The 576,716-nt window shown below is 40.1% G+C and overlaps 2 protein-coding genes and 2 long non-coding RNA genes across 9 annotated transcripts; 2 read left to right on the forward strand and 2 right to left on the reverse strand.

The window, feature by feature from the left end:
* Positions 1 to 56,778: 56,778 nt before the first annotated feature.
* Positions 56,779 to 179,666, reverse strand: LOC103283054 (uncharacterized). 4 transcript variants are annotated; one of them, XR_010002149.1, is made up of 6 exons: positions 178,840 to 178,974; positions 142,899 to 143,016; positions 130,391 to 130,554; positions 128,062 to 128,267; positions 110,647 to 110,779; positions 56,779 to 62,157 (listed from the first exon to the last, which is right to left on the reverse strand). XR_010002149.1 is itself a non-coding variant. In XM_016991484.2 (3 exons), the coding sequence occupies exons 1-3, from the start codon at positions 179,452 to 179,454 to the stop codon at positions 110,757 to 110,759; spliced, it is 756 nt and encodes a 251-aa protein (XP_016846973.1). In that variant the 5' UTR covers positions 179,455 to 179,666; the 3' UTR covers positions 104,550 to 110,756. The 4 variants fall into 4 exon arrangements, 1 of the variants encoding a protein (XP_016846973.1); XR_010002147.1 differs by lacking the exons at positions 128,062 to 128,267; positions 130,391 to 130,554 and having other exon boundaries at positions 178,840 to 179,666; XR_010002148.1 differs by lacking the exons at positions 56,779 to 62,157; positions 110,647 to 110,779 and having other exon boundaries at positions 122,809 to 128,267; positions 178,840 to 179,666.
* Positions 179,248 to 283,010, forward strand: flrt2 (fibronectin leucine rich transmembrane protein 2). Of its 3 annotated transcripts, none has more exons than XM_008116991.3 (2): positions 179,248 to 179,387; positions 278,030 to 283,010. In XM_008116991.3, exon 2 carries the CDS (start codon positions 278,438 to 278,440, stop codon positions 280,421 to 280,423), a length of 1,986 nt encoding a protein of 661 aa, XP_008115198.1. In that variant the 5' UTR covers positions 179,248 to 179,387; positions 278,030 to 278,437; the 3' UTR covers positions 280,424 to 283,010. The 3 variants fall into 3 exon arrangements, with proteins under 3 accessions (XP_008115198.1, XP_008115355.1, XP_008115252.1); XM_008117148.3 differs by lacking the exon at positions 179,248 to 179,387 and adding an exon at positions 188,235 to 188,372; XM_008117045.3 differs by lacking the exon at positions 179,248 to 179,387 and adding an exon at positions 188,420 to 188,557.
* A 91,730-nt stretch (positions 283,011 to 374,740) lies between these two features.
* On the forward strand, positions 374,741 to 388,976 carry LOC134295539 (uncharacterized). Its single transcript, XR_010002150.1, has 2 exons — positions 374,741 to 380,223; positions 382,081 to 388,976. It is a non-coding gene; the product is annotated as an uncharacterized LOC134295539 (long non-coding RNA).
* A 26,118-nt stretch (positions 388,977 to 415,094) lies between these two features.
* LOC134295654 (uncharacterized) lies at positions 415,095 to 416,026 on the reverse strand. Its single transcript, XR_010002273.1, has 2 exons — positions 415,834 to 416,026; positions 415,095 to 415,331 (listed from the first exon to the last, which is right to left on the reverse strand). It is a non-coding gene; the product is annotated as an uncharacterized LOC134295654 (long non-coding RNA).
* Between the last annotated feature and the right edge of the window lie 160,690 nt (positions 416,027 to 576,716).

Below are 576,716 nucleotides of genomic sequence, written 5' to 3' on the forward strand. Positions count from 1 at the left end.
TACTGGGGAACAGAACAAATGTCCTACTCTTTCCTTTCTTTATCTTCATTGTATTTTTCTCTATATTTGTTTTCATATTCGGTTCATGAATGTCATTTGCAATCAATCAGCAATAACAAGAAATGCAAAGCATGCACTCATAGTTCCCAGAATTAAAACCAGAAAGAATTTGATAGCCACTTCTAAATTCCACAAAACCTGCCTAAAACACAATCTGCTTGAACTCTATTCAGTTAAGGTTATTTTCCTCAACAGCATTCTTTTTTCCCCTTGGCTAATGATGTACCCAAGAACTGTGGACCTCAGCATGCTGCAAACAGAGAGTAGGCTTGATCGATCCATGAAAAATTTGATTCTAAACTCGTTTCAAAACTAGAGGGGGCAGTTTTTCGTTTTTGTTGCTAATAACGAATTTGGCCCCCAAAAATTTTCGAAATTAACGAAAATTCGTTATTTTCGAAATTAATTCGTTAATGGCGGACGTGCATGCGCGGTGGCCCAAAAACAGCCCGAAGGGGGGGGGACTTAGGGGGCTCTCCCGCCCTCATTTTTTGAGTGATCTTCTTCAAACTTGGTACAGTGGTAGAACACATTTAACACTGATAGCTCACCAAAATGTGGAACGTTTCCCTTATCCTCTGATTTTTGGCAAATTTTCATAGCTTTTATAATAAACCTTTTTTTAATAATTGCAGTAATCTGTTCCTGGTTTGAAAGTCTTATTTCCTGTTAAATTGGGTTGTCTTTACTGTGAAAGTCATTGTTCTACTTCAGAAACTTTGTTTTTGTGGCTGAAACTTTGTTAAATTGGTGTGTGTGTGATATATATTGTGTATATATATATATATATATATATATATATAGTCCCTGCTTATGTGTGTGTGTGTGTGTATAGGTAAAGGTAAAGGTATCCCTTGACGTTAAGTTCAGTCATGTCTGACTCTGGGGGTTGGTGCTCATCTCCATTTCTAAGCCCAAGAGCCAGTGTTGTCCATAGACACCTCCAAGGTCATGTGGCCGGCATGACTACATGGAGTGCCATTACCTTCCCAGAAACACCCAGAAAATGGGAATTCCAGACAGGAAACAATCAGGGCCAGCTAATACCTCCCAACAAAGGATTCCCCCAGGTAGGAAGCAGCCAGGCTTTGAAGCTGCAAGGCTATTCAATGCTAATCAAGGTGACCAATTGCAACATTCACACTTGCCTCCCACAGACAAGAGTTCTTTCTCCCACCCTGGACCTTCCACAGATATATAAACCCCACTTGCCTAGCTTCGCACAGACGTCAAAACCTCTATGTCTGCCACAGATGTGGGTGAAACGTCAGGAGAGAATGCTTCTGGCACATGGCCATAGAGCCCGGAATACATACCACAACAGTGTGATCCCGGCCATGAAAGCTTTCCACAACACAACCACAGTATCCATTCAAGTTCATGTAGCGTGGTATGGACTGGAGACCTGTATTGGGGGGAGGGAGGGTGCGAATCTGGGCCCCTGGGAGCAGCCGAGGACGGGCCTGGCCCACACCCCCTCGCATCCCGGGCCTCTTCCTTCCTCTTCCTTTTGTTATTTAAACTATATATTGTGAAATTATGGTGTGTTTTTTTTCATGCGTGTTCTGTGTTCAAGATAGGGAGACCAAAGAGGAAAAGCAAGGGAGGGACGGAGGCCCCAACACTTCCGGCTCCCATGCGAACTCCCCCCTTGTGTGCCTTGGAGGGTGGAGCATGCACTGGCTCTCCCTTTCTCTATGGCTCTTTTCAGGTCGCTTGGGAACCCGAAGTGCCTCCTCCCTTTGCCTTTGTGTCCAAGAAGGAGAGAAGGACGTTGCAAGGTTTGCATTGAGGGTGTTTCTCTGGTGGGTTTGGCTTGGAAGGGGGCTCATTAAGGCCCAATTAATTAATGCACTGAGCTGAGGCGAGGCGGCGGCGGCGGCGGCCATTTCCCCCCTCCGTCTTCCTCCTCCTCCTCGGCCTCCTTCCCCCTCGCCCCCTCCCATTGGCTGAGCCTCCCATTGGCTGAGGGGCAAAAGGAAAGGAGTTTGGGTGCTTTGCAAAAGCTCTTTTTTCTTAATGAAAAAAACGAAGAAATTAGAAAAAACGGCCTCTCGCGATTCGAAACCGCGATATCCAGACGTGTGGACAACCAAGGTTCGATATTGCTTCAAAACAATAGAAAATAACGAATCAATAACGGTAAACGGGGAAAACGAATTATTTGAGCAAGCCTAACAGAGAGTAGGCGAACAGCACAAGGTGTCTCCAGATGTGATGATAATTGAAGCAATGCAAAATAAGAACTGGATTCATCTTACTGTGTGACAGGAGTTAGCAAAAGAGCATGTAAATAATTCCTTCCTGGCATGCATATCCAGTGTCACAGAGTTTGCATTTCACTTTTTTTTTAAACTTGGATGTAAATAGATACTTCACTTGCAAAGCATACTGTGTGGGTGGATGGATGGATGAGCTTATTTTATCTTATCACTGTTTTTTCCTGTTTCAGTATTATTCATTCCAGCATCAAATATTATGTTTGGACAAGATAGAAAAGGTTATTGGTCTTTATGATAAACAAAAGAATACTCAATTTACAAATGAAACAAAAGAGTGAAAACTGGCAAAAGGATTTGTAAATTACAAATTAGTAAAGGATAGCATGGACGAACTCAGGGAGAATATCCTTAATGTGAAGGTTTTATACAAATATATAGTCACATCCTTCCAGTATGGTAATGAAATCATTTCAGAGACACACTGCCTGGCTGGATTTATGAGTAATTTTTGCTAGCAAATATTCAAGGTGACACACAATAGTGAGAAACAGATGTGCTTGACAATCAAGTTGACTCTGAAGTTCCAACTGGTGCCAATTGCAAAAGCAAGACTATGAGCTGATACACGGCATCAAAATGATATTACACCAACATCAAAAGACCACCATTGATTTCTGGAGTTGAACTCAAGGTGCTGGTTGAAATTACTAAAATCTTAGCAAATTTAGCACCTGGCAATATAAGGGTCAATATGGCTCACCTGTTTTTCTGTGACTGGAACAATTACAAAAAGATGCAACAGGCCTCCTTGGGGATTCCTTCTAAGTAGATACTTGCAGTGCACCCAACTACAAGCAAATAGCTGGAAATATCTCAGCTTATCCCTCTGGTCACCAGTGACCTTTTGCATTGTTTAGGAGGTGGGTTAAAGGGCAGTCAAGATTTTCAGTGATAAAAGAGAAGTTGCAATAGAGTAGGTGCTATTGTTATTGTAATCCTTTATGGGGATGCAGCCACACATGCACAAATATATAAAAAATACCTATCGAAGACTGCATAAATATCCCATAAAAATATGAAAAATCAGTGACTGAAGTCATCTATCACTGAGCTGGAGCTTACCTTCATGGTCACGGAACTAGGCAACAGTTGTATAATGATGCTTCATTAGAGAATTGTGACACTGTACAATCAAATGTGTGCTGCATATCAATTATAATGTGCAACCATACACAAATTTGCTTTGGCAAATTTGAACTGAATGCAGCTATTTTGCATCAGACTAGAATATCCTATTGCTTTTGTTAAGGGAATATATGGCTCTGCATGACTCATATTGGGGGATAATTTGCCAGTTTTAATAATAACAACAACAAATCATTAAGCAGTGGGAGTGAAGCACAAAAAACAGCTAAACATTAGCAAACATTTCTGCTTCTCGGTTCTTCAACATTCAATTGTGGAGCTCAGGACTGATCTCACAATTCTGAAATCTGACTATCCTTTTGTATATTCTGGATTCACTTTCAGTTAAGAAAGCTTGAAAGCAGGAGGGAACCATTGGCCTGAAGACCCAATTCAGCCCCCAGTTAAAAGATCTGTTTCTCATAGGCCTGTGGTTGTCAACCTATGAGTCTCCAGGTGTTTTGGCCTACAACTCCCAGAAATCCCAGCCAGTTTACCAGCTGTTAGGATTTCTGGGAGTTGAAGGCCAAAACATCTGGGGACCCGCAGGTTGAGAACCATTGCCATAGGCTGTGATGACCCATGGGCCTTGTAGTCCTGCTCAGGACATTGTAATCCCTGTTGAAGATGAAAACTTGGGTTTTTTACCTTCCCAGTCTGAACTGGATTCCTCTCAGCCAGATCTTCCCCAGGCAGATCTGGGAACCTTGCACCTGCAAGAAAGTTGTGTCCCAGAAGTATGTCAAACAACCCCAGAGCCTACTTCTCCCGTGTTCTTGCGCCGGGAGTTTTGTAAACAACAGAGAAGTTTGGAATCAGCTTCGCGCAGGAGTGCGAGGATAGCAGCTAAGAATGTTGCCAATTAAGACTGTTTCTCGTGAGAATCTTTAAGGAGTTTAACATCTGGTCTCGGAGTTTAGCTTTCGTTTCTGTTTCCCAGAGAACGGCTTCGGTGAGAAAGTTAGACTCTATATAGGTGTTTTGCCCGCGTAGTAACTTCGCGGAGTCAATTCGTCAGCCTACGGAGCGAGTTGTGTCTGGACAGCGCGCTCCGATTCAAGCCTCGCTCCTGCCCAAGCCTTGCCTTGCTATCCAGCCTTCGCCTTGCTTCCCAGCCTTTGTTTATCTGCGGACCTTGCCTTGTTTCCCAGGATCAATCCTTGCCTTGTTTCACGGATTTTACCAAGTTATTCCACGGACCTTGTTCTTGTTCCTAGTTACCTTGTTCCACGTTCAAGCCTTGTTTCAAGTATCAAGTTATTTCCTAGCCACGCTCAAGTTTTATGGACTAAAGGACCTTGTCATCTCCCCTCACTTTGCTTGGCAAAGTGAGTGTTTCGGTTATTGGATTACAACTTTGGACCTTAATATTTCCTATTGGACATTGCTTTTTTGGACTATTTCTGACCTTTCCTGAAAGGTCTATTTCTGGACTATTGTCTACACTTGTTCTTATTAACTTTATATATTCCTTCAATAAAGATATTAGTTAGATTCTGGCCTCTGTGTATGGTTATTGGTGCTCTGCAGCCTGGGTCGTGACAGTTTGACTCCGCCACCCTAAGCACCAATTAACCTCGGCCAGAATGTCCACCGGAGACGTACCTGGGCCGAGCGGCCAGCCGATTACCTACACCATCGACAAGGAAGAGGTGGATCGCATCCGCGACAGACTCAACGCCCAGGATGGAGAAATAAAGGGCTTGCGGGAGCGCGGAGTCCGCCTCCCGGCCATGGCGTTGCCCACCAAGTTTACTGGAGAAGCTTCTAAGGTTCATGTTTTCCGTCGCCAATGTCAAGCTTATCTAGAGGCCCGAGATGCCGAGTTTCCCCAAGAAGACATCAAAGTGGCGTGGGTTTACAGTCTTCTAGACGGGCCAGCGGCCAATTGGGCGACGGCACTGTTCGACCAAGCCTCTCCACACCTAAGATCAGCGCAACACTTCTTGGACCACCTCAAGGAGACTTGGGGAATCGAGGACAATTTGGAGGCAGCCGGTCACAAACTCCGTCGCCTTTTCCAAGGAGACAGACCTATGTCTCAGTATATAGCCGAGTTCCGAGTGCTGGCCCACAATACCGGCTGGAACGATGTAGCCCTCAGAGGACAATTCCGGGAGGGTCTCAACATTGAAATGCTGGAAGAAATCTCCAAGGTGGACCCTCCCCAGACCCTCGAGGCACTCATTGATCAATGTTTACGGGCTGAAGTCATGATTGCCAACAGGAAACAGTGGGTTCGAGGCCAGGGCAGTAGAGCCGGGGCAAATCCCCCCGCTCCCGCCAGCGTTCAGCCACGACCAGTATGGAGACCCCCACCACCAACCCCATACCCCAGAGGAGGCGAGGAGGTGCCGATGCAGTTGGGCAATGTGCGTCCCAGACTAGATGCCGCCGAGAAGGCCCGTCGTCAACGCTTAAACCTCTGCTGGTACTGCGGGAACGGGGGCCACTTCGCCAGAGAGTGCCCAGCCAAAGGGAAGCCGGCCGCCCGTCTTGCGGCGGCGTCCTCCACGGAGACGAAGGCGTCTGAGCCGACTGGTACACAGCCGGCGGGGGAAGCCAACGACCGGGTGTAGAGAGGCTCGCCAACCCGGTCAAAAAATCCATCCAAGAGCCGCCAACCGGGGTCCTGTTCCTTCTCGTGGTCACTTTATGGTCAGCAAAAAGAGGACCCGTCATGATCCACGCCATGATAGACTCTGGAGCTACCAACAATTTCATCGATAGAGAGTATGCCGACTCTCTGGGATTACAATATCATGATTTCAAGAATGCCCGTGTGGTGCAAGCCATAGACGGCCGCCCCCTCAAGACGGGCCCCGTAAGTCAGTGGTCGGAACCCACCAGGATGTGGATAAGGGAACACATGGAAGAGATCTCCTTCTTTGTTACCGAGGTCCCCCATTTCCCTGTGATTTTGGGAATTCCATGGCTGACTCTCCACGACCCTAACATCTCCTGGTCCAACAGAGAACTGCAGTTTGCTTCACCGTACTGCCAAAACCATTGCCTCGTAGCCAAGGTATGCCATGCCACAGACACCGAACCCATCATCACCTTGCCAAAGAAGTACTCCGAGTATTGGGATGTATTCAATGAGAAAGAAGCCGAGAAATTACCCCCACATAGACCTTATGACTGTGCCATTGACTTGGTGGAGGGGGCCCCGATCCCGCGAGGGCATCTCTACTCCCTGACTGAACCAGAGCAAGAAGCTCTCAGGGAATTCCTAGAGACAAACCTTCGCAAGGGATTCATCAGACCCTCTCAATCCCCAGCCGCCTCCCCAGTGATGTTTGTGAAGAAAAAGTCAGGGGAACTACGCTTGGTGGTGGACTACAGAGCATTGAACAATATCACCAAGCGGAACAGCTATCCCCTGCCCTTAATCTCGGATCTACTGGATCGGCTTCGAGGAGCTAAGGTTTACACCAAGCTGGATCTTCGGGGGGCTTACAACTTAGTTCGCATCAGGGAAGGGGACGAGTGGAAGACCGCCTTCCAGACCAAATTCGGATTATTTGAGTCCCGAGTTATGAATTTCGGTTTATGCGGAGCCCCCGCAACGTTCCAGCATTTTGTCAATGACATTTTTCAGGACTATCTAGACAGGTTCTTGATAATCTACCTGGACGATTTTTTGGTGTTTTCCAGATCACAATCAGAACATGAGAACCACGTCAAAATGGTGTTACAACGATTGCGGGATCATGGACTTTATGCCAAGCTGGAAAAATGCGCCTTTGATCTACAAGAGGTAGATTTCCTTGGTTACCGCATCTCGCCTCTAGGGCTTTCCATGGATCCAGCCAAGGTCTCAGCAGTGTTGGAATGGCGGGCGCCAACTAACAAGAAAGAGGTGCAGCGTTTCTTGGGGTTTGCGAACTATTACCGCAAGTTCATTCCAGATTTTGCCCGCTGGTCCGACCCCATCACTAGCTGCATCCGTGGAAAGCAGCCTTTCCGCTGGACTGATCAAGCAGAGAAAGGGTTCCAGCAACTAAAGAAACTATTCACCTCCCAGCCAATTCTACAACACCCAAATCCTGGAACCCCCTTTGTGGTGCAAGCGGACGCCTCTGATGTGGCAATTGGGGCTGTACTCTTACAACCGGAGGGAGATCACCTCCACCCCTGTGCCTTTTATTCTCGTCAACTAACCACACCAGAGAGGAATTACACCATTTGGGAAAAGGAACTACTGGCTATAAAGGCAGCCTTTGAAACTTGGAGACATTGGCTAGAAGGGGCCAAATTTCCCATTGAAGTCCACACTGATCATCGTAATCTAGAACATCTAAGAACTGCCCGCAAACTAAATCAGAGGCAGCAACGTTGGGCTTTATTCTTCGAACGTTTCAACTTCCAGATCCATTATGTGACTCCAGCCCAAACCAAGCAAGCAGACGCCCTGTCACGTAAACCGGAGTACGCTGCAGGACGCAAGGAGACCTTTGAATCCCAACTGCTACAACCCGAGAACTTTGCCACGCTCACGGTGGGGAACACCAAATCCATTCCCATTGGTTCAACTTCCCCTACTCCAGGACCCATCTGTGCTCAAGAAATCCGGGCTAGTCAGCAAGCAGATGCCTGGGCGCAGGACCAACTTCGCCAAGGTCTGCATTTTCCCTTTTCGCTTAAAGATGGACTGCTATGCTATAGAAATCATGTTTATATCCCACCCGGACCGGGCAGGGAGAAAGCGCTTCGTCTGTGTCATGACTGCAAACCAGCTGGGCATTTCGGACTATTTAAAACCATGCATCTGATCCTAAGGGATTTTTGGTGGCCCAAGATCCGCAAGGATGTGGAAAAATATGTCAACACCTGCCCAGTATGCCAGCGCTCCAAGATAAGAAGGGAGAAGCCCTCAGGGCTTCTGCATCCCCTTCCTACCCCATCTCGGCCATGGGAAATAATTTCTGCGGATTTTATCACTGACTTACCACCTTCCTGTGGTTTCACCACGATCCTAGTGGTGGTGGACCTTTTCACCAAGTTAGCCCATTTCATTCCCTGTGAAGGTCTTCCCACGGCCAAAGAGACTGCAGATCTATTCCTTCAACATGTTTTCAGACTACATGGATTGCCCAAGAGTTTAGTCACAGACCGTGGATCTCAATTCACCTCTCGTTTTTGGAAGGCACTACAAAAACTATTGGGCATAGACTCTCGCTTATCTTCAGCTCATCATCCCCAAACAGATGGGCAAACGGAGCGCACCAATGCCACTTTGGAGCAGTATCTTCACTGTTATGTAAACTATCAACAGGACAATTGGGCTTCTCTGTTACCACTGTCTGAGTTTGCCTACAACAATGGAGTTCAAGCTTCTACAAAAGAAACGCCGTTCTTTGCAAACTACGGCTTCCATCCACGTTTCTTCCCCCCTGTCATTGAAACTTCAGAAGTTCCCGCAGCAGAGGATTGGCTGCAGGAACTCACAGCGGTGCAACACCTTTTGCTCCAGCAACTGGACCAAGCCAAGGAGGACTATAAACGCCACGCTGACAAACATCGCCAGCCGGGCCCCGAAATCAAGGTAGGAGATCGGGTTTTCCTGTCCACTCGCTTTCTGCCCTCCCACCGCCCTTGCCGGAAGTTAGATGCCCGTTTCATTGGCCCCTATCCAGTGGTGGCGCAATTAAACCCCGTGACTTTCAAACTCCAACTTCCGCGTTCAATGCGCATTCACCCAGTGTTTCACCGTTCCCTGCTCCTTCCGGCGGATGGTGTGCGTCCTGATTCAGACCAACCGGCCCCCCCTCCTGTGTTGATGAATGGGGAGGAGGAGTTTGAGGTTGAGGACATTTTGGATTCTCGCTTTCATCGCCGCCGCCTACAATATCTCATTGACTGGGTGGGTTTTGGCCCTGAGGAACGCTCTTGGGAAGACGCCTCCACAGTCCATGCTCCTGATCTAACCCGCCGCTTTCATCAGACCTATCCCGCCAAGCCGCGACCTCGCGCCTCGGGGAGAGGGCCCCAGTTTGGGAGGGGCCTTGAGGAGGGGGATAGTGTGATGACCCATGGGCCTTGTAGTCCTGCTCAGGACATTGTAATCCCTGTTGAAGATGAAAACTTGGGTTTTTTACCTTCCCAGTCTGAACTGGATTCCTCTCAGCCAGATCTTCCCCAGGCAGATCTGGGAACCTTGCACCTGCAAGAAAGTTGTGTCCCAGAAGTATGTCAAACAACCCCAGAGCCTACTTCTCCCGTGTTCTTGCGCCGGGAGTTTTGTAAACAACAGAGAAGTTTGGAATCAGCTTCGCGCAGGAGTGCGAGGATAGCAGCTAAGAATGTTGCCAATTAAGACTGTTTCTCGTGAGAATCTTTAAGGAGTTTAACATCTGGTCTCGGAGTTTAGCTTTCGTTTCTGTTTCCCAGAGAACGGCTTCGGTGAGAAAGTTAGACTCTATATAGGTGTTTTGCCCGCGTAGTAACTTCGCGGAGTCAATTCGTCAGCCTACGGAGCGAGTTGTGTCTGGACAGCGCGCTCCGATTCAAGCCTCGCTCCTGCCCAAGCCTTGCCTTGCTATCCAGCCTTCGCCTTGCTTCCCAGCCTTTGTTTATCTGCGGACCTTGCCTTGTTTCCCAGGATCAATCCTTGCCTTGTTTCACGGATTTTACCAAGTTATTCCACGGACCTTGTTCTTGTTCCTAGTTACCTTGTTCCACGTTCAAGCCTTGTTTCAAGTATCAAGTTATTTCCTAGCCACGCTCAAGTTTTATGGACTAAAGGACCTTGTCATCTCCCCTCACTTTGCTTGGCAAAGTGAGTGTTTCGGTTATTGGATTACAACTTTGGACCTTAATATTTCCTATTGGACATTGCTTTTTTGGACTATTTCTGACCTTTCCTGAAAGGTCTATTTCTGGACTATTGTCTACACTTGTTCTTATTAACTTTATATATTCCTTCAATAAAGATATTAGTTAGATTCTGGCCTCTGTGTATGGTTATTGGTGCTCTGCAGCCTGGGTCGTGACATAGGCTCTCAACAGTGCAAAATACCTTACATTTTAATTGCTGTCTGCCAGCACTGGCTGAGAGCTATTCGCATCTTAACCTCCTTATGGGAAAAAGAGGAGGAAAGAGAGGGAGAGGTAGAGAGAACAGAAGAAATGAAAGAATAGAATGTGTTCCTGGCTGAGGGTCCAACTCAGCACCTTAACTAGAAAGCGCCTTAAGATAATAAATGTCATTTAGTTCAATATGTCATGATGCTTGTTCTTTACCTACTGACATTTTTTTCTCTTTCCAATAGAAAAAGCAAGTACATAATTACTTTATTTGCATCAGTACATGAATGGCATCCTCCTGAAATGAATTAGATATATTAATTAATTAATTAATTAATTTATATACCGCTCTTCTCCCTCAGGGGGATTATGTAACAATTCTGTGGGTAGGTGTCCTGAGTCACATCCTTTCTTCTCTTGGGTTCATCATTCTGTTGGGTAATATAATAATAATAATAATAATAATAATAATAATAATAATAATAATAATAATAATTTACTTATACCCTGTCACCATCTCCCAGAGGAACTCGGAGCTGCTCATAAAGCTCATAGCATAAAATGTTTGGTTTTGGGTGGGGTTTTTTTATTAGAAAACACAAGTCAAAAGAAGTGACGTGTTACTGAAGATATCTAGCACAGTATTCTGTTCCCACAGTGGTCTAACAAATGCCCATAAAAAGTTCACAATCAGCTCATGGGTGTAATAGTGCCCAAACATGCACATTGCATGTAAAACACTACATTCCTGGTAATAATGTTACCAGTGTTCTCTTTGTTTGAAAATAATACTTCGATTCTGTGTAAATCCAGTCTTAATATAAAACACCACTTTTACTTATAAATGCTGGTTTTCATGGTCATTTAGGGGCAATTTTGGACATTATTTTTATATGTGGAGGTTTATCTTTACATACCTATATTTTTATACACCTATATCTATGTCTTTTAAATTCCAGCCTCTAATAGGCTCTTTATGCTCATGTAGATATGCAACAAATGTTTCTAATTGCCTTTGAAGTAACATGTTAGCATGACTTGTTACTGATGTTTAAACTTGTTGCCTTTTAGTCAGTTTCATTTTATAAAAGTACACCTCGACACAAAGAAGGCAAATAGTATTTTTGATATTTCTTATCTCAACATTTCAAGACTTCTAACTGGGGGGAAAGCCACAATGTTAGCTGTGGTGAAGTTTCCGGCTCTTCAGCAGAATAAAATAGGTCAATCCCTTTTCTCCTATCAGTAGATGCAATAGAAGAATAAGAAATAGCATTTGTATGAATAAGAAATCCTCCAGGAATTTCTTAAAGAAAAAGCCCTCAGATTAATATGTAAAGCGCTTACAAACTGGCCTAGAGGGGAGAAAACATTACATGCTTATGTGTGAGAATGATATAAGCAAGCATTTACCTTTATACTATCAATACATATTGTGGTACTGGAGTCCATAATTTAATCTATATATTTTCCAATCTATGTTGTGATCACCCTTCATCCCATATAAATTAAATTAAAAACTACTGTATATACTCATGTATAAGTCTAAAGGTTTTGGATGTAAAATTGCCCCCTCAAAAAACAAAAATAAACCTGGATTGACTTATCTATGGATCAATGTGAGAACTGTACCTCAACTCCTAACAAAAAGGAACTATTCCCTTCTCTGGATAACATGACAAAAGGCAAGAACATAGTATATCCTGGGAGAACCTAAAAGAAACATCATCACCATCTAGTCTCTTCACCATGGTGCCACTTCCGGGCATTTTGAATGCCTGGATGGGAAAATGGTGGTGGCAATGACCCTTTGGTGCTTCCCTTCAAAGGAATACCAAGGGATTAGAGGGGGGTGTAGTTCTGTTATGCTGTTCTGTTCTATTGATACTGTACTTTGACCAAAAATGACACCATCCCCTTCTTGAGTAGAGTGGCAAAAAATATTTATAAATGCCTAGGAGGGAAAATGGCAGCAGCAGTGGCCCGGGAAGGCTGGGCTCCTGAGGCAGCAATGACACCTCCCCCCTTCTGCAGAATGACCCTCAGTCATTCCCCCAACTTGTACATTAGAGAAACTTTATAGACAAGAATATAAAGTATGAACTGTCATGTTGGAAGAAAATTCTGAGAATGCCTTGGATCGCAAGAAGATCGAACCAGTCCATACGGAAATAATGCCTGACTGCTCACTGGAGGGAAGGATATTACAGGCAAATATGAAGTGCCTTGGCCACATAATGAGAAGACAGGAAAGGTTGGAGAAGAGTATGATGCTGGGGAAAATGGAAGGAAAGATGAAGAGGGGCCGACCAAGGCCAAGATGGATGGATGGATGGTGTCCTTGAAGTGACTGGCTTGACCTTGAAGGGCTGGGGATGGCGACGGCCAACAGGGAGCTTTGCGTAGGCTAGTCCATGAGGTCACTAAGAGTCGGAAGCGACTGAACGAATAAACAACAACATATCTAGTATGCATAGTGTGAAAAAATACTTCCTTTCATAGGTCCTGATAATTAAGAAAATATAATATTGCAGCAAGAGAACATTAGAGAAACAAGAAATTATTACTACTATTATAATCTTATTCCATGTGCAATAGATTGATATCAAATGGCTTCTACTCTGGTATTACATTGCATTGTACCACCTTTTTTTCACTAGAAAGGAAGCCAAGCATCCAAATTTTAACAATGTAGATTCAACTGGGTTTTCTAAAATTTACAGTCACAATATGAGAGTGCTTCCCAGCTGAGGATTCCTGTGCCTGCCACTGCAGGAATGTTTAGAACACCAACGGGCATAAAAAAAGGGAGCAGCTTTCATTTCAAGTTTATTGAATTCGTTAAGCCCGTATAAAAGTGTACCTTACGGAGGTGTGAAAAATCTGTAACATGATGTAATGGTAACAGCTTGACATTTTCTTCAGAAATTTCCTTGTAAAAGGGGTGGTGCTGACTGAAGAAATGTTCAGAACAGATGTCCATAAGGCAGGCAACATCAGTGTTACAAGCATTTAAAGTGCTACTAAGCTTTGAACCTTCTTAAAAGTGTGCGTTATTCAGAAGTTCAGCATTTATATACAATATTTATGTCTGTGTTACAATGAAGGTATTTATGGCACTCTATGTTTTAATATCCTGCAGCATGTTCACAGTTCAGTAAATGTTGTGTCTTAAGGGACTAAAAGAAGAAGCCCCAGCCCAAAGAATTGGGTTGTCTGTTGGTACATATAGATAGCATTTCTGCACCTTCTTGCTTGTAGTTTCCAGCAAACTCTCAAAACATACAATGTGTTCTCACAAAACACTTGTACCTTTTTTCCTCTGGGCCACCCATACAGTCAGCCTGAAAAACCAATTGTTCAACTTCATTTCTGCCCAAGGATGTCGGTATTTGTTTACTCATCATTCTTGCCTAATAAGAGAGGTGCACCAAAATGGATCAATCCATAAGATTTCACACCTTTAGTGTCCAACACTTTTCACAAAGATGTTAACTATGTAATAATGCATATTTTGTTTTTTCTTGTTTTTTCAAATATGCAGCATTGAACTCATACTCTGTCATAGTAGCTTGAACATGTGGCACTGAAACATCCATTTCACACACTGTCACCAGTAGCATTTAGTAAATTCCCAAAATCACTCTGTATTTAGTATATGCAGAAGAAACATAAATATATGTTGAAATAAGTGACTCTTGCAGATGACAGTAGGAAAGTACTGCTTCATTTGCCTTTCATTAAAAAATCAACAGGCAACTTTGAGATGAACAGATCAATGTATATGTGCTTCATACCAGTTTTATATATAGTTGTAACATGAGCCCTCGGTGGCGCAGTCGGTTAAAACACTAAGGTATTGAACATGCTGACCAAAAAACTGGCGGTTCAAATCCGGAGAGTGGGGTGAGCTCCCAGCTTCTACCAACCTAGCAGTTCAAAAACATGCAAATGTGAGTAGATCAATAGGTACTGCTCCAGTGGGAAGGTAACGGCGCTCCATGCAGTCATGCTGGACACATGACCTTGGAGGTGTCTATGGACAATGCCGGCTCTTTGGCTTAGAAATGGAGATGAGCACCAACCCCCAGAGTTGGACACGACTAGACTTAATGTCAGGGGAAAAGCTTTACCTTCACCCAACATGTCAATTCCATCCAGTTTCCATTCTGGTCTGTAGATACTTGTACATTTGTATTCAAATTTTCATAAGACATGCCTCTTTCTTTTTCTAAATTTCCCCAGTATGCATATTGTATACTCAGATTTTCCTACCAAGTGCCTGTGCATGGTTTCTTTTGGAAGCCAACTTGAGTCCCAGTCTTGGAGAAAGGCAGCATTCAATACAATAAATAAACAAACGAATAAATAATGACAGCTCTTTTTCAGCTAAAGACTATACCACAAAATCGAAATTTGAAGGTTGAACCCATTCATATATTACCCATAACAATACAAATTAGATTGGCTTGCTTAAAAATGACCATCCCCCCCCCCCCCAATATTACTAAGCATGATATCGGAGAGTGTGTTTGTCAGGGAAGCCAAAGGAATAAAAGTCTCTAAATTTGATCCAAATTATGTGTGCAAAGAACCTCTACAGCTTTAGTTTAATCTATATATGGTTAGGTTAGAAACACACAAGTTTGCTTTCAGGTTTTCTATTGGCAAAATTTCAGTGGAAATTCAATGTTGTAATTTCTCAGGGAGTGGGGAGCTGGAGGAAGGAAGAAGTGTTCCCCCTAGACTGGAGACTTTGCACCTAATCCTATTGCCATTATACTAGAAGGTGCTGCTGGATTTTATAGCACTCTGGGCTATAATTATCCTTCTGCCCACAGCAAACTCTTTTCAGAGAAAAGGCTGTATTTCTACAGGTGATCAGGTGCAATTCTGCTTCCACTCTGCCCCCAGATTGCAAGTTAACTGAGGCAGACAGTAATGAATCCACATCATGACTGCAGCATATGCATTTTTACCATTTTCCCCTCTACTTCAATTCCAGATGATGCACATAAATAGGACAATACCATGTTGTGCTGTTTAAACAAGAGTCTGCTAGTGCAAACACAAACAACAATTCCCAGAAGTAAACATTTTTATTTGAGATACTCCGGCTGGGTCTCTGCAAATGTTGTTTATCTATTAAAAGGAAGATGAAGAATGAACATTAGGCCTAATGTAAGCTGGCCTTCCCATTCCTGTTGTATTAATAGTTGTTTCAGTACATAATATATGTTCCACCAAAATGGATTTTTTTTTCATTTTAAGATACGCACACACCCAAAAATATCACCCTGGGGGGATGGGGGGGACACATGAAATGTAGCATGTCTTGGACAATAATCTTTTCTCAATATGATAATGTTAATGATGTAGATTTCACAATAAACCAGAAGTTAGGAAGGCTTCTTTTCTATACATAATTCCATAGGTTAGAACCATGGCATTTTAAATGGTATCAAAGTGCTATGATGCTGCTGTGTTGAAACAAATGTAGATATTGTTATGGCAATGAATGTTTGCCATTCTTGTTTGGAAACCACCCTGAGTTCCTAAGGGGAGATAGGGCAAGATAACAACAACAACAACAACTTATTTATATTCCGCCCAATCTCCCCAGGGGACTCAGGGCGGATCACAGTACACATACATGGCAAACGTTCAATGCTGTTTTGACAGACAGAACAGACAGACAGAATGGAGGTATGTTGTGTCAACATCCAGCTTCAATGCCTTGGAGGTTGTACCCGAATCCAGCCACGGGGGGGGGGGGGTGTGCTTTGAATGAAATTTCCTGTTATTTGGCAGGGGGTTGGACCGGATGGCCCATGAGGTCTCTTCCGACTCTACTATTCTATGATTCTATGATTCTATGATTATTTATGCCCTTTAGTCTACTAAAATTATCTTTACATAAAAGGCATTATCTTCGTACAAATATTTACCATCATTGTATTCCCACAAGTTTCTATGTCATCTCTAGAGGATTCCTAGGAGCGGGTAAAGAAAATATGAAAAACATAGGGTTATTTTCTTTTCCAAAAGCTATGAAGCCTATCTCCTTATGTCAAAGTCATTTTTAAATCCGGTCCTTTTCTCTTGGATATTAGCTACGATGTCTAATTTTGTATCACCTGCAGATTTGATAAACATGCCTTTTATTCTGTCATCCAAGTAATTTCTAATGATGTTGGATAACATCAGTTTCAGAACAGAGCCTCAAGGCTCTTCACTAATCACTTATCATCAGGACAAATAATTTCTCTTTGGGTTTGAGCTATCCAGGAGTATCATTATATAGCTCATAGTTCAACAGCTATTGTTCATGTATATCAAGGAGAAACCTTACCAAATGCCTTACTGAAATCATGATATACTATGCAACATTCCCTTGATCCACCATGCTTGTAACTCTATCAAATAGAAGGGAAGAAGGACTATGGAAAGATAGTGAAAGAGAGAATTGGTTTGGCGTAGCATGTTTTTTTTAATCACAGCATTCCTTTTTAAGTGTCACAAACTGACTGTTTAATGATCTATTCTAAAACCTTTCCTGATACAGATAGGCTATTCTTTATCTGAAACGTTTGCAACCAGAGTTTTCAGTTTTGGATTTTTAAAATTTTGTAATACCTGTGTTTGCATACACACACACACACACACACTAAAATAGCTTGGAGATGAAGCCCAAGCCTAATCACAAAATTCATTTATGCTTTATATACATATTATACACATAGGACCTCTTCAAACGGGCTAAAAACTATGGTGGTGTTTTTTTCTTTTTTGCAGTTTCGCCATGGAGCCCACCAGCTCCCATTACACACTGGAAAAGTACTTCTGGGGTGGCTGTGTAGTGAAAGTGCCAAAACTGTCCTGTTGCTGCTAAAAAATGGCCAGTGGTGCATGATGCTAACTGGAGCGAATTACAGGGAGCGGTCAAACCCCCTGTTCAAACAGCTCCACTGGCTGCCAATAAGCTTCCGGTAGCAATTCAAGGTGCAGGTTATCAGCTATAAAGTCCTAAACAGTTTGGGACCTGCCTATCTTTGCGATCGCATCTTCCCCTATGAATCTGCACAATCTTTAACCTTTTCAGGGAAGGGTCTCCTCTCGCTCCCTCCTCCGACACAAGCATGACTGGTGGGGACAAGAGAGAGGACCTTTTCTGTGGTGGCCCCCCAGCTCTGGAACTCTCTTCCCAGGGATATGAGGTTGGCAATTACTTTGTCCATCTTCCGCAAAGAGTTAAAAACATAGATGTTCCACTGTGCTTTTGATTAGATGATTCCCCAGAAAACTTTGGCACCAGCTATGATCCAAATTCTAGTTCTTGCATCCTATTACTGTTTCCTACCCAGAGTTATAGTGCTCCACTTCTCTTTCCCCCATCCCTAATCTTTCCCTTCTGACATTGCACTTTATCCATCAGCCCTGCCCTCATAACTGATTCTCACTACTCTGCCTACTGAGCCCACAAACTGTTTACTATTTTACGCCACTGGTTGCTGTTGCTCTTTTATACTGTCCTATATTGTTATTTCTTTTATATTGTTTTATGATGCTGTTATCTGAATACTAATATGCTCATTTTAACTATGTCGTTGAGTTTCCCCATGTGAGCCACCCCGAGTCCCTTCGGGGAGATGGAGGCAGGATACAGAAATAAAATAATAATAATAATAATAATAATAATAATAATAATAATAATAATAATAATAATAATTATAATTATTATTATTATTATTATTATTATTATTATTATTATTATTATTATTATTATTGTATGACACAGCAAACAAGATAAATATGCTGGATTTCGTATCACAAAATCACAAGTTGAACACTTCCCAAATGTCTAAGACTGTGTGATGTATTTTCAGATGATTCGCGCAAATCCCAGTAGGGTGGCCTTTTGCAGTTGGCAGATCGTAATTTTGTCAATGTCTATTGTTTCCAAATGCCAGCTGAGATCTTTAGGCACGGCACCCAATGTGCTGATCACCACCGGGACCACCTGTGCTAGTTTCTGCCAGAGTCTTTGAAGTTCAATCTTGAGGTCCTGATAGTGGCTGAGTTTTTCCTGTTGTTTTTCGTCAATGCGACTGTCACCTGGGATGGTGACATCAATGATCCAAACCTTTTTCTTTTCCACAACTGTGATGTCTAGTGTGTTGTCTTCCAAAACTTTGTCAGTCTGGATTCGGAAGTGCCACAGTATCTTTGCGTGCTCATTTCCCAATACTTTTGCAGGTTTGTGATCACACCAGTTCTTTACTGCTGGAAGGTGGTACTTGAGGCGGTACTTGAGGTACTTGTGGATGTTCCAATGAATTATTTGGGCCACATAGTTGTGCCTCTGTTTGTAGTCTGTCTGTGCGATTTTCTTACAGCAGCTGAGGATATGATCAATGGTTTCATTGGCTTCCTTGCACAGTCTGCATTTTGGGTCACTGGCTGATTTTTTGATCTTGGCCTTAATTGCATTTGTTCTGATGGCTTGCTCCTGGGCTGCAAGGATCAGACCTTCTGTCTCCTTCTTCAGTGTCCCATTTGTGAACCACAGCCAGGTCTTATCAGCTTTTCCTTCAAATTTGTCAAGGAACTTTCCATGCAATGTTTTGTTGTGCCAGTTGTCAGCTCTAGTTTGTGGTGCGGTTTTCTTGTACTAGTTTTTTGTCTGCTGTGCTTTGAGGAGGTTCTGATTTTTGAATTCAATCAAAGCAGGTTATTATTATTATTATTATTATTATTATTATTATTATTATTATTATTATTATGGGGGGCTTCCCATCTTTCCATAAGGAAAGAAGGGTTGGGTCAGCTTACTGAGGCTTCCTCCTGTGCGATGAGATAGGCGGGAAGCCAGGACAGTGTGAGTTGACAGGATCCCATGCCCCTTGGGTGGGCATCACCAGTATCACCACAATTCACAATGATACTCGGTGATTCTGGTGGTGTGTGTGAAGTGGTCCATAACCAGAAGGTAATTTTTTTCCAATATTCTCAATTTTGTGCATGAAACAAAGTTTGTATCCATTGAAACAAGAAAGCAAATGTGTCACTACCCATGTGGACAATTTTGGATTTCAAAGTATTGCAGATTTTGAAATTCCAGATGAGTAATGCTCAACCTGTACTGATATCAAGCTGACAGGAGTAATTCTATCATAGGACTTTCTTGGAAAGATTTATTCAGAGGAGGCTTACTATTGTCTTCCTTGAAGACTGAGAATGTGTAGCTTGCTCAGCTTTAACCAGGAAGTTTCCATGGCTGCACAGGGCTAAATTCTAAGTCACATGTGTCAAATGCAAAGCCCATGGGCCAAATCCAGTCCACCATGTCATTTTGTGTGGTCCTCAAGGCTTTCAATGCTAGGGCAATATTGTTATATTTGTACAGTCTTACAATTACAAATAGCCCTTTGAAGGTAACCATGTGGCCCTCAGTGAAAATCATCATCATCATCATTAATTACTTATTAATCGCCCTCCATCCACGATGCTCTAGGCGATTTACAAAATGAGTTTGACACTCCTGTCCAAAGCCAACAGTTAAGTCACTACACAACATCAACTTATTTTCTTGATATTCATATTAATCCATGATCCCTCATCATTCAAATTTGGGGAACCCAACAAGGTATCTTTGCATTGCATCTATCAATGTGGAGTGCTTCAGGAGATAAAACCTTGCAGGGAAGGAGAATGCTCCATCCAGTAAGTTCATATGTCAAATTGTCAGTGAGGTTAATATGTCAAATTGGAATCTTGATTAATTCTCATATACTCATGGTGTGTGTGTGCAAGCAATTAATGGACATAGCAACATTCAAACACACCAAATGAAAATACGACCAAAAGAAAAAAATGGGATAAGGAGACAGATAACCAAAGACCAAGGAATCAATTTTAATTCATGAATAAAATCCACTCAATGCATAAATGTCATTGTTAATTTGCTTCAATTTGAAACATTGAAATTGACTTTCTATTATGTGGTGCCTTGTTGTGGTTATTAATTGCAGCTAGTAGCCAAAATACTGCCATATGTATAACAATTTCTTTTCTAATGTAACTGAGGGAACTGGAAGAATTATACCACAGAAACAAACAGCAACAATAGAAACTTTTTATTTCCTTAAGAAGCCACTTGTTTAGTAGGATGAAGATTTCATGACTCATGCTCAGATAATGTGGGATTTTCTGCCTTGATATTCTGGGATACAGAGCTGTGTGGAAGGGCCCTAAGAGACTAAAAGTATCTTATTACCTGAATTTCCCAAATAGGAAGGAGGAATGTCATATTATGATGGCAATAACCTATTACTTTGCTATGTTCATAGTTATGAGTGTGCCCTCATTAAATAGTGAGGACAAATATCTGATCTTTTGTGTGCTGGCCCAAATTGTGCCTGACACGTCTACCTCAAGCTTTTTGTAAGTGTTAAGTAACAATACTTCCTCTCATCTTTTCTTTTCTTTTCTTTTTTGTTTTGTTTCCATACCAAAAATCCCATCTGATATGTTTTCCATCCAGAAGCAGCAACAGAGGAAAGACCATCTGAGTTTGACAGTGCTGTAGTAGACCAAGGACTCATAGGACCAGACTTGCTGATTAAGAATCCCTATTTCCTTTAAGTTTAGCAAAACTATGCAAAATATTTGGGAGTAACTTGACCTTGAATGGGCATTGAAAATCCATAGATTCACAAATAGTATGCCTTCTGGGAGATAAAAAGAGGGAGAACTTTTATTGAGTATGGGTGTGCATGGCTGCCTAAATTTTTGCACAACTCCTTGGGGGCATGGCTATGGTAACTGCTCTATGCATCTCTAAAATTCACCAATTGCTCCTATAACTGTACAATTGACTTCCCGGCTGAAGAAAGAAAAGCTAACAGATAAACATATATTCAGTTTCCTCTACTTCCTGATCAGGGTCAACTGGACATTATGAAGAACAACCATTTGAGAAAGTGAGCAATGCAGAGAGATACCCATGCCTCTATCTCTCAGTCTGCACTTTCCAGTTTAAGCTCTTTTATATGTATGCAGAGGAATTTTGTAGCACCTTTTGAGATAAACTGAAAAAAATTGGTTAGTAGTATAACTCTATTACATGAGATGCAACAAACACTTATGCTACCAATTTATTTCTTGCAGTTAGTCTCAAAGGTGCTACAAGATCACTTTGCATATTGATCCAGACTAACATAGCTATGTCTTTGATTTCTATCTCTTTAGTAGGCATTAAACTATACATGATCTTGCCAGTAAAACTGGTCTGATACTATACTGCCTACTTTACATTGGTGTAATGCCAAGACATAGCAGCAGTCAAGGATGTGTTCAGTTACAGCAGGATTTACTGTCAAGGTGAAACAAGGTAACCCACCCACCCTGGCTCATTACAAAAGCATTTGGAAAGTATCATCGAGAGAAATTACTTTCTCCTTTAGCTTCCTGAGTTTGTGGCACTGAATAGTCAAGTCTTATACCCAATTCTTTCTTTTCCATTTTCCATTTTCACTTTGGTCCAGCTGCTCTGTCTCCCTAATATAATATTTATAGCCTCCTCTGTTCAATGAGGGTAACAGTTGCCCACAAAATTACATTATTTTATCGCTCCTGTCTGTTCTGCTTCTGGCAAAGACATAATCAAAGAGAGAAAATATGTGAAAGAGTCAAGGAGGAGAGCAGACATATGCCAATTAAGTTACACCTGGTCATTTCAAAATAGTGTCTATCAATTTTACAGTCTTCTATGGACATCTAATCTAGATTTTTGATACCTGAGGTAGAAAGCTCCAGATGCTTTTGCTTACCCCAACCCCAATAAAAATAAAAATAAAAATAAAAATATAATTAATATAAGATAATAAATGTATACTAATAATATCAGTTCTTCTTGTTAGGAAATTCTACCAAAATAGCAGAGCATCCAGAAATATAAGCAGGATACTTAATTGAGCAGACAGCTCACAGCAAGCAGAAGATGGAGTGTTGTGGCTGGAAAAGAATTCTTGAGCTTATGAAGCAAAGAAGCAGAGTTCAATCTTTAACATTTCAAAAAGGTTTATTTAAAAATATAAGAACTACATTTCTTGATAGAAAAGAATTGAGTCTGAGCTTCTCTCAAAAACTACATTTTTTCAGACACTCAGAATAGAGAGAGGTCTGCATACAAAGGTGGAAAAACCAGAAGTGAGACCATGAAGTTTCAGTTAAAAAATTGGAGGAGAAATACAGAGAGAGAACAAATAGACATGTTAACAAACATTCAGGAGTCAGAGGGGAAGGGATTCCCTCAACCTACCCTAATGCTTACTAACTGTTCCTTACTGAGGGCTGCAGACTTAAACAGTGTGAGGTTGATTTCCAACACTTTTGAGGGTACTTTCAGTCTTATTTCCTTTAATTACTAAAATCTTGAGATTTCATTAGAATCATAGAGTTGGGGAGGAAAAACCCAAGGACCATCCAGTCCAATCCCCTGCTATGCAGGAATACAGATTCAAAGAACCCCTGACAAATAGCCATCCAGCATCTGCTTAAAAACCTCTAGAGAAGGAGACTCCATCACACTCTTAGGCTGCTCTTACCACCAAGAAGTTCTTCCTAATGTTTAGGTAGAATCTCTTTTCCTGTAATTTGTATCTATTGCTCCGTGTCCTAGTCTCCAGAGCAGTAGAAAACAAGCTTGTTCCCTCCTCAATGTGACATCGTTTCAAATATTTAAACATGGCTATCATGTCTCCTCTCAGCTTTCTTCTCTTCAAGCTAAACATACCCAGCTCTCTAAGCCAGTCATCACAGGGCTTGATGTCTAAACCCTTGAACAGTTTAGACTGTTTGCTGTTCTGACTGAATACAGCCTTAACCATGGACCTAGTCAAACCCTTGACATCCGCGAGTTATGAATAACTTCTGCCATTGATTTCAGTAGACCTTCATTAAGTACAACAAAGTCTGAATCCAGACCATTATGTCACTATTTGTAAAGCATATTTTCACTCAAGGAGAAACGTGGGATAGCAATAAATGGTATATAGCTAGATAGGAAGGAAGAAAGATAGACATTATTAATAGGCTGGGATGATGTGAAACTGCAGAGCAGGTTTTCCTATGAAGCATTTCTTCTTTTGTCTCTTGAATTGCCTCACCCTTCCCTGGTAACTGTATCCATAAAACTTCAGAAACTTGCTTCAGAAAATTGCTTTCTCTGACAAATATTTCCTATAAACCGTCAGCGCAAATGGATGATGATGGAATCAGCACAGCTAAAATGAAAACAAAACCCAGTTCAAGACAGAGAAACGATTGGGGGCCCCCACCCCATCCTATTTCCCTCAGCTCTAAGATGGGGAAAGCATTTGATCTTTTCCAAAACAGATCTGTTATCGCTGATGTGCTTTCAGACTTATAAAGATAGCATTTAAGACTCTATACAAACCTTCACTGTGATCAGCAGAGTGCTCAAAGGAAGAAGTGCTAGACATTCACACATGTGGAAAGGCTAATGCTTTTTTCTTCTCTTTAAACCACACTATATATGGCTGCTGTTAAACTGACATCTTGCCATTTCCCCCTTCTGCCTTTCTTTATTGCCACATCATTTATAACCCTTATGGTGCATAATTTTGGACTTACGGGATGTCATATACTTTAAGACCTTTGGTCCTTTGAGCTGGATTTGTTCTTTCTGAGTAGTCATGCAACTTATTAAAAAGTGTCCTGTCCCCTTGATAATTTCTTACCACGTGTGTTCTTTAATTGTCCTGTATGTTGATAACATGTTAATTTCTGTTGGGTATGAGCCACAAAAAAAATGCATGCACCAACACAAATTGCGTGTATGCATGAGTGTGAAAGGATGGTGCTTTCTACAGCACAGTAAAAGCTTCTAACAGACACCACAGGAGCACACATGTGGTAGTCTGTATTTTCTGGCAACCAACATACTTTATCTGATCAATCATATTATACCCCAAAGCCAGCTATCACGTCTAAGTCTACTGCTGTCAATGATTATGCAAACTGAATCTTTGTTCAGCCTCCAAGTTTGCATGATATGCCAAATTATAGTTTCTTTGCCTCATCTGATGAAGTGTAAATCGTGCCCTCATGATAGACAGATTGCAGATTTGGCTATTTGCCCTATCCCATCACTGTAAAACAAATAGTGACTAGGCATGTCTACAGTACCTGCTGATTACTGAGGGGTATTTTGTAACCATTTTATATTTCTTTTCCATTGCTCCCCCTAATATCTATCCTCCAGAATACCCCACTCCCTTATGACCCTGTTCACTGTGGTTTTTATTTTTATGTCTTTCTCACCCCGAGTTTTAACTTAATGTTCATGTGGTCTGCCCTTGTTTTTATTGTCTCCTTGTTTTATTTTGTAATGGATATTATTTACTGTATTGCTTATTGTATTGTGTTGTGCTGTTCTTTTATATGCTGTTTACATTGTATTGTTTTGGGCATGGCCCCATGTAAGCCACCCCGAGTCCCCGTTGGGGAGATGGTGGCGGGGTATAAATAAAGTATTATTATTATTATTATTATTATTATTATTATTATTATTATATACTTTTTCCAAATTCAGTGCATGAATTCCAGTGTTTTTCTGCTGTAAATAGTAGTTTTTTGTAAACTACTACTTGAGGTTTTTCTGGGACATGTTGGAAATTCCTGGAAATGAGCTAGTCAAAGCTACAGCTAGTATATTTAATTTGATCATCTGTATTTGCGCAAGGTTTGTAAGTTTCCACATTGACTTCCTATCAACCTCGGGTTGCACTGTAAAATTAATGCAGTATAACACCACTTTAACTGCCACGAGTCAATACTATGGAATAATCGCATTTTCTGTATGATAATTAATATTTCAATGCATAAATATTTATTCATGTACAAATCAAGATGTGCGATGATGATGATGATGATTATATTTATTTATATCCTGATATTATATCTTGATTAAGATCCTAAGACAATCTCTAATTCCAATATTTTCTGTACACAAAGAAATGTTACCATCTAACCAATGCCTAATTACAACATGTTCTGCACCCAAAAAAAGGTTTCTTATGCAGGAATTAATTCTAAAGGTATTTTTCACACAGAAAATGTTGTTTTCTGTGTAAAACAACCATAGCCAAATTTTGTACAGAATAAGTCCTAAGATTCTTGTGAGTTTATCAGTTTGATACCACTTTAACTGCATAGTTTATCTATGTGGAATTCTGGGATTTGCAGTTTCCTAAGTCATTCATAATTGTTATTTGAGGAAAAATAATGTCATAAAACTGCTTCTCCCATCCCTTTGCTTTGCTAATTCTCACTCAACTCCCCAGGAGTACTATCAACATTAATACACAAAAGCCTAATGCTGTAATTCAGGAACATGCATTAGTGAGGTCTAATCCCAACTACAAATCCCAGAAGTCTATAGGGTAGGCCAATGGTAGTGAAAGTGATATTGAATTGCAATAATTATAAAATATAAATGCAGACACAATGCTTCTCACAATGGTGATCAAGAATGCGGCCCCATCTACACTGCCACATAATGTAGTTTCATAATGCAGTTTAACTGCATTGAACTGCATTATATGACAGGATAGATTTATATAATGCAGATCAATGAAGTTAAATTGCATTGGAAATAATTAATAATAATAATAATAATAATAATAATAATAATAATAATAACAACAACAACAACAACTGCATAAAATTGTTATATAGTAGCATAGATAGGGCCAGAGTCCAAGAAATCTATCGAAAGCAATTGATTTTTCAACTTTGAAAAGACATAAAAGTTCTTGTTTCTTAGCACCATGATTTCGGTTCTAATCCTTTCACCACATAGCTATTTGAATTTGGAATCAGGGGAAATGAGATCTAGCCCTCCAAAAAGTATGCACTGGGAGATAAGATATTGTCTTATATTCCGATTCTCAGTGGTTTTCCCGCTATTCAGTCGAAGGTTTCTTTCTGAGTCATTCAGCAGTCAGATTTTTTTTTTAAAAAAACCTATATATATAAAAGAGTAATGGAATCAGGGCAGCCGACAAAACAACAAAACTACAGGCCCCCCAACCTCGAAATTTGACAATACAACCCATCATCCACGGCTCTAGATTGATACAACAAAAAGAAAAGAAAAATAAAGTCCTAATTACAGGGAGAGGAATAATTGTTTTTATCCAATTGCTGCCAGTTAGAAGGCTAAGCTCCGCTCACTTGGTCTCCTAGCAACCTACTCAGCCCAGGGGAAAGGCAGAGTTAGACCTCACTTAGGCCTCTTCCACAGATTGTCTAATTTCCACTGGATTATATGGCAGTGTAGACTCAAGGCCCTTCCACACAGCTATATAACCCATTTAGAATCTTATATTATCTGCTTTGAACTGGATTGTCTTGACTCCACACTGGCATATAATCCACTTCAGTGTGCATTATATACAGCTGTGTAGAACGGGCCTCATATTATCCAGTTCTAAACAGATAATATAACATTATCAATATACAGTAGAGACTCACTTATCCAACATAAACAGGCCGGCAGAACGTTGGATAAATGAATATGTTGGATAATAAGAAGGGATTCAGGAAAAGCTGATTAAACATCAAATTAGGTCATCATTATACAAATTAAGCACCAAAACATCATGTTATACAACAAATTTGACAGACAAAGTAGTTCAATGCTTAGTAATGCTGTGTAGTAATTACTGTATTTACAAATTTACCACCAAAATACCACCATACTTCGCCACAGCAACACGTGGCCAGACACAGCTAGTACAATATAAATCAGGATGGCATTATGATTGACCAAAACAACAAATTAATAAATATTTAACATACCAAGTTTTCAGCCCACTCATCTTATCTTGCTCAGCTAATGTCTATTTAGTTGAGTGATTTGCCTCTATTAGAAAAACTGATGAAATAGAAAAAGCAATCAATGCAAGGAAATGATTTACTAAGGAGTGTGTGTGTGTGTGTGTGTGTGTGTATGTATAGTTTCAAACATCTGTGTTTTTGCACAGGGGAAATGGTGTAACAGTTATATGTTAAGCAGTCACACAAAAAAAATCTGCTTTGAATGTGGCCACTTTCCTCCTGATTCCTCTTGGCTCTGTTAGTGGACAATAGCTAATAGATTAGGATGAAGTGACAGAGAAATAAATAAGCCTCCCAACCAGTCACTGTGAGCACTGAAAAAAGACATTTCTTACTCTCTTTTTAGGAGTTATCTTTCTATCTGTATAAAGGAAATGGCAAATATTTTCTTCTTTTCTTGCATGACAAAGAAACACAAGGTAGAGCTCAGCACAGTAGATAAATGTAGGCTTGATTCTTAAGGACATCATCACCATAGCACTGCAGAGCAAAGGAACCCATAACCATACCAATGTTATTGCATCCAAATCACTATCAGATCTGAGGAGCCTCCGGTGGCCTAGGGGATAAAAGCCTTGTGACTTGAAGGTTGGGTTGCTGACCTCAAGGCTGCCAGGTTTGAATCCCACCCGAGGAGAGCGCGGATGAGCTCACTCTATCAGCTCCAGCTCCATGTGGGGACATGAGAGAAACCTCCCACAAGGATGGTAAAACATGCAAACATCTGGGCGTCCCCTGGGCAACGTCCTTGCAGACAGCCAATTCTCTCACTCCAGAAGCAACTCCGGTTGCTCCTGACATGAAAAAAAAAAAACCGATCAGATCCAACATAAGCAATGTTCAGAACTTTTGGGAGCTATTGTCTAGCAGTTTCTGGTGGGCTGCAGATTTGCCATCCATCCCACAGAGAAACAGAAATTTGCTAGAAATAATAGTATCACTCTATTCCTCTTTGGCCAGACATTAAATGGAATTCTGTGTCCAGTTTTAGTTGAAACATGTTAAAGGGAGGTGTGCCAAGATGGTAAATTGTGAAAAACAAACCCTACCAAGAAGAAGTCCTAGCTTGGAGAAGAGAAGATTGAGAAATGCTATGATAGCCATTTTTAAAATCTGAAAGGATACCATGAAGAAAATGAACTTTTTCCCTGTTTCTCCAGAAACCAGAACTTGAATCAATCAGTTGAAAATATAAGGAGATAATGGGGTGTGCCTAGAAGAAAGTCCAATCATGCAATGGTTGGATAGGGATAAGAGGGTCTTATCTTATCGTCCTTTGGTTTCAATCAGATATTTAACTTGGCATCATTTTATTGTAATTTCCATCATTTATTGTAACTTTTTCTTCTTGTTGGCTGCCATCCTTGATACAGTACCCAAAGCTGACTGGGAAAGCTCCCCCATGGCCTCAGGAAGGGATACCTTTCCAGAAAGGGATGAGTATTAGTCTTCATTAGGCTCTTAAATATTGGCTAAAAGAGCAAGTGCTTCGGATGTTTTTTCATCCCGTTGTGCACCTTCTGTTTCTCACTCTCCTCTTGTCACTTTCTTCTTTGGAGTTGGATTACTATCTGTCTGGGATGCATTTGTTGTGTGTTCCAGCATGGCAGGGCATTGAACTGGAAGGCTCTTGAGGTCCCTTCCAACTTTATGATGCTATGAAACCTGACTGATAATTCATGAATTTAACTTTTATTTCAGGAAAATTGTTTCATAGAACTGCTCCTACCTTATTGCTTTACCATCTCCTCACTCCATTCCCAGAAGTACTATTATCAACATTCATAGATTTTAATGTTAATTACATGCACCTTACAAAAGGTTGTTAATCCCTCTTCCATACCTCCCACACACCCGGAAAGATAACAGGGGATGTATTGCAAAGTATTGAGGACTAGTTTTCAACAGAGACTATTTGAGGATTTTCCCAAAAACATTCTAAGTAAAAGAAGTTATAATGTTTTCCCTAGTGTTTGAAATTTTAAAATAGGATTTCATGAAATGGCACACAATGATTTTCAAGCCAGCTTCAGTCCCAGCCCTTTCTTTAAAAAGGTGTTTTAACATAAATAAAATGAGTGGTTGGATTGATAATCAACCACTCTCTAAAAATGTGTGATAAAAGCAGAAGCCATTATTTTGGGTGGCAGCCAATTTGGACCCCTCATGTTTCAAAATATATAATAAAACCTCAGCATCACTTTCTGTCAAAGCTTCAACCCCCCCCCCCCCCACCCACACACACACACTCACACACATTTGCTTTAGCTTCCTTAGCATTTAACAAAATCAAAGCAATTGATGTCAACAATGTTGAAATGGTTAAGAATGGTTCGTATCCAATCACAGTACCACTAAAGTGTCTTTTTTTCACTGTGTGGAGCATATATTATCTATTCTAAAATCCTTTGGTTTAATTCCAAACATTTCAAGGATATCAGGCAGCAGTGATGGGAACTATCTTTATCTAAGACCCTGGAGAACCACTATTAGTTTAGACTAAACATAACAAATATGCAGTCCTCCCAATATTGTTGCATTCTAGGTCCCATTAAGTCCAACTATACTAAACAATAGTGAGACAAAAAGATAATTATTTCCATGCAACTCCCCAAACACAATATCTTTGGATTAGGTAATACTGGGCCAATGATCTCAGTAACTTATTGCTTGTTAAGTTACAGGTGACATACAATTCCTAATATTTGTTATTAGGGAAAAGTAATTGATTACACACACCTTACTATTTTAACTTATTGCTGGAGCCCCACGTGGCACAATGGGTTAAGCCCTTGTGCCGGCAGGACTGCTGACTGAAAGATCAGCAGTTCGAATCCAGGGAGTGGGTGAGCTCCTGTCTATCAGCTCCAGTTTCCCATGCAGGGACATGAGAGAAGCCTCCCACAGGATGGTAAAACATCTGGGCAATGTCCATGCAGATGGCCAATTTTCTCACACCTGAAGTGACTTGCAGTTTCTCAAGTCACGCCTGACACGAAAAAGAACTTATTGCTTCTAAGCCCTTAGCAGTCCTTACAGTGCAGAACTCCTTCCATCAAATCCCTCAAATGATGAGGGTATTACTTATTTTTAATACACACATTTCATCTGTCTCAGCAAGAAATATTATATCCTGGAGGAAGGGGAGGTTGGAATTCCCTTCCTTCTCACCCAAATTCATGGCAGGGAGTTGTATAAGAAGGAAGTGTTATATGGGGACTGAGGCTAAAGATGAAAGGGAGTAGCTTTTGATTATATGCATGATAATGATGAACACTATTTTACAAGCGTTTGTGGAGAGAAGGGAGATTATCCTATTTGGTTAACCATGTCTAAAATAGGTTAGTCTGTGTCTATAGAAGCATTAGAGGATTAAATATAGGATTAGCATATGATTGTTCAAATAGCGTGAAATCTTTTCCATGACTGTGGTTTGGAAAATGGTTTTATGCCCTCTTCATTGTGTCGCTCATGTACATGGTAACATTTACCGACAGTGGAAAAGAAATTGTGCAGAATTCATAACAAGGGGTTTTGTTTTGTTTTTTGGTTTTTTTACTTCAATCTTATCTTAAGTGGCATCTGGAATGATGAACAATAAATATTTCATAATTGCAAGTGAGAGGAACACTTTGGAAAATGGGTGGACAGCATAGAGAGAAGAAAATGCTACTTAAAATGTCTCACCTTTTAATCATCCTATTTACGCATTAAGCCTCACAATTCCAGCAAATTAATGGGATTTTCAAGGACAGTCACAGAGAGGCAGGAGTAATTCTGAAATTTGCATGGCCCAAAGTCGATGAGGGACATTTTCTTCACTGAAAGACTGAAAGAAAACTTTGGCATGAAAATAATAAAATGTTTACCCTAATAACTAACCATTTATAAGAGTGAAGACAGAGGAAAGAGTAGATAATGAATGTAGCCTTGATCAGACATTCATTAAAACCGTAACCAAAATATGCAAGGAATTAGGATGTGCTTGACCAGTCCTCCCTCTTCATTTCCATCATTTTGCACACATTTAGGGTACTCGTATGAAGAGCAGAACCTCCTCTGTGTCTGGAGTGGAGATGACATAAGTATTTAACAATTGGGGTTAAAACTGGGAGTTCTCAAAACCAGGGGAACATCTGTGGGAATTAAAATAGCATCCAGAAAGTTCCCAAACCTTGGAAAACTTTTTGATTTTGAAGATAATATGTAGTTTCCTTCAAGAGGTTATGTGTTTTTCCATCACTGCAAGGGGCAAAGTCCAGAATGTCTGGATATTGAGGGAAGAAAAACTGATTGCTTTTTCCTGACATTTCTCAGGAATGAGTCTAGAATTACCACCTCTACATGTAGTCAAATCCTGTGGGGATCCATAAATAGGACTGGGAGGCAGCCTCTCTATGGATGTGTCAAATAGAAGTGAGCATGACTGAGCTTGGAATGGATCAGGCATGCATGCTTTCTAGCTTCTCTCTTCATCTATAATTACTTGGGATGCTGGAGAGACAGACAGCTTATAAGAAAAGGGGCTCTTCTGAAGGGATCTCTACCCCAAGGAGGTAGGGTAGCTGTGAAGGTTTCCTCTTAACTAACCCACTGCTAGCAAATGTGAAGGTTTTCCTTTATCCTCACCACAATCCAAGAAAAATATTGACAAGCTAGAATGTGTTCAGAGTAGGGTGATCAAAGGCTTGAAAACCAAACCATATGAGGAATGGCTTAGGGTATGTTTAACTTGGAGAAAAGAAGGCTGAGAGGGCACATGATAGTTTAAATATTTGAAAGATGTCACATTCAAGAGGGGACAATCTTTTTTCTACTGTTCTGGAGACTAGGACAGAGAGCAATGGATTCAAATGGCAGGAAAAAAGATTCCACCTAAACATTAGCAAGAACTTCATGATAGTAAGAGATGTTTGACAGTGGAATATGCTGCCCCAGAGTGTGGAGGAGTCTCCAGGCTGGATGATCATATGTTGGAAGTGTTTTGATTGGGTGCTCCTGCAGCACAGGGGGTTGAACCGTGTGGCCCTTGTGGCCTATTCTAACTTTATGATTTGATCATTCTACCTCTGCCACCAATGTAAGGCTCTCTTCCTGTCCCAATGCCAGAATCACTCACAATGAGGACCTCTTTGATCAGTGGTTCTCAACCTGGAGTCCCCAGGAAGTTGTTCTTACTTCCAAAGGGAAGGAGTTCTAGAGGGAAGAGGCAGTCACGGACTGCATTCCCACCAATCGTGCTTGAGTTGAGGGTGGGGCTTAGATCAGGGACCCCTCTGATAACTGTAGTGTCTGTCTAGGTTTATATGCAGAGATGCAGTTAGTTAAGCAGCCTGGACCCGAACCGTTTAGAGCAGTGGTTCTCAACCTGTGGGTCCCCAGGTGTTTTGGCCTACAACTCCCAGAAATAATAATAATAATAATAATAACTTTATTTTTATACCCCGCCTCTATCTCCCCGGAGGGGACTCAGGGCGGCTTACATGGGGCCAAGCCCGAATAAAAACAGTAGCAGTATAAAACACAGCAATAGACAACAACTTGCACAATAAAAAAAATAAACATTAGCCAATAAAAAACAAGAACTAATAAAAACATGGATTAAAACTGAGAGATTGTAAAAGTAGACTGGGTAAGGTGCACCATATAAATATTGTAAACACAACGTGACTGATAAAGTGCTGCAAATTCTGGATGGGAATAGACCCTGTGTCTATATCGAGTTGACAAAGGTAAAAGGTGCAAACCGGTACAAGAATGGTCACAGATACAGATTGCTTCTGGATTAGCAATCTTTATCTAAAGGCTTGAGTAAAGAGCCAGGTTTTCAAGCTCTTTCTGAATGCTACCAGGGTGGGGGCTTGCCTGATTTCCCTGGGGAGCGAGTTCCAGAGCCGGGGGGCCACCACGGAGAAGGCTCTCTCTCTCGTCCCCACCAACCGTGCTTGCGACGGAGGTGGGAGCGAGAGGAGGGCTTCCCCCGACGAACGAAGAGATCGTGCAGGTTCGTAGGGGGAGAGGCGATCACTAAGGTAGGAGGGTCCCAAACCGTTCAGGGCTTTGTAGGTGATCACTTGCACCTTGAATTGGGTCCGGAAGGTGAATGGCAGCCAGTGGAGCTCCTTAAGCAGGAGGGTTGACCGCTCCCTATAATTTGCTCCAGTTAGAAGCAAGGCTGCCGAACGTTGAACTAGTTGGAGTTTCCGGGCCGTCTTCAAGGGCAGCCCCACGTAGAGTGCATTGCAATAGTCCAGTCTAGAGGTAACTAAGGCATGGACCACCGTGGCCAGATCAGACTTCACGAGGTAAGGTCGCAGTTGGCGCACAAGTTTTAATTGTGCAAAGGCCCTCCCGGCCATGGCCGACACCTGAGCATCAAGCGTCAGTGCTGAGTCCAGGAGGACCCCCAAACTGCGGACCTGCGCCTTCAGGGGGAGTGCGACCCCGTCAAGCACAGGTAGCCACCCAATACCCCGATCGGACATACGACTGACCTGGAGGACCTCTGTCTTGTCGGGATTAAGCTTCAGCTTATTCGCCCTCATCCAGCCCATCACAGCTGCCAAGCACTGGTTCAGTATCTGGGGGGCTTCCTTGGAGTTCGGTGGAAAGGAGTAGTAGAGTTGAGTGTCATCTGCGTAGAGATGGCACCAAACTCCAAAACTCCGGATGACCTCTCCCAGCGGTTACATGTAGATGTTAAAAAGCATGGGGGACAGAATGGAACCTTGCGGGACCCCACAGGTCAAAGGCCAGGGGTCCGAGCAGGTGTCCCCCAGCTTCACCAACTGGGAACGGCCCTCCAGGAAGGACTGAAGCCACGACAGAGCCATGCCCCCAAGGGCCATCCCGGAGAGCCAGTTTACCAGCTATTAGGATTTCTGGGAGTTGAAGGCCAAAAACATTTGGGGACCTGAGGTTGAGAACCACTATCTTCGTTGCCCTTATGCGGGGTATTGTTCAATAGCTATACTCTCTCAGGATTTGTCCCTTTTTATTTACTGCTGCCAACATAGACACTATGCCTGAGCCCAATATTTCTAATATATAGCATTTCTCAAAACCCAAAGCCATATAATACCAAAATGATGCTTTATTTGCAGAATTTGAATCGAACATAAAAATATTTAATCAATATTTAAAACACATTTCTCACTCTCATTTCCCAGTCAACTCAGACCTTCTCTAACTCTCCTAACCACTCATACTCTTAAACTCCACTTAACTAACTAAATCTAACAGACTACTCTGTCTTCTTCTTTTCCCATCCACTGTCCTAACCCAACCTTCCTCGGATTCCCTAAGATAGTCCATCAGTAAGTATTCACTCTCAGCATCCCTATCTCTCACCTGCTCCCAAGAGATCCTTACTTTATTAGCGCTAATAAGCAAACCATAAGAGGAGAAAGGCATAGGGCCCTTCCAGATAGGGCCCAAAATGCAGGTCCTATCAGACTTTTACCTGAGGTGTCCAAACTCAGGCAAAAGAGGATTAATTTGGGACAAAGCAGGTAAACCCTGCTTTGTCCTGAATTAAATAAATACCCCCATTAGACCCGGGCCTTCCTGATAGGGCCCGGGTCTAATGGGGTATGGGCTCTGTGAGACCTGTGCCTCCGCAGTCCTAGGAGTCTGTCCCCACAGCTCAATTCACTTCTTTGAGCCCAGAAAAGCGATAAGGGCATCCTCCCCTTCCCCCCCCCCCCCCAAGAAAGCCCTTAAAATAAGAGAAAACTTAATGGGCAGCGATGAGGATTCTCTGGCAGGCCTCCTGATGTGTAGAAATGATGCACCAGGAAGTGGGGAGGGGGGGACAAGGAGGAAAATTGCGGCAGGCACACACACCCCGGCCTGGCCTCATGACTGTCTGGTAAGTTTTCTATTATTTTAAGGGCTTTTTGGGTGGGTGTGGGGACTGTCAGTGGTTCCATGCCCTCCCGGGAGGACATGGGGACACCAATGGGGGGAAGCCTGTTTTTGGATGGACATGGGGATTTAAAACCACTTTGGAGCAGGTTTCTTTAACTTCCTCTGAAGTGAGTTTAAGCCCTGTTTGGAAGAGCCCAAAGTGACAAAACTAGTGGTGAATTTGGTTCTCATGTCAAGGGCTAAATCCGTGGAAGGGTTAATCTCCTCTGGGTTTTAGCTCACATTTCAAAGGAGCACCTAAGGTGCTTATTTATTTTAGAGCTAGGGTCCAAATCAATGGGTAACTTCTTTAAAACCTGAGATAAATTCCAGAGTGAACTGAACATCCCACCAATATGGAAGCTACCATCTGCCACTAGCCAGAGCTATATTCCCCTCTCAATGAGATATCTGAATTCATTTCTGGTGATAAGATAACAAACACAGCAGCCATTCAAAGGAGCATTTTGATTATGAGACAGGACAGTCCTTCGCCAGATGATCATCACAAGAACATTGTTTTCTCACACTTTTAGGCCATATGTTTACTATAGGTATCTGTGTGGTATACATCCAATATAGTAAAAATATCATATACAAACAGTGAAACAATGACTATGAGGAGCACAATATAAACCAAGATAATCCATATGGTTGGGAATAAACTTAAGTGCAGCATGTAAAATCACCTGCAAAAAGCAATTCTTAAAATGCGTGTTTGTAGGAAAAAGTCCTTATGCCAAGAAGACCAAAATATAAGTGCCTAGTGCCAATGCTAAGAAGGTCCTTTTTCTGTAGCCACTCGTTTGGCACATTAAGTTGTATCATTTGGAAGATGAGACTTCAATTGTGATCTTAGGTAAGTATTTATAGGAACAGAAGCATGGGGGATTGTCATTCATGGCTCCCAATCAATGCCAACTACAAAGTTCTATGACAAGACAAACGCTTCCCTTCTGAGTTTTTCTTACTGCTCTCCCTTCTTCAATTTCTTCCTTACAAATACTGTAAGAGAACTGATGGCTATAAGGAGGATAACATATATAGGAAAATTTAATGTCATCTGGATAATAGGTCAAGGTCTGGGACTGGTCTGTCTGGGAATTTACTTGAGTAACACTAGATAGAGATTACATAGAGGAAGTGCTTGGCATATTTCACCCATTACTTTCTGCAGCCTGCTTTGCATTAATTCCATAGGCTCTGTGTAGGTAGTCTAAAAGCTTAATTTAACAAACTTGGGATCAAAATCATAATGATAGATCTCCCTCCCCTCCTTTTGTGTGGGTGGGGGTATGCATAGCTCTCACCTTTCCATCATCACCCATGTTGGGAAAAGAGGAAGGAAGGAAAGGAAAAATAACAACCTGTGTTACGGATCACAGCAGGGCACTTTGGATTGGTTAATTGGCAGCAGTGCTCGCAAGTTAAATTGGAAAACGTGTGCATGAAAGCCTCAATTTTAATCTAATTAATATTTAAAGCAGCTTTTTAAGATTCTGGATTTCCCCCCTCCTTTACTGTCTTTCACAAATATATTATTCTATTCCTCTATTCATGCATTATTAAAGAAGCTATGTTTTAAAGATGCAGGCATTACAATGTCCTGTTTCAAAGGAAGCCCTTCAGGACCAAATGCATCTAAAGCTGTAGAGGTATGTAACCATGCTTCCCACCCACTCCCATTCCCCAAGCTAATGGTAAAATAGGACATATACGTAGTTACACTTTTGGAAGGGAATACAATACAGAAAGAGCAAACCATGGATGTTGAACAAGTAATCTGTTTTAAGTTATCTGAAAAGCTTCACTAGGACCATTTTAGAATTTGTGCTTATTGTTGTTGTTTATTTTTATCCTTCCCTATCTCCCCGAGGGGACTCAGGGTGGTTTACAACAAAAAATTGGCAAATATTCAATGCCAACAAGACATAACAAAACAGATCATATCATAAATAGTAAACATTCATTGAAGGTATATATTAACACAACTATAATACCATTCAGAAGTCATTTGAGCCCTTTGTCCCTTTCCACTTTATTATGAGAAAAACTGTATTTGTTCACCAATGTTAATTTGTTGAATTGATAACTTGATCATTCATGGGACCAGTTTGAAATACCGATTTCCAAAAATCTGGCAGCTGATGCCCTTAATCTTTTAACATGCTGCTTAACGGTTATTTTTCTAAAGTAACTATCAATTCGGAGGACCTGAAGAATTTCCATTAGACTCTACAGTCTTGAGTAAAAGAATCACATGCTACTGGAAGAGCACACTCTTAAGTTGACTGAATTGCATTGGTGGTTGTTTGATATTATTACTATTGGTATTATTACTGTTGTTTAAATCTTTGTTTTAACTTGTTTTATCATCTTCTTGTGTTTTAAACTGTGTGTATTGTTAATGTATTTGCGCTGTTACTTTTGTAACATTGTGAGCCGCCCCGAGTCCCCACGGGGAGATGGTAGTGGGGTATAAATAAAGTTTTATTATTATTATTATTATTATTATTATTATTATTATTATTATTATTATTAACCTGTACCAGGTATTGGTTTCCTTCCTTTCTGTCTTCAGTGAAATTAGTCTCACATCATATGCCTTCTACCTCAGGTTTGAAGGAGGATTACTATTTAGGTATTTCCGGAGGCGCTCCATGCAGTCATGCCAGCCACATGACCTTGGAGGTGTCTACGGACAACGCCAGCTCTTCGGCTTAGAAATGGAGATGAGCACCAACCCCCAGAGTCAGACATGACTGGACTTAACATCAGGGGAAACCTTTACCTTTACCTTATTTCCAGAGGAGTAGCAAACATAAAGTTTTTTGGGACCTTAAAGAATAACACCTTTTATTCACCTTAAGCTTCTGGAGACTACAGGCCTTTTCATCATATGCATGGAATCTAGCTGCAGTAAACAGAAAGGTAAACAAACATTTTTGTGTGTGATGTGAACTGGTATTATGATGAAGTGGAGTGAAGTGGTACCTGTGCTGAAGCAGATTTAAATAACCTGCATTAGTGTGGGTTTCTGTCCCCACATACCCACCCAAACCCTGGGCTTTCCTGGGGTGGGTGGTGGCTGCATGCCATCCCGAGACAAATTGGGATGGCTTGAAGCCACCCCAAGCTCCAAATTTAGCCCCAAAATCTACTTACAAGGTCCCGCATCAACATAAAGGCTCTCCTCGCGTCCTCTTGGCACCAGAAAATGACACCTGAGGAGACAGGAGGGGCGAGAAGGAAAACCCCTCCTCACCCCCTGTCTTCACACATAATTTCCTCATAGGAGCCCAAAAGGTGCAGGATGGTAGTGGAGACTCACCCCCTGAGTATTCCTGGGAGTACCTGGGAGTGAGTCTCCACAGGCCCAATACTCCAAGAAGTTCCAGATCTAAATGGGTATCTAATTAATTCAGGAAACCTTGGTTTGTTCTGAATTAATTCATTTTTACTGGAGGCATTGTTTGAATTCCTCCAGTAAAAACCAAGACAGGTTCTGTTTTTTTGGACCTGTGTGGATGGGCCCAGAGTTTCTGACACTCAGAAAACCCATTTTTGACTATTCTTATCTGCAAAAATTCTTTTCAGTTCTTCACTTTAGCTTTCCAGGTCAATCTGGGATGGTGACATATGAAAGGGTCAAGCCTATTATATTCATCCTTGTGTCTCTTCTATGCATACAATTTTATAATGCCTGGACAGTACTACTGATTCCATCTATTCCCCTGTTGGCAATTACTCCTACATTTCCAAGATTTCCAATAATCTCAAGATAGAACTGAGAATAAGATGAAAATTACTGCTGATGGGCGTTCACTGGATGGACCAATGCTTTGACTCGGTATGAAGCCAATGTTCAAAGGAATTTGTTTATCAGTTCTGTTACTGCAAGGCCACTAGATAGCTAACATAAAACTGGAAAAATGAGGACATGTCTCCCATTCACGTTGGCATCCATGAATGAATGTGACATTGCCTTGGCAGCAACTGGGGCACACTAGTTAGGTACCTTAAATTGCAGAGGTGGTCTGAAAAGACGCCAGTTTCATTTGGAAAACAGCAAGCCTTTTACTTCTGTCTGCAATTAAAATATAAAAAGGGAAATTCTTTTTAAACTTTGGGGAAAGTGGAGATGGGAAATCTAATTGTAGAAGTTTCAGTAAAAGAACTAAATTTGGGCCTTGGGAGATATAAAGGGAAGAATTTAATTCTTTTAGAAGGAACACAAAGAAGTCACACCTGCACAGCTTATATTAAATGGGCCATTTCATTGAAAGTGTCCCAGTGCTGCAAATTGGAACAAAAAGGGCCATGGAAATCTTATTAAAAAGTCAAAAGTTATACATCATTTAGCTTTGTAAAGCAGGCAAAGGTGTGGGAGTGTTTTATTTTTAAGAGACACAATTATTTGTCTGTCTCTTGGAAAAGTAAAATAAATTTAAAAGCTACTTGATGAATATATTTCACCACTGCTTATATAGACCATGACAGTCACTTACTGTGCAAACTAAATGTGTTTCTTCAGAAACATGAGCAATGGGGAAAGTGTTTGTTAGAGCAGCATTCCTCAGACTATCTGATATGAAGAAACAGAAGTTTTTGTTTTCTACTCATTCAGGAATCAGTACAGTATTTCTGCGTATTGGGTTTTTTCCTGCCAACCTGTCAAACCAACAGTCAATACGTTTTGGACCAGATCTGGCCTATGAGCTACCACATGTTGAGGATCTAGAAAGTCGTGTTGCAGTCAGGGACTAATCTGAAAAAAAAGGAGAATGACAATTGTTATTTGAAATTGTTTTCACTGTCTAAATGCACAATGCAAACCATCTGATTTTCAAATAAAGACGTGTTGCTGATATTGTTGCCCCATCAGTAATGGCTACGGATTTGTTTGTCATTTCCATACAAGGCCTGACAGTTTTGATGGCTGTAAAATTTTCCTAAGTGTATGTGCAAATGTCAAGGTGTGGCTGAGATTGCATTCCAAGAGTAACAGCTTGTTAAAATCACTTTCCAATCTTTTGGAGAAATTACTTAATCGAAAAGAAAAATCAACCTGTCAAAGAAGCAGGATTTTTGCAATCTCTCCTCTTCTGCCCTGAGGGGGTTGATGAGACCTGATGACAGTGTGGGATGCACCTGTATGTTAAGATCATTGTAATTTCTGAAGCCACCAAGAAAACATTTTAGGGTTAAGTAGAAGCAATAGCTTTCAAAAGAGTCCGAAGAGTGTGAGGGAGTTGCTGCTCATTCTTGACTTTTACTTTGGTCTCAGACTGACTATACACTGGTCCAATTTTTGAATCCAGATTATGTGCCTTGAATTGAACTATATGAACTGAATTATATGTGTCTATATTGCCATCCAGTTCAAAACAGATAATCTGGATTCAGAAACTGAATTATATGACAGTGTAGATGGGTCCCCAGTTTCAACTCTTGTCCCACATTGTCACCCTTTCTGAAAAAAATAAGGTTTTTAGGATCGTGTGAGAGTGGGATCAGTTACAAAGTATCAGACCTTGAGAAGTTCTTTCAGATGAATGAGTCTAATAAATATAATGAAACCATCCATAGAATCATAGAATCATAGAATCATAGAATAGTAGAGTTGGAAGAGACCACATGGGCCATCTAGTCCAACCCCCTGCTAAGAAGCAGGAAATCGCATTCAAAGCACCCCCGACAGATGGCCATCCAGCCTCTGCTTAAAAGCCTCCAAGGAAGGAGCCTCCACCACGGACCCGGGGAGAGAGTTCCACTGTCGAACAGCCCTCACTGTGAGGAAGTTCTTCCTGATGTTCAAGTGGAATCTCCTTTCCTGTAGTTTGAAGCCATTGTTCCGTGTCCTAGTCTGCAGGGCAGCAGAAAACAAGCTTGCTCCCTCTTCCCTATGACTTCCCTTCACATATTTGTACATGGCTATCATGTCTCCTCTCAGCCTTCTCTTCTGCAGGCTAAACATGCCCAGCTCTTTAAGCCGCTCCTCATAGGGCTTGTTCTCCAGACCCTTAATCATTTTAGTCGCCCTCCTCTGGACGCTTTCCAGCTTGTCAACATCTCCCTTCAACTGTGGTGCCCAAAATTGGACACAGTATTCCAGGTGTGGTCTGACCAAGGCAGAATAGAGGGGGAGCATAACTTCCCTGGATCTAGACGCTATTCCCCTATTGATGCAGGCCAGAATCCCATTGGCTTTTTTAGCAGCCGCATCACATTGTTGGCTCATGTTTAACTTGTTGTCCACGAGGACTCCAAGGTCTTTTTCGCACACACTGCTGTCAAGCCAGGCGTCCCCCATTCTGTATCTTTGATTTCCATTTTTTCTGCCGAAGTGAAGTATCTTGCATTTGTCCCTGTTGAACTTCATTTTGTTAGTTTTGGCCCATCTCTCTAGTCTGTCAAGATCGTTTTGAATTCTGCTCCTGTCTTCTGGAGTGTTAGCTATCCCTCCCAGTTTTGTGTCGTCTGCAAACTTGATGATCGTGCCTTCTAACCCTTCGTCTAAGTCGTTAATAAAGATGTTGAACAGAACCGGGCCCAGGACGGAGCCCTGCGGCACTCCACTTGTCACTTCTTTCCATGATGAAGACAACGCATTGGTGAGCACCCTTTGGGTTCGTTCGCTTAGCCAATTACAGATCCACCTAACCGTAGTTTTGTCTAGCCCACATTTTACTAGTTTGTTTGCCAGAAGGTCGTGGGGGACTTTGTCGAAGGCCTTACTGAAATCCAGGTACGCTACATCCACAGCATTCCCTGTATCGACCCAACTCGTAACTCTATCGAAAAAAGAGATCAGATTAGTCTGGCATGACTTGTTTTTGGTAAATCCGTGTTGACTATTAGCAATGACCGCATTTGTTTCTAAGTGTTCGCAGACCACTTCCTTAATGATCTTTTCCAGAATTTTGCCTGGTATTGATGTGAGGCTGACCGGACGGTAATTGTTTGGGTCGTTCTTTTTTCCCTTCTTGAAGATAGGGACCACATTCGCCCTCCTCCAATCTGCTGGGACTTCTCCCGTTCTCCAAGAACTCTCAAAGATAATTGCCAGTGGTTCTGAAATAACTTCCGCTAGTTCCTTCAGTACTCTTGGATGTAGCTGATCTGGCCCTGGGGACTTGAATTCGTTTAGAGTGGCCAGGTGTTCCTGGACAACTTGTTTCCCTATTTGGGGTTGGATTTCCCCCAATCCTTCGTCCATTCCGTGTTGCTGAGGTTGAAGATGGCTTTCTTTTTGTGAGAAGACCGAGGCAAAGAAGGCATTAAGTAGTTCTGCCTTTTCCCTGTCCCCTAACGCCATCACCCCATCTTCTCCTTGCAATGGCCCTATCGCCTCCTTTTTCTTCCTTTTTCTACCAACGTAAGCAAAAAAGCCTTTTTTGTTGTTTTTTATGTCCCTGGCAAGCCTGAGCTCATTTTGCGCTTTAGCCTTGCGAACCTTTTCCCTACAGGTGTTGGCTATACGTTTGAATTCTTCTTTGGTGATTTCTCCCCTTTTCCACTTCTTGTGCATGTCACTTTTGAGTTTTAGCTCAGTTAGAAGTTCTTTGGACATCCATTCTGGCTTCTTTGCACTTGTCTTATTTTTCTTCTTTGTTGGCACTGTTTGCATTTGCGCCTTGAGTATTTCACTTTTGAAAAACTCCCATCCATCCTTAACTCCCTTGTTTTTTAATATCGGCGTCCATGGAATGCCGCTCAGTAATTCCTTCATTTTTTGGAAGTCAGCTCTCTTAAAGTCCAGAAAGCGTGTTTGACTTGTCTTAGTTTCAGCATTCCTTTGTATTGCAAACTGCAGGAGCACATGGTCACTTGCCCCTAAGGATCCAACCACTTCAACTGTATTGATCAGGTCTTCCACATTTGTTAAGATTAGATCAAGAGTTGCTGATCCCCTTGTTGCCTCTTCTACCTTCTGGACCATAAAATTATCTGCAAGGCAAGTGAGGAATTTGTTGGACTTTGTACTCTTGGCTGAGTTTGTTTTCCAGCAGATATCGGGATAATTGAAATCGCCCATGACTACTATATCTCTTCTTTGTGCCTGTTTGGTCAGCTGTTGACAGAAGGCTTCATCAAGTCCTTCATCCTGACTCGGAGGTCTGTAGTAGACACCCACGACAAGATCTTTTTGAGTCCCGGTTCCCTTGATTCTTATCCAGATGCTTTCAAGCTGGTTTCCCGGATTACAGTCTTGCATTTCTTCTGCAACGTAACTGTTTTTGAGTCCCGGTTCCCTTGATTCTTATCCAGATGCTTTCAAGCTGGTTTCCCGGATTACAGTCTTGCATTTCTTCTGCAACGTAACTGTTTTTGACATATAAAGCTACTCCCCCTCCTCTCCCCTTTGTTCTATTTCTGTGAAAGAGGTTATAGCCCTCAATGGTTAAATTCCAGTGATGGGAGTCATCCCACCAGGTTTCAGTGATGCCTATGACATCGTATGTGTGGTGCTGTGCTAGGAGTTGGAGTTCGTCTTGCTTATTTCCCATGCTCTGAGCATTAGTGTAAAGACATGTAAGCCCCTGTGGCCTCCTCTCGAACTGTTTATTTGGGATTATTGTGCTCTCTGTACTTGGTCCTTGCTGTGTTTGTGCAGATAGATAAGCAATGAGATTACGAGACATTGAATCTTTGAGAATTATCTTACAACTGATCAGTTTTGAATGGTCCACCATTCCATTATCTTGAAATTATGTAAACTTTCATGATCTTAAAAATAATTTTCCAAGCTCTGCAGACTATTTCAGGCAGTCATGCCACCCAGAATCCTCCACTGTATTTTATCCCCTTCCTCTTTTTCATATCTTCATCTCAATAACCTTCAACATTTTATTTATGTATTTGTTTATTTATCTCCTTTCTCCCATATAAATAATAATAATTAGTTTATTTATATCCCGCCTCCATCTCCCCCGAAGGGGACTCGGGGCGGCTTACAGCAAAATCAGATTTTGATATGACCCAGGCATATGTTGAGAATCATTCCACATAGAGAGAAAAACACATTCAAAAAGGCCATAAATGGCAACATGGCAGAAAGATTAGAGGGGTCAGTGCTTCTTTTAGGTTCTCCTGGGGCACACTAATCTCTTGCCTTTCTCCCCTCTCCTCAAAGTAGGATATTGTTCCTTTTTTATAAGTACACAGATTGACACATGGAAGAATTAACCCAGGTTTTTTTTTTTTACTAACATTTCTAGACTTATACATGAGTATATAGGATAGATCTCACTGGACCATTTAACTATCTTCTTCAAATTTCTTTTATTGTTGTCACTTCTGGAAACCTTAGAGTTCCCCAGGCTTGCTGATATCTACATATGTATAATTTTATACTTAGAAGTTGAGTTGGTTAGTGGTAAAGTTGAGTTGGTTAGTGGTTAGATGTAGGTCTTAAACATCTAAAAAAAACCACTATCTTATTATATTGGATATCACACAATTAGCACCTTGATCTGGAAATGTGCTTCTGTTTTAATCAGAAAACTTTGTACCTCAGCACTGCCATCTTTGTTTTGTGATCATTCCATGCTTGTTGTTCATTTTCTGTCACAGTAAATATAAGGATCATGGAGAAAAATAATAGAAAAAAGACCAACGGGGAGAGTAATGAACAGACTTCATTTTCATGTCAAATAATATTCAAAGCTAGAATCATATTCCACTTATAGCTTGCAAAAATAACTAGACTGGAAAAATATTGCAAGTGCATAATTGAGGCAAAATTAATTCTGACTGAGAAGAGAGAACAGTGTATTTGGACTCCCCCTCCAGAAATTAATTGAGCCAATTGGATTGTTTTCCCTTTGGTCCTATTCATGTTACTAGGTGACTCTTACCTTTTGACATTCATGAATCTTGGGTAAGAAAGTGACAGCTTGAACACTTTGAGTTATATTCATACAGGGACTAGTGTAAGAACACTTGATGGTCACATTTTGGAGACAGGGCATCTGGAAGTCCTTTCACCTATATTATGCTTGGCTATATAAAAACTGAGGTTATGAAAATGTGTCAATTTCACTTTGTTGCCTTTCTCAGAAACTCACCAGGAGTTGTTTTTTCTTTTCTTCTTTTTTGGCAGAGAAAACCATGGACGTGGAACACGTTTCCTATTTTATACATTTTTACATATTTCCCCATTGATTTAAGTTGTTTTACATACAAATTACATTAGGTTCTGAGTTGCAATAGGGTATAACCAGAGTTTACCTAAGATGATACATGGGTGCAAAATTTTATTTATATTGCAACAAATAGATAGGGAGATAGGTCTCTCACTATAGAAATAATGCAGTTTGACACCAGTTTTACTGCTATGGCTCAATGTTGTTTAAACAGGAGTCATAATTTGGTGAAGCACCAGCATTCTGTGGCAGAGAAGGCTACAGCTACTGTCATTGAGCTATGGGAGCTAAAGTGGTATCAATCTGCATTAATTCTACAGCATAGATGCATTCACAGATGAAGATAAATGACTATATATAGGGGGGAAAACTTCAATAAATGTGCATTGCCCACATTTAATGACAAATATTAATTCAAAGGCAGGAGAGAGATTTTTATGGGGATTTTTTCATTTGTTTTGGGATGCAATTCTAATTTTGTTCTTAAAAGAGTTAATGGGAATTAAAAAAAATTAATCCAGTTTTAAGAATGTGACTATATTAACAATATAGATTTTTCTGAGTAAAATCCACATATTTTTGTATGCAATTTGTATAAAGAAATATTACTTTCTGCAGAAAAAATGCTGTTTTCTGAGCAAATAGTACTATAGTTGTGGACTTATTTGTTACAAAATTAAAACTGCGTAGGGGTCAACATTTACTCCACAGAAAATTATATGGCAATTGTATACAGAATAAGATCTAAATTGTACAGATTCTTGTCACTCCAGGGTTATCCTTATTAGAATTCTCCAAGACTTGATAAATACTTTTACTGATGATTGTTCAAATATTCTTTTCATCTTTTGTTTTGATGTTACTGTGCTATTCTCATTTACTCTGTATTGGATATCGATGTTTTGCCTCTTTACTATTCTGTCTCTTTCAGATGCAAGCACATGTACGTGCATGCAACAAGAGGATGCTACTACTAATGCTAGCATCCAAGAATAACAATTCGTATCTTTCAAAACCAGAATTGGTTTCCGATCACTTCCAGGTTTAGGGGACTACATTTATGGCAGACTGTGCAGCTCCCAAAGGACCCAGAAAATTAGGACTCAGGTCTACTATGGTAGTCTCCCCCTGCTATACTTATGTTTTTGAATCACTTGCTTATAGTCACACACAATCCTGATGTTTTTTTCCCCAATCCTCTCCAAATGCCAATCATCACAATCCATGACCAAGTGCCACTAGAGGTAATTTGTTCTACAGCAAGCAAGCAATTTGCAAACCACTGCTAATGAAGAAAGAACATTTTCTACTATAAATATCTTTCAACTGATCTGTATGGATTAGTATGATTAAAGGCGCCTAGCCTGGCTGGTGAGAACTCTGAAATGATTCCCTATTGAAGACTTCAATTTAAAAAGAAAACCATCACTTAAGTATAAACAAACTCTTCAATGGCTACAAATGAGATGATGGGAGAGATATTTTACACCAAACAACAATTTGTCCTGCTACCCTCCAACTTCCTCATTGCCAGCTGAACTATCAGCTTGTCTTTTTTTTAAAGTTTTATTCCTTTGCCTGAATGTGGTTTCCCCCTCCGCCCCACCATCTTCTCCACCCATATCTGTTCAAAGCCATCAGTCACAGTGCAGATTTGTAATGAACTTTCTATCTGTGCCAAGAAAAAAAAAGTGACATCATTTCAAAGAGAAGATCAGCACTTTAATCTCAAGGCGATAGGGAGCAGAACAAAGGAGTCTCATCTGACACAGAAGAAGTGGGGAAAGGAGGAGGAGTGGAGAAAGGGAGGTTGAATGAAAAGGGATTTTGTTACCTTTTGAAGCTCCCAATAGTCCACATGAGGATTTTGCAATGTATTTGCTCCATTTAATTGAAGATACCTGGCCTTTGAAAGATAATCTGGAGTTAATTTTGGAGGCATCCCTTACCCTTTCATGGAGCACTGAGGAGAGAGAAAAAGCGATGTAGGGACAACACTTGAGAAAACTCCCCCATAGAGCATAAAAATACAGCTGTGCATATCAAGATGGGATAAACTATGGTAACAAGGATGCTCTGGATATGATCCACAGCCAAAGTGTTTCTCTGCTGTGTTGTTTGGAGCAGATGTGGGCAGTGAGAATGTATACTCATTCTTCCCAATTCTGTCAGGCAGAAAATAGAAATTGGTCTCTCTTTGCTTGACAAATATAGCCACTAACTAAATAGTAGATAACGTCAGAGCAGTTTCTAATTCTAGAATTCAAAATTGTTGGAAAGCTTACTAGAACTGGTTTTCCCCCTTAAAAATATTAGAAGAAGGCAAATGTGTTATGTGGAATGCAGTGCTTACTCTATATTCAGTATTTGAAAAGAGATGACATCAGGCCCAGGAAGTGTCTGAGATACATAAGCCTGTGTTAAATACCAGTACATTCTACCTTATGAGATCTCAGGTCATGGCGCTACAGCTTAAAGTATGTGTTGTCGAAGGCTTTCATGGCCGGGATCACAGGTATACCTCACAACCTCTGAGGATGCCTGCCATAGATGTGGGCGAAACGTCAGGAGAGAATACTTCTGGAACATGGCCACACAGCCCGAAAGACATACAACAACCCAGCTTAAAGTATGTTTGAAGGGGAACTCTAAATCTGAACTGTTAGACATTGAAAATCTTGGTTTTGAGAAGGAAAGAGGAATTTCCTGCATTTGGAAAATTCACTGTGGCATTTTAATATGGCCAGAAAAAAAAGATTCCCTCTTCTCTGAATGAAAAAAAATCCTATATATTAAGCCATGCTACTCTAGCCTCTTTGTCACACTGTCACATTTTTCTGCACTATAATCGATGCCAGTGATATCACTAAGGTTGGTTTCACCCAGTGTGATAATTCATGGTGTTACTCCCAGGAACCTTTTCTCATTTCAAAATGTTTTGCCAAAAATTTGAAAAAAAATGGTTAAAACCATCAGCAATAAAAAAACCTAAACATATTATTTGAAGTGATACAGTACATGTAAGAAGAGCTTGCAAAATATACTTTTGTGATTACATATGATTACAGGATTTAAAAAAAAATAACAATAAATTTCTGCTGAAGTGTTATAGACAAAAATAATAGTAATTTTGCTGTAATCTTGTCTGATATAACCCAGGCCCCTTCTACACTGCCATATAATCCAGATTATCAAAGCATATAATAAACATTATTTGCTTTGAACTGGATTATATGAGTCTACACTGCCATATAACCCAGTTCAAAGCAGAGAATCTGGATTTTATGTGGCAGTATAGAAGGTGCCCCAGTGTTGCTTCACCTCCTGCAGCCCTGCAGTGACACCACTGATCTATGAATATGGTTGTTTCTGTTAGCTGTTTTTAAGAACAATGCATGGAAAAGTGGTTCTAGGAAATTGTTGTTTTTTTTTTACCTCATCCATTGTATGGAAGCTGTGAGTTTATAGAGAAAGCAGCAGCCTCATGATCATGGCAATTTTAAATAGAAAAATGGAAGAGATGAATAGAATGAATTCTTTTTTTACTATCAACACAACTCAAATTAGATAGGAATTACCTTACAGCAGTTTTAACCTTTTTAAAAGCAAAACAAGAAGGTTCTTTTCATACATTTTCCACTTTGATTCTCTGTATTAGAATTATAGAATCATGACTTGGAAGAGACCATAGGGGAGAAAGAGGAGATGGCAGAAGAGGTGTCAGAGAAGTAGGGACAGAGTGAAGGGTGGCAGAGAAAGGCAGAGAAAAGGAATCAGTCCTGCACACGGTTGGCTTCAGGTCCATCCATGATTAGTATGGAGCCTAAGAGTTTATGCCATCCCTAAGGTATAGAATTCCACTACAGCAGCAATCTGTAAGGTACAGCCATTCACAAATTGTTGGACTGCATCTTCTAAGAGCTTTAGACAATGTAGCCAATTGTGAAGAATGCTGGGAACTGTAGTCCAGCAAAACATCCTGCTAGTAAGAACTTCCTGATGATTTGAGCTGTTCACCAGTGGAATATACTGCCTTGGAGCATGGTGGAGTCTTCTTCTCTAGAGGCCTTTAAGGAGAGGCTTGATGGCCAACTGTCAGAAGTGCTTTAATTGTATTTTCCTGCATGGCAGGGAGTTGGACTGGATAGCCCTTATGGTCTCTTCCAACTCTATTTTATTTATTTATTTATTTATTTTTCAAACTTATATGCCGCCACTCCCCTAGGGCTCGGGGCGGCTCACAAGAACCGGCTAAAACAACAATTTAAAAACATCTTTAAAACATCCTTAAAACATCTTTAACAAAACATCTTAAAAACATCCTAAAAGCACCTTTTAAAACATCAATAACAGAACTCAAAAGCCTGCCAGAACAGATGCGTCTTACATGCCCTGCGGAAGGCCGACAAGTCCCGCAAGGCACGAAATTCAGGTGGCAAGGTGTTCCAGAGAGATGGCGCCACTATTGAAAAGGCTCTGCGTCTAGTTGCCGTTAGACGCAAGGTCTTAAAACTGGGGACCTCCAACAGGTCTTGGTCCTCAGAACGGAGGGATCTCTGGGGTTTGTAGGGAGCGAGGCGGTCCCTCAGGTACATCGGCCCTAGACCATGCAAGGCCTTAAAGGAAAGTACCATCACTTTGAAAGTGATCCGGTGCTCAATTGGTAACCAGAGCAGCTGCCGTAAGATTGGTGGTATGTGGCATCTCATTGGGACTCCCGCAAGGAGCCGGGCCGCTGCATTTTGCACCAATTTGAGCTTCCGGATCACCGAGACAGGTAGGCCAGTGTAAAGGGCATTACAGTAGTCCAGTCTTGAGATGACCGTAGCCTGGATCACTGTAGCCAGGTTGTCCCTAGACAGATAGGGGGCTAGCCGTCTAGCCTGCCGAAGATGAAAAAAGGCGGTTTTGCTAACGGTGGAGACCTGGGCCTCCATCGTCAGTGAAGGGTCCAAGAGGACTCCCAGACTCTTTACTAGTGAAGACGGGCGTAGCGCTTCGCCATCCAGGGTTGGCAACTGGATATCCCCACTACCCCGGTCGGCCCAGCCATAGGATCTCTGTCTTTGCTGGATTCACCCTCAACCTACTGGAACGCAACCATCCAATAATGGCCTCGAGGCACTGATGAAAATTGTCAGGTACAGAATCCGGTTGGCCTTCCATCTTTAAAACAAGCTGAGTGTCGTCAGCATATTGATAATACTCGAGCCCGAAATCTCGGACCAGCTGAGCAAGTGGTCGCATATAGATGTTAAACAACAGAGGGGAGAGAATGGCCCCCTGAGGCACCCCACAAAGTAGAGGGGACCTCTCAGAGACCAGGCCTCCCCTCTTGTGATGTCTCATGGGCCTTGTAGTCCCGCTCCTAGTGTCACTGTGGCAGATGAGGATGAAAACATGGGGTTTTCTCCGGATCAACAACAGCCGGAATCTTTCCAGATGCCTGATGTTCCAGATGCCTGATGTTCTCGCCCCAGAGCCAATTAAGACAGACCTTGAGCAGCTCTCACCTCCCTTCCTTAGGATACAGTCTTTTGCTGCAGACAGGGGAGTGAAAGAGCGGGTTCGCAGGAGCTTGAGAATTGCAGCCAAACAAGACACTGATTAGCCATATTTCCCCTGGGAAAATCCAGGGAGTCTCACATCTGGAGAAAGCTGGGTTTCGTTTCCCGTTCTCTAGGGAAAGAGAATGCTGGACACCTGTTTGGCGGGAAAACGAGACCCAGATATAGGTGCCTGGCACGGTTGGTCCGGTGCGGAGTCAACAGAGCAGCTTCAGGAGTGAAATCGCGTTCCAGCCTTGTGTGGACTTCGCAAAGTCCACAAATCCAGTTTCCTTGCCTTGCTCATTCAAGTACTTCAAGAATTGCCTCGCTTTGCTTCTAGCCACGGACCTTGCTTCAAGAATCAAGTCTTGCCCTCGTACCTTGTTGTGGAATTTTACCTTGGACCCTGAAAGACCCTGGACGTTTCCCCACACTATTGCTTCGCAATAGTGTGTGTTTCGGTTTGGATTTATCTTTGAACTCTAATATCATTTATTGGACAAAACATTTCTGGACTATATTTGACCTCATTTGATAGGTCTGCTTCTGGACTATATTTTCTACTTGTTTTTATTACTCTTATATATTTCCTTAATAAAGATATTAGATAGTTTATTGGCCTCCGTGTATGGTTCTTGGTGCTCCGCTGCCTTGAGCGTGACAGCTCTCCACTCGCTGTCCACGGTTGTGAAGAAAGGAGGCCAGCCAATTTAAAGCTGTCCCCCTGACTCCAGCAATGGCAAGGCAGTGGGTCAAAAGATTATAATCTACTGTGTCAAATGCTGCAGTGAGGTCCAATAACACAAGCAGCACCGACCCGCCCTGATCAAGCTGGCATCGAAGATGATCCGCGATGGAGACCAGCACAGTCTCTGTCCCATGCCCCGCACGAAAGCCAGACTGGAAGGGATCTAATCCGGCTGTGTTGTCTAGGAACTGTTGCAACTGCTCCGCTACTGGCCTTTCAATCACCTTGCCCAGGAACGAGAGGTTTGAAACTGGGCGATAGCTGGAGGGAACCGAACGATCTAAATCTGGTTTCTTCAGCAGGGGAGAGACCACCGCCTCTTTTAAACCCTCTGGAAAGACTCCTTGCTCAAGGGAGCTGTTTATTATCTTCAACAGAGGGTCACATAATCCCTCCAAGCAGGATTTTACCAACCAGGAGGGACACGGATCGAGGGAGCAAGTGGTCGGTCTAGCTGCAGCTATGAGCCTATCGACAGCCTCTGCGTCCAGCGGGATGAACCGGTCGAGGGTGGGCCCAGCAAGTGGCCATGGAGTCTCAAGTTCTCTCCTTGTATCAGTTGTGGCAGGGAGGTCCTGGCGTAGTAGTGAGATCTTGTCAACAAAATAGCTTTGGAAAGCCTCAGCTGAAGGGGCCTGATCATCACTTTTTGGGTTGGTAGGAACCGATCGATGAAGTGGGAAAAGAGGCGGCTAGAGGGCGTGTGGCGAGAACTTCATGACAGAGCTTCGAGATCAGTTTATAGGGCATTTATGGAGTCCTATGAGCACGCTATCATCGAAGCAAAGCGAGTATATTATGCCTCCAGAAAATAAAAGCCATTGAATTAATGTGGGACTAATTTATGTCAAGGCTGGAGTTAAAATTCCTGGATGAAACATTAGCAACCTTAGATATGCAGATGATACCACTTTGATGGCTGAAAGTGAGAAGGAGCTGAGGACCCTTATAACCAAGGTGAAAGGAGAAAGTGCAAAAGCTGGGTTGCAGTTAATTTTTTTTTTTTTTTTAAAACAATATTTCAGACTGATTGAAAACTGGCAAATACAGGGAGAAAACATGGAGATAGTGACAGACTTTGTATTTCTAAGTGCGAAGATTACTGCAGATGCAAACTGCAGCCAGGAAATCAGAAGATGTTTATTTTTTGGGGAGGAGAGCAATGACCAATCTCGATAAAATAGTGAAGAATAGAGACACCATACTGGCAACAAAGGTCTGCATAGTTAAAGCAATGGTATTCCCTATAGTAACCTATGGATGCAAGAGCTGGACTTTAAGGAAGGCTGAGCAAAGGAAGATAGATGCTTTTGAACTGTGGTGATGGAGGAAAATTCTGAGAGTGCCTTGGACCACAAGAAGATCCAACTAGTCCATATTCCAGGAAATAATGCCTGACTGCTCACTGGAGGGAAGGATTTTAGAGACAAAAATGAAGTGCTTTAGCCACATAATGAGAAGACAAGAAAGCTTGGAGAAGATCATGATGTTGGGGAAAATGGAAGGAAAAAAGGAAGAGAGGCCGACCAAGGGCAAAATGGATGGAACAGTATCCTTGAAGTGACTGGCTTGACCTTGAAGGGGCTGGGTCTGGGACTGGGGCTGGCAAGGCTGACAAGGAACTCTGGCATGAGCTGGTCCATGAGATCACAAAGAGTCAAAAGCGACTGAAGGAATAAACAACAAAAAACATATGCCTAAATATGCATAGATTGCTTTGTGCAATGCATTTTTAAACCTACTGCTCTTAGGACACATTCTATGCTTATCACTTCCAAAAGTGTTCCCCATAAATGCAATAAATGAATAACCCATGGCTAAAGTGTTTCTGAGCAAAATAATACAGTTAACAATAATAACAATAATATGGCAACAACTATGATTTCAATAATAAGAGTGAACGATTTCCTCTGGTTATGTGCAAACACTGGAAAGATGGCATCTCTGTTGTTGTATTCCCCCCACTTATTATCCTTGAAATCCCATTGTATTCAACTTTCATGCAATTGCAGTACTAAAACATCACTGTCACCAGCCAAGGAAGGAACTTTGGCAGTGTAGGATAAATGGCATACTATAAATGCAAAGTATTATATTACCAAAGATTGGAGCTTTATAGACATAAAAATGAGCTATTCCAGAAGTTTAAAGAAGAGAGAGCTGGTAGTTGGAAATGTAGATAATGAAAGATAGCACCCTATATAAAGGTATATACACATTTAAATAATCATATCTGTTTGTCTTTTTGTGTATGTATAAAGCATCATGGTGCTGTTATAGTGTTACACAACACACTGGATTTGATGGTATTGGGCTAAAACTACCACTTGCAGTCTGAATCAGGCCCACCATGGACATTTATTGGATGGAGGGAAAGAAGGTGGGATGGCCATCAAACTGCAACTGCAGTTCAGAGAAGAAAAGGACCATCACCCTACCAAACATCCAGTGAGTCACTAGTTATTTGAGAGAGAGATGATATACTTGTGGATAGGGTGACCTCCTGTATAAATCCAAGGCAGTTTTGGGGGCTAAAATAGTGGATTTTGATATGACTCATGGATAAGATGAGGGGAGGGGGTGACATTTCTAGATGGCAGAAGTGTGGAGTACTGTCTAACCACCTCTGAGTGTACACAAAACACACCTACACACACACACACACACACACACACCTTTCAACCAGTAAATGATTGTTGCAGTACACTCTTGACATTAGGAAGTTCGTGCAGAATGGATCTCATGCAAGGAGTTGAAATACTCACTTTGTAATGTCTGGAAAACCAATGTCCTGCATTCTGATATGAACTTGCTGTTGTCTTGTTGCTGATGATGATTTACTTCCTTTTCCCCATTTGGCACTTACAATAGACAAAGTAAATGAAGATTCACCACATGCAAATGTTAAAAATAAAATTCAATGTTCAATAAAACTAAAACCAATTAAAAACATTGCCATGAAAACAAGACAACAAATACACAATAAAACACATTATGCCAGGACAGTTTCCCTTGGGCAATCCATTTTCAAAGCCTGGCACTGGAAGAAAAGCTGAGTGAAAATTCAGAGAATGTCAATAGAATTATTTAACACTGAGAGCTATGCATATCTCTGATGTATGCTTGCCTCATCGTTTTATCAGCAGAGGAGGCATGATTCCCACACTTAGGTGACTGTAGAGGGTGGAATAGGGATAAAAAGAAAGCTGCAGGAATGGAAACCATACCTGGCGACAGAATAGGGGATGGTGTGATGTCTCATGGGCCATGTAGTCCCGTTCCTAGTACTATGGTGGCAGACGAAGAGGAAAACTTTGGTTTCCCACCGATTCAGCCAGAATCGGAGCCCCTGCACCTGCAGGATGTTTGCCCTCAAGAAGTCAGCCAAACAAGCCTTGGGCAGAATTCTCCCCCGTTCTCTCGCCGGGATAATTATAATCGAGATAGAGGCGCTAGGGAGGCGAAGCGCCGAAGCGCCAGAATCGCTGCCAGACAATTAGATGATTAAGCCTGTTTCCCTTGGGAAATCTTAAGGAGTCATGCATCTGGACACAGTTTGGGTTTCACTTCTTGTTCCCCAGGGAAAGTGTTCCTTGGCGGGAAAACAAGATCCTATATAGCTGTTTTTCGCAAGGGGATCCTTGCGGAGTCAATTCGTCAGCTTCGGGAGTAAGATCGTGTGTGGACTACGCAACTCCAGTTCCTTGTTTCCAGGACCTTGTTCTTGTTCCAAGCCTGCCTTGTTCCTCGGACCTCGCCACGGACCTTGTTCTCGCTTCTTGTTTCTTGTTGCCTCGTATCAAGTCTTGGTTGCCAAGAATCTAGTTTGTTTTCCAGCCTTGTCGTCAAGCTCCATTGGACTAAAGGACCTTGTCATTTCCCCACACTTTGCTTGGCAAAGTGTGTGTTTCGGTTATTGGATTATAACTTTGGACTTTAATATCTCATATTGGACATTGTTTTTCCGGACTATATTTGACCTTTCCTGAAAGGTCTACTTCTGAACTTTATTCATCACTTGTTTTTATTGACTTTATATATTCCTTTAATAAAGATATTAGATAGAATCTGGCCTCTGCGCATGGTTATTGGTGCTCCGTAGCCTGGGTCTTGACAGATGGTGGAACAGTGATGGTATGCATCCCCATGAACCAGTAGCTAAGGGTGCTTCCAGACATGCCTGAATCCCAGGAGGAACTGTGATATTTTATCCCAGTTCTTCCCAGAATTGAGGCTCTATACCTTCCGCAAACAACAGGCTTCTCCTAGGGGATGGCTACATGGCCTCCTGGGTCAAACTCTGGCCAACTCCCAGCCTCCCATTTTCCCCAAAAATGTACCTGAGGGGCCTGGCTGAATGCTCCAGACCCTCCGTCATAAGCTTTTGTTGTGTTAAATTTATTAATAAGAGAGGTTGGGGGGCATACATTGGAAGCTGGGAGGAAAGGGTAGGAGTGCCATTCCACTCCTTTGGGCTCCAGAAGCCCAAAACACCAAGATCGCTGTGGGGATTGACTCCTGGGAGCATGAAAGCGATCCTGGGAGTCAGTCCCCACAGGGTCCACACCATAACTTTCCAGGTGTTTAATGAAATTGGAAAATCCCAGTTTATTCCAGATTAATTTCCATGCCTCATGGAAACCCGAGATGGGTCCCGCATTTTGGGCCTGTGTGGGAGAACCTTATGATAGCTGAAGGTTATGTGCTGATTCTCACAATGTGCCACCTGAGCCAAGGATCATGGAAGGACCAATGCTGCAGTCTTCTGCTGATTAGTTGTAATAGTGATTCCTCTCACTTGCAAATGAGCTACAAGAGTGAAGTTACTTATTCTGCTGAAACATATCTGCCAACCAATCATTTGTCTTGCCATTTCTGACAAGAGGTTAGATTTTTTGTGGTTAACCTGTGACATATTACTGGAATCTAACAGACAGTTTCCAGTCTCCTGAGCTGTTCTGTAGACTGTTACAAATTCTCTGCATTCACTGAACATCAATGCATATTCTTCACTGACTTCCATCTGACTCACTTTAAAGCTATTCCTGCTTTAGGATTTAAATATCTCCAAGATGTTCATAATTTCATCCTGTGCCTTCCTTTACTGGAAATCTCCTCCCTAACCCTAATTTCCATTGACCCTGTGGCACATATAAGACCATTTTCTGTCTCACAGTTGGCACAGCTATTAGGAAATTATATATGCTTTCTGACTTGCTCTACACTTTAATCCGATCAAGAATGTGCTAAACTGGCACTGGGCATATGATGCTATTAAAACTCTTATGGTATTAGATTTTATATGAATTTTACTGAGGAGTGGGCTTGTCTGATTATGTTCAGCCCAATTGTTTTAGAATGTCTGTTGGATTGTCATCACTCTGCTTTTTGACAGGTTTGGTTGAGATTTTCTTCATGAACTGCTTAATGTCACCTAAAAGAACTGTCCTAAAAGTTAAGCACTTCCAGCTTGCTTAGTATATTGCACAGCCAAATTCCACTTCTTATGTCATTTTGTACCTCATTTGTCCTCATATGTACCTCTGGAATTTCTACTCTACATAGAGAATAGCAGTATAATTAAATAACTGGCTATACCTAAAGAATATAATAAACTTATCAAATAGAAACCAATTTTTAACATGGCATTATGGCTGGAATCTTCTGTACTTGCCTCAGTGTAAGTAAACAAAGTAATGGGGCAGTGGAAGAAATAAACATGAGGTAGAGAGAGGCCTCAATAGGAAAGAAGAATAGGTTCTGTTGCACCCCAGGCCTGGAAACCCCTGTGACCACAGCACCACACAAGAATCCAGAGTTTAAGCAGTTTATTGTAAAAACACATACAATATTTGAAAAATCATGAATAAGGAAAGAGGAGGTATAATCCAAAAAAGGGTTAGCAAAAGGTGATATATATTAAAAACTGTTTAATTCTGAGCAGAGCTTGGAAACATACCTTTCTGGCACCATGGTTCCCAGAATACCTTTCTAAGCATTACAGTGACTCTCTAAAAGATTCTGGGAGTTACAATCCCCTCTTTACTTCAGCTTTGAGATGCGGAGTTTCTTACAGAATTGGTGTAATTTGAACTAATTGCCATATTAACACTGTTGAGCAAATGTCTGCAGAGCATTTGGCAGGCCAGAGAATATTTCAAATATATCTGCAATCAAAACAAAGCTCTTCTCTATCTGGCATGATATGTTGCGTTTGTAGCTTTCTGGGTGACACTATGCTGCTTGAAGTCATAAAGTAAAATGTTTAATTTAGTATTTAATTTACAAATCATTGTTATTCTCCTTTTTAGAAGTGCAGAAGAAAATTGCTAAAGAAATTGCTCAATTAAGTAAAGTCTGGAAGACAACCTGTAGGAGGGGACATGATTTTCATTCCAAGAAAACAATGCTGCAGGGCCTGCTTATACAAAATCCTATAGAGAACCTTAATAAAAAAAAGACAAGGGGTTAATAGCATGAGTTTTCTGACTGGAGATGGGGAGTGCAGCATGACTAAGAAATGCCTACTGGGTCATCAGACTTCTTGAAGGTTGCAGACAGACACCTCACTCACCGACACCTGTTCTTATTCAAGTGCTAACAGAGGCACTTGCACCTCCAGGCAACTTTATGATACATGACATAGAATCAGATAATCATGGAATCTAGAATTGGAGAAAGCTTCAAAGGCCACTCAGTCCAGTCCTCTGCAAAAAATACACGATAAAAGCACTCCTGGCAAATAGCCATGCAACACCTGTTTAAAAATCTCCAAATAATTTTCCACCGCACTTTGAGGATGGTTCTACGCAGACACAGAATGCAGCTCCAACTGGTATGAAAAATGCTGGGTTGAAGCTGAATTATGGCTATACAGTGGTGCTGTCAGCCATCTTGTAGGTGGGGAGTGGCCCCACAACCCAGTCGTGCTGAAATTGGATTCAGCATAGCTGTGGATGGGGCAGGATTCCACCCCTGCCCACACACACACATCCCAATTCCCCCAAAAGACAGAAAGTCATTCTGGGTTCAGCAGAGGTGCCCAGGAGCTATCAGGAGCTATCATGGAGCTTAATAGCCAGCAAGGAGTGGCGGTGGTGGCAGCGACATGGAGGAGGCAAGATGTGCACCACACAAAGGAGCAACTGCACTTCCCAGCCATGTAAACAACTGTCGCAGAAACAGCTCAAATGACTCAGTGGGCTTACTCTGGTTCATACTATGCATTGGAATTGGGCCATGTAGAAGAAGAATTTGCAGACCATCACTGTGTGAAGAGGTAGAATGAAGGATATGTATCAAGGCAGAACTATTGTAGAATAGTATTTCAAAACACTTTGAGATATGTGAATTCAGCCTGAGAACTGTGCAGAAATATTAGGTTTCTCCAACTGAAAATCATTCATCCTCACTTGCAAGGATGAAATCACATAACATTAACATGCTAATTGCAATACAACAAATTAAAATGAATGCATAGCTATGGATGTCATGGTTGTAATAGTTTAAGATTCCAAAGCAGTCTAAGTGAAGGAAAAGTAGCTTGAGACTCAATTTTATTCATAGAAGCATATCCATCAACTGGCTTAAGAGCAAGAACTCAAATTACAAACTCATCAATACTAATAAAGCATCACCAAATTAGTTCGCAAGAAGATGGAATGAAGCCTTCTCTGCTGTTACACATTAACTCTACCTCTCCTATTGAAGGCCTGTTTGGCACCAACGTTGTGGCTGTTTAGGCACCAGTTAAATAATCGTTGTTCATGGATGTTTTGGGGGTCTGATTGGTTTTATAAAAAACATCTTATGCACACGGTTTTGCTTTATTTTAAATTATTTCAATCCTTTTAGTTTGTTAATTGTTTAATATGTCTTTAGACTTTTTTAGTCTAAAGTATGTTAGATTGGTTTAATTGCACACTGACTTGAGATTGAGCAATAAAGGGAAGGATATAAATATTTCAATAAAATAACTTAAACAGTAAACTTACAAGCTATACCATTTGCTATAGTAGTGCTGTCCTCTATCCTGGAAAATATGGAACAGGAAGTATCCATTAAAATATTACAGAAGGGCTTGTTATAAAATGAGAACTTTGTCATCCTGTATAGTTCCTAAAATACTTTTAATGAGAAAAAAATGTAGGAGGCGAGATTACTCCCCTTTGCACCTTAATAATGAAAGCATGACAGGGTGGTTCTTTCACACAACTCTCCAAACTGGAGTTACATCAGTTAGCAAGACTAAGTCAGAGTTCTCTTTTCAATAAGTGCACCAAATGATCAGAGTAATGAGGTGATGCTATTCTGCCTGGGATATAATTTGTGGCCAGGGTGAAAAGCCTCCCATTACAAAAGTCAGTCTAATAGGAGTTCAATTAAGAGGACATCAGACTTCCTCAGCAATATTCAGCAATCTCCATAGAACCGGACAGGATGCTGATTTTGATAGCCTCGTGAAGGAGGTTTGTGCATGCTGTAATAAAATTACAGCCTTCATTTTTGGCCAAAATGGCAATGAGATAAATGCATGATTGTAGTTAATGTGCTCTGGAAGTGAATCTGATGCAAAATGAACACGTTCTGGAGTGCTCATCATAATAACTCAAAGTTATAGAGTCTTTTGCCAACTTGCAAGTTTAGTGCTAATTTTATACAATGGCAAGTTATTCATATTAAATGAAATATCAAATTGGCATTGTAACCAAACAGTAATTTTGTAGTCATCATTAAAAAGAAATGTGGGAATTCCAAATACATGCAGCAGATTTTAGCTGATAAATTGAATATATTTTCTCACCACTAACTGCTCAGAGAAATCTGAACTTCTATTTCTCTTTGGGCGTTGCAGAAGCCATTCTAAGAGTCTTCACATGCAATCATAGGGTACATATACTTTACCTCCAATTGCTTAATTCTATGGAATCCTGGGATTTGTAGTTTGGAGAGGCAGCAGTACACCAGTACTTAGAGAAAAAGGCTAAAGACCTTGTAAAACTACAGCTCCCAAGATTCCATAGTGCTGAGCCATGACAGTTAAAGTGGTGCCAAACTGCATTAATTCTACAGTTAGGATGTACCCTTATATAGCTACTCAGAAAGTCATACATTAGCTAGAATGTTGCTCCAGGATACTATTATATATTCCAAATTGTAACTGGAAAGCATGTTTATCATTTATGTAAAGTATTCGTATTTTTTCTCCTAGCCCACAAAAATAAATAAAATAAATAAAGGAAAACACATGGATATAATGTTAAAATTCCTAAAAGCAATCCTAGAATCCGGTTTTAAAACAGTGAAAAATATAAGTTCAAATATTAAATATTTTAAAAAGCACACTTTGGCTGCCCATTGGTAACTTTGAAAAGATATGGTCAGCTTAACCTCCCTGGGCAGGGAGTTCCACAGTTGTGGCACTGTTACAGGAAAAGCCCTGTGACATATACCCAGCAACCTAACTTCCCAAGAAAATGGGACATGCAACAAGCCTCTCATGTGACAAGAAGCTGGATGGCCATGTGTCAGGGGTGCTTTGAATGTAATTTTCCTGCTTCTTGGCAGGGGTTGGACTAAATCAATGTATTCCTATCCTTGCTAAAATAATATTTTGGGGAATTGCTATGATTCGAATAATACCTAAATTCATTGGTTTACTGAAACTGCTAAATCAATGGAATTCTGAATCCACTTTGGATTTAAGCTTTAAAGAGGCTATCCACGTGCTAAAACTATTTCAGAAATAAGGTTCAGCTCCATAGATAGCCCCTATAAGTTTAGGCTAAAACTTTGACAGATTAATTATGGACTTATTTAAAAGCCATTGCCTATATTCTGAGACTATCAATTGTTCATGGGAGATAAATGTATACAGGATAACAGCAATATCTGGCCCCTTGCCTTAGATGTGTTTATGAAAATATGTGGCAAGAACACCATCTGCACAAACATATAAATGTCAGAAGTTTGACTTTGCTCAGTTTATTAATATTTGCTTGAACAATAAATATTTGTAACATACATGGAGATGCTGGGTATGATATTTGACCACAGATATCATAAAACTGCACAACTCGTTCTGCATGTCTGAGGGCAAAGGTGGGGGAAAGGTTGATCAGAATCTATTGAGAAATTTCTTCATGTTTTGCAGTAAGCTGGCAAAGATTTCTGTCTCCTAATTACTTAACAACAACAGCAGTAAAATTACTTCCCACTACTAGTTTAAATTGGGATGCTGACACAAAAATAGCTTGTAGTAATAGAAATGGATTTAGGCATAGAAAGACGGCAAGCTTTCTGTTATTCAGAATAAATCTTCAGGCATGAAATTTGGTTGTTCTATGCATTGCTTCAGGCTCCAGTTGATAGATCTTGAGTTTCTAGAGAAAAGGCAAAGAATGAGAAGGAAAAGATGAGCCTATAAGTCTGAAATCTGTGCACTCCTGTCCCAAGAAGGCAATTTTTGAATGGTAGGCCTGAGTGCGATACGATGATAGGCCACCGACATTATGGGAGTTTAAATGCTGAGCTGCAACTTCTTTGTTAATCCTTCTTTTTCTTGGTACAGAATGATCAGAGATATAAAAGATTAGATTAACCTGAATTTCACCACTGTTATAATCTGATACATGGCTTCATAGTTAAGCCATCAGACTGAAACCAGGAGCAAGAATGAACATTTTTAAATTGTAACCAGTAACCACAATTTTCTAGAGTACTGGATCACATGGACAATCTCTGCAGCAAGGATGCAGACTATGTGGCCCATTAGCTGGTGGTGGACAGCAAAGATTTTTTGCATAGGTCCAGCGCCACCCAGAACTCCCACTGAAAATAATTCCCCCCCCCCACACACACACACACACACAATGGATACTCTTGCAGTTCAGAAAACTCTAGTGGGAATGATTTTCTTGGTCCTCCACAATTGCCTGACTCTTTTGTATAGGATGGAAGAGGCTTCTCAATGTCCACAGGAGGATAGTGATAAGGGCGCAAACACAAACCTCAATTTGTCTATCCTAAAAGTGTTAGAATTTTGTTCTTATATCAAGGGTGTGCAAAGTGTGGCGCATGTGCTACATGCATTTTCCCCCCCCATGATGTTTTTTGTGACCTCCAGGGCCCCCATGAGTCAAAAATGCATTCCTTCAACAACAACAAAATACTAATTTTGATCCAGAATGCATCCAAACACTCCAAGTGCACTCTAAATTATCGGGGGCTTTATTATTTATGTATTTTATTTATTTGGCAGGAGCAGATGCACTGGAGAGATGCAGTTCTCTTGAGGGACTAATGCAGTCCTTACCCTATATTTTAGCCTAATTCTGCTTTACATGAATTGCTGGTTTGCAGCTATACTCCTACAGAGTTTGGGTACAGCTTATATGTATGGTAAATTTATTAGGTTTTATTAGGAGTGTTATGAGTTAGTAGATGTCACAAACCCATACTCACTAATTCCTAGTTGGTTTTATGTTAATTTTTATTGTTTGGTTTTTTCACATTCTCCCTCTTTCTGAATCATTCTAATTTGGAACCATTTTCCTTTTGTTTTTCTCCTCCCTTAGACTTTCTATTGTTTATGCAAAATCTTTTAAGTGAAATGTTTTCATATGTTTCAAAAAGAAAACATTTTCTGCTATGGGGATGGATGTTCACCTTTGCTTTGTTAATTTGATTGTTGCTGCTTTTGTTGTGTTACTTCAAATCATTTCCAATTTATGGTGACTCTAAGACCCTCATCAGATTGGCCACCCATATTGTGGTGAATCTGGCAGTGCCTGGGGGGGGGGGGGGGGAATCCATTGCCCTGCATTGCCCGGCTTTCCCCCCCTATCTCATCTCATGGGGAAAGCTTCTGCTACCCAGCTTCCCTCCGTTGACTCCTATGTTACCTCATGAGACTGGGTAGTTTTCGGGGCATCCTCTATAGTTTTACAATGGAGCCCCATTGGAAGTAGTTCTACATTGTGGAATGGGAACTGGCAGGCTCTGCATAAAACTATAGAGGAACTGGCGCATGCCACCAAAAAGTACCCCATCTGAGAAGGCTGTAAGGTGAACATATTATTGGGAGGGGGACAAAAAAATTTGGGGGAGGGAGTGTGACCTGCCCAAGATGGCTTTCATTGGTCATTGGTTCAAATCCTGGTCTCCAGAATCATAGTCCAATGCTCAAACCACTATACCATATTGGCTCTCTATTTGATAATTCTGCTTGAAAGAGCCCCCCCCCTCTCATTTACAATCAAAACAGACAGCACCCAAACAGAGTTGAAGCGTGATAGAAAGAGTGTCAACTTCATTGTCCCCATTTATGGAATTTCCCTGTATTGCACAACTGAAAATGTTTCAATGAATTCTCGGATTTTTCCTCTGTATATATGTACTTAATATCTTCTGCCATGAAGTCTAAAATGTTCTGGAACATCAGAAAAAAATAATAAGGGTCTTTGCCTAGTCTGCCTGGTTAGATTAAAAAAAAGATTGAGAACAGGAGAACTTGGCATAGAAACTAAGGCATTCAAATGCTTAAATTAGTACAAAATCTGTATAATTTCATGCTGGGCCGATTTGACTGTAATAATGTTAATAGTCTAGATAGATTCTTTATAAGGCAGCTCCTTAGATCTTTATATGTTCTTTGATGAAATACTTAGAACCAGCCTCATGGACTGGCTATAACTCTAATTCAATCTGGTTCTTAACACTGAAATTTAAATCCATCTTTGGGAGGGAAGGCACTGTAGCATCAGGAAACTAGCTTATAAAACACACATCTGTTTTGTCTCAGTTTCTGCTCCTGTTGTTCATATGGTGTCTTTGTACAGCCAAGCAACATTTCAAACACTCTTTTGAACATGGTAATCCTAAATAGGCTGGAGGCCACTTTAAATCACTCCACATGGAGGCTGTCACCATGTGCCGAGCTGTTTGGAGGCATCAGCTCACCGCACGGACAAGCTGATTTTCTCCACATTAGTGCAAATCTCCAAAGAGAACAGAGGAAGAAAGTCTTTGGAGCCTACAGAATATTGCCATATACATTTGATGACCAAATAGTCATATGGTGGTGTAGGGATGGGCAAATCTTCTGGCTCCACATAGTTTCTTGTGTTTTTTTTTTCAATTCTAAATTCAGGGTTTTTTAACTTAAAAATTGTCCTGACATTTTAAAAATATCTTTACAATATCCATCATACTGTGAGTATAATATAGTAGTTGGAGTGTTGGACTTGAACTTTGTTTACATCTACACTGAAGAATTAATGCACTTTAACACCACTTTAACTGCCATGGCTCAATGCTATGGAATCCTAGTTTGCACCCCTAGATGCACCCCTTAAAAGACCAAAGTTTGAACACCAGTCTGTTTGAAGGCACACAACAACAGCAATTGATTATCTGTAAATATTTTATATCAATTTCTTGCCAAGCATATTTTATATAATATCATTACTAAACACATATTTTTGTGCAAAGTTCCAAAATAGGATGCATCGTGAATGTTTTTATGAATATACAAACTTTGTGTGTATTTTGTTTCCATTTTTCAATTTCCCTTTTGACTAGAGAACTCTACTGGAGAGGAAAATTCAGAGTAATGGGAATTTTGCAGGATCACTGCCTTTCAGAGGTTGTATCAGTCTGCAAGTGTTTGAAAATTAGATCAGATTGCAGTCAAATGTTAACAAATTTCTACCCTATCCCTAACCCATGGTTTATTTGTTCCTGCAGCACAACTTCAAGCAATACTAGTTCCAACAAAGTTAGAGCATACTAACTCAATTCATTGTAATTGCATAAACACTAATTTACAGTTCTGAAAATGATTATTTGAGCCTATCCTAGCTGGGATGGGCTAGAAACTGAATTTAAATGGTTGTTGTTGTTGTTGTTGTTGTTGCTGCTGTTAAGTTCATTGTTTTACAAGTTTGGCAATAAATCTGTTAAATGATTAATGGCATATAGGTATTTGTAGACATTTATCCATATGAGTCTGCTTTTAAACCTCTTAACTGTTGTAAGCCACCTTCTCTCACATACTTGAAAAAAAACTGGAATATTAACTAGTAGCAGTGCTAGCAATAGTGGTGGTGATTGGGAGAGTTATGGTGAGAGCCACTGAAGCTCAGTGGTTTGAACATTGAGCTACATCTGTGGAGACCTGGGTCTGAATCCTCACTTGGTAATGCAAACCCACTGAGTGACCTTGGGCAAGTCACACTTTTTCATTCTCGAAGACAAGGGAACGGTCCCTCTGAACAAATCTTGCCAAGAAAACCACATGATAGAGAGGGTCATCTTAAAGTCACCATAGGTGGAAATGATGTTTCAGGTTTTGAGAACACAGGAAGAATTAAATGAGTTGAGCTGCAAAGATAAGAAGGTTCTACCTTGCCATATTCCACAGACAGAAAGTATGCTTTCAATGGGAAGAAGTAGTTATATACTAGGTTTGTGTAATTCAGCTGAACCAAGATCCATTTCTGTTATCCGAATTTTGGCAGACCCACGGATCTGTTTTTTGTGAGCCTCCCAAAAACAGCCACTATCCAAAAAGCCATTTTAGTCCGCAGCTGGAAAGCGTGCCCATTGATCCAGCCCATTGGTGGCAATGGAGGGGTTTTTCAAGGCTCTCCTTCCCGTCATTTTTAGGGCTATTGGGATGAAAATGACCAAATTGGAGGACACATCTACCACTGTTACCAAGTTTCATAACGTTTGGGTCATCCTCTGATTTTTAGGAATTTCTTTTATTTCTAGAAATAAAATCTCCTTTAAAAGGTATTGGTGGTAGGTTTAGATAGATAGGTATGTACTAGGTAGATAGTTTTTCTGAGAATGCGGCTTTGCTGTTTGCTGGAATTTTTCTTCTTATTATTAATTTTTTAAAAGTACTTTCTGAAAGAGATGAGAGAGGAGAAAAAAATATAAGGAGAGAAGAGAAAAAGCTAAAGCCTTTAGTAAAGGCTAAAGCATGATTTAAAGCTCAGAGCCTCCCTAAAAGAAAAGCACACCCACCCATCCATTCCCAAATGCTGTGCACCCACCCACCCATACTTTCTAACTCCCAGTCCCTAAATAAAAAATCAAGAAACCAAAAGAAAATCTAGGAGAATCTAGAAAAATCAAAAAAATAAAATTAGATTCAATGAGCCAATCCAAAAGCTAAAGCTGTAAGCAAGTGGCAAGGCAATCTGACTGTAGCGATTGAAGCACTTCCTCTAAAGCCAAGATACAACTCAGCAATGAAGGCACTCACTTCATTAAACAGACACAGTTTGCATAAGACATGTAACGGGGTTTTTTTTTCTATTCTGATTGGCTCAACAGGCAGGGCTCACAGTAAAGCCCCATGCGAGCACACAACAACCTCTCTGCACGCTGTGTGATCCTGAATGCAAAATGAAGGTAGCTGCAACCGGCAGCCACGTGGCCCATTTCAGTTGAAAAAAGCATGGCGGCTGAGCTCTTGCCATGACAGGTGTCAAAACAAGCCAAACAAGCTGAAACAGCCAAAGGCAAATGTCCAAAATGAATCCACACATAAGCCTATTATATACTGTCCAACTGCAGTCCCGCCATTAAGAATGTAAAACATAAGATAAGATCTGGCAGTTCAAATTAAAGTTCCGGTTAAAGGTAAGTGTTAAATCAGTTTGTTACAAACAGAGTAAATGAATTCAGTCCATGAAAATTGCCATGCATTCAGTAGGTCTATTTTAATTGAGACTAAGAATTGGCTTTATATTTCAGTATCAGCCCACTATCTAACTGAAATTTCAGTGGGATAGTAGTGGCAAAATGACAGCCTAAGGAAGTTTGGCATCCAAAGATTCATCTGCTACATGCATGTCCATTGATTGTGTCTGTAGATTATACTTTGCATGTAGGAGTGCTATCTTAGAAACAGCATGACTACCAAATACATGCACAAAAACAGATGATGGTTTATGACACAGTATGACACAATATGCACATTGCATGTTACTTAGCTCCCTGTTTCTTTCCCACCAACAGAAATGTTTATGTTCACATAACTGTCAAATAACATGTTACAGTTCAGCACCTGTCTGCATCTTATGCACAAAGATCCTACATTATGATTGTGAAGTGTAAATCTTTGCACACAGAGTTATGCATTTGTTGTGCCATAAGTCCCTTGGGTGAAATAGTAGCACTGCACATCTTAATCACACCCAGATGGACAGACAAATACAAATCTACATGTAGAACATTGTCATAAGTTTTTAAAACAGAAGTGAAGCTGTAGTGTTGAATTGTTTTAAATAGATTTATCATTGTATTTAAATTAAATTGTTTTACAAATTGGATCAATTTTATTCTATTTCAATATTTACCTTTTATATGTTTTAACTATCATTTTTAAAGTTCTTAGCTGGAATAAATGGGGTATAAAAAGATACTGGTAATAATAATAATCACAACTACAGAACAGGAACAGTATGAATCCTGTATCCACAAGGGGGATATTCCCAGGTTTCACATGGATACACACGTGGATATGCACAACTGCAGATAATAAAGGATGCTATTGAAATTAGTACCATGAATACTATAGAAACCTACTGGAGAACCTAGTAAATCATTAAAGAGAACATATTTTGTCTGATATGGAGAAATAAAACTGTAAATACTGGTCCTGCGGATACAGGGATTGTATTATTTCTGAATTATACTAACATCATCCAGGATCTCATTCTGGATGAGCGGGCAGACCTGGCATGCATAACTGAGACCTGGTTGGACGAGGCTGGGGGAGTTAACCTTACCCAGCTTTGTCCACCAGGATATACCGTGCAGCACCAACCAAGATCTGGAGGGAGGGGAGGAGGGGTTGCAGTGGTCTATAAGGAGTCCATCCCCCTGACCAGGTGCCCCATCCCGCAAACAAGTCTACCTTGTTTGAGTGTGCTCATCTGAGGGTAGGGAGCCGGGACAGTTTAGGGATTCTGCTAGTGTACCGACCACCCCGCTGCACTACAGTCTCCCTGCCTGAGCTAGCTGGGGTGGTCTCAGGCCTGGCTTTGGAGTCCCAACGGCTCATTGTGCTGGGGGACTTCAATATCCATGCCGAGGCCACTCCCTCCGGTGCGGCTCAGGACTTCATGGCCGCCATGGCAACCATGGGGCTGTCCCAATTAGTATCTGGCCCTACCCACAGAGCGGGGCACACACTTGACTTGGTTTTCTGCCAGGGATGGGAGGAAGGTGGCGGTGTGGAGGAGCTCACCATCGCTCCGTTGCCATGGACCGACCATCGCCTGATCAGGTTTAGACTCACTGCACCCCCCATCCTCTGCAGGGGTGGAGGACCTAAAATGGTCCGCCCCAGGAGGCTTATGGATCCGGATGGATTCCTGACGGCTCTTGGGGAATTCCCCGCCACCTCGGCTGGTGATTCTGTCGATGCTCTGGTCACCCTCTGGAACAAGGAGGCGGCTAGGGCAATAGACACGATCGCTCCAGAACGTCCCCTCTCGAGTACCCGAGCTAAACCATCTCCTTGGTTTACTGAGGAGTTGGCAGCGATGAAGCGAAAGAAGAGGGAACTAGAGGGCGTGTGGCGTTCGGAGCCAAGCGGGCCAAACCGAACACGGCTGTGTTCCTATCTTAGGGTATATGCCGCGGCAATAGATGCTGCAAAGAACGTTTACTTTGCAGCTAATATTGTGTTGGCAAAGAACCGTCCCGCGGAGCTGTTCTGAGTTCTCAGAGGTTTGTTATATCCCGTCCCTCAAGACGGGATCCCTGACAACTCGGCAGCCCGCTGTGAAGCATTTGCTCGGTTCTTTGCGGACAAAGTCACTTTGATCCGTTCTGGCTTTGACACCATATTAACGGCAGTCTCCGAGGATGTAACACGAGCACCTGCTTGTCCTATTTTGATGGATTCATTTCAATTGGTTCAGCCTGAGGACGTGGACAAGGTGCTTGGAGAGGTGAGGGCTACCACATGCATCCTAGACCCCTGCCCATCCTGGCTGGTGAGAGAAGCCAGAGGGGGATTGGCCGAGTGGGTGAAGGTGGTGGTGAATGCCTCCCTTTGGGAAGGCATATTTCCAGCGAGCCTGAAATTGGCTGTGATCAAACCACTGTTGAAGAAGCCATCACTGGACCCCACTCAATTGGAGAACTTTCGGCCTATTTCCAATCTCCCCTTTTTGGGCAAGGTCATGGAACGTGTGGTGGCCGCACAACTCCAGGCATTCTTGGTAGATACCAATTTTCTGGATCCGGCACAGTCTGGCTTCAGGCCGGGGCATGGTACCGAGACAGCCTTGGTCGCCTTAGTCGATGATCTACGCCAGGAACTGGACAGGGGGAGTGTGTCCCTGCTGGTTCTGCTGGACCTCACAAGTGCGGCTGGTGGGGACGAGGGGCAGGGCCTTCTCGGTGGTGGCTCCTCGGCTGTGGAACTCCCTCCCCAGTGACATCCGGCAGGCTCCATCCCTTCTGAGTTTCAGAAAAAAGGTAAAAACCTGGCTTTGCGAACAAGCGTTTAATGAATGAATTATGATGGCTTTAACTCGGTCCGGACTAGGGTTTACGTGCAAGGTTTATGTGGACGAATGGATTAAGTATTTTATTATACTGTTTTAAATGTATTTATGGGATTGTTTTAAATTGATGGTTTTATATTGCTATGTTTTATTTTTCTACTGTATTGTGAGCCGCCCTGAGTCCCTTCGGGTGAGAAGGGCGGCATATAAATGATGGAAATAAATAAATAAATAAATAAACCTCTCAGCGGCCTTCGATACCATCGATCATGGTATCCTTCTGGGACGCCTCGCTGGGATGGGTCTCGGAGGTACTGTTCTGCAGTGGCTCCGGTCCTTCCTGGAGGATCGTTCCCAGATGGTGTCATTGGGGGATGCCTGATCGGCCCCACAACCATTGACTTGTGGGGTCCCGCAGGGTTCAGTACTGTCCCCCATGTTGTTCAACATCTACATGAAGCCACTGGGAGAGATCATCCGGAGTTTCGGGGTCCGGTGTCATCTGTACGCAGATGATGTCCAGCTCTGTCACTCCTTCCCACCTGTCACTAAGGAGGCTGTCCAGGTCCTGAACCGGTGTCTGGCTGCTGTGTCGGACTGGATGAGGGTGAACAAATTGAAACTGAATCCAGACAAGACAGAGGTCCTCCTGGTTAGTCGTAGGGCCGAACAGGGAATAGGGTTACAGCCTGTGCTGGACGGGATCGCACTCCCCCTGAAGACACAGGTTCGCAGTCTGGGGGTTCTCCTGGACTCATCGCTGAGCCTGGAGCCCCAGGTCTCGGCGGTGGCCAGGGGAGCCTTCGCACAACTAAGACTTGTGCGCCAGCTGCGCCCGTTCCTTGGGAGGTCTGACTTGGCCACGGTGGTCCACGCTCTGGTTACAGCTCGTTTGGACTACTGCAACGCTCTCTACGTGGGGTTGCCTTTGAAGACGGCCCGGAAGCTCCAACTAGTACAATGGGCGGCAGCCAGATTAATAACTGGGGCAGCTTACAGGGAGCATACCACCCCCTTGTTAAGCCAGCTCCACTGGCTGCCGATATGCTACCGAGCCCAATTCAAAGTGCTGGTCTTGACCTATAAAGCCCTAAACGGTTCTGGCCCAATCTACTTGTCCAAACGTATCTCCTCCTATGAGCCAGGAAGATCCCTAAGGTCATCTGGTGAGGCCCTGCTCTCGGTTCCGCCTGCCTCACAGGCACGGCTGGTGGGGACGAGGGACAGGGCCTTCTCGGTGGTGGCTCCCCGGCTGTGGAACACCCTCCCCAGAGAAATACGGCACGCCCCAACCCTTCTGAGTTTTAGAAAAGCCCTGAAAACATGGCTATGTGCCCAGGCTTTCAAAGATTAAATGATAAAAGACGACCCCGGACTGATTTACGGCTACAGCACGAGGATTTTGGAGGAATGGATTTTAATCATATGTTTTATATTTTTCTATTGTTTTAATTGTTTTATTGGATTTTCATTGCTGTTTTAATTATGTGCAGGCATTGAATTGTTGCCAATTTGTACGCCGCCCTGAGTCCCTTCGGGTGAGAAGGGCGGGATATAAATGTTGTAAATAAAATAAATAAATAAATAAATAAACATGACCAAAGTTCTCTGAACATCACTGAATGGTGAGACATGAAAGTCTTGGTGGAAGGGGTGAAACAGTCCACTACATATGATGCAAGAAAATGTGTCCAGATGTCAACTTGAGTTTGTAGGGGTTACGGGGCATTCTGAGGAGTGAAATAATATCTTCATGCTGCATGAATCATATAGTTTGAGTCACCATGCCAGGATCTTCTACTTGTCCTTCAGTAGGACCTTTAGACATGTGGCTTGTCATTTTTGTGAGCCGCTCTTCACCATCTCTAATAAGGTAATTAAAGACTCCCTTATCTCAGAAGGATGTCTCGAATATCAACACTATAAATATTGCATGGCAGTCAGGCGTTTCAGCATGGGGACAACATAAATAACTTAACTAGACAGCTATAAATCATACCAAGTATTCCAGTTGCTAAATAGTGGCGGCAAGTTAAGATGATCTGATGTGCTGGGTGAGACAAGCAGGAAATTGCAAAATAAACAGGAAAGCATCTGTACATGTTGCATTATGGCTATGAGAGCTCAGCCAATCTTTTCCCTATGAATGTGCAGTTGTAGAAGAATGCCTCAAAGTCATGTTAGATGAACTATGAAGCAGTTCAGTATATTGGAGAAGAAAAATGAAATCTTGCCAACTATTTCCACACTGCCATCAGATGATCTTGGCAGATTTGTTTAATAATCATTTTCCCAGTGAATAATTTATATTTGTGTAACCAGAGATTGCCTTAACTTTATTTGCAGTCCTTAGCAAGGGAAGTGTGATGTGTGGTCTTTGTTACTGCTTGCCTAAATGGATTGCATTTAATGTATATTGATCAGACTTATGTACACTGTATAAATCTGCCCCTTACCAGCAAGGAGAAAATGAAACAGCAATTAAAAATGTTCCAAAAGAAAACCAAGCAATTTCACATAATCTATTTAAGCTACTGCCACTTAACTTTCTCCCTCTACTTCAAACTGCTTCAGCATGTCTTATGTGTATTTATAGCCTTTCAGATAGATACCCATGAAACCAAATGAAGATTTATCCATAGGTTGTCTTAAAGCAAGTCTATCTGTAGAATTAATGCAATTTGACACCACTTTAACTTCCATGGTTCAATGCTCATATTAGGACATGTGGCAAAGCAGCATCAGAATGTTATCAAGATGCAAAGTACTAATAAGAAAGAGCTAGAAAAGACTGCTTTTGCCTAAGCTTACTGGGAAATTTTTCTCCTTTCTCTGTTCTCACCTCAGATGAGTTAATTGAATGCAAACCACTTTTGGACAAATCAGGGACAAATAGGAAAATAGAAGGAGGAAATGCAAACTATGATATTTTGAAAGTAGCTAAAAAGTGAGATGGCAGAAGATAGGTTAGTACTGCCTTTGCCAAATCAGGGCAGTTGAAAGGTATGCCATCCTAACCTTTTCCAATGAACAGATTTCGGAGTTTATATTTGTATTGCTCTAACTCTTTGCCATTTTTTACCGTTAGAAGGAGCATTTCAGCTGATTGAACTCCAGGATTTGGTTGCTTTTACACAAAGGCCAACAGTTATATAAACTGTGCATGTACAATTATTCATTCCATTTGCCACACTGATAACAAGCTGCAAGCTTGCTATGAATTGATGCATATCTATAGCTCAGATATTTAATACAACAGCAACACATGTGTCCAGGAATTTTGTGCAGTTTTATGGTTAACCATATATAAACAACTATAGGAATAAGTCACTTTTTTCCCTTTTTCCTTGGCACTAATAGTGAGGCATAATGGTTCCCTTAGATTTCCATAGAAAACCTCGTAATTGCAAACTCTTGGGAAAACAGATACAGCTGTTGCATATGTGTTCTGTGTCTGATAAAATATATCACAAAAATTGAACCGAAAAGAGCAGAAAAATATATAGAAACATATTAAATAACCATATATATAAATACACACACAGCTCATTTTCATGGCAGTTAAAATGTGGCAAGGAGGGTGGGCCAATAATGATACAGAACCTTTCACCTCACAACTTTTAATTCCTCCCAGTTACAGAATGGCTGGAAGACTTTCAGATCTAATGGGTGGTTGGCAAAGTAAGCAAAATGTTAGGCAAAGAAGGGGGGAAATATTTTGAAATTTGTGATGCAAATATGTTTCTGCCGGTTAGTATTCCATTCAGAAGGTTGAGATGGGATGTTTTCTAATACAACACTATGCCAGTCTTTTATTGATTTTAAGTCATTGGCTTCAAACCTTGGAGATGGATAAATGTGTGGAAACATTAGTCAGAGATTGGTCCAGTCATCCAGAACTGAGGACCCCTTCCACACAGCTGTATAAAATCCACATTGAACTATATTATCTGGCAGTGTGGACTCAGATAATCCAGTTCAAAGCAGATATTGTAGATTATCTGCCTTGATATTCTAGGCTATATGGCTGTGTGATATTCTAGGCTATATGTGTGATATTCTAGGCTATATGGCTGGGCCCGAGGATAGACCCAGATCAGCCTGGAACAAAGGACAGTATAACTCTCATCCAGAAGATGCTTCAGGATATCTCAATGATGCGCAAAAACTTCTAGTCCTTAATGTAAGATTGGGGTAAATCAGTTTAGCTCAGCACTAAGGAAAATTGGGGAATACACTGGAGTTTGGGTGAATCTTTGGCATGACTGGATCAGCTTATCTATCTGAACGTATCTTCCTCTATGAACCATCTCAGACATCAAGATCTTCTGGAGAGGCCCTGCTCTTGGTTTCACCTCCTTCACAGGTGCGGTTGATGGGCATGAGAGACAATAGTGGCCTCTCGACTGTGGAACTCCTCCCCAGTGATATTACATCAGCCCTCTCCCTCCTGGCCTTCAGAAAGAAGGTAAAAATGTGGCTATGGGACCAATCCTTCGGATAGTAACTGTAGTGCAATAAATCAATGCGTAATATGTGCAATGACAATTGGAATGGCTCCGGACTACGAACTGTGTGGTTTTAATAATTGGTGTAATATTTAGATGTTTTAATTCTCTGGATTTAATGTAAATATTTATTTTAATTGTATGCTATTTTTATGGCATTGAATTGTTGCATATGTGGAAGTCTCTAAGTCACCTACGGGGTGAGAAGGGTGGGGTTTAAATGTGGTAAATAAATAAATAATAAATGTGGGCCAGATTGCTCTCCACATGGACCGCTACCACTCCTTCTGCTCACCGGTGTAAAAAAAGGGGGGAGAGATCAGCCTCATGTCACAGTCAGTGCTCTAGGTGGCTGCAGATCTCTGGGAGAGCCCCTTGCTGTTTTGAGGCTGGATCTACACTGCCATATAATCCAGATTATTTATTTCTTGTGTCAGAAGCGAACCGGGGGTACAAGTTGTAATGGATTTACAAACATAAAGATTTTTTTTTAAAAAAAAACTTGCCAGTAATACTAAATGTCTTTTGCCCAGTAGCTGGCCACTTGTAGTGCCTCTGGTGTTGCTGTTAGAAGGTCCTCCATTGTGCATGTAGCAGGGCTCAGAATGCATTGCAGTAGGTGGTCTGTGGTTTGCTCTTCTCCACAGTCACATGTTGTGGACTCCACTTTGTAGCCCCATTTCTTAAAGTTGACTCTGCAACTCGTGGTGCCAGAGCGCAGTCTGTTCAGCGCCTTCCAAGTTGCTCAGTCTTCTGTATGCCCAGGAGGGAGTCCAGTCTCATCCAGTGTCAGACAGTGATTAAGGTTCCGGGTTTTAGCCTGCCACTTTTGGACTCTCGCTTGCTGGGGTGTTCCTGTAAGTATCTCTGTAGATCTTAGAAAGCCATTTCTTGATTTAAGGTATTGGCCTGCTGGTTGATATCCGAACAGGGGGTGGGCCGGAGATGTCAATGCCTTGGTCCTTTCATTGCTGGTTGCTACTTCCCGGCAGATGTCAGGTGGTGCAATGCCAGCTAAGCAGTATAATTTCTCCAGTAGTGTAGGACGTAGACATCCTGTGATAATGCGCCATGTCTCATTAAAAGCCACATCCACTGTTTTAACGTGATAATTATCAAAACAGATAATCCACATTATCATGCTTTTAAATGGATTATATGAGTCTACATTGCCATATAATCCAGTTCAAATCAGATAATTTGGATTTTATATGGCAATCTAGGCTGGATCTATATCCCAGGACTTGATCCCAGATTATCTGCTTTGAACTGGATTATATGAGTCTACACTGCCAGATAATCTGGGATAAGAAGATAATCTGGTATCAGATCCTGCGATAAAGGGCAGTGTAGGGCCAGCCCTAGATGGGGCCTGAGTGCCCAGGACCTGCATGGCTGGCAGTGTTAACAATATCAGAGAAGGTAAGATTATTGTCAGTTGAGCTAAATTGGTTTCTGCCTGACTGGACCATGTATACTCCATGCCACCACCACCATGGGTTGGCATTGAGTGCATGGACACCTCCAAGATCTTCAGGGTAGTCTGGAGCATTTCTGCTCTAGGCTGTGTAGATTTTTAAAAAATATATATTTTATTGATATTATCTCATATTTCATGTTGTGAGTATATTGCACATTTAATACAAACATTCATACCTACACATCATTTATCTCTTATCACATTTCTCAATCATCTTCCCATCTATATTGTCTACTCACATATCTAATATATCATCATTCTATTCATTCTTTTTTTCCCTCCCCTCTCCCACCCCACTCCCTTCCCCCCACCCCTACCCCATACCACAATTCCATTAGAAATTTAACCATGACCACAACTTTTCCCATTTCTATACAATATTAACATTGGCTTCGCCTCTTTTTATCCAATCTGAATATATTGTCCATTTCTCTTTAACTTTCCTCATTTTATCTTCCTTCTTATCCTCAGAGGTTACATTTGCAATAATTTCTGATTGAACCTGGTCAAACAAATAATTATTCCAATTCACCATATTCCACTTTTTTTCATCTCTCCAGCCCCATGCTATTACTGCCTTCCCTGCAAGAATCATAGCTTTGAATAGATCTTGGTGTTTTACATTAATCTTATTGTTCCCTAATATCCCCATCAACATTAATTCCATGTTTACTTGGAGTGATATTCTGAATAATTCTTCTATTTTCCCCGTTATTTTTTCCCAAAATGATTTTACCCTTGGACATTCCCACCACATGTGGGCATACCATCCCTTGCTTACTCCACAATGCCAACATGTTGAATTTTTGTCCCTGATCATATTTGCTAATTGTGCTGGGGTGCGGTACCATTTCCATATGAATTTCCTTTCCATTTCTTTGTACTTCTCGATTTTAATTTTTGTGGCCTCTCTTTTTAAGTTCTCTATTGTTTGCCTTGTAAGTACCCCCTCTTTTTGCCATTGGTCTTGTAATGTTCTTATGATATATTCCTCATCTTTGGTCATCGCTTTGTATATTACTCCCACCAGCCCTTTCTCTGAAGTCTGTGCTTTCTTAATTATGTGTTCCATCATACTCTCCTTAACTATACATTCTCCATATTTCCCTTGTTTCAGTTTATTATATAGTCCCAATATCTTAATCCAATTTTTATCTCCCATCTTATCTATTATTCTGTTTATGGGGATAAGATGGCCGTTCATATCATATAAATCTTTAATCCTATAGTATCCTTTGGCCTTCATTTCTCTCCACCAGCCGGAATCAAACTCCTTCTCGTAAAGGCTTTCAATTGGGGTCCATTTTGATATTCCTGGCATCCATTTAAATTTCCATTTTTTCCAAATTTTTAATGACAATTTTCTGGGGCCTCTTGTTCTTTTAATACTTGTTTCCAAGTTCCTTGTAAAAATTCCAAAACTTGCCTCTCTCTTATTAACTCCTTCCTCTGTCTTAAACCATTTATCTCTTTTCTCTCTCATATTTTTGAATAATGGTTTTATTTGGAACGCTTCATAATATAGTTCTAAATTTGGGATGCCCCACCCCAGATCTTCCTGGTGTGTAAAGTATATTTTATTTGGTAGTCTTGATTTCTTTTCTCCTAAGATCCATTTCTTGATAGTCCTATTCCAAATATTTAATTGTCCTTGTTTAATTTCCAATGGAAGAACTTGGAATAAGTATAATAATTTAGGTATCAGAAACATTTTAGTTGCTTTTATTTTCCCTAAGGTGCTCAGATTTTTGTTTTTCCAATTTTCCATATTGTTAGAAATTTTCTTCCATGCCTGTTTATAATTAATCTCCACCATCTTTCCCATATTCTTATGTATAATCACTCCCAAATATTTTATTTTCTTCTTACCCATACCCATTTCTGTTATATTATCTATTTCTCTTTTTTCTTTTTTGTTTACATCAAAATACATAATTTCTGATTTCTTTATGTTTACCCCCAATCCTGTATTTTTTTCAAAATCTGTTAATATAATTTTTAATTCTCTAATTCCTATTAAAGGATGGGATAATATTATCATAATGTCATCAGCATAAGTATTCAGCCTAATTTCCCCGCCATCAAATTTAAAGCCCTCTATCCTTACGCTGTTCCTTATTCTGTCTGCCAAGATCTCAATACCCATTATAAATAGATGTGGCGATAGCGGGCAGCCTTGCCTGACTCCTCTTTGAATGGGGAACTCATTTGACAAGCCCTCATTGATTCTAACCACAGCCTCACTTTCCCTATATAGTTCTCTGATTGCATTTATAAATGCATTTCCTATTCCAAATTTAATCATTGTCTCCCATAGAAATTCATGATTTATTGTATCAAATGCTTTGTATATGTCCAATTTTAAAAATGCTAATTTCTTTCCTTGTCTGTGCTCCATTATGTTTATTATATTTCTGATTGGGTGTCCAATTTGCCTCCCTTTCACAAATCCATATTGATCCTCTTTTATCATTTTAGGTAATACTTTTTCCAATCTATTTGCTAAAATTTTTGCGAATATTTTATAGTCTTGGTTTAATAAACTAATTGGTCTATATGAGCCCGTATCTTTTGGGTCTCTCTGTGGTTTCAATATGACTCTTATTTCTGCTTTCCTCCAAGTATTAGGGGCCTTTTCTCCCCTCATTATGTTGTTAAATAATCTTTGCATTTCTGGGCCTAATATTTCTATAAATTCCTTATAAAATTCGGCTGTGAAACCGTCCAGTCCTGGGGATTTAGAATTTTTCAATTTCTTAACCACTTCCTTTATTTCCTGTTCTGTGATTTCCGAATTTAATCTTTGTGTTTCCTCCTCTCCTAACCTTATATTTAAATTTTCCTCCATATGACCTTTATTATCTTCCTTATATAATCCTTGATAAAATGAGGCAAATGCTTCTCTTATTTTAGCAGAGTTACGAGTAATTTTGTTCTCCTGAGTCTTAATAGCCTTAATCTTCTGTTTTTCCTTTCTATTTTTCAGATATTTTGCCAATCTCTTCATAGAATTAATATTAGATCTATGAATTTCATTTTAACTAAGTTTTGTCTTTTCCAAATTGAAAAAAAGTCCAATTCATCTAGTTCCTTTCTTAGCATTTCAATCTGGCTCTGTGTTTGAGCCTTAAACTTAATCTGTTGTTGTCCTTGGAGGTTTTTTATCTTCTGAATTTTGTTTTGTCTATCTGCATACCATTTCTTTTTTATTAATCTCTCTTTGAGGATGCAATGTCCTCTGATCACAGCTTTTGCTGCATCCCATATTATGCTTTCTGAGGAAGAACCCCTATTTTCTTGAAAATAATACCCAATTTGCTTGATCATATACTCTCTATCTTCTTTTTTCCCTGTAATTATATTATTATATTTCCATATCTTATTTCTATGTTCTATATTAAACTCTAATTCCATTATTATTGGAGCATGATCTGAGAGCCAAATTCCTTGTGTGTATATATTTCTTATTTCCATCTCATTAGATTCTCTGACCATTATATAATCTATGCGAGTATATTTTTTATACCTATTGGAATAAATGTAGGATTAGCTTTCTTGTTGGCTATCTCAAATGCGTCTTTTAGTCCCCAGTTTCCTAATTTGTATAAGTTCTGTTGGCTTATATCTAAATTGAAATCCCCTGTTAGAATAATTTCTCCCTCATAGAAATTCTGAAGTTTCTTCAGGATTTTTCTCAAAAAACGTTGCTGACCTTTATTGGGGGAGTATATATTAGCTATGGTAAATTTTTTATTGTCTATTTTAAATTTCAGCATTACATATCTTCCATCTGTATCTATCAGTTGATCCAATATCTCAAAATTAATATTGTTATTCATAAGAATTGCTGTTCCTCTAGCTCTTTTGGTACCTCTAGCTTCAATAACTGTTTGCCAAGTACTAGAATTCAATAATGGGCATTGATCCCGTTTATCTTTGTGCGATTCTTGCAAACAAATTATGCTAGCTCCTTCTGCCTTAGCTAATTTAATTAATCTATACTTTTTTAGATTTGACGACAAGCCATTCACATTCAAAGATATCAACTTGATAATCTTACCCATCACCTTTTACAACGAATTTATTTGTATGCTCATGTGGATTATACTTTATTATGTCTATGTGGTTCCCTCCCCTCCTAGAAAGCGACCTTGTTTTAGGGAGGAATTTCCCTCCCTGTCCCTTCCCATACATTTGACTTGCTGCGTTCCTCTTTCCCCCCTCCCCTCCTTAACATGATTTGTTCTCATTTACAGATTCATTGTAGCCCAACATTTGTACATCTTTTTAACATCTACCATTTACTTTTTACACCCCATCTTTTTCAACTTTTGATAGTCTTAAATTTAAAGGCTCTCCCCTGATCGGTCCATGCGAGGCTTTTTTCTCTGAAGTGCAGTTCCTTCTTCAGGGCTAGATAAGACTTCCTCTGGATCGCGGCTGCTTTGAGTTTCTCCCTCTCGATCTCCCTGCAGCGTGGTGAGTCCAAGGTCATCCAGCATTCTGTCAGCCTCCTCTGCATTCCTTGCCATGAATCTCTTTCCATCCCGAAAGATGATAATGGTAGCTGGATATGCCCACGAAAATCTAATTCCATTCTCAAACAATGTTTTAGCCAATGGATTCATTTCTTTCCTCTGCTGAAGGGTTCCTGCTGAGAAGTCCTGCTTAACCCAGATCTTGCTGCCCCTGAATTGCAAGTCTTTAATTTTCCTTAGTTCTTTGTATACATAGTCTCCAATTTTTTCAGAGGCAAAGGCAATTATCACATCTCTTGGGTGACGATAGTTGCCCATAGGTCTATAAATTCTATGGGCACGTACAATGTCCTCAAGTTTAATGCTTAATTTATTTTCATTTAGCCAGCTCACCAAAATTTTCTCCAATTCTTCTGGTGTTGCTCGGACCGCATCAGGAATTCCAGCCAGTTTCAAGTTTCTCCGGCGAAACCTGTCATTCAGCTGAGTGAGTTGTCTCTCCATCTCATCAATCCTCAATTGGTTTTCACCAGCCTTTTTCTGTGCTGACTGTGCAGTTTTTTTTACTGCATGTATTTCCTGTTTCATTTCCTGAAGTTGATTATTAATTTGTTTAATGTCCGATCTGATATTTTTCTCCATATCTTTCAATAATAGTCCCAATTCTTTTAGGCTGCGCGCCATCTTATCTTACCCTCCGGCAGTAGATAGTAGGCGAAGATCTCTGTTTCTCTTCTGGAGTTATAAATCAGTTGTAAATCACTCCTCCTCCAGGCTTCAGAGTCTCCCTTGTCTGACTTTTATTGCCCAATTAAGTAGATGGCTTTCACTTTGTTTTTTTGCCTTTAGTTGGGCTATAAATTTAAGGTTCTGAGGAGAGGGTTTGTGGAGCGTCTATTCTCTCCGACGCATGCGCAGCAAGTCCCTCTAGGCTGTGTAGATGAGCCCAAAGTCTTGCTGTTATAGGAAGCAAATGGACATGGAGACTGACAGATGAACATCCTCTGTCTCATACATGAGCTACCATTACTTGTAGTTCCCTCTGGAATATAAGAGTTTTTTCTCCACCCTCCCAGGACGATCTACATTGCTGCTTCAAACCAGCATCTGATATACTAAAGATTTTTACACATTCCTCTCATGAACAACAGCAGCACCAGGAGTAGAGTCCTGACTGTCCAGCTGAGATGAACCCATTTTGGCTGGATGATCAACCTTACCTTTACTGTCATTTGTTGCCTCAGCAGGAGTAATGGAATGCCAAAGAACTGCTGGCTGTCAATAGTTGAATTCGGCAATTTCTGCTAATGAAGGTTTAAATTGGTTAACTGGTTTATATCTCATATTAAGGGCTTAAAGTCCCTGAACACAGTAATGACATCTAGAAGCGTCCTCACAGTGTTCAGGGACTTTAAGTCCTTAATATGGGATAAAGCCAAAAAGGATGTTCTAAGTACTACGCAACACTAGTTTGTTGTTATTTGTTCTGTCACTTCTGACTCTTCGTGACCTCATGGACTAGCCCACACCAGAGCTCCCTTTTGGCCATCGCCACCCCCAGCTCCTTCAAAGTCAAGCCAGTCACTTTAAGGATAACATCCATCCATCTTACCCTTGGTCAGCCCCTCTTCCTTTTTCCTTCCTTTTTCCCCAGCATCATTATCTTCTCCAAGCTTTCCTGTCTTCTCATTATGTGGCCAAAATACTTCATATTTGCCTCTAATATTCTAGTAAACAGCACCTTGTCCTGTTTAGAGACGTGCACCACCTGGCCCAATTTGAGGTGAGTAGCTATGTAGAGTGTCATCATACTTCACACACATTTGTTAGACCGCCTTGAAAGTAATAATAGCAATTTGTTTCTTACAACTATATATTTGTCATAATACTTCTCATCATGAAGGAGTGTTTATGCTGCACCCCAAGGCAGCGTGAGCACTCGAAAACCAGACAGGAGTCAATATAACATATAATATCTTTATTAAAGCAAATATAAATCCAGATGAAAATAGGTATAGAGTTTGAGGAGGAAATAGTTCTTTTAGGAAAGTCAATGATTAGTCCAATAAGGTGAAAGAAAAGGTCCAATATTATAATCCAAAGTCCAGAGGGCAAAAGTTCACTCCAAAGCAGTTAGAATGTTCTTGAGTTGAAACAAGGAAACAAGGCTGGAAATAGCAAAGTTCAAATCCACTAGAATACTTCTTAGCAAACAGGCAGGTACGTAGGTGAAGCTGAGGCAAAGCTTGGATCAGGAACAAGGCAGGAACTAGGTTGGAGTCCGGGTCTACTCGAGAGTCACGGTACAGCACGGCCCAATGGAACTGGAAACTCGGCTTGGAAACAAACAGGAGCTGGAGTCGGGAAAACTTCCCTCAAGGAAGAGCAAAGTTGACACCGCAAAGAAGCCACTGAGCAAAACACTTTTATGGATCCTAAATTGAATCCAAAGTAGGGAGAGCAATACTCCCAAAAACTTCCCATGGGAACTCTAACCATTATCCCCTCGGGATGCCAGACATTGACTTCTACGAAGGCCTTGTTTTGCACTTCTCTCTTGATTCAGAAATTCTCTTCGATTAAAATCCGCATTCTCAGGTGAGCTGAGAACATCTGGCACAGACAAGGGAGGAAGAGTAGGAGACTTCCTTCCAATTAACGGCTCTTCCTGGCTGAGTTCTCCAGGCACCTGGAGCTGCAAGGGGTTCTCAGAACTGGGTGAAAAGTCATAATAAGCCTCATCTGTGTCAGAGTTCAGATCCTGATCAGGCTCTGAAACCATGGTTGGCTGGGATATAACAGTTTAGAATCTAAATTTAGAGCACTCTCATTTTGATTCTAATGTGATGGGCACGTGAACACCTTAGTTTACAATGTGAGGTAAACTACTTTTCCATGGATATTTTTTAAAATGCTTTCTGGAATAATGACTTTATATTTCAATACAGGAGTGTTTTTAAATTAGTTCTATATATTAATCGTCTACTACTTGGAAATTCTTCATCCTTGGTCCTAACTTTTCCCCACCTCATCTTCAAAATATCTCAGTATATTTTTACTGCAGACAATGAGTTCTACCACTTTAGTTTTTCTTCTAATTTTTAATTTTTAGTATAGCAAATATTGTATTGTTTCTACTAGCCATGTGCATACTCTGTATTATTGCTGTTGTCTTCCTGTTCATCTTCTTTTAATGATTAAACATATAACTAACGAGCTTAACTAGTGAGTTTTATGTGAACTGGCCCATGAATTATTGGCAAATAACACCTGATGTTATTCAACAAGCTCAACGTCACACTGACATTCGAGATAGTTACAGAAGAATAGTTTTGTCAATTATCTATGGGTATGTGTGTGTATCTGTGCATCCACACTTGTTTTCTCAGAAAGGATCTAAATATCTTATCTCTTGCCACTGCTCATGTGTCATGTTTACTTTGTGACACTAAATATTTCATGGAACTCATGTGTAATGTAAGCTAACCAAGCCAAGGCTTCCTTATGTTCAAGTATACAGCTTTTAAGTATATGAACTCAACACAATAAACAAGAAGTCAACCATTCTCTCCCTCTCTCTCTCCCTCCCTCCCTCCCTACCTCTCTCTCTCTGTGTATGTGTGCATGTGTGTGTAAAAAAGAGAGGAGGAGGAGGAGAAAAGGAGACCTAACATTACAAACTCCTATTGTGCCTGCTGCATTCACAGTGGTCTTCATAACACAATACAGTTCTAGCACTATGGTTCCACTTTAACTTCCATGACTGCATCTTATTGGAGTTGTAGTTCAGTAAAGCACTAAAGCTCTTTGGGAGATAATTCTTAATAACTCACAAAACTACATATCCCAGGATCAGATAATAGGTAAGACGGCTTGACAGGATATGAATGGTCCATGTGAGATTTGTGGCTCAGTGAAGATGAGGATCTGGATCTCTTAAAGCCCATTCCAAAACCCACAGCATTATAGCCCACTTGTTCTCTAGATTAGAATGGGAAAGGTCACAGTCTTCTCTTTCACCTCAGGCAATAAAACATCTTGGGCCAGCTCTAGGATATTTTTGTTCAAACCATACAGAAAGCCCCCCCACCCAGAAGATCTGGAAACACATGAAAGTACTTCTACAAGCATCCCACAGTCTTTTACATGAGGAGGTGTCCCAAAATATCTTCACTCTCTTTTTAGTCCAGCTCAAAATGGTGTCAGAAAGTCATATCACGTCACTTCTTCGGTTCACTTATCACAGAGACTATCATCTTACTTGGTGTCAGATGAGATTCTAGTTGTGCCCAGTCCCAGTTGGATATTCCAAGTACCATGCAATACTAGTAAACAACAGCTCCATGTCCTGTTTGGAGAACTGCACCATAATATTGGAAAGGGGAGAAAGGTAAGATGCCAATTCCGTTTTTCCAATTCTATGCTCCAAATCACCATCTGAAAGCTAATTTTCAAAGCCTTTGTCACATATGGTGGCACATAGTTTCATAAACCCAAGCATTCCTGAGGACCCAAAATCAAAGCAGAGACTAGTTCCTTTTAAGGTGTAACAAAGTACATTTTAAAAACAATGCAATAAGAATGTTACTTTATTGATGCAAAAATAGCAACTTCTAATTAGTTACAAAATTTATTTTTGAGGGTATTTTAAGATGCATTTTGATCAAAACCTTGTAATTTCATGTCATTTGCTTATTAATCTCATCCCCTCCCCCCTTTGAAAAGCAAAATACAGTAGAGTCCCACTTATCCAACACTCGCGTATCCAACATTCTGGATTATCCAATGCATTTTTGTAGTCAATGTTTTAATACATCGTGATATTTTGGTGCTAAATTTGTAAATACAGTAATTACTACATAGCATTACTGCGTATTGAACTACTTTTTCTGTCAAATTTGTTGTATAACATGATGTTTTGGTGCTTAATTTGTAAAATCATAACCTAATTTGATGTTTAATAGGCTTTTCCTTAATGCCTCCTTATTATCCAACATGTTCGCTTATCCAACATTCTGCCGGCCTGTTTATGTTGGATAAGTGAGACTCTACTGTAACAGAAAATACAGCCTACTGTGTAAAGGATCCATTCTGGGAGTCTTAATGTAATACAGTTTTCTGAAACTATATTTTCCTTACCTGAAATGAATTATATCTATAGTACATGATATAATGAACCATGTAGGAGATCCTAGTGATTTCTAGATAAGTGTTCTCTCTAGTCTCCCTGCATGATTTTTTGGCCAGCTTTGGGCAGAACATCCCGTGGAAGTTGACCATAAAATCACACCAGAGACCTCTAAGAATTGTTAGATCTTTTTGCGTGATTTTATGGATTTCAAAGCTCTTTAATACCATAACTCAACCCATATTCAACAAGCTCACATAATAAGTGTGACTTTTGTAATGGAAAATAATAGACAATGCAGCCAATAATGTGACAAGCCAACTTTTGTCATCATCAAAAGGAGCAACAAGAACAGGTTATGTGCTAAACATAGCAGTGAATAACAGATGCAGTTACTTTGAAAAGTAATTTTCCAGGCTCCAAGTGAGACTTAAACATGCATAGATTAGGGCTGCTTTTCAGGTACCCAGAAAGGAACTAGTAGAGCAGGAAGCTCCGTTTTGTGTTCAGATCATGAGCTGTCAACAGGCACAGCCTTGGATCAATGTCTCCCACTTAACAGGACAAACAGCACATGAATTTTATAGCTTGCTCCTACAACCCTTAAAAGAAACCCACAAACCCAAGAGCAATGTTATTGCAACCGCTATTACTTTGCTTTCTTGTTAAGAAAGCACGTTTCCCTGCCGTGCTGTGTACACAAGCTATGCTCATGTTACCAGACCTTTGTGAATGGCTTAAAGAAAGACCTCACAGATTTTCTGAACTCATCTGGCATTGGTACACGAAACCCCCCGAGGATCTGAGACATCTCTGGCTCTGGAATGTTTTTGTTTTCAGAAATCAGTCTTGAAACTGCAATGTTTTGTCACACATCTGGGAAAAGTGTGTAGAGGTTGCAAGGAAGAATTGGAACCCTTGGGAAAAGAAAGCATGAAAAGGAAAGACCGGGTGGTAAATTGGCTAAGAGGGAAGGATTGGCGGGGGCGAAGGGGGGAAAGAATAAAAACAGATATCACTTCAAACACTTCAGCTCTATTCCTTTCACCAGGCCTCACCTCTGGTAGGATGGTAGGACCTATGTAAGAAACTTCTTTTTTAAAAAATGGAAACAAATGTGCTTTGACTGTTGATCTTCATATTTAAGGAGGAATTTAAGGTAATTCCTCTTTCTCCGCATCAGATCCACGTCCATTTCTGCCTACTTTTTAATTAGCATGAATAATTCTTCACATTTTTGAACATGGGTATATTTTTTTTAATCAAATACATTGCTTGCATACATTTCCCTCCAAAGTATGGCTTTCTGCTCAATGCTCTTTCTATATGTACTTTTCAAACTTAGGTACTTGACTGGACATGTCTGCTGCATCTGAAGAAGTTGGTTTCTGGTGAGAGAATTTGTCATCTACAGAGACCTTACCCAGGGGACGCCGGGATGTGTTAGCTGGGAGGCTGCTCTCATGTCCCTGCAAGCTAGAGCTGACAGATGGGAGCTCACCCCATATAGTAGATTTGAACTGGCAACTTTCAGGTCAGCAACCCAACTTTCAGGTCAGCAGTTCAGCTAACACAAGGGTTTAACCCATTGTGCCACCATGTCAGGTCAGTTCTGATACACAAAAAGAAATTGGTTTATTCCACAAATGTTAATGCTAAAATAATAAAATAAAAAGTCTTAAAGGTGCTGCTGCCTTCTTTCATTTCTCACCCTCTCCTTTCCTTCCTTCTATTCTTGTGGTGTATGTTTTCTTGGAGACTGGTTGCTGGTGGTTCACATGGAATTGGAGTAGTGAACCCTTTCAAGGTTTTGGCTAACTTTTAAGGAGCTGTCCACAATGCTGAACCTGTTTAGGAAAAGCACTTTGTAGAGCAGTGGTTCTCAACCTGTGGGTCCCCGGATGTTTTGGCCTTCAACTCTCAGATATCCTAACAGCTGGTAAACTGGATGGGATTTCTGGGAGTTGTAGGCCTGGGGACCCATAAGTTGAGAACCACTGTTGTAGAGTTCATTTAAAATTTGGATTAAAATCTGCTGTTGATTCATTGCACCATTGAAATAGAAAAATATGATTCATTGTACAATTCTATAGAGGCTGAAGTATTGCATGGTGAAATAGTATAACAGTTCTACAGGATGAATTCTGACAGATCTCAACTCCACCCTCTCCAAGATTGTTTAGTTGTTACAATTTCTAACCTCATAGCCATGTAGTGGTTGATGGGATTTCATTACATCTCTGTAGATAAATGCAGAACAATAGCACAATCTGCTGAATCTGCTAGGGCCTTCATGAAGTCTGAGCAGAAAAAGCCATTGTTTTACATTTGGTTCTGGAGACATGGGTAGATTCTCATCCGATCCCCCTGCACCCCGCTCTCCATTAGCTACTGAATGGTTATGGAGAGGGCTCCAGTGCTTAACAAGTGAGTCAGTGAGCATATTGGTCATTACACAGGGTAGAAGAGAATATAAACCTCTGTAATGGTGAAAAAGCCATCAAAGATGCAGTGGAAGGGGCAGTGCTATCTTGTTAATCTGAGTAAAGAAGACTTCCTGCATATACTCCAGGATTATATTAAAACAAAACATTTCCACAAGCATAGGTATTCTATATTGTGAGGGAATCGCCTGTATGAAAACCTGAGAACTATTTTGGATATTTTAAATAGAAAATGTGACACAAAATATTGAGAGGTCAGGAGGTTAATATGAAGATGTGAGAAGATGTGATAATGTTTCATCTTTCCTTTGAAGCCATATTTAAGCAATTGAGCCTTTTCTAAATTTATGGAAAGAAAAGGTATGCCTTATATTCATGAAAAAAATCCTAGAAATTGGCCCTCCATGTTGTGAAGTAGAGTAATAAAACTCATAGTCAGGCATTGGATACAAAATTAAACCAAGGCTTGATGTTGTTCAAACTGTTTGTAAAAGTCCTAGGGGATTCTCTCTAGTCCATAGACTGCTGGGTGTGATAGATTTTTGATCATGCATGCTGAAGTGATCATATGTTCTCAAAATGCACAGGAATATGAAGCCATGCATCTGTTGCTTTGTTCAGGAAGGGAAAGTATTTATAGGGATTATGGGAAATGTGGAACCAATCAGTAATAAGATTCCATTAGCTACTGCTGTTATTTGGAAGAAAAGGCGGTTTGGAACGATTGAAAGCAGAGCTGAAATTTCTTTAAAGACATTTTTTCTAAGATAGTTACTGAGATCTCCCCTCCACCCAACAACAAAGATGGAGAATTTGTGGCCCTTCAGATATTGTATTACCATTCGCACAGTCATTGCCTGCTGGAACAGATGGGATTTAAAGGCCACTCGCAGCTGGAAGACTGTGAGTTTCTTTTTTAAAAGGCCACTTTGCACACACACACACACACACACATTTATATTTGAATTTCCAAAATAGCTTTCCTCTTTTGTTAGGGTGTATCTGTGTGACTGCAAACTACCTTCAATGCCCTGGAATAGTCTCATCCCTGCAAGGACATTGAACTGTTTCTCCTTTGCTTGGAAAAATGGTTGAAATGGTCCCCTCTCATTTATCTTCCTCAAATGAGCTGGAAAATTGGAGACACCAAGTTGGCATAATTTTATTTGAAAGTAGGCCAGAACTGTGAGAAAGGAGCCTTATTTTCACTTCATCATTGTGGGGCACAATGGGGCTCCTGCTCCCAACTTCAATATGATTTTAAGAATTGTTAAATAATACTGTTCTTAAGAGTAATAAAGCTAAGAAAGGCCGGTGTGACAGCAAGACAGAGTGAAGTAGAGGCCTCAAGCATCTGAACTAGAGGAACATTTCTTTCAATTACTTTTTCATTTACTTTTATTCCAGTTAGGGGGTGGGAACGATGTCACAATCTTGGCCTCTGGACCAAATATTTGTAATCTGGCCCTGCATAAACATCAGCTATTAATTCCACTATCTGTTAATAGTATGCCCATTAGTTTCTAATCCTGGTAAACACTCTGGCCAATAAAGGCCTTTGTGAAAAGGTGAAGGCTGAGACAACAACTTAATTCCATTATAAATATGACAGTTAATTTATTGATACATGAAAGCCATTGGCATTTAGAACTCAGTTAAAAACAATGTCCCAATAATAATTCATTAGTTTGGACAAAGTCAGTTCCAAGATTTCTTGGCCTTGAGTTAACAAAGCACCAACCCCTCTAACCCCACCCTCCCAGTGTCCTTCTCATTTAGTATAGCTGAGTATTTGTCCAATGGCTACACATAAAGATGCAATAAAAGATTTATGCCACAGCCCTCCCTCTCTCCCTCTCCCTCCCTCCCTCCCTCCCTCCCTCTCTCTCTCTCTCTCCTGTCCCTCTCTTCCATTCTCAAATTATTTTGAAATGTTTTTCATGTACAGTAGAGTCTCACTTATCCAAGCCTCACTTATCCAAGTTTCTGGATTATCCAAGCAATTTTTGTAGTCAATGTTTTCAATATATTGTGATATTTTGGTGCTAAATTCATAAATACAGTAATTACAACATAACATTACTGCGTATTGAACTACTTTTTCTGTCAAATTTGTTGTATAACATGATATTTTGGTGCTTAATTTGTAAAATCATAACCTAATTTGATTTTAATAGGCTTTTCCTTAATCCCTCCTTATTATCCAAGATATTTGCTTATCCAAGCTTCTGTTGGCCTGTTTAGCTTGGATAAGTGAGACTCTACTGTAGTTACTATCTAGCTAAAATACTTTTCCTTCTGGAATGTGTAGATTACACAGCTAGCAAAAATTCAGTGTTGTAGAATAAAACTGTTGTTAAAGGAAAAATCGCAGCTTTTCTTGGGTGAGATGGAAATGCAATAGGTAGATATGTGCTCATATATATTTCTTGACACTGGATTATTAGAGTTCCAAAAAACCCCCATATATATGGAGAAATAGGTAGTCTTTTTGGAAGGGAAATCCCATTGCACATAGAGAATGTATGTTTATAAAAGATAACAGTAATAACAGCCACAACTATTACATTACTTCCATTCCGACCCATACTTTCTTGATAGAGCTTGATTCCAAACCCATAAAAGCTCAGTTCTGTGAACCATCTACCATGGCCTTCAAAGTGAAGCCATGAAAATATCTATGCCTTCTTCATCCAACTAGGAAAACAACCCAGTGAGTTATGTCCACTTCCTCTCATCTTATTACTTCCTGGTAAAGATAGTTGGTGAGAAGAAGAAGCCGTGAAATGGCAATGAAGATTAACTATTACCACTGAGGCCCCTTCCACATTGCCAGATAATCCAGGTTATCAAAGCAAAAATAGACATTATCTGACTTGAACTGGATTATTTTAGTCTAGTAAAGGTAAAGGTTTCCCCTGACATTAAGTCTAGTTCTGTCCTACTCTGGGGGTTGGTGCTCAACTCAGTTTCTAAGCCAAAGAGCCGGCATTGTCCATAGACACCTTCAAGGTCACATGTTACCTTCCTGCCAGAGCAGTACCTATTGTTTTACTCACATTTACATGTTTTCAAACTGCTAGGTTGGCAGAAGCTGGAGCTGACAGCGGGAGCTCACTCCGCTCCCCGGATTCGAACCACTGACCCTTCAGTCAGCAAGTTCAGCAGCTCAGCAGTTTAACCCACTGTGCCACTGGGGGCTTAGTCTACACTGCAATATAATCCAATTCAAAGCAGATAATGTGGATTTTATACAGCTGTGTAGAAGGGTCCTGAGAAGGTCATGGGTTTAGTGAGAAATAGGAAAGTATGAGAACCCATCATGCTCCTTCTTTCATTGCTGTATGCCAAGCTATGCTCTCTCAGGCAGATTCCAGATTGTGGTGCTTGGGGATAGCTGCTCCTCAAAACCTCATGGTTTGGGTCCAGATTACCTACAGGACTGACTTCTCCAGTACAATCTGCCCCACACACTTAGGTCCTCTGGGAGGTGGCTACTCCAGCCAGCCAGAACTTGACTAGCTACCATTACCCAGAGGACATCTTCATTGGCCACCTCAAGACTGTGAAATGACCTGCCGGAAGAGCTCCAATAGCTAGATCAGCTGCCGGAATTTAAAAACCAACACAAGTCAGAAAATCCCATAAATATCAGTCCTATTTTCCAATAACAACAACAACAACAACAACAACAACAACAACAACAACACTGTTTTAGCATGTGATGGTTCTGCCCATCCCGCTCTGCCTAGTGATAGAGCTGGCCCTGGCTTAAACTGAGTTAATTTGTGCTTGGTATATAAGAGTTTGGGGGTTTTTTGGGTTTTTTTTTTAACTGTTACTACTTTCCTCACCTCAGGAATCTCCCAAGAAAGCTTCAAAAATTATTTGCATTGTGTGGCTGAGCAGAGGAAGCCCACACTTCCCTACTTGCTAATAAAGTTTTACTTAAAGTAAAACAGAAGTAAGAATTTGGAGGTTCTTAATCAAGTAAAGAATCAGAAAAGTTTGAGGAGAAGCCTAAGGGCTGTTCATAATGCTGGCTGAATTTCTTGGCAAATTTTGTTCATCCCTAAAGATTTTGCCTAAAGCAAAGAAAAGTGAAGGAGGAGGAGGAAGAGGAAGAAATAAATGTGAAATGCTGCCCAGATAAAACATTTCAAAATATTTGAAGGCAGCTGAGGAAGATTTCAAAAGATGCTTCTGTTTTGTGGTAAGATTTGTTATTGTTTCTGGGTTTTGTTGCTTTTACACCCCAAACTTAATTTTTAACATGTGTGAACAAACAGTTTTGTTGGGCATGACTAAATATCTCCGAGGTTTTACCAATATCCCCTTTCACCCTGAAGGATAATTCCTGTTGGCGGCATCACTTGTACCTTGTTGACTTGATTTTGTTTCTCTTCAAGTATTTGTACCCCTTACTTATTCACTTCAATTATACATAATGCTACTTTTTCTTCTTGACAAGAGGCCCCCAGTGTAGCAAAAACAAAGACCAAACAAACATGATAGGCTGTTGCCATCACAGTGCTTTTTTCAACAAAGCTATGTCTCCCCCATCAGGGTCCGTCCTCTGTCTTCCCACCCATTTTCCCCTTCAGATATGTCTTTCCCCACTACCTCCTTGCACTCTTCAATAAGGAATTGGGTAAACCCCTGACTCCTCCAGGGGCACTCTAGGACCTGCTTCTCTCCACTGCTGGAACAGAGCCCCATGGAGTTCTGCCAGAAGTTGCCCAGCATCGTGTGATGGGATCCAGGGGACTCCATTCCAGCAGGGGAGAGAAGCGGGGGAAAAGAAGCTCCTCTCTCTGCATCTGATGAGGTCCTTAGGCATCTATGCAGAGAATATGACATAGCAGGCATGGGCAAACTTCAGTTCTTCACGTGTTTTGGAGTTCAACTCCCATAAATCCCAGCCAGCTTACTGGCTATTAGGAACAGTGGGAGTTGAAGACCAAAACACCTGGAGGGCCAAAGTTTGCCCGTGCCTGTGATATAGGGTTCATCTACACCACAGAATTCATGAACTTTGACACTGCCATGGCTCAATGCTATGGAATTGTAGTTTTGCAATATCTTTAGCTTGCTGTTTCTCCACTAAGTTACAACTCCTAGCATTGAGTTGTGGTGGCTAAAATTGTGTCAAAGTACATTAATTCTATAATGTAGATGCACCCCTTGAAAACTTTTACATATACTTGTGGTTCCACATTCTAGCAGGGGTTATCCTGTAAAGGGATAATAGGGTTTGTACTGTGCTTACTCTAGAGAACACCAGATTGTGTTGAATACAGACTTTTCCCCACCAGTGTTATAGAACAGAGACCAATCATCCAATCTGTTGGTATAGAATTATCGGAAATGTAGTTTAGGGAACTGAAGGCCTTTGTATCTGAGAACTCCAAAAGCTGCACCCTGAACTACATTTCCCAGAATTTTGCAGGAGCAACTCGGAGGATTGGCAGATGATAGCCTCTGTTCTATAACACTGGTGGGAAAACATTCTAGATGTTTTAAACCAGTCTTTTAAAGCCTGGTAGATTCATCGCTCTCCACCCTGACGGAGTAGATGAGAAGCACGTCATTAATATGTCTGGATGCGGAAAAGCCTTATGGACAATGTCTTATAAAAAAATCACATACTAGCTGGCCTTGTTTGCTATACAGTTCAAGGATTGTTATTTTGTACAAACTCTCAGGAAAACTGGAACCTCTAAAGAACAACCCTTAAAGAGGTTATGGAAGCTGCAAGAAGATTTAAAAGCTGAGGAGAAGGCATTGGCCTTTGGGTATAAAAGTTGAATATATATATGTGTGTGTGTGTGTGTGTGTGTGTGTGTTTATACAGTCAATCCTCCAGTCTTGCTGGAATTAGGGATGCAGGACCCCCACAAAACTGGGAAAACCATGAAGAAATAAAATTCTACCTCTTTCACCTACAAGAACAACTCTTTAGAAATCTCTAGATCTTCCAGCATGACTTTATGGTCAACCATAGCAGGAGATTGCTAGAGAGATTATTCTCATCAAATCTACAAAAGTCAACACTGAGCTTGCAAAAGGGCTGACTGCAGCATACATAATACTACTCAAAACAGAGCCATGAATGTATTGCGCTTTGGATGCATTACAGCTGTGTGTGAAAATGTATTCTCAGCTTTAACACATATGCTGATGCCATACTGGCATTCAGAGTCTCATCAGACAAAATCATATTTAGCTAAAGTAGCTTTTGAAAGTAACATGTCAAGGACAGAACGCCACAAGATTCAAAGTAACAGAGTTTATTAGATTACAGAACTCAAAAATGCCCGTAAAACACAAGGGCCAGGCAGTTTTTGCCTTTAGGAGCAAAAAGGGGCAAAAGTAAATGTTCAAAAGATAAACCGGATTAAACCGGAGTTTAATCCGGGTAAAAACAAACTGCTTGCTTCAGCCTGGGTATAAACGAAACGAAAGCCAAGGAACAAAAGATACAAAGAATGCAACTAATTGGCAGCAGATTCCTCTCTACTGCCAACACTGTGCTTAGAGTAACTTGCGTCGCTCCCCCACACACACAGCAGACAGGATCTCCAACACGAGTAAATCAGCCAAGGATTGTAGCAGTTGAGTAGACCAGTTCCGTTCCGTAGATCAAAGCCAGAAGCAGACGTTTGTAGTTTTTCCAAGTCCAAGAAGGGGGGAAGACAAGCCGTGGTCAGTTCAGTCCGAGTTCTCAAAGCAGGAGATGGCGTCCGTCAAGAAGACGACGGAAGGTCAAGCTAATAAGAGTAAGCACAGGTTTGCACAAACAAATGCCCACACAATCCCTCCCGCCGTCTGACCCTGGATTCCAATCAACTTACGTCACAGCACAGGAAAGCACACAAGTCTTCAGGGAAGCGTCCCACACACACACGGATCCCAAGCGTTTGCCCAGATTACCTTGCCCAACGCAATTTGCAATTGCTCCCAAGCCCCATTTTATGCCAGTTACAAATCTTCATCACTGTCAGCTGTCCTCCTTAACCCGGGCGTTTCCTCATCACTTTCCTCGTCAGAGCTGGAACACCTCTGACTACGCCCAACAGCATCTCCAGCTGTGGATCCCGTCCCATCCCTCCAGCTAAACCATGGGTCTAATCCTGAAGGTCCCCATTCATCTTCTGTCCCATCATGGCCAGTGGCACCCACTTCCTCCCTTACCCGAGTCCAATCCATCTCATCCTCCTCTGAGCTAACCAGCCCCTCCTCCATTCTCTCCGTAAACCCTTCGAAAGACTCCTCGTCAGATGGTGCTGCAAATATGTCTCGCAGTCTTTTTCTCTCTCGCTCCTCGAGAGTATCTGACTCTCGAGGAGTCTTACGCCCACGTCTGTCAGTAACAGAGCCATGAGGCTCAATCATAACACTATCCCCTCTCACAAAGGCCTCCTCCCCCGATGGCGGAGAAGTGGCAGTGATACCCTCCGCTATAGCACCACGACGACTAGAGGTATCAAGTTTCAACAGCGAACGATGAAAGACTGGATGGACCTTTAAACTAGACGGTAAACGCAAACGAAACGCAACAGAAGAAATCTTTTTAACGATAGGAAAGGGACCCAAATACCGAGGCGCAAACTTTCCCCCAGCCTGTTTAATATGTTTGGAAGATAACCACACCAAATCCCCTTCTTCCAACTCCTCCCCTGCCTGCCTGTGGCGGTCAGCCTGAGTCTTCTGCGTTGCCTTAGCTTCCAACAGTAAGCGACGGGCAACATCATGCAATGCAGCCATTTCCGAAGAGCGGTACACAGGGTCCGAAGAGACCACATTGGTCGACGGCGCCACACCTCCCCGTGGGTGAAAACCATAAGTTAGCTCAAATGGCGTATGCTGACTAGACGTGTGCACCGCATTGTTGTAAGCAAATTCCGCCACCGGTAACCACTTTACCCAAGCCGTGGGTTGATCTAAACAAAAACAACGCAGATACTGCTCTAAGAGCCCATTAACCCGTTCCGACTGTCCATCCGTTTGCGGATGGAAAGCTGAAGACACGTTTAACTTAGTCCCCAAACACTCATGGAAGTGTTTCCAAAAGCGTGACACAAATTGCGGAGCCCTATCTGAAATAATCACCTCAGGTGCTCCGTGCAAACGATAGATGTGCTTTGTAAATAGTAAGGCCAACGTAGGGGCCGCCGGAATGGTTGAACAAGGAATAAAATGAGCCAGTTTACTAAATAAATCCACCACCACCCAAATACAAGTATAACCCCCAGACTTAGGCAAATCTGAAATAAAATCCATGGAAATGATTTGCCATGGCCTCTCCGGAACAGGTAAAGACGATAACAACCCTCTAGGGCGCCCAACAGGCGTCTTACTCTGCTGACAAACGGCGCAGCTGTCACAAAAGCGCAGAATGTCTTGCCGCATCTTTGGCCACCAGTAGCTCCTGGTGATAAGCTGTACGGTCTTGAACCTGCCAAAGTGCCCAGCCATGGGTTCGTCATGGTGGGCTCTAATCACCTCCAACCTGAGGGTCCCTACTGGTACGTAAACCTGCCCCCTACGCACCAATACCCCGTCTTGATCCTGGAGATGCGGCAGTATGGTACGGTTACCTGCAGAGAGCAGCATCAGTTGCTCCTGAGTCCACACATCATCCTTCTGAGCCTCAAGGATCTGGTCATGTAACCCAAGCTCATTATCTACAACACACAGAGAGGCAGTAGGCAAGATGGTCTGACATACTACCTGCTCATTGGTCTTAAATTCCGGCTTGCGGGATAAAGCATCGGCCCGCAAGTTTGCCTTCCCCTCCACGAACTGCACCTTGAAGTTAAACCTGGAGAAAAACAAAGCCCAGCGGATTTGACGCTGGTTTAACTTCTTTGCTGTTTGCAAGTGCTCTAAGTTCTTGTGATCAGATCTGACCACGATCTGGTGCCGTGCCCCTTCAAGCCAGTGCCGCCACACCTCAAACGCCACCTTAATCGCCAACAACTCCTTCTCCCATATGGTATAGTTCTGCTCGAAGGGTGTTAGTTGCCGCGAGTAAAATCCACAGGGACGCAAGGTCCCTGAGGAATCCTTCTGAGACAATACAGCCCCCAACGCGTAGCTAGAAGCGTCCGCTTCTACCACGAACGGTCTGTCAACATCAGGATGGGTTAGTATGTTGTCCGATTGAAAACTAGACTTTAGTTGTAGAAACGCCTCGTGAGCTTCCCGCCCCCACACAAATGGCTGTTTCTTGCGCAGAAGCTGCGTCAAAGGTACCGTGAGCTTTGCAAAATTCGGAATAAACTCCCGGTAGTAATTAGCGAAACCCAAGAACCTTTGTACATCCTTCTTAGTCTTCAGCTCCTGCCATGAGTTGACGGCGTCAACCTTATGTGGGTCCATTTTAAGTTCCCTACCTGACACTACATGACCTAGGAACTCCACTTCAGGCACATGAAAGACGCACTTGGAAGCCTTGGCGAAAAGCCCATTAGCCCGCAGTCGGTGCAGAACCTGCTTGACATGTTGACGATGTTCTTTCTCGTCCTTAGAAAAAATCAAGATATCATCCAAATAAATCACTAAAAATTGGTCAATTAGGTCCCTGAACACATCGTTCATGAACCTCTGGAATACCGCAGGAGCATTACAAAGCCCAAAAGGCATGACTCGGAACTCGTGGCATCCGAAACACGTGTTAAATGCCGTCTTCCATTCATCCCCTTCCCGTATACGGATTAAGTTATAGGCCCCCCGCAGGTCAAGCTTGGTAAAGACCTTAGCCCCTTGCACCCTTGATAACAGTTCCGAGATTAAAGGCAGCGGGTACCTATCCCGAATGGTGTATTTGTTTAGGATCCGATAATCGCAGACCAACCTAAGTTCCCCAGTCTTTTTGGCTACAAAGAATACCGGTGCCGCAGTTGGAGAACTAGATGGGCGAATAAACCCCTTGGCTAAATTTTCATCTAGAAACTCCCGCAAAGCTTGCCTTTCCGGTACAGTCAAGGCATACAGCCTCCCTGCTGGCAGTTTCGCACCTTCTGCCAACTTGATGGCGCAATCATATGGCCTGTGCGGTGGTAATTTGTCCGCTTCTCTTTTACAAAATACATCAGAGAACTCCCCATACTCAGCAGGCACTCCCTCCATATCAGAATGAGTAACATTTAGAGTGCAACAATCCTGCCTCTTTAAGATCACTTTACGTGTTGCCCAATCTACTTGTGGGTTTACTACAGCTAGCCAATCCATCCCCAGGATCACATCATATCTAGGCAAGCTCGTAATATCCCACACAAACGTTCCCGTTACTCCCTGCACCTCCCACGTTACTGCTGAGGTTTCATGGTTAACCACCCCAGTCTCCAGCAGTCTCCCATCTGCTCCTTCCACCCACACGTCGCATGCCTTGCGCACTCTAGGAATGCCATGCTTCTTAGCAAACTCAATATCTACATAGGAGACCGTAGCCCCTGAGTCCAGCAGTGCCAAAGTAGAAACAAGTTCCCTTCCCCCAACAGATAATGTAATGGGTACGAAAACATGCTTCCTCCCCTCAGTTGACTGCTTGAGGAGCCCTAGTGCGTTGGACTCACGTCGCACTAGGGCTGGCCTTTTCCCGAAAGCTGGGAAGGTTTCACATTACAATTTTTGGCAAAATGCCCAGCATTCCCACAGTACAAACACAAGCCCAGCTGCCTCCTACGGCTCTTTTCCTCTGTAGACAGCTTTTTAAAGACCCCAAGCTCCATGGGCTCTTCCCCCATCACCACAGGTGCCCTGGTTACATGCATGGGTGGCGCACACATTGCTTTTGAGTGTTTACGAGCCTCGAACCTTGCGTCTAAACGCAGCACCTTAGCTACTAAGGCGTCCCAGCTTTCAGCCGGCTCCAAGCGTGCTAATTCATCCTGGAGCATATCACTTAACCCGGCAGTAAATAAAAGCATGAATGCATTTTCCCCCCAATCCAGCTGGTGGCGATACAGGTTAAACTTATTTAAGTAATCCAAAACAGTCCCCTTTCCCTGTTTCAACCGATACAGAGCCCACCCAGCGTTCTCCGTGCGGAGAGGATCCCCAAAAGTATCAGTTAACAACTTTTTGAAATTATTCAAATTGTCCTTGACTGGGTCATTTCCCAAAATTAAATTAGTGGCCCATTGTCCTGCGGGACCGGTCAACAAACTCAAAATAAAGGCCACCTTGCTAGTGTCTGTAGGAAAAGCATGAGCACTGAGCTGAGAAAAATAAAGCTCCACTTGTGCCAAAAAGGTTGGCAACTTGCACCTGGTTCCGTCAAAGCGTTCAGGAGTCAAAACATGTCCTTTCACAGCCTGAGCTGTTTGGATAACGGTAAAAGCCGTTTGCAATTGGTCTACTTTGGCCCTTAACTCATCCATCGTCTTCCTGACGGGTTTATTGCTGCAATAAACTTTTTATGGCGTTGGGCAATCTGTCAAGGACAGAACGCCACAAGATTCAAAGTAACAGAGTTTATTAGATTACAGAACTCAAAAATGCCCGTAAAACACAAGGGCCAGGCAGTTTTTGCCTTTAGGAGCAAAAAGGGGCAAAAGTAAATGTTCAAAAGATAAACCGGATTAAACCGGAGTTTAATCCGGGTAAAAACAAACTGCTTGCTTCAGCCTGGGTATAAACGAAACGAAAGCCAAGGAACAAAAGATACAAAGAATGCAACTAATTGGCAGCAGATTCCTCTCTACTGCCAACACTGTGCTTAGAGTAACTTGCGTCGCTCCCCCACACACACAGCAGACAGGATCTCCAACACGAGTAAATCAGCCAAGGATTGTAGCAGTTGAGTAGACCAGTTCCGTTCCGTAGATCAAAGCCAGAAGCAGACGTTTGTAGTTTTTCCAAGTCCAAGAAGGGGGGAAGACAAGCCGTGGTCAGTTCAGTCCGAGTTCTCAAAGCAGGAGATGGCGTCCGTCAAGAAGACGACGGAAGGTCAAGCTAATAAGAGTAAGCACAGGTTTGCACAAACAAATGCCCACACAATCCCTCCCGCCGTCTGACCCTGGATTCCAATCAACTTACGTCACAGCACAGGAAAGCACACAAGTCTTCAGGGAAGCGTCCCACACACACACGGATCCCAAGCGTTTGCCCAGATTACCTTGCCCAACGCAATTTGCAATTGCTCCCAAGCCCCATTTTATGCCAGTTACAAATCTTCATCACTGTCAGCTGTCCTCCTTAACCCGGGCGTTTCCTCATCACTTTCCTCGTCAGAGCTGGAACACCTCTGACTACGCCCAACAGCATCTCCAGCTGTGGATCCCGTCCCATCCCTCCAGCTAAACCATGGGTCTAATCCTGAAGGTCCCCATTCATCTTCTGTCCCATCATGGCCAGTGGCACCCACTTCCTCCCTTACCCGAGTCCAATCCATCTCATCCTCCTCTGAGCTAACCAGCCCCTCCTCCATTCTCTCCGTAAACCCTTCGAAAGACTCCTCGTCAGATGGTGCTGCAAATATGTCTCGCAGTCTTTTTCTCTCTCGCTCCTCGAGAGTATCTGACTCTCGAGGAGTCTTACGCCCACGTCTGTCAGTAACAGAGCCATGAGGCTCAATCATAACACAACATATTAGAGGAGTTTTCAAATGGATAACTTCTCCACATGGTTTGCAGGGAAACCATGGTAACAATTTAGATAATTATATTAAGATGACTTCCCAAATATACAATGGCTTCTTGGTCATTGTTATTTAGTTTTGCTCAGCTATTTTGAACATGGATAGCATTGTATTTTAAATAGATTTGACTTTTTGCAATATACTTCTAACTAAAGTTCACTAATCGATTGATATTTTTGTGATTACCTAAAAACCTTTACCAACAGAAACCTATTCCATAGTGACCAACATCACTATGACCAACATCAAAAACCGTTATCTCTCCACATTTCTGTCTCCCCCCCATGTAAATTATCTTGCTGCTACAGACCAACAACATTATCACACCAGGGCTTTAAAGCAGGCAGCCCCACATTTCTGCCACGTGCAGAATTCTGGGAAATTGTAGTTTGGGAAGGTGATGATCTCTGTAGCGGAGAATTCAAAAGGCCCTGCCCTAAACAACATTTCCCAGAATTCTGTAGGTGACAGAAATGTAGGATAAAGCTCTGGTGTGATAAAGTGGTAAATGTCACAGGTTTTTCCTTTTTCTCCTCTCTCTCTCTCTCTTATTCTCTCTCTAAATTATCAGGGAGTGGGAAGGGATGAGAAGGAAAGAATAACTTGCATTCTTTATTCCTTGGTGATTACTAAGAGAATACATCCCTATGATCTTTTAATTTGTGCCTAAAAGATTAATAACTGTTTGTCTAAGGAACCCAATGCAGACTTTATAAGATATTTTACTTCCAAAAATGAGTCAAGTAAACAATTTGGCTAATCTCTTTCTCCCTTTCTTTCTTATCCCCTTCATTCTATTTTGAGTGAGCAAGATGATTAATTCCATTCTTCAACCATACATGTGCTGGCATGTGAATCACTTTAGCTCATTTTCTTTGTAGGTAGAAACTGTAAGACAGCTGTAATGGACACATAGTTTACTGAATATAGTGAACTTGAGCTGGGTTTCTTATATTTTGTGCTTTGAAAGCACCAAAAAGAGACTCGGGTAGCATGCAAATCTTACAAATCTTTTTTTCTTCCATCAGAAAATGCTGTTTTTGTAATTAGTATAGAGATCACAAAAGACTATTTTATGAAGTTCTCTAAATGATTTCAGACAGGGTGTTGGCTGTCATTGGAGAGGTGGTGTCTGTCTTGTTGAATCTTGAAATGTAGAAGCTTCTTGTGATAATGTGAATAAAATATATACCAATCTAGGCTTCTATTAGGAAAACTGAATTTTTTAAGAACAGACTTTTTTTTTTTAAAAAAACAACAACAAAAAACAAAAACAAAAACAAAACTTTGTAACAATACAACATATCCCAAATGCACACTCACACAGGAAGTGTAGGATCCACAAAGATTTGTTTACTCCAAAAGATGGGAAAAGAGTTGCACATCACATTTAGGTTTTTTTTTTTAATAGCAAAGGGGTACTGTTTAGGTAAATTCCATAGATTATTTATCCAGGAGCCAAGAGAGTGGAATCCAGGTATTCTTAAGTGAACATTGCTCTGATTGTAACCACAATTGCAAAATCATGTCATTACTAGAATTGGGAACTGTGATAATATTGTCTGTTCGTTTGTTTTTTTTTAAAAAGAGAAATAGCAAAATGTTGCAATTTTTTTTCAAAACAGGGTGGAGAAAAGGGCTTTTATTTATATAAATTAAATGTAGAAAAATAAACGTTTACCTGTCTATTGTTTGGGGTGTTTAATTATTAAAAGGCTGGCTTTGAATTCCATGTATGCAATTAAGACTTTGGTAATAAATTAAAATTTTAACCCCCCCCCCCCACACACACACACAATGAGTTCTACCTCTAACTCAGACTAAATGGCAGACAAGTACAGTATGAATACTTTCAAAGTGCAAATGGCTCTAGAGATATTCAGCAGTTTGTTTTGAGACAGAACATACCAAAATGTGCACATTTCTTCAGAGGTCCAATGGTGAGAATGTCAAAATTTTAAGAAAATATTTGGTATAGTGGCAGATGGTCCATGCTTACATTATGACAGTTCTTACTTAACATAGTTCCATATATCACAATCCAGTACTGTTTCCCAAATGTGAATGAATGAAGGCACATCCTTAACACTCATGTGTACATTTGTAGGATCTTTCAGCAAACCGTGCCTCCTTGACATTGAGCCACTATCAGTATAAATAACCCTTTCACATGATGTAGAAGTCAATGCCCATCCAAAAGACAGGAACTTGTGATATCTTAGTACCTTCTGACCTTTCCCTCTGTTTATGTTCCACTGCCACCATGCCTCTCCTTTTCAGACAACTAATGCCCTTTTGTGCCATTTGCAAAACAAAATGCTGACTTCCTGCTCGAGGAAGAAAAAGCTTAAGTGCAAATGTTCCCAGAAGTCATCCCCCTAAAGTCCAATTTATTTAAACAGCTGTACATCAAAGTTTTTTTTTTAAAAAAAAGCATTACCAAGGTCTTGTGTGGTTGGCAAAGAGTCCTTTTAAAGAACACACTCTAAAATGTCATAACATTTCATATTTAATCTGCACAAGGACATGTAAACTGGCAAACGTTCCATGTAATGCAAGGACTGCAGTCTCTATGTGAAAAATGGTTTCACAGCAGAAACTGATGCTCTTTTTTGGATGCTGAATCAACAGGGCTTATGTCCTAGTTGGATGGAGTAAGTAATACATAAGAACACCAGGACATAAACAGGGCCCAGCTGGATCAGACCAAAAGCCTATCTAGCCCAATACTATGCCTTCCATAGTGGCCAAGCAGATATCTATAGGAAGCTCACAAGCAGAACATAAACTCTCTTCCAGTCACTGCTATTCAAAAACATTCCTCATTTAATCTTTCAGATTATTAGGAACTAGGGATGTAATACCGCATTTTTCACTTTATAAGATGCACCTGATGATAAGACACACCTAGTTTTCAGAGGAGGAAAATGGGGAAAAATAATTTGAACTAAAAGATGACCCACACGTTCTTGTGAAATGCCAATTATGCTTAAAATTTTTCTCTGAGTGATACGACTATCATCCTGAGTCAATCTGTCAAACTTTTGCTTGTGAAACTCGGTGGTTGTTGTCATAGGACGTCCAACTCTTTGTTTGTCACTTTCCAAATTGACCGGCGAGTGGGGGTCCCGGATCATGGCCTCCAGCTTCCTCCGCCAGCCCGGGAGCAACGCGTCTTCCCCGCTGGTGGGCGCTTGCGGGGCGGGCATTTTCCCCGCCGAGGCCGCCGGCTGCTGTGGGGGCCGATGGTTCATGCCTAGCCCTTCCTCCTCCTCCTCCTCCTCCTCCTCCTCCTCCTCCTCCGCTGGCTTCCTGGCGATGGAGGCTGCTCGGCCTCGAGGGGGGAGGAGGAGAAGGCAGGCGCAGCGGTGGCAGCGACAAGCGAGGGGCGCCTCCCGCCGCCAGCGCCTCCTGCAGGGCCTACTCCAAGAAATCCAGGCGGCGGCTCAGTCCCGGCCTGGACCGGCCAGGCCTCTTCTGCCTCGGAGGGAAGGGAGGGAGGCGAAAGCGAGAGAGAGCGAGAGAGGCCCGCCCTCAGCAGCCGGGGGGGAGGAGGAGGAGGACGGCCCCTTCCCCCTGCTCGCTCTCAGTTCCCAGAGCCAAGGAAACGGGCTCAATGGCGCCTCCCAAACTCTCCTCTTCTTCTTAGGCGGGGAAACAAGTCGCGTCCCTTCCCCTCAAATCCCTGAGGGGATTTGGAGCAGCTTACAACAGTGTAAATACTCATCCATATTGAGAAACAGTACTGGTTGCATCCCCTCCCCGCCCCACCCTTCCAAGGGAAAAGTCATCGGCAGCAGCGAGATCGCGCTCTAGCTCCGCCCACGTGAGGTCATATTGCGTTTATAAGACACACTGACTTTTTCCCTCTATTTTGGGGGGAAAAAAGTGCGTCTTATAAAGCAAAAAATACGGTATTTCACTAGCTTTCCTCTCAAAGGAAGCAACATGTAATTTAAGCAGTCTTCTTTGCACTGAGAAGGTCATTAAAATTGTGCAGTTTCTGTAGACTAATTCTGTACAAAGGAGTAGCACACGAGGGTTTTTTTTTTTTTTTGCAGAAAATAGAAATAAATGGTATATTCTGTGGAAAACAGGATACATGGGGGAAAGGTGTTTTCTACATGAAAAGATATTTTCGGTGGTCATTGTGTCATCTTGTAGTAGAAAAGTTAATCATTTAGCCATGTCCTTTGTGAAGAACTAATAGTTTTCTTTTATTTGTACTGAAACTCCTTTCTTTCACCCTCTTTGGACAGATTCAGACTCTTGTATTATGAGAGAAACTCCATAGATATCTGTCCAAATTATCTTCTCAATCCTTATTGAAAGTCCTTACTAACAATCCTTACTAAGGAAATCATCAAGCTGATATGGAAAGTGTTTCTTGTATGTGGGCAGGGAGATTCTGTCTTGTTTAGATGTGTAACAGCAAGGACAAAACACTCGAACAAAAATCGCAAAGGGGGAAGAGCCTATCCTTATTTATATGTTCTCATTGTATAGGGAATAAATATGTAAGGAAGTGGGGTAATGCTGACTTTCTGTCCTGGTTTCCTTCATTCTCCAAATATGAAAGATGACTTTCTGAAAGAGAGATGCTCCTTTATCAATGGAGTTATGCAACCATCTGGATATAGTAGAACATCAGCATTCCTCTTCAGGATCCTGAATGTAAGTTAAAGAAACACACAAGTAGGGAAGCATCATACTAGCACAATTTCCTCTGTCACTGTGTCTGCATTGTGTGGAAAGTTATTTTCTGAATTTTGTGTGTGCTGACACTCCATATTTTTCAGAATATATTAAAAGCAATCTGAATCATATGAAGAACCTAAATGTGTAGAGGAAGCTCTCAATTCTAAAAGATCAATTTCCATGTGGGGGCAGAAAAGGAAACATACAAGAAATAGTGTAGGATTAGTGAAGTCTCTTTCCTCTGTCTGTTCTTCATTACAGGCATTCAGAACATCCAAGTAAATATATGCCTCCTTATGACATGCATAGATAGCATGGACAGAAACGGACCTCAAAGTTATCCTCTTTGCATGCAAGGCAATGGAAATTGGGGCATGGAGATCAACCCAGGCACCTCCTCCTCTTTATATGTTTACTGAAAATATTATACAGAGTTTTTCATTCTAAGTCAAGATTTGTGGTATTTAAATGCAGTCTCAAAACATAATTTCAAAACTCTTTATGTTTTCATTTCAGAAAATTTTCAGAAATAACAGTGGCTTGGAAAGGTATGCCTGGTATCTTATTTGTACTCTTTTTGTGCTAGGCTGTACTTTTTAATGACGTCATTTTAGTTTGTAGAACATTACGGTCTGGCTTTTATAATTAAAACTGTTATTGATAATTTTATTTTTGTTCCCCTATCATGACAGTTGAATGTTAGTTTTATTGTATTTTATTAAGTATTAAAATAATTATTTATATTACAGGCTATCCTGAAATAGAATATTATGTAAAGCAGTATAGAAATGTTTTGATTAAATGTTGCCAGAATCCCAGACAGCTGAGCCAGTTGCAGTGCTCGTTGGAGGATTTTGAGAGTCATTATCCAAAAAAATAACTTTTCCAGGCTCTAATAAATAGCATCTTATATCTAACAAATAGAAACTTGGTCAGACCACTCCTAGAATATTGTGTCCAATTCTGGGCACCACAATTGAAGGAAGATGTTGACAAGCTGAAATGTGTTCAGAGAACGGTGACGAAAATGATCAAGGGTCTGGAGAACAAGCCCTATGAGGAGCAGCTTAAAGAACTGGGTATGTTTAGCCTGCAGAAGAGAAGGCTTAGAGGAGACATGATGGCCATGTATAAATATGTGAGGGGAAGTCGTAGGGAGGAGGGAGAAAGCTTGTTTTCTGCTGCCCTGGAGGCTAGGACATGGAACAATGGCTTCCAACTACAGGAAAGGAGATTCCACCTGAACACTAGAAAGAAATTCTTCACTGTGAGAGCTATTAAGCAGTGGAACACTCTGCCCCGGACTATGGTGGAGGCTCCTTCGTTGGAGGATTTTAAACAGAGGCTGGATGGCCATCTGTCAGGGGTGCTTTGAATGCGATTTTTCTGCTTCTTGGCAGGGGGTTGAACTGGATGGTCTCTTCCAACTCTATGATTCTGCAAAGAGATTACAATTTAGTCTTCATATATGACTTCATTTTCCCTTTAGGATAAAAACTATGTAGAGGAGGGAAAATTACTATAGTCATGGAAATATGATAAAACACATAGAATTGATGAGTATTACAGTAGGTCAAAGTACAGAAGCAAAAATATAATGTGTGAGGAGGGAGACCAGTTTATAAAGTGAATAGCACAAAATGAACAACCTTGATCTCAAAGTGAAAGAAATTAATGAACAAAGATCTTCACAACTTTTCCAATCTTGTTGTATGTGCAGCATAACCCACATGCCAGTCTCAAGAGGCAGTAAACTTGTTTTATTGCCCTTCTGAGGTGCTACTGTGTCCAATTAGTTTGGTGTTACACTATTCTCTAATTAGCTGTGAAAAACACATCATAGTTAATTACATTGTACACTTTGGAAAAGACTGGAAATAATTAAGAGTGTTTCCTTTTATTCTGCTAGTTTAGAAAAGAACATACATTTCTTTTTCAGTCTTCCAAAGAGTTTTATAGACCACAGATCAGATGCTTATGAACTGTTCTGAAATCCCAGAGCTCTGAAATTCCAAGACTCAGTGTGGTGTGCATTATCTACACTAACATGAATCATGTTTGGCTTTTGGATTTATGCATACTTTACAGATTATCTACCCATCCCGGAGCATAACTTAGTACATGAGGGCTCAGGGGCAAGCAATAGCAGAAATCCTTCTTTGGTCCTTAGGACTATCAGAAACAGACTTTCTGGGGTTCCCCCAAGAGATGATGATGATGATGATGATGATGATAAGGCTCAATAATGGAACACTGAAGAAAGAGACAGAAGGCCTGAATCTTGCAGCCCAGGAACAAGTAATCAGAACAAATGCAATTAAGGCCAGGATTGAAAAATCAGCTGATGACCCAAAATGTAGACTGTGCAAGGAAGCTGATCATATCCTCAGCTGCTGCAAGCAAATCACACAGACTGACTACAAACAGAGGCACAATGATGTAGCCCAAATGATTCATTGGAACTTATGTCACAAGTATCACCTGCCAGCAGTAAAGAACTGATAGGATCAAAAACCTGCAAAGGTAGTGGGAAATAAACATGCAAAAATATTGTGGGGCTTTTGAATCCAGACTGACAAATTTTTGGAACACAATACACCGGACCGCAGGGTTGTAGAAAAGAAAAAAAAAAGATTGATGTCACCATACCAGGTGACAGTCGAGTTGACAAAAAAACAACAGGAAAAACTCAGCCATTATCAGGACGTCAAAATCAAACTGCAAAGGTTCTGGCATAAACCAGTACTGGTGGTCCCGGTGGTAATCGGCACACTGGGTGCCATGCCAAAAGATCTTAGCTGGCATTTGAAAACAATAAACATTGACAAAATCACGATCTGTCAACTGCAGAAGGCCACCTTACTTGGATCTGCGCACATCATTTGAAAATACATCACACAGTCCTAAACGCTTGGGAAGTGTTTGACTTGTGATTTTGTGATATGAAATCCAGCATATACATCTCATTTGCCATGTTATAATGTGTTTTTGTGTCAGAATAATAATAATAATAATAATAATAATAATAATAATAATAATAATAATAATAATAAGGCTTTTTAAATATCCTATCCCCTCTCCTCGAGGAGATTTGGGGCGGCTTACAACAAGGAAGAACAATATGAATAGTAGTAATCACACAAACTAAGATTTACTCTTCTCTATGCATCATTATCCCCCAAGGGATTGGGGAAACTCCTCAGGTGCTCCTAATGCTACCAGAATTGGGGGTTGGGTGGGATGTCTTTGGGAGGGTGAAAAGCGAGAGCCAAACTGGTGGCAGAAGCTACATTTATGCACAGTGGTGCATATGGGAGATACAGTGCTACTTATGAAAGCTTGACTGGGCAGGAACTGGCAGCAGATGAATCAGTGTCTGGTGTATCCCATTGATTCATAACCCCAGGGCACGGTGTCTATGCAGTCTGTCTGCCCATGTCACATCTTTTCATACAATTCTTCATAAAATCATAGAATTGGAAGAGACCACAAGGGCCATCCAGTCTAACCCCAGCTCTTCCTCCAAAGTGTTATTGGTAGCATAAAACTAATTTTCCTGTTGTATCTTTACACCAACCCCAAGAGAGAAGGCCAAGAAAGAATCACTTTCATGGCTCAAGGGGGCAGAAACTTGACCTCAGGTCTTCCTGGACCAATAGTCAACTGAGCTAATAAGGGTCACTCGTTTGCATCCATAACTTGTTTGTGATTGGTATCAAAATGAAGGCAAACACATCCGCAAAAGGGTACAATCAGTGATTGAAATTATTCATATGATCATATCAAGAAGCATTGTCCTAGTGTGTTATTTTCTTTTGCCATTAAATGCCACTGTCATGTAGCCAAATATAATCAAATAGGATACTGACATTATCACATGCACAATAGTATTCCAGGTTCTTCTCACTTATTGCAGGCTTTCCTACTTCATTTCCTTCTTTTGACTCTGTTGTCCCCTTTGGAAGCTCACCTTTTAGAGAAACTATTTTTTCTAGATGCCAATACTCTAGTGCTATTCATAAAATTGCACTTAATTTGTGGGTACCTTTGCTTGTGACATGGGCTGTGATATTAGATATGAGTAAATTTAATCCCCTCACCATGTTTCCATTATGTTTCCTGTTTATCTTACTGGCATTCAGAGCCTCCTTCTTGTATTTCTCCTCCATTATCATTTTTTATGGTTTTAACCTCTCTGCAAGATGGACAATGGAGGCAGAAATCCTGGGACCAGCAGGTCTGTATGTGGACTTCTTCTGAAGTTCCGGGATTTTTTGCCCCTCACTAAAACCCATGATGCACTGAACATAATGAAGGGGCTTTTCCATATACTCTTTCATCTCTACGACTGTTTTGTCTTTCTATCACCTTGATCCTTGTGCTAAGGAAGTATGTTATTGGCATGGTGTAGAATATTCTCCAATAGATTCTGGTATTTGATAGTTAGCAATGGATTTCTAGGTATTAATTAATCTCCCCCCACCTATAATGCTGATCTGCTTACCAGAATGGGGTTAATAATCTTTCCATGGGACATTCAGATTGAATTTAGATCTGAATAGTTGTTTTTGTCAGAACAATTAAAATAGAACACATGAGATGAAAGAGAGAAATAGAACTCATTCACTTATTCATTAAACATTTCAAGTTAAGTCTTAACAACTCTGGTGGTTTTGCAAAAACATGACTATTTGTTCATGGTGAATGAAGTAAATAATACAAGATAAAAAGAAAAGATAGATCTGTTTCAACTTGCATGTAAGAGCAAAACAAAACAACATGATACTGGGTTGCTGGTGAGTTAGAACATTTCAAATCATCCTTTACAGAAATGACAGGCAAGATTATTGACCAGAAAAGCATTCCCTCTTATTTAAAATTTTCATTGCTTGTTTAATCTGATTTTTTATTTCATGCTTCGTCAACGGTATTAAATAAAAATGAAAACCAAACCTGAAACAAATTGTACATCTGTTTGCGATTCAAACTTGCCCCCAAACAGAATAATGCATCATCTGGGGAATTTGTAATGCTCTCCTTAACAGTCTCAAGCGCCGTTCTATTCATTCTGGTGATGAATTCCTCTCTGCAGAAGAAGAAAGGATAAGAGAGGGCAAAGGAAAAATACATAGAGGCTCAGTGGTAAGTAAACATCATATGTGGTATTAAAAAATGTGTTTCACTGTTTACATGGCAGGATATACATTTATAGAGCTAGGCTGAGATATTTCCCTGCTTGAAGCAGAGCAGAAATGACCCCCAGCCAAGCCAAGATGTATTATATCCAAAGCTAGGTAAGTATTGTGTTAAAATAATTTTGGAGTAAAAGTTCGTGGCACGGGAGGGCATTAATCTAAGGCCAGGACTTTTCTCCCAAACTTAGGTTATTGGAATGTAACCCATGAAACAATGGTGCATGAATACCCCATCAAAAAGGAGAAAATGAGAAAATGAGTAAAAGTGAACTAAAATTACTACACCTTTTGATAAAAAATGAACCAGCATGTAAAGGGGCATGCAATAATAGAATGAAAAACAATGAAATCAATACTGAAAATCAGTACCATGAAATCAAGACATTATACAGTAAATCAATGCAATGAAAACCAAAATAATGAAATCAATACATACCATATATACTAAGCTGACCTCAAGTGTTGTGACTGCGCCTTCGGGGATTATGGTTGATGGTGATGGAATTCGAAGAGGAAGAAAAAACCCTCGTGATGAGGGTTCACTGGAGGAGTTGCGCAGGAAGCGACTTAGAGAGCTATATGGGGGATCTTCTGAGGAAGATTCAGATGGGGAGATGGATGCTGAGGAACAGGTGGTGGCTGGGGAAGCGGGCACTGAATGGGCACAGCCACCGGAGATGTCTGGGGATTTGGGGCTTATGGATACTTCTGAACCTGGGGTTTCTGCAGAAGCTGATCCCAATTGGGATGCTTGGAGAAGGGAGGATGGTTCTTTAAGTGTTCATGGGGCTAAGTGTGGGCAGGATGATTGGGACTCTGACGAATTGCTAGGTACTCCAGATCCACGAGCTCTAGCTGTGTGGAGTTCAGACTCTGAGTAGATTTGGGACACCTGGTGTTTGGGTGTGAGTGTTTGGTCACCCAGGAGGAAGGGGAATAAAATGGGAATGTTTGGCCACTGCACTTTGTGTGTGGCAAGGTGTTGCTGAGGCGCCATTGGGATCTCTGTGTTTCCATGAAGACTGAACTTGGACTATGATTTGAATCTGCTGATATCATCTAGCTTGGCTCTCGCTGTGTCTTATCGTGGACCTGTTTTGGATGACTGCACCCTCTTCGGACTTTGGATTGAATTTGACCTGGCTTCTGTCTACGCCCTCTGACTGACGGCTACTCCCGGCTTCTGACTATTGGTTTGTCTTTCGGAATTTCTGCTGCCTCCCGACCTGACCTTGGATTCTTCTGACGACGGCTATGTCAGCGGGGATGATGGGTAGCAGAGTGAAATCCAAAAATTCACCATCCCGGTTCACCTCCTTCTCTCCAGACTGTTTCCCCGTGTGGAAAACAGCACTGGATAAACTCACTCCAGCAGACGAAGTCCAACTGTTGACTAAACTTTATTTACATGAACTATTTACAAATAGAGCAAATCAGTCCTTTCCTCCATGAGTGCTTGCCGAAAGCACCCATGCACACACACGCTGCTCATTGCTCATCGCTGTTCTCCGCTCTACACAGGAAACTCCTCACTCCCTCGCATTCCACAGGAACCAAGATAGTACGTCCCGGTCAAAACACACTTGACCCCATTGGTCCTGTGATACATCAATCATAGCAGACTCTCATTAACTCCATGATTGCTGTATCCAGATTGATTTTAACATTTCACAATACACAATACCCTGACAGGCTATTCATCATCCCTTTGAGGCTCTCGGCTTATCTGCACCGTGGAAGCAGCTTTACTGCTTTTCTAGTTTGTTTATTTTCCAGCAATTAACTCTATTTGTTTTCCAAAGCTAAATTGAAGCGTTATTTAGTTTTTTATTGAATGCCAGCATGGGAAATTAGCGTGGCTCGTTTTTGAGTTATTATTGTCCAATCTACTCTCGAAACACTGAAAAGTGAAGTGTTTCAAGGATATTTCCTGTGTTTATGTTATTTTTTGGCTTATCTTTGGAATAAACTTTGTTTTGTATGTTAACTGGCGTCTGACTCTTGACAGATTGCCACACGCCAAGACAACAACAACAGAGAGAGCCAAGTCAACATGGCTGGGCTGGACGACAGGCTGTGTCAAGACCCAGGCTACGGAGGACCAATAACCATGCACAGAGGCCAGATTCTATCTAATATCTTTATTAAAGGAATATATAAAGTCAATAAAAACAAGTGAAGAATAAAGTTCAGAAGTAGACCTTTCAGGATAGGTCAAATATAGTCCAGGAAAACAATGTCCAATATGAGATATTAAAGTCCAAAGTTATAATCCAATAACCGAAACACACACTTTGTCAAGCAAAGTGTGGGGAAATGACAAGGTCCTTTAGTCCAATGGAGCTTGACAACAAGGCTGAGAGACAAACTGGATTCTAGGCAAACAAGGCTTGATACGAGGAAGCAAGAAGCAAGAACGTGGTCCGTGACGAGGTCCGGGGAACAAGGCTGGCTTGGAACTGGTACAAGATCCGTGGCAAGGTCCTGGAAACAAAGGAACTGGAGTAGTGTAGTCTACACACGAACTCACTCCAGAAGCTGACGAATTGACTCCGCAAGGATCCCCCTTGCGGGAAATAGCTATATAGGGTCTTGTTTTCCCGCCAAGGAACACTTTCCCTGGGGAACAAGAAGTGAAACCCAAACTGTGTCCAGATGCATGACTCCTTAAGATTTCCCAAGGGAAACAGGCTTAATCAGCTAATTGTCTGGCAGCGATCCTGGCGCTTCGGCGACTCGCCTCCCGAGCGCCTCTATCTCGATTATAATCATCCCGGCGAGAGAACGGGGGAGAATTCTGCCCAAGGCTTGTTTGGCTGACTTCTTGAGGGCAAACATCCTGCAGGTGCAGGGCCTCCGATTCTGGCTGAATCGGTGGGAAACCAAAGTTTTCCTCTTCATCTGCCACAATAGTACTGGGAACAGGACTACATGGCCCATGAGACATCACAGGCTGGCCGCTTTGGAATTGGAATTGGTAGCCTTAAAGAGGGCACAGCAGATTAAAGGACAGGTCATTGTGCCTGAACGTTTTGACGGGACCAGAGAAAAACTACCAACTTTTTTGGCTCAAGTGGACTTATATTTTTTGCAAATATCTGATCTTTCGTTTCCTACAGAAACTAACAAAGTTGCATTTATTTTAAGTTTATTAACTGGGTCAGCGGGGCGTTGGGCAGTCAATGTAATTAGGGGCAATAGCCAAATTAAGAATAATTTGGTGGACTTTAAGGCAGCTCTTAATGAGACGTTTGGAGATCCTTTACAAAAGGAAAATGCAGGTTGGGCTTTATATCGGTTAAAGCAGGGTAAAGGGTCTTTAATTGATTATTTGAATAAGTTTAATTTGCTTAAGCATCAACTGGACTGGGGAGAACATGCTTTTATGTTGGTTTTTACTGCTGGGGTGAATGAATGTTTACAGGATGAGCTGTCTCGTGTGGAACCAGCTCAAAATTGGGATGAGCTGGTAACGAAAGTTTGTAGGATAGAGGCTCGAATGGAGTTCAGAAAGAAGACTCGTGGGACTCCAGTAGTGGAGTATCATGCTAGTGCCTCTGTGAACTCTGGGGAAGAACCCATGCAGCTTGGGATGCAACGCAAATTGTCCCAAGAGGAGAAAGACAGACGCAGACGATTAAGGTTGTGTTTGTACTGTGGAAATGGGGGGCATTTTGCTCATGGTTGCACTCTAAAACCATCTCAGCTGCCGGGAAAAGGGCAGCCCTAATGCGCCATGAATCCGGCGCATTAGGGCTTATGATGCAATTGCCTAGGGGGAATAAACATTTGTTTGTGGCCATACAATTGTGTGTAATGGGTCAGAGACCAGTTAGTACCCAGGCATTTTTGGATTCAGGGGCTACAGTTTCGTACGTAGACCAAAGCTTTGCGGAGAAGAATAAAATTCCAATTTTGAAGAAGAAAGTCACAGCTTGGGTGGAGGGTGCTGATGGAAGGTTGTTACAATCCGGGATGGTGGATCAAGAAACAGCGGGTGTAACCTGGCAAGTGCAAGGGCAGAAGGGGATGTTAACTTTTGATGTCACTGCACTACCTAGATATGATGTCATTTTAGGCATGGACTGGTTGGCATAGGTCAATCCTCGGGTGGATTGGGTACGCAGAACTATCAGTTTGGACCCGCCGGTGTGTTTAACACTAAATGAAGTTGGTGGGGATATGGAGGGAGTTCCTTCTTGTTATCAGGACTTCTGGGATGTGTTCTGCCAAAAGGAAGCGGATAAATTACCACCACATAGGCCTTATGATTGTGCGATCAAATTGGTGGAAGGTGCTAAGTTGCCTGCAGGCAGGTTGTATGCGCTTACTGTACCTGAGAGACAGGCTTTAAGAGAATACTTAGATGAGAACTTGCAGAAGGGTTTCATTAGACCTTCTAATTCGCCTACGGCCGCTCCAGTCTTTTTTGTGGCAAAAAAGACAGGCGACTTGAGACTGGTGTGCGACTACCATGTGCTAAACAAGTACACTGTTCGGGACAGGTACCCTTTGCCTCTAATCCCTGAGTTGTTGTCTCGGGTTCAGGGAGCTTCCATCTTTACGAAGTTAGATCTGCGTGGGGCTTATAATTTGGTGCGTATAAAGGAAGGGGACGAATGGAAGACAGCGTTTAACACCTGTTTCGGCGCTTACGAAAATTTAGTAATGCCGTTTGGGCTCTGTAATGCCCCAGCGGTATTTCAAAGATTTATTAATGATGTGTTCCGGGACCTTTTAGACAAATTTGTAGTGATTTACTGGGATAATATATTGATTTTTTCGAAAGACGCTCGCGAACATGGGGAACATGTGCGTCAAGTGTTGTCCAGGCTCAGGGCAAATTGGTTATTTGCTAAGGCCTCCAAGTGTGTTTTCCATGTGTCTGAGGTGGAGTTTTTGGGACATGTTATATCTGGGAGGGAACTGAAAATGGACCCAAGAAAAGTGGACGCTGTCAATACCTGGCAAGAATTAACATCCAAGAAGGATGTACAAAGGTTTTTGGGTTTTGCCAACTACTATAGGGAGTTTATTCCGCACTTTGCACAATTGACAGTGCCGTTAACACAACTCTTGCAAAAGAAGTGTCCGTTCGAATGGACTATGGAGGCCAAGAAGGCTTTTGAACAACTGAAATGTAGTTTTCAGAATGGGAACATTTTAGTACATCCAAATGTGAACTAACCATTCATTGTTGAGGCAGATGCTTCTAATTATGCTCTGGGAGCAGTACTCTCGCAGAAGGACCCGTCTGGTAGATTAAGACCTTGTGGTTTCTATTCTAGACAACTCACTGCGTTTGAACAAAATTATACGATTTGGGAGAAAGAGTTGCTAGCGATCAAGGTGGCCTTCGAAGTTTGGAGGCATTGGTTGGAGGGGGCAAAACATCAGATAGTGGTTCTATCTGACCATAAAAACTTGGAACATTTGCAAACTGCAAGGAAACTGAATCAGAGACAAATTAGGTGGGCATTGTTCTTTTCCAGGTTCGACTTCAGGGTACAATTTGTAGAGGGGAAGCAGAACTTGAGGGCTGATGCTTTATCTAGGAAGTCTGAGTTCAAAACTCCTGAAATCCTTCTTGAACAAACCATTTTACCTGTTTCAGTGTTAAATGTGGTACAGGACAGGCAGGATCTTCATGAACGGGTGTTGTCTTCTCAAAAAGAGGATAGGTGGACACAGGAGCAGTTGATATTGCTCTCTCAGGATATGAGAACTATACTGCCTAATTTACAGGATGTGGACGGGGTGTTATCACGTAATGGGCAGATTTTCGTGCCGCCTGGTAAACTACGCTTGGAAATTATACAAGCATATCATGATGAGCCAACTGCGGGACATTTTGGCAGGTTTAAGACTGTGCAAGCCATTACTCGTCATTATTGGTGGCCCAAGATGAGGCAAGATATTTTAAAATACTGCGATAGCTGTGCTATTTGTCTACAGTGTAAACATCCAGTAGGTAGGCCCTGTGGTCTATTATCGCCTCTGCCAGTCCCTGAAAAGCCCTGGCAGATTATTTCCATGGACTTCATTACTGATTTGCCTAGGGTGGGTGGCTACACTTGTATTTGGGTGGTGGTTGATTTGTTTTCCAAGATGGCTCATTTTATCCCATGCTCTAAAGTACCGGCGGCTACAACGTTGGCCAAATTATTTGTGCGCCATATTTTCCGTCTGCACGGGGCTCCAGAGGTTATTGTTTCGGACAGAGCGCCGCAGTTTGTTTCACAATTTTGGAAACAGTTCCATGCGCAGCTTGGAACTAAACTGAACGTCTCTACTGCATTCCATCTGCAGACTGATGGGCAGTCTGAACGGGTGAACGGTCTGTTAGAACAGTATCTGCGCTGTTTTTGTTTGCAGCAAGCTGGGGATTGGGTTCAATGGGTACCGGTGGCAGAGTTTGCGTATAACGCGGCGACACATAGCGCTAGCCAATACTCGCCTTTTGAAATCATGTATGGTTGCCATCTACGTGGAGTAGTAGCGCCTGTGCAAAATACTGTGTCGCCGGATCCAGTGTATCGTTCCAGTGAACTCAAGGCCTTGCAAGACGTTGCGAGGAAGCTTCTGGTGGAAGCTAAAGCAACGCAAAAGTCACAAGCTGACAAACATCATCAGCCTGGAGTGGAATTGAAAGAAGGGGACATGGTGTGGTTGTCTGCTAAGCATATCAGGACGCATGCGGGGAAATTTGGGGCTCTGTACTTAGGTCCTTTCCCCATTGTTACTAAGGTCTCTCCTGTGGCGTTTCGATTGCGATTGCCTTCCACGCTGAAGGTTCATCCGGTGTTTCACCGGTCTTTACTGAAACTGGACACATCATGTAACAGGCCCTCAGTAATTACAGAGGTCTCGGATCCCACATTAATTCCAGTGGGTGGGGCCTTTGCGGGGAGGGATAGTGTTGTGACTGCGCCTTCGAGGATTATGGTTGATGGTGATGGAATTCGAAGAGGAAGAAAAAACCCTCGTGATGAGGGTTCACTGGAGGAGTTGCGCAGGAAGCGACTTAGAGAGCTATATGGGGGATCTTCTGAGGAAGATTCAGATGGGGAGATGGATGCTGAGGAACAGGTGGTGGCTGGGGAAGTGGGCACTGAATGGGCACAGCCACCGGAGATGTCTGGGGATTTGGGGCTTATGGATACTTCTGAACCTGGGGTTTCTGCAGGAGCTGATCCCAATTGGGATGCTTGGAGAAGGGAGGATGGTTCTTTAAGTGTTCATGGGGCTAAGTGTGGGCAGGATGATTGGGACTCCGACAAATTGCTAGGTACTCCAGATCCACGAGCTCTAGCTGTGTGGAGTTCAGACTCTGAGTAGATTTGGGACACCTGGTGTTTGGGTGTGAGTGTTTGGTCACCCAGGAGGAAGGGGAATAAAATGGGAATGTCTGGCCACTGCACTTTGCGTGTGGCAAGGTGTTGCTGAGGTGCCATTGGGATCTCTGTGTTTCCATGAAGACTGAACTTGGACTGTGATTTGAATCTACTGATATCATCTAGCTTGGCTCTCGCTGTGTCTTATCGTGGACCTGTTTTGGATGACTGCACCCTCTTCGGACTTTGGATTGAATTTGACCTGGCTTCTGTCTACGCCCTCTGACTGACGGCTACTCCCGGCTTCTGACTATTGGTTTGTCTTTCGGAATTTCTGCTGCCTCCCGACCTGACCTTGGATTCTTCTGACGACGGCTATTCATCATCCCTTTGAGGCTCTCGGCTTATCTGCACCGTGGAAGCAGCTTTACTGCTTTTCTAGTTTGTTTATTTTCCAGCAATTAACTCTATTTGTTTTCCAAAGCTGAATTGAAGCGTTATTTAGTTTTTTATTGAATGCCAGTATGGGAAATTAGCGTGGCTCGTTTTTGAGTTATTATTGTCCAATCTACTCTCAAAACACTGAAAAGTGAAGTGGTTCAAGGATATTTCCTGTGTTTATGTTATTTTTTGGCTTATCTTCGAAATAAACTTTGTTTTGTATGTTAACTGGCGTCTGACTCTTGATAGCAAGTATAAGTCAATTTTGGCTTTAAGGCCAAAATTATAGATTTTGACATGTTCCATGGATAGGTTCAGAATAAACTTAAAGGATACAAAGGACAACACAAAGGAAAATGACATCAAAGAACTTCTAAAATCTTGACAAGCATAACTGTTTGTTAAGGCTGAATGAATGAAAAGGAAACTGCAGTAAATGTTGACTGTTCGATGTGTGAGGGACGTGATCAGTAATGGGGGAGGGGCAGTTTTGGGCTCTTCATATACATTCCATGGAGATGAGAAAGTGCCATCTGAGGAAGCCAGCTGCCCCTGGTCACTGTCACCACCATTTTTCACCCAGGCATTCAAAAAGGCCTTTCACCACTGTACTCAGAGAAGGATTGATCGTTTTTTCATAAAAGTTAAGGTACATTATTAACCCTTATGAAAAAAGAATCATGCCTTTCTCTGAATACAGTGGTGAAAGATTAGCATTCAATCCCTCCATAAAACTGAAAAGAACCAAAAAGAAGCACTGACTTCTGCTTTTTAAATGCCTTGATTGGAGAAATGGAAGTGGCTGCTCTTTGGTTTTTCCCCTCAAAGGAGTGCCGAAAAAGCAGAGATCTGATGCTTCCTTTAGGTTCTCTTGGGATGGACTAGGCTCTTTCCTTTTGCCCCTTTTCTCAGATAAGAGTTAAGGTGTTTCTAGACTTACACATGAGTATCTATCTAAAGTAATATGGTTAAATTAACTCAGGGCCCTTCCACACAGCCATATAATCCAGAATATCAAGACAGATAATCCAAAATATCTGCTTTGAACTGGGTTATTTGAGTCCACACTGCCATATAATCCAGTTCAGAGCTGATAATGTGAAATTTTTAACCTGTGTGTAAGAAGCCTCAGTGAAAATCAATAGGCTTGTGCACAGATTTGGAGGGGTTGGTTCCCTTTGGCCAATCTGGCTTGGCTGGATGGCCGTAACAATAAGGGCTCCACCATCATTTTTTTTCATCCATTACAGGCCCACGTGGCAGCTGATCACAACTCCTCCTCCTCTATTCAGCACCACATGGCACTGAGGTTTCCCTGCGAGCCTTGCCTGTTGGGCCAATCAGAATAGAAGAATGCCTTGACATGTCTCATGCAAGCTGTGTCTTAGGAAAGGATCCCAGGAAGGATGCTTCCTTAACCCCGTTTTTCAGACCCAGGCTACCTTGAAAGGAAGATAGAAATGGTCCCAGGAGCGGTGCTTCCTTAACCCTGCTTCTCAAACTGAGTTTCCCTTGAAACAAAGAAAGGAAAAAATCCTAGGATCAGAAAGGGGAGCCTCATAAGTTCCCATTCCCGCCAATGGGCCAGGTCTTCCCGGATACTTTGACTGTGGACCAAAAATGGCTATTCGGCAACCCACTCATCTTCAGGAGGCTAGAGAAAGTGGATCTGCGGGTCTCCTGGAATTTGGCCAGCAGAAACAGATCAAGGTTCAGCCAAAATGCACAAGCCTAAAAATCAATATGATAGTAAGTGATGAAATCAATACAATAAAAAGCAACATAATGAAATCAATCCAAAATCTGAATATAGTCTACCTGTATCTTAGTTAGAAACTACCATATTTACTCAAATCTAAAGTTCACCTTTTGGGGCTAAATGATCTTGCCAAAATTAGGTTGCACATTAGATTCACAGTAATGTTAGTGCTGAGCCAAAGCAAAACAGGAAGGTGCTTCAGGAGCTGCACCTGGAGCTCCTCTTAGAGGGATGTCATCTCAATTAAATGGCCAGGGCTCAATGTTATGCAATCCTGGGATTTGTAGTTTGGTGAGGCACCAGCATTCTTTGGCAGAGAAGTCTCAAAACATTGTCAAAATATAGCCCCCAAGATTCCATAGCAGTGAACCAAGCCAATTTAAGTTAATTCATCTACAGTATAAATGCACCCCAAGGTTTTCTTTTCTATTGTTGGAAGCTTTGGTGTTCTAGCACAATTATTTATAATGAAGAAATTCTATGCAGGCAGCAACTATAACGTGAACCCTTTTTGGCCAAATTACAAAGAGTGTAGTTTTTGCCTCCGTGCATTACATTCAATAACAAATACTTTTTTTGGATTCAGGGTTTTGAAAATTGAGGTGTGCATTAGATTTGATAAAATACAGTAACTCGTCCTTTTTAATCCTACTGATTGCTACTGATTGGTGGTGTATGGAATCCTTAGAGATCAAAAAATCATCTTTAGCAGGAGGTGAAGAAGAAATTTGTGTATAAAACTCCAACTGAAAGAGCCAAAATGCAATATTATCACTGACATGCTGAGGTATCTAACCTCTGAGCTTCGAAAGAATGTTGCCCTTCTTTTTGTAACAAAAGAACAAGGAAATAAATATTTTTCCTCCTACGAGGAAATGTTGTGGCTTTACCCATTATTCCCACCAACATACAGGTGACACACACAGCTTTTCTGAAAGTCTGATAGCACTCTGTAAAAACTTCTAGACATTATAATTGTGTGGTTTCTGAGAAGCTTCTGAGAAATGGTTTATTGAGCTACAGCCCTACAATAGCCTAGCTCTCTCAGAAATGGCCCTAGTGTCAAATCGAGGGGGTTGTGTGGAGGAAAATATGCATACAGAACAAAGAATAGGTTGGTTTGCAAGAAAACTGGCTTCAGCATTTGAAAAGTGAGGATTCCATGTTCAAATGAACTGGGTAAATGTAATACAGTCAATGAAACAATTAACATTAAACACAATGAGTTACTTTTCCAAAGTTAGAATGGAAATAACCAAATAAAGGCCATTTGGACACTCCAGGCTAATACGTTTCCTATGCCACATTATGTGGCAGTGTCACTGGGGCCTTGGTCCTCCAGCACAACCATACAATTGCACTGGAGGACCTAGAGAGATTATATATATATTTAAAAAATCTGTGAATAATCAATTTTGCAAAAGTTGAATCTGCAGATTTGTAAGGTTAACTGCACTTGCGTATATTTATATATAGTTAGGATCTTTAACAGATAATATTCAGCATGCCACCAAACTGCAGTTCCAAAAAACCCCGTTATTGGAAAACCACAATGAATATAGTGGCATGATACCACTATCTGATATGCACATATGTAAACAAATTAATAGGTATGACCTTTGATAGCTAGATAGCTAGAAGTGTGCTTTCATTTTTTTCACAGACAAATTATATAACTGTATCTAGCATTCCTCACCTCTTTTGTATATACAGTAGAGTCTCACTTATCCAACACTCGCTTATTCAACGTTCTGGATTATCCAACGCATTTTTGTAGTCAATGTTTTCAATACATCGTGATATTTTGGTGCTAAATTCGTAAATACAGTAATTACTACATAGCATTACTGCGCCTTGAACTACTTTTTCTGTCAAATTTGTTGTATAACATGATGTTTTGGTGCTTAATTTGTGAAATCATAACCTAATTTGATGTTTAATAGACTTTTCCTTAATGCCTCCTTATTATCCAACATATTCGCTTATCCAACGTTCTGTCGGCCCGTTTATGTTGGATAAGTGAGACTCTACTGTAAGTATTTATTAGACGTTTCCATTTTTTTCACACTCATACAAGGGGGAAAGGTATGGAGATCAGGGGAAAAGAAAGAAGAGGTGGAGATAATGGAGTTATTGTTAGTAAATTAACTCTTGACCAATATCTAATATTTTGGACGGGGGGGGGGGGGGGGCTGGTCTTCTAAAGCCTGGAAACTCTGTACAATGCATGCGATCACCAATCTAAGTAAATAAGAAAGGGGAGGTAAATCCCAAAAAATCCCAATCAATCCAGAAACAAGTTATTTTTCAGCCAGTGTACTTTAAAGAGATGCCTTATTTCAGAACTGACAGGTAGAATAATACACACAAAATGTAAAACCTACAAATAAAGCATGTTGTTTTTCTGCTCATTTAATATTAATGCTGAAATGTTTCTGACTTACATGTGAACTGGGTAAGCCTTTGAATTTAAACCCTGACATGCTAGAAAAGCTGTTTTGCTGTCTTGGTGTTTTGCTGCAGCCCAGGTGCCTGGTTTCTCAAGGGACCGCTAAAGAGAGATTCATGGCCTTCCCTTATCTAAAACCTAAAGTAAACTCAGACAGACCCAGACATCATCTGTATTGCAAAAGGTCCCATTTGACTAATCGCTGCTGTAGACCATCCCCATAAAAATCAGTGTTATTCATGCATGCTGCATAGCAAAAGATAGCACGTGTCTAACCTCTGATCTCCCAGCTGTCCGGAGCAAGCTGGACCTATGCTGACCTGCCTAGATCATCGCTTCCTTTCCAGAGCTGTAACAGAGGGGTATCTCTTCCTAAGTAAACAGCAGAAGGCCTCACCCGCTTCCTGAGTCACCCCTGATCTCTGGGTGCTCTCATCTCTATTTGTACAGCTTGTCTCAAGGTCCCTTGAATTAAAGGTGGGGAAGGTGACATGAGCCAAGTTAATGCCAACACTGAGAAGTCATCTGATAAATTCAAGCCTGTCTATATAGTTATCTCAGGCAACAGGAGTCTATGCTTCCTGAGATATTTTTGGAAAGGTTTGTAAAGCAGACCCTATGTATGGGGGCTCCATTTGATCCCAGCAGGGAAATGCCTGGCACCATTAGCATACTGGAACAGGTGGGCTCTCATCTGGTGTAAATGGGTACAGCTCTGTTGCGAACAACAGTGCCTGGCTGATTTATGTCACCTGTGGATCTGGCAGGAATTTAATCATAACGGATGGTGGTGGATGGTTACTGAGATGCTAATGCTCCATCTGGTCATCGTTTCTTTTCTTTTTTTTTCAGGCGTGCAAGGTGAAGGGAAGCAGGAATTTCATGCATTCATAAGATGCTGTGAGTTCCTTTCAACCTTCCAGGCACTCTTCTTTGGGGGAAATGTGCCAGAAGAGGACCCATCTGCAAGGTATGGTTCCCTTGGGCAAAGGAAACAGAGGGAGACCTATACTACTCAGCCAAGAGATTAATAACTCATTCTTCAGATGCTAACAAATGCTAGCAAAAGCTTATCTGGAAGTTGAAAATGAATGCAATACTACAGACAAGAGATATTCAAATAATTGACTGTCTTGTTTAATTGAGATTTTAACTGTTTCATATGTATGTGAGTATGCATGTGCATGTGAGTTTGTCTGAACAAAGTATATGCAAACATCTCTGTAAGGTTACCTGATCATTTCATCCCCGCACCAGCATTTCACATACCGATTCATTCAACCCCTCTTATTTTAAAATCCTAAGTGAGATATTTCACCCTCCCAGCCCATTTTCTCTTTGTCTCTTATTGCTTTGGTTCATAGGAGTTTAGATTCCTTTCCTCTTCTCCTTACAATAGTCCATTTTGCACTCCAAAGATTGTTATTTATGTTAATACATGAAAAAGTTCATGGATAAACTCCCAGCTATGATAGACCCAGTCAATGAATTGTTGATTGGTAAGTCGACACTTTGAGTAGGAGTAACAATATAATTCAGGGCGTTTTTTTTTTTTGTTTTGTTTTTTTGTTGTTTTTTACTGGAAAACAGAGCATCGCATGGACCAAGTGGAAATATTGAATCATACAGTTGGAGGAAACCACAGGAGCCATCCAGTCTAACCCTCTGCCATACAGGAATACACAGTTAAAGACTCCCATCTCATGTCTATCCAGTCTCTGTTTAAAAAGCCCAAAAAAAGAGACTACACTACACTTCGAGGCAGAACATTCCACTATCAAACAGCTCTTACTGCTAGGAAGTTCTTCTTAATGCTTAGGTGGAATCTCTTTTTCTGTAGTTTGATTCCATTGCTCCATACCCTAGTCTCTGCAGCAGAAAAATAGCCTGCTCCATCTTTGATATGACATCCTTTCAAATATTCAAATATGGCTATCATGCCACCCCTAAATCTTCCCTTCTCCAGGTTAAACATATTTAATTCCCTAGGTCACTCTTCATAGGGCATATTATTCACTTCTCACGTTGATTCTATTAATTCACTGTGATTTATGGAACTTATTGCCTGTTTTAATGATTATTGTGTTGTTTGTAAATTTTTAATTGCTTGTTTTAATTGTTTTTTACTGCTGTTTATTTCTATTTTGTTTTGTCTTTGTAAGCGGCCCTGAGTCACTTTGAGGACAGAGGGCGGGTTATAAATAAAGTTATTATTATTATTTAAATAAATCAGAGTGTGGTCAAGATGTCAAAAGGTATTAATGAGAAGGAACAAACAAACTAAGAGAGGTTGTAGCAATGTCCTTTTTCCTAAGTCTATCTGGAAAGAAAAAATTTTACCTCCTCTTTTCTTCCCCCACCTACTGAATTAATTGAATGCAAACAATATTTGTACTTTAAATTCAGTTTGCAGCAGTTGAAATAAGCTGAGGACAAAGGAGGAACATGCAAGGAGGAGAGAGAGAGTTCAACATTTTAAAAGCATAATTTAAAATTTGCTGATAGATGATTAATTGAAAACCCCAACCAAAGTTGAAGAGTATTGAATTAAATGTCATCAGTATGGTGGTGGTATAAAGCCAAAATCTCTGAACAGAATAAAACAGAACAGAGGGATACCACAGGCCAGTGGCCAAGGGGTTAACCAGGAATAGCCCAGCACCACTTTTGTGTTTCTTTTAACTTCTGTGTCCAGACGCACTAAAAATAATGTAATCAGTGATTCTATCAAAATACTGTATTGCGGCTTGTCCCTTTTCTAGTAAAATCAAACAGAGAATTCGTATCACCAAATGGTATTCAACTCTAGTAAGATGCAGTCTTAGAGCAAAAGCTGTCTTGCTAATCTTTAACTGGAAAGTTGCCAAGGTGTTAGGAATCTTGCTTGCATAAATAGCATTTAGAGATAATTATGAGTGATCTTTCTTAATCCATTTCAGTCATATGTTGAGATATTAAAATACAATATTCTTGGATTAAAAAGTAATTGAAACCCAGTACAGATGACTCTTTAGTGTTTTAGAAGGCTCTCGATGATCTGTAGAAACTAAAATATTTGTTCTGAAAAAGCAAATTCCAAAGAATATCCATCATTATGATTCTTTATTGCTGCAAAAGAGTTCTGAAGCAAGGAGCTGACTACTGAAGCCCTGGGCTATTGGCTGTGGCACAGGCAGGTTAGTAGCCAGCTGCAGTAAATCACTATGACCAAGAAGTCATGAGTTCGAGGCCAGCCCATGTCAGAAAGAGCACCCGACAATTAAAATAAAAAATAGCCCTGCTCGTTGTTGACCTAAGCAACCTGAAAGATAGTTTCCTATCAAGTAGGAAATTTAGGTACCGCTTATGTGGAGAGGCTAATTTAACTAATTTACGACACCATAATGTTCATATGGCATTGAATTTTTGCCATGTATGTGTACATTGTGATCCGCCCTGAGTCCCCTTTGGGGTGAGAAGAGCAGAATATAAATACTGTAAATAAATAAATAAATAATAAATATTTCTATCTAATGAGTGAAGAGCCACCCTTTATACGTATCATACACACCAAATTTAGGGATTGCTACAGGAAGCATATTTCTTCATTATTTTACCACTACATAATGAGGAGTTTTTTAAGATATGGCTACAGATATTTTGTTTAGGCATGAAAACATATTTCTGCAATTATAAAACCTTTTCTCAATCACACTTTGGATGTATCTGTTTCATACAACTTTATTAATAGTGGGATATACCCTATGGTATCTTAGGATTTGTAGTTTAAGGGGTTATTTAGAATTCTATATAGATGGGCACTAGAGTTCTCTCACAGACTTTTACATCTTTGACCAGAGCTAAAAATCACAGTATTTTGTAAGCTAGGGCCATAACAGTTAAAGAGGTATGAAACTGATAGAACTATAACTGCAGAGACACTTCAGAGCAGTTGCTTCAGAACCTGGCTGGTGTCTTAGACATATGGCATATACCTTTTTGCTAGTGGCTAGTCAGGAAAAGGACAGAGTGCATGAAATTTCACTGCCTGAGGCAAAAATCTCTCATGCCATCTATAAAATCCAATAGTGTTATCAGAACCATAAGATTGAGACAGGATGGGTGGAGAATGCTAGCTCTATTCAATGAGAATGCTAGAGGGAGGATTCAAGCAGACATCTTATTATGTCTACCAGTAGAGCTACAAATTTCCATTTCCAACTTGGGTTTGTTTAAATCTGGCATCCATTTTTCCTGATATCATAGAAATGTTAGTCCTTAATTAAGTAGAAGCTCATGATGGCTTTAGAGCAGAAGTAGTTTTGGATTACAGCTATCACAGTTCAACATAGTATAATGTGACTTTTAAAAATAATCACCATTATACTGTGCTCCCAACAACCACAAAAATCAACAAAGGATCTAATTGTTTATTATGGCATAAGCCTTTGGAGACTAGCATCTGCTTTCCCAAATACAGAAAACTATGAACAGAATTCATGCAGCCATTTTTTTTGTCTCCAAAGTTTATGTGGAAAGCGTCATCATAGGGTGCTGTTTCCGGCACATATTATATACAGGACACATGGAGACATTATCTGCTGACATGGACATATAGATATGCACACCAGGTTTAACCATTCGTAAAAAGAGACTGAGGCCTGCTTCCAATATTTCCCTCTTCTGTACAATTTATGAACCAAAGTCTGTAAAAAATGCCCTTGGAGCCTCATTGTATAAATACAGGGTATTAACAAACATTTGGGTCGCAGCTGAAGGTCACATTAGCCCATTTTCTGCTCTGCTGTATCTTAAAGGTTTGGCTAGACTCACTTTACACTTCAGTCTTGTGGGTTGACAAGACTGTAGACACTGTTATCCAAGTTAATCCTCTTTCCAACGTCATAAACATGCCAGGAAGAGAGTGATGTTCCCAGGGAATTGTCACCACTTCTAGGATATCAAGCCTGTTGTCACTCAACAGGTATCTCAAGTCTATATGCTGTAAGTAAGGAGCAATGCTTGACACTAAAACAAAGAGCATTTACAGCTAGCGTCATTGAAACCTTTCTAATTATTAAGTAGCATTGCCCAAAGGAAGTGATGGATTTACCACCACTTGAATGTCTTAATGCAAGATTAAGAGAAAGCACTATTAATCCAACTCTTTGGTGTTATCTTACATTGGTCCCACAGAAAGGTATACAGTACCTTCAGATCATAAAGTCTTTTTGTCGGTTGTTCACAATGATGTAATTCTTTTTCTTGGAAGGTTTTGAACATTTTGAGTATATTTTACTTCCAGAGACTTTGAAAGTGACTTTGGAGAAACAGATTTGGAAGTAATCTTTCCTTGTTTTGTACCTCACAAGACGAAATCTGAAGCAAATTTGAAGGCTCCTCTTTGGCTGAAACAACTGTGAAATTTCAAAATGTTTCAATGAGATTAGAGATTAGAAAAGCTTTTTAATTCTCTTGTTTTCTCTCAGCTCAGCATCAAGTGATCCAGTAGCTGAATGGACCATGAGACATCTATGAGGATATGAAAACCCTGAGCTGATGTTTATCTATCCTTACTGTCCCTGTACTTCCAGTGAGGGCACTTCCAGGTAGGCCCAAAAGCACAGTGTCCAAAAGAGGCATCCAAATGACATCTCCAGTAAATGCAAATTAATTCAGGAGAAAACAGTTAAACCTTCTTTTATCCTGAATTAATAAGATACCCCATTAGACCCAGGCTTTCCTGAAAGGCCCAGATCTAATGGAGTATTGGACTTGAGGGGACTGACCACCAGGTGATCCTGGGACTACCTGGGATGAGTCCCTATTTGCCATCTCATACCTTTTGGGCTCCTGGAACCCAAAGGTGTTAGATGGCACTAACCCCTCCCCTCAAAACCCCCCAAAACAAGCCTTACAATAAAGAAAAACTTACCAGGCTACCATTAAGGTGCTCTATGAGTCCTCCTGGCATGTAGACATGATATGCCAGGAGGAGGCAGCAACAACCCCCCCCCCCCGGTCTCCTGGTACATCAATGGTATCTAGATACCTCCCCCCCCCACCCCCGCGGGAAAGCCCAGTTTTTGGAGGGGGTGTGTGGGGATTCAAATCCATGGCATTTTGACTTGGATTTGGGTGCTGTCTGGAAGTGGCCTGAGTATCACAGGTTTTCCTGGGTTAAATCAGCTTTGCTTGTTTCAGGCAAAGTCAGGGAATGTTTGAAATTCTGGAGTATGCTACTGCTTCAGGGAAGTGTGGACAGCTGGATCAGGTCCAATTTGCACTGTGTCACTTTTCATGTGAAACATTGTCACCATCACCCTTTCCCTGTTGTCAGCAGCTTAGGAAAAAGGAGAGGGATCCTACTTGTATTATCACCATTGCTACTTCCAAATGGCCACAGAACATTGCACATTCCTGGTCATTGTGAACACCCTTTTCTGGCATAAACAGAGATGCTTTTGTGACCAGAAACATAGGTAAATCTTTCTTCCTGGTCACACGGGCACCTCTGCATGGGAAGCATGCAAAAGCCAGGAGCTGTGGCCCCCTGGGAGTGGCAATGGTGAAACAGGAGGTCATCCAGTGGAGCCAATGAGATCGTGGCTTGGCTGGATCACATGGGATGCCAACCTGGCACAGCAGCGGGTTCAGCAGGCTGAATATGGCTAACTCCAAGGCAAGTACAGCTAATTCATGATCTGGATTGGCTATGGATTTATCTGCTAGTGAAGACTCTTTGACTTGGAGAGAGAGAGAGAGAGAGAGAGAGAGAAGATTGTCTCCTGTCTCCTGTATCAATTTAACGATATAATATATAATAATATTATACTATACTAATATTATAATATATTGTATATACATGTAATATTAATAATAATATTATGATGTAATGCAATGTAATAATTATAATTTACTATTATAATTGTATATTTATATTACAGGCAATATTACTAATAATATTGCAATATAGTTGTATAATATAATATATTGTCTGTATATATACTTATAAACCGCCCTGAGTCCCCTTCAGGGTGAGAAGGGCGGAATATAAATGTTGCTAATAAATAAATAATAAGATTGGTATCAGATGAAGCTTAAAAATTGCATTTAAACTATGAAAAGCTACTCTCTTTAAACTGTAAAATCTGTTTTCAAAACAAAAAAAGTAGAGAGAAATCCTTCATCTATATGATTTCATTTTTTTTTTCACAGGAAAGGACCTTGATAACTGTTTCAGGAAAAGCCTGTAAATCTGAAAGATGGAAACAGGAAGCCAAGCCAACTGAAACTGCACAGTGGAATGTGCCACACTTTTGGTTTAACTAAACATCTCTTATATTACTTATCAGACAATATATTGCACCCAGCTGATTGCATGGTTGTAAATTTGCTTGAAGGGCTGTACAGAGAACCATAAAGGGGAAGCTAGGTTTCCTTATTTTATTAGGTCACTGGGGGTCCAAAGAATGAGCTACTCTTGATATTTCAACTATATATTCAGCCATGGATTCTCATTAATAATCAATGGACTTACTTGTTTGAATTTCAGGGGCCTAACACACATGCAGTGTGGCACTTGTGCTTAACAATTCAAAATCATTAAACACTGGCTACTACTTTCTTCTCTCTCCTTTACCAACCACTGATGTACTTTAGAATTGTGTTTCCAGTGCTGCAGTAACATTCAAGACAGCAAAACTGCAATGAAAGAAAAAAGAAGAATAAATGAGGAAACTCTTTTTTGGCAGTATTGCTACTAAGATAAATATGTCAGCTGGAATCTTGACTCAATTGTTATCAAGCACAGACCATTTAACTTGCTTTTCCCCTATCTAGTTTTCCCTTTAATTTGTTCACTTTATGCAGTTAGATTTATCACTTGCCTAGTCCTCAAGGGCTTACAATGTGCAACAACCTTAATAAAAACAAATTTCTCTGCAGTAAAATACAAGAGATTATCAGATAAAAAATAGATGAAAGCACTATTTAAATGATACTAAAAGCAACTATAACTTATGCTCTAATGGCCCATATTTTTAAGGAAAAGAACTGCTGTACCTGTTTGGTCTTTGCATTGCCTTAGGGCCAGATATTGGGGATGCCTTATACATATTTTAGGCTTCTCTGATGACCACAGCCATTAAGACAATATATATCATCCATTAGCTATGTCACTGAAACTGCTCAAATAAAATTCACCTCAAAGAACTTTATGAGCACACATTATTGTCAGGGTTGGATTAAAATCTGTGATTGAATATTTTAGAAAACAAACCAAGCTATTTGGGGTATTTTGGGAAATAGTTCAGTTCATTTCTATAACAATAAGACTTGGAGCAGGGAGAGCTCACCCATCTACTCATTCCGAGATACCAGTTTACAGTGGAATAAACTACTTGATATAGTTTACTTCTGAGGATATATAATACAGAGTTGTATTGATAACCACATATTGGTCTGTGCTATATTAATTAATGTGTACATGGAAGCAAACCTGACTGTGATCAGCGAGCTTACTTAACAGTTAATCTCTTTTGGCACAATGGATTCAAATTGCAGGAAAAGATATCCCACCTAAACATTACAAAGGACTTTTTGACAGTGGAATAGATGGATAACCATCTATCAGGAGTACTTTGTGTATTCCTGCATGGCAGAATGGGGTTGGACTGGATGGTCCTTGTGGTCTCTTCCAACTCTTATTATTCTGATAGGAATGCTTTATGTATTCCTGCATGGCAAGGAGTTGACCCTTATGGTATGGTAGATATTGCCTGTTCTTTCTTCCCAAGGTCACAGCAAAGGGAGGGCCTTTCATCAGCTGCTGGAGCTAAGGCTTGATGAAGATGTGCTTTCCTATCCTTCTCTCCCTCAAAGGCCAGGGCAGTGACAATTGGAAGGGAGGGGCTATGGCACAATAGAGCTGACCATTTCCAGGTAAGTATGTCATCCCACTCGATTTTAAATTGTGAATGTTAATGTTACATTTCTTTAGTATGTGTCAATCTTTGTTTAGTATATTTTAATATACGCATTTTAATATTTTATCTCTGTGTTTTAGCATGTTGTACCTCCCACACTGAGCCTTCATCATCAACTGGAAGATTAGCATAAAATCCCCTTATAGCAGGGGCATCTGGTTTACTTGATTGCTGGCAATGCCCCTGTTTAACTTGGAAGATATGTAGAAGGAGCAATAGTAAAATCTAATGTCCATTTGCAGTCCCTGTGGCTTCAGATCCCCATATCCTACAGTGATCTTGCACGTGATGTTTCAGTGAATTTATGTGCAGACATTCCCATATGAGGGTTCAAGGGTGCATTCACATCAAGGAGGGGACAAGTGTATTGATTCCATTAATCTTTATTTCATGTTTTGTTAATAAATTTTTTCTTTCTCATTTATAATGAAATTTGTAAACACTGATAATTTTTTACCAAATTTCCAACCATTTTTACTAGGGATTTTAATCTTCACCCATATTTTTCTTATAGTCAGAAGTACTAAATGTGACTGTCATAGTTTGGATGTGCCATGAGATTATGATTCATTGGGGAAGACAATAATGTAAAATTGAGATAATATAATGTAAATTCTGAATTTGAAGTCTCATTAAGAGCTAATCCATAAGAGCTGAGGCAAATCTGTTTTAACTCACATTCAGAATTTTCTCAAGTTCTTTATGTTAAATTTGTGAAGAAATGTGCAAATTTTGAAAAATTCTTCCCAGAAAGCCAAGTGAAATTCTCAGTCATATCAGTATGTGTGTGCAGTTTCAGATTCCCATGAAAGGCTTGAAGGAGAGGAAGCACAGGAAGCTAAATAACTTGACCACATGGCTAACGTTTGTGCCTAAGCTCTGTGTGAACTAGCCCTCAGGGAGAAGTGCATGGAAACTGTATTAATCATCTGGATTGGCCCTTACTTATTTCTTCAAAGCCCTGCATGGATCAAAACAGTTTGTTTATAATCTCCAAGATCATAACCTTTTCTTTTCCTCCACTGAGCTCCATGACACATCAGATAAATGTGTTCTGTCACCACACATGACAATTTTAAGTATATCATGGGCATCCAATGTCTGTATTTTCATTTTCCCTTTCTTTTTTTAATTCTACTGTTTATGTTGGGAAACTAACAATCAATAAATGTATTCACCATGAAGAAGTGGAAATTTTACAGAAGTTGACAACATCTTTTATCGGGGACAAAACAGTAATTTCTCCCAAATGTTCAAACTGTGAGCTTTATGGTTGCATGTTGAATGCAGCTGTTTGTGCTTCATCACAGCACATATTAGGCTTGATTGGCATCTCTCATTTGTGCATCTCATTTCAGGATGACTGGGAGTTTGCAATTCACTAGAAGTTTTAATCATGTTACTGAACAAACATCTACAAAATGCGTTCAAAAAGAGTGTGTCACTGGCAGCCACATGAAACTGTCACTGATAGCAATCGGTCAATCATGAGCCAGTTAAAAGCAGATCCTCAAAGGTTTCAGAAAGAAATGCATGAAATTCAGACTTCTCATAAAAGATCACAAACTCACAAGTGATTTCATGATCATATCACTCCTTTGAGTCCTCCCTGGATTAGAATCTGAAATCCTAAATCAACCAACACAGGGGTGGCATCACATAGTAGTCTTGATATCTGAGAATTAGCAATTTGGGATTTTCCTTTCTCCTAGACTTAGCAAATATCTAAGGAAATGCAAATGGAGAAGAACAAATCAAGAGACATCATCAGTTACACTAACATGCCCTGATGTGCATTAAAGTCTCTATTTTGGAATATCCTTGCCTTTCCTTATCTTGGATTACAGCCCGAAATACATACTGCATCATAGAATCATAAAGTTGGAAGAGACCTCATGGGTCATCCAGTCCAATCACCTGACAAGAAGCAAGAAAATTGCATTCAAAGCACCCCTGACAGATGGTCATCCAGCCTCTGCTTAAAAGCCTCCAAAGAAGGAGCCTCCATCACACTCTGGGTTAGAGAGTTCCACTGCTGAACAGCATTATGTGTTTGCAGCATGTGGTATAAATATCATACAATGAATAAGCCATCAAACTGCATGACACTGTAAATGTAGATGTGCCTCTCATCTATGAAAGTTCATGCTACCAATGTCGCTCTTGCAGTCTCTAATGTGCTACAAGAGACATTAGCTTACAGATATTCCTCACTACCGCAGCTATATCTTCAAATTCTTCCATCACTGACTGCAGTCGACCTTACTCTTAGGTGATTACTTCAATATGATTTGTTTATGTAAATATTTATGTCCCATCCAAGGATCTCTGAGCATCATAGGATGAAATCATTTCTAACAGTTTGTAACTATTTAAAACAGGAAGTGTTCATTAAATAGGCTGCAACTGTATCAAACAATATGAAAACAAAAAAGAGTTTCAAATTGGTTTGAGAACAACTTTAAAGCCATGCATATGTGCAGGTTTGAATTATATCAAGTACCCCACCCTCACCTTAAAGCTCTAGCAAAAAACCACATTTTAAGCTGATGCTGAAATGACACTGGTGGCAGTCATCTTCAAAGGGAAGATATTCAATAATCAGTGTGACAAGGTCTTTCCACATTATATTGCTCCCATTGGTGAGGCACAAAGGAAAGTCCTTCCAGAAGACCCCAATCCTCTTGAAGGCATGCCTTTGCATTTCAAGATCCCAACCCATTTAGGGCTCAAGGTTCTGGTGAGAAAGTATAGCACCTTGAATCAGGACCAGAAGCCCATTAGAAGCTAAGGTGATTCCTTTGCTACATGTTTTCTCTATGCTGTCCCATTCAACAGTCGTTGCTTCATTTTACACCAGCAAGAGCTTCCATTACTTGCTCAAGTGCAGCTCCATATAAACTTAGCTACTACTGTAGTTCAGTTATTTATCTCTATGTGAAGCATAAAAACCCTATGCATATTTTACTGGTAATAACTATTACTGAATTAAATGACATTTCTCTTTTGCAGATCTGTATAGAACTTTCATTGTCACCTATGAAACGGGGCAAAGGAAGATTCTACTGGGAAGATCACATACTCCATGGGCCGACAACAACAATTAGACTAATTAACTTGACTATCTCATCAGCCAAAAGCAGGCCCACAGTTCTCACTGAAATACTGGTGAGTTTATGTTGGTTGAAATTGTTGTTCATTTTAAATATTGTATTGTTCTTTTACAGTTTTTTGCACAATAAATAAGATATGTGTGGTATGCATAGGAATTCATTCATTTTTTTCAAACTACAGTCTGGCCCCTCAACAGTCTGAGGAACCATGAACCAGCCCTGCTTAAAATGTTTGAGGAATCCTTCCCTAACTCAAATCTATTATTGTGGCCAAAATCAGTATCCAAAGCAATGCCTTTATTGTCAATCCCCATTTTATGATGAAATGAGTCTTTGGCAATCTAGAGAGAGAGAGAAGGAAAATAATCTGGCTCATCTAAAGTATGTCAATAACTTTTGACAGTGTGCACTCAATCTAAACGGCATCATAAAAAATGTCAAGCAATAACTGTATTTAATGCAAAGATTAATAGGAGATAAACTATTCATGACTCAGGGTAGCTCAGGCATCCATGCACCATTTTACTCAATATTAAATACCTCTGCATTCTATTTTAATTCCTGTTAGCTGTCAAGAAAACTGTTCTCCCAAATGTCAAGTTTTCAAAGCCAAATATAAGCACAAACTTATAGATGCAAGTGGAGATTTATATAACAGAAGATGCAACCATGTGGAGGTTTTAGAAAAATATGCAGTGTTATGAGGAAAAGCAACACTGGCGAGAGTTTACATTCCTTTCATATCATTATAAACCTGAAACAATTTTGTGGCGTTTGGGTGGGTGGAATGAGAGAGGAAGAGTACTAGCTTTGTTCGGAATGAAACCCTTTGCACTATGAAACACTGATTTCCCAATGGCCAAGTTTCAATCCAGTAGGAAGGGTGGAGTGCTATTAACTATAATTCTTATCCAGATCTCAGTGTTCAAGTCCTGGGATCAACTGAGTAAGGAGGGGAAAAGAAATAATTGGCCATATATACACAGCACCTGAAAGAAAATACATCACTAAAAGAGAGAGAGAGAATTAAAGTGGATCAGGATATGCTTATACTTTGCACACATCAAGAAATGTATTAGATGAAAATGTGGATACATATATGACACTACATATAAATGACATCTCCTCCTAGTGGGTAAGACTATAACCAAGGGATGATTTTGCCTCTTCTGTATGAAATCCATGTGCTAACTGTTGATGGAGAACTTCAACATTTGTGTTTTCCCTTCTTAAGGACCTTTAGTTTTAAGGCAGACATTAACTTTTCCAATAGAGCAGGGGTGGCAGAATGCCACTTTCCAGACATTATTGGACTGAGATCCCCTCTGCTCTTCACCTCCTCCATTGTAATGCCCATCCATCTCCAACTTCTTCTTTCCGCATCTCCATGTCATTGTCATTACCATCATTTATTTATTTATATAGTGTCATCATTGTACATGGCACTGTCTAAGGAAAACAACAACAAAACAGTTTCCTTACATCAGGCTTATAACCTAATTAAAAATAACACAAAATGAAAAGAGAATATCAGTATGGGAGAGGATTAGAACCAGCAGATGCTACTTTTTTTTTCTCTGTCTGAGGTAAGGGCAGAGGCAACTGGGATGGAGGAAGGGGCTTTCATCTGGTTCTGGGCCTAAGCAGGGCAGGACTATTCCTGCCTCTTCTTCTGTCCCTCTCAGACCAGGACAGTGGCAGTTGGAATAGAGCAGTGGTTCTCAACCTGGGGTTCCCAGATGTTTTGGGCCTTCAACTCCCAGAAATCCTAACAGCTGGTAGGCCAAAACATCTGGTGCCCCCAGGTTGAGAACTACTGGAATAGATGGAAGACTTTTCATCTGCTTCTGAGCCTAGGCATGGTGGATCTTTGCCTGTATCTTCTTCCTTCCCACTTAGGTTAGGACATTGATACTTGTAATGGATGAAATAGCTTTTGTTTGTTTCTGGGTCCAGGCATGAGGGAGTTGTGTCTGAATCTTCTTCACTCCCTCTGAGGTCAGGAGACTGGCAGTTGGGAGCAAGAGAGGATCATACAATCTTGTGTTTGTCAGCTGATACCAGAACCATGGTTAGACAACTGTCCAAGCATGTTAGGCGCCAGCTTTTGCCCTGAACCTCTGAAAACCACCCCATTTTGTGTCCACTGCTTCTTGTTTTAGGCATCACTCCATCCCACTAAGATGAAGGAAAATCCCACCTCCAAAAAATAAGAGTTCCATTACCATGACATTTTGTTTCAGTCCCCAATTTCTAGAATTGCAGTACCTTAAAACTTCAGCTGGCCATTTAGAAACACAGTTTGGGTATCCAAAGGAAAAAAAGGTAGGCAAAGTTACAAACAGCATATGAACATAGCAAACTAAACATGTTTCTAAATGTGAACAGCTACACCCCTGCACTGTTCTTCTATTGCATATTCATTAAGAGGTGAACACAGAGAAGCACAGTAACTTTCCATTTTGAAGGGGATATTTTAGATTTTGGACAGCAAAAGCTAGAGCATGTTTGGTCTCGTTGGATAATGTCAGGACCCAGGCTGCAGAGCACCAATAACCATACACAGAGGCCAGAATCTATCTAATATCTTTATTGAGGAAATATATAAAGTTAATAAAAGCAAGTGTAGAAAATAGTTCAGAAGTAGACCTTTCAGGAAAGGTCAAAATTAGTCCAAGAAAACAATGTCCAATATGAAATATTAAGGTCCAAAGTTGTAATCCAATAACCGAAACACTCACTTTGCCAAGCAAAGTGAGGGGAATTGACAAGGTCCTTTAGTCCATGAAGCTTAATGCAAGGCTAGGAAGCAAACTAGATTCTTGGCAAACAAGGCTTGATTCAAGGCAACAAGAAGCGAGGAGCAAGAACTGGGTCCGTGGGAAATCCGTGGCGAGGTCCGGGGAACAAGGCAGGGCTGGAACGAGAACAAGGTCCTGGAAACTGGAGTAGCGTAGTCCACACACAATCTACTCCCAAAGATGACGAATTGACTCCGCAAGGAACCCTTTGTGGGCAAGCATCTATATAGGATCTTGTTTTCCCGCCAAAGCAGACTTCCTCTGGGGAACAAGAACCGAAACCTAAACTGTCCAGATGCAGGACTCCTTAAACTTTCCCAAGGGAAGTAGACTTAATCTTCTAATTGTCTGGCAGCTATCCGGGCGCTTCGGCGAGTCGCCTCCCGCGCATGTCTATCTTGATTATAATAAAGGCGGTGCGAAAATGTGGGAGATTTCTCCTCAAGGCTTGTTTGTCTGACTTCTTGTGGGCAAACATCCTGCAGCTGCAAGGGCTCCAAATCTGGCAGAAACGGTGGGAAACCCAAGTTTTCCTCTTCATCTGCCACAACAGTACTAGGAACGGGACTACATGGCCCATAAGTCATCACAGATAAGCATTTGGTCTCAAGCCATTTAGGTATATAATGTGGGCTTTGTAATATTAGACTTTTAAACAAATGGGCATATTCTTTAAGAAAGCTCTTGGACAACAATAAAAGGTTGGACAGCAATATGTGTTTAAGGAATTAATTTCAGAATGCACTTCTTAAATGCAAATGTACAATATCTCCAGACTTCTGACTACCTTTCTTTGACCACAGGTGGTGCTTATGCTCCTGTGGGGATCATGAGCTGAATCCTCAATTATATTTTAGTCAGATTATTTGAAGCCACATTACATCACATACACCTCGGACGATCTGTGCAGTTGACTAGTCATGCATAAAGGAGGGCAATGCTTATCCACATATCGTTGATATCAGCAGTTTTCTCCACTATACTCATATTGTTTGCGGGATGCTTAATTTTTGATTTTCAATGACATAACTGCCAGCAGTTCTCAGATGAAAGCTGAGACATGTGGCCACGTAACATCAAAACATGGTCAAGATGTTAAAAGTTGTTAATGACAGGCAGGATAGGAGAGGTAGTCTACAAGGAAATGTGAGGTGTGTTGGAAAGGCAAAAATAGTAAGTAAAGGGTTAAAATGGCTCAATGCTATGGAATTCCAGGACTTGTTTGGTGAGCCACCAGTACTCTTTGGCAGAGAAGGCTAAAGACCTTGCAAAACTGCAATTCTCATGCTTCCATAGGAGCAGTTAAATTGGAGTCAAAGAGCATATACAATATAGATCAGGCATGGGCAAACTACAGCCTGGGGCCCTCCTCATTTTCCCTGTCCTCTTGGCATAAGGACATGGTGGCCCGCTGCGTCCTTATGCCAAAAAGATGCGGGAGGAAGGCACATAGCAGCTGAGAGCCCTCTGGAGTGCTCTCTGTCACCATGTGACTCACTCTCCTCCTGGCATAAGGACGGTGCTAGTGACCTCATCCTTATTCTGGGAGGATGGCTCGAGGAAGGCACACAGTGGCTGAGAGCCCTCTGGAGCACACACAGCCGTCACATGTCTCGCTCTCCACCTAGCATAATGCCAAGAGGATAGCCCGAGGATTGGGGGAGGAGGATGGGAAATAGGATCGGGGCAGTCGCCATTTGTCCCGCCTTCCTCCCACCATAAGGATGGAATGAGCAGCCCTGTCCTTATGTTGGGAGGACAACCTGAGGATGACCTGGGGCCTGCCCTACCCCCTCCTAGCCTCATCCTTTCCCGGACCCTCCCCACCCAGCATGTACCTGGCCCTCCTCCCTCCTGGCCTGGCCCTCCTAGCCAGGCCTACAATGCGGCCCCAAGGAAAAAAAAATGCCTATGCCTGGTATAAATGTACTGTTAGAGGGGGCAACAGTGATAGAGTTCAACAGTGTTTCGGTGCCTTAAAACCTCCTTATGTTTTAACCACCTATCCTATCTTCTCTTCAACAAGAGCTTTCCAAACTATGTCTCAACATGTTAGTGTATCAGCTACAATGTGTAGGTCTGTCACACAAATGTAATGAAAAACCTCTGAGTCTATGTAAAATAAGCAATAAATCATATATTTTTAAAAATATAAATGAAAAGCTTTCATGAAATATTGTTCCCATACATTGCATGATTACTATTTATCATATCTCTTCTAAGGGATTGGTTTAACCTCTGGTCTGCTAATAAAACTGAATTACTGTGTCGTGAAATGATGCATGTCTAAAAGGTGTATCACCAACATGAAAAGTTTGAAACACTCCGTCCCAGGGCCGTTCAACAGAGACTTATAACACAGAATTCCAAGGCAGAAAATTCCACAATATCTGCTTTGAACTGGGTTATCTGTGTCCACACTGCCATATATCCCAGTTCAAAGCAAATAATGTGGGATTTTATTCAGCTGTGTGGAAGGGGCCTGAGTCCACATTGCCATATATTCTATTTTGAGTCTTAATGCTTCGGTGGCAGTCTAGGCTCATATAATCCAGTTCAAAGCAGATAATACGGGTTATCTGCTTTGAAAATCTGGATTATATGGCAATGTAGATGGGGCCTATGGTAAAATCCTGATTATCTGCTTTGAAGTGGATTATATGATAGTGTAGACTCATATAATCCAATTCAAATCAGATCATCTAGATGATCTGATTTGATAATCTGGATTATATGGCAGTATAGATCCAGACTAAGACTTCAGGATCTTTTTCACATGGACTGTTGTCGAGCCAGGAGCCTCACTTTAAATGTAAGTCAAAGTCAAAAGTGGGAGAAGAGGAGAGAAACTGAGATGATTTTAAAGCATCTGAAAAAGTGGGATAATGGGGACTTTCCGTGCCAATTTACCAGTTGGAGGGCCTACAAGGAGCAGACATTAAGAAGAAGTTGGAGGCCAGTACTCTCTGTACAACCATTTCTCAGTTTTTCTGCAGTTGCTATCTTCCTCCATGATGTTTTTATATAATGAATCATTCATCAATCCTGCCCACTTCTAGTTAAAGACAGATAAAATTTTACTGATTTAAAGAAAAATGAAATGATAGAAAGCAAAGGCCTTGAAGTAGTGCACTTATAGGGAGCACCTGGTCAATGAACGGAGCAGGAAGAGTCCTTCTCACTGTGGTAAGATGTGTTTTATTTATTATCTAAATTGTAGTAACTGTTTATACATTTGCATTAATGCTGATAAATTTACATATGCCATTTTTGTGAAAATCTGTGTCTTTTGAGAAATGGAGATGAGCAAGATGCCCACATAGTCCAAGATGGATTGTCATTATACATAATCCATTAATTTCTTCATTCATACCCTGCCTTTTAGAGTTGAAAGGGACCACAAGGACCATTCAACCCTTGTTGTAGAGAAATAGAGAACTAATACATTCTTGAAGAATGGCCATCCAACTCTTCTTAAAGACCTGAACAGAAAAAGAATCCACCATCTTCTGAGGCTATTCTGTCAAATAGCTCTTACAGTCAAAATAGTCTTTGTAGGGTTAAGTAGAATGAATAGGTTATCTGAGTGGTTTATAAAAATGTGGAAAACATAACAAAATACTTTCTATTTCTTCCACTTACTTGCAAATTATGATTTTTCATTTGATAGATGAAAACAGAGAACACTTCTATTCAGTACTGGACTCTCATGGCAGGATTGCCCTGAGTTGGGACCAGGTGGGGGAAATCTTGCAGCTTTTTTTCTGCATGATGGAAACAGGGAGATCTTCCCCAAGCAATAATATTCCCTTTGGGATGCAGAGGATGAAACATGGCCCTTGTCTGAGGACAGAAATTCTTTTTTGCTCTCAGGTGTGGGGAACATACAATTGAATGAAACTAGTAGGGAAGGAGGAAGGAGCATATGTCTTCAAACTTCTCCTTCTCCAGCTGATCTTCCTCTTATCACAATCTAAAACCCAATGTTCAATAAGCTTTTAACATTAGTATGAATTGTCTGATGGCAAAAGCTGTTTGACAGTGGAATAGATTGCCCTGGGAAATGATAGACTGTCTTTATGGAGAGACTTAAAACAGATGTCAAATGGCTATCTTTCCTGAGTGTTTTAGCTGTGCATCGGGGCAATCGAATAGATGGCTCTTGTAATCTAATTGCATGATCCCATGCTTTTAATAATTTAGGTCTCCCATTGGTTTTTTTTTCTCCTCCCTGAAAATTGATCATAGTACATCAGAGTATCAAGGAATTTCTCTTTATCTTGTGTGACAAAGTGTGTTGTAACATCAAATCAACATTTCTCTGATGTAGTATCTGCTTTCCTGAAATAGGAATAAGAAGAAGACCCTTTTCTTTCTATTTGATACTTTTAGGATTGGCTGGTTGTTGTTAATAGTCTCAGGTCAGATTTTGTCTTAAGAGACTTGTGTCTGTTCGTAGTGGAAGCCTAGAAATATTGGTGAATGCTTATTTTGAACTGGGGATGTTTATTTCAAAATCTCATTCATCCATGAAGCAGACTGGGAAACTTTTGACCAGCCATTATTGCTTAGAACAATTTACCTCAGACAGTTGTTGGAAGAAAAATGGAATACAAATAGATAAGTGTTCACTGTGACAATACATTTGGAAGCCTTTTGTCAGTTGAAGTATGCTACAAAGTGCTATACATTGCAAAAGACATTAGAGAAATGCAAAAGACAGAAAAAAACAAGAAAATTATAGGTCATGTTTTCACAGATATTCCTGGGTTGTTTTCAGTGGTGGCTTTGGTTTAGCAAAAAGCACTCACGTAGTTTGTGACACCTCATTTTCATGTATTTCTCTGCTCACTCAAGCGAATCCACTTTCATTTATTTATTTATTGAACTGATATCTTGCCTTTCTCCTGAGATGACATTAAATGTAGCTTAGAATAATTTTTAAAAGATTAAACTAATATATTAGTTTATAAAAACTATACAAAGAATTAAATAACAATATTTTTCTTAATGGTGAAAAACAGTTTAAAACATTTAAACATAATTACTAGTAGGGGATTAAAAATACAGCACATCACTTCACATGCACATTACTGCTCCATAATTAAAATTCAATGGCCTGCCTGAACAAAAACATATTTACTTACCAAATGGAATAGAGTAGGGAGAGGGCCAACAGCCTGAGAGCAGCCACCGGGAAGGCTCTCTCCTGAGACCTCGCCAAATGTACCCAAATTGGGGAGGGGAGGTGGTAGAAGCATTTGCCTGCAAAATGGAAACCACAATGAGGGGCTGGTAATAAATTTACTATGGTTATTAACACTGTGAGCTGGTTTGTATAAGACAATATCAGATAGTCTGGACACAAACTGTTTAGGACCTTAAAGACCAAAACCGTCATTTCAATTCTGTCTGGAAATGGACTGGTAAACAACGATATTGCTTCAATAAGGGAGTCATATGATCCCTGTAACCAGCCATAGTCAACAAGCTGGCCACAGCATTTTGAACCTTCCAAACAATTTGCAAAGGCAGCTCCAAATACAATGTATTACAGTAATGCAATTGGGATGTAATCAAAGTACAGTATGTGTCATTGTAGCTGAGTGCCACTGGTGTCTAGTGCAAATATACTCTTGGACACCCCTGAAATCTAGAAATCCAGGCTCAAATCAGGGTTTCAAACAAGTATCTCTTGGAACCAACTTTTAAATTTTCCTCTTCAAGAAAAGCAAGAGCCACTGTAAAACAATTCCCACAAGTCCCATCCCAGAGAGAGACAACCCAGATGGGTGGTCAATGGTACTGAAACCCCCTGAAAGCTCTAGCACAGTGGCTCTCGACCTGTGGTCCCCAGATATTTTTGGCCTACAACTCCCAGAAACCCCAGACAGTTTACCAGCTGTTAGGATTTCTGGGAGTTGAAGGCCAAACACATCTGGGAACCCCAGGTTGAGAACCACTGCTCTAGCAGGACCAACAGGGACATCACCCCCTTGTCTAGTTCCCTCCATATATCTTCTACCAAGGTAACCAAAACCATCTCAGACCCCTTCTACACTGCCATTTAATTCAAATTATCAAAGCAGATAATTCACATGATCTGGTTTGAACTGGATTATGAGCCTACACTGCCATATAATCCAGTTCAGTACTGGATTACTGAACTAGGGGCGCTAGAGAGAGAAGGACACTTCATTTTATGGGGGTGGGGGTGGGTTGAAGGACTAAAAAACATTTCCCCTTGTTTTCCCATTACTTCCCCCAGCCATATCCCTGTTGTAGAAACAACCCTCCTTTATGATATAGGAAGGGGAGAGGGGCAATAACCAGCAAAAATGGAGGGGGCAGGGTTTTCCTCCTTCAACGCCCCCACTGTAAAATGAAGTATTGTTCTCTCTCTAGCGGCCCCTAGTGGTCTCCACCCAGATAATACAACAGTGCCCCCAGTTCAAAGAAGATAATTTGGAGTTTATATAGCTGTGTAGAAGGGGATTCAGTTCCATAACCAGGTTTGAACTGAATCTAGATAATCCGCTTCATCCAGGAACTCCTAGTGCTAAGAGGTCAGCATACACCCTAGAACAGGCATGGGCAAACTTCGATCCTCCAGATGTTTTGGACTTCAACTCTCCAATTCCTTACAGCCTACCCGCTGTTAGGAATTGTGGGAGTTGAAGTCCAACACACCTGGAGGGCCAAAGTTTGCCCATGGCTGCTCTAGAAGCTTGTCCCAAAAGACATATTGGAAACTGACTAATTATTCTCCAATACGGTGGCGTCGAGAGAGGATTTTATTTTTAGTGATGACCTTATTACAACCTCTTTTAGGCAAGATGGAAACTTGCCTTGCTGTAATAAGTTGTTCACTACTCTCATATCTGCCAGCCTTTGAAACATGCAGATGGTCCAGTACAGAAAAAGAAAATATGGCTTAGAGGACATGCGGCTTCCATGTGAATGGAGAAATCCATCAATGCCAGGTCTTTATCTGAACTTCCAAGGAGCTATCTAAAATACCAGGGTTATTTTGCGAGTAAGGTCCAGCATTTTGAATACCTCCCCTAAATGTGGATTAAACCCTGGACTGGAATCATCACCCCACTGACACTGCGCCATGAGGTATCAGTGTTGAAGAATGATGAAGGTAGTGTGGAAGTGCTAAAAATGGAGAACCTTGACACTATTCTTCAGGATAATGCTATCCATTTTGTCTGCCTTGGCATGATTTCTGACAAGAAGGTCCCAAAACTGGTATTTCAGCAACTGTGGTATTTGGTGGTTTAGGAGTCACGTGAAAAGGCTTCCCATTTAATATTGGTTATCTTTCAATAAACAATGGGCTACTGCTGTTAGGCAGAGTGGTTAATCGTCTAAGGCTAACAGATTATGAAAAGATCTTTGAAGCAAGTAAACAGCTGCTCTGAAACAATACAATCTACTACTTTATTGCAAGATGACTAACTCCTAAGGTCAATTATTCTCACTACAGAGCTGTGTAAATTTGAACTACTGTGTAAAAGGAAAAGCCCTTTTCACACACAAAAATGATGAAAAACAGGACAATTGCAATGCCTTTTTAACCAGAATAATTGTGTTCCCTGTTAAGTCTTCATTTAGAAGCAGGGTCTCCAGTTTCAGGCTGAGCTCTTATATGTGTGAATAGTTACACACACACACACACACACACACACACACACACACACACAATTCCATGTTCTCTCACTGCCTGAGAGCCATCAGGCTTCTACCACTGCACTTACTGGGACCTGATGAAGAAGGGGTGAGTCATTTCAAACCATGGGGCCTTAACTCAGTTCTGGAGGCAAAGAGAAATGAATGTGTGCTCTTGAATGGAGTGCACCCTTCTTTTCTTCTCCTGGAAACCTAGAGAAATTGGACCTTTTGCCCTGAATGATCTCTTGCTCTTCGCTCTCCACCAGCAAGAGAAAAAGTGAAAGGGGTCCCATCTGAGGTTTGACATGTATACGTATAAAGAACCATATATTCTTGGAGGATGGAGAAGAGTTGATATGATGTGTCATTCTACATGAATACTCCTGACCAATAAAAGTAAAGGTAAAGGTTTTCCCCTGACATTTAGTCTAGTCGTGTCCGACTCTGGGGGGAGGGGGGATTTGGTGCTCATCCCCATTTCTAAGAAGAAGAGCTGGTGTTGTCTGTAGACGCCACCAAGGTCATGTGGCCAGTATGACTGCATGGAGCGTCGTGACCAATAAATAGAAACCAGCATTTTAGAACTTTGTTTTCTGAGAAAGCTGAAGCTTTTTGGTATCACGGCTAGTCTCCATCTCGCTACATTGCAGTGTTATGAAGTTCTTCAGCAACAGTGCAAGTAGTCAGGCCCTGGATAATGTCACTCAGTTGAAAACATAAACAAATAGGAGCTGTGCTGGATAAGATCCAGCATTCTGTTTACACTGTAGCCAACCAGATGTTCATCAGAAAACAATAGGAGATGAATACCTTTCCAATTATACTGTCTCGACTCTAGCAGCTATTATACAGAGGTATAATATTTGTGATGGTCAGGCAAAGGCATCATGACTATTACCCACTTACAGCCTGAACCTTTATGAATTTGACTACTCATTTTCAAAGTTCTGCAAGTTGGTGTCGATTATTATATCGTATGCTGTAATTTTCAGAGCTTGTAAGTAACTTGTTCTAAACCACTGGTGGCTAGTAATTAATTCTACAATAATAAAGGTATAGTCCAACAGATAAATGAGCCATCAGAATTTAAAACATAACAAAAAAGCCATCTGTTCTGGCAGGCCTACCCAGTCAATATTAAACTGTGAATTTTAAATTTACTTTATATCACAACTGTATTTTTAATCTTTATACCATATGTTTAAATATGTGTTTTCCATAGAAATGTTTTAATAGAGACATTTTATTGTATGTATTGTATTTGTGTTTTAACTGTATTGTGCTATGCCTTGAGCCGTGCCGGGAGGTGGGCAACAAATTATTATTATGATTATTATTATTACTACTACTACTACTACTATTACTATTGATACTACTCTACTAAGAGCGCATCTACACTGTAGATTAATGTAGTTTGAAACTACTTTAACTGCCATTGCTCAATGTTATGGAATCATGAAAGTTACAGTTTTACGAGGTCTTTAGCCTTCTCTGCCAAATAGTGTTGGCAGATGTGTTGTCGAAGGCTTTCATGGCCGGGATCACAGGGTTGTTGTATGTCTTTCGGGCTGTGTGGCCATGTTCCAGAAGCATTCTCTCCTGACGTTTCGCCCACATCTATGGCAGGCATCCTCAGAGGTTGTGAGGTATGGAGAAAACTAAGCAAAGAGGTTAATATATATCTGTGGAAAGTCTAGGGTGAGAGAAGTCAGTGTGAATGTTGTGTAGTTAATCACTTTAATTAGCATTGAAAAGCTTATCTGCTGTCTTCTTCCTGCCTCTGGGGCATCCTTTGTTTAGAGTCGTTAACTGCCCTTGGTTGATTCATGTCTGGAAATCCTCTGTTTTCAGAGTATTGCTTTTTATTTACTGTTCTGATTTTTGAGTTTTTTAATACTGGTAGCCAGATTTTGTTCATTTTCATGGTTTCTTCCTTTCAGTGGGACACTGGATTCTATGAACAGAAAGATGGAGTGGCCATGGGGAGCCCTCTCAGCCCAGTAGTAGCAAATTTCTATATGGAATACTTTGAAAAACAGGCCCTAGAAACAGCACCAAAAAAGCCAACTGTTTGGTTCAGATACGTAGATGACACCTTCACAATTTGGAGCCATGGAGAGGAAGAAGTTCCTGGACCATCTTAACAGCATCCACCCAAACATCCAATTCACCATGGAAAAAGAAAAGGAAGGAAAACTGCCATTTCTAGATGTTCTGGTCATCCGCAAACCCAATCAACAATTGGGCCACACAGTTTACAGAAAACCTACACACACAGATAGATACCTTCATAAAAACTCCAACCATCACCCAAGTCAAAAAAGGAGCACAATCAAAGCCCTGACAGACCATGCACAAAGAATCTGCGAACCTCACCTCCTCCAAGGTGAACTCAACCACCTAAACTGGGCTCTACAGGCCAATGGATACTCCACCACAGACATCAGAAGAGCTGCAAGGCCAAGAACAAGCCATGAGAGTCAAGACACAGATCCACCCAGAGGAAAGGTGTTCTTACCATACATCAAGGGAACTACTGACCGCATAGGGAAGCTGATGAAGAAGCACAACCTACAAACTATCTACAGACCCACGAAGAAAATCCAACAAATGCTACGGTCAGCGAAGGACAAGAGGGATCCTCTCTCTTCTGCAGGAGTCTACCGGATACAATGCAGCTCTGGACAAGTCTACATAGGAACCACCAAACGCAGTGCCCAAACAAGAGTCAAGGAACATGAAAGGCACTGCAGACTAATTCAATCAGAGAAATCAGCCATAGCAGAGCATTTGATGAACCAGCCTGGACACAGAATACTATTTGAGAACACAAAAATGCTGGACCATTCTAACAACTATCATGTCAGACTACACAGAGCAGCCATTGAAATCCACAAGCATGTGGACAACTTCAACAGAAAGGAAGAAACCATGAAAATGAACAAAATCTGGCTACCAGTATTAAAAAACTCAAAAATCAGAACAGTAAATAAAAAGCAATACTCTGAAAACAGAGGATTTCCAGACATGAATCAACCAAGGGCAGTTAACGACTCTAAACAAAGGATGCCCCAGAGGCAGGAAGAAGACAGCAGATAAGCTTTTCAATGCTAATTAAAGTGATTAACTACACAACATTCACACTGACCTCTCTCACCCTAGACTTTCCACAGATATATATTAACCTCTTTGCTTAGTTTTCTCCATACCTCACAACCTCTGAGGATGCCTGCCATAGATGTGGGCGAAACGTCAGGAGAGAATGCTTCTGGAACATGGCCACACAGCCCGAAAGACATACAACAACCCAGTGTTGGCAGAGTCTCACCAAAATACAAATCCCAGGATTACACAGCATTGAGCCATGACAGCTAAAGAGAGCCAGACTGCATTAATTCTACAGCGTAGATGTACCCTTAGTTACACTATCCTTAGTTATTTTCAACTAGAGCAGACCAACTGAATCAATTGTTACCTATGAGTCAATACATAGATAAATATTGATTTATCTGCTCTACCCTACAATAAGATTTAGGTCCATATTTTCAATTCTTTTTTCAGTGTAATGGAAACCACTTTGATTATTTTATTATTTACATTGCTAATTATAAAAATTATCAATTACTTTAATTATTTTACTTTTTACTTAAATTACTTTAATAAGGACTTAGATTACTTTAATGGCTATGCTAAAGAGAGAAGTAGTGTTTTAAATGTGGCTTCAGGCTGTATATCAAGTTCTATTGTGACTATGGCAATGACAATAGGATGTGTTTTCATTACATTCTAATGGCTTGCAAAATGCAAATTTTTAAAAGTCAAATAAGTAGTTATTTTGGCAAAATATGAAAATAAAGAGATACCTTAAAATTATAACTAATGGCAAGTGTTTTGGAAGCATGGGATTTGCAACCAATGGTTTTTTTTCTAATTAATTCCCCAGGTACTACAAATTGCAATGTATGTACCATGTCACAAAGTCTTTCTTTTTACCTGTTTTCAGTCTCTAAACTTTTAATGGATGAGTCCATGTTTTGGTAATCTAAGAGAGGAAAAAATTCTATCCCACCAAGTATATTTTATATAAAATCATAGAATCCTAGAACTGGAAGAGACCTCATGGGCCATCCAATTCAATCCCCTGCCAAGAAGCAGGAAAATCGCATTCAAAGTACCCATGGCCGATGGCCATCCAGCCTCTGTTTAAAAGCCTCCAAAGAAGGAGCCCCCACCACACTCCAGAGAGTTGCACTGCTGAACAGCTCTCACAGTGAGAAAGTTCTTCATGATGTTCAGGTGAAATCTCCTTTCCTGTAGTTTGAAGCCGTTTTTCTGCATCCTAGTCTCCAGGGCAGCAGAAAACAAGCTTGCTCCCTCCTCCCTAAGACTTCTCCTCATGTCTCTTAACCTTATTTCTATGTTAAATAGCTCCAAATGTTGGAATTTTGCTTCATTGGAAAGCAATGAAGCCTCTTGACCATATGGTGCAATTTTGCCTCTTTTTCCCAAATTCCTTTTTAAGGAGTGGCTACCAAAGCTGTAGATAATTTCTGTAACATCCTGAGTGATCATGGAATCTGGAATTTCCAAGGAAAACATTAGTTCATATAATAATAGAAACATAAAGCTGGAAGAGATTACAAGGGCCATCTAGTCCAACCGCTGCTGTTCAGGAATTAAACCACACATGACAGATGGTCATCTCGTTTCTGTATAAAAACCTCCAGAGAAGGAGACTCTAGAACACTCTTAGGTTGCATATCCCACTGTCAAACAGCTCTTACCATGAGCAGCTTTATATTCACTGCTCCATGTCCTAGTCTTTGAAGCAGCAGAAAATCAGCTGAGTTCTTTTCAAATATTTAAACATAGCTATTAGGCTTGTCCGATCGATGGAAAAAATGTTTCAATTCTCGTTTCTAAAGTAGGGGGTGCCGGCGCTTCGATATAGAAAGTATTTCTGAATTTTTCACCCCAAAATTTCGGATATTTCCGAAAATTCGTAATGATTCTTAATGTTTCTAAAATGGCAGACGCACATGCGCAATCGCCAAAAAAAGAAAAGAAAAAGGAAACCGGGGGGGACTTTTACAGGGCTCTCCCCCCCTCATTTCTTGAGCTATCCTCATCAAATTTGGTACAGTGGGAGATCACATTCAACACTCTTTGCTCAACAACTTGCAGAAAGTTTCCTGTCTCCTATGATTTTTGGTGAATTTTCATAACTTTTTATAATACACTATTTTTCAATATTTGAAGAAACCTGTTCCTGGTTTGAAAGTCTTATTTCCTGTTCAATTGGGTTCTTATTACTGTGAAAGTCCCTCTTCTACTTGTGTAGACTTTGGATTAGAAACGCAGCACACGCCAAGCAATGCCTTGGCAGGAGTGCCACTGTCCTTTGAAAACTATAAATTGCCTTTGAACTTTTTGATCTATGGTGCCACTGGCTGACCTTGTGATTGCCAAAATGAAACTCTGGCCGAGGACTTTGGATTAGAAACAGCACACGCCAAGCAATGCCTTGACAGGATTGGCAATGTCCTTTGGAAACTATTTCTTCCAATGTACCCTTTTAGGTTTGAAAACAATGTGTGTCTTTGTGATTGATGCAATAACACTCAGCCCGGGGGCTTGGGATTACAAACGGAGCATGAGGGAAGTAATGCCCTCGCAGGAACGCACACGTCCTTTGGAAACTCTAACTTCCATTGCTCCCCCCCTTTTAGGATTGCTATGAAGGGCTGATCTAGAGATTGCAAAAATCAAATAAAAGGCAGAGGGTCTTTGGAGTAGAAAAGAAGAGGACCCCAAGCAGTGCCCTTGCAGGAAAGCACATGTCCTTTGGAAACTCTAACTTCCAATGTCCCCCCCTTTTAGGATTGCTAAGAAGGGCTGATCTAGTGACTGCTAAATTAAAAAAAAAGGCAGAGGTCTTTAGAAATGGAGCGTCAGGAAAGCAATGCCTTGGCGCCCACGTCCTTTTAAAAATAAAAATTGCCTAAAGCCACAGCAAGGACTCTGCCAGATCCCACAAGCCCCAAGCCAATTTCCCAAAAAAAAAAAAACAAACCACAATATCCAGTCAGCAACAACAGCCAGCCCTTAACAGACCCAACCCCCAGAACACTTAGCCCTCTCTCCCCTCAATGCAGGCGGCTTGATTCCCAGCGCAGCGCGAACCACCCTCTCTTCTCGGTAACCCAGCCCCGAATGGCTTGCCTGGGTTGGGGAGGGGTTTTTTATAGAGATCTTACACGTGGACGTGGAGGACGCTAGCCCCCACCTTTTCCAGCCATTGTGTAAGTCTCTGATTGGCCAGGGTAGGCTGCGCTAGGCTCCCATTCAAGTTAGGTTGCAGAAACAAAAAAAATTATTTTTTTTTTTAAAAAAATATAGAAAACATATTTTTTGGAGGAAAAAAATTAACGAAACATTAAGACACAATTAGAGAATGGGCCAACGATGGTTTGAATTACATTGCCAGTTGCGCCCAGGGACAACGTTTCAATACTCGGTTCAAAAAGCGAGTACATTCCGAAACAATTCCAAAATAACAATCATAACGAATTTTTGGACAACCCTAATAGCTATCATATCCCCTCTTAACCTTCTCTTCTCTAGGCTAAACATCCTAGCTCCCTCAGCCATTCCTCATAGAGCTTTGGTCATTTTGATCACCTTTCTCTTAGCACTTTCCAGCTTATAACTATGCTTCTTGAATTGTGGTGCCCAGAACTAGGCACAGTCTTCCAGGTAAGGTTTGACCAAAACAGAATAGAGTGCTATTATTATTTCCCTTGACCTAGACATTATGCTCTTTTCTATGCAGCCTAGGATTGCATTGGGTTTTTAAGCTGCTGCATCATACAGTTGATTCATGTTTTTGTGGTCTACTAAGACTTCTAGGTTCTTTTGATATATACTGTTGTTAAGCTAGATGTCAACCATCCTAAATTTTCTTCTTCCTAAGTGTAGAACCTTCATGCCTATCAGGAACAACTGTATATATCATGTCATTAACTAACTAACTTATTATAGTCTAAGGCCAGATATATAGTAAAATCAACCCTTTTTAACTAGTATAAGTTATGTCCCTTGATTCGAATCAGTCTGGTATTAAAATATTCACAGCTTCAGGGCAAGGTAACCTTAGATACTTCTGTGAAGACATGGAGTAAACTATGAGCATCTTCATTCTGGCCCCAATTCCTACATGAAAGCGATTATTCTGTATTGAGGATATTGTTGCCTTAGGCTAATTTATATATTTTGCTGCTCTATGACACATGTTGCTACCAACTTTAAACAAATAGGAAAAAGAGGCACAACATTGTTAAACTGCTTGCTCAAGGTCATGCTATAGCAAAGCAGCAGACCACATCCATGTTGTGAAAATGCTTGTGGTTGTAGGCAAGCATTTTGATGAGACACAATGTGTAGTCATCATGTCATCTAATAAAACAACTTACTGTGTTTCAATATAATAGTACTGTATACAAAAAATCTGATTCACTGCCATTCCCATTGAAAGATTTTGAGAACCTAGCCATATGTAAGCTGCAAAGTATAACTCAAACCCTGTGACATCCTAAAAGGTGGAGGTGAAGCAGAAAAGTAGCATAGGTAAGAGTACTTACCCCTTACTACCAACCACTGCTTCTCTAGCCTAAATGTCTTCCAAGCATTCTTTTCCATGAGGTTCTACATGTGTGTTTCGCTCTTTGAGTTTGGGATCTCATGGGAGTAGAATAGCTTGTGTTGGGAAAATGGTTAGGATAATAGTGCAGCAATTAGGAAAATGGTTAAGCACATCATGTGGACCTGATTGGTCCTTGAATGGGAAATCACAATTTCATCTCATAAAATTGTGTCAGCATTGTCAAAAATGAGTATCTATTGTCCGCTATTATTCAAGAGGGCCAATATAACTGAAAAGTCAGTTAGTCTATTGGCATCTTTTTTCATGCATTGACAAATCAAGAACTTATCAAAAACAGGAGGAAACCCATTCTTCTCTCCTCTCTCTCCTTGAATTCATTAGGCTGCTGGAGTTTATGGAATAGATGGAACAACCCTTTTGAGCTATTGTCTGCTTGGCGTGGGGAATTCCAACTCAGGCTATCACGGCCAACCTGGACTGTGATATCAGATGAGTGATTAACTCACTCCAACCCCACCAATACAAAAACAACTTCCTTAGAAGAATGGGAACTTTCAGCAGAACCAAGCTGAGACAAGTTGACCTGGCTGCCCTAGAATACTCATTTCAAGATTTCATGTAGTCTGAAGGAGATATGTCAGTGCCCTTTAGATTTCCTGGAACATACTGTCTGGTAAGTGAGAAATATGTTTAAACTAACTTTCTCTTTAATTAAAAAAGCAAATTAACATAAGGTAAATTGTTTTTCTTTATGGACCTTTAACCCTGCTGTTGCTTTTGTGTAGTATTTGAAGATGGCACTGTTTACGGGGGTCATACTACAGTTGCTATATACTTCTAAGGAACCATCTGAATAACTCAAATATGCATGAGAAATGCACTGAAATAAATCCTATCATGAAATACCATTTGTTCCTTATTGTAGAAAGAAATTAGTTAATTTGGGGGAAATCGTTTTATTTTTCCTTAACAAGAAAGAGAAGCTTCATTGTTACCATTTCTATTGTTTGTTAAATCTTTCCCCCCCTCTCATTATCTAGTTGATCCAATTTCTTATTTGATTCTTTAAATCCTGTTTATCTTTTAATGTGCCCCAGATTTTTCCCACTAGCAAATTTTGATTATGACACTGAAAATGAAGTGTGCATATGAACATCAAGATTAATGCAATTAAAGAGATGTGCTGAGGATACAACATTTCTGCATCAGCGATTTTTGCAAAACTGAACTCCTATATGTGCTGTTCTTGTTTTTCATACTGACTATTTTGCTACTGCATACGGATAAGAAAAACATTGTCAATTTGCATGGGTGAAGGATATAGTCTTTCACTGGACAAGGGACATTTTACAAATGCAGACTGTCTATTATAACTTGTTTTGCATACTCACAGCAATGTAAATGTAGGTTTACCAGCAAATGCATGTTTAGCACCATCACTCTGCAAAGTAAATCTGTACGACATATACGTACAGTATGTATACATACACAAAATTAAGTATTTTTAATTCTGTAATTTTTGGTGAGACATCTAAACATGTACTAACAGTACATCTATAGCAATGGCATCAATGGGGAAACACTGAACAATGTGTACACTGTGCTTGCATGCATTGTTGCAGGCTCACTTTGTCATTTTGTCACCCTATAAAAAAATAGGGTAGTGTCTACACTTAGGCATAGAACAGATCAACTGAAATAAATAGAATGTCCTTCTCCCTGGTCTCTGGAAACCTCTGGCTATTTGATGTGGTGATGGGGGTGACGTGGCCTTGATCCACTCCCCTTTTCATGATGCTGAGCACAGGGAAAAAGAAGTAGCAGTGTCAGTCCATGTGGATAGTAGATTACTTCACATTGGAGCTGGTTTGTTGTCCACACTCTATCCTAAGTGCAGGATTCCTTCAGAGTTTCATTGAAACTCTAAAGCATTGCCCAATTCTGCTTAATATGGGGCTAAACTGATTTAGCCCAGTTTACCCTATGTTAAGGATCAGAATTCCCTGCACATTTAGAAGTGACTTCCCATCCACTTTGGGTTTTAGGGAAAGTGTAAAAAAGCACTAAGTCAGCCTACAGAATAGGGAAAATAGCTTTATGGTATGTGAACCTTTCTAATCTTACATGGGGAAGGAGGAAAGGTTTAGATGATTTTGCATCTGAATATGGCCTAAAGCTAGAAAGCCACACTCAAATGTGGTGCTGGACTTCTAATCCCCCCCCCCCACACACACACACACAACTCTTCAAACCTACCCCACACTACACACACAAAAAGATTTTAAGTTGAAAACTGATTACAGATAGCAACTGAAAGTGATGTGATTTCACTCCCAGTGTGAAGTGATGGATTTGTGGCAGCAAAAAATTAGCCCCCCATAATTTCCCATTCTTGCCATAATATCCAAAATGCTCCTGATGCATTGACATCTCTTGAAAAGATCAACTCTTTGAAAAACAAGCAGCTTTGTTTTACAGTCTGGGAAGTAGAATCCAAAATGATTGACACCACTTATCATCAAAATGCTATGTTCTTAGTAATGTTGACCAAAGACAAGAACAAAAAGCAGACCAGTTGTCCCAGTGATGTCATTTTATGATCTGATGCCTCAGCCCATAGATATATCAGGAGAGTGGAGATTTTTCAAGGTTTCAACAGTTTGACGCATTTATTGCTGGATCTTGAGATAATGTATCTTGATGGGGGTGTTCCAAGAAAGGAAGCTAAAAGGATCGTGAGTTTTTATTGGTGGCATTGCCAAATAGTCATTCCATTGCAGGGAATTACAGAGAGTGTTTGCTTGTATTCTCTTACTGAGTGATAACATCTTATGATTATGGAACTCATGGATTTCCTTCAGTTAAACAAAGGATAAGAATGGTTGTCCTTGACCCATGTTCATTAGCACTGGGGTGTACCGAGGACTGGGAGAGTTATTTCAATCTTAAATTTTAGGGTGGGTGCAGTGGTAGTGAATGTACAACCTATCACTTAATAAGGATGAGATTTCTACTGTAGGATGAGATTGACATATAGCTCAGTGAAGTCTTTTTTTTTCTTTCCTATTGGGTACATATGGGCCATAATTACCCTTTTCCATGCTAATGTTCAGAATAGAAAATTAATCCATATCTCCCTTATAGGATCTATGCATTCTCTGGGTCTTAGCTTGCAAAGCTGCCTTGGCCAGAACAACTTATAGTTGAGGATGCTTAGGAGAGGAAAGATAAATTACTTCATCAAAGGGCAGGCAATTGTGGCTTTCTGGGGTCACAAAAACTGTTTTAAAATGCCAAAAATGAAACTGGCCAGAATTGGCCAAAAGACCAATGGTCTGGTTTTGGAAAGTTGTTTGATATTAAACAGTGCTGAGCCCTCCAGCAACCTATTTAAAAGATGAGAATCATCATTCCTGGAACTTTCCTTTATTTTTTTCACACAGTGAAACTTTGATTGCCAAAAAAAAAAAATAATAACAATGGAAACATATGATGAAATATGACTTCACTGAACTACAAATGCAAGGATTCCATGTCAAAGTGGTATAGTTGTCTAATGTAAACTAGATACAGGAGAGGAAAGGAATGTTTAAGGATTGCAAAAACAGCTTTGGAAAGGAACATTAAGCCTTCTTTGCCAACTCCCAGTGTCTTCAAACAGGGGAAATATTCTGCAATGTTTTTATTCTAAGCAACGACAAATATACTGCAAAGCACAAACATGTGACTGATGGAGGGGAAGTGGCTCAGCTAAGTCCTGTTAATCTATTTCTCAAAGTGAAGCTGCATTCTAGTGCATATAAGTTTATTAGCCAAGTTGCTAGGCCTTTTAAAAGAGAAATACTGAATTTTGGGAAGTTGCTTTTTTGGACAACAACTCTCAGAAATTCCAAGCTTGGTCATGCTGTCTCATATGTCTCCTACCCACCTCGCTTAGTATTTGCTTTCTCTCTCTTCCAACAGTGAGGCACCAGCTGACAGCATTGGCTCAAAACAACTTTCATTTAAAATGGATCCACCAACATTCCTTCCACTTTCAAGGCACCACTCTCTCTATGTATATTCTAGGAAAAGAGAGGTCCTACATTGTTAATACATAAGTAGTTATGTAATGTGGAATACAACCATATGAGTTGCGTGGGCCTGATGGCAAGAGTTGAGGATTATTTGGAGCACATATCTGCCTGGGTGTGAATGCTTTGAATTTATGTTAGAAAGGCAAAAACACAAGATTCTGTGGAGATAAACACTCTTTTACAAAAGCAAGTGAAAAAACAAACAACCTTGATTGAAGGTTTTGTCTTAAAAGTAAAAGGGTTTGTCCTGTTGTTTACTGGCTTACAAAGAATCTTTCAGAGTTACAACAATGACAGGCTGTTGAAAGACTGAACAATGCATGAGATCAAAATGAATACAAAATCATTTATACCATTCTCACTTTGCCTGCATTCCTTTTTCCTCCCACCTTCAGATAGGGTATGGGGTGTGTGGCTTCAGTACATAAAACGGGTTATGTAGCACACAAGCCAGATGAGGCTTTTGGAAGACCTAGCTAAAAGTGTCTATTTTAATTAGAATAAGAAGCATGTAAAGAAATGCCAACAGAATTTCTTCATGATGGGAGAGCAAGAATGTCTGCATGCAAGCAAAACATATATTCAACTGTTTAAAGATTTTTTTTAAGTTTATGAAGTAGAAGTCATCAATTCTGGAACAGGTCAGCTATTCACAAACATTTGGTAAAGCTTGGAGTCATAAACCTTTTTCAGCTGGAAAGTCAGACTATTCCATGAGAACTTCCCAGTGGGTCACATACCACCATTTAGGAGGCCCAAAGCCCAAACTATAGAATTCATGTCCTGCTGGTAGCTTCCAATAAATATCTGGTTGGCTACTGTGACAAAAAATGCTAGCCTAAATAGGTCTTTGGTCTCATGGTACTTGGTTTATGGTTCTGTGTTCAAAGTGGAATAGGCCACATTCTTTTCTCACATACTATGCATCCAGCATAAATGCACAAAAACACACTCACCAGGTACACATCCAGAGGTGGGTGCTGCTTCACATGTCAGTAAAGCAGTGTATTTGCTCTGGATTTTTACTATAGACTTTTAAAACACTCTAGATAGGTCCCTTACATTTTGAACTAAAACCTGGAGCAGATTACTACCCTGCTGGGAGGGGATCCACTTTCCACACAGCACATGCCTCAGCTATGGTGAGAGTTAAGGATGAAAGAAGAACATTTACGCCAATAAGTCTCAGCACGATACTTCACGGAGTTGTCACAACATAATGGCTCCATGCTCCTTTGTGAAAGCAAGAGATGGCGATTGTGGGCTTAAATAGAATATGTGGGCTGATTCTGGAATATACAAGAGAGGATCTTCAGAGGATTTGCATCCCCCTTCTTCAAATCATGATATGAGGCTAGAAACTGAGAAGTGAGAGATTGTCTATCTGGCTTGCTTAATGAGCGCTGAGATTCTGAATATAACTACAAGAATTCATCATTTAAATCAGGAATTACCATTTCAAGGTGTTATTGTGTTCATGTTTAGATCATGTTACCACCCTAAACATAGCTATCTTCCTCTTGTTTAGGAAGCTAAGTGCCTTTCTACGCATGCACTAAAACATGGAAGAAACCAGGCTAAATGGGGGGGGGGGGGTTATAAATGACATTTCACAAAAGTGTGCACGGAATCGGGTTAACCGCTGAAAATCATGTGTTCAAAAGGTGTGCTTAAAATCCAATTCCAACCAAAAATGTGCATATCTGCATGACTGCATATCCGTGCAGTCATACAAAACACATGACTTCCTTCGTATACCCTAGTGTAGGCTGCTCCAGTGCATGTGTGTGTTTTAAAAGCCCAAAACAGCTGATTGAGGCTGTCAAAAATATAGTCACAGACACACAGGTGGCTAAATGGAAGCACAAATGGAAAGCAATTACAATTAGAACTCTTTGCAACCATTCATTTTTTTCTGATCTTTATGATATTAAACAGAGCTTGACTATATAGTTGGGTGAGGAGAGAAAATAAGAAATCTACTTGTGTGTACACTGAGGTATCCACAGGAGCACATATATGATCCAGCACATCACCAAGAGAATTAAAATAAACTTCAGTTAGATTTCCCCCATCCATCTTGTGGATTTGTATAATCTGCTACAAAGGAAGGTGTCAAGATGGCAGGGGACCATTTGCTGGGACTGATAGGTCTGTGTCTGGACTTGCGGTCAGGTCCTGTGATTTTTAAACCCATTTATTTAATCCAAATTTTGATGCTGTTTGGAAGCGCCCTAAGCTGGAACAGGACTTGTTATTACAGTAGAGTTTCACTTATCCAAGCTAAACGGGCTGGCAGAAGCTTGGATAAGCGAACATCTTGGATAATAAGGAGGGATTAAAGAAAAGCCTATTAAACATCAAATTAGGTTATGATTTTACAAATTAAGCACCAAAACATTATGTTTTACAACAAATTTGACAGAAAAAGCAGTTCAATACGCAGTAATGTTATGTTGTAATTACTGTATTTACGAATTTAGCACCAAAATATCACGATACATTGAAAACATTGACTACAAAAAACATTGACTATAATCCAGAAACTTGGATAAGCGAGACTCTACTGTACTACTCTATGTGAACCTACCAGAGAACACCATAGATCTCTAGGCAGGGCTGCAAAGAAATTTTCTAGGACAATTGCTGGCGGCCAAGGTTTAAGAAACTGGTTTACATGGAACAATGGCCTTACTCAATATAATGCATCTTCCCACATTCCTGATGATTCAGGAGTGTGGATATTCTGGATATCTACATTGGCTCACTGTCTCTAAATGTACATACATCTGTTTTAATACCTGTGTTTAAAATATCACATGTAATCATGTGAACTTGTCCTCCATAATGGTACTACAATTATGTGATGAACCAGATGATTTTTTTTTGATACAAGATATTTGGACGGTGTATAGGGAAAATTATGAGCAGCGGAGTGAAAAATACAAGGCAGCAGCCAGGCTGTAAAACAATAGCTAACATATTATTGGTAACTTAACCAATAGACTTCTGAGAAGCTGTGAAGTAGGCGGGGAGCCATTTGGTGGCATTTAATTAAATGTATGTTAGCCCTATATAAAACCTAACATCCCAGTCTATTATGCTTATCAAAGAGAAATTAAGCAGCCTTGATCACAGGCTTCAAGTACATGTACTGGAAGATGCTTATATTCAGGAATATTTTAATTGATTGTATAAAGGTATAAAGAGATGTGATGATTAGAAAATTAAGGAGGAAGCACAAAACCATTGCTTGATGGGTGGAAATTATTTATCTTCTCAAATTTGCTTCAATCATTGTATTTTCAGTCCCCTTCCTTATCCATATTGTTCCATAACAAATGATCCAATTGGGATCTTGGATTATCTGAGAAGAACTCAGTGATAGTGAAAGTGGATCAGGGTATTTCCCTTCTTCATAGGACATTTTCCTTCTTAATAGCTGGGACCCAAGATGGAAAGAATATGCAAAAACCTTCGAAGCCATATTGAAAAAAAGGTATCACAAATGTTGGGAAATGCTGATGAGGGAAGTACTGGATATATAAGAATGTTCACAATTCATCTTATTGTGCAAAAAAAAGGTATGTGCAGAAACTGACATTTTGGCAGTGAAAACTGAATTCACTACATAGAAAACAAGTTTGCTATATTTGGGGCTGGGGGGACAAAATTGCCCTTTTTTGCAAGCAATGGTCAGGCAATTCACTTGCTGGCCTTTATGTTTAATGTAAACACTGCATAATAGTTTGATTATAAACATTAAACTCAGTTTGTCTGGCTATGGGAAGGTCCCTAAACCTGCTGTGGCTACTGTCCAACATTTCTCGGATGAAAGCCAGGACACATATGGTCAGGAAACATCAGAATATGGTCAAGATTGCTATAGTCAATAATGAGTAAGTACACATTCACCTCTGGACTGAGTTTCCCTTAAGTTTACAGTTGAATAAGGAAAAAAAAACAAATCACATCTACAGGTTATTTACTAAAGTCAATGTTTAGTTTGATCCTCAATCTGTCAAGCTTACAGTTGAAACAGAGTGCTGACATAACAGGGAATAAGTTGGAGAAATTTGATTTCTGGGAAATCTGGTTTAAGACAGAGACAGCCTTTAGCACTTATCCGATCCATCTCTTCATTGGATTCATGTCCCCGTATCACTTATGTTTCAAGATGTAGCACTGGCCTGTATCCCATTGCTTATTCACAAATGTCAAAGGTGCTTTGATTATTTTATTTTTGCATGGCAGGAGATTGGACCAGATGGTCCTTGTGATTTCTTCCAACTCTGTGATACTATGTTTCTATCTAACTGGATCAGTTCTTGAATGGTAAAGCAATACATGGAGCCAGGGTGTCTCAGGTGTTTGAGACCTGAACTAGAAGCCTAGGAGATCAGAATAAGAGGTGACATTATAACTATCTTTAAATATTTAAAGGGATATTACATGTAGAAAATGGAGGGAAATTGTTTTCTGCTGCTTCAGAGACAATAAAATAAGTCAGTGGATTCAACTACTGTATTAAAGAGATTCTGTCTAAACATTAGGAAGGCCCTCTTCATTGTAAGACGTTCTTGACAAAGTAGTAGACTACCTTGGATGACAGTGGCTCACCACTTTTGGAGGTATTTCAACAGATGTTGGATGACCATCATTCAGGAATAGTTATGCTGTGAAATACTGCTTGGAAGGGGCTTGGACTAGATAGCCATTGTGGTCCCTTCCATCTCTGAGATTCTATGAGTACTCAGTCTTGGAAACCCACTGGGTGATCTTGGGCAAATCAGTCTCGCAGGCTTGGAGAAAAACAATGGCAAATTATCTCCAATAAATCTTGCCAAGAAAATCCTATGACAGGGTCCACATGAGTGTGAATCAACCGGAATGCCCATAATGACAAGAAAATCGACTTTTAAGTACATTTCATTGGTTCTATAGTTGTACTGTAATTGGGTTTAACTGTACACTTTAGAGTTAGACCATTAGCTCTGACTAGCACCAAAATGCTTGAGCAAAACCTAGCATTCTGAAATTCAATTCTTAATGGCAAAGGTTTTTTTGTATTTTGGCAGACAGTGCTAGCAGATTGTTCGTGCAGATAAACATTCTTGTTACTTGTGTAAACAAGGATATTTTCATACATTTGCCGAATGAAAATGTTAATAAGCATCATCAACATTTCTTGCTTGGAATGGCTTGAAGGTTATAAGTGGCATTGATACAAGGCCAGGAAAACCAGAGGCAGCGAGAGCCGAAAGCAGTTAGCAATCAGTAATGGATGATCGAGGAGCAGTAAATAATTAAATAGAATTCCAACAAATGCAGAGAGAGACACAGAGCATTCAGAATGGAAGCAGATGACAGACAGCTGAATACAGATAAATGAACTGTAATTATGACTTTGACAAGCTTTTATGCCATAAGACTTACTCTTTGTTCTTGATAAAATATGATAAGTAAAGAAGGATTTGATTTTTTTTACTTTATTTTTTTTAAGGCAGGAGGCAACCCATTCTGTGCCATTACTGAGTGATGTGAACAGAAGGGAAATGTTTAAAAAGACAAATCGGCATGTTTAACAATAGCCCAGTTGTGCAGGGTTGTGTGCTCCATAAAATGTGAGTACTGAAACAGTGGGAGGAAAGAAAAGAGCCTGGAAGTTCTTTCTTAAGCTAGATGCTTTTATGGCTTTTGTATTCACAGTTCTCTAAAGCGTTTTGCCCCTAGCCACAACCAGAAAATGCATAGTGTTCAAATAGGTATGTTACTGGTTCAAGCTTCACTTGCCTGAAAACCCAGGCGAGCACAAATGGATTCTGATTTTTATTCTTCAAATGTTTGTATGTATGAGAAATTAAGATATTCAGCTCTCATCCAAACCAAGGAAATTTTATTCAGATTTGAATATATATCTGCAGAACACCAGAGTAGAAACTTCGGGATTTATTTTGTATAAAAAGGTAAAGTTTTCCCTTGACATTAAGTCTAGCTGTGTCTTACTCTGGAGGTTGGTGCTCAACTCCATTTCAAAACCAAAGAGCCAGCGTTGTCTGTAGATGCCTCCAAAGTTATGTGGAAGGCATGATTGCATAGAACACTGTTACTTTCCTGCCAGAGCAGTACCTATTGATCTACCCACATTTGCATGTTTTCAAACTGCTAGGTTGGCAGAAGCTGGGGCTAATAGTGGGAGCTTATCCCGCTCCCTGGATTCGAACTGAAGACTTTCAGCAAGTTTAACCAACTGCGCCACCAGGGACTGTATAGCATCGCAAAAACTCAGGGTACAATTAATGTAATAAAAAGAAAACAGGTATTCATGTTTTAAAAGTTTTAGAAAATAGATTATCTTTTGCAAAGACACAGCAAATAAAAGAATAGCTTTTAGCATTTCTACTACCAGTATTATAGCAATCAACTACTTTTTGACATTTGTACTAAACTATAACATGCATCTTTTAAAACTAAGTAAAATTAATTAATTACTTTTCCCAGTGAGGTAGCTCCTAGCTATTAGTTAGGTCACACAAACTAAAAAACAAATGTTTGACTAAATGATTTTAAGGAAGTCTGAAAATGCTAAGCTGCAATAGATTCTTGTTTTGATGGGTTTAACGTGATTCAGCAAGACAGTCAATTCAAATGGAGATGAAGACATAAAAACCACTTTCTTACTGGCAATCAGCTGAAAGGGAATAAGGCATGCCATCAGAATTAGTTGTTCTTCCACACATGTCTTATTTGACCAAGGCAGACAAAGTTCAAAAGAAAAAAAAAAACAGAAATATCACCTTGCTTAAGTTGATCCGGAGCTTACAGAGCTTTGGGAAAATTTGATAAATGTGTTTACATATTAGACAGGTATCTTAGTATCCTGAAGGATTAGTAAAATCCTGAGTCACTTGTTTGTAAAGAAAGACGAGACAATATGGGAGAAATGTGACTCTACAATGTGAAAGTAGTCGTTGTACATCAAGATGACTACTAGCTGAATACCTTCAGTTGTGTTTTCTCCCTATCCCAATACTGAATGCACACCCCATTAAATTAACTCTTTTTATCTTTCTGCTGTCAGAGAATGAGTGGTGAATATTTAAGTAGCTTTGCACATCTGCATTTACTTCTCCAACACCACCAATTCTCCCAATCATCTGGCAATAATGAAATCACAAGTTCCACTTTAAGTGACTTAAGAATTCAGAATTTATCAAACCCTTTTTTTAACCAACTTGAAAAGCCTGACCTGTTTTAACATATTTGCTGTATGTTTTATTTCATGCACTTCTTCTGCAACTATATTAAATTAAATGTAAGAACCATTTACTGTTAATGTAAATCAGTGTAAGGGGGACACACAAAGGACAAGGTTACATCTGTCTAAAGGCCAGGTAAATGCTTTAATAATATGGAAAGCAAAAGCTCTAATAACTACAGTACAAAAAAGAATTAGCGTTTCTGAAGTCCAGAATATACATGAAGAACGAAGGATCCATGTGGCATATCCTGGCATTATCAAATTTTCAATTCTAGATCTGTTAAAATGCCGGAGAAATACTAAATGTATCTAGGCAAAAATAAAATACAGGATTGTCTACACTGATGAAAAAAAGTTTTGCACTGCATTTTCCAGGCTGAAAACATAAGACATATCATACACATCCTTGTGAGATTGACACAGGCAGTCACATGTAGCATTCACCTCGATGTAAAAGAATGGTCCACGTTGCCATTATTTTGGGCTGCATTTCTGTGGCTGCTCTGCATCTATTTTTCCAGTCATGCATGATAATATACATATTTCCTGTTAAGCGAGGGTGTATTAATATTGATACACTGATCAAAAGGTATATATATATACACACTGCTTTGGAAACAAAAAACGCAACCATATCTGCAAACTTAAGATTTAAAATTCAAATTCAAACAAAGAAAGAACAATTTGCTAGCATGAATGAACAGGTTATCACCTGGACCAAGCTACCTCTCACCAACTAGTTCTACCAACCACTAATTCCTTCCCCAACTCCATAGCAATGCAATGCTACCTTGGAGGGCTAGCCACATACAAAGAAATTCCAGATTTTCTGGAAAACTGCAGAGTAAAAAACAAGTTTTTTTAAGCTGGATTAAAACTAAAGAACTGCACTGTAAAATAATCATCAAGAATGTCCTGTGTCTGGATTGCAGTGTCTAAGAGGTGAGTCCATTTTTTTTGTCAGTAGACAAGTCCTGTATCTTTATCAACACTATTTAGTCTAATCTGATCCTTCCCGATTTTTTGTTAATTTTATTTATTTATTATTAACAATAATAAATGTTTACTATTAAATATTGCATTGTTTTCCTCCTTGAGTGCTACTGGCAGTATGGAATGACTGAAGTAATAAATACCGTGTTTCCTCGAAAATAAGACAGTGTCTTATATTAATTTTTGCTCCCAAAGATGCGCTAGATCTTATTTTCAGGTGATGTCTTATTTTTCCATGAAGAATTCACATTAATTGTTGAAGAAAAAAATGAACATTTATTATATACTGTACAGTAGTTGTCATCACAAACCAGCATAACCAAACAAACTGTGAATCTTATCAAGAATTTGTTGTTACTACCATTATTTCCATGTACAACAATCTATAATACGCACATTTACCGATCCTGCATGCTCTGGTGTTCTGTTTGGCGGGCATGCTTCCAAACAAAAACTTTGCTAGGTCTTACTTTTGGGGGAGGCCTTATATTTAGCAATTCAGCAAAACCTCTACTAGGTCTTATTTTATGGGGATGCCTTATTTTCGGGGAAACAGGGTAGCTGTGGCTTGGCCCCTTCTTCTGAGCTATATCAAATAACAAAGTAACCTTCTTATGGTATGAAGTTTATTAACTTGATCACTTCACAGTGATGTCAGTACTTTGAATAAATGTTATCTGGTTTAACACATTTAAATATTTTATTCAAACACGTTGGTAACTTTATGTGGTATTTATTTTAATGTAATATTCATAAAATGTAATATGTTCCACTATTTTAGGATATATGTCAAACAAATACAGAACCCAATATATCAACAGTTTACCTTCCTTTTGATGAGGTATTACTGTAGTACATTCAGTTTCACTCATTCTCTGCACCAAATATCTGTTTTATATCAAGTTGAGAAAAGTCTGATTCAGTAAAATTAGTTGAAAGTTTTATTTCACTAAAGTCTTGACAACTATGGATAAATATGGAAATATATTTAGTTTGTAAATATTATCCTGGAAATACGTAACATTAATTGTCCCCAAATCTGTCACTTGATGTTTGCAAATCAAGTTTTTATCTATGTCAAAGGAGTAGAAATTGACAAAACGTTTAGCAACACAACACCGTGCCATATATGTGAAGATAACTTATCACTACATTGTGTGCTGCCTATTTGAATTTAAAATCTTCATTAAATGATCCTATTTTGACAAAATTGTGATCAAACCAAATGTCAAGCATTTTAAACAAAAATTAGCCAAAACACCTTGCCTTTTTATTGTCAGAATTGATGAACAATGCTTTAATGGAACAGTTTGTTGTTATGTAATTTCACGTCATTTCTGACTAGGGGTCCTTCCACACAGCCATATAACCCAGAATATCAAGAAAATCCCACAATATCTGCTTTGAGCTGGGTTATCTCAGTCCACACTGCCATATATTCCAGTTCTAAGCAGATAATGTGGGATTTTATTTAGCTGTGTTGAAGGGGCCTGAGGCAAATCTATTTCAGGGCCCTCCCAGACAGCCCTATATCCCAGGATCTGATCTCAGGTTTTCTGTTTATCTCACATTATCTGGCAGTGTGGAGTCATATACTCTAGTTTAAAGCAGAAAACCTTGGATCAGATCCGGGGATATAGGGCCTGTCAGGAAGGGCTCTCAGGGTTTTCTTGGAAAGATTTGTTCAGTGGGGTTTGATTTCCTCTGAAATTGAGAAAGTATGATTTTCCCGGTGTCATTCGGTGGGTTTCCATGGCTCAGTCTCCAGTCCTAGTACAATGCAGAGACCATGATACCACACTGGCTTTTCAAATCAGTTTTCCTTAAATGCTTTTAAACTGGCTTTGGTAGAATTCAAGTCCAGCCTGAGCAGGGATGTGACAATTTTCCACCAGCCAACATCATCATGCAGGAATGATATTGAAAACTTTGCAGCAAATGTACCCGTCTGTGAAAACAATAGCATCTCTTCAGTCAATATTGCTCAGTTTTGTTTGCTATATGCCATTGTTTACATATTAGGCACCTTTGAGGGAAAGCATGTCATAATGATTCATTTAAAATTGAACAGTACAGTCCCATGATTGCTAGTTCACAAAATGGATTTCACTGTTAAATGGAGCTCCCTTATAAATCATTGTCAATTGCAGATTAAGACTAAAGACTTTGGGAATGTATATAGTGATGTCTTCACTATAATAGAAAGTGCTAATTTTCATGCAAAATCAGACCTCTGTGTGTTCCCAAACCTTCTATCAACTGCAACTCTGTTCCATATTTAGAGATGAGAGAGATTTTTTTTCCCATTTTTTTAAAAATGAACTTAAAAAGGAACTTGTCCGATTCCATGCATTTAAAACAATACATGAATCAAAACTCGGGTATCTTTTAAAAGTCACCAAAATCTCCAATGCTTTTTTCTAGTAAAATAAGTATTATCCAAATGATGTTGCTCAGCTCCTAATGTATTTCCTGAAAATTCCCATCAGGTATTGCATTCTTTTCTCTTTAATTGAATGGAGTCCTTGTTCCTTTCTAGTGCATTTTGAATACAAAATAATTATGTCTGCAATTCATTTCATTTGGGGACAATGTCTCATAATGTAAGCTATGGGTATTGACTTGTCATGTGTTTGTGGTCTATACACCTTCCGACTTCAATTCCCTCATTGCTCAGTATGTTTCTAAAGAAAATAATAACCTTTCATCAGAAAGCACTGTCTTATTTTTTATTCCTATTTTATAAAATATGTTTGCACTATTGTGATAACCAGCTCTTGATAGCATTACCGTGCTTTTTCTCACTATGAAATGGGGCATTAGAGCAGTGGTTCCCAACATTTGGCCCTCCAGGTGTTTTAAACTTCAGCTTTCAGAATTCCTGACAGTTGGCAAAGTTGGCTGGGGCTTCTGGGAGTAAAGTCTGAAACACTTGGATGACCAAAGGTTGGGAACCACTGCACAAAACACAATAATACCACCATAGTGGTTTCTAGCAATAGTGCAGTAATAGTGAAGTTCTGGAAACAATTTAAAAATTATAACTACGTATGGCAATAGTGCTAAAGTTCTAGAGAACTTTAAAGAACTAAAATTTTGAAAGAGACATTGGAAGGAGGAAACCACATGAGGATTGCAGCACATCTGGAAAGACAGCTGGAGGCAAATAGAGTGGGATGAGAAGAGGTTTGATACATCCACAGCTAATGTCACAACCCACATCAAAAGCAAGATACCCACTAACAAATAATTATTAAAAATATTTGTTAGTTTCAGTTGACAGAGCTGGGGGCAGGTAATGAGGTGGAAATATTTTATGGCGTTATTTTTGTATTGGGATCCTTTGTTTTGTTTTGTATTCTAATGTCTCTATTTTTTAATTTATAATTTGTTGTGAAAATCTAATGAAAATTAGGGGGGGGCAGCAAAATACCCATAAACGAACCAACATTTTTGCATTATTATTACTTAATTGCTTTTATTTGCCAACATTTGCCAGTCTGTGGCTCCTATATAGAATGATGCAAATGCAAGTATCTCTTTTGGCATTCTAATAACTGGAGGCAATTTTGTTTCTCTTCTCCTTTATCTCTCCCTTGGCTCTCAAATACACACACATATAAACAGTGTAAACCTTGCAGATGAATCCAACTGCATTTACTTATTTACATATGTTCAGGAAGATTTCAGATTAGGATACATGTTTAACAAGGCAACTCACGGTGATGCAGAAAAACAAATGACAGCTGCAGGAAATCTTGACCTTAGCATTACTTTCCCTGTTTCCTTTCATGCCTGTGTGGGAAGGACACAACTGTGGTTTTGTTTATTTGTTTTAAGGAGAAAGGAAACTGTAAGCAGAAAAACCATTGGCACACCCTGGACATGGTTCAGATTTACATATGGTTTTGTGTGCACTCTTTTTTTCTGGCCACAGTGCTGTATAAATGTTGAAAATATACAGGTTTTTTAAGGAGAGAAAATTGATGAGAACATTATAAAGTAATTGTATCCTTCTGATCTTGGAAGCTAAGCAGGGTCATCCTTGCTTGGCACTTGAATGGGAGATTGCCAATGCATATCAGATGCTGTATTTTGGAGGATTTAATGCCTGTAATCCTATGAAATTCATGAAGTTGCCATAAGTCAACAGGTGACTTGAAGGCATGCATATACATTATGATGTGTATTATAATGTATAAGGTGCATATTATATGTGCATATTGTAATGCTTGCAACTCTTGGGAACAAATATTGAGAAACTGCCAAAAGATATTATCAATTATGATTGACCATGAGTATCAAAAGCTACCCCACACATCCTAAAAGCGAGGAAAATAGGAACAGTTTGTCAAGTAAAACAAATTGCAGCACCTAAATAAATGAGATGATATTGTGGTAACTCTCTTGTTAAAATAAACCAGGATAAAAAGGAAAAATATGTTTGTTTGTTTTTTAAAAAGGAAGCATATAATTAACCACATATAATTTAATGACTTTTCTGATGATTTCTAGGCATATCCCTCATAAGATAAGCAGCCAACCACAATACTTATTTATTTTTCCCTGTAGACAATGGTAGCTCTTCAGTATTATGCAATAGAAGTGTGATTTGAGGGGAAAAATTAACTTTAGCTGATGGACACTAAACATATTCCCTGCTCTTTACAGAACCCAATCTCTAGGAATAAGGTGCATTTAACCTCAAATATATCCCGAGTTGGAGCTCATGTTTTTGGACTCTTAGAATTAAGTCTTAGAATTAAAAAGGAACCCACTTGGGATGCAAAGAAAAGTGGCTGGTGCACAGAATAGTGTGAAAATACTGTAATCTAGATTAGAAATATTCTTTGGGTTTTTATTTTAACCAACCTTGATCTCTGTTTATCATCTGTAGGTGCCCTTCCTTCTGAATGGGGGCTATTTAGATTTATGTGACTCCTATTTGCATCAGGGATGTGAAAATAATGTTTTTGTTGTTATCACTGTGTTTCCCAAATCTCTGATCCCCCGGTTCAGCTTTCTCTATTGCCTTTTCCTTCTGTTTTTATATGGAATTCATGTAGATTATGTACACATTTTTTTGCTAAAATACATATTTTTATACATATGTCCCACTGAGGAAGGAAATTGCCAGTTTGTTTATTCTTTGCCTAAGAAAACTTTGTGAAATTCATGGGGTTGCCATAAAGGGACAGGTGATATGAAGTCACATACATAGCAAATTTATAGGTATGTTTCAGAAATACCAGTTTTTTGTCATAATTTTTGTTCAAATTAACCCACGGCTTTGTGTGCAATTTATTCTTTGCTGATACACATAATAAGGAATTGAAAATGTACAGATTTCTGAAGCATGACATGCTTCATTCTGTTGCAAAAAAAATATTTTCAATTCTCAATTTGCATAATCCCACTCCCTTTATTTCCATAGGTCTGTTCTTTCCTCCTCCAGTATGGCATGAGATGGAGAAGAGGTTGATGGGTATAGAAAAAGGGTGTTGGACAAAATTAAGCAAATAAATAGTTCTTTCATTGCTTGCTTGTCACCTAAAATTTACATCTGTGAATGAGAATGTACCTGTAGCAAACAAAAATATCAGAGAGAGAAAGAGAAAGAGAAAGAGAAAGAGAAAGAGAGAGAATTCTTTTCCATAAGAAAGTTACTGCTGGTTAATGGTGAATAATTTTCCCCAAGGAAGAATGTGAATGTTTGAAATGCATCCAGAAATCTCATAACCAATCTATTAATAAATCTTCTTGTACCTGTTGGCTTTGCCTTTTTTTTCACTCATCTGCTATGCAATGTAGCCCTTCTGTTGGAGCCTTAGAGGCTAAAGAGCTGCTGCTGCTGCAATAGACTAAAAGTGAGAAGTAAACCCCATATGAAATGTACGCGCATTCCTAATGCTCTCGCTCTCCACTTTTTAAAATTTCAACCCAACACTTAAACAAATCTCCTGCTGTATGTATATTTCATTTCTCTAAATGGAATGCGGAGGGGTCAGTTTAATTAGCAGATCATCTGATAATATGGAATGAGGGCTTGTGCTTTTCACCTTGATTTACATCCCTGTCCTATGCATGCTGGTTTGCAAATCTTGTGGAAATTAAATCCCATGAAATTCAAATGGGACCTTTTAGGTGTGTTTAGGATTGCATCCGAATGGCTGGAATTTAGGTAAATTTATTAAGAAGAAAATAACAGTGTTCAATGAGATCTATTCCAGATAAAAGGGAATAGTGTTGTGTCTTATAAATAACAATTGCACTTTCAGCAGCTTTGAAAGGAATAAGAGATTCTGTTTCTCAAACATCCTGTATGAACAGGCCATGTTAAGGTTGTTATTATACTAGGGCCTCCACATTCATTGAGGTTAACAGCACAGGACTCCCATGAAGATAGAAACCTTGTGAATAAAAATGCATTCTAACTGGAAGTCAGCTGTTACCAACAGTGCTGTAGAATTTGAAGAGGCATGAATCAAGGGTAAAACGTAGAAATGTGTCAAGAGGAACGCACGTCAAGCCAACCCGTCAGGACCGCCTTCCATCTAGAAACCGATGTCTTCACTGAAATGCAGATCAAAAATAGGTCTCTATAGTCGCCTATGTACCCATCACCAAGACTCTACACTTGGAAGGCAAGTATACTTGGCCACGAGTGATAGCCTATGATATGATGAAATGGAAGAAGCAAATAATCCATCTTTTAGTGCCACCTTCTGGAGTGGGCCACCCATAATGGAAGGGCAGGCATAACAGTGCTTCCAACCTCCAACCCAGATAACTTATCCAGTGGGATGTAACATAGGGCACATCTACAATGGCACTTAAATTAGACCCTATTAAATGTACTAGACACTGGATCAGGTCCAAGAAGATGCCACACAAGGACATTTGTGTGGAGGTGGGAACCCCCATTACCCAGCGGTGCTGACCATGGCTTGGCACTGTTGGGTGGCCGCCCTAAATCGCCCCCCCCCCTCCTTACCCTTCCATTTGATGGCGGTCTCCGGCTGCAATACGGCACCTCCCTTTTCCGTTGCTTCCCCTGACATCAGCCAGAGCAACAGGGTAACGAGAGAGGAGGGAAAAGAGGAGACAAGGGGGGAAAGGGACTCTCATCCTGGGTCCCTGGGCCACACAAGCCCAGGGAATTCAGGATTGCTGTAGGAACAGTTGTGACCAATTCAACTGTGTTCATTGGTGCTTAGTTGGGCAAAAGCCCGAATTCTGAGACAGAATTCAGGCTTTCCCTGACTTTCAATAATGCCGGGCAAGACAAATCTAGACCTACCTACCTGTGCTGTCAATGTAGATGGGCCATAGACTACGCTGATACACTCAAGTTCTCTGTGAACCATTTACTTCAGCCTGCAAGGACTAATGTCAACAGTCACCCAGAGTACCTTTTCGTCAACCGTCCCTAGATTGTAAAATGCCCTGCCAGAATCGTTTAAACAGTTGGACATGCTGTTTTGATTTAAAAGAGCATTAAAAATCAGCCTCTTTCAGCTGGTCTATTCACATCTTTTTAAAATTATGAATTTTAAATTACATACTAATTGTTTTAATATGTATTGATTTTACATGTTCTTTTGAGTATGTTTTAACTAGAATGCATGTATATAACTGCTTGTATATGTTGTATTTTAATATGTGGATATTTCCCGCCTCGATCTATAGGGAGAGGTGAGCCTGAAATACTACTATTACTACTACTATGACTGTAGACCACAACATTACAAATATTTCACACTTTTTAGGCATGCATCATTCCGTGACATAGTAATTCAGTTTTATCAGCAAATTGGAGGTGAAACCAACTCCTTATAAGAGATACAGGCACATGGTAATAACGAAATGTATGGGGATACAACATATCTCATGAAAACCTTTCATTTGTATTTCTCAAACTGTATTAGTTATTGCTTATTTCACATAGGCTCAGAGGTTTCTCGCTACGTTTGCATGATGCACTGCAGCCAACACACGCTCTAATGCAGGGCAAACTTCAGCCCTCCAGGTGTTTCGGACTTCAACTCACACAATTCCTAACAGCTTACCAACAGGACTCCAAAACATCTGAAGGGGCAAAGTCTGACCAAGCCTGCTCTAATGTGTCCTGACACACAGTTTGGAAAGTTCTGTGGCAGGTGATAGATAGATAAACTACAAGAATCCAGCTGAATGTACTTTTCACGTTTATTTTCAAGCTGGATTTTTAGTATGGGCAGCTAAGAGTTCATTTACACCAGGCATGGACAAACTTCAGCCCTCTAGGTGTTTTGGACTTCAACTCCCACAATTCCTAACAGCCTACCAACCATTGGAGTCTCAGTAGAGCAATGGGTTAAACCTAAAGGTTGGGTTGCTGACCTGAAGGTCGCTGGTTTGAATCTGCAAGATGGGGGTGAGCTACCATCTGTCAGCTCTAGCTTGTGCAGACATGACAGAAGCCTCCCAGCAGGATAGTAAAACATCTGGGCATCCCCTGGATAACGTCTCTGTAGATGGCCAATTCTCTCTCACCAGAAGTGACTTGCAGTAAGTTCTCAAGTAGCTTCTGACATGATTAAAAAACCCCTGGCTGTTGGGAATTGTGGGAGGTGAAGTACAAAATGCCCAGAGGGCCGAAGTTTGCACATGTCTGATTTACACTGTAAAAAACATCTGCTTTAAATGCCCTTTAGTCTAATTTTTCAGAGCGCATCATGTGGTATATGTATATGATGTATTTTGTTATGCAAGATACTCCACTAAGGCAGAAAAAATGAAATGCAAAGATACAGAATGGGGGACGATGCCTGGCTCAACAGCAGTACGCATGAAAAAGATCTTGGAGTACTCGTAGACAACAAGTTAAACATGAGCCAACATTGTGATGCGGTGGCAAAAATAGCCAATAGAATTTTGGCCTGCATAAATAGGAATGTAGTGTCTAGATCTAGAGAAGTCATGCTTCCCCTCTATTCCGCCTTGGTCAGACCACACCTGGAATACTGCGTCCAATTCTGGGCACCACAGTTGAAGGGAGATGTTGACCAGATGGAATGTGTCCAGAGGAGGGCGACTAAAATGATCAAGGGTCTAGAGAACAAGCCCTATGAGGAGCAGCTGAAAGAGCTGGGCATGTTTAGCCTGCAGAAGAGAAGGCTGAGAGGAGACATGATAGCCATGTATAAATATGTCAGGGGAAGTCATAGGGAGGAGGGAGCAAGCTTGTTTTCTGCTGCCCTGGAGACTAGGAGGCGGAACAATGGCTTCAAACTACAAGAAAGGAGATTCCACCTGAACATCAGAAAGAACTTCCTCACTGTGAGAGCTGTTCGGCACTGAAACTCTCTCCCCCGGACTGTGGTGGAGGCTCCTTTTTTTGGAGGCTTTTAAAAAGAGGCTGGGTGGCCATCTGTCGGGGGTGCTTTGAATACAATTTCCTGCTTCTTGGCAGGGGGTTGGACTGGACGGTCCATGAGGTCTCTTCAAACTCTATGATTCTATGTTTATTTAATTTTTAATTTTTAGGGGGTTTTTTGGTTAATTTTATAATTTTATATTGAGTTTAACTATTGTTTGATTTGTTATTGGTTTGTTCTTGGCATTGAATGTTTGCCACTTTGTTACTTTGCCGGAAACCACCCTGAGTCTCCTCGGGGAGATAGGGCGGGTTATAAATACATTATTATGATTATTATTATGATTATTATTATGATTATTATTATTATTATTATTATTATTATAAGTATGACACAGCAAACAAGATAGATATGCTGGATTTCGTTTCACAAAATCACAAGTCGAACACTTCCCAAGCATCTAGGACTGTGTGATGTATTTTCGGATGATGCGCGCAGATCCCAGTAGGGTGGCCTTTTGCAGTTGGCAGATCGTAATTTTGTCAATGTCTATTGTTTCCAAATGCCGGCTGAGATCTTTAGGCACGGCACCCAATGTGCCAATCACCACCGGGACCACCTGCACTGGTTTCTGCCAGAGTCTTTGGAGTTCGATCTTGGGGTCCTGATAGCGGCTGAGTTTTTCATTTTATTATTATTATTATCAAATTATTATAGAATCATGGTGACATAAGACTTCTATTTTTGCAACAAGGTATTATTTAACCGTGTCTGCTGGGGAAATGCTGGTGCCTCACCAAACTACAGATCCCAGAATACCATTGCATGGTGCAGCAGCAGTTGCGGGCAAACTTTGGCCCTCCAGGTGTTTTGGACTTCAACTCCCACAATTCCTATCGGCTGTTAGGAAATGTGGGAATTAAAATCCAAAACACCTGGAGGGCCAAAGTTTGCCTATGCCTGGTGTAGATAAAAGGGAAAGGTTTCCCCTGACATTAAGTCCAGTCATGTCTGACTCTGGGGGTTGGTGCTCATCTCCATTGCTAAGCCGAAGAGCCGGTGTTGTCCGTAGTAGACACCTCCAAGGTCATGTGGCCGGCATGACTGCATGGAGTGTTGTTACCTTCCCGCCGGAGCGGTACCTATTGATCTACTCACATTGGCATGTTTTCGAACTGCTAGGTTGGCAGAAGTTGGAGCTAACAGCGGCCGCTCCCGCCGCTCCCGGGGTTTGAACCTGGCACCTTTTGGTCTGCAAGTTCAGCAGCTCAGTGCTTTAACACACTTCGCCACCGGCGCCACTGGTGTAGATAGATACAGTAGAGTCTCGCTTATCCAACGCAAGCGGGCCGGCAGAATGTTGGATAAGCGAATATGTTGGATAATGAGAGATTAAGGAAAAGCCTATTAAACATCAAATTTTACAAATTAAGCACCAAAACATCATGTTATACAACAAATTTGACAGAAAAAGTAGTTCAATACGCAGTAATGCTATGTAGTAATTACTGTATTTATGAATTTAGCACCAAAATATCACGATGTATTGAAAACATTGACTACAAAAGTGCGTTGGATAATCCAGAACGTTGGATAAGTGAGACTCTTCTGTACATCCTAAGCTTATAAATAAGGAGCTGCTGTAAACATAGGCTTCTTTTTTAAACCAAGGCGGGGGAGGGGGAGGGATTCCGTATTGTAAAACAGCCCACGCAACGTTTTCTAAATGCAGTGTTTAAGGGCTAAGTAATCAGGCGCTAACCAAAATTAATAACGGGGTGCAGGGGGAGGCAGGGAAGGCTAAATCAGCCTGAAGGGATGAAGAAGAAGGGCGGGTTGGAGGGAAGGAAGGAAGGAAGGCACTGAAGCGGGAGCCTGTCCCTCCTCCGCCTAGGCTCTGCTGCCCCCTTGGCTGAGGCGAGGGACTGACAGGCGGAGGAAACGCTTGCCTTTTCCCTCAGTTTGGGGACCTGAAAATGCCGAGAGCGTGGCTTTGCATCGCCTCTCCTTGGAAACGAATAAACCGTGTTTGGTTTTGTTTTGAAATTTGGTCATTCCCATCAGAATTATACACAAACACGCTGGTTTCGAGGCCGAAGGAGGCTGCCTTCCCCGACCTCCTCCTCCTCACTGAGGGAAAAAAGGATACGCTCTGCGCCATGCTTTGGTACCCCTCACAAAAAATCCACGACTGAGGGGCCTGCGTATACACTGCAGAATTGTAACCATTCCACACCACATTAATGGCCTCGGCTCCATCTTAGGCTGTTAGAAATTGTGGGAGATGAAGTCCAAAACACCCGGAGGGCCCAAGTTGGCCCATGCCTGAAGTAAAGGGGCCTGACTCTGGAGAGGCGACGAGAGGCTCGTTTCTCACCGCCGCCATTAAAAAAAAACCCCGTTTCCACAAGTCAAATGCACAAGCACGCTGTGGATGAACCAACCAATGTCTAAGTTGGAAAGATCAAGCAGGAGAGGGGCAGATGTGAGGGGAATGGAGAGTGTGTGAAGGCTGCGTGTGTCTGTGCGGCTCCACCAAACGTCACTCAAAGCTTTTCCTTTCCTGGCTTTTTAAAAAATAGGGGGTGCCACACCAATAGACACCCCATTTCCCGGAGTCCATTTCACCACACGCCTCTGTTCCCTTGCCTCCCTTCCCGCTTTGCAAAGGACGAAGAAGCGCCTTGCCCTGAACTCCTCAGAAAATGCTCTCCCGCTCGTTGTGTGTGGAAGTGTGTGTGTAAGAGAGAGGGAAAGATTCTGGGTGAGAGACGGAGTGTGTGAAACGGAGGCTGTGTGAGAGAGAGACCGAGGGAGCAAAAGTGTGTTAAAGATACTGTGCGAGAGAAAATGTGTGCGAGCGGCTATGCGAGTAAGTGTGAGAGACTGAGAGAAAGTGTGTGAGTGAGACAGAGAGCAAAGTGTGTGTGAGTTTGAGAGAGACTGAGTGAAAGTGTGTAAGAGACTGAGTGAGTGTGTGTGAGGCTATGAGAGCAAGTGTGTGTAAGAGACTGAGTGTGTGGGAGGCTATGAGAGCAAGTGTGTGTAAGAGACTGAGAGAAAGTGTGTAGGAGACAGAGAGCAAAGTGTGTGTGAGTTTGAGAGAAACTGAGAGAAAGTGTGTAAGTGAAAGACTGAGCGAGTGTGTGTGAGGCTATGAGAGCAAGTGTGTGTAAGAGACTGAGCGAGTTTGTGTGAGGGTGTGAGAGCGACAGTGTGTGTGAGAAACAGAGCAAAGTGTGGATGAGAGAGCAAAATGTGTGTGAGTGTGACAGCGACTGAGAGAAAGTGCCTGATAGACTGAGCTAGTGTGAGAGCGAAGCACTGAGAGCAAAAGTGTGTGTGAGAGAGACTGAGAGAACGTATGTAGGTGAATGTGTATGAGAGGCTGGGAGAGCAAAATGTGTGTGTGTGTGAGAGAGAAAGTGTGGGGGAGAGACTGAGAAAGTGTGTGGGTGAGACAGAGCAAAATGTGTATGAATATGAGACTGAAAGTGTATGTAAGACTAAGAGACTAAGTGTGAGAGGCTATGAGAGAGCAAAAGTGTGTGAGAGACTGAGAGAAAGTGTGTAGGTGTGAGTGTGTGTGAGGCTGAGAGAGCAAAATGTGTGTGTGGGTGAGTCTGACAGCATAAATGTGAGTATGAGAAAGGCTGAGAGAAAGTGTGTGAGAGAGTTAGCGATTGAGAGAGCAAAAGTGCTTGTGTGAGTCAGTGTGAGAGCCTGCAAGCAAGTGTAAGAGAGAAAGACTGTGGGTGAGAGTGAGAGCGTGTATAAGACATAATGTGAATGTGTGTGCGAGAGAAAAGTGAGTGTGAGGGACTGAGAGCGCAAAGGTGCTTGTGTGAGAGAGCCTGCGAGAAAGTGTGTGCGTGAGAGAAACTGTCCATGTGCGAGAGTGTGTTTGTGAAAGACTGTGTGTGAGTATATGAATGTGAGAGTGCGTGTGTGAAGGCAAGTGTGTGTGTTGTGTGTAGCATCCCCGCTTTCCCTCTTTCTCCTCGCCGTTCCCCAGCGAAGCCTGCCTTCAGACACTCTGGGGCCAGTCATAACACAAACCTCGCCTGCTCCTCCTCCTCCTTCCTTCCCCGGCACCGCGCTCCCTCGCTGCGCCCCGCCCCGGCAAGGGTTAAACGCCGGGCTCTGCCTCCCGCGCTTTACTAGACGGCGGCGGAGTTTTTCGAGGAAGGCGCTGTTGGAGAGGAGGCTCTTGCCGCTGCACGCACGCACGCTCGCTCGCTCGCTCTCAAAGAAACCACGGCCAAAGGGAGACACGCGGCGTTGAAGACACCCAAGGATCCCTTCGCATTGGCGGGAAGCAAAAGGAGACGGAGGAGGAGAAGCGCACCCCAGAGGAGAGGGGCGGGGGCCTTGGGAGAGCCGTCGTTTGCCTCTTCGGGGAAGGCGCTGCGGGTTCGGATGCTGCTGCGGCGAGGATGAGGGCGGCGAGGGGGGCTCCTGCCCGCTATGGAACCAAGCCGGACCTGGGCGACGAGCCTTAAACCGGGACAATGCCGGTATCCGGCCGCTTCGCTCTCCATCTTCCTGAGCCTCCGGTGGGGTTTGGGTGAGACCCGAAGGGAGAAGAGCCGCAGCCGCAACAGCAGGTAACCATGGATAATAGTGATGATGTTCGGGGAGTTGCCATCCCCGTGCCTCCTTCCCACCCGCCATCCCCCCCCCCAAACTTTTTATATTTCTTTCTCGAAAACGGGGGTCCACACCGCTGAATAAAACCCCACATCATCTCCTTTGAACTGTAATATATGGCACTGTGGACTGACTCAGGTAGCCCAGTTCAAAGCAGATATTGTGGGATTGTCTGCCTTGATATTCTGGGCTATATGGCTGTGTAGACGGAGAACGCGTGTTCAGTTTCGTCACCAGGAACGGTGTTAGGAGGGAAGTCAGAGTCCAGAGACAGTTGCACAGATGGGAGATGCCACGGAGATACATATCATTTGTTCGTGTGTGTGTGTCTATGGGAAGAGACGTATATGCATGAGATGTGAAGTATATGCATGAGATGTGAAGAGAAATGTTATATATGTGGTGTGTGTATATATATCTCAATCCAACTCTCATATTCACATATATGTTCATATATATAAAAGTTGGATTGAGATATACACACACATGCATGTAAAAGAGGAAGAGGAGGAGAGAAATAGAGCAATGTTAGGTTGGGGCAGCTCAGTAGAAGATGCAAGTTAAGGAATATAAATTGTCTGCCTTCTGGTTTCCACTCAGAGAAGGCTGTTGGTTTCTTGTGCCTATCTTATAGATTGACACACACATTGCCTTTTCCCATTTTGTTACCAAGAGATATTAAAGGTGCTTGGTGGGGTGGTGGTGTTCATTCCATGATTTTCCAGCACTGTTCGGTTGGGGCAGCTCAGCAGAAGATGCAAGTTAAGCAATATAATCTGTTTGCCTTTTGGTTTTCCACTCAGAGGAGGCTGTTGATTTCTTGCCCCTATCCATCATCGTGGGGCCTAGTTTTGGGGCTTGGAGCAAAAAATATATAAAATGGGCATAGAATCAGGTTGGGAAAACTGACAGGCAAAGACTTTAGAAAGGAAGAAGGAAAGAAGAGAGGCAGAGTGAACAGCTTCCACCTTCCCTAGTCCTGGCTTTTCTTAAAAGCAAAAAGAGAAAAACTTAAATATTTTAAGAATTCAGAATCAATGGACTGGAAACATTGCAGGGCTTTTTATTTTAGTGTCCTTTCCTGTTTAAATCCAAATATTCTGCAGCAGGAAAATATCCCTCTCCCCTTAGCCCCCCTCTTTCAGTCCTCTTGCCTTCATAATAACAGGATGACTGTGCTTTAGGGTTGAGTTTTTAAACCTCTCCCTATGTAGAACTGATGCAGTTTGGCACCACTTTACCATGGCTCAAAGCTATGGAATCCTGGGACTTGTGGTTTTACAAGGTCTTTCACCTTCTCTGCCAAAGAGTGCTGGTGTCTCACCAAACTACAAATCAAAAGCTTCCACAGCATTGAGTCATACCAGTTGAAGAGGTGTCAAACTGCATTCAGTCTACAGTGTAGATGCCCGTCTGGAGCCTGGTTTTTTTTCTGTCTCTTTCTCCCCATGCATCTTTTTCAGAGGTAGCAAGGAGTGAAGGGCATGCAAGAGATCAGCCTGAATTTCATGGCATCCCCTTTTTTCTTTCCACTCCCCTCCCCTACATTTGACAAAGGTTCCAGCTGTTCCTGCTAGGCTCTCTGTGTGACTGACACAGGTTTCCTTTCAGAGCTTGCCGGCAGGATGGCTCTGGCAGTCCAAATCTCTCTCTTCCTTTTCCCCTCCCTCCCCTATGAGGTTTAGCAGCATATTTCATGTCTTCCTCTCCCCAGAAAAGGAGGGGATATGCATTTCTCTGTATTAGGAAAGGTAATCACTCCCCTTTAAGGCACTTGGGGTACATCTACAGTACTCTGTAGAATTGATGCAGTTCGACACCACTTTCACTCTCATGGCTCAGTGCCATAGAATCATAGGAGTTGTAATTTTACAAGATCTTTTGTCTTCTCTGTCAAAGGGTGCTGATGTCTCACCAAACTACAGCCCCCACAGTCCCATAGCATTGAACCATGGCAGTTGAAGGGGTATCATCTTGCATTAATTTTACAGTATAGATGTAATCTTGAAACCTTATTCTTCTACCCCATGTGGATGCAGTTGCCCTGATTTCCAGGTTCATAGGTTGGCAGTAGGACTCCGTGATGGACCACTGTGATAAATCTAGCCTCTTTCCCAAATTATTAGGCAGCTTTGTAGATGAATCCCCTCAGGGATACACATTTAAAAGCATACTAAATAAGCTAAAGCACAACTCCTCTCCAAAGAAAGGGGGTCCTTTTAGAATATTATTTCCAGTGCAAGGAAAAAGTGGGATGTAACATAAATGGGTTGGATGTTCTTTCAAACCTGTCTTGTGCTCTTAAGCAACCCTTCAGCTTAAAAACAGCCTGCTAAAAACAGCATGGGAGTGAGGGTGAGTGGGAACTCCCTAAACACTGTGTGTGTGAGAGAGACTGTATGTATAACTATTCAGTTATAGGCAGAAAGGCATTTTCCGATTTCAAGGGGCATGGGCCATTGCTTCTAAAGTCAATCCCACGTCTCCATCTAAAATACAGCAGGGCTGGACCTGCCATTAGAAAGTGAGTTTCTAGCAACAGCTCTTCAAAGCATCAGTGAGGGACTGGAGGAAGGACACAGCCTACTTTGTACCTCCTAAACTAGCCTGCTTAGATGCAGCCTAGTCACCAGGTTTGAAGAATTAGCTGCCACTATGTCCATTTGAAGGCTTGAAATGAAGTGAGTGCTGTCTTCTTCCTTACTTTGCTTGGCTTTGAATAATTGGTTTGGCAGTTATAGTTTGTCATTGGCTTGGAAAGGACAAAAAAGGAAAGGTCAGGAATGCTAGATTTGGCTTGGCTACCCTCTACCTTTTGGCATATTGTTTTCAGTACATTTGAAGTTAGTAAAAGGCTTTTTCTTCATTTCCCTTCTTAAAAAACAGCTACATAGCTTGTCCTTGTCTACTTTAGCCGTCTATATTTGTTGTGACTGTAGGAATTGAGTGTGACCAAGGGACCATTGAAGGAAGAATAATGCTTAGGAACAGGGAGGAAAATGGGAGAAGAGCCTACAGTCAGCCTCTTTGAATCACTGTGGCATTTCACTTCAGGCAGTCAGCGTGGTGTAGTGGTCTGAATTGAAATATGACTCTGGAGTTCAAATCTCCACATAGAGAACCCACTGGGCGGCATGGGCCAATTCGCACTCTCTCAGCCTGAGAGGAAAGCAAAGGCAAACTCTTTGAACAAATCTTGCAAAGAAAGGCCTGTAATAGGTTTACCTTAGGGTAATTAAAATGATAGCAAGAGTCTGTATTAATCTATTGAGATGTTGTAAGGCCTAGGGCCCATTCCACCTGAGCAGTTATAGTGCTATTATTCCATTAATTGTCATAGTTCTTTCCTGTGGAATTGACGGATTTGCAGTTGGAGCACCTATTGCACTTTAGTGCCTCCCTAAACTGCAGATCCCAAGATTCTGTAAAATGGAACCATGACAAAGTAGAATAATAGCACTATAATTCTATACTATGAATTAGCTCTTGGTTCACCCAATCTCTACGGGCCCCTGGTGGCACAGTGCGTTAAAGTGCTGAGCTGCTGAACTTGCACACCAAAAGGTGCCAGATTCAAATCCCGGGAGCGGACTGAGCGCCTGCTGTTAGCCCCAGCTCCTGCCAACCTAGCAGTTCGAAAACATGAAAATGTGAGTAGATCAATAGGTACCACTCCGGCGGGAAGGTAATGGCGCTCCATGCAGTCATGCCGGCCACATGACATTGGAGATGTCTATGGACAACGCTGGCTCTTCGGCTTAGAAATGGAGATGAGCACCAACCCCCAGAGTCGGACACAACTGGACTTATCGTCAGGGGAAAACCTTTACCTTTTTACCTCACCCAATCTCTCATGTTTGGTTCAGGACTCAATCCAAGGCACCCTTGAACTTGATAGGGCTCATTTTTGAGTAGAAGGCCAAAGGAGTAGGCTGTCTACATTTAGTAGCCAAATACTGTACTTGGTTGCTGCCAGATATGTGCAAACCAAATCCATGGAAAAACTTCCTTCAAATTACAGGAAAGGAGATTCCGCCTGAACATTAGGAAGAATTTCCTGACCGTAGAAGCTATTAAACAATGGAACTCACTGTGTGATGGAGGCTCCATCTCTGGAGGCTTTTAAACAGGCTGGCTATCTATCAGGCGTGCTTTGATTGTCCTTTTCCTTCATGGCATGGGGTTGGACTAGATGACCCATGTGGTGTCTTCGAACTCTATGATTCTGTATGACAAACTGTCTGGTACCTTAGAACTTCAATTAATCACTTTAACCTTCCTGGTCTCTAGTGTAGAAAACACCTGTGGCAAGGGATACTCCCCCACCCCCACCTGCCCCCAATGAATAAAATGGAGCCCGTGTCATGTTCTGAAGAGTTTGAACTCTTCCAGAGAGGCAGAGCCAGCATGAAGACCAAAGAAAAAATCCTGAGGGGATTTCTAATGTTTAGAATCTCTTTTCCCATGGCATTGAATCTTCCTCAACTTGCCTCCTTCCCAGTGCTAAAAATAATGTAAATCACAATCAGGATATTCTAATAAGCAAGATCCAGCAGCTCCAAGCTCACCTTCCTCCCCTCCCTGTCATTTACATTACATCTATATATATAAAAGAGTGATGGCATCACGGCGATGGACAAAACAACAAATCTACAGCCCCCCCAAACTCGAAAATTGGCAACGCAATCCATCATCCCCGCCTCCAGTAAGATACAACAAATTTACACATAAAACACTATCACAACACCAAAAAATGCCAAAACTAGGTACGCATGCGCAAAAACACCATGCTTCAAACCTTTATGGCGCTCGCGCGGCTCCAGTAAGATTTATATGCCAAACACAATCACAGGGCCACAAACGGCCAAAAACTGCAACAGGCGATATGCGCCTGCGCGCACCCCCCCATCCCTTCCCGCGCGCGCACACACACACCTCGCCTCAGAGCTGAAGGAAGGAAGGCAGGAAGGGCGATTCCTTGCTGGGCGCGGGATGGAGGAGGCCGCGCTGGGAGGCGTGCGGGCCTCACGTCGCTCTCTGCCCTCTCCCCCTCAATCTCCCCCCCCTCAGGGCCCATGGAGGGCCCCGGTTGCCGTTCAGGCCCCCTCCTCCCGCCCCTCTCCCCTCCCCCCAATGCGAGGAAGGCCCCGCGGAGCCCCCCCCCCCCGCCTCACCCTCTCTCCTCCTCCTCCCTTCTCGGTTCTTCTCGGAGGTCTTCAAGCTCTTCAAGGTGAGGGGGGAAGAGGAGGGCACGGCCCTCGAGCAGGCCTGGACCTCCCCTCGAGTTGTTTGGGGCGCCAACCCCCGCCCTTCCCGGCCTCAGGGCCCTTCCTTTTCCCCCTCACCCGGTTAAACGGCTGATGGGGAAAAGGAAAGAGCCTCAGGCCAGGAAGGGTGGAAGTTGGCGCCCAAAACAAGTCAAGGGAAGGCCCAAGTTGGCCCAGGCTGAGCTTCCCCCTTTTCTGTTGTTGTTATTGTTGTTGTTGTTCTCACCCACAAATTACAACCCCTCCAATGCCTCAGAAGCCCCCCTTTTTCCCCTCTCAAACCCTATCGCCCTCACCTTTCCCTTCCCTGTAATAATTATTAATATAATAACTGATCATCAGTTAAGAATGTAATAATCACCAATAATAATACTAATTTATTATTAGTATAATACTGATAATCATTCGAGAACATAATAATTCATAATAATAGTCAGTTCTTATTATTATAACACTGACAATCATTCAACAATGTATTAACAAATCGTAATAATAGAAAATTATTATTATTATTATAGTAATAATCATTCACAAATTAATAATTATTATTATAACATTGATAATCATTCAACAATATAATAACAACTAATAATAAGTAGTTATTATTTTTATCACAATGATAATCATTCAAGACTATAATAATTATTATTGTTATAACAGAAGGCGCCTCATATAATCCACTTCTAAACAAATAATATCACATTATAAATATACACTAGAATCTCACTTATCCAACATAAACAAGCCGGCAGAACGTTGCATAAATAAATATGTTGGATAATAAGAAGGGATTCAGGAAAACCAATTACACATCGAATTAGGTCATCATTATACAAATTAAACACCAAAACATCATGTTATACAACAAATTTGACACAAAAAGTAGTTCCATGCGCAGTAATGCTATTGTAGTAATTACTGTATTTGCAAATTTACCACCAAAATATCACAATACATTAAAAACACTCACTCCAAAAACATTGACTATTAAAAGGCAGACTCCATTGCATAATCCAAAACATTGCATAAACGAATGTTGGGTGAGATTCTACTGTAATATGAAATAATTACTGTGGTACAATAATACACAACAATATCATCTCAGGACAGTAAATAAAGATCAACACTCTAAAAACACAGCTATTCCATCCAGGAAACAATCAGGGCCATCTAACACCTCCCACCAAAGGATTCCCCCCTTCACACAGGAAACCACCCACACTTTGAACCTACAAGGCCATTCCGTACTCATCACTCTCTCATCTCAGCACAGTAAATAAACAACAACAGTCTGAAAACACACAAATTCCATCCAGGAAACAATCAGGACCACCTAGCACCTCCCAACAAAGCATTCCCCCCCTCTAACACACGGAACCACCCAAGCTTTGAAACTACAAGGCCATTCCGTACTCTGGGGCCAATTTGCAATATATTAATATATATAATAATACAATACATATATAATACAATACATTGTATATACATATAATACTGCTAATAATATTATAATACACTACAATATAATACTAATAACAAAACAATATATATATATATATATATATATATATATATATATATATATTACTACTAATATTGTGAAATAGTCGTATATGTTATAGCGTAATATCCTATCATATGTCTTTAATGTAATAAATGAATAAATAATACTGTATAATTTTTGTTGACGGTCACAACAAAAATAAAACCCAATGTAGATTGACCAACATCACTAAAAAAAAGCCACAGCAACGCGTGGCCGGGCACAGCTAGTAGCATATAAAATCAATCTATGTCCCTTCATACATATAGAGGAATGTGGAGGCAAACAAAACCTTTTGTGGACTCCTCTCCTCACATCCAAAAGTCAAGATAGTGCAAAACAGATCTCTTGGTTCTTGGGGAGGGGGGTGTTGACATATTTGTTGATTTGATTTTGCTAGATAACAAGTTTAAAAGGGGTGGGGAGGGTAGAGAAACTTCTCTAGGTTGCCTTTACATGAAACTATGCCACCTGGGTGTTGCTTCTTTCCCAAGTCTCTTGTTCTCCAAAGCAGTATGCACTTTTGCACGTTTCCCCCTTCCTAATGACACATATTGTGTGTATGTGTGTATTATTACAGTTATGTTTTTTGTTCTTATGGGGACTGAGCATTTTCCTTTGCTCTCCGGAGGATAAAACCTGGTGGTTACCTTTCCTTGGTGGGAGGTTTTGGTTTGGAGATCTCTAGGGCAGCCGGGGAGGAAGGGAGAGAAGGAAGGGAGATTTTTTGGGGGAGATTTTCTCCCATTTTTTTTAACCAGGGCGCCTCTATTGGGGCAGTTAAAACTACTAATAGACCAGGCATGGGCAAACTTGGGCCCTCCAGGTGTTTTGGACTTCAACTCCCACGATTCCTAAGCAGCCGAGGGGGGAAAGGATGGGGCCTGAGGCTGTTAGGAATCGTGGGAGTTGAAGTCCAAAACACCTGGAGGGCCCAAGTCTGCCCATGCCTGTAATAGACCCTTGCGCGCAAACGCCAACATAGGACAGAGGCGAGGAAAGAAGCCTGAGCAGCTTGGTACAGTGTCCCATATTCTCTCTATTAGAAGCAATTTTTAAAGGGGCGGGGGGTGACAATTGATATGCGGACAGAAAACCCGTTTTTGAGTAATGGTCTTTTCGGTGAAGAGCGGGTTAAAAATTAAAAAAGAATTAAAAAGAGAGGGAGGGGGGTGGGGGGACCCTAACTCGAGTTTGCCTCTTGGAAAGCTTTCAGGTTGCAGCCTTGCCTTCCAAGCATTCCTTCAACGAGAAATGTGGGAGGGACTCTGAGAAAGAGAGAGAGAGATTCATTGAATTCATTACAGTAAACATCTCCCTGGGGTGTCAAGCGAGGAAAAGGCGGGGGGAGAGAGAGAGAGATCGAGAGAGGAGGAGGAGGAGAAGAAGGGGGAGGCGAGAAAAAGGCACGGCTTCTCCGAGAGAGGGATAGTCGGATTGGAGACCTCGTGACGGCGAAGATCAACCTGCAAAGCTCCGGCTTGGGAAAGAAAGAGGCAGGCAGGGAAACGCTTGGATCCCGAGAAGTGGCTGAAGAGAGAGCGTGAAGGGTGGAAGAGAGCGAGAGGTGGGAGGGAGGAGGCGGCGTACCCACACACGGAGACACGCTCCCACGCGCGCTGGTTGCTTCTTGGTTGCCCCCACACGCTTGCCTTCCCGGGCGCAACTCTGGAGATTTTTTTCTTCCTCACTTGAGCCTCTCTGCTAATATCCGACAGAGAAGGGGGCGGAAAAGAGCCAACTCTCCTTGACTCAGTCCCGCTTGAGTTTGTTCGTGGGCCGAACGCGTGGGTTTTTTTTTCTCGGGGATGCTGGAACCCGGGGCTGCGCGTTGGAGGAGCCCGGGAGAGGATGTGTCCGCCGCCTCTGCCTCTGCTGCCTCGTAAGAGAGCGAGGCGCAAGAAAAAGGGGCCGGCGGCGCGACCCCCGGAGAGCGACCACGACCCCCTGCGGTGGGGCAGACGCCTAGCAGACCCCGCGGCCAGGCTGCTTGATGGGGCTTCCGGCGGCTCCTTGACTTGGCCCTCTCCTTGGATGGTCATCGTAACCCTACAGCGCCCAGAGGGGTCTCCAAGTGGGGTCTGTCCTTTTGCCGGAAGGGAGGATTAGAGACCCGACCCTCAATCCTTCAGGTAGAGTTGGTCCTCCGCGGCTTCGCCTTCGCCTCCCTCCCGCGCTTCAACCCTCCTCGCCCTCGACATTCTCCTCCCACTAAAGAGAAGCTTTAAAGAAAGCGGAGGGAGAACTGGTAGACTCGGGATCCAGCTCTGGAGTAGATTAGACATGACCACCCAGCTCCTTGGAAGGAAATAGTCGGGTATGTTTGGGTCTACACGTGTATGTATGCATGTATGTGTGACAGTGCCCTATAGGCAGGCAGGACCGCAGGGAAATGGCTCAATGGCTGGCTGTGGCGATAGCAGGGGAAAAGGAAAAGACAATTCATTACCATGTTCTTCCCCTCCTCCTCGCATATATATATTTGAGAAAAATAATCAGCTTTGCAGTGCCTTTCCCAGATTTCCCATTGATTCTTGCCGAATGTCCCCTAGACATTTGCTAACGCTAAGAGGGCAAATGCCTCTGTCCTCCTTCCCCATCGAGGAAGGGACCTCTTCTGTCTATCTGGAAAGAGGAGTCTATATGGGGCAAAAGGATGGAGTACTTTGGGGAAGGGATAAAACCGAGGGACCAAACTAGAAAGATGATTCAGGTTGAAGCCTGCAGCTGACCGGCAGGAGAAGGTTGGTTTGAAGAGGTTGCAGGGAAGAACCTGCAAACTGCATCAGAATTCATCAGATCCCAGCAATAGCTACAAGGAGGTGGATTTGATTGCTTGGAGAGGGAGGCAGGGGGGAAGGAAGCATGGATTGCATTTTAGGTCTATCAAATGGATAGCAGCCTTATTTCATGGAGCTGGTCAGAGAAATGATGGCTACTGACAAGCTGAAAGGGAATGGGGATAAGAGGAGGTTGAACCAAGCCCCCAGCCACTTGGGAAATCTTCCTAGAGTGAAAATAAAACATACCAAGGAGAAGCCAGCTGTAAACCAGGAGAGAGCCTATCACCTTTCCCCTTTGGAATGGAGAATCAGTCATCAGGAGCTTTTAATTAATTTTAATGGCGGAAATCTGTTTTAAGGCTTACAATAAGCTAACACAGTCCAAAGCACAAATCCGAGGAAAAGCCTGTGCTTGCATATAGAAAGTGCTGATGAGATTTCTGTAGTTGCTGATATGTGTGTGCATATATGTATATCTATATCTTTCACATCACATTTTTGTATCTGCATTGCTTTGGATTAGTGGGAAGGAAGGAAGAGACACATTGGATGCGCCTAAACATAAGCCAAGTTTTTTTCCCCTTACATTTAGATTCTCTTCCATCCATATCCAAATGTTTATTTACTCCTTGGTGAGATTTATTTACTCCTCTTAACTCCTCAGTCCTTACAAGCTACTCAAAACCAATTTGGAGCTGAAACTTAATAGTCTGCAGGCGCTTAATCTTGCAGTTCTCACTAAGTCTCCCTTCCACCCCCCTTTCAAATATATCTTGGGGTTAATTCATAAATTTTTTCACCCACAGTGCATATTGGAAAAATTCCTTCACCAGAGGTATTTTTTAATCTTATCTGGGACTCAAGAGAAACAAAATAAAAGGCTTAGAGGAAGTGTATGACTCAAAAAGACACTTGTGTTGTGACTTCTCTAAAAGCTGTAGATATCTTCATATTTGCAGAAAGAATCATTTTGGGATTTCTTGGAGGTGGATCTCTGCACACAATAGGAAAGGAGTTGGGAGACAGGCCTTCAGAAACATGGTGATTTGTTTTCTATCACAGCTGAATAACCTACCTGGTCTGTTGAAGAGTACAGAATAAAAGGTGTAGATGATCTGAAAGTTTTGTGTAATTAGCCCTTTTTGTTTAACTGTGATATAATAGTTATTTTCGGAAGTGTATTTGGGGATTAGGTTTCTTAAGAGGATCATCATCTCCCTCCCCACCTCAGGGGTAAGGAACAAAAAAATCTCGCTTGGGCCCAGTCTGAGGATCTATTCTCTATTGTCTTCTGCATGGCAGAGGGTTGGACTGGATGGCTCAGGTGGTCTCTTCCAGCTCTATGATTCCCCTGATCTCAGTTGTGTTATGTTCTCCCATTCCATTTCTTGACTGGGAAAGTCAAGGAGGTCACTAGAGTATTTTTCTGACTTGCTATGAGTTCCCCATGTCATACCTTCTATGAGTTTTATGGGTCAAGCAATCTGCACGTTAGCCTAACTAACATCTTAAACTTAGTTCATTATCTTGGTTTGAAAACAGGGTTGGTTATTTCGAGGAGGCATCACTATCTGTAAAAGATGGAGAAACAGAAGGTGGAGGCCAAGCATGATGATTATGTTCTGCATGTACACTGGTCTCTTACCAGTTTACAGAAATTTAGATTTAAACCAAAGAGAAATTGGTTGGAATATATACACGATAGACTTAAGTTCTGTTCTACACATATGTTTGATAAGATGTGATCTTTATCTGCATGTGACTTTCAGCCTCTGGATTTAATTTAAGCCATTGCTCTAAATCATGATTATTTCTTTGTTAGCTACAAACGTTGATACAGATTTATCTGCTGAAAATACTCCTGCCTCCACACAGTTTGAAAATGCAGGCTATGGTTTTGGGCAAGAATTGAGAATGTGTGTGTATCTGTCAATGGTTAGGAAGGCAACTCTCAGAAATCTTGATTAGATTTTCCTCTTGGTTGTGGGCATTCAAGGTGTAGGTTTACTTGAGTAAAAACAAGCAGGAGTTCAAGCATTTTACAAACTATTTTTCTCCCCTCTGCTCATGTTTTAGATAAAGGAAGTAGCCCTGCTTAAGAAAATATTGTTTCCAAGAAGGAGAGTCTCGTAGTCATCTTTGCTCTCTCTCTGCTCTTAATCTAAGAGTGAGTTCATTTTTCACTAGATTACTTTCATATAACTTTGTGGTTTCTGCCACAGTGATTCAAATCCAGTCCATTAGTGACCTCTATCTGTGAGAAGTGTACAATCAATGCATGTTCTTTTCTCCTCTCCACTCTCTTCTCTCCTTCAGCAAAGTATATTAGGAGATAGGCAGGTTGGGGATGGGGACAACAACTGAATTGTTTGTAATGTGAATACCTTTAAATTACCCAGCTTGCTTGTTGAATTCCAACATGGTATTACTGCCCACTGTTTTAGCGGTACAAAATTCAAATTGATATGTGCTGCCAACTCTGTCCTCTGATTAGTAATGTAAAGAACACCAGCTAATTGGCTAATGATCTTTGTCTTTTTGCTAGTAATCAAAAGTGGGCTGTCATGACAAAATCGAGAGAGCAAATGCAATTTGGACCAACTAATGATCCACTTTTGATCTAGAAATTCTGATTATTTGCTAACTCGTGGCATCCTAAGAACATATAATGATTTAGACTTTAAAAGCATACTTTATAAATGCATATGGCAATCAGTATTTAATTATAGCAACATGCTATTAATAATAGCAATACAAGATTTGTCCATAAGTATTTTAGAATTTATCTGTGCCTCTACTGTGAGTATAAATCAGAGGTCAAGGAAATAGAGAGATTATTAACAAGTGATCTCTTTTGCGAGATTTTAAAACCTGGTTCTCCATACTAATTTGCCTCTTGCTTGTATCTATATCCATATTTCATGTTGAGGTAATTACTGTGAATTGATGATTAAAAATTATATTGCTCTGATTAGGATAATAAAACAAATGAACAGTCATAGGTCCTTTGATATTTTCTTGACAATATTTGGGTTTTAGTGGTAAAGCAATATGGTGGCATTAGATGCTTGATGGTTAATTATTTCTTTTTTGGCATATTTTTGTCCAAAAGTAATTCTGTGGCTGGCTGGTTTTCTTTCTTTTAAAAAAACCTTTTTTTATACTGGCATATTAGCAGGCTTAAAGGGCACCTGAGACTAGTACAACTCTGTTCGTATAATACAGTTCCCTAGTGTTCCTTTAAAGAAAAACAGACTGTGTTTTTTTTGTTACAATCTTGATGTTTTGTTGTTGTTGTTGTTGTTGTTGTTTGAAATAACACAACTGATTGTTTTCAAAAGCAAATACTTTGGGAGAATATTTTTAATCTTTTCTGAATTCTTTTTTGTTCTCTCCTGTAAAATTGTTGGTGGGAACACTGAACGTAGTTAACTTAAGTAAGTGGCACAAATTGTTATAATCTTCCTGTTCTTTAGTTCTTTTCTGGTCTTTTGCACATTTAATGATCTTTTATTTATTTTCATTTTCCTGATATGGTTCTGAGCTGAATGGCAATTTAGGAGTAGTGAGCACTTAAAATAAATTTGTCACATTAAATCCAGGGTTCTAGAAAAGGTAATGATCAGAAAGAAATAGGTAAACATCAATTACTAAAAACAGACAAAATAAATGGAAGACATGTATTCATTTTCTGATCTGCTGTTTTTAACGATTTAGTTTAATGTAAAGGACATATTTTATTCTCTCTATATATATTTTAAATCAGAGCTATAGAAACAGATCCTTAGCTAAATTTCCAATTGAGATCTCAGGTCCTAAAGGCACCACATTCGATTGGATCTTGAACAGGCCTGGTTATTACTTGGATGGATGATGGACCAATAAATACTAGGTACTATAGGCTATGTTTTAGAGGAATGTACTGGTAAAATAATCTCGGTGTACTCCTTGCCTACAAAACCCCAAGGAAGCCAACAAGGAACTTTAAGGCACATATGTATGCTCCCTAACTATTCACTTCACAACATGATCTGAACAGCATTACTGTACTCCAAAATGTAGGTGACACAATGTCTATGCAGAATTTTGAAAACTGAACTGTCTTCTTCGGAGGTTGATTTCATCTTTTTCTTTTAAATCAAACCTAATGGGGCTTCATTTTGAAGATAGTTCTGAGTTGCAAGAACCTCAATCCTGGGTTCTCTGTTCTCAGTGATATTGACATGATCAGTACATATTGACCATGACCAATTTTTGAAGGTCACAACAGATATTCCAACATGCTTTTTTGAATCCTTCATAATTATTAATCACTGGGCAGCTAGTAACTGATACATTAATAGAGTAATTCCCAGTGAAACTTATGGGCCTAAGGACCATAAAGGCCCATAGTTACAGAAATTAACAAAGGAAAATGATTTGCAAACTTACTGGGGATTATGTCTTTTAAATAGTCATGATAATCAAAGAGTCTGGAACAGCTGCTGACTGTACCTGTAAGTGAACAACGTTCTCTCTTTGTAAGTTTCATGTGTAATTTTTCTCATTTTTGTATGCAAACAGAGGGTCACTGCTGCGACAATTAAGGGCTGAAGTACCATCATGTGGAAGGTGCAAAATAATGTCTCCATTTGGGGGGAAGTTAGATGCTAGATCAAAGAAAGTCCTCAGTCTCACCAAAGTCTTTGTCTCCCCAAAGTCTTTGTCTTTACAAAGATTCTTCTGATGTTTCTGAATCATCTGATTTGTGGTGTGTGTTTTAAAGTAGCTGCTACTTCAGTCTGTCCACCAGCTATTATTTGATACACTGTGTAGAAAGGTCAAGGACCAGAATGGAAACAAAACCCAGGACCGTATTGGGACAGAAATGGGCTGATGTCACCAAGCACTCCCAACTGCAGCTGGTGGTGCATATCATCGTCATAACCAAAAACAAATGAGCAACCACAGATCCTTGAGAAAGAAATGCTCCATGTGCTAATTGTAGCACCAAAAGGTCCATAAGCAGTATACTTTTTTGGGAGAGGTGGGAGAATGTGGTGCAAATTTTGTTTCCATTGCAGTGCAAGGTACAAAGTCACTGTGATAAGGCTGGATATTGGTGATCTTAGTATAATGTACTACAACTGTTTTTCCAACTTTTTAACTCTTGGTGCTTATAGTGTATTTTAGCTGTGGTTAATTAAAAATAAGTCAGACATTGCATGAAAAGATAACCATGTGCAGCATTGTGGTTCTCACACATACAGATCAGGAACGCTATGAGTTTACTTCAACGTCTTTACTTTGCAAATATGACATGTCATAGAGGCAATATGCAGTGTGTGTACATATCTGTGTGCTTTCCTTTTTCAGATGTGGTTATGCAACTTGGATGTACTGTTTATATCACATTGAATATCATATGTGTAGTAGGTAATATAGCTGGCCTCCTAGCTTGCCATAGCTACATCTCTAAGCATCCTGCATCCTCCTGGCAATTTGGCCAAGACATTTTGCTTCCTGAATGTAAGACTGACTCTGTTGCCACCTATATTTGCTGCCTGAGGTATTTACCTTATTGCCTTATAGTAGAGTCAGCCCTCCTGGGAAGAGAGCTTGCATCCATCCCTGATGAATGAATATTTATTTGCTATATGCATCGCTGTGTTATACACGAGGATGCATAGAACATGCAATATAAAAGTATTAATTTATTACAATTATTTGCTAATAGCCCTCCTATCCATTAGACACATAGAATAGCTGCACAAAAAGAAGCATTTCAACAATTTAAAAATAAATTTAAAGGCCAGTTTGAAAACCTTTTTAAAAAGATCAAGCAGAAGAATGTTGTTTTAACCACCTATCAGAAGTTCAATAGAAGTTGAGTCAGCTGTACCTAATGTTGTGAAAAGTTTGAAGATAGAGGTTAAAATTGGAGGCTATCACAGTTCTAGTTTTGCCCAGAGTTTCCTACACTTTCTTTAATGATAACTGAGAAGGATAGCTTGCTGGCTTTTTGAAAAATATAAGATACTGAAATATCCACTTGGACAGCAGTTTTAATCTCAAGAATCAGAGTGCTAGACAGTCATGAGGTCAAGTTTCTCCTGTTCCAAGAACTCAACCATCTGTCCACTAGGTCCCAGAGATCCAGCAGTGCAATTCAGAGCACAGTCAATGTAATAATCACAGAGGCCTTCACAGAAAAAATATCTCCAGATAGGTCAAAAAATCAAGTCAATCCGCATGTTGGAGAAGGGGATAACCTTCTCAGAAGTGATAACTAATACAAGTATAGTATATACCCCCATTTAGTTGATCTTTCATTAATTATTATTTATTTCATTTAGAAGCTTATTTAATTCATCATCTAGTTCATGAAATACAAGAAATATTGAGTGGTGCATGTTACACTTTCAAAGATAATTACTACTACTCAAGTAATATATGAAGACGTATATGCATGTTTGTTTTAGTCTTTTGTGTATGTGTCTTCAAGTCATTTCTTGACTTATAGAGACAACATTAATTGAATATGGGTTTCTTAGGCAAAGAGTACTCAGAGGTGGTTTTGCCAGTTCCTTCCTCTGAAACATAGCATTCAGTTGTTGGCGGGCTCTCATCCAAGTACTCACCAGGGCTGGACCTGTTTCTCTTCCATGAATTAGAGGATCTGGTGCCTTTCAGATGCTTGGGCTGTTTCACCCATAGTGTGTGAGCAGCTTTGAGTCTAACAAAAAAGAAATTTCTAGCATAACCTTTTGTGGTTTCCCGTGGTATCTGGTGTTGGATTTCTGATGAAGTGGACTGGAATCCATGAAACTTTATGTTGGAGTGTTTTTTTCTCAGTCCCAAAGGTGCTATATAATTTTTTAAATTATTTTATATATTTATCAAAGTCAGTTTTCTTTAATGCTCCTAAACAATGAAGAACAACTTGAGAATTCTGTATAATTGAGATAGCTGGCTGAATGTTTATTGAACTTTTATTGAAAAGCGAGATTTCTTTGTTTTAAACACACACACATTTGGAATTCTTTGGCATACTTTGATGTCTCATTTTCCATAAATGTTAAAAACAGGGAATGTTGCTTTGGTGCTTAATTTGTAAAATCATAACATAATTTGATGTTTAATAGGCTTTTCCTTAATGCCTCCTTATTATCCAACATATTTGCTTATCCAAATTCTGCCGACCCGTTTATGTTGGATAAGTGAGACTCTACTGTACAAGTTTTTAGTAGCCTGAGCTATAACAGTTGAAATTGGAATATCTCTGGATATTACAAGGTAATCCCTGGTGCTGGAAATGGGGTGGGAAAGGGGTTGAGATATGCACACAATAATCACTGTTAACTAATAATGCATTCTATTGGCATTCTTGCATGAAGGAAGAACTTTTCAAATCTCAAGAATGCTGTCCCAGATCCCAAAACTGAAAAACAATCTATTTGTTTGTTCTTTTCAAACCCATGCCATGACCTTTTCCATGGAAAACAGAAACAATATTCTGGGCCAAGAACACCAGTCGGTTATGCCCCAGTATTTCCTACCTCTGAAATTGTGGGGAGAGAGGCATTAGTGGTTGTGATGTACTCATACTAATGTTTGGGGAATGCAAGGCTCTTCACAATCTGGCTGTTGCATCTTTTTGCTGTTGTTGAGAGTCACCCCATTATGATCAGTGTTTGTTCTCTGATAATGAATTTGTTTATCTGCTTATCTCAGACCTTTACTGCATGACTGTTTATGGGCTCTTATCTGTCTTTCCTGAGATCATGATTCAATCTGTTTCAACATTAATGATTAATTTCTAATAGATTAGAGAATGTAGATTGGAATTTACTGGCATATCCGGGGGGGGGGGGGGGGCTCCCAGTTCTTTAATAATGATAACATAAGGATTCTTCTATTTCATTGTAGGAATGAAGAAAGGTGTGCTTGTGTCTACAGAGGGGTAACCAGAGGTGTTAATGTGGATTTATTAAGTTCTCAGTGCTAAATTCCTCTGTTCTAAATTCTTTAGTTCTGAAAATGTGCTTTTAAAGATCTGGTTTGACTGGGGTATTCAACATACCTGGAGCCAACAAAATCTGTATGCAAAAATAAATAATTTCAATAGTATTCGTCTTGCTGTGCAAGGGTATGTCAGGATCTGAATGGTTTTTGATGATTTTCTGTATTTTAGAACAAAAGGGATGTATAGAATAGCTTTATTTATCATTGTGCTATTGCACAACAACATCACATGCCTTCCTTCCCCCACACACATCACAAAACAACATACCAATTTCTCCACACACCCCCACCCCCACCACACGGCCCCCAATGCCACATCAGTGCAAATATTGTAAGCTGCCTTGAGTCCCCTATGGGTGAGAAGGGCGGGATAAAAGTATTGTAATAAATAAATAAATAAATAAATATTATTGGGTTTTTGGCACAAAAATAAATATTTGTGTTTGTTATGTTTTTTTGCAAAACAACAATATATTTTTCCAACAATGCTTTGTAATCATATTTTTCCAAAAATGTGCAAAATGTGAATGTTCTTGTGACCTTTTCCGTTTTGTTGGTGCAGTGTCTTGATACATCATTGTGTTGCCATGCCTTTTTCATTAAGGATTAGAAAATGTGCATGCAATTATCTTACATCCCTGGTCTTGTTTTGCTGCTTAAAACAATTCTTTTAGATTGCACACTTACAAGACAGGTAACAAATATATTAATGTTCCTATACATATTACATGGCTTTTCTCTGATTTAGTAATGTTCCCTCCATTGTATAATTTATTGAATCAGAGGCATTGCAGTTCATACTCTGGCAGTTCAAAGACATCACATATGATATATTCTTATAGGCTTTTGTGTGGACACAGTTTAGCTGCAGTAAGGCTTTGTACTCCTAGAATCCTGATATTATTTAGGGATGCTGACCAACAATTTTGTTTACTTGTAGCTATGTGATTGCTCAGAGACACAATATTTCACCAGTGTGTTCCAAATCAAAGCTGGAAATGGTATCTTAAATTCATAGTTCTCTAGTATGGACAAAAGAACAAATGTGTATGATGAATTAGTAATATTTTTGTATATCTGTTCAATCTGTGCCCAGTCATAATGCTTGCAGTTTCTTAGTATGGTTATTGCCAGAATCTTCACCACTTCTTTCTTCTTTCCCCGTTAGAAAGGTGTGGGAGGGCATATCACACTGATCTAAAGTTCACCAGTAAATTGAAAAACATATCTTTCCTTGTAGTAGTCTACTTTTAGTTGAGAAATTACTTTCCCCATTTGGTTAAATTAATTTCACTGCCTCCCCACATAATACAGGAACAGTCTTTACTCAGGGAGAAAAGTGAGGACTATTATGTTTGGAAAATAGCAAAGCAATAAAAGGACACAGTGGATATCTCTCTTATTTAAAATCTAAATGCCTTGGAGCAGACTTACTAGAACTCCCCTCACTATTTGCAGATGCTTTTCTTCCTTACTATTTGCAGTACAGCCAAAGACGAGGCTGTTGATTTTAATTGCCACGTCTCTGCAGTCATTTAAGCAAAATATTCTATGTATACAACAGTATCTCTGGAGAAGAAATATATAAATGTCAAAAGCTAAGCTCTATGCTCTGCACAGAGGACCTTTATTAATCCAGAATAAATGAGGTGTTTAGAATTGCTGCCAGCAGCCCTGGCAAGGGGTAGTGGGAAAGTGGGGGAGAAAAGATCTGTTGATCTGCCTAGATTCTGTTTTCATGTAGAATTTTCTTATCAGCAGATGTATGTGTGTGCTCACACACACACGCACAGCCTACATGATACAACTGCAGATCTATTGATAAAGGAGCCATTTGACTAAATGTAGATAGATTGGACCTTCACACTGGTTATTTGGCTGAGTGCTGCAGTATGAAACAGCTGAGTCCAGAGTGTCTATGTTTTCAGCAGCCAGCCGAAGGATAAGCGAGGAGTCGCCTTGCTAGAATTGTTTGGCATGGATTCTTTGCCCTTCATTTGTCCAGCATTGTGAGTGTATAAATCAGTCTGTGTGGGCCATCATGACTCCAAAATTCACAACCACTCATCTTTCTGTGACATTGATGGAATCTTTATTGGATCAAATGCATTGGAATTCTAATTATGATTCTCTGCTCTTTAGTGCTCCCCTCCAGGCATCAATATCTCATAAACAATAATATTTTACAAGCTTCAGGAAGGTGGTTTAGAGAGATGTATTCTGACTAGGACAAGATGTCCCACACCTCATCCTAACCAAAGGGATTATATTATGAACATTCAGTGATTGAATTAAAATCAGAAGGAATTTAACAGGATGATGTGATGATTTTTCTTAGGACAAAATTGAAGGAAAAGCAACAAGTGGCAGACAAAATATTTGAATAGCACAATGTTACTTTTTAAATAAGAGAGCCAGCATGGTATAGTGGCTTGAGTGTTGGACTAGGACCTTGGAGACAAGGGTTTGAATGATAATAAAAACACACTGGCTGACCTTGGGCAAGTCACACACTCTCAGCCTCAGAAGAAGGCAATGACAAGCTCTCCGCTGAACAAATCATGCCCAGAAAATTTGGTGATAGGTTTTCTTTAAGGTTGCCATAAATGGGACACAACTTGAAGAGACACAACTGTTTGAAAACTGGAACACTGGCATATGTTGTCTTTTAGTAATTTGTTTTATGTTATACTTTTCAGCTTTTCAACTCTTAAGTAACTGCATAATAGGTCATATATAGAATTCTGGTAGTTTGGTAAGCTTCTTGTCCACTCCAGGATTCCTCAATACAGAGTCATATATATAATTATATAGCTTGGATACACCTCATGTCTGAGCTAGGGAGCTTATGGCTCTCCAGGTGTTTTTGGACCCCAGTTCTCAATAGTACCTGTTAATTCTGGGCAGTGGTGAAGGATTATAGGAGTAATAGTTGACCAATGTGTAGGTGGGGCCACAGATTTCTCAGTCTTCATGCTGCTTTGTATGCTCTGCATGACCCATGGGACTCAATCAGGAGCAACTCCAGTTTGAACAGTGATTAATATAGTGTCTTCTGAAGGTCTCCCTCTTACGTAAATTGGTGACACAGTGTAGTTTTTAGTGGGTCTGGAGAGCATTTGACCCTCATTAAATTAGGCAGGGGGTAAGGAAGAAAAGAGGGATTGAGTTAGTATAGAAATGCTTTGTTAAAATGAGCTTCTTTTCAGATGGTTTTTAACTGTGGTATGCCTGTACTTCGAGGAAACCTAGGGCTCTTCCAGACAGGCCCCTATATCCCAGGATTTGATCCCAGGTTTTCTGTTTATCCCAAATTATCTGGGAGTGTGGACTCATATATTCCAGTTTAAAGCAGAAAACCTGGGATCAGATCCTGGGATATAGGGTGTGTCTGGAAGGGCCCTTATATTCCAGAGAATGGGATTTAATTTAGAATACCACACATGTAGAATTGTGCTGCATGGTTTTGAGAGTAGGATGCTATACCCGTCTTTGTTATGATTTCAGGCAGTGTTGTGTTGATCTGGTTTTAGAAACAGCCAAAGTTGAAATGAGGGAAATACCTGTGAATCTGGTGTGGCTCTGCTTGGTAATGATGATGATGATGATGAAGATGAAGATGACGATTTATTTCTTAACCTCCTCTCCTTGTGGCTTGAGACAGGTTATAGCATAATTAAAACATGTAAACACTATAAAAATTCTATAAATACACATATTGAAATGTAGTTCCATAAAATACATATTAAAACATATTTCTATAAAATACATACAGTAGAGTCTCACTTATCCAACATAAACGGGCCGGAAGAATGTTGGATAAGTGAATATGTTGGATAATAAGGAGGGATTAAGGAAAAGCCTATTAAACATCAGATTAGTTTATGATTTTACAAATTAAGCACCAAAGCATCATGTTATACAACAAATTCGACAGAAAAAGTAGTTCAATACGCAGTAATGCTATGTAGTAATTACTTTATTTACGAATTTAGCACCAAAATATCACAATGTATTAAAAACATTGACTACAAAAATGTGTTGGATAATCCAGAACGTTGGATAAGTGAGACTCACAGAGATTAAACACAAGACATGAATTTAAAATGCATGCTTAAAATTGGCTGGGTAGGCCTGCCAGAAGAGATAAGTCTTTAGTTGGTTTTTAAAATCCGACAGCTGATCTAGCCATCTGAGCTCTTCCGGCAGCTCATTCCAAAGTCTTGGAGCAGCCAATGGAAAGGTCCTCTGGATGACGGTTACCAGTCAGGTTCCGGCTGGTTGGAGTAGTTGCCTCCCAGAGGACCTCAGTGTTTGGAGCGGATTGCACAGGAGAAAGCTATCCTGTAGGTAACCTGGGCCCAAACCATGTTGGGCTTTAAAAGTAAAAAACATCAGCTTGTACTTTGACCAGAAACTAATTGGCAGCCAGTGATTTTAGGATAGGTGTAATATGCTCACTCCTGGATTTTCCTTTAACCAATCTGGCTGCCGTGTTTTGAATCAGCTGGAATTTCCGAACTTGGTACAAAGGTAGCCCAATGTAAAGTGCATTGCAAAAGTCCAACTTTGAGGTTACAGCGCATGCACTACCATCTTCAGGTCCTCCAAATCTAGGAAGGGGGTGCAACTGGCATATCAGCTGAAGCTGGTAGTAAGCACATTTGGTACCAGGGGCACCGAAGTGTCTGTTCATGAATCAAGTATGGGAACCAACCTGAGAGGTCATGTTACAAAGATTCAGCTCTGTTGATGTTTTATAAGAAGGAATCAGTGAGGATCCTACTGTTTACCACATTTTTATAACTGAATATGATTGGTTTTTGTTTTCACATCTTTTATTCATTCGAGAGATGGGCATCCAACGGCACATCCTTTAGTTTTTGTAAGTAAAAAGATGAAGACTTCTGCAAGGTTCATGGAGCTCAATGTTAAGTATTGTTAAATTTCAAAGTTAGGAAGCACCAAAACATCATGCTTTACAAAAAAAATATGGATAGAAAAAGCAGTTCAGTACACGATAATGTTATGTAATAATTACTGTATTTATGAATTTAGCACCAAAATTTCACAATTTATTGAAAATTTGACTACAAAAACATTGACTACTAAAAGGCAAACTGCGTTGGATAATACAGAACCTTGGATAAGCGGAGCTTGGATAAGCGAGACTCAACTGTAATTTTAAAAAAGGAATATGCTAAGTGGAATGGATCCCCAAGAATGCTTTGAGCTTTCTTATAGCTGCAGGATCTATAAAGGTCTTTCAAAGAGGAGAGAGGGCAACCAATGATTATCTGTGAAGAACTAGTGATCCTTTGGTGCGCCTTCCTAACTGCCACTGTGCAATTACCAAACCATGCACAAATACAGTAGGTAAGGACACTCTCTATAGCACAGCGGTAGAATGTCACCAGCAGGGGCTACATTCGGAATATTTCGATCGGGATAGGATGTAGCCATCCCCGAGGGAAAGTCCGGAGTTTGGCTTGGGGGGGGGCGGGGACTAGAACCCGTCCAAAACAGTTTACTTTGGGTGTGTCTGGAAGGGCCCTCATTACTCATGAATGTTTTTGTTTGTTCATCTCTCACCTCATCCTTCTACAAAACACCCACATGACTTCGGTGCCCCTGGTACCAAATGTGCTTACTAGGCTTGAGCGATCCATGAAAAAATTGATTCTAAACTCGTTTCAAAAGTAGGGGGCGCCAGCGTTTCGTTTCTGATGTCATTTCCAAATTTTGCCCCCCCAAAAAATTCGAAATTAACGAAAATTCGTTATTTTCGAAATTAATTCGTTAATGGCGGACGCGCATGCGCAGTGGCCAAAAAAAAACAGCACGAGGGGAGATTTTACAGGGCTCTCCCGCCCTCATTTTTTGAGTGATCTTCTTCAAACTTGGTACAGTGGTAGAACACATTTAACACTGATAGCTCACCAAAATTTGGAACGTTTCCCGTATCCTCTGATTTTTGGCGAATTTTCGTAGCTTTTATAATAAACCATTTTTTAATAATTGCAGAAATCTGTTCCTGGTTTGAAAGTCTTATTTCCTGTTAAATTGGGTTGTCTTTACTGTGAAAGTCATTGTTCTACTTCAGAAACTTTGTTTTTGTGGCTGAAACTTTGTTAAATTGGTGTGTGTGTGATATATATAGTCCCTGCATAATGTGTGTGTGTGTGTGTGTATAGGTAAAGGTAAAGGTATCCCTTGACGTTAAGTTCAGTCATGTTTGACTCTGGGGGTTGGTGCTCATCTCCATTTCTAAGCCCAAGAGCCAGTGTTGTCCATAGACACCTCCAAGGTCATGTGGCCGGCATGACTACATGGAGTGCCATTACCTTCCCGCCTATTGATCTACTCACATTGGCATGTTTTCAAGCTGCTAGGTTGGCAGAAGCTGGAGCTAACAGCGGGCACTCACTCTGCTCCTGGGATTTGAACCTGGGACCTTTCGGTCTGCAAGTTCAGCAGCTCAGTGCTTTAACACACTTCGCCATCGGGGCTCATGTATATATACATACACATACACACAATGTGGAGAATATGTGGAAAGGTAGATAGATAAGTTGGGAGCCACAGCGAAGGCACCTTCCTGGGAGCAAGGTCTAATAATAATAATAATAATAAATCCCTTACAATATCCAAGATGGCTCACTGCTACAGAATCTTGGGAGGTTTAGTTTGGTATGGTAACATTATTGGCAGAAAAAGCTAAGCTGTAGGAGTTGAAATCCAATCATTTATCCTCCCTATAGAATCAATTTTATATGCATTTTTAGCTACAGAAAAGCTAAAATCAGGACAGTAAAAGAACAACACCCAGAAAATGGGAATTCCAGACAGGAAACAATCAGGGCCAGCTAATACCTCCCAACAAAGGATTCCCCCAGGTAGGAAGCAGCCAGGCTTTGAAGCTGCAAGGCTATTCAATGCTAATCAAGGTGACCAATTGCAACATTCACACTTGCCTCCCACAGACAAGAGTTCTTTCTCCCACCCTGGACCTTCCACAGATATATTAAACCCCACTTGCCTAGCTTCGAACAGACGTCAAAACCTCTGAGTATGTCTGCCACAGATGTGGGTGAAACGTCAGGAGAGAATGCTTCTGGCACATGGCCATAGAGCCCGGAATACATACCACAACAGTGTGATCCCGGCCATGAAAGCTTTCGACAACACAACCACAGTATACTATCCATTCAAGTTCATGTAGCGTGGTATGGAGACCTGTATTGGGGGGAGGGAGGGTGCGAATCTGGGCCCCTGGGAGTCGTAGTCCTCCCTCCCTCCCCGGGAGCAGCCGAGGACGGGCCTGGCCCACACCCCCTCACATCCCGGGCCTCTTCCTCCTCACCGCCGGGCCCCGCGCCAGCCTCCATCTCTGCGTGTCTCTGTCTCTCTCGGTCTCTCCATTCCCGGCTCCATCCGCCGCCTTCCCGCCTCACAGAGAGACACCAGGCCTGAGCTGAGGCGAGGCGGCGGCAGCCATTTTCCCCCTCCGTCTTCCTCCTCCTCCTCGGCCTCCTTCCCCCTCGCCCCCTCCCATTGGCTGAGCCCGTGACGCCCCTTTTGCTGAGGGGCAAAAGGAAAGGGCCTGAGGCTGTTAGGAATGGTGGGAGTTTGGGTGATTTGCAAAAGCTTTTTTTCCTAACGAAAAAAACGACGACATAACAAAAAACGGCCTCTCGCGGTTCGAAACCGCGATATCCAGACGTGTGGACAATCAAGGCCGTATATTGCTTCAAAAGTAACGAAAGTAACGAATTAATAACGGGTAACGGGGAAATCGAATTATTTGAGCAAGCCTAGTGCTTACTACCAGCTTCAGCTGATATGCCAGCTGCACCCCCTTCTTAGATTTGGAGGACCTGAAGATGGTAGTGCATGCGCTGTAACCTCAAAGTTGGACTTTTGCAATGCACTTTACATTGGGCTACCTTTGTACCAAGTTCGGAAATTCCAGCTGATTCAAAACACGGCAGCCAGATTGGTTAAAGGAAAATCCAGGAGTGAGCATATTACACCTATCCTAAAATCACTGGCTGCCAATTAGTTTCTGGTCAAAGTACAAGCTGATGTTTTTTACTTTTAAAGCCCAACATGGTTTGGGCCCAGGTTACCTACAGGATAGCTTTCTCCTGTGCAATCCGCTCCAAACACTGAGGTCCTCTGGGAGGCAACTACTCCAACCAGCCAGAACCTGACTGGTAACCGTCATCCAGAGGACCTTTCCATTGGCTGCTCCAAGACTTTGGAATGAGCTGCCGGAAGAGCTCAGATGGCTAGATCAGCTGTCGGATTTTAAAAACCAACTAAAGACTTATCTCTTCTGGCAGGCCTACCCAGCCAGTTTTAAGCATGCATTTTAAATTCATGTCTTGTGTTTAATCTCTGTGAGTCTCACTTATCCAACGTTCTGGATTATCTAACACATTTTTGTAGTCAATGTTTTTAATACATCGTGATATTTTGGTGCTAAATTTGTAAATAAAGTAATTACTACATAGCATTACTGCGTATTGAACTACTTTTTCTGTCGAATTTGTTGTATAACATGATGTTTTGGTGCTTAATTTGTAAAATCATAAACTAATCTATTATCTAATAGGCTTTTCCTTAATCCCTCCTTATTATCCAACATTTTCGCTTATCCAATGTTCTGTCAGCCCTTTTATGTTGGATAAGTGAGATTCTACTGTATTACCATCTGGCAGACAGTACAGGGTGACAAAGGCAAGGACAAACAGACTGAGAGACACCTTTTATCCTAGAGCTGTAACTATATTAGACTCCATGGATTTGCATTGATATGTTATTGGGAGCTGTGCGGTGGTGGTGGGAGTGTGGAGGGATGGTGTGTTGTTTTGTGATGTGTGCTGGGGAAGGCATTTAATTTCATTGTACAGTGTACAATGACAATAAAGTTATTCTATTCTATTCTATTCTATTCTGAAACTTACTGAAAAGTGTCCTTAGCATCCATGAAGCCTCTCCTTGCATCATCCTGAGTGGAGGAAATGGTGTGTGTGTGTGGGGGGGGGGGAGGGCAGGACAGAGGTTTTTCCTTCTTACCCCTCCCATCTCTTCAGGCATCACGTTTTAGAGCAGGGGTCCTCAAACTTTTTAAGCCAAGGGCCGGTCCACAATCCTTCAGACTGTTGAGGGGCCGGATTATCATTTGGAAAAAAAATACAAACAAATTCCGATGCACACTGCACATGTCTTATTTGTAGTGCAAAAACAACAAGAACAATGAAAGAACAATACAATATTTAAAAATAAAAATTTTAACCAACATACATTTATCAGGATTTCAATGGGAAGTGTAGTCCTGCTTCTGGCCAATGAGATAGTCAAGTTAATTAGGGTTGTTGTTGTTGTTGTGTGCCTTCAAGTCATTTCAGACTTTGGGCGAGCCTAAGTCTAAAATTTATTTATTTATTATTTATTTACTGCATTAATTTACTACATTTGTATCACACCCTTCTCACCCCAAAGGGGACTCAGAGTGGCTTACAAATTATATGTACATACAATATGTTATATTATTAGCATAGCACAATATTAGCATTATAGATTACTATATTGAACTATACCACTATACTGTAATATTATTAGTAATATTATATGTAATATAGAATATATAATTAATATTATTATATGGTATTATTAGTGTTATATTGTACTACATTATAATATTATTATCAATATTATATGTATATACAATATATTATATTATAAAACTGAGGGCAGGGGCCAGGTAAATGACCTCGGAGGGCCGCATCTGGCCCCTGGGCCTTAGTTTGGGGACCCCTGTTTTAGAGACTAAATTTGGGGCTTAGGGAGAAGGGGTGGGTGCCATCCTGTTCCTCTGGGCTTTTTAAAGCCCAAAGAAGTGAAATGGCTGTGGGACTGACCCCCAGGTCTGTGGAAGCAGTCCCAATAGTCAGTCCCACCAGGACCAATACCTCATTAGACCTGAATCTTTGCTTAAGATCTGTATCTAATGAGGTATTTTATAAATGCAAAGTAAATCAGGGAAACATTAGTCCATAAAGTAAAAGGCCAACAAAAATGAATGCTATTAAAAATATATAGCTGTCAGATTAAAGCCAAAACATGACATGGGCCTAGCACAGGCATGAGCAATGCCAGGCCCGCAAGCCAGACATGGCTGTTTGGATTCTTCACTCTGGCCCCAGTCTGCTTCGGCCCCCTTTTCAGTATTTGGGTGCAGCAGCCCGCTGCATCACCAGGCTGAGAGGAAAGCTAGGCAAAGACATGCCATTGCCAAGCACTTTCCGGAGGGCACTCTAGAGACGGAGAGCACTCTAGAGAGCAGCCTGCGTTCTCTGAGCCCTTCGCTGGGCTCTTCCTTGGGCCCAGAGAAGAGAGAGAAACACACCACTGCCAAACCTGCTCAACAATGGCGTGTTTGTCTCCCTGGCTCTTCTCTGAGCCCTGGGAAGGCCGTGACATGGCTTCTCTGGGCCCAGAGAAGGGAGGGAAACACGCCACTGCCAAATTTGCTCAGCAGTGATGTGTGGGCCTGGGGGACGTGGGCTGCTACCTTCCCAGGGCTCAAAGAAGAGCCAACACATCACTGCTGAGCAGATTTGGTAGTGGTGTGTTTCTCTCCCATCCCTGGGCCCAGAAAAGGAGGGCCGCTGCCTTCCTAGGGCTCAGAGAAGAGTTGGGGAGACAAACACGCCACTGCCACTTGACAGAGGCATGTTTGTCTCCCTCCTCTGGGCTTAGGGAAGGTGGGCTGCTGTCTTCCCAGGGCTCAGAGAACAACAGGGGAGACAGAAATGCTGCTGTCTAGCGGCAGCGGCATGCTTGTCTCCCCGGAGACAGACCCGCCCCATCCCTCTCCCTGCCCCAGCTCTGCCCCTCCATCCCAGCCCTGCTCCTCCATCCCAGCTCTGCCCCTCCCTGCCCCTTTCAGCTCTGCCCCTTCTGGACCCACCTGCACTCCCTCCTGGCCCAACCCTTGCGGCTGGGCCCACAAGATGACCCAAGGCAAAAACATTTGGTCATGCCTGTTATAGCAGAATAAGGAGAAAAAAAACAATTAAGTCTAACTGTAGACATTTTGTTTTGTGAAGTCAAGTAGGAAATTGTGTGTCTATTCAATTTCAGCCAAAGTCTATAGTACCCAAGACTAGCCGAAACATGAGGTAGAAAATCCCATGAGTGTATCTCATGGTATTTGGCAGGAAAAAAAATCCGTAACAACAAACAAAATAAGTGTATATCCTTTTCATGACACTTAAAATCTGGCATATGAGATAGCTATCTCACTCTGCCTAATGTTCAAACTAACTCTGCCAACTGCTACTCTGTACAAGATGTGTCAGCTCTGTGCCTTCAATTTAGAATCAGTTGGGAGTGTTTTAAGAAGCAAAGATTTATTTTTACTGGGATCTGAACTGTGTTTTGTTGAATCAGCAGTATCTTTGTTGCTCTACATGATTTCGTGATTTCAGGTAGTTTAAGAACATAGGCACTGTTAAAAAACCTGAGTTTATTTGTAAGAGTTGCATTCACTATTATGGAATTATTCTGCTTTTTATTTGAATCTTGCTAATATGACCTCTGCTATGCAATATGGTAGTGAATAGATATTTCTGTAATGTCATATTTCAGCAATGAAGAGAAAGCAAAAAAACATGTTGAAAAACCTTTCTCTGATAATTCCTATAATTTTGTTGTGTGTATAGAGCTCATAATAGAGGATGGCAGTCCCTATCTCTCCTGTGCATTATGGGAATAGAATAATAGCACTGGATTGTTTAGCTAAGTGACCATAGGCCCTTTCCTGCACATATCATCTGCAATAGAGCAACATTACTATTATTTTTTTATTTAATTTAAATTTTTATTTAAAACAATTGTTATTAATTAAGAAAAAAACTATTTACAATATCATAAAAGGGGGAAAAGGGAAAAAAGTAAGACATATAGGGGTAAAAATATAAGGGACTGGGTTGCGGTAAGTTTTTTGGGCTTTATCATTCTTTCGGGAATGTATCGTTTTTCTAGTAGCTCCATTCCTCTTTAACATTGCAACAGTCTTTATGAGGTAAGTCAGGAGGACTTATTTACACAATGAATTTCATAACTCACTGGGGACTAGAGTTGTCCCCTAGAACAGGCCTTTTCAACCTGTTGCCCTCCAGGTGTTTGTGCCTCCAACTTCCAGAAGCCCTAGCCAACATGTCCAGTGGTCAGGAATTCTGGTAGCTGATGTCCAAAACACCTGCAGGGCCAGTGGTTGTGCAGTCCTGTCCTAAAGCAACATTATTTACTATGTTTATGTTTAGAGAACTAGTGCCCTCCCCCTCGAAAAACTCCAATTCACATTTTCCAAATAGAGTGAAATGTGAGGTTGAACAAATTCTCAACTCCTTTGCTTTATGTAGGCTGGCAAGACAAGAATGATGTGCTCTGTTATGAAACCACAAAGCTATGTAGAAAACCTAGCTTTCTCCATTGTCTCTTCTGGGCAGCTGTCACTTTTAATTCTTCTAATGAGGATCTAACACAATGTTAAAAAGTAAGTGAGAAGTTCTTCCTTCTAGATAGAAAACTTGTTTGTGTTTGAGATTGCATTACATTGAGTGGGATCTTCCCAAACTAAAGAAGCTGAACCACTTTGTGTCTATGTGTGTTTTATGGGGCAAGTATGATCATATGGGCATGTTTATCCAGTAGAGATGTGCAAATCCGTCTTGTTTTTGTTTCGAATTTCAAGTACCCCCCATTCTGTATTTGGGAAGATTCCAGGAGATTAGGAGGGGGGTGTTCGAATTTGTAATTCAGAACCCTGAGTTCCGTTTCCGAATGGAGGGGGAGGGCGACAACCCGAAAACAGAACCAGTTCACACACACCTATTATCCAGCCATGTCCAAATGTGAGTGGGAGAAATTCACCACTGTTGCCACCTTTAAGAAACAATAAAACAAAACATTCCTTTCTGCTTTCATCCTAATACTTAGGGATTAAATTGTCAAGTGACTAAAGCTGGTTTAGGGTCCAGAATCAATGTCATTGTGAAGGTATGGGATTTAATGTAGAAATTCCTTACAGGCATACTGATTTATATAAATAATTGTACTGAAATCAAGTTGTCAAAAATTCTTGAAATTGATCTTCACAAAGACCCCTTATACACTGCACTATATCTGATCCTAGATTATCTGTTTTAAACAGGATTCTATGAGTCTCCACTGCCAGATAATCTGGGATAAGAAGATGACCAGGAATCAGATCCTGGGATATAGGGGCAGTGTGGAAAGGGCCAAAGAGAAATTCCAAGGATATCTAAATAGGTCCAAGAGGGGGTTTCTGGGGGAGGGGGTATTTGGGAGGGGTAGGGGGCTGTCTTAAGTTTTTCGGGCTCCAGGAGCCCAAAAAAACCCAAGACAGCTGTGTGGATTAGAGCTGGAAGTCGTGCTATGCAATCCCCAGGCCCAATCCACACATTGCCTATACCTCAAAAGACCCAGGTCTTTCCTGGTGTCAAATTACTTCGGGACAAAGCAGGGTTTTCCTGCTTTGTCCCCACTTAATTCATTTTCCTGCTTTGTACCAAATTAATTTGCTTGGATACCCCAGGTAAAAATGCAGGCCCTTGTGCATATTAGGCGTTGTGTGGATGTGCCCCAAGACTCAAAGCAACCTCCAGTTAATTTAATCAGATAATAACAACAAATTATTTTTAATCAAAAATCTGATGTGTTTAACAGCTTGTTTCAGAAATCATCCCCCCAAAAGTCCCTAAAGTTGATGGGGAATGTTGTGATGTCACTTCCTGTTGCTCAAAAGGATGCCAACTCTGGAATGGGCTGGAGCAGCCTTCTACCTAATTCCTATTGTAAACCTCTTTGAGATCATCAGGGCATTGGAGCATGTGATAAAGCCACTTTTGCTGAGATTTAATATTTTGATGGGATACTGTTATGTTTGAAATAATGATGTATGCTACCATGAGCTTCATATTTATAGATATAAATGAAATAAATAGATGTACTTCCAGTTGTTGAATTATTCACTGTTGGGAGTTCTATTTATACTTAAAAGTTGCATTCCATCCATAATTCCCTCCTTTTTTCTAATCAACCTCAAGAACCTTGGCAACCAGGATATATTCTGTGACCTTTTTAGCTGCGTCTCATATGCATTTGCTCATCATGGACATGTAATAAGGCTCTGAAAAATTTACCAGACTAACCTCCTTGTCTATGTGTCAGAAGATTGCAGGTGTAATGGCTTTTATGGATGCATCTGTAGACATTTGGCAGTCTGCATTAAATTTTAACTGATTGGGTTTATCAAGTTAAAAACTTTCTACTGCAAGAAGCACTCCACTGTGCTGGGAAGGTGAAAGGAGTGACGGTTCCTCTCTGCAATTTCATTGTAGGGTTTTTTTTTTTGGAAGTGTTTATCTTTTGCTGCTGTGATTGCTTAATGTAATAGCATGGCTAAATAACTTGCATTTGCGGTGGAAGATAGAACCCAGCTCTCAGGAATGCAAAGCAGCTACTAGAGTCGAGCTGACATTTCTCAGAAAACCTTTTCTTCTTCTTATAACCTTATTCCCAATATAAAATGAAGGCCACTGAATAGAATTCCCTTCTAATATTCTTCACTACTTTTTCATGATAGCCAGCAGTCATTGCCTCCATGTCCCAGAATAATTCTGGATCAGGACATTATGGAGGATACAAAATTGCTCCAACCCAATTACTGCTATCACCATAAAAATTCTTACACCCCCCCACACCACACACACACATGAACAAGAAACTGAAAAATGGTTCCTCACCCCACCTTATCCTGACACATCATTTCTACATGCCAGGAGGACTCCGACAGCACGTTAATTGTGGCCGGGTAAGTTATTTTATTTTTAAAAGGGTTTTGACAAGGGGGTTAGGATGTCAGGTTGTTCTCCCAGAAGATTCTGGGAGGGCCTCTAGATACACACCACCAAAAGCCTGGGCTTTGCGGCCTAGTGTGGGGACAGAAGGCCCCCCAGACCCAGTTTTTTTAAACCCAGGTCAACATGGACCTTTTCCCTGTGTGCAATCAGCCTATGTTGGCTGAGACCTGAAAACCTGATGACATGAGATTGCCTTATAGTATGTATATAGTCCATTTAGGCTTTTGTTCTCTGTTTTGACCGGAAGTAGCTCTCTAAATACCTCAGGCAGAGACATTTTCTAACACTGCTACATGACATCCCTACAAGTACTAAGGCCTAGGCCAGAATATAAGTGTTTGCTTCCTAATCTTACTGAGAAAGACTCCATAAATTCATGGATATATACATACAAAAAGGAAATACTTGTTTACTGCTTTTCAGAAGGCAGAATTGATATGACTAAATCATGGAGAGAAAGGATTTAGTTGATTATTAGGAGAAACACCTTTTTGATAAAAGTAGTTTCATAAGAAGGGTGATGGTCTCTACAATACTAGCCTTAAAAATAGAAGCTTGGCAGCCATTCACTTGGGATGTCCCAATTGTTTATTCCTTCCATAGGAAGTGGTTGGATTAGGTAGTATGTAAGGTTTTCTCCAGCTCTATCTGAGGTCCCTTGAGCTTGTTCACAGTCCTACCACCCTTTTTTTATCTCCTCTCTTACTGTCAACATCATTTATTTACAAAAGCATGTAACATGCAATATGCACTACACAAAAATGTTACCTCTTGTGTCTTCTATTCCACATGGCACATGGAGGTAGGGGACAGAAAAAAACATTCTGTCAGTTTGGTTGTGTATGCTTAGATCTGGAGTGATTCCCTTGTTTTTTAGCAGAACATTAAATAAGATAATGCCACATTCATACAGTCTCTAGAAAACATTATTGAGTAACAGTAGATGTTGTGTTCTACTTGAGATAATTTTGTTCTTCTCAAAGTAACCCCAGTATAAAGTCATGTTGTGCTGAGGCTGCAGAAGTAAAAAGAAGTACAGTTGGCCTAGTTTATTGACACCACTGTAATGATATCGCTTTTGAGAATTGATACTAGAGGTGTGCAATTAAAGTAAACCCTGTGTCATTTTTAGTGTCCCAATTTTGGTACCCCTCCCTCCATTTTTTGGAAGGTTCCTGGATTTATTTATTTATTTATTTACAGTATTTTCTCACCCAAGGGGACAGAAGGCGGCTTACAAAATCTGGCAAAATTCAATGCCAATAACAAGTTCAAAAACAAAGCATAACACATTTAAAACGATTAAGTATTACTTAATAAAACAGTATACAAAACGTAAAACATAAATACAGTAGAGTCTCGCTTATCCAACTTCCGTTTAACCGACACTCCGTATTATCCGACGCCATCTTGTGGCGGATTGGAAACATTGCACCCTTTGCCTTCATTCAATGCATGGCGAGAGTCCCGTGCCAAAAAAAAATGGGGGGCGGGGGAGGAGGAAAGCACATCTCCGGAGGGAAGGGAGGTGAATCACCCCATTGGGGGCCATTTGTATGCAAGGGAGGGAGGAGGGGGGAAAAGGAAACGCAATGGCTCTCCTCTCTCTGCTTGCAGAGCCTCAGAGACATCTCTCCAGCTCAGTCTAGTTCCCAAATCAGTGCGAGAAAAGAGCTCATGATTCAAAGGAAGGAATGGAGGGGAGAGAAGCCAAGGCAACGGGCTGGGCTTCCTGCACACACACACTTTGCTCCAGATCCTCTCTCCCTCTCCCTTCTCCCTTCCTTTTTCACCCCCACGCACTCCCTCTTCCTCCTCCTCCTCTTCCTCCTGCTTTTACTTCTGACAGCCTTACAGCAACTTGCACTTCTGGCCCTTTTTTCTTTAGAGGCTATCCAGTCCAGCCCCATTCTGCTAGGCTGGAAGACACAAGCCAAGCCTTCCCAACACAGACCACCAGCTCCAGGTGAGATTCTGGAGACAGTTGACCAATATCAGTGTTTAGCAAACTTTAGTTTTCCAATGTTGCCATTCCTCTATGCTCAATATGGGATTCTACAGTATATCAGTAGAATCTACAGTATATCAGTGTGTTCCCAACTCTGATCTTCCAGGTGTTTTCAATTTCAAAAATGATGTTTTGGTGCTCAATTTGTAAAACCATAATGTAATTTGATGTTCAATAGGGTTTTCCTTAATCCCTCCTTATTATCCAACATTTTTGCTTATCCAACGTTCTGCTGGCCCGTTTATGTTGGATAAGTGAGACTCTACTGTACTTAAATCCATTCATCCAGGGACGTTGCATGTAAACCTTATTCGAGTCACAGAACTTATTCATTAAATGCTTGTGCACATAATCATGTTTTTAGGTTCTTCCTGAAGCCCAGAAGAGATGAGGCCTGCCGAATATTGCCTCACAAATATTCTGGAGGGCAAAATGCCATTTTTCAATCTGGCAGCCGAAAGATCCGTTTTCGCTCCAGGAAGATCCAGCACATTGGCAGCAATGGGAAATCTTCCAAGGCTCCCCTTTCCGTCATTTTTAGGGCTATCAGGATGAAAATGGCCACACTTGGAGGACATAATTACCATAGTCAGCCTCCCAAGTTTCAGAACATTTGGGTCATCCCCTGATTTTTAAGGAAATTCCTAACATTTCTAGAAAAGTCTTATATTTAGTTTTCTTCAAGAAGTCACACTATGGCTTATTTTCAGGGGCTGTCTTCTTTTTATTTCCATGGCCAGTATTCAACCTTAGTTGGTGTGATAGCCAACTGCCTCCCTCCGTCCAGACGGGGCTGCTGCTCTTGCAAGGAACACTGTGGAGCCCAAGCTCTGCAACAGTGAGAGAGGCAGCCCAGCAAGTAGCGCTACAGCAACCTCCTCTGGCAGCAAGAGAGCCAGGGAGGAGCCCTGCAGCTGTGCTGTGGGCGAGGTGGGGGCCTGAGTGGATCTCGCTTCTTTCACCTTCTTGCAGCATTTCTCCTTACCGGGGCTTGCTACTGCTCCTGGTCCCTCCTTTTGGGAGACTTTGGAGTGCCTTGTGCCCTTTCCTTGCTTGAACAGGGAGGAGGGTGTGCTGATAGGAGCTGGTAAATCAGCCGCGGCCTTGGCAAAAGGAAGGGGCAGCTGCCTTCTTTACTGCTCCGTGCCGGTACTCTGCATAGCTATTCCTATCCTATGTCTTATTTTCGGGGTATGGCTTATATTACACTAATGCTTAGAAATCATGCTACAGCTTATTTTATGGGTACGTCTTATTTTTGGGGAAACACAGGAGATATATATACCTCCAAATGCCCTTTTACAGCCCTCCAAACAACGCCCACCCTCACTTCCCTAGCAAAATAGTAAACAAAGAAGGAATGAGAAATATTAAACTAAGAAAAACAAATGAAATTGTCAAAGGAAAATATTAGGATTGAGTCCAAAAGAAAGCAAAGTGGTTCTAAGAGCAGCAAAGACACTGAGATAGAACATGGAGCTGTGATTGGTTGAGGCAGGCAGCAGGGCTCACAGCCTCACTGGGAAACCATGTGTAGCCTCTCCATGTGTAGCTGAAATAAACAGAAAGGAGTCATTTTCGGCAGCCATGTGTTTTGTTGTTGCCTCTCCATTGGGAAACCATGTGTAGCCTCTCCATGTGTAGCTAAAATAAACAGAAAAGGAGTCATTTTCGGCAGCCATGTGTTTTGTTGTTGCTAAAATAACATGGTCCATCCTTTTATGGGCAATCTGGTAACCAAAAATGCCGAATCATCTGTAGCCTGCTTTGAAAAACGGATCTGTGCACAGCCCTAATTGTTACTTGGACACTACCCCCAATTTTTATTTTGTATTTTCTCTGTTATTGTGAACTTGCTGGTTGGTGGGGTTTTAAAAATCTTTGTGCAGCACTTTGAAAAAACTGGTAAATGAATTTAGGTGCTTTATAAGAAATCAGTAATAATTAGTGTTCAGCCTCAATGCTGACCTGGGATCAGTTATAGAGAGCATATAACTCCCTGGTTAAAACAGCTTCACTGGATACTAGTTCATTTCCGAGCACAATTCAGAGTGCTGGTCATGACCTATAAAGCCCTATCCGGCTTAGATTCAGACTATCTGAAAGACCATGTATCCTGATGCAAACCTGTCAGATCTTTAAGATCTTCAGTTGGGGGTGGAGGGGGGGGGTCTCCGTCCTACCACAAGCTCGCTTGCTGAGGACAATGAGAAAGAACACTCAGTGTCTGCTTCCACCTTTATAAACGAAGCTAGGTTTTCACTTCCTTCCTTTGGCAGACGCAGTTTTATTTAGGCAAGCTTTTAACATGAAGGCAGGAAAGCTGTTTATTTGGGTTATTCTATTATTTTAAAACTTTTTGTTTTTATAGAGATACATGTCATTTTAATTGTTTTTTAAAATAATTTTATTGGTAATGTTTTAATTGCTTTGGTTTGTACTGTGGGAGAGAAGCAACATACAAATGCAATATGTTTATTTAACACCTTTATGTACATGTAGAAAGTGTTTTAACATTTCTTATACTGAATTGTAAATGTGTGCGTGTCTGTCCCTGCATTGAAGCATTTTGGGAATACAGTAAAACAAATGTATGAACATATTTTTATTATTATTTTTGGGTGAATTCATTATGCATCAGTTTAGTTTAGCCTGGATGTAAGTATGGGCATGAAATTTCAGTTTCCGTGTATGCATTATGTTCCTGGTTCTGTGGCCAAAATGCACGCACACTGTAGCTTCTTGGAATAACAAACAAAGATTGCTCTTTTCCTTTTTGCCTATGCACTGAAACACACTTTACGCAGTGATGTGGATTAAGCACCTTGCTCATTATCTAATAATGCCAGCCTGGCACAGATGGGAATCAGTCTTGCAGTATATAATTAAAATCCAGAGAGACTTCAGGTCCCAGTACAGGCAGAAGGGTCACTGAGGACAGCGGCTAAGGTGGAAGAATGAAAATAGATTCTTGCAGCTCCCTTAGGACTTCTGCCCCAAACAACCTTTGTATCAGCAGCAGTTCTCCAGGCCAGTGGGGACTGTCATGGAACAAGTGAATTGAGGATTGAAGCTTGAAAACCCCATTTGGTCAGACTGATTGGTGCTGCAAAAGTTTGTGCTGTAGCACGCAAAGTGGATTTTTATTGTTGCTAAAAGGAGCAAAGTTATCCCTTTTTCATGAACCTGCCTTGGATCAAACTGGACTGTTAGTCCATCAAGTGCAATTACTCTGCCTGGTTGCAGTTGCCAGGATCTAAAGCAAATTTCTTTTTTAGCCCCGGTGCCTGAGATTCTTTTAAGGTGCCAACTCTTTTCACTGAAAAGGCTGAGTAGGAATTTATACATGAAATGTAAATATTCTGCTTCTGAGTTGTCCTAGCTTATTGATATAAAAATACACCAAGCCTGGGTATCTAGTCTGGGTTCCAAGCTCTCCCATGGATACTAAAATCTATGAATTCTCAAGTTCTATTAAATACAATGGTGTAGTAAAATGGTGTTCCTTACATAACATGACAAAATCAAGTTTTGCTTTTTTGATTTTTAAAGTATATTTTCAAGCCATGGATGGTGGGATGCAAAATCTATGGATACAGAGGGCAGACTGCAAATCAAGTCAATTGAATCTTGGAAACACCTATACAGGTCTACCTCGGTTAATCAAGCCTTTGTCAAATAACTTTTCTTTTACAAAACATTTTATTCCATTTTATCCTGCCCCCTTCTCCACCTTATCCTCTGTCTAGATAAAAATGTTGTTTGTTTTGTTAGCTTTTAGCAGAATCATCTTTGGGAGGATAGTGAAGGAGGGCTTGAGAAATTCTACAAAGACACTATAATCCAGTTTGGAAGTGGATTAAAAGGAACTGGATTCACTGCTTAGTGTCTACACAAAGACCTCAGGTTTGAGGTTGGGACGATGGTCACAATATTCACTGATTGCAGATCGGAACCAAACCCAGGAAACACAGTATCCATGGCAAGACAGCTGGTGGAAAATGTGGTTTTTTTTTCATAACCAGTTTGCTTAGACTGATGTGCAGATCCATATCCATTCAGGATCAGCACTAGAGTATTGTAGGTCACAGAAATGAGAGCAAAGGGGCAGAAAGCAAGTGTTTCCATGGGAATGATGTGGTTTCTGCTCCTGAGGAAACAATTCTTTAACTTCTAGCCAGCTATGTTTCAGCACTTTTAAAGTGCTTCAGTGGTAGGGGTGTCCTTGCAAGTATTCCATATTTTTCTGTCCTGGTTTCAAGCCCTGCATGGAAGACACTCTGATCAGCTGCAGTACATTATCTGGCTTGTTCCAGACATTGTAGTGCCCATTTGATGTATGTTCTATTATGATATAGACAGTTTTATCAGTTCGATTGTTGCCCGCTTATGTCCTATATTGGACCTTTTAATGGCTTGTGGATGATTGTTTGATATTTTGTGTTCTTAACTATGTTTATTTTAAATTATGGTTTTGTTTAAATTGTTTTAATGTGATGCCTGTCATTTTAATTGCTGATTTTATGATGTTAATGTGATTTGATCGGGCTTGTCCCCATGTGAGCCGCTCCGAGTCCCCATTGGGGAGATGGAGGCGGCATACAAAAATAAAGTTTTTGTTATTATTATTATTATTTGTAAAATGCTCCATTTCTGGTTTGATGTGTGCTGCAGTTCACATGGCGGAGGTGTATTCTGTGGACATCCTGCTCTTGAGCTGGCTTCAAACTGCATTATAATATCTATGCAGAACTGACCTTTGTCTCAGGCTGAGCAGCAAATCTACAGTAAACAGTGCAATGAAGGTTGGAAACAGTAGGATTCTACTCAAGTCGAACTGATTTTAGCCATGTTTGCCTGCCTATCCCATGCAGGATAAGCAGCATTTTCCTCCAGAGTCCTTTCTTTTAGCGTGCATGAGTGGAGAAAAGGGGAGAACAGGAAGCATGTCTCATTAGTTACTTCCAGAATATTAATGATTAGATTGCTAAATTTGGCTATCAAAAGGGGGAAAGGAAAAATTAGGGGTGGGGTGATGAAGCATAAATTCCTGGATGTGTTTTGGAATAAGCTTTCAAGGTGTCTCTAGAACATCCGAAGTGTTTTTGTTTACTTGTGTTCATGGTTAGTTTTGTATAAAATGATTGCTGGAAAGTGTTAAAGAAGTAATATCATGGAATGCATCTCAAAAAGAGTGCCTTAACTGAGCTTCATTGGAAGGGTATTGAGGGCAAATGAGCCCAGAAAAAGTGGTTCCCTAAGACTAATGCCTTAACTTTGCTGTCGTTGAAGGATTTTGAGAGAAAATAATGGAGGAGGAGATAGTGGGAGGAGACATATTTATCCTGTGTGATGGGAAATCAAACGGATAAATTTTAAAGAAAGTGGAGAAAAGAATTAGGTGTGATGGGGTTAGGACAATCATCCGTTTAATTTCAAAATGGAATGTGGTGAAGTTTAAGGGAAAACCAACTCTCCCAAACGCTTGACTTATCCTGTCCTACCAATGTACACTACCCTTTCATGCGACCTGAAATCTAATGTGTGGGGCAATTGCCCACTGATTAATGCTAGGGTTGATTCTGAGTGGAAATAAATGTGACTTTGGTCACCTCTAAAGGAATCCTTTCATGAACAAAAACAAAATCTTTATTATGAAAATTGTCAGTCTTACCCTGAGAGGCATTGCTATCACTGCACACATAGTATATAGTACTAAATAACAAACAAGTGGCAAATCTGCAATGAGAAGCCAGGCACAAACTGATCTCTCTGGATAAATGTCAATCTGCATTATTAAATAAAATCATGTTTAAAATACAGACTGTCAGACACGTTTTTCTTTGAGGACATGAGAGGAATTAAAATGTCTTTTCAAAGCAGGTATTCTTCTTTGCCTTTTTTCGATCAATTTTTCATTTTCTTTTTGTTTGAAGCATTAATTACCATCCCACCTCTTGCCTTGTCCCCCATCGAGGTTTTGCAATACTGGGGTAGATCAGAGGATTAGAGAGGACTTAAGATAAATTCCTGAAGTGTTCATCAGAAGGTTTGTGGCCACCTGATATGCTTTTAAATTGGGGATATGTTTCATCCTCTTCAGTGAACCTGGCAACATCAGACTTACTGTGTCTCCTTAAGAAAAACCTTCAAAGCAGATGATATTGCAAGATCAGTAGTCACTTTCCAAGTCAATACCTTTTACCTGAGGCATGAAAATATTGCAGCCATTTGAGATTCATCACATGGACTCTAAATCTTGTTCTGTCTGCAATAGAGGTTTGCTTTTTGTTGTTGTTGCTGCTGCTTTCTTGAAAAAGAAGTTGTAGAGAACACATCTTTTCACAAAGATGGCTTTTCTATTAATACTTGGAAATGTCAGATAGGATTAGAAATAAATAATATTCAAAACATTGCCCCATGAAGCCCCAAACCTTCAAATGTTCAAAGATTCTTCTTTGAACACTGGAAAAAGCATTCAACCATTTTCTGAATATTTTCAAATATTTCCATCACTAGCAGTGAGTGTTGGACAACAATACTGGACAAGAGTTGGCTCCATATAAGGCAGCTTCCCATATTTCTGACAGAAATGTGAGAATGAATTCATTCTAAAATATTTGTGTGAGAACAATAATTTTAAAAATGGTGTGAGGTGTTTGAGATGTAGAATCGTGCCATGCTTTGACATTACTGTAAACAGCAGACAATGTCTCTATCCCTCATGCTGCGATTTTGATCCTAATTTGTGAACAAAATACTGGGTTGAAAGAATCACTGTTTTTCTGATTCCAACAAAACATCAAATCATGGTATGCTATGAATCTAAGGACCCATTCAGACAGGCCCAAAAAGTGGGACCTGTCTTGGTTTTTACCGGAGGTGTCCAAACGTAAAAAAGTAAAAAGAATTACAGTAGAGTCTCACTTATCCAAGCTAAACGGGCCGGCAGAAGCTTGGATAAGCGAATAACTTGGATGATAAGGAGGGATTAAGGAAAAGTCTATTAAACATCAAATTAGGTTATGATTTTACAAATTAAGCACCAAAACTTCATGTTAGACAACAAATTTGACAGAAAAAGTAGTTCGATACGCAATCATGTTATGTTGTAATTACTGTATTTACGAATTTAGCACCAAAATATCACGATATATTGAAAACATTGACTACAAAAATTATCCAGAGGCTTGGATAAGTGAGGCTTGGATTAGTGAGACTCTACTGTAATTAGATACCCCATTTAATTAGATACCCTATTAGACTGGGCCTTCCTGAAAGACCAGGGTCTAATGGGGTATTGGCCTGTGGGGACTCACTACTGTGACTGCTTCTGCAGCCCCGTGGGGTGAGTCTCCACAGCCATCTCACTTCTTCGGACTTTGAAAAGCACAGAGGAACGGGATGGCGTCCACCCCCAAGCTCCAAATTTAGCTCCTAAAACTTACTTAAAAGGTCCCTGGCTGCCATAAAGGTTATCCTCATGTCTTCCTGGTGTGATAAAATGACATGTGAGGAGACGGGGGCAAGGAGGGATTTTTCTTTGTCCCTCCTGTCTCCTCAGGTATCCTTTCCCTACGCCAAGGAAGATGCAAGGACAACTTTATGGTGGGCAGTTACCTTTTAAAGTAGCTTTTAGGGGGAACTGGGGGGTTCAGGGTGGCTTTATCCAGATTTCAATCAGGATGGCATGTAACCACCCCCACCCTGGGAAAGCCTGGGTGTGGGTAGGTATAGGTAGAAACCCATTCCAAGGCAGGTTATTTAAACCTGCTTCAGTGTGGGTTTTGGCACTGTCTGGAAGCGCCCTAAGTTGCAGTGTATGGTGGTGGTGGTAGGGCAGGAAGAGGGGTGAAAGAATCTGTGTGTTCACATTCTATAACATTGTTTTTTTTAGTTGATCCTGTCTTGCATTTATTTCTGATTTTTTGAAAGTATTCAGAAAAAAATCATGCACGTTTGAGTATAGAATTCTTCATTATGTATGTAACCTCGTCTGAAAGATGCCATTTTGTATTCTGTTTTCCTAATGTGCATAATTGTTCTGTGCATCAGGAAATGCAGAGACATGCAAAACTTCAAGGATAATTGCATTCTAGTTGGCATATTAGTTTGTGATATATGATAATCTGTGTGTAGTATTTGGAGTAGTAAAATCATAATATTAGAAGACAGTAGCCATATCCCAAAGATCTTATTATTACTGTTTTAATGTTGTGTATGCATTTTCCCCAATGGTACAGTCATTGGGAGTGTATAGATTTGTGTGCTGAAACATATTTACATTCTCTGACATTGCAGGGAACATGAGATGTGTTTGTACCTCTTATGTGCACTTCATAATGCCTTAAATATGGAGTGAGGATAAGGGATGCAATGTTTAGTTTTTATTTTCAGTTCTTAAGTATGCTACCTATGTTCATGCTCTCCTGTTGGTTTGTGGAATAGGGTAAAAACCTAAAAATCAATACAGTTCTATTTCAGTTCTAGGACAACAGCCTCCTTTCTCTTCTCACTTCACCTACTCTAGAGAAGCTTCACTGCAGCACAAAAATATTTTAACCTGTTTTCCAGAAGGACAGCAGGGACAAGGCCATCCTTGCCGTTCTGGGGTGGAAATTCCAAAGTTTCAGTCTGGAAGCAGCCACAGAGAAAACCTTCTTCCTAGTTTTCATGAAACAAGCCCGAAAATGTGATGGGATAGAGATAAAGATCTCTCCAGATGATCTTAATGGGCAGTATATCAGTTGAGGTTATTTTTCTTACCAAAAACAGAACAAGAGAAAAAATAATTGGAAAATACATAGAGGCCTCTTCTACACTGCCATATGAAATCCGGATTATCTGCTTTGAACTGGATTACATGGCAGTGTAGACTCATATAATCCAGTTCAAAGTAGATAATGTGGTTTATTTGGTTTGATAATCTGGACTATATGGCAGTGTAAAAGGGGCCAGAGTGTCACTTTAACTCTTTTGTATCAATTCTATATAAATGTGATTAGGAACAAATAAGTAATAAATCCTAATTAGATTTCTGACTCAGTAGATCCAAATATTGTTTCACATAGGTTATTTATTACTTTTAACAAAATATTCTTTGATCTGAAATCTGGATAGCTTGAATGAGTTACATGTTCTCCGATATATGCCTAGAAGGATTTTTAAGCCTAAATGCAAATGCTAGTCCCAGTGAATAGGAGTATCCGAATAGGAGTACTTTAGTAGAGATCAACAATAACAAAATAACAGATTTTTAATTTTAGTAAACATTTAAGTAGCCCTGATTCTTTATCTTTATTCTGCTCTCTCAGAAACTATTTGATTGGCAGTGCACTATATAGGTTAGTATGTCCCTCCCCCTGCATACACTCCTCTCAGCTGTGAAAATTGTACAACTCCAACTACTCTATTACTTTAATTATTCACCTGATTTTAACCATAATCCTGTCACTCTCTGCATAATTATAAATAAGCACGAGAGAAGGGAAGATCAGCAATTTTGAAGATTGTTTTATTGGTAATATATTATTAAGGTGAAGAGACACACATTAATGAATTTTTTATGTTTTTCATTGTTTGCAAAAAAAGTGCTCTTCTTACAAAAGCATAGACCTTATGTGTCACAGGAGAGCTTGATTACAGTTTTGAATGGATCCGGTTACGTGAAAATGGAGCATCACTCAAACTTCATGCATTTTTGATCACGTGGAATTGCTGCCATGCAGGATCCATTGTGGAGAAGGATGAGATGGCCTGAAGCATTTTGATGCCTCAGGCAAAAATAATGTCCCTTCCTTTTCCAAATTGTGGGAAAACAACAACAAGAACAGCAAATTAAAAGAAAGGCTGGGAATCTTTGACCCACCAACTGTTGGCCTATAGTATCATTTATCATCATTAAGGCTGATGGGAACCAGAGTTCAAAAATATTTGAAAGTTACTACAGCCCTAAACTAATGTATATACTCAAGTATAAGTTGATATCGAGGACAGATTTGGGCAGAACAAGACTGTGTATTTATATGACTCGTGGATGACTCAAGGGTCATTCTGCAGAGAAGGGAAGAGCAAGACCACGTTGGGGGCAGCTACCCCTGGCCACCACTGCTGCCATTTCCCCAACCAGGCATTTAAAAGGCCCAAAATAGTGCTGCAATGGAGACAGTGAAGGTTTCTTCTTTCGGATTCTTCTGGGACAGAGTACACTCGTCATTCATAACTCTCAATTCTCTATTCAGAGAAGAAGGGTGGGGTATAAATAATTGAAATAAATAAATAAATAAATAAGATTTCATAATTCCTTTTTTATAAGACTTCAGATACAGCAGTTTCATTGATTGGGGAATAAGTTGACTCAGGATTTTGGGGTCATTTTTTACTAAAATTTCTAGAGTTATACATAGGTGTATAGAGTAAATAATTTGCTGCTTTTATTTGGGAATAGTATCTATGACACAAAACTAGCTGCTTCAGTGGAAGCTGAATATTTTCTTAAGGTATTGATGTCACTTGAATAATGTGAAAGTACATCCCCTATATATTATACTTATGAAAGGGGATTCATGAACATAAGGGAAAGTGAAGGCATTGTGATGCCTCATGGGCCTTGTAGTCCTGTTCCTAGTGCCATCGAGGCAGATGAAGACGAAAACATGGGGTTTTCGCCGGTTCAACATGAGCCGGAGTCTTTTTACCTGCCGGATGTTGATGTTTGTACCCAAGAATTCAGTAAAACAGACCTTGGGCATTCCTCGCCTCCGTTCCCTAGGAGAGAATCCTATTGTGCTGACAGAGGAGTCAGGGAACAGAATCGCAGGAGTTTACGGATTGCAGCCAAACAACAGCCTGATTAGACCTGCTTCCCTTGGGAAATTCTAAGGAGTCTTGCATCTGGACAAAGTTGGGTTTCGCTTCCCGTTCTCTAGGGAAAGAGGTTGTTGGCGGGAAAACGAGACCCAATATAGGTGCCTGACGCAGGAGAATCTTTGCGGAGTCAACAGAGCTGCTTCAGGAGTGAGATCGTGTGTGGACTTCGTAACCCCAGTTCCTTGCTTCCCGGATCAAGAATTCAAGTACTGCCTTGCCTTGCTGTTAACCACGGACCTTGTTCCAAGATTCACTGTTTGCCTTGTTCCTAGTCACGGACCTTGTTAAAGAACCAAGATTATTTCCAGCCTTGTTGTCAAGTTTCCTTGGACTCCTAAGACTCTGGCATTTCCCCACACTATTGCTTGGCAATAGTGTGTGTTTCGGTATTGGATTTAAACTTTGAACTCTAATATCATTTATTGGACAATACATTTTGGACTGTTTTTGACCTCATTTGAAAGGTCTGCTTCTGAACTATATTCTTCACTTGTTTTTATTACTTTTATATATTTCCTTAATAAAGATATTAGATAGAGATTGGCCTCCGTGTATGGTTCTTGGTGCCCTGCTGCCAGGGGTCTGACAGGCATGCTGGTGATCTTGCTAATCCATCCATATCAGTATGTTGAGCATAGATGTTTCAAAAAGCAGACTTTCTCATCCTTGTAGATCCAGAGCTCCCACATGTCTTGGGAGTCACAATAGAAAAACCTGGATGTTATTAGCAATAGAATACTCTGGAGTTTTTATTTATTTATTGCCCAAATTGGATTTTTTCTCACTACAAATCCCAAAAGTCTTGGGTAAGAATGATAACATTGGAAATATGCCCTATAACAATATTGTTTTGCCCAAATATACAGTTGTCTTTGTGTGAAATATTGAATACAAATCAGCATGTGCAAAAAGAGGAAAGGTTCCTCTTTACAACCTTATTACGGGAGGAGGACTCCTTGAACTCAGTAGGATAGGGAAAAGGCAGAACTGCTTAATGCCTTCTTTGCCTCGGTCTTCTCACAAAAAGAAAGCCATCTTCAACCTCAGCAACATGGAATGGACGAAGGATTGGGGGAAATCCAACCCTAAATAGGGAAACAAGTTGTCCAGGAACACCTGGCCACTCTAAACGAATTCAAGTCCCCAGGGCCAGATCAGCTACATCCAAGAGTATTGAAGGAACTAGCGGATGTTATTTCATAACCACTGGCAATTATCTTCGAGAGTTCTTGGAGAACGGGAGAAGTCCCAGCAGATTGGAGGAGGGCGAATGTGGTCCCTATCTTCAAGAAGGGAAAAAAGAACGACCCAAACAATTACCGTCTGGTCAGCCTCACATCGATACCAGGCAAGATTCTGGAAAAGATCATTAAGGAAGTGGTCTGCAAACACTTAGAAACAAATGCGGTCATTGCTAATAGTCAACACAGATTTACCAAAAACAAGTCATGCCAGACTAATCTGATCTCTTTTTTCGACAGAGTTACGAGTTGGGTCGATACAGGGAATGCAGTGGATGTAGCCTACCTGGATTTCAGTAAGGCCTTCGACAAAGTCCCCCACGACCTTCTGGCAAACAAACTAGTCAAATGTGGGCTAGACAAAACTACGGTTAGGTGGATCTGTAATTGGCTAAGCGAACGAACCCAAAGGGTGCTCACCAATGCGTCGTCTTCATCATGGAAAGAAGTGACGAGTGGAGTGCCGCAGGGCTCCGTCCTGGGCCCGGTTCTGTGCAACATCTTTATTAACGACTTAGACGAAGGGTTAGAAGGCACGATCATCAAGTTTGCAGACGACACCAAACTGGGAGGGATAGCTAACACTCCAGAAGACAGGAGCAGAATTCAAAACGACCTTGACAGACTAGAGAGATGGGCCGAAACTAACAAAATGAAGTTCAACAGGGACAAATGCAAGATACTCCACTTCGGCAGAAAAAATGGAAATCAAAGATACAGAATGGGGGACGCCTGGCTCGACAGCAGTGTGTGCGAAAAAGACCTTGGAGTCCTCGTGGACAACAAGTTAAACATGATAGCCATGTGATGCGGCAGCTAAAAAAGCCAACGGGATTCTGGCCTGCATCAATAGGGGAATAGCGTCTAGATCCAGGGAAGTCATGCTCCCCCTCTATTCCACCTTGGTCAGACCACACCTGGAATACTGTGTCCAATTTTGGGCACCGCAGTTGAAGGGAGATGTTGACAAGCTGGAAAGCGTCCAGAGGAGGGCGACTAAAATGATTAAGGATCTGGAGAACAAGCCCTATGAGGAGCGGCTTAAAGAGCTGGGCATGTTTAGCCTGCAGAAGAGGAGGCGGAGAGGAGACATGATAGCCATGTACAAATATGTGAGGGGAAGTCATAGGGAGGAGGGAGCAAGCTTGTTTTCTGCTGCCCTGCAGACTAGGACACGGAACAATGGCTTCAAACTGCAGGAAAGGAGATTCCACCTGAACATCAGGAAGAACTTCCTCACTGTGAGAGCTGTTCGACAGTGGAACTCTCTCCCCCGGGCTGTGGTGGAGGCTCCTTCTTTGGAGGCTTTTAAGCAGAGGCTGGATGGCCATCTGTCGGGGGTGCTTTGAATGCGATTTCCTGCTTCTTAGCAGGGGGTTGGACTGGATGGCCCATGAGGTCTCTTCCAACTCTACTATTCTATGAGTCTATGATTCTAGGATTTACTTCTGAGCAAACAAGCCATATAAACCAGTTTTAAAATATTCCTCACTATCTCTAAGAAGATTTATATTTCCTAATAATCTCAAATTTTGTAATTGAGCAAAACTACTCTGCCTGCATAGCAGTATCTTGTTTGTTTTACAATTTGCCAGAATGTAGGACAGAATATGTTTGCATCGTATATTAGTCTAAATCCCTTACAAAGCAGCAAAAGTTGTCAAAGATGCTTCTAGGTCACGTATGCCAATGGTGTGTGTTATCTTCATATTCTTTAGCAAAAATAAAATAAAATAGAGATGGTTTGGCTTTGTATGCACATTTGTATTGCTGTCTTTGATTTCTTTTTGTTTTTTCTACTGTCATGTGCTAGAGTCCCTTCATTAAGTTAAAGTAAAGATTAAAACTATCCAAAGGATTATAAACCTCTGGAAAAAAATGTTAAATTGCCCTGCCAACCTAAGTTGCAGCAATGTGTGATGAATGTCTAGGAGAAATCATAATGAATAACATATCTATGAAAAATCCTTTTTATTCTGAAGACTCCAGTGAAAGGGGTTGCTCTCTCAAAGGCATAAAAAGAAATGTAAATTGATCTCACAGACATGCAAAGTGCATTCTAGAAGCTCTTTTAAAGACTTTTTGAATAGCATGTTAAACTTAAAACAGGCTCAGGATACAAAAATGACTAATCATTCTCAAAGGCTTGTGGGACTTTTTTTTAGGGACCCAGCAGTACCATATGTTGTCATCCACATTTCTTCCCCTCTTCCCCTCTTTCAAAAGTTGGCTGACAGCCCTGTCTCTGTTTTACTGGAGGCATCCAAATGATGCTTCTGGTAAAATCAAATTAATTAGATGCCCCATTAGATTCAGGCCTTCCTGAAATGCCTGGGTCCGATGGATGGTAGTCCTGGAACTATCTGGGAGTGAGTCTTCACAGCCATCTTGCACCTTTTGGGCTCCTGGCACCTCCCCCCAAGCCCCCCCAAAAATCCTTTAAAAAAAACGAAAACCTTACCCGGCCGCCATTAAGGTACTTTTTGAGCCCTCCTGGTGCAAAGAAATGATATGCCAGGAAGTGTAGTGTGGAAGTGCCCTGAGTTGTTCTATGTGTGTTTTTTATTTCCTCCATTGAATTTTTCTTGTTTATACTTCCATTTTTCATCCATTAGTTAAAAATTATATATTGAAGTTCTTCATCTATATATCTATCAGAATCTATAGATCATATATATTTGGTTAGTTATTCTAACCTTTGGCAGCAATTCTACACAGTTGTTTTGTCCATTAACTATGGAAGTCTCAAAGCAAACAGGTGCGAATTTGAAATTCACACCTTTGTGTACTATAGACTCAATGAGACCAAGTCAGTAAATGGAATGGACTTTGTCTTGATCTATATGTGTTTTTGTGCTTTAAATATTAACTCACTTGCAAATAGATGTAATCACTAAGCTATGAGCACAGTGATTTAGAAACTCTACTGCTATTGGGAGAAAAAGCACCTATGGTAAAATGCTTAGGATTTTAATACTTCAGTGTTCATTTTCAGAAATAGGCATCAAAGAAATTTTTATTGTATAATACATAGCAACCAATGTTAGTAGATAACATCTAAACATTTTGTATCCTATTGCATTTAATCATTATTTTCCCCGAGTCCCTTCAGGGAGATGATGGTGGGATATAAGGATAAAGTTGTTGTTGTTGTTGTTGTTGTTGTTATTTTATATATATATATCTTCTACCCAGGGCAATCTGTGTATGACTCAATCTTAAGTTTTTACAGGGTCAAATCTCCTTGGCTTGAGTTGTAAAAATAGGCCTTTATACAGGTTGGAAGGAATGTATATTTTTCATAACTGAATTGTTACAGCACACAGGACCTCATAGATCAACATCATACACATTATCAAGTAAACCAAATACAGATAGTGGGTTTCCACTTAACCTGTTTTAATTATTGTAAAACAAATGATGGATGACAAATCTCCAAGATAAAATATTGTTTGAAGTTAGGAAAAAGAATTCCAAAGTTTCAGGATTTTCATGTAAAGAAAAAAAATGAAACAATCACTTAGGTTGTAGTAATAACAACAGAAAGCATTGACTGCGGTTTCAGAGACCACTTATAAAGTCTTCACTCAATTGACAAAAGCCACTCTTCTTGAATGTGAGAATGTCTGTGATAGAATTCTGCCCTGGAACTGTAAAAACATTGAAGTCTCTATAAACATCTTACAATTCAAACATACGGTGTGCAGCTGCAGGATTTTAAACTTTATATTAACTTACTCTGTTATTTTTAGCTCTAATCCTCTCCTTTGGTTGAATATCATGGAGCCTTATTCCAGCATCTACTTAACCAGGTTTAGCACTGATTAATGCTCCTTTATTTGAACTGCTCCTTTGTATTACACACAGTTGCCTCTGGCAAAGATGTTTACAGAATGCAATGCAAATGAGCTATTTGAATCTGGACGGCACCTAAGCTACCATTAGAACACACGCACTTTTACTGCTGCTTCTGTCATTCATAAAACCTTAGCAAAAATTCGCATTCTGTTTTGCCTCAGGCAGATAGGCAGAAATGATTGTGTTTAATAGCATAATAGCATCAGGACATTAATGGACATCAGCTCTGAGGAAATGTGTTTTCCCTTATCGGCCACTGAACCTCCATGATGCCATGCACCATATTCCATTAACCCTGTGGAGAAAAGGTTTTGCACATTCTTTCCTTCACAAAAATGTACCTCTCACCCTTCAAGATAAGTAGCAAGTCAGTATGAAACTAAGACATGTTAACAACAACCTCTTCCTCCTCTTTTTTTGGAAAAACATTGCAACATATATGGATCTTTTGGAGGGAATTTAAATGAGTTAGGATGCCTTGAAATGAGATGATGTGATTTTGTGGCAGTGTGGTCTTTATCATTTCTAGAATTGGGGATGTTTTGAAAAATAGAAAACATGGTTAGGCAGTCTGGCCCAACAGTGGCACATGGCCATAGACTAGTCTCATTCCATCCTTAATCTGTTTTCAAAACCCTTCTGCAAAGGATAGGTTCAGGATTAGGCAAGAGCAATTTGTCCCTTCTCCAGCAGCTTTCTAGGTATGGAGAAAGGAATATGAGAGAGAAAGGGGCTAGGTAAGATAGTGGTTACACTTGTTTCCGGTCCCACTGCATCCTCTGCTAGTACTAGCCCTAATATTGGCACACAATTTCCAACAAATAAGCACTGAGGAAATGTAACCCTGAACAAGAGGGAAAATGTTTTCTACTCCCGCTTTAAGCTCATCATAATTTGGAAAATCAGAACAGATATTTTCCAGGATGTTTTAGGGTAGCATTTTGGCTTCGTTTCACCAAAGAAGTACTCTTTGAGTCAGTTTATTTGTAGTATGACTGGGATTACTATTCACTTTTACTGGCCTCGGAGCTACTGTGCTTCCTGTGCCTGTTGAAATAAGGATTCACAGGGAAATTATGGTGCATTAGTATCTATATTAGCAACCGCCATGTAACAGTTGAAAAACATCCCATTTCTAAACTGGGCATCTCGCCTTTGTGCATTAGCAAGGTTTGAGAACAGAAGGTGACAGGCTTTCACAGAGAATCATGCTGTTATAATATCACTCTCCCCTGTGCTATCACTTCTGGTGCTGGAAGCCACCATGGTTTTGAAAACTGCTGTTATTAACAGCCTGTGATGTAAATACTATTTCTTCAACCCATCTGTGCAGCCATGTCAAAATCTCCTTCAAAGGTTGTGTGAAAAGTGTTTTTCCTCCAGAATTTGGGATGGGGGAGATTTTCTGTCAGCTTGTTTTTGATAACGTTACCAAAAATGTGTATATGCCTTTATATTTAGGATAGAAAGTATCATAGGTTCTCATGTATAAGTTGATCATATATATAAGTCAAGGGCAGGTTTGGGGTCAAAGTTATGGATTTTGATATAATCCATGGGTTATTCTGCAGTGGGAAAAAGCATCGGGAGTTCCTAATGGGACCACTGGCCTTTGGCTGGCACTATTGCCATTTCCCCACCCAGACATTCAGAAGGCCGTTCATCACTCTGTTCAGATAAAGGAATGGTCTCTCAGTAGGTCTCCCTCTCTCTTGCCCTCTCCCTCCCCCCTCCCCACTTTCACTCATGGCTAAGTCAGCCCAGGTGTTTTGGTTGACATTTTCACTAAAATTGCTAGATTTACACATTAGTATTTACATAACGTATGAGACTCTGAATGTGCGTAAAAAGGAAAACTGATAAATTTGCTAATGTAGTGGACCCTTGGTATCTGTTGGAATTATACCATGACACACACCCATACAAAAGTCCATGGATGTTCAAGACCCATTGTATGCAATGGTGTAGTAAATTGATGTCCTTTATTTGAAATAGCAAAATCAAGGTTTGCTGTATGGATTTTTATTTTAATATTTTCAAGCTGTGGATGCAAATTCTGTGGATTTGGAGGGCTGTCTTTAAATCTCTGTGCATTCATGATAGTGCTAAATTAGACATAGCACTTTTTTCTAAGAGGCTGTGCATCTCAACATCTCCATGGCACATACAGTAGAGTCTCACTTATCCAACATAAACGGGCCAGCATAATGTTGGATAAGCGAAAATGTTGGACAATAAGGAGGGATTAAGGAAAAGCCTATTGAATGTCAAATTATGTTATGATTTTACAAATTAAGCACCAAAACATCATGTTTTACAGCAAGTTTGCCACTTGTTTGGGAGTGTGGCTGCACTTATGTTGTTAATGGGTGTTTTGGCCTGCTGTGTGTTGCTGCCCAGAAAAACACCCGTGGATCCGGGTGGGAGGCGGACTGCGTTGGATAAGACAGAATGTTGGATAAGTGAAGGTTGGATAAGCAAGACTCTACTGTAGTTACAAAATAGTGGTTGCCATTCTGAGAATAGCTGTTCATTCGAACTGAATTTGGCAAGGGCAAATTGACATTTTATTCCAGCCCAGTTTTTTTTTAAAAAAAAAAATCAAAATGTACAATTTACAGATTTGAAACAGGAATAATTTCAGGTTTAAAAAATATTCAGGTGTTGGAGAAATTAAAACTGACAGATTTTCCCATTCCTACTCAAAACCTGATCCTGTGAACACACCTTGGTAGGGCAACAGTGGTAATCAAACTTTCACTGTGGAAGCTGAAGTTAAAAAAATTAAATCCCTGGGTTATTTCTGAGGAGCATGTGTTCTGTCTTGCAGAATGTGTATTGACAATTCAACTTTGTTTCTGCAGAGGGATCAGCGAGCATTGGTCCAGTCTCTATAATCTCTACAGAGATCCTAAACATGACAACAAATTCCAAATAAATGCATTGATAGTATACAAAACGTGTCATAATCCTTCCCAGGGACTAGAATTGTTTATTTAAAAATAATTAATTGTGTCAAAAATAATAAAATAGGCAAAGATAAACCTTTCCCCAAAGCTTCGTTTCTTCATAAACAGAAAAAGGCTCACAAAAGAGTTTGAGAAGATTTTTTGTCTGTCAAAGACATTCTGTAGCAGAGAAGTCTGTGATATTAAGTGGTAAACTTGGGTTTGCTGCTTTATAATAAGTAAAATATTCTGGTGTTACCTATCTGGATGGCTTCAGTCATGCCACTACGCCACATGACCCTGTGTTGTCCTCTTTCTCTCCCTTTCTCTCTCTTCCCCTCCTTCCTTCGTTTCATCTCAATCTCTCTCCCTTTCCCTCCTAGCCTTTATCCCTCCACATGTATGTGCATATTAATGCTTTTCTCAAAGAATTGATGGTGAAATTGGCAGAAGGCTATTTAAAATAAAATGTACATTTTAGCCGAAGTATTCAAGGTGACTGCACACAAAGCTGGTGCTGGTTTTAAATTCAAAGTACAGATACAGGAGCAGCAAAATGTGCTTTCAGTGTCATGGGTGAAAATGCTTTAATGAGATCTCCACCAGCTGGAGTACATGTTAGTCGCACTTATCAGTATCTTTCTTCTTTCACCCATTTTGAGCTGAGTAGTCCCTTAATGCAGAATAGCAAATGCTGGCTTGTGTAGTGTTAGTTCTCTTGTTTCCTATATAAAATACCTCTAACCTTGACTACTGCAGCTGCCTTTGCTATCATAATACTCTTAAGAGTGTCGCTAAGCAGCTTGACCTCATTGCCCTATGAGCCAGACAGGTCACCTACTTCTTCATTCACAAAATTTCAGCTACTTCATTCATGAACTAGAAAGATACACCTGTCTTTATTATCCTTTGATACTGGGTTATTAGATTGGAGATTTATAATGGCCATAAATAAATACTGACAACATGCAATCTCTAATCCTTACAGCAAACATTTAAGCATTGTGAGACTTCCTCTCTTAGTAAAAGTATGCTACGCAATATGTGTAGTTAAAAACAAAACAAAACAAAAACCCCAAAAAATCTTAACTCTGATGAGAGGTGCGAGAGGAGTTGTGGTGGCAGTGGGGAATGCTTCATGATCAGATACTTTATATTCCTGCAGAAATCTTGCCATTTTAGAATACAGGTAATCTCCGAGTTGTGAACAAGATAGGTTCTATAAGTTTGTTCTTGAGCTAAATTTATTTGTAAGTCGGAGCAAGTACATATTTTAAGTGTAACTCCAGCCAGGTGTAACTCCACGTGTGTGTGTGTGTATGTGTGTGTGTGTGTGTGAAAGGATTGGTGATAAAGCTTAAATTGAGACACTTTCCTCATGATAGCTCTTTCAGGAGTGAATTTCTCTTCCAAGGGGTAGAGTCCCTTAGGGGAGATAGGGCAGGTTATAAATAAAGTTACTTATTATTTATTTATGGAATTCTCTCACTTCCTGTTGTCTCACCCCCGTTCTTAACTGTGAGTCATTTGTAAATTGTAAGTTGAATGTTGAAACTCAGGGACTACCTGTACTTCATAATACATGGATTTAGATTATAGAAAATAAGAGATTTCACCTAAACTTTAGGAAGAACTTCCGGATGGTAGAAGCTGTTCGACAGTGGAATATGCTGTCTCGAAGTGTGGTGGAGACTCTTTTGAAGCTTTTAATCTTGATTTTATTTCAGCATGGCGGCTGATTGTACTGGATGGCCTTTGTGGTCACTTCCAGCTCTATGATTCTAAGCTCTGGATCAGGAGATAGGAGTTAACATTGAATAGGTTTTTTCAGTAATCCAAAGGATCCTAGATATTGAAGCCCAGAAAGACATAGCCATCTTGTCAAACACAGGATCTCTGAAGTGGTTAGGGCACTTAAAATGTAATTTCCAGCAGGCACAGTACCTAAAAGCAGATATGCCAAGACACCTAAGAATCACTTTCACCAGGGCAAGATTCGAACATATGGAGACCATGGAGAGATACGGCAGATTCAACCACATCCCACACGAAGAAACACAATGTATCTGTGGTGCCCCTGAAGTCAAAAATTTGAACCACACTTTGCATAATTGCAACCTATATGAAAAAGAAAGGAAACAATACTTACAGCCTTTTATTTGTAATAAAACAAGCTGGGATATAGCGGCCAAAACTTAATTTTTGTTGGCTGGTTATAACCCCATTCTGACAACAAAAGTGGCCCTGTATTTGTTTAAAGCTGATAAAAGGAGATCGGAGTACATAGATCAGATTGGGGTGCAGTGTATGGGAGACAAGGATAGTTGATGCATATATCTATGGCTAAGTTACATTGGTACCAAGATGGCAAATACCTGTATATCTGTATTTTATTTTAAGTGAATTGGATGTATGTTGTATGTTGTGTTTGTACTGTCTGTTCTTGATAAGGTCAACTGGCTAATCAATACATTGTTGTTGAATAGGTTTTTTAATAAATAAAACTGACCCCCACCCCCATAATAGATATCATCGGGTTGCAGCCTTTCCTAATATCACAGTCCTTTTCAGACATTTCTTGAATACAGTTTAGCTTTGCCTGATCTAAAAAGGAGAGGTATTCTACTATACCTTTGTCATTATGCCTAACATGTGCCTGGTTGCAGCCAATCAGACTGTTCAGATACAGGGAACATGAAGCACAGAGGTCAGACTCACATTTTCAATAATTTGAGCTACTAAGAGATGCTTCTGTTCTGAAATGGTTGCAGTTTAACATCACATTTACTGCAAGGAACTCAACAGGTACAATAAAAGAAATGTAAAATACTGAGCAATCATTGCTCAGCCAAATTCTACTTAAATGTGCATTTAACTGTAATCCTGCCATGTCTCTTTCATACAGGCTGAGCTATTCCTTATCTTGTTTGTCAGAAATAAAAACAGACATAGTGTTTCTTTTTCCCCACTGTCCCATTTTTCAAAGCAGTCATACCAGCACATGCATTTGTATACCTAATGTGTTTGATTTTTGTATTTACCGGTACATTGTTCATAAGCAGATCCAAGTCAATGCTGAATGTATAGTGCCTCCTGTTACTAAGTCATGCAGGTGCCTACTATGCTATTGCTCAGTCTTTGCTGCCTTTTTCTTTAACTTAAAGATACTGTGGCTGAGGCAGTTGCCTCATGCTGCCTAATGTTAAAGCTGACCTTACCACTTAGTGATCTCTTTACTGCATTTATTAACCCCATAACTTTTCCTTTTGTCAGATACAGATGTGTCTGCGTGTGTGTGGAGGGAAAATTCGGAATGTGATGGGGGACCAACAGCAACAGCTTTAGGAAAGAGGAAAGGGTCTATGTGGTGGGAGGGGACCTTAGTTAAGATGTCTTTTTCAGAGGCAGCAGAGCTTTTGCTTGGAGGCAGCAAAGCTTTTCCTTGGGGGACAGCCATGGATGGCTCTGTGTGTTTGTACAATCAGCCCTCTAGATTCAAAGGAGTTAGGCGCACAGGACCTGTGTGAAAATGGGGAAAAACATGAATTTTAAATATACCTCAGAGAACACCTCTCTAGGAACCTCTCTAGTAATTGTCTAGGCCCGCCAGCATGACTCTGTGACTTCTGTTGGAAGTTGGCCATAGAACCACGTTGGAGGATTTTGGGGCTTCCTAGAGAGAACACTTCAGCTAAATTTATCAATAATAAAATTTGCAAAAGTCAAACTTGCAAATGTGAATGGACTCCAAGTCAACTGTCTACCTATGGCCAATCTGCCCACTCCCAGCTCATGAATTTAATAGGATTTTTAAAGGGAAGGAATACCTAGATATGGTTTTGCTGCCTTTCTACCTCAGCACCTCCTCAGGGTGGGAGGGAATGAAAATTGATACCGGGGCACTTTCCCTGCTCTCAACCCTTCACTGTCTGCATGATGTTAGGGGGTGGCTACACATCCTGGCATAATTGAGTTGTCCCCCAACAGTGGCTCCACAGTGTTAGCGTTCAGTGGCTAGCGGAAATTATGGAGGAGGCAGAAACAAACAAACTTTGCAGTCATTGTTAAAACACTGAGACATAACTTTTAAGAAACTAAATGCTTTTATTCATTATTCCCTCACATGTTTTTGCAATAACACAAAGTATTCAATGCAAAAGTAGCGGGCTGTACTAAATGCAAATAATGTGGCTACCAGAATAATTTAACCAGTCCATTGCTGAGGTTTTAGAAATCTGATGGGCACACCCAAGAATGGGATTTTTTCCCCCTGTGATTAGATGTAACAAAGAAATAGCAGAGAAGTAGCAGCCAGATTTCCTGAAATTTCATCCAAGCCTAAAAGAAGCAAAGCAAATAAAATGTTGTTAAAAGCAAGTCCAGAGGGAAGATATTTTTTTCTCTCTTTTAGTACCAGGTATGCTGATTCAGCATATTGAAAGCTTGTAAACCATGTGGGAGAAAGGCAGCAGTCTGGGGAATGAGGGATCCAACAGCCATATAATATATCCAAGAACACCATCTCTCCAAGAGTTGTTCGAAAAGAAACCGTGTTCTTAAATGTTTTGAACATATGCAAGCTCTGTATTGTATTTCAATCTAATACACTGGATAGTTTCCATCAGAACATGGAAGCTGAGTAATATATTCTTTGATTTGAGGACCCTGTCTCCCATATATTAGGTTCACACCTAAAATAAGGTAAACATGATTTTGATGACCAAGTTGTCTTAAATTATTCTGACTGAATTGACTGAGGTTCTTTATCAGGTGGACTATCAGTGGAAGCCAGTTACCACTGGATATTCTATACAGTATATGAATATGCCCTTGCTGAATAGAAGAACTCAAAATTCTATGCCAATCCCTCTAGGCAGGATGACAGACTGGGGATTAGAAGGATTTACATGGTGGCATCATCCAAATGATAGACCGTTATGGAAGTTTGGGCACAGTGCCCTGCAAATCTTTGCTGCTTTGAAATGAACATGGTTCACCACATGTTCATTTTAAAGCTGGTAGAGAGACATTAAACTAGATTAGCTTGTCTCATTTTTAGGTGACATATAAAGTTTCGCTTTAGTGTTAATGATATTTTTATTATTATTCTCTTTCAACTAAAGTTCAAAGGCCTCAGCAATATTTTAGAATGCAATTTTACTAGACAATTGAGAAAGTTTGCAGAGAGCTCCAGATTCTTTCATTTGTAGAAATAAGACCTATGACTCTCCTGATTCAGTTTGCTGGTTTTCAGAAGGAAGTGTAGATAGGTTTGGCATTCAGTCAAATTCTCTAAAACATTTCATTTTCCAAATGGCAGAAATAACAGTTTGACCTTTTAGAAAGCTCTGCTTCAATTTTTCAATAGCAAAGAAGAACCTTGTCCTTTGAAATGATCTCCTCTTCATTTTGCTTGCTTCCTTTCTTTCTCTGTGCACTGTGATACCCATCAGGATTTTTGAGAACATTTTTCCTTTCTGCCCTGCATGATTCTCTCAGGCTGCTGGCTGCAGGCAGCAAAACAAAATCCTAAATATTACAGTTCAGAAGTAGGCAGGATGGACATCAGTCAATAGCTCTTTTTAAAGCAAGGTTTTAAATTTTTTGTTCTTGATTTACTAATTTGTTTTCCTACTGTATTGAATTTTTGCAAAGATGCCCATTGTACTGTGGGTGATAAAAGCTATTGTTACATTCAGTAGAGAGAGACTTAGTACCCGTTAATGCATTTTATTCAGTGGATCCATTTGAGGGACCTGGTGGAATGGGTGGGTCACCGTTGATTTTCTCAGCATTGCTGCTTTGAAATCATTGACAAAACCACCACATATTAAAGAAAACAAAAAAAAAGTTTCCATTCTGAAGTCTGAGGGGACCCTGCTAAAGTTATATGCTTTTATGTTCAAGAGAAAGGAAAATACTTAGAAGTGCTGCTCTGAAGCATTAAGAATCAAAGCGATGCCTCCATTTCTCAGTGACACATCATGAATGTGCTTCTCTCAGAGACACAGGGTGCAACTTTGATTTGTTCTAGTCACAGGCAAGTAAAGCATTGTGGCTTTAGGCACAATTCATCTCACACCAAAAGACTGCTTTTGCTAAAATGCTGAACCATAAATAGAAATGCCAAAATGAAGATCTAACTAATATGGTACCAGTGTTTCACAGTTGCTGTTTGGGTTCGTGCCACTTCCATTATTTTTTTTCTAAAGTTCTGTCTTCCATTTGTACTACTAAATGATCAAATACCTAGAGATTACTCCTGGTTTGGTATCCAAAACCCACCCTGAAGAATGGAGAGTTAAAACAATGTACCACAAATGATAGAAAGAAACCCATAGAAAAGTGCTGTTTGTTTTAAGAGATTATTCTCTTTACAACATTGCATTTACTATTGCTGGGATCATCCTGGTTGAATTTGCTGTCTCTCTCAAGGTTTTATGGTCCCTCAATAGGAACAGCTTTTCAGCACCTTGTAATCCATAACTCATTTTACAATGCCTGTGTGTGTTGCCAGCTAACATGTGTATCTTGTAGAAACCTAGTTATTATATAGTTTTCCCAAGTTTAAATATGATCTCATTAAAAACCCAAAAGTAAGATTTTTACCTTCATGGATACCCATGACCCTTTGCTATTAGTGAGGATTTCTTAGGAGTAGCAGGGAAAGAAAGCTATAAAACACATCAAACAAATGGTTTTTTTTAAAAAAAAAAACCCATAAAGAAGCAAAAGAAATGTCAGGGTGAAATTTCAGCCAGTCAGGCCTGAGAAGTTCTTTCTAACATATAGACATATGTTATCCTTTACATCAAATGAAATAAAATGATGGTTGATTTTCATCATCATCATCAGTGATCACTCATGTTCGAATATGATTGTCTTGGTGTAGTGTCTTGGCGATGGGTCCGTAGATGACAGTAGAGACCTATTCTTGACCCGCATGTTGTTCCACAGTGAGGACATCGATTTCCAGGTGGAAGGCGATCCCGGTCAGGGTTGGCTTGATGTTTTTCTTCCTTTCACCCTCCGTTCGTTTCTATTCGAATTCCACAGCATTGTTGGTCACAGCTGACCTCTAGTTAGAATGCTCAAGGACAGAGCTTCCTATTTCTCAGCGTCTATGCAGGGGTGATGATGCATTGCATCAGTACTTAAATCTTCAGGGTAGATTTTCACTTTGAACAGTGAATTAAATACTTAAATATCCTCCAGGACTGACTGGAACTAATATTTTGTTGGAACTATAGTTAGCCTTCCAAGTTTTTTTTTTAAAAAAAAATAGAATGAAAGTTCAAAATGTTTTTTCAAAAATATATTCATGGTATGCAAAATTGCTTCTTCAAAAAGGAAGAGGCAAGTTGAATGCTTTGGATTGAGTCTCTCATGTTTTCATAGCTGCCCTGAGTCCCCTCGAGGAGAAGGGCGGGGTAGAAATATCAGAAATAAATATTTTTATTGCATAGGCTGACAAGGTTTATGACCGCATCTACATTGATGTTGCAGTTACCATATACATTGTTAAGTTCTGTGAGATGAATAACATAATGGACTCTGGAGATAACACATCTGGTTGAAATGCCATTGATGAAGTATATTAAAGACTTGTTATATTCAGAGGTGAGAGAGATAATACAATATATTGTTAAATGTTATGTAGAACGAAATCTAGTCCTAGAAATTATGATTTTGTAAGTCTGGGGATGAGCTGCTGCAGAGTGTAGGGCTTGGTATTGCAGTTCTAACTCTTGTTAGTTTAAAATTCTTTCCTAGTATGTGTGTGAAAGGGTTGCCAAAGTGATGAAGATATGTGTGCCTTTCAATCACAAACAAACACTTCTAGAAGTAGCTACTAGTACATTATAAACAGATGGGAAGGTTTTATAAGAGATGTATTAGAGATGTTGGCAGAACATACTTCTGGAACTACTGGTAAGTCTCTGGGTGATTTGGTGTTAACTAGCAAGTATTCCTAACGCAATTGCCTTACAGTGACAAGAACAGAGGGGGGAAGTAAGCAGGAATGATTTTTGTTTGTGTGTTTAAAGAGATTGAATGGGGTCATTTCAACTTTAGTACTCAAAACAAATATCTAGTTCCAGGATATTCTAATTCTGAATGAATGCATTTTGCCTCTCATTGTGGTTGCTTGGCCTTGGGTATTAATACAGTACAAAGTAAATGCTGTAAGCCTAAAGTCTTCTTATCCCTAATATAGACAAATAAGATACACTTTCCAAAATGCAAGTGAAATCCCTCTCTTTAGTCTTTGGATGAATAAACAAATCTGTGGTTTAAGCACATTTGGTGACCATTATCCAGTGAAAGGTTACACAGTTCCTACAGCAACATCTTAACTTGTAGTGTCTTGGGGAAGCACCTTCTGTGGAGATATTCTCTAAAAGCAATACAATTTCCATGTACGAAACATTTAAGATTATGTTATGAGTTTTTAATTATTTTGATATTATAGTACACCTGTCTAACTGAGATCTCAATTTTTCAGCTTGTACCTTAGAAACCAATTGTTGTTGTTGTTGTTATTGTTGCTCTGGAAAGAGTAAACAATTTTACTCCTTGAGTAAAATCTAGAAATAACATTATTTTCAGGTGGAGAAAAGACTTAAAGCTTGTCGCTATCCCCCCCCCCCCCAATAGTTCACCCCCCTCTGTTTTTCAGATTCTGGAGCACAGCCATACATCTTAATTGGCAATACCAACTTTTGTAATTCTGATTCCATCTGAGTCAATTGCTCAGAGCATTCCTGAAAGGAATTTGGCCCTCAGAGGAGAAATTGCAAGGTGCCTGTAAAGGAACTGTGAAGAATATTCATTGAATTCTGTACATAAAATCCTTTCAGATGTATTCATATCCCTTTTATCTTTACAGTCCAGGCACATTTGCATGACTGGCTTTTTAAAGAGCTTGCTAGAAGCTCATTTCAGGCTCCCATGAAAAGTTTGTTTTAAACTGTCTTTCACTGAACATCCACATTGCATTTTCAAAATTAGGAAATAATGGTGACAATGGTAACAACAGCTTACCAGCGGCACCATCAATGAACATAGTACTTTAACACAGTTCCCAAAAGCAAAACAAGGACAAATAATTTTCTGCTTCAAGGAGTGTCAATCTATAATCAACAGTAAACCAAAACAACAGAGTGATGGGAGGAAAAGAAACAGGAGCAAGAAATGTATGTTACCAAGTGCAGTTAAACACACTTCCTTGCAGGATAGTAAATGTTTACAGTACAACTGCTCCTCCTCCCTTTTCATGGATTCAATACCCACCGTTTCACTGATCCATGCTCCAAAAACTATTTTCTCCTGGAAGTGTTTGTGAGCCTCTAGTCTAGGTCTTCCAGCGTAATTCTATGGTATGGTTTTGGCCCAAGTATAGTCAAAATATAGGGCTCACTATTATGCATGGTTTCAGGTATTCACGGGGAGCCTTGGAATGTATCCCCTCTGGATACTGAACTGTAAGACTGATTCTACTATGAGACCAAGTATCAGATATATCTGATCTTTCCAAAAAGTGGATAAAAATATGCATGATATAACAGGCTGAGATTCAAACAGCCCTAACTCTTTGCATCCATGGAAGACTTTCCAAACCCCTTACAATACTGTATAGGGAGTCGGTGGATAATGCTAAAATGGAATAAACTGTGATATGGATGGGCTTCTTCTACAGTGCCATATAATCCAGTTCAAAGCAGATAATCTGGATTTTGTATGGCAGTGTAAAGGGGGCCCTAGACATTTATGAGGCATGAGAATTATAAGTATTTTGCATCTTATAATACAACTTCTTGACTTTGCTGAATCTCCTCTGCATATTGGTAACATTGTTTTCACCTACAGTGACCATAAAATAGGGAAGCTAACTTCTTCTCCTTCCTGGAGTTGGTGGGGTTTTGTAATTGACAGAAGAAGTCAAATAGAAGAGGCAGATTCCCCCTTCCCATGCAGCTCTTCTACACTCACTCATTACCTGCACTAAGTGCCGTGCCATCTATACGGAGATGACACCCAACTCTTATCACTCCTTTCCACCTAATTCCTAAACCGGTGCAATGAAGCTGTAAGGGACTGGATGAGGACAAACAAGTTGAAGCTTAATCCAGACAAGACAGAAATACTCCTGGTCAGTCGTAAGTCAAATCTAGGAATAGGGAGTCAGCCTGTGTTAGATGGGGTTACACTCCCCCTAAAAACACAGGTTTGAAGTTTGGGAGTCATCTTGGATTCAGCTCTGAACTTGGAGGCGCAGGTATCATCAGTGACCAGGAGAGCTTTTGCACAGTTAAAACTAATGCGCCAACTGTGTCTGTTTCTAGAAAAGTCAGATCTGGTCATGGTGGTACATGCTATGGTCACATCCCAGCTGGACTACTGTAATGTGGCTGCACATGGGGCTGCCTTTGAAAAGTGCTCAGAAACTTCAGTTGGTCCAAAGAACAGCAGCCAGACCACTAACTGGGGCTGGTTACAGGGAGCATACAAGTTTTCTGTTGTGACAGCTCCACTGGCTGCCAACATGTTTCCGAGCACAGTTCAAAGTGTGGTTTTGACCTATAACACCATATATGACTTTGGTCCAGACTATCTGAAGGACTGTATCTCTTTCTATGAACCTGGGAGACATCTGCAGTCTACTGGAGAGGATCTTCTCTCGGGTCCACCACCTGCTCAAGCCCACTTAGTGGGAACACAGGAGAAGGCCTTTTCAGTGGCTGCTCCCAGACTGTAGAACTTCCTCCCAAGAGAGACCAGAATGGCCCACATCCCTGCTGGTTTTCCGCAAGGAAGTCAAGACCTTTTTTATGTCTACAGGCATTTGGGGAAGGGTATGGGGCGAGCTTGGGGGAGGTTGAGTTTGATTGGGGGAAATATGAGTTTTGAAGGCTATTTTAGTGTATTTACTTTATTTAAATTCTGTTTTACCACACTGTTATTTAATTATTTTTTAACTTTTATATTACACCTTTTTAACTTGTTTAGTATGGAATGCTAGCTGACAAGTTGCCACGGGGAGAAAGGCGGATATAAATGATGATGATGATGATGATGATGATGATACAGGGCTGGGACTCCAGAAAATAGTTTCAAATGGTAGGAGGACTGAGAAATGGAGAAAATGAGAGTGATCCATTGAGTTCCCACCATGAAATAAAGAGACCAGAGATGTGGAACTAAAGGGCCATTTTTGATGTATTTATTTATTTGCTTCAATATAACTCCTGAAAAAACTACTGTGTGTAGTCCACGAGCCAGATGTCACTCCCTTTGACAACTTCTATGGACCATTCTTGGGCAAACACCAAAGCCCCCTAGGGCTATCCAATTACTTGACTGCACTCCCCAACCAGTCTTAAATGAAAAGCCATCCTGAGGGTGCTCCCTCCGAAGCCACAGAATTTTATAAGAGTGAGAAAACCCCTTCACAGCACCCCAAACCACAAAAACTAGAAACTGTTATAGACACACTCTTCACCCACAGAGAGGGTACCACAGTGCCCACCGGCACTATTTGACCTCTTAATATACCGTGACAATCTTATTTTAAGTGATGCTACTGTAAGCCAATTACCAAGCCCAACCGTAACAGTGTGGGGTAGGCGAAAAATCCCACAAGAGCCACTTAAGGAGGAAAAAATCCTACTTGGCCCAAATGAGACCAAGTTGCGCTCACACTGGTGAGTGGGTGGGTCACACACTCCACAAGGGTGAGAGTGAGGAGAGGTGGCATGGCTTTAAATAGGCCCTTGTCACATAACGGGGGCCTGTGATGCCAGCCAGACAGCCCCAACTACCTAGACCGCCTTCACGGAGGAGATGAGGATGGGGATGGACAGACGACAACCCCTCCCTCCGCTGCCACATGGCGTTGCTTGTTGGCTTCAGGTGGGGCTTCTAGAATAAATAAGAACTTCATTATAGAACAAATCTAAACCCCAAGCAGTCCCTTGTAGAAATCTAATGCTTTGTAGAAACTTATCACTGAGAGGCAGGGAAAGAGCAAATTTATTTATTATGTAACCTTGGCACCTTTGGGGCTTGCATATTTACTGGAATCAGGAATGCACCAAAACACTGTATAAGTAAATGGCTCATATCATTCCAAGATTTCATAACAAATTAACAGAAAGGAGTTGGCTGACAGGAATATTGGGTTACTATAACACTATAATACTAATTTTATTTTTATATCCCGCTCCATCTCCCCGAAGGGACTCGAGGCGGCTCACATAGGGCCAAGCCCAACAACATACAATAAAATACAACAGTATAAAATACACAATATAAAATACATAACCAACACAACAGTATAAAATACACAATATACAATACAAAAATATAAAATACATAACAATCACAGTAGATCAATAACACAACTTCAACGGAGTAAAAACATGGTCATTAAAAGAGGCAATAACATGGCGCTTCAGTCCATAGTCTTGGTGGAGAGGTAATTTCAATCGTGCAGCAAATTAGGAGAGCTAGTCATGGCCATCTGTGATAAGGAACAAAAGACTGTGCTGTAGGAATAGGTGGGGGCTCAATCAACTGTTCACCTCAGTCGGAGGCAGCTTGAAAAAACCAAGTTTTCAAGGCTTTTCTGAAGGACATCAATGTAGGGGCTAATTTAATTTCTCTCAGGAGAGAGTTCCAGAGCTGGGGGGCCACAACTGAAAAGGTCCCCTCTCTCATCCCCACCAATCGTGTTTTAGACAAGGGTGGCAACGAGAGTAGGGCCTCTCCAGTGTATCACAGAGTTCGTGCAGGTTTGTAGTAGGAGATGCTATCATAAAGGTAGGCTGGACCCAAGCCAGACCGTAACAGTGTGGGGTAGGCAAAAAATCCCACAAGAATGCACCTGAACAGATCTCATGTTCCTGTCTTCAGACACCAGTTCAGTAATACTTGCATGTTCTTGCACATTCACAAACTACTTGAGGCATATTTTCACTTGATATTTTAAAGAATCCATGTCTATATCTGACTGCCATTAGTAGTACCTTCCAATATCTTCTAACATTTTTCTTTATTTTACTCAAATGCAAGGTTGGAAAGCTGGTGGTGAAGTTGGTGGAGGAGTGAATATGCCCTGCATTCTAGTTTGACTTTTCAGGAACCAGCCAATATATTAAACCTTTTGGATGTGTTGAACCTGATCATGTTTCAGTACCTTAGATAGCTACTTGAAAGTTCAGCCTAAAACCCAGAATTGATTTACTTCCTCAGAGATATGGGTGCTATATCAGTAATGTTGGTCACTAAAGGGGTATATTTCTTTCTTTTATTTATTTACTTTGTTTTATACCCCACACTCTCTCCCTCATTGAGGGACTCAGAGCAGCTAACATTAATTAGCAATTCGATGCCGTATGAATCTAAAACAATACAAAAACTCCAAATAAATACAAATCACAGATCTAAAAAAATTAACACATCACATAGAACTACAGTAGATAATAAAACAATAATTAATACCAGCTATAATTAAAAACCAGCACCAACTCGTTGCCATGTCAAAATCCATTGTCATTTAATGTGCTTGCTCATTGCCTTCCCCAAAAGCTTTCCTCCAGAGGAAAGTTTTTATTTCTTTTCTGAAGTAAAACAGGGAGGGGTTCATTCTGATATTCTTAAGGAGGGAGTTTCAGAGCCAAGGAGCCACAGTCAAGAAAGCTCTTTCCCTCGTACCCACCCAACTGCAACTGAGGCGGGGGTGGACCCAAGAGCAGGGCCTCCCCAGCAGATTGTAGGGCTTGGGCAGGCTCATATGGGGAAATGTGGTTGGACAAATAGGTTGGGCCTGAACTGTTCAGGGCTTTAAAGGTTAAAACTAGGACCTTGAATTGCACCTAGCAGCAGACGAATGCAACTGCCGCAACGGGGTTTGAACGCTTTCTGAACAGTGCTCCAGTAAGCAGCCTGGCTGCAGATCTTTGAATTAGCTGAAGCTTCCAAACAGTCTTCAAGGGATGTACTATGGCATTACCTATCCTGCTGCACCAAAATATCACAAAAGCTTTATGTGAGACTGTGAAATAGTGAAAGACATACAGTGTCTTTCTGTTAGCTTTTCTTTGAAGCAGCAGAATAGAAACAAAGAGATTATTAACAGTTGCAGCGAAGCGTTTCTGCCTCTGTACTCTGAACCGTATGCATTATTCTGCTTATAATAATGAATCCCTTGGCAATCTGTAACACAGCATCAGGGGCAAGCATACACTCACTTAATTTTAACCTTGTAAATCACACTGCCCATTTCAACTCTTCCAGTAAACAGAGGAACTTTGGTAAGAGCTTTCATTACAGCAAATTCCCCACTGCGATTCCCAATTCCCTGCCTTCCACTTGCATTGCATTACTGTGGGGTTGGTACAAAAGGCTGAAGAAAGGAAAGCAGGCCCACAGCAGGGCTGTTGCCATTAAAAACCAAGTTTTTCAAGGTGTAAATTGCTAGGATCAGAAATCAGGATGGCTTTATAGTTTAAACATGGGACCAAAGAAATAAGAACTTTGGACTTTAGCTTCTGTTACTGATGTATTTCGCTCTAAGAATCCCTTTCTCTTCCCTCATCCTTCTCTGTATTTTTGGAAGGGTCCCCAAGAGAAGCAAGAGTAGGAGTTGCAACTTCCCATATGGAACTAAACCCAGCCATTTCTACTTTTTCATGTATTAAATCATTAGAAAGCATGAATATTTAAAGTATTTTTTTCCTTGGTATGTAACCTGACCTGAAAATCAAATTTCAGCCAAATGGCAAGGAAGGCATTTGGACAAAAGCTTATCTGACATAGAGCCCCCGGTGGCGCAGCGTGTTAAAGCGCTGAGCTGCTGAACTTGCAAACCGAAAGGTTGCAGGTTCAAATCTGGGGAGCGGAGTGAGCGCCAACTGTTAGCTCTAGCTTCGGCCAACCTAGCAGTTCGAAAACATGCAAATGTGAGTAGATTGATAGGTACTGCTCCGGTGGGAAGGTAATGGTGCTCCATGCAGTCATGCCGGCCACATGACCTTGGGGGTGTCTATGGACAACGCCGGCTCTTCGGCTTAGAAATGGAGATGAGCACCAACCACCAGAGTCGGACACGACTGGATTTAACATCGGGAAACCTTTACTTTTACCTATTTAAGTCATGGAAAGGAGGATGAACAGGGCTGTGCAACAGAGAAAAAGAGATGCAGTCCTTTCACCCCAGCATAGCCATATCAAAATCTCTGCATTCCACAATTCACCAATAAACTCGATGGATAGAGCCATCCATGAGGGTACATTAATTTCCCATTGCCTTAGGCTTGACACAGTATGAAGCTGCTAAGGGAACAGACATTTTTTTACCATATATCATTTAATACTGTCAGTGCACCCTTCACTGGACTGCCACTGAAAACCTCCCTGAACGTTCATCTAATTCTAAAAGCTACAGTGTTGACCTGGCCTAGTTACAAAGATCATCCGATTTTTATATGACCACCAGTTATAGTTGTTGCTCTTCCACCTTCAGTCACAATTCAAATACAGTAGAGTCTTGCTTATCCAACGTAAACAGGCCGGCAGAACATTGGATAAGCGAATATGTTGGATAATAAGGAGAGATTAAGGAAAAGCCTATTAAACATCAAATTAGGTTATGATTTTACAAATTAAGCACCAAAACATTATGTTATACAACAAAATTGACAGAAAAAGTAGTTCAATACACAGTAATGTTATGTAGTAATTTCTGTATGTACGAATTTAGCACCAAAATATCACGATGTATTGAAAACATTGACTACAAAAATGTGTTGGATAATCCAGAATGTTGGATAAGCGAGTGTTGGATAAGTGAGACTCTACTGTAATGGATCAAACCCTTCCTGTCTCAGGGCTAGGCTGTCCAAATATCTTCTTCTCCTATATAGGTTTCCCTTGATATTGAGATCTTTTGGAGAGGATTCCACACTTTCTTGCATTTGGCAAGAACTCTGTCTAACATTAGGGTTACCTCTAAGTTCAAAGAGTCAGCCAACCTGACTTTGACTACCTTTCTAACATCCATTTGAGGCAATAAAGTTTGCCTGGACCAGCAGAAGTTTGACTAAATTGAAAAACATGATTGTGAGAGTAGCAGTGGCCATGAAACGTACAGCAAAACTGTATTATTTCTGAGTTGATATTCTCTGTCATAGAACAGTGGTTAGACTTAATTGACACAGAAGCTTGTTATCCTGCTGTTCTTTGTCCTCATCAAAAGTCATGAGGTAGAGGTTTCAGTCCACTACAAGAAGAAAATCCCCTTACCCATCTGGCTTGTGACGAAATTGCAAATGAACCAGAAAATTAGCTGGATTCTCTGATAACAGTTGGCTAGTTACACAGAATGCTGTAGGCAAAATGAGTGTATGTTTGCCATGCCTCAGCCCCAAAGTTGTCCATGCAAATAGATATTGTATTTACTTAAACAAATCTGATGCTGATATGCTGAAGCTTGGTTAAAAAATGAGTTGTGACAGGGTTTATATGCAAATGAAAGATCTTTACTTGTAATAATAATCATCATCATTTATCATCATCATCTTCATTTTTAACCCGCCCTCTCTCCCTGAAAGGGACTCAGGGCGGCTTCCAAAGGCGAAAGGCAAAAATGACAACATTCAATGCCATGTAAATAACAAAATAAAGCATTAAAACAAACAGTTAAAAATACTCAAATTTAACACAATAACACAATAAGCCATTATAACAGATAGTTAAAATTAACATCTAAACATCTAGGCTAAAACAAATACACCAATAAGGCATCACAACTAACACATTTAACAGTTAAAATCTGTATAAAAATAAAAAAATTAATTCCTCAATAAATTAGGGATGATTGTTGTCAATATTGTCAGATGAGGTAAAATCTAAAAGTCAGCTACTCATCTTCCTCTCCATACGCTAGCATGCAGAAGTAGGTTTTTAGTTGTTTCTTAAAGGAGAGGAGTAAAGGGGCAGTTCTAATTTCTTTAGGGAGGGAGTTCCAGAGGGAAGGACCCCCCTCTCTTGTTTCCACCAGCCGCGCGTGAGACAGGGTGAAACCGAGAGGAGGGCCGCCTCCGGTGATCGCAGTGTCCGAGCGGGTTTGTAGGTGGAGATGCAGTTTGTCAAATATTTATGGATAGTCTCTGTTCTCTAACAGTTCAGTCCAAGACCCAACTATGTGTGAGATAGGGATGAAGAGAGAGAGAAAAAGACACACTGAAAAATAAATAGCCTTGTTAAGATCATAGCAACAAAATCGTATATTTCAAGAGTGTGCTAAGAACATTCCCTTTTAATCTTTCTCCATGCCTCATTGAATGCAAGCTGGCGAAGGTTCCTTTATCATGTTTGCTTTCATTATGCTTGCAGTAAGATATCTGGGACTGGCTACTTGCATTATATAATGGAATCACAGAATCAGCTGTTTAAGGTGCTTGACTTCATTTTACCTCCTGTTGTCCAGGGAGTGGTGAAGATAGTGTTACTGTAAATATTTCACTGGAGGTCTGAGGGGAGTAGGTTCGCCATATTTATGTAATGATTGAGATACTTCATTCCTGGTTTTAAATTTAATCCCTGTCTTTCTTTTCCATATTCTTCTAACAATCAGGTCTGGAAGTTTATGCATTTTATCCTTGGTGGAAAATGGAAAAACCTAAAAGACTGTGTGCAGACACTTTATGCGAATTAATAGACTACATTTTTCAAAAAATATATAGAGATTAGGAAAAAGAAGTGAAAAAAGCCTCAGGGAGAGGCAGGTAATACATTCATTATGATTATTGTTGTTGTTGTCAAATTACAATGCAGAAGATGAGAAGAAGAAAGCACAAGCTTTGTTCTCGGTTTCTTCAAATGTAATGATTGAACTCTAATGTGAGACTGAACAGAAATGGCAGGTAAATTATTAAGGCCTAAATGTATTGATGTTTCAGCATTAATTTGTTCATCAAAATAGATTTTTGAACCCTGGACTGACACTGAATAATGTTCTAGAATAAGAGAGAATGTAGAATGCATCCATTATTTATTTATTTTGGGGTCAGTGCATATTGTGATCCATTTATTACCGAACACAGGCTGAAAATATCTTTGTTGTGAATATTTTGTCCACTAGTATGGTATCTGTTTTCCACATTATGTAGTGTTGAAATGCACTTTCTCAAAAGATCAATGCCACAAGGAAACTAGAGCAGCTTAAGCTGGTCCAGATATTGATGTGGAAAAGACAGAAACTGCACATAAATACCAAACAATGCAATGCTAAGATTAATTACTGCGGAGGAGAAAATACACAAAGAAAATTGTTTTCCACCACCTATCTATCTCTAACAGAAACAATCTGGCCCTCAGTAGTAATAATGCCAATTTATCCACTTTTGGAATTCCCTCTGCAAGAATTAAAACAAGATCAAACTAAAACTTCCAAGGTATTTATACTAAAAGTTTGTCCTCTCCCTCTCCCCTTGCATACAAGATGTTTCTGATTCAGCAGTACCTAGAAGGCCACTTTTCACCAAGTGGTGGAAAAAGCTGAAGATAATTAAGTGTGGTATATGTGGTGGTCTTAGCTTGCATTTGGAATATGTATTATTTTTGTCAAAAAGTGTAAGAATACAATCAAAATTATCCAACACCACATAGGGATGACCAGGAGCTACATGAAGGGAATTTGAACATTCACTGCTATTTTCTTTTCATTCTAATAAAGTATGAAAACTACAGACCAAAGGAATTCCATAGGATCCATGATTCTTACAGTAGAATCATCATACTATGTTGAGATTATGTGAAAGTGCCTGGAATCCAACACACACACTTCTAAAACCGTACATAAAATATTAGTATCTGTCTATGCAACAATGCTGTTTCTCGGTTTCAGAATTTCATTAGGCAAAAAATGAGGAAAAACTAATCCACCCCTGTCACACATATCAATATTATTCTTCCTTCCCTATTATTTAAGGAAGCTTTCTTTTAAAACAAAATCACACCAAAAAAGCATTAAAAACCAACAATGAGGAATGTATGTGACTCTAATAAGAAAAAAATAGAGAATACAGATTAGAGCCTAACTTGGTGTATTCATGGCATGAGGAGACATCTGGTACAAATATTAGTACTGTGTTACAAACTGATAAAAGGAAGCTTCCAAGAACCAACGTGTGGAAAAGTTATTTTGACCATCTGACCGTACTACACCTGTGCAGTTGTTTTCTTCTGAATAATAGCCCTTCATGTTCCATGAAATCTCCAGTTTTGTTATCCATTCATCCATGCAAAAGGTTATTTCCCTGTTCTGTATCATACAATTTGAATCCCACTTTGGGAGAAAGGCAGGGTATAAATTCAATGTATACATACATATACAGTAGAGTCTCGCTTATCCAACCTTCGCTTACCCAACGTTCTGTATTATCCAATGCAGTCTGCCTTTTAATAGTGTTTTTGTTGACAATGTTTTCAATACATTGCGATGTTTTGGTGCTAAATTCGTAAATACAGTAATTACTACATAACGTTACCGTGTATTGAACAGCATTTTCAGTCAAATTGTTGTAAAACATGATGTTTTGGTGTAAAATCATAACATAATTTGATGTTTAATAGGCTTTTTCTTAATCCCTCTTTATTATCCAACTTTTTCACTTATCCAACATTCTGCCGGCCCGTTTATGTTGGATAAGCGAGACTTTACTGTATTGACTTGCAGGCCAACAGAAGACTATTTTCACCTTTTTTGGTATCTGGGTGACAACAAATCATTCAACTCTACTCATACTCCTTTACGGTAGCTTGGAGCAATCTACCTAGTTAAATCATTGGATCCTCCGCAAGCCAAATTTAATCCAAGAACTGTACAACAACTTCCTTTTAAAAAAGAAGTTCTGTTTAGCCCAAGAAGCATTCAGTAAAATTGTGTGTTATATCTGAACAAGAGTGAGAAAAGAAATGTCCAACAGGGGGTGTACAATAGGTGGGCTGGGCTTATATAGCTCCAAGGATCTTTCTTGGCATTAACAGGAATGTTTCATGGCTCCATACAAGCCCACTGCATACCCATTATCCTTCTGTAGGCCACTTAGTGGATTCTCATCATAACAATTTCTATTTCCAATAACAAGGGTAAAATCAAATTGTATTATAATATAACTTAAAGAGGGATCACAATGTTCCTTTCCCAGTAAACACTATTTTACTACTTTTATAGTTATGGGGGTGTAGCCTCACAAAATGGTAGAAAAGAAATATCAAGTGGGACCAAGTCCTGACTCATTCTCTTTTGTAGATGTTAATGAGCCAGACATGAGAAAAAAAATTAGGCGGTTGCCTGTGGCGCAGACCATGCAGGGGCGCTGTCGAGGTGGTGGTGGAAGGCCCAGCCATCCATCCGCACGGCTGCCCTCCTGCTCTTCCTCACTGTCCAAGGACTCCTCGCTTGCCACCTGCCCGTCGATGAGCCTGTGTGCGTGCTCAGGCCTTCCAATTGACTGTGCGGTCAATTGGAATGGCTGGGCCTTCCACCACCATCGCCGCCGCTGGTATTTATCAGCAATTTGTTTGGGGGCGGGGGCGCCAAAATTTGGGAGGGGCGCCAAAATTCCAGTCGCCTACTCCCGAAAATTACCTTGGGACGACTCTGTGTGTACCTCATGTCAGAGGCTTTGACCATTCAAATGTTTTGTCTTTTTTAGGTAACTAGGATAACCATTTTATTTACTTCAGTTACTTTTGCAACAGCAAGTGAGAAGTTACTACCGGTATTTAAAACAATACAAATATAATGGTAATCAATTATAATTACTTGGGAAGGTGCTTGGAAGTATAATATTAAATATGTTTAAAAGTAATATCTCAAATTCTATTCCCAAGATCAGTGCTATGATTTTGACCTACATGATAATAAATACTAGGAGTCATGAAAGAAATTCTATTTTTCTACAAGTATATTTAGTTTTCAAAGTCTGTGGTGAACCATAGGTACAAACTTTAACACTTCAATTTTTCTACTGGCTGTTTCTATTTCTGAAAGGGTTGAAGCATTTAAATCAAGCTGGGGCTATAGAGGGAGTACTTGTAATCACTGAAAGGTTTTATGCTACATGAACAACTAGGCCATATTATTGAAAAATGGCTATTTATGACTTTTAGCACTTGCTCATAATGTTGGACTGTTAGGGTTAAGGAAAGAAACACAGCACATTTGTCAAATCTTCTGTTATCTTGCTCTTTGTGGCAGAACTTTATATGGATAACTTTGGCCTTTCCAATGGAACATAGGTCATGGAGAAAGACCATGAAGCTGTAAAATGTGTGCAGGACTCTGTAAGTCTTAATACAAGATATAGGTCTAAACACAAGAAAGCATTGCTTAACTGAGTTGATTGCTGTAACCTTATAAGGTATAAAATAGCTTATTTTAAATTAAAAATAACTGTCAAAACATTATAACTGACATAATAAATTGCATGGAGATCCTTATTTATTGCATTTTCCTTACTTGATAATGTTTTATGTATTCCTTGTGTTAGCACATCTAACTGTTCTTGATATCAGGAAAAACAAGAGAGAAGAGGTGGACATACTTAATATCTGGAAATAGTACTGATGATCAAGAACAATTTACTGGACTCTGCCCAAATAAAATCCTACAAAAAGGAGTGCTGCAGTGTTTAAATGCCAGCTTTTAAATTGATGGGGAAAACTAGATCCTTAATGGTTCTACCATTTGGGCTAGTCCTACTCCAAACAGTTCCAATCTACATTTCTGATCTTAAAACAAATTCAGAAAACCATACCTTTTTGGCATTTTGTTGGTAGAGATGCACAATTTTTTAAATACATTTTTACTAAAAGAAAAATTCTTTTTCTTAAAAAAAAGTCCTCTATTTTTTTATCTCATTCAGTTTAACCATTTCCACCGCAAATCGACTTTGGGTATATACATCAGACTGCAAAGTTTTCTTTTCTTTTCTTGTCTTTACATTGAAATATTGTACACATTACCCTACCCATGTTTCCCAAATGTAGGGAAATCCAGATTTTTCATGTGCATTTATTTCCCAAGCAAAAATGTTTGATGTACATTTTGATAAACATCTATGTTCAGTGTTCACAACAGATTACAAGCTTGTGGATGTATGGATTTATTGCTCCAAATTGCATTCCAGGCTATATTCAGTCTTAAGTATGTGAACTCTGATCTAAAACAAATTGAAACGAATTTCTCCTTCATAACATTTTTTCCACTCAAAAGCCTTGTAGCCTTAGTAGGCAATTGAATTCCTTTCTCCCAAATCCACTAAGATCAACTATGAGTGATGTTAATAAATAATTAGGGTACTTAAAAGAAAATTAAAATGGCTAAGATAGTCTCTTTCTCCATTTTCTTCTGTCTTGAGTCATTTGGGCGTGACTGTGAATTATAGCATTGTCACCCCAAATAAGAATTCTGCTCCCTGTGGATCTTTCTTTCAGTCCCCAAAGGATTTTTTTTCTTTCTCACACTACAGTAATTTAAAACTTCGGTTGAATAGGCAGAAATACACTTTAGCCATCCAAAAGAAATGATGGAAGATGTTTGCAAAAGGGATGTGAACACAGCTGAATAGGAGAGTTCTAGTTATGAACTATGTATTTTCAGTGTCTGATTCTCTACAATGCTAGAAATTTGGAGACCAAAGGATAATTTCATTGCGGGGACAGTATTATTTTTAGGTAGTAATTTTTGTTCCCTACTTCCTTAGTAAGATTTCTACTGTCCTGCAAAAAAAAGTGAAAGTTTTATCCTTGACATTAAGTCTAGTTGAGTTTGTTTCGGGGGAGGGGGGTGGTGCTCATCTCCATTCTAAGCTGAAGAGCCGCTGTTGTCTGTAGACATCTCCTAAGTCGCGTGGCCGGCATAACTGCATGGAGCACTGTTAACTTCCTGCCGGAGCAGTACCTATTGATCTACTTACATTTGCATGTTTTCGAACTGCTATGTTAGCAGAAGCTGGGGCTAACAACAGAAGCTCACCATGCTCCATGGATTCAATCCCCTGACCTTTCGGTCAGCAAGTTCCACAGCTCAGCGGTTTAACCCACTGCGCCACTACAGCCCTTACTCTCCTGCTAACCAGGGCTAATAAGTCAGAATAAGGTTACTTTTTCTCTTAGCTTTAGCCTTACCCATATCCCGATTTCACTGCTCATTCCCATTCTCCTGAGCCGACACCCTAGTACAGTGAATTCTTGCCTTTTATGGGAGCATAGGAAGCCACCTAATTCAGAGTGAGACCGTATGGCTTCATATTGTCAGCTCTTTCCTAACCTCACCTGGAGTTCCCTGGTATTTCCTGGTGGTTTCTCATCTAAGGATGAACTGAACCTGACCCTTTTTAGAAGCCAAACTCAGACAAGACTGGGTATGTTCAGACTGCTTTGGTGTTAATGACGCAGCTGTCTTGTCTGTTCTAGCAGTGTTCCCTCAACATATCAAAGGCAATGCCCCTGGCAAAGACCCATGTCTGACTGAATGAGCAGGCAGAAAGGATGCCAGCCCAGGTTATTCACGTTCACATACATTCCAGGCGTATCTCTCCTCTCAGCAAATTTCCAGCATTGATGCTAGCCCCGCTGCAATGTGGTATTTGAAAAGTCCCAGGCAGAGCAATGAGTGAGTGGTGGTGTCAGAGGACAGTACTGGGTTGTATTGTCACATTTCCTGCTCTGTAGCCATAAGCTATCCAGGCACCCAGTGGTGTCAGATGCTGTGAAAGATGTGGTCCCATTTCTACTGCTGAAGATAGATAGTCCGTGAATATAGAACAAACAGTGCCAATTTGTCCTTTGTATCAAGTAGCAATACATGTCAGGCCAATCTTGCCATTAAAAATCTGAATTTAGAAATAGTATTTTATATTGTTGGTTTTGTTTTGCATTTTGTTGTTTATTTCAGTCCCTGAAGCAGTATTTTCTGTCAATATTATGCCAATTTGGTCAGTATTTAGTTTCTCTTAGGAAAATGTTTCAGCAGGGGCAATCTAAAGAGTCAGTAATGGACTTTCCGCAGAACTCTGAAGAAATTACAAGTGAAAAGCAAATATTTACACACAAAAAATCTTTCAAGCATAAAATTAAGAATAAATTTTGCACAATATCACTGTTTAATGAACCATTATCCAAAGCCAAATAGCTTCACATGAAGGAATAATGACAAACTAGTGAGCATTTATGTGGCTGAGGTGGAAATAGTGGTGCATGAAGGAGCACTAATAAACTCGTGAGCTTTTATATAGCTGGGGTGGAAAAGCTTTCTGTGAACACTGTGTGACACCTGACATTTTTGATAACCCAAGAATCCTAGAACACGACCCAAAAAAGATTCTCAAAGCTGAAGAGGGAAAGGAAAAATGCTCAAAAAACGTATCCCTGTTATGTTGGCCGTGCTCACTTACATTCCAAGTTGGAAGGTTGAAAACAAGGCCATGAATCTTGTTTGAAACATAGTTCTTGTTTACATCCTGCTCTGCATATCTAATATATTTTTCTGTGGTTTAGACCCTGATTTGTGTGGTTCTTTCTCACACTTAAGTGAGGTGGTTCATAAATATTTTGTTTGTTTCCATGTGGAAGATTAACATTTCTCCACCACATGAAAAATCATAGCACCATTCTTGTAGGTATAATTTGTCTTGCTTGTTCTGACTGTATACAAAGGAGGTACATGATCATCCTCTTTGTTCTGACTGGTGGATTTTATTAGTCAGCATTTCCTGCATGGCAGGGGGTTGGACTACATGGCCCATGTGGTTTCTTCCAACTCTATTATTCTATGATTTTTTGATTCTACCATTTCTTCAAGAACTTTGTACAAGGATAATCAGTACAACAAACAGAGAACAAGTCACTTGTCTACATTATTCATTGAGCTTTGCAAAAATTGCCAGGTTTGAGACCTGGGGCAGTTCCAGACAGCAGTAAAATCCGCTTCAACCCAAATTTTAAAAGCCCAGGTTGGGGCGGACTGTAGTCCGCACACGTCCCCAAAAGACCACACTTTCCTCGGGTGCTGTACCTACCGGGAGAACATGGAGACAACCCACACCCCCTCCCAAAACCCCTTAAAAATGAGGGGAAACAGTAAAAAATAACTTACCGGCCTTCATTAGTCCTCACAGCACAGTCCCTGAAATGTACCATTACATGTGAAAAACTAAGAGGGGGCCAAATCACTCCTGCCTCCCCTTGGTTTTTCGCATGTAATGGTACATCCCAGGGACTGTGCTGTGAGGCCTAATGGAGGCCTGTAAGTTATTTTTACTATTTCCTCCTGTTTTTAAGGGGTTTTGGGAGGGTGTGGGGACAATCTCTGAGCTTTAAGAGCCCAGAAGGTGTAGGGTGGGTGTTTGGAGAGGCTGCAGGGAAGTCCCAGGATTCCCCATGAGCCTGTCCACACAGGGCCATAGCCCATTAGACTTGAGCCTTTCAGAAAGGCATGTGTCTAATGGGCTATCAAATTAATTTGCTGCAAACCAGGGTTTTCCTGGTTTGTGGCGAATGAATTAGCTTTTCTGTAGTACGTCATCTGGACGGCCTACTTTAAAGTGCAGGAACTCCCACTTTAAAGGGGCTGTCTGGATATGCCTCTGGTTTTCAGGAAGTCCAGGACACTTTCACCCACTCCAGTACATTACCTCACCAAGTATGAAATGTGGAAAGGCTTTAAAAGATTTTCCATTTTGTATCAACCCTTTTAATAGCTGGCGATGCCCGCCACCCATTTGTTTGCAAACCTTATGACACCCCAAGAAGCTGTCCCATTTATCATTCTGCCATATAAAGCAATGTAACAAGAAAGAGGTGAAAGCCTGACTTAGCCTTTTGCCCTTTGTGCTGCTTTGTCTTGCCAGGGCATTCCATTAACAATGCACTGCCTTGCAATATGATACACAAGTGTCAAGATTATGGTTCAACAGATGCAAAGTTGAGTTACTTAGGCTAGTGAAAGCAGCTTTTTCGAATTATCTCCAGAGATTTTTCCAGGGTCCCTCTAGATAAAAGTTAACAGTGTAGAATAATTTATAGGTAGAAGCCAATTTGCTTGCAAAGACACAGCAGGCTGTTCTGTTTCCTCCCACTTTACAGGAGGAAAAAAATCAGAATGCATTGTGCCATGTATGAAAATGGTACATTTAGGTTGAAAACAGATTTTTTTAAAATTAATTTGGCCTTGTTACTCTTATGACAAGCATGCGTGCCCAGTTTTTATCACATCAAAAAGCTCGTCATATTTCAAACTTAGTTTCTTGTGTAACCTTTACTTCTCTTGACATAAAACATCATTATATGTCCATTGTACTATCACCTTGATCAAGATCAATAGTTATCTTTTCACATCCCTTCACATCCTCATTGTCATATGTGCAACTAGGGGGAGGTGACCAAAAGTGGATTCCCCTTTCCCTTTTACCAAATGTTTTCCCATGTGTATGTAGGCACAGGTGTGCAATGGGGATAGGCATTTGTTTTTCTTTGTCACATTTGATAAAGTACATCTTGGTAAAGTCTGTTTAAAAAGGAACAGAATTCCCGTGCATCCACAAGAGATATGAGTATCTATCAGATTTACTTTCAAATACTCTACAGGAAGACTGACATAACTGTGGAAGCCATATCCACAATTTCACCTCCCTGCCTTCAAGAACAATAGATCCCTCTAGGAATCTGTTAGGTCCTTCAGGAAATTCTGTGCTATGCTTCCCAGAAGTTACTAAATAGTAGTGCTGGAGGATCTAGCAAATTCCTAGAGGAGATGCTTAGGCATCCAGGGTGAAAACTGTGATTTACATACTATTATGTGTTTTGTGTGTTCTTAAAGTAAGATGATCCAACAGTAAGATTTACTACTTAGAGTCCTCTGGTCAGATTGAACTTTGAAACTAGATGTCACTGCTTACATAGTATAAGTTGGATTTTATTGCATATAGATAGCAGTTAAATTAAAAAATGGGGAGGAATCAAGATTTATATTATGTGTGAATAAAACCATGCTGTCCTAAATTTTTAAACCCTTCCTCTCTTGAAGCATGTTCAAAAACAAGACTTTGCATTTTTAGTAGTAATTGTGCCTTTGCACTTAATATTTCTAATCATTGTTATATGGAATTCAGTAGCCAGAGAGAGAGAGAGAGACAGAGAGACAGAGAGACAGAGAGATTAGGAAGGTAGAACTTTCTTTTCCCCCACTACTAGTTTAATAACGGCCATGATTCCACAGCAGTGAAAATAGAACTAATGTAATGTGCATTTGAATGAAACCTGTGAAATAAGTAAAGAAAATCCCCCAAAACTCATCAACAACCATATATCAAAATCTATCTGGATAGAAGAGACAGAAAAAAGACATCTGAAGAAGCTGTGTGAGAGCTCCCCCTAGTGCTGGTTAGAAAAAAGACTGTTGTGGCCTCTCCGTAGAAGGTGCACTTACATCAGCATGGCTCCAGTTTTAAAAAGTAGTGCTCTTACAATGTTATCCCGAGGTTAGCTAGTTTATTTTATGGTAGGTGGGAGTTTCCTGAAGTTGGCATGCCTCCAGAAAATAGATCTCCTAACCAATGTTTGGCATGGCTTCAACATGACAGGAATGAAAAGATACAGCACTGAAGGTTAAGGGACAACGCCTTCCCGCTCCAAATGGATCTTAGTGCATTTTTGGCAGTGCTGCTTTCTAAAACTTATGTGTATATGTGTGTATCACAATATGGTTTCTTTAAGAGGGATGTTTGCTCATTTTTCTGTATGGATTTGAGTTACATTCTATGTGCAGGGAACAAGGAGAACATAGAGCATATACAGTGAATGGAATCTGTTTTCATCTCATTGGCCAGGTGGGACAAGCATGCCAGCTTAGTCTTTAAACCAATGGGACAGATCAACTGGACAGAGCTGTGACCTTGACTCCTGCATGGAGATTATTACCAGGGTTGCTACTAATACTTGATAAACTATTTTATGTCCCAAAGGAAAAAGTAGGTTAGGTACGAACTGAGCTCGATCTTCCCTTCTGCCAAATGGCATTATTAATCTTACATATTTTTTTTTAAAAAAACACACACACACTCTTTGAGTCTCAGTTCTCATAAGGAGGTTTACAAGACTCCTAAAACATACAATATGCAAAAAGTACCATCTTTAAAATGCTTTTTATAAAAAATTAGCATCTTAATTTCCCTGTTAATTAATATAGCTTAATTTATTGCCCCATTTTTCCAGAAAACTGGCTCAAGAGTGTTGTTCTATCCCTATCTCTCCCGTGTTAAAAAAAAAAGCTACTAAAATGGAAGAAGGGAAGATAGGCGATTCATATACCTTAGAAATGTTACTATAGTGGAATTCTGCAGTCATTTTCCAGAAGTTAACCATAGAGTTGTGTTGGAAAACCTAGAAATTCCTAGAGATGTGTTCATATAAACTATATATAATACCAGTAGACATGAATCACAATTTTAAAATAGTATTTTTATTCATGGTTTTTCACTTTCACAGAAGTCTAGTACTCTTACTCCAGTAAATAAGGAGTGCTGACTGTATTATTATTATTATTATTGTCACGACCCAGGCTGCAGAGCACCAATAACCATACACAGAGGCCAGAATCTAACTAATATCTTTATTGAAGGAATATATAAAGTTAATAAGAACAAGTGTAGAAAATAGTCCAGAAATAGACCTTTCAGGAAAGGTCAGAAATAGTCCAAAAAAGCAATGTCCAATAAGAAATATTAAGGTCCAAAGTTGTAATCCAATAACCGAAACACTCACTTGCCAAGCAAAGTGAGGGGAGATGACAAGGTCCTTTAGTCCATAAAACTTGAGCGTGGCTAGGAAATAACTTGATACTTGAAACAAGGCTTGAACGTGGAACAAGGTAACTAAGAACAAGAACAAGGTCCGTGGAATAACTTGGTAAAATCCGTGAAACAAGGCAAGGATTGATCCTGGGAAACAAGGCAAGGTCCGCAAATAAACAAAGGCTGGGAAGCAAGGCGAAGGCTGGATAGCAAGGCAAGGCTTGGGCAGGAGCGAGGCTTGAATCGGAGCGCGCTGTCCAGACACAACTCGCTCCGTAGGCTGACGAATTGACTCCGCGAAGTTACTACGCGGGCAAAACACCTATATAGAGTCTAACTTTCTCACCGAAGCAGTTCTCTGGGAAACAGAAACGAAAGCTAAACTCTGAGACCAGATGTTAAACTCCTTAAAGATTCTCACGAGAAACAGTCTTAATTGGCCACATTCTTAGCTGCTATCCTCGCACTCCTGCGCGAAGCTGATTCCAAACTTCTCTGTTGTTTACAAAACTCCCGGCGCAAGAACACGGGAGAAGTAGGCTCTGGGCTTGTTTGACATACTTCTGGGAGACAACTTTCTTGCAGGTGCAAGGTTCCCGGATCTGCCTGGGAAAGATCTGGCTGAGAGGAATCCAGTTCAGACTGGAAAGGTAAAAAACCCAAGTTTTCCTCCTCATCAGGAATTACAATGTCCTGAGCAGGACTACAAGGCCCATGGGTCATCACACTATCCCCCTCCTCAAGGCCCCTCCCAAACTGGGGCCCTCTCCCCGAGGCGCGAGGTCGCGGCTTGGCGGGATAGGTCTGATGAAAGCGGCGGGTTAGATCAGGAGCATGGACTGTGGAGGCGTCTTCCCAAGAGCGTTCCTCAGGGCCAAAACCCACCCAGTCAATGAGATATTGTAGGCGGCGGCGATGAAAGCGAGAATCCAAAATGTCCTCAACCTCGAACTCCTCCTCCCCATTCATCAAAACAGGAGGGGGGGCCGGTTGGTCTGAATCAGGACGCACACCATCCGCCGGAAGGAGCAGGGAACGGTGAAACACTGGGTGAATGCGCATTGAACGCGGAAGTTGGAGTTTGAAAGTCACGGGGTTTAATTGCGCCACCACTGGATAGGGGCCAATGAAGCGGGCATCTAACTTCCGGCAAGGGCGGTGGGAGGGCAGAAAGCGAGTGGACAGGAAAACCCGATCTCCTACCTTGATTTCGGGGCCCGGCTGGCGATGTTTGTCAGCGTGGCGTTTATAGTCCTCCTTGGCTTGGTCCAGTTGCTGGAGCAAAAGTTGTTGCACCGCTGTGAGTTCCTGCAGCCAATCCTCTGCTGCGGGAACTTCTGAAGTTTCAATGACAGGGGGGAAGAAACGTGGATGGAAGCCGTAGTTTGCAAAGAACGGCGTTTCTTTTGTAGAAGCTTGAACTCCATTGTTGTAGGCAAACTCAGACAGTGGTAACAGAGAAGCCCAATTGTCCTGTTGATAGTTTACATAACAGCGAAGATACTGCTCCAAAGTGGCATTGGTGCGCTCCGTTTGCCCATCTGTTTGGGGATGATGAGCTGAAGATAAGCGAGAGTCTATGCCCAACAGTTTTTGCAGTGCCTTCCAAAAACGAGAGGTGAACTGAGATCCACGGTCCGTGACCAAACTCTTGGGCAATCCATGTAGTCTGAAAACATGTTGAAGGAATAGATCTGCAGTCTCTTTGGCCGTGGGAAGACCTTCACAGGGAATGAAATGGGCTAACTTGGTGAAAAGGTCCACCACCACTAGGATCGTGGTGAAACCACAGGAAGGTGGTAAGTCAGTGATAAAATCCGCAGAAATTATTTCCCATGGCCGAGATGGGGTAGGAAGGGGATGCAGAAGCCCTGAGGGCTTCTCCCTTCTTATCTTGGAGCGCTGGCATACTGGGCAGGTGTTGACATATTTTTCCACATCTTTGCGGATCTTGGGCCACCAAAAATCCCTTAGGATCAGATGCATGGTTTTAAATAGTCCGAAATGCCCAGCTGGTTTGCAGTCATGACACAGACGAAGCGCTTTCTCCCTGCCCGGTCCGGGTGGGATATAAACATGATTTCTATAGCATAGCAGTCCATCTTTAAGCGAAAAGGGAAAATGCAGACCTTGGCGAAGTTGGTCCTGCGCCCAGGCATCTGCTTGCTGACTAGCCCGGATTTCTTGAGCACAGATGGGTCCTGGAGTAGGGGAAGTTGAACCAATGGGAATGGATTTGGTGTTCCCCACCGTGAGCGTGGCAAAGTTCTCGGGTTGTAGCAGTTGGGATTCAAAGGTCTCCTTGCGTCCTGCAGCGTACTCCGGTTTACGTGACAGGGCGTCTGCTTGCTTGGTTTGGGCTGGAGTCACATAATGGATCTGGAAGTTGAAACGTTCGAAGAATAAAGCCCAACGTTGCTGCCTCTGATTTAGTTTGCGGGCAGTTCTTAGATGTTCTAGATTACGATGATCAGTGTGGACTTCAATGGGAAATTTGGCCCCTTCTAGCCAATGTCTCCAAGTTTCAAAGGCTGCCTTTATAGCCAGTAGTTCCTTTTCCCAAATGGTGTAATTCCTCTCTGGTGTGGTTAGTTGACGAGAATAAAAGGCACAGGGGTGGAGGTGATCTCCCTCCGGTTGTAAGAGTACAGCCCCAATTGCCACATCAGAGGCGTCCGCTTGCACCACAAAAGGGGTTCCAGGATTTGGGTGCTGCAGAATTGGCTGGGAGGTGAATAGTATCTTTAGTTGCTGGAACCCTTTCTCTGCTTGATCAGTCCAGCGGAAAGGCTGCTTTCCACGGATGCAGCTGGTGATGGGGTCGGACCAGCGGGCAAAATCTGGAATGAACTTGCGGTAATAGTTCGCGAACCCCAAGAAACGCTGCACCTCTTTCTTGTTAGTTGGCGCCCGCCATTCCAACACTGCTGAAACCTTGGCTGGATCCATGGAAAGCCCTAGAGGCGAGATGCGGTAACCAAGGAAATCTACCTCTTGTAGATCAAAGGCGCATTTTTCCAGCTTGGCATAAAGTCCATGATCCCGCAATCGTTGTAACACCATTTTGACGTGGTTCTCATGTTCTGATTGTGATCTGGAAAACACCAAAAAATCGTCCAGGTAGATTATCAAGAACCTGTCTAGATAGTCCTGAAAAATGTCATTGACAAAATGCTGGAACGTTGCGGGGGCTCCGCATAAACCGAAATTCATAACTCGGGACTCAAATAATCCGAATTTGGTCTGGAAGGCGGTCTTCCACTCGTCCCCTTCCCTGATGCGAACTAAGTTGTAAGCCCCCCGAAGATCCAGCTTGGTGTAAACCTTGGCTCCTCGAAGCCGATCCAGTAGATCCGAGATTAAGGGCAGGGGATAGCTGTTCCGCTTGGTGATATTGTTCAATGCTCTGTAGTCCACCACCAAGCGTAGTTCCCCTGACTTCTTCTTCACAAACATCACTGGGGAAGCGGCTGGGGATTGAGAGGGTCTGATGAATCCCTTGCGAAGGTTTGTCTCTAGGAATTCCCTGAGAGCTTCTTGCTCTGGTTCAGTCAGGGAGTAGAGATGCCCTCGCGGGATCGGGGCCCCCTCCACCAAGTCAATGGCACAGTCATAAGGTCTATGTGGGGGTAATTTTTCGGCTTCTTTCTCATTGAATACATCCCAATACTCGGAGTACTTCTTTGGCAAGGTGATGATGGGTTCGGTGTCTGTGGCATGGCATACCTTGGCTACGAGGCAATGGTTTTGGCAGTACGGTGAAGCAAACTGCAGTTCTCTGTTGGACCAGGAGATGTTAGGGTCGTGGAGAGTCAGCCATGGAATTCCCAAAATCACAGGGAAATGAGGGACCTCGGTAACAAAGAAGGAGATCTCTTCCATGTGTTCCCTTATCCACATCCTGGTGGGTTCCGACCACTGACTTACGGGGCCCGTCTTGAGGGGGCGGCCGTCTATGGCTTGCACCACACGGGCATTCTTGAAATCATGATATTGTAATCCCAGAGAGTCGGCATACTCTCTATCGATGAAATTGTTGGTAGCTCCAGAGTCTATCATGGCGTGGATCATGACGGGTCCCCTCTTTGCTGACCATAAAGTGACCACGAGAAGGAACAGGACCCCGGTTGGCGGCTCTTGGATGGATTTTTTGACCGGGTTGGCGAGCCTCTCTACACCCGGTCGTTGGCTTCCCCCGCCGGCTGTGTGCCAGTCGGCTCAGACGCCTTCGTCTCCGTGGAGGACGCCGCCGCAAGACGGGCGGCCGGCTTCCCTTTGGCTGGGCACTCTCTGGCGAAGTGGCCCCCGTTCCCGCAGTACCAGCAGAGGTTTAAGCGTTGACGACGGGCCTTCTCGGCGGCATCTAGTCTGGGACGCACATTGCCCAACTGCATCGGCACCTCCTCGCCTCCTCTGGGGTATGGGGTTGGCGGTGGGGGTCTCCACACTGGTCGTGGCTGAACACTGGCGGGAGCGGGGGGATTTGCCCCGGCTCTACTGCCCTGGCCTCGAACCCACTGTTTCCTGTTGGCAATCATGACTTCAGCCCGTAAACATTGATCAATGAGTGCCTCGAGGGTCTGGGGAGGGTCCACCTTGGAGATTTCTTCCAGCATTTCAATGTTGAGACCCTCCCGGAATTGTCCTCTGAGGGCTACATCGTTCCAGCCGGTATTGTGGGCCAGCACTCGGAACTCGGCTATATACTGAGACATAGGTCTGTCTCCTTGGAAAAGGCGACGGAGTTTGTGACCGGCTGCCTCCAAATTGTCCTCGATTCCCCAAGTCTCCTTGAGGTGGTCCAAGAAGTGTTGCGCTGATCTTAGGTGTGGAGAGGCTTGGTCGTACAGTGCCATCGCCCAATTGGCCGCTGGCCCGTCTAGAAGACTGTAAACCCACGCCACTTTGATGTCTTCTTGGGGAAACTCGGCATCTCGGGCCTCTAGATAAGCTTGACATTGGCGACGGAAAACATGAACCTTAGAAGCTTCTCCAGTAAACTTGGTGGGCAACGCCATGGCCGGGAGGCGGACTCCGCGCTCCCGCAAGCCCTTTATTTCTCCATCCTGGGCGTTGAGTCTGTCGCGGATGCGATCCACCTCTTCCTTGTCGATGGTGTAGGTAATCGGCTGGCCGCTCGGCCCAGGTACGTCTCCGGTGGACATTCTGGCCGAGGTTAATTGGTGCTTAGGGTGGCGGAGTCAAACTGTCACGACCCAGGCTGCAGAGCACCAATAACCATACACAGAGGCCAGAATCTAACTAATATCTTTATTGAAGGAATATATAAAGTTAATAAGAACAAGTGTAGAAAATAGTCCAGAAATAGACCTTTCAGGAAAGGTCAGAAATAGTCCAAAAAAGCAATGTCCAATAAGAAATATTAAGGTCCAAAGTTGTAATCCAATAACCGAAACACTCACTTGCCAAGCAAAGTGAGGGGAGATGACAAGGTCCTTTAGTCCATAAAACTTGAGCGTGGCTAGGAAATAACTTGATACTTGAAACAAGGCTTGAACGTGGAACAAGGTAACTAAGAACAAGAACAAGGTCCGTGGAATAACTTGGTAAAATCCGTGAAACAAGGCAAGGATTGATCCTGGGAAACAAGGCAAGGTCCGCAAATAAACAAAGGCTGGGAAGCAAGGCGAAGGCTGGATAGCAAGGCAAGGCTTGGGCAGGAGCGAGGCTTGAATCGGAGCGCGCTGTCCAGACACAACTCGCTCCGTAGGCTGACGAATTGACTCCGCGAAGTTACTACGCGGGCAAAACACCTATATAGAGTCTAACTTTCTCACCGAAGCAGTTCTCTGGGAAACAGAAACGAAAGCTAAACTCTGAGACCAGATGTTAAACTCCTTAAAGATTCTCACGAGAAACAGTCTTAATTGGCCACATTCTTAGCTGCTATCCTCGCACTCCTGCGCGAAGCTGATTCCAAACTTCTCTGTTGTTTACAAAACTCCCGGCGCAAGAACACGGGAGAAGTAGGCTCTGGGCTTGTTTGACATACTTCTGGGAGACAACTTTCTTGCAGGTGCAAGGTTCCCGGATCTGCCTGGGAAAGATCTGGCTGAGAGGAATCCAGTTCAGACTGGAAAGGTAAAAAACCCAAGTTTTCCTCCTCATCAGGAATTACAATGTCCTGAGCAGGACTACAAGGCCCATGGGTCATCACAATTATTATTATTATTATTATTATTATTATTATTATTATTATTATTATTATTATTATTAATTCATTTCTATCCCGATTTTTCCCGTGGGTGGGATTCAAAGCAGTAGATGTGAAGTTTTCCATATTTATGACATGCACTCAAATCTTGCTTTGAAATACACATCAACCTCCTGGTTGGAGATTATAGTTTAAATAGGCATATGTGAATTTGCAGTTACCAAAGAACTAACTCAAGGTTGTTTCAGAACAAAGAAGGAAAGTCATTCCATCATTTTATTTCCTGTTCAAAAGCCAGAATTGTCAATTTCTGATTACACTATGTAACACAATTTTTGTTCCTGGATTTTAAATGTCATGTCCTAATTGGTTCTGTCATAAAAACATGGAAATAATTTATTAAACTGCAAAAATGTTGTTTTTGCGGGACTTACTGCAGCATATTTTGCTATAGTTTTTCAATGAATAACTCATAGAGTCAGAACCAATTGAACATAGTTTGTGGCAGCCACAAAACAAAGTTTCTGGAGTATAACAATTACTTTAAAAGTAAATACCGCATTTCGGTTTGAGCTGCCCCTCTTTGCACGCCGCTGGCCGGGCGTTTTGGGGACGTCTCCTTGAGGGAGGCGCCCCTCCTGACGCCGTCGGCCGGTCAGGAAGAAAGTTTGTATTCATAATCCCATAAGTCACTTGAAGGAGGAAGTTTAGTTTCTCTGGTCCAAAAGACCATCACATGAGCAAAACAAATATATAACAAATACCAGCAAAGAATAAATATATTTATAGCAAAAATAAAACTAGAAAAATAAACAAAATATATAAGAGAACAAAATCACAAATATGAAAAATAGAGAATTGAAAATCCATAAAGAATTAAATAGAATATCATGCTGAACATACAGTATGAAAAATAACATACAACACAGCCAATATATGGCAAGACAATAAACAAGACTAAGACTGATCAAAGTAAACAAACTCCAACTGTAAGATCAAATATTTGTTGTAAAAGTTAGGCAAACAATCCAATAACTACAACGTATTCAAACAGTAGCCAATGACTGGTAGACTGCAAACCACATGCAGCTGAAGTCCAGCAAACATTTCTTGACTGGCTGGCTGTAAGATATATGGAACCAGAGGGTCCTTCCTAGAAGTTGTACAACCTTTTAAGGTCTTCTTCACATGCATTTTCAGCCTTTTAAAGAACTTCTTGTACCCAGGTCATTAGTTATAAAGAAAAGCAAAATGCACAAGATACCAAATGTTAAAATGAATTCTATGTAAATACTCAAAACCTATATAATATGTAACAACTTACTGCATAGGTCCTTTCTAAGCAACCCTACCCCTTTATTTATTTTACCCCTGATAGTAGTAAGACCTGTTTCTTGATATCTTCCTTTCTTCCAATATCCCAGGCATTGTGAGTGCAAAAGTATTCTAGAGAAAAAATGGCAGCCCTCCCCCACCCCCATCCCCCCAAAACAGCTGTGGTGTTATCTATCCCAACTCCCACCCAAACTTTCACACAAAAGAACAATGCAATTCCTGATATTTTCTGGCATTGACCAGGAGGCAGCAGTTCATTAAAATGAGTAAAGAAAAGTCTGTGAATGAAATAGATGAATGAATGCAAGCATGAATAATGAATCTGATATGACTGTAATGAATTAATAACAAAACAAGTGAGGCTTTTAATAACAGAAACAAATGGAATTCAGAAATGAAAAATGCCAATCAAGTATAGTTTACTGAGTATATAACAAAGGGATGTCAATCTTTATTTCTACAAAGTGGATTGACAAAAGTCATTGAGGGAACATCAAATTTTACAAGGGAACTGAACCTTGATTTCATACTCACCAAACCTAAGAGCTGGATTCCAGTCAACCTGTCATGTTTGGAGGAAAAATAAACTCAATGAATATGAAACACTATGAAAGAGTATGCTTTAATACACCATATTTTATACCAGAAATCTGATTTATTATCAACCAGACAAGTAGCTGAGCTTGGGGAGAATATTAACTCTTGTGTGCACAAGTTGTTGCCATCAAGATTAAGATAGAATAAGCTAAGTGAAATTAATTATAGTCTTTATTTTTTCCTTTTGTTGTGTAATTCTGTTCACAGTTTTCTCATGTAGCATGTGGCCTATTTTCACTCCCCACAGCTTTAATTAGAAATGCTGGATAGAGGAAAAATAATTTTTACCATGTTGTCAAACCCTCTGAAATTTCACAGAGTAGAGAAAGTGAAGAGAGAGCCCATGAATCTAAAGCCTTTTTCCCATTGTAGATCTTGTTCAAAAAAATCAGATAAACATGCAAAGGTCCAAAGGAAAAAAAAATCCCACTATTTACTAGAATATGAACATACAGTGGGTTGGAGAATCCTCACATGGATACCAAAATCTGTGAATATTGAAGTCTCATTATAGTAAAATGAGGTAAAGAGTGGCCAAATCAAAGTTTGCTGTTTGTATTTTTTATTCTGTGTATGATTGTTTTCAAGACATGGATACTGTTAAATGTCTCCCTTTTTCTTTGCTTTCTATCCTTGTAAGAGAGAGGGGGCAACTGCCTAATATATTGTTTTAATATAATTGATGATAAATGTGGAAATGTACACAATAGCATGTAAGTTTAAAACATTGGTATTTTTTCTTACCCATGATCCCATGACTATTATAACATTATACGGTAGCTTTGCACTGCAACTGCAATAGCTTATAACAATGTGTTTCTGATGGGAAACTCCACCTATGGTGAGGATTGTGCAAAGCTAAGAGGCAGCAAAGGCCATAACTACCTCTGCTAATCAGAAAGGATGCACTTTGATGTTCCAACTCCATGGTTTTTCTGTAGTATTGTTAGCAGAAACAAAAATGGAGCTAGAACTATGACTGAATGTAGAGGCTGAACCTCTTGATTTCCTATGAATTTCCTCTCCCCTGCATGCACACTACTCTTGACGAAATATATATTCTGTTCATCACTTTGAAAAGCAAAAACTGTATTTAGTCAACCTGGGGGGTGGCGGGGGGTGGAGGCTAACCATTTCAAAGCCAACCCTTCTAAAAAATATAAACTGGTATATTTTAAGATGGCCTATGAGAAGCTAAAGGACACCTCACTCTTGCTCCCTAGCCTGCATCACTAGATGAAAAGTAGTCCAATCATTCACCATCATCATTCAAAGTAAGGTAAACAAGATCAACTGTGTTTCTAGGCATCAGATTAGGAATGTGTTGGCATTTAAAAACACACCCAGAGAGAGCTCTCTTGACTCCGTAGTCAGGTTTCGTAGTCGCCTGCTTCAGCAATCGCTGCACTGTATGTGTGGCACCAGCATTGTTAGCTGTCCTATGAAATCCCATGAGAACATAGAAGCTGCTTTGCCACTATGTTTATTCTGATGAATGATCAGAATCTATACATCCATCTATCATTATAGCCTGCCTTTTCCTTAAAACTGAGACTCAAGGGAGCTTAAATGATAAAAAGAAATGCAAGTAAATACATGTATAGTTGAAATCATACAGAAAGTTTAGTTTTAAACTGTGCCCTAGAATTAAAAGTATTTAATAAGGAAGGAGAAAGAAATTCTGCTGTGCAATTGTTAAAATAAGTCCACTGGAGGGATGTACTCTCTAGTAAGTGATTGTAGGATTGCAGTCTAACAATTCAATAAATAATTGTTTACAGCAAAATGAAGCCACAACAAATAGACAAAACCTGCAATAATCCATTTGCCTAGATGCAAGTGAGAGACATGCAGCTGACCTCAGCATAAACAGTGTAGCATGAGGCTCATTCTCTTAATTCTCTTTGAGCATGTGGCAGCTGTAGTGTTTGGGCCTTTCATTCTGGCTTCTCCTCCACCTGATAAGCTTGCCATGTGACTGCTGCTTGCCATGAGCTGAAACTTGGTCAATTATTTTGATCACAACCTTTCAAAAAAGCAGGCAACAGTAATTATCAGACATAGATATTCAGCTTGTCCCACAGTGATTCCACATTACTTGCAGAAGGAAGAAAGGTCAGAAGGGAAGCTAAAAGGAGAAGGAAGGTACATACATTCAACCCTCCCCATTAGCTGGGATAGAGGTGCAGGATTTTTTCAAAATTAGAGGGGAAAAAACTGAAAATGAAATGATTTTTTTTAGCTGAGATAACACTTCTCGAGGAATTTCTAGGTTAACCAGCACAACTCTACAGTCAACGTCTGCCACAGGACTTTGAGATTCCTTGAGATAACATTTTAATCAAATCTGCAAAAGCAAAATTCACAAATGTGGAGGGCTGACTGTATTTAAAAGTAGTGAAATGAGGATAAAAGGATTTTTTATGATTCACCATATCATAAAATTATTGGGGAAAGGAAGAAAATGATAAATGTTTGAAGCACAACAGAGAGGGAACTTGTCCCATTTTTGCAGGCTTCTCCAAGGCTAACTACTGTAAATATGTATTTTGATGGCTAATGTCACTTTGAAAGAGCTTTTAGTTATTTCTAGGTCCAACCTACTTTTTCAGCTTGATCTACTCTCAGTATTGAATCACAATGCCTTTCTAGCACTACTGACTTACTTTATGAACTGAACTCTTGCCCTGAGGAATGAACAGATGACAAAGACATTGTAGAGTAAAACAAGTCAACATTGATCGGACTGATTGCTGTCACATGCACATTAGAAGCATATGTGCTGTACTTAGTTCCATTCCCTCTGCATATACTTTCCCTGTGTGCAGGTCTATTCTCTCTTTCTTCATCCATCAAATTTGGCTTTTCTGTCTCATGCCTTGAGGGTTGACTTTTTCTCTTTCTGATTCTGAACTCCATTAGTAATGAGGCAGAAAGCTAGGTATAATTAAATTTCTGCCAAGAAAGATTTGGACAAGGAGAACTCAATCTTGTCAATTCATTCTTGTGAACATGCTTTATAGAGTTTCTAATGCAGTGGTATAAAGTGGGTTAGATTAACCCTGATTACAGCTATAGAAAACCTGAAGAGAAGATGTGGACCTGGATGATGACAGTTTCCCTCCATGTTTTGTGTTTGTGAAAGGAACAAATAAACCCTGACATTTGAGGAAACAATATTTGATTTCCTCAACCAATTTAAGGACATGAAATGCATTACGAATAACTCAACACATGCAGCCTTACAATTTGATGTCTCCTCTAATATTTCTGATATCCCTGGGTTTTATTTGAACATTACTACTAGATATATCCAGCAGCAACCTACCTATGGTGGTGGAAGAATTAATATGCTCCAACTGTCCTGATTAGGCAGAGAAAGTTACAGTTAATCCTCAATTATCCCTGCTTTTCAGATGCTCTTAAAATTTCAGTTTCTCCTTTTTCCATTTCTCTCTTTGTCTTTTGTTTGTATTGACTGGTATACACTGATTTCAAAGCCCAAAAGTATTTTGCACTCTATTAAACCAGCAAGAGGATATGAGGACAGTCTTTCCTAATAGTCTTAGGTCAAAGCAAACTGCTGCAGCTTCTTCTAGTTTGCATCTTCTTCCTTGTTTGCTTTGTCCCAGAAACCCTATCTGGTGTAGCTGGTGGTGAGGAAGGCTGGGAGTTGCTGCCTACATCTAGAAGGTTGTATGATTTCTACCCTTAATCTAGATTGTAACTATATATTTTTTTTCATCTCCATTGTGATCTTAAAGAACTACAAGATGTTTAAGCATCAGAGTCTGTTCATTTTGAGGAAGTTTACATCAGTAGTCATTTTGTGGTGAGGAAAAGTTTTATGTCATCTGTTACAGCCCATCTTTTTCTTGGATTAGGATGAGAGGACAATTTTTGGATAACTTCTGAACATCTTTTCAGAGAATCCCCAGACAGAATATCCAGAAGGAGGAAAAGAAACTTAACATGTATGAGTAGAATGGGCTTGTTGAAATAATCCTTCTCAAAAATAGTTCTTCTAAGTTTTAAATCCCAAAGTGAGCCACACTTACATATATACTTATTTATTATGATCGATGACCAGCACCAAAAAATGAACAAATGTCAGAATAGGAACATGACATAGATTTAGGTATTAAGAAACACTGTCAAAAACAAAGTTAAAACCCAGTATTGAATATGATAGTTAAAACGGTATTAAACATTTATATACTAAGATGACAAAGGTAAATACTGAAATAATATTAAAACCTTCTAAGACTGAGCCACACTTAATACACTGAGGTTTGCTTTTGACTGAGGAAATGTGTAAGCTTAGACTGAAAATGTCACCATAAATGTGGACAAAATGCTCTGCCCTCAACATATGAAGATGCCTTATAGTCCTCCTTGCTAAGTTGGTGCTGTGTGCTTTAACTGCTGGGGTCTTAAATGGAAGTCATGTCTATAACGTAGTAGATTTCTGGAGAATCAAGGATTGATCACGGAGGTTAATGAGCTATGGCACATACATTCCCAACTAACCAGCTTCTCTTACTTATATTAGTCAAGTTACTCCTATTCAATCACATTGTTTCTTGTGGATATTGTTGAACACTCACACAGGACCAAATAAAGAGTTTGATTGGTCCCTTTCAGTGTGGAGAAGGAAGCATGGTGAAGATTTGTAGGGTAAATAATAAGAAGAATAAGAATATGCCAATAATGGTATTGGCATATTCAGAAGACAGAGAAAAACAGATTGCAATGGTATGTTAGGGCTAGGAAAAGAAGCACAGCTAGTGGACATAATATGAATCAAGTAAATATTCACTCAGCATGAATGCCCAAAATGTTTCTCTGACAGAGATGAGATAACAAGATGGCATCTGCTCTCTGCCCCATGTTCAGAGGCCAACCAGAGTGGAAATGGAAATGTTCTTCAGCACTTGTAAAGTGGTAATGTCCACCACATCCGAGGCAGCAGTCTAGTTCAGAACACTCAGGACAGGCTGTTTGACAGATTCAGTTCTGTTCTCTGACAGGAGGGAAAGCCAGGGTTTCAGGAAGAAGAGTTAATAGCCTAACTCCAACACTCAGCAACTGCTGCCTGAGGTGGTCATGCCATTTTGCTTGATACTAGAATGATACTCACTTAGTTCAGGTGACAAATTGAGACAGAAAGAAATGATGTCCATCCAAAATTCCACTCAAGAACTATTGGCCATGTGTAACAACCTGTCACTTCATAACATGCATTGCAGGTATGTGTGCATTATAAAGTTATTGTTCACAATAAATATGAACTACATGCATTTATGCAATACCAAAATTGTATTGGAATAGAAGAGGGAAATAAGACAGCATGGGCAGAAGGGGATATGAGCCAATGGTAAAATATAGAACTCTGGAAAAGTGACAGTTAATTTGAGAGGTGTGTGACTTTGAAAAGTGTGGGTAGCTATTCACTGCCAGTGTCAACTTTGTGAGAGAAGGAATGGTCATAAACTGAAGCAAATTCAAATTTAGGAAACTAAAATTGACAGATATTGAAGGCAACAGACCATAGGGAAGATAGGAAAAGTGTTCCATCTGAAAGAGATGGGGTAGAAAATTGTGAAAGGAAGAATAGTGAATATATTTTCCATCTAATTGTTAAAAATAATGTATTTCCTATCTCTGTCTCTCTGTCTGTCTATCTGTCCAACCATCTGCATGCTAAAAACCACTGGTAGGAATACTAAGTACAGTAGCTTATATTTTAGAAGAAGGCAATGGCAAACTACCTATGAGTCTTCCTTGCCTAAGAAAACCCTATGAAATTATTGGGGTCACTATAAGTTAGCAGGTTACTTGAAGGCACATAAACAAAAAGGCAGTAAAATGGACAAATTGTTGATATTTAGAGAATGACAAACGATGACAATTTTAAAAGAAATTGTAAGCATTTAAATGAAGAGACATGTTCAATATAAATAGAAACATGCAGTTTATCTAATAGTGTCCTTCCACAAGTGAAAACTGGTCCACATAGTAGTTGTATGAGATTAAGAAGATAATGCTGTAACAGCAGCTAGAATAGTGATAGCCAAAAATTGGAAAAATCCTAATTGCCCTACAAAAGCAATGTGGTTAGAGAAATTAATGGACATAAAAAATATGGATAAACTAACTTATTTACTAAAGAGAAGCACCGGTAAGGCGATGAAAGAAACAGAGTGGTCCGAATTTGAAGAATATGTAGCGGAAGAACTGAAAGGATAAGACAAGACATAGTATGGAAGAAAGAAGATTGGAAGTCTACCCCCTCCCCCCTCCCCCCATTAGGCTACCTTTCCGGATGTCTGTATTCAGACTCCTCCCCGAACTTCCCCTCTGACTTCCCCAAAACCCACCCTCTTACAAATCTATCTGTCAATCTATTTAGATAAATCTCACCAACCCAAAAATATGTACCCAATCCCTCAGTATTCTCAGAATCACTCATTCACCCCCTATTAACCCTCCCCGACTAACCTAAACCCTTCCCTCCCCCATACCTTCCCTTAGCAAATCTAGAAGATGTCAATCTTTTTTAAAATATTCTTTAATAAAAATGATTTATTTAAAAAAAAAGAGATTAAGAAGATAATAAGCATAGTGATTAGCACTAAAGAAAACTAACCCAATATGATTATTTAACCAGTACTTTGCTAGCTCCAAAATATTATAAAAGTTTGAAGCCAAATTGGGATGTTGCTTATATACATTTTTGCATATATTTGAGTGATTCTTCTCCCTACCCATGTTGAAGGAAAGACACCTTGCAAACGTTTTCATGAGATCCTCAGGCATCTGGGGTAATAGTTCAGATCTCTTGAGTGGTCTCTGTGAAATTGTTTTGATAACTGTTGTCTTCTTTTTAGTATTTTTAAGCAGTCTATGTTCTTTTCTAGATAATGAATGATAATGAATGATAGATACTAATCATTAAAACACTCATCAACTAAGCAGCACAGTGCTGAAAGTATCAAATTACCTGCTGTCTCTCTCTTGTCCCCCATTGCACATACACACACACATATATATAGGCAGTGTACAAGGATCAATTTATTTTGCTAGATAATGTTAATGTTTTCCCCAACAGGTACAATTTGGCTAAAATTGTAACAGCTATTAATTGTCTACAATTCTACAAGCTTTGAGCATTTAATACATACAGTGTTCCTTTCATTCCTTTGTTAAATAAGATGATGAAGGGACAAAAATATTGCAAACAATAGAAGGATTAACATCTGATTAGAAGATAGAAAGTTAAGATCTTTCAGAGTGCTATCTAAGCACAGTTTGTGGGACTAACTTTTCAAGTTTAAATTTCAATAATGAATAATGCCAAAGGTAGGTGCAAAATTAAGGAGTGCTTCAACTGCATGAAGGTCGTTTGAAGGGAAAGGTTGAAAAAAGGGTTTTTATTCCCTGTTTTGTTTTCTACTCATGTCCCACCAGAGAAAATGCAATAGAGCAAAGGAGGATAAATGTGAAATGTGGAGAAGCAAAAGGACATGAACATGCAACAGTTTCCAAGAAAACACCCAACAGAATATTTGTTCCACAGCAATTTTATCAAAACATTTTATACATTTCTTCTCTTGAGAAAATTACCAGAGAGGAATTCAACATGATATCATAAATGTGATGAATTTTCACTCCTTATAAAATAGCTCTCTCCCCAGTATGGAACCTTTGGAATGGACAAGGATTTCCTCCTTGTGAATCAATGAGAGGAAAAACAGACAGACATATTTATTTACAACATTTTTACCCCGCCTTTCTCACCCATAGGGACATATCTGACAGGAGTATTGAGTACTTAGTCAATAAACTAACCAAAGTAATTGGCAATATCTGTTTACAATTGCACCATGAAATGTACATTCTCTAAGATTCCGTTGTCCTCATTATTACCACAAGGTGGTAGGAACTTCAGGCAACCTTAGTTGTATAAAACTTGTTCTGTTGTACACATTTCTGTGTCTATTTTGCTTTCCTGGCTAAATATACTACTTGGTTGAAAGAAAGAGAGAGTAGTCTGTATTATTTACATTAGTCTTTCACAAACTTAATGAATCTCTGTTCACAGAATAGTTTATCAGTTAACAATAACACATTATTTATTTTCTCTCAACAGATTGCTCAAATCTGGCTTCAAGTTGAAATGAATACCTTGCAGACTGAAGGAAGCTGAGTACATTGTCACCTCTAATGCTGCAGTGCAAGAAAGGACTAATCTAGCCATTCTGTCTCCTATCAACATTTGGTACCTTACTTTGCTTGCTGGTCACTTGTACAGCACACAGTTACAATCATTAAGCATACATGGAGAGAGGCAACAAAGTATGTAAGCCTGGCTAACAAGAGAGAAATTTGCCTAGTCAGACTGGGAGGCAATTCAAATTTATGAGGATTATTTTGCATTTTTCTCCATTACATTACCTCTCATCTATGTGAAGGACACAAATCCAAATCAATTTTCATTTTATTTCCATTATTTTTGCTAGATTTTTTCTCTTTTTCAGTATTTTTTTCTTAGTTAGAAATGGGCCCGTGGACTAGAATGTGGCCCATGGACAGGGTTGTTTTTGTGAAATCATGGCTTGTGTTTTCTCTGGGGCTCTACATGCAGTTCTCCAAAGCATTGGCCTGTCCGAGCGTGTGCCGCTGTGACCGAAACTTTGTCTATTGTAATGAACGAAGCTTGACCTCAGTGCCTCTTGGAATCCCGGAGGGTGTAACCGTACTCTACCTCCACAATAACCAAATTAATAATGCTGGATTTCCTGCAGAGCTACACAACGTCCGGTCTGTACACACAGTTTACCTGTATGGAAACCAGCTGGATGAATTCCCCATGAATCTGCCCAAGAATGTCAGGGTTCTTCACCTGCAAGAAAACAACATCCAGACCATTTCTCGGGCTGCTCTAGCCCAGCTGTTGAAACTGGAAGAGCTGCACCTAGATGACAATTCCATCTCTACTGTGGGAGTTGAGGATGGGGCTTTCCGGGAAGCTATTAGCCTCAAGCTTCTGTTCTTGTCCAAGAATCACTTAAGCAGTGTACCAGTTGGCCTTCCAGTGGACTTACAGGAACTACGAGTTGATGAAAACCGAATTGCCATCATATCGGATATGGCCTTTCAGAATCTCACAAGCTTGGAACGTCTCATAGTGGATGGCAATCTCCTTACCAATAAAGGTATTGCAGATGGCACTTTTAGCCACCTATCAAAACTCAAGGAATTCTCTATAGTGCGGAATTCCCTAACATACCCTCCTCCTGAGCTCCCAGGTACAAACCTACTTAGGCTGTCTCTACAGGACAACCAGATATCACACATACCACTTTCAGCCTTTTCAAATCTTCAGCAGCTGGAGCGACTTGATATATCCAACAATCAGCTTCGGATGCTGTCCAGAGGTGTATTTGATAGCCTTCACAACCTTAAGCAACTCACAGCAAGGAACAATCCATGGCTTTGTGATTGTAGTATTAAGTGGGTCACTGAATGGCTTAAGTTTATTCCATCCTCCATCAATGTTCGGGGATTCATGTGTCAGGGGCCAGATCATGTCCGAGGCATGGCTGTCAGGGAACTCACCGTAAATATGTTGTCATGCCCTCCAACTACCCCTGCTCTGTCATTTGTTACCGAGGCTCCCACAACACTCTTACCAACCACAGTGGCCCCTGCTACATCTCTTTTGACCCCAAGTAACAAATACACTCCTTTTACCCCTGTTGTAGCCACACTCCCCACTGTGCCTGAGAGAGATGATGGAGAAAAAGTGACCACTCCCTTTGTCGAGCGCTTTCAACTGTTTATCCACATTGTGAATGACACTTGTATCCAAGTTAGCTGGCATACTGTTTTTAATGTTATGGCTTACAAACTTACCTGGGTTAAAATGGGTCACAGTCTGGAAGGAGGCATTATTCAGGAACGGATAGTTAGTGACAAGAAACAAAATATTAGCTTGACAAGCCTGGAGCCCAAATCTACATATCGGATTTGCTTGGTTCCTTTGGATGATTTTAATAATTATCGAGTTGGTGAGGACACTGTCTGTTCTGAAGGTACCACCAAGGCTTCCTTATTAAGCAATGGGAGCAACACAGCCTCCAGCCATGAGCAGACCACATCTCATAACATTGGTTCCCCATTTCTCCTGGCAGGATTGATTGGGGGGGCAGTGGTATTTGTGCTGGTGGTTCTGCTCAGCATCTTCTGTTGGCACATGCACAAAAAAGGGCGCTATACTTCTCAGAAGTGGAAATACAACCGAGGCCGACGGAAAGATGACTACTGTGAGGCGGGAACCAAGAAGGACAACTCCATCCTGGAGATGACAGAAACCAGCTTTCAGATTGTCTCCTTAAATAATGATCAACTCCTTAAAGGAGATTTCAGACTTCAGCCCATTTATACCCCAAATGGGGGAATTAACTACACAGACTGCCATATCCCCAACAATATGAGATATTGCAACAGCGGTGTATCAGACCTGGAACACTGTCATACGTGATAGTGAAGGACATGGCAGGGCACCTACAGCTAGGAACAGATACTCGGAGGGAGGAAACAAAATAAACCTACTCACAAATAAGAATTACATTTGATAAATGTTACACAGATGCATTTGTGCATTTGAATACTCTGTAATTTATATGGTGTACTATATAATGGGATTTAAAAAAGTGCTATCTTTTCTATTTCAAGTTAATTGCAAATGGTTTTGTAACTTTTTGCTTTTTAAATCTTAAAAAAATATAGCTGAAGTACTGTACAGGGTTGTACAATAAGAACCCAATGCCATGGCAAAGGAAAGAAATGCCTCATTCTTCAGACATTAACCATTTTTATTTTGGAGTTTTTTTAGGGGCTACTGGCTCTTCCATCTTCCACTAGTTTAGAAGACAAGTTTAAAGAATAACATCAGACGTTTCTAAGTAGAACCAGGTGTCAGGAGGAATATAAATGAAACATCCTCTGTGACTGATAAAATTGGGGTAGCTTCTGTTAAAACTTTACTGGTCAATTTTTGCAGCTTCTGTTCTTTTTGGTTCCACTCAGAGCAGAAAAAACCCAACCTTTCTAATATCAAACACGATGACTCTCTGCTCTTTATGTGAGCTTGTTTCAAAATTCTCATCACACATTTATTCCTCCTCACAAAGGCCGGTATTGAAATATGAAAAGCAAAAGATTTGTTTGCCCTAAAGTTCTTGTCTGAATTGGGACATTTGAAATATGTATAACCAATTTTTGTCAGAATTCTTAGTTTACAATCCAAATACTTTTCTTTTGTTTTTTTCCAAAAGCAATTTTTGTTAAGGTCCATGAGTTTACATTGTTGTTCATTACAGAAGTCCAAAGGGATCTGATACATTGACCAAACAGTATATTGATTAAAATTATTAAAAATATATCCAAAAGATGTTGCAAGTGGATTAAAGTAGTCCCTTTGATGTTTCTTGATTTCATAGTATTCCTGGATAATTCAGTCACTTAAGCTAGCTTTCTCCAAGAAAGAGCAAACAAGGCCCATGGGAACATTAAAATAGCAAACACTCATAATGTGTTCTGAGATATTTTCACAGGGGAAAAAGCATCATGTCTAAATTAAAATTTATGTTAGGCAAAAAATGATGTTTTAGGAAAACAATCTGTTTTTTAAAAAATAAGAATTTGTGGGGCTTATGTTATCACATATCTATTATGAATCCATTGACAATCTCTTTTTATGGTACAAAAACTTGCTCTTAGTATTTAAAGCTCCAGTAATGCACTTGATTTTGTCTGATTTCATCCTATTGTTAATTTGAGATATTTTGTTCAATTTTGTACCTTTGCAAGTGACACCCTGGGAATGTATGCTGTACAGTCCCTATTAAAAAAATGAAAACAAAGCGAACCAAACCCAACTCTAATTAATTATAGAGGAGCTTGCATTGGAATAGCTCTGGTGCAGAATACAAACTATTTGTAGACCATCATGACTTTATGGAGAACCTGCTGTAGCTCCTAATATTATGCAAAAATCCACTAGTGGCATACTAATTAACCTTTTTTCTCCCAGCATGTAGACATAGTTTGGGGTAAAAACATCCCTTGAGTCCATATTTTTGGATGGAGGAAGGTCCATTTCCACTTCCAGAACATAATACAATATTGTGCATATGCTGGGCAGAAAACATCCATATCCACTGTGAGTAGAGCATACACACTAGGGTCAAATATAGATAGGAGGAGCCTGGTTTCTTTGGACTCCAACTCCCACAAACCTTAACTAGTGTGGGAACATCTGGTTGTGGTTCATCAACATCCTGAGGGCCACGGGTTGCTCACATCTGGTCTAGTATGACTTTTGTCTAATATTTTTGCTTTCTTAAATGCTGTACCCTATATCCATTTTTCTTTTGTATGTCAACTTACTACCTGTTCTTAAGGTTTGAACACCCACATGATTCAGAAATATGTGGAGATGGAGCAACAAGTACCAGTCAGCACATCAACTCAAATAAAACATTCCTTGACATACAGGGTGTTCTTTTTTGAAGGAAGGAAGGAAGGAAGGAAGGAAGGAAGGAAGGAAGGAAGGAAGGAAGGAAGGAAGGAAGGAAGGAAGGAAGGAAGGAAGGAAGATCCTCTCTAACATAAAAAGGCCCCCAAAAGTTTTCATGTCAAACATTGCTTAAATTAAATATTTACCAAATTAAGTCTTGAGAGAGACTTGGATTGCTAAATGTATTGAGTTGAGGGGGGGGGGGCAGGAAATAGGTAAAGGTGTTAATCCTTTCTCCCCTTCGTCTACTCCAACTGTTATTCACCAGAAAATATGACCGTGCACTTCAGCTGCTTGACAACATGCATTCTCCAGCTGAGAAGATGGATCAGCACTTTTGTGTATGATGGCAGAGTACAATCATTTCCTGAATTATGTCCCTTCCCACCCAACACCTTTTATAATCACATTTTGAATTTCCATTCTATATTCTGTATATTTGCTATTTTCTCCAGCTATAACAGGTATTTTAGGCAACCTGTATGGCTACTGTAATAGTGAAGTCACTGAACCTTTGCTAAATAAAAGGCTGCCGTATGGTTTGAAATGGTTTACTTTTAGCTAGAAACGTTTGTCCAAAGTGAGGTGTTTATTGTTATTTTGGCTCTGCAAACTGTTTGTCTCTTGACAGGTGGAAATTCATTTTGTATGTTACTCTGTATGACTCCCTATGATTGCAAGACAAGACATATATTCATGGGTAAGATGGTTTTGAGGTAGGAAAGCTTTTCTCCCTCCTTTAGTGTCAATCTACATTAGAATTAATGCAGTTTGACACCACTTTAACTGTCATAGCTCAATGCTATGGAATACTGGAAGTTGTAGTATGGTGAGACACCAGGACCCTTTGAAAAGAAGGCTGAAGACCTTGTGAAAGTACAACTTCCATGATGCCATAGCATTGAGCTATAGTAATTAAAGTGAAACTGCATTACTGCTACAGATATGCTCTCATGCTAGGACCCACCATCCCACTTTATCCATTGAAGTGGAATAGTGGGAAATATAGGACACACAAAAGGAATTCACTCTTCACACGTGGCAGAGGCAAACTATTATATCCACAGCTCCCAGATAAGTGATTGCCACCCCATTTGGATGGCATTCAAACAGGATTAAAAAATGCCATGGAGGACAGGACAATCAATGGCTACAATTAATATTTTTCTATAAGCTGCAGCCATGTTGAGTCAGCATCCTTCTGAATACCAGAGGCTGTTGCCTTCAGATCTTTCATGTAGGATTTGCAGAAGAATTCAATTGATAGAGAACAGAACCTGGACTAGATGACAGATGGATTTATTCAATTAAGAATTGAATAAAGGTCTTCCTGGGTTTGGAAGACCTTGCAGAGCAGCTGATGACTCAGGCTCTGAAAAATCTCTCATCCACCAGTCATAAGTCAAAGTTGACTTTGTGGGAAATAATAACAACTAGAAAAGGAGAAGTCTAGAAAGGGATGAATCACACACCTCTGTTTATAATAAATGTTTTAAAAGGAACATGTATGGTAATTGAAAGAGACAACAAAGTTTGGGAAACTCCTTCCCTCTTAGTAATTTCACTGTTTAGGATAAGAAGGAAGTTTTGCCTTTTTCAGCTATGTTTTAGTTGGCAGCCTAAATGGTTATCCCATTAAATCCAAGGATGGAAATGTATGAGAAAGCTAACCTGGAGTTTTGTACCTTTGTTGTTTGGGATAAACTAGCATGCACATTACTGTTTAATGGAACTTATTTAATTTTCTCTTTCAGTTGAAAAGCTGACCAGAATAATTAGGTTTTTTTCAAGTAGTGGCGGTGTTCTCAGCATTTCTATTTCATAACAGCCCACTGCCTTAGCTTTTTGTCTGTTGGGTCTATACTTATATATTCATATTTATGTGGTGATCCTGTACACACCGCACAAAAGAACACTGAGCCTGATTTTAAGGAGGAGTGTATGTACTGTAGATTCTATTTGTATACTATCCACACACAAATTTGATATATGCATATCATACAAGTTAGCCTGCGAAATAAGGAAGGTCCTTTTGGATGATTTGTCATGATTATTTTATGAATCAGTGGCAGCTGCTACATTTAATGGCTGAGAGGTAAATTTTTACTCAATATTTCTGCTGCTAATCATATCCATAAACCTTGAGCTACCTATGGATGAAGTGAATAAAGTGTGAAGAGTATTCTCATTTGGCTGCTAAAAACATGGTAACAAATATTCCCATATCCTCACACAGTATATTGACTCCATTGGTCATTAATTCAACTTTTGTGGCTCTTTTGCAAACAATCTTCTTAGGACTAGTTTGTGTGTATCAACAGGCTTACATCTAAGAATATAAGGATTATCTGGCTGGGTGAGGCCACAGTCCCTCCAGCTTTTCAAGTCCTTCATTAGGTATTGCAAGAATAGAAGCTCCTGAGCAAGACATTGAGTTGAAACCCAGTGACTGTCCTTGGCTTCCAGATATTCTGATAAACACTGGCATGGATGTGACTTCTTTAGATGGCCATCACTCAGGAGTATTCTTGCATGGTGGGAGGAGGGGCTTGGCAAGATGCCCCTTGAGGTATACTCCAACTATATGATTCTATGAATCCCTAGGCATTTTATCACAGTGATAAAACAATCTAATCTAAATCTAAATCCATAATAAAAGCAAAAACCCACATGTGTGTATGTGGCACGGATGTCTGCTCATACAGACAGCCTCCACAAACAGGCTATAATTCCCAGGCCTGAGAATCTAGCAAGTCACCTCTTTGCACTGACATTAAGGTTACAGCGAGCTCCATGAACATGTAGCCCAGCCCCTGCCAATGTCCTTCCCAAACACTACAGCCCACCACCCAAGTAATGCTTTTGTTTGGGGAACTTTTCATCCTAAATTTTGCTTTTTCTTCCACCACAGGCAGGCATCCCAGGGTTCTCCATTGCTGTGGAATTTACATGGCCCCACCCACTGCCCTTTCCTTTCCAATCTCTCTGCATAACAAACAGAGCACAACTGAGCTGCAACTAAACTTACTGGAGAAGTTTAGGGATTGACTCCACATGGTGGAAGTTGTAGTTCACCTACACCCAGAACCCTATGAACCCAAAAAATGATGGCTCTCGGCCAAACTTCCCATGCAGACCCGATATGCCCAGATTTGACTACTGGTGGGTTTGGAGGAGAATTGGCCTGGACATTTGGGAGTAGTATGTACTGGGATTTATAGTTCACCTGCAATGAATGAGCATTACACTTGGCACACAGAACCCCATAACCAATACAACATATTTGACAAGTTTGGGAAAAAGGGAGTTATAGTTAACCTGTATAAAGGGAGTTATACAGCCAGATAAACACTGACCCCCACTGACAATACATTAGGACCACACTTCTCACAGAGAAGCCTCATGACCTACTAAACATACTGTAGGTATTTGTGGGAAGGGGCCTTGATTTTGGGAGCTGTAGTTCACCTCTATCCAAAGACCACTGAACCCAGCCAATAACGAATCTACACCAAACTTGGCATACAAACTGAATATTGCCTCCTGTGGATACTGATAGCTATTTCGGGGCAATTGCCCCGGGAATCTGGAAGTTGTAGTAGTTCACCCCCATCCAGACAGTACTGCAGCACTCCTGGTACACACGCCCAAAATGGCCAACTTATAATACTGGCAGGGTTTGGGGAGGATTCGGCCACGATTCTGAGAATTGTAGTTCACCCACTCCAAACAGAATACATAACATTAAAAAAATAATAATACAATTCTCAAATGACCCGGGCATCACCGGGTCCCCAAGCTAGTAATTTATATTTTCATGCCATCTAATGTTATTACAAATTTGGCCTATTACAGGAGTGGAGTGCCAGAATCCTATTGTCAGTTCATACTAGAGTTTTCTCATAATTGCTGAATAAGTCAACACTTATTCAATGGATTTACTTTACTCAGGAGATTCAAACCAGGGGTGTAGCAGGGTAGGAGGGTGAAGTGAGGGCAAATAAGAATTTTGACACTCCTAATTATGTCCAATTTCTAACTTTGCAATAACTTCACATTTTAATTGAGAAATTAGAACTACAGTTTTGCCATCCAAAGAAATGTGACAGGCAATTTTACCTAGGGAATGCAAACAAAGTGAATATAGAAGTTCAAGGTGAGAACAAATTTCTATGTCTCAGTCCCCTAGAAATTTAGGCAGTGCCCTCATTTTCATTCTATATCCATGATTATATGTCAATGCTCTCCTTGAAAATAAGTGATTTTTTTCTACTTGATCCTTTGACAGATTGGTTAATTCCTCAAGAAGCACTCTAATGACATCAGGTTTGGTAGTTCCATTTAGACATGGTACTACCATTTAGAGAGATTCCATAAAATGTTTTATTTCTTAAACAACCGTTTTTCAGGATATGAAAAAACCTAGGCCATTACTCTAGTTATAGTTTCATACTTCTAGTATCCCTGTGAAGACAAGACTGAAGTCCTACGATATAGATCTGTGGAAACCAATATATAAAGAGCATAGATACTGCCATTTTCTGTGAACTTGAAGCAGTCCTTAGGGTAACAGTTGTTTTCCATGCTTTATTGGAAGTAAAGGTAACAGCAATCTTCATCTGCCTGAAAACCATAAAATGCTATCCTCAAAAAGTTCTTTTGAAGGAGGAAAAGTTCTTTGCATGATAGGAGCTCTATTAACGATAATGAAGGTTTAACAAGATGGCTGTAAACACAAAGCATAGAATTTCCAGAATTGGTGAAACCCACTAATTCACAGAGAAGAAAGCCATGCATTCCTTTGGAACAAAATTGTCCTTCCAAAGTTAATTCTTTTCCCCAAATTGTTGCCATCTCGTTTCATCGCTACCAAAGAAATGCATATCTATTTCATCACCCCACCCCAAAAAGTTATCTAGATACAAGGACTGATCAGAAAAGAGAATCTATGTTCTGCCACAGCACCATTATTTCACAATTATACAGCTTATTAAGCAGATGGAGGAATGCAATTTTATTGTATTCAAAGACTTTCATTCAAAGACTTATTTTACAGTAATTGAATTACTTTTTTCTGAAAAAAGCCAAGCGTGTTTGATTTTTGTGATGTTTTCCAACCCTAGATTGTGATTTCTAATTTCTTGATATTTCTACCTTCAAGGAACTCTCTACACATTAACATTGGATGTCTGCCATGGAAGACATGAAAGTTACTTTGTTGAATATTCTGAGCATGTTCTAGAATTCACACTGAGCTCATGATCACCATTAATCAGATTTTTTGTGCCTCGAAATCATGCCTGGATAACTAAATTACAGCCGTTTCCCTATGATAGTATACACAAGGGAAGGCAGTAGTACTGAAATAGTCTGGCAGTACCAGGATAAACCCCCTAAGAAAGGTTCCCTGAAAATCTTTCAGTTCATGTTTTCAATTGCATGGAATTTGCATCTAAAATTGTTGGTAAATGTCTGCATAATTTCTTCTTCCCTCTTTTATTCTCCTAACTATATCTTGACACAGTTATATAAGTGCTTTGAGATCTATACTGCATAAATGAAAACTGGAAGTAGTCATTTCTAACAGGCAAGATCCAATTGAGATGTTATGATTCCCATGTGGATGAAATCAAATAAAAGGCTTTCTTCTAAATCCTGCAGAGGGAATTGCAAATGCTCATTAGTTCTCTCTCTTTTGATGTTAGAATGAAGGTACCATAGTATGCATTATTGGAGGAAAAGGCAGGGAGAATCTCAACAAATAATTCTAGACAACAAGTAAGTGAAATCAGTAAAGTGCAACATGTACCAATTAACTGAACAATCATGTAGATTACATGTGTAAACATGGGAAATAGTAACGGTACATACCTCCGTTTGGATTTATTTATTTCGTGTCAAAAGCATTGCATAACAAATACATTTTAAAATGATGAAAAAAAAGGAAATCACAAGCAACTAAATAGTTTTAGACCAAAAACGGGCAACAGCAACTGCATTGTCCGTAGCTTTAAACAACTCCTCCTCCATGCATGAGGCAGGGCATTGTGGGCAAGCATACATATGCGGAGTTGTTTGTTCTACTCCACAGTCACACAAGGTGGAGGATTCCTCCAGGTAGTGCCACCTTGCCAAGTTGTCTTTAGATCTGCCCACTCCGCTTCTGAGTCTGTTCAGGGACTTCCAAGTTGCCCATTCCTGGCTTGCCCCTGGAGGAAGACCCTCATGGGGGGCCATCCAGTTAGAATTGCCAGGTTTAGCTGCCCAGAGGGACACCCTTGCTGCTGCTGGAGGAACATCAAGAGGAGTGGTGGTTCTCATGAAGCCCTTCCTTGATTTGAGTCTGGTGGGAGGAGGCTGATAGTCATGCAGTGGGTGGCTTTCACAGTGTTCAACCTTATTTCTCTCACCGCTAGCAGCAACTTCCCGTCGCACATCAGGAGGGGCAATGCCAGCTAACTTGTAGAGTTTATCAACAGGTGTAGGTTTAAGGCATCCTGTGATTATTCTGCATGTTTCGTTTAGTGCTATGTCCACCTGCTTCGCATGGGCAGACTTTTGCCAGACAGGACAGGCATACTCAGCAGTTGAGAAAGACAAGGCCAGGGCTGATGTTCTTATTACTTGTGGGTCTGCACCCCATGAGCTGCCAGTCAGTTTCCGCAGGATGTTATTGCGTGCAGCTACTTTGTGCTTGGTGTTCATGCAGTGTTTCCTATATGTTAATGTTCGATCTAAGGTGACACCAAGATATTTAGGATGGAAACAGTGTTCGAGCTCTTGGCCTTCCCAAGTAACTTTCAGTTTCCTGTTGGCTTCACGGTTACGTAGGTGGAAAGCACACACTTGTGTCTTGGCAGGGTTAGGCTTCAGGTGGTTCTCTTTGTAGTAGCTGGAGAGATCTTTCAAGGCATTAGTGAGTTGCTTTTCAACTGTTTTAAAATCTTTCGCTTGTGTTGTGAGGCCAAGGTCATCAGCATATATAAAACTCTTTGTGAGTGGTGGTTGTGGCTGGTCGTTCGTGAAGATGTTAAATAAGGTCGGTGCAAGAACGCTGCCTTGGGGTAAACCATTCTTTTGCCTCCTCCATCTGCTTTTCTGGCCCTGAAACTCCACATAGAAGCTGCGGTTTTCTAGGAGGGTCTGGACAGTTTTTGTAAAATCAAAGTCCCAGGTAATATGGTAGACTTTATGCAGCATTTTTCTATGTTGCACCGTGTCATAGGCTGCCGTAAGGTCCACAAAAACTGTTCCCATAATGCAGCCTTTCTCATAGCTTTCCTCGATATGCTCAGTCAGATGAAGAATTTGACCTGTACAGTTTTTCCCTGGTCTGAAACCTGCTTGTTGTGCAATAAGCTTGGGTTCGATAACAGGTCCTAGTCGATTTAATAGCACCCTCTCATAGACTTTATATAGATGACATAAGAGGGAGATTGGTCGATAGTTCCTGGCATTGGAGGCATCTTTACCAGGTTTTAAAATGGCAATGATCTTAGTTTTCCTCCATGCTCTGGGAATCTGTTTGTGTGCCAAGCATTGATTGTAGAATTTCAAAAGCCAGTTTTCAGCTTTGGGGCCCAAGTGTTTGATTTGCTCCATCATCAGGTCATCTAGGCCAGGTGCTTTACCAGTCTTACATCACTTGATGGCTTCTCTGAGTTCTTTCAGGTTTAGAGGAGAAGACAACTGGTGGGTTTCAAGTTCTGGCACCCTGTTGATTTTCATCTTTTTTCTACTGTGGTTGGTTTTCCCACAGTAGAATAAAGATGAAAATCAACAGGGTGCCAGAACTTGAAACCCACCAGTTTGGATTATTGCATTGAAAGTCTTGGGTGTTCAAGGGAAAGCTTTGTATTGAAATAAGTATTATTAGCTATTGGTTAATTGCTTTCCTAAAACATACAAGTGAGCACACAAAGCATTTGATTTATTGAAGCTGAATCCTAGGTTATATTGTCTCTGCATGTATATATAAACACAGAAACAATTGTGTTACTCATCAAAAACTATTTGTTTAATTCATTATCCCAGTTTTCGTTTATGATCCCTACATATTCAATAGTGTAGAGAATACACAGGTATTGTGAAAGTCCCTCCATTCAGATTTACTAGGGAGCAGCCATGGTAAGTGACGGGTCTGTTCTGTTGATTGGGACATAGCTGACCAAGGTTTCCACCCCATCTATCCCATGTAAATTACCTCCAGCGTGAGAGGGAATTGTGTCACGGATCTGTCGTGCCAGAGTCTGTGCATGGAAGAAGTGTGGTAATGTCAGTCTTCCATATCCTATTTGACAGGGGAATCATAGAGCTGGAAGAGACCACATGGGCCAATTAGTCCAACTCTCTGCCATGTCAGGCTGACTGGATGGTGATTGGGTCCTCTTTTTCCCTTCTTGAAGATAGGGACAACATTTGCCCTTCTCCTGGGATATCTGTTATCCAAGAATTCTCAAAGGTTATTGTCAATGGTTCTGAAATTACTGTCACTTTCAGCAGATGCCTCTTGTTACATTTGGATTGGGTTATTAATAGTTTTGTAGCTGAGTAGCTGGCCTAGAATTGCATCAAAGATCTCTTGCTGTACTCTTCTCTCCCTCCTCCTCGTCCTCCTGGAAACCCTACCTTTTGTGGTCAGGACCTCCATCAAGAATGAATTCCGAGTTCTAAGGATCAATGTGATTATGAAATGTTCTGAGTTCTTTGTCACTACTTTCACTGTGTGGCAGACAAACAGCAGAATGTTTTCTAGTCTTATCAAAGCTATTTCTTTGCTTTCCTTGAAATTGCTTAGATGTTTCATCTGAGAGAGAACCACTAAATTTATCTCACAATGTAACCTCCAATTTTCCCTTGACATTTTCCTTTAGCTCAAATTTGGTAGTAGCTCTATAATAAAATAAACCAAATGTCAAGTGCTGCTGATTCTCATGTGTGATAAAAGCCAGATATGCACAATGCCACCTGTATGAATGAATGTCTTTCCCCAGACCACTTCATGGATTCTTTAAAGTTGTAGACGACGCCACTGAGATAAAACCCATGACCTGAATTCAACTGTAAGTTGCAACAAAGGTAAACCTATTGAGTCAAAGACCTTTACCTATGTGTTGGCTCATTATTCAACAATGAATCTAATTGGTTTACTTTAGTTGGGCCTAACCAGTAGGATTCACAGCAGGACGTTTCATGATCCATGGTGTGTTATACAATCTAAACTAAAAAAAAAAGTAAAACAAAAATAAGTGCTACAATCAAACAAAACAGAAGAGATTCAACAAATGTTCTATATTACTCTTGCCTCACTTTTTCAGAACATTACCATCATTTCCAGAACATTTTCGTCTTAACATCAATGAGAAGAGATACATTATACCCACAGTAGAGCTAGCTGAATTTTCTCTAAATGAGACGATCTGATCCTGCAGATCCAAAGCCTTCCCCACCCTCCATTTACCACATCACCTTCGTGCCTCCTTTTTGTGGGTTTGCCATCAGCTTTCTGATGATGGAAAGAGCAACAGCTATTGATTTGTATACAGATTATGCTTCTCTAAGTATATCTCAAGAATTTCTCTTTCCAAAAAACAAATTACACATAGCAATTCAACCTGCAGTGCATTTTTTTCTTGGATATAGAGGGGTTTGGACAGTCTTTAAAGTAAAATAATGACTAGTGATGTTTGTTTTGCCTCCACCCGAGTAAGAAATATTATATATTTGCTATTTTAATAGCATATTAGGGGGATTTACGCCCGCCCGCCCCCCTCCCCACACACACGTATTTACAACCCTTTCCATACTGTAGTCATTTTTTCATGAGGTCACAAAGAGTTGGAAATGACTAAACAAATAAACAACAAAACAAAACTCATTTTAAAAGTATTGAAATTTAACAAAAAATTAAGAAACAATATAGTAAGACCCTTGTTGCCCCAGATCTCAAGCTCTAACACTATATTTCAGCTGTTGTCAGATGGTGGAGGCTATTTTTTGTCCCTACCTTTTCCAGAGCCCTCCTAGGCAAAACTCAGACACAACAGAGCAGCCTCCATCTCCCTGATAAGATTGCAAGAAAATGTCCTTATGCACTCCTACAGAAAAATACAAGCAGAGGACAGAATTACATCTGCACATGATTATACATGTCAGGTTCAAACTATGCATTGACAGGAATGTATACCATTTCCAATGATCAGAGGACGTTGTAATCCACCAACTTCCAGTAATGGAACACACATTTATAGGTCTGCATTACATCATGGAATTTAGCTGCAGAACAAATTATTGGTCTGTTTGTGGGCATGTGTGTGGGTATATCTGAGCTCTATGGCATCTTAAAGACTAATCAATACGGATAAGATTTTATATTCCAGAGTTCACTTCATTACACCTGGTTGTTGTTTGTTGTTTTGTTCCTTCAAGTTATTTCCTACATTCAGTGACCCTAAGGAGAACCTGTCACATGATTTTCTGAGGCTGAGAGTATGTGACTTCATGATCATCTGGTGAGAGTTCATGGCCAAGCAGGGAATCAAACCCTAGTCTCCAGAGTCATTACCCAATGCTCAAATAATTATACCACACTGGCTGTCTATAACATTTAATCATAGTGTTGAAATCATAGCGACAAGTACTGTAATGCTTCAAAAGAAAATGTGTATTTCTTTGGTGTTTATTGTACCAATATTTAAATCCAGGAGTTTTCAGGTGTAAAAATAATGTGTGCATGGGTTTCATGTCATTTATTCCATTATGGTGGCAGAGAGGAAACTTTGGTACTTGTTCCATTGTAATGAATGGAGGAGGCATTGCTGGTGAGGATTTTAATATATGCAATGAAGATTCTGGGAAGCTGGCTTGATGGGGTTATTGATCTTCAATTTGGGGCTGTAAATCAACGTCTAGAAGTCAAAAACTTTCAACTGATACATTCAAAAAATTCCAGCATTTTTAAAAAAATGTGTGCTTCAAGCTGTTTCTAACTTATGGTGATCCTAAGGCAAATCTATCATAAGCTTTTTTTTGACAAGATTCATTTAGATGAGGTTTGACCTTGTCTTCCTCTGCGGTTGAGAGAATGTAACTTGTAACTATACCTAGTTCACTCACTTACCAAGTTTTCATCCAGTGGGTTTCCATGATTGAGCAAGGATTTGAACAAACACTCAAACCATTATGCCACATTGCACACACTAATCACCACACATGAGAAGGCTTCCTGCAGTTGCCATGTTATTGTTAAACACACTTCTGTGGAAGCAAGTCTCAGTGATTTCTGTGGATGTTAATAAATAAAGTGCTGAATCCAACTCTGTTTGTTCTACCAGAGGAAGAAGACATCCCAATTTGATGTATAAGATGAGCTATTTCTGAATCAAGTTTTAAGAATGTTCATAGTAGAATGCAGGGTAGGAAATTCTTTAACATTCAAAACCGAAATGTGGCTAGGCACAACGTATTATGAATTCCTTTGAAATGCTGAGAGCTTATACTGAATCTCTGATCAATAGTATTTTTACTTATTTATTTCTGAAATGTATAGATTGCCTTTCTACAATTCAGAGCACATGATGATAAAACCTAATAAAATATTAGCTATGTAAAGACATGTGAATGAATAAACCAACTCAAAAGCTATAATAGGAACAAGAATGAGCTCATACATTGTAAAATCCAGTAAACAGATCAATCAACCAAACAGCACGATGTTCAAATCTAGTTGTCTGAAAGATCTACACAGAATGAAAGTTTTCACTTGGACAATATTGAATAGTCTGAAATTTGAAAAATTGCTTTTTTAAAAAGCCAGCATGGTTTATAATGATCTTGTCTAGAGATTAATATTTATCATGGACTGTAGTGATTCTCCGCAACATTGATACCGAAAAAGTAATCCTTGAAGAGGAGTTTGAGAGAATAACAGAAAGGTGTGATTCCTATATCATATAATAAGATGTGTGTGATTGGAACATACACTAGCCAAATGCTTTTTCCCAACAAATGGCATTTGTTCCATGGAATTATTCCTGCATTTATTAATTGAGTAGACAGAAGTGACTTCAATGTATTCAAGTTTTCCCCAACTAGAGTAAGTCTGCATGCTGGATATGGTCTCTACCTTTGGCATTTTTTTTAACCCATAAAGGTCTCGGAGTGGTAGATTCTACCCTACCCACCCAACATGTGTATCCAGAGTTCAGTGTATTTGAAGTAGGATCTATGTCTAAACTTTGATGAATCATGGTTTAAATAATCTCTAGGGAGACCCTCATTTTATTTCCTTATAACACTTAGCTTCCTCCTTTCATTTCAGATAAGGTATTGAAAATCCTCTAGCTAACTTGACAGAGAGTAAAGAAGGAGAATGAGAGGGGCAGAAGAGCAGAGCTAACCCAAAATATGAACTACCTATATGAAAACCCTTCTATATGTTTTTCATCTATTTTTGAAATCTGAAGTATTTTACACTGCCTTGCTTAATTCCTTTCTCTGAACATACATCACAGTGCTTCCAACGTATACCCAGTTTCCTCACTTACTAAGTTTATTGACTTAAAAGCCATTGTCTTATTTTTTTACTGGAAACTCTGAATGTTTAACCTGCTATCCTCTTTGTGAGAAGCTTACTATATCCACCTTTTCATTTGCTAACTATAAAAAATGATGACATGAGGTTCAATGCAGAGCATACAATACTATATGCACTGTTGTTCAGAGAACAGGAAAAAGAGCAGGTTCTATTACATGTAGTAGAACAGGATTGGAAAAAGCATTGCAAGCTGATTTTGGGAGAAATTCAAATGCACTATTTATTTTACATTGATACTTCAGGGATACTATCTGTAGGAGTAACAGTGGCAAGAGCTTTTGTGAATGAAACAGGTCCCATTTGGGAACAAAGCACATTATTTTGCTTTCTTTGAGACACATTGTTCTAATACGAGGGCTATCCACAAAGTTAATGACGTTTTGGAATTAAAAATTAACAACGTATAGGAATAAATATTTATTATATACATTTGAAAGCCACACTGCAATAGTACTTTTAAATATAGTCCCCATTCAAAATTAGGCACGTTTCATAACTATTATTGATTTTTGAAAGTTATTACCCTCAGCGCTTTCCCGCCGCCGCCCTGAAGAGTGTGGGACTCGCGCTATTGCAATGCGGAAGCTCAGCCAGCTAAAGAATGAATGCAAAAAGAAGGGAGGAGCAAGCCAGAACCCCGCTCTCTCTCTTCTTTTGCAAGATCGCAAGAGAGAATCCCTTCTCGGGAGGCAAGAGAGCTGGCAGGAGGGGAAGGGAAAGGGACGTCAGAAACTTTTGATTCTCTCTTGCGATTAGAAGAATAGATAATCCATATTTTTTAGAAGGAACAACATTTAGCTCTCCAACCATCCAATCAATCTGGGTTTTTTTAAAAAAGTATTGTACTTATGAGTATCTACACTGCACAGTTATATCAGATTGATATAATTTTAATTGTCATGGATCCATCTTTAAGAATCCTGAAATTTGTAGCTTAGTGAAGTACTCAGAATTCTCTTTTTTGAACTACAGTATTAGAACTGTCTGGTAGAGAATTTTAAGTTGTTCATGAAACTACAAAACATGGGATCCAATAGGAAGGGTCCGTGATAGTTAAAGGGGCTACCAAATAACTACAATTGTGCAGTGTGTTGCCTTCAGTTTTGCTAATTACTACCTTTCTCTTACCTCTGTTCCTTGAACAGGCTTACACAAATTCATAGAAGTGTCAAGATCTATTAGCCATATTATTAGTAATTTGGTCCCACATATTAAAAGGGACCATGCCTTTTGAACTTGAAAAAGTTACTTTATGGACTACAACTCCAAGTTAACATGGCAAGAGGCCTTGGCAGTTGGGAGAGTCGTAATCCAAAAAGTAACTTTTGTAAGTACCTTTGACTACCCCATGTTGGGAACATACAGTGGTGGGAAGTCTGTGGCTTGTAGGCTTTCCATATAACATCTGATAGGCACTTTTGGAAACAAGGTGGTAGATTAAATATTCCCTTGGTATAAATAAGCAAGACTTTTACATTGTTATGACAATATATTCTAAATATGCTGTTTTATACTCTTTCTGCACATTTGATGTGATATTAACACTCTAGCTCTTATTCTTGAAATGTGTGTACTTCTCCTACATCCCTCTGTCATGATATTACAGTATCGTTTTTCAAATGATCAAAGTAGCAAAACTCTTAATGCCAGACCTAACTTTATAAGCATTAACACTGTACCCAATTAATCTGTTCCTATGGATGGAATCCTAAATAGCCTATATGCATCTGAAGTGCAATCAAGTGTTTTGTCCTTATGCTTGCTTGATGTTTACATGTTCTTCAGACAGTCTTCAAAGATTGTGTGGCTGCTAATTTTGAAAAAATGACAGGAAAATAAAAAAAATGATTTGTAAACTTTTTCCATTAGCAGAATAAGCAAGAAGCCAGTGCTATTACCATGATAGCACAAACATACATACTGAGCAAGAGATAAGATGTTGATACATTAGTTTCACAGAGGCATTGCCTTCTGTGTTCCTTATCCATATAATCAACTTTGTACATGTAACCTCCACAAAACTGATAAAGATTTATATTAGACAAGGGTTCGTATGTAACAACACAAAGGAAGAGAGTGAATCACCTTGTTCTGCTGAACAATGATGATGATGGTGGTGATGATGATGATGATGATGATGATAGCTCTATCATTTTAGATTAATATGGGAACACACACAATCAGCAGGCCAATTCTAGATTGAAATCCAAGGGATAACAAGTATGACACTACAATTTTCTGATCTCCATGCCATATATTCTAATCAGAATAGCCACTGATGAAAGATGATATTAGTTTCAGTTTAGCAGGAAGGCCGCATTTTGCCCAGCCTTGCTGTAACAACAATTTCAGTGGGATTTGCTTCCGAATAAATATACATAGAATCATAGCAGAATAAGCAAGAAGCCAGTGCTAGAACACCCATAAGCATTTAGCTGATGACATTGTCAGCATTATTATAAGGGCCATACCTACCTGGCCAGGACAGTTACAGAGAATTATATAGATTGTGAAAATTGGCCAAGATTTGAAACAATTGCCAGGAAATGCTTTAAAAATTACATTTTACACTAACATTGGCGTGCTTTTGTATCTCTGCTCCATTTCCTACTTCTACATTCCACTTGCTTATCATTCTCAACATGTCCTGGTTTGTGTGGATTATCTATTTCTTCCTGAATGCCATCGTGTAATCTTTCAATTTCTCCCTTTTCTACATCTGTATTTATTGAAGCGTCATTTAGTTTTATTCATTTAATTTTAATTAAAAACCTCAAACTGCAAAAACAAGAACAATTAAGACCTAAAAGCTGTCTGCCTGAAAGAGTGGATGTGCAAGTTCATTTAATCACACATTTGAATTGTTTCTTAAATTGTGGTGACCAGAACTGGACACAGTATTCCAGGTGAGGTGTAACTAAAGCGGAATAGTGATGCAGCATTACTTTCCTTGATCTAGACCAGGCATGGGCAAACTTCGGCCCTCCAGGTGTTTTGGACTTCAACTCCCACAATTCCTAACAGCTGGTAAGATGGCTAGGATTTCTGGGAACTGAAGTCCAATACACATGGAATGCTGAAGTTTACCCATGCCCTATCGATGCAGGCTAGAACAGTGGTTCTCAACCTGTGGGTCCCCAGATGTTTTGACCTTCAACTCCCAGAAATCCTAACAGCTAGTAAAGTGGCTGGGATTTCTGGGAGTTTAGGCCAAAACACCTAGGGACCCATAGGTTGAGAACCACTGGCCTAGAATCACTTTGGCTTTTTTAGTTGATGCAGACTGTAGCCAGGAAATCATAAGACATTTACTTCTTGGGAGGAGAGCAATAGCCAACCTTGACAAAATAGTGAAGAGAAGAGACATCACACTGGCAACGAAGGTCCACATAGTCAAAGCAATGGTATTCCCCATAGTAACCTATGGATGCGAGAGCTGGACCATAAGGAAGGCTGAGCGAAGGAAGATAGATGCTTTTGAAGTCTGGTGCTGGAGGAAAATCCTGAGAGTGCCTTGGACCACAAGAAGATCCAACCAGTCCATCCTCCAGGAAATAATGCCCGGCTGCTCACTGGAGGGAAGGAGATTAGAGGCAAAGCTGAAGTATTTTGGCCACATCATGAGGAGACAGGAAAGCTTGGAAAAGATCACAATGCTGGGGAAAAAGGAAGGAAAAAGGAAGAGAGGCCCACCAAGGGCAAGATGGATGGACGGTATCCTTGAAGTGACTGGCTTGACCTTGAAGGAACAGGGGGCAGTGATGGCCGACAGGGAGCTCTGGCGTGGACTGGCCCATGAGGTCATGAAGAGTCGGAGACGACTAAACGACTGAGCAGTAGCAGCATTACACTATTTAATTGTTCATCTTATAATCTATTAAGACTCCTAAATTCTTTCACATGTTTTGTTTTCAAGGCAGGTGTCACCCATCCTATATCCATGCATTTCATTTTCTCTGCCTAAGTGTAGTGGTAGCTTATGCAGAATTTTACATTTGAAACTCTCTAACATGTTACTGTCATTTTGGATTCTGACCCTGTCTTCTGGGATATTAGCTATCCCTCTGCAAATTTTATAAGCATACCCTCTATTCAATCATCCAATTATTGATAAAGATTTTGAATAGCACTGGGGTTAAGACAGGACCCTGTGACACAAAAGATAGGAAAACGAATATATCCAAAGAAAGCTATGAGCATATGTGACTCCCATTTAAGATTGAATCCCCTAAAATTGCCATGTATAGAACAGCTCATATAATCTTAATTAAATATGGGTGGGAAACACAAAGGAAGTTAACACATTGGAAAGACTTAAATAATCAACCAAGATCATGGTAATTTATTTGCCTCTGATTGTGACATAATCATGCAACAGATAGATATTGTAACATAGAGGCTATGTGCCATTAAAATAATACCGTAATTTTGAACTTTCTAACATGTAGAAAAAGGGACCTAGTCATCTATGTTTTCCTGCTCCAATGCTATATCATGAGAAGGGTCAGGCAGACATAACTACATTTTTACAATTCTAAGTGGAGAAATAATGTGCAGCTACTGTTTTGGCAGCTGCCCCATGTTTACACTAACAAGTAATTCTGTACTCAGACTGACAGTGCAAACCACTTTCAATTGCTCCTTTCTAATGTATAACGTTCTTCCTGCCACTTGATTTTATGTGATCACTCCTACAGAACAGGAGCATGGGAAGCCATCTGCTTTGCCAAACAAAACAAGTAAGACATCTAAAATAGGATATGATGTTATTGTTAAAGACCATGCTCTGCTACATCCTTAGTGGAACATTAAAGGGAGATCAGACAATAGTAGGATGCTTTCTGTCGGTTAATTAATTAAACAGAACGGTTACTACCTTTGAACTATATACATTATTGTGTAGTCTGTTTCTAGTCCCTTTAATCTGACAGCTCCAAAAGACTCCACTTGAAAGGGAATCTGCGCAAATTTCACTAGTTTCATCATAAAGAAATATTTTTCTTCCGCCTTCCCTTTGACATAATGGGCACAAACCAGCCAAAGTTCATAGAGGAATTGACAGTGTGGTGACAGTAATTGTTTCGATTTTCCTTCAGAGCGCTTCGTGATTCTGGCTTTCATATCAGTTTCCATCTTGATTTTACAAACCAACATTAGATATACCACTAAATGTCACCTCAGCCAACTTACTTTGAGGTGTTGAGTGATATGAATACACTTTCTGAATGGAAGCAGAACATACTATGTTGTGGTTGCAGGCCCATAGAGACTTATTATACCTTGCAGGAAAGTGTTACCTGACCATAGAAAGTAGTGATGTAGGGAAGGCAATTTCATCTAAACTTTAGGGGAAAACACATTCTGATAGTAAGAGCTTTTCTCCTACAGATATATAAGCTTTATAGCTATTAGAGATCTGCTAGTTGTTATACGGAGTGCTATATAGAAAGCCATCAGCTCTGTTTAAAACTGCTATCCTAGTCCCTGGAGACTGGAAAACAGAGATCAACAGGCAAGGTCAACAGGAGTGTTTTGTGTGGGTATAGTAGAAGAGACATTATAAGGTGAGTGTGAGTCTGTTGGATTAAAATAAACCTGACCAGCCTTTAAGAGAGTTTTGGGAGAGTTTGTTGGGTGTGGATGTTATGTCTGCTGTGGCAAGGCTGTTTGTGGGAGCTGAGTGGAGATTTGCTTTCCTGTATAATCAATTAGACTTCAATTGTTCTATTGTGATTCTGCGATGTTGTGTCTGTTGGGCTGGGGCTGATGGTTTGTGTGAACTGAGTGGAGGCTTACTAGAGGGCTCATTAGCATTCCCTTGTTCTATTATTTGAAGCCGTAGGGCCTAGGCCCTCTACTTGAGCACCTAATCTCAAAAGGTAAATCTGAGAGAAAGTCAGAGATTTAGTTTGGGGAAGAGCTAGCAGCCACTAGCAAACTTAATTGCAGCCCCAGTCCCTGCCATTCAGCAAACATGCCAGACCAGCAGGGTTGTTTTGCATGTGTGTTTGTTGGGGGAGATTTGTGTTGGAGGCCCAGAGTTCTTTTTCAGTGTCTCTTTAAGACTGTTGAAATTAAATGGTGAGGGAACTGCGGCCATCATCTGCAACAGCTGTGGTATGCTTATGTTTTTCCCAGAGGATATGAATAACCATACTTGCAGCAAGTGCTTGTTGGAGGAGAAGGCCCAGCAACCTGAGACTCATGCATATTCAGCATATTAAGGACCATGAGATTTTATTGGGCAGGCCAGTGCAGAATCAGCTGGATGAAGAACACACCGGGGGTATCTTTGAGGAAGAGATCACATCCCAAACCCAGGAGGAATGTGATACAAAGAAGGAGAAATATTATTATTTGAGCTTGGAACTAGAGAATCGATTCAAGACTCTTATCAGTGATGATGAGGAACAGCAATATCAGCCACAGTATCCGTCATCAGATAATGTGAAGCAGAAGATGGAGCACATGGAATGGCCCATGCTAGTCCTCAGAGGAGATTGGTGGTAGGGGACTCTTCCTTGAAGGGAAGAGAAGCAGTGGTTAGCAGGCCTGACAGTATTTCTTGAGAAGTGTGCTGTCTTCTTGGGGCAAAAAGCCATAATGTCAAAGACAAGTATCATATGTTGTTTATTCATTCAGTCGCTTCCGATTCTTCATGAACTAATGGACCAGCCCATGCCAGAGCTCCCTGTTGGCCATCACCACTCCCAGCTCCTTCAAGGTCAAGCCAGTCACCAAGGATGCCATCCATCCATCTTGCCCTTGATCGGCCCCTCTTCCTTTTTCCTACCATTTTCCTCAGCATCATTACCTTCTCCAAGCTTTCCTTTCTTCTCATTATGTAGCCAAAGTACTTCATATTTGCCTCTAATATCCTTCCCTCTAATGAGCAGTCTGGCAACATACAATGCACCGTCCTAAATGTCACACCCTTAAATGGTCCTTCACCAAAAATAGCTTTAATTGTTTATTTTAAGAATATCTTGCATTGCCTTCTGGACCATCTTCTAATATCTCTTAGCCTTGACACATGTCCATCATATGTGATAAAAAGAACCTTATTGTTTTTCATATTTCCAAGGGGGCAAAAAATAGAACACCTTTGTTCCTCCCCATATAAATGTTGTTAGAAAGAGAATAATTATGGTTTTTGTGTATTTATTTTAAACAGTTACCTTCTTCTCCTTGAAGTCTTGCCTGAATTTTAAAAGGCACTTTTCAGCTACATGATATTTCATTAATAGCACCAATTCCATTTAAGGAAACTGAACATTCCACATTGTAAAATTAACACAGTAATTGGCCAGGTCTATATTAGATTTGTTCTTGTTAAGACTTTATTATGAAAGCCTTTTTAAATAGCTGTCTGGGCTAAACATTGTTAATAATGTGTGAGAGAGAAAGAGAAAAAAAATGATTTCTAAAGATTTTTTTTAAAGATTATTTTCTGGAACCAGCCCCAAACAAACAGAACAGAAGCTTTAAGAAAACATGAAAAGAATGTAAGGAATGGATTGAATCCAGAAGCCCACACATTGTCTACAAATTAGGGCTATTATCTCTTCATACCTTATGGCTCAAATATCACTTGCAATGCCATCTTTATTGCTGAACATATGTTAAAAAATTACACACCAAAACACATTATGGTTTTATTACAGATAATGCCTTAAGTAGGTGAGAAATAGGCCACTCTTTTATTCTGCTCTTCAAAAGAAGAAGAAATGATAAATTGTAAATCATTAATTTAATTGCAGCTCACAACATACAGAATTACTAAGGATTCCTCACTCAACATTTGCCATCTGTTTAGTCTAACCCACCTCCTACCCATCTTCCTTCCCCAAATATCTGATTATTAGAATTTAACCGTACCGCAAAACTGTGACATCAAAGCAAACATAAAAGGTTAATTTAAAATGAATATCCTCGGGGTGTCAAATGCACACATACAGAGAGAGAGAGAGAGAGAGAGAGAGAGAGAGAGTTCACAGCTGTTTCAGTGGAATCTTCCTTAATGATGGAGAAAATCTGGGGAAAGCAGGGAAGAGTGTGAGCTATTGTGGCAAGTGTTTTTCTCAGTTATAACAAATTATTCACAACGTTACCCCATTATTATGGGAATAAACATTAAATTTGCAAAGTTTTCCTTAATATTTCCTTTCTACATCTCCTATCCCTGTTGTTACAAGTGTGCAAAAAAACTATATTCACAATATACAAATGACACAAGCCAGAACTTTGCAGTTACATGCTTTTCAAGGTAAGAAGAGAAAGTAGACTTTGATCAAAATTCATTTAAACTTATTTTATTGTGTCAGTAGCAAATTGAGGCAATGTTGAGAGAATCGGTCATTTTCAAAGACATTGCCCAGGGGACGCCCAGATGTGTTACCATCTTGATGGTGTGTCAGGACCCAGGCTGCAGAGCACCAATAACCATGTGCAGAGACCAGATTCTATCTAATATCTTTATTAAAGAATTATATAAAGTCAATAAAAACAAGTGAAGAATATAGTTCAGAAGCAGACCTTTCAGGAAAGGCCAAATATAGTCCAGGAAAATGATGTCCAATATAAGATATTAGAGTTCAAAGTTATAATCCATTAACCGAAACACACACTTTGCCAAGCAATAGTGTGGGGAGATGACAAGGTCTTATAGTCCATTGAAGCTTGACAACAAGGCTGGAACTTAAGCTTGATTCTTGGCTGGATCAAAGACTTGAAACGTGGCAACTTGAAGCATGAAACAAGGTCCGTGGCAAAACGTGAGACAAGGCAAGACTTGAAACTAGATCCGGGAAGCAGGGAACAAGGAGTACGAAGTCCACACACGATCTCTCTCTCAAGCTGATCAATTGACTCCGCAAGGTTCCCCTTGCGGCAAAACCCCTAAATAGGGTCTTGTTTTCCCGCCAACAGAACACTTTCCCTGGAGAACAAGAAGCGAAACCCAACTCTGTCCAGATGCATGACTCCTTAGAATTTCCCAAGGGAAGCAGACCTAATCAGCTAGTTGTTTGGCAGCGATTCTGAGACTCCGGCGATTAGCCTCCCTGACTCCTCTATCTCTATTATAATTGTCCTTTCGGGAAAACGGGGGAGAATTCTGCCCAAGGCTTGTTTGGTTAACTTCCTGAGAACAAACATCCTCCAGGTGGAGAGGCTCCGATTCAAGCTGAACCGGTGAAAATCCCATGTTTTCCTCCTCATCTGCCACAATAGCACTAGGAACGGGACTACAAGGCCCATGAGACATCACATGGTGGCTTCTCTCATATCCCCACATGGGAAGCTAGAGCTGACAGACAGGAGCTCACCCTGCCTCGTGGATTCAAAGTGCCAGCCTTCAAATCAACAGTTCAGCCAGCACAAGGGTTTAGCTCATTGCGCCACCATGTCTCCTGAGGAAGAGTCATTGGTGGCACCCTTTGCAATCAACCCATTCATGCAACAGTAGCATTGTCTAGGCCAGCGGTTCTCAACCTTTTCTTCAACAAGGACCCCCTTTTAAATACCTTTGGTGGATATGGGTCCCCGAGAATTAACTCAAGATTTAAGTCACTAGCCTGCAGCAAATAATTATTTTAATTTTATCATGAAGATCCTTCACATTTCAAGATTCTAAAAGAAGCATAGAAAATTGAGATTTTGTTCCATTTACCTTTTCAGTTTGCTTTCATTTGTTTACTTGTTTGTTCATTCAGATTTTAAAAAATAACATTTCTTCAATCCTTCCCAGACTCTCTGTGAGAACATTGTGACCCACCAGGGGTCCCCGGACCCCAGGTTGAGAACCACTGGTCTAGGCCATACTACACCAGCTTGTTTACAAGAATATCATGGAGGACATTGTTGGTATTTACTGAAATCAAGATGTGCTACATCCACAGTATTTGCTTCATCTAGCAAGTTTGTAACTATCAAAAAAGAGATGGCTTGATATGTTTTTAGGGGGGAAACATGTTGAATTGTAGTGATCATGACATTCTTTTCTAAATGCATGAGGACTGTTTAATGATCTGCTCTGTAATTTTTCCTGGTATTGATGTCAGGTTGACTGGGATGTAATTGAGTCTTTGTCCCTCCCTCCACTATTGGATATGGTAACATTTGCACTCCTCCAGTCTACTAGGACTTTTCTTTTTTCTAGTAATTCTCGAAGAGTATTGCTAGGGATTCTGGGGTATTGTTTAGCAATTTGCAGAACAGTTGTTGAAAAAGCCTTACATTTGTCACTTTAGTCTTGCACTAGAGGCAACATGTCTTGAGAGAACATCGGAATCCTCAAAATGCTGTCCTTTGTGATGAGTTTACTATGTTGACTAAAAGTTCAGCAATAGTACATTTCTTCACATTCCTGCGTCTAAACAGTTATAGGAGAGATACAGAATGAAGTTTTAGAATGAGATTGGGATCAAGGAAGCAAATTGTGTTTTGAGATGGAAATAACAGCTTGTTGAGATGCATGATAGCCTAGAAGATGAAGAATTCCACTAGGCCTGTTTGAAGAACAGTGTGATAAAGAAATGTACTGAACTGAAGGAAGAAAGTTGACAAATCCCTCAATAAAATTTGCTTTAATGAAATTAAAAAACAAAACAAAAAACAAAAGCAAAAATACTGTCTGGGACAAGGGCAGAATTACACCTGCGACCAGAAGTGTGGTCATGAGATGATGGATTGCTGAAGCATCAGTTATATGGTGCTTCAGGTTGTGATAGACAGTCACCATGCTGGCAAATTGCTACTGTCCCTGATCATGCAAATGGCATGGGATAGTGGCATCATGTGATAAAGCGAAATCATCGGTGATACAACGGGTAGTCTTTCTTATAATGTAACTTTAAAATTTTAGACTCTGGCCTTATTATTATTATTATTATTATTATTATTATTATTATTATTATATATACCCTACTTCTTCTTTCCACAAGGAGACTCAGAGTGGCTATGTATGTTGTATGGTGAGACCCCACTTTGGAAGCTAATCTATATGCTTGATTTAATTCAAAAGAGTGTAACCTGGTGTCAAGAGTCAGACGCCAATTAACAAACAAAACAGAGTTTATTCAGGAGATAGGCCAAAAAGTAAACATAAACACAGAAGATAGCTTTAAACACTTAACTATCAGTGTTTAAAAAGCAGTCCAAACAAAAATATATATCAAAAGTATGTTTTAGCAAGCCAACTGGATAATCCACACAAGTATTTAGATAAAACTAAAAGGATGCTTCAATTCAGCTTCAAAAACAAATTGAGTTGGCTTATAAAAATAGACAAAACAAAAAAGGACTTAGAACCTTCCAAAAACCTTCCAAGAGCTACAATTAGTAGCTTAAATCCGGAACAGGAAAATAAAGCCAAGGAAAAACAAACTTAGAGCCGGTGCAAAAGGCACTTTGGGTCCAAGCCTTTACTGTAGCAGCCAGCCGGCTCTGTGGAATTAAAGGGACAGTTCTCAAAAGAATCCCCAAACTGGTCTGAGAACAAATAAACTAAAACTGCAGCAAACTGCTTCTACGATGCAGATAATGCCAGGAGCTCCAAAGGAAAGGCGAAGAGGTGTCGTCAGGGTGATCCAGGGTCAGGGCAGGAGACAGCAGCAGGGTCAGGAAGGCAAGCCAGTGGTCAAGAGCCATGAGTAGTCATCCATCAAAGGGCGAAGGCAGAAGCAAGGTCGAGTAACAGTCCAGGGTCCAAAAGGGTGCAGTCATCAAAACCAGGTCCACGAAATGGCACAAAGAGCCAAGGCAACGATGGTAACAGCAGCTAGAAATAGTAATCAGAGTGCAGTCCAGGGAAACCCACACAGTTCCAGCCCTCCGTTGCAGAGCAATCCCAGATAACTTACATCAGAAGCAAAGTCCCAGTCCAGTCTTCTTGAACGAACAGAAATCCCAATGGCGCTTCAGCAACACCTTGCCACACGCAAAGTGAAGTGACCAAACATTCCCAATTTATTCCCCTTCCTCTTGGGTGTCCAAACACTCACACCCAAACAACAGGTGTCCCAGATCTTACTCAGAATCAGAACTCCACACAGCTAGAGCTCATGGATCAGGAGTGCCTAATTGCTCGTCGGAGTTCCAATCATCCTGCCCATACTCAACCCTATGCACACTTAAAGAACCATCCTCCCTTCTCCAAGCAGCCCAAGTGGGATCTGCTCCTGAAGATACCCCAGGTTCAGTAGTATCCATAGGCCCCAATTCCCCAGACATCTCCGGTGGCTGTGCCCATTCAGTGCCCACTTCCCCAGCCATCACCTGTTCACCAGCATCCATTTCTTCCCCAAACTCCCCATCTGAATCTTCCTCAGAAGATTCCCCATTGAGCTCTCTAATCCGTTTCCTGCGCAACTCCTCCAATGAGTCCTCCTTGCGAGGGTTTTTCCTTCCTCTTCTAATCCCACCACCATCATCCATAATCCCTGAAGGCGCAGTCACAACACCTGGCCTATTGCATTTTAGGAGTATGTTGCTCAGTTAGCTTAGTAAGGCCTGGAACTCTACCCCAATTCCTGCCTTGATTGTATCAAAGCACATATCCCTACCCCCAGTGCACAGACATTATCATTACATATGTTGGAGAAATGCACATTTCCTAAGGGAATTGGTTGTTTTCTCCTTATAATGGAGGAAGCTGACTTCAAACCTTTTTCAAGCTGAATATCCCTGAGAAAATTCTGCTATAGTTTTGTAGTACAGAAAGCACTTACAGTCAAATGACTGGCTTATAGCAAGTCACATACCAGAAAGGAACAAGTAGGAAAGCTAAATCATCATGAATAAATCATGCAAATAGCTCAGATACATTTGACGTAAGACCGTGCCATTTTTTCTCACAGCACTAAAATTTGTGTAGGAATTCACACTTGCCATGGAGCAGAATCTTCATCATATATCCAGTCAAATTGTATTTGACCAGCTTTTTCTTAAAACAAGCACACTGCTGAAATTGATACTGAGAAAGAATCCATTAAAAATATCATGGATTTATATATACATTCATTTTAATACAACACAGCACACAAGATGATGGCATATTATGGCTAGAATCCTGTTAGTGCATTATGCTAGCGATTGTACTTTTCCCAGGGTCATGCAGCAATGGCAAGGGAGGTCAAGCAGAATCTTCCAGTTCAGAGCAACTCATTTCCTAAACGCCTCACTTTCTTTACAGCTACTGTGACTCTGTCTTTTTCCTCTTCTTTCCACTGCCTATGCTGACATAGATAGATATATGACTGTAGATCCAGCTAACCCTTCACATTTGCTGGGGTTGGAGGCACAGGGCCCCAGTGAAAGTTAAAAACCACAAATTTTTTTTAAAAAACATTAATTGTTACTTGAGAGAATACCTCTCTAATTTTTTTTAGCTTTTTCAACATGACTCTATGAAGTTAACCATAGAATCACATTGGATGTGTTCTCTCTAGAAATCTTCTGGTTCCACAGCATGACTGGAGGAAGTTGGCCATAGAGTCACACTGGACAACCTAGACATTCTTAATCAACAATGAATGGCAAAATTGGAAATGTAGAGGAATTACTGTAATGTCTTTGTTGTTGCTGTTATGTGTCTTCCTACTTCATCACATTGAAGCTGGGAAGTGTAGAGCTCAGTTTGACTCAGTGTTGGAATGAAATGGATGATTTCCCTACCTTCATCACACTGTTAAATGTATCAGTGGTACTCAGCCTTCTTTCAGTAGATTTGTCATCACACTCAGTGGGCGCTAGGCACCGCCCACCATCCCTCCCCTCCTGTTCTTTGTGGGGGAAAAACCTCCTCTTCTTGAAATGCCCACTATTACATGTCTTTAATTCCGGAAACAAGGAAGCAGGCAGAGAGGGAGAGAAAGCAGCGATGCATTCTTTCTCTCTCTCTCTCTTGGCTGCCCCACAGAGAAGGATGTGGACCTTATTTATTTTTTATTTATTACAGGCATTTATATCCCACCCTTCTCATCGCTTAGGAGGGACTCAGGGCGGCCTTACAAATCATTACATGCTGTACAACAAGTATAAAACATAGCATATAAAAACAATTACAATTAAAAACAATAACATTAATTAAAACATCCATATAAATATACATTCAGAGGTGCATTCTGAATTTATGTTATTCGGCATAAATTCAGTTTTACTGTTAATGCTGCATCTATTGCTCAAAGGCCTGGTCCCATAACCAAGTTTTAAGTTTTTTTTATGAAAGGACAAGATCAAGGGAGCCTACGTGATCTTATTAGGGAGGGAGTTCCACAGATGGGGGCCCACCACTGAGAAGGCCCTGTTTCTCGTCCCCACCAGTCACTCTTGCGAGGGTGGTGGGATCGAGAGCAGGGCATCCCCGGAGGATCTTAAACTGCGAGGTGGGTCATAGTGGGAGTTCGGACAAGTAAACTGGGCTGGAACCGCTTAGAGCTTTATAGGCTAAAGCCAGCACTTTGAATCGTGCTCGGTAGCAGATTGGCAGTCAGTGGAGCTGACGCAGCAGGGGGGGTGGTATTCCCCCTGTATGCTGCTCCAATTAGCAACCTGGAGTTAGCTGCTCGTTTGACTAATTGGAGCTTCTGAACAGTCTTCAAAGGCAGCCCGACGTAGAGTGCGTTGCAGTAGTCTATTTGGGATGTAACAAGAGTGTGGACCACCGTGGCCAAGTCAGGCTTCCCAAGGTACGGGCTCAACTGGCACACAAGTTTTAATTGTGCAAAGGCTCCCCTAGCCACTGCTGAGACCTGGGTCTCCAGGCCCAACGATGAATCTAGGATCACCCCCAAGCTGTGAACCTACGCCTTCAGGGGGAGTGTAACCCCATCCAGCACAGGCTGTAACCCTATGGCCTGTTCGGCCTTACAACTGACAGGAGGATCTCTGTCATGTCTGAATTCAGTTTCAATTTGTTCGCCCTCATCCAGTCCGACACAGCTGCCAAGCACCGGTTCAGGACCTGGACAACCTCCTTAGTGACAGGTGGGAAGGAGTGACAGAGTTGGACATCATCTGAGCACAGGTGACATTGTACTCCAAAACTCCTGATGATCTCTCCCAGAAGCTTCATGTAAATGTTAAACAACATGGGGGACAGTACTGACCCCTGCAGGACCCCACAAGATTGGGTGTGGGGCTGAGCAGGTGTCCCCCAATAACACCTTCTGGGAACGACCCTCCAGGAATGAGTGGAGCAACTGCAAAACTATAGCTCCGAGTCCCATCCCCGTGAGGCATCCCAGAAGGATACCGTGGTCTGCCAACCCCCCTCTGGCTTCCTTTACCAGCCAGGATGGGCAGGGGACTAGGATGCATGTGGTTGGTCTCACCTTTCCAAGGATCTTGTCCACCTTGGAGAACTATAACTCCCAGGACTGCACAGCATAGAGACATGGAATAACAACAACAATAACAATACTGGTATTTAAAATGGGTCCAATGTAGATGTATGCAGTGAAGAGTATGGACCTTGGAAAACTATAACTCCCAGAACTGCACAGCATGGAGACATGGCATAGTAGTAGTAGTAGTAGTAGTAGTAGTAATCCTTCTTTCCTGGCCTTCCCATGCAACAAAAGGTACAGACATATCTTGGAAGGAAGGGAAGAAAAACAAAACAAAGGAAAGGGCCTGGAAAGGCTTTTTTTAAAAAAGAAATTGTTCTGGCAAAGTAAAAACTCAATGAGCAAAAGGTAATGCTTTCCCTAACAAGGATACTTTTGTTCTTCCCACAATTTCCCCTCCCAAAAATTGGGAAAATGTTTCATTTTAAACCTGGGAGCAACACATGTCATCACATTAGAAAATTGGTCAAACATCTGGATTATTTCCCCAAAATCCACTTTCCTACCACCTCCTGAAACTTTTGAAAAGAATGCTGGCCCCCACGCTTAAAATACGCAAAGAATGCTCTATCCTACACTTGAAGGCAAATTACTGTGATGAGAACAGTGGCTTCCTGGATTTTAAGTGTAGCACTCAGTGGAATTTAGTAAATGTGATGAAGTGGCTAATGTTGTTTTCAATTTAGGTTGGGCCTATCAGCAAGATTCCTTCATAGGTGGATTTGTCCTTGCATTGAATTGTCTGAGGCTGAAAGAGTGACTAAGTGGTAATTAAACCCTAGTTTCTGGAGGCCTAGGGCCCTTCCAGTCAGACCCTATATCTCAAGATCTGATCCCAGATTTTCTGCTTTAATATGAGTCCGCACTGCCAGATAATCTGGGATAAACAGAAAACCTGGGATTACATCCTGGGATATAGGGCCTTTCTGGAAGGGCCCCTGGTCAAACACTCAATCACTATACTATCCTAGCCATCAACGCGTATATGTTCCTCTTTAGAAATGGTTGGAAAGTTTTGTCCCTAGCATATCTGCATTCAGGTTGCCAAAGTGGATGCAAAGTGCCATTACACTTGTGCATTGTGCACAAATGCATGTTAAACATTTAGTTACACATTTGTTGACTTGGTTCAGTTGTACGACAGAGCCATTCATCACAAGTGTGTGTACCACAGTTATTGCAGACATTTATATTATACAATTGTTCTGTAGAATCAGATTTTATTAAAAAACAGATCAACATAGCAAATGGGGTAGTTTCCCCTAAATTAGTTAATTCCAGATAGATATTACTTGGAAATAACTTCTGAGATTCTGAGATACTAACGTAGAAAAAGATATTATAGCCCTGTTAGCATCATGTATTAACAGATATATGCCAAGAAGTTATGTTGACCCTAATACTGTTTCTTGGAGGAATTTCCTATAACATGACACACATGCACTCATAAGTATATAGAATGATCACTCTTTGGGAAATAACCTATTTAAGAGAGGCATTAAATTATCTCAAATCTAATAGGAAATTAGGTAGTTGATCTATAGCAAACAAATCTATACAAGCAAATAAAGCAAACAATCTTGTGAATCAAGCGCAATACATGTATTTAGTCCTAATATTTTTTTATACTGGTTTTAAACCAATTCATTGGGTGTGTTGCAATAGCAGATTCCCAGATTAGTGTAGTGTTTACACCTTATTTTGTTTTGTTTTTGGTTATTTAATATTTAATGTTTATTTTACTTAAGTGGTATTTGTCTTTACTATTCTAATGTAGCACAAATACTACGTATTTTTGACATTACTATTGAAATCTGAAATATATCCAGAAAATCTTTACTTCCTGTTAAAGAATTCACCTGGTGCTTTAACTAAGGAGATTACCACACCAAGCTGTTAAGAGACCTCATCTACATTGCCATATAATGCAATTTAGGAAATGGCATTTTTCTTGGTACGTTCTGTTAAATCCTTCTCTGCATTGACCATAATCCACATTCTGACTAGATGTTCTCTTGGATATCCAGTGACAAAATCAGGTTGCAGTTTTTGTCTTTGTATTATTAATATAATATAATATAATATAATATAATATAATATAATATAATATAATATAATATAATAATGTTATATTGAATTAGAAAGTTTGACTGGCTACCAGAATAGTCATGTAGGAAGCTCTATTGTTTAATGATTCTCTGTTTTATTTTTATAGTCTCTGGTTGCTGCTTTATTACAGATGTTAATCATCCTATGTGAATTTATTAACTGAAATGCTGATGTGTATTGTGGGGAGTTTGGGGAGGGAATTTTATTGTCGATTAACTGTAATCCATTTTGACAATTACTGAATTGGCATATAAATGATGTAGAAGTTGTAATAGCATCAGTGGTAAAAACAACAATATTGCATCCTGAAGATGTGATGATACCAATAAATCTGAACATTATTTTGTAGCCCTTTTTCAAAACTGGACTACAGATATCTGGAAACCATATTTTTCAGCAATCTCAAGGAGGCTATGGAAATCCTACACTGGCATCAAAAGACAATTTGTTTATGGATAAAGGAACAGCTGGATAATAAAGTTGAATAAAACCTATTCCTTCCCCTCTCTTTTGATAGTTATAGAATGCAATCATGCCATCCCTCAGTCTTTTCTTCTCCAGACTGAAGACACCCAATTTCCTCAATCTTGTCTCATATATTTTGTTCTATATATTTCTTATCATTGTTGCCCTTTCCTGAATCTGTTCCAACTTATTTATACACTGCTAAAATGGGGTGTCCAGAAATGAACACAGTACTTCTGATGATGCCTGACTACTGCAGAGTACAGTGGGATGAACTTCTCTTGTTTCAGAAACTGCATTTCTATTTATTTTAATAGTTTAAACCTAATTTTTAGTTCATCAAGGTACTTTTGAATTATGTTCCCATCTTACAGTGTGTAAGATGCGAAATTTTTATCATCCAAAAATCATCCCAATTTTGTATCATCCAAAAAATTGGATAAGAATTCCCTCTAACCCATCATCTAAATTATTGATTAAAAATACTAAAGAGTGTCAGTCCCAGGGTGGGACTCTGCAACAGTCTACTTGAAATTTCTCTGCAGTCAGTTCACCAGTGGAATCCTAAGAAAGCTGATCTTGGGCCTCCTCACATGTCCCCTGGGGCTGTGCTGTTTTGCCATGGCCTCACATGCCCTCCCTCCTTCCCTCATCATATGGTGGGGATGGGACAAGGCATGTTGCTCTGTCGCCCTTTCCCCCATCATACAGGGAAAAGGAGAAGAAAGTGCGTACAGTTCTGTTGGAGCTAGCCAAAAAACACTTTCCTCTCCATTGTGGAGGAGGAATCGTCTTGTGATGCTCCCCCTCCACTTTGGGAAGAATATGGGTATAGCCAAGCCAGCATCGTCTGATGACATTCAGCAGGCCCCATCAACAACTGGAAAAACAGGGCCAAAAAACTCATGTGAAGAGGTCCCTTGAATGCTCTTTTTCCGTATCTCTCTCCTGTTTGCATCCAGACTATACCTTTTGCTCAATACAGGGCTGCTTTGGAAAAATGAAGAAATGCATAAAAATAAAAATAAAATTAAAAGAGAAGGGGAAGGGGTAGCCTAAAGAAATGTGTATCCCTGAAAAGTTGCTTGTCAAAATAAAATTTTCTGTGTGAAAAGTAAAAAACAAAACAAAAAAAACCCTCTCCTTGACTCCATATCAAGTTTGCATGGGTTGAAAATGCTGTGGGTGTTCTAAGAAATATCATGAGAAGCAATCTGAAAGATTATCACTTCCTGAATATTGAAGAACATTTTAAGGAATAATTTATGGAACTCTAGGTTTTTCGTGGCCCCTGTTGAGAACTAAGATTACAATCAATGGAGCATGCAGATTCTAAAATATGACCCAATTCTACCATTAAAAAGAAGCAACGTACCTACATATTTAAAGGACGCTTTGCAATCGTAAGCCAACTACAACCACCAACTTGTATCTTACAGGCCATCAAAAAGGATTGCTTTGAATTACTATAAGTGGTGACTGCTCTTGAACTTTTGACCTGAAGGTAAAACATTCTGTATCCCATTACCATTCCCTCCAGCAACACAACTTCACTGCTGTGCCACAGCCAAAGATTGCCTTTCTTGATATGAGTATTGTGGCAAAGGGTTTTTGGTTTGGGCCAAATGTTCAGCTCCGGTTTTGTCATCTGGAGATGGTATCTTTTAAAGGAGATAATTGCACTTTGCCCACAGGCCATGGAAATGTCAAAAGGAGTCAAAGAGTTTACAGAAATGTATCTCTGTTTGCCATCTGGGTCATCAGGAAAGAACTTGCTTAAAAACCTTTCTGCAAATGCAGTGAAAGAGCAAAGGCAAGCAAGATAGGAAAGAGGAAAAGGGAGGGTAAGAGACAGAAAAAGAGGGAAAGTGAACAGTTCTAGCATTCCTCCCTTCCCCTCCCCACCCACCCACACACACACTAAACCAACTCAATTCAGCAATCAACTTTGCAATTATTTAAAATCCATTTCACTAGATTTTATAACTGGAGATGAAATAAAAAGAAAATAAGAAATGAAAGTTTCCATTGCTCCTTCATTATAGTCTTACCCCTTTGGACATAAAATTCCTGATTTCAGCTCTGAGAGCATTTCTATCCCTTGTCCATAAGATTTGATCATATTCTCTTTACTGTAAAATACATTTCAAAGCAGAGAGAGGAGAGGAAGGGAGCCACTGCTAGTGGCTGTGACTTTATAAACTGAATGAGTTTCTCTATTTCTTTCTTCAGTTAGCTCCCCCCGCCCCACCACAACCTCTTCACTTGGACCTAGAGTTGGTAGGATTGCTGAATATGAAGAAATGCTACCTTCAAATAGAGGACTGAAAAGAAGAAAAAATGAAAACAAGTTGTGTCATAAAATTGGCAGGTTGAGTATATTTTATCCAATGCAGAAAATGTATATATTTTGTGTCTGCTTGTTTGAGCCATGTACAGCATCTAGCAAATGAATGGAAGTGAAGCAAGCACATTGCATGTGAAAGATTGATGACTATTTGGCCTGAAGTCATAGTGGCTCTCATACTATAGAGTGATTCTGTATAGACTTTTCCTTAAGAATATTGTTATACTGTGCCATGTCCCTATATGCCAACAATATACACAGCTGGGAGTACAGTATGTGTGTGATAAAATGGGAGGTGTTCATCACTTTTTCAATAGTAAAATATAACTCATCTGCTCTAGTCAAATTTTATAAATACTGTATACTTATTTGTATTACATTACCAGCCTGCCATATAATATGGCTGAATACAAAAAGATTCCAAACCAGACTCTTAACACTTAAGCACTCTCATTATCGAATGTTATTTTTTCATTGTATTTGGGGTGGAAAGAATTAGTGGCTTTAACCAACTGAATGTGGAATAAAAAGAAAGTAAGAGTAATTCATCCTGGCTCTTAACAGTACCTTTTCTACCTGCTGGATTAACAGAATCAAAAGACTGGAAAGGACAGCAGGGGTCATTTGAGTCACTGCTTCGTATACTGTGGGTCCTGATTTCAAATGTGATTCCCATAGTTCAGTGTTGGGATCACAAAAATTAGGTTTCTGATAAAAGGTTTCTGAACACCACCCATTTACACGAATTTGTTAGCAACAATATGCAGTGATTACAGTAGATTCTGGAGAAAATGCTTCAGCTGTACTCCATAAAAATGTTTAGCCTGTTTAGCGATCCGTGCAAATACTGGTTTATTTTCAGTAAATGTTTGATTTTTATATCTGCTTTATATAACTATATATTTGGGGTCACATAATGAAAATCTTGGGTTGAAAGAAGCTCCAATCTAGGCCAATTCCCTGCTAATGATGAAAGCCATTGCTAAAGGACTCCTGAGAAGTGAGCACCCACTACTATTTAAAATTCTCCAAATAGGAACAGTCCACCATCCTCCTAAGCAGTCTATTCCATGGTTGAGCATATCTCATTATCAGAAAATTGTTCCAAACGTTCAATTTTAGGTCAACATTTTACGTATAATTTGAATGCATTTGTTTGTGTCCTGTTCTTGGAATAGTGAAATAGAGGCGTGTACCAGTTTCAATATGACTTCCTTTCAAATATTTGAAGATGGCTAACATATCTCCTTTCAGTCTTTTTTTTTGCCAAACTAAACATGCCCACAGCTCTCTAAGCTACTTCTCCTATTAGAGTGAGATTATATGTTTTAGAACTTTTCATGCAATCAGCAAGTCACAATTCCATGTATTATGGAAAGGTTTAGATGTGTATGATTGTACGTATACATGTAAAACCATGTTAGAACGTTTGTTGAATGTGTAAGAAGTGCAAAAATGGATTGGTGTGGATATGTGTGGGAGACAAAGCACATTTCTACTCTTGTCCAATGTGATGACTTATAGCTGAACTTTTATGTAGTAGAATTCAAAAACATAGCTTTGTTCATCTGGATCAGTATGCAATGGGATCTTGTAGCACTTTGCATATTGTATCTGTCTGCATATTGAACTGCTATGAAATGACTCTTGATGATAAGCATTGTAGGGTATTTTACCTGAAGTGATCATTTGGCATGTGAAAGCTGGCATTCTGGATGTCATCTCAGCCTTGATAGGAGAAAACAGTTATTCAAGAAACATTAGAATGAAGAAAAGCCAGCCAAAGAAGTAAGTAAATATTACTGGATCTTATGGAATGCTTGTCACAGGATGTTTAAAATCATACTAGGTTTTTAAGAAAGCTTACCAGAACTTTTTACATTTTCAATTCATATTTTTGAGGGACTAGCCATCACTATGCAAAGCAATAACATTTTTATGATTAAGTTGTATGATCTGCTTCCCAAGAAGGATAAACAATATTTCCAAACCAAATAGATATAGGTCTCAGGAAGATGGAAAAACTGAATTGAGTACATTAGTAAGAGGCTCTAGTTATGTGATTTTATTTACAATCATCTAAGAAGTGTGTGCAGATGGATTTTCTTATTGTGCTAAAATCCTTTGTTCCAAATCCAAGAAATAAGATTTCCATTGTGTGCAGATTTATTTATTACACATGTATCCTGCCCTTCCACCAAAACTTTAAGACAATATGCCTGACAATAAAAATGTGATATAAACAGAACATTATTAAAAATAATAAGGTAAAATTCACTTTAATAGCAATCAAGCTTAAATGTCAAAAGCTGCCAGAACAAGAACAAATATATATTTGCTTAATGGAGGAAGATTAATAGAGTGGAATCCATCCTAGCCTACTATGGTAGGAAGTTCCAAAGCCTGGAAGCAGACCCAAGAAAATCTTTTGTCCTACATTCATATTTCAGTGGTGAAAATACTGAGGGAAGAGCCACTTTTTTTGTGAATCTTGAACCATATCACATGACGTGATATTTCAGGTAGCCAGATTCCAAATCACAATATACTTTATGGTCCCCACTTTTTGACATGCATTTAAACCAGTGGTTCTCAACCTGTGGGTCCCCAGGTGTTTTGGCCTACAACTCCCAGAAATCCTAACAGATAGTAAACTGGCTGGGATTTCTGGGAGTTGTAGGCCAAAACACCTGGGGACCCACAGGTTGAGAACTACTGCCTTAAACAGTCTGGTAACTAAATATGAGTTAAATTAGGAAAAAGTGTTTCAAGCTGCCAGTCTGACCACAGCACTCTTGACCAGGGAAGATTCCAAAACACTGTTCAAAGGCTACTCTGTGAATTCATCCTGTTGTTGTGTGCCTTCAGTATTTCTCCAAATTATAATAATCAAACCTGAGCTGTTCTTGATCAGATTTATCCATTGAAAGTTTGCCGTTGCTGTCCTCTGAGGCTTGAAACCTGTTTAAGTTCAACTAATGGGTTCACATGGTCATGTGATTTGGCTCTGAAGCCAGATCTCTCAGAGTTGTAGTCCAACATTCAAACCACTATGCTATGCTAGCCCTCGTAGGGCATACTATATTATCTTTGTGGACAGAGAAATGGATTTCACTGAATTTCTCCAAAAGGAAGAGAAATTGTTCACCCCCTCCCCAAGACAGATTTCTTCATTAGTAGTGGCACTAGTATACCTTTTTAAATTTTTTCCTAAGTATCCTCTTCTCTTTTTTACTGCCACTGCAGCTGTCTTTCAGCCTGGCTACTTTTCTGCATCCATTACAACATCCTGGACCAAATGCTGCTCCTGAACATCTATAGATGACAGAAATGTCATCTATAGATACAAATTCATGCTCATCTGATGTGAAAATGAGAAACCTCAATTTTTCTTCTTTTCACCTGCAAGAAGGCACAGGATTACTTTTCACATAATCTGTGAGAGCATTTGCACTTCCAAAAATATTTTTGAACAAATCATATGAATAATTTTTGTTCAGGTGATATGCAGCTGCCTCATAGTTTCCAAAAATATTTATTTTTCCCTATAAGTTATTAGTGATTCAAAATACAGCATGGTGTAGTGATCTGAACATTGTACTATATGTCTCCGGAGACCAGAGTTCAAATTCCCACTCAGCCATTGAAACACACTGGATGACTATGTGCACATCACATTCTCTCAACCTCAGAAGAAGGTCAAGGCACATTGAACTAATTTTGCCAAGAAAACATTGTGATAGGTTTGCCTTAGGGTTGCCATAAGTCAGAAATGACCTGAAAGCATACAACTACAAAATCGCAAGGTGACATTAATCAGAAGCCATTTAACTGATTCAAAAGTTGAAATAGTAAAAGATAATTTGCAGTTTCAAATATATTATTCCAATCAACAGATGAAAATAGGTTAAAGCAGTTAAATCCATGTGTGGATGGAGCAGAAACAATCATCAGAATCTCCATCCTCACAGACCGTTAAAAGGTACAAGGTTAGTTGTTTCCTTTTTTGTTTGCTTTGTCTGTACTTTGCTTTACAAAGGAAGAGGAAACTAGTTCTTTGCAGGAACATCTTGCACAATTTATGAAAAACTAGCTGAATAATAAAGGGCTGGTTGTCTCATTCTCAAGCAGGAGGTAAGAAATTTTATGGGAGGATGTTGTTTTCTCAACAGGGTTTCCTGATGCATCCAGACACCCTGGCTCATTGAGAAATAGGAATTTTGTTATCCAGTTGTTCCTTAACACTGCTGTGTATTTTTCATATCTCATAATCACATTCCATGATATAAGTCTAAACACAAGGATAGGAGACCTACAAAAGCTGGATTTGCCAGCACAAGGGAAGTTTCATCAACTGCAACACACACACACACACACACACACACACAGACACATATATGAGAAAGTTGAAGAAGGGAGGCCACAATCTTTTCCTAGAGCAGCAATAAATAGAAAAGAAACTTCTAGTGGTTTGAACTGTGCAGCAAGATGATCAAAGGTCTGAAAACCAAGCCTTATTGATGGAGCTGGATATATTTAGCTTGAAGAAGAGAAGACAGAGAGGTGACATAAGAGCAAGGATGTAACTCTTCACTAAGTTCTTTTTTAAGATAGTGACAAATAATTTCAGAAAATTTCCTCCTACTGTAAGAGTCTTTGAAACCATTTTTAAAAGTCTGTTTGCAATTTGGGATTTATTCTGTGCAAAATCCACACATGTTTGTTTTAGACCGAAAACAGCATTATCTGTTTAGAAAACTGACTTTTCTGCATAGTTAATAATGTTGCAATGAAAAAAAAATTCTGTGAAGAAAATGCAGTTTGTATCCCTAATTAGCCATTTTTAATATATTTTATGTTTTAAGGTTAATTCATGTTGTTAGTGTTATTATGTCTATTGGATTATTTTATACTGTTTTGATTCTTTTGCTATAAGTTCATTGTTATTGTTGTGTATTACTTGGATTTTTGATGTGTTTGTATTATTTTGGGCATTGAATATTTTACCTTTTTGTGTGTGTAAACTGCCCTGAGTCTTTTCCGGGAGAGAGGACAAACCAGAAATAAAGTTTTATATTATTATTATTAATATTATTATTATTATTATTATTATTATTATTATTATTATTATTAACAGCTGTCTTCAAATATCTGAAAGAAAATCATGTAGAAGTTGAAGTAAGCTTGTTTTCAGGCTACTATAATGATTAGAACACAAACAATGGATACAAATTATAAGAAAAGAGATTCTGCCTAAACATTAGGTAGAATGTATTTACTATAAGAGCTGTATGATATTAGAATAGACAGCCTTGGAGGTGGAGGGTGGACTCTCAATTTAACAAGACATTGAAATGGACATATTTCAGAATTACATTAGTTATATAATTCATATACAGTAGGGCAAACCTTTTTGCCTTGGGGCCACATTGTAGGCCCAGCTGAGAGGGCTGGGCTGGGAAGGAGGGCAGCCAGTCACATGTTGGGTGGGATGGGCCTGGGAGGGGGAGGGTCTGAGAGAGCGCGGGTCTGGGAGGGGCGGGGCAGGGCCCAGGCCATCCTTAAAATATCATTCTTGCTCAAGGACGGGGCTACTCACCCCTTCCTTATGCCAGGAGGAAAATGAGACATGTGGTGACTGCCCCAATCCTCCTCCACGATCCTCCTCTCCCTGATCTTCTGGATGTCCTCTCAGCATTATACCAAGAGGAGGGCGAGACAAATGACACCTGAGAGCACTCCGGAGGGCTCTTAGCCACGGCGTGCCCTGCTCAGGCCGTCCTCTCAGCATGACAGGACTGCTTGCACTGTCCTTGTGCTGGGAGGATGGCGAGACATGAGGTGGTTGAGTGGCCTCCAGAGGGTTCTCAGCTGCTGCGTGCCTTCCTTCCTTGTCCTTTCTGTATAAGTATGCAGTGGACCACTGTGTACTTATGCTGAGAGGACAGGAAAAATGGGGGGAACCTGAGGTAAGCACCCAGGGGGCTGCATCCAACCCCCAGGCCTTAGTCTGCCCATACCTGGATTAGATTATTCTTGTGATGACTCTTGTGATCCCTTCCAGTGCTAAGATTCTACAATTCTATGAAATGTGATCAACTGGAGAAATTTCACTCTATAATGATGGCTGTATCCTTTGGGAAAGAGGCCCTACCCATATTTTTAAAACATATTTTAAAACAAAACATAATTTATAGTTTTCTTCCCATAAGGTTACAGATCTTTGGGACAGTCCAGAACGTTTCCTTCTACTGGTTCAGAGAAGAAGCATTCAAATCAAACCAATTACACAATGATGCAGCTTGAAAAGTGGCCCCATTTGCATGAATACTTTTGGCATTTGGGGTGGGAAGAGAATGAAATGTCTGGAATGAAAAGTCAGGAAAATCTGTAGTCTTCACCCTGTGGCAATTCTGGCACAGAAAACCCTCTGGAGCATGCATGGATGAATGACCTCTTTTTACTGGACTGCAAATAAGAGAGTGGTGTTCAGCCTCATATATCAACTCAAGAAAAGCCAGCTTTACTTTCATTTAAAAAAAATTGAAGGGGAGAAAGGGTGTGAGTTGCAGATTTTAATTTTTCCTTTTTAACCAAATAAGCACTCCCTCTGTGAACATTACTGAATGCAGCACCACCTTTGATATAAATCACTTTACATGGGAGTTTGATGAGGCTGTAGGAGCCTGCTGTTTCCTGTACATTTCAGAATATAGTATGTGTGCCCTGATCCAAGTTACCCAATTCCTGAGCTATCTTTTTTTTTCTTCACTCTGTATTTCCCACTACAAAACCTTCTTTTATTCCAGCTTTGGAAATTTCTGTCAAGTATCAGTTTTCAGTGTGAGTGTGTACATATGTTTGGAGGGGGAGGGGTGAAGGAGTGTTGGACTGAAGAGGCAGGAAATCATTCTGTAAAACAAGGCTGCTTAAACTAATTGCTCTACTGTGCCAAGGTGGCTGGTTAAAAATTACATTTCAGAAGGTCTCGTGGAGGGCGAAGGTACCCACACCAAAGAAAGACGACTGCAAATGAAAAGAAGGGACAGCTCTAGCTTTAAAACTCATGTGCATATACATTTGTAGTGAGCATTCTCCTGAGGAGAAGGAACTCATCCAAATCCCTCCTCCATTTGTAAAATTATTTCTAGTTTGCTATTTCTACCTCCTTACCCCCTGTCCTGCCATAGGTCTTGGGAAATGACCCCACACAGTTTGCAATATCAGGTGCCTTTCTGTGAGACAGGATAAATGTCATGGCTGCAGAGACAGAGCAAGGAAGGAAATGTATTAAATGCATGAGGGTGGCTTTCGATTATCTCATTAATCTTTCAGTGTATGGGCACCCGTCTCAAAATGGAAGACAGCAGTGACTCAGAATGTTCTTTTTCTCATAGAGGCTCAGAGATATTCCCTGCCTTTTTAAGCATTTTGAAATCCTAAAAGCTTGGAGCTATTTTAATGTTTTAATTTGCAAATAAAAAAACGATTGTGATTCTGTTATCCAGTATAGCTATGCTAAATATAACTGGCAGTTATAACATAAGGAGCTCTTTAGTGGTAAAAGTTGTGGCGGAATGTAAGCATGCGTAATTCACGTTTGACACGTCCACACACTGTCTTGCCAGAGAAAAGATATGCCATGCAGATGATCAGATGAACAAGAAGTTTACTCTTCAAAATGCAGAGTAAAGTATATGCAGTCATATGGAAAGTTGCATTGACTCACATAATATCCTTTGACAGATGTCCATGTAAAATAGGTAAGCTCCTGCACAGAAAACTATATGTAACTGTTACCAAAACTCCCAGGCTAAGTCAGCTTTCTGGGTGTAACCCAACCAATCAGCTTCGTGCTTTGCGTTTTCAGTTAACACACTCACCAACAGATTTTTGCATGCTCTCACAACAGTAAAATGGCTGTGAGTGTTGTGATGGTGGGGAAGGTAATAATAACAAAATTTTCTCTCTCAGGAGAAAAATCTATTGGCTACCAGGCTTCATGGGAGTCCACAGAGCATCTTTTTCTAATAACCAAGGGATGAATATACCCTGAAGAATTAATGCAGTTTGACACCACTTTAACTGCCATGACTCAATGCTATGGAATCACAGGAATTGGATGTCTGTTTGATTGACAGTTGGAGATAGAAGAATGGTGCTTCTATATCCTCCTGTAGGCAGAGTATTATGATGGGGTCGTGCTTCAGTCTCACTTGCTAGCAGGAGGTAGAGTGGAAGCATCCTTTTCCTGCACCCCAGTCACCAACTAAATAAACCCCTATCTCCCAGCATGTCTGCTGCCTGCTAAAGGAGGTTTGAGAGGGCATTTATATTTGCAGTGAAAATGGTATGAGTGTGATTATGTAGTGATAGTGAATATGGAGCAGTTACAAATACATAACCACAACACAACATGCCAACTATAGTTTTTTGAAGTACTTCCCCAGTAGAAACCAGGCACATGCTGCCATGCATCTTATTGACAGGCATAACAACAACAGTGAATTCAACAGTGGGAAAGGGACGTGACCCCAGTGTCTTCTGGAGTAGGGATCTAACACAATCCTGCTTGCCACATGAAAGTTGTCTACTCTTATTTTATTGAATAACAGCCTAACTCTGGTATCTTCACTTAAGGCTGCACATGCATCAAAGATATATTCATATATCAGTGCTACACTGTGTTATATACTTAACATAGTGCATCTCTCTCCAGGCATTAATGCGGAAAACGGGAATTGATTGAAGCAATGACTTCTTTTAACTTCAGATGAGAAATATAGATTTTGACTTAGGCTGCAAAGCAGTACTCTTTTTCCTTGAAGGTTCATAGAATCAGTGATCTAGGAAGGCACTAGGTCCAACTCTCCACCTCCCAAATCCAAAAAACAAAAAACAAAAAAACCCAGACCCCCAGTTAAAGCAGTGATGACACCACGTCTGTGAATATTTCTCACTATATTGTTTTGTCTGACCCCAGGTGATGGGGATTGTGTTGCCTAACCTCTCAATAGTGTTGTGAACTCAACTGCTCTGGCTTGTTGCTTACAGATCACTAATCTAAGATCTTTTTCATTATTCAGATAGCATGTTGTGATATCAGTGCAGGCATGGCTGTGGCTCAGAGGAATATCAACATGTATCTTTAAAGTGTCAACATGGCAAGTATCTCTAAAGCTGCTGTGGGTGGAATCACCTTGAAATGTGTATCGAATGTACAGAGTGAACATACTTGTATCATTGGGACTCTATTTTTTAGAGTGCTTCTTGCCTTGTAATCAGACCAATTATATTCCATTGACATCTTAGCAAATGGAAAAGGATTAGTAATTATAGGCTATTTCCTCTTATATGGGAGCAGATGAAAGGGTACTTGTGGGATGCTTATCAGTGTTTCTCCCAGTCTCATCATTCCATTTTTTTAATTTCAATTAGCAAATAACCCTATCAGTTTGACATATTTTGTTAAGAGCTTTTCATGCAGCTGTTAAGCACTACATCCTTAACAAATACATTATTAAGACTTTTGGGCAAAATCCTATTGTTAGACTCATTAAGTTGATGGCATTTACATATGTAATGGTTTGGCTTTCAACAATTGATTCAACAGGCCTACTCTAAACAGAAGTAACCAAAATGATCCATGCCAGAAGGTATACAGTGTGGTGTACTGTGCTATGGTCCAACATTGTGCCACAGTGAGTTTTGCTGGGTATTTCTGGCCACCTCCAAGGTCAGCGCAGAGCATTCATGTTCTAGACTCATAGTAGATTAAGTGGCCAATGAGACCTGCCCACCTAAGATTTTGAAACAGAGGTTTGGTGCCTACCTTTGAGGGTTACTTCACCAGTGGCTTCATACAAGGCTTTTTTGAGGGATGCAGAGGAGCACTATAAAAAGAATAAGCATTTCTCTTCACCTTGAATAAAGATAAAGATTTTTTAAAGGTGTGGCTTTTTAATAAATACAGTCTAATATTTCTCTGAACGTGCTTATTGGAACAAATCGGATGAGTCCATGGGTAAAAAAAGGAAAAGAAAGTAAGAACAATGTGAAAAGCCAGCACCTACTTTCACTTGTGTGGAACACTACGCAAGTTTCACTGACAATCGCAAGGCCAGTCAATTGCTTGCTGTCTTAAGTAACTGCCTGCAAAGTTCCCTGAGCATTCCTCTGACCTTTATCTAAAGACCATCACTGCTCAGCAACACATCTTGCTCTTCCCTTGAGGGCTACTTCAGACAGGTTTCACTGAGTGCCGAACACTGTAAACAATACCAGTTCAACAGCTAGACAAAGATAACTTGAAAGATCCATGAAAGTTCAGTAGTTCAGTGTGTATCTGTATTTCTTGATAGGATTTTTTCTAAAGGAAAAAAATATCTGAGGAATTCAGTGTCTTCAAGTTGCTTCCATGTGATTTTGATTAGATCTTCCACTGTTCAATTGGTGTTTAGAAACCATAAAAAACACTATCATCTTGGTCCTATGCGCTGGCTTAAACTGGGATGGCACCAAGAACTGCTGTAACTCATCTCAGCCACTGCCAAGTAGCTCAAAACTGACTACATTTCCTTTCTGGAAAGAACCTGCTATCTTCTCTCTTCATTTAGGAAGCTTTAATTATCCCAGGCAGCCTGCTTCCACAGCACCTCATAATGTCTTCTGCACAATCTGGTTTTTAGCTAGCTACATCTTCTGGCAAGGCTTTCTTAACAGATCCGGATTTCTCCTGTTTAAAAAATAATGCAGTTACTATTTTATGTTTCAAGAGAATATTACAGTGATAGTGGATGAATTTTGGGACTGCCAGTCATGATTATGTTCCCTGAACCTGTCAATGTTTCTATGCAACAAATATTAGCTTTATACCTTTCTCTCTCTCTCTCTCTCTCTTTTTTTTTGGGGGGGGGGGAAGCAGGGACATTTGTTATTCAAAAGACTACAGTGCTTTTTGAAAATCTGAAAATGGAATGAATTCATGCTTCCAGGGGGCTGTATTCTGAAAAATGCAAGATGGTGGTTTTATGATGCAAGTTAGGTCTTAACATAACACAATAATGAATATGGGGCTGTAGGAGAGTTTTAAATGTACTATATAGATACATACAAAATTCACATCTTTCTAGGATGATTATGTAATGGCGAAACTAGAAATCATTGTTTAGATCTAGCTTGGAGAACAATTTTGTGCATATCAATACAACACATGTATAGCATTTTGATCCCATTTAACTGCCCTTGCTTTTTTCCAGTGTAATATTTGGATTTGCAGGTTTACCAGATATTTAGAATTACCTGCTAAGGAGGTGTGCTGTAGTTGGAGGGAGTTGAGTAGAGAACTCTTAAGTCCCATATCAAATTACAAACCCCAAGGTTCCATAGAGTAGAAACATGCCACTCAAAAGTCCATAATTACACAGTTAATATAGCCTTTCAATGTTTGACTCCTTAGTCGGTACATTAACAAAATAAATTATAATGAGGGCATTCCTTTTGTTCCTTGGGATGGGCTCTATCTTTGTCATCCTCTGTTATTTTTAGGCTTGCAGTTCGCTAGAAACCAGAATAGATTTCTTATGTTTCCCATCCCAATCCTATTAAATTGCTCTCACTTTGTGATGACCCATGGGCCTTGTAGTCCTGCTCAGGACATTGTAATTCCTGATGAGGAGGAAAACTTGGGTTTTTTACCTTCCCAGTCTGAACTGGATTCCTCTCAGCCAGATCTTTCCCAGGCAGATCTGGGAACCTTGCACCTGCAAGAAAGTTGTCTCCCAGAAGTATGTCAAACAAGCCCAGAGCCTACTTCTCCCGTGTTCTTGCGCCGGGAGTTTTGTAAACAACAGAGAAGTTTGGAATCAGCTTCGCGCAGGAGTGCGAGGATTGCAGCTAAGAATGTTGCCAATTAAGACTGTTTCTCGTGAGAATCTTTAAGGAGTTTAACATCTGGTCTCAGAGTTTAGCTTTCGTTTCTGATTCCCAGAGAACTGCTTCGGTGAGAAAGTTAGACTCTATATAGGTGTTTTGCCCGCGTAGTAACTTCGCGGAGTCAATTCGTCAGCCTACGGAGCGAGTTGTGTCTGGACAGCGCGCTCCGATTCAAGCCTCGCTCCTGCTCAAGCCTAGCCCTGCTTTCCAGCCTTCGCCTTGCTTCCCAGCCTTTGTTTATCTACGGACTTTGCCTTGTTTCCCAGGACGAATCCTTGCCTTGTTCCACGGATTTTACCAAGTTATTCCACGGACCTTGTTCTTGTTCCTAGTTACCTTGTTCCACGTTTTAAGCCTTGTTTCAAGTATCAAGTTATTTCCTAGTCTTACTCAAGTTATGGACTAAAGGACCTTGTCATCTCCCCTCACTTTGCCTGGCAAAGTGAGTGTTTCGGTTATTGGATTACAACTTTGGACCTTATATTTCATATTGGACATTGCCTTTTTGGACTAATTTTGACCTTTCTTGAAAGGTCTGCTTCTGGACTAACTTTTACATCTGCTTTTATTAACTTTATATATTCCTTCAATAAAGATATTAGTTAGATTCTGGCCTCTGTGTTTGGTTATTGGTGCCTTTGCAACCTGGGTCGTGACAGTTTGACTCCGCCACCCATAAGCACCAATTAACCAAGGCCAGAATGTCTACCGGAACCGTGCCGGGTGGGCAGCCGCTTACCTACACCATCGACAAGGATGAGGTGGATCGCATCCGCGACAGACTCAACGCCCAGGATGGAGAAATAAAGGGCTTGCGGGAGCGCGGAGTCCGCCTCCCGGCCATGGCGTTGCCTACCAAGTTTACTGGAGAAGCTTCTAAGGTTCATGTTTTCCGTCGCCAATGTCAAGCTTATCTAGAGGCCCGAGATGCCGAGTTTCCCCAAGAAGACATCAAGGTGGCGTGGGTTTACAGTCTTCTAGACGGACCAGCGGCCAATTGGGCGACGGCACTGTACGACCAAGCCTCTCCACACCTAAGATCAGCGCAACACTTCTTGGACCACCTCAAGGAGACTTGGGGAATCGAGGACAATTTGGAGGCAGCCGGACACAAACTCCGTCGCCTTTTCCAAGGAGACAGACCTATGTCTCAGTATATAGCCGAGTTCCGAGTGCTGGCCCACAACACCGGCTGGAACGATGTAGCCCTCAGAGGACAATTCCGGGAGGGTCTCAACATTGAAATGCTGGAAGAAATCTCCAAGGTGGATCCTCCCCAGACCCTCGAGGCACTCATTGATCAATGTTTACGGGCTGAAGTCATGATTGCCAACAGGAAACAGTGGGTTCGAGGCCAGGGCAGTAGAGCCGGGGCAAAACCCCCCGCTCCCATCAGCGTTCAGCCACGTCCAGTGTGGAGACCCCCACCGCCAACCCCATACCCCAGAGGAGGCGAGGAGGTGCCGATGCAGTTGGGCAATGTGCGTCCCAGACTGGATGCCGCCGAGAAGGCCCGTCGTCAACGCTTAAACCTCTGTTGGTACTGCGGGAATGGGGGCCATTTCGCCAGAGAGTGCCCCGCCAAAGGGAAGCCTGCCGCCCGTCTTGCGGCGGCGTCCTCCACGGAGACGAAGGCGTCTGAGCCGACTGGCACACAGCCGGCGGGGGAAGCCAACGACCGGGTGTAGAGAGGCTCGCCAACCCGGTCAAAAAATCCATTCAAGAGCCGCCAACCGGGGTCCTGTTCCTTCTCGTGGTCACATTATGGTCAGCAAAAAGGGGACCCGTCATGATCCACGCCATGATAGACTCTGGAGCTACCAACAATTTCATTGATAGAGAGTATGCCGACTCTCTGGGATTACAATATCATGATTTCAAGAATGCCCGTGTGGTGCAAGCCATAGACGGCCGCCCCCTCAAGACGGGCCCCGTAAGTCAGTGGTCGGAACCCACCAGGATGTGGATAAGGGAACATATGGAAGAGATTTCCTTCTTTGTTACCGAGGTTCCCCATTTCCCTGTGATTTTGAGAATTCCATGGCTGACTCTCCACGACCCTAACATCTCCTGGTCCAACAGAGAACTGCAGTTTGCTTCGCCGTACTGCCAAAACCATTGCCTCGTAGCCAAGGTCTGCCATGCCACAGACACCGAGCCCATCATCACCTTGCCAAAGAAGTACTCCGAGTATTGGGATGTATTCAACGAGAAAGAAGCCGAAAAATTACCCCCACATAGACCTTATGACTGTGCCATTGACTTGGTGGAGGGGGCCCCGATCCCGCGAGGGCATCTCTATTCCCTGACTGAACCAGAGCAAGAAGCTCTCAGGGAATTCATAGAGACAAACCTTCGCAAGGGATTCATCAGACCCTCTCAATCCCCAGCCGCCTCCCCAGTGATGTTTGTGAAGAAGAAGTCAGGGGAACTACGCTTGGTGGTGGACTACAGAGCATTGAACAATATCACCAAGCGGAACAGCTATCCCCTGCCCCTAATCTCGGATCTACTGGATCGGCTTCGAGGAGCCAAGGTTTACACCAAGCTGGATCTTCGGGGGGCTTACAACTTAGTTCGCATCAGGGAAGGGGACGAGTGGAAGACCGCCTTCCAGACCAAATTCGGATTATTCGAGTCCCGAGTTATGAATTTCGGTTTATGCGGAGCTCCCGCAACGTTCCAGCATTTTGTCAATGACATTTTTCAGGACTATCTAGACAGGTTCTTGATAATCTACCTGGACGATTTTTTGGTGTTTTCTAGATCACAATCAGAACATGAGAACCACGTCAAAATGGTGTTACAACGATTGCGGGATCATGGACTTTATGCCAAGCTGGAAAAATGCGCCTTTGATCTACAAGAGGTAGATTTCCTTGGTTACCGCATCTCGCCTCTAGGGCTTTCCATGGATCCAGCCAAGGTTTCAGCAGTATTGGAATGGCGGGCGCCAACTAACAAGAAAGAAGTGCAGCGTTTCTTGGGGTTCGCGAACTATTACCGCAAGTTCATTCCAGATTTTGCCCGCTGGTCTGACCCCATCACTAGCTGCATCCGTGGAAAACAGCCTTTCCGCTGGACTGATCAAGCAGAGAAAGGGTTCCAGCAACTAAAGAAACTATTCACGTCCCAGCCGATTCTACAGCACCCAAATCCTGGAACCCCTTTTGTTGTGCAAGCGGACGCCTCTGATGTGGCAATTGGGGCGGTACTCTTACAACCGGTGGGAGATCACCTCCATCCCTGTGCCTTTTACTCTCGTCAACTAACCACACCAGAGAGGAATTACACCATTTGGGAAAAAGAACTACTGGCCATAAAGGCAGCCTTTGAAACTTGGAGACATTGGCTAGAAGGGGCCAAATTTCCCATTGAAGTCCATACTGATCATCGTAACCTAGAACATCTAAGAACTGCCCGCAAACTGAATCAGAGGCAGCAACGTTGGGCTTTATTCTTCGAACGTTTCGACTTCCAGATTCATTACGTGACCCCAGCCCAGACCAAGCAAGCAGACGCCTTGTCACGTAAACCGGAATACGCTGCAGGACGTAAGGAGACCTTTGAATCCCAACTATTACAACCCGAGAACTTTGCCACGCTCACAGTGGGGAACACCAAATCCATTTCCATTGGTTCAACTTCCTCTACTCCAGGACCCATCTGTGCTCAAGAAATCAGGGCTAGTCAGCAAGCAGATGCCTGGGCGCAGGACCAACTTCGCCAAGGTCTGCATTTTCCCTTTTCACTTAGAGATGGGCTGCTTTGCTATAGAAATCATGTTTATATCCCACCCGGACCGGGCAGGGAAAAAGCGCTCCGTCTGTGTCATGACTGCAAACCAGCAGGACACTTCGGACTATTTAAAACCATGCATCTGATCCTAAGGGATTTTTGGTGGCCCAAGATCCGCAAGGATGTGGAAAAATATGTCAACACCTGCCCAGTATGCCAGCGCTCCAAGATAAGAAGGGAGAAGCCCTCAGGGCTACTGCATCCCCTTCCTACTCCATCTCGTCCATGGGAAATAATTTCTGCGGATTTCATCACTGACCTACCACCTTCCTGTGGATTCACCACGATCTTAGTGGTGGTGGACCTTTTCACCAAGTTAGCCCATTTCATTCCCTGCGAAGGCCTCCCCACGGCCAAAGAGACTGCGGATCTATTCCTTCAACATGTTTTCAGACTACATGGATTGCCCAAGAGTTTAGTCACAGACCGTGGATCTCAATTCACCTCTCGTTTTTGGAAGGCGCTACAAAAACTATTGGGCATAGACTCCCGCTTATCTTCAGCTCATCATCCCCAAACAGATGGGCAAACGGAGCGTACCAATGCCACTTTGGAGCAGTACCTTCGCTGTTATGTAAATTACCAACAGGACAATTGGGCTTCTCTGTTACCACTGTCTGAGTTTGCCTACAACAATGGAGTTCAAGCTTCTACAAAAGAAACGCCGTTCTTTGCAAACTACGGCTTCCATCCACGTTTCTTTCCCCCTGTCATTGAAACCTCAGAAGTTCCCGCAGCAGAGGATTGGCTACAGGAACTCACAGCGGTACAACAACTTTTGCTCCAGCAACTGGACCAAGCCAAGGAGGACTATAAACGCCACGCTGATAAACACCGCCAGCCGGGCCCTGAAATCAAGGTAGGAGAACGGGTTTTTCTGTCCACTCGCTTTCTGCCCTCCCACCGCCCTTGCCGGAAGTTAGATGCCCGTTTCATTGGTCCCTATCCGGTGGTGGCGCAATTAAACCCCGTGACTTTCAAACTCCAACTTCCGCGTTCCATGCGCATTCACCCAGTGTTTCACCGTTCCCTGCTCCTTCCGGCGGATGGTGTGCGTCCTGATACAGACCAACCGGCCCCCCCTCCTGTTTTGATGAATGGGGAGGAGGAGTTCGAGGTTGAGGACATTTTGGATTCTCGCTTTCATCGCCGCCGCCTACAATATCTCATTGACTGGGTGGGTTTTGGCCCTGAGGAACGCTCTTGGGAAGACGCCTCCACAGTCCATGCTCCTGATCTAACCCGCCGCTTTCATCAGACCTATCCCGCCAAGCCGCGACCTCGCGCCTCGGGGAGAGAGTCCCAGTTTGGGAGGGGCCTTGAGGAGGGGGATAGTGTGATGACCCATGGGCCTTGTAGTCCTGCTCAGGACATTGTAATTCCTGATGAGGAGGAAAACTTGGGTTTTTTACCTTCCCAGTCTGAACTGGATTCCTCTCAGCCAGATCTTTCCCAGGCAGATCTGGGAACCTTGCACCTGCAAGAAAGTTGTCTCCCAGAAGTATGTCAAACAAGCCCAGAGCCTACTTCTCCCGTGTTCTTGCGCCGGGAGTTTTGTAAACAACAGAGAAGTTTGGAATCAGCTTCGCGCAGGAGTGCGAGGATTGCAGCTAAGAATGTTGCCAATTAAGACTGTTTCTCGTGAGAATCTTTAAGGAGTTTAACATCTGGTCTCAGAGTTTAGCTTTCGTTTCTGATTCCCAGAGAACTGCTTCGGTGAGAAAGTTAGACTCTATATAGGTGTTTTGCCCGCGTAGTAACTTCGCGGAGTCAATTCGTCAGCCTACGGAGCGAGTTGTGTCTGGACAGCGCGCTCCGATTCAAGCCTCGCTCCTGCTCAAGCCTAGCCCTGCTTTCCAGCCTTCGCCTTGCTTCCCAGCCTTTGTTTATCTACGGACTTTGCCTTGTTTCCCAGGACGAATCCTTGCCTTGTTCCACGGATTTTACCAAGTTATTCCACGGACCTTGTTCTTGTTCCTAGTTACCTTGTTCCACGTTTTAAGCCTTGTTTCAAGTATCAAGTTATTTCCTAGTCTTACTCAAGTTATGGACTAAAGGACCTTGTCATCTCCCCTCACTTTGCCTGGCAAAGTGAGTGTTTCGGTTATTGGATTACAACTTTGGACCTTATATTTCATATTGGACATTGCCTTTTTGGACTAATTTTGACCTTTCTTGAAAGGTCTGCTTCTGGACTAACTTTTACATCTGCTTTTATTAACTTTATATATTCCTTCAATAAAGATATTAGTTAGATTCTGGCCTCTGTGTTTGGTTATTGGTGCCTTTGCAACCTGGGTCGTGACACACTTCTAGATTCCCTTGACAGCAGCAGTTCTCCAGATCTTCAGTCCTGATGTGCAAGTCACTGAATATCCTACAGAAGAAAACATTTTTCTTCTGATATCATGTTTCTTATTATATTGTGCCCAATTCTGGGCACAACAGTTCAAAAGAGATATTGACAAGCTGGAAGGTGTCCAGAAGAGGGTAACTAAAATGATCAAAGGTCTTGAGACCAAGCTCTATGAGGAGCATCTTAAAGAACTGGGTATGTTTAGCCTGCAGAAGAGAAGGTTGGTTGGAGACATGATAGCCATGAATAAATATGTGAAAGAGTGTCATAAGGAAGAGGGAGCAGGCTTGTTTTTCTGCTGCCCTTGAAACTAGGACTAGGAGCAATGGGTTCAAATTACAGGAAAGAAGATTCCCCCTGAACATTAGGAAGAACTTCCTGACTGTACAAGCTGTTCAATAGTGGAACCTCTGCCTCAGAGTGTGATGGAAGCTCCTTCCTTGAAAGCTTTTAAACAGAGGCTGGATGGCCATCTGTCAGGGATACTTTGTGCTTTTCCTGCATGGCAGGAGTTGGACTAGATGGCCCATGTGGTCTCTTCTAACTCTATGATTCTGTGGTGCAGCTGATTAGTAGCCAGCTGCAATAAATCACTACTGACCAAGAGGTCATGAGTTCGAAGCCCGGGTCGGGTTAAGCTCCCGACCATTAAATAGCCCAGCTTGTTGTTTACCTAAGCAGCCCAAAATACAGTTGCATTTGTCAACTAGGAAATTTAGGTATGCTTTATGCGGGAGGCTAATTTAACTAATTTACAACACCATAAAACTGCCAGAAGCATGGGGAAAGGAATGAGGAAGTACAGTACTCGGTGTCACTAGTGGACGGTGAAGCAACAGCTCCCCCTGTGGCCAGAATCAAGCACACCCTCATGAAGTTGGAAATGTTAAATTGCCTCTGTGTGTCTATACTGTATGTTGCCTGTCTGATGGCATTGAATGTTTGCCATATATATATGTGCATTGTAATCCGCTCTGAGTCCCCTTGGGGTGAGAAGGGCGGACTATAAATACTGTAAATAAATAAATAAATAAATAAATATGATCATATGATTACAAAGCTGCTCTGGCAATTTGTAATATGACAGCAATATTTTTGTTTCTTTCTGAGGCGTTGAATTTTGGTGAATTGAAGATGGCCATCAATCTATTATTATCATAATCGTCATTATCATCTCATCCTTTTTTGTCTGCTGATAGTTTCCCAGCACTTTTATAGCAGCTTCTCAAACATTGCAATGCTTTTTTCTTTTTAGTATCAGGCTAGATCTTTCTCTTTCTCCAACATGTGAGTTCTCTAGAAAGAGACAAGTTATGTAAATAACTAGATAAAATTATGAAAAAAAAATTGGTGGAGAAAAGATATGTGGCAGAAACTTTCCAGCAAAATTGATTAAGTAACTTGTTAATTTTAAAAATTGTACCATAGGTACCAGATTAACACCAAACTCATGAGCAACTGGGTGGAATGAGAAGACTGAACACTACCAGAAAATAGAGACAATGAAAAAACAGGCAAACCTCAGCTTGGTGTTATCAAGAAGAAAGATTTATTCTTGTAAGAGAATAAGAGCTTAACATATTTCAATTGGATCTTTATCAGAGTCAGTGTAATTTGTTCTTTCTTTTTCTTCTTTTTAAAGTGACATTTAGAACCTTGAATTTGATTGTATCTTTGTTGGAATAGATGATCCACTGAGAATCTGTAACCTTTGTTCTTCTTATAACGTTAAAAAAGCCTTGTGGCTCAGGGACAGAACCAATAATATATCTAAGAATAAAGCCAATACATTTGTAGCCAATACACCTCTGCTTCTGTTGGACTTGAAGGTAGACACTTTCAGAGATTTGTTGACAATGCATAGGCAGTTGAAGGAAGAGGACGAAGTAGGATATAATTTCTTGTGAATGTCTGCTAGCAAAAAGCTAACATTTTTTGGGATATTTTTGTTTTCCTCAATCATTTCTCAACCACATTATTTGGCTCATCTGAGTACACACCAAAATAAGTGGTCACTGTAGATGAGGCCTAGAAGACATTTAGATACATTTTTAGAGAAAGGCAACTCTTGCATAGTAAGAGGATGATTTACTTCATAACCCCCAATGCCACTGAATTTCAATAACAAATTACTGTATTCCACTGGAAAAACCACAAAGCGTTCATAACCCCCTTCTCTAGTTATCTCAAAAGCTCAGACTGAATGACAATGACTTTGGGGCAGTTGGTCATTTCTACAGAGGGGAGACTCATGCAAGTGGTGAGTTCATTTCACTCTGTACAAAGCAATGCTTTCAATTGTTTTTACATTGGGTAGTACGAATCTTTTAACATTGTTTTTGTTAGCTGCCTTGGATCCCATTCTGGGGGGAAGCCAGCACACCATAAATAAAAATATTCCTGCCATGCAATGTTCCTCAATCATGTGGCAGTACAGGCAGTCCCTGAGTTACAAACATCTGACTTACAAATGACTCATAGTTAAGAATGAGGGTGAGACAACAGGAGGTGAGAGAAATCTACCCCTAGGAAGGGAAATTCACTCCTGGAAGAATTATCATGAGGGAAATGTGTCTCCACTGAAGCTTTATCAATAGTCCTTGTTTTCACAAGTCAATTTTTTCAAAATCCAATCACAGGCACCCGGGCTGTAGCCAAGGTGGGGTGGGGTTAGGGGTTCAAGCCTCCCCCCCAAAAAAAATTCAGATTAAAAAAACAAAACCTGGTTTACTCATGAATTTTAACTGATTAACCAAATCCCCATGAATGTCTCCTGAAGTTTATATGTCTTGAGTGTCTACTGAAGTTTATCAATGGAGCCTGATTTCTAAATTATTTTGCATTATGGAACTACTCTTCATGCTTTGCTTAAAAAAAGTTACCCCCCCCCCCCCCGAATTTTTTTCTCTGGCTATGGCCCTGACAGGCACAGAAAGTGAGGTTAAATCTTCATCTGTTTGGGGTGTTTTGAATGTGATTTTCCTGCTTCTTGGCAGGGGGTTGGACTGAATGGCTCATGAAGTTTCTTCCAATTCTATGATTCTGAATAGGGTCACAAACAGCAAAACAAGCACCACAGAGTAGTATATATATATTGGAGTTACATTGAAATGTACCTGGTTCAATTTACATACAAATTCAATTTCTTCATAACTTGGGGACTGCCTGCACTAACATTCTAGAGGAAGCCTCAATATCTGGAGCTCTGTGTGTATATTTGGGCATCACTTAACGCTGAACTGAAGCAACGATGCTAAAAATAGGGACATAAGCTATCCAATTAATATTTGGTGAAATATAATTGGGTTGTTTGCATGCAAGAGAGGGTGATTATGTTCTTTTCATGGGCAACCCCCACCCAAATAATGTCCCTGTCCACTTGCTTCATCACTGGATCAGCAGCAAAGAAAAGTGGCCATGCCCTTTTAAATCTGGGAGATTACCCAGAACATTTATTTAATTTTTGATGAAGAACAAGCATTAACAAATCAGACCATGAAGCAATAGAAAATTAAAACTTCAGCAGAGCAGTTTCAAAGGGTTGCAGAAATGTTGTTTTTTTTAAAAAAAAATAATTAAAAATCAGGAAATCTTTAATGTCCCTGTATCTAAGCAGAACTGTGTTTAATTAAAACTGAGGTGAGAGGTAGACACCATGCTGGCAATCTACATGAACAATGGTAACCAACCTCCCAAATACTTGACAGGATAAATTAATTGGCAGTCTGTAGCCACATCATGAGCTGCAGGGTCTTGTTAGTTCTTATAAATTAAGCAAGAAATGCTTCATCTTTACCTGAATGAGACATCTTCAAGACACACTCAAGATAAAGAAGTTGAATTTAATATTAGTGAAGATAGCTATTAAGTAGTTTTGGTGTCTTGCATCTGTTGAAGGAAAATTGGTAGTGGGAGGCACACAGCAACATGTAATCAGAATTTCTCCAGTTGTGCAGAGGCGATATGTCTACTTCAAATGGTAAGATTCTTACTGTTTGTTGGAAGGCATTGAATCCAAAGGATTGAAATGTTCCTTTTTTTAAGATTACAATTACCTTAACCCATTATATTCCTGAAGGTGCAGGGCTGTCAGACTGCAAACTGGAGAGGGCTCCTGTACCTTTAATTGTTGTCTAGAACAGCTGTCACCCTCTCCAGTTTTCATTCTGAGGCTGGATCTACACTGCCATAAAATCCAGTTCAAAGCAGATAATCTAGGCTCAAATATTGGATTATATGGCAGTGTAGAAGAGGCCTGAGTGTCATAATCCATCATCCAGAATCTAAAGACTCATATGAAGAGGAGGAGGCTGGTTGCTGCAGACACTGAAAACCCACTATCATCATTCATTGAGCAACAAAGGAGCAAGGAGAAATTATGCCATTCCCAGTGGTTATTAAATAGAAAATTGTGACCAAATTCCATATGGCAGTGTAGAAGGGGCCTTACACTTCAAACCTGTTTCCTGGGTTGGTTACTTACTGACTAAAATATAGAATACTACCAGCTTTGAGGCCCTTTCTACATAGCTGTATAAAATCCAGATCATCTGCTTTGAACTGGATTGTGTGGAAGTGTAGACTCATATAATCCAGTTCAAAGCAGATAATGTGAATTATTTGCTTTGATAATCTGGATTATATGGCAGTGTAGAAGGGGCCTGGGAAACACAGTTTCAACTATATTTATTCATTAGTTGTCTTTGTTATTACAGTAGAGTCTCACTTATCCAACACTCACTTATCCAACGTTCTGGATTATCCAATGCATTTTTGTAGTCAATGTTTTCAATATATTGTGCTAAATTCATAAATACAGTAATTACTACATAGCATTACTGTGTACTGAACTACTTTTTCTGTCAAATTTGTTGTATAACATGATGTTTTGGAGCTTAATTTGTAAAATCATAACCTAATTTGATGTTTAACAGGCTTTTCCTTAATCCCTCCTTATTATCTAACATATTCACTTATCCAACGTTCTGCCGGCCCGTTTATGTTAGATAAGTGAGACTCTACTGTATATACATTGTTTGTGTTTACAGATTATAAATCACATAGAGTTATTAGTGAGGAAAACATTGTGATTCAGCAGAGTAATGAAACTTTTAAAAATAAAAGTAAAAAGTAAAATAATCTTGGATAGGGATAGGAAGATCTCTCAGTGCTGATTCCAGCTTATTTGTCTAGTGTCACCAGCATTTTCATAGTGAGTTGTTAGATTTCCGCAGCGGAATGTCTGCCAGAAATGTTGGTGTTTTTTTTAAAAAAAACTTCAAATGCGCAGATGAGAATATGCACATAGTTTATATAAATTTTGTTCCTGGGTCATACATATCTGCTCCTCATTGCTTTTATCCTGAAAAGATGGAGAAAGTTGACCAGAGGGCAAAAACTTTGTCCTGACAAGAGAAACATCATCCTCCACACATTTAATGAAGTTTGTGGCACACAAGCAAAGTTTATAGAGTAGGACCACTACTTTCAAAGTCAGAACTGCACTATTAAACAGGAACTGATACTTTCAAGTCAGGAACATAACTTCATCATTATTATTATCATTGAGAGGCTGCATGACCATCTGTCCAGACAGGTTTGGTCATGTACTTATGCCTGGGAACAACGGGGTGATGTTCTTGGGTTATACATATCTGTTTGTTTTTATCATAAAACATGGAGAAAGTTTATTACATAGCAAAACTTTTGTTTGTGTGTCATAAACTTCATTAAATATGTGGAGGACAAAGTTTCTCTTGCCAGGATAAGGTTTTTGCCCCCTAATCAACTGTTGCCATATTTTTAGGATACAAGCAATCAGGAACTGACATGTATAGCCTGGGAACAACCAAACATAAAAAATCCCATATTTTCCGAGTGTAGGGACATACAGAGATTCAAATATCTGCATTTTCTGGTCAGAAGCGGGATACTCCCACACTTTTTTATCTTGCAGTTTTTCAGCTTTGTAGCAATTCCTCCTGTGTTTTCAACTGAAGTCATCTAGCCACCCTCTATTTTGAACCAAGAGCTCTTGAGATAAAGGTATTGTGTAGATGGGCCCTGAAATGCTATAAGATCCCTCTGCATATTGTTCTTCCAGATTAACGTGACAATGCCTTTGTATTTGAATAATAATGAAGAAATAAACCAAATGTTTGTCCCAGTGCAGGCATTGAAACTCGTGGATTTAAGTAAATAATGACAAAAAATCCCTCATTTTAATGGAATTAACAGACTATTCATTTAAATGTTGAGATTAATATTTGAATTATCTCCTGCACCAGAAAGCAGGTGATAAATTTTATTTCCATGCCATATCTGTTGATGATAGCAACAGAGTGCAATTGGAAGTCAACCTTCAAATTTCAAGACTGCCTCAAAATTTTGCATGTCTTTACTTTTAAGCATAGAAGCAGAATGCATTAGACTGCCAACTAGACTCTTGTTATATTTTAAATTCCAGACCCAGGATCCTTGGCTTTCTAAGGACGAATTCTTTCTTTGGAGATGTGTAGCATAAATCTCCACATATAAAGTTACATACCAATTGTGCTATATTATACTTATTTATGCTGATTATTCCAAATACCTGTGTCTTGAATATAGATCACACAGCTATAAAGGCACAACCAATGCACAATTGAAGGACTACTATTGTCACTTTCGGGAGAAGGGACATGAGGGCCATGAATCTGTATACACAATGGCACTATAGGTGCAACTTTGCTTCACATGTGTAACTTTCCACATTCTAGTAGAGGTGGAAGGGGACAATGTATATCAGAAATCTGAGCTAAACGGAACCAGATTTTAGTTTTCAGAGAACAGGAGTTTAATTAAATACCACAGACACAATCAAACAAAAACAGCTAATTATTTAAACTAATTTCTTCTTCTTCAATTTTATATGATCTGTTTGAATTTGTGAAAAATCCCTGACATCATAAAATTAGATTATCAGAGATCTCACTCAATAAGACAGTTTGACTAACAACACTCAACACAGTCTAGATAATTATTCTAATTGAACATTCTGTTAAGCATGTCTTCTGCTTGTCATCCTCATAAGCCTGTTTGTGCATTGCATCTTATTTTTTCCTTCCATTATTTGTTTGTATTCTTGAAACTCTAATAAATCTTTTAAAAAATCTAAGCAGTACTAAAATGGTGGCATCCCGTGAGTGTGTTGATATGGAGAAGGAAAACTTAATTAATTAACGACATAATTGTTTGATCAGAATTGAGAGAAATGTATACAAGTCCTGAAAACAACGTGAAAACATTACCTCTCATTGCAACTATAGATGAAACTGAGGAGAATTATAAAAGAGGATGGCCAGAAGCAAAACTGTGTCCTCCTTCACTGTTTTGCTAGGATGGCACCATCACAACTCTAAATTAGTTGTCCTCCTAACTTCAGGTCTGTTGTTAGGATTGTTTTGTCCATGCTACACTGAGTTTTTGGAAAGGCCAGTGTTAACTCTAAACTTCCCATTCTTTCATCATCATAGAGATAGTAGAAAAATATTCATGGCTCCTGGAGGCTTAATTCTGAATACATGAAAGATTGAATGACCAATGCCAAGGGACAATGAGAAATGAGCTTGGCTGTTTGGGGATCATGTACAGCCTTAAGCAATCTGGTTGTTGCTCTTTTAGTCGCCTTGTTAGCCATCTATATTTCTGTCAGTTTCTCTCCTCGCTATGTGAGTCACCCCTGTAATATAAAAGCAAGAACTGATACACCTTGATGCTTTTTTAAGCATTATGTTTATTGTTCTTCTCTTCAGGCCGGGCCATGGCGCAGGCTGGATAGCAACCAGCTGCAACAAATCACTCTGACCAAGAGGTCATGAGTTCAAGGCCACCCCGTGCCTGCGTCTGTCTCTGTTCTATGTTATGGCATTGAATTTTTGCCTTATATGTATGCAATGTGATCTGCTCTGAGTCCCCCTCGGGGTGAGAAGGGCTGAATATAAATACTGTAAATAAATAAATAAATAAATAAATGCCAAAGTCACTGTGTTGCACAGTCCCTTTTTTCAAATCAAAGTTTGATCACAGTCCTCCCAACAGCATCACTGTTGACAGACTGAACTGGTAGCAGACATTCCACTAACTTCCCTATGAACATGTATTTACTAATTAGAAGGAACATTGAGATGAAGAAACTACTATAATGAGAACTAGGCTGCCAGGGACAAACTGGGAATACATTAAGTATAACATACACTTGTCCCAATCAGAGAAGAAAGAGGCCATAGACCTGTTGCATCCTATTTCTCCTCCAAGGAGGAGAACTCTCCATGCATGATATTCCCACAGAAACCCTATCAGGAAGACAGTTTAAACTGGGAAAAATTATTCAAATCTTCTTGCTGGTTTATGCTGGCATAACAGTCACAGTAACCCCTTTGACTGGAGTGTCTGAAAACTGGTCAGGGAGATGAGAGTGACATCTGTCCCCATCAGGAAATAAATATCCTTTTTATTCCTAAGCAGCCCAGGAGCTGGATGGGAAGGGGTATTTTTTACCTGCTAAGGATAGTCTCTATCTCTCTCCAGAGAATGGGTGGTATTCCGGATTATTGTTTGTATTGAGCAATTAATCTAGTTCATTCATGGAATCTTTTCCAAATGATTGTAGGAGATTTCAGGGCCAAATCCTGAGATCTAGAAATGATGGCACTGGTGATGTCATTAAACATGATACTTGAGTTATCAACTACAGTTACATACATGTTTAAAGCTGTGTCTGTCTATACACATTTTACAAAAAACAAGCCCGAGAAAATATGTATAGAGCAGTGTTCTCACTCTGAGATTCTTCTCCCTCACCTAAGAACTGAAGAATTGGGACTAAATCCCGTGGTCTGGCAGCCCTAGGTTTGTGAGGTAGAATGAAGATGATACTAACTTCCACTTCTAAATAATTTCTCCTCATTTTTCTCCTTTTTATTGTGTACAGAAATTTGTATGTCAAAGAAAGTCATGCACAAAAAAATGTTATTTTGAACAAATTTGCAAAGGATAAGGCACCATATAAGAAAGACATGCCTGTCCTATTTGCAAAGGTATGTAGATTAAGCAAATATGTTCATGGAAAGATTCACATTAAGATAAATGTATGTCCTTTTTATATGTTCAAATTGATGAGTTCATGGTCAGGAGTTACCTCTTCCATGGAAGTCCACAAGGACTCAAGGTGGCTGCTCTAAGGTGGCTGCTCCTTCTCAGAGAATTTTGACTGGCACGATCTCTTCTATGCTTTCATTTGCAGAGTCAGAACATTTATCTTGGGGACAGGCCTTTGGAAGCTTATTTATGAAGGGAAAAGTCCTCTGAGAATGTGCTGTAGTGTATTTTTTCTTTTTGATAGTCTTATTTTTAATTGTTTTTAATTCTACTTCATTTTACATATATATATATATATATATATATATATATATATATATATATATATATACACATATACACACACACTTAATATTTTTCCATCATATTTTTACACTTAATTCTGGTGCGAATATACATAAACTTTTTGTGTCCACATTTCCCAGTCATATTAGTATTACATAAATAGTGTGTGTGTGTGTGTGCGTGTGTGTGTGTATTAGGCTTGCTCAAATAATTCGATTTCCCCGTTACCCATTATTAATTCGTTATTTTCGTTAGTTTTGAAGCAATATACGGCCTTGATTGTCCACACGTCTGGATATCGCGGTTTCGAATCTCGAGAAGCCGTTTTTTGTTATGTCGTCGTTTTTTTCGTTAGGAAAAAAAAGCTTTTGCAAATCAAAAAAGCTTTTTGCAGAACCACCAAATTTGGGCAGCATGCATCTAGCAGTGACAGCAGTCGCCACAAGTTTTTCAGATACAGCAGCAAATGAGAAGTTGCTGTATGAAAGGACTTCACACAACTTATGGGCTCTCTGTCGAAAACCCCAGCAGAAAAATCTAATCTTGAGTCTCATGGTGGATCCAAGTTTTTCTGGATACCAAGGATCTATTGATGCATTAAAATATCCTAGTCTAAATCAATTGCTAGTCCCAACTTTAGTGACTCACTTGTGAGTGACAGATGAACATTTATATAAACCTCATTTCTTTGGTAGATAATATACTCTAGTTAAGACTAGCAATTGGGTTTAGACCTTTGTTTTTTGGGCTGTTTTCTTAAAATAATTTCACAAAATGCATATCAACTCTAGGAGGGAAAAGAAAGCACCAGGGCTCAGTTACATATGTTTGCATGTAACCTATAGTTAGCCCCTGAATGATCCCAGAAGCCAAGACAGGCAAATGTTTTATAAAGTGAAAAGCAAAGCTCCAACAGATTTCTGGAGTTAAAGATGAGGTACAAGGATAGGTCACATTTTATCCTGTATGATATGCAGATGCTAACCTCAGTCACTGAAGGTAATAATTAGATGTGACACTTTAATGGCCACTCAAATGCTAGCACTTAAAGATAATCATAATAAAAATGGGGAAATGGCAAAAATATATATGGCAGGTGAAAGATCAAAGGGAGAAGAAGAAAACAGAAACAGATCCACAATAAGGAAAAAGTTGTAACACTTCTATGCAACTCAGTGAGTCTACAGTAAGTTTGTAGTAAGGCTGGACCTGATTTACACACATATAAAGCTAGCTTTTCAAAATCCTACATCTGAATAATCTGCAATTGGTTTGCTGTTTTATCACACTTCCCAAAAGCAGACTGGTATTTGGATGTCTTCCAAGGTGTATCAACTTTCTTTATCCTTGCCACCTATGAGGATCAAAATCAACTAGAGACACCTTTCAATCACCTTTCAATGAAGGTAGGTAGAATCTATTTTTTTACTCATTTCTTGAAACCTTGAGAAGTATGTCATCCAAACACAGGAACTTAACAATATCAGAAGAGAAGGGGAAATATCACATTATTCTGCGAACAGGAATTGCAAATCCATCATATAAAGATGAACAAACCTCTTTTGCTTTCTAAGAACTTAATTTTTTCAAGCATATGTTCCTTCTGTCCTCTTGGCAGCATAGTTTCAATAAAAATGTTTGCAATCTCATATTTTTCTATGCACATTTTTACACACCTTTATACATAATTTTCTCTAATTATTCTTTGTAAACAGATATATCCTCTATGATAAATGGACAAGGTGGATATGAGTAGAGGCAACTGTTGCATAATTTCCATTGTGCTGGGAGAATATACTCTATGATGGAACTCAGTTGGAAAGGAAGGGCTTTGAATCCAAACCCTCCCCAAAATGAAGCTGTTGAGAACTGTTTGATAGTCAATAGGCCACCTTGGAGCATTGAATGCTTTTATTGTGAATTCTTGCATGGGTGGGCATTGAACTTGATGGCTCCTATGGTCCCTTCAAATTCTATGATTCCCTGATCCACTGTATTTTTTTTTTTACTCCAGTCTCTATAATGGCGAGGAGATGAGGATGAAGAATGTTTACTGTAAGGCTTGGGAGGGAAAATCCAAGTTTGTATTGTCTCCTCTGAAGGTGACTTTCTTTCTATTTTGGAAAGAGAGAAATGATTATTTCAGGGTCCTAGGACCATAAGATCGCTTATTTAATTACCTATTAAATTCCATTGGAGTTTAATGAATAGAAGCATGAAGAAAATAAACAGCTATACAAGATTTTGAAATCGAGAGCACAAAATCACAGGGTGTAATAAATAGGTTGATTGCTAAGATGTCAAGGACTACAGAAGTACAACAAGCTAACATGGCTATCCCCCTGGAAAATCTTGAAATACATTATTTTAGAATGTCAGCAAACAAAACACACTTCTTTTTAAAACAGACTTTGTTTACATTCTTACAGTTTCTCAGAAAATATGTTAGACAACTACATTTTGACATCTAATACTATTTTGAAAAAGAGACACAGGCCATATACCTGCATTATGGTCTATTGGGCTGAAATGAACATTTTAGCAAAAATAGTAATTATCAGATTAAGAAATATTGTTCCTTACCTCTGAGAGAATAAAATTGGTGGCATAAACTCTCAAAGACTCGGGTTGCACCTGCACACCCTTCCCTTTTCAAATAGTTATCCTGAATCCAGTTCTGGCAGTATTCACCATCCACAGGGACTTCTAGTTGGCAGAAACTCTGGGGTGTTCATGGGTTTTATCTCCATGTGGAGAGTGGGATTGGGTCTTTTTCGGTCCAGTCCACTGTCAACATGCAGGTCATTACCATCAACCTTTATCACTGCTGATCAGTGCAGAGAAGTTTTTGGAGCTTCCCTCCTAGCTGGCCATTGAGCAATCTGTGATTGTCTGGCCATTTCACTCATTTTTGTAATCAGAATGGGATGCCTACATGATCAACAAGAAGGGGGGGGGGTCACTATCACCTCCTTGCTTGTAGGGAGCTTCATGGCTAGTGAGGAGTGGTGGCAGCAACATGCAAACAAGGGAATGAGCCACTAGGGCCAATGTGGTTTCAGCTTGTCTGGATCATAGAATCATAGAATAATAGAGTTGGAAGAGACCTCATGGGACATCTAGTCCAACCCCCATCTGGATACAAACATGGCACTGCAGAGGGTTTGGCCTAGTGCATTAAGATGTCATGACAATCAATGCAGTCCAGAGCATAATTCTCAAGACTGGCTCTGGATTTAAGTGGCTGGCATAGACAAGGCCTAAATCTGCTTTCTCCAATGCAGATATTTTATGGCTTTTAAAGTTCTGTTTGTGTACTGGCTAGAGACAGTAAATGAATTAAACAAGTGAAATAATTTTTGTGCTGTGTTCGAATATAGCACAACTATCTCAGGGTCTTCAGATGATAATTGCTTTAATGGGAGTTGACAACATTTATGTGAACCATGTGTTTTGTTTGAGGCACAAGTACTCCAATGAAACAGACAATGTTTTCAGAATAGCTTGCCAAGTCAATATGGTGCCTCTATTGTGGGCAGCTGATAAAGATCAAGACATCTTTAAAGAGTACTATCAGGTCATGTATGTATATGAATAGATGGTAATCTAAACCAATGAAGGTCACTCTATGGATACATTTTGTGGGGATAAAGTTTAAAGCTATTCAACCCACAAAGAGAATTAAAAATATACTCTAAACAAAAGATCCCTTATAATTGAGAAAGATGTGTGCATCGTTGTTTGCTATCTGAATTCCTTTGAAGAAACTAATAAGTCACTTCTCTATTGTCCCAGCAAAAACTGCTATTGACAGAAATCTATTGGCACAATATCCCTTGTTAGAGATAGCAATTTTAGCATGCCTATAATCAGCAGTTGGTTGCATGCATGATTCTCTAAGAGTTCAGACACAGCATGCATTCATATACTTTCTCTTTTCCATAGCACAAATTAGTTGAAGTCTGCAGTCTGAGTACATGCTTATTGCTTTGTCTCTCCATGTTTGAAGATAACATGTTGTAGAACTTTTTACCATGACATGTTGTGAAGGGTGGCGAGGCAATGTGTGTTGCCACTCTTTCTCCCATCTGATGGGGACAGGGTGGTTGTCCTGTCCCCACCTATGATGAGGGAAGGAGGGAGGACACACAGAGTGCCACAAGCTGCCCCATGCACCTTCCCTTTTGGCTGCAATTATCGTCTAAATGGCATGGCCCAAAAGGATCATGGGAAGAGGTCCCTTGGCTGTTTTATTTCTCAGCTGAAACCAGTGGTAGTACTGCTGCTGTATTATGGGTGTTGCTCACCATACACGTTGAACTATTAATTCCTCTACTCTCTCACTTGTTGAACATTGTGTGGCTTGGAAAACATATTAAAATGAAGAAATAAATCCAAAAAAGTGCCAAGATTAGAAATGCACTGTGGTACCATAATTAGAGTGTTAGATTAGGGATGTTATTGTTCTTGAAAGAAGTAATGAGTAATTTTATCAATTTTTGTTGTAAGAAAATATTTGAAAACAATGCAGAGTTGGTGCTGTTTGGCACCACTATGGCTGCCATGACTTGGTATGGTGGGATCCTGTCATTTGTTGTTTGGTGAGTTACTAGCATTTGGGGGGCAGAAAATGCCATAGAACTTGTGTGTTTGCAACTCCTAGGATTCCATGGCATTTGGCCATGGTGGCTGGGATGGTGTTGGGCTGCATTGACTTTATAGTGTAGATGCATTCTTAGGAGACAATTTGTTAAAATGCATTCCTCATGTCAAAAATGAAAAGGAATACCAGCATTGCACCAGGAAAATCAAAATGTTTAATCGTATATGATTTCATGTATGGAGGATTTATAGCCTTTTCCTGTTCATGCTTTGCTGAAAGTCGTTCCTGTGGGAAGTGGGAAGAGACATACTTATGTTAAAAAGCTTTACAGATTCTAATTGAAGTAATAAAAAAATGGTTTTATCTGGCTAGTTGAACATTTGAATATACTTTGTGTTTGTGTACTAATATCAGTGTTCTAATTTTTTTTGTCTACATTTAGAGATGTCCCTTGCTTTGGCTTTGTGTATAATCTTTTTCTGTTGTGGGTTATGTTATAATAAAGATATATTTACACCTCAAAAGAAAAAAAAAGATTAGGGTACTGGCTAATTTTGGGATTTATGAGCTAGTAATATGTTACTATATATAGAAATGTGATTACATAATATTTCTTAAAGGGAGTAGAAACATTAGACAGAGAACGGCAGGTCAGTAGATTGGTTTTTATGTTTGTTAGTTTTGCTTTTGTATTTATGTATTTTTGTGTATTGGTTTGATTTACTGGTTTAGTCAGATGTTGAAGATTAGTGTTTTATATTAAGAAAAAATGTTTTTTTATTCAATGCAATTCTTTTTGTATGTCTTTTGTCTGTTTATATGATTGTATGTTTGTTTCTTTGAATAAACATTAAGAAAGAAAGAAAACTATGCAGTTTCCCAAGGTTATTTGTTATTCAGGAATTGTTCTGAAAAGTTTTTCTGTGTTTTCCCCAAAGAAAGCAGCATTTTCTGTGCCAGGAAATGTATTTTCTCATAAATAATAATATTACCTGCACATAAAATGTGGTTTTCTAAACAAATCAATCAAGTAATAGTTTTGTGCAAAATAAATCTTCATTTTCAGCAAGTTCTATGCAGAAAATTATGCAATTGGGAATTCATTCTGCAGAAATTGATCCATAGTTAATTTGAATACAAAACAATATTTTCTGTGAGAAAACATCATTTTCTGAACAGGAAATAGTGTCACTGTAGAGATATAGCAATCTATGTAGAAAATAAAGTTTGTGCAAAAATTAATATGACTTCCTGTTCAGAAAATGCTATTTTCTGTACAGAACCACATACAAATTTTGTACAGAGCAATCCTTAACTTTTATGATTTTTATCAATGCAGAATTATACTCATCAGGGTTCTTCAGCACTCAAAATTGGAATTTTTTCACTTAAAATATATTTGAATGTTCTTTCCATGTCCTTGTTGAAATAGCATTTAAGAGATCCAAGTTTCATTGAATGACCCTTATTTCATCACTCTTTTTATCCTGATCGGTCTTGCGGTTGCTGTAAAGATAATGTTAGGAGAAGGGAACCATATACTTCACCTTGAACTAACTGGAAGAAAGCCAGAATATAGATGTAACAAAGAGACAAACAAATACATATGGACAGATCATCACTTGCTGTCATATTGAAAGGGTTTAATTCCAACTTCAGATATTCAACATCACATTTTTGCTTAACTACAAAAATTATGAGATGGAACAAAGAAAGGAATGCAAAATTCCAAGTTTAAATGTGTTTGTAAATGATTCATCGTTGACATAAAAACACACCAAAAACGATATTAGTGGAACTTCCTCCCCAATGAAATCAGATTGTCCCCCTCCCTCCTAGCATTTAGGAAGCAAGTAAAGACCTGGTTATTCAAGCAGGCATTCAGCGATTGACAGAAATATGGAAAGACTCCAGGGATTAATGCAATGGCCTAAATGTTTTATGTTGTGTCTGTTATTGCTATCACAGTTTTCCCATTTTAATGGTTTTTATTTTATTGTTATATGTTGTTGTTTTGATATTTGATGTTTACATATGTGAGGCATTGAATTCTGCCATTGATTATGCTGTGAACTGCTTTGAGTCCCCCCGGGGATGAGAAAACCATTATATAAATGCAATAAATAATAAATAATTCTCTTTACTCAAAGAAAATAGAATCGCAACACAGAGATAGGATGATAGGAGCAAATACATGCCAGGTGGTTTAGAATGATCTGGAGTAAGTTCAGATATTCCACCCCAGGTTCTTTACTGCTAATTTGGGAAGTCCAAAACAGTTTGTCTGCAGTCTTACACATGAAAGAAAGTAAAGAACAACAAAATCTGCATCCTTTAAGTATCTGAAGAGCTTGCATTCTTTACCAGACCCTGGTAAATGTGATCATAATACTTAGAATCATAGAGTTGGAAGAGACTGTATGGGTCATCTAGTCTTTCCCCTCCCCCCGCCATGCAGGAAAAGGACATTCAAAGTACCCCTGACATATCGATATACTTGGTGGGTATATAGATATAGCTCAGAATTGGGGCACTACACTAGTTGTTGTATTTTTTCCTACGGTTATGCAAGGATAGCAAGAAATAGCAAACAGTAGCCTGTTTTTCCCATGCCTTACTTCTCTCACAGACTGAGGTGTTTTATCACCTCCCACCATTACCTCCATGAACAGAATTCTCCTCCACCAACAGTATTATGAGCCAGCACACTGTACCAGCATGATAGGTCCAGTTTATTTTTTACATCATCTTTGCCAAGCTGCTTATGGATAAAGAAAAAAGAACTAAAAGTTAAATACAAGAGCTCATATATTTGGAGGAATTATGTTTCTTTAGAACTGCATGTTTAGGGCCTTTCACTATGAATTCTGCATGTGAAATGAAGAGCTATTAAAGAACAATAATAAGTGGAGAGGAGACTGAACCTCTTCTGAATCACATTAAGTCAAAAATCTAAATAAAAAGGAAGAGTACATGTTCTCCCATTATCTTCTTCAATTACTATTTTAAACTCTTTAAAAAACTTTTTAAGTCTTTGAAAATCTGGTTTAATTCTGTCCTTACAATTATGTATATTCAGATTATATGAAATTCAGCTTTTTAAAAAATGAATTACTTTCTTCTTTCACTACCCATTTTAAAATTTAATTATATGCTATGAGCAGGGCAGTCTGCTTTACCATTTTGTTTTGCATAGCTCCAAATAAATAAATAAATAAATACTTTATTTATTTTATTTATTTACCACATTTATATCCCACCCTTCTCATCCTGCAGGGGACTCAGCATGGCCTTACAAAAAGACACAATAATTACTTTATTGATGTATTATTTATATATTTATATCATAGCCAGATTTCTTATTTGAAGACTTAAATGTCCCTTTTTGTCTGTTACTAACCACTGTGACAAAACTTAGACCTTTGTCTATTTATCCAGCTCCTTTTTTATGAATTGTATTAGGATTGGGTTGGATTCTTTTATTACATCTCCACTCCCAAAGAGAGAGAGAGAGAGAGAGAGAGAGAGAGAAAGAAGGAAGGAAGGAAGGAAGGAAGGAAGGAAGGAAGGAAGGAGAAAGAAAGAAAGAAAGAAAGAAAGAAAGAGCTGTCAGATAGGTAGTTCATCTTCCTATGCTTGGCTTTAGTATGCCCACAATGCCCACAATGCCTATGGCGCCCAACTGTAGTATTATTCTAGAGTGATGTTAAATCAGGGTCCTGACAGTATTGGAGAGTTAAAATTGCAGGTATCAGACATAGGCAATTGGACTCCAGGTTGATAAAAACATTAAATAGTTTTTTCACTTGGCAGAAATAAAGATGATAGTTCTTTCTAAGAATTCAGGCTTTTGGTGCCAACCTAAGTGGTAGACTTAAAGATGAATGCGTATAGGTCACAGGATAGATTTCACAAGTGACAGGACTTTGGCCTTAGCTGAGAGTCTGACTCTCCAAGACAAGCATCTCTACCTTTACCTGCTTTTTTCAGTACTCATTTTCAGGAGTATAAGTGGAAAGACAGAAAAATTCTGAAAATAGAAGGACAATCCACAATCCTTGCAATTCTGTCTAGAAATCAAAGTGGCATGAGGTTATCCCTAGACATAATGGATTGCCCTAATGTTGTCGACCGCGTTTTAGGGGATCGGGGCCCTTGAGGAGAGACCCAATCCGGTCCTGAGAGAACGGACCTTGGCGGAGCCAATAGGAAAATATGAGCCGCAATACAACCTGAAGCCAAAATGAAGAAGGTCCGCCAAAGTTGAAGGAAAATCCGCCAAGGAGTCTTTATTGAGCAATTCAGCTGAAGAGGACTCTAGTAGCGATCATTCGGTCTACTAGTAGTACCATACAATCAAAATAAAGCCATATTTATACAAAATTTCAGTCTGACAGCCCTTTGAATTTCCCGCCCTGCTTCCCCGCCTATCTGATCGTTGATAGGCTAGAAGGTTGAACGAGGCGGGCTTTCGTTTCCCGCCTTGCTCCATTGGCCCAATAGGAAGCTGCCTTATGTCTCCACTCGGGCCAATCAGGAGAGAGAAGGCGGGAGTTAGCGAAACAATGAGGTGACGGGGACAGGAACCAGAGGATTAAGTCCTGCTAGACTGATTTCTAAAGGGTGCTTATTTTATTAATGGCAGCAATCAAGGGCATCCGGGTTTCTGTCACGTATGCAGATTTTAGATATGCCTTGGGGTGTCAGAGATGGAAGCAAAGATGGGTGGTGATGAGCCATATTGACAGGCTCTGCAGGGCGCCTTCCTGAGGTGTCCTGGATATTTCTTTGGGTGAGCTATGACAATGTTTGCCTTGGGGCGAATCACCTTTAGGTCAACAACTCCGAATTCGGTGACTCAAGCCCTATAGTGTCCATGCAATTTGAATTTGATTGGATTTAGCGGTGGCAGATTATCCTTTTGTTTTTGGGAAAGGAAGCCTGGGTCATAGGAAATGGGGTTCATGTTGAGTTCAAAATATTTCCTATTTGATTTCATGATTTGACAATTATATGAAATAAAATGAAAAATAAAATAAAGTTGGAATATAAACCATGCTGGGAAAAATACATATTTTCCGGGGATCCCAAAGAGTACAAATACATATAGGCAGATAGATAGATTTCATGGAAATAAGGGAGAATCCATAAAAGTGAGTTACATTGCATAAAGGGGAATCATGAATGATATAAACAATTGAAAATATTTGATAAGAACAAAGTTCATAACATCTGGAGAACCCAGCATGGAAATTCATAAAAGTGGAGTTTTAGCAGCATGATTTTACAATTCATGAAGTTGTTATCTCTTGCCTCAGGCTAAAAGGTCAAACACCTTTTGTGCAGAGAGTTTTAGTAAACCACAGTAAATTCCAGTAAAAAGTCTCAATCACCTTCTACTATAAATATATGGAATATAGAACATAAAGTCTTGATTTTTGAACTATCTTTTACAAAGTCCTGGGGGGGGAGTGGTCACCTCGATCACACTAATGAAGCTTTGAAGGATACATTATGCACACCTTACAAAGCCTGAAATTTATGGAGCAACTTTTTTCTCAGAGACCTCATAATTCAAAGAACGATGTAGCTGCCATACATTATGAAGGTCTCTCTGCTATGACAGAGGACAAGAAATCAGCTGAGCTTTCCAGACATAACAAATTAGCCTTCTATTTTAGTGGATTTCGCTCTAACAACACCCAAAAGCACTGCTAATGATTTCCTCTATGAGCTTAATAATCTGCACATTCATTTTATTAATGGTGACCTTTAAAGTAGGCGATTAATTACATTTTTATAAAGTTTTCTTTTTCCACGCATGTCTCAGTATTAAAATGTGAGAGGAGATTTCCCACACAGCAGCAACACTCAGGTAGCTCTCTTGAAGTCTTAATATAGTAATTGTTAAATGAATCATGGTTTAAAGTCTAACATAAGGACACATTCCATCTTCAAATGGTCACATATTTTGGCACAAAATGGGGATGGAAGCTGATGGTGAATTAAATCTATAATTTGTAAGTTTAGTAAAAAAAAACAAACCAAAAAAGGAAACTACACTATATCATAACACACTGGCTAGTGTTTCAGCTTGTATACCCCCCAAAAGTTGAGGGTTTTTTTTCACAACTGGTTATCTTGTGTCTGAGTTTAAGTTCAAGTAGTCAGTTCCTTTGGCCAACAAACTGATGCAGACTGTGGTCAAATGAGTGTTTGAATTGGAAAGCTAACATTCTGCAGTGCCCAAAATGGCTTTGTAGAATATAAGTGTTTGAGCTGGAAATGACTATTGCAACAGGACTATTGCAAAATGGAGAACTGCAATGCATTATAACACTTTGGCAATTGAAGCAAGGAACAGTTGATCCATAAAATGAACGTTGCAACTTGATGGATTGAAGACAGCAAGGATACCTCTCTATTAGGACAACTGAAGAAGTACCAGCACCTGGGAGATTGTCCCTTCAACATGATAAATTAAGCATGAATTAAGTTGGTAAAAACAAAGTGTAGTAGTAGTAGTAGTAGTAGCAGCAATAATAATAATAATAATAATAATAATAATAATAATAATAATAATAATAATCTTTATTTCTATCCTTCCCCATCTCCCCGAAAGGACTTGGGGTGGCGCACAACACAAATAAATAAATAAATAAATAAATAAATAAATAAATAAATAAATAAATAAATAAATAATATGAACAAAATAAATGACAATTTAATAAAGAAAAAAGAGATGAAATAAACAAAATAGACAGATTAAACAATAAGCAGTAAAAACATTAGTTAAAAACACATTTAAAACACAGTAGTTTCAATAGATTATATAAATTAGTTAAAAGCCAAAATACCCGAGTATATAGATAGAACAAAGACCTCCCTGACAGGTGTAATAAAATGTACCAGGAACCAAGACATGAAAGGAACTCTGTGATATTACATGAAAAGAATTGTTTGTTATTACCATAGAACAAGGAATGTGGAAGATGTAAACCACAGACTGAAATTGCTATAAAATGATATTAAAATGGGGTCTTTCAGATGCAGTGTGTTGTCGGATGTGATGCTACATAGATTCATAGAATCATAGAGTTGAAGGAGACCTTGTGGGCCATCCAGTCCAACCCCCTGAAAAGAAGCAGGAAAATCGCATTCAAAGCACCCCCGACAGATGGCCATCCAGCCTCTGCTTAAGAGCCTCCAAAGAAAGAGTCTCCGCCACAGTCCGAGGCAGAGAGTTTCACTGCTGAACAGCTCTCACAGTTAGGAAGTTCTTCCTAATGTTCAGGTTGAATCTTTGCATCCTGCATTCCACATTCTAGTCCTCAGGGCAGAAGAAAACAAGCCTGCTCCCTTCTTCCTATGACTTTCCCTCTCATATTTATACATGGCTATTATGTCTCCTCTCAACTTTCTCTTTTGCAAGCTAAACATGCCCAACTCTTTAAGCTTGTTCTCCAGACCCTTGATCATTTTAGTTGCCCTTCTCTGGATACATTCCAACTTGTCAACATCTCCCTTAAATTGTGGTGCCCAGAATTGGATACGGTATACCAGGTGTGATCTGACCAAGGCAGAATAGAGAAGAAGTAGCACTAAGTTCATGTATACTGTAGAATCAATGTAATTTGACACTACTTTGTGGTGGCTCAATGCTATGGAATCTTGGGAATTGTAGTTTGGTGTTGCACCAGCACTCTGGCAGAGAAGGATGAAGACCTTGTAAAATGACAACTCCTTTGATTTCATAGCATTGAGCCACTGCAGTTAAAGTGGTGTCAAACTCTATTGATGCATTCTTTGAGAAACATTACAAAATTGCAACAGAGGGCTCTATGGTAAAAATAGCTTCTTGTGGCAGTGACTTCTCCTATAAGTCTCTGCTATAGGGAAACTGTAAATGGGATATGTCAGCCCCTCTATACTGACTGTGACAGTGGATGCTTTCTGGGATCCTTGTATTCAAGAAATCTTTACTAACTTTGGTTGTACCTTGACTCAGTAATGAACGGTGTCTCTGTCTTCTACATATATGATTTATGTTCTGGTACGACTTGCAACCTCATCGCATTGAGAGGGGAAAGCATGGGTGACCATCCTTTCAGCATAGAGAATCAACCTTCTTATATCTTCAACAGTCCCATTTCGGGTTCTCCCTCCCCATCAAACTCACACATGGAAACTTAAGAGCTAGCAATACATTCATCTTACATTCATCACAAGGTCAGTATTACCTTTTTCATAATTAGGAGAAACAACAATATCTGAAAACCCATCCCACCTGTTTTTCAGTTGGAAACATAAGAGTAAAGCTCTGGACACAATTGCTGGCCAATATTCAGAGTTTCCTCTTTTCAGGACATTTCAGCCTCTTTTCAACCGTGAAACATGTGATGAGCTCCATGCCTCTCCATGCTTGAAAAGAGGCTGACGTGTCCTATGAGGGGGAAATTTCACAATGTGATGAGGTCGATTGCCAGAGCGATAAGGTGGTTCATCTATTATGGCTCTGACACAGCCTTTTGGACTTCACTTTTTTCTGCCCCTTTTATGCTTTGGGTTTTTTTTATTCCATATATACCTTGACCTCAGTTTGGCTTTCTGGATATTATTTTTGGGTACTTTTTATTTAATGTGAAACTTTTGTAGATCTACTGGGACTTGGGATCATCAAATAATCTTCCTGGTACCCACTGAAAGGAACCAGGAAATCTCCTTTATCATTTCCTTTTTCCATTTACTTGTCTCTTGAAAATTCTCAACTCACCAAGCAGTTATTCTGGCAGATGAGTCTATTTGAAGATCTCTAAAAATAACTTGTATCAGAGGTGTCTGCCAACAGAAGAGCTAGCAGAAGGGGATTCTTCTAGCACATTATTGAGCTGGGATTAAACTGATATTCATAGAAATCATAAAAACAGAGAATTGATAGAGACCACAAGGGCCATACAGTCCAATTGCCTGCCATGCAGAAATCAAAGAACTCCTGACAGATGGCCTTCCAGTCTTTGTTTAAAAACCTCCAAAGAAGGAAATACAATATTCTGAGGCAGCATTTTCTATACTCTTTCTAATACTAAGGTGTAATCTCTTTTTTCTATAATGTGTATCCATTACTCCATGTCTTAATTTCTAGAGCACCAGAAAACAAGCTCTTTCCATCTTTCACATCTCATCCTTTCAAATAATTCAATATGGATATCATGTCACTTCTAAACATTTTCTTCTTGAGGCTAAACAACACTCTAATTTATTCCTCATATTGTATGTTTTAGGCAAATAGTCTGGTGCCCTCCAGGGAGTTCCCCATATATGCTATATTTCCCATAAACCTCGGTTTTCTTGGTCCAATTGTTAAACCTAGCCAATGGTTAAAGATTATGGAACTTCTCAAAACTCCTCCATGTTGTTCTCATACTGAATAGCAACAGCAACAACAGAATGACAACCACTTTTAGTTTTTTAGAGACCCTGATAAAGATTTTAACATCAAATAAAAAGAAATGTTAAAAATATTTATCATGGAAATATCAAAAGGATTGGGTCTAGAAATGTTTAGTTGCAATTAATGTGTTCTGCCACTAGGACTGGGTAGAAAAGTTTTTGTTCCTGTTTTTAAACAGTATTTTCGAAATTCATAAATGTTCATCAACATGAAAAAATAAGCATTTTTAATTTAAAAAATGAAATGTAGAAAGAAGTGAAATTGAACATTTATACACTACACAATGAGAGTGCTATGTTCTGCATTAACTGCCATGGCAACATCCAATAGAAGTCTAGGACTTGTAGAATGGTGAGGCACTAGTGTGTTCTGCTTAAAAAATTGAACTACTCCTCCCCAAACTCCAACCACCAGGATTCCTTAGAAAATTCCTTAAACCTGGTCAGTGGTTAAAGATTTGTGTGTCAATCAAGAGACAAAAGTGAGGTGATGATGATGATGATGATGATGAGGATGATGAGCATGACGATACTAATAATAATAATAATAATAATAATAATAATAATAATGGCTAGATCATGGCAGTTAAGTTTGAACTGTAGCACTATGCAGTTTTACCAGTTTTAACCAACAATAAGCTTTCAATATTGATTAGATTGGAAAAACCTGTCTTTGAAACCCATATATATTCCATTCATGTTTTTAATTCCAAATTAGGGTCACTATCTTTACCTACTGGCATGATCCTCATCTCTTACAGCTGCATAGCAGATGAGTACACTGTAATTGAAGTGGTATAGATCTACTCATTGAATTTGGCTGGAAACAAATTTTTTTTTTACCATTAAAACTTCCAAAATTGACACATGTCTTCAGACATTTGCTATAAAGAACTTGTATTTAAGAACTTTGAGACAGATCTCCGACTGACATATGGAAACGAGCTACAGAACTTTTTATTATTGGAGACTCTGTTCACATGCCTATTCTCATATTTTCTTGTTAAAGGCATCAGATCATAAAATAGTCTTGTAAGCAAATGCAGTCTGTATTCTATTTTAAAGAAGAAGGAAAATTGAATAACCTGCAATACCTGAGACTGTATACTTGGAAGAATATACCAAAGACTCTTAGATCTGAGAGGGGAACTCTCTCCCCCGGGCTGTGGTGGAGGCTCCTTCCTTGGAGGCTTTTAAGCAGAGGCTGGATGGCCATCTGTCGGGGGTGCTCTGAATGCGATTTCCTGCTTCTTGGCAGGGGGTTGGACTGGATGGCCCATGAGGTCTCTTCCAACTCTACTATTCTATGATTCTATGATTCTATGATTCTATCTGGGTTTAAACAGCTTACATGTAATACTTATTCAGCCATACATTGCCATAGTACCAAGTGGGCCCACTTACTCTCTCACACATACTCCCATAATCATCAACCCTCTCACAAAAGTTGATATGGTCCTTTGTAGAAGCGACAGGTGCAGAATGCAAAGATACAGAATGGGGAATGTCTGGCTCGATAGTAGTATGTGTGAAAAAGATCTTGGAGTCTTTGTGGACAACAAGTTAAATATAAAACAACATCATGCGGCAGGTAAAAAAGTCAATGGCATTTTGGCCTGCATAAATAGGAGTATAGTATCTAGATCCAGAGAAGTCATGCTACCCTCTGAGACTTGGCATTCTCTATAACTCAGACTCTGATGTAGAGCCCTCCTCATTTGGACAGGATGTGCCCTTGATTATTTCTCCTGAAGGTTCAGATTCTACTTTGATTTCCTGGGATTTCATAAATGGTGCTTATAGCTAAAGATTCTTAAAGTTCCATCTTTGGGACTTAGTGAATGACAAGGAGACAAGTTACTCCAGATCAAAAATCCTTCAATCAAATGACATATCACAGTGACAGTACAAAGATAGGTCAGGAAAATGAGAGATCTAAGAAATTCTCAAAAACCCTAGGCTTTTCAGAGAAAAATGATAATTTACTAACATTTAAAATGTTAGTTTTTGCATGGAAAACACACATGTGTTTTTTGCTACAGCATCATTTCTGCACAATGATATCAGATGTCAAATACTGTTTTGTAAAATTTGCACTGCTCTGTTATTCCTCCTGACAATCTTTCCCAGCTATTGGGGCATCCATTTTTTTCAACTATGGGAATTAATAATTGTAGATCCCCCCCCCTGTCTTTTGGACTCCAAACTGTCAGTCTCCTCTGGTATTAAACACTGTCCTGTGTTCTGAGAAATGCATTTGTATGTGCATTGTCAGTGCCCAGAATAATTAAACAATGTGTTGAAATGGATCAATGTCAGAACGAGGAATAGAGTTCTGTTTCTTTCTATCAGTCTTCCCTCTCTTACGCTCACCACAGCTCTTTCTCCGTAATAGCTTACATGCCATTTCTCCTGATTTGCCATCTAGGGAAATACAGGAGATTGAGCATGCTAACAGGAGAGCAGACTGAAAGCCGACCTCCCACCTCTTCTAGAAGGCTAATAGTTTGTCACATCTGCCCATAATGGAGACCCAGAGATCTGAAATCCTCCCAGTATTCTGCTTGAGGAGATAAGAAGAGGGAACCAATTAACTTGTCACAGATCTGAGAAACCCAAGGTTATTTACTTTTTTGTGATAGCAAGGGAAAGGTAGGGAGGATAGATAGAGAGGAAGAATCTGCCTTCTCTCAGCCCTTTTTAATACTTACGTAAACAGTCCTAGATTTGCAGAAGTTAGATATTCAAAGCCAATACAGAAAGTATAGCCGCTAGGGGGTATTTTTGTTCAAAGTCACCAACAAATTGATGAAGAAACGAGAGCAGGACAACAGCTCCATTGCCAGATCTTGCATGCAAGGGATCAGGTGATAAAGTGTCATTGCTTCCATCCAGTGCACATATTTTTCTACAGATTCTTGGCTCGCCTACTAAATGAAATTGCTCCAGTTAGAAAGGAAAATAAATGATTTCATGACACAAGTGCATTATAATATATTGATACCTATTGATTTCTGTCTCCTGAGCAATTTAACATCTGAAAGAGGGATGGCTGTTGCATTGACTCCCTTTGGCCATTAACCCTGGGCAAGGGCACATTTCACTGGAGTGCTATGATCCGAAATATTACTTTAGCATACTACTTACAAAAACTACTAAGCTCTGGGTCAGTCATATGGGGCCTATTTTCCTATAATAGATGGAAGGATGAAGGAGAATTTGGTTTTAAACATAACAGGCATTTTTTAATGAGAAGAGAGAAAATTTAATTTCTTTTAAATATTTTTATATATTTTTATTATTTTATTGCATAGTATTATTTTTAAAAGCCTTAAATTTTACAGTGTATATACATTTCTCATAGATAGATAGGCAGACAGACAGACAGACAGACAGACAGATTCCAAAATACATATATACATTTAGCTAACCAATTTCAGTAAAATACAAACATTTGAAAAGTATGTGTAAAAAGCAAAAACAATTGGCTTTCCTCTTCTGGCCATGCCCAATGAAAAGACACTAAGTTGTGGAGGTGGGGTGCAACATTGGATCAGCGAATATTTGCCTATGCAGCAGACCAGTTACTTCCCTCCCAGTACTTACCTTTCAGAACCTGTAAGTAGTGGTTTGGTTACGTGGAAGGCAGCAGTTGCGGCATTGGGCACCCATCTGTTGCTGGTTGGCCTCCTTCCCACCAAGAGGCTGACCTTTCAGGGAGGGAGTCAACAGACACCATCCCTTTTTGTTCCAGAAACTCAGGTTTGTGCCTGTTGGCATTGGGGGGGAAGAGGGTTGGGAACGTCAACACCAATGCACAACTTGGGACTTTCTGGTCATGGCTGTAGTCTCAGTCATCTTCGGAGCCCCCTCTTTTAATATGTAGGCCCACCCTGGTTCCTTTCAAGCTGTGGTTAGAGCCTCCTCTTGCCAATGGGTTGGCTGGTGCAGCCACGGACATTCCTCCCTTTAGGAGTGGCTGGTTAGGCTGTGCAGGCCTCCAAGCAATGGTCGGAATGATCTCTGGGTTCCTTCCCCCCTCTTTGTGCCAAAGCATGGGGCTTGTTGCCTCTCTGGAGATCCCTGAGGGTCTTGTTGATGCCTTTTTGTGGGAATTGCAATGCAGGACTGCCCTGGGGCCACTTTTGGTGCTGCCATTTTTTACGGTTTGCACCTTCATCTTGTCACTATGAGAATTTTTCCCAATTTGCACTATCACAGGCCAGTGTTAGCTCAGCTGGTCCTGCAGATGCATCTATGGGTGTCTGTTGCCGGTTTTCATGCAGCTGACCCTGTGGGATTGTTTGGGCCCTTGCTGCTGCATGCTGCCCTTGGCCATTTTGGGCACTTGCAGGGGCTTATCTCTAGGCTGGCAGCCAACTTGGGCCAGGCATGCACTCACAGCATGGTGGGACTACTTCAAACAAGCTTGGTGCTCCCCCCCTCATTGCTTTTCCCTTTTTCATGCAGTACAGTGGTGGGGCGGGCTGCTTTGGTGGGGCGGGCTGCTTCTGCATTTGACTGCCATTTTGGTAAGGCCCATGTGCTTGGCCATGGTGTAGCACTTTTGGAACCATACATATACAAAAAAAGCGTTGGCCATTTTGTGGGCTAAAATCTTCTGTTCACAGGTGGCCTCATGGCTGAGACATTGCCACATATGCCATAATTTAATTCGCTGATTGAGACATTATCATACATACCATATTTTATTTCCAGTTAATTGCTTTAACAATTAACAACTCAGGTCATCTGTATTTCTAGAGATTAGTATACTTAAATTAATGATGATTTGAAAATAAAGATGATGATAATCCCGCAGCCTCATCACTCAATCATAGCAATATTGGAATAATGTTGCAATTGCCTTACAGTTGTCAACTAACGACATCTGCATATCTTCTGATTCACCTTATGCTAATTAGTTTCTTTCTCGGAGCTAAGCAGGTTAGTCATGATTGGTATATGGACTGGAGCTCGCCAACTAAATACCCAGGGTAGACGGTACTATTATCCAAACCCCATACAACAATAATGATAAAAACCTACTCAACAGCATGGATCTATAACCGATTAAACCCTCTTCCTTTACTGTATTAAGACATCTGCACATCTAAGGAGTGGTTTATAAAATAAAAGTAATGATCATGATAATAAGAAAAAGTTAACAAAGTTATAACAATTACCCAGCATGCAGTACAGGGCAAGGGATAATTCAGGTAAAGTCGGGGTGCCCTGGAGGCACCCATTCATATTCAAAGATAAGCAGGGATAGCCATGGTTAGTACTCGGATGGGAGTCTGCCATTTAACTCCTATGGTCAGATGGCTCTATTACACTATCTGTATGACAACAGTTGCAGGGCCAACAAATAACAGTTTGGGAAATATAATGGACCAAATCCTTATTCCAAAATAAACAAGATTATCAGCTAGTTATTAAACAACAACAACAACAACAACAACAACAAAAACAATAGTAATAACAGTACTTAAATGGAAAGATGGCATATTTCACAGTGCCGGCAGCCTAATTAGGCAATAGAGGCAATATTTGAATAATGATTTTCTTCTTTCTTGCAGCATGGCACCCAAGAAGAATATTGGTGGGGGCAAGGGCCCAGCCAAGAAGACACCTGCAAAACGCCCCCCCTCCCCCTGCTATATCATCCTCGGATGATGGGAAGGGTTTGGGAGTGGCCTTAAAGGCCCTGGCACTGTGAGTGCACACTCTAGAGGATGGGCATGAGGGTACTGTCCCTGCTTCAGAGGCCTGATCCACTAGGAAGGTTAGTAAAGCCCTTTTAACCAAAAGCTGTCTAATGGCCTAGTGGCCTTTTCTCCCTCCTTCCTTATTTCCACCCTATTCCCACCTCTGCTGCGCTTGACTGGGCTCCGGTGCGCCCCCACTAGGGAAGCGAGGAGAGCCCCAAAGAGACTGCTCAGAGGGGAGAAGGTTGAGTATCGCCACCATTACCATCCGACTGGTGGCGAGGAAATAGCTCCCTCAGAACTTGACAGAACTTGTTTGAACTTGCCTGAGGTTGTCTCAGCCTGCCACAGCTCTTTGTTGGTCCTCGCAATTTGGAACTGGGCCTTGGAGACCGCGCCGGACTGGGCGGCCCGCCCTCCCAGCCTCCCCCTCGGCCTTCTTAAAGACAATCAAGCCCGTGGAGATCGCGCCGAACCAGGCGGTCTCTCGTGGCCTTTCATTGGCTTTTGTAAAGAGGAAAGACCTAGGCCTTGGAGGCCGCGCCGCACCAGGCGGCCTCCTCCCAGCCTTCCCCCCTCGGCCTTCTTAAAGACAGCTGGCCCCTGGAAGCCTCTTATAACCTTGGAGCCTTGTCATCGGCTTTTATAAAGAGAAGGGAATCCAGGCCTTTGGAGGCCGCGCCGAACTGGGCGGCCTCCCTTAGCCTCTCCATCCATCAGCCCCTAAGTGAACTAAGCCTTCGGAGGCCGCGCCGGACTGGGCGGCCTCCCTTAACTCTCTCTTTGGCCCTCATAAAGAAAATCCAGGCCTGGGAGCACCGGCTTCGTCGCTTCGGGTGGCTTTGTATGAAGCAGCACTTCCCTGGATCCATCAGCGTTGCAATCTTGCCATCTCAGTTGTGTTTGTGTGGGTGTTGTTGTGTTTTTTTTTTAGTGTGTGTGTTGGGGGTGAGAAAGTTTATAACTTAACGCAGGGAGACTGTTTCAAATGTGTTAGTAAGTGGGTTTGTGAGACTGGTATTAAGGTCATAGGAAGTGATCACATAGGATTTGAGAGCACTTTGAGTTTAACTGACTGGTATATTGATGGTTTTAGAATGTGATTGATGGTCTGTGTATGTTGTTTGCTATACTGCTGAGTGAAAACTAAACGGTCAGAGTCGGTAGGAACGGGTGTCAACTTGGAAAGAAAGATTTGAGAGGTTTATTATAGGAAGGTTTTTGAGAAGGTAATAGGAAATGAGTATGCAGGAAACTCTGAGGAGAAATTATTTGTCTCATGTGATCTGTTGGGAAAATCGTTCAGTACTGTATTACAACAGCTGGAGATACTGAACAAGAAAATTGACCATCTTTTTAAAGGAATTTCCCTGATTGTGAAAAATCCTTCTCCTATAGACATTATAACAACTATACCAGCCAGTCTCATTAACATGAATGAGGAATTAAGCGCTCTGGAGGGCCAGGGAGGGAAAAGGCTCGAGGAGCAGAAGGTAGTCAATAGATCAGGTTCTGAAGTGGCTAGGGATGGGGATGGGTTTTTATCTGGGGGAGAGGGTCTGGGGAGGGATGACGGGAAGGAAACCAACAGAGTCCTGCAGAAGCCGAACAACGCGCTGCCCTCTGAACTGGTTGGACAATCTCTGGACACTCCCTGCAATTCACAACATCTTTTACGAACAAATAAGGTAGCAGTGGAAGTTTCAGACTCATTACTGAACAGAGGCAGATGGACATCCAAGCGAGCGGTACAGACATCTCTTTCACAAATTCTATCTATAAGCTGGTCGGAAGTGAAGATCAAGACTATTGACTGGCTTCGTAGAGAGTACCAATCCTGGAACCGCTCCCTGTGTCTTATTATTGGCTTGGAAGATAAAATGTTAATGGAGGAATTGTTTTTGTGTGGGCCCAAATTACAACAGTGGGGCATCACACTTAGCCTCCTATTACTCCTAATGGGTATTAGTAGACCCATTGATTCGCCCCTTGTACATCGGGCTGAATATCGATATGCAAGATTCCCCAATTTTAAGCTATGCCTGTTCTACCTCCCAGTCCCACACTCAGACATCATTCTTGTTTAGTCCCCTTCCCATATCAGATGATGCCAAATCAGATGACTCCTTCTCTCTCCCATCAGTGGAGAGAGGCTCCTTTCTTAAACAAACAAGCACATTTGGAGGCTTTCCTTCTCAGGACAGTTGACTAGCCCCCTCAAATGGCAATCCCATTCAGCCTACCCATCAGGGGGATGATGGTTCTCATGGATGTGGCCCCATCGAGGTGGTGTGGGGGAGGAGGAAGAACGGTCACTATCGATCCAGGGAGAAGCGCAACAGAGTTTTTGCAACCCTGGAGAGGATTAGGTGTGGTAGTCTTCAGGACAGACCCCCCAGCCTTAAGGTCCTGCTTTTGAACGCCAGATCCGTCAACGGTAAAACAGCTGTCATCCAGGATTTGATCCTGGATGAGGGGGCGGATCTGGCATGCATCACTGAGACGTGGATGGATGAGCTGGGAGGTGTGAATCTCACCCAGCTGTGTCCTCCGGGTTTCGGGGTGCATCAACAGGCCAGGATTGGGGGGCGGGGAGGAGGAGTCGCGGTGATCTTTCGGCAGTCCATCGCCCTGATCAGATGCGCCGTTCCGCAATCTTTGAGGTTCAAGTGTGTCTTCCTGAAGGTGGGAGCCCGAGATAGCTTGGGGATTCTGCTGGTATACCATCCACCCCGCGACCCAGCAGTCTCCCTGTCCGAGCTAGCAGAAGTGGTCTCTAATGTGGCCCTTGTCTCCCAACAACTTATAGTTTTGGGGGACTTTAACATTCATGCCGAGACCACATTGTCAGGTGCAGCTCAGGATTTCATGGTTGCCATGACAACCATGGGGCTGTCTCAAGTTATATCTGGGCCCACACATCAGGCGGGACACACTTTGGACCTTGTTTTTATTGTGAACGGTGGGACAGTCAGAGTGGAAGAGCAAAATATTCTTCCATTGTCATGGTCTGACCATCATCTGATCTGTTTAAGTTTCACCGTGGCTTCTAACCTCCGCAGGGGTGGTGGACCCACTAAGATGGTCCGCCCCAGGAGGCTGATGGATCCGGATGGATTCCTGAGGTCTCTTGGGGATCTTCCTGTTCTGGAGACTGGCGTTCCTGTCGATGTCCTGGCTGATCACTATAATAGTGAGCTGTCAAGGGCATTGGACATGATCGCTCCCGAACGTCCCCTCTCGCTGTGTAGAGTCACGTCGACTCCTTGGTTCACTGAGGAGCTGGCTGTGATGAAGCGTGCGAGGAGGGGACTAGAGTGCATCTGGAGGAAATCTCAGGATGTGTCTGACCAAGCACGGGCTAAAGCCGCTATTAAGGCTTACTCCGTGGCTTTGCGAGCAGCCAGGAAAGCTTTCACGACTGCCCGCATAGCGTCTGTGGCCAATAGGCCATCGGAGTTGTTCCGAGTTGTGGGGGAGCTCCTGTGGCCTCACGAGACTGGGGGGCTCCCCGATGACTTGGCGACTTGGTGCAGCGATTTCGCGCACCATTTTTCAGGCAAAGTTGCTCAGATACGTCGTGAATTGGACTCCAGCTTAACTGTAGTGTCAGCAGAGGTAACTGAGGTTCCTGTCTGTCCGACTTTGTGGGATTCTTTCCGGCTTATTCTTCCTGATGACGTGGAGGGGATTCTTGGATCTGTGAGGGCGACCACTTGCGCTCTTGATCCTTGTCCCTCTTGGCTGGTTAAGCTGGCCAAAGATGGGTTGTTGGATTGGTTTGTGACCATAATAAATGCTTCTCTGATTCAGGGGTCAGTTCCAGCCTGCTTTAAGCAGGTGGTAGTAAAACCGCTACTAAAAAAGACCACGTTAGATCCATCTGTTTGTAACAACTACAGACCAATTTCCAATCTCCCGTTTTTGGGCAAGGTGCTGGAGCGGGTGGTCGCCACGCAGCACCAGGAGTTCCTCGATGACACTGATTTTCTGGACTGCTCGCAGTCTGGCTTCAGGCCTGGGTACAGTACCGAGACGGCTTTGGTCGCCTTGGTGGATGACCTCCACAGGGAGGTGGACAGGGGGAGTGTGACCCTGCTGGTTCTCTTGGACATCTCAGCGGCTTTCGATACCATCGACCATGGTATCCTTCTGGGGAGGCTCTCCGGGATGGGGCTCGGTGGCACAGTTCTTCAGTGGCTCCGGTCCTTCCTGGAGGGCCGTTCCCAGATGGTGAAGCTGGGGGATACCTGCTCGGACCCCTGGCCTTTGACCTGTGGGGTCCCGCAAGGGTCTATTCTACCTCCCATGCTATTCAACATCTACATGAAACCGTTGGGAGAGGTCATCCGGAGTTTTGGAGGGTGTTGCCATCTCTACGCAGATGACACGCAAATCCACTACTCATTTCCATCTAACTCCAAGGAAGCCTCTTGGATACTGAACCAGTGCCTGGCCGCTGTGGCGGACTGGATGAGGAGGAACAAGCTGAGGATCAATCCTGACAAGACAGAGGCCCTCCTGGTCAGTCGCTCATCTGATCGGGGTATTGGGTGGCAGCCTGTGCTGGATGGGGTTGCACTCCCCCTGAAATCACAGGTCTGCAGTTTGGGAGTCCTCCTGGATTCAGCGTTGACGCTTGAGGCTCAGGTGTCGGCGGTGGCCAGGAGGACTTTCGCACAACTCAAACTTGTGCGTCAACTGCGACCATACCTCGTGAAGTCTGACTTGACCACGGTGGTGCAAGCCTTAGTTACCTCTAGGCTGGACTACTGTAATGCGCTCTATGTGGGGCTTCCCTTGAAGACAGCCCGGAAATTACAATTGGTCCAGCGCTCGGCTGCCAGATTAATAACGGGGGCGAACTACAGGGAAAGATCTACTCCCTTGTTCAAGGAGCTCCACTGGCTGCCGTTCATTTTCCGGTCCCAATTCAAGGTGCAGATTATCTCCTATAAAGCCCTAAACGGTTTGGGACCCGCCTACCTTAGTGACCGTATCTCCTATCATAAACCCGCCCAATCTCTTCGATCATCAGGGGAGGCTCTCCTGTCACCTCTGCCTACATCTCAGGCCCGTCTTGTGGGAACAAGGGAGAAGGCCTTTTCTGCTGTGGCCCCCCGACTGTGGAATTCACTGCCCATTGAGATTAGACAGGCCCCCACTTTGCTAGCTTTTAAGAAAGACTTAAAAACATGGCTCTTCCGGTGTGCCTTTGGAAAGTAACTGTCATATTTTCCTTCGGTTATTCCCTTGGGATATCTATCCTCTAGACTGTTCCACTATTTTATGTCCCTGCTCCCTGTGGTTTTATTCATATGTCTTTCTCACCAAGTTTTAATTTAGTGTTCATGTGGCCTGCCCTGGTTTTTATTGCTTTTTCTGAATTTTGGATTGTAATGTATGTTATTATTTATTGTACTGTTAAATTGTGTTATGATATGTTGTTTTATATTTTGTCATATTGTATGGTTTTGGGCATGGCCCCATGTAAGCCGCCCCGAGTCCCCATTGGGGAGATGGTGGCGGGGTATAAATAAAGTTTTATTATTATTATTATTATTATTATTATTATTATTGTTTGTCTGCTCTAGAAGCTGATTGCAACAAGAGTGCAGAGGTTGTTGCACTGCCACTGGTCGCAGTGTAGCTGATTGAAGAGCAAGAGATGAAGCTTGTGTCAACTGCCGTTGTGGCACCTGCAGGGGAGGTTGCAGTCACAATTCCCAAACTGAAACTTGCTACATCCAGCTCAGGTGAGAAGGAAAGAGTGGCTGCTGGGCTCAGTGGCTCTGGACAGCGGCCCTGGGGACCTTCCAGTAAGGCTTGTCTGAACTGCAGGCACTGGTAAGTTATCCTGCAACAGAACCCACGGCAGCCCCCAAGCTGGCCTAATTATTCTGGTTTCAGTGCTCCAACCCAAAACCAATGGGGGCCCCACTATGGGCTAATTGGGGGCCTCCACAACTTAACACAATATCGTCAGTGGGACACTTAGCGTAGAACACAGTGGCTAAGATACTAAAAGGGGCATATGTGGATATTTTCATTACTATTTAGGGAGCTTAAGAAGGAGAAAGATGAGCTGAATGAATCCCACATAGAGAAATTAAAAAAGGGGAAGGTGGATAGAAACTGGGTTAATTGGTTAGCTGGTTATTTTATTTATGCTAGCATCATTGTGAGAATTTATCCAGCTCGAGCCTTCCCCCTTTTTCAATGACTCAATATTATATGTAGAGAGTATGTTGATTTTCTTGCCAATGTGTGGCTCCCGTATGATGAGTGTTTCCATGTTGAAGTCTCTCAGTACCCCACGCTTAGGTGGAATCTCATAAATAACCAGCTTTGGATGTAGGTTATGACCACACCCCACTCAGTCTATTGGGAATGATCTGATAGTGGTAACATAATTCAAAATGACAAAAAGCCTCAATCCTTTAGTCAGCAAAGCACATCACAACAGTAGCAACTGCAGCTGCAATAGCTCTGTTGGGATTTTGCAGCCCAATGAGTTTGCACAAAGAAAGCATGCAGATTCCAGCACTTTTGCTCCATCTGCAGCGGTGCTCATGCCTTGCAGAACTGCACCAAAGCCTAAAGGGTGCAACAGGGAGATATTGCAGTTGCAAGGCAAAACCCATGGCAGTTAGCACTGCCACAAGACCCTTAGTCCAATTAATTTAATAGAACTTGGATGGTGTCTTGATAGATATATTTTTCTGCCTCTGTTGATCACAGTTATATATTTGTTGACAGTTGTTCTGTTTGTGGCAGATCCCAGTCAGCAGACATTCAGACGTCAAGTGATGATCATTGACCACAGCTCCATTTACTGGGTCAAACGACATGCTCAAAAAGGGTCTTTTGACCAGCACCTACAGTTGGCTGTTATATTCAATGTTGATGAAAAGGGTGCTGTGGCCTTCAGTGGAATGGGTTATACCCATTGCTGTTTGAACAAGGTTTGATTAGCCACTTGGGTGATAATGACCTTGGCCTTTTATGAGGCAAGGTGTTGGTGATGCAAGCTTTGTGTGACATCCAAGACATTCGAGATGCTTGGCCTCAGACACACGTTGTGTGGTCTGCTATCATCCTTAGGCAGACATGGCCAGGTTTTGGAGACCTTAAGAAAATTGATGTAAGAGGGCAGACAGAGCAATACTTCATGGCTTAGCACGAGCCAGATCACTATATTCACCACAACGAGATCAGTTATCACCATCGTAAACTTTTCAGGCTTGATGGTATCCAGTTGCCTGATGAGAGCAATTCGCAATTTCTTCATCTCGGTGTGCACCTGAGGCACCCATTTTGGTGAAGGTCAGGAACAGGAACCCCCGCCAGCGTGCTTGCTCAACTAAGGTGAGGGTAAACAGAAATGACCTTGGAGCTGCAGGGGATTTCTAATCCCTGAAGTCTCTCAACTTGGGGTTTGAATGCTCTATGCAGCTTACCTAAGCAGCTGCCCTGGTGAGTTATGAGGGGAACTCAAACGTCCAGCCCAATGTCAGCTGAGGAGTGGGTTTGGGATGGCCACTGCCTCAACTTACATAACATCAAGTTCAAACCCCCACTTTTAGCTTGTTGCAGTTCATGAAGAAAGTCCAAATAAGTAACAATTTAATAAAAGTTATCCATATTTATCCCAACACAGTTGTCTGGCCTCGTTATTTCATTGATGGGTGGGCAAAATCCTCTAGTCACGGGTGGAATGTGTGCAAACTACACATTCAATCTAAAGTGTGTACAGAAAAGTTTTCCAAAAATGTACAAAACTAGTATGCATTGGAGTCCACATATGGAGACCACACATGGGCATGAAAAAAGGGACTCAGTTATGCTTTCTACTGCCTAACATTTTATGAATTATGATAACTGCAAAATGACTTGGAACAAAGATCTGAATTCCAAATGGAATAGATCTTTTTAATTCTTGGCTGAATCAGCCCACATGAAGTATGATCTTGTTTTTCCTGTTGCCTTTTGATGGACGATGAGTCAGAAGATATACTTTTAGTTAAATAATATAGGAAGGTTTAACATATGTTAAGTACATTTTTGGTTTTGAGGATGTGGAGTCATTTATGGGTAGATTAGGACAGTTATTTTTAGTACTTTGGTTTTTGTAGCATAGTGTTAGTATGCCTAATGCAGTGTATTATAGTGTATTGTTATGTTGTTTGCATACCAATAAAGATTACATATATAACAAAGAAAAGAAATAGGAATATATACAAATTACTTGCATAACACTTCAACCTCCTTGATATTTAGGTTTGAATCTCCAAATAGCAATTATTTAGCCTATCAGGGGGAAAAAAAATAAGCAAAACAGGATTAGAAAGAGAAAAGCTAGTTTGAGACATATCAACAACTTCCAATTCATTAGAAGTGGTTCAAACAGACACAATTATTTCTTGACAAATTACATGTTAAAACACGGGTTTATGCCAGAGTTATATACTGTATATAGTTGAGTATAAGCTGACCCGAATATAAGCCAAGGCACCTAATTTTACCACAAAAAAACTGGGAAAACTTATTGACTTGAGTATAAGATGAAAGTGGGAAATGCAGTAGCTACTGGTAAATTTCAAAAATAAAAATAAGAATAGATACCAATAAAATTACATTAATTGAGGTATCAGTAGGTTAAACATTTTTGAATATTTACATAAAACTGTAATTTAAGATAATAATAAGACTTTAATATGATAAGACTGTCCAACTCTGATTACCTGTATACTCGAGTATAAGCCAACCTGAATATAAGCTGGCCAGGACCCTTGCTTGGGTATAAGTCGAGGGGGTCTGAAAAGCTCAACTTATACTCAAGTATATATGGTATGTAACAAAAGCATTTTCCATTTGCCTGCTCTATGACATATTTTTTCCATTTCTGTGCCCCTATGGTGACTTTTCTCTACTATACCTCAGTTTACCTATTTCTCTACGTTTTGTCATTTGTCCTGTTTATGACTAATACTGGCCATCACACAGAGTTTGCATATATATATATATATATATATATATATATATATATATATATATCTCACATCACTCTGCACATGCATCCAACAGAATGGGTTGAAGCCTGCAAATAGTAATGCTAAAATATATTGGTTAGTCACAAAAGTTTTGCTAGACACCAACTAACCTGCTCTGTTTTCCTTCTTATGATAAAGGCAACAATTTATTCCCATCACTACTGATTGAGTCATGGTACCTTTCAGGTGTTGTGATCAGGGAGTTTACTCCTTTGGGGATTGTTAAACCGAAATTCCTGTAAAGAAAACATTAACTGAGAAACATCCTGTGTCATAAAGAAAGCCTGCCTGCTTTACATTTGGGATATTCACAGTTTCTAGTAGATCCATGGATACCTCTGACAATTTCATGTTTCACTTTGACTAGATTTCAGTGTAGCACAGTGTTTTTCTGGGTTCTTTTTCTTCCCAGTATAAAATCTTTCTTAATCCTGTTTGAGTCTCTTCAAAAACTCATGCAATAAACTCATGTCATGCATTTCAGCTAAGATGAGATCTGACTGTGTCTGCATCCAATCTGATCAAATTTCTTTATTTGATAGAAAAATAATAACATTAGAAGGCAGGTGCAGACTTGGATGGATTTTATCTCTTTTATAGCACACAGTGCTTCCGTCTGAGATAGTGGCTCTTGGAGCCAGTTAGATATGCCAGGCACTGAACAGAGTCTACAGTCTGAAGAAGCAACCAGAGAAGTTGGTATTAAAGAAATAGCTCAAGTAAGAGCAGACAAATTAGCTGGAGAAAACATTGTTCTGGATATGAACAAGAATTTGGCTGAATCATCACATACACTTGGGAAACAGATGGACTCATTACATGTATTTTTCTTGCTTCCTCCAAAGATCTCAGGTAAGGCTAAATGCAATGGCAGACTTGGTCTAAAAATATTGGTTGCCAGGAGACAAAAGGGGGCCCACCCACAACTATAAGGCTATCACTTAACTTTTATAAGAAATAGTAAAATTTGAGCCTATATAACATATGTGTTGGCCTCACATAACCCAATTCAGAATTATTTTTTCAAAGTTATTTATTATATTATATTATTAAATATAAAGTATCCTCAAAAGTGATTTTATTATTTTTTAAAATTAAAATAATAATTCAACATAAATTATAGTTGCATACAGTAATAATATTGAAACTTCTATTATATTTTCAAGTTACTAAAAGGTCATTAACATTTTTAACATATTGTCCAATGTTTAAGAGAGCCCACTTGCCATTAGGCAAGCTGACACTCTGGCCACTCTGCCACTGGCTATGGTTCTTCTCCCTCCCTTTGCCCTTACCACACTCCTCGAGAGTATAGTTGGCCAGGAAATAGTGAGTGATCCAGGGTCTTAATGCCCAGAAGGGAACTTAAATGTGGATGTCATTAGTCCTTAAAATACTATATTGGTGGTTCATATATGGAGGCTCTGTGTTAGCAGTGGATGCAGAATAGGTCTGTCAAACTAATGCATCTGAACCTGTGATTCATGCCTCCAGGTGGGAATGATTAACAGTGAATTGGTGGCATCAAGTCAAGGTTTCCAACATTAACAGGGTGAGCCATCTGAAAGTCATTCCCAGAAATCTAAGACTCAAAGTAGCTATTAATTTAATTTAATGACTTAGATAACAACTGCATCCTGGGAGGAAGGGAGTGGGAAGACAAGCAATATTTATTGGAGCCAGGCCACATAAGGGGAGGTATAACTATTTTCCGTTAGAATCATAGAATACCAAAGATACCACTTGGATCATCTAGGCCAACCCCCTCCCATGAAGGGAAAGCACCAATGACAGATTTAGCCTTCACATCCACAATCCTGACAAAAATATCTCCACACAACACATTTAATTTAAACAAATGACAATATCTTCTTGGGGCTAATGGGAACTTCTCACTTCTCCAGAGTAACTGTAAATCTTTGTGTTTGTGTGATTATTCTAAGGAATGCAGTTGAGAAATGATGAGTTAAACCTCATAATATGCCAATATGAGGAAACCCACTGATGATCTATTTGCTTTCTTTGTATTGCCCTAGCCCCCACCCCCACACTTCTTAATAAAAATAAGTATAAAAATTAGAGGAAGAGATAAAAGTTTAAGGTAGGAAGATATCACCATACTCCTTGGAACGATTACTGGAGAAAGTCTAGTCTTAGGAAGAAAATACAATTCTGAATTTTGCTGCATTAAGAAAACAAAAATAATGCCCATATGCGATTACATAAGTGTAAAGCAGATGATAAAATATTGAAATAGATTTTATATTCCTTCGCTCAGACATTAATCAGAATGAAGACCACAGTTAAGAAATCTGAAGAAGGCTATGATATGAACATGCAGCTATGAAGGAGATGGATAAGATCTTGAAATGTCAACATAAATTATTGCATGCTAAAGTTAGGTCTGCCTGTGATATTGTATTTCCAATTTCTGTGTATGCTCTTGAAAGCTTGACAGGAAGGTGGATCAAAATTGGACACCACTGTTGCAAACCTCCTTATGTTGCTGAACTCCAATTCATATCTGGCCAATATCAAGCCATGATGGGAGTACAGTGTTCCCCCACTACTTTGCAGTTCGCTTATCGCAGACTCAGTTGCGGGAAAATTATTTATTTATTTATTTATTTACCCCATTGCTGCTGCTTCTCCTCCTCAGGGCCTGCCATGTTGCTCTGGCTGCTTCTGCCAGAGAAGAAGGAGCACCACTCTGCCCGGTGAGCAAGGGAGGATGGGTGAGAGAGAGAGAGGGCGGCAGCAGAAGAGGAAGATGGAAGAGCAATGCTCCTTTTTGTGCCACTGCTCCGGTCGGCCATGCTGGGAAACATGGAGGACTTGGAAGAGGAACTTGGAAGTCATGCGGCCTCTTCCGAGGCCTCCACGTTTCCCGGCGTGGCCGACTGGATCAGCAGCAGAAAAAGGAGCTTGGCCGCCTCTTCCATATTCCTCTTCTGCCACCCTCCCTCACTCTCTCACCCACTCTCCCTCGCTCACCGGACGGAGCAGTGCTCCTTTTTCCCTGGCAGAAGCAGCCAGAGCAACATGGTAGGCCTGAAGCAAGGGGGCAGCCCTGAGGAGGAGAAGTAACAGCAATGGGGTAAATAAAATAATGTATAAATATTAAAATGAAACTAGCGTCCCTACTTCGCGGATTTTCACTTATCGCAGGTGGTCCTAGAACGTAATCCTGCAATAAGTGAGGGAACACTGTATATTTTATCAGCATCTGGAAAACCATAGAAAGTTTCTGTAGAATGAAGTAAGATGGATGAGCATTTGGTGTCATTTTGGGTGTTCCTTTTTTTTTCAATTACTTTTCAGTGAGACAGAAACTGATGATCTCCACAGTTATCCTGCATTACTGGAAGGCCAAAAAGTCTGTTCTGCTTTGGAGATGCTATTGGAGCTTTTCTCATGCTGTTACTGAAAAACCAGATTTGTTTATGTCGAGATGTACAAAAAGTGTTTTTTCTTTTAAAAAAAACATAAAACAAAGTGAGGACAGATTTCAGAAACTGTTCTAATCCAGTGTCCAAGACTGCAACTATATGTCATCTTAGTAATAGAACTAGTAATAGAACTGGCATGTTGGGTTGGGTCGTTCAAAGGTTAGCACAATCATAATGAAAATAGAGGGCATGTTTGCCATTGAAAAGGATAAATTGTTTATGGTGGCTCCAGAGGTATTGCTCAGCATTATGAAAAGAAAATGAATAAAGGAAAATGAAGGCTGCATATCAGGAAACAATTTCTTTAAGTGAGCTTTAAAAAGCTGCTCAATAGCTTCCCAAGAGACACAACAGAGATAATTTAAAACTCATTTAAGTTATTACAATTGGGGCTGGGCATGATGACCTAATAGGTGTGCATTACCAATGCTCATGGTTCCATAAAATATCATTACTGAGGCTTTCAAAATGGTAATGATGCTCTATTTACTCAGACCCTTATTTCCCAATGTGTTTAACAGATCAGCACAAAAGAAAAACTTTCATCACTAGAAAATGGTAACCAGAGCACTAAGGAGGCAATCGCTGCTACTTAAAAGAAAAGATGAAATAAGAGAGTGGAAAGCACAACCTAAATTGCCAGTCACCCCTATTGAGGCAATCAGTGCCTCTACTTTGTAGAATGAATGTAGTTTGACACCACTTTAGCTATGATGGCTCAATGCTATGGAACCCGGGAGTTGTAGTTCATGAGACACTAGCACTCTTCGATCATGTAAAATGACTACTCGCATGGTTTCATAGCATTGAGCCATAGTAGTTAAAATGTTGTCAAGCCGTTCCCTGTGTTAGACACAGAACTATATATTAAATATGACATGATAGTACTGAAAATGGCATCCCTTGGTGAAGTCTTTTTATAGCTCGGTCATGCCCATTCAAGAATTTTTGTCTTGTTTTTTGTTGAACCTGGTCTGATGGAGCTCCAATGTAATCTGTATTACTCTGTAATGCTTAGTCTGTTTTAATTTGATTGTTGTATTTGTGATGCTCCCTTTTTAATGCATTTTGTTTTATTGCTTGCGTTTGATTTTATGCCCTATGGACATTTGTCCCATTTGTAAGCCACCCCCGAGGCACTTCAGGGAGATGGTGGTGAGGGTATAAGAATAAAGTTATTAGTATTATTATTATTATAAATTCACCCTGTAGTATTTACTCCGTATAGAATATAGCCTGTATTGAGATGCCATTATTCTGTGTCCTTCCTGTTGATATTTTTATTAGGCAGAGTGCAGCAGGAGTACCGCAGTGTGTACTTATGACAAAAATAGGTAGTTAGGATGTTCTAGTAAGGTGAAATGAAAAACTTGTGTTTGTTGGCTCAGGAAGTGACTCTTCCCAATGATAATGATGCTCGGACATAGCTGATATATGGCAGTGGGAGGATGGCACTGACTACATGATGCAGCTTCATGCCCCACAACATGTTTTCAATTCATGAGAGTGAACCATATGAATCTCCCATTTAGGTTTTAAGAATTCTATCTTTTTCAAAACGGAAACAAATTCATTTCTGCCCATTCTTTCTGCAGCACACAGCATCCAAGAAAATGCTCACCTGCTTAGCCTCATCCTCCTTACTGAAAGATTCAAAGGCAGATGAAATACCTCTTATGACAGTGCACAAATGGGAGAGTGTTAAAACGTAATAAGATTTTTATCTATGTACTTGCGAGCATCTGGAAGTTGTTGCCATCCGTTGGGTGATATGAAATGAGTAGCACTGTTTGGGAAATGGCTTCATTTTTAAGAAAGCTGTATTTTCAACAGCCCAATTTAGACATCCCAGTAACAAATATTTGTACAGCAAGCCCTTCCATAAAAGCCTGCATTCTTGCCACTACGTTAGCAATTTTCCAAGCCTGGCTGGAGATTGAACAAGCACTGAGACTGCACTCTCATTTTTCCTTTTCCGTGGAGCAGAACACAGAAGCCAAAATGGGGACATATTTATTGTAAAGCGGTGAGTGCCAGCAGAAAGTAAATCCACATGTAGCGAAGTTGTTCCCTGGTCTTTCATTTTACAGAAGAAGCCTTTTGAATTAAGTCATTCCAAGCAATCAGATTTGAAAAGTAAAAGGCCGACTATTTGTGGGATATATAGGGCTTATTTCCAGCACCAGAAATAGGGCACTTAGCTGGCAGATTAAAACCAGTGTGTAATCATTTATACTTAGTTGGTTGGTCAGAGTCATATACAGAAGAACCTGAGCAAATGAAGAAAATAGGTTAACTGCAATTTAACTAGGAATGGAAAAGAAACTCATATTAAGTGAATTATTGCACAGTATTATCCAATTTGTGGTCTTTGTGACAGTGAAAGAAAGCATGTTAGTATCTTCTGGTTTTTTCTCATTGTGAGAAGATCCTAAGCAGCAAATTCCCCTTTATTCATTTTCCTTTCCAAATTACAGTGGGCCCTTTGTATCCACTGGAATTTGGTGCCAGGACTCTCTGTGGATGCTGAAATCCATGGATGCTTAAGTTCCATTATATACTGTATAATGTCACAGTAAAATGCTGTCCGTTATATGAAATGGCAAAATCAAAGCTTTCCTTTTGGCTTTTTGAAAAGTGTATTTTTAAACGATGGGTGGCTGAATCCAGAGGGATATGGAGAGTTGGCTGTATACACAAATGAAGGATAATTCAAAAATCATTCTTTCTGAACATGTGTGCAAACATGTTTTTTTGTTAACAGGAAATGTATATATACATGCAGTCCACAAATTGTAAACATCTAACTTACAAACAATTCATAGTTAAGAACAGGGGTGAAACAATAGGAAGTGAGAGAAATGTACCCCTAGGAAGGAATTTTCACTCCTGAAAGAGGTATAATGGGGGAAAGCTGTCTCAACTGAAGCTTTATCATCAATCCTTGTTTCCACAAGAAGCCAGATTTTATAAAATCTAATTATCACAGGGATAGAAAGTGAGGTGAAATTTTCTAAAGAGCAGCACAGACAGCAACACAAACGCCTCAGAGGTGTTAACCCTTCCCTATGCTATCCAAAGCTTTTTTTGTGTGTCAGGAGATATATATATGTGGAATTGCACTTAAAATGTATCTGTTCTGACTAACAAACAAATTCAATTTAAGAACAATATAACCTATCTTGTTTGTAATTTGGGGACTGCCTATAATGATACATGCATTAAAATCCTATGGGGAAGCTCTCCTTGGAGAACCTAAGAAGGGAGTTTGAAAGCCCTTGTTCTTGGAGCAGAATGCTGTTTCAATGGAGTTCTTTCCCATTCCTGGTCACTGACTGCTTTCCTGATGCTCACATTGTTTTAATTTTTTCTTCTTCTTAAAATTCTTTAAAATCATTCTTTTTTAGTCTCTCTCATTTTGATTTTGATAACTTGCTTGCTGTGTTGCATTTTTGTGACTTTCACCTTTATCTTAGGCCCCTTCTACACTACACTACATTCCAGGATGTGATCTCAGATGATCTGCTTATCCCAGATTATCTGGTAGTGGAGACTTGTGTAATCCAGTTCAAAGCAGATAATCTGGGATCAGATCCTGGGAAATAAGGACAGAGTGGAAGGGGCCTTACTTTGATTGGCAATCTGTTCAGTAATTACAATGTCATTAGCCACTTATAATATCATAATGACAGCAATTAATGCTTATAGCTATTGCATTAACAAAGTACCTCCAAAATCCTACCTTTGAAGATTCACACACAGACACAGAAACACCACAGCCATTTCCAAGACACTGGAAAGTGAAAAGGTGAGTAATGAGTTTTCGCACAGTTGCAAAGTGCAACAGGGTCTTGACAAAACCCTGAATCTCTTCAGTTACCTGTCTCAATAAATTCTTCAACTGTAGGAGCACTGGATCATAATTGGATCAGATCTGACTACAAAATGCTGTCACTAAACAAATGCAAGCTGAGGTCAAGTTCACCATGAACTTAGTTTCAAAGTGGAGATCGGAACTTTAAGAGAATAATACTAGTCACTTCACCACTCTGACTTTTGTACTTAGATATTGTTTAAATACAGGGTAGTTCAAAAAGATGGACCCATATTAAAATTGTTATATTGCTATCACCACAAACTGCCCATGAATCAAACACCACTTGAAAGGGTTTCAAATAACTGCCGAGTTTCAAATAACTGCCGTTAGATGCCTTTCCTAGCCATAGTGATTCACAAGATGGTGACCCCACAATATAAGGTCTAATAAGATATTTTCCATTTGCAGTGTTATTTTTAGATTTGTTTCTGGCTCAAAATGGTTAATAAAACTTGATAACTCATTAAATCACTTTTTGTGTAATTGTAACAAGTTGCCATCGTGAAATACACTGCTTTGAAATTGGGTTGAAACAGCTAACTATTTCTTCTGAGTGGGCTGAAGAGCTGTATTGCTTTCCTTGAAAAAAAAAATATCACAAATTGCCTCTTCCCACTACACAAACACACAATTTGTTTTACAGATATCTTTAGCCGGATCTCTTTGAGGAAACTGTTGTGAACCCTTATTTGTATCCCTGAAAAATTCATGTTGCTCAGTTTTCATTCTGTCCTTCCTCGGTTGCCCTCTAGCTCCCCAATCAGTAAGTAATTTTAGAGGATTGTTTTATTTGCTATTGCATTCGACATATATCTGCTATATCACTTGTGGTCAGATTTTATTATTTCTCTCTGCTGTTGGAATCTATGTATTTCTGTCTGCTATTTGAGATTGAAAATGTCACCCCTATTTTTGTTCAGGCTCAATTAGCTTATTGACATTCTCTCAGAACTGAGAGTCTCAGAGCTGGGTGAGAGGCATTGAATGAATGATTATGTATGTACAGTATTTCTGAAGCAAAGATTGGACTGGTAATATATCTTCTGTGCCTGAAGAGGAAAGAATAGTACAAAAAGAGAAGAAAGAGAGGCAGAACACTTTATCCTGTGCGTATTTGATTTTTAATTTTTAATTTACACTCATCTGCTTTATCATTATAAATTAATTATTGTCTCTTATTGCATACAGGAAAGTTTCTGACACAAGTTTCTCAGATTCAACAAAAGGATCATCAGAAAAAAATGTAAGTACATGAGATTTTGTCAGAAATATTTTAGGTGTAAAAAGAAGCCAGTAGAATACACTGGTTTTGTGAATGGGATGGACTCTTTCTCAAAACAGATTCATGATGTTGGTGCCCTTCCATACTGCGCAATTATAGGACTGTGTTTCCACTTGAATTGTTATGGCTGCAACCTCTGGTTTGCTGAGGTTTGTAATTTAATTAGGCAATAGCACTCCCTTGCTGCAAATCCTAAATACCCCTTAAAATGGAAATACAAAGGAAGTTCAAAGCAAAAAAAGTTCTCTCACATTATTTTATCTGGAACCAACACAGCTAATTGGCCTCCGAAAATACATAGGGTGCCCTATGGCTATGAGATACCAGCTTTCCTTTCTATAGGATCAGGACCAAGGGCCTCATCAGATGGGCAAAATTGCCCATCCTAGGCAATTGAGGCACAGAGGCCACTGGCTCCCATCACACATCGTAGATCAACTTCTGATAGGACTCTGTTCCTCAACTGAAGTCCAAGCATTGAAAGAAGCAGTGGCAGCCACACGGGAGGGAAGCTGGGTAGTGACGCTCCCCCTTGTGGGATGGGGTGAGTGGCAAGGCAAACAATGTGGGGCATGAGACGATGGGTTCCCCATGTTCCACACCAGGCCCTGGCAATGAGGAATGAATGTGATGAAGTTGAAAGAGATCTTCTCATAAGTAGCCGTTATATAAGCTATGAGGGCTTTCTTTCTAGCAGTTGACACTTAGATGTTCTGAATGGGAGATTAGTCTTCCTGTTAACTGAGGCCCCTTCCACTGGATTATATGGCAGTGTGGACTTAGATAATCCAGTTCAAAGAAGATATTGTGGATTATCTGCCTTGATATTCTGGGTTATGTGGCTGTGTGGAAGGGCCCTGAGTGTTCAGAATGGAGTCTAGCATAAGCATCTTCTGTACATTTGTTATGCCATCTCTACCTTGTGTTGTTTGTCTCAGAGGCTCTGCTAAAGGAGTAGGGAAAATGCAGGCAAGGAGAAACAGACTAAATTTTACAGACTGCATCTTGCATGGCAGGTTGGACTAGAGGCAACACTGGTACTTTCCATTTAAAAGATTCTGTGCTACATGCTAATGTTAGTTAGCTCATGTAGACCCCTTATGCCTCATCTACACTGGCCATTAAAGAAAGTGGTTTTGCTGTACTGATGATTACATAGGAAATCCTGGAACTAGTTAGAGGCACAGATGTTTATTACAAAAACCACCACTGATACATATTAAAGACATGCTTTTTGTGGTAATTTGTCATTTGGCTGCCACAGCTTGAAGCTAGTTTCAATCTGTATTAAATGGTCACTATAGATGGAGCCTAAACCACTTAAGACACAGTGTAAGATTCCTTACAAGGTGTTATGCCAAGTTTAAGTGGAATCATAGCATTGAATACAGTGTGAAGTGGTCCCAGGTCATTCACCAGCCATTTAGATTCCACAAGTGTGTAGCAAAAGTTAAAATCCATCCCCTTATCTCCACCAATGTGAAACGATCTGTAAACAGGAGCAGTATATATCAATTTATAAACAGAACGCAAGATTATTTGGATACACATGAAATCTTGCAATTGTTTTAAAGCTTTGTCTCATTTTGTCTGAAATGAAACCATTTAATGGAAAGCAAAGGGGAAGATTTTAAAGTATGATTAGAAATAGAAAATGAAATTAAATACAGGAAATGAAATGCCAGGAAACAAGGCTTCGTGTTTCTTTTGTGATGCTGAGGGTTGTATTTTACATTCATTTCAATTCACTGACTGCAGCTGAAGCATTTTAAACCTTCTATTTTTTCCCAAAGCTTTTTTTCTTTATTTATTCTGCAGTTGACAGAAAAGCCAACCAAACAAAACGAATACCACGGAAGTGATCAAATCAATGGCAAGAAGCATTCAGGGACTTCAAACTATTTTCTAGAATCAAAGCGAAGTTCCTAAAGGGGCTAATTAGGAAGGCAATAAATCATTAAAGGCTTCTCATTTGTGAAATTCTATTCACTCATTATAAAAGCCTTGTTTGTTTCAGTCAGTCTCACTCACCGGAATGATCAAACTGAAGGCCTCAAGATAGAACGACACTGGAAATTCATATGCATCATTGCCCAGCGTGACATGGAAGATGCTGTGAATCCCAAATGCATCAATAGCGAAGGAGATCTCCTTCCCTTCAGGGAATTCCTTTTGACATTGGCTTGGACTGCAGCCATATGGCAATGAAACTCATTGATCAGGGATTCTCAAAACATGGTTGATAAGAATAAGAGAATAATTGTGTGATATGCGACGGTATTGTGAACAGAAATAGAACGGACAAAACAATACGTAGAATTAATGTCATTACAAACTAGTTAACAACAACAACAAAACACCAGTGTTCCAGATGCCATTGGAGCATATGGCTATGTGCAAAAGGACTACTAGGCATAGCTGAGAATGCCTGCATCAACACAGCATGATGATTTTGGATCACAGATTAGGTAACTGGTAAACTATTATGTAAGGGAGACTGAAAGGTAACTGGGGATATGTTCATTTTCTAATTCTCTATCTGTTTCACCTCTACTGTTTTTAATAAATTAGCGTGTTCCTGATTGAAGACCATATTTCAACTGCCCCCAAAAGTACTACACATGTTATTTTCCAACTGCACAAGATGTGCATATAACATTACAATTATGCTTGCCACCTGTGCCAGTCCTGTCATACGTCTTAGCACTGTTCCTATGGATGCAAATCTTCAGCTATTTCATCCCTGTATATGATGATGAATTTGCAGCAATTTTCTTCACGCAGTGGCAGAAATCAAATTCTCCACATTTTTCTCTATATTTGAATGTCTCCATATTTTTCTCCATATTCCTTAGCAAACACTTCAGGCTTCCTAAGGAATTATTTTTGTGGAGAAAATAAACTTTTGTGTGCAAAACTCCCATATGTTTCCTACAGAGGAGGCAGTGTTTTCTGAGTAGAAAACCCCTTTTTTCCGACAGAAAAGAGGGTACTATGAAAAATGAAAACTCAATAAGTTTTTCTCCACCAAAAAAGTTTTCTCCAATATTTTGTGATACTTTAATACCTGGAGAAAATTGAGCAAACTTTTTGCTGGACTGTTATTTTTCCCAACAGAGTTTCCTGATCAGGGGATGTTTTCTGGTCTGGGGATATTATTATTGTTGTTGTGGTGGTGGTTTTCATGTATATCACACCTTTTTCCCAGCAATGGGATTCAAGGCAGCTAACTACATATTGAAAAATGAAACCAGTTAAGAAATATAAAAGTGTGAATATAAAAGCAGCCTAAAATTAATTTAACATTTAATAAAGTCAAAATCTTAAACATTAAAAACATTAAAATCAATTTTAATGTTATGCAAATATTAAATCAATAGCATATTATTTCTGTCCCTATTCCTATAGTATTATTGCCACTAGTTCCACGGGCAGGTGTGGTTATATTAAACAATAAGTGTTATTTTATTAAAGACAATTTAATATATGGACATTACTTCACTCTGCATGTTGCAATAAATAAACACTGAAGTTAGCTGTTATCTTTCTGTTTTTCAGGTGCTACAGCCAAACATGTCTTAACTCATTGTGGACTCTTTTCTCACACAATCTTTTTCTCCCTTCAGGATTTGGGCCTTTTACTCTTTTCACTCAAATCCCCATTCTATCCGAATCTCTTATTAACATGCTCCCCACATCTTTCCAACATCATCCAAGTCATTTTTTCAACCAGAAATTCACTCTGTATAACTTTCTCACAGTCTTCTTACATTCTTCTAACCATATACCATGTAATATCACAATGAAAATACATAAGCTATTTTATATATGTTTCTGTTATATAGTGTGTATGTGTGTGTGCATGTTCATAACATCTGATAGCAAAATAGCATGGCTTAATTCATATTCAAGAAAAGTGTTTATGAAAAGATTAAGAAATGCTCATTCTGAGTCCTCTTTGAATAATGTTTTAAAACATGATGGTTTTCTTTGGGAGCAAGTAAAACTTTCATCAACTCCACAGATGTTCCAAGCTCACAGAAATCATTACTGCTCTGCTGGAGGCAAAGGAAGGAAGAAAGCTCAACATGCCGTCTTGTTTTCAATATGTTTTGAGCAGAATTCTTTTCCAGGGGAATGCTTAATTGCAACCCATTTCAGTCTGTAGTCCCTTCAAGCTCTATTATGAAAGCCTTCTAAATACTAAAATGAGTTGTGTCAATGGGCTTTATGGCACAAAGGTGACAAACTGGCATCAAAGCAGAAACGTCAGCATTAATGATAGTTTATATTGTACAATCCTGTGTGCAACATGTTACTGGTCTGCCGCTTTCCATGATAAACACCTCTCCTGCTATTGATGGGGAAAACCACCAATGTCCCCTGATTTTGCCACAGTCTTGTCACCTATCTTGTATGAAGAGCTGGATCCACTCCTATACCAGAATAGAAGTGACATCAGGGGATAGGATTACCTGCTCTCCCACTCTCCTTTACAGTGGTGCAATCATTTAAAGTTTTTTAAATTCCTAAACTTTTCTGCCATTATAAAGCTGCTTTTAAAAATATTTTTAAAATGGAGCTACATGACTGTGGGTAGGTGGAGTAATGTCCCTAACAGGAAGTCCAGCCGTGGGACCACAGAGTAGTGAATCATTCCAGCTGCAAGATGGAGATGTGTAATAGTAAAGGTGATCATCTCTGTAAGTGCTAGAGCCTGAAAGGCTTATGTCTGAAAAATTGTGAAGATCTGACCATTTTATACCACCATATCACAGAATCATAGAATCATAGAGTTGGAAGAGACTGCAGGGGCATCCAGTCCAACCTCCTGCCAAGAAGCAGAAAATCGCATTCAAAGCACCCTTGACAGATGGCCATCCAGCCTCTGCTTAAAAGTCTTCAAAGAAAGAGCCTCCACCACAGTCCAGGGCAGAGAGTTCCACTGCTGAACAGCTCTCACAGTCAGGAAGTTCTTCCCAATGTTCAGGTGGAATCTCCTTTCCTGTAGTTTAAAGCCATTGTTCTGCATCCAAGAATCCAGGGCAGTGGAAAACAAGCTTGCTTTCTCCTCCCTATGACTTTCCCTCATGTATTACTACATGGTCATCATGTCTCCTCTCAGCCTTCTCTACTGCAGGCTAAACATATACAGCTCTTTAAGTCACTCCTCATAGGACTTGTTCTCCAGGCCCTTGATCATTTTAGTCACCCTCTGGATACACTCCAGCTTGTCAATATCTCCCTTGTATACATTAAACCCTTTGTTATATATGCATGACTAAGTAACATCTCCTGTCTCAATGCAGCCCAGCTCACCTTAAGAAACAGCACTGGGCAATGCAGTTCTGTTCATCTGTTGATTAGGGCATAAGAAGGATAAAATTCACAGCCCCCTTTCCCCAGTAAGCAAATTTATAATGAAAAATTGCTACAGGGGTCCTCCTTCTGGTGGTTAAAAGCGTACTCACTAGTGGAATGAGGCTGCAATTGTTATCTTCCTTTTATTCCAACTTGCATCTGAATCAAATCTTATTCTCCTGATGTAGCTGATGATTGTTAAGGTGGGCTTGAGGGTGGTATTTGAATTGCTCTAGGTTATGAATCCATAATTGTAATACAAAATGCAAGCTAGAATTAAACTGAAGAAATTGTCAAAATAATTATGACAGAGCTTTTTGCCCAAGAGATTTTTTTTTTTGCATCTCTATGAGCTTGAAAAAGTTCTTGAAGAAAATATTGACAATCTGTTTTTTTCAAACAAACTGTTGGAACTAAGGAAAGTATAAATGTGCTTTCAGAAGTTACTATGTGCCACCAGGAGGCAACAGAAGTAGAGATGGTTAGGGATTCTGGCCGTACTCCTTCCTTCCGTTCATTGCTTTGTTGCTTCCTTGTTCTCAGCCTTAACTTCATTTTCTCCCACCTGTTCCAAACTTCTCTTAATAAAAATGTAAGTAAAGGTCACAGAACCCCTTTTCTCTCTCTTTGTGCCAAGTATGTTTTTCACTTCAGGAAAACTTTCTATTCACTGAAGACAGCCTTTGCTGTTGATTCCATTCCCCCATATTTCCAACATGGATTTTATAAAAACTGTAACTATTTTATACATTGTTCATTATAAGTACTTTATAAGTGAGAGCTAATGCCAGGCCATCCTCCTTTTATGTTGTGTTATAAGCTTTGACAAAAGCACATGTATCTTTATATTCTACTCTGAGATACTTTTTATTAGCAGAAAAGCAGGGTAAAAATGGCCTGGCTTGAAAAAAGCAAATTCATGACACCTCTTGGTGACATGCAGAGGCAAAACTGGGGTACATATCAATGTAACTACCTTTGCAGACATTGTTCAATAGCTCAATTCTTTTGCCTATTTCTGCAATGACAGCCACATGGGATTTGATATAAGTCCACGTCCTGACCTGAACTGGAGGACCTTTTGTTGGGACCTGCACTTGCACAGAATGTCTGAGAATTGGGAAGATATTTGTAATAACACTACAAATCAGCAACTTTTGAGCTTGGAGTGAGGAGGAGGGTTAACCTTGCTATTAGCCAAACTGAGATGGTTGCTTTAGACAGCAGACTGTCAGAAACCGTAAATTTGGCTCTCTTCCCTTTCATAATTTTGGGGAGTCACTGCTGCTTTTTTGTAGGTTTCTAAACTTGGATGCTGGGCTCTGGATGTTAGGCTCTGAGGACTCGGAACAGCTAGAGATTGTGCTTGGATTGTCCTGAGATAGCACCTATTCAGCCAGTCTCCCCAGTCTGCCAACAAAACTGGGTTCTGTGAAGTTCTCAGATATGCTCAACCCATAATACCATCAGTAGGAGGTTTCCTCTCATGGCATCCATATGAGATTCTGAATTATCAGATGTGGATGGGGGGATTAGGGCCATAGTTGTTGGAAAGGCTAAAAGCTCAACCATCATCCAAATAATGGTCTTATCCAGTTTTGGCCCTCTTTCCTTCCATCACTTTTTTTTTTAAAAAAAAGAAAGGACAAATACACCAGGGTGAACATTACAAATAATACTATTATCTAATTTGGTCTTGGGGCCCCTGGTGGCACAGTATGCTAAAGCGTTGAGCTGCTGAACTTGTGGACCAAAAGGTCCCAGATTCAAATCCCGGGAGCGGAATGAGCGCCCGTTGTTAGCCCCAGCTCCTACCAACCTAGCAGTTCAAAAAACATGCAAATGTGAGTAGATCAATAGGTACCGCTCCAGCAGGAAGGTAATGGCGTTCCATGCAGTCATGCTGGCCACATGACCTTGGAGATGTCTATGGACAATGCCGGCTCTTCGACTTAGAAATGGAGATGAGCACCAACCCCCAGAGTCGGTCACAACTGGATTTAATGTCAGGGGAAACCTTTACCTTTACTAATTTGGTCTTAATGTTGAACTTCGATGATATTACTCCAGGATGAAGAGAAGTCAAACACATCTTGTTCAAAGGTTCAGTTTTATATGTTGGATGGCAGTGATGCTGCAATTTCATTTCTTCCCATAATCCCAGAAATAAAAGAACTCCAAGGCAAGAAGTAGTTATCAAAATATTTATTCACCCTGCAATTCTTGTGTTCCCGTTTCCCAGAAGGAATAACAACATTAATCCAAAGAATAATTCAAAATATAGCCCAGGGGTGGCACAGCTGTAGTCTTCCAGATGTTGCTGGTTTCCCACCAGCTCCAGTCAGCATAAGATAGATATATGAAAACTTTTTGCTCCAAAAAGTGTGGGGAAATAACAAAATAATACCAGCTATTTATATATTTTATACTACCGTGAAGATTTTAGTGTAAAAAAAAAATCCAGTCACAATATTTTCCTCAAGGGTAGGATGAAGCTTCATTGGGGAAAAGGTTTAATCAGCAAATTTTGAACTCTCTAAAATCATTAGCACTAGGGGAAAAAATAAAATAAAAACAAACAGCATTCCATACCACTAATAATATTTCAGGACTTAATGAGCTGTTGCCTTTAATGACCATACTTACAGTGATAAGACTTGTTTCTGTAATGAAAGCCAGTGCCAGAGAGTTAATGCAATGGGATAGTCCCTTTCAGCTGCAGCTGTGTCAGAAAGGAACCTCTATATGATTTATTGGGCATATATGTAACTTGTTTGCAATTTGTATCTGACTGGGCTGGGCACAAGCAGAGGAAGTCAACTAAGACTACACCATGGGACCACTGCCTGTATCCCAGACCCGCCTTGTGGGAACAAGGGAGAGGGCCTTTTCTGCTGTGGCCCCCCGTTTGTGGAACTCACTGCCCATCGAAATCAGGCAAGCCCCCACTCTTTTAGCCTTCAGGAAAGATTTAAAAACCTGGCTTTTCCGATGTGCTTTCGGAGAGTAACTATTACACACTTCTTTTGTTACTCCCCCCAACATCTATCCTCTAGATTGTTTTTCTATCTTATGTCCCTGTTCCCCGTGGTTGTATTCTTATCCTTTTCTCACCCCAAGTTTTAACTAAGTGTCTCATGCTCTGTTATATTGTTTTTTTTGTTTTTGTTTTTTTTGTTTTTGTGTTGCACTGTACATGATTATTTATTGTATTGTTTAATTGTATTATGATATATTGTTTTTATATTTTGCTATATTGTACTGTTCTGGGCATGGCCCCATGTAAGCCGCCCCGAGTCCCCATTGGGGAGATGGTGGCGGGGTATAAATAAAGTTTTATTATATTATTATTATTATTATTATTATTATTATTATTATTATTATTATTATTGTTGTTGTTGTTGTTTCTTTAGTTATATTGCACATAATGGAAGCTGTTGTTGTTTATGCAAAATGGATGAAAAAAAAGTCCAGTATTTGAAACTTAGGAATATTATAAACCAATCAAATATACAATACAATACAATATTGGTGTGTACAGTAGGGATGTATGACAGACTATATGATTCAATGTAAATTTACATTACTTGATTATGTAGCAGAGCCACTAAGAAACTCTTTCAGTGAATTAGAAGATATGTTACAGGTTGATATGCCAGTTCAGCTACATATGCAAATAACAGCATCCCTTGACTGGATATGGATGTTGCACATCTTTACAATGCTAATTCCTTCACACATGAGTTCACATATAAGATACAAATCTTATAAAAGATTCTGACGATAATTATTGAATTTCCTGTCTTCCAAAAGATGCAACAATTTTCTCAGTGTTCTTGATGTTGCTAGCATGTCTATGAAAATAATGAAGTTTTAAAAGTAGTTCACAAAATTAACATTTGGTTAATTTTCATAGAAAGCAACATTTTCAGCACTGGGAATCGAAAATCCAAAAAAGCTGTGCAAATTTTGTGTGGAAAGGGTCCACAACTATAGCAAAAGAATCAGGAATCACCTTTTTCTGCACAGAAATATTGGTTTTTTCTGCACAGAAAAAGCTACTTCCTGAGCAAAATAGCCTTGTGGAATTTTGTGTAAAATAAGTCTCAACCTGCAAAGATTCTTGTAAATCCACATTTTTTCTAATTAAAGTTTCTTCACATGTAAGAAACATATTTTGACTATTTAAAAATATTATTTCCGTTGTTAATATACAAATGTCCCTTTGCTCATAATTTATTGATTCTGTCAACATGCTTTTCATAATGCCCAAGGCCTAGAAGTATTTAAAAATATAAATAAATAAATATAAAGCATAAGTTTGTAAAACAGAACATTGGACACACAGGGGTTTGAAAATTGGTCATCATAATGGTGTTTTTGAGAATCTCAAATCCCAAATTGAGTTTTAAGACTTTCTCTTTTTCAACTGGATAGTCATACATGTGTAGATATGTTCTTTTCCTTATTTTGTAAGGTAATTTCTGGTCACTTGTGTCTAGATAAGGATGGTGTAAACTACAAAAAGGTATCTCCATATTTCTCAGATGCTATGAAGAATTTTTTCAGATTGTTTTTAAAGCAACTTGTGAGGTGGGTCAGAGAATTGTAACCCCCCTGCCCCAGGTCTGATAACAAGAATGTGCAGCCCTTGGTTTTCAAAACCTCCATCTTTTTAAGGACCTATATAGGTATATGAATGCCATGGCTCAATGCTATGGAATCCTGGAATTTATAGTTTGGTGAGACAGCACTCTTTAGCAAAGAAGGAGAAAGACCTTGTAAAACTACTGTTCTCAAGATTCTGTAACATTGAGCTATGGTGGTTAATTATTATAATTACTTAAAGTAGTGTCAAAACATTAATTTCACAGCACAGAAGCATCCTTAATGGCCCGAATCCTATTGTTATACTTGACTAAAGTTAACTCAGTTTGTTTTACTAAAGCATGAATTCACTATTCATCAGTTGATTCCATAGGTCTACTTTAGTCAGGACTGACCATGTTGATTCAGGTCAGTATGCTTGTTGTAGCTTTGGAGGGAAACAGTATGGCAACATTAGTAAACCAGTAATGATTGCATGAAAAAAAATGGCAATCCACAAAAACTCATGCTAAAAAAAATGTATTACTTTCTCCCCCTTCCCTAAATTTATAACATATTTATTTCTTCATTTTGGGAAATGTCACCTAAATTCATTCCTCTTATTGTCTTTATGAAGCATTCTGCAGTATTATCCACTTCTATGTTTTTCCTACTAAGTTTGGATTTGTATCAGAGCTGGCTTCCACTAATTAGGGAACAGAGTTGGATTACCATTTATTCATACAGATTGGCAAACAGACTATAATTAGATTTTGTTATGTCCTGGAGGTGAATGACTTCCCCTTTCTATTACTGATCCCCTGAGCCATCCTGTCACTGACTAACCAACCACACAGGAAAGACTAACAAATTAATACCCACTATGAATCTTGAAAGGCCAAAGGCCGTTTTCAAGCAAGGATCTGATCGGAAAGATAGTATCACCACTTCTTCATCTGGAGAGAATATAATCTGGGCACAAGCTGTTATTGACTACCCAGGAGTAAAGGATACATAACAGAAAAGTAGGAGAAAGAGGTGGGAAAGTGGGGGGGGGGGGAGAGGGATTAGGAGGAAGATCACTATGCACTCAATGAGGATATGTGACCTTGAAGCAAATTCAAATGGGCTGGAAAAATATGTATGAAATTACTATAAACAGAATAATAAAAAATCATACTATTTAGAATTTCTAAATTATTCAGTCATATATCACTGATTCCTGGATCCTTGGATGAATTCCTAGGTTCTGGATCTAAATAACTGATTATCTAAAACCATGGTGGTGGTGATGTTTATATTGCTGCTGCTGATATTCTATTCAAAGTCTATCAGATTATTATTGAATACATCATCATTGTTGTCATCATTGTCAAAAAAGAGGGAAAATTTCTATGTGCCCCAGTTTTAGAAAGAAAAATCAATTTGATCCTCCTCAGGATGCAAAGTGTGTAAATTTCTGTGCACGCCCTCTCTGTGAAGCTATACTGAATCTGAGAGTTTAAATTATATAATTTAACCACAAAATACATTATTTCAAGACAATTTATATGAAATTAATATGAGCTTTAGTACACATCCCACTTTTAATCCCTCAAAAAGACAACATGATACCTTTCCTGATTAACTATCAAAGAAAGCCCAAATTTCAGAAAAATCACATGGGCATGTTGACCAGACTCAGAAGAGAGAGAAAACTATAGTAGTATAGTTTTCCAGCAATCCAGAATTCATATAGGCATAGTTCATGTCCATGTCTGCCTTTGCACATGAGGCATAAGCTTTGCATTCATCACTTTAAACATATGGGGCCATTAAAAACATCCCAATAGAATAACATTAAAATCATATTTTGTCTCACCCAGAGGTGTGTCCTTCACTTCAGGTGAAAGCCCCTAAGTTAGGAATGGGTTAAACAAGCAGTCTTACTTGGTATTTGGTCCTTCCATCAAAACAGAAAAAACCAAAACAACAATTTTGGACAGCAGTGTGGAGTGTGCCTACATATTTGGGATTCCAATGAAACATTTATGTGGATGCATGTGTCTTCATTTGGCATATCAGTTTATGGTAATCCATGAATTTCATAGAATTTTCTTAGGCAAGGAATACTTAGAGGTTTCTTTGACAATTTCTTCTGCTGAAATATATCCCACAGGACCTGATGGTCTCACTTCCAAGTACTACATAATGCTGACCTTGCTTAGCTTCCAAGATCAATGAGCATCTGGTGCCTTTAGAATATGTATTTATTTATTTTCAGCTATAGTTGCTTTCAACAATATCATTATGATTCCCATTCTGCCTCAATTTTCTCTCTCACCCACAACAGAAATGTTGATACTGAGTATAACTAGTTCTCACTCCATTTTTGTTCAATTAGTGTTTTTGTTGGTTACATTTGTTTTGTTCCTTGGTTTTTTCCCTTATGTTCTTTATTTTGAAAAACATTGGATTCCCCTGGAAATGCTGATTGTTCTTTTAGCTACATGCCTTTAATGTTTTGTGATAAACCCATCATAGAGTTTTCCTGGCTAGATTCATTAAGAGGAAATGTGCCATTGCCTCCCTCTGAGGCTGAAAGAGCATAACTTGCCCAAGGTCACCCAGTAGATTTCCAAATGGGGATTTGAACCCTTATCTCCTGAAGTTTGAGTCCAAAACTCAAGCCACTCTGCAGGGATTCAAAGTGTGTAAATTTCTGTGCACCCCCTCTCTGGCTCTTCCAGAAATTTTGATAACATTTTTGTATTTCTCAATGGCCCTACATAATTGGGCCTCTCAGCACCCAAACTTTACTAGGAGTGATAGTCGAAGTCAAAGATTTGCTCTGTGAAATCAAGACTCAGTATCAGGGGTGGGAAAACTTTTTATGAAAGTTCATGGCCAGTTTATACAACTTAAATATGTAGATATCGGTCACATGAACATCTTAAAAATAATAGCTGTGCTATATAGGCACACAGAGAGATAGCCATCTGTTGAGAAAAGAGTTTTATTAAAGTCCATAGGGGTACCAGTATCACAATATCTTCTTTCCACTAGAATTTTTATTACTCTTTGAAATTTCAGTGGGGCTTTTTAGAGTCAGTTTTCAGATTTAATTAAAAAAAAGACTGCAAAGTAATATAGAAGATATTCCAATCACTACATCCAATTACAAAGAAGAGGAAATCAATAGACAAAATTTAAAGCATGTTTCAAGTATAATAAAAGAGAATAATTGGCAATTCCAAAGAGGGAAAAACGAGGCTATCTGACAGTAAGGTAAAATCAGAGAGCTGGACAAGTGCTAAATGAATGTATTCACAAACAATGCTTTGAGCAAAACCTGACCTTTGTTCCACATGATTTGCGATTTCATTCAATCACTTCTTGCTCTCCTTTGTGTAGGCAAATTATGTTTGGCAGTAAGGTTTGCAGGAAAAGGAGAGTTTGGTGAATAGACATTCATAAGTGAATGCATGTTCAGAGCAGTCTCAAACCTGAAGGCCATCATGAAATGCGAAAGCAAGTTTTGAGGGAAAAAAACCCTGTGCTTAAGAGGCTGCTGTAATTATTAATACCACCCAGATTAATTTGCTGAAGATCCAAATTCGCATTTGGAATTACAAATATGTGGCAATGTATTCATAACTGAAAATGCAGGTAAAATATAATCCTTTATTCCCTTTCAACTACTTTGATTCCTGGATGAGACAGAACTAGCCCAAGACATTTTGCTCTATCTGGTGTGAATAACAAGGTGTTTCTTCTTCTCTCCCATTCTGTGTACAAAAGTTGACTGGTAATTTGATTTCACTTTAGCATTAAGAACAGGTCAATGTTTGCCAACATTTTGGAGTCAGGCTAGTTTAGGGATTTTTGGTCCAAGCAGATGATACGTAGCTTATTAATACCTTGCTACTGTCTACTAGTACTTGATGCTTGAGGCAACCATTTCACTTTACCTAAAGGGAGGGCCAACCCCAGATATAATGACGCTTAAGGTATATCCACAATGATCAAGAACAGAAGGAAGTCATGAATAACATTTGTACTATTATTGATTAAATGTGTCTACTCTAAACATGATGAAATCTGGACTCAGCCCTCTGTTGTTCATGTGCAGCAGTGTCCTGCACTGCTTATAGGCATCTGAGGAATGAAGAATATGATTGTAATCCTAAATACCACCTTTAAAAAGGTTGGCCAATGGATCTTCCTTTACATAGGGGTTAATATTGAACTGTATAGTGGTGATGTATGATAACCTTGTTCATAGTACACTCCAAGAACGTTGAAAGCATGGAGGAAAAAAAGTGGAAGCCTTTTAAGAGGCCCTATCTTTGCCCTTTCCATATCTATTAGCTTTTCTATTTGGACATTCACTTGCACTCCTCTAATCATGCATGCGGTTGACTGAATCTACACACAATTCTTTTTCATGAAAACTTATTATAACCAATGGGACTTAACCAGCCATGATTAATGTAACACTTATGAACAGAGATCCTACATTGGTGTTATGTAGTGTAAGTCTCCACTTGCAGAGTCACATACTAATTAGGCTTAATGGAAACATTTGTGCAAGTAAACGAAGACAATGAACATGCAACCAAATTCCTACTTCCAAGTGAAATGTACAACTATACGCACAGAAACACTGCATGTGGTACTCCCCTTCTGCAACCTAGAACCGAATGGGGACATTCCACATTAAGGAACTTGTACCTATCTAAGATGCCAGTAGAATTCTAACCATTGATTTATTCCGAACTGGTATCAGTAGTTTATTGCCATAATAAATACCATTTATGAATGTAATGGATTTACCCTAGTTTAATACATTCATTTTGTATCCAACCCATTATCTCTTTCTGGTCACATGAACAAAGCAAAAGCCTTTAGCTTTATTTGAATTTTAATAGTTTGCAAATTGAGATTCCAACCTTTTGCTACCTCACCAAATGTGAAAAAATCATTAGCAGAAAAATGAGGAAATGCGCTTTGCAATGTACAACATGAATGTAAATTATCTTTGTAAAATATATTAATTACATAGAGGATTTGAATTTTGCAATTTAAAAATTATATTATATCTTTGTGAATTGCATCTTATATTGTTCTCATTTAGGTCATAATTGTAATATATTGGACATATTTTCTTTTCAGTTTCTATATAATATAATCAATTTGCATCTGAGTAAAAGTAATTCTTAAAGTGGACAGTATTCTTCCTTTCTTCCTCTCACAAAACAACATTGGTATCTGATGCATAGAATCTTACCACCTTATCACATTGAGAAATTTCCCAGTTGTAGGACACTTCAGCCTCTTTCCAAGCACAGAGAGGCACAGAGCTCATCACATGAGTTAAACTACTTCCAGCTGTCATGCATTATTTATTTATTTGTTTATTTATTTAATGATATTTTTACTCTGCCTTTCTCTGCAGTGGAGCCAAGGTGGCTTACACATCATTCAATGCTCTCCATGGTTGAAAAATATTCTGAAAGGAGGAAACTCCAGCAATTAGCCTCATCACATTGAGAAATTTCCCCCTTGTAGGACACTTAAACCTCTTTGCTAGCATGGAGAGGCACAGAGCTCATCACATGTTCCAGAGTTGAAAAGAGGCAGAAATGTCTCGAAAGGAGGGAACTCTGAACATGGGCCAGCAATCGTGTTCAGAGCTCTTACCTCTTATTGCACTTTACTCCCATGTTTATAACTGAAATACAGGTGGGATGGGAACCATCAAAGTTTCTCGTTCTGTTTCATTGCTCAACTATCAGCAGTCTCTTGTATCCTATGGGGTTTGGAGCAGAACAAGAGGAAAGAAGTAATTTTAAACTGGTGTCAGTCTCCTTTAATGTAAAGGGCTTTGGGTAGAGCAAAAGATCTCTTGGTTTTTGGATATTGTTGTTTCACCTGCTTTTCAAAAAGTAATACTGACCTTGTGATAAATGTAAAAGATGAATGTATTGCCAGCTCTTAAGTTTCCACTAGTGAGTGTGAGTGTGATGGGGAGGCACAACTCGAAATGGGACTGCTGATGATATAAGCGGGGCGATTCTCTACTCTTAAAGGAGGGTTACCCATGCTTTCTCCTCTCAATGTGATGAGGTGAATAGAGTCGTACAGTTGTAAGGAGCTGGAAAGAGCATGTGCCATGTTATTTTCCTGCAACTGTTATGATTCTTCCAAATTCTTTGGCTGCTAATTTTTAAAATATCAATTAAGGTAATTTTCTTAATACTTTTTCCTTATTTGAGACCATTATTTATTATTGATTTATTTATTTCTCACATTTATATCCCGCCCTTCTCACCCAAAGGGACTCAGGGCGGCTTACAACAGTGGCAACAATTAGATGCCCATACAAACCAATATAAAAACAGCACATAAACAGTTAAAACTATTAAAATACATTATGAATTAAAAAATATACATTTCAAACATAAAATCAGATCCGTTCTTCCTCATGCTTTGTCCATAGTTCAGTCCGTGTCATTTTCACCGTTTATTGATTAAAAGCCTGGGCACACAGCCATGTTTTTAGGGCCTTTCTGAAGCCCAACAGGGTTGGAATTTGATGCATCTCTCTTGGGAGGGTGTTCCACAGCCGGGGAGCCACCACCGAGAAGGCCCTGTCCCTTATTTGAGACCATGATTAGAGTTGCCAGGTTTCAGAGTATTAGCTTACGTTTCAGCAAATTGCAATTATATTTATTTGTATCTTCAGGCAGATAAACTAATTTCAGTGCAAGTGGTGTTGGAGGAGGATGAAGAAGCATGAAAGGATCATGAAAACCTCTACCTTTCTCAAGAGGCTCCAGAACTCTTTGGTCAGATGATTTTTTTCCTTATGTGTATAAATATTATGGCTTCCAAACACCAGGTATGAGGTTAGGGCAGGGCCGTAGCCAGGAAAAAATTTCGGGAGGGGTTTTGAAAATTTCAGGGGGGAGGGGGGGTTGAACTATAGTTAGAAAAAAAAATGAACAAATTCCTATGCTTACTGCATATATCTTATTTGTAGTGCAAAAAACCCATGAAAGAAGAATACAATATTTAAAATGCAGAACAATTTCAACTAACATTAACTCACCAGTATTTCAACGGGAAGTGTGGATCTGCTTTTGGCTAATGAGATAGTCAAGTTAATTAGGATTGCTGTTGTTGTGTGCCTTCAAGTTGTTTCAGACTTAGGCAACCCTAAGCCTAAAGTTTAGGGTGGGAGCTGGGTAAATGATCTTGGACAACCCCATTTGGTTCATGAGCCTTAGTTTGGGGACCTCTGCCATAAAGCATGTGGCCTTTCCTAACCACATTGTAGCACCATTCTAAACTTGTTGTATATATCTATTGAATGTGAATGGATTCACTTTTGTTTTCCCAAAAAGGATTTATGCTTCTGAGAGCAGAGTTTCCTCAGTGATGGCAATGACTCTGAGGAATATGCCCTTTAAGGAGACCAAATAATGCCCACCTTTGTTATCTTCAGACTTTTTAGGAAGAACTTTATTGACTTTTTAAGAAGACTGCTGATCACACACTGGTCTCTGAAAGGTTAGATTTGAAGCATTCTGCAACCTTGCATAGGATGTGTTCCTCTCTAACGTCGTGTTTGACTTTGCTATTGGCATTGTTACTGTGCATTTGTATGCTTATTTATTGGGTAGTGTGCTATTTTCAGTTATTTTCTTTAGACCAAAATGTGGCATATTAATTGACTCTGAGCATAATCCTAAATGAATTTATTCAGAAGTAATCCCTCTGAATTCAATTAGTCCTTCTCTTTGGCTAAGAATTTATCACACAAAGCAGACAAACCAATATTTCAGCTGGATCATCACTTTTGGTGACGGTCTCTATCACATAATGCAGTCTGCATCCTGTTACTGGTTTGCCTGCATCCCTAACTGCTGATTGGGAAATCCCATCAATAGTTCTCCATCTTGCTTCATTCTCACTTCCTACTATAGTGCAATGGGTCCCTCACACTTCTGTGTCAACATGCCAGCAATAATATGACAACAGTGGGCAGGATTTTTTTTCCTCCTTCCTCACTCCCCCTCATGATTTCCAGGGTAGTTGCTTTGCTTTTTTTGTACATAACTTTGACTTTTTAAATACAGAAATTGCACAATTGCACTAAACAACAACAACAACAACAACAACAACAACAACAACAACAACACACACACACACACACATATGTAATATTATTTGAGAACACAGAAATGCTTGACCACTCCAACAACTATCATGTCAGACCACACAGAGAAGCCATTGAAATCCACAAGCATGTGGACAACTTCAACAGAAAGGAGGAAACCATGAAAATGAACAAAATCTGGCTACCAGTATTAAAAAACTCAAAAATCAGAACAGTAGATGGGAAGCAGAAGAGCCCCAGGGATGGCTAATGACTTTGAACAAAGGATGCCCCCCAGGCAAGAGACGAACCTTTCCAATGCTAATTAGGGTGATTATCTGCAACATTCACGCTGGCTTCCAACTGACAAAGGACTCTTGTCACACCCTGGACTCTCCACAGATATATATTTACCTTCCTTGCCTAGTTTCTCCATGCCTCACAACCTCTGAGGATGCCTGCCATAGATGTGGGTGAAATGTCAGGAGAGAATACTTCTGGAACATGGCCACACAGCCCAAAAGACATACAACAACCACAACAACAACAGCTGTAAGGTGCACTGGTTAGGGTGTAGTACAGGAAGGTGGGTTTTGTAGGGTGTGCTGAAGGTTGGTGGCAGGACCATGGATCTGCAAAACAATACAATTACACTACTAAAGAGAGATGCAATATCACAGTGACTCAACTTGGTATATATCCATTAGCTACAGTAACGTGACTGTTACGGAGTAGCGAGTTGATGTGACATAGTCCTAAGAGTCTCTGTGAATAACTTTTACTGAGTAAAGAGAGATTTATTACTGAGGAAAATCTTATAGGATGACTTCTATTCCCCCCCCCCCTTTCTACTCTCTTAAAACCTAATATCCCAACAGCCCTAGAGATTTATTTATATCCTTTCAAATGATGCTAATGCCCAAAATGGGGATTCTATTAATGATCACAAATGCATAAGCTTTAAAAGTAAAATTCAGGGTAATGCAGCCCTACCCATATTGAAGGATGTGAATGGAAGGATTTAACAACAGATGGAGCAGGCAAGAGTCTTCATGTCCCATGCTCACAGATATTATATAACAGCGAATAGGATATTGATGAATATCTGTGCATAAAATTTGAGTGCTGGCAATATATGCCTTTCAGTTGCAAATTTTCAACATTTTCCATGATAAGAAGGAGAGGTGGGGGGTATCTGATAAAACTTTGAAAGGTGACTGATGCAAATCAAACAAAAAGACATTCTTCCTTTCCTTTTCCATGCAATTGATTGCACAACTCAGAGCTCCAGGAAATTACTGGTTCAAATGGATTTGAATTATGACTAAATGCATACCAATGATAACAACATCTGCAGTTCCACGAACTGCACAAAAGAATGACATGGGTTATTAACTGCCTGGCAGAAGGTGATTGCCAGCTGGGTGAAGAAGTAGCTTCCTTGAAGCAAACTGTTTTAATGCAGTTTACTGTATAATGGGATGTTTTATAATCTGAACTGGTTCCTGTCAGGTTAACAGGCTATATGGACCATGAGACCATTCCGGTAGGCAAATGCAGTCACTGTGAGAGAGACCATCATGAGTGTTCGCTCCAGACAGTGAGGATAAGTAAGTACAGAAAACTTATACATTTTGAACACTTCAAAACACTTGTAGAAATATCTCCAGGGATGGGAAAAGTCATTAGTCCCTTTCTCACTGTATTTCTTAAAATCCCAGTAGTCTTGTCCCATCCAAGGATGCAAGACCTTTTCTTTCCTTTCTACATAGAAGCTTGTGCCAATTTTGGAATACACTTTTCCTTATATACATGTTTTATATGATTACTTACATTACAGACTAGTTTGATACCAACTTAATCTGTGTGACTCTATCCTATGAAATCTTGGGATTTCTAAGTTGGGGAAGTATTTTGAATTCTCTGCACCTACAACACTATTACTTCCCTCTAGTAGAGAATTCTAAGTACCTAACCAAATTACAAATCCCAAGATTCCGTAGGACAGAGTCGAGGCACCAAGTAACACTGAGCTGCTGTAAATCTAAGAGAAAAGACTGGGGAGGAGAAAGTACTTTTCCAATTTGAAAATCAAGACATGCTATTTTTTCCTATGCATTATTTCAGCATGTTTTTCACATGCCCACATTTTCAGCCATATGCATTTACCTAGACCTACTTCTGATGAAGAAGAAAGAAAAAATAGGATGCTCCCAGGATTCTCCCATTGATTGCAAGCTGAAAGAAGATATACACAGTACACACTATTAGATTAATAGTTTCAGAAACCACAAACTGAATAATTCCCCATTAACAAATCTTGGTTATAACAGATTTCTTTTCCATCCCTACATAACTGAAAAAGCAGACATTTTTTAAAAATTCCACTTACTCTTAATTGGTAAAAAAATATTTTCCACGATAGCCTAAGAAAGACAATGGCATCCATTGTAGCAGCCTTTGGATGGTTCCTTGGTGTTTTATGTTGCTCATATAGCTTTGAACAAGTGGTAATTTCCCCTATTCCCTGTCAAAATCAGGGAGAAATCTGAAAATATGTGTCCCTATTATATTGGAAAAAGTACAAGAAACTGTATCTATATACAGTTCCCTGTATGCGCTTGAATTCTTTTTCATGTACCGGATTGCACCAATTCTGTTAGATTGTCAATACCCTGCAATAGAGAGGGAGTTGGGTCAGGATGGATAGATAACTCCCATGTAAAAACCCCAATGCTATCTCAAAATCTGGCAATTAGCCTTGGGCAAGCCATTTATTTTTATCTCTTAGCCTCTCGTAGCATTCTAGAGAGGATAAATGAGACAATAACTGTGAAATGTTTTGTGCGTTCAAGAGTACTAGAGAAATGATCTGTAATCATTTATAAATAGCTCCGCCTGACTCATGGGGACATGATGATGATATATTCTAAAGCGTCTTCAAGGCAATCTGAGAAGGTGAAACTTTCAGCATTTTTGTTGGTTGATAAGTGGTAATAGGCCAAAACCTAACTCCCCAGAATGGCAAGGGAAGGAGACAAAAGGAAACATTAAAAGCCAGTGGAGTAAATAATAAGTATAGAGTATTAGCTAAATGGAGCAGAAATATGAAAAGCTATGTGTAATTTTGAAGTTAGAAATGGAAATAGCATTTCATTGTAATGTATGGTTTTCCGAAAAGAACGGCTTTAAGGGCACAGCATGCTTTCCATTCTCTATCCTTTCTTCCATTAATTAAGATGGTTTAAATTCCACAAAAGCAAACAAAAGGTGGCAGGCATGTGTAGGGAGATACACATGCATAAGTAGTGCTATGCATTTGCCACAGTGCAATTCTGCTGACAGTGGTAGAAATGTATCTACAGCCATTTTTCCAATTGATGTTATGCATTACACATTGCTTTTTTGTTTTTTATATGAATATTTACTGTGATATGTGAAAATAAAAAACAGTATACAAAGTACAAAATACAAATATTGTTTCTCCAAACTGACCCCACCCTTCTCCACCTGACACCACTCAGTATGGAACTAGTATCTAATAAAAGCCTATCCCTATCATTACACTAGTAGATTCCCCATGCGGCTATTTCAAAATCTAGTTTTGTTTTCTTATTTAAGTACTCAAATGCAAGTCTCAATTTTCTAGCAAAATCTTCATTATTTCATCTCCAGTTGTCATTGGAGAGTTTGGCCATTTGGATATACGAGGGTTATCCAGAAAGTTCAGTACGTTTTGGAATTAAAAATAAACAAAGTGTAGGAGAAAACATTTACCATATTCAGTTGAAAGCCAGACCCAAATACTAGTTTTCACCATAGTCCCCACTGAAATCTAGGTAGTTATCATAGCGATAAAAGTGTTTGAAAAGCCCTCCCCCCCCCCAAGATTTCCGCCTGGCTTGCGTCCTGAACCAGGCTGTTTTCCCTTCCCTCAGCTGTCAAATGGTGCGCTCAGCTTTCCGATCGCTCTTCCTCGATCGCTCTTTTGTTTTGCAGATGCTTGCAAAGAAGGTGTTCTTTTAAGGTTTTTCAAGAAGCACACCTTTCCTGTCCCAAAAAACCTTCCTTGCAAGCATCTGCAAAACAAAAGAGCGATCGGAAAGCTGAGCACACCATTTGACAGCTGAGCGAAGGGAAACCAGCCTGGTTCAGGACGCAAGCCAGGTGGAAATCTTGGGGGGGGGGGCTTTTCAAACACTTTTATCGCTATGATAACTACCTAGATTTCAGTGGGGACTATGGTGAAAACTAGTATTTGGGTCTGGCTTTCAACTGAATATGGTAAATGTTTTCTCCTATACTTTGTTTATTTTTAATTCCAAAACGTACTGAACTTTCTGGATAGCACTCGTACTCTACTAGTTTTTTCTGCAGTCCTTAATGAATACTTCTTTTTCCCTTTTTCAAGATTTTGCTGTTGCAATTCTTGCTGCCACAAGACTATATTGGCAAATTTCTACATCTTCTCTACTGATTTGCTCATGAAATAAACCCAATAAACACATTTCCGGGTATTTATTTATTTGTTTGTTTATTTATGGTATTTATATTCTGCCCTTCTCACCCCGAAGAGGACTCAGGGCAGATCACCATGCACACATACACAGCAAGCATTCAAGGTCATTTTAGACATACAAGACAGACAGACAGAGGTATTTCAGCATTTTCCAACTTTGGTGCCTGGAGGTTATACTCCATTCTGGCCACAGGGGGTCCTGTCACTCCATCCACTATGACGATGAGTCCTTTTTGATTGCAGGATTTTCCCTCCTTGTTCTTTGATTACCTGCATTTTTATGGTGTGGTAAAATACTTTCCCACTTAAGCAGTGCCTAATTTCTCTACTCACAGCTCAGCTGTTTTTGAACTGCTTAGGTGGACAGTGAGCTAGGCTAATGGTCAGGTGCGCAATTCAACTCGGGCTTCAAACTGCCAACCTTCTGGTCAGCAGTAATCTATTGCTGCTGGCGATTAACGAGCTGTGCTACAGCCCAGCCTTAACCTTTTTAGTCATCATTGTATTAGTTTCTTTAGTCATCTTTTTACAATTTATTAAACCTGCTACAAGTTCACCAAGCATGAAAGAAGGTGCCTTTTTGCATTTTGCATCTCCAACAACTGTGAGCGACAATATCATGCAATAATGTACAAAATCAGTATACCAAACACAAAGCATTGGTGGATAATATGCCAATTGTTTCAACTAGAAGGGTTCAGGAAGTCTAATTTAAATGAAGATTCAACTTCAGAAAGGCAGATTGGCCTAAATTCTCAGAAATCTTAGATGACAAGATTATATTGGTCACCCCAACCCCTGAAAAAAAAGGAGTGCTTTATCAAAATAGTAAAAACCTGCTCATGGGCTTCGATACCGAGAGGCTGCATAACACACTACCTTCAGGGCTTTACATCTGATACAGCTGCCTTGTTGAAAGACTATTACAGGCTCCACAACGAAGACCCAATTTAGTGAGCAAACTCTTCAGGCACTGCAGAGCATTCTGTCCTCCATCTCTGAAGCCAAAAAAGAAGAGTGGATAAAGTTGATAAGATAATTTGATATGGGCAGGAGCAGTCAGCAGGTATGTAGGCTGTTAAGATGGTTGAGCAATGATTCCTCACAAATTAATACCCATGCCAACATAAAGGCAGATCTGATAGCGCATTAGTTTTCAAAGAATGGGAAACCCAACCTTGCCACCAAACTAGGAAGGAAATTAATAGTCAGACAACCAGATAATGAGAACAGCAACCTTTATGAACCTTTTTACAACTACTGAATTGGAAACTGCTCTTAATAAATGTAAATGGCAAAGCAGCTGGCCTGGATGATCTACAGATGGAACAAATTAAGAACTTTTGCCCAAAAGCAAAGTGCTGGCTGCTGAAGTTGATGAACAACTGCATTGTATCCTGTCAGATCCCTAAAATCTGGAGGAAAGCAAGAGTCATAGCCATTTTGAAACCAGACAAAGACCATAATGATCCAGAAAACTATAGACCAATCTCCTTATTGTGCCATCTTTACAAAGTTCTGGAGAGATTTATCCTGCACAGAATTATGGGAAAAATTAGACCCACTTATGAACCCACAGCAAGCTGGTTTCAGGAAAGTTGCACATCACAAGTGTTGAACCTGACTTAGCACATAGAAGATGATTTTGAAAGGAAGCAGATTAGAGGAGCTGTCTTCATTGACCTGTCAGCACCATAGTAAAGGCAAAGGTTTCCCCCTGACATGAAGTCCAGTCATGTCCAACTGTGGGGTGTGGTGCTCATCTCCATTTCTAAGCTGCAGAGCCAACATTGTCTGTAGACACCTCCAAGGTCATGTAGCCGGTGTGATGGCATGGAGTGCTGTTACCTTCTTGCCAAAGTGGTACCTACCGATCTACTCACATTTGCATGTTTTTGAACTGCTACGTTGGCAGAAGCTGGGACTAATAATGGGAGCTCACTGCATTCCCTGGATTTGAACTGCCGACCTGTCAGACAGCAAGTTCAGCAGCTCGTTCGTTTAACTCGCTGTGCCACCACGGCTCCGTCAGCAGCATATGATACTGTAAATCATTGCCTTCTCCTGAGAAAAAAAAATGGCAATATCACAATGGACTACCACCTCTCTCACTTCATAGGAAATCTACTACAAAACAGGAACTTCTTTGTTAGGTTCCAGGGTCAGAGAAGCAGATGGCAAAAATAGAAGAATGGCCTGCCTCAGGGGAGTGTGCTTACTCCACATTTACACAAATGACCAGCCACTGCCAGAAAGGACAGAGTTTTATCTATGCTGATGATCGTGCCATCACCGCCCAAGCAAGGAGCTTTGAAATGGTTGAACAGAAGCTCTCTGAAACCTTAGGTGCTCTTACTGCTTATTACAGGGAAAACTGGCTGATTTCTAATCCATCTACAATGCAGACATGTGCTTTTCATCTTAAGAACAGACAAGCATCTCACGCTCTGAGGATTACCTGGGAAGAAATCCCACTGGAGCAGTGCAGCACATCAAAATACCTGGGAATTCCTCTTGACCGTGCTCTGACTTATAAGAAGCACTACTTGAATATCAAGTAAAAAGTGAGTGCTGGAAATAATATCATATGAAAGCTGACTGGCACAACCTGGGGATCACAACCAGATACAGTGAAGACATCTTCCCTCGCGCTTTGCTACTCTGCTGTTGAATATGCATGCCCAGTGTGGAATACATCTCACCACATTAAAACAGTTGATGTGGCCCTTAATGAGACATGCCACATTATCACAGGATGTTTACACTCCACACCGCTGGAGAAATTATACTGTTTAGCCGGTATTGCACCACCTGACATCCGTTAGGAAGTAGCAGCCTGTAATGAAAGAACCAAGGCATTGACATCTCCAGCCCATCCTCTGTTCAAATAACAGCCAGCATGCCAATGCCTTAAATCAAGAAACTGCTTCCTAAGATCCACAGAAATACTCACAGGAAAACCTCAGCAAGCAATAGTCCAAAAGTGGCAGGCTAAAACCCAGAACCTCAATCGATGGCTGATACCAGATGAGAAACTCCCCCCTGGGCACATAGAAGACTGGATAACTTGGAAGGTGCTGAACAGACTGTGCTCTGGCACCACGAGATACACAGCCAGTCTTAGGAAATGGGGCTACAAAGTGCAGTCCACAACATGTGAGTGTGGAGAAGAGCAAACCACAGACCTCTTAGTACAATGCAACCTGAGCTCTGCCAAATGCACAGTGGGGAACCTTCTCACAGTGACACCAGAGGCACTCCAAATGGCCAGCTTCTGGTCAAAAGAAATCTAGTATAATGCCAAGTTTTAAACTTTTGTTTGTGCTTTTAAATACATTATAACTTTATCTTCAATTCGCTTCTGACACGATAAATAAATAAATAATTCTCCAACATTCCCCGTGTTGGGTTTTATCACATCAGAGTGTGTGTACTCTGATCTGAAACTTTGGGCTGTTAGCTCACCAGACACAGATCCTCTTATCTGTGATCTGTATCTCTAAATTTGACCTCACCTAGGTGATCTACTAATTATTTTTTCAATCTCGTGAGATTGATGTGAGGCTAAAATGTGGTATTGAAAACCATGTACACCACCCTGAGATGTTTGGAGAAAAGGAGAAAATGTAACCATTCAAGAAAGAAGTGTTTTGAAATATCTGCTCATATGAAGAAGGAAGCATATCATGTATTCCTTTTGTTCTGATCTGAAACAAGACACAAAATATAAACAAAATATTGCAAAGGCAGAATGTATGCCTGGATAAACTTCAATCGAGTTTCAGTTTCAAAAACATGAGCTTCAAGAGAAAGGAGTTCTGAAGCTAGTAAAGATCAACAGACAGTATGCATTTAGAAGAAAGGAGATTCCTGTAGAAGAATAAGGCATGGCGTTCTTAGGCTGCAAATAAAAATGGCTAGATATGATAACAAGTGATTAAAATGACCGGTGATGAAGAAAGTTTGGACATGTTTCTCAACATTAAGTATACAGCTGTACATCTCTAGGCAATACTTTGTGCACTAAACAGATTTTCAGTGTCTTGCTGGAACTTTAGCTCTCATTAATGAGCCAGGGAGCATGGGTCAATCTAGCATGGGTAAGGCAGAAGCTGAAACTTTCTATACCATAATGAAGTCTACAGTAAAGAGGAGAACACAAGGAAAGTGTGTGAACAACAAACAACAGCTAGAAAATATAGTAGAAGATGGACTTACAACTAAGACTTTCAGCACTGCATTTTTCTAGCAGCAGTTTTAAGGCCAGAGAGTGTCAGGTCAAGGTCTTTAACTGCATTCTAGTCTAACCTCATTATCACACCAGGGCTTTAAAGCAGGCAGCCCTTTAGAATTTTATCCCAGTCTTGCCACTTCTACACTCGACATTATCACACCAGGGTTTTAAAGGGGCAGCTCCACATTTCTGCCACCTGGAGAATGCTGGGAAATGTAGTTTGGGAAGGCGAGGACCTCTGTAGCTGAGAATCCAATAGACCCTGCCCTAAACTACATTTCCTAGAATTCTGCAGGTGGCAGAACTGTGGGGTTGCCTGCTTTAAAGCCCTGATATGATAATGTCAAGTGTAACAGTGGCAAGACTGAGATAAGATTCTATAGAAATTTCTCATTTATTGGACTTTCTTCTCTTTCTATGGATATTTTAATTGTTCATACTGCTTTCTTTTTTTCTTATGAAATGCATTCTTCAAAGCATTTTAAGTAACTTTAATGTTTTTGTATTTTCCAAATTTTATAAAAATTTTAGTTAGTGGATACATTTCAAGAATCCACAAAAATTGATGGTTCACTTTATAAATGTGATAGGTTAAGCATAACATTTTCCAGCAAGCCCAATCCAATGCAATCCCCATTAGGCGAACTCTCTTATTCTTGTGTAGGGCAACATATCTGCTTTTAAAAAATATTGTTTGATATTATTTTTAAAAGAATAATACATTTTCACAAGAGCAGAAAAATCCCTATCTCTCTGATTTCTCAATCATTAATTTTGGATACTGCACCAGCACTCTCAACTTCTGGAAAGATTCCATCAGCATTACCTTCAAAAATCCTGTAAATCTCTTGGGAAAACAGGTGGACAAACATCAGCATTCTGGAAGAAGCAAAGACCACCAGCAATGAAACAATGATTCTTCACCACCAACTTCTCTGAACTGGCGACATTGTTTGAAGACTCGCTCAGTCTCTCAAAGCTGTTACTTTACGCTCAGCTCAAGAACAGAAAATGAAATGTCAGTAGATAACAAAAGAGATTTAAAGATGGCGTAAAGCTAATCTTAACAATGTATTTATTTATTTGCTGCATTTATATTCTGCCCTTCTCACCCCGAAGGGGACTTGGGGCGAATCACAGAACATATATATGTGGCAAACAGTCAATGCAGTTTATATACTGACACGCAAGGCTAAAGCACAAAATGAACTCAGGCTTGCCAGGGACATAAAAAACAACAAAAAAGGTTTTTTTGCTTACGTTGGTAGAAAAAGGAAGAAAAAGGAGGCGATAGGGCCTCTGCAAGGAGAAGATGGGGTGATGGTGACAGGGGATAGGGAAAAGGCAGAACTGCTTAATGCCTTCTTTGCCTCGGTCTTCTCACAAAAAGAAAGCCATCTTCAACCTCAGCAACATGGAATGGACGAAGGATTGGGGGAAATCCAACCCCAAATAGGGAAACAAGTTGTCCAGGAACACCTGGCCACTCTAAACGAATTCAAGTCGCCAGGGCCAGATCAGCTACATCCAAGAGTATTGAAGGAACTAGCGGAAGTTATTTCAGAACCACTGGCAATCATCTTCAAGAGTTCTTGGAGAATGGGAGAAGTCCCAGCAGATTGGAGGAGGGCGAATGTGGTCCCTATCTTCAAGAAGGGAAAAAAGAACGACCCAAACAATTACCGTCCGGTCAGCCTCACATCAATACCAGGCAAGATTCTGGAAAAGATCATTAAGGAAGTGGTCTGCAAACACTTAGAAACAAATGCGGTCATTGCTAATAGTCAACACGGATTTACCAAAAACAAGTCATGCCAGACTAATCTGATCTCTTTTTTCGATAGAGTTACGAGTTGGGTCGATACAGGGAATGCCGTGGATGTAGCCTACCTGGATTTCAGTAAGGCCTTCGACAAAGTCCCCCACGACCTTCTGGCAAACAAACTAGTAAAATGTGGGCTAGACAAAACTACGGTTAGGTGGATCTGTAATTGGCTAAGCGAACGAACCCAAAGGGTGCTCACCAATGCGTCGTCTTCATCAGTGACAAGTGGAGTGCCGCAGGGCTCCGTCTTGGGCCCGGTTCTGTTCAACATCTTTATTAACGACTTAGACGAAGGGTTAGAAGGCACGATCATCAAGTTTGCAGATGACACCAAACTCGGAGGGATAGCTAACACTCCAGAAGACAGGAGCAGAATTCAAAACGATCTTGACAGACTAGAGAGATGGGCCGAAACTAACAAAATGAAGTTCAACAGGGACAAGTGCAAGATACTTCACTTCGGCAGAAAAAATGGAAATCAAAGATACAGAATGGGGGACGCCTGGCTTGACAGCAGTGTGTGCGAAAAAGACCTTGGAGTCCTCGTGGACAACAAGTTAAACATGAGCCAACAATGTGATGCGGCAGCTAAAAAAGCCAATGGGATTTTGGCCTGCATCAATAGGGGAATAGCATATAGATCCAGGGAAGTCATGATCCCCCTCTATTCTGCCTTGGTCAGACCACACCTGGAATACTGTGTCCAATTTTGGGCACCGCAGATGAAGGGAGATGTTGACAAGCTGGAAAGCGTCCAGAGGAGGGCGACTAAAATGATTAAGGGTCTGGAGAACAAGCCCTATGAGGAGAGGCTTAAAGAGCTGGGCATGTTTAGCCTGCAGAAGAGAAGGCTGAGAGGAGACATGATAGCCATGTACAAATATGTGAGGGGAAGTCATAGGAAGGAGGGAGCAAGCTTATTTTCTGCTGCCCTGCAGACTAGGACACGGAACAATGGCTTCAAACTACAGGAAAAGAGATTCCACCTGAACATTAGGAAGAACTTCCTCACAGTGAGGGCTGTTTGGCAGTGGAACTCTCTCCCCCGGACCGTAGTGGAGGCTCCTTCTTTGGAGGCTTTTAAGCAAAGGCTGGATGGCCATCTGTCGGGAGTGTTTTGAATGCGATTTCCTGCTTCTTAGCGGGGGGTTGGACTAGATGGCCCATGAGGTCTCTTCCAACTCTACTATTCTATGATTCTATGATTCTATGACAGACAATTGTAAATAGATAGAATTATATATATACTTTTCCTGTCTTCGGCATCTTGGAGACTTGTGCTCAGTTCCAGCCATGGGGGGGGGGGGGGAGTTGCTGTCACTCCATCTCCATGCCTATCTCACAGGGATGTTGTGTGTTTTTTTTTTACTCTGCTTCTCCTCTGTTCCACACCCTCACTTATAGATAAGATAAAATCTCTGTAACTCTTTCATACCTCCAACAAGTGGCAGGCTATCCATGACCACCTGAATACAAGTGGAAGATTTGCATGATTGGTGGCCTATATAAAGCAGTGTCCCTGATAATGTTCATGTTCAAGAGTTTGTCCTTGATATAGGAAGACTGAAAACAGAGAAGTTGGGATGTAGATTTTGACAAAAGGGTCTCATATAAACATCTAAATTCAACCCCACTTTTAAAAGGCAAAATGCATATTCAATAAAGAAATTGGTTCACTAAGCCATAATGGCCTTTCATTTTAAGAAAGATGGAGTTGTATCTTAAGGTGGGTCAAGATATTTTGCTGACTTTGGGTGCAACTAAACTGGAGAATTAATGCAATCTGACACCACTTTTACTATCATGGTTTAGGATAAGATCACATTAACATTATAGAATGGAGGCTCTTGTCTCCCAATCACCTTGTTTGCTCCTGCAGAATTCTGGGAAATGTAATTTAGGACATAAGCTTTGGAATTCTCAGCTAGGGAGGTCCTGGCTTCCCTAAACTACATTTCTCAGAATTCTGCAGGAGCAAACGAGGTGATAATGGGATCTTGTCCTGAATGCTATGGAATCTTGCAATTTGTAATTTGGTTAGTTACCAGCACTGTTGGGCAGAAATGACTAAAGACCTTGTAAAACTATATATCCCATGATTTCAAAGCATTAAGCCATGGCAGTTAAAGTGTAGTCAAACTGCATTAATTCTACAGTGTAGCTGCACCAGAAGTTAAGCATATGTTGGCTAAGTAAATTCAATGAGACAGAACAACTTCACAAATGTCTCTATTTCGGAATAAAAACGCAACCAGGAACATTTTCACTACTAGTCATTTTCTGTCCTTTCACAATACCCTGAATCAGCTACCAAGAATAATCACCCCATTCAGAGAGTGATAACTTCAGCTCTGAAGTTCAGTCAGGCAAATGTATGCTGTATATAGTGCCACACAACAAATGCTCATAGGCAGTTACTGTCATCTGATGTTGATTTAGAGCACAATGCAGGCTTTTCAGAGCAAACTGCTTTCAGTAAGGAAAACCAGGTTATTATTATTATTATTTTTAAAAAAATGGGTCTCCCCCCCCCCCCCCTTAAAAAGTGTTCTTACCACTGCATCTTGTGATCTACTCAAGTATTCCCTATTCAATACAGGACAGGTCAGGGTGGCAATTAAGCACCACACGCAAGATACATGTTTTTGGCAAATTTGGGGTAACATACCAAGAATTCTGAGTTTGTCTTGAAAGATGCTATGAAAGGTTCTCATTTAATATAAACTCCCAAAAGCATACATTTTCTTCTCAGATGCTTAGTTTCGTGGATGCTGGCACGGAGATGTACATACATGAGTGCACGACATATAGAAGCCTGCAGATGGCTACAATTTTCATATTCTTCAAAACTGAATTTAAATGTGCAGTGGTTTCATAACAGGATCTGGAGATAATTTATCACCAGAACTTCAAAGCTGCATTTGGCTCTTCAGTGTTGGTCATTATTAAGTAGATAGATATGTAATATATTTTATATAGATTATTTAAAAACAAAAATAAAAATTAGCTACCTTTCATTGACTGTACAGTTCTTGAACTCATTTCCTTTCTAATCTCCTTGTTTTCCTAGAAACTCTAGAAATTTTTTCTGCAAATCATTGTCACCCCAAGGCTCTCTAGCCCTTACACTGGGTCAGGTTAAGTCCATCTTCATATCCATATCAAATAAATAATAATCCTGTGTACTTCTCTCTTCTTTTCTCCACCCCTCTTTGCATGCATATTTTAGAAATCCAGTAAAATATGTTTATAAAGTCAAGCCCAATTGGCACTGACTTTGTAAGAATGCAATTTCTGCTGAGAGCAGTTATGGCTCCTGATGAATTTTGTTCAGTTTGCATTTCAAAAGGAACTTACCAGGTCCATACTTTTCAAATCAATATCCACATTAGAATTCAGGCATACTTTAAATAAAAACAACAACAGACATGATGGATAAATTGCACAGAAAAATTGTTACCATTTGTGGGAAAGTAAAAATGCAGCAGTGCAGGAAAGTCTCTTACCTAAAATAATGGAACTGGGCTGGAATGTCAGCATTAATATTGCCACACCATATAAGTGTCCCTTCACTGTGACACTAAAATCCTCCTAAGCAAATGCTTCAGAAGAGCTAAAATAATGTGCTATATGAACTGTTGAATAACCATCCCACCTTTAGGCAAAATGCTGGTTAATATTTCAGAATGTCTGTTCACAAAAGCGAATTCTCAGAAGATATTGTCTCTAATGCAGGCTTCTAAATGGAGCTAACTATAGGGAGCAACAAGGCCCCTACCAAAGCAGCCCCAGTGGCTGCAGATAAGCCGCTGGTTCCAATTCAAGGTGCAGGTGATGACCTACAAAGCCCTAAACTGCTCAGGCCCTGCCTGTCTTCATGATTGCATCTCCCCTTAGAGTGCAGGCTCTAAGATCTGCCAGGGAGGCCCTCCTCTTGCTCCCGCCACCATCACAAGCACGGTTGGTGGGGACAAGGGAGATGGCCTTCTCAGTGGTGGCCCCCCGACTTTGTAACGCCCTCCCCAGAGAGATCAGGCAAGCCCCTACTCTGTCCTCCTTCCATAGGGACCTGAAAACCTGGTGGTTCCAGCAGGTTTTCAAGCACGATTAGTCCTTAGGCCCCTCCCCCTTGGTCGCCAACCAGGACCCTGCTCTGTACTTTATCTACCTCCCCAGCCCTATGATACTCTGTCGCATTAGCCTTTGCCTAGCCCTTCATAGTTGGACATGTCCATTCTGAAATTCTGATCACTGGTATCTTGAACACATCTGATGGAGTAGCCTGAAACTATTTTTTAAAATGTTGTAGTTGTTCTAGCAGGATTGTATGTTTTTGTTTGTTGATGTTACTTTTGTTGTATGGTCTCCTATTGACAATGTAATGTTTTGCTTATGTTTGAAACTGCCCTGAGTCCTCTGAGGGAGATAGGGTGGTATATGAATAAAGTTTTATTTTATATTATATATTAAACTAGACTTTTATATTGTTTTTTAAGGAACTAGCTACAAGAGGTTGGAGATGGCGATCCTTCCTAATTCCTGAAGATCACCAAGTGGATTTCCATGCCTGAATGGAGATGTGGATTTTGGTCTCTATTTGTACAGCATAACAGATAGAAATACATTTTAAATATACAGTAAACAGAACATTCTGATAGTGCTGTCCTGTCCCTAGAAAAGGGCATGTCAAATATATCCATGCACTGATCACAGACAGATTTCAGACCAGACATTCCCAGTGTCCCAGTAACTTCATAAGAGATTCCATAATGACTAAGTTAAAATGTAATTCTCAGTGAATTTCTATCTGAAGATCCTGAATTAAGTCTAGGTGTCCTCTCCTGTGGAGGAGCCTTGAAGCTTAATTGTTGATTTTTCTCATTCAGTTTCCTTTTGAGTCTTTAAAGTCACTGTTGAATTGAACAGCACCCAGAACCTGATCCCCAATTTGCAAAGTAGCTATGGATGCACTATTGGGAATACGACTTGATTAGGTCTTGCTACTCTGGCTAGTAGCACAGGAATTTTAAACCATGTAATTAAAATCATTATCCTGAATCCTGTATGGCATTTGCATATGTGTAAACATCATAGCTGCAGTTTTAATCAGTAAATTCTGGCTGAACCCTCCCAGTGGTTGAGAAGCAATTATTGTGATCAATAGGGATCTATTCCAATATCACTTGGGGACAGTTGGCTGCTGTTTTCAACCACTCTCACGAATGAGTGCAACTGGTAGAAAGGGAGGCCTCTGAGACTGTTGTCCTTCACACCAGAGATCACACATACAAAGCTGTTTTCTGCATGACAGAGGAACAGATCCTTATTAACCAAAGCAGCTACTTCCCGGAAAGTGCAGATTGAAGAACTTTATTGCCCCTAAATCAGGGGTTAAACAGGGATCATGAATTAAAACTATGTGTAATTCCAGGTTACACATTCATAACTGCCATACAGGATTGCAGCCATTGTAATAAACCACACTTGACTGTAGGTGCATCTACACTGTAGAATTAATGCAGATTGAAGCCACTTAAACTGCCATGGCTTAGTGCTAAAGAACCCTGGGATTTGGACTTTGGTAAGGCACCAGTGCTCATTGGCACAGAAGGCTAAAGGCCTGGTAAAACTATAACTCCTGTGAAGCCATAACAGTTAAAGTGGTGTCGAAATGCATTAAATCGACAGTGCAAATGCACCCTCAGACTATGAATAATGTATATCACTTAGCAGTTAGCTGTAGATTTGGAAACAAAATCTTTCAACATAAGGAGTAAGAGAAAAAATATTTTCTAGATATTGATTACTTCATAGCTCCAAATTGTTATCTTCTTCAATCACTTTCCTACATTTCTCCAAACTTCAGCAATGGTTTTAATTTGAACCAGACGTAGGACTCAGCAGACTGAATTTTCATATAACTTCTCCCTAAAATAAACAAGGCCTCCTGAAAGATCACTGTTGGTAGATTTTGTCCTCAGCTTTACATACACATGACTACACACACACTATTTTTTTTCTTCCAGGTTCAGAAAATGGCAGGCATTTTGATAGCCCCTTACAAGATCAATGGTTAATATGGGACTCTAATTAGTTCCCTGTCAGGCTTAGCTTGTACTTTAAGTTGAAAAGTATGTAAAATGACAAAACCAGGCAAAGGGGAGTGATTGGGCCATTCATAAGACTGGGCAGTGCTAATGCGTGTTTATTATTCTACTGACATGGCAGTCAAAACTTACATGATTTGGGGCATAACCTCTGCTTTTCGGCAGCTGATTTCTAGTTTTCAGGCCATTAACAGAGACCTTAGAACAGAGGGATATAGATGTCTTGGATAATGAAGGATGGTTAATCTCCTATAAGCTCATGCCTCCTATTTGAAAGCTGTATTTTTCTTTGTCTGAAAGCAAGCACAATAGTACTATGTTGGCATTATTCAGGTCCAGGTAGTAATTCCAGTCGATAGTACAGTTAATATAATTCTAATCTAGATATCTCAAACAAATAGTAATAAAAGAAAAGATGTCATAAACAAATGAGACTTTCTAAGAGCTGTTTTCAGTGGAATTGAACTAATATAGGAACAATGCCTACTGGTTTTCATCCTGAGTAGTTAAGTATCTATGATTGATTCATTCCTAATTTACTAGGATTAGAACACCGTCCTAACTGACTAAGGAAAGGTCTACACTGACTTGAAAATTCACTGCTGATCTGGCATGGCATATGCCAGATTGGCCCTAGTATGGGCCACACAGGAACTCCCTCAGCCACTGCAGAGGTGGGAGGGCATCTCCACCATCCAGTGGCAGCAAAGGCAATTTGATGTTGCTGGACAGCCACCTTAGCCATATCCTCCCACCCTTTGCCATGGCTGTTTCCAGGTGTGATTTGGATCCTACCTATCAACTATCATAGCTATAGTGATGTTTGCCAGAGTACTCAATAGAGAAGAGGGAGGAATCCTTTCTCATCTTTCTTCTCCCTTCCCAGAGTGCCTCATCACCCGAGCCAATGTTACAGAAGGGGGCGATGACTACCATCCCATGTCCCTGGGTTGTCTGAGCCTGGGAAACATGGGCAGGCAGAGCTATCAGTTGCTGCTGGTTCTGTTCTAGAACCAGTCCACACATAAATGAAAATGAATGGCATGGAGCCAAAATTCCAGAAGCGTGGCCTTCCTTTCTCCAAAGTGTGCCCAACCCCCTGAGCTTAGCCTGCAAAAATGCCGAACTGTGAAACAGGTTTCTCACCCTTCTTAAGAAATGCACATAAAGTGGGAACCCATTATTCACATAAGAATAGAATAAAATTTCAGATTCACTTAAGTCTGAACTATATTTCTGGGGTGAAGTCTTCTCATACCATAAGAATCATGCAATGTGGCACACAACCAGATATCAAGTAAACAACAGTAAACCATAACATCAATAATTCCTAGTGGTGCATACACATTAATGGCTCTGGTGCATAATTAAGTCAGTCAATTAAATTTTAAAAGGGCTGTGTTGGCTCACACTTTTCAAGGAACAGCACAGATGGAAATAGGCCTATTTGCTGAATGAGAACGGTCAAAGTTGGCAAGACAAGCAAGGGTGTAAAGAGACCATTACCAACAATGCAGGGTATATAAACACAAGGCAATTATATGCAAAGTGTTTTGACAATGTCTCCTTTAAAACACTTGAAAGACTGTTCAATTAACTACAAAAACCTTTCTTAATGCAACAAAATTGGCTAAAGGGAGTTGCCATTGAGTGCTGCAGGTCTGTGTTCTTGCAACCACTCAACAGAGCAAAAGGATTACATGTACTCCTGTATATCCCACTGCGGCACAAAAAGCACTATATAATCAGCTAAAGCAGCCCAGGAACTGCATTTCCTCATAATCACATGGTTTATATATAGAAGAAAAAGAAATGGATTATATCTGATCAGCTACCAAGCATAATTTCCTAGAAAGCTTTTGTTTTAAAATACCATATATATTCGAGTATAAGCTTGAGTTTTTCAGCCCTTTTTATTCAGGTCAGCTTATACTCAAATATAAAGGTAATCACAGTTGGACAGTGTTATTTTAAATTACAGTTTAATGTAATTTTATTGGTATCTAATTTTATTTTTATTTTTGAAATTTACCAGTAGCGCTGCATTTCCCACCGTCATCTAATACTTGCATCAATAAGTTTTCTCCGTTTTTTGTGATAAAATGAGGTGTCTTGGCTTATATTTGAATCGGCTTATACTTGAGTATATACTGTAAGCACATTTGGTATATCTGGGGTGCAAAGGGGCCTCTTCAGTGGCTGCCCCTAAGTTCCGGAACTCTGTTCCTAGAGAGAGTAGAATGACTTACCTCTTACAATCCTTCTATCAACAGGCAAGGACTTTTTTCTGACAAGTTTTCAAAAACCGAAAGTTAAGAGAAAATGGCTTTTTATGAGGCTCTATATGGCATTCCTTGTTTTCAAATTCCTTTAAAAATCATTTCAATTGTATGCTGTATGTTGTTTTAAAATACAAGCTTAATTCCATATTAATGTTTTGTATGTTTTAGCTATAAAACGAGCCCTCGGTTTTGGCTGGGATTTAGTTTCAGACACACATGGATATTGAAATCCATGGATTACAAATGAATCACAGCTGTATTCCAGTGAAATGTGCTTTGTTACCCTCTGGCAGTACTCCCCTGCTCCAATGGCAGTACACATGCTCTGGAGATGACATCCAGCCAAAGAGGGATTGGGTCAGCATCTTATAAACCCTTGAAGTCTACCTGCTACACGCTCATCTTTTTCAATGGAGGCAAGAAAAAATGACCCTCTGGCCATAATGTCATGTGACATGTAATGGGAATTGAATAACAACAACTACAGTGACTCTGGTCCACAAGCAAGAAGGCTGGATCCTTTTTTCACTTTAAAGCCACTGACATGCTACATCAGTAAACACTCTGTTATCACACCTGTTCCTAAAGCATGATGGGAGATTCAGGGCAAAGAAAAGGAATACTTCAGACTGTGCATAAACTAGAGATATATAGGAAACCTCTGATCTTGAAAGCTCATTGGTGGAATCAGTTGGGCCTGAGGGAATCAGCAACCAGACCGAAAAAAGATGTTACCTTTGATCTTCTTTTTTCCTCTTCACAGACTTTGCTATTGAGAAATACAGCTTTTCTCAGTAACTGAGAAGGAAAAAGGACCAGGGGTTAGAAAGGGCATGTGTGCATAAGAGCATGAATGCTATGCATACATGTGTGAATGAAAGATGCATGGACGTGTTGTCAGTGGTGTGCATCTGACTGAAGAAATGATATGTGAAACAACAGGGAAACAACCAGTGGGGCCTTGTCATATGCTCTGGTATCCTGGAGTCCCGCTCTGTGATTTTCCTGCTGTCAATCTGCTCCCTTTCCAACTGAAAAAAGCCGATCTCAGTTAAATGAATAATAAGAGTCTTGTCTTCAGATTGTGATGAGTCACAAAGCACTGAAGTAGTGAAATATTACTTTTTTTTAGATTACAGAACTGACACATGTAACTCAATGAGTTTTTACCTCATTATCTTTTGTAGCTTCATATTTAAATTATAAGTTCCTCTGGGACGAGATGGGAGTTTGGGTTGATCTATTAAGACTACATGCACATCAGCCATTCAATATAAATGGTAAATATTACATTGAATCTTACTCCCCCTAATCATGCAGTTGATTGTTTTTTAGAACTGATCTAATTCATGTATGAACTTGAACATCTCTAGCATCTTTCAGGGTTCCTAGTCATGACTACAGAATCCACAACTGTATATAGAGATCTGATCTTCAGTGGATGATAGGTAGGTTAGGGATATGGTTCAGGGCCACAATCTCACTCACTTTCCCAGTAACTTGAGTGAAGACTTAGTGAAGACTTCAAAAGGCTTAAAAAAGATGGATGGAGCACTGCAACTGTTGTGTTCTCTTTCATACATCACTGCATTTGGATAAAAGATGCTGTATTGTCATTGATGCGAAGATGTGAAAAGCATAGTTCTGAACAGTTTTCAGAGACTAAAAAAGTTATATTTTAGATTTACTCCAAAAGTAAAGCTTCCAAGCTCAGAACCTGATTGCATACCATGTTCTCTTGACAATGCCTGTAAGTTTGTCTAGACTGCTGAGGAAAGGATTTTGAGGTGGTCTTATGATACAGAAATTGAATGCCATGGGTTTCTAGTTTTTGTTACAATGAATACTTGGAGTGCTGTTTTCTTAAGCCTTTAATTGACTTCATGCATGGTCTCAATATAAAAATTTCGTATTTCATCACCATCTGGCTGAGATAGCAATTCAAGTTTCTTGTGCAAAACACACATATTCAAATCTCTCAATGTAAAACGATCTCCCTTTTGATTTCTGTGTATTGATGTGGTCATTCCTAGAAAATAAAGCTCCTCATCATGATGATATATGATAGCACCATACACTGATACATGATAGCACCCTATCTGCAATAAAGATCTCCAACCACTTTTACATTCCTTTCTCAACTTCACCAATACTTCTAGTTGCACCCTCCCCCATCTTCTGAGAAACAGGAGAATATATTTCCGCCTTTAACATATTTCTCTAGAAATTCCTTTAGTCAAAGGAAGAGAAAAAATAGCTCCATGCAGGCTTTACCTCCCACTGCTCTTTCAGCACTTTCAAAAGCCTCCATTAAACCAACGGTCCAATTCATTGAATTGGTAGGGGTTCCATAAGGCAAACACTTTAGTACCTTCATTTCTGGCATGTGAAGGAACCTAATATGGAATAGAAGGAGTCTAATTACTCTGACTCATTCATGGCAGCTGTTTTGAATAAACTGGCCAAGATTTACAGCTGGGATCTTGCCCAATTCCATTCACTGAGATGTTTCAACTAGAGATGTTAAGTTTGGGATCATGTATTTGAACAATGGACTTAAATATCCTAAAGACATCTCATCATATTTAGCCTGTTCTTAGAAGCTAAGAAAAATCAGAAACCATCTCTGATCAGTCTTTGTTTAAGAAAATCCTATAAAATTAATAGGGTATTCATAAGTCAACAGGTGACTTGAAAGATGGCATGTGGACAGACGTAAAAAATATTATAGTACTAAGTTGCTTATCACTATCATCCCTTTTTCTATTAAGAAATAGGAGATTGAAATGTAGCACTAGTGAGCAAGAAACTTATATATACTATGCGTGTTGACAAGAATTCAGGCCAGAGAGAGTTTGGGGTATTTCCTTTCCAACCAAGAAAATAGATGTGAGGTAAAGTATAGCTGAATCACCTTATAAATCCTTAAAGATGCGCTCCAAGATTTCATACAGCACTGCAACATCCGCTTCTATAATTTTCCTAATGGGAAAAGCTTCAATATGGAAAATAACCTGAATATACAAGACCTCCCACCTTGCTCCTGCACTTAACATACCAATCTCTCCTTCACACATTCTCCGACTTTTCTTTTGCCATTACATGTGAAACTAAATATTCCTTATTGCTACTTGTCATCAGGTTGAATTCAACACATGGTCATCCTTTGAATAAAATACCCTCAAGAGTCCTGGTCAAGCCTTGAAACTCATGGCCATCACTTCCTTAACTGTATCTACCTGGAATATGGACTTCATCCTTTCCTACTGCCTTCCACTTTAGCAAGCATTACACTGTCCAACAAAAAAAAATGTTTCTTGGTTTTTAGGACTGTTACTGGCATTATTTGGAGCACTGATTCAGATAATTGCATTGGACAGATCACAACAGCTCTAGTTTCTTGGATATGGTTAGTTATCGTGATTTTCTATGGGTGAGCAGATGACTGGTGGATGGTATATGTTCTGTATCTCAGAAACTAGAGTTTCTAGGTGAAAAATGGTAAGATTTTTGGAATCAGCAGGTCAAATATACCCAGAAACATTTGAACCACCAAAATGTGTGTTGGCCAGTGATTGTTCCAGTAAATCACATCTTATGCTATGACCAAAGTATGATAGTGTTGGCTTAGCTATCTTGGCTTCTACTGAGAGTTCAGTAATTATTTATTTTTGGGCCACTTGTCTGTTTTTGTTTAGTAGATTGCAGTGCCTGTAGAACTCTTCCTATCCGTGACTTCACTGTCCGGCTTATACAACCCTACATAGACATTGGGGATATGTGCCAGCTTTAGCCATTAAGGAAATCTCTCTCCTTAAGTTTGAAGATGACAAATATGATAGAGTGGAGAAAAATCTCCTCTTTTGACCTAGTAAATATCTCTGTTTTCTCCAGATTGAATGTTTTAAAGGGGCTTTTAATTTCCTAGATGTACAACAATCAACCTTCTTTTAAATCCAATAAGAGAAAGCATTGCAGTGTGTGAAATAACAGGAAGCATGACAGACTGGTGATTTCTAAGTTCATATACTTTCCTTTTAAGTTTTAGCTTTGGCTCTCTATCTATCCATGACAGCTCTTCCTGCCTCTCCACCTGTTCCTATTAGTACTATGCTGAAATCTGCCCTTCAACGTCTTGAGAAGTTTTCTTCCTTTCCAGAAAGGACTTGTTTTTCTGCTTCATTTTCTAAATATCTTAGAATGCTTTTTGCATATCTTTTAATGATTTTTAGCATACTTTGTTGTTTCAAGTGATGTGTAGCATTCACCCTCTTTTTATTTATTACTGTGAAGAAGTGTATAATTATATTTTGTTTATAGATGAAATGTGTATTTAATTTTGTTTAAACAGTCAGGTTTGGCTAAGTTTAAAATGGTGAGTATTTGAATTGATATGTATGGGGAAGGTAGCCATCTTAGAATGCTAGAACAGGTTACCATAGCAACAGGGGCGGAGCCAACCGCCGCCTGGAAAGGAAAAGGGGGAATGTTTTAAAACCCAGCAGTTTGTGATTTTCTAGTCACAGAGAAGGATCTGATTCTTGTGTGGAGAATCAGGCTGGCTTAAATAGGAAGATTTGAGTCAGATTTAGGTTGGGCCAGACTAGGCAAGTTAGGTGATTTGTCTAGGGTCAGTTATAGAGTCTGTGGATTAGGGAACATTAATCCCAGGGGATCCAGGAGGATCAGGGGTTAGTGTAATCCAGAGAAGGAAGTATTTTGAAAGTTTGACCACCTCATAACTGTTTGTAACCATTAAGCGAAGTGCCTTTAGCAAGTTATCTGAAACCATCAAGCTCTGTACCTGCAATAAACTTGTTTTGATTTTGTTCTAACCAAGCCTCTGTCATACTCCTATATTAAATTAAGCAACATCAACACCTGAAGTAGAACAAATAGAGAAAGCTTATAAGAACCAGTACCATCTGCCTGAAGTCTCCTCCATTGGTGGCAGCGAAGAAGATAATTAACCAAATAATTAGTTAACATCATCTCTCATAAAACATCTTTATTAAGTGGTGGCATCTGGGTGTGTGTGTGTGTGTGTGTGGGATTGAAAGGATTCCATCTCTGTCACACATTTCCTGTCAGACACCTCACCTCTGTACATATTGGTGGTATAGCTGAGGGATTCTAAAAGGGATTCCATTCCCTGCCACCATCAGATCTCCACATAAATTGGTGGCAGCGGTGGGATCAAAAGGATTCCATTCCCTGCCACATCACCCTCAGTTCTCCACATAAATTGGTGGCAGCGGTGGGATCAAAAGGATTCCATTCCCTGCCACATCAGGTTCTTTACAATTACCCATTAGCCTTTCTATTTTATCAAAATTCCCAAACCAAAATGTTTCCTGAGGGAAAGGTTGTTTTCATAGCTTCCCCTAAGCTTAATTAAAAACAAGAACCCGGGGAGGCTGCAAAAGGCCTAAGAGATGCCAATATAAAGAATGCCTGAACATTGTGATATAACCCTCAGTGATGTTAAAGTGAATATAAAAACAAGACACCTCCACCACATCCATGAGAATTACACTGAATTTTTTTCCTTTGGATATCTTCTTCCTCCAAAAGTTATTTTCTCAGTAATTGCTGTTGTTGTTGCTATAATTATTTGTAGCCTGCTTTTTTATGATGAGACCAAAGCGGCTCACAACCTACAAAAAATGTATCATCAGCTGTCACTCGTGACTGAGAATGATTGCCTTTCAAGAGTGGAGTCTTGGCGGTGAGTCTGTAAGTGACTGTAGAGACCTATTCTGGATGTGCATAGACTTTTGCAGTGAGGACATACATTTCCAAATGGAAGGTGATCCATCAAGAGTTTGCTTGATGTGCCTTCCTCTTGGCACGTCTCTTCCTTTCACCCTCTATTCATTCCTCTTCAAAATCCAAAGCACTGTTGGTAACAGCTGACCTCCAGGTCTTCCCAGTTCCCAGTATTTATTCCACATTTTTATACACTTAAAATATATCAGTATTAAAGAGAATTAAAGGTTCTGCACTTATTAAAAGAATTCAGATTAAGTATTATAATAATGCATATAAATAAATAAACTGTTTAAAAGAATTCACTAAAATCTTGAAGCATCTTGTAGCACCCTGTGGTCTATTCATTTAAAATTTCTGTTCTGAAAGCTTGCCCAAATAAAAATATTTTAGTCTAGTGCTTGGAAGGACGAGAAAGGGACCATTCTGGTATTCCTGGTCAGGGGGTTCCATAGCACTGGGGCAGCCACAGACAACACCCTCTCATATGTTCCCACCAACAGTGCTAGTGATGGTAGTGGGACCGAGAGAAGGGCCTCTCCTATGATCTCGGAGCATGGGCCATCTCACTGAGGGAGATATGATCTGTCAAATAGCCTGGACCTGAGCCATGGAATAAAAGCCAAAAATGCAGAATAAATGTTTGTTCCTGGCATTGTAATACTGGTTTTTATTCCTCATATCTCTAAATGTTTCCATGACTCCTTTGGAGTCTGGGACACAATTTGTGATCATTATGCTACAATAGATTCTATGCATTTCAGTAGAAATGGTGTCTGATGTAAAGCCATACTCTCCAATAGGGAAGAGAAGAATATATGCGGATCCAGTATAAGTCTCTACAGTTATTTGCAGACCCACCATCAAGACACTACACTTGGAAGACAACCATACCCAGCCACAAATGATAACCTATGAGGAGATATATGTATGTTGTTGTGAAACTCTAAAAAGCCATTTTGGGTCTCCTTTGAGAGAGAGAAGCATGGTATAAATACTATAAATGAATAAGACAAAGATTGGACTGATACAAATTTTGGAGTCTAGAACGTATTTTATGAAAAATCTACATATGATAGACAGAACTTATTATATGCAAAATCCACATATGTTATATTACGAATTACATTCTGGCTAAGGAAAAGCTGTTTCCTGCTCAGAAAATGCTAATTTTCTTCTCCAAAAAGCTAATTTTCCTCTCCATGTACATATCCGAAGAAGAGTGGGAGATTTAAAGCAATCTGGTGGCCAAGAAAAAGACATCTATAGGGTGGGGGGGGGGATACAATATGGCCAAAGCAGGATGGGAGAAGTAAAGAGAAGAAGTAACAAGGTATTCAACCATGGAAATTCATAGGATGGTTTTGGAAAAGTCAAACTTTCACAGCTTCAAAGGAAAGCAAATACACCCCCCCTCCTGTATAAATTTGACAAATAAACCTCCTGATGGAGCCATCTTATGGTCTCCATGGAGACACTGATGGCGCAATGGGTTAAACCCTTAGCAGTTCGAATCCGGGGAGCAAGGAGAGCTCCAATCTGTCAGCTCCAGCTTCTTGTGCGGGGACATGAGAGAAGCCTCCCACTGCATGATAAAACATCAGGGCCTCCCTGGGAAACGTACTTGCAGACGGCCAATTCTTTCACACCAGAAGTGACTTGCAGTTTCTCAAGTTGCTCTTGACAAAAAAAAAAAAATGCCACGAAAAATCAAAATTGACTGGGAGACATATAACAACATGCAATGTGTTTTTCTAGATGGAAAAAAGAAGGAAAGAAAGTTTAAAGATGACATTCTTTCTATATTTGAATATATGTTCCAGCTAATCATCCAGCAATTTTAATTTGTGTGGGAGAAATCACACACTAGAAAAGATCCAGTGTTCAATTCTACACTCATATTCATGAAAAAGCTCTGGGGAGCTTCTAATGTAACTATCTCAATTGATAACAAAGATTTGTTTATTAGTCCAGCACCAGTTGAAATTTAGCTGAAGTCATGTTTTGTGGATAAAATTTCATTACTATCTGATCAGTGGTCTCTATGGCATGGATTGTTTATTGTAATCCAATTCCAAATGGATTGGAATGGAAGGGATTGAAAGTCAAAACACTCATCATTATAATTGATGCTAAGTGTCACCTTCATTACAAAGCTGAAAGAAAGGTCAGGGCTTGAACAGAGCAAAAGAAAAGTCCCAACACAGCTCCCCAGAGAAGATGCCTCAAAGAAGTAACATGAGAAAATTGCCCTTGCAGGTGTCTTTATGAGAGTTAACCCCTTGGTGTCATGTGAAGTCTGTTTTTAAATTGCGTATGACACATAACAGAAAATCTATGATTTTAAATGACTTTTCTTGTAATAGCTCATCTCCTTGTGCAAGAATAGGGTTTTGCAACCATGAAATGCTGGGACGATTCATTAGTATCCCAGGAAACATTGTAGGGCTGTTTTGATCGACCACCTCACTCATGTTGGTACTGAAAGTCTTCTGGGGACATGGGAGACTTTTGCACCATTGCTTGAACGCCCCCCCCCTCCCCCGGACAATTTTGGGCCCTATAAGGGCATTTTTAACAACAGAAAATAACATCCAACCACTACCTATATACTCTTCTGGCCCTAAACTTGTCCTGAATGGCCAGATATGTGGTGAAAATGCTCCCATATAAGTAGCAGGCATTTTTGGGGTACCTGGGGGCAAAAGAAAATATTTTGATAAATTTTAATAAAAAATTAATTAGATTTTTAATGGTCAAAATACTGAAGGGCGGTTTAGGGTATTGCGGGTAATAGCATAGTATTTGTGGAATGTTTAGAGGCAAAAATATCACTAAAAGTCATTTTGGTGTATTTGGAAATGCCTGTATTTACTCAAGTCTAATGCGCCATCTAATCCAATGTGCACCTCAATTTTCAAAACCCTGAAACCCAAAAAAGTATTAAACATATTACATGAATCTAATATACACCCTAATTTTGAGAAGGTAATTTAGTAAAAAAATGTGAGCATTAGATTAGAGTAGATATGGCAATATATCACAATTAACAATGTTAGGACTAATTAAATATTCATAGAGCAGTTTTCAAGGGGCAATAATATTATTTATCTGAAATAGCATTGTAGCTGATAATCATTGCCCCTTCCGTCCTTCCTTCCTTCCTTCCTTCCTTCCTTCCTTCCTTCCTTCCTTCCTTCCTTCCTTCCTTCCTTCCTTTTTTCCCCCCTTTACAGATATAACTCATTTAATGAAGTCGATGTAGAGGTATACCTCAGTTAATGGAATAGATGTTTTCCTGGGCATTATTTCTTTAATAAAAACGTTGGTAAAAGAGTCAGAAATAACATGGAAAGAATAGGGATAGGCTCCTACATACAAAACCAAAGCAGCTTGAACCTTTTTCAGATGACTTTTTATTCAGAATTGAAAGTATGCACATGTGAAATGAAACAACCAAGTAGGCAAGTTTTGTGTAGATAAATAAAAGCACTCAAAATCTTCTAAAGGTCACTTCAAGTTGTCTTCCAGAATGCATCCTTTGACTGAGTTCAGTTTTATAAAGATTTCCATTTTAGTGGCATATCTGCTCTCTCCTGTTTGAAAATGTTAAAAATTGATTAAAAAGCAGCTCTTGCCTTGCCTTGCCGGTAGTAGGGAAACACACATGGATATAGTTGGATCAAGCTAGAATACAATCCTGTCACCACCCACCTTCCACTGAAGCTTCATTTTATACTTCTGCGATCTAACATCAAAAGCTTCTCCAGCCTTCCTTCACAATGTTAATGCTGCTTAAAAAACCCTTCCAGCTAGGCAGATGACAAGAAAAAGTCGAGGCTGGGCAGGCATCAAAAAACTTTGGAAAAAGAAGCTTCTTTCTCAGAAGTTCTCTTAAATGAAAATTGCCTGTATTTGGGGACATAAATATCTTTGTATATTAAAAAAAAATCAGGTTTCGCATTTTTACCAATGTCCTTATAACAAAGTTAAAAGGGAGTTTATTTCTGCTGCTTTGATGATTTGATTTGCAATGAGCACCATTTTGTCATCCAAACACATGGTGGTTAGAATCTTATTATATGCTGTGCTCTCATAATGGTCTTTTATTGTTAGCATAGAAATTTTTCCATGGTTTCAAGGGAAGGCAGGCAAAGCTATCTCCATCATGACTGGCAGAAGAAGGTTGCAGGTACGGAATGGCTTATTTGTCCAGTTTCTGGTTTCCTGGTGAATTTTCAAAGTCAGGACATTCTGAGCCCCTTCTCTACTCCCATATAATCCAGATTATCAGATCAGATAATCAATTTTATCTGCTTTGAACTGGATTATATGAGTCTGTCAGATAATTTTATCTGGCAGTGTAGAAGGGGCCTGGGAAGGCAGCCTTGGAAAATTGCCTGGGCCACAAGTCAGGTGATTTTTTCCAAGGTAGCCTACTCAGAACATCCTACTTCAGGGAACTGCTTGCTTGAATATGATGTCTTTTACTGCCTTCCTTTTTGGTTTCTGAGGCAATGGCAGATATTTTTCATGCTACCACAATGCTGTAGTTTTACCTAAAATAATATAGTTATACAGGACTAGATTCCCATCAGGGTAGTAGCACTGGGACACTGGCTAAAGAATACTGGTGCGCACTGGAACCACTATGCAACTTCACAAATGACTAACAATGTTTCTTAACATCTCCACTATGTAGTTAACTGTACAAAAGTTATATAATTAACAACGTGACAGAGGACTCCAGCCTATAATAGTAACTAATTACTTTTAAATTTTTTTCAAGCTCTGCTACCATGCAATGTTTATGGAAGAAGTGGGCATTATAGAATTTTTACTGAAGAGTCTAGCTACGTTTAAACCTCAGAACATTCTCACTGGCCATAAATCCTATTTATTTTACTTAGGGAGCCGTAAATCATTCATTTAAATACATGAACACAGATTTCACACCTGCTTAGCTTTTACTGATACTTTATAATGCAGATTTAGCTTCTGCTCACATGTCTCATCTTATAGGCACCAATTCATTTCTTCCGCAATACCAATGAACTCAGGAGAGATATACTGTAAGAAAATTATTCCAAACTGTTTATCTAACATATGGCATAACCCATCTAAAGCTTTCTTGTTATTTTTCTTTACTGTATTTTTCTGTTTTTTATTACTCCTTTTTGATTCAAAGGAAATATACTATGGAAAAACCAACTGGCATTACATTAAGAAGCTGTTATTTAAAAACCTACTTCTTTGTGAAAGAATCATAAAGTTGGAAGACACCAGGGCCATTCAATCCAATTCCATTTTGCCATGCAGGTATAGAATCATAGAATCATAGAATAGTAGAGTTGGAAGAGACCACATGGGCCATCTAGTCCAACCCCCTGCTAAGAAGCAGGAAATCGCATTCAAAGCACCCCCGACAGATGGCCATCCAGCCTCTGCTTAAAAGCCTCCAAGGAAGGAGCCTCCACCACAGCCCCGGGGAGAGAGTTCCACTGTCGAACAGCTCTCACAGTGAGGAAGTTCTTCCTGATGTTCAGGTGGAATCTCCTTTCCTGTAGTTTGAAGCCATTGTTCCGTGTCCTAGTCTGCAGGGCAGCAGAAAACAAGCTTGCTCCCTCTTCCCTATGACTTCCCTTCACATATTTGTACATGGCTATCATGTCTCCTCTCAGCCTCCTCTTCTGCAGGCTAAACATGCCCAGCTCTTTAAGCAGCTCCTCATAGGGCTTGTTCTCCAGACCCTTAATCATTTTAGTCGCCCTCCTCTGGACGCTTTCCAGCTTGTCAACATCTCCCTTCAACTGTGGTGCCCAAAATTGGACGCAGTATTCCAGGTGTGGTCTGACCAAGGCAGAATAGAGGGGGAGCATGACTTCCCTGGATCTAGACGCTATTCCCCTATTGATGCAGGCCAGAATCCCGTTGGCTTTTTTAGCAGCCGCATCACATTGTTGGCTCATGTTTAACTTGTTGTCCACGAGGACTCCAAGGTCTTTTTCGCACACACTGCTGTCAAGCCAGGCGTCCCCCATTCTGTATCTTTGATTTCCATTTTTTCTGCCGAAGTGAAGTATCTTGCATTTGTCCCTGTTGAACTTCATTTTGTTAGTTTTGGCCCATCTCTCTAGTCTGTCAAGATCGTTTTGAATTCTGCTCCTGTCTTCTGGAGTGTTAGCTATCCCTCCCAGTTTTGTGTCGTCTGCAAACTTGATGATCGTGCCTTCTAACCCTTCGTCTAAGTCGTTAATAAAGATGTTGAACAGAATACACAATCAAATGCTCATGAGAGATGTCCATCCAGCCTCTTTTAAAAGCCTTCAAGGAAGGAGATTCCATTAGTACACTCTGACACAGTGTATCCCACTATCTAGAACAGGGGTCCTCAAACTTTTAAAGCAGAGGGCCGATCCACAATCCTTCAGACTGTGGAGGGGCCAAATTATCATTTGAAAAAAAATGAACAAATTCTTATGCACACTGCACATGTCTTATTTGTAGTGCAAAAGAACAACAACAATGAAAGAACAATACAATATTTTAAAATGAAAACAATTGTAACCAACATAAACCTATCAGAAGTGTGGGTCTGCTTCTGGCCAATGAGATAGTCAAGTTAATTAGGATTGTAGTTGTGTGCCTTCAAGTCATTTCAGACTTTGGGTGAGCCTAAGTCTAAAATTATTTATTTATTCATTTACTACATTTATTTATTACATTTATATCCTGCCCTTCTCACCCCAAAGGGGACTCAGAGCAGCTGTATATACATATAATATATTATATTATTAGCATAGCACAATATTAGCATTATATATTACTATATTGAACTATTCCACTATACTGTAATATTATATGTAATATATAACATATAATTAATATTATTATATGGTATTATTATTAGTATTATATTGTATAACATTATAATATTATTATCAATATTATATCTATATACAATATATTATATTATTAAAAATGATATAAAATATTATATTATAAAACTGAGGGCGGAGGCCAGGTAAATGACCTTGGAGGGCCGCATCGGGCCCCCGGGCCTTAGTTTGGGGACCTCTGGTCTAGAAGTTCTTATCATCAGGTGGTTCTTCCATTGCTTCTTGTCTTAGAGCTTATCTACAACAGACAGTTTAGCCCGGTGTAAATATGCCCCAAAGCAGCCCTGGATACAACATGTTCACTGAATCTGGAACCATTGTTCAGATTGCTGGGGAATACAGCACTTTTGTGGGGTGGTCCTCATCTCACCTGTTCTGTGTTGCTGCTGGCACTTCTAGCTGCTCACAGAGGCCCTTCTGACTCTAGTCTGTCTCAGGCATCTCTAATGACATCAGAATGGGATGCTTGCATGACCAGCGCAAAGGAAAGGCAATCTCTCCTCCTTCTTTCTGAACACGCTGTTACCCCATTCTAATACTGGCATAGCTACCCGTTAAGAGAAATGGGCACTGGAGGTCAACAGTGTATTGTATTAGAGATATATTTGTCCATTGCAACACTTACAGCTGTTTGGGTTTTTTTTTTAAATCTCTTGCCAGATTCTAAGTTATAGCTGGAGATGCATCACTGTTTGGGCAGTGTATCATTTTAGAATGGCTATTTTGGATACCATCTGGCCTGTGTCCTTCAACAAGGAGGAGAGATGAATGGGCTTGAAGAGACTTCTAACCACCTCATCACATTGAGAGGGAAAAACATGGGTAACCACCCCTTTAAGAGAACGAATCACACCTCTTATATCATCAGCAGTTCTGTTTTGACTTCTGCCTCTCCATTACACTCACATCTGGAAACTTAAGAGCTGGCAATACATTCATCTTACATTCATCACAAGGTCAGTATTATTATTATTATTATTTTAATCAGGAGAAACACCAATATCTGAAAACCAAGATATTCCTGGCCCTGCCCAAAGCCCCTTACATTAAAGGGGACTGATACCAGTTTAAAACTACTTGTTTCCATGGGATAAAATTATTCTGTCCCAAACCCCATGGGATACAAGAGTCAGTGATCCAGGTTAAAATCATTTCTTTCCATGGGATTCTATGGTTCAAACCCCATAGGATACGAGAGACTGCTAATGGTTGGGCAATGAAACAGGACGGGAAACGTTTAATGATTCCCCTCCAATTTGTTTTTCAATTGTAAACAGGGGAGTCATGTGCGTTAAAAGGCAGGCACCCTGAACATGATTGCTGGCCTGTGTTCAGAGTTTCCTCCTTTCAGGATATTTTTGCTTCTTTTCAACCCTGGAACATGTGATGAGCTCCATTCCTCTCCATGCTTGAAAAGAGGCTGAACTGTCCTACGAGGGTGAAATTTCTCTATAGAGTGAGGTCAATTGCCAGAGTTCCCTCCTTTCAGGACACTTCTGACTCTTTTCAACCATGGAGGGCTATATATGACAGCCTGAAGTAGTTTAACTCATCTGATGGGCTCAGTGCCTCTTCATGCTTGAAAAGAGGCTGAAGTGTCCTACGACTGGGAAATTTCTCAATGTAAGGTGGTAAGTCACATCACAGATTTTTGCTGCAGGGAAAAAACATCTTGCTAGGCCCATAAACCACTGCTTCTGTCCCTCAGCAGGGAATTCCCTACTACCACTACCACCACATGCCTCCTCTGTGTCTTCCAAGGTCATCTGCATGTTCTCTGAGGACTGACACTATGTTCCTATTCCTCGTTATCATTGAAAAGGGAGAGAGATTTTGATCTATTTTGTAGCTCCAAACTCATAAAAAGATTCCTGATTTCTCTATATATGACATTTTTCCAAAGTCTACATCCTGTGTTTGGGAACTGATACCCTCAAAAAAGATGTTTTCTGCATCCAAGTCTGCTCAGTTCTATCCATGAAAACTCATGTTTCCTAACAAGCTAAAGAGTATAGACATAGGCCTCAAGCTGCTAGACTTCCAACAGGGCAACCAACTTGCACATCCTATAGGCATAGTTGCTCACATCTTCAGGCAAGAACTAAAGCATACTGCAGCTGTTGCATATGACTGCAACTATTCCCTCACCATCCATTTTCAGTAATTTTAATTGGGCACTGAAATAGAACTATGGCCCTCCCTCTCAAAACTCTACTGAACACACCCACAAAACACCTGTTGGCTTGCTGCCTGTTTAGCTGATACCATGTTTCTGACACCCAGTGACTGGGTCTGGGGCAATATAATGAGCTAGTGGCTATAAACTTATCTCCCAATCAAGTCCATCTCTCAGTAGATGCTTCATCTCCCTGTGACCATCTGCTCAGGCAGAGGACATAGACCTAGATACATACAGACAAAAAAACTTGCAATGATTAATGGGCACACAATCAGTCCTACTCCAACAGACACAGCAGCCTTAACTCAACAAACAATATGTGGTGAACACTGCATGTTCCAAATATGCAATCAAAAACATTTTAATACATAAGAATCCAGCACTGTTGTGGTTTTGCATGTGTGTGTGTTTATCAACTGTAAGAACTTTTCCCCATGTTGCTGTTTATTTTCAGAATCTAAAAGACAATTTACTGTTTCCAACTAGCTGAGATTGCCCATCAAACACAATTACACCCACATACTGAACTAAATACAACTATACTTCAGATACACTGAAAACAAGGCATAACTAAGGCTATTTCTTTCACTTCTTTTGAATTTTGGAATTGTTTTCTCATCACAGCAGAGGACAAAAAAGCAGTTTGTTGACCATCTTGGAGTCTGGAGTTGATCGACCATCTTTCCACCCAAATAAAACCTATTTATTTCAACTAGAACGTACTAGATTTGAATTGTACATGTTGTGACTTTCTTTTTAAAAAGTGCCTGCCTTTCAGTGCAAGTGAATTTTACTTAATCTTTACTGTGTAATCAATACATCCTTCCCTTTAGGTAGTTACAAGGCCTCTTCGCTTTTAGTGGCACTTCCAAGCCCGACCTTGCCTGCAGTATTGATCATTTTATGCTCCTGCCGAGCCATGCAATTACTTACATATCTCCTTTCATGTCTATAGCATCATCATGTTGCAAAACAAACTTTGATACTTGGAAGGCACTTCAATATATGCCTTTGAAGCTGTATAGGGTGTTGTTGTTTTTTAATGCCAGCAAATGAGAAGAATTTCAAACTCTGTTGCGGTTCTTTGCTTAGAGAACTTGGATGAATTATGCCCTGTCTTTCTCAATAGTTATGCTGAGCCTTAATGTGAGGAAATCTTCTCTCTATTTCCCACACTTAAGTAGAATTTGAAATGGAAGTCAGATTTCTTCCTGGCCAGCCTTGCTTGTACTGTTCTTAATAAATTCTCTTGTTATTTCTAGGCCAATTGTTGTAATTATGTTTTTGTTGGCCACCTACATCATATTTCATCTCCAGATGGTCCTTAGTTTGGTTTGTTGGCTTTCCATCAAATGCAAAAATAGAAGGAATATTACACCATTTCTCGACTGTTTCCCCTCCCAGATATGTATATATTTGTCAATGGATAGATTTTTAAGATTTTACCTCATGGGGCACTTGATATCTCAATTATTTCATTGCAGGATAAAATCCTAAGGGAGATCTTATTTTTCACTCTAGACTTTAAAATTTATTGGCTGTACAAAAGTATATTTATTCTCCAGGTTTGTGACATCATTTCTGTTAATGTCTGGCTATTTAGGTTTCACTTTCCTTTCAAGTGTGGATTGCATAGATAATAGATGGCATATCAAAATGAGTACTGGGTTACAACAGTGGCTGAATCCTCAGCTGAAATTGGCCCAGGGTATTTGAAAAAATAAGGAAATACAGAGAATCAGGGTCAGAATGAAGGGAGAGAGTGGGGTTGAATGAATCCTAATCTAGAGCACTTTTTACCAGGGGCCCACCAAGATTTTTGACCGCATGGGTTGAATATCCTTTATGTTTATAATCAGAAGGATTTAGAATTTTTTATTTTGGATTACTCATATTTGAATATAAATCTATTTCTATTCTTGATATAGTCCAAGATAGAGATAACTACTAAAGTTGAGCAAAAATCTCGGAAACCTCATAATTCGGATTAAAATCGTATTTAATCCGACTTGCGAATGTGGTTCCGATGCGGGTTATCACATCGGATCTACCCCGCAATTTCGAAGCGTTGTAGCCAAATGTTTTTAATGGCTTCGTTATTTGATTGGAAATGAAGCCATTTTTTTAATGCAACCAAACCTGTTTGGGAGCGGAACACAACCTAGCTTGGGCTTGCCTCCTTGACCAATCAGAGTACACGTTCATGTAAGGGAAGGGCTTCCTATGTCCTCCACGTCCCTCCGTATGTGTCTCCTTGAAAAGCACCTGTGGAGTGCCATGGGGCTGCAATTCGTGTTGGGGCGTCGGAGAGAGAGGGAGCTTGGTTCCGGCTGCTGGCTGGCTTTGGGTGGCAGGTGGCTATTTTTCTCCTGTGACATTTGGAGCACTTTGCAGTGCCATAAAAGGGTCCTTTTATTTTTCTTTTAACTTTTTAAAAATAACTAATTAGAAGTTAACTAAAGAGAAGTTTTATTTTTGAGAAGAAAGGTGTGTGGGTTGGGAGAGGGAGATTGGGTATGGCTGCTGGCTTTGCTCTGTGAGTGGTGGCTATTTTTCTCCAGTGACATTAGGAACACCTTACAGTGCCAATGCTGCGTGTCCCTGCCTGCCTGGCCTTGCTGTCCGCCGGGCAGCCACAGCCAGCCATTGAAGAAAAGGGGGTGGAAGGGGAAAGGGGGTCCTCTTATTTCTCTTTTAAATTTTTAAAAATAAATAATTAGAAGTTAACTAAAGAAAAGTTTTATTTTTGAGAAGAAAGGTATGTGGGTTGGGAGAGGGAGAATGGGCTGGGTGTCCGCTGTCCACCAATTTCACAGAGTTTCAGCAACAAAAACAAAGTTTCTGAATTAGAACAAGGACTTTCAAATTGAAGACAACCCATTGAAACAGGAAATAAGACTTTCAAACCAGGAACCAATTTCTGCAATTATTAAAAAATTGTTTTTTTATAAAAGTTTTGAAAATTCACCAAAAATTAGAGGATAAGGGAAATGTGCTGAAATTAGGTGAGCTAGCAATGGTAAATGTGTTCTACCTCTGTACCAGGTTTGATAAGGATAGCTCAAAAATTAGGGCAGGAGAGTCCTCTAAAGTTCCCACTTCGAGTGTTGTTTTTTGCAATTGCGCATGCACATCTGCCATTAATGAATTAATTATGAATATTCTGAATTTTTGGAAAGTTCTGAATTTTTGCTTCAAAATTTGAAAATGACTTTAGAAACAAAGCACCACACATGCATAAGGCACCAAATGATTTTTTAAATAAAAAATGACTTCAGTTAAAGTGGTATCATAATGTTAAACTGGAGTACTATGGAAGTCATTTATTACAGAGATGCAATTATTCACTGATTTTCTCCTTGAAGAAAGCAACAAGTAATAGTTTCAATTTCCTTCTTAGTGTGAGAAAGTCTTCAAAAACAGAGCACTATATTTTTGCATAGATCACCTACATATCAAATGCTGGTTTCTGTACAAAAGAATAAATTCTGAAGTGCAAAAAGTCATGTCAGTCTAAAATTCTTATTGCCAGAGTTTTGTGACATTTGAGAAACATATCTGGGGTATTCGTATTGAATATTTTTAAATATCCTTTGCATCCCCTTTCTTCTCTTCACACCCAATTTCTGAACTCTCCTCTTTTTTTCAGCATCTTCTTTCAACTAAAGGAATGTGAATAATTTTTTGTCTTGTTTTCCTTCCTGGGAGTGATAGCTAAGGGAGGGGTATTGCAAATTCTCATCCAGGGAGCTCTGGCGCTTCATGAAATTATAAACCCCAGATTCCACAGGATGGAACTGTTGCAGTTAAATCCTACTGCAATAAATGTGTAGTATGATAGGACCCCAAAACAAGCAAATGAACAACTTTGAGATGTGAGAGCAATATCCTATTGCTCCAACTCACAAAATGTGGTCTTCAGGAAGTTGAAAATTCTAGATAATCTGTAGTAAGGTAAAGAGGCAGAACATGAAGTTTTAGTTCTAAATTAGCATTTGGAGTCAAATCCTGAAATCATGAAATGCATGCTTTGCTTCTATTACATGAGGGGTCATACATGCATAACCAAGAATAGTATGACAGTCTAAAATTGCCAGTTTATGTAATTAGTTAAATATAAATATTTTTGAATAATTTTCTCTTTAAGCAGTTTATTTCTTATTTTTCTTAACAAAATTTTTCATTTCCTTTCTTCAGTGCATTGGTTTTAAGATTGCCCCCTTCCCAATTTTTAAACAATTTCAGGAATGTCTATAAAAAAAAGGGGGGGGGGATTTAAAAGACAAAATGCAAAGCAAAACACATCCAAATCCAGCAAAGATATCATAGCCCACATTCTTTTTAATACTGGAGATTGTTTTCTGCTTTTTTGAAGAGGTAGACAATGTTTTTCCTTTACCCGTTGTTTACTACCTTTTGTGTTCTCCACAATTTCTAAAAATGATGGCAAGTTGTTTAGAAGTACTTTGGCTTGTAATTTCCTCTGGTCCTGTAGACTGAACTCATTTAAGTTAGTTGGGTGATTCCTGTCAAACATGATTTGCAACCCATATCCCTTGCCAAGGTCTCTGCTGCTGAATGGCTACATTTCATGAATTAATGGGAAAAAGCCTGTCTTTCAATAAGAAAGTTTGACTTCTCTGGTTTAAATATGTTAAATTTTTCTGATGTTCTGTTTCAATTTTTATTGTAAGCTGTTCTCATTTGGGAGAAAATGAGGATAAATCAAATAAAGATGTTAATTAAGTAATAATTAGCAGGACCTCTTGCATAGTTTAAGATTTAAAAAAACGTATTTTCAAAAAGCTAGAGCTGGACTTTCGGCCTCTTCTGGTTTTGTTTCTCTGCCTCCTTCTTTATTTTTGGGGAAGTTTGAGAAGCTTCTTAAGGTTCCTAGGAGTACCCCTTCCCAAATGTATATAAGTAATATGACTCATTTGAAAGGTCTAAACAAGGTCATTTTAATATTACATTAAATGTTTTATAAATGAATATATTAATGTAACTTAGTTTATTTTGTCATCTATTTGTTACCACATTACATATAAATGGCTGGAACTTACAGGAGACTCCTTTCCTAATATAGAGTCTACATAACATATAAAATATTCACTTTAGAGAATCTCAGGAGAGAAAACATAATTTGCTTCCCTTATACAGAGTAGTAGTAGTGCGTTTGGTAGCTGATGAGGAGAATCATAAGCCCTTGAGGGCATCTGAGATAGGCAATGTGAAGAATATTTGAGAACATAAAGCAAGAAGCACTTATTCTCAGAAGCAACAAAAACTGAATGACATAGTTCATGATTGTTCTCAGCAGTGCTGGATGCTACAACTACAGTGGAACCTTGACTTATGAGCATCCTTACTTACGAGCATTTTGAGTTATGAGCCATCACTCCCCCCCCCCCACCTTCGCTGGCTTCGCTTTGACGTATGAACAGCCTTTTGATATATGAGCTAGTGCCAGAGGGTGCCAGAGGGAGTGCTAGCACAAGATTACAGGGCTTTCTCTCCCAACGCTGGACACCCAAAGCACAAAGCACAAGTGGAACAGTTACTCAAAGCCAGGGGCGCAATTGGAGCTCCTGGCCCCATCCATTGCCAGGATATTGAGGGGGATGTCCTAAATTGTGGGGCATAATTAGCACTCCCACCCGTGCCTAGAATGGCAAAACCTGTGTGTGGGAGCTCTTTCCCCCACCCATGGCTGAGAAAGTGAGGGGCAGGACACCCATCATGTGCAAGGCGCAAATGGGGCTCCCAAGGCACAGCCACAGTCACCTGTCTTGCACTCCTTCTTTGTGTTCTACTGTACGAGTTACTGCCTCTCTTCTCCCTCTCCCGCTTTCCTGAAGGTGTTGTAGTTGTTGTTGTTGTTGTTGTTGTTAATAGCCTGTATACGATCTCAATGGTGTCAAAAATAATAGCATTTTATTTCCTAATGCCCCTTCACATTTTTTTAACATAACATAATTACAATGGGCTCATAATAATATTTTCTGGAGTTTAGATCCAGAATTAGGGAATAAATGACAACAATGAAGTGCAATGAAACTTCCAATGCTAATGCTAATGCTAATAATAATAATAATAATAATAATAATAATAATAATAATAATAGGCTAATAATACATTTGCCAAGTAAAATATCATGAGTGCATCACATCATTATTTCAATTGGTTTCTATGGATGAAAAGAGACTCTGCTTGCCATTCACTCCAATGGTGAAAACGAAGAACCAATTTCTATTAGGGCAAACCATTCATTGCAGAGGATTAGATCTCTGCACTTTGTGCTTCCTTGCCACAAATTTGTGTTTCTACCATTTTAAAGTTGATATTTCTTTTGTTATTGTTCCATGTGAATGTACAGTTTTTTCCTTGCTGCTGGCCAACACATTTTGTTGCCTCAAATATCCTTCTTTGCCACAGTTGCTGGATGAAACCATGCAAATTTATTTGTTTGGTTTCATCCAGCCACTGTGGCAAAGAAATTTGTTTACATTCTTGGGCCACAAAGCCTCAGGATACTCCAGAGTTTCCTAAAAATTCCAGAGTATTTCCTGATTTTGCCTAAAGCAAAGCAGTTGGGCTAAAGGCAAAAACTAGGATACTCATCAGAAGTCAACATGCATATGGAGACAAACAGTGCTGAATTTGGGATGAGCCCAGGATTTTTTTTTCTTTGTGTAGATGAGCTATTAGTTGCAACTCTCAAAACATGTACAAGGGCAGCTTATCTAGAGGCCATTACACTGGGCTAGTCATTGTCATAAGACACCCTCTGGAGTCCAATTATTCAGATGTCCAGGAATATCCTGATTATAGTGGCCTCTTCAAGTCCAGGGAAATAAAGGCTGAACAGGAAGAGGAAGATGCTGAGGGCACTGAAGACATTTCACCACCCTTTTCTGAATGACGAGCCATGTTATCACACTGGGTCTATAATGAAGGTAGCCCCAAGCTTCTGCCACTTGCAGACGTCTGGGAAATGTAGTTTAGGGTGGGACCTTTTGAATACTCTGCTACAGAAGTCCTTGTATTCCCAAACTACATTCCCCAGAGTTCTGCAGGTGGCAGAAGAGTGGGGCTGCCCACTTTAAAGCCCCAGTGTGATAATGTGGAAAGAGATAGAGAGATATTATGCCTTTCTGACCTAATTAGGCACCTGGTGTTTTGGAGAAAACTGTCCAAAAATCTCCCAACAGCTCCCCAGCACCTCTGTTGCCCATGGCTATCTTATCTGGGTGTCTTGTAGTACTTTTCAGCATTCGTGTTTTCTTGACCTTGGACTTGGCTAAACTTTTATCATTCCTTTTATTGTTTGATGAATTCTTGTATCTAGGCTGCTGATTTTTTATAACAACTCCTGGACCAGTTGATGACCACCTTTTCATTTCACTCTTCAGCTTGGATATCCTGGAGAATGACCTAGACTGGATTAACTGCTTTACAGCTCTGGCATTTCAACCACCTGATTTCTGAGACATCTGCTGTCTGGAGCATGAGGTTATTCCTACATGTATCGTGGCATCATGCCTTTTCTTAACATTTAACACTGCAATATTGTGATGACTTGCAAAAGTGCCCCAATCTATTGCTGACAAAACCACAGATGCAGGGACATTTTCCAACAGTAGTTCATCCATTTGCATAGAGGTCACTGCTTTGAATCCATCAAATAAGATGAAATCAAGTGTTTCAGCTGATGACCTAAATAAAAAAGAATGAAGTGCTTATTCGCATGACTACTGCCAACATAAATTCTACAGCCCATACTGTCTTGTGGAAAAAGGAATTGTCCTGAATAAGTGATTATTCACCTCACTTTGTCCCAGACTATTTATAGAATATTTGTGGTGGCATGCAAAGGCATGTTCTGTGCTAAAGGTGGCATCATTCCACTGACTTGGTTTGCACTGAGCAGGGTACAATTCTGTTCGGAAAATAAAACTGTTCAGCCACATGCGAAGAAATCGTTTGAACTGGCTCTAAATAAGCGTGTTATTTTTGTGAGTTTAGCTTCAATGTATTTGCACAGTAGGGCTGTCCAACTAATGGGCTATACAAACAAAGTCTACGGTATATCATAAGTAAATATCTTTAAATACTGGGCTGCCATAGGGACTGTGGTCATTCATGTGGGGCAGGGAGGGATGGACAAAGAATGAATTAGGCAAAGACCAGGAGAGTGTGCCAGAACTGACTACATAAATCACATCATTAGTATGGGGCGGTTTTCTGACAGAAGCAAGTACTGCAAAGTACAACTAATGATTTCTCCCCCTTAGAGGGCTGCAAACCTTTTTACCAGAGATGCTGTTGGTTAAATCCACAAAGCCAAAAAGTGCTGTGCCTTGACAAATGAAGTGTAAAGGGAACCAAGCTCAACATAAATATTGATTCAAGTTTCTCACAGCAAAGAAGATGTGGAAAAACTGACCATAACTCTAATTACAAAAACGGTAGACTGTATCACATGAATGGACATGGGCGTATTGGCCGACGCAGGTTGTGGTGCTGGGTAAATTGTGGAAAATTGAACCTGAGAATCAATCCTCCTGAATTCAATACCTGACCCGACCCTACCCAACCATAATTGTGAAAATGCTGTATTATGATATGTACAGACATGTAAATACACAGAATTACAAATGTTCTTGCCAAGTAGAACTTATATTTATTTATTTATTAAAAAGAGTCAGGAAGGCTCACATATAGCTGGATTATATAAAGAGGAGAAATGATGCCTAATTGCAAACACAAGCTACAGTAAGACTACATAACAACAATCACATGGGGGGGGGGGGAAAATTGTTTTCATATATATGTGTGTCTGTGTGCAAGTCCATACATACATGTATGGGTATGTGGCATGTAAGTGTAATACACACATATACAACTTGTTCTGTGGAATCAGTTTTCAAAATCGGTCTCTGGAAGTCCTGTTTCCTGTACTATGATCACAGCAACAGCAGTTGGACTGGATAGCCCTTGTGGTCTCTTCCAATTATATGATTCTAAGAAAAAGTAATAAATAGACATTTTATTGCCAGTGATAGTGATTCGGGTATTTGTGTCTGGAAAAATAATAGTAATCTTGTTTAAGAAAAGGTATGATATATTCATACCTTTCAAAATAAATCATTTAAAAGGTGTGACATACAACCTTCTTAAACAGCGCATACAGTTGATGGAGAGAACATTTCTAGAGTGGTGATGGTGTTGTAAGGTGAACCTATTTTACAGGTATCTTTGCTATATTTGTTCAGAAGGGGTTTGAAATGGAATAACTGCTGGATGCAGTAGGTATACTGTACATCCCGACCATGCATCATGTGGACTCACTGCAGCAACTGAGCAATGAATTCCCATTATTTTGGATGTGTAGGTCTTAGACTTGGAAGGACAGCCGTAAAGGAACTAGATTAGCTACTCAAAGACATATCATTCAATACCAATAAGAAAATAATACAGACCATAGTGTGATCTTTCTGATTTCTGTACAGTTGTGAAAGCTGGGCAATGAAGGCTGACAGAAAGAAAATCAACTTATTTAAAATGTGGTGCTGTAGAATAATTCTACACATGCCATGGGCTGCTTAAAAAGATAAATAAATCCATCTCAGAATTGAACTCTCGTTAGAAGCAAAAAGGAACAAATTAAAGCCATTGTACTTTGATCATATTACAAGACATCATGACTCACTGGAAATGACAACAATTTTTTGTTAAGCGAAAGGCAATAGGAAAAAAGGAGTCCACAGCACAGATTAATTGATTCAATTAAGGAAACCATAATCCTATGTTTCCAAAATTTGAACAGAGAAGTTGTAAAGTCTCACATTAACCGTTTAATAACAGGTCAAAATCGCCCAGACACTACATTTAAAAAAAAAAAAACTATTCTTACTCAAATATGAGATAAATTTATTCTGTACTGTTGCCTCAGTACTAGACAAAATGTCTAGTCAAAGCAGAACTGTAGGTAGTCAGAGTATCAGAAAAAGTCCCAACCAAAGCCCCTGTCTGAATTAGCAACCCCTGTAGTCCTTCCTGTTAATGAAACCAACAGTGATTGATGGAACTGCAGGGTTGTTGTATGTCTTTTGGGCTGTGTGGCCATGTTCCAGAAGTATTCTCTCCTGACGTTTCACACACATCTATGGCAGGCATCCTCAGAGGCCACACAGCCTCTGAGGATGCCTGCCATAGATGTGGGCAAAACGTCAGGAGAGAATACTTCTGGAACATGGCCACACAGCCCAAAAGACATACAACAACCCTGTGATCCTGGCCATGAAAGCCTTCAACAACAGATTGATGGAATTGTTGATTGACTGTTTGATTCATTCATTCAGTTAATTTGGGAATCATACTGAAAGATCAGCTACAATAAGATTCAAGAATTAATATTCCAGCCCTTATCATCATGTACAATCAAATAATAACAAATGTAGTCATGTCCTTGGGTCTTTCTGTGTTACTGAACAGCAGTTGTAATGCCAAAAGGTGGAGAGATAGACATTTATTTTTCATTTTCATACACATATGAGACTTTTATTATTATGGATAGATTTCTTATGAATTTGAATGCAATGATCAGAAAGGAAAAGCTAAAGTAATGTAAAAATATTATTAATAATGTCCATCCCTTGCATTCAAAATGAGAATTAGAATTGTTCCTTTGTGACCTATATAGTAAAGGCATGGTTAATTTTAATTTCACAAGCACAACTTGCCATTTGAAGAATTCACTCTAGTGCAAAAGGCATAAGAAGGAAGAATACTTTGATGAGATGGAATAATAGATATAGGAGGCAAAGAGAACAACTTTTTAACCTCTCATACACTTGTGTCTTCTGCTTGTTTGCCACATTGCTTCAGCACCTTTGATCTCATCCTGGGAGAAAGGCAGAGTATGAATCCAATAAGTAAATATGAATAAAGATTCTGAAATAGGTGGAATAAGGGTCTGCATAACAATTACTGAACATACTTGACACCCACTCCGTGCTTGTTCCCCAGTGAGATAAGAAGAGCATAGAAGATGTTATATTATACAATATTGTGAATAAAGGGGGGAGAAAAAAATCCTTATCCTCCTTGTATTCCTGACATTTCTTATCTATGGATTGGATTTAGACTTAGTCATGCTCACAGGAAACCTGATGAAACCAGTCATGGTTTTATTCCCACTGGTTTTAGTGGTTTAAGTGTAACTTACTTATGATTTAGGGTGCACCTAGAACAGGTATGGGTAAACCCATGCCTGTGGGCCAGATGCAGCCCCTTGGGCTCTTTCCTCTGGCCCTCCTCTGTTTCTATTTCATCTCAGCATGAGGATGCGGTGATCTAGCATATCCCCATAATGAGAGGAGGGTCTTAGCAGAGTCATGCACGTGTGTCTCACTGTACTCTCAGCAGTCTGTGTCTCACCATGTGTCTCACTGTGCTTATGTCAAGAGGAGGGCTGGGACAGTCTACTGAGAACCCTGGGCATCTGCATGTCAAATCCTCCTCTTGTCAGGTGGGCATGGTGGGTCGCCATGTCCAGCCAAGAGGAGGATTCTGCAGATACACGTGGCCTCCCAAAGCTCTTCTGCAAGCCCTGGGCAGCCGTGTGTGAAATTCTCCCCTACCTAGCCCTCCTGCAATGTGGCCCCCATATTAAAAAGTTTGCCCATGCCTGACCTATACTATAGAATTAATGCAGTTTGACACCAGTTTTACTGCTATAGCTCAATACTGTGGAATCCTGGGACTTGTAGTTTGGTGAGACTCCACACTCTTTGCATAGAAGGCTATAGACCTGTAAATCTATAACTGTCATGATTTTATAACACTGAGCCATGACACTTAATGTGGCATTGAACTGCATTAATCTTATCTACAGTGTGAATGTACCCTAAGTCTGGTTCCAAACCCTTCCCTTCTTCCCATTCTTCTAATTTGTTGATTATACCAGATCTTTAAATGTTCATGCCTGAATAGTTTTCATGCAGCCTTGACTAGTGTGGATTAATAACTAAAGATCCTAACAAAACATGAAAGCTATCTTGTTTCAATGTCTTTTATATGTGTTTCATAAAAAACCCCCACATTTTTCTTCACAAATGACAGATTAGACTATGATCAAATTCACACAGCAACCAAGAAGAGGCTGCTATATGTACACAAACTCACTTGGATACTCTTCATTAAAGATGTGTAAAATTAGATTTTGAAGAACCTGAAATATAAAGATGAATTAGACAACTCCCAACCACTTGTGGCAGTTTCTAAGGCAAAATGGTTTCTCCCCCCCCCAAAACAATCAATAAAATGCCATGGTTCAATAGAATCATAGAATCATAGAATCATAGAATAGTAGAGTTGGAAGAGACCTCAAGGGCCATCTAGTCCAACCCCCCGCTAAGAAGCAGGAAATCGCATTCAAAGCACCCCCGACAGATGGCCATCCAGCCTCTGCTTAAAAGCCTCCAAAGAAGGAGCCTCCACCACGGCCCGGGGGAGAGAGTTCCACTGCCGAACAGCCCTCACAGTGAGGAAGTTCTTCCTGATGTTCAGGTGGAATCTCCTTTCCTGTAGTTTGAAGCCATTGTTCCGTGTCCTAGTCTGCAGGGCAGCAGAAAATAAGCTTGCTCCCTCCTCCCTATGACTTCCCCTCACATATTTGTACATGGCTATCATGTCTCCTCTCAGCCTTCTCTTCTGCAGGCTAAACATGCCCAGCTCTTTAAGCCTCTCCTCATAGGGCTTGTTCTCCAGACCCTTAATCATTTTAGTTGCCCTCCTCTGGACGCTTTCCAGCTTGTCAGCATCTCCCTTCATCTGCGGTGCCCAAAACTGGACACAGTATTCCAGGTGTGGTCTGACCAAGGCAGAATAGAGGGGGAGCATGACTTCCCTGGATCTAGACGTTATTCCCCTATTGATGCAGGCCAAAATCCCATTGGCTTTTTTAGCTGCCGCATCACATTGTAGGCTCATGTTTAACTTGTTGTCCACGAGGACTCCAAGATCTTTTTCGCACACACTGCTGTCAAGCCAGGCGTCCCCCATTCTGTATCTTTGATTTCCATTTTTTCTGCCGAAGTGAAGTATCTTGCATTTGTCCCTGTTGAACTTCATTTTGTTAGTTTCGGCCCATCTCTCTAGTCTGTCAAGATCGTTTTGAATTCTGCTCCTGTCTTCTGGAGTGTTAGCTATCCCTCCGAGTTTGGTGTCATCTGCAAACTTGATGATCGTGCCTTCTAACCCTTCGTCTAAGTCGTTAATAAAGATGTTGAACAGAACCGGGCCCAGGACGGAGCCCTGCGGCACTCCACTTGTCACTTCTTTCCATGATGAAGACGACGCATTGGTGAGCACCCTTTGGGTTCGTTCGCTTAGCCAATTACAGATCCACCTAACCGTAGTTTTGTCTAGCCCACATTTTACTAGTTTGTTTGCCAGAAGGTCGTGGGGGACTTTGTCGAAGGCCTTACTGAAATCTAGATATGCTACATCCACGGCATTCCCTGTATCGACCCAACTCGTAACTCTATCGAAAAAAGAGATCAGATTAGTCTGGCATGACTTGTTTTTGGTAAATCCGTGTTGACTATTAGCAATGACCGCATTTGTTTCTAAGTGTTTGCAGACCACTTCCTTAATGATCTTTTCCAGAATCTTGCCTGGTATTGATGTGAGGCTGACCGGACGGTAATTGTTTGGGTCGTTCTTTTTTCCCTTCTTGAAGATAGGGACCACATTCGCCCTCCTCCAATCTGCTGGGACTTCTCCTGTTCTCCAAGAACTCTCGAAGATGATTGCCAGTGGTTCTGAAATAACTTCCGCTAGTTCCTTCAATACTCTTGGATGTAGCTGATCTGGCCCTGGGGACTTGAATTCGTTTAGAGTGGCCAGGTGTTCCTGGACAACTTGTTTCCCTATTTGGGGTTGGATTTCCCCCAATCCTTCGTCCATTCCATGTTGCTGAGGTTGAAGATGGCTTTCCTTTTGTGAGAAGACCGAGGCAAAGAAGGCATTAAGCAGTTCTGCCTTTTCCCTATCCCCTGTCACCATCACCCCATCTACTCCTTGCAGTGGCCCTATCGCCTCCTTTTTCTTCCTTTTTCTACCAACATAAGCAAAAAAACCTTTTTTGTTGTTTTTTATGTCCCTGGCAAGCCTGAGCTCATTTTGCGCTTTAGCCTTGCGAACCTTTTCCCTACAGGAGTTGGCTATACGTTTGAATTCTTCTTTGGTGATTTCTCCCCTTTTCCACTTCTTGTGCATGTCACTTTTGAGCTTTAGCTCAGTTAGAAGTTCTTTGGACATCCATTCTGGCTTCTTTGCACTTGTCTTATTTTTCTTCTTTGTTGGCACTGTTTGCATTTGCGCCTTGAGTATTTCACTTTTGAAAAACTCCCATCCATCCTTAACTCCCTTGTTTTTTAATATCGGCGTCCATGGAATGCCGCTCAGTAATTCCTTCATTTTTTGGAAGTCAGCTCTCTTAAAGTCCAGAATGCGTGTTTGACTTGTCTTAGTTTCAGCATTCCTTTGTATTGCAAACTGCAGGAGCACATGGTCACTTGCCCCTAAGGATCCAACCACTTCAACTGTATTGATCAGGTCTTCCACATTTGTTAAGATTAGATCAAGAGTTGCTGATCCCCTTGTTGCCTCTTCTACCTTCTGGACCATAAAATTATCTGCAAGGCAAGTGAGGAATTTGTTGGACTTTGTACTCTTGGCTGAGTTTGTTTTCCAGCAGATATCGGGATAATTGAAATCGCCCATGACTACTATATCTCTTCTTTGTGCCTGTTTGGTCAGCTGTTGACAGAAGGCTTCATCAAGTCCTTCATCCTGACTCGGAGGTCTGTAGTAGACACCCACGACAAGATCTTTTTGAGTCCCGGTTCCCTTGATTCTTATCCAGATGCTTTCAAGCTGGTTTCCCGGATTACAGTCTTGCATTTCTTCTGCAACGTAACTGTTTTTGACATATAAAGCTACTCCCCCTCCTCTCCCCTTTGTTCTATTTCTGTGAAAGAGGTTATAGCCCTCAAATAACAGTCAATAACAGTCAATGAGTTTAATAAACTATAATTTAACTGTCTGCATTTCCTTTCTGACCATGTTTATAATTTTTCAAATTTCATGATTATTGTTGAAAATTATTTCATTGCAGAGAGGAGGGGATGTTAAAAAATAACCTGCACTGTGTGTCGAATGTGCTACTGTTGCAATGTTTTAACTGACAGTACAAAGCAATGTCATTCGCAGCAGAACAAAGTAAAAAAAAAAAAAGCCAGGCAACAGAAGCATGATCCTAGGGAAGGAAAAGATTGTAAGGAAATTAATGCAAGTGTGACAGAACGAATTGGAACCACATCTATCCTGTCCAAATCTTCCCTATAAGCATTGGACACAAGTCCTCCCTCGTTTCCACACATTTCTATGACATTTCAGGGACGAAGTGCCATGGTGCTCTTCACACGGCATAAAATGACTTCTGATTGTCATCCATTGCACTTCGTCCCTGAAATGTAGTAGAAGTGTGTGTGAGTGGGATGGTGGATGGGATCTTCTGAGCTCCTGATATGACTGAAAATGGGAAAAAGTGATTAAAAGTACGTCGGATGTGATCAGCCAGGTTCACCCATGTTGAATCGTTTCATTGATATGGAGGAATGAGTGTTTCTATGGGTGATCTCCTATGCTCCACTTCTTTAACAAAATCCTTCTGCATGAGTCTGAGAGAGTAACTGTTTAATTAATATAATCCTAAGGAATAGCAGTATTGTAAGATATTGCCACTTTGCTTTTGTTGCATTTTCTCCTTCATAATAATCTAGGGTTTTGGAATTGTGCTATTGCTAGCTTTTTAACATTTTTGTTACCCTTTTAACCCACTGAAAGAAGTTCTAGTGCCTATTAAAGTTCAGGAACAATTTATAGTAACCTTATAATTTTGCCTTAAATTTTAACATACCTTTATAAGTGCTCATATCACATTGGTGCCCAGACAGGATTTAAACTTTGAAATGAGTTGTAAAAGGCATGGGAGAAAGGGATCATGGTAAAGTTATTTATAATGACACTGGTATAATGGAGGGAAGGAAAACATGGGAAGAAAGAATTGTGGAAAAATGGTTTATAATAATACTGGTATAATGAAGGGAAGAAAGGCACAGAAAAGACATCATTAAAAAAGAATGCAGAGTGGGCGGGGACTGCATTTCTTTGTGTGATGATTCAGAATGTGAGACAAAATGGGAGAAGGCAGGGGAACATAAAGCATCTGATGGGATTTGTAAAATGACTATGTCTTTTAAAACTGAGGGGAATGATACGCTTTGCTATGAAGATTATCCTCACCCCACTCTGCTTTCTGCAATGTGTCTGATGAAGTCCTAGATGCTAGCTTCTTTGTGTATATATAATAGGAAAAAAAACCTTTCTGTTATGTCCTAGGACCTGATTAGGATTTCTATGAAATAATGATGTGAGATCACAATGTTCATTACTGGTTTCCTGGTCCAATCCATCACCAGATGTTGGGTATGTACTTCTGGTGAGATGCTATGAAAAGCTGAGAAGTTCCTGGTAATAATAACAAGATAAAGAAATATGCTTTATTATCTGTGCTGACACAATGAAATAATGAGAAAATAAATAGACTGGGTTTTGAAGTTCCTTTTTCCTTAATTCACAATAGGGAACTGCCTACATGAGGGAAAGCAAGAGGCATAGAATAGTGAGAGAGATTATGATGATATCTATAACCACAAGACAAGATAAGGCACAATGTATGATGCACTTTTTAAGCACGATGCATAGAAATTAATTGACATGGAATTATAAAAGAAGGAACAGCAGCGTTAAAGCTAGAAAAGAAGAAGATAAAGATGATGATTGTGATATAATGAGAATGATAAATATGACAATGCAGGTGATTGAGACAAATAAGAAGATAGTGATAGAAAAGAAGAATCAGTGATATACATTTTAAATAATGAAGCTAATGTGATTAAACCCCTCATATAAGAGATATTGGATAGCAGAAAGGTTGTTTAGCAGAGAAAAGAAGGGTTAAATGAAAAAGATACATAGTAAATTAAGTATATGTAATATAAGTATATATACCCTGTTTCCCCAAAAATAAGACAGGGTCTTATCTTAATTTTTGCTCCAAAAGATGGGTTAGTGCTTGTTTTCAGGGGCAGTCTTCTTTTTCCAAATTGAACTATATTTAGGGCTTATTTTTGAAATACATATTGAAAATTGAAAAGAATTTTAAAGTGTTCAAATCAATTAGAAATGAAACACCTAGTATATAATTTAAAAGAAGCTAAAGGATTGTGTGAAACATGTACCTTTACACATATAGGCAAATTGTTAGACAGCTCCTCTCTCACACACATGAACAGCCTGATATTTCTCTAATAGTAACTGATGAAACACCATTTGTAGAAAATAAAGCATTTTTTTTCTCCTCAAGAGGAGAGAAGGATACATTCACAGCCTAAGTTCTATATTATGGAATGAGCATACACATCCATACACGTTCATACATTAGAAGAATTTCATTCAAATAAATCTATAATTTATCCCAACTACAAGTAGATACATTCCTGACCTGAAATTTATGCAGCATACAAACACCTTTCTCCTGGAGAGATTAAGGATCCAAACTAAGAGTGAAGATAAGAACCTGACTAAAAGATTTTTTTTAGTTGATGCACAAATGCTTGAAAAATTACTGATAATATATGAAAAAGAAAACATTGGAATAAAGAACAAAGGAAAAGATTTTGAATGCATAGAACCTGAAGACATTATTGTCCACCTGACACTGTAACAAAGCACTGAATAATAAAAAATATTTCTTGTTTGTGACAAACAGCTTAGCAATTTAAAAGAAGGATGAACCAACTGTATAACTCAATTTATTATTATGTTTATTTATACTGGTTTCCTTCAAACAGTAATTGGTGAGCTACCGATAAAACATATTGTAGAGAAGAAGGTTGATCTATCTGTCACTCAGTTACTCTGTCTCTCTCCTATCTTTTACCTGGGTGAATTTTGTATTTTCCCTCCACCCTACTGCTTTTCTAAACCTCGAATCTGATAAGGGTCCTACCGTTTTTTAAAGATTTAAACATTTGCCTTTCCTCAATAGAAATCTATCTATATATCATCTATCTATCACCATTTACCTGTCATTTGTCTATCTATGCACCTATCTCCTCTTCATCTGTGTGCATCCAATTCTAGTTTTGAGAAGCCTAGGGAAATAAAACACTCATTTCAAGGTCATGGAAGCAGAATTACACAAACAATGGCCCCAAACATGTAGAATCTCAATCTATGTGCATCTGTCCAGTCTACCCTTGCTGAAATTGGTGGCAGTACTCCTCTGGTTATGCATTTGTTAGAACATTTGATAGTTTTTTTTCCAGTTTAATGGCATTGAAATTCAACATGAGAGTCAGCAATGACACAATGAACAGATAATTCCACATATAGAAATGCAGCCATGTAAAATTTTAGCTATAGATTGAAAACCCATGAATAGAATCAAAGAGAAATGAGCCTAGTTCCTGATCTCTAGAGAAAACGAATACCTTTCCATTCCAGATCCCTCTATTTAGGTCTAAACTTTATGAGCACAGCCCATTTCTTGTCATATTTTGCCTACTGGTCTAAACTAATTAGCATATGGGGGTTACATTGGAGGTAGTTGCATTACTTCAGCTCTCAAAATGATCGTATTCCCTACTCCCCTTCTACTGTGGCATTGTCAATTTTCCTTACTGCAGAAAAGCACTTGATCAAAGAAGAAAATTCCTTGTATTAATATAGTTAGAAAGGAGCTTCCTGCAAAAACTGGTTTGAGACCTAAATCCCCTTCTGATAGCACTACTCTTCTCCCCAGGCTTCGCACTTTATCCTGCAATTTTTTGATCCACTCCATATAAGAATGACAGAATCTGCTTCCACATGTCTCAGTAAACAGTTGACAGTCTGTGAACAATGTAATTCAATTCTCATATTTGTCAGTCAGCACTGGAGGCAAAAGGAATCTATATGGCTGGCACCAACAGAACTGTCAGAAACACCCAAGCCTTTCCTTTCAGAATGAAAACACTCACAAGTGATGGCTGAGAAGAGACCAGGATGAAATATTTACACCCAACTGAGGAACCAAACAGAAGCAGTGTTTTATGTCTTACTGTCAAACGCAGTGAGGAGAGATGCTCTACACAGTGGCAAGAATATCCATAGATGTCAGGCTCTTGCTGGAGTCAGGCACCAACATTTTCAATAACCCTTTGAAAAGCATATTTATTTCTGATCAGGTTAGATATTTCTTCCCAATTCACACTCATGATTGCTACCATAATTTATTATTGCCATTGCCTCATATATTTATGAAAATAAAATTGGAATCTGGCATCTTGAATTATAGTGATGGATTCATTACCTAGAGTTATAGATCTGTAATTGCTCCATATTCACCATTTAAAATGCTGTTCCACACCAATCTCCAAGCCATGTTGTGATGAGCCCACTCCAACCCCTGAACCATGTGGTGAGCAGAGGTTTTTGTATTCCATGACTTGAGGATGGGAAAGAGTGAACCAAAGCACCCCACTTGCTCATCTAACAGTTATCCATTGACTAGAGCAGAGCCTTTTGGCTTAAGGTATGATCTGGTGTTTGATTACTTAGATCATCCATAAGTACATTTAGGTCTTTACAAATATGTTGCATGTTTATGTAGTGCATGTAGTTACAAATGCAATGTAGATAGTATCTTGACAATTAATTTCAAGAAATGACATTTAGCATTCTCAGAAGTGCATAAAATAATGCTAGTTCATCCCTGGTTATTTATGTGTATTATATTACCAGTAAATATTAGAGAATGCTGCCACAGGATTGCATATGATTTGTGGCCTCATTTCAAAAGCCCTCGGGGCGCTTCCAGACAGTGCCAAAATCCAAGTTTTAAATGAGGATTAAAAAATCCCAGGGACTGACTGCAGGTCCCCACACAAACTTGTTAGTCCTGGAATTGAGTCCCCCACTACACTCACAGGCTTCCTCTATATCGGAACAAGAAAGAGGGCAGACAGATGGAAGGTTTTTGCTTTTTTAAAATTCACTCCATTATGTGCTGTACTGTATATATGCACATATGAATATCTTAATATAAATGTAAGCAGGTTGACATATGCGCATATGAGGTCTAGCAATAACAGAGTCATTTAAAAAAAAAACCTTCTGCTGGATCTCATATAATCATAGAATCATAGAATAGTAGAGTTGGAAGAGACCTCATGGCCCATCCAGTCCAACCCCCTGCCAAGAAGCAGGAAATCGTATTCAAAGCACCCCCGACAGTTGGCCATCCAGCCTCTGTTTAAAAGCCTCCAAAGAAGGAGCCTCCACCACAGTCTGGGGGAGAGAGTTCCACTGCCGAACAGCTCTCACAGTGAGGAAGTTCTTCCTGATGTTCAGGTGGAATCTCCTTTCCTGTAGTTTGAAGCCGTTGTTCCGCGTCCTAGTCTGCAGGGCAGCAGAAAACAAGTTTGCTCCCTCCTCCCTATGACTTCCCCTCACATATTTGTACATGGCTATCATGTCTCCTCTCAACCTTCTCTTCTGCAGGCTAAACATGCCCAGTTCTTTAAGCCTTTCCTCATAGGGCTTGTTCTCCAGACCTTTGATCATTTTAGTTGCCCTCCTCTGGACACATTCCAGCTTGTCAACATCTCCCTTCAACTGCAGTGCCCAGAATTGGACACAGTATTCCAGGTGTGGTCTGACCAAGGCAGAATAGAGGGGGAGCATGACTTCCCTGGATCTAGACGCTATACTATATGACTGGAGCAACTCCTCTGCATGGAAAAGTTGTAATGTTCATGGTGGTTTAGCTTACAAGGAAAATGTGAGAAAAATGTAACATGGTGGGGAGAAAGTAGAGAGGATATTTTTTTGCTTTCCTTTCTGTAATCCTAGATTCCAGAATCCTCCACTGAAGCTGAATGGTGGGAGACTCAGAAAAGATAAAAGGAATTCCTTATATAGTGCATCATTAGGTTTTGCAATTTACTGCCACAGCATACAATGGTGGTTGCTAACTGGCATAGTTTAGAAAGGGAATTAAATGCACTCATGGAAGGCATGGCCTAGGCTGAGTGGCTAAATGTCATATTCAGTTGCCAATGTACAGTATGTACAGTATGATACTGTATCAAGGAGATCAGTGCTCACATTTTCATTTATCAAAATATTGCCTCTTCAGGCATTTTCCAGATCCTCCAATGTGACTCAGTGATATTCTTGGACCAGAAAAGGAAGGAGTTCAAATGGTATACTGGTGCGAAACCTGTTTGATGCAGCTGGACAACTGCCCATACTATCAGCAATGGGGACAAAATTGCTGATGGTCGTTCTGGGTGTAGCCAGTGGTCAGTACATCGGTCCATTAGATTGTATAGATGGGCCCATACTTGTAGTAAACAAGCAGTGCAGGATAACAGAAAATCATAATAAAAATGAAAACAAAATGATCCTTCTTAATCTTAGCCATTAGCAGGAGCAGGGAAAACATTTCCGCCCTTGTATGAAGTCTTGTGTAACAAAACTCAGTACAAGATTTCCTGCTGTGCTGTGGCAGAATATGCTGCAAACACAAGAAACACTGAATTCAGGAGCTAGAGAATGTCATGTTTTAATTCTGGTGGGCAATAAACAGGCTCTGAGAATAACCTTGTGCAGGAGGTTATCCAAATGGAACAATTTCTCTGTATTTGAAGCATTAGTTTAAAAAATGGAACACATTTTCGCTAAGTCAGAACCAGACTTTCTGGAATGAAAGAAGCTTTCAGTTAATAGAAGGGCACTTCTGGGTTTCAACCCCTGTCTCTAAAGGCCACTTTATTACATTATTATTTTCGTTTTTCATATAAATATATTCATTTTTTATTAATTCAATCAACTTTAATTTGGATTAACCATTTCTCCCAAAATAGGACCAAAGACAGTTTACAAGGAAGCTAAAAACCAGAAACAATTAAGTAGTTGATTATAAAAACTGAAAAACCAAATTACCAAAATTCTATATGAGTTTTATCTCTTCATATATATCTTGTTATGCAGCAGATATGATAAGAAGAGCTTTTCAGAATTGTGAGGATACAAAATGGGCCACCAATGAGAGCACAAGAAGGTGCATTAGAACCTGCCTGCCAGTGTCCCATCATTGGGGGTGGCCAATGCCCATCATAAGCCCCAGACAGGGCACCCGATACGTCTAGGGAGATCCAGACATTCAGCATCTGCCACATGATCAAAGCCTATTTTTGGCACCTTATGAAGAGAGGGAAACAAGCTCAATAATTATCATTATCATTTCATTATAAAGCAGGCAGATGTAGGGGCAGGCTGAAACTGGGAATGGGACAAGGGGAAAGAAGGGATAGAGGAAATGGGTAGTGAAAAGGGCACAGTGACTTACCTTGGTGTCTCAATCACTTCTCCACTGCCATTGAGGCTCCTTGCTGGTAATAATAGTAATAATAATGAGAATAATAATAATAATAATAATAATAATAATAATAATAATAATAATGTGGGCTATGCAAAATTTCATTTTAATTCATTTTTTGGATCTAATTCATTAGATTCGCACATGCAAAGCGATAAGAAACACAAGGGGCCCCCATGCAAAAAACATAAAATTCAAAACACTGACCTATGACTTTCAGTTGAGTTTTGTAATTCCTGTAAATGGTTCAAGGTCTCCATCACGGGCACCACTTCTCCCCCAAGAGGGCTGGGTTTGGTTTCCCCAAAGGGCCCCGAGGCGAATGGTGAGGCTGTTGGGGATGGTTTGACTGTGCTCTTCCTGCTTGGCAGAATAAAGGGGTTGAAACTCCCCACCCCTTGGACAATTACTTAACAAAAAGGAATGAAGAATTCTTTAGATTGTAATAGTTAATATACTGACCCTTAATGATATTTTATAAACACTTTAATAATAATAGGATACGACATAGTAAAGCCACAAGATCATTAAAGTACATATATCAAAAACATAGAACAAAGATTAAAACACCAGTACTAATAAAATATAAATTCCCTGCACTGGTACTGGAGGCTGCTAGGGCTATCGTTTCCTTTCTATTGCATTAGTCTCACATTGCCATTTCCAAGTCTACTTCTAACATGTGAGCCCCCTCCAGCATCTGCTTCTCCAGCTGAAGTCTATCTCCATAATGGCCAACTCCCCACCTTTGGCATTAGGTTGCATAATTGTATCTGAAGGTATGCATCATCCTGTCATTCTTTCTAACATTGATGATGGTATCTCACATAGAAGGTGCTGATCTCCCATGCATTGACCAGAATAAGGCAAAACCAAAACCAATCAACAAAAATAAAGCCCTCATACAAACCTGAATAATCAGGTAGAATGTGACCAAAACATCAGTGTCAGTGACACTTTTTAAAAGTGCATTGAAATACAGCCATATGCAGAAAGTTAGCATTGAACCAGGGAGGAAACCTGACAATGTAACCAGAACTATATTTATACTTCCCATGGTATCCTGTCATAAGTATGAAGAAATATTATGCTACAAGGAGAGAGGGGAAGCATGACAAGGAGGTGTTATGTTCAGTGCCGTACTGCACCTGCCATAACAGGAGGTTTAGATCTATGAAAACATTCTACAGAATTTGTACCATGTGAAAAACAATCATGCACGTAAAATGAATTTAGCAGGTGGGAGGAAAAAAATCCCATAAGATCTATGTCTTCCATCAGAAATGCAGCATGTTCTGCCAATACCACAAATACATAAATCATCAGAAATTTTGGACTGATCATTGACTGAAACCTGCCAGACCAGCTGGGAAATGTGAAATTCCCATTGTAGAGCCATCCAGGAGATATTAGAAACCGTAATCCTGCCTTCTGTAGGAAACTTTATCTCTCAGGAGGGTGGTGTTTGGAAATAAAACGAATGCTTATTTTTGTAGAACAAGATGAGCAAAAAAAGCTAATTACACAGATATATGAGAGGAGTTATACTTGAACAATTCTCCCAAAAGGAACTTCAATTTCTTTTGTGTTGTTTCCATAAAGTTGGTGTGAGTCTGAACTACATCTAAAACAGGAAAAGCTGTACATGACCAAGTTCTGCTTTTCAGAATGTTTTGCAATACTGATCACAACCTCTGAGGATGTCTGCCATAGATGTGGGCGAAACGTCAGGAGATAATACTTCTGGAACATGGCCATACATCCTGGAAAACATACAACAACCCAGTAGCTTAATTATTTAGTCATCCATCCCTTGCTTTCACCAACAGACTGATGCTAGAAACATGTCCATTTTTATACAAAAAATACATGAATGGGAAGACCATGTAAAAAGGCAAAAGGCAAGAGAGTCACATATGGACAGAATGAGGGTTCCCAGTTCATTGGCAGTGAACACTTTTGTCCTGTTTGATGCTCCTTCTTGAATTTTTTTTTAATGAGTATTTTCTAGAGTGAGATAGGTTTAAAAAAAAGCTGCTTTCTTTGGGGTCAGCCCTAAAAAAGTCATTATTTTATAACAGATAGTAGGGTCAGAGTACCAAACAAGCTTTCCAAATAATCAAGTTTTTCCTCCTGAAATATGACATTACTGCTTGAAGCAGAGTCATTAATTTTTATGGCAATTCTCAGAGCTGGAAGTATGCAGCACTATTTTTTCAACTAGAGAAAATAAACTTTTTCATTCTCATATAGCTTTTTTGTTGTTAATTTGGAGTTTTATGTACAATTATCAGCATACAAATAATTTTAGAGATGATATGCAAAAATGTATAACTCTTTAGATTCAGCATTGCTTGTCATCATTTTATGCTTCAGTAGAACATTAATAAATTCCTTGTATTATCTGTCCTTGTATTTCCCTGCTTAATGTAATTTATGACAGGATCCCATTCATCAAACATGCTACACTGACACCATTTTTTATTTGTGTGCTGTACACATTTTCTTTCCCCATTGTAATGGTTTCTAAGTTTTTTACCTACTCTGCATTTTTAAAAGATGAAATCACCTTTGTTTTCCCATGCCTTGCATATACAGGTTTGGTGTCACTGGATGATTTAAGGTAACTGTTTGTTCATCTCTCAACATGGCTCTTTACATCATTTAGCAATGGCTCCAGTGAGTCCTTTGGTATAGCATCACACATATCCTTGGTTCAGAGACCATTTTCCAATTTATTACACCTGGTGGCATTTTTACAGATTTGTAGAGTCTCTATTCAGTCTTCTAAATTATCATTGTTGACTGTCTAAATATGAGGTGGCTAGAAGTCAAGTTCTGCTTGCAGAAAAACAGGTAATATGGCATTTTGATGGTGTCTTATGGATACGTATGTTATTTTACCCATGTGGCTGTACATTTTGGTTGACATGTGACACATATTCTGTGGAAAACTATGAAAGTGGGGTCGTATATTTTTGTGCAGTGTATATTATGCATTATGCGTCAGCATGTATTCTTTGTATGGTTGCACATGGTTACTTGTTGTACTGAATCCCAGGCTGAAAAAAAAGTGGGATCATTTTTTTTAAAGTAACGTTTTAAAAATGTCACAGGCATAGGTATGACCTAGGCATGTGCAATCCATAAAAAATGTTTCAAAAGTCGCTACAAAACTGGGAGGCACTGGTGTTTCATTTCTAAGATGTTTTTAAAGTGTTGTTAGTGAAATTTTTGTTACTATGACGAGAGTAACAAAATTTCATTACTATTTCATTAAAATAATTGTGCACCTGGGGGTCTCCCTCATTTTTACAGTTACTGTGGTGAAACTTGCTATAATAGTAGAACACATTTACAACTGTTAGCCCACCAAATTTCAGAACATTTCACTTATCCATGGATTTTTGGGAAATTTTCAAAGTTTTTATAAACAACTTATAAAGCATAAGCATAAGCGTCGGGGTCCAGCTCAGGGAACCCCCGAATAGGGAGGTAGTCCTTCAGGAAGACCAGCTATTCCATTGAGACAGGATCCTACAAGCTCCAGTGAGGGGTGTCAATATCTCCAGTCAGGCTGAAAACCTCTCACTCTGCACGCTGGTAGGTGGATAGCTGAGAAACTTCTGTGCAATTGTTCCAGCCACACCTGGCTCTGGGTAGACCAGTAGGCCAATGGATCATAGTCCAGAGCCTATACTGGCTCTTCCAGGTAGCAATTAACAGAACCCTCTGCCAAGTCTACTTTGTGTGCCTGGGTTCAAGATGATCCCACAAGCATTGCATTGGCCACTTCGTAGAAACCTGCCCCCTATTTTTGTTGCTGCTGTTGTCATTGCTGTCGCTGTAGCCTCTGATGCTTTTTAGGTGTGGGGACAGGTGGTACCTCCCCGCTGTTGGCACTGCTAATGGTACTGGTGGTGATTGGCATAGCTGCAATAGTGTAACCTCCTAGTGTGCCAGGTACTGCATCTTCTATCCGGAAACTGTATGCATCCCTCACCTATGGATGCCTTCCCCTTATGCTGGACCAAATGTCTGAAATGAAATGGATGTAGCCTGTAACTTTGCCATGTATTCCTTGCAGCCCTCATACAGGGCTGGTATAACTGTTCAGGGGAAGGTGGTGCACGAGGGGATCTTGTAGCCAAGAGTGCCAAGAAGCTACAAAAGCCTTCATGCTCTACCATCCGGAAGGGCTAGTGGTTGAGAGCTGGCATCTCTCCCACATGCTGGGTGATCTGCTTAGCAGTGGGCAGGTTTCCCCTCTAATCGAATCTTGCTCCTAGTGGGCATGCCCCAAATTTCTGGGGTGGTCTGCATTTTCTTCCTCCCAACAGCAGAAGGGGAAGTGGGAGTACTCTGGCTGCTGCTGCTGCCACTAGATTCTCCCTGCAGTCTAACTGTTGGGTGATGCCTCTTCATGTGCATTCTCAACCCTGTTGTAGCCAATGCCTCAAGTCTTCTCCCCTGTTTACTTTTTCATTGCTTGCATACTGCCACTGGGAATTCAGAGGTAGACCTAAGGAGGGAAACAATAATAGTAATAATATACTTTATTTGTATTCTATTCAAGTTCTATTTCCCCCCTTCAGCTTCCAAGACATTTTCCTCCTCCTGTGCTTGCTCTATAGTCAAATCTAGCCCTGCCTCAACATAGAAAAGGAAACTGGCAACTGGGACTGAAAAGGTCAGATCACAGCAGTTCTACTGGTACTAGCATAAACACCTTTGCCACCCAAGGTTGTATGTAGATGCTTGCTGGGTGCTCCCCTCCTTTTCTTCCCCGCTCAGAAACCATGGGCAGACCCACTACCACAAGAACACTTTGTGTTTATTTTTTCTCTTGAACACAACTTTGGCCAGAGTGTAACAAGATAACTTGTGTTTGCATTCTTCTCTGACAGAGAAGGCAGTAACAGCAGGCAGTGACCCTATACCAAAAAATGCAGCTGTGTCAAAGGCAGCTATTAATGACATGCTATGATACTACACTCAAAAGGATTTCAATTTCCAAGTAGGGTTTGTACTGATGTGCCAAAGGCAATGACAACAGCAGCAGCAGCAGCAGACAGCCTGTGCCCAGTGTCCAAGGCGTCAGCTATTAATGCTATGCTATAATATTGGACTCCAAATAATTTCAGTTTCCAGGTTTGGTTGCCCCTTTGTGATGGTGTGTGTACAAGTCAGCAGCTATTTATTTATTTGGGAAATTTCTATATTGCCTTTCTCTAAAGATTCAAGGCGATTTACAACAGCAGTGAAACATAAATATAAAATAAACCATTAAAATGGTAGAAAACCCCCCTCAGTCCCAGTCGGGCATAAAATTATCATTAAATAAACAAAACCATTTAAAATTCCCCAGAAAATAAAATATGATTAAAATGCAGCTCTTGGGCTTCTGTCAACCCTAATTAAAAGCTATTCCACACAAGAAGGTTTTCAGGTTTTTCCTAAAGAATAGGAGGATGTGAGCTGGTGCTCTGATCATTTCTGGCAGAGCATTCCAGAGTTTAGGAGCCACACCCAAGAAGGTGCCATCTCTAGGCAATTTAAAGTGATGACTGTCCCTAAACTGAGTGGAGAGGAGCATTTCACTACTCGATCTTAGAATTCTGGCCAGTTTATATGGTAGGATTTCCAAGCTGAATTGCCTCTTTGTGCTGGATGGGTCCATCCAAGGCAGCTAGTAGATATTGCTATGATAAAATATTTGATTCCAAATAATTCCAGTTTCCAAATTCAGTTACCCCTTTGAAATGGTGTGTGTACAAGGCAGCAGTTATTAATGCTATGCTATAATATTATTTATTAAACTTAAAAATTATAAAACTGTGTGTCCCCTTTGCAAGCAATGCAGTAGCCACCAGCAGACAGCAACAACTAATGGTCTCCTCCTCCTCTCCTCCTTTTCATAGCCAGCAGCCAGCAATAACTCAAAATGGAAAATGCCTAGCCCAGCCAGCAGCCACCAATGGTCTCCTTCTCCTTTGTGCAAGAAGCTACCTTCTCTGTCTGTCTCCCTTCTCCCTGCTTGCCTGCCTGCCCGAGCTCTACCCACCTCCCTTGATCCCTTCCAGAGCGTGAATGGAGCCTGCGCAGGCGTGCTCTGGAATGTAAAGCCAAAATGGTGCCCGCTCCATTTCTCCCTTCACCCTCACTCATCCCTGATTGGCTGAGAGGCAATCCAACACTTTTAGCTTTTGCCTCTCAGCAGGACTTGGTTGCTCTGTGATTTCTTTGCTGTGCCATACACACAGAGACTTTCGAAGGAATTGAAACTTAAGAATCAAAGCTCTCTTAAGCTGCTGATTGTTAAGGAAGGTTGTGGTGGCATTATAATCATTAGGTTTTATCTCCAGATTTTTTCTTTGGTTTTGACTACACAAATATAGTAGCTGTGGACATGATAAAGAATGTTGGATTGATTGATACTACTCAGTTAATTATACTTTGATGACACTTCAACCGCTATGATTTCATCCCTATGGAATTCTACCATATTTGGAGTATGATGATGTGCTACAGCTCTCTGCCATCTTCTATATATATTAAAATGTGACATTTTACTATGGAGTATACAGCAAAACCACTAAACCAAACCACACCAAATTTGACCACAAAAGATATAGTCATCCAGTCTATGTCTTTCAAACAAAACCAAAAAAACCTAGAAAAATAAAGATCAAATTAGAGGATGAGAAAGAGCCATTTTCTCCCTTTAGAAATGGCTCAGAATGGTAGGCCCACCCCCTTCAGGCCCCATCCACTTCGTATCCTAGCAATTCCCTCAGCCAAAATGGCTTTCAGGGCACAGGCAGAGTGCATTTAGAACTCATCCACACTGCCTATAAAATACAGATTTGAACTGGATTATATGACAGTGTAGACTCAAGTCCCTCCCACACAGCTATATAACCCAGAATGCCAAGGCATATAATCCACAGTATCTGCTTTGAACTGGATTATCTTGAGTCCACACTGCCATATAACCCAGTTCAGTGTAGATTTTATACAGCTGTGTAGAAGGGGCCTCATATAATCCAGTTCTAAGAAGATGATATAAGATTATAAATATAATCTATAAAATTTACTGTGGTATAATAATACAGAACAATATAATCTCTAAAATCAGGACAGTAAATGAAGAATAGTAAATGAAGAAATGAAAACAGGGAAATTCCAGACAGGAAACAATCAGGGCCAGCTAACACCTCGCAACAAAGGATTCCCCCAGGCAGGAAGTATTCAGGCTTTGAAGCTGCAAGGCCATTAAATCCTAATCAAGGTGACTAATTGCAGCATTCATACTTGCCGCACCAAGACTATTAATTGCTATTCAACCTGGGCAACCAAGGATTCCACAAGGTAGAAAGCGGCCATGCTTTTAAGCTGCAAGATTATTCAGTGCAATTCAAGCTGGCCAAACAATGATTCTCCTACAAAGCAAGTAGCCAGGCTTCAAAGCGGCTCTTTGATTGAGGGTGCTACTTGAGCTTGCCAAACAAGGATTCCCCTAGCTATAACACAGCCAGGCATTGAAGCTGCAAGGCTATTCAGTGCAATTCAACCAGACCAACCAAGGATTAACCTTGGTAGAAGGCAGCCAGACTTTGAAGCAGTGATATGACTCTGTACTGTTGAAGCTGACCAACCAAAGATTCTGCTAGATAACAAGCAGCCAGGTTTTGAAGCAGCGAGGCTATTCATTGCAATTCTGGCAGCCCAAAAAATCATTCCCCTAAAATGCAAGTACCCAGCATTCCAAGCAGCAAGCCTATTCCATTGCATTCCAGCTCATCAAACAAGGATTCCCAAAAAAATCAGGTTTTGATGCTGCAAGGCTATTCACTGCTATTCCACCTGGCCAACAAATTATTCCCATAAGCCGCAACAATGTGTGGCCAGGCACAGCTAGTGGAATAATAAATACCTCATAAAACTGAAGATCTTGGACTTCCATAGGCTACAACCATACAAGATGAAGAGGTATCAAATTTCTCTACTTCTATAATGTGAAAGGGACCCTGATCCATTTCTGATTTGAGACTAAAGCCAGAAAAAAAGAACAAAATGCATAATTCCACCAGGTAACACAAGGCTAGTATGATATGTTATATTTGGCAGACAATCCTCTATAGTCTTTCATCATTTTTTCCAGCCTTCTGTTTTTGAAGGTATTTGCGCCAGGTAATCGTCTTTTAACCCATCTCTAATTAATACTTCACCTAATCTTCTCATAATACTACTAATTGCTCACAAACAGGCCATTTAATCAACACTGTGCTAAATGAGAAAGCTTTATTCTTTGTACATGTTAGTGCTCTGACATAGGGCAAGCTTTGGCAAGCCTGTCCCAATTGCTTTGTTTCCATGTAATTTAGCAGCGAGACATTATTTTCTCATAAGAGGTGCTCTTTTTTAACTATTAATGAATAAATTAACTGAAAAGGTTAATCTGCCTATGTGTTTAGGAAACATTATGCAAATTGCTCTCAAAATAAAAAGGTTTAATGGTAATTGGAAATCATTGAAAACTATAGAGCATTAAACTCCATTTTTACACACACACACACACACACAATCATAAGTACAACAATTATATTCAATTTTGGAGGCCAAATATATGAAGATAGTCTAAACATGCCAAAACGTAGGACAGGAGATGGCTGAAGTCACTAGATTATGTTTTGTAGAATTTTCCGAGGCTCAATTGATTCATTTAATAGCTGAGCAATCATTATGAAAATAATTAGTATGATTAATATTATTGTAATAAACACCCAAGTGAGCAATAATGTCCTGCTACTTACTAAACAAGTTTGTCCTCTTGATTTCAAGCAGAGAAGGTCTGAGAATATATTCTTCCCTTCAAAGCAGAGTAGCAGCTTTCATTCCAGTTATGAAAATTGAGAGGACATAAAACTCTTGTTTCACTTTTACTTTTGAAGCACTCTGAAATAGGTGGCACTTCCTCTCCAGTGAATATGAATTCAGATACATGTATAAATATGAGCTGTACATACAAAACATTCTCATCATAAGAAGTATTTATTTATTTATTTATTTACAGCATTTATATTCTGCTCTTCTCACCCCAAAGGGGACTCAGGGCGGATCACATTGCACACATAAAGGCAAACATTCAATGCCATAACATAGAACAGAGACAGAGACAAGACGCAGGCACGGGCTGGCCCCGAACTCATGACCTCTTGGTCAGAGTGATTTGTTGCAGCTGGCTTGCTATCCACAGCCCACAGCCCGGCCCATATATATATATAAGTATATACAAGAGGGTGCTTTCTATTACAGTTGGCCCTCTATATTCACGGAATCTGCATCTATGGATTCAACTTTTCACAGCTTGAAAACGTTTCCCAAAACAAAATTCGAAAAAAGGCAACCTTGGGTTTGCCATTTGATATAAGGGCCACCATGCTACACAACTGTTTATAATGAGACTTGAGCATCCATGGATTTTGGTTCCTACAAGGCTATCAATGAATATGTAATAATGCAAATGTATTGAAATATAAATATAAAATATAAACAGCAAACCATTTCTGTCATTAAAGCCATCAAGCATGAAAATATTAAAATATATTAAAACTCCATAGCCAAGCCAAAACCCCAAAAGCACACCTCAAAAGGGCACAAGTTCCAAAGTCTGGGATCAGCCACCAAAAATGCCCTCTCCTTTGTTCCCACCAAAAGAGTTTGAGAGGGTGATGGGGTTGATACTCCATACCAGGGATTTTTGTATAAACTTTTTTGTGCAAATGAATTTTTTGCAAAATCCAAAACCCAAAAGTGTCAACATTTATCACATTTATCACAATATTTTTAAAGCCTCATATAATATTGACCATTGGGGAAAACATTGTGAAATAATTCAGACATGCATATGAAAATGAAATATAATAAAGATTTGCATCCCTTCTGAATGCACACAGCTTTTAATCCTCAGTGCTAAAGCCATGGGATTTTCAGGGTGTTGAAAACGACAATTTTATTTTTCTATTAGCCCCCGTTGCCAGTCTTTGTTGCCTCATGCAGTGTTTCAACAAGAGTTCTCTTCCCCCAACAGCATGGGATTCTAGTGAAAAATAAAATATGTCCTGCAATCCTATACATCTCTTTGAAAAAATGACCAGTGTAACACAGATGAGAATGTCCAGGACTCTTAAACCATTAGCCCTCCTATTGTTACAAATGCCCATTACCACAAGTTGTCCTTTGCTCCTGTAAGCCTATTTCAAATTTAAAGAATAATCTTTAAAAAAAAAAAAAAGTTCTTGTTTGGTAAGTACTTGCTAAGGGATAATTTTACAAGTTCTTTTTTCATTCTAGGACAAAATTTAATTTGGGGAGTAGCAGAAATGAATTAATATTTTAATCATTATAACTATTGACACAGTCTTGCTGAGATTTAAGCACTGTTGAAGAAAACATGAAAAAAAAATATAAAACCTGTATAATGAACACTTTAATTATGCCATTTAAGTTTAATGCTGGATTCTATTCCATGCAAAAAACCTAGTATCTAAGCAGAAGCCCTAGTGATGGGTGATTCTGTCCATTTTGAGTTTGTTCACTTTTTATGTTTTATTTCATTGAGTTCATTTCCTTAATTTGTAGAAATTACACTTAAAAAATAAAAAATGCTGCTAAAAGTATCCATTTTGAGGCACTTTCCCCAGGAGATATGCATTTCCTATGCAATGTTTCCTATTATAATGCGGGTTATATGTCATTAAACACATTTCTATCCATCTTTTAATTGGAAAACTGCTTAATAAAAGTCAAAGAGTTTCAAGTAGTAAATAGTAATTAGATTCTTGTTTTCATATATTCCCTTTCCTACCTTGCTGCCACTTCACTTCACCCTTCTCCTATATGGTCAAGCTTTTTATACCTGTTACCTCCCTCCCTTCACCCCCCCAAAAAATAAGGAGAAAAAGTGTAGGATTTAATTTTTAAAAATCTGTGGTTTCACGTCTTCAGATTTAATGATATAAACAGCAAGCTTAATTCTGCCATTGAAATAAGTAAGACTTAATATCCTTATATTTGGCTGCATCATTCCCAAATTCATAATTAACACCTCATGTAAGGAACAGCTTTTCACCATAACTAGAGATGGCAATGGGAAATAGAATCCAAAATGCAGTGAATTTCTTATACTCATTAGAAAGGCAGCTTTGTGGGAAAGTTACCTCTAGGATAATATATGCAATGGCTAATTAGATCATTATAAAAATCAAATGTGCAATTATGAGGCATTCTACAGAACTCATTGATCTTAATAAAGAGAGCTAAATAGTTCAATGTAATCAAGTCTCCAACAAATCCAATAGTTGTCTCTGCTGGTGATGTTGACCATCCTGAGGATGTATCATTTGCTACAACGTGCTGACATTTAAATTTGGCTAGAGAGAAAAGGGTACAAAGGAATATCTGCTGGTAATATGTGTTGTTAAAAGCTTTCATGGCCGAGATCACAGGGTTGTTGCATGTTTTCCGGGCTGTATGACAATGTTCCAGAAGTATTCTCTCCTGATGTTTCACCCACATCTATGGCAGGCATCCTCAGAGGTTGTGAGGTATGGAGAAACTTCACAACTACCACGATTCTATCAAGTTTAAATTAATAAGGTGCCACTTACTTGGGGTTACCCTTGAAATAATTTAAAAAGATTTAGCTAGCATAAAACCAGATCATTGACTGGGATATGTTTTGAGCCCAATTCAAGGTGCAGGTCATTACCTACAAAGCCCTAAACGGTTTGGGACCCACCTACCTTCATAACCGTATTTCCCCCTATGTACCTGCACGATCCCTTCGCTCGTCGGGGGAGGCCCTCCTCTCGCTCCCACCACCCTCGCAGTCATGGTTGGTGGGGACGAGGGAGAGGGCCTTCTCCATCGTGGCCCCCCAGCTCTGGAACTCGCTCCTCGGGGAGATCAGGCAGGCCCCTACCCTCCTCTCATTTTGGAAGAGCCTGAAAACATGGCTCTTCCAGCAGACCTTCGATAATTGATTTAGTAAGTCTGACCTGTTGCTTTTCCAATAATAGTCCCATATTTATGCCTCTTCTAACACCTTGATGGTGACGACAATTTGGACAATTGACCCCTTACTCATGATTCCGACATAACTAGCACTTTGGCCCAGGTTTCTCCTGATTTTATCTAAGATTTTATCTTTTGTTCTGATATGTGATTTTTTATGACTTGTTTTTTATTGTTTTTAATCTGTGTTATGGTGTTATTTCATTGTTGTTGACTGGACTTGGCCCCATGTAAGCCGCTCCGAGTCCCTTCGGGGAGATGGGGCGGGGTATAATAATAATAATAATAATAATAATAATAATAATAATAATAATAATATGAAGCACGTCTGCATTCTGATTAGGCAATTAGGCTGCAAGGAGAAGGATGTTTCCAACCTCCTCCTGCCAGGAAGTGAGCTTCTGGAGGGTTTTCTGACAAGGGTCCGACTTTTGATTATTGCGGCCTCATTCACTGGTGGAAGAGGGTTGGAAACGTCATCCTTTTTTTGCCATGATTACAATTGAACAGACTTCCTTCATTTGGTCTGGATTCTGTCTGCTAAAATGGCCTAGGAGGCATTTATACAGTTTTACCTACCCAGCCTGAGTAATTATGGATCTGTAACTCTAGGTTACAACTTCATAACTGCAATACTGAATGCCAGACAATATTTGCATTTAATTTCAGTCTATATCCTAAGTCACAGAGGGAAGAGAGATTTTATTTATTTTAATATAATTTTATAACACACATTTAAACATTTAAAAGTAGACAAATATTCTTAGAAGCAGTCAGATTTCAACCCTAACTTGCAACTCTAGTATTACGTGTAAATGCACTCCTGCTATCCTTAGGAACATAGGTAGCTTCCTTACATCACATTTAACATTTGTGCATTTATCCCAGAAGGAAAGAATACAGGAGAAATGTGTGTGTGTGTGTGTGTGTGTGTGTGTGTGTGTGTGTGTGTGTGTGAGAGAGAGAGAGAGAGAGAGAGAGAGAGAGAGAGAAGCCTGATAAAAGGAAACCTAGATGGACTAGAATCTTCATAATTCAGGACTTATGCTGCATAAAAAATGCATATGGGCTATCGGGGGAGGCTTTTTTTTTTTTTTTTTTTTGCAGGGAAATAGCTTCTTCTGCACATAAAATATTATTCTGATTATTTGCATCTCTTCCATATAGAGAACACTCACATTATTTATTTTCCTTATTTGTACCCCACCTTTCTCTACCCCAAAGGGGTCCTGAGGCAGCTTGCAGATAGCACTAATACAGTGCCTTAAGGCATAAAAGCTAAAACTAAAACTAGATTAAAATTAATATATACATAATAGCATAATTAAAATACATTCCAATCTTAACACACATCATCCAGAATCAAAATCTAAGGCCATTCTGCAATCAAATTGCACAATTTCCCGTTAGAGTTATAACACTTTCAGGTGGTGATCCCAAGTATTTTGGACCTCAAAGTACCACATGTAAGGCATGTATTTTACTACCAAGCTATATTTCTGATGGGATCTCCATCTGTTAACGATGATTTTCCAAAACTGCAAACTATTTATAGTCATATGTTGATTACTTTACTAACAAAAACCTAAAAATATATATTATTTTAAAATAAATGATTCATAGAAATCAACCAGTTTTCTCTGAAAATCTCTCTCTGGAAATCTGAATTTTCTAGGGACCTACCTTACTCATGAAGAAACCCTTTGCTATTTGCTCAGGATAGCCAATCCTACTAAAACTAAGTGTTTTTTTGTCTAAAAGAGAAGAGTACCAGAACAATCAACAATCAAGACTTGAGTGACATCATGTCCAGGTGAAATTAATGTATGCCCAACAACAAGATTAACATTTTGGTATTATGTTTTGGCAGGCCTGCAAGTAAATCAACATGAGGATTGAAAAGCTTTCATAGCAAGGATAGTGGTAACCAACCATATCTGACCAAAAAAGAATAATGTGAAAAGCCCTCTATTGTTAATGACAGATAGTTAGAATGCATAATCCGATGAAGCATGCATCAGAGTTCAGTTTGCTTATAGTGGTATGTTTGAAACCTTAGAAAAATAAAATTAGCTAAATTGATTTAACCTCAAAGTCAGGTCAATATGGGTTGTATTTGTTGGAAGAAACATCTAGGGAGTCTCAATGTTGGCAGTAAGTACTGCCAAGAATGTACATGGCAAGTGTTACTAACATAACCTATGCAAATACAAATTGTAAATGTTTACTGCCAAGGTAATCATCCTTCTGAATACATTACAATGCTGTGTTCTCCAGCTCACTGGGCTGTTTAGAAATAAATGGCTGTACAATTGCACATTGAATTTGGGGAAAAGCTTTTCAACAGCTAAGCATGAGACTGGAATTTACATGGTAATGATGGTTTCCCAGGTACTAAGATTTGCCTGAAAGTTCAGGCTGCTTTATTTCCAATTAACTCTGTGCCCCACAGCCCAACATCCTCACAGTGAGGAATGAATAAAAATACTTGTTAATTAAAAACAAAAATAAAATCCTGAAAACCTCAGAAAAGAAACAAGCAAATAGAGCCCCGAATGAAGGTGGAAAGCATGCAGTGTAACATTATTTGTATTTTTTCACCTAAAAACCTCATGTACCACACTGTCATCAGTTTCCAATATTAGACTGAGGCCCCAAACAGCTTCCAGCAATGCTAGGATACCTCAAATCATTCTTAATAAAATATGCACAAGGGATTGAATGGAAAACAGCAGAACAGTTGAGATTTCTATTGCCCTGTACGCTAACTTGATTTCCCTGGTATTCCAGAAGCAAGGCAATTCCATTCTCATCGTAAGATATTGCCCTGAGGTGTGTATTAGAAATGCATCTCTTTTCATCTATTTCCACTGCATTTCATATGTAGGTTTTGCTACTGCTCTGTCTTTGCTCCTACAGGTTAGAGTTTGTTCAATGTACAACCGATACCCAGAGGGCTAGCAAATACAAGTCAGGAAATATGAGTTTACCAGTTGTTGTGCTTGTCAGTATGTGATAAGAATCTTGCCTTTATTATTCAATTCCGGCTTATGTGGTTTTGCAGAAATAGATTATTTTAATATCCTTATATACAAAAATATTTCTTGAATAAAACAACCACTAAGGTGTTTTTTAAAAGGTAAGGCATCACTTTAAAGTGATGGTTTAAAGTGGTAGTTTCACAGGACCTGAGAAAAGAATAGCTAAGGATCACTTCAAATACAGGAATAGGCTACCTGGTATACTCCAAATACTCTAGACCAGGGTTTCTTACTCTTTTCCACTTGGAAACTCTTTTGGTCCAAGAACATTTTAAGTGACCCCAGGTATATTGGTAATAAAGTAAGTATAAAAATCTAACATTTACTGATAACAAATCAGCATTTGCAAGGCTCACTAAACTGGATGATTTTCCTTTTTATGACGTATTCCAGCTGTGTCTGGCCACGTGTTGCTGTGGCATAGCCTAGCAATTAGGATCCCTGTTGTTAGGAAGCAGGCTGTCTTTGAAGCTGCAAGGCTGTTCAGTGCTATTCAAAGTGACCAACGGAGGATTCTTCTGGTGATAGGTATTTACATTATATATTAGTATATTATGTGTAGATATAGATGTTTGAAAGGACTATTGCCATGTTTCCCATTCCTTTCCTTCCTCTATTTCTGAGCCTCCCCCCCCCCCATCTGTCCCACTGGGCACGCACGTTGGCTTCAGCTGTGGTTACCTGCTCTCCGGCATGTTCCACTTCCCAACTGTTGTTGGCTTCTCCCAGCTTTTGGACAGTGAGGGGTCTGTGCCGGGCCACGAGTCAGGATGGTGGGGAAGTGTCACCATGCCCCTTTCAATTAAAAGGCCCAATGGTGAAACCACATAGCCACACCCCCTCCATCTTCCCCCCTTAAGCCTTTTTAGGCTTTTAAATGAATGTCTGTGTGCCCTCTTCCAAAATGGTGGCAGGAAGATGCCCTTTTAAATGTTTCCAGCCCTCAGCAAAGATGGAAGGCTCCATAGGGAGAGCGAGTTTTCTCCTCGTGCTGGAGGTGGGCAGGGCAAGCAGGAAATTTCTTGCACCTGCACAGAATGCTTATTTTATATTTTGAGATTTTTCTTTTTCTCTGTGTGTGTGTGTGTGTGTCTTGATGGTCACTCCTTGGGAAGTGATAAGTTTTGTGGCCAAATTTGGTGTGATTTGGTCCAGTGGTTTTGTTGAACTTTCTGTCCTCATTATGGACATTACATTTATATATGTGTGTGTGTGTGTGTGTGTGTGTGTAAGCATTTCCTGTCAAATCCACTGTAGGCACTGCACAACAGATTTGTGTAAATATCTAAAACAGACACTACATGATGTTTGTTAAACTTTTACTGCTGTCAAATTTTACGACCCCAACATTATGCTTAGGGGACCCCATTTGGATCTGGACCCACAGTTTAAGAAGCAAGGCTTTAGACCACACAATCACTATGTGATCTATGAATTATAGGAGCTATTGTTAAAAACATCTGGCATTTGTGAGGTTGTATAGCCTTAGCATAGGTCATTCCTAATGTGTCTGAGGGAGGGTTACTATTAGAAAGGAAATTATCACTTGATTGGCCCACATCATATGGTTCTGGTATTCACAAGCACATCACTATCATAAGCGAATCATGGGAAATATGCCATGTTGATGTAGCTGCATGTAAAGAAGGCCTTGCACCAAGCATTAAACAAAGGTATGGTGGTATATAGACAGTAATTACCAAACATTTTCCTGCTTGTGATGTCTACTTGTACAGTATCACTGAAGGTACAACAAAATCTTCCAAAAATGAATAGACTAAGGTGATAATTCTGACTTTAAACAGTCATATTGGATGGGGTGGCACAGTTGAGCATCAACCAAATGTGAACACAGCCTGAAGGCACATCTATACATCTCTGTTTTATCAATATTCATTAAATTATGGAATATACCTCCCTTAAGGTAAAGGTAAAGATTTTCCCTTGAAATTAAGTCTAGTCATGTCTGACTCTGGGGTTGGTGCTCATCTCCATTTCTAAGCCAAAGAGCCGGCATTGTCTGTAGATGCCTCCAAGGTCATGTGGCCAGCATGACTGCATGGAGCACTGTTATCTTCCTGCTGAAGTGGTGCCTATTGATCTACTCACATTGGCATGTTTTCAAACTGTTAGGGTGTCAGAAGCTGGGGCTAACAGCGGGAGATCACCCCGCTCTCCGGATTCAAACTGCTGACCTTTCTGTCAGCAAGTTCAGCAGCTCAGCGGTTTAACTCACTACACCACCTGGGGCTCCCAATGGGATACCTCCCTTTTGTTGTTGTAAATCCTCAGAACAATTCATAAAAGTTGTTACCATTTTCAGAAAGCAGGTTACACTATTGCACATATATCACAGGCCATTTGCACAGACTTCCACTTGACACAGGGATAAATATGTGGGGAGAAATGATAATTTCAGACAGCAGTACCATTATTCACTCATGACTTCCTGGAGTGCCTACACTATCACACTTCTCTTCATTAGTGGAATTGGTTACTCTTGTAATCTTGAGCGCTCTTGTATTTTTGTTCTCAGATAATGTACGTGTGTAGTTCTGGCTGAGAGGGGAGAAAGTTTGTCAGTGTAAGGATTTGTGTGCTATATGAGAAACCTTACTGTACTGAAGCAAGAATTCATTAAGCCACAAAAAAGCAAGGGCACTTATGGTAACAATCCATTTATGGCAGCCCCTCCCAAATATTCCACAGTTACCATTTACACTATTTAACATGAGGAAGTCAATTGATTTCAATGGGATTATGTCATGGGTGAATTAGCGCTTTTGTCTTTTGACAAACCAGTAAAATCAATTAGAATTTGGAAGCCTCTAGATGGATGTTCTGAGCAAAGCTGGACGAGGCATGGAAATAAATTAATCATGCTGTGACAAAGATGGTCTAAATGACTTAATAGGCCTATATTGTCTCTAATTTTTTTGTACTTCCGTTGACAGTAATTAACTCATGTTTCTGTTCTTGTTGGTCTTATTTTTAAAAGGGAGGATAAGAACTGTCACAACTGAAACAAAAGGGTGCTTCAATGAATTCCTTTCTCTCAGTAGGAAACATTGACACTTAAGGAGATGTTTTCAAGACAATGATGGCAGTACTAAGCCATAAGAATATTTATGTGATCCCAATTCCCCACATCTAATTTATAACCCTCTCTCACAGAGATAAGCAGATAACAGAAATGAAATTACATTAAACTGGCATAGCAACATGTAGATTTACTTTCTACTGTGCAGAATGGAGGAAGTTCCAGACCAGGGATCCAGCTTGCTAGCTATGCCTTTATGCAGCATTCTCCTTTCCACTCCAACTCAGTTTTTGATTTCTGCCTTTAATTATCAATCACTAAGCATTTCTATGCTCCCTGGAAGATTTAAAGTCCTGTTTTTACTTTTGATCCCCCTCAAAATTTATTGAAGGTTATACTTTTAGGTGAGACCAAGCCTGCAGGCACCTTTCAACTGTGCATGAGCCAATTTTGAGCACTTAAGGAAAGCAAAGCAAGGTATAAACCTTCTAGAAGTATATCAATACATTGGCCTTTTAGCCCTGGGATTTGGTTCCAGGACCTCATGTGGATACCAAACTCATTGCATGCTCAAGTCCCTTTATATATAAAGATGTAGTAAAATGATGTGCCTTATATAAAATGACAAAATCAGTGTTTCCAATTTTCTATGTTTTGTATGGATTAAGTCCTTGGATGCAGATTCTGTGGGTGTGGGGCCTTATTGTAGTACAGTAGAGTCTCACTTATCCAACATTTGCCTATCCAACATTCTGGATTATCCAACACTGTCTGCCTTCCACCTGGATCTACAGCTGTTTTTCTAAGCAGCAAGGACTGAACTTTTTACACATTTAATTTCTGACAATGTTGTTACTTAAGTTCATTTTATGCAATTCTATCTTTATTTGTAGTCAATTTGTTAGTAGCCAATGTTTTTAGTGGTCAATGTTTTCAATACATTGCGATATTTTGGTGTTAAATTCGTAATTACTACATAACATTACTGTGTATTGAACTGCTTTTTCTGTCGATTTGTTGTAAAACATGATGTGTTGCTGCTTAATTTGTAAAATCATAATGTTATTTGATGTGTAATAGGCTTTTCCTTAATCCCTCCTTATTATCCAATATTTTCACTTATCCAATGTTCTGCCGGCCCGTTTATGTTGGATAAGTGAGACTCTACTGTATATAAGTTACAGTGCCAATAGCAGTATATTGGGTGTCTTCATTGGTCTTTTTTCCATCCCAACATTGTAAAGATTTTTAAAAATTGTTTATATTGAGAAATTATATTGAGCCCCGGTGGCTCAGTGTGTTAAAGCACTGAGCTGCTGAACTTGCAGACCAAAAGGTCCCAGGTTCAAGCCCCGGGAGCGGCGTGAGCGGTCGCTGTTAGCTTCAAATCCTGCCAACCTAGCAGTTCGAAAACATGCCAATATGAGTAGATCAATAGGTACCGCTCCAACGGGAAGGTAACGATGCTCCATGCAGTCATGCCGGCCACATGACCTTGGAGGTATCTACGGACAACGCCGGCTCTTCAGCTTAGAAATGGAGATGAGCACCAACCCCCAGAGTCAGACATGACTGGACTTAACATCAGGGGAAAATCTTTACTAGAAGAACTAAATAAAACATGGGCCATTGTTAGTTAATGCCTTTTAGTTAGGCAGTCTCAAGACAGCATGGCAATTAAATTTGCTTTAAAAAAAACTGCAAAAATGCAGTGGGATGGAAATAAAATAATAGTGAAACAGTATATTCAGCAATTAAAGTAGTAATAAGACAACAAAGAGAATTATGGTTTCAAATAGTATTAATACCTAAGAAACAGGGAACAAAGATGTATATGTTTTGACCAGAGACAGGAAATGCTTGGTTCTCCTATTGAACTGCAACTCCTATGATACCCTCACATTGGATTTGATGGATAAGGCTCATATCTAGAGGACCAGGCTCATATCCCTGATCTAAAGGACAATAAGGATTGTGCCAGACATGTATTGCAGGCTGGACACCCCTTATTTGGAATTACAAAATTTTAAATACTCCAAAATCATCCATGTGAATGGCTGAAAAAATATGTGCATCTACACTGTAGAATTAATGCACTTTGACCATGGTGCAATGCTATGGCATCCTGGAATTTGTAGACTGGTGAGCAATGAAGGCTAAAGACCTTGTTCAGTTGAACCTCCTATGATTCTATAGCACTGAGCCAAAGCAATTGAAGTGGCTCCAAACTGTATTAATTCAGGCTTTTCAATGGCATGCCACAAAAATTGGTTTTCCAGTCTCTTTTAACAGTGGCGCATGTCTATGGATAATAAAATGTGCATGTCTGGTTTAGCTACTCTTAAAGATAAATAAAGCAACTAAGGGTTAAAGCCTTCATGCCTTATGACTGGAAGAAGCAAGGATCACTTTTATTGCCCCTTTCTCATAAATAGTCCATTGGTAATTAAAATAAATATTTTCAGAAGGATACCAGGGCTTTGCATCACTGCTCTACAAGCTGCTTGAATTGGCCAATTATTGCTACTGACGATTTAATTCACTTATGTATAATGCTTCAGTGATAAAAGAAAAAGCTGCAGGAGTGCCAAATGTATGTGACAGGATGGCTTGAATTGTGTCAAATCCCACAACCCTTTGCCCAGAGTTTAAGTAAACTGGGTATTCATTTAAATTATCGATATTGATTGAAGCAACAGACCTGAAAAGCAACTGGAAAGACACATGCAAAATTAATCTTAGAATTTCTTTTAAGGTGAATAGAAAACCTTATGAAAAAAAGCTGGCAGAGAGCCATATTAATAATAAAAGTGGTTGCTGAAGACTAGTGTTTATAGCTGGACAAAACGATGGAGATGGACACTCAAATAGCAAGAGGGGCAATTAATCAATCTAGCATGTTAGTCAAAGGCAATAGCATTTACAAAGCAGCCATATTATATAATAGAAAGTATTAGACAGGCACCTTGGGTGTTCCTTAATTTCTTTTTGTTGCCATATTCTTCATAGAATTGCAGAACTATATTGGGAACAACCTCAAATGCCATCTTGTACAACGTTTTGCCAGTGCAGGGAATTTACAATGCAAGTGACCCAGAGAGGTGGTTCCTTTACCTGTCTGAACACTTTGAAAGAAAGAGAGTCCATCACAATCCAGAGTCCATTCCACTGTAAGTTCTTGCCCCAAAGAAGATTGCTTCTGGTGGAATCTATTTTCTTATTATTTGAATCCATTGCTTTATGTTCTAGTTTCTGGAGAAGCAGAAAATAACCTTTCTGGATCTTCGATATGACATTCATGTAAAAAGAGCTCCCTTAGCCACCAATTGATTTCCAAGCTTAATTCAAAGTGCCGTTTATGACCTTTAAAGCCTTACACAGCTTGGGTCCAGACTGTTTGAAAAACTGTATCTCCTATTTGAACTGTCTTGAGCTCTTGGTTCTGCAGGGACAGACTTCCTCTCAGCCCCACCACTAGCGCTGAAGTGCAGGTTGACTAGAACTAAACTTCAAACTTCTGTAAACAATCATATACAATATACTATAGTTGAATCGGCCTGCCAACCTTGCAGTTCAAAAACATGCAAATGTGAGTAGATCAATAGGCACTACTCCGGCGGGAAGGTAACGGCACTCCATGCAGTCATGCTGGCCACATGACCTAGGAGATGTCTATGGACAATGCCGGCTCTTTGGCTTAGAAATGGAGATGAGCACCAACCCCCAGAGTCAATCACGACTGGACTTAACGTCAGGGGAAACCTTTACCTTTACCTTTATATTTGAATGTGGCTTCTGGCATAATCTCTGTTTGTTTCTTAATTTTTTTTAATTCTGTCCTATTGTGCAAAGTTTTAAATGACTTGCAACTGCAAAAATGAATCACAACTTTAAAAAATAGATCACAATATAATGTAGATCACCCACTGTGATTTCACCTTGTTATTTATTCAAAATGATTTTGAGAAAATTTTTGAAAATGAAGCCATTAATACAATTCTCAAAATTGCAGCACATACTTAAGAATCTCTTTAAAAATGGAATACTGTAAATAATAAATTGTCAGCCAGCAATCAACTCATTTGTGAGCCCCCCACTGAAAAAGTCTAGCTTCTAAAAGCCTTCTGTTTCACCAGTTAGATAATGCACTAAATCCACATGCATTTGAAGTTTTCAACTAGAGATAAATGTTCTAGCTACTGGATAGAAAGAACAATTCCCCTTAAGAAAGAATAGCATCCCCTACCTCTCAGAGACTGTGTCTTGAAATGGTTTCCAAGGATGAGACTTTCAAGCCTCAATGAGACATCTGCTGCATGTGGAACCCCACCCTAACATCCATCTTCTTTAAAAAGTCTTATCTTACAAACCTTTCTCTACAACATATAGCTCTTGCACTAAAATTGTATCATCCCCACTATATTAGAAACTCTTAGTACAAATTTTAGTCAAAGAAGACGTTATCTTGAGCTACCAGACAGAACAAATTATTTTATCTGATCAGAATCTGTCAATATACCTTTTTTTCTGAATTTATGGAAAACAACTACCTCAGTGTTCCCCAGAACTCAGAAAAAATTCAAGTCAAATTTACAGATATGTCAGTGGTCTGTTCAAAACATTTTGCAGATTTAGTGACACATTACTACAATGGTCTAACTGTTTGAGGATCAAGTTGGAAAGGCAAATATTTCCCTTAAATACATTTCTTTTCATTCATTTGTTTGTTTGTTTGTTTGTTTACTATATTTCTATTCCGTTCTTCTGACCCCAAAGTGGACTCTGAGCGGCTTACTGTTTGGCCACTTCAGTGCCACATCGCACATACCCAGTGTATAAATACATTACATTAGATAAAAAACAGATAAACAAATATATACATAAATAAAACTTTTAAAAACATAGGCCTAAACCCGTGGTCGTCCTTCATGCTGCTGCATTTTTATTGTAAAAAAGGTCATTGGCATCCCTCCTTGCAGAGTCAGGGAAATATAACTGTGGGAAAATAGCTGAGCTGAGTTCTGCTCATAACTCTATTCTCCGACTACATGCTGGAGGGGACTGTGCAGCTCACAAGGTGAATTTGGGGTGGGGACAGGGCAGCAGGAAACATAGCTATGGAAATATCTTCACACCTCCTGATGCAACATCTCAACCATCGTTCAAAATGTAAACGGGGGAAAGAAAACTAGAAGCGCTGTTTGAAGTCATACACAAAATCTTGTGTCTTTTGTCAAGAAACACAAACACCATTTTTCGCTTCTTAATTGACCTTTGCATAGCCAGCACCACCATGTGCAGTTGTCTCCCCTCCCTGTGTGATGGATAAAGGCATAGAATCACATATTCCTTCATCAGCATTACATCTATAGCAAGAACCTTGCATTTTTCTTGGAGATTTTCCATCAAGACTCTAACCAGATGGAGAGTGAACTTATGGGAGTGCATAATATGAAAGGCAAACAGCCAGTATGGAATGTCTGAAAACTGGCTATAACAGCAGGCCATTTAAAAAATTCAAAGGTGTGAGTTTTTCCACAATATCAGTCTCTGTTCTGCAGTTTTGCCTTATGCAGTTCTGCCCTTTGGTTCACAGAAGCATTGTGCTTTGTGACAGAAATGGCGAAAAGAAATAATAAAAGGTCATTCTGCAGTTCAAATTCAATAAATTGAAGAAGATGAACTTTAGCTGGGTTTTGCAAAGTGCTATCATGCAAAAAGGGCTAGAGGGTCTAGATTAATCTGTGGACATTTACCTTTGCTGAAAGACCTTACATGGGTAACATTCAGTACAGAAAAAGCTATTGTGGTTCATGTTCATTGTATCATTCAGTAGCAAAGTACATGTGCCTTACAATTCTGCTGCACTGTAGCTCCAATAATTTGTACTCATCATTAAGCATACTGTGTTGGAATGATGGAAACTGCAGTCAGACAATACATGTGGTGTCATACCTCTTACACTCCTTAAATAGTTTTTGAAACCAACCTCTTGTGGTTTTTCTTGTTGGAATCTATTAAATTGAAAAACACACTTGTGCATTGCAGAATGTGGTATCTCTTCATACTAGCATTTGGCTATGGGAGCAATAACTCCCAGAATCCCACAATGAGTGCTAGCAGGGGTATTGTGGAAATGATAGTACCCAAAATCTTGAGGTTAGAACTGCTTATTATTTAAGAAAGGTTTTTAGATTTTTTTTTTGAACTCATGAGAAGTGATAGTTATCTGGATAATTTAAAGTTATTTCCCTGTATTTTTTTTTCATCATTCTGTTTCACTGGACAATCCAGGGGCTCAGGTGAAGGGAGGTCCACTTCTTATATGGTGGCAGTAATGGGACTTTTCTGTTTCTGGCATTTTATGGCAATTCTTGCAGAGATGATGGTTGTTCTCACAAGAATTGAACTTTCAATCCAAAATACTGTCAGCACCTTGGATAGCTCCCTGAACATCCAGGATAATTGTCTTAGTAAGTTATCTGTGCCACTGACATGGAAACCATCATCCACCAGTAATCCAACTGGTGTCATTGCTGACATGCTGGCACAGAAGAAAAAATGATGGGGATGTTGCAAGAGTGGGATCTATTGATGAGTTTTACCTCTCAGTTAAAAGGGATGGGAGAATTATAGGGGCAGGGAGGCAAACTAGTATGGGGATGCACATGACGTTGTGTGATAGTCACCACCACCAGCTACAATGCCATTTTGCCTGCCTCATGTGATAACATTCTTAACAAAATCCAGGGATTAAAAACCAAGAATACAGTATCTCTGGGCAATAGAAAAGCATCTATTCAAAAATCCATTTTAATATGGTCTTTAGGATTTATCCACATGACTCTCCACTACAATCCTATATCTTCCAGTCTGAAAGCATCATTCAGGCATCAACTTACAAAAAGCTTTGCAACTACTGTTCAGACATCCTGTTCAGTGCTGTTGTTTTATCATATTGTTTTTAAAAAGGAATAATCAATTATTAACAGATGAACAAATCCATGTCATTCTAAATTATACTTTAGCACAGGGGATAAAAAGAAAGGATGCACTCCAGACAGACAGCTTTGGTAAGATATGTCCATGACATATGAGCAAAATGAACCGGCAGTTTGAAGAGCATTTGGGGATGGAGAGAAATGAGAAATGACTCCACTGGCCTTTAACAGGGTAGGCAAAGCTTCATGCCTGGAAAGATAAACATTTTGAATTCCCTTCAGCATTTGAAGGATTTGTTCTTGCTAATTTTACAGCAGAGAAAGAGTAAAATTACAATTTGCCAGGTGTTTCATAGTACATTTTTTAGAAATGAGAATGCTCAATAATGTTGTTGCATTTCAAAATAATATATCTATTAGTAGGAGTAGTAGCAGTTGTAAAATAATGATGTTTATTCAGTATCGCACTTACACATTCATAATCTAACGTTGCAAACCAATAACTAGTTTGTATTCAGTAAGACCTGTGTAAGTACCATACCAAGCCACCTTAAGAGCCAGAAGCCAGATTGAATGAAGGAGATCTACTGAGCTTTTGAAAGAGGGACCAGGAGTAACTTACTCTCCTAGCAGTGAGGCTGCAATAGGCAGGAAAAGGAACCCTATCTCAATACATTTTTGAAGGTTTGCTTGCTGGTGAGAGGGACTGGAACTCTTCTTCATGCCACGACTGGAAGCTAAATAGACCTCATTGACCTGATCTGGCTGCCAGCTCTTAAGATGTGCTTATGGGGGTTGAGTTGGAAAACATTTCTTTGTTATGCATTCTTCATCTCTTCTTATTCCTTCTATTGTCTCTTCTGTCTTGCCAAGTAACATTATCTTTCCATGGAATCATATATTCTCATGACATGTCCGAAGTATGACAGTTTCAGCATAGTCATCTTGCTTCTAGGGAAAATGCAAGCTTGATTTTTCTAGGACTGATGCATTTGTATTTTTGGCATTATTTGCAAATTCCTTTTTAACACCATACTTCAAATGAGTTGATTTTCTTCCTGGCAGTTTTTTTTGTTGTCCAGCTTTCACAACAATACGTAAAATTCAAAATACTATGGCTTCTGACTTTTAATAATAATACATTATTTACGTTTTAGGACCTGGCCTAGTTCCTTCATAGCTCTTCCATGATTTAGTCTTCTTAATCGTATTCTAATTTCTTGATCACACTCTCCATTTTGGTTAATGACTGAGCTATGGTATAGATACAACCTTTGACTCTTTCAATGTTTTTTTCATCTTCCATTTTTAAGTTATGTAAGTCACCCGAGGTCCTTATTTACATTTTTGAGATACGGAGTACAGTTAGAAGTTTGGTACTATTTGGGTTTTGTTTAAAGACAATGTATATCCCCAGTAAACAAAGAAACAAAAAGTTAAATGTATAAACAGTCTTATGATGCAAATTCAGCTTTGGAACCATACAAACCTGTATATGATCCATTGGGAGAATTCATAAAATTTGCAGTTATTTATGGCGGATGGTGGAAGCTGAAATCTGTCAGAGATTGCAATCCCCAAAGAACTGCTGTTCATGCAAGCTTTGAAAAGAAAAGCACAGATGAAAAGAAAACCAAAGAACAGCAAACTACTGATATATCAGTCTACATCCCTTTCTGCTCCTTATTGACTGTTTGTTCAGATTTCTGTTTCCTGAAACAGGCTCATTTTTTCCTTTGAGACCTACAGCAGCAGAAAAGGGTTTCTGCTGAAATAATAAGTTTGTCCAAAGGCAGCAAACAGATGTTTACAAGCAAAGAGAACTCAAAGACTGCCAGCAGACAGCTTTGTTCCCTAGTTCTATAGCTGAGATTGTTACATTGCTTGATTTTTCCTACATAATGATCCATCATGAAGCTCCCTACTCAGAAAGTGACTTGGGTGTTCCATGGTGGATGGCTAAATGGAGGCAGGATAGTGGTATTCTCAATACACAAGTAAGACATTTTGAAGTGTTGTTCCCTGGCTAGGAAAGGTTTTTAGCTGCACCAACTATTGCACTGAAATTTTGTTTCTTCTACATTTTAAAGTAATTGTGGCCAAAATTACCTTCCACAAGTAATCAATTCATTTAGCATGTCTCACTTGGGAAGAATTTTTAGTTTAGTTTTTTTTAAAAAAAAATGCACGTGTCATAGAAACTGCATCTGACAAATATGTTTGAAAAAAGCTGCAAACCAATGCATATATTGGGCATAACACATTTTGATGATGTATTTGTCATGTGACATGAACTGGATATTGAATGAATTGTTCATCCATACTAACTACCAGGTAGGTTGAGTTTAACGATTCTGTCTATTTTATGATAGTGCTATTTGGCTGAATGCTAACAGATGTTGGGAGACTGATGTTCAGCCACCTGGCTATTGATGTATAGCATTCATTGAATCTTGGTATTGTCTCCTCTGCTTTTTAATGTCTACATGAAGCCACTATGGAAGGGTATTTGGAAGGGTTTCTGCTGCTCTGCAGACTAGGACACGGAACAATGGTTTCAAACTACAGGAAAGGAGATTCCACCTGAACATTAGGAAGAATTTCCTCACTGTGAGAGCTGTTCGGCAGTGGAACTCTCTCCTCTGGACTGTGGTAGAGGCTCCTTCTTTGGAGGCTTTTAAGCAGAGGCTGGATGGCCATCTGTCGGGGGTGTTTTGAATGTGATTTCCTGCTTCTTGGCAAGGGGTTGGACTGGATGGCCCATGAGGTCTCTTCCAACTCTACTATTCTATGATTCTATGATCTTCACTCCACTTTGCAGATGGCATCCAGTTGTTCTCTTTTTGAACTGATTTCAAGCAGGCTGTGGAACTTCTCACTCCAAACAGGAGAGAAGGTTTGTTGAGCAATATAAAAATCATCTGGGACTGGGATAACAACCAATTCAGAGTTGTTATACTTCCTTTGAAATGTGTGATCCACAGTTTTTGTGGTAGGCCTGGTATGTTTTGTGTCTGTTACATCCAGAGTTCCCTTTGCCCAGCTTTGGCTGATATATGAGATGTATGTAGGTGTGATGACCCATGGGCCTTGTAGTCCTGTTCAGGACATGGTAATCCCTGATGAAGAAGAAAACTTGGGTTTTTTACCTTCCCAGTCAGAACTGGAATCTTCTCAGCCAGATCTTTCCCAGGCAGATCTGGGAACCTTGCACCTGCAAGAAAGTTGTGTCCCAGAAGTATGTCAAACAAACCCAGAGCCCACATCTCCCGTGTTCTTGCGCCGTGAGTTTTGTAAACAACAGAGGGGTTTGGAAGCAGCTTCGCGCAGGAGTGCGAGGATAGCAGCTAAGAATGTAGCCAATTAAGACTGTTTTCCGTGAGAATCTTTAGGGAGTCAAACATCTGGTCCCAGAGTTTAGCTTTCGTTTCTGGTTCCCAGAGAACTGCTTCGGCGAGAAAGTTAGACTCTATATAGGTGTTTTACCCGCGTAGTAACTTCGCGGAGTCAATTCGTCAACCTCCGGAGCGAGTTGTGTCTGGACAGCGCGCTCCGTTTCAAGCCTCGCTCCTGCTCAAGCCTTGCCCTGCTTTCCAGCCTTCGCTCCTGTTTTGCCTTCGTTTACCTACGGACCTTGCTTGTTTCCCAGGACTAAACATTGCCTTGTATCACGGATTTTACCAAGTTTTTCCACGGACCTTGTTCTTGTTCCTTGTTACCTTGTTCCACGTTTTAAGCCTTGTTTCAAGTATCAAGTTATTTCCTAGCCTTGCTCAAGTTTATGGACTAAAAGACCTTGTCATCTCCCCTCACCTTGCCTGGCAAAGTGAGTGTTTCGGTTATTGGATTACAACTTTGGACCTTAATATTTCATATTGGACATCGCTTTTTTGGACTAATTTAGACCTTTCCTGAAAGGTCTGCTTTTGGACTATTTCATATACTTGCTTTTATTAACTTTATATATTCCTTCAATAAAGATATTAGTTAGATTCCGGCCTCTGTGTTTGGTTATTGGTGCCTTTGCAGCCTGGGTCCTGACAGTAGGAGTTATAATTATGAATGAGGTCCTTGCTTCCTTCCTCAGTGCCCAAAATGGAGCTGTCATTGAATAGGGTTCAGAAGTTATAGTTATGGACTCAGGGAAAATCAAATCTGATCTCTCCCTTGAAGCAAAGATGACTAAACAGAGACTGTCACGCTATAGATAATGATATGTCATGAGAAAATGTGACTTATGGGGAAAATTATAATGCTTGTTAATATGGAAGGCACTAATAAAAGAGTGAAACCATACTCCAGGTGGAGTGATTAAGTCACTAAAGCTATCACTCTTAATTTGCAAGACCAGAGCACTGTTGATTTTGCCTTATGGTCTTTTAGGTTTTTCATTTATAGGATTGCTATAAGTCAGAGTTCATAGAATCATGGGAAATAACAGCAAATAAAAAGATATAGGTCAAACAAAATCCTTGGGCATCTCTAGTCCTGTAGATTTCAACTACCTCACTTTGCTGCCTGCATAAATCAGGCTTCAATGACACATATTTAAGAGTGGCAGGCACAGCAGGCTCAAACCTGTGTCAGTCCCAGAAAAACCTTTGCTGCAGAACCCTTATGTGAGCACCATCTGTTTTACTACATGTCAAACTACAAAGATCAGAAGAGTTCTGAACAACAAATGTTCCTTTCCATAGCTTAATCACAGGGCTGCTTTTGGCAAATGCTCTTGTCAAGAGTTTGTTGGGGATGAGGATGCCAATAATAATTACCAAGATGTGCTAAAAAGTACACCACTTGGTTTATAATATTTTAAAGAACATCAGAGAATATTGTTTTGAACTAAAAGGTAAATTTACTTTCCAGAGACAGTGTGAGTAAAAGCAGGAGACAAAGCAATGGGGGTGGGTGGGTGAGCATGGAGTTTCTTAGTCTAGGCAAAGGAAAAGAAAACCCCAGGTTTCTCTTCAGATCATATAAACCTTTCGCCTTTTACCCCTGGTTCTTAGAATGTACATGTTTTGCATACAAAATGTCCCAGGATTTAATACCTGTCAATTCCAAGAAGGGGAATAAAAGATTCCTTTCTGAAATCCTAAAGAGTCACTGCTAATTGTTGTAGGCTATATTAAGCTAGACAAACAACCATATTCTTCTAGCATTTTTGAATATTTCACAATGGCTTGTAGAGATTTTCAGTTTCATTGTACATCCTTAAAGTACTAATCATAATTAAAACAATTCCAAAGCCAAAAATCATTTGGAACAAGGAAGCGTTCACTTCTTAATAGAAGCCAGTCAAGTAAAGAGATGATCATACTTCCTTGGAAGGGATTTCATAGAATCATGGAACCACAGAGTTTGAAGAGGCCACAAGGGCCATCCAGTCAAATCCCCTGCCATGCAGTAAAATATAATCTAAGCACTCCAGATAGATGGCTAACTAGCTCTACAACAGGATGGCCATCCAGTTCTGCAACAAGAAACCAAGGTTCTGTTTCAGAGAAATCCCCATTCCCTATGTTTGCCAGCATAGCCCCTGAGGAGGTGAGAAGTTCAGTAGAAAATCTTGCATTACAAGCAGGCTCATGTGGGAGAAGGTGATTTTTCAGATATTGTGATCTTATGCCATTTCAGAATCTAAGCATGGCAACAAGCTGAAGTGGGAGGCTATGCCATTGGTAGAAAACTATCCATGGGGTCTCCAAATCACACATCAGACAACAGTCTGGTTGCTTCATTTTGAAATTGTTGTAGCTTCCAAGCATCCTTTAAGAACAGCCCCATGAAATAATATATTCAGTAATATATTCAAGTAGTGATTGAGTCATTTATTACCAAATCAGAGGTGGAACAGCTAGCACTAGTCAAAATTGAGGCTGTTCTAGCTATATAGGATATATGGAAGGCCACAAAGCCTTCTATTAGCAATACTGGATCAAAAAGCATCTTAAAATGGGTATTTCAGAGGGTGTGCATTCCAGCAAAAAAGAAATGTTCCTTGCTTTGAACAGCTATCAGGGATTCAATAGTGACTTCAGGAATATAGGGACATGGGCACCTGTTCCTGCCATATGCTGTGAGAGACAATGATGCAGCACTGGGAATGTCTGTCATGTCATTTTGATGTTCATTCTAATAAAGTCAGCCATCTTGAAATGCAAAACTTGCAATCTAATTTAAAATGCTAGTAGAAGAGTCAAATACAACCATATACTAGTCATACATCTCTTGATGTGCCAAATACTAATGGGGTTGTTTTTTCACATTGAAAATAGCTTAGTAACAGTCAAGTCTCCTTGCCTTTTGGCACAGAGACATTGCCCTAAGAGAGCAAAAATGTACCCTTTGCTGTACCCATCTACACTGATCATAGAATGCACTTTCTCTTATAATGTAGTTTCTTTTTTTCTTAGAGATATGAACATTGAAGCATACACTATTTCTTTAGTACTGCATATACTCAAAGTAACCCTTTACTGTTGCTTACTACCACTATAAAGTACACTTAGGGTGCATCTGGAAAAGAGCAGCCCTGAATTCATCGAGAATCTGCCCTTCAGGGCTGTCACCTTCTCTGTGTTGCTGTCTCTACTCCTGGCCAATCATAGAGCTTTGCCTAAGCATCTAGCCACCAATCACCTCTGATGGTGTCAAACCAGGGCAGCCGTGTGAACAGCAAGAAGGAAGGGGTTGATCTTCCCTCATTCTTGATGGTCACAGATGCCCTGTTCTAACATCACATATGCAACAAGCAGTGGTCAAGTGTTCAGATGGAGATTTCTGGCCGAGGAGTCGGAAACAACTGTACAAATAAAGAAGAAGAAGGAATGGCAGAGTCTATGACATGGGTACAAACCATCCCCTTTTCCTGCTCTCATTAGGACTTAGATTGTGCCAAATCAAACTTGAAGCCATGGGATGCTCCAAAGTTTCAAGCAAACTCCAGAGTATCCTCCAATGTTTCCTAAAGCAAGGCAATGTCAGAGTACAGCCCTCAAATCCAGGATATTCATTGCTGTATATCATGAAGAGTAGATAAAAGGTAAAGGGTTTCCCCTGACGTTAAGTCCAGTCGTGACCGACTCTGGGGGTTGGTGCTCATCTCCATTTCTAAGCCGAAGAGCCGGCATTGTCCGTAGACACCTCCAAGGTCTTGTGGCCAGCATGCCTGCATGGAGCGCTGTTACCTTCCCGATGGAGCGGTACCTATTGATCTACTCACATTTTCGAACTGCTAGGTTGGCAGGAGCTGGGGCTAGCAGAGGGCGCTCATTCCGCTCCCGGGATTTGAACCTGGGACCTTTCTGCAAGTTCAGCAGCTCAGCACTTTAACACACTGCGCCACTACGAAGAATACCAGTGGTCTATTGACAGAATGTTTTGTTGTTTTGGCTGTGTAAACGAGCCCTAATGTAATTTTTGATCCCTATTAAGATAGACCTACTGAATCAATGAAATGTATCTGTACATTGATTTTTTCCATCTTTCCCCAATTCCCAGTTTTTCTATATTCCTGACATTCCCTTTAATAGCAAGCATGGATGAAAAGGAAAACAGTGTAATTTTTGAAGCACACAGAAGACATCCGGAGGGATCTTTGACATATAAAGGTCTAGTTCTGATGAGAAAGGTACATTATGTTTACAAATGGAATTCTATATATATGGTTTCTTTGGGATTGAACCCATTAAAAACAATAAAACTGCACTCAAACACAAATCAAGTAGTTTTATGTATAACAATAATCTAACTGTGCAAATGACTTGGCTAGAAATTTCCTTTTTGTAGATATTGGCATTGTCACGTCTCATTTCAGCTCTGCCATACAACTAGCAATGCTCTGTGGAATTATGTTGTACTTGAGGTGGACATTAACATAAATGATGGGTCCAACAATGCTTTAAAGTCTGGGTTAACACGAGAGGGGACTGATCTATGATTCAAATTCCATTGCTTTTTTGGGGTGGGTGGGTGGGAGGAGTGTAGATTCAGTCATAATGTTTTGCTTTCCCAGCTCCATTTGGGTTATGTTTCTGTGACAGCAAAGTAACTGTATTCTCTCTACCAACGTTAGACTAGCAGGAGAGCTTCATTTAGGAAGACTCCTCAAGTCAGTAGGATGAATGAATTCAATTATATCTGATTGCTGAACTCAGAAAGGCCTAGTAAGTAGAAAATGCAGTCTTATAAAAGAAACGTGGCACTCAATAGATGAGGTGCTTGTCAAGAATTAAAGATGATTTATTCTCTAGACCAAAAGGGAACTTAGTAAATCTACTAGCTACATGCTGAACTCACAGCAGTGGAGATGTAGTGGGACCTTGGCTGAATGAAAAGAAAGCTGGGATTCTGTCTTAAGGAGAAAATGTATTAATGTCTATTTTCGGCTGTTGTTAAAAGACAAAGTGGCAAGGTGTTTTGGTGTGATCAACAAAAGGGGAGGAACCATGTTTCTTGCAGATATCATAGCGTCTTTTGTAATTTTAGCAAAATGTGAATGAAATATGAAGCAGGTTTTGCTAATTCTAGCCATACATTAATTTTTATGTCTTCTCCCCGTCATAACTCATGCTGCCAGCCAACCACTATATCTCAGTATTTCTGGTCTCAAGCCTTTGTTCTGTCTTCTCCCCAATTTCCTTTTATTTTTTCTTAGAGCTTCACATGTATTCTGATCCATGCATCTTTATTGTGATCCCCTTAAGGTTTCTGTTGCTTTCCTGAAAATCCTCTAAGACTGCTGCCTGTTGATACATTGCTCTGGCATATTAGTTACGGGCCATGGTTTATTGGAAGAGCACATGCTTTGCATGCAAGTTTCATTGCCAATATGTCAACTTGATCATGGATATCAAGATTAGCAAAGGCTTCTGCCTGAGATGGCAGAGATTAGAACAATTGGTTGTCAAGTAGACAGAAAAATCTTTATGGTAAATCTTTGGAAGTTTTTTACTCTTGCCTTGGTAATGATTGATGTATTCAATTAAGCCTCCTTGTTCCACAAATTTAAAAAATTCTTCCAACATTCAATCAAACAAACAAACATAAAATCCAGAGAAATTTGAGAGCAATAAATGGAGGTAAAGAGGAGTTTATGGGGCAGATACCGCTGGCGACTTTATGGGAAATAAAGCATTTGAGATACCGGGAACCTTGTCATTAAGCCCTACAACACTGGTTCTCAACCTGTGGATCCCCAGATGTTTTGGCCTTCAACTCCCAGAAATCCTAACAGATGGTAAACTGGTTGGGATTTCTGGGAGTTGTAGACCAAAACACCTGGTGATCCACAGGTTGAGAACCACTGCCCTACAAGAACCAATGAATATTAGATGTGTGGTGAGAACTGGGAGCAGGTGCCAGTGATATGTGCTGGAGCTAAGGAATGAAATCTTTGCTTCACTGGGGTTCAAGATAAATGACCAAGATGTCCACCTCTGTTACTCATAACAATAGACATTTTGTTTTGTTTCACATGATTTTTATTTACAAGAAAAAGCTAACAACAAAAATACGTATAATATAGAAAATAATAAAGAATTATAAAGAAAAATATAATAAAAATATACATTGACTTCCAGCTCACTTAACAGTGATTATACAAAGATAAATAAAAAATCTCATATATATATATATATATATATATATATATATATATATATGAGATTTTTTATCTATCTTTGTATGATCACTCTGTGTGTGTGTGTGTGTGTGTGTGTGTATAGTTGCAATTTATACAATTCTACTGCTCAAGCTCCTCAATTTATTTACCAGTTATCAAAACCTACAGTTGGTATTGTATTCATTTCTCTGGAAAACCACAAAAGAAAAAGGCTCAATTATTTTTTTCTACTTAAAATCCCCATCTACATTGCCATATAATGCAGTTGGAGATTGCATTATATGATCAGTGTAGACTTATATAATGCAATTTCAGACTGCATTATATAGCAGTGCAGATGGGGCCTAAGTTGTTAACTTTTTCATTTCTATTAAATCCCAAAGTTTCAATAGCCATTTTTTGACATTCACTTTAAAATGGTTGAAGCATAAGAAATTGTACCAAAGGACCTCTTCACATTTACCTCCCCGTTGTTTTGTTTCACCAGCAATCACCTTATGGTGCCCCAGCCACCCTCCATCTTTCCCCTATCACAAGGAGGGAATGGGGCAAGGTGCCCTGTCCCCATCAGATGGGGAAAAGGGCAGAAAAATGTGGGTAGCTCCATTGGAGTTACACAAAACACAACTTACCACTTTGGGGATCAGTGGGGCAGGACCAAGCCAGCGTCATCCCAGAAAAGGAGAAAGGGGCCAATCATAATAATAATGATAACTTTATTTTTATACCCCGCCTCCATCTCCCCGGAGGAACCCGGGGCAGCTAACATGGGGCCAAGCCCCATTTCCACAATAAACAAAATAAAATACATTCACAATAAAATGGACATCATTGACATTTAACATTACACATATTAAGCCAACATTTTAACAACAATATAATGGTAAGTTAAACTGCCAAATAAAAACAATACATCAGGTTAAAATATAAGGCTGGGCAGTGGTGCAAAAATACATGGTTAGAATCTGATGAGGTAAATAAAAGTGCTGTAATAAAAAGGGGAAAATTCGAAATGGAATGGACAAGGATAGTAATTAGTAATGACCAAGTAAGGGCAGAAAACAATGCATCAGGCCCAATAATATCAGTGCCGAGGGAATTATTCGTATGATCAATTGTTGAAAGCACACTAGAAGAGCCAGGTTTTCAGATCTTTCTAAAAGGTGCCTACCTGATCTCCCTGGGGAAGGAGTTCCAGAGCCGGGGAGCCACCACGGAGAAGGCCCTCTCCCTCGCCCCCACATCATTGACATTTAACATTACACATATTAACATTGACATTTAACATTAAACATGTTGCAGTCTGCACATAAAGTGCGTGCATATTACTTAACTGTACAAAGATCCCACTTGGCCACCACGCTCACCAAGAGATGCAACAAAAGCAAAACATTCCCATCACATGCACCAGCTGTGGCATGTTCCGCTTTTTCACACAAAAACTAGACAACTACATCTGCTCCAAATGCAAACAGATGACTCTGATGGAGCAGAGGATCCAACAGCTCGAGCACCGTATTAAGACCCTTAAGGACATTCAGGCACTCGAGCTCTTCTTGGACACTGCACAACACGCTGCTGTAGATCAGCAGCCTGCATCACACCAACACCACCAAGACCATGATCAGGAACCTTATGGGGAGATCAACTCAAAGGTAGACAACCCTCAGGCTTGGAAGGAGGTCACCCATAGAAGGAGACGCAGGACCAGGCAGCCTCCACAGAACTCCTCTGCTCAGCTGCATTTACACAACAGATTTGAAATTCTTACATCATTAACATACAATCAGGAAACACATCTTGTGGAGGACCACAGTTTCTTAGATACCACTCAGTGGACCATCCTGGATCAATGCGCAGGGGATAGCCCTGACAGGGACAGTGCATCACCACAGTCACACTTATGTAATCATGCAAATGCTCCACCCCCAATCATAGACCAGGAGCAACAGGAACATCCTTGGGAGAGTAATGGGCTCTCGGATGTATCTCAATGGATTGTCATTGATGAATGCACTGGGGATGTTGAGGAGGAGGACAACACTTTACACCTACATGATTCACTTCAACAGGAACACTCTTCAGGGGACATACACACTGTCTTGCACAAAAGGGACCCTGTCAATCCTCAAAGGAAACAGGTCTTGGTAGTAGGTGACTCCCTCCTTAGAGGAACGGAAGCCATCATTTCCAGACCGGATGGGATGGCTCGAGAAACATGCTGCCTCCCGGGGGCAAAAATACACCATATCACTCAGAGGCTCAGCAGGCTCCTAAAGCCCCATCACCCTCCCCACCTTATGTTGATTCATGTAGGTACCAATGACACCGCTAGGCATACTTTTCAAAAGATCACAAATGATTTTCGAGCTCTGGGAACAAAGCTAAAACTGTATAATGTACATGTGATCTTTTCATCCCTCCTCCCCGTTGTAGGACATGGCTCTACAAGGGCCGGAAAAATAGTACAGGTCAATAACTGGCTCAGAAAATGGTGTCAAGAGGAGCATTTTGGCTTCCTTGACCATGGTCTACTCTTCCAAGAGGATGGACTACTGGCAAGCGATGGGGTGCATCTCACACAAGTAGGAAAACATCTTTTTGCACACAGACTCACAAACCTCATCAGGCGCACTTTAAACTAAATCCACTGGGGGAGGGGAACAACAGCCTGGCGAACACTATATTACCCACGACCACAGGGAACCGCCGTAAGGCTAAACGGAGGGCTGCACAAACACAGCAAGGACCAAGTACAGAGAGCACAATAATCCCAAATAAACAGTTCGAGGGAAGGTCACAGGGGCTTACATGTCTTTACACTAATGCTCAGAGCATGGGAAATAAGCAAGACGAACTCCAACTCCTAGCACAGCACCACACATACGATGTCATAGGCATCACTGAAACCTGGTGGGATGACTCCCATCACTGGAATTTAACCATTGAGGGCTATAACCTCTTTCACATAAATAGAACAAAGGGGAGAGGAGGGGGAGTAGCTTTATATGTCAAAAACAGTTACGTTGCAGAAGAAATGCAAGACTGTAATCCGGGAAACCAGCTTGAAAGCATCTGGATAAGAATCAAGGGAACCGGGACTCAAAAAGATCTTGTCGTGGGTGTCTACTACAGACCTCCGAGTCAGGATGAAGGACTTGATGAAGCCTTCTGTCAACAGCTGACCAAACAGGCACAAAGAAGAGATATAGTAGTCATGGGCGATTTCAATTATCCCGATATCTGCTGGAAAACAAACTCAGCCAAGAGTACAAAGTCCAACAAATTCCTCACTTGCCTTGCAGATAATTTTATGGTCCAGAAGGTAGAAGAGGCAACAAGGGGATCAGCAACTCTTGATCTAATCTTAACAAATGTGGAAGACCTGATCAATACAGTTGAAGTGGTTGGATCCTTAGGGGCAAGTGACCATGTGCTCCTGCAGTTTGCAATACAAAGGAATGCTGAAACTAAGACAAGTCAAACACGCATTCTGGACTTTAAGAGAGCTGACTTCCAAAAAATGAAGGAATTACTGAGCGGCATTCCATGGACGCCGATATTAAAAAACAAGGGAGTTAAGGATGGATGGGAGTTTTTCAAAAGTGAAATACTCAAGGCGCAAATGCAAACAGTGCCAACAAAGAAGAAAAATAAGACAAGTGCAAAGAAGCCAGAATGGATGTCCAAAGAACTTCTAACTGAGCTAAAGCTCAAAAGTGACATGCACAAGAAGTGGAAAAGGGGAGAAATCACCAAAGAAGAATTCAAACGTATAGCCAACTCCTGTAGGGAAAAGGTTCGCAAGGCTAAAGCGCAAAATGAGCTCAGGCTTGCCAGGGACATAAAAAACAACAAAAAAGGTTTTTTTGCTTATGTTGGTAGAAAAAGGAAGAAAAAGGAGGCGATAGGGCCACTGCAAGGAGTAGATGGGGTGATGGTGACAGGGGATAGGGAAAAGGCAGAACTGCTTAATGCCTTCTTTGCCTCGGTCTTCTCACAAAAAGAAAGCCATCTTCAACCTCAGCAACATGGAATGGACGAAGGATTGGGGGAAATCCAACCCCAAATAGGGAAACAAGTTGTCCAGGAACACCTGGCCACTCTAAACGAATTCAAGTCCCCAGGGCCAGATCAGCTACATCCAAGAGTATTGAAGGAACTAGCGGAAGTTATTTCAGAACCACTGGCAATCATCTTCGAGAGTTCTTGGAGAACAGGAGAAGTCCCAGCAGATTGGAGGAGGGCGAATGTGGTCCCTATCTTCAAGAAGGGAAAAAAGAACGACCCAAACAATTACCGTCCGGTCAGCCTCACATCAATACCAGGCAAGATTCTGGAAAAGATCATTAAGGAAGTGGTCTGCAAACACTTAGAAACAAATGCGGTCATTGCTAATAGTCAACACGGATTTACCAAAAACAAGTCATGCCAGACTAATCTGATCTCTTTTTTCGATAGAGTTACGAGTTGGGTCGATACAGGGAATGCCGTGGATGTAGCATATCTAGATTTCAGTAAGGCCTTCGACAAAGTCCCCCACGACCTTCTGGCAAACAAACTAGTAAAATGTGGGCTAGACAAAACTACGGTTAGGTGGATCTGTAATTGGCTAAGCGAACGAACCCAAAGGGTGCTCACCAATGCGTCGTCTTCATCATGGAAAGAAGTGACAAGTGGAGTGCCGCAGGGCTCCGTCCTGGGCCCGGTTCTGTTCAACATCTTTATTAACGACTTAGACGAAGGGTTAGAAGGCACGATCATCAAGTTTGCAGATGACACCAAACTCGGAGGGATAGCTAACACTCCAGAAGACAGGAGCAGAATTCAAAACGATCTTGACAGACTAGAGAGATGGGCCGAAACTAACAAAATGAAGTTCAACAGGGACAAATGCAAGATACTTCACTTCGGCAGAAAAAATGGAAATCAAAGATACAGAATGGGGGACGCCTGGCTTGACAGCAGTGTGTGCGAAAAAGATCTTGGAGTCCTCGTGGACAACAAGTTAAACATGAGCCTACAATGTGATGCGGCAGCTAAAAAAGCCAATGGGATTTTGGCCTGCATCAATAGGGGAATAACGTCTAGATCCAGGGAAGTCATGCTCCCCCTCTATTCTGCCTTGGTCAGACCACACCTGGAATACTGTGTCCAGTTTTGGGCACCGCAGATGAAGGGAGATGCTGACAAGCTGGAAAGCGTCCAGAGGAGGGCAACTAAAATGATTAAGGGTCTGGAGAACAAGCCCTATGAGGAGAGGCTTAAAGAGCTGGGCATGTTTAGCCTGCAGAAGAGAAGGCTGAGAGGAGACATGATAGCCATGTACAAATATGTGAGGGGAAGTCATAGGGAGGAGGGAGCAAGCTTATTTTCTGCTGCCCTGCAGACTAGGACACGGAACAATGGCTTCAAACTACAGGAAAGGAGATTCCACCTGAACATCAGGAAGAACTTCCTCACTGTGAGGGCTGTTCGGCAGTGGAACTCTCTCCCCCGGGCCGTGGTGGAGGCTCCTTCTTTGGAGGCTTTTAAGCAGAGGCTGGATGGCCATCTGTCGGGGGTGCTTTGAATGCGATTTCCTGCTTCTTAGCGGGGGGTTGGACTAGATGGCCCTTGAGGTCTCTTCCAACTCTACTATTCTATGATTCTATGATTCTATAAGCTGCACTTGCAATGGAGGTGGGAGCAAGAGGAGGGCCTCCCCCGATGATCAAAGAGACTGCACAGGTTCGTAGGGAGAAATGCGACCATGAAAGTAGGCAGGTCCCAAACCGTTCAGGGCTTTGTAGGTGATAACTTGCACCTTGAATTGGGACCGGAAAATGATTGGAAGCCAGTGGAGTTCCTTAAACAGGAGGGTTGACCTGTTTAAGGAAAAAGCCCCAAGTGTGATAAGTGCAAACCTCAGATCATGCCCCTCCAAACTCAACAATATCTTATTTATCAGCATTATCCACACTTTCACTCAAACCAAGCAACAAGTAACAAAATACAATTTTAAATTAGGTTCTCCCAATAATATTTGCAATACCTAGTCCCAATGGGAACATTAGGCTAGATTCATGGATAACATTTTCTATATTTGGAGAAGTAATAAAGCAAATCTTAAGCTCATCTACATTGCCATATAATGCAGTTTCAGACTGTATTATGTGGTCAGTTTAGGCTTATGCAATGCAGTTCAGTGCCGTTTAACTGCATTATAGGAGTTCTACACAGATCATATAATACAGTTTTAGACAGCATTACATGGCAATGTAAATGGGGCCTCAAATGATTTCAGCACACAATAAATTTCATCAACTTAAACATACAATTTGACTTTCATTTCAGCACTACAGAGATACATTTTTATATCTGACAGTTTAAAAAAAAGTGACAAAGACAATCTCATTACTTCCATATATAGAAAGCTCACTGATACCAACTCCTATCTTAGATTTCGTAGCTCACATCCTAGAGCAATGAGACATAACCCCTGTGGCCAAGCCCTAAGGTTAAATTAGAACTGTTTCAATGAGGAAGAATTTGAAAGAATTGTTGAAAACTGTCAAAAGAACTTATTGATGTCCAAGAGACGTATTAAGGCAGTTGGTAGATTCCATTCAGAATTGTAAAAAAAAAAAAAAATCATACTCCACAAATAATCATTAATATTCTCTTAAATTCAATCACATTTCTAAAAAAAATCTTCTTTTGATAGTAAATCATAATTATTTAATAATTTGCTTGGGTTTTAACTATTATCATTTTTCATATTTCCTTTTTTACTTACTTTTGGGGAGGAAAAGGCTAGATGAGAATTATAATCCTCGTCATGCTAATGATTCCAAAAACTTAATCCGTGTAGACCAGTTATATAAGAAAACAACAACAGTAAATGTGTATATTTCAGATCTCTAAAAATAAAAGAAATTGTATTGACATTTTACTTAGTAGAATATATGCACACTCCCATTTCTCTGATAATGTTGCCAACTTTATAATCATTCACAAACACACATATACAATTTATTGCAACAGGCGACACTCCAAAGGGTTTAGGCTGGATGTTATTGGGATGCATCCAAACCTCATTGATTGAGAAATATATAGCATTTGACAGTGAATTAAGACTTCCCTGAAAGGTTTCCAGTACTTATTGCTTAATATTTAGTGGCAATATTTTTAATGGTATTTCAGGTTCCTGTAGAAAACTGAGGTCATAACCTAGTTATTCTGTACCATATGCTTAGAGGGAAAATTCTAGGAAATCTCCAGGAAAACAAAAGCAGTGTTGCACAAGAAAACTACCTAACCGATATTTCTCTGTTTCATCCTATTACAGTACAGGTAGATCATTGTCCAATTCATTGCAAATTTCACTTACATGGATGGACTTGTATAGCAGAGAAAGATTGAATGGGGAAGCCAGTTACCATACATAATTTTCTGTGTCAATGTATTTTCTGCTGAACAATTGTTTTCCACGTTTCTATCTTATTTTAGTGTAAAAATGTGAAAAGTTGGAAGCAGGCTTACTGACACAATCTATTCCTTGAGCATGGCTAGATGTATTAGTATTCATATAACTTTTTATTGTAGTTTACCATATCCAATTTCATAGGATGGGGCATGCTGAGAGACAAAAGAAATATCCCCAAGCTAATTGTTCCGTCCCCCAGGACGATGGTTTGCCTTACCTATTGGTCGTTTGTTTGTTTTCCCTCCTTTACATTTTGTTTGAGCCTCTGGCTGCAATAGCCTAGGAAAAGTGGCTTGGAATCTGCAAGAGCTGGCTGCAGTTTTCTTTGCAGTGATTGGTCAAAGAATGCAACATCTTAGGACCGCCCTTTTTACCAGGGTCTAGTCTCCATTTTGGAGCTTCATTCTGGCTATAGTCTTCCAACGTGCTGGAGCTGTGCAAGGCTAACTGGGACAAATCATCCTCAAAACCAGGCCAATCTAAGCCTATCCAAATTAGATAAGTATTGAATTATATTGATCTGGAATAGGAAATCTAGTTATAGGAGCAGGGTTATTCTGTCGCTTCTAGAACTAATCTTTGCTGTAAAGATAGGGAAGGAAAGAGTTTCTCCTTCTAATATAGGCAGCGTGATTAGGGTATAGTGGTTTTATAATCACCTTTGCTTTCTGGAACCAGGGATAATTCTGTACCTAAAACCTATAGAAATTTGTTTCATTTTCTGCAACTTTAAGATCTGTGCCAGGTTTACAACCTTGTATGAATAAACATCCTTTTTTGAAGTTATCCAGACTCAGTCGTTCAATATCTATAGGACAGCTTATAGGGATTTGCAGTTCGCCCGGATAAAGGACAGCACGTTTCAGTTTTATAGTTTTTTATTGTCCGGCGGACGGCACAGTTTTGAGGTAGATCAGCGGTTTTTCCGCTTGAGCTAGCTTGCACGGCTTATAGTTTTTTATAGTTTAGGAAGTTTAGTCTAGGCCGCGGCTTTTCCGCCTGAGCTCAGTCTGCATACCTAAAGACTCTACCAGCGTCTGAGGCAGTGGAGCCCGCTCTCAGACCTGAAGGAGTCAAATAGTGGGGCTCTATTTCCTTGCTATTTGGCTCGCGTGTGCGCACGTGGCCCAGTGGCTTTCTGGGTTTGCACAGGCTGTGCAGTTCCCAGCAACGTCCAGGGCTCCCTCGGCGGTAGACCTCGAGCCGCGGAGCACCAGCGACAGTTCTTTGGCTGGCTCTGAGGCGTGAAGCCCACCAGAACCAGGCTAGAACCTGGACAGGCCTGGCAACGCTGCTGCGAGTTCGGCCGGAGCACTCGGCCGGCTTCGACCTGCCTCATCGTCCTGCGGTGGTGACCTGCCTCATCGTCCTGCGGTGGTGACCTGCCTCATCGCCTGGCGGTGGTGACCTGCCTCATCGTCCTGCGGTGGTGACCTGCCTCATCGTCCTGCGGTGGTGACCTGCCTCATCGTCCTGCGGTGGTGACCTGCTTCATCGTCCTGCGGTGGTGACCTCCCTTCACAGCGGGGAGGAGGCGTCTTTTCTCTCCTCCTTTCCAAAGCCAGCCTCGGTGCTCCTTCGGCGGCAGGCCTCGAGCCGCGGAGCACAAGGTGCTTGAAAATTTGGCGAAGTCGCCATTTTGGCAGTTTACGTCACTCGGGCAAGGGAGGTATCAAGTGGCAAGTTGCTGTCAGTTGGCATTTTGCAGCTTGCCTACCAAAGTTTGGCGCCAAAGGTCACAATCTTTGTAAAGTATAGTTACTTAGTGATATATATTGCTATGGTTAAGTGCTGTGAATTGTATTATATATTGAATTTGCTTTTATTGTAAATTTACTTGCAGGTATATTGCATTTGCCTTTGTTGTAAATTTACTTGCTATTAAGAATACATAATGTCTATGCAATTTCAAGATGATGCAGATGGTATACCTCCTTCTGAGGCTGAAAGTAGGAATGAAAGGCCCCAAAGGATAAAGCACCCTTCAGCCAAGATGCTAGCCCATCTAATAGATGAAAAGGAGCTCCTCCATGTGAGGTTAGGTTCGGCATGGGAGCGAATTGTAACATTAATGGACAGAATTGAGAGCTTGGGTATTACAAGGGTGCCATCCATATTACAGACAGACCTTGAAGAGACCTTCGGTATTTGGAGGGGTTTGGTGTCTAAGATAGTCCAGGTCCTCGAGCGCATTAACGCCAAGGATTCAGAGTTAGAAATAGTGAGTGTCTTAGCTGACACTAATGAGAAAGAAAATAAGGTGAGGGCAATTCTAGATGCCTTGGAATTTAGTTCTCCATCTGTTAATCTAAGGTCTGAGCCAAAAGGAAATCAGTCTTCCTTATGCAGCCATGAGACCAATCTTTTAAAATCACCTGCTGTGGCACTTAGTCTTAAGTCCAACCGCTCTAGCCAGGTATCTAAGCTAAGGGAGTGTGCATCATCTAAACATAGCCCCTCTAGCAAGTCTTCTGCTGCTGGGAGTGCCATCTCTTCCCTAGCTGCCTTGCACATTAAGGAGGCTGCACGTCTAGAGCTAAAGAGCAAGGTAGCGGGGGCGGAGGCTGATGCTAAGGCAGCTGATCTCACCCTTCCCTTTAAAGAAGAAGAGCAACGACTGCAAATAGAACAGGCCCGTAGACAAAGCGAAATGCAAATAGAACAGGCCCGTAGACAAAGCGAAATGCAAATAGAACAGGCCCGTAGACAAAGCGAAATGCAAATGGAACAGGCCCAAAGGCAAGGTGAAATAGAAATGCTTAGAATAAGGATGGATGCTACTGCCAAAAAGGTAAGGGCTGAGACTTTGGCCAAGGCCCTAATTGAGCCACTCACAGAAGAAAATGTAAGTCAGTTGCCGAAGCAGGACCCTTCTTCCAAGGTGCTTGTGCATCTTAATAGCTTAAACAGCCAGTTTTCGGATGAGGAACAGGAAGACTTCTCTCCTTACCCAGAGCAGGGCCCCAAAGTCACTTTTGAGTTTCCTGCAGAGCAGAGCGTCATAGCGGGGAGCTCACCCTTGCCCGAGCTACCTGTGCCTCCTGCTAAATCCCTAGGTCAGTCAATCAGGGCCTCAAGGCCAAGTGCTAGTTGGCCCTTACAGACAGCTGCACAGGGAGCCACCGATTCGTCAGTGGTCGATGTCATCCCTCCAAGAGACCAAAGGTTGACGCAAGGTACACGGTGGGAGTCCACTCCACAACAGCAAACTCCTCAATTGTTCCCTTCGACGCCAGAGTCCCAGCTTGTCTCCATCATCAGAAGCCCCAGAAGAGATCTTAAGGACAAGGGTGTCGAAAAGTTTTCGGACAAGCCTGAGGAATTTCTTCTCTGGAAGGCCACCTTCCAGAGAGCAATCAGAGACTTAAAGTTATTGCCTGAGGAAGAACTGACTCTTCTGGCTGCATGGTTGGGCCCAGCCTCATCCTCACAAGTTAAGAAGATCTACGCAGCCCACGTAGCCGATCCCGACAAAGCCCTGGAAAAGGCCTGGGCCAGGTTGCAGCAGAGGTATGGGGCCAGCACAGAGATTGAAGCATCTCTTATGGACAAGCTCCAAAGGTTCCCAGCTTTAAAACTCAAAGACTTCAAACTCTTGTGGGACCTTAGCGATCTCCTTACGGAATTAGAGTCGGCCAAGGAGAATCCAGAACTGCCCGGTTTGAAGTGCCTCGATCAGCACCTGTCCCAGAGGCAGATCTTGACCAAGCTGCCCTTCACTTTGCAAGAACGCTGGGGACAGGAGGTCTTCAACTACAAGGAGGCCCACTCCCAGGCATACCCTCCATTTTCTCATTTGGTCCAGTTCATCACCAGGGCGGCCAGAGAAAGGAATGATCCGCAGACGGGCCTCCCCACCTTATACCAAGGGACCCATCCAGGGAAGGCATCTGAAGTGGACAAGAAACCACCTAGAGAGGCCAATAGACCTGTCAGCGTAAAGGCAGTCGAAACTCAACACAAGACTGATGAACCCAGGTCGGAGGTAAAAGAGTTGCTTTGCCCTATCCACCAAAAGCCTCACAGCTTGGCCAACTGCAGGGAGTTTAGTAGAAAGTCATACAAAGAAAGGCAACAGCTAGTTCAAAAGCAGGGAATCTGCTTTAGATGCTGTGGAGCAACTCCACACTTTGCGTCCAACTGCAAAGAAAACGTCAAGTGTGAGAAATGCAACAGCCTCAAGCATTGCACCGCAATGCACAACTCCAGTGTCATCTCCCACCCCAAAGGGAACGTTTCACCAAAAGAAAAGTCAGCAGTCGAAGACACCGACAAGCCAGTCGTACCAGAGATGCAGGTGGAGGTTTCAGCAGTCGCCTGTACAGAGCTGTGTTCTGACTCGCACCAGTACAGAGTTTGTCATCCTATCTGCCTAGCGGATGTATATCCAGCCAAGAGCCCTTGGCTTAGAAAGAGACTCTATGTGGCCCTGGATTCACAGAGCGACGCCTCCCTGGCTACTCCAGAGTTCTTCCGCATGTTTGACCTTAAAACCAAGATGGTTGACTACACTATGACTACGTGTGCAGGAAAAAAGAAGTTGCAGGGTCGCATAGCATCTGGCTTTGTTGTCTCCTCTTGCGACCAGAAGAGGCAGTTCAAGTTGCCAGACCTGATTGAGTGTTCCTCCATCCCTCAGAACAAAAAACAAATTGTAACTAGAGAAGTTGTGGAGGCTCATCCACATTTGCGACGATTAAAGAATGCCATACCTGCTTTCCGTCCAGATGTGGACATTGCCCTTCTGCTTGGTGCGGACTGTCCGAACTTGTTCTATGTGAACGACCAAGTTAAGGGACCTCCAGGGGCGCCCATTGCTCAGCTGCTACCACTAGGCTGGACAGTTACAGGCCCAGTGTGCATAAACAAGATGCACCCACCATCGTCGTTGGACTCCAATCAAGCACAGGTGCTTAAAGGTGGACGTCCTACACTTGTGCGCAGTTGCCTAAGTCACATCTCAGTCTACTGCCAAGCAATAACTCCAGAGTATTCCTCCATCTTCAAAGTCTCTGAGAGAGACGAAGCCACAGCGCTCTCGAAAGATGAGCAAAGGTTTTCGGACATTATGAATGCTCAAGTCTCACAAAGTGCAGAGGTGAAAGCCTGCAAATCAACCACAGAAATCAAGATGGGCCAAAGATCTTGCCTGGAACCACACAGTTTTGAACGTTTTTCGGAGTGGCACAGTCTTCTTAGAGCAGTAGCTAGGCTTATACATCGTTTAGCTTGCAAAGATAGTGAGCCTTTACAGGTCCAGGATATGATAAAGGCTAAGAGCGTCATATTCAAGTCAGTGCAGAGATCTGCTTTCAAGCAGGAAATAGCTAGGCTAGAGCAAGGGCTCAACATCCCTAATCAAAGTCTTCTAAATGAGTTAAACCCATTTCTAGACAAGGAGGGTATTTTGAGAGTTGGAGGAAGGTTAGCCAAAGCTAAACTCAAGGCGTGCATAAAAAACCCCATCATCATACCCCCTAATAGTCACACTGCATTGCTGCTCGTTCGGCATCACCATGAAAGGATCCATCATCAGGGTAGAACTCTAACTGAGGCAGCCCTTAGAAATGAAGGTCTGTGGGTAGTTAATGCCAAAAGGTTGGTCAACAGTTGTATTTTCAAATGTGTTAAATGCAGGCGCCTTAGGCGAAACTGTCAAAGTCAGTTGATGGCAGAACTACCTCAGGATAGGACTTTGACAGACCCACCCTTTTCCCATGTGGGAATCGATGTGTTTGGTCCTTGGGAGGTTGTCACTAGGAAAACCAGGGGTGGTGTTGTAAATAACAAGAGGTGGGCAGTTTGTTTACTTGTTTAGTAATACGAGCTGTCCATATAGAAGTCATAGAAGGGATGGACACTTCATCATTTTTAAACGCATTAAAAAGGTTCATAGCCCTCAGAGGGCCAATTAAGTCAATTCGGTCGGACTGTGGCACCAATTTTGTAGGTGCGACCAAAGAACTCAATTGTGTGTCTAGGTTTGGGAGAGACCCAAAGGTTCAGAACTTTACGAATACTGAACAAATTATGTGGACTTTCAATGTTCCTCACGCCTCCCATATGGGTGGTGTTTGGGAGAGGATGATTGGTATTAGTCGCAAAATCCTTAATGCCATGTTTTTGAGTCATAGGTCATTGACGCATGATGTTTTGGTGACACTTATGGCGGAAGTTACCGCAATTATCAACAACCGGCCGCTGGTTCCCCTTACCAGTGACCCTGAGAACTTACAACCACTGACTCCTGCACTTATTTTGACACAAAAGGTGCCAGGATGGAAGGACGTCATGTTGCCAGTTCCGGACGGAACTCACCGTGCCCTGTGGAAACAGGTGCAGTCCTTGGCCAACCACTTTTGGAAAAGGTGGAAAGCTGAGTACTTAAGCCAGCTTCAAGCTAGAAGAATCTGGCAAAGCCCACAGGACAACATTGAGGTTAACAACGTTGTGTTGTTAAAGGACAAAGACTTGCCCCGCCATGCGTGGCCCATGGGCATTGTATTAAAGACCTTTCCTTGCCCGGACGGTAAGGTCAGGAAAGTTCAATTAAAGACTTGCAACAGAGGCAAAGTGTCCATTTTGGACAGACCAATTAGTGACCTCGTGTTGCTTATTGGAGATGTTTAAAGTTCTAGTGTTTGTATTGTTGTGTATACAAAGGTGTTTGTATGTTTTTGATTGGTAAATTCCCACATCCTGGGAATTTAGCGGGGAGTGTTCCGTCCCCCAGGACGATGGTTTGCCTTACCTATTGGTCGTTTGTTTGTTTTCCCTCCTTTACATTTTGTTTGAGCCTCTGGCTGCAATAGCCTAGGAAAAGTGGCTTGGAATCTGCAAGAGCTGGCTGCAGTTTTCTTTGCAGTGATTGGTCAAAGAATGCAACATCTTAGGACCGCCCTTTTTACCAGGGTCTAGTCTCCATTTTGGAGCTTCATTCTGGCTATAGTCTTCCAACGTGCTGGAGCTGTGCAAGGCTAACTGGGACAAATCATCCTCAAAACCAGGCCAATCTAAGCCTATCCAAATTAGATAAGTATTGAATTATATTGATCTGGAATAGGAAATCTAGTTATAGGAGCAGGGTTATTCTGTCGCTTCTAGAACTAATCTTTGCTGTAAAGATAGGGAAGGAAAGAGTTTCTCCTTCTAATATAGGCAGCGTGATTAGGGTATAGTGGTTTTATAATCACCTTTGCTTTCTGGAACCAGGGATAATTCTGTACCTAAAACCTATAGAAATTTGTTTCATTTTCTGCAACTTTAAGATCTGTGCCAGGTTTACAACCTTGTATGAATAAACATCCTTTTTTGAAGTTATCCAGACTCAGTCGTTCAATATCTATAGGACAGCTTATAGGGATTTGCAGTTCGCCCGGATAAAGGACAGCACGTTTCAGTTTTATAGTTTTTTATTGTCCGGCGGACGGCACACTAATTAAAGAATCTAATGCACACAATCTATAGATATAAAAATGTAATGTTTGTTTTACTATGGAGTAACAACAAAACCACTGAACCAAATCACACCAAATTTGGCCACAAAAGACATAGTCATCCAAAATATGTCTCTAAATTTTAAAAAAAACCACCTAGAAAAATAGTCCAAATTACAGAGGATGAGGAAGAGCCTTTCTCTCCCTAACTGCCAGTTAGAAAGGTAGGCTCTGCTGCCTTTAGCCTCCCCCCCACCTTTAGGCCCCGCCCGTAGCAACTCCCTCAGCCAAAATGGTACCCAGGGTACAGGCAGAGAGCATCTAGGCCTGATCCACACTGCCTATAAAATACAGATCATTTGATTTGAACTGGATTATATGGCAGTGGAGACTCAAGGTCCTTCCACACAGCTATATTACTCATTTATAATCTTATATTATCTGCTTTGAACTGGATTATCTTGAGTCCACACTGCCATATAATATAATCCACTTCAGTGTGGATTTTATACAGCTGTGTAGAAGTGTAATGCCTCATGGGCCTTGTAGTCCTGCTCCCAGTGCCACCGTGGCTGATGAAGATGAAAACATGGGGTTTTCGCTGGCTCAGCAAGAGCCGGAATTTTTCCAGATGCCTGATGTTGATGTTTTTGCCCAAGAACCCATTAAAACAGACCTTGAGCAGTTCTCACCCCCTTTTGCTAGGAGACAGTCCTATGCTGCGGGCAGGGGAGAGAAGGAGCAGGTTCGCAGGAGTTTGAGACTTGCAGCTAAACAAGACACTGATTAGCCATGTTCCCCTGGGAAAATCTAGGGAGTCTCACATCTGGTGAGAGCTGTGTTTCGTTTCCTGTTCCCTAGGGGAAGGGAGCACTGGACACCTGCTTTGCAGGAAAATGAGACCTAGTTAAATGTGCCTGGCACGGTAGGTTCCGTGCGGAGTCAACAGAGCAGCTTCAGGAGTGATTTCGTGTTTCAGCCTAGTGTGGACTTCACAAAGTCCGCAACCCCAGTTTCCTTGCTTTGCCTATCCAAGTATTCAAGATTTGCCTTGCCTTGTTCCTAGTCACGGACCTTGTTCCTAGAATCAAGTTTTGTTTCCAGCCTTGTTGTGGATTTACCTTGGACCTTGAAAGACCCTGGACATTTCCCCACACTATTGCTTGGCAATAGTGTGTGTTTCGGTTTGTTGGATTCTTCTTTGAACTCTAATATCATTTATTGGACAGAACATTTCTGGACTATATTTGACCTCATCTGATAGGTCTGCTCCTGGACCATATTTTCTACTTGTTTTTATTATTCTTATATATTTCCTTAATAAAGATATTAGATAGTTATTGGCCTCCGTGTTCGGTTCTTAGTGCTCCGTTGCCTTGGGCGTGACAAGAAGGGGCCTCATATAATCCACATTTAAGCAGATAATATAAGATTATAAATATAATATGAAATAATTACTGTGGTATAATAATACAGAACAATATAACCTCTAAAACCAGGACAGTAAATAAAGAGCAACACGTTGAAAACAGGGAAATTGGGAATTCCAGAAAGGAAACAATCAGGGCCAGCTAAGACTTCCCAACAAAGGATTCCCCCAGGCAGGAAGCAGCCAGGCTTTGAAGCTGCAAGGACATTAAATGCTAATCAAGGTGCCTAATTGCAGCATTCATACCTGCCACACCGAGACTATCAATTGCTATTCAAACTGGCCAACCAAGGATTCCGCAAGGTAGAAAGCAGCCAGGCTTGCAAGCAGCAAGGCTATTCAGTGCTGATCAGCCTGGCCAACCAAGATTTCCCCTAGGTGAAAAGTCCCCAGGCTTTGAAGCCATGAGGCTACTCCATCCCATTCAACTGGCCTAGCAAGGGTGCCCTATGTAAACAAGCACAAACAGAATTTATTTTATTTTACACATTTGTTGTACATAGTTTCTCTAAGGTAAGAGTAATGGGATTATTCCATGAAAAAATGGGCAATATTTCGCTTTTTATCAGTATGCTGGGCCATTCCCATTTCATAGAGAGTATCTATTGAAATTATGGATGCAATGGTAAAAGCATCTCAGAACATCACATAGTGTTTATTGGTGAGAAAAAGCATGACTCATATATTTCCATATATAAAAATACCACCAATGCATAAAACATTACGTTTTGAGAGTAGAAGATAGAGTTTCATTTTTTCATTTGCTGTCTGTATGTATGGATTATCTCCCTTCATGAAGCTCTTCCATCTATAGTGTGAATCAGTGTAGTCCACTAAATTTTTTACCAGGGGAACTGCTCTATAGACTAAAGCTTAGACAGTACATAAAAGTGAATTGCACTATGTAATCCCTTTAAAAATCTTTAAATTGCATGAAAAATAAAGGATATTTTCACGTTAAAAATTAATTCTGCAGTATGTATTTAAAAAAATAGTTTTGCTCGCCAGCTGGTCCTAGGTTATAACATTAGACTCAAATGTCTCAGAACAGGTTTTAGCCCATATAATTTCATAGTGGGATCAACATGAATTCTCTTGGACAAATTTATGCATCTGGTATGTCAATCAAAATGCTAGTTGAAATCTAACACATTGTCTTAAATGTGGATTTATTTCCAACAATAATATTAGCACAATGTTCTGACTCATAAATAATGGTAAAGCATAGCTTAGTGTTCCATATATGCATGCTGGGCCTATCCACCTCCATTTTCCTCAGTGGAAGACAAGCATTTTCTTTTGTTTCCAGGTAACCATAATTCCTGCTATGTCTGAATCAGACACAGTGGTTAGTGCACTCTATAATTTATTGAAACAAGTCAGCATCTTTGAATATGATATGATGTTGGCTTTACACAGTGAACTAGCTGCTTTGATCCTAACAAAACTTTGCAGAGTAGTGGCCAACTAGCTTAAGTAGCAGTAGAAACCCCATGGTAGTGTTCTGATAAGAACAACTTTACCTGAGGAACTAGGCACATTGCTGTTACCAAGACTTTCCAGAATGATAATAGTGGCTAAAGACCTTGGTCAGCATTTGAAAACAATCGGCGTTGACAAAATTACCATCTGTCATCTGCAAAAGGCCACCCTACCAGATCTGCCCAGATAATAATAATAATTGCACAGACTGACTACAAACAGAGGCACAACTATGTGGCCCAAATTATTCACTGGAACTTATGCCTCAAGTACCACCTCCCAGCAGCAAAGAACTGGTGTGAATCACAAACCTGCAAAGATAATGGAAAATGAACATGCAAAGATACTGTGGGACTTCCGAATCTAGACTGACAAAATTCTGGAACACAACACACCAGACATCACAGTTGTGGAAAAGGAAAAGGTTTGGATTATTGATGTCACCATACCAGGTGACAGTCGAATTGATGAAAAACAACAGGAAAAACTCAGCCGCTATCAGGACCTCAAGACTGAACTTCAAAGACTCTGGCAGAAACCAGTACAGGTGGTCCCGGTGGTGATTGGCACATTGGGTGCTGTGCCAAAAGATCTCAGCCGGCATTTGGAAACAATAGACATGGACAAAATTACAATCTGTCAACTGCAAAAGGCCACCTTACTGGGATCTGCGTGCATCATCCGAAAATACATCACACAGTCCTAGACACTTGGGAAGTGTTTGACTTGTGATACGAAATCCAGCATATCTATCTTGTTTGCTGTGTTAGACTATGTCATTGTGTCAATAATAATAATAATCATCATCATCATCATAATATAATAATATTTTTGTTTCTTACCTGCCTCTCCTCAAAGCAGGGCACACAGAAGCATGGCTAAGTCAGCTTTACCAATAGCAGAAGATCCAAAGGGCAATGTCCATTTGTTGCCCATCTGAATAAATCCCTATTGTAATTGCAAATTCCACATGAGTGGAATCGGGAACAAGAGGAACAAATTACATAAAATAAACCAAGGTGGAGGTCTGCACAGTGAGAGTGATTGAACTGAAATGTGTTTGCATTACATTGTGTTGCATTATGTGCATTATGAAGTATTGTATGTTAAAATCACATTGATATTTTGCCTGACTGGGTGCTTATGGAAATATTTGTTAAAATAATACTAATGAAATCAGCTGACAGTGGGAATGGTGGCCATAAGGCTGAGCACTGGTGAGACCACAACCTGGTACAATCTAGTTGGCTATAAGGCTTTACTTTAGGTAATCCTGGACTGTGACAATTACTCAGTTCTTGTTGTTTGTCTTCAAGTCGTTTCTGACTTATGGCAACCCTAACACAAACCTACTAATCCAGTATGTACAGACTTGGAATCATTGTTTGGTGAATGTTAAACTGTTTACTTGTTAATATTTATTGTTGCTGGGGGGAACCTATTACAGGACAAGAATTTGTGACTTGCCCAAAATCACCTATGCTGTATAGTATGTCTTGGTAGAGTTGCTGGACATCCCATTGTCAGCTTTTTCTCTAAAAATGCCACCTAAATTATCTCTTATCTACAAGATTTCATTTCTGAAATTATTATTAAAAGCATCACAGTGAACTGGAGAAGGTTCTAGAATTGGATTGAAGGTGGAAGGTGCCTGAGTTAGATGTGAATTCTTAGATGCAGTGTTTACAGAGAAGAAGACTTTCTTCCTTGCACATGATGTTGTTGCATGACATTAAATTGTTTTCAACTTATGGTGACCCTAAGACATCTGGGAGCTGAAATAGGAAGGACACGCCTCCTATCTTAAATGCATTTACAGCATCAAAAATTCCGACTTCTTTATTTTGTGTTAATTGATGACCCTTATGGAAATTGCAGTTATCCCCACATGCCATGCATTTCAGGAAACCCATGTGAATATTATCAAGACAGAGATAACCTAGATGTTATCAGAAAGGAAATTAAATACACATGTGTTGGGTTTTCATTGAAGCAATATGTTTTATGTGTATTTTGGGCTTTATTGTTTTTTATTCTTAAAATGATCCTTTTCACTTAGCTAAATATCTCCTATCATATACCGGTGCATTTAGTTTTTGAAGCCTAAATTTTGCATTTATCTCTGTTGAATTATATTTTATTAATTTCTGCCTAATTTACTGGGTCCTTTTGAATTCTGCTCCTACCTTCCAATGAGTTAGGTACCCACTTTTGTATCATCTGCAGATTTGAAAAGGATACCCCATCATCTAAATCATTGAGAAAAATAATCATTGTGGTGCCCATAATATATTTTAAAAATACAATTTATTTTATAAATTCATTTAAATTTGTATATGCAAATATTGTCCAAATACATATATTCTTTTTAAATGCATGTACTGTTGTCCATCTGAATGAAGTGACATAAAACTGTACATGAAATTGTGGTTTAAAAGTTTAGATAGACTTGTTCTTCCAATACATTGAAATGATACTTGTTTGGCCTCTTCTATCTGCAGGCTTACTTAGCAGCTGAGTGAAGAAAGTTAGTGATCATGTCAGATGTCTCTCATGCTCCATAGTGCCTGGTATTATAATACCCTCAGAACAATGTATGACAATTAATGTATTGGGTAGTTTACCAAATTTAGATGCTTTTTTCCAGTGGTTGGTTTACATTTGGGAGTCACTTGCCTGGCCATGGCCCCTTTAAACTAGGAGATAGGACTGTCAATACCTTACTTATTTGTCATGTATTCCTTTTTTAAGCGATGATTTCCAGATGGTTTCCCCATGAAACCCCAGGGTTTCCCAGGACATACTTTGGAAGTCACTTATCTAATATGAGGTCATCCTTATGAACCTTTTCCACAGTGGCCAAGTGTGCTCGAATGGAAGGAGCCAACCTTTTTCCACTTATTAATTCTGTTTCATTCAATTCAGAATAAGGCAGATTCAGTTACGCACCTAATAATAATAAAGCTACATGAATGATGGATTGATTAATACACCCCATTTTTGCAAGCTTTCCCCTGCAGTTCATACAGTAAACTCAAAACATATCATTCCTAACCACAGCTGCTGCTACAAAAATCCCTTGTGCCCCATATAAAATATATTGCATGTGAACTTCTGACTCTTTGACTTTGTTTTTATTTAATATACAGTACTTGTGCTATGTGACTGATCATACACCGTATTATTTTTTCTGTGCTCTGACTGGTGCTTTTCAAATGCCATCAAATATATGTTCTCAGAAAGACCATTCTAAAGGAACAATTTAAGCTTGACTCTATTGAGCAAAGGTTCAATGAGAAAAAGAATGGCTGGTCTGTTGAATAAGGCAGCAGCGGCGGGGGGTGGGGGTGGGATAAAATGATTGAGACAACACAAGGAGGACTTCAGGAAGATTGTGCATTGCTTCCACCTAAGATTTTGAAGCACTTGAAATTGCCTTGAGGTTTTAAGGTATGACTTCTGGCATTTACTTTGAAGATAAGCAATAACAGGCTTTTAAAAATTGCTTTGTTGAATGAAGAATGAATTTCTGTTGATAGGTTGGGATCTGTGGTAGCATGTATCCCCAGTGTATAGCCATGTATAAGTCTTCTACAGATGTTCTACCATAAATAGCAAGAGAGTGAGTGGACAGGTTTTGTCCTGGGAGTACATTTGGTCTCAAGGCTGTTTCTACAGTCCTTAATTTTCAGTCAGTTGTCTGGATGTGTTGCCCTTGTAGGGCTCCTGGGACTGAAAATGGTGCCTGGACTCATGGCAGTTGGCTATCCTGTAAACTAGATCAAAAATTGAAATATTCCACTGTGTTTGTCACATCCATTCCACTGACATCGATTTTTTATTGCGTCAGAAGTGTCTTGAGAACATACTGCAAGTCGCTTCTGGTGTGAGAGAATTGGCAATCTACAGAGATGTTGCCATGGGGGCGCCCAGATGTGTTACTGGGAGGCATCTCTCATGTCCCCGCAAGCTAGAGCTGACAGGTGGGAGCTTACCCCATCTTGCGGATTTGAACTGGCAACCTTCAGGTCAGCAACCCAGTCTTCAGGTCAGCAGTTCAGCCAGCACAAGGGTTTAACCCATTGCGCCACCGTGGCATAGATGGCCTCATTTCAGAAAGAACAACTGACAAGAGCAAAAATTTTGTACACATCAGTCAATCCTATAGTATTGCTTTTTATAAATTATGTGTGTATATGTGCACATGTGTATTTGCATGCACACACATTTATTTTTGAATCATAATGGCCACATCTTAGATCGATAAAATGTGTGTACATGTCCTCATGAGAAAACACCTTCATTGTGAGACAACCCACTCAACCATTCTGTTTGCGTATAATACAAGATCCAAGGATGTTGTACTTTTAATCTAAAATCTTTTCTACAGTCAACACATCCACCAAAGGTGATCGACATATAGACAATGGAGATGTATTTTGCTAATGCTCCTTTGACACTCAGAAAACTAGTTAATCATTCATATTTGAGTTAGAGATCAAATTTGGAACATATTCAAGAAATAACTTGATATTTTATGAATTTAGTGTTCATCCTATGCCCTGGGTTTTGGAGGCTTAAAATCACTGCAGGTTCAACCATAAAAGTATTCCACTAGGTTTGCCATCTTTTCCTCTCTCTCCAAGTCCATTCTTGTTTTCTTTTTTCTTTTCTTAGAGACTCTTCATCTATAATATCTTTGTAGCAGGCAGGCACTGTTAGATTCTCTATATGCTTGGAATTACTTTATGCCTGTATCCGGTAAACACATTTGAGGAAGAAAGAGAATTTAGTTTCACCCATTTTAAAGTATTTACTAAAATTTACTAGAATTTAATCAAACACAAATTGAGAATTGAAAAAACTAGAAGATGTTCATATTAGGAAAAACGAAACCGATTTTAATTATTTTATTTACTTATTATCCTGATTTATATCCTGCTTTTTCTCCAGTAAAGGAACTCAAAGCAATGTACAACATGCTAACAACAACACAGATTAAATCTACATGGACACGTCAATAAGAAATATAAATGTTGCTAAAAATACAATTATAAGATTTCTAAAGCTTAAACCATTTAAACCCCCAGAAAACAATATAGAAATCACAAAACAGCATAGCACCCCATTAAAAACTCATTGCAGTTGATGGCATAAGAATTTTTCGATTTTCTAGCAGAAGAAGACAAAGAAAGTGGGCTATCCTAGTATTTCTAGAGAGAGAACAATTGCTTCAGACTACAGGAAAGGAGATTCCACCTGACCATTAGGAAGAACTTCCTCACTGTGAGAGCTGTTGGAGTGGAACTCTCTCCCACGGACTGTGGTGGAGGCTCCTTCTTTGGAGGCTTTTAAGTAGAAGCTGGATGGCCATCTGTCAAGGCTGCGTTGAATGCAGTTTCCTGCTTCTCAGCAGGGGGTTGGACTGGATTACCCATGAGGTCTATTCCAACTCTATGATTATATGATTTTATGATTCTATGAGAGATCCCAAATCTTGATGAAGCCACCTAGAATGCCTTCTTTCCAATCAAATTACCCTGAGGAAGTAAGCTGAACAGAAAAAAGTTCCTCCTGAAGATTTTAGAGCTCTAATGGACTCAAAATGGACTCATAAAGGACCCCTTCTAATAGATTGGGTCCAAGCCGTATAGGGTTTTATAGATCACTAGCTGTGCCCGGCCACACATTGCTGTGGTGAAGTATGGTGGTATGGGAAATAAAGTATTGAGGAATTGTTGGTAGTTAAAGTAAAGGGTAAAGGTTTTCCCCTGACATTAAGTCTAGTCATGTCTAACTCTGGGGGTTGGTGTTTATCTCCATTTCTAAGTCGAAGAGCTGGCGTTGTTCATAGATACCTGGCCCTGATTGTTTCCTGTCTGGAATTCCATTGTTTTCAGAGTGGTGTTTCTGGGTTGTGTGGTTTTGTTGGTTAGTTCATGGCCTCCAGTTTTTTACTCTGATATATATATATATATATATATATATATATATATATATATATATATAGCATGTTTAGAGAGACAATATGTTATTTTATATATTTATTTTGATTATTTTATATTACTTATTGTTCATTCTGATATATATTAATTTATTTTGATTATTTTATATTATTTATGTTTAATTGTTTTATATATTATTCATGTTTATTATTTTATATTATTTGTATTTCATTATACACACACACACACACACACACACACACACACAAGCTGTGCCCAGCCATGCGTTGCTGTGGTGAAGTATGGTGGTATGGGAAATAAAGTATTGAGGAATTGGTGGTAGTTAAGGTAAAGGGTAAAGGTTTTCCCCTGACACTAAGTCCAGTCATGTCTGACTCTGGGGGTTGATGCTCATCCCAATTTCTAAGCCGAAGAGCTGGCGTTGTCTGGAGACTCCTCCAAGGTCATGTGGCATGACTGCATGGAGCGCTGTTACCTTCCCGCCAGAGTAGTACCTATTCATCTACTCTCATTTGCATGTTTTTGAACTTTAGGGTTGGCAGAAGCTGTGGCTAACAGTGAGGGCCCTCTCCTCTCCCCCAATTCAAATCTGCGACCTTTCAGTCCAGAAATTCAGCAGCTCAGCACTTTAACATGCGGCGCCATCAGGGGATATTATTTCATAAAGCTTGTGAATATACAATATTTCTGATTGGGTTTTTTTGTCTGTTGGAGGCAAGTATGACTGCTGCAATTAGGCGAAATGATTAGCATGTGATATGAGGCCCCTTCTACACAGCTGTATAAAATGCACACTGAAGTGGATTATATGGCAGTGTGGAGTCAAGATAATCCAGTTGAAAGCAGATAATATAAGATTATAAATGGGTTATATAGCTGTGTGGAAGGGCCTTGAGTCTACACTGCCATATAATCCAATTAAAATCAGATAATCTGTGTTTTATAGGCAATGTGGAAGAGGCCTAAGTGAGGCCTAACTCTGACTGTCCCCTGGGCTGAGTGGGTTGCTAGGAGACCAAGTGGGTGGAGCTTAGCCTTCTAACTGGCAGCAATTGGATAAAAACAATTATTCATCTCCTTCTAATTAGGACTATATTTTTCTTTTCTTTTTGTTGTATGAACGTAGAGGCATGGATGAGGGGTTGTGCTGCCAAGTTTAGTGTTTCAGGGATGTGTCGTTTTGTTGTTTTGTCCTAGGCTGAAATTTCATTTTATATATATATATATATATATATAGAGAGAGAGAGAGAGAGAGAGAGAGAGAGAGAGAGAGATAGATAGATTGCCAGACTAACAGCCAGTGGTGCTTTTGAACAAGGGAGTTATGTGTTCTCTGCAGTCAGTCCCAGTGAGTTTCCCCATCCCTATTAAAAGCTCGTTAGTTACACACAATAGAATGGGCTGGGGTGGTGTGGGGTCAGGAATATATTTTCATATGGAGGAATTTTCCCAAAATATTCTTTATTCTCTTTTAGTTCCGATGGTGAATTTCCTTTCCAGCATCACGATATGCATGATGACCCCCAGTACTCAAACAACCTCATATAGATTTGTTTACATTGTAAATTGATGAGTTTGTTTTCCCTGTCCTCCTCTTTCTTTTGCTCTGAGCTGAAATTGAATTGTATGCCATCTCAGAGCACAAAGTGGTTTTCCTTCTTCTCCTTTCATTGACTGTGGTACACTTGCAGAGTAATAAAACACCTTTTAAAGAAAACATAGGGCATGGTATTGATGGAACTTCACCATCTTTAAATATTTATCGATACAATGGTACTAGCCTGAGTGCGAAATAAACATTAGTGTCTGTAATCGTTTCCAGGAAAAAGGGGAGAAAGGGAGGTAGAAGGAAATAAAAGGAAGAAGAGAAAAAAAGAGAAAACTCTCCCTGGACTTCAGCAGCCTTGAGAACTGGACTTAACAAATAAATAGTTCATGATGTGCCAAAATTGAATTGCCAAGTGATTGACCACATCCTATGTTGCACAAGGAAAAGGCCACTGTTGTTTTTACAAGTGTGTTTCATTCCGAGTTCGGGTTCACTGTATAAATATTATGGAACTGGTTTTTGAGCGTTAACCTTTATTTCAGATTAACTGTAGACAGGCATAAAGGGAGAACTTCATAGATTTCTATGAGGAGGGGGAGAAGCTTTGTGAAACCAGGCTGTCAAACCCTAGATATAAAGTTTAAAAGAAAGCTATGTCAATAGGAATGAGACATTAACCATTTAACTGTGAGCTGTATCTTTAGGAGAAAAATAATATTTATGCCCCAATATTCAGCCTGTACATCAGGGCTTGCAGTGTTTTGCTATGTGCTAGCTGGCTGCCATATTCATCTCAATGGAGGCAATGCTCCACACATCCACCTTTTTGCCTTTAAATTGTCAGTCTCCTCTAAAGAGGGTAGAAAAATATTTGTAAACCAAGAGAGAACTGCCCATGTTCAGTGAAGGCTAGAATAGATTAAATAAGTGTGTCTGTACTTCTGTGCAGTGGGGGAAGAAGGCTATGCAATCTAGACTGTATAAGCCTGTGGATTTCAGAGGGCAAAACATGGGGTGGAATAGTGTTCTCTGTATTGACAGAGAGGGACAGTATGACATTGTGATTGTGTGTTTCTAAGATGAGCACGACTGAAATTTCCATTCAACCGTGGTTGAGTTTTGGACGATTCATGTTCTTTCACTCTCAAAGAATGGCAAGAGCAAGCCCCCTGAAGAAATCATCATCAACAAGAAAGCACACAACAACAACAACAACAACAACAATGACAACTTCATCCTTACTGTCTTTCCCATTTCCTTCATAAACAGTGTGTGTGAGAAAAAAGGCGTATTAACTGAATTACATGATCTAGTATATGGAAAAGAAAATTTATATGCTTAAAACAAAGCCATTTTTGCATGTTTCTCTACTCTTTAGGTCTCCCGTTTTTCTCCAAAAGAGAAAGAAGACAACAACAAAGAACCACCTGGAAGCAAGCATTTTAAATAAATTTTATCCCCTTGTTTAACATAAAAAAGCCTACCATTGTTTTCAAAACAAGACGGATCCACTCCAGCTGGTAGGCATTTTTGGTTAAAAGGTCTGCATGGCCGCAGAAGGTCCCAACGGCTTAGCCTCCCATGGTTATCCATGTCTGAAGTTGTAAATGTAGGAAACTACCTGTCCAGAATATGTGGAATGGAAATGTGTGCCATATTAATTACTTCTGTAAAGGCTTTTGCATATCAGATGCATACTTCATTTTATTTTACACTTCTCTTTCTAAAGCACAGACATCTTTTGACAAGTAATTGTGCAATGGGGTGAGAAATCACGTATGGTCTAAGGGTTAGATAGTGGGAAGATGATGATAACTTTCTTGAACCTACCTTCTGTTTGCAGCACATATCCCCAGCAGTCAATAGCTTTAAGAAGGTGTTATTTAGTCAATGGTCAATAAGAGTTCAAAATTGTTTCTTTGTTTAGTTCTGAGATTGTGTAGTCCAGTCTGCCTTGTAGATACTGTTCTGTTTCCCTCTACTTCCCTCACACAATGTACATAGAATTCATTTTCCTAGATTCTATATGATAAGGAGACTGTGCATGGATATAAGGAAAATGATTATCAGTGAAGAATTTATCCCTTAGCATATATTGGTGAAACTGTGGAGTCTTGGGGTGAAACTAAACGTTGACTACCTGATAAAAAAAGAGTTTTTCATCTGATGCAAGCAAACCTGCATTTCACCTGGAACATCACCTTTGGTGAAGGTTCCCATCATACAATGCCATATGCATCCCACCTTCCCCTGGTGATTCTTGTCAGGGTATTGTGTATTGTGAAATGTTAAATCAATTTGGGTTATTAGAAATGCCTTATGTGTTAGTTTTCAGCAAGGCATTCCAGTAGTTATGGAGTTAATGAGAGCCTGCTATGATTGACGTATCACAGGACCAATGGGGTCAAGTTTGTTTTGACCGGGACTTTCTTCTTGGTCTGTGGAATGCAGAGGAGTTTCCTGTGTGTGTGTGAGAGTTGCTTTGGCGAGAGCACTCATGGAGAAAGGACTGATTTGTTCTACTTGTATATAGTTATGTAAATAAAGATTTATTGCCGTTGGTTTTTCAACCGAACCCTCGTCTGCTGGAATGTGTTTGACCAGTGCTGTTTATCCACATGCGAAGACAGTCTGGAAAAGGAGGTGAGACCGGGATGAATTTTTGGAATCCACTCTGCACCCCATCATCCCCTGTCAATTCTCCTGTTTCTAGCTACCAAGGGGAAAAACTAGTCAATAACTCCCAGCCCAACTATGTTCTCATCATCTATCTTAGTGCAGTGAGTCTCATCCTCTTCAATGCCAGCATGACAACGTGACATCAGGGGATGGCATTTCCCTCCCTCGCTATTCCTCGCTATTATAGACATCTTTGTCTTTTGTTTGTTTTTAATGCTGAAATTACAAAAATGCACTACAAATAAAAAAGAACTGGAGTTATGCAAAAAGGCAGGGTTATGAGAGCATGTGAGAATATGATCGCAGGACCACAGAATGGCGAATTGGCATAGTTGCACTACTGAAGAGACATGTGACATTGAAGCTGCTCAGGCTGGTATGTATCTATTATGTATAGTGATATTTATTTATTTATTTCTCATGTCAGAAGCGACCCGAGGGTACAAGTTCTAATGGATTTGCAAACAGAGATTTTTTTAAGAAAAAAAAATCTTCACATTAATACTAAATGTCTTTTGCCCAATAGCTGGCCACTTGGAGTGCCTCTGGTGTTGCTGTTAGAAGGTCCTCCATTGTGCATGTAGGAGGGCTCAGAATGCACTGCAGTAGGTGGTCTGTAGTTTGCTCTTTTCCACAGTCGCATGTTGCGGACTCCACTTTGTAGCCCCATTTCTTAAGGTCGGCTCTGCATCTCGTGGTGTCAGAGCGCAGTCTGTTCAGTGCCTTCCAAGTTGCCTAGTCTTCTGTGTGCCCAGGGGGAAGCCTCTCATCCGACGTCAGCCACTGATTAAAGTTCCGGGTTTTAGCCTGCCACTTTTGTACTCTCACTTGCTGAGGTGTTCTTGCAAGTATTTCTGTAGATCTTAGAAAGTTATTTCTTGATTTAAGGCATTGGCATGTTGGCTGGTGATGGACCAGAGATGTCAATGCCTTGGTCCTTTCATTGTTGGCTGCTATTTCCCGGTGGATGTCAGGTGGTGCAATGCCACCTAATAGTAACATGACTGTAGTGGAATATCAGGTTGGTGTGATAACATCATTGGTTGGATTTGTTTTGTTTAAAAAAAAAACCCCTCTAGATGAATAGATATTGGTGGGGAAAGAACTTTAGAAATTTTGAAGGATAGTAAACAATACTGGTATGTTTTCCTCTTCAACAAATACTCTCTGGATCCCTAGTAGAAGGGATCTGAGACCTTCATTGCTGTTCTGAAAGCAAACCATGTCAAATAAGGGGGTGGAAAAGGAAGAAACATATACATTATCAATTCTTTTCAAAGGCTTAGCTGACATTCTTTTGGCAAGCTGAATTTGTTTTCTAGACATATTGCTGCCTATTAGTGAATAACAGTACCATTTTGGCATCCAAACGTTGTGAAGATGCAGTGCTGTTCGTAATTATTTCCCTACTTCCCGACTTTCCCTCATATGACCATTTACGTAAAAGTTTATGTGCCACTCTGGCACATAGTGAAAGTGGGTAACAAAGCAGAGGAAATAGCGAGTCTGTTTCTGTAAAGGATGAATGGAGAGGCAAGAACCTGATAGGAAGCCAGCAAAAACAGCCGATGCTTCTTCTTAAGAAGTGTACACATTAAGGATGGCAATGATGGCAAGCAATACCTTACTCTTTTGAAAACTCTCCAGAAGTTTTTGATGGCCATGTCACAAACTGAGATAGAAGGAATGTGATATGCAGAATTAATTAATTAGTTAAGCCTTTGTCTAGAATGAAAAGTCATTTCACTTCAGAAATTCCTTTCAAAAATTTTCTTCTATGGCATGTTTTGTGTTTAAAAGTTCAGAATGGCCTGTATTTGTGCTTAGCAAATAACTTTACTAATCATTTCTTTCCCCAGTCCACCCATTTTTGTACACAGTTCTTTAGCCAACAACTGTATCACAAAATTAGATATATTTTAACTTCCAACATGAGCTCCAATCACATTTGAATTTCCAATATTGAGTTCTGATCTGCGTATTAGTCCAGGAAATGCAAATTAGGAGAGTTCATTTTAAAATGTGGCCCAAAAAAATGTTCCTATATCCCTGTTAATGACATTTCAGTACTCAACGTATTATAAATGTTCTGCCTGAATACACAGAGAGTTACACAATGAATACACAGTGGTTGAGATTTTCCTGGAAAGCCTTAAGGAAAAAATATATATTATTAAACCTGTGCACACCTCCAGGACTTATTTTGATTGGTCTCTCGTTCAGGACCACTCTAATTCAATTTGGATCCAAAATCAAGATTTAGAAATATGCATCTGTGGATCCCAAAATGACTATAACTCTGTGTGCACATGAAAATTGAAGATCCGTATCTCCAAGGCTTGGTTGTGTGTTTCTGAATGTCAGCCACCATTTTTTTTTTTTTTTTACAAAAAAGAAGCCAAATTTGCTAAAATAATGTAGTCAGCTATGGGATTAGTTCTGCCAATTCATGCAGTTTTCTGCACTTTTCTTTCAGAGATATGCTTGTACAGTAAGAGACTACGTGTGTGCACTGATGCATACCCAGTACAGAAAGAGGAGGGGGAAGTGAGGCACTGACACAGCCTCCACTCCCCCAGAGTAGTCAGTACAGTCCTAAAACTCAAAAATATCTCTAGAGTTCAGAGTTCAAATATAGATGGATTGAAAAGTGCACAGCCAGGAACAATAGTCAGGAGTGTGCATTAAGAAAGGATGTGCTGGACCCAGTCAGCTAGCAAGAGAACTGCTGCTACCACTTAAATATAGCAAAATCATTTTGCTTTGACAGTTCAGTGATCTCTTCCTCCTGATTTCTAAGATTGGAGAGCGGTCATCAAATTCTTGCTATGAACTGGAAGCTAGAGCTGCGACTAAGAAAAGACCATCTCTCTCTTCACCATTAAGGTTAAAGTAAAGGTTTTCCCCTGACGTTAAGTCCAGTCGTGACCAACTCTGGGGTTTGGTGCTCATCTCCATTTCTAAGCTGAAGAGCTGGCGTTGTCCGTAGACACCTCCAAGGTCATGTGGCCAGCATGACTGCATGGAGCACCATTACCTTCCTGCCGGAGTGGTACCTATTGATTTACTCACATTTGCATGTTTTTGAACTGCTAGTTTGGCAGGATCTGGGGCTAACAGCGGGCGCTCATGCCGCTCCTGGGATTTGAACCTGGGACCTTACGATCTGAAAGTTCAACAGCTCAGCGCTTTAACACACTGCACCACCACCAGGGGCCCCACTCTTCACCATTACCCACCCAAAATATTTATCTTTTGTAGTATTTTGGAGACATGTTTTCTGCCCTCCCCCTTCTGATATTTTTTAATTAGTCTTAAACATTTTGAACTTTGCTTATCCACTTCAGATCTCAGTTGGACTGATCTGACTTTATATTGGAGTCGTGCATTTGGACTTAGAATCATAGAATCATAGAGTTCGAAGAGATCTCATGGACCATCTAGTCCAGGGGTCCCCAAACTAAGGCCCGGGGGCCGGATGCGGCCCTCCAAGGCCATTTACCTGGCCCCCACTCTCAGTTTTAGATTTAGGCTCGCCCAAAGTCTGAAATGACTTGAAGGCACAACAACAACAATCCTTCTTGATTATCTCATTGGCCAGAAGCAGGCCCACATTTACACTGAAATCCTAATAAGTTTAAAGTATGTTGGTTAAAATTATTTTTATTTTTAAATATTGTATTGTTCTTTTATTTACCAATATTGTAAATGAAATATTGTAAATGAATGATATGGTAATAATATATTGTGTATACATATAATATTGATAATAATATTATAATTTAATACAATATATTATTTATTTATTTATTTATTTATTACAGTATTTCTACCCCGCCCTTCTCACCCAATAGGTGACTCAGGGCGGCTAATAATAATAATACAATATAATAATATTGTATAATATAATAATATTAATTATATATTATATATTAAATGTAATATTACTAATAATATTACAGTATAATGGTATAGTACAATATAGTAATATCTAATGCTAATATTGTGCTATGTTAATAATATAATATATTGTATGTACATACAACTTGTAAGCCGTTCTGAGTCCCCTTCGGGGTGAGAGAGGGTGGGGTATAAATGTAGTAAATAAATAAATAATTGTTCCTGGGGGGGGGGAGTTGCACTACAAATAAGACATGTGCAGTGAGCATAGGAATTTGATCATTTTTTTAAAATGATAATTCGGCCCCTCAACAATCAGAGGGACCATGAATCGGCCCTCCACTTAAAAAGTTTGAGGACCCCTGATCTAGTCCAACCCCCTGCCAAGAAGCAGGAAAATCGCATTCAAAGCACCCCCCTTTTTGCCACTGCATCACATTGTTGGCTCATGTTTAACTTGTCTACGAGAACTCCAAGAACTTTTTTACACATACGGCTGTCGAGCGAGTCGTCTCTCATTTTGTATCTTTTAAAATGAGAATGCACAGGAACCAGTTTCAGAAAAATTCAGTCTTCTTGGGCATTCTGTCTCTGAACCCAAAATAGCAGTCCTTGTATCAAAAAATCAACAGAGCAAGACTGGAAAGAGAAACAACAGAATTGGACCATATCCACAAAACAGAGTCTATTGTCTGAGGACCAATGGTTTCCTGGCACACTTCACATATAACATTAGTTAACACCTAAGCCTCATGAGGACTCTCTTGGCCAGTTTATCACATCTCTTTCCTGGTTCCCAACCAGCATCACACTACATCCCAATAAACCCCTCCACCAATCATATGGTTATCTACTCACCCAGCGTTTAGGCAACATATATTCAAAAATAATGCAATGTGTCTTTGAAGTTCAATTTAATTGCTAATAGTACTATATTCCAATGGCAATTTGTGTAAGATAAGTATAACATCTATGCCCTTCACTAGGTTCAAGACATTCTCAGAGCAAAATCTGTACAAACTGCTCTTAACAAGAATTATTGGATGCTATATATTAGGAAATGCTGCTTCAATCTAGATAACAGCAATAGTATCACTGGCTGCTTCCCTCCCCCCCTCCATATCCTATGCAAAAATCCTGACATACATTTTTTTAAAGCAGCTCCTTGTGGGAGCCCCCAGTGGCACAGTGTGTTAAAGCGCTGAGCTGCTGAACTTGCAGACTGAAAGATTGCAGGTTTGAATCCGGGGAGTGGAGTGCGCACCTGCTGTTAGCTCTAGATTCTGCCAACCTGCAACATGCAAATGTGAGTAGATCAATAGGTACCACTCTGGCGGGAAGGTAACACTGCTCCATGCAGTCTTGCTGGCCACATGACCTTGGAGGTGTCTACAGACAACACTAGCTCTTCAGCTTAGAAATGGAGATGAGCACGAACTCCCAGAGTTGGATACGACTGGACTTAACGTCAGGGGAAACCTTTACCTACCTCCTTGTGAGGGGATATTTCTTCTCAGTCAGGATAAATAAAAAAATATGTCTACACACAGCATTATGTATTACTTTATATATTTCTTTATGTCTTTATCCTACAACAACCATAGTTAAAACTGAAGTTGTCACTGTATCACCCTGTGCACAAGTTTTGGCTCTTCACATATACCATCTGCCTGTAAATGCCAATTCTTAGGTTTTTCATTCCATGCACCTGAAGAAGTATATTTAGTCGATGAAAGCAAATGCTACCAGCTTCTTTCAGTTGGTCATTAAGGTGCTCCAAGACCCCTCTGCACACTGATATTCCTGACTAACGTGTTTATACCTTTGGAAACTACTTTGTACTCCATCTAGTTAAGAATTTGTCTGAATCTGATGCAATGCTTCATTAGTAAATTTTTACCTTCATAGAGGAGGGGGAGACAAGCCAGTTGTCTTCTATCATGGTAACTGGCATGTCATCCATATGGTTGCCAGATTATTCCCCAGACTTGCTTAGTTTCAGCATGGTGTCCTCAGATCTTTCCTTGAAAGAAATATGGAGAAAAATCATCAGCCTACTTTTACTGAGTGGCTTAAGAATTACTGATATAATTATCTATGAGTTTATTTGAAAAGAATGGGTTTTAGAATTATTACTAATCGTTTTTAGTGGAGGGTTTTTTTTTGGCTCTGTCATGAGCTGATTCCACAGTCAACTCATAAGGAGACCCTCCATATATAAGGAGACCCTCCATATGTCTTTTCTTTAGGAGAGGCTCTTTGGAAACACTCCCTGTTTCCTATGTTGTTTTAACCTGTTTTGAACTGCTGAACAGAGATACAACCAAGAAGAAAGGGAACAAAACTGATTTAGGCACTTCTTGCATTTTTGTTTTATTGACTACAGTTTTATACATTCTTCTTGTGATAGCTAACCATGCAAACATTGCTTGTTTTTTGTTTTGATGTACTTGCATGAGATTGGGTAGCATTTTGATTTAGTGCAGTGGTGGAAATCATTTAGCCTTCCTCATAACGTTAGGTTACAAGTTCTGTGTTTCTCATCATTGGTTCTGCTCACAATGACCAAAGAAGTCAAACAACAACAACTGGAGGATTACACAATTCCCATGACAAATCTAGTAAAAAAGCAATAGAAGGTGCAGTACTCATTTTCCCTTTGAGTAAATCACAGTAAATTCAGTGGGACTTGCTGGATTGGATACAATATCATACATTTTATGGTCCTTATGTCTAGATTAGTTCAGCATTTGCACATGTTGCATTCAAGATAGGGCAGACTGCTCATACTTTTTAAGTTATTTAAATAGGCCATTTTAACAGCAAGAAACACAATGTCTCCTTTCACCTTGTCTAGCCATTGTTTATAGAAGGTTGTCAGGTGTTCTCTGGGGGAGGCAAATAAATTTTCAAAATTCTCACCATTTAATCTACCTGACTCAACACAAAATAATTTTCAGTATGAGAAATCTGTTCTTTTCTTTCCATTAGTGACATTATTGCTGCATTGAGACTTTGTGCATTTTGACAGTCTTGAGCAGCTCAGCTCCCAGCTGCCATTTTAATATAAAACTGGTGATTTTTAATCATTTTTTATTTTCTAAAGTAGCAGATCTAGTCTTCAAATAATCTCAGGAAAGTCAAAGAAGAGGTAATGGTGGCTGGTGGGGGAAGACTATTATTTTAACAAGTTTAATATGGAAGTGCATAAAATGGTGTTAGTGAGTACTACATAACCTTTTTATCTGAGTAATAAAATGCCAAATTCCATGAGCTTATTCCCAGCACTGGCTTAGAATAAATTCTGTGAAGAATTGTGTTTTTGTCTCTGCATGATTCTACCACTACCTCTCCTCATGAATGTGCAAAGGAGTGCCTGTGAAGGATACAATTGTTTTAATGAGTCTGTCCTGTCCTTTAGCCATATATCTTATTAATTTAGCATTTTTTAAGGAGGGGGTGCATCACACCCTCAGACAGGGAGATCTCTGTCATGGCAATGGAGTGGTAAATCTGCTCTTGGTTTTAGACTGCACACCATAGGAGCTATCCAAAGTGCTGAACTACAGTTGGGAGCTCTGCTATACCCGAGATTCTCCAGATTAAATGAAAAATCTGGAAGGTAGCTCTTCACAAAGATAAGAAAAGGTTTTTGAGCCAGCTAGGAAGGTTAGCAAAAAAAAGTCCCAGCCAATCAGAAGGAAGTATTAATGGTGGGTGAGCTTGATGTTTTGTCAGACACTTTTGATATTGTGGACTTTCCCCCCTTAAAGACATCACAGCACATAGATCTTATCAGGCCCACATACTACTGCTTCTAATCCTCCCAGCAGGGAATCACACACTAATAAGAAAACAAACATGGCACAGTCATCTCAGATAACTGCAATGGATCCTTCATTATCTGTGTTCAGTTATTCTATATAGGCAGCAGAACAGCATTTGGGCGTTCCACTGAAATATTCCCTTAAAATGTCCATGCCAAATAGCTGTTTACCTCATTCTATCAGTTGAGCTCCAAAGGCTGGGCCAGCAGCTATAAAGCCACCTTGAATCCCTTATATCAGCAAAAAGACAGGATAAAATAAAGGAAATAAAAGTAAATAAAGAAACATAATGGTAGTGTATGCTAGCTTTGCCCCAATCAAGTGATTCATTTCATTTGATTTGATAAAGATGTCTAGAAAATTATGGACAAAAAGTTTAGTTAATAGGCATCCCGTATCATCCTTGACCATTAACCTTACTGAATGGAAACGTAGTCCACTCCACTAACATCTGGAGGACCACAAGTTACCCACCTTGATTTTCATAACCTTTCTGAACTAAATTCTTGAAAGATGTGATTTTCCTATTCTTCAATTCAGGACAAAGCACACTATCCTCCCACCTCTTCCTCACACCGGATCAGAATTTCTGAATGGATTTCCCTTCCCTTGTGGTAGCTACCAAGCCAGTTTTTTCTTTACTTTCAAAGAGAAACATACCCTATCCTAAAGCCTATAGTGTGTGTACAGGAAGAATAAGAGAGGGAAGGACTTCATACCAGTGACGGAAGCTTTGGACTTTTTGTTTGAAACTACATGAACATGATGGTTTACTTTAGCTAATCAAAATAATCATCACAACGGTGAAATCATTAGACAGGAATTAAGGAAGGCAGACATTTTAAAAACAAAACACTCTTCCATGGCATAACTGCACAGCAAATTACTACTTTCCGCTTTCATTCATTTCAAAGTCACTTTTTGTTGAATGAAAGATTTGAAGTTTAGTAGAACAGGGCTCTATATAAAATGTATATCTACATCTATATCTAGATTTGCTTATTCAGCCACAATTTACAAAATATAACAGATGTAGGTTTTAGAGTGGGTATGGTATTACCATGGTATTACCAAAACAGAATAGATTTAAGTCCCTCATGTTCATGTTTTGTTTTCTTATTTGCATTTAGAATACTATCCTATGGTCTTTGGAATGGCAACCAAGGTGTTCCTAGAAAGATCCGATATCCCCTCTGGAGGCTGAAGAGGGAGCTCTGGCCTAAAAATATTAGAACCAGTCTCAGATCTTTCCCCATGGAGACATCAAGTGTTCTTAGTCTGGAGTGGGTACCTGACAAAGAGTGGCTTGGAAGAAGGATTCAAAGCATGAAATAATAGTACAACTATCTTAAAAAAAATAGGAGGCAAGTGTGGATGTAATTTCTATTCCCTCACTTCCACATTGCCGGCAAAGCTTTAGCTTTGTTGCATGGTGTAACCCCATAATTCACCAACTGTAAAAAAAAAACTATACACATACATCTCACTTAAACTAAGGCTGCAATTCTGTATGGCTCAGCATAGGGAGCCTTGGAACTATGATACACTGAACCATATACCATTCCCCATCTAACTGAAAAGCCACCAAAGCTTATCTCCTTCCTGCACAGCCATTCCTTGCTTTGTGGGGAGAGGATTGCAGAAATGTTTGACTAAATCACCATAACCAGACACAAAATGGTCACTACAGCATTGAGATCCTGGAAAATACTGGCAAATTTCATCCCTGATGTCACTAGTTCGTCTCAGGTTATGAGAAAAGCTTTTTGCCAACTTGTTTGCTCCCAATGAACCAGAGAATGGCTCTATATCAATGGGTATCTCAGAGGCTACTCGCCATGAGGGTTTTTTAGGTGCTATGGTAGGATGGAGGGAATACTAGCCGACACAATACCCGAAACTGATACATGAGTTCATACTACCAGAAATAATATGGGAAAAATAAAGATTCTTACACTAGAAAAAGCAGTTAAATAATATGCTACAGCAAAGGTCAGGAAAGCCTTCCATATGCAAAGAAAAACATTCTTGAGGGCTTCTTTCCAAAATGCTGTTTCCATGCTATCTTCTCAAGTGAGGAGAATGTTTATAGTTAATTTAATAAACTGGAGCTTCTGGACATATCCCAGCTGACAGTTGCTTTGTCTTCAGGGTAGTTGGAGTAAGGACAGTAGAATAATATATATGAGACATCTGAATAAGTTGGCGATATTACCAACTTCTAAAGTAGGTAAGCAAGAATTTGAAAAACACTATCCCAGAGGAAAAACAAAAAAAACAAAACACCAGGGTAGAGATAGCAACTTCATGAAATGGTAACTACTTCCACTACTGAGACACTCAAGAGGACATATTTCTTAGGAGTGTGACATCTATGTTTATTTTTAAAACTACATTATTAATCCAGGGGTTCTAGAGTTATTTTTTATTCCATGTCATGCTGCTGCTGGGATCTTTTGTTTCTTTGTGATCTTCTTGCTTTTATAAAACATTAGGACCTCAATTTTTCCTCATCTCAGCTGTTCATGAATGATGGGGCCATAGGCATCATGATTGTTCAGGAAGAAATCATGTTACAATTGACCCTTCACATTTGTGGAAGCAGCAAAAGAACTCAGCCATGGCCTTGGGGCATTTTTTGGGAGCCCCTGTTCTGGATTCTATGGTGCACTTCAGCAGGAACCGAATGTCTACAATATATTCCTCATTTTATGAAGCTGATTTAACTCTGGTTCCAGGACACTGGAATTTGTCTTAACTCTGAGAGCAAAGTGCATTGCATGTTGGCAGTGTGAGTTTTATGGTTGCCATAGTTTCAAGTAGGCTTGAACCTGCATTATATCATCAGTTTAGATAGAGCCCAAGACTTCAGAAAATCAGTACTTGAACCCCTGCTTAGCCATGGACTCTAATGGGCAAGTCACAGTCCCTTGGCATTAGATCGAGGCAAGACAAACCCACTTTGAAAAAAATCTTGCTAAATCATGCCCTGTGACAAAGTCACCATGCCAAAAACTGGAGTTGACTTGAAGGCACATAACAACATCAAGAAAAGTTTGGATTCAAGTTGCTCTTATGTGTATTTGTTCCCTGCTGGGCACTTTCACAGAGAAATATTTTAATATATAGCATAGTAATTTCTAATTTCAAGTTAAACTTTGCTTATCTGAAATTCTAAAATCAGAAATATTCCAAAATCCAAAATTGTCCATATGGGTTCTATGCTTACTGAAGGTTTGATGTACACAAACTTTATTTCATGTACAAAATTGTTAAAAATATTGTGCATTAAATTACTCTCAGGCTATATTATGAGATTTTTACAATACATAAACACATTCCGTGTTTAGATTTGGATCCCATCTACAAAATATCTCATTATGAACACAGATATTTCAAAATCTGAGGGGAAAAAAAATCAAAATCCAAAACAGTCCTGGTCCCAAGCATTTGGATAAGGGATACTCAACCTGCATTTCCGTATTTTAATAGCTGCATGGAGTAATTTATATTTTTTCCTTGTGTTGATCTTAGTTCCTGTGGGCAGAATGGTGCTTCTAAAGGTTTTTCAATAAGATCTGCAAAAACGAACCTGTAACAATTGGTATTATCATTTTGGTTTACTTCTAGTCCTGTAATAAATTCTGTAATTTGTAAAACAGTTTGGTTTTCTGTACTTAGTAAGACCATTTAAACCCATTTTGTAAGGTTATTTTTAGTACTGATAAAACCACAATATTTTTTTCTGTAAAATGCAAAAAGATCTCACCCAAAAGAACAGAGAAATTAAAAGCCTGAAACCATGTCCCTAGAGGTGATCTGAAAGATGTGTGGTGAATCTATGAACAGTCTGTGTTGAGAAACAATTATTTAGTGTTTTTTTCTTGGTAGTAAGGCCATACTGTGGTGCCATGAAACAGTAAATTTGTATCCCGTTTGACAGGAGATTCTGTTTGATCTTCTGTCAAGACAGCTACATGTGTTCCATAACAGCCCTTCTTGGTGATATCTAATCTAGATTTCCTGTCTAACAAGGCCTTGCCCTTTATCATTCATATTTCTTAAGCTGTCTCCTCTGCTTAAACAAAATATTGTTAGAAAGATCAAGAAAAAAACAAAGCTTGTTTCATATTAAACTTCCTGGATAAAATGTAGTTCTCTGATGAGATTTATGTGAGTGGTTTGCCACACAGATTTCACCATACCAATTTCAACAACCGAAACAGAACATTCCATAGTGACATGGTGAAAATAGCTCAATCCACATGGTGAGTTGTTGTAACACATGACTGGAACACAAGGAAACCACATCTGCTATGTGAACTGAGTTAAAGGCTCTGTGAGTCTTTCCTGGCATACGATGGGGAAATATATAGAGAGTCAATCATTCAATCAACCAGGAGACCTTCATACAGTGGTACTAACATGTACACTATTCTTAATTAGTTAAAGATGTGCCGTCTGTGGCTTATAAAGGAGGAAAAAGGACTCACTAAAATGGGATAGTTGCTTCAGACTGGTGTGCTGGTAGAGATATGTCTCCCCTTCTCCTCGAAAAGCTAAATTTTGGCATCTAAATTATATTGGTCTGATTCCAATATGATTTTACTTTTAGTTTTAGAGACTTCAAACTAGAGTTAGATCAACTGAATATAAGGATATAAATAAATGTTGACTTTAAAATACCTATGTTTTCATGAAGTCCAGTTGTAGAAACATTTTAAAACTTGTTTCGTTTTCTTGAATCATTCAATCTAGTAGGATAAATAGTGATTGTGTTTTCCTTTTTATATTTATTGGTTTTGCTTCAACTGGCAACACCTCTCTCCTGAGATGCACAAAAAGCAACCATATATGTGGCTGATGACACATGTGTCATGCTGTCCAACATTTACAGATGAAAACTGGGAAGCATGTGGCCCCATAACATCAAAGCATGATCAAGATGGCAAAATTTATTAGACAGGAAAAACACACAAACAAAGAGATACCATTGCAGTTTGCTTTTATCTGAGCCTACCAAGAAGGGCATGATTCTGCCCGATTTCTCCTCTCCTTCTACTGAGATAACCACAGACTACTTTTTCACTTTGAACCTAAATTGTAACAATGGAAGTAATCTGTGGACAAAAGGGGGAATCAAGGTAACGAGAAACTGGAAGATATTTAAACTAACTGGGGAAAAATGGAATTACAATATTAATCAGGATTGTCCCTGTCAGCTGGAGCATGTGAGCCATTTGGGGGTAGACCCACTTATGAAAGTTTTTGTTGAATAGCGAAGTCTTTTGTAAAAATTGGCTATTTTTTCAGTATTAATTATTGTAGTCTATCAGGAACACAACAAGTATGCGGAGCTAAAAATCTGATCTCCTGAGCTGTACCCTTGCCTAGATGGAAAACAGATAAAATGTATGGATTCCTAGCTTTTCAGCCTTTAGCTTCACAGTTTCTTACATTCATTACTGTCACAGTAATGCAGAAATCTCTTGAAGCAGAGCAACTCCTATTTCCATAGTGTAACAGACTCCTGAAGTAAAACAATGGACCTGTGGTTTGCTACCCTAATGATAAAGGATTGACACTGAGAGGGAGAATTGACAGCAAACATGCAAACATGTTGTCAGGGTGAACAAGTCCTCCAACTTTATTTGTATAGTCGATGTACCATGGTTCAGTGTAGGGCAATGAGTCATATTGACCCATATACCAGCAAGACTTAATTTAACAGCTGTGGCAAACCACAAAGACTGAAAGAGAATGGTATAGTGAGCAGAGTAGCAAGAATGGTAGGAAATGGCCCCTCCCAAGTCTGTTGCAAAGCCTACCTATTCAGCCAAGCCAGACAGCCAATTGACTCAACTTGGAAGAAACTGAGACACAAAGTTGCCCCGTGAGGGAGTCATGAAATGTCTTGGCACTGTGCTTCACATCCCATAGCTCCAAAGGTGTGGAGGTAACCCATGCATGTCAATTATCTGTGAATTCAAATTGAATAACAAATCAAAATTAGCTTTATATTTAAGAATTGAGAATGTGAAAGCTGCATGCATTTCAAGAACCCCATTTTGCAAAGCTCTAAAGGTCTGGGCCTGTCCTTTTTCTAAAAATTATCCTAAGCAACACAAGCTGCCAGTAGTCTAGATGCCATTGCTACACTAATAAATGTACTACTAACTAATAACATCATAGTAAAATACTCTATGCTCAGTCGTTTAGTTGTCTCTGACTCTTCGTGGCCTCATGGACCAGTCCACGCCAGAGCTCCCTGTCGGCCGTCACCGCCCCCAGTTCCTTCAAGGTCAAGCCATAGACAGATTATATTTGACAAGATTTAAAACACATTCTGCACCAGAGCAAAAACCAGTTCAAACCAGCTGGAGTTTGTACAACTATAAAAACCACAATCATAAGTTATTTGCCTCTGAATGCCTGCTTCCACTTCCATGTTTTCAATTCCTGACTGAAGCTATCTAGAGAGGGGGCCTATTTGATTTCTTTGGGGAGGGTGTTCCAGAGCTGGGGCCAAGAAGGCCCTTTCCCGCATTACCACCAGGTGTGCTTGTGAAGGTGGTGGGATCATGAGAAGGGTCTCCCCAGAGAACCTTAAGACCTGAATGGGTACATAGGGAGAGACACAGTCATGCCAATAGGCTGGACCCAAACCTTAGATGGCTTTATAGGTGATAACCTGCACTTTGAATTGGGCCCGGAAACACACAGGCAGCCAGTGGAACTGCTTTAACAAGGGAGTGGTGTGTTCCCTGTAGTCAGCTCCAGTTAGAAATCTGGCTGCTGCTCTTTGCACTAATTGCAGTTTCTGAACGGTCTTCATAGGCAGCCCCATGTAGCATGCATTACAGTAATCCATTTGAGATGAAATTAAGGCATGGACCACTGTGACCAGATCAGGCATTTTAAGGTATGGGTGCAGTTGCCACACAAGTTTTTTTTTCCTTTGTGATGCCAGATCAAGGAAGAAAGTCTGTAGCTCCAGCTAGTTGAGTAGAGCTGCCTACAAGACATTTCTAAGCTACCCATAAAACTACAAATCACAGGCTTCTATAAAATGCAGCCATGACAGTCAAAGGGGTACCGGGCTCTCATAACTGTGCATTACAGATACACTCTGCACTTATAGGGGCACTGGGCCTGCTTCCAATTAATGTCATATTTTTAATTTTAGTCAATTTGGGATTGAGTACTGAATTGGGATTAGTTTGTCTCATTGCTTCCCATCTGTTATGGAGCCTCCGGTGGCCTAGGGGATAAAAGCCTTGTGATTTGAAGGTTGGGTTGCTGACCTGAAGGCTGCCAGGTTCAAATCCCACCCGGGGAGAGTGCGGATGAGCTCCCTCTATCAGCTCCAGCTCCATGGGGGGACATGAGAGAAGCCTCCCACAAGGATGATAAAAACTTCAAAAACATCCGGGCATCCCCTGGGCAACGTCCTTGCAGATGGCAAATTCTCTCACTCCAGAAGCCATTCCAGTTGCTCCTGGCACGGAAAAATAAATCTGTTCAAATAATGAGGCATTGTTGTTGTTCTGTATCCTTAGGTCATTTCTGATTTAGAGTGGCCCTAAAGTACACTTATCCCAGGGTTTGTATGAAGAGATTTCTTCAGAAGGGGGTTGCCCTTGCCTTTCTCTGAGACCTGGAGGATGCCCTTTGCCCAAGCAACATGCTCAGTGGGTTTCTATGTTCAAGAGGAAAATGTGACTCTGGTCTCCCAATGTTCTAGTCCAACATTCAAACCACTACACCATGCTGGCTCTTTACTGCAGTTTTTATAATGGAGTTTTCCATATGTGGAAATCAAGGCTGATGTGTGTTCTTTTCTATTTGGACTCTAATTTATTTTGATATTGCATGTTGTGACCACTGTATACTTCATTTCAGTATCTGTTATATCAAGTTAAGCTGAGTCTATTTAACATGTATATAACTTTCAATCTGGCCCTTTTTCAAGCCATTTAATCCATATCTCGTGCCTTTATTTTTGGCTCTAGCTACAATTTGTCAGGAATACAATGATCTCTACCAACTGCTGTTTCTCAGCATTCCTTCCCCAGCTTGCAAATATGTAAATAAATGGAATTTCACATAGGGGAAAAACAAATGATTGTTTTCTATTCTGAAGGAAATTGGCTAGATGACTGAAAAAGCTTGCTGTGACCTTCCCGTGCCTTGAAGAAGAGAGGGATGCTTGCCGATGGACTCTGAATGTGCCAGCACTGGATATTTCTTGAGACTGATGACGGTTTTAAAGATCTCCTGGCAGGAGCTTACAAAACTGTTGCCAGTCAGAAGAGAGGGAGAAAGTAATAAGAAAGAGACTCTGGGAATCCAGCAGATAGATTCTTGGGTTTTCTTTCTGTGTTTTTGAAGAATGTTTGCTTCTAAGAGGGAAGCACAAAGGAAACAAATTTCTTTAACAAACACTTTAATTTTATTACTTCCTTGTCACTGGTTTATTTCCAGTCCTTCAGCATCAAATGGCCACAATCCATAACCCTAAAATCTGTCCAGCTTTTATGTCCAAAAGGAAGAGAGAATTCCCAACCATGTTTGAAAGTTCATTTTGTGGTTGCTTAGCATAGGGAACAACCAAAGCTTCAGCATACAACAGAATCTCTCCTGTTCATTCTTTCAACCACAAGATGGGACTAAAATTTATAGTTCTGAGAAAGGGAATACTATTTTTTTCCAATGCGTTCATGCCATTTTCCCTGGGTTTTTTTGTTTTGTTTTTTACTGTGTTGGCAAATTGTGTCAATATGCAGCAGCAATTCATTAAAACATGACTCCCTTCACCCTGAAAATAAAACTCAGTTTAAGAAAATAATAGAAGGAGATTCAAAACAGAAGAAAATAAAACCCAGAGGGCAAAAATTCAGAATGTTGCCTATGAAGCATTTATTAGTCACAAGATGGGGGGGGGGGGGGGGGTCAAATTATATTTATTATTAAATATTCTTATGAGACCTTAAAATTCAAGCTAAGAATCAAGATATATGTCAGACAAAACTGTGGTTGAGGAAAAGAAAGGTTGGTTTTATAGATGTAGCAATTTTAGGAACAGCCGCAAAGTCAATGAAAGATTATGAAACATTGGAACCTGCAAATAACTTCAATGCTTTTCGTTAAAGAAAAGAACTGTGGTTTCACTAGTGACAGGTGCAAACAGACTGGGGAAACTTCTGACTGATATTGTAATAGACAGAATTGCAACAGCATAATTACAATAAGTGACACTGCTTGAAACATGTCACATTATCTAACAACATCTAACTGATTTGTAATTTTCTGGATAGAATCTAAATCATTATTGGTCCAAAATTTCAGTCAATGACCTGTGGGAAAGTGAGAAACCAATAATATTTGATTGTTGCTCTGGGAGCAATTCCAAATGGATGGAGAAAGCCTGAATTACAAAAGTACTGTTCCAAAATGTAAACCTACTTGGAACATGCCACACAAATCAATTCAATTTGTTCCTAAATTCTTAGACAGAATTCAAATAATTGGATTCAGCTCCTGGCTCCAAGTGAATTTAGTGATCTGAATTTTTTAAAATTAATTTCAGCTGATTTCTCGAAGGAGGCCCCGGTGGCACCATGGGGTATTCCCTTGTGCCGACAGGACTGCTGACTAGAAGGTCAGCAGTTCAAATCCAGAGAGTGGGGTGAGCTCCCATCTGGCAGCTCCCATGTGGGAACATGAAAGAAGTATCCCACAGGATAGTAAAACAACTAGGCATCTCCTGGGTAACGTCCTTGCAGACGGCCATTTCTCTCACACCAGAAGTGATTTGCAGTTTCTCAAATTGCTCCTGACATGAAAAAAGCTGATTTTTCCAGCTGTACTGATATTGTTCCACATTTAATCCAAAACCCTGGCAGTAATGTCTCATAGACTTATTCTGTGATAGCTGTGTTGGCCATGCAGCAAAATATGACACAATCAAAAATTCACAAAACAGCAGTACCTTTATTGGCCAAAAAGTAAATTGCGCAAAATACATAATGGCAGCTTTTGAAGCTTTAGTGGCTTCATCATCAGGCAAAGATATTAAAACTCATACCGGCCCCTGGTGGGTGGGATTATTGGCCCCATCCATTGCATTGTATGAGTGTACACTGGCCATATAATTGCTGTGGTTTTTAACTTCAAATATGTTTTTATGATTTTTAACTGTAACCTTTTTAATACTGTTTATATTTAATTCTGTTTTAATGTTTGCATGTTTGTATATTTTAAATTGTATGCTAATGCTTTTATGTTAAGCTGCTTTGGCTCTTCTTTGGAAGAGATAAAGCAGGATATATAAATAAATGAATAGAAAAATAGAAAAAATACAGTTTCAAACTGTATTATATGGCAATGTAGACAGGGCCTTAGAGTGATAGGACTACATTTTGGCTCAAAATTGGCTCCTATTGTCAGTTAAGATGGTCTAGAGCAGGGGTCCCTAAACTAAGGCCTGGGGGCCGGATGCGGCCCTCCAAGGTCATTTACCTGGCCCCTGCCCTCAGTTTTATAATATAATATTTTTATATCATTTTAAATAATATAATATATTGTATATACATATAATATTGATAATAATATTATAATGTTATACAATATAATACTAATAATACCATATAATAATATTAATTATATGATATATATTACATATAATATTACAGTATAGTGGTATAGTTCAATATAGTGCTATGCTAATAATATAATATATTGTATGTACATACAGCACCCCTTCGGGGTGAGAAGGGCGGGATATAAATGTAATAAATAAATGTAGTAAATGAATAAATAAATAATTTTAGACTTAGGCTTGCCCAAAGTCTGAAATGACTTGAAGGCACAACAACAACAACAATCCTAATTAACTTGACTATCTCATTGGCCAGAAGCAGGACCACACTTCCCATTGAAACCCTGATAGGTTTATGTTGGTTACAAATGTTTTCATTTTTAAATATTATATTGTTCTTTCATTGTTATTATTGTTGTTTTGCACTACAAATAAGACATGTGCAGTGTGAGTAGGAATTTGTTTGGGTTTTTTTTCCAAATGATAATTCGGCCCCTCCACAGTCTGAAGGATTGTGGACCAGCCCTCTGCTTTAAAAGTTTGAGGACCCCTGGTCTAAAGCAAACTGTGGAAACACATCTCAAACTCTGCCCCATGGAGCCCTAAGGGCTTCACAAAGCATAGTCAGGGTCTCTGCAGTGTTCCCTGCCTCCTGCTTAGCCCTGCATATTAAGCTCGTGGCATGGGAAGAATATTACTACTACTACTACTACTACTACTACTACTACTTATTATTAAGCAGAGGCTGGATGGCCATCTGTTGAGGGTGCCTTAACCGTGCTTTTCCTGGATGTCAGAAAGGGGTTGGACTGCATGATCCCTAGGGTTGTCTTCTTCTTCTTCTTCTTCTTCTTCTTCTTCTTCTTCTTCTTCTTCTTCTTCCTCTTCTTCTTCTTCTTCTTCTTCTTCTTCCTGCTACTAGTACAACTACTACTTATCATTAAACAGAGTCTGGATGGCCATCTGTTGGGGGAGCTTTTCTGGCATGGCAAAATGCAGTTGGACTGTATGACTCCTGGGGTCTTACACTGAAATAATGTTAAGTTTATATTGGTTACATTTATTCTTCATTTTAAATATTGTATTTCTCGTTTTTTTTTGCACTTTAAATAAGATATGTACAGTGCACATAGGAATTTGTTTATTTTTTTCCATTAGTTCACATACACATTCTTCATCTTTCTGCTATTGGCCCAGCCCATCTGTTAAATTATAAAATGCAATGCAGCCTCTGTGTCCAAAAGTTTCTTGGCATTCCACAAAAAGGGTTCAATTACTTTAGTTTGAGAACCCCTGGTCTAGAAAGATATCAGTGCAGGCAGAGGCTAGTCACCTTTTTGACCAGGAACAAAGACCAGAAAAATTTAGGCCAAAGAAATTCAAATCCATTAGCTGCTGTAAAGTTACTACTATTGAGATCAAGGCAAACTGTGCATGGTTAACTAACAGATGTGATGATGATGATGATGCAAGCAAAAAAATTAATCAAATTTATTAAATGAGCTGATGAATATATTCAACACGTGTACATTTTTGTTGTGTTTACTGGAAAGTTACTAATCAAACCTAGGAGAACTTACTTCTACTTAGGGATTCATCCTAATTAATTTTCCAGCTCAAAGTATTTAACTGATTATATAAATAAAGCTCTTTTTAATATAATATGCAATGTTTATAATGGTAGGGAAATGAAATGTTAATTGTTAATTTGCTATGCTTGAAAATAACATCTGGGGCCCAATATTAAAACTTCTGTGAGTCTCCTTATGTGCTGCTGATTGGTTTGCAGAAGGGTTTATGCCATATGCTTGTAGATGCATGTCAAGACATCCATTTTTATTTGCACACTGCTGAAACAATGAGTCAAATGTATTAAAAGTGTGCCTTCTCCATCTTATGAAAACAAACAGAAAAGAAAGACTGGAAGATGGGTTTCATTGCCTTTGCTTCCTATTGTGTGATTCTACTGAATACTTTGCACAAGGATACTATTCTTCTTTCAGCCATTTTTTCAGATCTTATCGTGGCATATGCTGTTGTTGTGTGCCTTCAAGTAATTTCTTACTTAAAGTGACCCTAAGATGAACCTATCACCAAATTTTCTTGGAAAGACTTGTTCAGAAGGGGCTTGCCATTGTCTTCCTCTGAGGCTATGAGAGTGTGACTTACCCAAGGTCACCCAATGAGCTTCAATGGCTGCCCAGGGATTCAAACCTTGGTTTCCTGCAGTTGTAGTCCCAAACTCAAACCTATATGCTGCACTGACTACGGTATATATACCATAGTTATATTAGTTTATCTATCTATGCATCTAGCTATCTATCTGCTTATTGTTCCATCATTCACTCACTCATATTTATTTTCAAAGAGATAGTTGTCTTTCTTTGTATCAAAAAGGAAATGGAGAGGGAAAGTAGCTTCACCTTTAAAACTACTAATGGATATTTTTGTATTCATTTATTTATAGTATTTCTCTATTGCCTCTCAGCTAACAAGGACCCTTGAGGCAATGCACAATGGATAAAAAGCAACTTTACAAACATACGGATCCAGGATTTTTAAAAGCTGGCTTTGAGTAAAAGCATTTCCTTAAAAATATTTTAAACAGCCACAGGAGACACAAGACTACCAGGAGTTAAGCCTATTCTATTCTATGGGATTTATATGCAGGCACACATACCTGGGAGAAAGGTCAGAAGACATGTGTAAGGTAATAGGCATTATCCATCATGGCTGGAATTTAAGATCACATTTAAGAATGAGTAACCTAGAGTTGAACATTTGCAACTAATTAATAATAATAATAATAATAATAATAATAATAACAACAATAATTCATATTCATGAGCCCTAAAATTTCAATAGAGTAGGATAAGTAAAGGTAAAGGTTTTCTCCTGACATTAAGACTAGTTGTGTCTGACTCTGGTGATTGGTACTCACCTCCATTTCTAAGCCGAAGAGCCGGCATTGTCCATAGACACCTCCAAGGTCATTTGGCCAACATGACTGCATGGAGTGCTGTTACCTTCCCGTTGGAGCGATACCTATTGATCTACTCACATTTGCATATTTTTAACTGCTAGTTGGGCAGAAGCTGGGGCTAACAGTGGAAGCTCATCCCAGTCCTCAGATTCGAACCACCGACCTTTCAGTCAGCAAGTTCAGCAACTCAATGGTTTTACCCACTGTGCCATCGGGAGCTCCTATAGAGCAGAATATACAAAAAAATTTGTAAAGGTCCTTCAGTCCTGGCTTACCAGGTAGCTACTGCTGCAAACAGTGGGCATCTGTTATCTTGTAGATCACGGCACAACAGACTGCCAATGAGTTCTGGTCCAAGGGAAAGTTATAACAGGGATCTTACTTTTGGTTATCACTAGATGAAGGAGGCGGGAACGTCAGTTTGCTGTATTTTTTATCAACAAGGGAACAGACTCCTAGCATTATCAGTGGCTGCTGTCCCAGAAGTCAGGACTGAGCAGGCTGAGATGCTACTTAGTTAAGTACACTGGACTGTGTAGCTGATCTAGAAATTTGGCCCATGCTTTTTTTCTTTGCTTTTTGGTTATTTCAATTGTTAAAGACTTCAAGTCAGAGTTCAAATGTACATTCATTCCTCTCTGCTCTTCTTCTCCCTCCCTCTTCTCCTCCTTTTCCTCATCCCCTCTTCTTTCTCTTCCATTTTAGCTATCCAGGCCACATACCTTGTCTTTGTTCAACTCTCCATATAAAACTTTCCATCTCAATCTATTGACCACTCCCATGGCATTACTGTACACAACTGCTTCAACTGTCACTAAAAAAATGCTGAGAAATCAAAGCACTCATCCAATGTGGCCTGAGGTTCAAAGAGTTTGCAGTTATGTCAGCCTGTCACATTCTCTCTGGATGGGGCCTTAGAAAAAATGACAACTGGGCAGAAGCGTAAATACTACAAAGACTCTGACCTTCATCTGCACTAATAGATGAAGGAGGAAAAATACCCTCAAGGTTGCTTGTCAAAACCTGTGCTGCTATGTAGCATGTGTATAAATGAATTTAGCCGGAGATGACAGTCATCCACCTTGTTTATCTAATGCAGCTTGCTAACTTTAAAAGCTCTCCTTCATGTCAAACTACATTAACACGGTTGTCGATGTAAAATTAATCGACAAGGCTGGCAACTGGCAGAGCTGTCCCTTTAGGGCCCTGGGGTTAAACATCTGTCTGAAGAGATGTTTCCTAAAAAGCCGAACAGAACAGCAGTGATAGTTCAAGAAGGTACTTAGCAGTAGGGCTATGGGGAATCAGCAAAGGAGGACGGATGAAACAAAAACATGCAAGAAGAAGTGTTTCTTGACAGCCTCGTCACTGGATTGAATGATTCCATGATGGCTGTCATTCAACTTTTGGAATCTCTTTCTACAAAAATGAGTCATTGCAGGTGGCATTGCAGGTGACAAACCAACTGACTCAATCCATCTTCTTTTATTTAAATGTTTATGGCTGGTACCACACTGATTTTGTACACAACAAGTTTTAAATTGTAATTAATTTGAAACATATTATTTTAGTTATTTATTTATATACTCAATTTCTATCCTGCTCTTGTCATCCCAAAGAGAACTCAGAGCTGCTTACAAAATTGGCAAAGATTCAATGCCTCAATGTGTTGTCGAAGGCTTTCATGGCCGGAATCACTAGGTTGTTGTGCATTTTATGGGCTGTATGTCCATGTTCAGAAGCATTCTCTCCTGACATTTCACCCACATCTATGGCAGGCATCCTCAGAGGTTGTGAGGTATATTGGAAAACTAGGCAAGGGAGGTTTATATATCTGTGGAAGGTCCAGTGTGGAAGAAAGAACTCATCTGTTGGAGGCCAATGTTAATGTTGTAATTAATCACCTTGATTAGCCATTAATTGCCGACACAGAAATGCTGGCCCACTCTAACAACTATAATGTCAGACTACACAGAGAAGCCATTGAAATTTCAACAGAAATGAGGAAACCATGAAAATGAACAAAATCTGGCTACCAGTATTAAAAAAACCCTCTAAAATCAGAACAGTAAATAAAGAACTACACTCTGAAAACAGAGAAATTACAGGCATGAATCAATCAGGTGCAGCTAACATCTCAGAACAAAGGATTCCCCCAGGCAGGAATGGAGCTTGCAAGGCCAATTAATGCTAATCAAAGTGATCAATTCACACTGGCCTCCAACAGACAAGAATTCTTTCTCCCACCCTGGACCTTCTACAGATATGTAAATCTCTCTTGCCCAGTTTTTCAATATATCTCACAACCTCTGAGGATGCCTGCTAGAGGTGGGCGAAACGTCAGGAGAGAATGCTTCTGGAACATGGCAATACAGCTCGGAAAATGCACAACAACCCACATCCAATGTCTCATTACAACATACATAACAAATAAATGTAATAAAATAATAAAAAACCAATAAAACATACAATAAAATTAAAACAAATATAGTTTTGGAGAATCGTTCTACAGACACTATGTACTGCCAAAATGACCAATATATCGTCCTAGAGGAAATCAATTCTGAACTTGTCTTAAAAGCCAAAATGACAAAACTGGAGGTGATGTGGGAGAAAGTAGCAATGAGGAAGAACAGATTATAGGAAAACAGACTCAATCAAGGAAACCATAGCCCTGAGTTTGCAGGACTTGGTGGCCTACTATTTAAGATGTGTCTCATTTTATAAATTGCAATAAAATGAAGTTTATTTGATGGCAATTTAATAACAAAATTTGGTGACAAATTACAGCTTAAAACCCTACATGGTTTGGGTCCAGATTACCAACAGGATCGCCTCTTTTGTACAATCCACCCCATAAACATAGGTCCTCTGGAGGGGGGGCAGCTACTCCAACCAGCTAGAACCCAATTGGCAACCATTACCCAGAAGACCTCTTCATCGGCCGCCCCAAGACTGTGGAATGACCTCCCGGAAAAGCTCCAACAACGAAAGTAGCTGTTGGAATTTAAGAGACAATTGAAGACCTATCCCTTTCTTTAAGCCTGCCCAGTCAATTTTTAACTATGAATTTTAAACATACATTCTATGCTTCTTGTATTTTAATATTTGTACCATGTATTTTAGTGTGTATTTTAGAGAAATGTGTTTTAATATATTCATTTTATTGCATGTCTTTGAAGATGATGATGTGTTTTAATTGCATTGTGCCCCACCTCAAGCTGTGAGGAGAGGCATATAACATTTATCATCATCATCATCATCATCATCATCATCATCATCATCATCATCATCTCTCCCTTGCTATTCAATTGCTACCTCAACTGTGTGATTCTGACAGACATGTGTATCATATCAAATCACTTCTCCAAAGAGAATGTGCAGAAATAGTCTTCTCTCGAATAGTGAAACGGGCATATATAAGGTCTCTCTACTAATGCTCCCAAACTCTTTGAAAGTCAGTCCACTGAACAGTAAACACTCCAGGATATTTCAGACTCTGCTATATTTGTTCCTTCTCAATACAGGGACTTCCCTTTATATATATATATATAAAAAGGGTGTTATATATATATATATATATATATATATATATATATATATATATATAACACCCTTTTTATAAAATTCACCTATAAATACGATATGTGCAAATGTATCACATTTAAGTTGATAGCTATGTATATATTGCTGCATACTGTGATCCAATTCCAGTAATCCTGGAATTGGATAATGCATTATTCAGTTCATGAGGAATGTTTTCATTGGTTTTGTTCAAAGAAGGATAACAGAGACAGTCTCTGATTCAGCACAACTTGTATATGACAGAAAGAATCAATGCCGTTCACATGGTAGGTACTGGTACAGTTTAGGATCTGAAAGAGACTGTTGCAAGCTGTGCACATGACATGATAACCAGAAGCATTGTCTTTGCAAGCAGTTTTCCCACTTATTTCTATGATTTCCTTCTCAGTTCAAGGACTAGCCTAATTAAAGCCATGGGAAAGTAAAAATAATATAATGACTGTAGTGACAAACCACATTTAAAATATTGAGGTGCTTTTAACCCCCACCTCTCCCTGCATTCCTGTTGACTCCTATATTTCAATAGCTCTTGAGCCCTTTGATTCCTCCTAAAACCTGAACATACTTTGACTTTGGAGAGGGCAATCATTATCACTTTCCCTCCCATTGTGACCCAAGAGAAATTATTGCAAAGAAATGCCTGCATTTCTTATTCTACATACTCAAAATCATCATAAATATATCAATAGATCTATAAACCAAATGCCTGTAATGACATCACACACAGTTTGGGTTAAAAAAATGACTGACAATTGGATCTACGTAAATAAGTCTAATGCTGTTCTGATACCACATCTATTGCTTTGCTGTAATGTATTTATTTATTTGATTCATATCATGCACTTTTCTGCAGATAGAACTCAAGGTGACTCAAGCTTAAATAGAACAAATGTGACAAAAATATAAATAGAAGTACAAAGATTCTTAAAAAGTAATTTAAAAATACAAAACTTTAAACTGCTATAAAGATGCAACATCCACTATATATATGTATGTGTGTATATATATATATATATATATATATATATATATATATATATAGAGAGAGAGAGAGAGAGAGAGAGAGAGAGAGAGAGAGAGAGCTCTCACATTGCAAGGTCAAGGTGCTGTCTTATTTTTGAAAGAGTTTGTCCCTGACAGCTGAAAAACAACAGGGAAGGAACTATCTTTGTATCCTTTGTTGTGCCGGTGGGTTCAGGATTTGGTAATAACCACAGATACATTCTTTCCTGTATCCCGTTTAGACCTATCACAGGAGGTGGCAGAATGGAGAATGTCAAAATCAATATGTAATATGGCTATTAATGAGAATGAGCCTAAAATGTAGCCCAAACCTTTGTCCAGACCAGGAAATGAGAAGAGAAGTGACACACTGGTTATTATTTCATTGACTCAATTCAAATAATCTACAGCTGGATAATTTTAACCATGTCATTGCATTTACCAGTCTCCAGTCTGGTTAGCTCTAAATCCAATAATGTAGAAGGCACATTTTCCATATATTTTAAATCATGTTGAGGAAAAACTTTGAGAGTCCACGTTGAGATTCTTAACTTTGGATGGACTGATTTAACTTGACATCATTCGCTGTGAATGAGTGAAGAAAGTTGTTCCCACTGCTTTCCATCTTGTACATTATCAGTGCTGTAACTCCGAGAGCCTGTGCTAGAGAAGCATTCATCATTCAGATGAATTATGCTTTAGTTCTTATTACTTAGTTCTTATGGCCAACCAAGTCTACACAGCCAAAATGAAGGGGACCCGCCTCTCAGTTGCTGCAGGGGAGTCCAAATGAAGCAGAGCTCAATTCACAAGAGAAGCACTGTATCCAGTCATTATTGCAGCTCAGGAGGAAATGGGATTTATTTTGTTTTCTGCACAAAACAACCACATATGAATTTTGGCACAAAATATTTCCTAAATTGGAAATACAGTAGAGTCTCACTTATCCAACATAAACGGGCCGGCAGAATGTTGGATAAGCGAATATGTTGGATAATAAGGAGGCATTAAGGAAAAGCCTATTAAACATCAAATTAGGTTATGATTTTACAAATGAAGCACCAAAACATCATGTTAGACAACAAATTTGGCAGAAAAAGTAGTTCAATACGCAGTAATGCTATGTAGTAATTACTGTATTTATGAATTTAGCACCAAAATATCACGATATATTGAAAACATTGACTACAAAAATGTGTTGGATAATCCAGAACATTGGATAAGTGAGTGTTGGATAAGTGAGACTCTACTGTACTATAGTTTATGAAAACTGCATGGCTTTTGAAGACTTTCTTGCAGCAGGACACAAATTGTGAAATTACTAATTGCTCCCTTAGAGAAGAACCTTTGTAAACAATTACACCTCTACTTCATAATAGCACAAGCTCGATAAACAGAATAGAACATAAGTTTTCTTCTGTGTGTTCATGTTTTTTCCCCAATAGTCCAATTTCATTATTATTGTTATTATTGTTGTTGTTGTTGTTATTATTATTATTATTATTATTATTATTATTATTATTATTATTATTATTTATGACACAGCAAACAAGATACATATGCTCGATTTTGTATCACAAAATCACAAGTCGAACACTTCCCAAGTGTCTAGGACTGTGTGATGCATTTTTGGATGATGCGTGCAGATCCCAGTAGGGTGGCCTTTTGCAGTTGGCAGATTGTAATTTTGTCAATGTCTATTGTTTCCAAATGCCGGCTGAGACCTTTTGGCACAACACCCAGTGTGCCCATTACCACCGGGACCACCTGTACTGGTTTCTGCCAGAGTCTTTGAAGTTCAATCTTGAGGTCCTGATAGCAGCTGAGTTTTTCCTGTTGTTTTTCGTCAATGCGACTGTCACCTGGGATGGCAACATCAATGATCCAAATCTTTTTCCTTTCCATAACTGTGATGTCTGGTGTGTTGTGCTATTTTAATTTTCTTCCTCACGGAGGTTCTTTACTACCAGCTCCAAACTCTTCCCTCCTTTCTCCACACACTCCTCTCCCTGACTGAATAACTCTCTCCCTCTCTCTGGCGCCCTCTACCTCCTGTTGCTAGGCAACACTCTCTAACTCTATCCACCAATCAGACTTCTCTACCATATGGGTGTCCACAATGGCAGCTGCCTGATCTCTCCTCCCTTTGCCTGGCTCAGTCTTTTCTCCCAAGGCCCAGAACTTTTCTACACACTGGCCTGGCGAGGTAGGCCCATTCTGTTACATCACTCTTATCATTTTGTTGCCATCATAGTGGCATCCACAGAGCTCCAAAGTGCTCCTGGTCCTCATTTGTCACCTTTGCAGATGGTTAATAGCGACCATTACAATGGTAACAGTAGGTGTCATCCCCTGTTCCCAGGCCATGGAGCCTGAAAAAAATGGAATAGCCATGTAAACAGTGGCAGTCACTTCCAAACTGGAACTAGACCAACTGTGGCATCCCACAACTTTGGCCAATATGTGGCAAGACTGCATTAAGCAGTCTTGTCCAGTGTGGGGAACAAATTGGTTCCATACATATGTGGTCATCATAGAGTCCATTCACCTCTACTATGGGTTATTTGACTTATGTAGATGGGCCTCTGGTCAGTCACAAATCCTAATAATACCAGACTGCCAATCACATGCAAGTTCCTGAAGGTAAATGTGCCTCAAAATATTATTATACCTGCATTTAATATGTAAACTTTTTTTTGGAGATGTTTCTCAGAGGACCAAAATATTTGCCTCTGCACTACTAAAGAACATTAGCCTTGATGTCTGCATGGGACTGTCTCTGAAGGCCTTTCTAAAATTACCATAGTCAGAGAAAAAGTGATTTGCCATTTGTTTCACCATGGTTCTACAATGTAGTGCCAACATTCAGAAGACAAGCTGTGAAAGACTGCAAGATTCTTCCAAAATAGGTTTGAAAATGCGATCAGTTTATAACATATGGCTCAACCTTGCTGTTGCACGTAACTTCTATTTTCCTCAAGTTGATTAGAAGAATCAAATTCTCAAGTGGCAAACTCAAACCTGGTGCTACGAATAGAGTCATCCCAATGATTTAGTAGGGTTTAGTGGCTGAAAAGAAGGATGTGAAGAGAGCAGGCTGTGTCAGTTGGAAGTATTTAATCACAGTGTTCATTCTTCCCCTTACAGCAAACCAGAGTTTATTTCTATATCAGCTGTAGAACTAAAAGCACTGCACTTTCCTGCTATTTGTAAGCTGTTTCAAATGGTATTGAACAACTAACTTCAGAGGACATATGTTACATCAGTGCTGTTATTTTTCAATTTAATTCAGGGAAAGGGTGTGATGTGGGGAGATAATGACTATCCTATACTCCCTTTAAAATATTATATTCTGGTTCAGATGTATTTTGGCCCCATTCAATCATCTCCAGAGATATCATGATTTGAGTTCATGAGAACCTCGTGGTGAGTTCACAAGCCAACAGAGATGGTGTCCTATTGGTTGTGCTGACTATGATATTCTTGAAACTGCAGGGTTTTAAAAAATGGAAATCAAGCTGTTCTTTCAATCTCATTGGACTGCAAATCCCAACATACCTTACCACTAACCATTTTGGCAAAATCTGTTGTGACATGCAATCTGAACACATTTGGGGGCTTGTTCACTTTTTAAGATAAGAGAGTAAATGTTTGACTGCACTACATATTTATATCTGTTGCAATATCATCCTAGGATTTGTAGTTAGATGAGACACTTAAAAGGTATGAAGGTACTCTCAAAAGTGTGGGGCTGGGAATTAAATCATTTTCATTCTACAGTGAAGACAGGTTATCTTGAGAACTGAGTAGTGCTCTTTTGGCTAATGCTATCCATAAAAGATATCTCCATAAATACTTCACCAAACAACACATGCTAGTAAAAGTAGTATGACAATTGTATAATGCATATAAAATACATGAGCCAGTCATGGGGGAATCTGTACACTTTTGCTCAATTCTTCTAAACAAATGTATTTCAATTTATTTACTTAGACAAGTACCTAAGCCACAGTTTTGTAATAAGACCTCTCCATGCAGGGGATATTATCTATTGAATTTAGGTGATAGAAATGGGAAGAATTTCATTTCTCTTTCTTCCTGAAGAATTGATCCACATCCATAAGTCAAACAGAGCATGCAAACACTTTATTTATTTATTTAAAAAGTCAATATGGAGGAAGCAAAACTACTAGGTATATCGTGATGGAAGGCCGTAAATTGAGGCTATTGTACTTTGGTAATGCCATGAGATGACATCTCATTGTTAAAAAACAGTAATGCTTGGTGAAGTGGGAGACAGCAGCAAAAGAGGAAGACCACATTACAAATGGATTGTTTCAATCAAAGAAGCATGGTCCCTCCTTTATAGAGTTGCCATAAGTCAAAATTGACTTGGCTTCAATTAACAATAATAGCAGCCGAAGGAGCTAACGCTGTGTTGAAAGTTGATATACCAGAACTTGAGAATTAACACTTCATTAACATAAAATGCTATGATTTCCATTAGTAGTATTTTTTCCTAGAATAGAAAAAGGCGCATCATTCAGTAAAACTCCATCAATCTGAAGAAAAAGGTCTTGGTCTATCTTATGGGTCGGTGTGATAAGTTAAAGGCCATGTTCTTCTTTATGCCTACCCACATTGACTCAGATACATACAAATCCTATTATCATTTGAGTATAATCAAGTAGGTTCATGATGGAGAGATTTCTTTCCTATAACTCTCAGACTATTTCAATATTAATTTCTAGCTTGTTTTCTGATGAAATATCTTATCTGCTGCTTGTGTTCCTTACCCTATTTTTTTTAAGAAACTATGCTTTTTAAAATGTTGCTGTTCATTTCCTCAGATATCCAATGAATAGAAGAGAAAAACACTATAAAAGAGAATAAACATTGTTTCTTCTCTTCTCCTACTTGCCAAAACTTTAATAATACATTATGTTAAAAAAAAATATTTCCAGTGGGTGTCTTAAACCTACTATAACTTTGTAGTTAAAACTTTAGAGAACAAAAAATCCACCTGCATAGAAACAGTGGTTAGTGGTTGAAAATAACTTTTCTAGATTCTAAATGTAAAGCAATACCAAATATGCTACTCAGATGGTTTGCCTTTTTCTATTACCCATAATAATACAGCTATTGCAATTCAGAAGAGTTAATTTAAAAGCATCCTTTTCTATTTACTGACATGAGAAGGCAAAAATGGCCCTTTCCACAGAAATAGTACCCTGAAACTTCCAAACACAAAACAGCTGAAAATAGAAATGGACTACTGAACTGCTGAAACAATTACTCAATGAATTTTCACTTTTTCAATGTTATTCTTTTTATCTCTTTTGCAGGTATTCTATGTTGGTTTATGCTGTTTATTTTCGTGGCCAAGAGTAATTCCTTTGTGTTTCCTGTAACAATGCAAGCCTCTTCTGTTATTGCCTTTTAGTCCCTTTTCAAAACTCATCTTCATAGAAATTCTTCCTAACTAACTAAGCTAGGAATGGCCAATAGCTTTCCTGTCAAAAATTCAATGAATCTGCTCTAAGTTTTAAAGGAGCTATGTGAATATATGTTACAGAATAATGGACAGATTAGCTACATTAAAGTCTAAAATAAAACCTTGAATGAATTCATTATAACCCTGAGATTGAAGCATCAACACTGGTGAGCCAAAATATATCCAAGTGGAAATATTCATGTACACTTTCCCAGGTAATCCATATTTCTCTTTTCCCAAACTTTGTTGTTTGCCTTTATCTATTTTAGACCGTCATACCTCTTGAGTTACAGCATTATTCTACCTGTTCTTTGTAAAATGCCATTTAGATAATACTGTATATATAAGCAAAGACAATCTAAAGAAGTCATATTTCAATATGCAGCTCCCGGGGACAATCCAATGAATGGCAGTCATTAGAGATTCAATGAACCAACATGCAAAAGCCACACATCTTCCTTTCAAAAAGGGATCCATAAATATATTACTACTTAATGTGAGATTTCTTTCTCTAAAAAAGAAAAGAAAACCAAAACATCAATGTTCTCCGCAGAATCATAGATTTGGAAGAGACCACAAGGTCCACCCAGTCCAAACCCTGTCATATCACCGTAATAGTAACACTTTCTATATGGCCATCATTCTCTCAATATGTACCAGCCTATTTACAGCACCTACCATGAGTGAAACCACTCATTCTGAAGAATATCAATTATAGGGGTCAGAGTGAAAATCATCTTGAAACCATAATTTTTTGACAAAAGATTGAGTTTTTGAGGGTTGGCTGTGAATGTATTTAACTTTTTTTTTAAAGTAATCAGCTTCAATTTAAAAAATGAATGCATTTTCTAAGTTAGTCCCCTGAAGTTCAATATATAATAGGAAGTAATTGTTTTCATTCACAAAGGAAACAATGAGTACTTCAACAGTTTTTCCCCTCTGCTGTAAGGAAGTCTTCACAAACTCAACAATGTTCAAAGACTACAAACAACTTAGGAGTTATTCAGTGAAAAAATGTGCCTTTTTGTACCAAAAAAGAGCATTTATGGTCCATCTGTTCTAAATTAAGGATCTCCATATAAGTCTTGACAAATCTGCGAATTTCTGTTGCTACTTTTCCCAATCTAAAAGCCAACTTGCTCAATTTCTATAATTGTCTGAAGTTTTCAGAAATGCATTACAATTACATTTGATATCTTGGAAATATATGCATTTTCAAGATAACACATGGAATTTTTTCAAACAGTTGTGCTAGTTATAAGTTTATTTTTGTCTTATGGAGAGCAGAAAGTGAACCTATCATGGGGTTCTCTTGGCAAGATTATTTCAGATGGGGGTTGCCCTTGCTTTACTCAGGGCTGAGAGGAAAGCCTTGGAGAGAGAATTCTGATATCCTAGTCTAATACTCAAACTATTACACTATATATGCACACACATTTTTATATGCAACTTGTCCTAGAACAACATGGAGGTTTCCATGGCTGAATGTGGATTTCAATTATGATGTCCTAGTCTAATACTCAAACTGCTACTCTATATATGCACACACATGTTTATATGCACTTCCCTTTGCCAAACACATATTGATTTCAGTTGGGGTTCTCTATGCAAATTTTCAAAAGTGAACTATATTTGAGTTTACATATTGAATTGCAAATTGCAAATTTGGCATGAATTTCTCTCCCATTCCTAGATCTACACCAAGTGTGTTACTTGAAAGAACCTAAAGCCCTAGAGCTGGCAATCCACACAGTATTGAATGTAACAAGCTCAAAACTGTATGCAAATGTGTGTGTTTTTTGTGTGTAACACAGGTTCCATTCCAACATTCGCACAGCAGAAGAATTTTCATGCAAACACACTTCAAACTACTATCCTCTTTGAAGTCTAAATATTTACTGATTATGTTAGAATTAAAATGATCTAATCTCCAGGACTTCATTCATGAATTGACCCATGAGGTTAGAATGAAAATGAGTCCCCCCACCCACACCAGTTTGGATTTTTTTCTAGTGTGCTTAAAGAGAGGAGGATTGTAGAGAATAACCTTTAATGCAAATGCAATATTTGTTTTAGCTCAGGCTTGCAAACCAATTATTATTTTAACCCCAACCATGTTCCAGTCATGCCCTATGAAAGCCAATGTTTGAGCCTGACTTTCTTTGGAAAAATATGACATTCTATAAGCACTTGAAAAGCATCCAAACTGGAGGTGTTAAAGAGATCAAACGGGGCTTTTCGGAATTAGAAATTCTGTACACCATTTAGAGATGAGAAATTAAGAGGGAAAGTAGGATTTATTTTTTCCATTATTTCTCCAGTGACCAGGAGTCCAGAATAAGCAAGAGCCTTGCAAAGGGAGGAAAAAAGACTGAACCTCACTCAGCAAGTTCAGCAACAGGTTCCAGCTGAGCCAGACTTTCCGCTTTCTTCCTCTGTTACCTTCACAACAGAGAAACCAACAGCATCAGGCTCCAGAATGTCTAAGGCTGTCACCACCACATTAAACAAAGGTCATCTCCAGTCCTACCATACAAAAAAGAGACTTTTTTCACTGTCTAACTGGCAACTTTGTTGAGGGTGAATGTCCTTATCCTGTTTCTTCCCTTGTCCCATTTGAATATGGGAAACAGCAATACCCACCAGATGTCTTCAGATTCAAAAAAACTTGTGTTAATCTCCCAAAACAAAGAGACCAAAAGAACAGAGGAATAGCCCCATGGAGTCAGAATTCAAAGTGCTGGTTGTGAACTATACAGCCACTTCCAACAAGCTGGTTTGATTATTTCTCTGTTTACTGGCAAAAATATTTTATTGAGACAGGGCTCTGGCTGTTAACTATTTATGTCAGAGATATACTGCATTTTCACTTTTATCTTCTTTAGTATTTTTTTTAAATGTATCATCATCATTGATATCATTGTTTACATCCCAACTTTTATTCTCCACTTGAGAAACAAGATGGTTTTAAAACTATCTAAAATTATTCAAATATACATTGTTCAAATATATTTACTTGTGTGTATGTGTGTGTGTACATACATGTTATGAATAACTTTTCAATAACTTTAAAGCATAGGTTCTTTTTATTGCAATTTCAGTGTGAAAGGTATATCAGAATTTTCACAGAACAACATTTAGACATACAGACATATAGACTCTGTGCAACTACATTGGATTCACAATCAACCTACTTACATGGCTAACAAATAGACAAAGGGGAGGGGATACATTTTCACTCAGCATTTGCACACATGTACATGCATTCATCTTCATGCATCCAACCAAATATTACCATATCCTTTCTCTCTCCTTGGAGGATCACCTGCTTAGGCAAGACCCTGCTTTCTCTGCCGCCTGCCAACATACAGTTCCAAAACTTCCATAATGCCAAAACTTCAAAACTCCAAAAAGAACATGACTCCAAAACACACACTTTTCTTTTCCCTTGAGAAAAAGAGGCCCCAAAAGTGACCAGAATCCTGCTTTTCCATAGCAGATCTGAAACATACACTCACCTTCCCAATGGAGCAGAGCATAGCGAGTGAACAGCGTCACTGTCTGTTACAATTTCTGGATTGTCATAAGGTCACTTATATAGCAATATTTTGCTGATGTTGTCCCAAAGTTGTAAATGAATGATAGACGTCTTCCACCTGGAATATCCTGGTTCCATCTAAGTTTTCTGGATCAGATGTTGATTCTTCTTGATTGGTTTTGGCCTTGTGTTGACTTCCTTCTTAATAGTTATAAACATTTCCTTAACTTGAAAGAACCATTGTCTCTGCCCCAAAAGTTTATCAAGTCAGTAAATGTTGACAGATGTAAATAGATGTAAACATGTCTCTTATCATTGTTATAGTTCTTGTTACAGTTTACTAGGCAGGTCAACTATTTCAGTTCTCATTAGCAGGTTTTAATTTCAATTCAGTAAGCAGGCAGTTGGTTATTGCAGGCCTTAATTTTCAGACTAGAGTTTCCAAAATTATTAGCTCACATTCATTCACCTTTCATACAGTTCATTCAAACCATATATTCATATTTTATCCTGTGACATATCCTGTATCACTAGGATTGTTTCAATCTGTGTTACCTACCTTGGATCATGTCTCAGGACACAACTGGGCTATAGATTGAAATTGTAAATTCACTAATCTATTAATTAAAAATTAAATCAGGTCAAAGTTCCATCTAGACCAGCATTCTATCCAAAAGTTGCCAAGCAGGGGTGACCAGGGGAGCTAGCAAGCAGGGGGCAGCAGGAGCAGGCAAGCAGGGAGTGAGCATTCAAGTGAGTGGATGGGAGGTAGATGGCTGAAGGTGTGCATGCCAGGAGACAGGGCACTGTATTCCCCTCCTAGTACGCATACCATTGGTTCGCCACTACAGCCTTATGGAAACAGCTGAAACCCTTCTTCAGCAACAGGTCCAAAGGAAGACCATTCCACAGATATGGAGCCACATATTGACAGTATTGTGCATATTGGTGGAACAGACAACAAACCTTTGCTTTTAGATCTTAAATTCCTAGATGGTGCATACCAAGCCATGAAGTTTGAAATGGGCCCTGGCCACAATGGTAGCCAGTGAAGGAATCTGCCACAGAACATTCAGAAAAACTCATTGGCTTTTAAGGTGGGTCTCAAGGGTCAGATGGAAATGGAGAATTTTAGCATTAGAATTAAAACAGTGTTGTGGCAAGAAATTGCTTGGCAGGGAGGATATAGATCTTAATAAATTAGCAAAAAGATTAAGAAAAATAAAATAAAATGAAGGACTTGCATACATTTTCCCCAAGTGTCCCAAGAAGTTATGTTGCTTCTTGTATAACCCACAAAAATGAGTCAGTGTTGTTGGTAATGTACAGTTTTCTTTAAACAAATGACTTTTCAAATTTGACATGCATGCCTGGTCAAATAAATAAAGAGAAACTAATGGGAAGGGGGTCCTTTGCCTTCGCATCCCTTTTTTGCCTGCTTTGCTGAAAATTCAGTCTTTGTCAAGTCTTATATACAAATGCTACTGGTGTGCCAATACTTTTTTATTCAGACATGCTTTTAGAACTGAAAGATTTTAAGGAGAATACTATAATTGTTTTAACAATACAATTTTGCCCATTTTTGAATCTTTTTAAAAGGCATGTTGTATATTGAATGCAATTAATTGTTTTTTCTTAATGCTTACCCTTTGTATACTTTTAATTATATTGTCATGATTTAAATTTGTAAGTCAATTTATTTTTTAAAAATAGAATGTAAATAAAAGTAATAATACAAGTAATAAATCTAATAATAAAATAAAGGAAAAGGAGGAATGCTGAAGTATGGGAGTTGCTCATAGACTGTGTATACCTAAACATTGAGAATCAGTGGCATTTGTAGTACAAGATATATTTTTCTTAGGTTCAGCATAGTGCTAATTGCATAGTTGCCTGGAGACTCAGCTCCTTTGAACTCAGTGTTGCTCATTTCTGACTTCATAAGTCCAATCTATACAAATTCTACTGTTTAATAGCCTATAAAATTAAAATAGTGTGTTAATTTGTTCCAGTCTTCTCCTTTAGCATCACTATCATCATCACCTATTCCAAAAATGAGGTGCAAGCAATCTTACAAATTAAAAAATACAATATCCTTGAAAACATACATCAATTCAACATTAAAAGAGAACCAAACTTTATTAATATTAAAACAACTCCAAGCATATATTAAAATAATAAAAAATATGAACAATACAATTAAAACAATCTAGCATAGCATCTTCTTAAAAATCCTTACTTTCAAAACTTTCATTTCTGTAAGAATAATAAAAGTATTTGACTGGTGATATTATCAACAATACAGTAGTGTATGCCTTGCCAAACGATATATCATCTGCTTAGAATATCTAATAATCCAGATGCCATCATTGTTTGTATGCTGGTCCTGATTCTGTGCTTCTGATGTAGAATAATGAAGCAGAAAGTTGTGCATGAAAATTATTCTCTCAGGGTGTATCTACACTGTAGAATAAATGCAGTTTGATACCATTTTAATTCCCATACCTTAGTGCTACAACTAGTTTTGTGAAGCACTATAAAGCCAACGATCTTGTCAAGCTCTGACTTCAGTGATTCCGGCTGTGAAAGCTTTCAACAAAGCATGTATAATTTTTTGGATAGAAAACAATTTTGTTTGGCTTAGGTTTTTTAAAATCTTTTTTGTGTCAATACCCTTTGAGATTTCAAAGACCAAATATGGACTATTTCTAAGGCGTGTGATTAATTTTGTGAAGGGAAAAATGCACATAAATTAATGGCTACATTTATGAAGTGTGCTCAATTAAATATATGACAATTAAGAAATAGGGCAAATATGCTTGAACCAATAAGAAAACAATATAAAACATATATAAGAAAACACATATAAAATATGTACTTAAAAAAAACAAACAATACAATGTATATGGTGTTGGAATTGACACATGAATTTCCTGCAGAAAAAGTGAATAACAATATGGAAACTGGGAAAGAACAAAAATCCTGCTAGGTTCAGAAATGCAACAAGAAAAAGACTGACATGTTTTTATATTCTTATTCCTAGAATTGGTGTTCTGTTGACAGGACTCAGTTATTGAAAACCATGAATTTAGTGAGCTAGTACTGGGCATTTTGGCAGTTCCCAGTGATACTGACAGTTCATGCTTGTATTATGAGGAGCTGTTTGCTCAAGCAGTGAATTTGTTAAGACTGGAATGCAGCACTGAAAAATGGAAACTCATATGCTTCATGTTTCAGGAATGGCATTTCCCATTAGTAAGTACAACAGGGATATCCTTAGTGAAATACCTGTTTAACTACAGCTTGACTCTGAATGATAATGATTTCTATGCCAAGAAAGATGTTTTCCCAAAAGGCAGGTACATGACTAGCTGTAACTGTAAATGTGTAACAAAGGTTATAACTTGGATGCTTGATGTAGTGTAATAGGCACAGTGATGATATTATTTCTGAGATCCTAAGAACTCCACTAGTGCTCAGAAGTAAAGAAAGTGACCTTGACTTATGCTAAACATACAATGATCACCAGTCTGCTACTCAGGTTACTTAACTGCATCAGTCTAACTAAGGCCCCATCTACATAGCCACATCATGTTGGATAGGAAACAGATTAACCTGGAATAAATCATTATCCAAGTTTATTCCAGGTTTATTGAAAAATGAATACCTTTGAAGGTATGGAGGCAATGGGGACAGTCCCTTGAGATCTCCATTCAAGATCCCAGCAGGCGTTCACACAGCCATCCCTTCTCCCCAAGCTCAGGCAGCCATAGGAAGAGGGATGCCAATACTAGCCTCCCCTCCCAGCCCCCTTTCTAGTGCTGGAAAGTGAAACTACACAACTTTGGAGGGAAATTCCCCCTTTCCAAAGTTCATTAGTTTCATTTTCAAGCCCCACAAAGGTAGGCCAAGCCTCATGGCTCCTACCAAGGTTTTTGTTTTGATTTTAAGTGCTAAGTGAGGAGCAGGGAAGGGAGGGAGGAGATCCGCATGCCCACCCCTGCCTATCACATATTGGCAGAGGTAGGTAATTGGGCCATTCCCCAGTGAAAAAGTTGTGTTTTGGAGCTATGGTCTAGCCTCCAACCCAAAAGAAACTAGCATTTTAAATGCCAGTTTCTCTTGGGTTTTAGGCCTATGTGGAAGTGGTCTAAGTGGTTGCCACAGGTTTCCTGAGGTAACATTTACATAGGCTTCCACTCTGGGTTCATCTACAGTTTTCCAATTAATGGAGTTTGACACCATTTTAACATTGCTGACTCCATGCCTAGGGAATCCTAGTTGTAGTTTTACAAGGTCTTTAGCCTTCACTTCCTGAGAAGGCTGGTGGCCCATCAAACATGAAAAGCTATTTCTGTCATATAAATTGCATGTCAAAGACTTGCCTGAATGAGAAGTATTTCCCTTCCATGGAAGGGTAGGAGTAAAGGGAATGCCCTCCGTGGGGAGAGAATGGCACCACTTGGGAGCGGCCACGAGGAAGGACCTGCCTGTCCTCTTCTCCCCAGTTGCACTTCTAATAGTGGAGAGAGCAAGAGGAAGCCTTTTCCCCAAAGATCCCAGGACTAGAGATCTTACAGAAGAATGTTATATCCAAAGCAGAGTGGCTGCTAGCTAAGATGAAAAAAAAATCTGGAAAATAAGCCTGATAAGAAATGATGGAAGACAGACATGGATGTGTAGCTTGGTGAATAGGACTGCATCTCCACTATCAAATGAATGCATGTTGATACTATTTTAATTAACATGGGTCAAAGTTATGAGATTATGGGAGTTGTAGTTCTACAAGGCCTTTAGCCTTCTCTGCCTAAGAGTGCTGTTGCCTCACCAAACTACAGCATTCATGATTCCATAGCATAGAGTCATAGCAATTAAAGCAGTGTCAAAATTTGCAGTAATTCAACAGTGGGGATGCACTCTAAAGGCCCATCCAGACAGGCCCAAAATGACACCTCCAGCAAAATGAATTAATTCAGAATAAACCAAGGTTTCCTTGGTTTATTCCCAATTAATTAAATACCCATTAGATTCAGGTTTTTCTGATCTCATAAAGTATTGGGCCGATGGGGACTGACTCCCAGGATCACATCCACAACATCAAAAGACAGTCACTTTAGAAATGAAGTCCCAGTGCCGCCCTCCCCCCCCCCTCATTTTGTAATGACTTTTGAACCGTTTTTTATGGATTGTACATCCCTAATAGTTCCATCTGAATTCTGGTCTCAGGTTGTTTAGTATAACTCTCCACTCACAGTTATTAAGTTTTAATTTTATGTAGTCAGCCATCCTTGTTCCATGGATTCTGCATCCACAGTCCATGCTTTGGGGGCGGGGGGGGGGGTGTTCAAAAAGCAAACCTTGATTTTTTTTCATTTATATAAAGGACACTATTTTAACCTACTATGGTATATAATGGGACTTTAGCATCCATGGAGTTTGGCATTCATGGGTGGTTCTGGAGATACCAAAGGACCACTGTATAAGTCCTCTTCAGCAGAGATAAAGTGGGGTATACATAAATATAATAATAATAAATAATTGTTCTGCTAAATACTGACATCCAAAAACTAATATCTGCCAATGTACCTATTTGTTCACCTGTTGTCCATTGGGAAAAGTAAAGTGGCTGTTTCTGCAATTCAAGTGGAAGCAGTGATAGACTGAAGACACTGACAAATGAGTACACGTCACCCATGAATCTGCAGCTGCATGGCTGGAATCCTGCTGAGTAGTCCCAACTAGAGCAGGCCCACTTAATCAATTGTCAAGTGGCAAATCAAGATGCAGATAAATCCAGCTGATTTAATGACTCTATTTTAGTTGGCCTAATAATAGGTCTTAGGCTCATATGGCATCGTTTCATTTATGGAACTCTGTTTATGTGTGCATGTGCCTTCATGTTGCTTGCTGATTTACGGTGGGTTTTTAAAGGCAAGAAATACTTAGAAGTGATTTTGCCAGCCCCTTCCTCTGAAATATGGCCCACAGCACCTAGAATCATAGTATCATAGAGTTGAAAGAGACCGCAAGGGCCATCTACTCCAATTCCCTGCCTTGCAGGAATATACAAGCAAAAATACTTCTGACAGATGGCCATTCAGCCTCTATTTAAAAGCCTTCAGAGAATGAGACAACACCACACTCCAAAATGCATATTCCACTGTCAAACAACTCCTACTTTCAGGAAGTTTTTCTTTATGTTTAGGTGGAATCTCTTTTCCTGCAAATTGAATCTGTTGTTCCATGTCCTGGAGTAGCAGATACCCATTAATATCAGGCTCCCAAAAGTACAACTGTATATGTACAGAAAATTATAATGTATAGGTAAAGGTAAAGCTTTCCCCTGACGTTAAGTCCAGTCATGTCTGACTCTGGGGGTTGGTGGTTATCTCCATTTCTAAGCCGAAGAGCCGGTGTTGTCCATAGACACCTCCAAGGTCATGTGGCCGGCATGACTGCATGGAGTGCCGTTACCTTCCCGCTGGAGCGGTACCTATTGATCTACTCACATTGGCATGTTTTCGAACTGCTAGATTGGCAGGAGCTGGAGCTAACAGCGGTCGCTCACGCTGCTCCCGGGGTTTGAACCTGGGACCTTTCGGTCTGCAGCTCAGTGCTTTAACGCACTTTGCCACCGGGGCTCCATTAAAATGTATAGAACACCAGAAAAATGAACACCAGTAGAAAGATTACCAAATTAATTTATTAGAGAATGTGTTTTAAAATGGCAAGACAACTGACTGAGCAGGATTCTGAGATATAGTACACATCTACAGGAGATGGTGTGGAGTGCAATATTTTGTACTATTCCCAGGAGTTGCTTTATTGCTGAGCTCTGTCCCACTGCAGTGAAGGGACAGAGTCCTGATTTTCCAGTGCAACCGATCTTGGCCACTCTTACCTAGGTAGCCCTGCCACCATTGCTGCAATGGCCATAGAGGTCTGAAGATCTCCTTGCCATTTGCAAATATAAGCAACAATTCGCATGAAGAGCAAGATTTCCATGTCCCTGTTCCTGCAGCATGGAGCCCAGGGAATACCAGGATAGCAATGTGAACAGGAGGACCAGTTTTGATTCAGAACCAACCAAAATATTTACATGACCCTGAAGTTTCCAACTTTGGATAATGTAGGGCAAAACCACATTCAGTGGTGCAGTCCCACATTGGGGACACGTAGGACCTGTGTGTCATGCAGATGACTTGAGACAATGCCTACCCCACTTTAAAGTGCTTGTGTAGGTATGTCCTTAGTCAGTTTTGCCCATACTGCTTTTCTACAAACGTTGATCAGTTTTACTTTAGTTTCCTTTAGTTAGTCATTCTTTTATTTGAATTGCTTTTCTCCCTTTATTGAGTGCAACACTTGCTGATCTCAAAAAAAATCTATTACCCTATTAACAAGGCATCCTTCAGCACTTTCAGTAGTCAATCAAATGCAGTTCTCAGCTACAGCTGGTATTCTTACTGGAGCCTCTCTGTGGGTAGCTGCATAAAACCATCCTCAATGGGCTTCACCTATGCTACAGAGATGTGTTTTCACTCTGTTCTACCAGATTAACAATGGTCATTCCAACTTGTTTATTAGAGCTGATGCCTAGAACACTTTGTTACGATTAGCTAGTTAAGCATTATTTCTGGTGCAATGCGGGTTCCTGTTTTACAGCTGAAAAAGCTACAATCAGACCGAAAGTGAACATCAGCTGGAGCGAAAGGGAAAATGATCTCAAGTAGCATCTGTAGCCCTTTCCTCACATTCATTAACTGCATTTGTCAGGATCTGAGGAGAAGGAAAGCATTTCTGAACTGTTCCAATTGTTCATACATATCTTGACAGATGTGTTCAGAAATGATTATCAATGTCATTTAACCCACAGGTTGTAGAATCCAAGCCTTCTATTTCAAAATAATTCCAAAACAGGAATGATTTTGATAAAGATATATTCAACATGATGCTACCATGTTGGAATTCATTAGCAAATCTGATACTTTGGAGCTAGCTTTTTTTCAGCATTGACTAGGAGACAATGCTTTGCTATAGACAGTTTGATATAACATCTTTTTTAAAATCACTGCTAAGCGAGATTTCCTCCACCTTTTCAATTATTTTTCATATTTCAAACATTTTGTGAAACATTTTGAATTTTCAAATAATGTTTGAGCAAAACACATTAATTTTTTTGGTTCTGAGGTTGGGGAAAGACTAAAGAATATTTTGAAGTCAGACATCATATCCACAAGTCTTGTATCTTTATCCAAATACCACTATCCTGGCAAAACAGAACAAACTTCAACCTTTCAGATGTTACTGTATCATGATTCCCTTCAGTTCTAGTTATGTCTAGTGATGAGAAATACAGCAGCTGAAGTCCAGCATCTGGAAGGCCACATATAATAACATGTCAGGCCTGATTTTGACCCATGTACCTTGAGTTTAACATATGCCCCTTAGCCTATCCTGTATGAAGCATTGTCAGCCTTATTCATTTTGTACCTTCAGTTTGTGGTTTTTCACACTAATGGAAGACATGTTTAATCAATGCTTCATTGGAAAGACTCAGTGGATTGTCAGTGGTTGCTTTTAGGCTCTATATCTTCCTCCCAAAGGAGGTTAGAATAGATCTGTCCTTACTGCTTTTCCATTGGCAGGAGATGACTTTTTATTACTTCAACAGGCTTTTAGAATGGCAAGTTTTTAAGGAAAGGATATTCAAGGGGGGGGGGGGTTGAATTGTTTTAAATTGCACTGTTCTGAAACTGCGTTTTATTCTATGAGTGTATGTTTCAAATTGTTTTAATATAATTAGCAGATTTCTATTTTAACATTGACTTTTTGTACATTATAATTATATTATAATCATTCTAATTTGTAAATCTTCTAGACTCCTATCCTGAAGAAAACTTGGGGTGGTAATCATCATCATCATCATCATCATCATCAACTCCACAGGTGCAAACTCAAATTTAGTTTAGGCCAATAGATCAGCATAATATGGAACAGATTTTGAGATAAATGTACATAAGGCCATAAGTTATGTTTTTGAAATGATATTTAGTCTAGTATTCCAAAACATATTTTGTTTTGTCCTTTCCTTTATTGTGAAGTACTTAACTGACAATACAGAAAGAGAGAGATCAAATTCAGTAAATAGATTAACTGCAGAATACAATAGATATTTCTTTCCATTCTCCTTTACAGAGCCAAGTATAGAACTTGAAAGCTATTTTAAATTAATGTAATTAAATACAGTTTGCAAAAAGTGACTCTTTCCTTTTTCTGTTTTCCTACAGTAATTAAATTATTCAATTTTGGTTAACCCTAAAATCATTTTAACTAGTCATTCCCCAAATCTGATAAAGTAAGTTGTCAGCTACACTATTATTTAATGTATATTAGGGCTGTGCAAAAAATTGTAAGAGGGTCATAAGTTGTAAGAGTTTTATTTGATCTGTATGAATGACTACGTTACGAAGACCATGCAGCACCGCCTCCCTTTTACAAATGAATGAAAACAGCCAGTTACACAGTTTTTGTAAGAACTCTGTAACAGTTGTAAGTACCTATAAATCAGCTTATTTTTTCACCACAAGCAAACCCTACTGGGCAAGCTTGTGAGGTCACATGCTATCTTCAGCCTATCAGGGCTGAGGAAAAGGAAGTAGCTGCTCCTGGCATTTCCAATAAATACAGCAGCCATGATGGATTGCTTGCCATTGCAAAGTGATCATGGAGGGATAGAGGAGGGTAGCAGCTAGCAGGCAGACAGAAAGCAAAGCAGTGAACCAACAGCTTTAAGCTCAAGCTTAGTGATAGTGAGTGTAGCATGTGGATAGCACCAGAATTTGTCCATTCACAAAGGCTTTTCTTGCAAGGAAGTCCTTTAGGATTCCCACAGCCAGGCTTCAGATTGTTTTGGTTCATTTTCTTTGCATATATGTGTGTGTGGGGGGGGAGTCCATCTAAGATTCATTTTGGGTTTTTCCTTTTTTATTATTTTATTAATTTTGTTGTTTTTATTTGTAAAAATTTAAAAATTTCTAAAAATCAGTGGATGAATAGATCATTTTGAAAGACGACAGGAGAAATTCTAGAGGGTACCTCTTTGGGGTTTTTAATGGGCAAAACATTAAAAAAACATCAGTGAGTGTACAAATCTTTCTGAAACTTGGGGGGGAAGGATGCCCTGGTTATGGTTTCATTGTAGAAAAATTCAAGCGGATAGCATATATATATATATATATATATATATATATATATATATATAAATGGTATTTGCAAAAACGTCAAAAATATCCTAAAATCAGTGGATTTGTAAACTTTTGAAACTTGGAGGGCTTAGAGTGGTTTCATCCTGATAGCCCTAAAACTGAGAGAGGAATGAACTTCGTTACTGTCCCCATTGATGCAAATGGGTGAATAACATAACACAAACTAACAACTTTTTTGGAACTCTGTAATAGATCTGACACAGACCCCTTACTTTTTTTCAAAATATTTTAGAATCAAAACTGGGGTCATGTGACTTTTGTTAAGACAAACAAAGCAGGTTTTTTAATTGTGCACACCCCTAATGTATAAATATAGTGATACCTTGAGTGAAGAGTTTAATTGTGTTACCAAGCTTTTAACTCAAATTGCTCTTATCTCAAAGCAAAATTTCCCATTGAAATGCATTGAAATGCTATTAATCTCTTCTGCCCCCCCCAAACTCCTCTCCCAATATTTTTGTTACGTGTTTTTAAATAAAAATAACAAATAATGTATAAATGAATATTCACATTGAACACTTAAAAAGAAAGATCAACTTTAAAATGGTAGAAGCACAAAGTTGTGGCAAGGAAGCACAAAGTGCAAAGTGAAGAGGCAGAAGCATAATTTTCTTCATATTGTAGTCATTCCAGCCCCACTCCCTCTCTTGTTTTCTCTCCTTCTCTCTCTTCATGAAGCCAAATATACAAGGAATAAAAAACACACAAAATCAGCTAACCTGAAGTTTCTCAAAGCTGCTTTGAGAAACTTTGGGTTAGTTGTTTTTGTGTGGTTTTTCAAGCAAATGTGTGTACTTTATACAACTCCAACATGTTTTATTTGTGTCGGTAGTAAAGGCTGGATGAAATATGACCACAGGTTGCTGATATCTCCTGTACTCATTATATTCAAGATGAGCATGACCCCAGGGATCCCGTGCAAGTTGTTCAAGAATAGCAAACATAAAAATGTCTGTTTTTATATTAAAATCAGATATCTTCTCCATGTTCCAATATTCTGACAAGAAACATGAAGTTTGGAGAATGTTTTTCATTATTTCACCCCTTTTTACACAATTTGGCTTGAATGATTTTTCACGGGGAGAAGTGGGTGGACATATTGTCCCATCATATGGAGGCTGACTGCTCTGAATTTGAGAGACAAAGCAAATATGTCCCAGTTGGTAAGATGACTGGATCAACACCCCCTCCTCCATTTCACTACACTTTTTAAAAGTATGGGCTACAAGTGAATGTGGAGCTGAAATATACTTTCTTCATTAACATCCACTTTATCCAGGGATTGTTTGGTGTTAACAGGAATAAATTCTGGCAAATTTCAGTCCCATGTGTTGTTTCTTCGCTCTTCCAGTGTGGCCAGAGTTCAGAGAATTTGCTTTGAGTTTCAAACCTACCAAATTTCTGAAAGAGTTTGGTGTCCTTGGCCTCCCATACAACTCCAGTGGCTATTCTAGCAAGAAGAATTTGAGCATAATAATCCAAAATTGTATTTTTCTCCAAGCTATCATCATGTTCAAACTGTTACAAACTGGGATTAGTTTTAACTATGTTTTATCCAGCTATCCCAATTCACATCATGGTGTGCAAATGCTTGCTTTTTTCAGAGAAATCACAAGGGAAACTAAGCTAAATTGCCATTTTTTCAGAATGACAAAACACAATTAATTAAAAATGGAAGCAATCCTTCGAATCTCTTTGTGACCTTTCCATTAAATTTAAATGTAGTCATCGCTTCTGCGGTTTTCATAGTGAAGGTTTTCTAAATGTCCTCTGAATGTCAACATATAACATAAAGTGATTTTTCAGTACTAGTAGTCAACATTTGACAGCATTGGACATGTAGCAGGCAACATTTGACAGTAGTATGTAAAAGCAATCTGATGCAAGGAAACCCTGTAGTACTATTCACATGGGGTCAGTACATGAAAGCTCTGCCAAGTACATGTCTCCCTGTATTAGCTTTGTGCTGCAGGGCAAATGTATCTGTTTAACAGAATTCAGTAGTAAATATTTATCAGTGCAAGTATGAGTAGAATGCATTTTGAGACACTAAAATGAAAAGCAGAATCCCACTGAACAATATGCAGAACTTTGTTGGATGCTGGGAAAATGTCAGACATAGGAATGAATAATCACTCTGAAGTGATGAAGCACGAAGGACAGTCTTGATCTTGTCACTCCTTTTGGTGGGTAATGCAATAACCCACCGGATGTGTCTAAGAAATCCAATTTCAGCCCGAGGTATAATGGGCCTATCTGAGTCTGAACTGTTTGCAAGGTAGATAGAATTTGTGTTCCAAAATTCTCAGGATGATGGATGGCTGAAGATCCATCTGGGAAAAGTGTGCATAATCAAGAAATGTGTAGATTCCAAATGTGTGCTTAACACTGCATAAAAATGCTGTAGTCAGTGGAAATATTCATCCAAGCAAAAAGAACAATTTAGAATGTTTACACAAACATGCCTTCATTTGAAATAAAGAGGCAAAAATGAATAGATCTGCTACCATAAAACAAAACAAACAAAATCATGGAATCGGTAAAAAGAAGCAAAAACTGTGGAGCATACAAAGGACTTCATAGAAGAAAGAAGAGATATGAATTTGAGGGAATTAACTCTTTTCATCTCATGGATGAAGTCTGATAGTAGAATAAACTCAGCAGCAAATTTAATATTGCAACACCTGGCAGAATCTGAGCTGAAAGTACAGAGACAGCCTAAACACGCAATTAAATAGAATTATGTACTACTGTAGTGACAACAGTTGAGCAACAAAAAGCTATAGCAGTCAAACTCGCCACCAAGATGAAAGAACTATTTATAAGCTGTGTGTACCACACTTATTCTTTGTATCTTATTCTGGTATTCCAACTGATACCACATCAGTAGAACATGTTGAGATGTTTTGGGATATGTTTAATGTTACTTGAAATGTTCTATGTCCAAGCAAACTGTTTTGTTCAAAATGGCTGAACCCATTTCTATCTTATGATCACTTCCTGATCCCACTACCTATTTTTATGTACCAATAAGTTCAAAAATCATTTGTTGGTTTCCTCTTTCTTTGGTGGAAAAAGGAGGACAATCAAAAACATGAACTTTACAGATAAATAAAATACTAACTGAAGCTTGCAAACAAAATCTAGGCTGCTGCTGTAAAGAACTGCAGCTATTTTGTCTCATCTCCCCAGTGTTGTACCCTCTTGGAATTACTCAGCTTCTTCCTCACTGGATTGCTTAGGGTTCCTCTCCCATCAGGAATTCCCCTAAAAGTTACATGTAGTTTTGCAAACACCATAGGACCATGGTGAGCCAGCTGATATCTTGCCTTGCACATTTTACTGGTACACAAATGACACACAAACTCTTTATTTAACTGCCCCTCACAAAAGTTAAGCCTGTGTCTTTGTTCATATGAAAAACATTGTGAGTAAATGTCCTTGAATGTATTAGCCATCTATATTTATATACTTTTCTAAAATAAACTCTGCTTTAATTTTGACAGGAATGGCCCAGGTACAGATGGGAAAATGGCCAGTTAATGCCCTAATACTTTCTCCGCAATATATTCTGCTAAAAAGACAAATATAGATGGCTAAATACATTCAGGAAGTCATAACCCAGAGTTTACAGAACCTGAGCAGAGTGCCTTGGATAAATGTTCAGCATAACAGTTGCAAGCTTGCCACTCTGCCAGTTTCCTAGGGGTGAAAGTATCTCGTCCATCCTTCTTTCTGCTGACTTGCAGCCTTCTCAGCATGTCCCCTTGTGGCGGACTGGGTCCTGAAGTTCCCCAGACTTATTGTTCTCGGTGACTTCAATGTACATGTCGAGGCACTGCCATCTTCATCTGTGACTAAGGTCCTTAGTCGCTACTCAAGACTCGCCCTACTCATCGGGCCGGCCACACTCTGGACCTGATTTTTAATATCGGAGTACGAACATCTCTATCCGCGGTTATTGATGTTCCCTGGTCTGGTCACGCTGTCCTGAAGGCCCGGATTGAGATTCCATCTCCTCCTCCCCATCCTGCCACACCAATCCTTGCTCGGTCTAGGAGACTCATGGAACCTGCTACGTTCTTGAATGCCCTTAAGGGCCTGGGAACTGTGTGCGTCACTCTCAATGAGCTAGTCAACACCTGGAATGTCAGTTTGTTGGATGCCTTGGATGAGATTGCCCCCAGACGCCTCCTTCGCCCTCACCGGAATCGCTCCCCCGGTACTCTAATGAGCTACGAACGATGAAGCAAGCAGGAAAGCGGCTGGAACATCGGTGGCGACGGAAACCCGACGAGGTGTCACTGTCCGCTTTCAAGGCTTTTCGCAGGTCCTACGAATCAGCCATCAAGGATGCTAAAAAATCTTACAATTCCTCCTTAATAGTCTCTGCTAGATCATGCCCAGCTCAAGTATTCAAAATCGTTCGTGCTTTGACCAGTCCAGCTCCCTTAGTCCAAAACCCAGCAACCACAGCTCTTACAGCAGAGGCATTCCAGAAGTTTTTCACTGATAAAATCACCGTGCTTCGGCAGGAACTGCCCCCTACAGTTGATACCTTAAGTGAGCTTGAGACTTTGTGGCCGCTTAGTGGGCCTATCTTTGACCAATTTACTCCGCTTGACAGGGAAGATGTCGCTAGAATCCTGGCTGTTGCAAAACCAACCACCTGCTCCCTTGATCCATGTCCGTCCTGGCTGGTGAAGAGCTGCCTGGAAGGTCTACTCGATCCGTTGAGTAATATAATCAATGGCTCTCTTGAACAGGGGGTCTTCCCGGACCACCTAAAAGAGGCAAGGGTTCGTCCCTTGCTAAAGAAGCCTAGCTTGGATCCCATGACCCTTGCCAACTATCGTCCTGTCTCCAACCTCCCATTCTTGGGTAAGATGATAGAGCGGGCTGTACTGGGACAATTGCAACAATTTCTGGATGATACAGCCGGCCTGGACCCTTTCCAGTCAGGCTTCCGCCCTGGCTATGGGACAGAGACAGTCCTGGTTGCCATTACAGATGAACTCCATCGCCAGTCCGATAGCGGCGGATCAGCGCTTCTGGTACTTCTCGACCTGACCGCAGCATTTGACACCATTGACTACAATCTAATGATTCACCGTCTTGCCATGTCCGGAGTTCGCGGTCAGGCCCTCAATTGGTTCAACTCATTTCTGCAAAACCGGAGCCAATGCGTGGAGTATATGGATCAAGTATCTGACAGATCTCCCCTCCTATGTGGGGTACCCCAAGGTGCAGTTCTATCCCCTCTTCTCTTCAACATCTACGTTAGACCCCTTGCTGGTTTGGCTCGGAGTTTCGGCCTAGACTGCTATCAATATGCGGATGACACCCAACTCCTTCTGCGCTTGGAGCTTGGAGCAACGTCAATACCAGACAATTTCACCTTATGTCTGGAGGCTCTGTCGAACTGGCTACGTGCTAGTAGACTGAAGGTGAACCCGGCGAAGACTGAGATTCTCTGGCATGGCCGCTTGACTGGTCTGACCCACTTGCTACCCACCTTCGATGGTGCTGCCCTATCTCCTTCGCCTACCGTTAAGAGCCTGGGTGTCGTTTTAGATTCGCAGCTGACAATGAAAGCTCAAGTCGCTGCTGCCAGCAAACAGGCCTTTTTCCACCTACGACAAGTGAGGCAACTGGCACCCTATCTATCTGATGAGGCTCTGGCAACAGTCATCCATGCCACGGTCACGTCCAGGCTGGACTATTGCAACGCCCTGTATGTTGGCCTTCTGATGTCCACGACCCGAAAGTTCCGCATTGTTCAGAATGCGGCAGCCAGGCTACTCACAAGAACACCCATGAAATGCCATATAACACCAGTGCTGCAGCATCTGCATTGGCTTCCAACTGATTACCGTGGTCTATATAAGATGCTAGTTCTGACCTTTAAAACTCTTTACGGCCAGGGCCCATCGTACCTTAGGGACCGTCTCTCCTTCTCCCATCATCGGAGGTCGCAACGACCATCCCAACGAGACTTACTTTATGTACTGGGTCCTAGAGAAGTGCACTTGGAAAGGACCTGACGCAGAGCTTTTTCTATTTCTGCCCCTGCCTTATGGAATGCCTTGCCGCCCTATATGAGAGCCATGCGTGAGTTAGGGCCTTTTACCCTAGCACTCAAGACCTGGCTCTTTACTAGAGCTTTTAATCTGTGTTAATTTTATCAATATTTGTATGTATGTATTTTTATCCTTTACAATTTTATCTTGTAAATCGCCTAGAGCATCGTGGATGGAGGGCGATTAATAAGTAATTAAATGATGCTGATGCTGATGATAAATCCCAGTGCCTACTACTGTAGGTAAATCTACTGGTACTGGTAGGTACCAGTAGTCAAATCTGGGCATATTGGGTCTGCATGGCAAGTTTGGCCGAGAGCCATCATTTGGGTTAATAGCATTCTGGGTGTAAGTGAACTACAACTCCTCTATATTCCCCAGTAGGAGTGACAGTGCTCTGACTTGATGCAGGGTGAACTACAACTTCCACCATGTGGAGTCAATCTCTAAACTCCTCCAATAAGTTTAGTTGCAGCACAGTTCTCCTGTGTTTGTTATGCAGAGAGATTGGAAAGGGAAGGCAGTGGGCGGGGCCATGCAAATTCCACAGCAATGGAGAACCCTGGGATGCCTGCCTGTGGTGGAAGAAAAAGCAAAATCTAGGATGAAATGGTCCCCAAACAAAAGCATTCCTTGGGTGGTGGGCTGTAGTGTTTGGGAAGGACATTGGCAGGGGCTGGGCTGCATGTTCATGGCGCTTGCTGTAACTGCAATGTCAGTGGAAAAGAGTGACTTGCTAGATTATTAACCTGGGGAAGTATAGCCTGTTTGTGGAGGCCGGAGCCTGTCTGTGTGAGCAGACATCCGTGCCACATACACACATACGGGTTTTTGCTTTTATTATGGATTTATATTATATTTATATATTTAGATTTAGATTTAGATTGCTATACTGTTTTTAAATTACTGTTTTAAATTTCGGTTTGTATGTAAATTTATGTTGTTGTTGGGCTTGTCCCTGTGTAAGCTGCCCTGAGTCCCTTCTGGGAGATGGAGGTGGGATACAAGAATAAAGTTATTATTGTATTATTATTATTTCTTGTTACTACCTTTATTTCCATGTACAACAATCTATGGTATGCATATTTACCAATTCTGCATGCTTCCAAACAAAAACTTTACTAGGTCTTACTTTCAAGGGAGTCCTTATATTTAGCAATTCAGCAAAACCTCTACTAGGTCTTATTTTCTGGGGATGTCTTCTGGGGATTTTCAGGGTAGTTAGTATCTTCTTAGGTCCACAAAATAAAGACTGCCCTTTTTCCAAAAAGCCTGGTGTCTAAAATGTCACACAAATACAAGTACTTGCTTCACTACAAAAGATATGAAAAAATAGTATGCAGTTTTGCCAGAATCATGCCTTTCCAAATTTTGCTACATGCCAGCACCTAACAACAAGAAATTTACTTACCTGTGGCAATGGTTCAACACTTTCACAGCCTCTTAACTGTGGACTGTACTTAGTCTTCCAAAGAACAAAATCACTTGAGGAGATGCAGGAGTTAAAAGAAAGTCAGAGAAAGGCTCAGGAGGTGGTGGACAGTTTGTAGACATGGGGGCAGGATGAAGAAGAGAGAGGTGAGAGTATCCTGAACCTCAAGTATCTGAAAAAAGAATTTATATAAAACATGACTAAAGGCAAAGAAAGGCTAGAAGATGACAGCAGCCAAGGGGACATGCTGAGAAGGCTGCAAGTCAGCAGAAAGAAGGATGGACGAGATACTTTCACCCCTAGGAAACTGGCAGAGTGGCAAGCTTGCAACTGTTATGCTGAAGCTGGACTGATATTTTTCTGGCTGAAATCCAGCAACGTCTGTCAACCAGTATGACAAGATTTTCTTTCCCTCCTCTCCCATCTGCAGCCTTCTGCACCATCTTAAAACTTGCTTTGGAGGATTAACTAGCCCTGTAGAGTGGAGTAGGGAGTGTTAGAGGCAAAAAAGAATTTAACCAGTGATGCCTTTCAAAGACTTGCATATTTGCCCTTATTTGTGTAAAACATTTGTGATCAGAGATAGATACAAAATGCTCTTTTCTCCATAGAGTGATAACTTGACCTCAGAAAGGCACTGGGTTTTTTTTGTTGGAACAGTATAATAAATATAAAAACATTCCAGTAGTTTTGCTGCACTTTTTTCAAGCTACGGTACTGAAGAGATTGTTAGGAAAAAGACAAAATTGTAGTAGGTGCCATGTAACACTAAAATCTGAGCTAATACTGTATATTTGAAATAGCAGTAAATGTTTCATACATTCTTTTGTACTTAAAAGAAGTGTGGAGAAAACTTCTCCACACTCCAGTTTCTCTCATCTTCCTCCTATATTTCACACTCCAAACTGGATCCCTTCTCTAAAATAATGTTTAAAATCCACTGTAATCAACTGCCAAGAATTGATGGTCAACTGCAATAGTGCTAAAGCCAAACTTAAAAGGGAATCAGATTTGTGTAAAGGTTTTTTCTATTATTGCAGTGTGTATTCCAGGCTCAAAAACCTGCTACCAATTTCTGGATTCCATCTTTAAAAAATAGTTTTCTGTGCATGCACCATTTTATTTATTTATGCTTTGTTATTTGTGTTTGTTGCTTTGTCTTTCTTAAATCCTAGGAAAGCTTTAGGACTTTATGTCAGTGCGTTCTGCAGCCAGGTTACTAACTGGAGCGCCATTCAGGGAGCATACAACTCCTCTGTAGAAGCTACTCTGCTGGCTGCCTGTTAGCTTCTGGGCACAATTCAAAGTGCTGGCTTTGGCCTACAAAACCTTAAACGACTCTGGTCCAACTTGCCTCTCCCCTTACAAGCCATCCCGCAGATTAAGATCTTCGAATGAGGCCCTGATCTCCATCCCACCACCGCCACAGGTGCAGTTGGTGGAGACGAGAGACAGGCCTTTTTCGGTGGTGGTTCCGTGGCTGTGGAACTCTTTGCCAAGGGAGATTAGAGAAGCCCCCTCACTCATGTCTTTTAGGAAGCAGCTGAAGACCTGGCTGTGGGACCAAGCTTTTGGCCCATCCTAAGATATGAGTTTATGTGACCTGATGGATTCTGTGAATTAATATTAAGTCGAACACGGACTGGCTCTGACTTTGGCTCGAAACTTCCCCTGTTGTAATTGTCACATGGTTTTAATTGTTTTAATTTGATTTGGATACTGGCTTTTATTTGTGTTTTATGTTTGCTTTTTATTACATGTTGTATTATATGTGGTATTCAATTCTGCCATTGTGTAAGACTGCTCTGGGTCCCCCTGGGGGAGAAGAGCATTATATAAATTAAATAATAAATAAATTAATAAATATGTCTTCATTCAAACTGAAAAACCTCCCCTCAAAATTGCAGTACAGCACACAGACCATAACCCACTTGTGCTCTTCCATCTCTCTTCCTCTCGCATGTTCATTTGGGGGACATAAATTCTTCTGTTCTGTCCCATTTTTGTAAACAACAGAAGAAAATTTTAGCATTTTCTTCCAAAAATGGTGTTGGATCTTGATTTAGTGAGATTTGATATACATTTGGGATAGAAATGTTCATTTTTAGACAGAAGTAAATTTCCAGACATGAATGTTTATTCAAAAATTTAAATAAAATGGGAAGAAAATACATTGATCCACATTTTCTTGGAATGGGAAGTACTCTAGTGGGATATTTTTTTCAACAACAACAATAGGAAACATTGCCATAGGAAACACTCTCTACGAGGATAATAGTGGAGAACTTCACACAGTATGGAACCTTTCACTTCTTTTTCTCATCAATGCCTTAATTTTAAAGCTCTTTCTAGCTGCCTCATTTCACACACTGAGAAAAATATCATACTGTGCATGCAAGCTCTGGAAGGGTTGATCCAAGGTCCATAATACAGTTTATGCTTCAAGCACAAGGAAAGAAAATCAATCTGACATAACATTGCCACAGGTATGTTCTGACAGAGACAGGGCAATTAGTGGGAAACCCCTACTGTATTCTATGTAAGAGCTACAAAGCTAACATGAATTACATTTATGTAGAATGGAGGGCATTTATTACACTTATATCAATTAAAGTTGGTGTTTAAATATAAGTTTCAATATTACAATGAACATTCTGCCAAAATGAGGGCAGAATATCCCAGCCTTAATTTTACACCACTAAAATTAGGAAATAAAACAGGTATATGCAGTTTGATGACCCAATTTCTTATCAAGTCACTGAAATGAAGGCAGGAGAGAAGAGGGTTTTTTCACTCAAATGAATTTATCAGAGCAAGGAAAGAGGTAGGAGCAAAGCAAGACTATTGATAGAAAAAATGAGCTAACTCCTAGGCCAAAACTCTCTAATAAGATGTATTTACAGAGTTTTTAGAAAAGGGGCTTTTTATCCATGCATTAGGGATGTAATTAGCTACTGATTTGATTCAATCAATAACTTTCATAATTTTTAGCATACTGTGAAAAAGTATTTGTGATTAAGTAGTTTTGAAAACTATTTGCAGATTGTGACTGTTCTGCATAAATTCACATGGAATTGTATGTTTTGATATTTTGGTAATGATATTTTCTATGCAGAAATATTATTTTCTCTCCAATAAATAATTTTACTTAACAGAGATGTTTTATGTGCAGAAAATACTATTTTCTGTACTGAAAATGATATATGTAGTAATTTATAATTTATTTTGTTCAGAAAACAGTATTTTCCCCCTGCAAATAATTTGCAATGATAATTGCCAGGTCAGGTTGTCTTTGATACTTGAGAAACAAAATGTTGACATTTTTTTCAATATTTTATTGTAATTTGCAAAACATTTCTGTAATCATAAGGAAACCTAAGTACAATGGCAAACAGAGATACAGTTGTATTGATAAAAATGTGTGTGTGTGTGTGTGTGTGTGTATACACACACACACACACACACATATTTGTGTAAAAGATAAATGGTGGAATCCTATTGCTAAGTCCCAGCTACAGTAAACCCATTCAATAAATTGTTGAATGGTAAGTCAAAACATTACACTGATTCAGTTGGTATAACTCTAGTAGGGCTGTGCAAAATTATCTTTAGAATTTGTTAAATTTGTTTTTACAACATGATATCTGACACATGGGTGTGGCCCACTCCAAAAACTTAAGAATCAAAACTTACCCAATACGTTTTTGTTTGAATTATGTAAATCTCGGAAGCCTCCCAATGTCAGTTTCATTTTTAGCACAAATAAGCAAAGCAAATCCAAAAAGGCTGCCATTTCTCTCACCATTGGGAGAGGGAAGCAGCAGAGAGAAAGCTAAGTTCTCTGGGAAAGAGACTGAGAAAGTCAGAATTCTGGAAAATGTAGTTTGGGAAGGCGAGGAGCCCTATGCCAGAGAATTCATAAGGCCCTGCCCTAAATTCTGCTAAGCATCAAAAAGCCCCAGTCAGGATATGGGGGAGATTTGTCCCTCTGTAGTAGCAGCCAACCAGAGTTCCACAATTGTTGAATCTTCAAAGAGGAGGACTGACTGATACTTCTAGTAAGTAAAACTCTGTTCTGGGCTGGGAAGAAATCCCTAAACAGAAGTTCTATTCATTAAAATAAGAGACATTCAATGAGATAGCTGTTGTGTCTTTTTTAACTTTTTGTCAAAACTTTAAAAAGTTCCCTAAAATCAATAGATGTATTAATTTTTCTGAATGTTGGGGGGAATGAACCCCTGTTATTTTGCATCATTATATAGAAAATTCAAGGAGATAGATCTTGTAGTTCTTTTTAAAAAAATGTTGTTTATAAAATCTTTTAAAATTCCCCAAAATCCATGGATCAGTGAAACGTTCTGAAACTTGATGGGCTAACAGTGGTAAATGTGTTTACAAAAGCTGTTAAGATGAGGGAGAAGGGGGCCCTTCAAGTTTCCCTACTTGTGCAATTTCGATAACAAAAAGTAACAAAATTTTGTTATTCTTGTTATAGTAAGGATTTTCAGCCACAATACTTTAGGAACACTTTAGAAACAAAAGTCTGGTGCTTCCTAATTTTGTAATGAGTTTTGAAACATTTTTTTCATCAAACGCACAGCTCTAAAATCTAGTCAGGCCTAGCAGCAGGATTCAGTCCAAAGAGAATTAAACACACAAGTTAAACACTATTTGAAACACATGTTTAAGACATAATAAAATATAAAAATAACAATCTCCACTAAAAAACTAATCTGCTGCAATAAATTAAAAGCCAAATGCCTCCCTAAATTAAAAAAAAGTTTTTGCTTTCCAGTAGGAAGATAGTAGGGAGGGTCAAGGCCATAGCCTGGGGGGGGGTAAGGGTTCAAACCCCCCAAATGTGTCTGGTTAAAAAAAAAACAGGGTTACTCATGAATTGGTTAGAATTCATGAGTATAACGGGGGAGGGGGTGTTACCTGACAAATTTCAGGGGGTGGTTGAACCCTTAAACACCTCTCCCTGGCTATGGCACTGGGGAGGGCACTAACTAAACCACTCTTGGAAAGGAGTTCCACATCTTGGAAGCAGAAGACTATAACATGTTATTTCAAAGTCTTAGTGCAGTTATACACAGACGTAAGGCAGTTCTACACACATTTAAATTGCTATAGGGTCGTATAAGACTGCAGATGTTTACACAATGCTTAAAACCCCAGGGCAATGTCTGAATCTTGCAGCAGGATTTGGGCTTTACCCTGTATAGGACTGTGGCTTCGACCTCTGTCTCCACCAAATTTTCCCCAAACCAAAGAAGAACGGGGCATACCTGATCTCCAGCAGCTTTACTTCCTAGTCCCTCTCCATGAGAGCAGAGTACTGAGAATGGCAGAGAAGACCACAAATAGGACAATGTAACAAACGCTATCCCCATGTGACATTTTAAAAAGGAGAGTCTATGTTCAAAATGAAATTTTCTTGTTTTTTTAAAAAATGTAACCAACCTAATTAATATCAACACGATGGCTCTAATATCCCACTTCTAATGTGTCTCTCCCAAAGAAGGAAAGAAACAATGATCAATTCCCCACCCTGTGAACACTTTTATGGGAACAAAGCGTATGTCTATATGTGTGTGCACGCACAATAATATTGAGCAACGTCTGTTCTGCCTCCTTCATTTCTTTTTTAAAAAAACGACACAGATGGGATTATATAGGGTGACTTTTCCATAATCATTTAAGTTGTAGACATAAAATGTTTATAATGCATACAAAATGATGCCAGTTATAAAATCTAAACTCCCATATTTAACAAAAGGGTTCTTTATCTCCTATCCTAGGCCCCAGCTACACTGCAATACAAGACAGTTTAGACTGCATTATAAAGGGCAGTGTAGACTCATATAATGCAGACTGAACTGCATTGAACTGGACTGTATGCATCTATACTGTCATATAATCCAGTTCAAGGCAGTTCATCTACATTCTGAAACTGCATTATATGGCAGTGTAGATGAGGCCTATAGAAAACTTTGTTGCATCATTTTCAGGAGACTTGGGGCCCTTCCAGACAGGCCCTATATCCCAGGATCTGATCCCAGGTTTTCTGCTTTAAATTGGATTATATGAGTCCGCACTCTGAGATAAACAGCAAACCTGGGATCATATTCTGGGATATAGGGCCTGTCTGGAAGGGCCCTTAGAGTTAAAAAGAGCCTCTAGTCTTGATAGTACTCTATATTTTTACAGTCAAAAAAGAGGGTAAGGGAGGGGAGGATGGCTCTGCCATCTTTATTTTATGGGCTGCTTGAGCCTGCAGAGGAGGAATGGCTATATGGATTGCCCCTGGGATCACGGATGGCAATCCCGAAGACAGTCTCTACACACCACACATCTGAAAAGATTCAGACCTTATTAAAAGGTCCAGATCTTTGGAGGTGTGTTTTTTTAATGGAATAAACCTGGTTTTCGAGGTTTATTCCAGGTTATTATGAGGCATCAATTGGACGCATCATGATAATGTGCTCCCTACACCACATTTTCATGTATGACACTAGGAAGATAAGAGAGAAGGCAGCCTAGAT

The sequence above is a fragment of the Anolis carolinensis genome, chromosome 1 (genome assembly GCF_035594765.1).
Source record: "Anolis carolinensis isolate JA03-04 chromosome 1, rAnoCar3.1.pri, whole genome shotgun sequence".
NCBI classification, from domain to species: domain Eukaryota; kingdom Metazoa; phylum Chordata; class Lepidosauria; order Squamata; family Dactyloidae; genus Anolis; species Anolis carolinensis.

What these genes read in the sequence shown, in the direction of transcription:
- flrt2 (XM_008116991.3), top strand. Translation starts at nt 278,438, where the DNA reads ATGGGCCCGTGGACTAGAATGTGGCCCATGGACAGGGTTGTTTTTGTG.
- LOC103283054 (XM_016991484.2), bottom strand. Translation starts at nt 179,454, where the DNA reads ATGGCGGGTGGGAAGGAGGCACGGGGATGGCAACTCCCCGAACATCAT. An exon ending in GAGGAGGAGGAGCAGGCGAG is followed by an intron (nt 143,017 to 178,839) that starts GTTTGTGTTATG and finishes TCCATTTTGCAG; the next exon opens with GCAAATGCTTCTACCACCTC. An exon ending in TCCCTACTCTATTCCATTTG is followed by an intron (nt 110,780 to 142,898) that starts GTAAGTAAATAT and finishes CTTCTTCTGCAG; the next exon opens with AGAGGAATTCATCACCAGAA.